Raw genomic sequence first — 576,716 nt, forward strand, 5'->3', positions numbered from 1 at the left:
GTGAAGCCAGTGGAGAGAGAAAAATAACTCACCTGGAGTTTCATTCTCCCCTTTTCCTTGTCGACAATGGACCCCACCTCTCTCTCCATTGGCCTGGAGGGGAGAAGGCAGGGGTGGTAATGAGACTCGACTTTTTCTAAGAGCTGAAATATGAAGCCAATTACTAAGGGGAAGATTTCCAGCAAATTGGCTCCTGATAGCTCACATTTATCTGCTTTAGATTTGCATAGTCGGGCAAGAGAGGCTCTCTGCTTTGGTCCAGGTAACAAAGACAGAATCTGTCCAGCGGAAGATGAATGACTTATTCAACTTTCCTTCAACCCTTGTATTCAGAGTTCAACAATTAAAGACAATAACAAACAAATCACAAATCACACAAAGAACTGTGTTAAGGGGAGAGGAAAAAAGAAGTCTTTTTCCCCTTTGGCTGATGGTATGAATATTGAAAGAGGCTCCTGGATGGGGTTAAACAAAGAGTAGACTGCCCCAAAATATTGCAATGATGAAATTCTTTCCTGGAGACTAAACTTCCAAATTCTTTTCATTTTCTTCCTCCTAGGCTCAGAATTCCTTGGCCTTTATCTTACGTTCAAACAGTTACTTCAAGGTAGGAACCAAATTTCTAGCAAACTTGACCAGCTCTCAGAACCCCACAGGAAATAGAAACTGTATTCTCACCTTGCAGGTTAAAAAAATTAATAAAATCTAGTCTTACAGAAATGAATCCCCACCTATAAAATCATCTCGCACAACTCAACAGTAAAAAAGACATATAACCCAATTTTAAATGGGTAAAGGACTTGAACATTTCTACAAAGAAGATACATGAATGGCCAATAAGCACACGATATGGTGAAATGAGGCTTGACCTCATTCACCATTAGGGAAATGCAAATCAAAGCCACAATGAAATACCGCTTCACATTCACTAGGGTGGCTATAATAAAAAAGACCGATAATAACAAGTGTTGGTGAGAATGTAGAGAAATTGGAAACGTTCCATGGGTGATGGGCATATAAAATGATAGAGTGGCAGAGAAACAAACTTTCCTCTCGCCTCAAGGTTCTTGCTGGTCTAAAAATCAAATAGACATGAGGCAGATTAGCAAGAGAAAATAACCAAATGTTATACATACATATGTATGGGAACCCGGCCTACATGAAAGTCAGAGATCCTACATGCATGAGAGGTTCAGAGATAGAAAGGGAACATGGGTATATAAGACATCCTGAGTTAGGGATGAGATACGGTGCTTTGGGAGCTTTAAATGGTCATTGCAGGATGATAAGAGCAAATGCTTAATAAGTAGAAGTTTGTTCTGCCCTATACATAGGTCAAAAGATGTTGTCTCTGATAATCTACCGTTTCAGGCAAGGACTCTAATTCAAGTTCTTCTAGGTAGTTAAAGGGAGAGGCAGAAATTTTTCTTGAACCTAAAGCTAAAATTGCCCTTAGCTCAAAACAACCTACATACCATAAAAGCACATCTTGGGGTGACTTGCTCTGAATTCCCACACTCCGGTCACTTTGGGCAATAGTTCCTTAAAATATTAAACATGAGTTACAGTTGACCCAGAAATTCCACTCCTGGGTATATACTCCAAAGAAATTACAATATACATGCAAACAAAGACTTGCACACGAATGTTTATAGTAGCATTAGTCATAAAGAACAAAATGTGGAAACAGCCCAAATGTCCATCAACTGATAAAAGATAAACAAAACGTGTTATATCCACACAATGGATTCAGCCATAAAAATGAATAAGATATTGATACATGCTACAGCATGGATGAACCTTGAAAGCATCATGCCAGGTGAAAGAAGCCAGTGACAAAGGACCACATATTGAATGATTCCATTTATATGAAAAGTCCAGAACAGACACATCTATACAGACAAGAAGTAGATTAGTGGTGGCTCAGGACTGGGGGTGGCAGGTACAGGGAAGGTGGTTAAGAGGAGTGACTGCTGATGGGTATGAGGTTTCTTTTAGGAATGATAACAGTGTTCTTAAAGTAGCTGTAGTGATGTGAATATATTAAAAACCAATTGAGTTGTACATTGTAAATGGGTGAATTGCATGGCATGTCGATTATATTGCAACAAAGCAGTTAAAAAAGAGAAACATAACCAGAACTTTTTTTTTTAATTCCTGCATTACTTTCCTAGGGCTGCCATAACAAAGTGCCATAAACTGGATCAAATTTATTGTCTTATAGTTTGGAAGACATTGGTAACCACAGAATCAGTTCAAAATTGTTGTGTTCTATTTAACAAGATACTGAGTTGGTTTTCAGAGACAACAGACAAAACCAAAAGTCATACAGCCAAAACATGTGCAGAGTAGAGAACTTTGACCCCTAGCTGCACCCAGAACAGAAGTCTTGCCCCACCCCCCCACCAAACACACACACACTCCGAATCAAAGGCATGGGGTATAAATGGAACCTGAATACTGGAACCCTTTCAGAAGGATAGGATCTGTTGTCCAGAAAGATCCATGCTGATGCCCCTTACCATAAATGGCCAAGCTCAAAGGTCCTCCAATTAAAACTTGCCCTGCCAACACTTTTACATACCCATTCACTCAGAAAAGACTTATGAAGGGTCTTTGAAGACCAGGCATCATGATGACCTTGAGGACAAAGGGGTGAACAGTCTCTGTTTCCTCATTTGCAACATGTAGGGAGTTGGTTTTGACCAGAGACCCCAGCCTTGTGCCATAAACAGATTACAAGTTTGCCCATTCTTCTCAGGGCTCAGTACAACCAAAGGCCCCCAACGCCTGGTTAGCTCCAACCACAAGCAGCTTCATTCATTTACCCCAGTGAACTTGTCCAATATAATTCTCCATGTATGGTTAAAAGAAGTTAGGAAATAGAGGGCTGGTTAGACAAGGGATCAGCAAACTATGACACAGGCTAAATCCAACCTACCATCTGTACAGCCTGCAAGTTAAGAATGGTTGGGGGGAAATTAATAATTAAAAACAAAAAGCCATACTTAAATGGTTAGAAGTAGTTCATGAAACAGAAATTTTCAAATTTTAGTGTCCATAAAGTTTTATTGAAATACAGTTGTATTAGTTTTTCCAGGCAAACAGAACCAAAAGGATATGTAGAGATATACAGGAAGAGATCTGTTATGAGGGATTGGCTCACACAATTATGGAGGCTGAGAAGTCCCACAGTCTGCCATCTGCAAGCTGGAAGCCCAAGAAAAGCGTGTGGTGTAGATCTAGTCCCAACCCAAGGCCTGAGAATTAGGGGAGCCAATGGTATGTCTCAGTATATGTCCAAAGGCCCAAGAACCAGAAGCTCTGATGTCTGAGGGCAGGAAAGATGGATGTGACAGCTCAAACAGAGCAAATTCACCCTTTCTTGCCTTCTTGTTTCATTCAGGCCCTCAACAGATTGGACGATGCCCACCCACATTGGCGAAAGAGATCTCCCTTATTCAGTCTACTGATTCAAACACTAATTCCTTCTGGAAACACTCTCACAGACATGCCCAGAAATAACATCTTATTGGCCATCTTGGCATCCCTCAGCACCATCAAACTGACACATAAAATTAATCATCACCACAGCCACACTTATTCATGGAAGGGTTGTCTGTGCCTGCTTTTGCTCTACAGTGGAAGAGTTGAAAGGTAGCAGCAGAGGCCACATGGCCCACATGCCTAAAAATTTTACTATCCAGTCTTTTACAAAGAAAGTTTGTCAACCCTTTTTTTCCCCACAGACTATCATTTACACACAGTTCCCCAGGGGATACTGTTAAAATGCTGATTTTTATCCCATAGCTATGGGATGGAGCTAGAGATTCTGTTTTTCTACTGTTGGGAGGAAAAACTTTTCCTCTGTGAACTTAGGTTCCAGTGGTCAGCGGCCTGTGAATTAATGGACAATAGACAGATTAACAAGAGGAAAAAAAGTTCATTTATGCATCTACATGGGATTTACTGAGCAATGACTAACTTACGGAATATCCAGGAATAAAGGTTTATATACCACCTTTAAAAAAAGGTAGAGGGGGAGGGGTTAGAGCTTCAGTGAGAAAGTATGAAGCTTCCATTGGGGATTTCATGCAAATGGAAATGGGCAATCTGTCGCCTTCCTAAAATTTGCAAGATACTCCCTTGGAGGGGGGGCTAATGATAGCTGTATTTTCTGGAGGCTCTACTTTAGTTAGATAAGAAAAGTTCAGATAAGATTTCAAATGTTGTCCAACTGGTGTTGCTCAGCAGCTGAGCATCGACCTAGGATCCAGGAGATTGCGGTTCGATTCCCGGTCAGGGCACATGCCCTGGTTGCAGGCTCGATCCCCAGCAGGGGGTGTGCAGGAGGCAGCCGATCAATGATTCTCTCTCTCTCTTTCCCTCTCCCTCTCTTTCTGAAACCAATAAAAATATATTTTTTAAAAAAGATTTCAAATCTTGTTACTTTTTAAAAATCTTTATGCCAAAACTGTGACCCCTTCACTACCAAGCCCCCACATGATGCTGATGCTGCTGACCCAAGGCCCACAGTTTGAGTTGCAAGGGTCTATGGACCATCTCAGTGTCACCTCCAGCTCTCCAATACTGAGATTCTGCATTGCTGGAGGGGGGGATATATATATATACCATCAAACATCCTAGATAGGCCATTCTCTTCTATAAGGAAAAAGAGATCAGAATAAAGGCAGTCAGCTAGAACAGGGTTCTGTCATCCCTTACTTACAAAACAGTAATTCTTCCCGCTGTTATCAATACCCAAAGACTCAACTGCCATAGGAACAGAGAACAGCCCTGCTCACCAGGCCACATCCTGCCGGGGAGTCTAATATACCCCCGAACTCAGGACTCCTTCATCCTGTGATAGCCACCAAACCCCACCCCACCCGGCCCTGCCCCAAGCTGAGCTAGGCCCCACAGCCTGGGCCAGTCCTGCCCCCCTTCTGCCCAGAGTCTAAGAGCTTGCTGATCTCAGTAAGAGAGACCCATTTGAAATGGTATCCTTGGGCACAGGTTCCAAACTGACTCTTTATTAACTACTTTCTGATACCCGAATTTCTGCTCCTCTCCCTTTCACTCCTCCTGCCAGTCAGGCAGCTGCCTGAAGCAGAGCCAGATGGGAGACATTCAATAAAGTTGCTAGCTCTTCCCCCATAATCCTGAGATTTACAGTGTTAATTTAAAGCCCTCAGACATCTGTGACACCATACCACCTTGGCCAATTTTTCCTCAAGGAGCTGTACGGATTTTCTAAAGAATTCACTGTTAGATCAATATTAGCTTTAAAGAAAAAGTTGTACCCTGAAGTCAAAGCAACCATATTGCTAAACTATTCTCTAATTCTGTGTAACGGGGAAAATGCTTACAGGTAAGCACCATGTCTAGACAGGCTAAGAAACTTACTCAAGTCGCTCCTGCGTTCAAAGGAGCGCAGGAAACGGGGGACTTTGACATTACTCATAAATTAATGTCAAAATATGCCTTTCTCACTATACACAACAATTATAGGTACAGACTGTGTAGGGAAGGAAGAGAATCTTACTGTAATAATGGAAAGAACTTGGGCCAAGGATCTCTAGAATAGCATTAACAGACCTTTCTGGAGCAATAGAAATATTCTATATCTGTGCTGTCCAATATGGTAGCCACTAGCCACATATGGTCACTGAGCATTTGGAATGTGGTTAGTGAGACTAGGAACTGAAGTTTTAATGTTAACTAATTTAAACTTAAATGACCACCATATTGGGCAATGTAGCTCTAGACCCCACTCCAGGGGTGTGATGTAGGGCAAGTTATTGAACCTCTCTGAATTTTCACTTCCATTTTGGAGCTCTTGAGAGTGAGAATAAGAAATGCCTATTTTCCTTGCAGTTGTTTCAATCAATAATCCATGAATAAATACAACAGTCATCCTTCTAGTTAGGGATATACTTAGAAATAGCCCTCTCACTCTCTCTCTCTCAAAAGTGTTAGTGACTTAGCACGGATGGAGGCCTCTTCTACAATGTTAGCCTGGCCACTAGCACCTCTCCTACTTTTCTACCAACACACAAAAATTAAACTTCCCTTGTTCCATTTTGGCAACAATAAACCAATAAACCCAGGCTGACCTGCACCATGAGCTCTGTGTCGCAATAAAGGCATTTTACCTGCACACTGAAGGGAATCCTCCAGTGCGGGGTCACAGGGCAGAGGGCCGTGGAGAGCCTGACAGGGCCACAATGCCCACACGACCTGCTGCCCGCTGCGACAGCCTGGCCCTGCTCTGCAATCCTCAGGTAATTTCAGAGCTGCCTGCTACAGGGTTTGAAGGGAGGAGGGAAGAGCAATTATGGAAAAGATTAGCATGCAAATGGTGCCAGCAGGTTATGGGCAGAACTCTCAGCGAGGACTGCGGCCGTCAACTGAGTTGGAGCAAATCATCCTGCTATAAACTGAAGTCATTAGCTTTTTTATCAAAGGAAAACACATGTCTGTCAGTATTTTAAGTGTGTTATTCTGAAACATTTTAGTCCCATGGGAAGGACTGGAGACTCAAAATATAACACTGAAGACGCAGGATAGAATATCATTTTACCTAAAAGACATAGTGAATTTTGTTGTTTAATTTATCCACTTCATCCCCCGTGTGCCTTTTTGTTCCCGTGTCTGGGTGTCCTCAAAGCTCTGGTTCTCAAACATCAGGCTAAGACAGGTTATGCCAACATTTTTACCAGTTCAGGGAATATTCTTATTCTTACAGATAAGAACACTGTAATCAATTCTTTTATTTGGCTAAATTTGTTTCAGATAAAGATTCCTATTACACTGGCCCTACTTTTGGGTATTTAAAAATTCTTTCTTTTATGAAATGATTGTGATTCTAAATGGGACCTTTTTTTTTTCCAGTTTGTTTTTGCTTTTTGTAAATATTCTTGCAAGCAAAATTAGAAGTTACCAACTGCCAGCTTTGTGTTTTATCTGTTTTACTGGGTGATTAATTCCCAATGTCTAGGATTCCCTGGCTTAGATCTCAAGGGAGATACTCTGTCTTCCACCAGGGCTGGGGAGGCCGTGGTCCATATAAGAGGACTCAGCATGGAACCGCTTCAAAATCCCACTCCTCTATGTTCCCTCAGTGGAGCAAATGGTTTACCTATTCCCAGGTATGGGAAAAAAAGACTGTTCTGATTTCTAGCTCTGAGAGCATCACCACTCCAATGACCTCTGCTTGGCACAGACTAGCTTCAGATAAAATAAAATAAAAGTCTCTTGACGAGACAATGAGCTGGAAAAAAAGTTATAGTGATTGTAATAAACTTTCTATTCATCTAGCCATTTTTGTTATAGATCATACCCCTCTGGACAAGAGTATTCCCAAATGTGAGTGGCCCTCACATCACTTCCATGCTTTCCGAAAGGAATAAGGTAAACCCCAATTTTGCAAACTTGAAGTGTTGGGAAGAGCACAGTATTATCGGGGAGAGAAACTGGTAACCAGCACTTGGGAGAAAAATGCTGTCAGAATAATCAGGATACTTTTTCTACCATCAAGAAACAGCAGGAGGTTTTGCAGGTAGCAAGACGGAGGTGTGAGTACACGGGAGCCTGTAGAAGATGGGCAGTGCCAGGGGGGAGGGAGGCAGAGGAAGGCGTAGCCAAGAAGCTAAGCCCAAGAGGGCCACTGGGATGATCACAAGGATGGAAGCTAAAGTCTCCAGGTAGGAGCCAATTCAGGAGGACTCTCCAAAGCAAAACCAAATCAATGTCTGCAAAAGGGACACTCAACAGAGGGTGAAGCCTGAGGCTTTGTGGCCCCCACACCAAGGATGATAGCTGAAGTATGCTGAGCGTGACTCTATGCCAAGCTCTCTGCAGCTGCCCTCTGTGCATAGGTTAACTCATTTCATCCTCACAGCAACCCTGTGAGGCAAAAGCCAGCGCTACCCACTTCCTACAATTATTGGGACTTAATCACCCAATGAGGAACTGAGGCTCAGATGGGTTAACTAATTGCCTTAAGTCACAAAACCAGTAAGTTGGAATTTGAAGCCAACTGTGGCCTGATACCAGGGCACCTGGTAATAGGGACAGCTTTGCTACAAGAAATACAAGGCCAAGGCCATTTCCAATGGATCCTTGAGAGAGAGAAATTAGATGAGAGGATCTTGAAATAGCTATTTTTGAGGGAAGTTTTAATCGTTTATTACATTAAGGCCAATTTCCTACCTACTTTCTGGAGATGAAAGGAAAGCAGTTTGGGATATTTTTTTTTTCTTGGAGTCATGGAGTGTTAGAGCTACAAGGATCGTCAGACACCTTCTGGCCCAACTCCTTTGTCTGACACCAGGACACAGAGTCTCATGAAGGTGAAATGACTGTTGCAAGGATCCATACTTACCAGTTGTGATTTCTATGGAGCTCAAGTTGACAGTCTAGGTGAAGTAAGTTCATGTATAATTTGGTGTATAACAGAACATGTCACCCCACTTTGGCTTACTAGTTATTTTGAGGCACTTGAAAAATAGCAGATGTAAGAAAGACTCTGTGACCTCCCCTTTCTACCTAAAAGCAAGTCATCAAATATCCCAGGAGAAAGCTGCCTTCCCTGTACCAGGTACTGAAGAATACTCTTGTTACCAGTGGCTGGGAGCCGATGCCAAAAATGCACCTGTACCAAAAACCTACTAAAATAACCCATATCTTCCCTTAGATCCCCACATATATTTCCTAGTCACTATCCCAAATTTATAGCCCTAGCCCAAACCCTTTGTCTTGTCACATCCCCATAATTTATCTTTCATTGGTAAGCTTTGGGGCCTGACAGCTTCTTTGGGTCTTCATTTTCCTTCCCAAGAATCCCATGTACATGGAAGAACATTAAATAAACTTGTATACTTTTCTCCTGTTTCTCTATCTTTTGTCAGTTCAATTCTTAGGCCAGCCACAGACCCTAAGAGGGTAGAAGGAAGGTTTTCTTTCCCTACAGTTCCAACAGAGTTAAAATGTATCACGCATTATCATTTCAGTACCTAAAATAAGCTGGGCTCAGAAGTATGCACTCAGGCAATGGGTTTAAATAATTCTGTTGACTCAGAAAAACAACAAAAACCAAACCTTTCCAAACAGCAGAAGAAATGTGACTATAAAGTTGCAGGGCTCTGCGTGGTTAATAGAAAGTCTCATTGCAATGTGACCACCAGGCTCACTTCTCAGTGCCTATAACCAAGACGACAATAAATTTTGCTTAAGACTATGAACTGGTGATGGTACAGGCTTATGTATATTTTATGCTTATAACCAAATGGGCTTTTCTTTGTCAAAAAGGGACTAGACTTAGAGCTCTACCATATTTTATCTGGAATTATATATGATTCAAAATCAGCTTGAATCAAAATTAGTAACCAGATAATTTCTTAATCTTCTTATCCTCCTTGAGAGTTCTTGTCTTAAAATTCATCATGAAGGTAGCAAAGATGAGCCACTGGATATTTCTGCAAACCTTTGACTTCACATGGATCTCTACAGCTTTAGCTAATTTCTCACAAGATCAATGGTCTTTAACATGGCTAATGGGACTTAACAGTCACACAGAGTACTGCCTCATTCTGGTAATTTACACTCAGTCTCAAAAAAAAAAAAAAAGTATATTCCAACCACAAACCTACAGTATCGCTTTAAATTGAAATAATAAATTCCAAGGTAAGTAGTAGCAAAAAGAATAAGACCCTCTAAATTCTAATATTGTGTTAACTTCCCCAAATACATGAGTTCTCTTAGTAGCATGGTAGAGTTAGGGCAGTAGAGGTATCTTGAGTTAAACAGTGATTTCACAAGATGAGGTCGTCATTTAAAAATCAGAATTTGATTCTCAAAAGTCATGTAATTAACTTTTCAAATGATCTTCATATGCAACTCTTGCCAAATTACAAACACCTTTTTATACAGTAGAAGGTAGCACTGGTGTTCCACATGAAGATGTGGATGGCAGGATGAGGGCTGAACAAATAGAGGAATAGTCCAGAGCCTATGTCACCATAGGTCAGCAGTATGGGCAGGGAGAGGTTTGCACAGTCAGACATGAATCTTGGCTTATAATCCATGAGACTATATTGAGTGTGAGAGGCAGGAAAGTTGGTTTACCAAGAGCCCACAAGAATACTTCCAGGAAGAAAACCTAAGGCTAGTAATGAAGCTGAATCAGAAACCAGAACACCAGATAGATGTCAGAGTCAGGAACACATTCTGCCTGTTTTTCTAGATGTTTAATAAACAAAGAGTACTGTGATCAAAAATGTTTTGGCATGTACTGGGTTAAGTAGGTTTTCTGTTTTGTCATTTGACCCCAGCAGTTTTGCTCTTTTAATATACTGGTGTCCACCATGAATCTCCAAGAGGCATATGTCGGGTATAGTGTTACCAAAGTCATTGACCAGGAACTGTTTGTTCACTAAAGCATCTTTGGGTCATGTGTACAGAACAGCTTTCAGAAATTCCAAATCTGGTCAAAATGTCTGATTTTAAAGATAAGAACATTGAGTCCCAAGAAGTTAAGAGATTTGGCTGGCTTGGCATGGCCATGTAGACACAGAGCTGGGACTAAAACCATCTGGAGTGCCTGGTGTGTGGCTCTCACAGCTCACTATGTGTCCTACCTTTTTCTCTTCTCTTTGCTGAAGCCAGCCTCCTTTAGACACTGATGAACTCAGGGAAGTAACAGCTGCATTTTTCTTATTTAACAGCAGCCAAACAAACCCAAAGGCACCTCTGCCAAACCTTCCCGACAGGAGGCCCATGACTGTCTGTCTGCTTCCGGCCTTTCCCTCCACCCAAGTTCAGTAAACAACTACGATTTCAATTATAACAGGGACATTCTTTCAATTCCAGAAAAGCTGCAGAGAAGCTCTTCTGTGATTAATAGCTGATTAACTTCTCCTGCCAAACATCTGCGAGCTCCATTAATTAGACACAATGCTAAGCGGTGAACAGAGGAGTCTTGCAAACACCAGGCCTGAGAGAATTTTACCCTCAGTGGGACTCACTACTTCAAGCCATGCCTCCGGCTCAGAGCTGATCCTCCAAAAAGAAGGCACAGCAGGGAGCAGGAGGAGCACTGGGCTCTGAATCCTGAGGTCTGCATTCTAGATCCTTCTTTTTCTGAGTTCTCTGAATGTTGCCAAGAAAGTCTATTTACCTGTTTCCTATGTTTAAAAAGGTGTAGGTGGGGATCTAAAAATGGGGGCGGGGAATGTAATTAGCCCAATATAGTCTAGACTCAAACACTCCTAACTCAAAAGCCATCGGTGGCTTCCTATTGTTTACTGAACATGGGTCAGACTCCCTGGCCTGGTAGCCAGCCTCTGAGATGGCCCCCAATGATCACCGTCTCCAGATGTTATCTTGTGTAATCTCTTCTGTTGAGGGTAGACTGTACTTTGTAACTCAGTTCCATTGACTAGAATAAGTGATGATGTGACTCTGAGACTAGGTCATAGAAGGCAGTATGGAAGCTCTCTCTTGTGCTCTTAGATCACTTGCTTTAAGAAAAAACAATTGCCAGGTCATGAGCAGCTCTATGGAGAGGCCCACATAGTGAGGAACTGAAGCCTCCAGCCAACAGCCACATGTGTGAGCTTGGAAGAGGACCCTCTAGCCCCAGTCAAGCTTCAGGTGATTGACTGTGTTCCCACAAACACCTTGATCACAGCTTTGTGAGAGACCATGAGCCAGAACCATCCAGCTAAGCCGCTCCCAGATTCATGACCCACAGGAACATGAAATAATAAATATTTATTATTTTAAGCTGCTAAATTTGAATATTTGTTGCTCAGCATTAGATAACTAATACATATTTTGGTACCTGGAAGTGGAGTTCAGCTGTAACAAAAACCTAACATATGGGAGTTACTCTGGAATCAAGTAGTGGTCAGAAGATAGAAAGCTATAGCATTTGGAGGAAAAGGTTATTAGTGAGAGCTTTAAGTGGCTTGAACACACTGTTCGAAGAATTTTGTGCTTTGAGGAGGTCACTGGTGAGAAAAATGAGGAACCATTTTTTGGAAAGTGGAGGAAAGGGGGTCCCCATTACGTAGTGGTAGAAAGTTTAACAACACTGTCATCTGCAATAATGTGGAAGGTAGGACACATAACTCATGAAATGAGGTAGGACACATAACTCATGAAATCTAGCTAATGAGATTTTCAGCCAGAATGTTGAAGGTACCATGTAGTTTCTTTTTGCTACTTATAGTAAAATGCAAGAGAAAAGAGAAAAGCTAAGAAAAAAAACCCTTGTTAAGACCTCAGATCCTAAAAGGTGAAAACTTTGGTAAGACTAATAGAACCGAAAAAAGGAGGCCCTTCTGGCTTAAAGTCTTGCCCTGCCCTTTGTCAATAACATTAACACTATAACTCCCATTGATTAATCATATTTTAAAAGCATTTCCACCTGCATTTCCCAAATTTGATTATCCCAACAGTGGGACTTAAGAGGGCAGATTTGAATACATGAGCAACCCAGAGAAATGGGCAATTTGCCCACTATCTCAATCATAAAATAATCTAACTCCCAGTCAAGCGCTCTCCGCACATCATGAAGCCACGTCATTTAGCAAGGAGACCTTTGAAAGTATGTTCAGAATTCTGGATAGCTCCATAGGCTGTTATATATGGATATTTTAACCTTTTGTTTTTAAAGCACGTATTTCTTTTTAGCTGAAATCTGTGATATTTATCTAAATCGGACCTGTCAGCTGATTTCTCAACACCCAGGCCCTGGGCCCACATGTGCTGCGACTGTTTTCACTTTGCTTCCATCCCGAGCAGAACGGCATGTCCTCCATTCCCTCGGAGATGAATCTACTCACATAGGAGTTAGCGACCAGAGCACACTTTATGGAAGCCTGTCCAAGAGGCAGACCGTACCACAGCCAGCGGTGTACAAACCCCCACGAAGTATTCCTTTCCTTCTCAGTTTCCCTTGGATGTGCTTCAAAATAAAAAGAGAGAGGAAAGAGTACAGTGAAGATATAGGTGCAAAAAAAACCCCCCAAAATGGCCATGAATGGTAATGGGTACATGGGGGTTCATTTGAGTATTCTATTTTTTAATATGTTTCATATGTTTGTGCTAAGACATTAAACAAACATAGTCCCCCACCCACCTTAGCTGTGAGGCCTTGGGGTTTCTCGTGTGTTTCTCCCTACTTTTCTCAGATTCTCTCCCCGCAACATCCCGAAACTTGAACTTCCCCTTCTCTCGGGCACCCAGGTCTTCCCTCCCCCCTCCTCTCCCTCCCTCAAGCTGGCCTACAAAACTAACCACGAATTCAGCAAAACAAAGGACGCCCCAAGGCACAGGGCCCACCCTCCCTCCAAGGCAGTTCAGTGACCATCTTTTGTTAGGTGAGCATACTTTGGGGGCTTAATCCCCCGCCAAAGTGGTTTATCAAAGTAACTCTCCCAACCGCCTACGGGGCTTTCCTCAAGAATACTGGTGAATGACATTTTCTCCATCTTGTTACACTTATTATTCTAAATTCTTTTGCACTTTGGTCAAAAGAAACCAGTCATTGAAACTTGATTTTGAGAACCAAAGCTCGTATTCAACAACTTCTGAAAAGAGTGGTTAATTCTATTTGAGTTTCTCTCCATAGTCCCATTCAAAACAGGTTGTGTGTATCTAAGAATAAATGGAGTCACCACACAAGAGGTTTATTATCAGAGCTAAGCTTCGGGAAGCCACTCTCACTACTTAATGCTGAAAGGCCGGCGCAGAAAGAAGGAGGGATCCGGGCTGCAGGGGCCGAGGGAGGCGGGTCAGGAGGAAGACGGGGGCTGACAAACAGGAGGAAAGGGGGCCAAGTGGGGAACGACTGAAAAGCCACTGTCGTCAAGCACATCGGTACAACTCTCTTTGCTGTGCCAGCTCAAAAGAAGGAAAAAAATTACCCGTGCAAATCTGAGTCAACTTCAGTTTCTTTTCCCCCCTTCCCGAAGCCTTTGCCCCTCTTTTCGTGTCTTCATCTGGCCTGTGTTTTGGTTTCCACTGGCTTTGTGGGGCTTTGTGTTATTTTCACCACCTCTCTTGGTTAAAAAAGATAAACTTAGTTGCAAGGACCGTGAAGACCTGAACATTGACCTGACTACTTATTCTGCCTGCACAGGGTCAGCATTTGGTGTTTAAATCAGCCCGCGCCTGTTTTGTTGTTGTTGTTTTTGTTAGTTTTTGTGAAACTCGCCAGTTTTCTCGCAGCTGCACCTGCTGAGCAAAAAAAAAAAAAAAAAAAAGCCCTGAGAAATGGAGACTGGTCCCTCTGAAGGGGACCCAGGGCCAGATTATGTCAACAATTCCCCTGCCCTGAAAGGAGCTGGGCTGACGGGTCCCGTGTTGTCAAATGACAATTGTAACTCCTTGCATTTCAGGAGTCACGCACAAATGGTTCCATCTGAAGCCCTCTGGGTAATAGTAGCCTTTTGAGGTTATGATATCTCGGGATGGAATTCAATAAGAGAAATTCACTTTCCGTTGAGCCCTTGGAACAGAGCCAGGCGAGCCTAACAATACACTGTGCTTCCAAAGAAAGCTGGACTTATCCTTTCTTTGCTCCTTCCTTTTTCTCCCGGCTTCTAACCCTGTTCACACGTTACCTCTCCCCACTCCCACTCTCTCCTTCTATCAGGGAGCCGCGGAGCTTTTCAAAATAAAACCCAGCACTTAAATGGGAGCAGCTTGTGTAGAGCGACACAAGCTCCCACACACGCAGCCTTGAGAACCCACCCTTTCCCCGCCGACCTCCGCTGCTGCTACCAGGCCCACGCTCGGAGCCCCGAGACGGGAGACCAGGGCTGATCACGACCACGTTTTCCATCACTTGTTCAAAGGAGTTTGACTTCTTTCTATTTTTCCTTTTAGACTGAAAGCAGGGGACGTATACAATGCCTGCTCCTCTCTCTCTCTCTCTCTCTCTGCTTGGTTTATTCTTCATTGTGCCAAGGCTTCCCTCTAAATAATTATTATTTCTTGGCCTAGAAAAGGTTGTAATTCTCTTTGTCTTTTGCATTTGATCATCCAAGTGGATTAATGTGGGTGTTAAATGGGTGGAAGGAGCCGTTTTCTTTGTCAGACTCTCTTACTCATGGTTCTGATTTCACACTCCCGGCCCCCCCACCCGCGCGCCTCCCGCTCCTGCAGGAATCCGGGTGTCTTCTCGCACACCGCTCCCTTTTGGGAGCACCTTCCTTTGGGAGCCTGGGATAAGTCGATGTGTAAAAGGACACACCACACAAATGCACGGCCTTGTATCAATCAACTCTGAGCTCGTGTAGGGGGTGAGAGGTGGGTGGGTTTGTGCTTTTCTTTTGGTCTATTATCAGCTGCAGCTTAAAATTTATTTTTCTAAGAATCTCTCTCATTCTAAAGTTGCCAGCTCAAGGGGCTGGCTTTGGGGTTTGCTTGTTTTCCTCTCAGGTAAAGCATAAAGGAGGTAACTGTTAAATAACATTTAAACCAACACAAGTGAAGGGTCAACCACCCCAAGTCCAAAGCTTGGGGTCCCCTGTCCTCTCATGAGGACAAAGCAAGGTCTTCTTCTAACCTCAGGTGCAGCGCCTTCGACTGGATTCTTTTAAGGAGGTTCCACCACCCACCATCCATGGACTCTCCCTCCCTGAAACCATCTCCCCTGCATCCATTCTTATAGAAACATGCTATGGTGAAGTCGGGATTAAGATTTTAGAAACTTAGCCTGGCCAGACGTGGCTCAGCGGTTGAGTGTCGACCTAGGATCCAGGCAATCAGGGTTTAATTCCTGGTCAGGGCACATGCCCAGGTTGTGGGCTCTATCCCCAGTCAAGCGCGTGCAGGAGGCAGCCGATCAATGACTCTCTCATCATTGATGTTTCTATCTCTCTCTCCCTCTCCTTTCCTCTCTCTGAAATCAATAAAGACATATTTTTTTAAAGTAATAAAAATAAAAATAAATTTTTAAAAAATTTAAAAATATTTAGAAACTTAAAAGCTAGCATGTGTGAGTAAATGTGAAAGCTCTCTACAAACTTAACAAAAGACACTTGGAAGGGCTTGGTCCACCCTCTCCATAGGAAGTGTCCTGGAGATAAGACTGTCTGGGAGAAGCAGCCTGGCAGACAAACTTGAAGACATTTCACCAACTGGTATTAAGATAGTTAATAGACCTAAGGATTTGGTTGGGGCCTGGAGGTTGCAGTCATTGAAATCAAGTGCATCTGAGGCCCCACCTGTGATGAATCCCTTGGCAACCCAAACAGTTCCATGATGTTCCCTAGAGTCATCCAGTCTTTGTCTTCATCCCACAAAGATTCCTTCCCTACTAATCATGATGAACCCTTAGAGAAAGACGCTAGCTGGCAGAGTCACTAAGACCTGTCCATGAAGCTCCAAAATTATGACATTCCAAGTACCAGTGGGGAGTCACTGTGTTTGAGCATAGAAATTTGATGGACAGCATTACTTGCATGTGACTATATGGTCACCTAGCCATCAGGACGACTGATTGTATTCATATATCTATTATCTATCTAGGCAAACATGAGGAATAGATTTTACCTCAAGTACCAATTCCCATTGATTGGTAATGGCTATCTCAAAAGCTGTTCTGAAAAAGATCCTAAAGCCAAATCCAAGCTTAGCAGACAAAATACTAAGATCAATTAGCTATGCCTGCCATGGGCGAGAGTGGTAATATTGATGCTGCCTATTAGCTTTTCCTGGCAAGGGAATTATGAAGGCTAAAACAGAAGACTTCACAGCAACATTTCAAATTCTGCCAAGTGGAAAAACCCTACGTATCTCCAGAACAAGTGTCTCAACCATTTAAAATGTGTTTCTCTCTAATAGCTACTGATTGAGTATCTACAGTGTGCCAGGCACTATGCTATGGTCAGCACTTACATCATTTCATTCAATCTTTATAATAACACTGCTAGGTAGGTATTATCTCTATTTTGCAGCTAACAAAACATAGGTTCAAAAAGGTTAAATAACTTGCCCAAGGTCTCCTAGACAATAAGTGGTGGAGCCAAGACTTGAATGGAGATCCGCCATGAAGTCCAAAGCCAAGGATCCTGCCATAAATCCTGCTGCCTCCTTGGGATTAGAAGGCACGAAGGAAGAGTCGGGGAGCGGGAATCCTTGGCAGTTTGCTGCCAAGCCTTACAGCGAAGTCTTCAAACTGCCCCTCATTCTTTTTGTCTCCTGACAGCTTCAGCTAATTGTCTGCCATTAGGCAGTTGAGATTTTTAATTACAGTTATATTCAACTGAGCTGAAATTTCAGCCAATTATAGTTGAAATTGAGGACTAAGAGTAAGTTCCAAAGGTCACCCAGTAGTTTTCTTTGGGTATATGTCTATTTTTTAATGTTAAGTAAGTAAAACATGTATATGGTTAAAAAAAAAAAATGAAATATTATTTGAAATGACTTACATTGAAAATATATGTGCCCCCTGTGCCACCCAGTCCTGCTTCCCAGAGGCAAGCACTTTTAATCATTTTCTTTATTTCTCCTGGTGGTGACTTCCAATCTCTATATAATAGATGTATAGCTCTATTTCTTGATTTATTAACTTTAGACTTTATATACTGACTGTATATAAGGATAGATGAAAATGTAACTCACCGAGGCCACCCCTACCTTCCTCCCCTCCCCCTTCCTCATCCCAATTTAGTAACATCCCCCTTTTTAGTTCTTCCACTCAACCTGCAACATCCTGTGGCATATTAAAGCCTCATGTCCTGTTCCATTCGCTATTCACACCCTTTCCTTCTCCCTCTCTTCCATTCCCTGAACTCTATCAGCTATGCCTACAGTGGGTACATTATCAAGATAAATAATATTTATAGTCTCTTTGAAACCTTAGTTAACTCCTCCATGAATTACACAAGTGAATTCTAAGTCCCCAAAATGGGAAAATAACATTTTTGGCATCTGTTCAAATGGGTTCTCCTTCACATTCCATCGATGGGTCAAAATCATGCTACGGATGAGTCTGCTTTATATTTGAATCATCCCTTTTTTGTATAGTGCTGCTCTTGTTGTGTTCCCGAAGTCTTTGCTTCTTTCGTTTCATTTTTCATAACGTCATAGCAGTCTAACAATTTTCAAAGCTCACAATATACAGCTTCCCCTGTAAGTTCCCCTGTCCCCCCCCAGTGCCAAAACTCCTTACACAGCATCCATGTCTTTCCTCTTCAGCTGGGACTAATTTCTCCTGAGTCCTGAGGCCCAGCTGACAGGCTAGGATTTCTGTCTGCAGTTCTTCTACCTTGGAGCCTGTGTCTCCCATGGCTTCCTCTTTCTTAGTTCACTCCCTTGATTTTTTTTTTTCTGAAACACATTCTCTAATAGCTTCCTAAGACAGAATGCATGGTCATAATCTTTCTGAGTTCTTGAAAAAAAAATAATCTTTATTCCAACCTCAAACTTGATTGATAGATTAGCCAGGTATAGAATTTTAGAACAAACATCACATTCACTCCGAACTTTGAAAGCAATGCTCCGTGTCTTCTAGCATCCAGTGTTTTTGTTAAGATGTTCAACACCAGACTGATTGCTATGATCTAAATGTCTGTGTCCCCCAAAATTCATATGTTGAAATCCTAACGCCCAACGTGATGGTGTTAGGAGCTGGAGCCTTTGGGAGGGGCGTGGGCCATGAGCGTGGAGCTCTCGTGAATGGAATTATTACAGCCTTTATTCAAGAGGCCCCAGAGAGCTTGCTACTCCCTTTCCTTGATCTTCTTACCCTTTCATGTTTAAGAAGGAAGCAGCAGAACAGTTGACCAGGAGTTCTGTGAATAAAGGTTCAGCTTATCAAGTGAACAGGTAGGAAACCAGCCGTAATGTTTGAGACTCCTCTACGCCAGAAGGAGGAGAGCCTCGCTTTGGAGGAGTAACCCTCACACTGGTCCTCCCAAGGAATGTGTTCAGTTTCTTTAGAAAAGATTCAGCCTGCGGGCAAGGGCTGTTTTAGGTTGCACAGGAAAAATGAAGGGAGTGGGGTCAACAGTTCCGAAGACCAATCTGTCTTCTGTTTTCAAGCCCACTTCCTACTCCCACCCTCTGCCATGCGTGTTGTCTCCAAGGACAGAGCCTTCCTATTAGCCGTTTGGCAATGGATGTTCTCCTTTTGCTAAAGCCCAAGTGCACATTTTTTACTAGCCAATTGTTTCTCCATATGTTTTCTTCTTTCCAGATATTTGTTGAAAGATATGAACCTTTACTTCCCCCATAATATACATTTACTCCTTTTAGTTTTCATAAGGTTGTTTTCTTTTTAAAGCAATCTCTACTATAATTTTAATACCATCATAGAGAGAACGTGTGTTTGTGTGTGTGCGTGTAGTTCTTCCACTTTGGACTAAAGTCTATACAATGGTTTTCAAGCAGTTCTCCACAAACCCAAGGTTGTGGGGAGAGGGTCATGGAAAGAGCAAAGACAGAAACAAAATAAGAGATGAGCAGATGGGAGGTTTCCACTTCAGCTGGAGCTCTCTGCTTTTATTATTGTGTTTCTGCAGATCTTACTTGATTAGGTAGTCCTACAAGAAAGAAAGAATAATTGAAGTCAAAGTACAATCAAGTGCTGAAATAAGTGGTCTAGAAAATGAACTTTCAAGTGTGGGCTAGAATATTCAGAGAAGAGTACTTGGGAGCGGTAGGACCTATAGGGAGCTCTGGGGCTGAAAGGTATGTTGGCACCAGATTCTATAGGACCTTTTAAGCTTACTAGACCTTGTGTGAACAAGTCTAGGCTTTATCTTAAACATAAAGGAGCAATTAGATAGCTTAAAACGAGGAAGTAAAGGGAATTCATGTGTGTTTCTAAAAGGTCACCGTGACTTCAGAAGCATAGATGTGATCATCAGCAAGTGGGCAAGGACTTAGCATATTTCCTCTCTCACTTGATCCTTACCACACCCTGTGGAGGTAGGACAGGCAGGCATTACTGCTATTCCTAAGTCACAGGTGAGAAAACTGAGGCTCAGAGAAATGATATCATTTGTTTGAAGTCACATCGTAGTAAATGTCTGAGCCAAGGCAAGAATCTATCTTTCTTAACTCCTTTTAGTAAAGGAGCCATTGTGAAAGAGTAGCATTTGCCCAAAACTGACCAGTCAGTGTCCCAGCCCAACCTGGAGGACCATGCTACCCTCCAGACCCATTCCCCGGTGCACTCAGGAGCTCTTACCACCAACTCCACAACTCTTTAGAGCCTTGTACCCCAGTCACACCAGGTAATCTAGAGTTCTGAAAGATAAAATGCAGATGGAAGACAATAGTGTGAATTCATCATCTACTATGTACCCTTCCTTTTCTTCTGAAACCCCTTTATGAATCCTATACTGGGTTGAACAGTGTCCCCCTGACCCCCAAATTATATCCACCTGGAACTTCAGAATGCGACCTTCTTTGGAAATAAGGTCTTTGCTGATTTAATTAGTTAAGATAGTGTCATACTGGAGCAGGGTGGGTCCTAAATCCAATGACTGGTATTTTTATAAGAAGGCCATGTGAACACACAGAGACACAGGGGGAAAGGTCATATAATGATGAAGGCAGAGATTAGAGTGATGCATCTGTAAGCCAAGGCGTGTCAAGGACTGCTGGGAGCCACGAGAAGCTAGGACTAGACAAGGACAGATTCCCACACAGGCTTCAGACATGGCCCTGCTGACACCTTGATCTCAGAGTTCAAGACTCCAGAACTGTGAGAAAATACATTTCTTTTGTTTTAAGCACCCTGTTTGTAGTAATTTGTTACAGCTCCCCTTGGAAATTAATACAAATAGTAAATTCTAACCCAAGAAAAAAAAACAAAATGAAAAGAAGTAATAAGGTGCATCTAAAATGACCACCAAAAAAATTACAAAACATAGGAAGGATTTAACAGAAAAGTTAAAAACTGGCTCCTCGTTTTAGTGCAATGGCAGATGTTTTCCTGGGTGCTAAGTCTGTAAAATAAGGATGGTATCAGCTAAAAACATGGGCTTTGAGAGAGGAGAGAAGCTGCAGAGCTAAACTCCAGGAACACGAACCCTTGCCCCCACCAGGACATTCTTGTACGTTGGGTTCCTAGGCTCCAGAGTGCTGCTGCACACAGCGGAAGCCACCATTCCTAACACGTTCTAGCTTCACCTCACTCACCCTCAGACATCCCTGCCTGGCAAATACTAAGCTCTCAGTTACTATTTGTTGCCCATTAGACTAACCCCAAGAGGCACATATTAGCCTGACTCAAGAAGCCATGTGCTGTCACGGGAAGCTTCAGGAAACTGGTCTGTAAGGCCCCTTCCAATGTTCGAGTGCACAAATTCTTTGCCTCTGTCTCTCAGCTAAGCCAGACGTGGCCAACTTTAAGAAAGGGCTTTCCTAGTCAGTGAAATACTCCCTGTTCCCTGGGCTCCAGCTAAGCCCAGGAGTAAACACACTTTGGGGCAAAGCAAAACTCTTCTTTGTCCTGGCTTTTTGCCCATGCCAAGCCAACTGAACAAAAAAGTCCAAAGGTGATTCATATTTGGCCTTGGTACAGAGACATCAGGCATAGACGCACGTACACACATCCTCCTTTCCCGCACACGCACGCCCTAGCCACGTGCCTGCTGCCAAGGCCTTGCTGGCTCAGACCTGGCCCAACTCCTGTCCTAACGGGTGAGGGAGGGTGGAAGGAAAGCAAGAGTAAATCTCTTCACAGTTAACCACAAAGCTGGTAGATTTCCAAGATTAAGCCCTCACGACCATGCTGCATTTAACTGCCCAAAATGGGCTCTTTAAGGTATCTGTCATAGATGACCCAAAATAAAGCAAAGATTGTAAAATTGCCGCTCGTAATCTAAAGTGAGGAAGAGAGAACTTAATGAACTGAGAACCTGGAGGTGGGGGCTGAAATCCACCCAACTGCCAATTGCTAACCACATGATCTTCGACAAAGCACAGCCTCCACTGGCAAAAGATTAAATCATCCAAGGGGCAACCCCACAGTTCCTCACGCAATGGGCAAATCCCTGCACCATCTGTCCTCAGTTTCCCAGCCTCCCCACTGCTCTCAGACTCCCCACACACTCTGGCATTTGCATACTCTGCCTTCGCACAGGCTGTTCCCTCCCTCTGGAATGCCCTTCCCAGCCCAACCCTTCCCTGAGTGTTCAAATCCAACCCTCCCTCCAAGACTAAATCCACAGGATTCTACAAAGCTGGAATCCTTCTGGATCTTTTCAGTTTGAAATAATCTCATTCTTCAGCTCCTATAGCCCTCTCTCTATAGTGATGAAATTTGACTCTCTCATATCTTAGTTATTTGGGGTATACTTGTTAACAAACCCCTCCCGAGCTTCCTGAAGGCATGTTCTGCGTCTGATTCACTTCTGAATCCCTCGTCAGTCCTAGCACATGCTCCAAAAGCCCACCAAAGGACACAGAACTCATCAGTTATACTTCTTGTCACCATGGTTCTTCTTTCATTTTCATTTGGGGCCAGAGTCCCAGGAAACTAATAAAATTGGTTCATGCAAATAACTCCAAGTCATATGACAAAGAAAAATTTATCCACATATTGTAAACTGTGGGATGCATGAATGACCATGTTTTGAAAAGGACAGTTGAAAGGAAACCTCAGCGGTTATTGTTCAGATGAGCCTCATCCTGGGGAGCGGACATGGTGTGTGTGACTGCTTTCATCAAAGGACCAAGCAGGTGAACCAGGGCTGGGGTCTGGAGTCTACGTACCGGCCTCAGAAAGACATTAGTGGGTTGCTTTGGAAACTGATTGTGGTGGGAAGAAGGAAATGTTTGCTCAGCAGCCATTTAAAACAAAAAATTACCCCCTCCCAGTATGCCCCTCATCCATGCAGCCTGAGCTCAGGTTGGAGGATTAGAGCATTTCTTAAGGAATAATGGATCTGTTTGCCTTTGGGGTCATGACCTGTTTCTTCTAATTAAGACAAACATTATACTTCAGTATAAGGTGAAGAAGTGAGGCCAGTGAGAAGGTTTTGAGAAAGCAAGCACTTTTGTAAATTGCCTAATCCTATTTGTTTCGTTGCCCAGGTGTCACCAGCAGCTCCTACTTGAAGCCTAGCATGGCAAACACCATCTATTTGTCTTCTAAAGACAGACTGAAATTATTTTTAAGGCCATCTCCATGATTAAAAGCTCAAGAAGCAACCATAAATTACCCGGCAGAGCCATCTATTTACAAATATCGTAAATAATCATAAACATTATACATATCCATAAATAAATATCGTAGAGTCCACCCTTCTTCAACAATCAGACAAAGCCAGATAGGAGGCCAGGCGGCCCCCTGCAGCTGACCCTCGTCTGCCTGGTGAATGAGACCTTCCACTGCCCCTGGAGGAGTCTGGCTACTCTCTGGGCTGCCTGAGCAAAATCGACTGAGTGTGCAATCCCATCTTAATGCTCGCACGTTAAATGCTGGTAATCAAACACCATTAATCACCCCCACAGGGCCTAGTATTGATTTGCATCTTGGGATTTCTAGTATTTAAGAGCTCTGCTCTGACATCAGGCAGTGGAATCAGATGGCCTCCTGGCTTCACCATTCACCAGCCAAGCCACTTAAAGAAAGTTACTAAAATTCTCTCGGCCTGTTTCCCGTGTGTGTGTGTGTGTGTGTGTGTGTGTGTGTGTGTGTGTAAATAGGAACAACAGTAGTGCCTGTCCCATAGGATTAAGTGAAGGAGTAAATTAGCATATAAATCATTTAGCACAGCGCTTGACAGATAAAAAACAATCAGAAAAAATGTGCTCACAGCTATTATTCCTCAAATGTGTTTCTTGCTCAGAATGGATCTGGACCTGCTTTGCTGTTTTATGTAACTTAGAAAACAAGTGAGGACAGAGAAGGGGCACACACACACACACACACATACACACACACACACACACACACACTGGAGGTTGTGTGTGACAATGTAGTTCCCAGTAACATCTGGGGGGAGCACCTATGAAACTATCATGTTACAGAACATAAGCAGCATTCACTCCAACAGCAGAGCCTGAGACAAAGGCTTGAGTGCAGTTGTTTATTTGGGGTGTTACCTTAGGAAGAACAAGTGGAAGGCAAAGGGGAAAAATAGGAAAGATGAAAGAGCCAATATGAGGATGCATTACTGAGTTGGCCACCATTATATGAGACAGGGTGCTGGATCCCATGGAACCATGTGGGATGCCCATGTGTCCACCAAGGAAGAAGAGAGAAAGTATTGCTCCATCCGCTCCTATTGCCCATTGGTCAAGGATTGTCCCATGGAGCATAACTTCCTGCACGATTTTGGGTTGCACATGCATGAGCCAAGCAGTTCCTGAAGGCACCCCCACCCTGCAGCGAAAGAGAAGATGCACAATGAGGCGCCATAGCACAGGCCTAAGGATTACACCCATGAAACTGGCGGAGATCTGTGCTGAACTGATCAGCACAGCAGTCACTGGAATATGAGATAAAGCCAAAGGATAGCAAGATATGAACAGCCCTAATCAACCTGGAGAGTTTGAAATATGCTTAAAGTAGACACCCAAGCGATGAACTGTTTTCTGAAACACATGCCATCTCCAAACCTAGTTAAGTCCACACCATTGGGTGATTGGAATTTTTTTATTTCTTGGCATCTGACTCAAAGTACAAACCTGAAGGTGTTCTTCTAAAGTTAACATCCTGGCCTCACCTACTTCATTCTTTCTCATCCATCTATTTCAAAATAAGAGAATCTCAAGGCGGCAATTCCAACTACATCCGTCAGAAACATGGGTCCTTTCCACAATGGCCATGACAAGAGGTACCTAACTCATGCTAGGACACTTCTAGTGAAGGACATTTTAGTTCCTCAGGAGGCAGAAGTTCTCTCTTCCCATAGCTCTATTAGGAAAATTACCTGATTTTTGGCTATCCAAGGCATATTTCACACATATTAATCAATATTCCTCCCACCAAACACACCAGGTCTCTTTTTTACTACACGATGACAGAGAGTGGGAGAGTTAACATAGTTCTAGAGCAAGATTGTAAATGTATACTCTTGTCCATTGCAAGTGAACACTAACTGCTTCTGACCCTGTTCTCCGAGAAGGAAAGCATTTGCCAGATCAGTGACCTCATGCCATGTACCCAAGGTTGTGTTAAACTGCTCCAGTATAAATACCACGGTAGTGACTGGGGCTACTACTTGGTTGAGTTTGCATTAGTTGACTATATTATCCAGGATTTGTCTGGATTTTGTAGGGGTCAGTATGATAAATTAAAGGGGAATATGACAGGAACCATATTTAGGTCTTAAACCCTAATATCTGTCTTTCCTCCCTCCACCAAGGCAATGTTTTCATTTACTGTCTTGGCTGGGTGTGTGGTGGGAGACAGTTTCAGAAATTTCCATTCACGCTTCCCTATTATGGTTGCTCCTACCCCATAGACCAAGGATCCATTCAGAGGCTGTGATAACCACAAAACACATCTCTTCCAATTATAAATTCAGAGAACTGGGTCTACCAGTTGGGTCCCAATGGACTCACTGTGAAATGGACCTGGGCCAGGACTGTATTTATTATTGGCCTCTCTACGCTCTCACTATAACAGTGGGGATGAGAGAGAGAAAGGAAGCATGATGACACCCAGGGTCCCTAGATATCAACATCAACTTGGAAAAAAACATCCAACAGTCCTTAAGATGTTTAGATAATCCCTTTTCCTCAGTGTATAGTTACTTGAGTAAGTGGATGTAGGTGACTTTGGGGAAGGGCTGGGGAATTACCACTATGTATAGTTTCCATGTATTGCTGGCTTCTTCCTCCTGGGAATTTGATATCTCCTACAAGCAATAGATTCTGGATCAAAACACTTCTTCAGGTTAGGAAACTGGGCAAGAATTGTTAACTTTTTAATTGGGTAATTGCTTTGAGCCTCCTAATCACACTTCCTTAATTTCTTTTATTTGTATATTTGAGTGGTACCCTGTTGGCTGCCACCTGTTTTGCCCTGAGGAATGCCATATCTTATTAAATATTTTCATCACTCTGCAGGTGAGGCCTGCCAGTCATTACAACATTTATGTCTATCTGTCTCTAGTAATAAAGTCCTGGCACTTGACCTCTATTGTTTCAGGGTCCCATTATCCCCATTGCTACCTGTGCATCCAGTTCTGCGATGTAATTTCCTACCATCAGCCCTGGCCTGACACGGAATCCCCCAGTGATGCTGGTCCCTCTCTCATTAGAGCTTCCCTTATTTCTTTAGGAAATGGTATGTTCTGTAATATGCCCTCTCCCCTCCCATAGGACATGGGCCTCTGGTTGGTTTTTTGCCTTCTATAGTCTACCCATTCTAATATGTGCCCTTCTCTGAGTCTTTTAACCCCTTCCTCCAAATTCATGTTCTGTGATAATCTTGCATTTCTACCTCACTTAATGCACTTCTAAGAACCATCTTATTATTATATTCGAATTATCTCTCAGAGTCCTTGCCAGGGTATGAAATTCTGTATCTCAGGAAAACACTCCCAAATCAATAAACTCTCCCTTACACAACTCTGTGTTCCATGCTCTCCTTGATCAAGCATCTCAGAATTCAGTCCCATGAGTACTGTCCCAGTTCCCGTTGGTACACGTTGGCTAGATTCTGAAGCTCCTCTAGAGTATAGTGCCTTCCCTTCCTCATCACGCCCAGTATGTCTCCAGCATGGCTATATTGTGACTTAAACCAAGTAGACAACACAGGGAAGGTCCTGGAGAGGAGCTGGTTTGTGTGTAACAGCCCTCTGTACAATCTTCAAACAAGGGGGAGGTACCAGTCCTTAATAGGGTGAAGAAGGCCACTTCTTCGGCATCAAAAGCTTTAGAGGATTCTTAGGATTCAAGATTTTGGAGTAGAACTTAGATGTTTCCATTCTATGTGGCAGAATTCTTTCCCAACTACGGCATAGCCAATCTACATTGGTTGGGAATTAAAACTTTAGAGTGCAATTATTCATATAGTGAACTTATTGCCTGGGTGAACAACGTATTGCAGTTGGCCCTGAGCTTTCTTACTTTTAAACTAAATGTCCCACATGTTGTCTACATCCTCAGTCCCTAGCAAACTAGGATAATTGGTCACCCTAGAGCTGCCTCCCTTCACCATCTCATGAAGGAGATGAAAGCCTATTTATATGCTATCAAGAAGGCCCTCTTTAGCTTTTAATTTCTGAATAATCACTTGCTTCTTATATTTTTCCAGAACATCAATTACATTTAACAATAGCCACACAATTTCACCCTCTTATAGTTAATATTTCCCCAGTATTTCTCAGTACCTGATTGATCACATGTGCTAAATGCATTCTCTTCCACCAGGATGCAATTCTAATTCACTGCCAGTGAAAGCTTTAACTCTGGCATTGCTATGTGGTTATTTGTGTCAGGGGTTATCTGTGCTCCACCTCCCACTAGGGATGGGAGAGCAAATGACCCAGCTCTAAAATCCCACTCCAGTATCTGATTTCTTGACCACTTGTGGCACCAGCTGTTGCAAGTTGGGTTCCCTTGGAAGTGGATCCTGAGATGTAGAAGAGTATGCAGGTGAATTATTAGGAAATGATCTTAGAATTGACACCTGAGGAAGGGAAGGAAAGCAAAAAAGATTGGGTAGAGGGACAAATGTTGCGTTGCATTTTTGAAGAATTCAGCTTACCCTACAGTGAGCTATGGAACCAGTATGACCCTTCAGAATAGGGGGAGCAGGGTCTTTATGTCCTGTGTTATAAAGAATTTAACTTTGTCAAAAGAGAAATCTTGCCTTTGCCCTAAGCTCCTAGGAGGTCATCTCTAAGCTCTTGGAATGTCCTGTTTGATAAAAGTGTCTCTGTTTACCAAGAGGCCTTGGGCCATTGTAGATAGCCTAACAATATGGTTTATGGTAGGTACTTTGGGTCATGAAGTATCAACTTGACCTCTTGAGGAGTTGGAGACTGAGGTCAGCCATGTGGGAAGTCAACCATGTCCATGCGATGGAGCCCTAAATAAAGACTCTGGACACTAAGACTCAGGTGAGTTTACCTGTAATACTCCAAGTGTTTTGTCACACATTGTTGCTGGGGAAAATAGTGCTTTCCACAGTTCCCCTGGGAATTCAACTGGAAGTTCCTTGTGTGAAATTTTCTTGCATTCTGTCATTGGATGTTTTTAATTTGCATCCTTTCACTGCAATAAACTATAAACATGAGCATAACAGCTTTCAGTGAGTTGAGTCCTTCTAGTGAATTATCGAAACTGAAGGTAGCCTTGAAGACCTTAAGACTCTGCAGTCAGTGTGGGAAGTGAGGGTGGTCTTGTGGAAGTTTGCATATCCCTACTTTGATCAGTGATTGGATATGATATATGTTGCCCCTAGAAGGGTGGTAAATTTGGGTGAGTTTCTCCTGCCAAGGCAAACACAATAGGGGGCTGGCAGCTGGAGGTTTTCTGTTCACACCCTCACAAAATGAGGAGTGAAGCTCTTCATTTCTGAAGATGGCTATGGCAAATACATCACAGCATCTACCACAGTGGGACAGGCTTTAGTCATCAGATGTAAAGGACTGGATTATATTTCTTTGAAGGAGAAGAAGATTCACATGGTTACTAAAAGGGAAGTGTGCCTCATGGAATGTGGAAAAAGTTGTATTATTCTCTCATTTTTTAACAATTTTCCTAAAACTTGAAACCTACACATGAAAGTCAGAAGCCAAAACAATTACTATGTGGCAATTTGTCTATGAGGTGGATAGCCCTCTTTGCGATTTACATCATGCTGGACAGGGCCAGAAGAATAATCTGGAAACATGGATGGTGTCAAGATTGCATTAACCTCGTAAGTACACAATGCTAACAGTAAACACCTATCAGCTGTAGTAAGTAATGACCATCCAATACACACCCCAATCCAAGCCAGTTTTGTTAAAGCCTTCTGCTATGGGTCTATAGCCATTGATCAAAGTAAGCAGCAGCTATTAAAGCTCTAATGGGGACTTCAAAAGGCCATAACATTTACATCGGCCTTTCCTATCTCCTACCTCTGCCTTCCTCCAAAGTTGGAATAACTTGCTTCTATCTAGAAAGCCTTGTGTTTTGTTTTGTTTTTTTATCAAACATCTCTAGAGGAAGAGTTTTCACAAATTCTCTTGTAATCACTTCCTATGTTCTTTAACCTTGAAATTTTATTTTAAAAAATCATAAGACATTCCCTTCTGCCATGCTGCCAATGAAAACAGATTTGGGTTGTTCTGCTCTGGCCTGAATTTTAAGGGTTTCGTAAACATGAAATTTTTTCTTCTCTTTCTCTTGCCCCTCCCGTCACTTGGCAAGCAGTCACATTAATATTCTACTAACCCCAGCAAAGTAAATAGCCACTACTTTCCCTGATGGCTCTCCTAAATCAAATGATTTATCATGGCTGCACAAAAGAGCTGTGTTTCAACTCAGAAACCACAAAGGGATGGATCCACGCCAAAATCCAAATTCTTTTCCAGAAAGGGATCTGGTAAGGAAAGGTCTTCCACAAGAACAAATCCATTCATAAGTCCCAAATGGAGTGAACATTAAGTCCATATTTAAGTATAGTCTTATTTATCAAACTGAGTGCAAGATAGTGATTTTTTTTCCCTAATCAACTTCTCTTCCATCTTTCTTTATCATGACAGATGGATGCTTAAATATAAGACTTAGGATTTAATGATCATCTTAAGCTGTACTATTTTATAGCATTAAAAGGTATTCTAGCCATCACTATAATTACTATACATGCAAAGTAGATTACAACCGTGCAACTCGTACTTGAATTTTAGAAGATGAAAGTGGAAGAAACAAAAATTCTTAAGTACCTTTTCAGACTCACAAACAAGCTATAGGATTATCCATCTTTAGGGTCTACAAACACTAATACCCACAGAACACAGGCAGGAAGGAAGGGCAGGAAGGCAATCAGAGTGCTAAGTACCCTAACACTAAAGAGCAAAGATCCACAAGAAGGAGGTAGCTTCTATTCAGAAACATAGCATTGTTTTCTTAGCCACCATTTCCAGATCTTGATAGTCCGAGAGGAAGTGGAAACTTAGGTTTCATGTAAAATCTAATTATTATTAAAACTCAAAAATTCTGGGAGCCAAACATAATTCTTCTGAATGTCAAATTAATTCATTCGCCACCAATGCGTGACCTCTCCTTAGAAACAGATGAGATTTTGGGTAGGTAGAAGGTAGCTTAGTCAACACCCAAAATCCCTTCCAACCGTGCAAAATATTGCTGCACAACAAATCACCCCAAGACACTCAGGATTCTGTAGTCAGGAATTTGGACAGGAACCAGGACAGCCTGCCTGTGTGCCACAGCACCTTGGCTTCAGCTAGGATAATTGGATGATGGGTGCTGGAATCATCTAGAGCTTCTTCAATTGCATGTCTAGCACCTGGACTGGGATGTCTCAGGGTTGGGGCTTAGCTGGAACTGTCAACTGTAGCTGCAATGCTTAAACATATGCCCAGTCCATGTGTTTTGGTCTTCCACTTACCACAGTGGCATCTGAATAGTAGGCTTCTTACTAGCAGTTTAGGGTTCCAAGGTCAAATGTTCCAGGAAACAAGGCAGAGGTTCATGGCCTTCAGTGACCCAGCTTCAAAAGCCATATAGTGTTGCTTCAGTCACACTCTATCGGTTGAAGCAGTCACAAGCAGACCCAGATTTAAAGGGGGGGGAACGTAGACCCTACCTCTCAATGTGAAAAGAAAAAGAATTCACAGCCATTTCTTTTAAAACCACCACAGGTGGGAAAAGCTTGTGTTTGGATGCCAGAAAGATTGGGATCCCAGCCCTAGCTCCACCTTCTATGGGGTGGCACTGAGCAAATTATTTAACATTGTTGATTTCCATTTTCCTCATCAGGTTAGAAATGTGTGTGAAACCCATGACATGTTGTGAGTGCTCCCTGAACGTTAACTAATATTTCCATTCTTATCGTATTGTGGAGGAAGGTGAGGAGGGCTTCCGTAACTTGAATCCCCTTGTAGTTTAATAGAACTTGTTCCACGGTCAGTGACTGCTCTGCCAGGCGTCTTCCTTGCTGACGACACTCCGTGAGTACCAAGCTGACACAGGGACAGTAACCTGCACCCAAACCATGGCCCACCCAGAGTATAGCGAGGGATTCCCATACCAGTCTCGTGGTGGTGCTGGCTTTGACTTGCTCGAAGCACGGAGGAAAGAAACACCTTTTGAAAACATCTGCCTGCTCTGGAGTCATTTAAAAAACACACACCAACCTGTAGGTTTTGGAAGGAGAGAGAGAGGCAGCGAGAAATGCCGGGTGGGAGAGTAAGGAGGGAAATGATCCCACAATGCTTGTCTACCTTAATTTGAAGGAGCCTCTTAGCATCTGTACGTTATAAATAATATAATTGCCTCTGTGCCATTGGACAGTGTTAATGGAGCCAGTGAAGCCTGCAGTATATAATACTTATTTGAAAGAGAAAATTATTTCATTTTCATTTTATTTCTGGTACAGAAAAGAGTTCAAGTAGCACACGAGGAGCCCTTCAATTCCATGTTTAATTCATTCAGGTGATTTGTGCACAGCAAGGAGATCTTAATCCCAGGGACTCTTAGTAAGAATGTCGTTAGATTAATACAGTTCTCACACGCTTCTCGGATTGGATTCTACTTACACCATTTCACAGACTGAGCCACAGAGGCACACAGCCAGCCAGAGGCCCAGCAGGCAAGGTAAGGCCGTCCTCCACTACGTCAGTGCCTCCGGGATGGCGTCGCTGACCTTCCAGGCTAGAGGCCAGGCATCGACGGCATGGGGTTTCAACACACCTCTCAAGCAGCACACATGTTAAACTTATGAATTGTTTGTTTCTGGAATTTTCCATTTAATATTTTCAGGCAGCAGTTGACCACGGGTGACTGAAACTGCAGATACGGGGGGACCACTGTACAGACTTTTGTTGGCCACCCTGAATGTTTCTAGTCAAACGTGCAGACACTGGGCTCTTCCACTCCTGGGAACAGATCCTACCAAACGCTCACACGGACGGCCCAAGCCCAGCCGCGTGCACGGGGGTGTCCACTGCTCCTTGTACATTTGGACTCAGGCTCGTGTCCGTCACCAGGATGGTTACACCAGCTGTGCTGCAATGCGGTCACTGAGGCGACGGAGGTGGCCCATGTGTACCCAGAGGGAAGATTTCTCAGACACTTCGCTAAGAGGAAAAAAACAAATCGCAGAATAATACAGATGGTAGCTGGTTTCATTTATCTTTTTAAAACTGCATACATGCATGTTTTCTGTCTACATAGAAGTGTGAAGAAAAAGGTCTGAATGACGCAGGCCCAGTGTGAGCAGGGGTTGCCTGCAGGGAGGAGAGCGGCTTCGGGAAGGGCAGGGGACGGGCGCTTCGACTTCTCATTCTAGATCCATCTGTACTGTTTGCATTTTTATAAGGGACAAGTATTCACATATTATTTCTTTCTATAATTAAAAAGAAAGCAGTTAAGATTAGAGATCTCCAGATGTCCCTCTTTTGCTCCTAGCCCCCGAGTCCTGTCCGTAGAACTCACATCCACTCAGATAAGGCGCCTAAAACCTCATGGAGTTGAGGAAAGAACTTCAAGTCCACTCTGCAAACAAAAGCCTCACTCCAAACTGGATTTGGTTTTCCTGGGCTATTTTCCCATTGCCTCTGCGTGTGTGCGTGTGTGTCTGCATTGGCGGCTTTGTGTAGATCGCTGTGAGCGCCCTTCGGCCCTTACGGAGACTCAGGGAGCGTGCGGAGCCGTAGGGGGCCCTGTGCCTGGACTTGGGGTCCAGTCCGCTGGGCCACTCGGGAGATGTGAAGCCTGCAGTGAGTCCCAGCTTCTCCACACCTTCTCCTGGCCATCCGCACATGCCCCGGCCGGCCCCGTGCTCTCCAAGTCCCTTCCAGGCTCCCTCTTCCCTCCACACCCTGAAGGTGCTGCCGCCGGGAAGCGTGAATGCTCGGCTCCCTTCGCAGCGCAGGCCACCGAGGGTTGGCTCTATGTCCCTGTGGGGCCGGGGCTGGCGGGGAATTAATGAATCACGCGTCCGCTGTCAGAGTTTACACAGAAAATCATTTTCATTTCCCCCGCAGCACTACTCATTTGGAAGACAGATCGATAGTCTATGCGGGGGGCCTCTTTTGAGGGTCTGGTGTGGTTTCTCACCAACACTCACAGTGACCCAGAGATATGAACTGGTGTCCCCTCTGGGAGCGACTGTCCCTGTTGGTCTGCCCTTGTCAGTGAAACAAGTCCCATTACTCCACTAACTGCCCTTGGTTCTGCCTTGTTTTGTTTTCATATTTATATATTTTGCCCACCTGATTTACTATATATAAATGATAGCACGCATGCCAGTATATAAACATATATAGAGAATATATACAACTTTAAAATTAAAAATATAACAAATCCCCTTCTATACCCACTGCTGTGTCTCCACACCCCCATGCCCATGCTCAGGACAGCATTGCTCTTCCTACCATCCAGGGTTAACTATTATCTTGATTTTTTTTGTCATTAATAATTTTCCTTCTTTAAAAAAAAATATTTTTATTGATTTCAGAGAGAAGAAGGGAGAGAGAGAAACATCAGTGAGAGAGAAACATCCATCTGCTGCCTCTTGCACGCCCCCTACTGGGGATGGAGCCACAACCCTGGCATCTGCCCCGACAGGGAATCGAACCGCGACCCCCAGGCTCATGGGTTGATGCTCAGCCAACTGAGCCACGCCTGCGGGGCCATAATTATCTTTCTCCTCTTTCCACTTTTACCAAATATGGAGAATTACCTTTCAAAGGAACAATTTTTTCCATAAAGTCCTTATGAGGATTAGATGAGATGATGCATAAAATGCTTAGCACAATGCCTGATACGTTAAGTGTGCAAAAATGTAATCGCTTGTCATTATTCTTTTAAACTTCCATTAATATAATGCAAAAGAACTTTCGTTCATTCGGAAATTCAATTCATTCCTTTCTTAATCACCTACCATAGGTCATACCATCTCATGCTAGATGCTATGAAGCCATACGGTCTGGGTGGGGTTTTTTAAACTTTTTAACTTTTTATATTTAAATAATTATAGACCCACAGGAAGTTGTAAAAATAGTACAAGGAGGTTCTGCGTACCCACCCCTCAGTGTCTCCTGATATCTTATATATCTACAGGCATGGTCAAAACCAGGAAATCCACATTAGCACCATGCAATTAACCAAACAGACCTTCTTCAGATTTCATCAATTTTTGCCCTGACTCTTTTTTTGGGTACGTAATCCTGTCACATTTTACCCCTTGGCCAGACTTGTGTAACCACCACCATTATCAAGATACGTAGACTCTGTCACCACAAAGGAATTCCCTATACTTAATAGCCACACCCTTCCTCCCTTACCCAATCCCCGGCAACCACTAATCTGCTCCCATCTCTGTAATTTTGTCATTTTGAGGATGTTACGTAAATAGAATCAGGCAGTATGTAACCCTTTGCCATAAGCTCTACTGTTTGAGACGCATGAGAAATTGACTTTCCATGCTCACTCTGAACTTTTTGACTGGATTTTTCCTGCGGGCGATGAATTCTCTCTTCAGATCAGGTAGTGTTTCACTCCTGAGGAAACCCGAGAATCTAAGGAAACTCTGACTAGAAAGGATTTAAGCATTAGACTTCCTTAGAGGGTGTGTGCATCAGGCATCCCGAATGGAAGGGAGGAAGGAGGAGCAGTGGTAACCCTGGAACCAGACCCTCTAAGATATTTGGGGGTCCAGATGTGAGCTCCGTAGTTAATGGCAAGAACTGCAGTTGCTACCGGTGCTGGAAACTAACAGGCTTGGAAGAGGGTTCTCTATAAATGTTAGAAATGAATTTCAAATACTTTTGTCAATCCCTCCCACCCACCACTGACCAAAAAAAGAGAGATTGTTTGCAAATTGCACAGCAGGCCAGGAAAACAATCTGAAAACCCTTTCAATCAGATATTTTGGAAGGCGCTTGTCTACAAACAACCCTTGCCAAGTTTCCAGGCTGCGAAGATTCGTCACAAAGCAGGAAATGGAAGGAGAAACATGTTTTATTTTGTGATACAATGAAGTCCTTTGTGCAACAAATAGATGTGATAATATCACTGTGCTGGATACACTACCCCCTTCTCCAAAGTGGTCGTGGCTGCTTTTGAAATTTTTGCACCTTCCGTCTGGTTGAGAGCACTGAAAGAATGGGGCCAAAAACCTCTTTTCAGACACTTCAGGGGCGTTCTTTTGTTTGAATTTACTTCCCGTTTCCCACCCTGTCCCTGGCACCAAACCCAGCCCCACAAATCAGCTCAGACTGGCAGGAGGGATGAAGTCAGCAGGGGCTGTGCCAAGTTCCTCCCCAGGCTCTGCTCAGCCAGGCCTTGCTAACCCATCTCTCCACGTAGAAAGGGGATCTCGACTGTTCACAGAAGCAGAACTGTGTACACAGCACATGGCCCTTTAGGACAGTTACAGTAGAGACCCTCCCCAAGTTCGTTTTACCTAGACTGTGGCAGGCAGAGCCATCGTTTCCCTGTAGTTACTGTTAGAAGCCCTGTGTGATTCTGAGACGGGTTCCTGGAAGGGCAATGCAAATGAAGAGGCATCTCTGTAAACCCATGACACCAAAAATCACTTTCTATGACAAACCATGTACTGTCTCTCGTGTACATGGATCAGAGAGAGAACGCGTGTCAGTGCGGCAGCTTTCAAAAAGCACACAAAAGCATGTGAAAATGCAAGGATATGCTCCCGGCTGGTGTCTCCCCATTGCAGGTGCACGGCTTTTTAGGCACCGCTTTGAATGAGCTCAGCTGCATGGTTCAGAGCACGGGTTCTCAGCGGGGACAGCTCTGTTCCCCAAGGGACATTTAGCAATGTCTGGAGACATTTGTGGTAGTCACAGCTGGGTTGGGGTGCTACTGGCATCTAGTGGGTAGAGGCCAAGGAAGCTGCTAACCACTCTGCAGGGCACAGGACAACCCCGCAGGGAAGTCTCACCTGATCCTAAATGTCAATAGTGCCGAGGTTGAAAAACCTGGTTAAAGAAAAACACAGGGCCTTTGAGGACAGCTAGCCTAGATGTGAATTCCACCTTCACCCTCTACCTGACCTATCCAAGCTTTCATTTCTCTTCTTTAAACTTGAATTATTGGGCCCGGCCAGGTGTGGCTCAGAGGTTGAGTGTCGACCTGGGATCCAGGTGATCGGGGTTTGATTCTGGGTCAGGGCACATGCCCGGTTGCGGGCTCAGTCAATGACTCCCTCATCATTGATGTTTCTATCTCTCTCTCTCTCCCTCTCCTTTCTTCTCTCTGAAATCAATAAAGATATATTTAAATAAATAAATAAAAATAAACTTGAATCCTTGGGATGATGAAATGAGATCAGAACGTGCAAAGAGGCTACTGCTTAGCATACAATGGGCACTCAGTAAGAGAACAGACTCTTTCCCCTCCGTCCCTCACGTCACACAGCTTCTTTGAAAGCCTCAAGTCTCAGCGGCCGCTCTCCTTTCCCTCACCGCTGAGCCAGCTAGTGGAGTCAATTCCTGCTGTGCTTCCCTGTGGAGGATTAGGGACCCATTACCTTCCCACTTCCTGTCAGTTCTCTCTGCTTTTATTCCTTTCTGAGCTCATCCTGGAGTTCACGATCCATCACTACAATGACTCCCTGGTGAATATCCCCAGTCCTTTGCCACCTCCATTCCATTCCACCTGGCTGGCAAAGGCCAAGCCCTGAAAGAACCAAATCACCTGCCATCTGCCTCCTGGAAGCAGTGTATCCTGAGAGAAATCACAGCACAAGGCTGCTGGGTATGCATGGATCATGGCCTGTATCCCTTATATCAGCCAGTCCCCGTGAACCTTCCCCAGCACCTCTGGGCACCTGCTCTTCTCTCTGACTCAACACCTCCGCCCAGGCCTGGACGGCATCAGCAGCCCCGCAGACCGCTGAAATAGCACAGGGTGAGCTCTGAAACAGAAATATCACGGAGTCTTTCCTTTGTCTACTCCCAAACCTCTCCAATGACATATACTTGTTATTAGAATAAAATAGGAACTTCCTATTACAGCCTTCGGAGCCTGGTATGGCCTGGCCCTGCTCACGTAGCTGCTCAGACCGTGTGCTCCCCTCTCTGTGTGTGGTCCTGCACAGCGGCCACTGTCACTTTTTCTGTTCCTCAGAGTTGCCATGTTCCCTTTAACCCCCAAACCTTCCCACAAGCTGTTTCTTCTGTCCACAGCGCTCCTCTCAACCTCGGTTTAGCTCGTTCCAGCTCCTCCTTCGCTCTCAGCCTCCACATCTTGTCCTCGGAGATGCTTTCCCGAAACTTCCGTCCCCCATGCACCACACATGAGGTCACGTGACATCCGTGTATGACCTCCTGACACACCAGACTTATCCCTGAAAAACACACCACGAGTAGAATTCGTTGTTATTCGTTGTTTAAAATTGGTTTTCCCAACTAGAAAGTAAGTTCCATCAGGGACAAAAGCTGAATGTTTTGTTCACTGTTGCATCCCCAATGTCTTGCACATAGTAGGTCCTCAGTATATGCTTGGTGGAGATAAATCAGTGAATGAATGAGAATATGAGCTTGCCCTTGAAAGGTAGGCAGAATTCAGACAAGCAAAAAGGGTGACATTTTCATTAGCTACATACAAAGTGTGGAAGTAGACAGCCAGCCAGCCAATAGTTATTGAACTATTGACCGTCCGAGCCTTGTGCTGATGACTGCAATGTAGTAACAGGCAAATTCTCATGTTACTCCTTGGGTAAGTTCTCCCTTCTCTTTTCTCTGTTCTCATTTTTTGGGGCTTCCGTGAGTAGGATGTTGGACATTCTGAGTCTATCTCTGCTCCTCTTGCTGTTGCTCTTCTCTTTTCTATTCCCTTGTATTTTTATTTTCCGGGAGATTTCCTCGATTTTGCCTTTCTAATATAAAGTTTTTCTTTCTACTCTCACATTTCTATTTTTAAGAGCCTTTTCTGGCTCTCTGGATGTTCCTCTTTATAGAGTCTTGTTCTCACTTTGTGGTTGCGTAAAAGAACGCTGACCAGCCGTTCTGGAATAACCTTAGGTGGCAGTGCCATTACCTTGTTCATCTTTGTGTGCCCATTTCCTAGCACAAATACCTAGTGCCTGAGCAAATGTCAGGCAAATAACTGAGTCCCTTATATACAGATGAGTTGAAAGAATGGTGAAATAAAAAGCAGATCAGGGTTGCAGGCACCGGCCTGGCTATTTACTAGCTGTCACTATCTGAAGCAAGTCATTTTTTTTCTGAGTCCCAATTTCTTTATCAATGAAACGGAGACACTATGCTCTGCCCTGGCTACCACCCAGGTCTGCTGTAAACAGACCTGAGATCAACACGTGAGGCAAAAATCTCATAGAGAAAAAAATACCCTCAAGAAATTTCTTAAAACATTCATTAAGCGTATCACACGTGATCTTAGGTACATAGCTCTGAGGTTATCTTTACACACCAGCCTTTGAAAAACACATCCAAAGAAATAAAAGCCAAGTCTATGCGCGGCCTTCGTAGGAGCCTTCGTGATCATTTACAGTATTTGGCTTTTCAAATACTATCAGATCTCTAGGGCGGGTTTTCTCATTCTGTTGACATTTGGGACCAGATAATCCTTTGTCGCAGGGTATTGTCCTGTGCACCGCGGGATGTTCAGCAGCATCACAGCCTCCACTCACCAGATGCCCATAGAAACCTCTCCTTTACTCCCCCTGCCCCACCTCCAACAGGTATGAAAACCAAAAACATCTCCAGGCATTGCCAGATGTCCCCTGGGGAGGGTGCAAAATCACCCCAATTGAGAACTGAGAACCTCTGCGCTAGGGTAAGTGGAAACCAGGTTTTCTAAAACTTTCCTGCTCACCTGCAGTAGCTACTTCATTCTTTAATATTAAGTCTCCAAAACCTTACTACCTGTTAATACATCAGCTTGTTAGTCTGAGTTAAATGGTACAATGCATGTAAAAACATCTAGCACAGGACAGGGAACTGGGATAAATATTTGCTGGCTTTGCATCTACACTTGGCTTGGTCAGACCCAGGGGCACATTGTTTTTTGAAAAGCAATGAAGAGTATGTCTGCCCACTTCCAGCCTTTCAGGGCCCATGTCCTGACAGGTATCACAGGGCTACCTCTCAAGCCCTGGGCCACCGGTTTCATCCTATGAGGGGGTCAGGTTTAAAGCTGGCATATAAATTAAACGCACGAGTCACGGGACGACTCCCCACGTGAAAGTGTTTTGTAAACATGCTACTATTTACAGCTTCCAAAATTTTGTTTTGAAGCTACGGCTACCTCCTTAGTCAATCAGGAGTCATTTCAAGATGCTCCGATTTCCTAGTTCTGTCTTTGATTTCGTTCAATAATTCATCACTTTTCGAGATAAAGATCCTCTGTGTATTCCATTGTCACTTTGTATGTTCAGCACGCCTAGAATGCCAGCTCCGAGATGAGGGCAGGGACCAGGCTGATGTCGCTTTATCCCGGCAGCACCTGCGTGGGCGCCTTGTGTAGGTGCTCAAAAACATTTCAGTGCTTTCAGTGCTTTTAAAAAATGTCTACAAATTCTTTGACACTATCAAAAGTGGAATCAAATTCCATTGCCCTTGGATGTGAGTCAGCTTAATGACTGGCATCTAACAAACAAAATGCAGTGGAAATGGTACAGCCCATCTTCCAAGACTGGGTCTTAAATGGTGATATAGCTTCTGCCGTGTGCTTATTTTATTTTACTTTATTTTGTTTTATTGTGGTAAGAACACTTACCCTCTGAAAAAAATCAGTATACAGTACAGTATTTTTCAGTATAGGCTTATTTCTTTCTTGTAACATACACCTTGGGAGGCCTGAGCGGACACGTAAGAAGTCTGGCTGCCCTAAAGCTGCCGTTCGATACCAAGGAAAGATGCCCAAGGAACCCCGATTGTGCTACCCCAGCTGTTTTAGTCTCCCCAGGATTAACCCCCAGATACGTGAGTGAATGAGCCTTCAGGTGATTCCAACCCCAGCCTTCAAGCTACTCCAGCTGACTGCCCAACGGTCCTCACTGAGCCCTGCCCGAATTGCACATGCATAGAGTAAACGTTACTCTTTCAAGACTCTAAGCTTTGGGTGGTGTGTTAGGCAATATTAGGTAACTGGAAGAGATTAGGCCCAGTGGCAAGGCACTGTGGATAATTGCACCATCATAATTTGCTGGTTCCCTCTCTGAGCTTTAGAAAGAAGTAGTGTTACCTTGATGAAAAGACATCCAGAAACTCTCTGAGTTGGCATAATATTAACCTATGAACCCCCACATTCCAGCTTCCAGGGAATTTATATTTTACTTTCCAACCCACACTTTTTTTTTTTTGCTAGATGTTTTCAACTAATGGTTTCAACGGTATTAACGATGAAATGTGGCTTTTTGTTAGACACAAGTGGAACATTTGTCCTTGACGCCTTACCAATTGAACTGCAGAGATGATCTCATTAAAGTCTTCTAGGAAATTCAGCACAGCAACTAGACTCACTTTAGCTCAGAATTATAGGTGCCCAAATGCAGAGAACATTGCCAGCTTAGAGTCCCGCGAGGATGGAAACAGCTTCGTAGGCTAGGGGCCAGTCTCTCCCGTCGGCCCTGATGCTCTCAGTGGGTCCCTTCACCCACTTCTGGCTGAATTTCTTTTCTAGCTTCTTGTTTAAAAATTAAACTCCTCTCGCCTTCCCATCAATTTACCAGGAACTGAACTAAGACAACTTAAAAATGTAAACTGCTGTCAGATGTTAGATGCGTCTAAAATCCAGGAATAATCAGAACATTGCATTTTAATCAGTTGGCAGGTGGTCCATGATCATGATGAATGTGTTACTCTGGTTGACACATTTTCAAATGTTAATGTCCTCTCGAGGAATAAGCTGTGTTCTAATGATTGAAATAATAGCCTTGAAGGTGAGCATTTAGCTTATGATGGTTTCGAACCTTGGCACTGTGCGTGGAGAGGTGTTAGGTTATGCACTCGACGGAGAAATAATGATGACCATCTAATGAAAAGGCTTTCAGAGGAGGATTATGAAGTGGGCCTGAGTGATGAGGGGAAGAGCCTCCTTCAGCGGGATGAAACAATCCTTAATCAAGCACAATGTGGAAGACACAAGGTCAAGCTGCCTTGAAACTGCAGAATTCACACCCACCAGGGCCCCAGTTTCTGAAAGCATTTTCTTTCTCTAACCCGAAAGGAGGGAGAGCCAGAGTTGCGGGGGTTTCGATTTTTTTTTTTATAGCAAAACTCAACTTTCTTTCAAGCTACTGTTGCATCCAGAAAGTCCGAAGCTTGAGAGTAACAGGGTGAGTTCCCAGCTTTTTCAACTCCCCAGGAAGAAAGCAGGGCAGACAGCCTCCTGGTGACCAAACACACTTCCAGCTCCAGGCCAACTGGTCAAATTTGCTTGAAAACAAATAAAGAGCCACTGTCAGCAATAGGAGAGAAGTGGAAACATTATCCGGAAAGGAATTATTGGTCTCTTATGGCATCACTCCTTTCACTTGAAGCCGTGGCTAATAAAAGTTTCCCATCCTCTTTGCTTTGCAATTGCTAATTAAACCCATCCCAGGCCACCTTCCTAGGAAAACATGGAAAGTGCTTCATGACACAAATGCATCTCGCAGGGAGTACATGACTTGGCTGGACTTCTAATGGTGAAGCCAGAGATAAATATAATGTGAATCATCTAGATGCAAAAATTCAGCCGAGAGGCACTAAGAAGGAAAGTGAAGGAAAAGTGGTTACCTCCCTCCCAAATCTTGTCCTGTGCCCGAGCAAAGGCAGACCTCCAACAGGCACTATGAATTCATTTTCTATGCTGTGTAATGAATTACCACAAACTAGATGTCTTAAAACGGCCACTCATTATCTGACAGTTCCCATGGGTCAGGACCCTCGGCACCACTCGGCTGAGTCTCACGAGGGTCTCACAAGGCGGCATGTTCGTCTGGAGCCCAGGGTTCTCTTCCAGACTCACTGTTAGCAGAATCCAGGTTCCCCTGACTGTGGAACTGAGGCCCTCCGCTCCTATAGACCTACGATTCCTGCCACGTGGCCCTCTGGATGTATGGGCGTGCTCAGGCTGCCATAACAACACCATAGCCTGGGTGGCTTCACCAACAGAAGTTTACTTTCTCACAGCCCTGGAGGCTGAACGCCTGAGAACAGGACGGTCGGGTTCTGGTGAGAGCTCAGTTTTAAGCCCTTTCTTCCCAAATCTCACAGGGAACTCTTGCCTCTTCTTTAATACCTCCAGTGACAGGGAGCTCACTACCAAAGACATGGCAACACCATTCAGAGCAGCCTTAACTGCTGAGACTCTCTGCCTTCTTCTAATTTTGCATGTGGTTTTCCAGGGGTGCTTAAAGTAAGCGCAAGTCCTTCTGGAGGCCAATGTGTCTCATACTTGAAGATGATTATCTTTCTCAAGTCACTTCTCCTCCCAGAGTTTCCCAGTGTTGGTGAGGAGTCTCACTCTAAGTGACAGGGTGCGACTCCTTCCTCAAGTGGGAGTGTCCTGTGCATTACAGGGTATTTAGCATCCCTGGCCCCCCGGGAACTAAATTCCAGTAGCCCTCATACTTGTAGACCACCTTGCGATAGCCTAATCATTGCAACAACAAAAGATTCCGCCCACCCCATATTTCTAAAACCCTTTGGAGAAAGGAAGGACACTGTCCCTGATTGAGAACCACTGCAAGTCTCGGCCAAGACCTTTCAAGTGCCCTCAACTGTTCACTGTACTGGACATGGCTCAGCTGTAGAGTGCTTGTCAGCCCTGCAATTCTCAAAGCAGCCCTTGATGGGAGCCTTGCGTCACCAGCCTCATGAACACAGGACTACAGAGGAAATAAGAGAACTGATGACAAGAATTGAACATTGAATAGAAGGAAGCTATTCCCTTTGCCACCCTGCGCCCCTCTCATAGGTACCCCCTGAAACACCACCCTCCCACCGCCTATGGTGATTAGAAAGCATGTGTTGTCAATTAAGTAATTTTGCTGAATTAGAAATCCAAATTACATTGTTTCCCACCCAAACAGCCATCTCTCAATTACTCTGCCAACAGAAGTGCCTTGTAGTCCTTTAAAAATCTTTTACCTTTGGCCATTGTTTTCTTAGCTATTAACAGGCTACCATCAGATCTTTTGAGTTTGATTAAAATTGCTCAGGTCAGAATAATTGTGAAGACAGAAAATAACTGAAATCCAAATTGCCCTAGAAATAGCTTTGAAATCAGAGTGCAACACTGGCGAGAGATTGTGATATCACCACACAGGCCCTCCAATACCCTGTCCACTCATTCCCAGAGTTTCCTGGATTGCACACATGATAGCTGTTGGATCTGGGGCAGCAGCGAGCAGTACCCAGGCCGGTGCTAAACGCACGGGCTTCCTGCTCTGACTCTTGAGTCTGCTGCTGAGCTGACCAGCTGCGTGACCATAGGCAAGTTCGTTAACCTTTCTGTGTTTCGGTTTCCTCCTCGGGAAAACAGAGATGATATGTACCTCTCCTGGTTGTCGTGAAGACCGGATGAGCTAAGGCATTGTAGCAGGTGCTGGCGACACTCCCTCACACCCCCTTGGGCATTGGTAGGGTTTCTGTGCTCCTGCCCCCAGCTACTGGTTTGATTTTTGTTGTTGTGGTTTTGCTAACTGCCTGTGGCTCTCATCAGAGAACTGTTTGAAGGCTACTGAAGCGGCTTTGTGATAAGGCCTACAAAGCCCGAAATACCTGGGAGTATGTCCCCCAACATAAATTGAGGTTACCACCATCACCCTGCTGAGGTGGCCTTAGCCAGAGACTGACTGAGGCAGGAGTGAAAGCCCAGCTGTGGCCAGGAGAGAAGACAAACTTCATGATGTATTTACGCCCCAGAGCGCCCCCTGCAGTCAGGGTGAGCCTGGGAACTGGACCTGAAGTCACATCCCTGCTCCGTTTCTTCCCCTCTGTTCTGCTTCCTCCAGTTCCCTGGGAGAAAGCCCGCGTGAGTCCCCTGCATACAAACCCTCTTCTCCAGGTCTGGAAATCCAACCCAAGACAAGCACTTGCTATAATTCACACCTAGGAGGCATTTAATAAACGTTCGTTTTTATTATGTTTGCCTTAGTATCTGCTATGAATTGAATAACACTTTAAAATGAACCTGCATTTTATGTCACATCCACTTCTGAATACATTTGAAAAATAATTACAATTGTGCAGTTCATTATGTATTCAGCCTGCAGCCTGCAGGGGATTCTGGACTCACTATGATCTTTCTATGTTCTCCAGGGCCCAGGGAAACATGACCCTAAAACGACTCCCTGATGTCACTGAAAATTAAACCAAGAACAAGAGAGTCTTCGAGAAGGGCCGCAGGCACAGGGCTGGGGAGGGGCAAGCAGAATTAGAACCCAGGTCTCCTGCCTGGTTCAGTGTAATTTTCAACATACCCTTTACATGCTCACCAGCCAGTTTTCAGAGAGAGCTAAACCATGGGACTTCAGAAGCTTTCTTGGAGCACTCCTGGTGACAATCCATCAGTGGTGACTGAGGGCCTTGTGTATGGATACATGCTGGATGTTTTAACAAAGATCAAAGTATATAGATGCTCCCTGCCTTCTAGAAGCTTCCAGAAGCACACTGAACAGTATGAACAAAAGGCCCAATGCATGAGAAACATAAAAAAATATCTAGAAAGCATCAGGAAGTGTGAAATAAATTTAGAGATGGGAGGGACCTTAGCTGACCTGTCACCCGGTGATTTTCAGTGTATTTTTTAAGCAGTAGAATCTTTCATTCAAATGAAGTCACACACCAAAGTTCAGATTATGTAAGAGGTAAAAGCAGGGGTGCTCAAACTGAAGGGGAGTGGAAACCAAGAGCCCTGTGGCCCTATCTCCCTCCCCCCTTTATCCCCACTGGTCCAGTCTGACACCCCACTCATTTACAGTGGAGAAGGCTAAGAGTCTCTCTCCCCTTCCCTGGCATCCTGACCAGTCCCTCACAGAGGCCCTTATTTCCTCTCATCTAGTCTTGGATGACAGGCCCCCCCACTAGGATCCATCACCTCCCACTCCCTGTCCACACCTCCCTCCCCTCCCCTGAGCCTGACACACACAGTGCTCTGTCTGCAGGGCCCTTCCCACTCTGCACCTCCCACATTCACACCAGCCCCGCCCAGGCCTGCCAGCCTGCTACTCAGCCTTCAAGGTCCAAGGTCCAGTAAAAACACCACCTTCTCCAGGCAGCCTCCAAGATCTTTGGGGTCAAAGTCTTCCCAGCCCTGTCTTCCCAGCCACAGCCCTCTGGCAAGGCTCCCCTGGCCCCTGCTTCTCTCTGCCCTGCGCTGGGGATTCCTGGGAACACCTGACCTGCACACACTGGGTGGTTTGATTGGCTTTGTTTCACCCACACTCACACCCTGGGGCAGCACCTTGCCCACAGCAGATGCTCATCAAAAGGCTCTGGAAGTGACTGCCCATCTCACACCTCGACATTGGTGGCATCAGCCAGAGGGGGTGGAATAGTGGGTCTGGGTGGGGAGCGTTTGGAAAGATTTCATACACAGTTCACACACTTCCTGAGACTTGTCATTATCTGTAGGAAAAACCAGGACATGAATTTGTTTAAACTATGCAGGCGTAGAGCCTGGGGACTTGTTGGGGAAGCCACTTCCAAGGGGGTGTGCATATAAATTAGCAGGTATTTATCAGGAGGGGGTGCAGGAGGGCTGAGGAACAAGCTTTGAAAGTTCAACTTCACTGAGAACAAACCATCTCACTCAGTATATTTCCTCCAAAAGGGAAATTTTCTTATCTGAGGATGAGCAGGTCAGAGTAAACCCTTTGAGAATGGTCCCTGGAAGGGCCTGCCTGCCTCAGAGGCTCCCAGGGCCAGCCTGTCATAACTGATAGGGGGGTGCACGCGATTGGCACAACTACCCCAGGCCGGGCTGGTGAAGTTCTAGACCCACAAACACAAGCAGGGGCCTGGAAGCCAGAAGCTAAACCCCTTGCTGCCAAGTGCCCCTGTGGCATCCCTCCCCCTAACCCTCCCCTCACCCCTTCAGGGCAGATGTCTGTGCCTCTTCTGCTTCACTCAGCTCTTCAAGATCCACCCAGCAACGCGAAAAATGCAGTTCTGCTGGCATTCTCCGCGAGGAGTGGCAGCGGGCCCCCTAGCTGGGCAGGAGGATCAGGCTGTCTCAGTCTCGCCCCGAGGCTCAGGCACTGGCTTTGTTTCCAGCCTGGAAAGGAAGGAGAAGGGCCTTGAAACCCCAGGAAGTGGCCTCGGGCCAGGGGTCAGTCTCAGAGGGCCCCAGGCTGCCCCAGCCCATCAAAGCCTGCTTCCAGGAGGGATCCCAAGAGCCATATTTATGCCCTAAGGGCCACAGCTTCCCAAAAGATATATGGAAAATGGAAAAGAATGTTTTGCTCAATGGGTTTGGGAAATCCAAACTTAAAAGACGCTTCCTTGGGAACTTCTCAGAGCTTTTCGAATCTCATGAGCACTGGAAAATTCCAACAACGTGATAGAGTATATTGTACTTCCCAACATGACTTCATCACCGAACCCTTTACCCAGTGGCATGTCCTAGAAACAGGGGGGTTTAATTCAGTCTGTTCCCTCTCTACTTAAGGACATTCTCCAAGTCTAGTTCATGGACCCACACTCAAGGATCCACAAGGTCAAAGCTGTGTTCACAATAACAGTAAGACATTATTAGCCTTCTTCACTGTGTTGACATTCGCACTGATAATAAAAGAACAATAGAAGGGGAGGGTCAGTCTGCCGGTGCCTTAGCCTGAATCAAGGCAGCGTCCTCAAACTGTGCTAGTGGTCCTTGTACCCTTTACTGTCGTATACTCGCAAGAAAGAAAAATCTGTTTTACTTCATGTCCTTGGTGAAGCTGGGAAAGCATTAGCTTGCTTAAATCACAGTTTTTGAGTAGGCACATTTTAAATATGTTGTGCAAATAAATGAGAAATATATGAAAAGCACTTGTCCTGCATACTGACGCGCAATGGATGTCTCTGGGAAAGGCTCTGGTGCAACCGTTGGAGCTGCAAGCTACACTGGGCCTTTTCTCAATGGGGCACCATTTTACTTGACTGACAGACAAACTCTGGTTATAAAGACTTGGGTGCTTGGCAGACATTTTCTTGTAAATGAATGAAATGAGCGGATCTTGACAAGAAAAACAACTGACAGAGTTGGGTGTCAATTATAAAATTTGAGCTTTCAAGCAAAAATTAGAATTTTGGAAAACTTATATGCACCACCATGAGTTTGACAGCTTAAAGACTCTTAATGAGCTCAATGGTGATATTAACGAATGTGATATTTTGATATGATACAAAATGAAATATGTCAACACTTAGGAGAGCTGAATAACTCAGTGAACTAATATTTTCAAAATAATTAATGCATGATGTTACAAAATCTTACATGGTTATAAGATCCATTTAAAGTGCAATTTAGACCAGTGGATTTTAATGTAACAGAGTATGAAATTTCCATTGCTATGGTTTCAGATTCTACATGCAACCTCCTAAAAATTACCACTTGTCAAGATTTGTTGTAGTGCCAAAGAAGAATATCCATAAATATCTGAGATGACTATTCAAATACTCCTCCCTTTTCTAACAACATACCTCTGTGGGACTGGATTTTTCTTCACCTACTTCAAACAAAGCAACATACCACAACAGATTAAATGCAGAAGCAGATGAGAATCCAGCTGCTCCTATTTAGCCAGACATCAAAGAAATTTGCAAAAGTGTAAAACAATACCACTCTGAGTCTCACTAATTTTTGTTTTTGTTTGGGAAAGTATAGGATTTTTTTTGCAATTAAAGAATGTAATCTGTTTTCTTTATCGGTTTTATTATTGGTATTTTTAATAAATATTTTAAACATTTCTCATTTTAATTTTTATACCTGTGATTGGCAAACTTTTCTATAAAGGTACAGGTAATAAATACTTTATGCTTCACAGGCCATACCATCTCTCCTGCACCTAACCAGCTCTGTCATTGCAGCATTCAAGCAGCCACAGACATACATAAACAAATGGCTCTGCTGTGTTCCAAGAAAACTTTATTTACAAAAAACTGTGGTGAGCTAGGTTTGGCCCATGGGCCACTGTTTGCCAACCTCTATCTTATATTATAAATACTGATAGAACCAACTTAAACAAAAACTCTTTGGAGTCCTCATTAATTCATAACTGTAAAGGGGTCCTACACTCAAAAAAGACTGAAAACTCCTGTTCTACCTGCAGTATGAACACTTCATCATCTTCAAGTGGGACTCTGTACCTAGGGAAAGGCGGGGGAGATATGTTGGGGTGGGAACCCCTTATCCCAGGGCCATGAGTCTGCTCTGGCTCCCTGTGGGACAGATCCCATAGCTGACTGGTGGTTTGGGAAGGTGGGCACACAGCACTCCACTTGAACATTCCCAGTCACCTGTGGAAGCCACTTCACCTAGAAAAAGACTCAGGGTTTGGTCGCTATGGCCACTGCCACGGCCATGAGCCCATCCAGATGGACAAATAAATAAAATCAACAAAATTCTCCTCTTTACAAAGACAAAAGTCACATGATGCCAAAGCACACCAGTAAAATAACCTCCAGCCAGCCTCAGGAAAACAGCAGAGGGCTCTCCTGCACTGGCCGGCGAGGGGAATGGCTCTCGTGGATGTGAGGGTAAGCAGTCTGGTGTTCACACTGACAAAACAACACATCCAGACGTAGGCAGAAACACAGAAGGTTCCAGACTGCTCAGAGCATGTCAGCTACAGAAGGCTCCTCAGGCTTGGCAGAGGGCTGGCTCCTCAGCCCCGAGCTTGTATTGTACATCTTAGTGCAGGAACTGAGTCACACCTGCAAATCCTATGACAAATGATGTTTTATTAACTTCGAAGAGTGCCAGCTCACTTCCCGGGTTCGGAGCCAACCTGACATAATTGAGTCCTTTCAACAACCGCTAGAAGGAGTTGGTATAATGTCGAAAATATTTCAAGAAATAAACACTTCTTAATTTGTTAATAAGTTCTGTGTCAATCAACTTTAATAGGATAAAAACCTATCATTAGAGACTCGAGGCAAACTCAGAGCGGCTGCCGTCACCCTGTTGCCTGCTGGGCCTTTTTCCCTTGACTGGTTTTTCCCTCCTCTAGCAGTGCTTTGGGGACAAGCAGAGTTTTCTGTGCTTGTCACACAGTCGGCTCTCCTGTCCACCGATCCTCTGGTTATTTTTCTTTCATTCCCTTGGTAGTTTTATTGGATCAGCACATCAAGCTGTGAGTTTTGCAAACAGGCAACGTCAACACAAACACAGATACATCGCAGGGGCCTTCCCTCTCTGCCCACAGCAGGCCTCACCCTCCACGCCTGCCACACACGTCTCAGCCTTTCCTCGGTCCCAGAGCTGTCGTCTCCCCAGAATCCCGCTGCAGCCTCACTGAATGGCAACACACAGGGGTTCCATTGCTGTCCTCGCTCTTAAAAGGGACAAGTGCACCAGAGAAGCAAGATGAACACAGGCTACACACCTTTTAAGGGACAGACAGGCAGCCTCAGCCTGGTTAGAGTGAATAAAAGCAGCCTCAAGGTGAGAGCTCAGAGCCTTGAAAGGTAGAAAGAACTGGCTTCTTAGAGCAGAGTCAGGATGCGGCACCCGAGCAAGTCATGAGCAGGGAGTGAGCTCATGGGGCTGGGGCAAGGAGGAAGGAGGGAATTGTGGCTTGTGTGATGGGCTTAGAGTGCTTTTGAGCTGAGCAGGGTAATATAGCTCCTCCCTAAATTGGGCAACTTTCTGGAGGCAGCACCAGGTACATTGAGGCCTGGATCACTGAGAAAGTACCAAGGGCTGGGCATGTGCGATGTGTGATGCAAAGGGTCATGGCACTGAGGGTCCAGCCCAAAGCAGGATTTAAACGCTCAGCCGCCCAGGAAACCTGGGGCCTGCAGGAGAACAAGGAAAGAATCACACGGGCCACAATTAAACCAACTCTGCTGCTCACTAGCTGGGTGAACCACGATGGGCTCCCTGGCCTTTTTGAAACTGTCGACTCAGTTATAAATGGGATAACAATAGTATTAGCTCTGGCTGCCATCACAAAATACCACCAGCTAGTGGCTTACACAACAGACATTTACTTCTCACAGCTTTGGAGGCTGGAAGCCTGAGGTCAGGGTGCCAGCACCGTCAGGTCCCAGTCAAGGACCTCTTCCTGGCTCGTTGCCTCTTGGCTTTGTGCTCACATAGTAGAGACAGAGAGCTCCGGTCTCTTCTTCCCATAGGAACACTAACCCCATCACAGGGCTCCACTCTCCTGACCGGCCTTATTTAAACCCGATCACCGCCCAAATGCCCCACCTGCAAATGCCATCACACAGGGCCTGAGGGCTTCAGTGTACGACTTTGAGGGGGGCACCCACATTGAGGCTGTAACAAGTACTTACCACTAGAGTCGTGATGAGTAAATGAAGGTTATCCTTACAGGGCTCATTTAGCAGGGTGCGGGCATGTCATTGGAGCTCATCAATGGGGGCCATTATTCTTATTTGTGTTAAGGAGTGAGCAAAGGAAGCGTTTCCACTGGCCAGCACCGAAGGTCGCCCAGAGCTGTGCTTGGCAGGCAGTTGCAATGACATTTCCAACAAGGGGATGTGTTGCCTTCCACTAGGAGGTAGCCAGGGCCTTGCTCCCTGGTCTCAGGAACCTCACTCCCTGGTTTCTGTCCTGGGTGATCCACACCGGTCTGAGGTACTGGGAGGGGCATTCTTCTCAAGGCCTGGTATCCTGGCCTCCCTGGCAACCAGGGAAAAACAAGGGACTCCCTGGTACAAGAATAAAGGCAGGGGCCTGGGACTAGATGCCACATCCTCATTTGTCATTTCTCCTGTAACATGGAGCAACGGTTCTCAAACTTGAGTATGACCCAGAATCACGTGGAGAGCTTGAAACACAGACGGCTGGGCCCACCTGCGGGGTCTCTGATTCAGCCGGTCTGGTGTGAGCCCAAGAATTTGCATTTCTGACTAGTTTCCAGGTGCTGATGCTGCTACTGGTGGATTTGGAGGTACTCTTTGAAAATCACTGGTGTAGGCCATGAAGCAGAGGCTGCAGGAGCTTATTTCCCCTGACGCTCCAATATTTTACAAAAGATCGATATGTTTGGAATATGTTCCCAGGGTATAGGAAAGGGATTGTCAAGCCTTTGAGAACTAGAACTCAAAGTTCTAGGGAGGGAATGGAATTCTGCACTGTCAACTAGATGATAATGTACCCCTTTTCCCCAGCCTTTTCCCCGGGCTTGGACAGTCCTATTTTATCTCTGACACCTAGTGTACAAACAACGAATGTCGAACACTTGTCCAATTCCCACCCCTGCATTGCTCTAGGAAATAATTAGATTGATTCTTATTTGTGCAAAGAATTCTTGACTTTGTGTCTGTCTGTGGGCCTGTTTCCCACTGCACCAAACCAGGAAAGCAGCAGGTAGAAACAGCAAATGCTCTTTATCCACTTGCACACTGGGGGCAATCCCCAGAGACTTCCTGCTGCTCAATTCCCAGACCTTTGTCCTCAAGGGTTTGCCCTGGTGCAGGTTTATTTGGCCCATCCTAGTCAATATCATTTCTCTGAAGTACACCAGTCCATGCCCAGCTGTTTCCTAGACACCCTCCAAGCGTTGACTCTTTACTTGCTCTTTCTGGGATGTTAGGCACTTGTCAGTGCCATGCCTGACAGTGGTTTGTTCCCAAAGAGGTTTGAACCTTGAACACAAAGTCGTAATTACAGCATAAGGCCCTTTTCTCAGTTCACAGCTTGGATTGTTCAATCCAGGACCCAAGTCTTCATGAAGTTCCTCTTATTGAAGGAGTCCATCCACTCTGCACTCTAGGAAATTCCATGGCAACTTCTCAAGTTACTTCTGGGCACCAGCCAGCTACCACCTTCTCTAAAGATGTTAGTTTCTCTCAGACTAAGTATAACCACCAGTGAACTCATTGCCACACAAGAATTCTTCTAATATATATACCTTTTATTCTTATTTTATTGGGAGGAGGTAGCTCCAATGCAAGAGAGTAATCTCAAAGATGTTTTTCAGATTACCTCAATCTGTCTTTTTCTTCCCGTTGTGTGATCAGAAAGTCTCAGGTATCCTAAACAAACTTGTCACATTAGATCCACATGTCCTTGATCTAATTCAGTGATTCTCAACCCCAGGCAACTCTGGCCCCTGGGGACAGACAGCAATGTCTGAAGACATTTTTGGTTGTCAGGACTGGGATGAGTATGCTCTTAACATCTAGTGGATGGAAACCAAGGGACAGTAAACATCCTCCAATGCATTATACAGCCCCCATAGCCAAGTATTTATCATCTCTAAATATTAATAGTGTTGAGCTAGAGAAACCCTAACTGCCCAGGGAGAATGGGCAGCCCTACTCTTGATAATTCAGTTCCTAAATAATGAACAGGATCTCTGGCCCAATTTTCACCCTAAAAGAATTCAAGAAGTCCCCTAGAACAGGGTTGTTTCTTCACATCCATGCAGAAAGAATGAGAATTTTAAGCCATAACATCATCCTTTTATAATAAGTATTTTAGACTAGGTTCTCCCAGAAGAAACAAGGACAGGTCATTCATTGAAAGGTGATTCCTGGAAACATCAGTAGGGGAGTGGAGAAGTGAGACTAGGAAGGGAAGGGGTGTTTTCAAAGCAAGTTGCCACTGTGGGCAGCTGGAGCCTAATCCCACCAGGGAATGCCGGGAGAGACTGTAGAACATTACCTTCAGCTATCCCAACCAAGAGGCAAGGAAGCTGAGGTATTTACTCACACATCCCAAGGGATAGTAATTCCTCAGTACTTCTGGCCAGCCCAAACACAGGTAGAGTGAGCCCTCAAGCCAAGTCCTCAGGCAAAGAATGTCAGGTGCTGGCAGTTGAAAGTCAGGCTGGTGTGCATAGAACTGGTGAATGTACGTGGCTACAGATGGGGCACCAACAGCATCTGCTGCAAGGGTGTTGTCAGGCACATTCATTTCCCACAACGTATTTCTCTCCTGTTTGAATATTACAATGAGCATTTATTGCATTAGTTGCAAGAATAAAACATTTATAACTAAAAAATACCAGTGGGAAATGCAAAACACAAAATTAAAAGATGAGATTAAATACAGCTTTTGATATCAGCTAAGCTGCCTAATTCAAAACTGAGAACAAGGTGATTCAGAATCATACTTTGCCCAACATGAGATAGAAGTTGCTCACCTTGCAGTGTTGGTCGCACAGTCAGTGTAGACTCATCGTCTCATGTGTGCAGAGCTCTGAATCGCAGGGTCTTCTCAGTCACGGTCCTAGTGACTGTAGCAGGCTCCTGGACACGACAGGATGAAGAAGCCAAGGCGGGGCTCCTGGTTTCCTAAGCTTGATGCTTGGCTTTGGATCGCTCGTCTACAAAATTTGAAAATTCAGACTTATAGGAAATATTAACTCAAATTTCAATTTTAAAAAACCTATTAGCAAAGTAACTCAAGCAGACACAAGAAGAACGTTAAAGGGAAATGAACTGACTTCAGTCAACATCGGAGTGTCACAGCCAACCAGTCCATCTAGTGAGGCCTCACTTTCCAAAGTCTGAGGTTGGTGGGTTCATATACAACAAAACTAACAAATCTAGACCTTATCAGCCATCAAACACTTTATTTTTTATCTTCTTTTCACATAGTGTTTTAAAGCCCAATAGTCTGAACCCCACTCACATAATATACGTAAAATAAATTTTTCAGGATAAATATACACGCAGAGCCTCTAAGCAATTTTCAAGAGGCCCAGAGAGGGACCAACCTTTCCACTCCAAACACCACAGAGGATCTTCTTTTCCTTCTCTGAATCTTTATATAAATTCCTACTTGCTAGTGTGATGTGGCTGAGGTTAATTTACTTAGATTCTATTACCTGCAAACAAAATAGCCTACCGGCCATGCTGGCCCAGTGATGTTACTCTGGCCACAGGAGGTCATAAACACCAATTGGACTTGGTAGTATGTTACTGCCTGCTGGAGTTGCTAGGCATCAGTTACACCTAGGTGTGTTTTTTGGTAGCTGGTCATAAAATAGTCCATTTGCCAGATCAATTTATTTGGCTATTTAGTATTACCTTATTAAGATACAGTTCTTCTTCAAAGTATGTGTTCCATAGGAATCACCCTCTCTCTATGGTAATTGTAGAGTAATTGGCATATGCCCTAAAATTTTTCAGGAAAAAGTCATTTCTTCTTTGCTAAATAGTGGTTGATTCCAAAGAAGTACTTATACAAGATTCTAAACTCTTCGGAAACCCGAATGTTGGCTCTACAGCCCCTTCTTCTGAGCTCCCTGCCTCCCAGGCCTGCATTCTGGTCTTAAGATCCTCTTTTGCAACCAAATACTGATTCTACCCCCACAAATCTTCGTCAAGCATACGGCTCTCACTTTCACCAAAGGCAGATACTTGTAAGGGAATTTAGTAATAAATACCGTGCTTCAGTTCTGCCAACTGCTCCCTCAAAATATCTGATTAATACTTTAAAATAATCTAATGACTATGCCAACGACCTGTTCTTCCCCGCTGCCCACGGGCCGTCCCTTGGTGAGTTAGATTTCCCCAAAGCAGAGTACCTGGATGGTATTTTCCTCACCACCTGCAGAAATGCTGGACCCAACTTCAAACTCAACTTAAGACCTCAGTCTTTCTGGACGGTCAATGGATGATGCATTTAAAGGTTCATAACGTTACTCTTACAAAAATCAAAGTTTATGACATTGCCCACATCTCTGCATTTTCCCTGTAAAAAGACTTTGAGCTTAGTTTCCAAGTAATGAATCTGTTGATGAACCTATATAATTCTGTGGGCAGAAGAGAAAAACCTCCTAAGCCCAAGTGATTTCTTTGTGGTTTGGGGGTATTTCCTTTTTCCTTAGCTCCCAGGAAATGTCAGCCCAAACCCATGGCCACACTGTCGTGATCAAATTATTTACCTCTGGTGCCGGGTGCTGCCAATGTTCTGCCCTCCATTTTGATTAGTGGGTCTCAAACTTTAACACGCCTAAGAATTCCCTGAGAGGTCTGCTTAAAAGCAGATTCTTGGCTCCACTCTAATTTTATCACTGAAAGCAGATTCTTAGGCCAGATTCCGGTCAGTGGCCCGGGAGGATGCCCCAAGTGGCCAGATTGCATGTTCAAGAACGCTGGCTCAGCTGGTTGGCATCATTTTTTTTTTCTTTTTTTTTAATAAAGCAGGATATTTTTAGTCCTTTTAGAAATAGAATATAGAGATATGAATTCTAAGTGATATTTTTTTAAAACTGACAAATTATTTCAATTGCATTAACTAACACAAGTTGAAGTGATTTAAATTACAACACTTCAGAAAAATTCAATATCAGTCTGGGATTAATTTTAGCATCTTTCTTACCAAACTAAAGTTATCAGTTATTCTAAAGTTAAGAAAAATAACTTAAAGTCAATTTAAAGAAATTTTTCAGATTTCAAAAGTACCTCAGGAGGTAATATTTTTTTGATGTATATATTTGTTTATCTGCTACTTAGCTTCAATTTAAAAGATTAATCGTGAAGGTTTGGGAAGGAGAAAGGATGGAGGCTTTTGTGATGCCAGAGAAGAATGAAAATCCTAAAATTCAAAACAATACTTTAACCACACACACTCATCTTTTTAAATTAATAAACATATTTCAGGCCCTTCCCTTCAGCATAAAATATGTATCATTTTAACTAGAAACACACATCCTTTTGAAATATTAACTATTCAATAATTCATGGAAACTAAATAATAAAACGTGTTCTATTAAAAAATAGAGCCCAAGTAGATTATTTCTACACCAACTTGAGAACTTAAAATTGCGGGTCTGTCATTGCAAAGCAAAGCGACTTCAACGCGATCGAGCCTCGTAGGACACTTTGGAAGCAACTCTGCTCCTGCTGGTTCCCAGCGCCAGGCACGTAGGTCACCCCACCCAAGAATCCCTGGACCTTACCTGGGAGAGTCCTTTAAGCCAAACCTTAAAGGAAGCAAAACAGCTCTTGAGAGGAGCTAACTCACATTACAGATGGGCTCGAGAAACAGTTTCTCTGTAGCTGACCTGGGGAGAAACACACACAAACGTAGGGCTCTGACACCTGGTCGCCCCTCCTACCACTGTGGCCAAGACCACAGACCCCAGCCTGGCCCCCTGGGCACTGAGTCTCCTTACGTGTGTCTCACGATCACGAACTCTCGTCCTGTGTCATCCTGCACTGAAATCTCAGTTTGTGTAAAGCGTCTTACACATGGGTGATTATTTCAGAACTTCTTCTGGCCGGTCCATTCAAGTCGGTACAGCGGGGCGGTGCTGGATTCACCACCCGTCCCATAAAGAAAGAAACGATAAAGGGTAAAGCCAAAAAAAACAAAAATAAAAATTCAAGCTCAAAAACCGGATAAAAACCTCTGTGGACCAGGAAAGAATATAAACGCTAAGCAGTGAACTGGACTGAAGCTGCAGACTCACTGGTGCTGTGTCAAAAGTAACACCAAACGGCTTGAAAAGGCTCCCACTGGCCAAAGATGGAACAACTGGGGCATCAAAAAGAGTAATATCTGCAAAACTGAAACACAGAGTTAATATCAATACTTTTTTTTTTTTGGTCTTTTAAACATGAGATTCATTCCTCTTTCTTAGAAACAGAGCTTTGTGCTCTGCTCACCTCCTCCCGACCCCACCCCCAGTCAACCCACAGTCTTAGATTTAATAGAATGTTTCTGTATTTGCCTTTGCTTCTCAAACAGATTGAGACCCTTTTAATAAGAATTCTCCTCTTAGATTGTTACGGGGTTTATGTTATCATGTTTAAGTGTGTACTAAATAGCTATTAATTATTAGTGACTTTCTAGGATAAAAAACTTAAAATTATTAGTTAAATGAGGGGAGGGGAGGGGAGGGGAGGGGAGGGGAGGGGAGGGGAGGGGAGGGGAGGGGAGGGGAGGGGAGGGGAGGGGAGGGGAGGGGAGGGGAGAGGAGAGGAGAGGAGAGGAGAGGAGAGGAGAGGAGAGGAGAGGAGAGGAGAGGAGAGGAGAGGAGAGGAGAGGAGAGGAGAGGAGAGGAGAGGAGAGGAGAGGAGAGGAGAGGAGAGGAGAGGAGAGGAGAGGAGAGGAGAGGAGAGGAGAGGAGAGGAGATATTCTGTTTTGTTTTGTTTTTAATATATCCTTATTGATTTCAGAGAGAGGAAGGGAGAGGGAGAGAGAGAGATGGAAACATCAATGATGAGAGAGTCATTGATCGGCTGCCCCCTGCACGTCGAGCCAGGAACCTGGGCACGTGCCCTGACCGGGAATCGAATCTCGATCTCCTGGATCCTAGGTCAATGCTCAACCCCTGAGCCACGCCTGGCCCAGCTATATTCTGTTTAATTTCAAGTACCCGAAATTTGCTTTTATGGCCCACAGTTAATTTTAAAAATATTTTCCACAGGCATTCAGTATAAAATTCTGTGTCAATCAGGTCAAGTTTATTAATGATGCTACTCAAAATCACCACACCTTTGCAATTGTTTTTCTGCTTGTTCTATCAACTACTGAGAGAGGTGTGTCAACATCAACTAAAAGCGTACATTTCTCTATTACTTTAGCTTCTGCCAGTTTTGCTTTATACATTTGAGATTATGTTATCGCACACAAAGTAGAGTTGTCACATCCTCCTGTATATCAAACACTCTATCATCCTTTTACTTTCAACTTTTCTGTCTCCTTATGGTTTAGATGAGTCTCTTGAAATTTGTATATAAATGTCCATTTTAGTCCATTTATAGTTAATGTAATGACTGATGCTTTTAAAGTCTACTGCCTTACTCACTACTCTACCTGTCCTGCCTGCTCTATGATTCTTTTATCTTCTTTCCTACCTTTCCGATTTGATTGGAAAAAACATTTTTTTGTTATTTTGCTTTTCTCCCATTAGAAGTTATGTGCTCTTTTAGCAGTGACTTTGGGTAACATCGCATATCAAAATCATCCTCTGATGGACAAAAGACCTTAGAACACTTTAACTCCATGTATCTGCCTTTAACAACTTATGTGACATTTTTTTGTGTATTTTATATATTTTATTTATTCATTCATTCATTTATTCACTCTCCTAAAATCTCACAAGACATTATTATTGTTTTATACAATGACTATTCACTTACATTTACCCATATAGTTTCTTTGCAGGTGGAGGGAGGGTCTTTGTTCTTCCCTTTATCTCCAGGCTTACATCTGGATTCATTTTCCTTCTGTCTAAAGAAAACCCTTTAGAATTTCCTTCTGTGAGAGTGTGCTAATGACAAATTTTCTAAATGTAGTGCTTGCCCAAAATGTCTTTATCTTCATTCCTGAAGTATATTTTCAACAGGCTTAGAATTCCAGGTTGGTAATGATCTTTTTTCAGCACTTTAAAATATGATTCCATTGCTCTCTAGTTATACGATTTCTGTCGGTTGTCAGTTTAATTGTCACTTCTTTGAAGGCAACCTATCATTTTTCTTAAACCTGGCTTTTATAAACCTTAGTTTCTGTAATATTACCATGATATGCTTAAATATAATTTTGTTTATATTTATCTTGTTTCAGAACTGTAGGCATTCTTTGTGACTTGATGAATTTTATTCCCCTTCTCCTCTCCTTATGGAACTGTAATTACTCGTAAGTTAGAGCTTTTCACTTCACCCTTCATGTCTTTTACCTTCTATTCTGATTCTGCATCCTGTTTGTTTCTCCATGTTTCATTCTGGATATTTTCTTTAACCCATAAGGCAGTTTACTAATTCTCACAACAGCTGTGCCAACCCGCCGTTAAACCCAGCCCCTGAGATCTTCCAATGTCATCATTAAATGTCCTGTCCCAGGTTTTCTATTTGGTCTTTTGTTTTTAGTTTCCACATAGGCCAAGTTTCTCTACCTTGTCTTTTACCACCTTTACCAAAGTAAGTATGTTTGCTTTGAATTCTGCATCTGATAATTCTAACATCTGGAGCCCTGTGAGTCTATTTCCAGTGTGTTGTTTCTACTGGCTTTCGTTCATGTCTCCTGTCTGGATATTTTTTATTATGCCCTAAATATTATATTGGTAAAATTCCTTGTGGAAGTAATTGGAGGCCTTGCGTAATGATATTGTTTCTCCAGAGGGGGTTTGTGTTTTCTTCACTGGGTGCCCAGAAACACCAGCTCTCTGGGTCAACTTCCCACCCACCTTTCTCTGCTCCCACAGGGCAGCCCTTTGGTGCCCTGACTCAACATGGGGAGAGAGGTACTAGAACACTTCCCAGGCTTGGTGGGCCCTGGGCGGCAATCCCTGTTGTGTTAGCTTCGTGGAGCATCAAAACGATTGCATGATCACTTGACGCCCCAGGCTTTTTCTCCAAAATAAGGAAAAAGCATCCTCAGTTCCAGGATCATCTCTCTGAGCCTTGCTCTATCTCCAAATCCTGCCTTGGAATTCTTTATTATTTTGTTCAGTTTCTAGGATCTTTAAGCAGTTTTTGCCTGTTTGCTGGTTTGGTTTCAGCTTTTCAAGTTGGACTGAGCACGAGGGACAGTCCAAGTTACTCTATCATTATTGAAAGCAGAAGACACTTAAACGTAATTTCCTCCTTTCTTTTCAATCTTAGATAAGAGGAACTAGGAAAACAAAAAGTTTTCTAGTTCCTCCCATTTCAAAGTGGTTTCTCAATTTATAATTAGCTAATCTAAAGGAACAAAATACTCATTTGACCAAAATAATGTCTTTTAAAAATATTGACTTAGGCAAATGGTTATATCAGACTACAACTTCCATATTCTTCAAAATCTTAAAACTGTGCTTCACAGTCACAGAGTTTATCATAGTTGATACAATGATAGATGAACACCCTTGAAGGTTTTTCATTGAGATCATGGTTTTTAAAAAATGAGTTAAAGTAAAATTTTTAAAAGGTTAAAAATATTTCAAAGCTTGCTGTAAACTTTTGTAAACTTTTCAAAATGATTGCATAAGTCTATTAGCCCAAGCACTATCTAATTAAAAATTGTCATTTCTGTCCCATGATGTTTTTTCCAATTTTACTGAACTCAAATTTTAACCATTTAATCCAATCCAAACAAAAATATATATTTTGACCAAAAAAAAAAAAATACTAATTTTTAGAACCTCTTTAAATTAGCATTTGAAATTGAGAAACTGCTTTTCAACGTTTTAAACTCATTCACCATTTAACAAACATTTGCTGCCCGGCCGAGCGTGGCTCAGCGGTTGAGCGTCAACCTAAGATCCAGGCGATCGGGGTTCGATTCCCGGTCAGGGCACATGCCCGGGTTGCGGGCTCGATCAATGACTCTCTCATCATTGATGTTTCTGTCTCTCTCTCTCCCCCCTCCTTTCCTCTCTCTGAAATCAATAAAGATATGTTTAAAAAAACAAACAACAACAACAAAAATTTGTTGAGCACCAACTATATGTCAAACATGTAAGTGCATTGCTAGGTTTCTTTTAAAGGTATGTCAGACTCTTGCTCATGTAGTTTGCTGATTTATGTGTCATATTAAACATTAGTGTCTGTAACATAATCAGGGAAAAGAGTATTCCCAGTTCTCTGTGTAATGCATCTTTCTAAGACAGCCTTGAAATTCCATCCAACGCCTGCATTACCTTCTTCGTTTAAAAGGGACAAGTGCAATTGGTAATAAATGGCATCAACATTTTTTTCTAACACCCAGTAAAAATTATCCCCTGTGGTTGGAATTTTTCTAAAGCAGGTCTAGCACTGGTTGGAAATCTGAATCTCTATAGTAGGAATAACACTGGGTGAGGACCATAGTAGTAGATCAAGCCTCTAACTTGCCAGAGTCACAGATGCAACCCCTTTTTATAAGCGAGGAAACGAAGGTTGAGTGAGAATAAAAGAGATGTGTAAGGTCCCGGAGAGCCAGGGCCAACTCAGGTCCAGAATCCGTCTGTCTCCCAGGTCGGTCTACTTTACCAAAAATGAAACCAAGAGCTTTGATTCTACAAGACTATCCCCCAAGTATGTTTTAGTTTGTGTGTTTATACAAATAATTTAACATCACTTGATTGTTTTGAGTAGTGAGGTTTTTTTGTTTGTTTTTTATTTTTTTTCTTAGTCATTTCAAACAAAATGGAGAAACCACCAATTTCTTAAACATCTGTAATTATTAAATGGACTTATGTCCAAGCTGAGGAAAATATTACTTTCATTTTGTGTCCATATCTAAGGACTTCAGAAGCATCCGAGATGGCTCAGGTGCATTTTAAGTTCCTTTCAATGGCTTAGAGAGTCGATGGACTGCAAGGAACCACGACTTCTTCCAGTCTCGCAGCCACATCAGAATTGTCCCAGGGAGGACCACGGTCCATTGACAAGATTTGCTGTCTGACTTTGAGCACATCTTTGTGTGTGTGTGTGTTTGGTTTTTTGGTTATTGGCTTTTTGTCCTGTCTTGAAATTACAGATTCGCTTTGGAAAAGTATTGTAATAAAAACCAGAACAAAGTAATGGATGTTGAAGACTGTTTTTTTGTTGAAAGCCTTTTGCAACGTTGCTATTGTCTACCGTAGTCTCAAGGCCAGTGCTTCTCAACCTTGGGTGGCCAGTATGTAGCTGGAGGAGCTTAAAACAATACTGATGCCTGGGCTCCGTGTCTAGAAACTCTGCTTTCTTGGTCTGGGGTGGGGCCTGGGCATGGAGAATTTTTTTTAAGCTACAACAGTGATCCAGAGCTGAGCGCTGCTGCTCTAGACACTGCTCTGGAGTCGAGAGGACTGATCTCCATTTATAACACGTCCGTTCCTTGAGGTGTGGCCTTCTTTCTCCAAATAAATTAGAGACGGGTGAACACTTTCTCATAGAATGCCTTTTCCTTTGTTAGAAATTTCTCGCTGCCTGACTCTGTTCTCAAACAACCAAGCAAAGCCTTAGCTCTCCAGAGTCCAAAGGTTAAAGTTTCAAGCAAAGAACCCTACAAGTGCAAGGTCTGAGAACTCCACCTTCCCAATATGATCGCTCCAGCTACTAACTTGGAAAGCTTATGTGGAACAAAGAAAACAGAAAACAAACTAGAAGAGAAACTTTTCGTCAAAATTGTTTTTGATGTAAAACATCACCTTGATTTTAGTACTAACAACATTTTAAATAGCATTTTCTTTCAAAAATCTGACTCCTTTTCATTTGAATTCCTATCGTTGTGGGGGGACAGTTGCACCCACTTTACAGGAGAGGCTCATGCATAATCTCAGTCATTTATTCCAAGTCCATAGTCACTGGCAGAATCAAGAAGTCAAAGCTGTGTTGCAATGTTCTTTCGGATGCTCTGCAATTCTTACTAAAAAATGTTCGTTATATACTGTTAGAATGAGTGATGTAAGGCTGGATGATCAAAAATCACAAAATTTAAAATAACCATAAAATTAATGTCTGTAACAAAATAAATCCTAAAACTTGAAAGATAGGTCTCTGTAGTCTGTAAAGATAGCTACAAATTATATTTCATTTCAGCCTTTAGTTTTACTATCTCTTATTTTAATAACACACTTTGTTTCATTATAGTTATAATTTCCTTTAACAGCCAATATAAATAAATGAAAATCATGTGACCAAATGATAGGCATGAGAGGAAATTTGTAGGTGACCAAAATGTCTTTTAAAAGTATTACTTTAGGGGGAGGGCAGGAGTCGGTTGAGCGGGGTATCAGGGGATAAACGGTGATAAATGAAGACCTCACTCGGGGTGGCGAACACGCAATCCTGTGTACAAAGGATGTGTTGTGGAATTGTGCACTTGCAACCTCTAGAATATTGTTAACCAGTGTCACCCCAATAAATTCAAACAAAAGGAAAAAAATATTAAACAGATGGCTATATCAAACTACAATTTCCATCTTCTTCAAAATCTTAACAAAACTGTGCTCACAGCCACAAAGGTTCTCATTACTGAGGAAGTATGTAGAACTCTCCGAGAAATTTCCCAAGAAAATGCAACGCTCTGGCCCCCAAATGCTCTGGACTGCTGGGAACGGCAAACCAGGCTCCCTCGGCAGGGTTACTCTGCAGGGTTTCCAAAGACGACCTGGGTGCATCTCACACAAATCTATCTTGCTTTGGGACGCCATAAATGCTCCCCAAGAAAAAGTGCCGCAAAGGGGAGGAATGGGGGAATCATTTTTACCCCCTTTTCTCCGTTCCCAGGGGACACTGGCAGCCAGAGTCCGCGCCAGGAAGGCCTTAGCGGTGCTTCAGGCCCCAGTACCTATCACTGCTGCGGGGACACCTCATCTGATCCCTGTTGAAGGAAGGTGGCCACACACCTCATTACGGGGGAAACTGTCCTGTGTTCCAAACCTCACTTCCACTACGAGTCAAGTAACAGAAGGTTCGCCGATGCCCCTCACGCAGACACCGAAAGGCGATGACAATGTCACCACAGGAAATAAAGCCAAGGGCGGAGGCTCTGAGCACAGCTGCAGGTCTCGAGTCCAACAGGGAGAGAAACACAAGTGCCACTTCCCTACGGGTAACCGCCAGGCGTCAGGCCCCGAGGAGATGCTGGCCTTGCCCGCCTGGCTGCTGTGGCTCAGGGGCCGGGCACTGTGCCATGCCCTGGAAGGCTGCCCGTTTGGTTCCCAGGAAGGGGCATGCAGGAGGCACCTGAGGGATGTTTCCATGTTTCTGTCTCTCCCTTCCTCTCTCTCTAAAAAAACTCTTTATGGGAAAAAAAAAAAGGCAACCTTTAGAAGTTTCCAGATAGGTTAAGTATATTTTTGCCTAAAAATCAAAAGAAAATATCTTTTAAGCATTATGTTGAAAAATATTTGAGAGAAAGGGGAAGCTGTATTTTCTCCTAAACAGGTTCCAGATATCTGTACAAAACAATAAAATCACAAATGTTGATTACCTTGTCACTACCTCGTGGTCATTTCAATTGTTAGTTGGAGCTATAGGTCGTGTAAGGTACTCAGCTTGGAACTAAACTGTCGTAACTTTACAGGAATGGGTTGCAATCTTCAAAGAGACTCACATTACTTAAAATCTGCTTGCAAATGATCTCTTTTAAAAAAGGGGGGGGGATAAACTCTTGTCTATGAGCAAGATCTCCAAACTCCATTTTTTTTCTAAAACTGCTCTTGGAATCAGGCTCCTTTCCACTGTTCCTTGACATTTAAAATCTCTGTTTACAAGTTTCTTACTAAACAAGTTTTTCTTAGTATCTGTCTTGGGTCTTTTTATTTTATTTTTTTTAATTTACCCTTTATAAATAGAAGAGTAATTGTATAGGAATTTTGACTAAAGAAACTGTGAGTAAAAGAAACTGAAAGAGGGAAACTTCACGGTACGGTTTTGGTGATCATAAAGCATACATTTAATTTTTTACACTTGGGGTAACATGCACTTAGGGAAGAGCTGTGTTGGGGTCTCACCTGCTTTAGTTAAATGTCAAGCTTTAATCCCTCTATTTTTTCTCCCCATCACCATAAAGCCCAGGACAGCGTCCTCCCTAGAGGCCCGCAGGCAGAGAGAAGCTTCTGCGTTCCTTGGCTGCCACCCCGTGGTTCGCGCGGGTAAACGCATAGCGCCCAGCCCAACCCGGACGACGCGCCCGCCTCGAAGAAGACCCGCGGACTGGAGCTTGACATCCGCCAAAGGGGCGCGTTTGGAGCTGCGGGCAACCTGCCAAAGCCGGGTCCGAAGGGCCAGGCGGCCCCGCCCGCGGCCCGCGCTGGCGGACGAGCCGCCGGCCGTCGGGAGAGCGCCCCGGCTCCGAATTCGAATCCTGCGGCCACGCCGGTGCGCGCGGCGACCACTGACCCCGCGCCGCCAGCACGGAACCAGCCGCCGCTGTGCAGGGTCGGTGCCAGCCTGGCCGAGCGGCAGTCGGCACCCAGGCCGGCCCCACGCCCGCCCCCCCCCCGCCCCCCCCCCCCCCGCGAGGCCACGCGGCGCGCGGCTCCTCCGTGGGCGAGGAAGGAGCCGCCTCCAGGGGGCGCTGCGGCCCGAGCCTCCCGGGGCCGCCTCCCGCCCGGTGCCCTGCCCGAGCCGCAGCGGCCCCGTGAGCTGAACGCACCGGGCACCCGCCTCCGTGGGCCGGTGTGGTCCCAGCGCGGGGTGCGAGGCCTGGCTCAGCCCGCCCAGGACGTGGCCCTGCCTGGCGTTCACACCCCCCCACACACGCAGACAACTGCCCCGGGGAGAGGAAGCGGTGACTGAAGGACCTTTGTATTCAGTAGTAAATAATATCTTTAATTGAATAGCCTATGCTTTAAGATACTAGTACAAAGGGTAGCGTGGAGCCCGGGCTCCAGCTATGAAGTGACCATCCAGTGGGAATAGGAAGATACCAGTCATCACACTTAAGTCACTTGATCTTGATAAAATGCAAAAATATTTAAACCAGTGGGTAAGGAGAGCGTTAAGACAGTCCTAAGAAAGTCAATTGTGCTTCCCCAGTCACATATTCACACACACTTCTTATCTATCTCTGACAAAAACACAGGGGCGCCTCGGTTTTCGAATGCAATGGGCTCCGGAAGACCGAGTTCTGAAACGTGGGAAAACGGATCCGCAGCCGACAGCTGGGCCTCGGCATCTTGCCCTCAGCAGAAGCCGAGAGGCGTGTTCGACTTCCGAGGCAGGTTCCAAAACCGAAGCATCTCCTTCCAGGTTTACGGCGTTTGTAACCCGAAATGTTCACCAACAGAGACGTTGGAAAACCGAGGGACCACTGCATATACTTGTGAAAGAGGCTTCCAGTACTTGGCCTTGTAGAGACTGGAAGGTATTGAGAATGTCTTCCAATGTGTCATGAAATGTAAGGAACTCGAAGCCGCATTTTAAATTAAAGCCCATGTCCTGTTCTGAATGAAATGTTCTACTTGCTAGCTTCCCGGGATGCAGTTCCTAGCTCCACTCCAATTTCGTCACTAAGAAATTTAAGACTTTTCTGTATCTCCTTCGATCACTTAAACAATTTCTTGTTTTGAACTTCCACAAGAAAGATATGGCAGAACTACAAATAAAAGCTTTTCAAATAAATTATACCTCCACCAAATGCTGGCGAGGCTGGAGAGCAACAGGAACTCTCGTTCATTGCTGGTGAAGATGCAAATGGTACGGCCACTTGGGAAAACAGTCGGGTGGTTTCTTAGGAGACTAGCATACTCTAAGCACACGATCCAGCAATCACAGCCCCTGGTATTATCCAGATGAGCTGAAACCTGTGCCCACACAGAAACCTACACGTGGACGTTTATAGCAGCTGTGGTCGTAACTGCCCAAACTGGGAAGTAACCAAGGTGAAGGGGCAAATAAAGTGGGGTGCAGCCAGACAATGGGATATCATTCCACGCTAAAAAGCAGCGAGCTATCAAAGCAGTGAAAAGTCATGAAAGAACCTAAAATGCAAAATGCTAAGTGAAAAAAGCCAATCTGAAAAGGCTACTTACTGGATGATTTCAACTACATGGCATTCTGGGAAAGGCTAAACTATGGCAGGAGCGTTGGCCAGGGTGAGAGGCAGGAGGAATGAATAGGTATAACAAAGAAAGGCGGGGGTTAGTGAAACTTCTGTATGATACTGTGATGATGGAGACATGTGTCCAAACCCACAGAGTGTGTGACACCAAGAGTGAACCCTAGGTCAATTATACCTCAACTTAAAAAAGAAAAGTGAACCCTAATGTAAACTATGGGCTCTGGGTGATGATGTATCGATGCATTCATCAATGGTAACAAATGTACCTCTAGAGAGGGATATTGATAGTGGCAGAGGTTATGTGTGGGGGTAGGCAAGGGGCTTTATGGGAACTCTACTTTCTATTGTGAATCTAAAACGGCTCTAAAACAGTTGTTTATTAACTTATTTAAAATTACACATAAGGGGCCCAGGCAGAGTGGCTCAGTTGGCTGAGTGCTGTCCTGTGCACCGAAAGGTTGCTGGCTGGATTCCTGGCCAGGGCACATGGGTTGTGGGGTTGATCCCCAGTCTGGGCACATACAGATGTCTGTCTCTCTCCCTCTCTCTTCCTCTTTCTAAGCATGTCCTTGAGTGAAGATTAATAAATAAAATAAAATTACATATAAGGGGAAAGGGAGTACAGGCCACTGATACATCTCACAACAATGTTTCTGTAAATTCTGGTCAGGATTAAGCTAAGCAGGACAGAGTCTACGAAGCTATCCTTAGTACCTCCCTTCAAAGGACTCAAGCACACATCAACACTATTTCAAAACCTGCTATAATATTCTTTTCAATATCATATATTTAAATTGTTTTAAATGTCTAGTTAAGTGAGAGAATGAAATTTAATTACAGGTATTTCCAATGTTATGCATTTAGGTAACAAAATGTAGCTGGGTAACCTCAAACTACTTGTGCAGAAATAAAAATTTTAGTGTCCGTAATTAAGAAAACACTATTAGGTTAGTCTTTACTAGTGTCCTCCACAAATTTAATAACTGATAGATAAAATCTAGCAATTCCAACTCCTTAAACCCTGGTTTTAACTGTTCTTAGGACAAATCATAAAAAGATTCTACATTTTGCTACACTTCTGAGGTATATAACTTCTGATACTGAACAATTTCCATTATAATCTAGTTAGACAGCAGTGAGAAAACTGATCTCGAAAAAAAGTATAATAAGCATGTTTCCTACGAACTAGCCTCTTTTTATGAAAATCAGGTACAATCAATTCCCTCCTCCAATTCAGTCTTAAGACATTCAAGCAAAGATCACACCATCCCTTACACATAAGCCTGTTGCAGTGTCTAACCTTATCTTAAACATTAGAAAGTTAAAAAAATTTTTTTTAATCCTTACCAGAGGACATTTTTTCCATTGCTTCTCAGAGTATGGGAGAGAGAAACATCGACATGAGAGATACAGATTGATTGGCTGCCTCCCACACCCGCCCAGAGCCTGCAACTGAGGTCTGTGCCCTTGGCAGGGATCAAACCCAGGGCCTTCAGTCCACGGGCTGACGCTCTAACCACTGAGCCAAACCGGCTAGGGCTAAAACATTTTTATTGATTAAGAGAGAGAAAGGGAAAGGGGGAGCAAGGGAGAGAGGGAAACACTGATTTTTTGTTGTGCTTATTCACGCACCCATGGGTTGCTTCTTGTATGGGCCGACCCTCGGAGAACGAACCCGCAGCCTTGGCGTCGGTTCGCCCCTCTAACCAGCGTCTACCCGGCCAGAGCTAACGAACACAGAAGGCAGGTTAGAACGAGAGCCACTTCCAAATAAGAATTCTGAGTTTCTGGCTATCTCTGGAATGTAACTTGTCTAAAATTAAAATGAAAAAGTAAACTGGGCCCAAATTTAGGAAAATGATTAAACGCCTACAGACAGTTTTATAGGTTTTTTTTTTAGACAATGAAATATTTGCTGCGACACTTAGCATTCTTATGCCATTTCCCCATCACTGAAGCATTTTATTACCTAGCATTTCAAAAACTAAATAACTAGCATTCACTGGGTTATGTGATGGTCGGGCTGTTGCTTTGAGCAAATTTCTTGTTTTTTAACCAAAGAAATGATATACATGAGGAAACAAAAAACGGAAAACCCGTGCTCCCACTTAACCTCTGCCCCCGTGAGGGGTTACCGCCTACGTAACATTTCCACCCTAATTCTGATGATCACCTTCGTGACGCACACCCACGCTGGTATTTCACTCCTCATCTGCGACTCCTCACCCTAAAAATGAGTATTTAACTTATACTAATCCCCCTTCCAGGTGTCGATGCAAGGATTAAAAAGGATAATGTAGCTTTTACCTTAACAACATAAACTTATGACCGTCCCCACCCCCCAGTGCCGCGGAGCAGCTGCACCTCTCACCCTCTGAGGACGCCCTCTGCCCTTGACATTGTCAAGGTTAACTTTGTTTACGTTCTTTCATTCAGTATTCCGCTGGCTGATTCTAACAGCCGAAGGCCAATAAGCAACATTTATTATAGTAAAAAGAAAATTAAACTGGGCATAAATAATTAACAGTAAGAAATCCACTTCGGAGTCCTCTGATACTTAACTTTAAAAGAAGAAAACTGAATAGCCCACTATAAAGAATTTGAGGGGGAAAAAAAATTAAGGTATTTTTTAAAATCTCTCTATCCAGATGAATTCAATATGAGATTTTTTTAAGTGGTATGGCCTTGTCCAAGAGCATAAATTACATACAACTTATGTAAGACGTTTTACGTGTTTATTTCCATTATTTGAACTTGACTGCCACATTTTATGAGAAAAGACCACATGGCACATACTAATAGGCTTGGGAAAAGCTCTTCTTCATGGAAACCTGACAGGGGTTTTTTTTCCTTTCAGGGAAATGAGTTTCTTCAAACCCAGATAACAAAGCTTAAAAGTCAGCACAGTCTATCATCACTGACGATGTCTGCGAGAGAGGTCTGAACGCTTGGCTTAGAAAGAGCAGGCCCTTGACATCTCAGGTCTGAGCCCTGAGATCTTTGCTCAAATTCAAAACTATTCCTGGGTAAGTTTACACACGTTGCTTGTTTTCTTTAGAATTAGGAATCACATTTTCATCTGGTGTCATCAAGTTTCTTACACATACTTTCACACCCAAGTTATTAATCTTTTTAGCTCCTCTCATCTAATGGCCATTATATTGGCCATAACCAAGTACCATGAACTGGGTGGTTTGCACAACAGAAACAGATTGTCTTACAGCCCTGGAGGGTAGAGCCTAGCATCAGTTTTGGCAGGACTGGCTCCTTCCTGAGGGCTCTGGGAGACGGAATCTGGTCCATGCCTTTTCCCTAGCTTCAGGTGGTTGGCCGGCAATCTTTGCCTTCCCTTAGCTTAAAGAAGCATCACCGATCTCTGCCTTCATCTTCACATAATGTTCTCCGTGTGCTTGTCCATGCTCAAATTTCCTTTTTATAAGGACACCTGACATACTGGATTAGGGAGCCCCCTAGTGACCTCACGTTCACTAACTACATCTGCAAAGACCCTATTTTTGAGTAAGGTTACATTACAAGGTATTGAGCTTTAGGACTTCAATATATGCATCTTGGGGGGGGGGGGACACGACATGCAATTCAACCCACAGCAGCCATTTTTCACATGATAAAGTTTGGCATTTTCCAGTCACTACATACTGTTTGAATAACTGCTGAATTTCCCACACCTGCAGCAGACCCTGGAAAACAGGAGCCCAATAAATACCTGTCGAATGAATGAGTGAATAAATGAAGGAGACTGCACATGAGAAAGAAAACTATGGATGCTCAGAGCTGAGCTCGGCTAACTCGTCAGCTGAGTAATGCCTTCCGCATGGAATGTAGCAGGAATTAACATGCGCTGAGGCAAAATTACAAAATACTGTACACCAGATGGATCTGTAAGGTCACAAATGTGGTTAACTCACAAACGTCAAAACCCACAAAACCCAGGAACTATTATACAAGGCATGTACTTTTAATAATGATCTCTTTCTTAAGAAAAACAATAAAGTATCGAAAATAGGGTAGCAAATGATTTCAGTTTAAATAAGCCAAGGAATGCATCAGACAGAGCAAAGATCACTAAATGAAACACTACCACCCAGACACGTTACAAGATGATCTGCAGCCAGTCCACTGCTACAGCACTAAATCAGGTGATTCTTCGTTATAATTCTCTCATTTTAATAACTAACCCTCTTTGGACAAAGTCCAAGATGAGTGGTAAACTGGAGCCAATTGTGTACTGTAACAAGCCGCTATTCTTTCTGTAACATTTTCCAGCATAACCTCTCGATAGATACACTGACATAACAAGGAATTGAAGGTACTCTTCTCTATTTCCCCTAATCATCTCATTCAGATCTTATCACCATGAATTTCCTGGGTACTTGGCTTTAAAATACTGTATTACTATCAACTTTAAATTCAAGCCCTGGGTAGGTCTACATTCATTTCAGCAGAAGCATCTTGAAATGCTGAATTATCATCTTCAATTTCCCTCAGCCATTTATTGTAGCTGCCAAACCGAAGTGGTACGCCTTAAAGGCAACACTAAACTGAAAGCGAGTAATAAAAAGAGTCTCTTAAATGTTTCATTTATAAAAGCTTATTTTTCCCACCATCAAATTTCGTATACTGTCTGAAATACATCACTTTACAAAACTGACATCTCACATGCAGTTATTCGGCCCTGCTACATTTGCTAAACTTCAAGGATGGGGCAGGGAGTGGGGGTGGCAGCAACTAGCATCTTTTTTCAACCCTTTCTGAACAGAGGAGTAATACAGAGCCAGGATGGTTTGGGTTTTGGCCTTTGGGGGGAGGAGGCACATAATTAAAATTAAACTTCAATGGCCAATAGGTATCACTATAACTATCTCCTTTTCTGATAGCGCACTATCTTCCTGGCTATATTAAAAATTATGCAATAAAACAGACACTTTAAATAGGCACATCGAGTGGGAGGGTGGCTCCTCCCAAGTGGTGGGTCTATGACCGCTCACTGATAAGGGAACAAATCTGCAAACCAAAAGCATTCAAAGCATTTTCTTGAACTACTGCTCACAAGCAATATATAGCAAATTAATCAGGTAGAACAAATCTACAGAATTCTATTATAAAACCCTATACACTTTTCCCCCAACATAACTGTGAATGACAACTATAACATACTAATATAAAATAAATAAAATATGGTTTGTATTTCTAAAACTAAAGACTTTTAGACCAGGATATAGGGGACAGGAAATGTTTTTATTAGGAAAATATGTTACATTTCTATAAAATAGATTGCTACCAAGCTCATTTGGTACAAGAGCCACTGAATTCACCTGAGCAAGTTTAGTAAGTAGGCTGAGGGAGAAAGTGAGATGCCAGCGCTGCTTTTCCTTCCCTTTACACATCAAACTTAGCTACCACCTGAGGGTCCGAATCACTGTTCAAACCTTTCTCAGTTAACGCCACTTTGTAAAGCCAGAATTTGATCATTTCTTTTGCATAAAATTATAGTTTAACTGTATCACAACTGATTCCTAAAACATCTTTTAACTCCAACAACTTACTTAAGAAAAAAGTATCTGTATTCAATACATTGTCCAGTTTTGAAGAATTTCCTGGCTACATTTGTAACTAATTTTCAAAGCCTTATTTAGAAATAATGCCAATCCATTCCCAATAGCTAAGTGGAACAATTTTTTAATCTACAGGGCATTTTAAAAACCAATCAATTTCCCATAACCTCCTAATTCCAGGAATCTAAACCATAATTCAAGCTTCGATTTTCCTCTTAACATATTCTACTTTACTTAAATGAATTCTTGTCCTGCAACTATGAACAAGAAGAAAATTGTACTTAAAATAATATTAAAAGACAAAATCTCATTATTTAGTATTAGATTAATAGTCTATAATTCTAGTCTTAAAAATATCTATAGCTATAACCTCTCCAACTTGGTAATTCCCAGGGAGATTAATAAAAGGTGTCATTAACATCTAAACTTAGAGCAGACTATCATTTGGAACAAACTGTGTTAACAGTAACTGTACCTGAGTCAAAGAGATCAACCCCTCACCCTTCATGGTTTTGACTAAGGTTAATGAGCACAATTTGTCATAAATTTTCCAGTAACTCTGAAAATCTGAATTGAACAAAAAGACTACTTTTTTCAAACACTTTATAAAAATAGAATAAAAGCAGGAATTGTCTTATTAAAACCCAGCAGTATTGCACAATGGAAGTATCATTAAGTGTATATGAGATAAAGAACAAATAAGCAACCAATGCACCACCACCACTCAGTTCCTTATTATGTGCTAAGTATTTAAAATCATACATAATAAAATAGAATGCACTCAAACTTTGTTTTTTAATCCTCACCCGAGGATATGCTTTTATTGATTTGAGGGAGAGAGGGAGAGAGAAACATCGATGTGAGAGAGAAACCGATCGGTTGCCTCCGGTACTCACCCCACCCAGGGGATCAGCCTGCAGCCTGGGTATGTGCCCTGACCAGAGACTGAACCCTTGACCTTTCAGTGTTTGGGATGATGCTCCAACCAACTGAGCCATACTGGCCAAGGCACAAACTGTTGTTTTTCTACTAGTAAACAATGAAAAAATTATTCACCTAAGAATCTCCAATTTAACAGAATACAGAGTTGTACTTTTACAAACCTATAATTTGGCTAATGATTTTCTACCATTGTATGATTATTTTTCTTTGTGAAATTAGAAAGATACAGAAATGCAAGCTATAATTTCTTTGCAGTAATGAAGGCCACATGTACACTACACTTAACTTTAATAACACTTATCTTTCACAAAGAAGTGGCTTTTTTAAAAAGGCAAAAATTTGAATGAAGGAGAAAAAAGAATGAAATAACTATAAATGTTCTTCCACTTCAAAAATTGTCTGACATCTGAGACAGAAGACTTTCTGACTTCCTCTGCACGTGTCATAGAAAGAGTTCAACATGCTTTATAAAACCCATTACATTTTAAGACCATTTCCAATATCTGCTACCATAAATCAAGAAATTCATTTATTCAAGGCTACTTATGGAAAATTAATCACAGAAAATTTTAACTTCTTTTTCAAAAATTAAATTACTTTACTGTACTTAGCATTCCTACACATGATGTGGATTCAAAGACTGAAAGCATTAAGGGAATATAATTAAAATTCATAGGCTTAGACATAAAAAATAATTTTAATATTAGAATTATCTATAACAAATATTTCAGAAAAATAAATCAGAACATAAACACAATACAATGTCACTTAGATTTCTCCTCTGCTTAAGTGGTAGAAATTATATAACATAGGAAGCTGTCCCAAAACCCTTGTATGTACTTGACAGAGCTTCAAACACATGTAATCAAACAATCTGAAAAGTGAGACCACTAGAACATGGGCACCGTGCATCAGGAACGAAACGTGAATTCCTCTACTCCTGATGATTTCTAAGGCCTATCTTCCCACTTTCAAGGGCAAGTTTACCCAAAAGAGAAGAATAAACAGGTCAGCTACACACACTTACAGCCTTTATTGACAGGATATAGGCCAAAATTCAGTCATCAATATACAGCCTCATTTCCCATCCACAATTAATGAGAATATATTTTACTTCAAATGAGACATAGGCAAAGTGCCAGAAATTAAAGTATAGCCTAAAAGTCTTAAATTCACACTTCAAATATCAAAAGAAGCAATTCCCAAAATCATGAGAACATGATGAAGTAACTACATAGAAAAAAAAAAAAGAGCATTTAAGTCACTTCACTTTTTCTTGTATATAGTGAAAACAGATGTATTTATAACTTCAGACTTCAGAAAGCATACTTCATAAAGTCATTATTCATTTAAAATAGACAAATGTTTACAAAGAACATTTAACTTAAATCTCATAGTTGTTTATAAAATGGTACTTGAAAGGTTGACCTATATAAGGAAATAAAGAGTCCTGTCAAGAGGGATGGTAAACTATAAATATAAAATGTACCACGATGTTAAAAACCTCACAGTACTGTATAGGAAAATCAATAAAGATAACTTCATCTTTCTGGAGGAAAATGTATTTAGCATTACAAATTTAAATGTAAATTTTATATATGAATTCAATAAGGAATACATTTAAACCATGCATTGCCACATAATCACCATCTAGTTTGTGTAAAACAATAAAAATGATGTACTTTTTGAACGTGTACATCAAAAACAAAAGGTTATTTTTTACTTTTTCCTTTACTAGCAACTTTGGATGCATTTTTAGGTTTTGGTTCCCAGAGGGCATTTTTCACAAATCTTGAAGCTGCACCTCTGTCCAGCTTGGCCGCCTTCTTCTTGTCTGTTATCTCCTTGACTCTGTTCATGTACACTCTGATTCTTTCCTTAACGATAAAATAAAAGAAGAAAGGCAACAGAGTTACTGAGCTGTTCAGCACCACTAAGTTTTATTATTACTACACCTCAGTTAGATTCAATAGACAGGTATTCATTGCCCATCGAGTGCAGCTGGTAAGTACAAGTGAACAGGGTAAACCCGCCTGTGCTCTCCCAGAGCTCACAGTCGAGGGAAATGTAGGTATTAAAAAGTCATTTCAAAAGTATTCTGAGTGTTTCAAAAGAGGGAAAATTAGACTAAGACGTCACTACAAAGATAAACATTGAACTATTTACATATAGTTATACATTGTTTAATTTAGCATTAACGTAAATCCACATATCGGCTCTTATTTAGCTGAAGTCTGTAATCTAAAAATAGAGCTCTCCTATACTTGCAACATACAAACTAAACTCTCCTAAAAATCTTCTAAACAGAAAATGAGTAAGGCAAGGTTGATTTTTTTTACTACCTTGGAGTGTCACAATTAAAATAAGCAGGATAAAAACACAAGATCTTTTATTCAATTTCATAGTTTTGATTGATAAACACATATTTCCTAAAGACATATACAGTTCCAATCAGACTTAACAAGGTGAGAAACACAATAGGTTGCCATACCATTAAAATCTTCTGAGATCATTAATCAGAATGAAGGGCTATTCTTGTACTTCAGTTGGAGAAATAAAGGTTATGAGAGCCATAAAATAGCTGAGTAAATGATTAATCACTGCTTAAAAGCAGGTTTCAGTAAAATAATCAAAATAGTGACATACACAGAAAAATGCAGAACCTTAGAATTTTTTAATTGAAAGACTGACAACTCTGCTCAAAACTCTCTCATGGTCCCTATTTCTCTCAGAGTAAAAGCCAAAGTTCTCACAACACACACCCACTCCAACCTTGTGCTATTTATTTTTTCCCATAACATATACTATATATCCCCTAACACACCATATATTCTATACACTTATTATCTGTTTGTTTTATTATGTTAACTGTTTGTCTCCTTCCACAGGATGGTCTGACATCTGCCACAGGGAAGAGATGTTTATCGCTTTATTTACTAAGGAATCACCTCACTTGAAAATAATGCCTGGCCTCCTACCAGGCACTCAAATATTATTGAATGGATAAATTCACTATTTTCAATGCCTCTCCCATTCATGATGTCTCTCTCACACACTAACTCTGTGATCAATTAGTGATGTCTGTCACAAGGCCAGAAAAGAAGAAGAGGTTTATGTATTCTTTTTATTTGGCAACACTTGTCCAGAATATGAATGTACTCCTCCATAAAGTATGTTCTGAAGGAGAAAGAAGACATATGATTTTCTTTTCCCAATGACAGAACCAAGCATTAAAATACTCCAAATAACTTGATGTTAAAAAAAGAGAGAAATTTTATAAATGTACAGTCTGTATTAGAAAGTTGAAAACAGATGACACAATGCATACTTCCTAGGAATTAAAGCCAGTGTCATTGCTCAGATCAAGATCTGTGTATCACATTGCTTTATAGTTTGCTTTAAGTATTTTTTCACAATTTCTGAATTCAGAAATAAATTTGTTTTCCCCCAAGAGCTTTAAAAGAAGAAAATATCTTAGTCCACGCATTAACAAAATGAAGACAACAGATCTGGTTTATTTATTTTTAAAAATAAATGACCAAGTACTTTACTGTTACATACACTTTACTAAGTTGTATATAACATACATATCAACTACCGTAAGACTTAAGGACAATAATACATTGTCAAGTGTGTTCACATATATATTTACCTTATATTTTATAAACACAAAGAATAAATTAATATTCTTATTCATAAAGCCAAGTCAAGAAGGTAACCATAAGTTTGATTTCTAATTTTTCTCTTTTAAATTGAATGATTTGATTTAATTTCTGAAGTCAGCAAAACCTCTAAGATACCAGACCTTATATACGGTACTTATATATCTAAATGGGATACAAAGACAAACCTAGAAGATTTATTACAGGTTGTAAATATGTCACTAATGCAGAATTACTGGACAGTACACATACAACTGGTGCCAAAAAAGCTTTTAGCTTTGTTGCTGAACTGGATTCTTTACTGCTGAGAAAATGAATTAATGGAAGAATTGAAAAGGTGGGGGAGAAACTTTCCCGTCTTTGCTAGTAAATCAACTAGAATATACTTTTAAGAATTGTGTAAGAGTTTAAAAAAAAGAGAGGCAGTTGTAGAGATGAACAAGATTTCAAGAATTTATAGGCAAAATAATATGGAAGTTATAAATAATTACTAGAATCATAACATAGTTTTCTCATCCAGAGATTTAGATAATATATGTGGAGCACCAATTCTGACAAAGGTAAGAAAAAGCTAAAGACATACTGAAATCTGACTCACTTTCACAATTTCAACTCTAAATAACTTTTATTCTCTACAATTAGTGTGATAAAGGTACTGTGGCTTTAACTTCAGGAATACAACAAACAGCCATGTAAAGGAAAAAACCCACTGCAATCTTACCAATTCCTGCTTTACCGGGTGTTCCTTAGGATTAACTCCTTGAGTTGCCAAATAAACTACAAGAGAAAGATTTCATGAAATAAAATGGTGTATATATTAATTAAGAGCATTAATTAAAGAAACTCTAATTACTCACAAAAAAGAAATGTCACAGAAATGATTGATTAAATCTTAAATTATTCAACCTCTATGAAATAATAAATGTATGTGTGGCTTATGGGCATAAGGTATTCTGATTTAAAAGAAATAAATACTGTATCTGACTATTAAAATTGTCATAAAGTATGATTGTATATAACATGCTAGCATTTAAAAAAATAAATCACCCTTGACTCAATAAATAATTTGCTTTGTAATTAACTCCAAAGTAATATACGTACCCCAAAACATTGAATTTAATGTGTAAGCAGAAACTAAATCCACTTTTGCTTGTTCAAGTGGGTCCAACTATTGAAAAAGAGAAAGAGAAAAAAAAAGAAATTCAAACTTTGAGAACCATCACATCTTTTAAACTTTCACCAAGCACAATGTATCAAAGAAATGTTTTTTTTTACTTCTTATAATCCAATAACCAAGTGATCTGGAAATAATTTGCAAAAAAGAAAAAGGTTGGTTAGCCAGTGATTTTTGCCCACAAATTTTCAATTCAGGGTACCATCTTTAGTTAGATGAGGAATGTGTATAATCCAAGAAAAATTCTTTTGAATTATTTTAATTTCAGGAGTTACGATCTGGACTTTGTATGTCAAAAGTAATTTATCAATATAAACATTGTACACAATGCATTTATGTATAAGAAGAAGGCTAAAATGCTTAGGCAATACCAAAGACAGAAGAAACATAATGAGATTTGTTTTAGACTGTCAAAGTCAATTTACTTTTTGTCCTATAGGGTTTCCAGAAACCCCGATAACATCATTGTAATACTTAAAGGTCAAAGATAGAGTCTGTCGAAAAGAATGCTATGAGTGGTTTTGTTTTGTTTGTTTTTTTCCAAAACCAAGTCAAAATAAAAATATAGTTAAGAGGTATTTCCTAAGGTTGGAGTTTTGTTTTATTTTATCCCTGAAAAATACTAAACACTTAAAAATTAAAATAAAGGGGGAAAGGAGCATGCATATATCATTAATCTATTACTTAACACAGCACTTTGTTTTATGAATCACTTTTTTTTAAAATACATATATCTTTATTGATTTCGGAGAGAAGGGAGAGGGAGAGAGAGAAAAAAACATCAATGATGAAAGATTCATTGCCCGGCTGCCTCCTGCATGCCCCCTACTGGGGATTGAGTCCAAAACCTGGACATGTACCCTGACCAGGAATCAAATCGCGATCTCCTGGATCATAGGTCAATGCTCAACTTCTGAGCCACGCTGGTCAGGCTGAATTACATTTTTAAAGTACCTTCTGCAACAACTCATTTCTGGAAACAGACATCATGGTCTTCAGCATGTCATCTACAGCACCAATGGAATTCTCAAATGCTGATAAATACTCATGGATTTCTGCTGGATAGTCTTCATTAATTTCTTCTTCTGCCATTACGACCAACTGGGGGAAAAATAAATTCTTAGAATTCATACTAGAGACAAAAACTAGAGTCAGGCTGAATTAGCTCCTCAGATTACTAAAAAATAAATAATAAATAGGTCATACCATGTACTTCAAAAGTGCTAAAAGTTAAAACCTGAAGCTAATTAAACAAATCTTAGAATATAATTGTAGAACAACTACATCCAAACTTGCCCTCTTTTTAAGTTGCTTGGGAAGGGAGGGTGGAGTGGAGAGCAGGGGACAGACCCACCCAAGCTCACTAATGCTAAACATATCAAACTCTCAGTGCTTTTAGAGAACTAAAGACATGGCTACCAAACACAGAATATCAATAATCAAAATCCTACATTTAAAAAACTTTCTGTTGAAGTTAAAGACCAAGCAAAGCAATGAAAGTGTGATAAGTATATCCCCTAATGCTTGCTGAAAAAATGATAAGCTCTTTTTTTCAAAACACTTATATATATTTTAACCCTTCTAAACTTAGGTGTTGATCTAGCAGCATGGTATGTTAAACTAAAAACTGAGAAATCCTAAATCTGAAATATCTTATGGTTATTTATCACTAAAACCATTTTCAAGCCTATATTTATATGTATATACATATATATTCCTTAAATGTCTTTAAAATATTAAGAAGAAACTCAAAGAGCCCATAAATCACATAAAGCAGAAAAGAGGAAACTTGGGAGAAACAAACTACTATATGGTTTTCATTTAGGCTAGAGCATACCTTGACAGCCCATTCTTTTAAAATTCACATTTATATCATAATATTTAATATCTATGTAAGAAAAAGCAAAACCCACATTAATATAGTTCATGTGGTACCTATGACCAAATTTCAGAAGCAATTCTAAGCCACAGATACCATTTTATGTTTAAAAAAAAAAAAATTTATTAGCTAAAAATACCTCATTTATTACATAGCTAAGGAAAACAGCAAGAATGTGGTAAAATAGAACATAGCATAGCAGAATTGAAGTAAAAAGACTTGGGCTTTCCATCTTGCTTGATCACCGACTTTGTCACCTCAGATTTGGATAAATAGATGAATCTCTCTGGGCCTCAAATACCTCATCTATAAAATGATCTTATGGTCTGTAAAGGACTCCTATAGTTCTAAATGTTATGACTATGTCATTTAAGTTTAGAATGTACTATTTGAATATTTAGTCACAATATATCAATATTTCTATTCAACAAGTATATATTCTACTGAGACACCTGGGTTCATTTAAAAAAAAAAAAAAAAAGTGAAGCCCACCTGACTATCACTGCTTGTGCTGTAGTTACTATCCAACTACTGTGCAACCAGCAATTAAACAAAGAACTATGGTAAAAGAAAACCACACAGCAAAGACTGTGACTTCTTCCTTCAAAAGGCTACCTGAAAACACATATTTGCCTCTCATCCCTCCCAAAAATCTCTCCAAAATGATAAAAGAGATACAAAAATTTAAGTCCATAGTGATGCTAGAACCAAAAGGGGCACATACCCATCAGCAAACCTTACGGTACAAATTTTTGTAAGCTCAAGAGTAAATGGGATCAGACTGATAAGGAACAGGAAAAAAGAGCCTGTAATCCCTTACAAACCAAAGGGGAGAATCTAGGAATAACCCCAAGGCAAAGGGCAGTAAGAGCTGGGCCACAAGGGCTGAAAACAGCTAAACCCAATCTCTAGCGCTGTCAAAGGATGGCTCCAGCATCTGCTGTCCAGGTACAGGTGTAAGTACAAGGGCCATGCTGCAAATATAAAGAAGATTCAGTATTTCTTCTCTTTATGCAAAACCTTAAACCAATAAATTTGAAAATATGAATAAAAAGAAAGGTGCTGGGGGAAAAAAATCAATTATCTAAACTAACCTAAAAGAAGTATATAAACAAGTAGATCATTAATCATAAGGGAAAAATTTAAAGGAAGTCAAAGATCTGCCATCCAAAATGGATCCAAGCCTAAAAGACATTACAGGTAAGTTCTTCCAAACCTTCAAGAAACATGTTAATTCTTACGGTATTTAACTGGTTAGAATGTAGGAAAAGACAGAAAATTTAGACACCTTTTTCATAACACACAAAAATAAACTCCAGATGAATGTAAAAGATAAATGAATAAACATATTAAAAGTGAAATCCAAACATAACCCAAGTGAAATCCAAATGCTATAAAAGGAAAAGGCTGACAGACTTACCTACACAAAAATTACTTTTAAAATTACGATAAAAGTACAGCATAAGCAAAGTTAGAGGAAAGAACCTGGGAGAAAATATTTACCAAAATATAACAAAGGATTAGTTAGATAATATTATATTGAGTTTCTACAAAGCATAAAACAAATTAAAATAATGAAGATATCACTCATCAGATTGGTAACAATTTTATAGATTACCAAAGGTCAATGTTAGCAAAAGTATATACTGAAGGTAGAATATAAATTGGTACACATTTTTTAAATACACATACCCTTTTTTAAAAAAACGCTCTCTTAAAATTGATTTAAGAGAGAGAAAGAGAGACATCAACTTATCTACCTATCGATGCATTCATTGGTTGACTCCTGTTCGTGACCTGACCAGGATCAAATCCACAACCTGGGTGCATCAGGTTTTGACTTAGGAAATCGTCTTAAGAATCTAGCCTACAGAAAACCATGTATACATGCATAAAAAGTTATCAAAATTGACTCCTCAAACTCTTCTCTGAATTTCCCCCACTTTCTTTTGCATCATTTTTTTCCTTCTGCTGGATCATTCCTCATAAATCTTAAAACATTATTCCATCTTAGACAAGAAACAAGACATCTTGACTTCACATGCCACTCCAGCTAGAGCTCCATTTTCTATCTTCCTTTTAGAACTCCTCAAAAGAGTTGCTTATATTAACAGTCCAATTCCTCTCCTCCCATTCTTTCTTGAATCTACTACAAACAGGACCCCTACTTCTCACTCAAAGTTGCTCTTGTCCAGGTCACCCACACAGCCACAGTTAAATTCAATGGTCAAGTCTCAGTGCTCATCATTTGACTTGACTCCCTTCATTTGGTTCCCATTTTCTTGGTTTCCCTCCTACCTCGTTGGCTGCTTTCTTGGTGTCCTTTGCAGCATCCTTCTCATATCCTCCGCTTCTTAACCCTGCAGTCCCAAGGGCTGTCCTTGATTCTCTTTTCTTCTCTAATTTATTCCCTAGGTGAGCTCAGGGCTTTAAACTGCATTAATAAACTGCTAACTCCCAGGTCTGTATCTCTGGCCCTGACCTCCCTACTGAACTCCAAATCTACATTTCCAACTGCTTACTCAATACCTCTGGTTGGTATTAATAGATTCTCAACCATAATGTACCCAGAGCCAAATTCCTAATCTTGCCCATTGTAGTCTTCGTCACATTTAATGGTAACTCCACCTTTTCAAAATTGTTCAGCCCTAAAATTTCAGAGAGGTCTTGGACTCTTCTCCCCCCACCTTTAAGCATACTCAGAATCCAACTTCATCCCCCCACCCCTACACCTCCAGAGTGCTCCAAGCCAGTCCCAGCCATTGTCATGCCCTGCCTAGATTGCTGCAACAGCCTTTTACATGGCCTCCTTATTTCCAGCCCAGTAGTTTACCATCAAGAAAAAGCAGAGTGGTCACTTCAAATCTGAGTGGTCATTCCAAATCTATGCCATACCTCTGGCTTACCACCTCATTCAAAGTAAAAGACAAAGTCCTCACAATGCCCTAAAATGCCCAACAAAATTGGCCCTCTCTGTAGCCTTCTGTGACCTCAGCTCCTCCCATTATACCACTTGCTCCAGCCAGGATGGCATCACTGCTCCTCCTCCATCACAGCAGGCATGGCCCTACCTCAGGGCCTGTGTACTTCTCCCCTTACTAGAATGTCCTGCTCTTCCTCTCCTCCCCCACCAATAGCTTCAAAACTTACTACTTTACATGCCAGATCTTTACTCAGTGTCCCATTGGTAACCCTTTCCTGAACACCCTTTTAAAACGTATGCCCTGCCCATCACACCTCACCTCCCAGGCCCTGCATTCCCTATCACCTTCTCTACCTTACGGTCCACAATTAACATCTGACATTTTATTTTATTCGTTTATTGTCTGTCCACTTCAAAGGATGGTAACTACATGACAGCAGAATGTTTTCTGTTTTTTCACTAGCACTGCCTGACAATAAACATTTGTTGAATAAATAACCTATAACAAAATACTGGAAATAATCTAACTATTCATCAATAGAGAAACAGCTAAATAAATTGGAGTATATCCATCCAAGAGAACATTATAAATAAGCCAGTTCATAAAGGTTCATTTGGATAAAGCTCAGCAGAACAACATATAGCACAAGGTTGAAACTTTTTCTGATGTTCATAAGAAGCTTACAGGCAAGGACGTTAATTCTGAATTCCCATAGCTTCAGTTGTAAACAAAAACGACTAAATAAAATATTGTTCACAGTAAAAAAAGGAGAAAAAAAAGTAAATATGTAGTAACACATAAAGAGAAGTGGTGGAAAAATATGTCATAGAACACTCTATATATAAACACATACTGTATCTAACATATGCCATTTGTTTTTAAAAACCTGTATCTGTAGATATATTGAAGATTTGAAGGAGACATAAAAAATAGACATCCTCTCTAAGAGCAGGGATTAGGGAGTAAGATCAAGGCAAACTCGTTTTATTATTATTATTATTACTATTATTGTTGAAAGTATTACAGATGTCCCTGTTTTTCCCCCCATTGATCCCCTCCACCCAACATCCACCCTGCCCCCACCCCCAGGTCTTCTCCACACTGTTGTTATTCTTTTAACTCTTCATTCTTCATTAAGTTTCTTCTTCAAAAAGCATGTTAAATTTGTGATGAAAAATAATCATTAAATTAAAATAAAGGCAAATTCTAATAAAGTATTTTGGCTTTTAACAAATACTGCAAGTATTTTTTTAAAAACCTTTATTAAATGTAATTTTTTTCATCCATTTTTTCTATTGGAAAATATTTTCTCTCTCTAGAATCATAATGGGGATTTTTCCTGCAATATTTCCCTATCCCTAAGCCCCAATAAACAAGTAGTTATTTATTGTTAAAATGGGTTAGGGTGAACACTGGAAGTAAGGCAGTAAGAATAATTGCCCTCATTAAATCTGAACTGAACCACCTGCCTTTTACCTAACTAAAAAAAAAAAAAAAGGCAAGGCAGCAAGGCAGACTAAAAAATAAAGGTTCTCCTATTGTCAGAAATTCCCCCCAATTCAAATGATTTCTTCTGACATCTTATATAGACAGTTCCTGAGTACTGGCTTCTTCCACAGGAAAAGCTGCAGGAGGGAGCTGCAGAAACTTCCCTGTTCCCTTTGCTGCTGGGACCCCAGCATGAAGCAGTGTGTGCTGTTAGCAGAAATAGCAGACATCTGACCACTACAGCCTAGAAGCCAGGCACCATTCTAATCACACCACACACACTAACTCATCTGTTCCTCAGACAAGAAACTGAGTTTCAATAACGTGCCAAGGTTGTACGTGTTAAAGTGCACGAAGGGGAGAAAGAACTCGCCCACCTCTGTTCCTCCTACCTCTCCAGGGTTCTTCCAGTGTTCCTCCCCGCCACCTACTCCTTCTAAAGCCCACTGCAAGGTGAAACAGTGGAAGAGGGCAAGAGAAATGTGCTTCCCTTCATCCCTCGTGAGGTCTGGCTGAGACTAAGGGGCAGAGAAGGGGAAACCCAGCCCAGTGATCCCTACCGGATGTTGTCACTCCCCTCCTCTCACTGGTTATGGAAGCCATAGCACCACAGGAAGAAAGTAGGGGTGCACAGTATCACATACAGAACTGAAGTCATCCCCCTACCTTTTCCTCAATTCTCTACTTCAGGGAGGTCAGTCCAGCCAGCAACCTGGGAGTGACCCCTCACTCCTTCCTCAGGCCCCATATCCAATCAGTCATATCAATATTGCTGCCTTAATCTCCTTACATGACAAGCTTCCCTCCTCAATGACTAGACTTTGAGAGCCTTTCAGTAGTCTTCCTACTATCAATTTTCTTCCATTCTCAATTTTAGAATGTTACAAAATACGATTTTCCTATATAGTCTGGTCATGGTACCACCATGCTTAAAATTCTGCAATTGTCCCCCACCACCTTGAAGATAAATTCCAAACCCGCAGGAATGGATGCCAAGCCCATTCTGATGTGGCCCTTGCTTGTCTGACTAACCTCGTCTTTCATGGCTCCCCTCTTCTAATTCTAAGGTTATGGCCATGATGGCAGTTTTCCAAATGTGTCATGCTCACTCTCACCTTTCACCCTCTGACTGCCACCCTGACACCCCATTCTGTCTAGATAAACAACATCACTTAAAACACAATCTGGTAACACCTGTTGATTTACTTGACTGTAAGCATCCTGAGGGGCGATGTCATATTGATGTTTTATCACCAGTGGCTGACACACAAAACGATTCTGTCTCAATTTGCCTGGGACAGTCCCAGTTTATAACTGTTGTTTCAGCATGCCATCTGCTCAGCTCCCTATCTCTCTCTCCGGAGTCCCAGTCTGAGCAATTAATTATATGGTAATCCTAAGTAGGTCCTCTGACTCCTACCACCACACCTCACCCCATTTTGTCAGAGAACAAGAGAGTCAGGGGAGTTGCTGATGTGAGCCCAGGTTCAACCAGAGCAGCAGAACCAGTAGGAGAGATATATGAAGAGATTTGTTACAAGAAACCGCTTTATGCAACTGTGGGGGCTAAGTGATTCCAAAATCTGCAGGGCAGGCCTTTACACTCCTTTAAGCCACCAGGACCACAGCAAAGAAAGGTATACTCCTGGCATCTTAAGTTGCTGTTCTGACAGCATTTTCCCAGAGCAGCTTTGTTATTCTTGATTGTCAGGTTCCCAAGTAATAGAACTAGATTTCAAATTCCAGCTAACAAATGTGAAAGAAATGACAACTTTTTTTCAAAATACTATTCTACAACCCCTAATAAAATGACAGACTCGGGCAGCAATCCCCAACAGATAAAAGGGTGAGGGGAAGTTTACAACAGGGGTGAGACTACTCACTTCACTAAAAGTTGGATAAACACACAGTGTGAACCTCCTGTTTGAAGAAGATGACGTACACAGCATCATCTGTGTTGCATTTCCAGCTCCACAAGAGTTGAATCTGAATTTAACTGAGCCTTTAGAGCTTTTATTTTACAGGAAATATGCAGGATAGAGAAACAAGTTACCACCACCAAAAAGCAAACAGACAAATCTGGAATGAGAGATACTCTGTAGGACAACTGACCTGGTTTCTGTAACAAGTAAGTGGCATGCAGAAAAAAATTAAAGAAAAGGGGAGGGCGGTAGAGAAATAAGAGAAAAAGGAGACTTAGAAGCTATAACTACCAAATGGAATATATAGATCTTGTTTGAATCTTGACTCAAATAAACCAAGTATAAAAAGATATTTTTGAGAAAAAGAAATATGAACATGGATTGGGTATTAGAAATTACTGATAATTTTGTCATCTATGAAAACAGTATTATACATAGTTATATCAGAAAAATGTCCCTGGGTAAAATTACATAACATCTTGAATTTGCATTGAGAGAGAAAAAAAAAGCTAGTGTTCATGGATTAATTACACTTTGAGAGCAAGGAAAACAAATCTATGTGCATTGTATTTATAGTGAAATTAGATAGCTAACTCAGAAATTAACTTTTAGAATACAATACAGGTTAGAAATTGGGGGATACCTAAATCTGAAGTAGAGTCTAGAATACTTAAGCAGCTCTGTTACATCTCATCTCAATTCCAAATATAATGGAAGGTGAAGGGAAGGTAGGTTACTGAGCACTACCAGATCTGTGACAGTTGCTAAACAAAACTCATTAAAAGACAGAGTCTGTGGCTTCAAATGAGGTTTGTGTTACCAACATTTCTCACACAGGCTGACATTTCAGGGTGTCTACAATTATTTTTAGAATGTCACAAATTTCCTTCTAAAACAAAAATCCTAATGTCTTACATCTTTACCTGGCTCTTAGAAAAATGTATGCATAAGAAAATAAATAAACCAACTATGTTTAAAGTCAAATGAAAAACTAGGGGAAAATCTTTGCAACATAAAGACAGATAAAAGGAGAGTCTACAAATCAATTTAAAAAACAAAAAACAGCCCAGCCGGGCGTGGCTCAGCAGTCGACCTAAGATCCAGGCGATCGGGGTTCGATTCCGGGTCAGGGCACATGCCCCCGGGTTGCGGGCTGCAGCCGATCAATGACTCTCTCATCATTGATGTTTCTATCTCTCTCTCTCCCTCTCCTTTCCTCTCTCTGAGATCAATAAAGATATACTTTTTTAAAAAAATTATAAAGCAGCAGAATTACCTTCTAAAACCATGAAAATTGCTTTTTACAACTTCTCATCTCTAAAATAATCATAACAGTATACAGGACTATTGTGAAGGTTAAGTGAATAACACAGATAAAGCCATTAGAACAGTGGCTGGCTCAATTAGCACTCAATACATTAGTAGTATTAGTTATTATTTTAGTAAAAATAAAAATGATCAAATACCTTAATCCAATGTGGACTACTGAGCCAAACTAGAAGGGTCAACTGCTTGGAAAGAGCATCTAACGGAGATAACACATATAAAGAACCTTGTAAAAAGTTATGAGAAACCATCACTTCTGAACTGTAATACATACAACACAGCTATTTGAGGTCAGCTATAACACCTTTTGACTGAGAACTGTTCTATTTTGAAAAATCATTTTTCACAGTCATTATTTTACCTTTCAACAAAAACAATGAGTTCTATCATTTCAAACAATCGCAATTGGTTCTCTGAATTTCAATGAGTTATCTAGTGATTTTTCAGATCCAGCGTCAACATCCGGCTAAGTCTCGGTTCAATCTACTCTCAGACAGTCCGCATAGGTTAACAGGTGGGTAGCGAAGATCTCACGGGGAGATCCATCTTTATTAAGTCGAACTGAACAGCAGTCAACAAACAGGAAGACGCTAAGTCTTTGTCTGAATCACAATGGACATTCCTGGGCCATAAAGTAAAACTATTTTCTTGAGATTATCCGCTACAGATTTCGACTGAAGGTCCGGGTGGGCTAATACAGCAACGGCAGGCAGCTCGTGATCATGAATGTGAATGATCGAAGTGGATGACACAGGAGACCTAGTCCCCTACAGCTCTCCCTTCTGCTGCCCTTTCCTGAAACCAGGGCTGAAGGCTACTGAAAATTAATTGTGAAGTCCTGTGTTTTTAAATTCTCCGCCTTCCAACATGCGAGAGGCGGAGCCAAGAAGCGAGTAAGAGGCGAAAGGCTGGACTGAGCCAGAGGGAGCCGCGAGGGAGCCGGGCAGGCCTGGCCTGCGGGCAGCCCCAGGCCCAGCCAAGCGGGGGTCCCGCCACCTCGCCGGCGCCGGCTCACGGGCGGGCGAGCTCGCGTCCGCGGGAGGCCACGAGGCCCGACCTCGCTCCTCACAGCCGGCGGGAGGAGGAAGGGGGACCCCTGGACAAGAGAGGAGGACTTAGGCAGGGCAGGAGAGAGACGCAAACCCCAGCTTTTAATAATACCTCACTGGCCGTCCACTCCCGGCTCCCGGAACGCGGTCGGGCGGCGGTGACGTCAGCGCCGCGCCCGCTCGGCCTGCGCGCCAGCCGCGCGCTCTGATGACCTCACGCGGCTGGCCCCGCCCCCCGCTCCTTCCTCTGGGCTCTCAGGGGCCACGTTCTGGAGCGCTGCTGGCCTACGTCGTGGAGGGAGTTGGGGGCGAGGCGTTGGGCACCGTTTTCTAGATTTTTATTCGGCCAAAACCCCTAACCCAAGTTGAACGTATTTAACTAGAAGAAAAATGTTCGTTACGAAAGCTTTGTTCAGGTTTTTACTTTCACCCAAGCTCCTTCCAGGGCCCTGGTCCCTAGACGCTCCCCTTGTCGCCCTTAAACTGAGTCTCCAAAGAGCAGCTCCCCGGATTATCCGCGGTGAAGGACAAGTCCGTTGTTTTTCCAGGCCATCGCTAAGAGCGAGTTTCGTAACATACAGTAAAGACGAATTACGTGAACCCTCCAGTTTCCTTTCCAATCGGATCTGAACCCCGGTCTTGGTGGTCATTAAAAAGAGAGAGATAGATGAATTACTTGAAAGATGGGGGAAAGAAGCAAAATACAAGCCCAGATTTGTAATTATTAGCTTCAGAAAACATAAAATTGCATTTCAGTAAACCCAATCAGAACAAAAGGAAAAAAAGTGATTCCAAATATTGCACATACTGTTCTTTGAAAGTGTAGTATCAGCATTCTTTTTACATTCCCAACTCTTTATTTCACAATTGTAATTTACCCCCTTTGCTCCACTTTACTCTCCCATTCTCTGTGGTCACCACACTTTTCCCCTATAATCCCTGACTTAAGCCTTCCTGGTTCGTTCATGAGTATTGCTTAGGCCCCCTAATGAGCAATGGGGAAGGAAAAGTCATCCCGTGGAATCTAGAAAAACCAAACTCATAGATGCAGAGAAAAGACTGGTGGTTGCCAGGGGTGGGTTCCGGGGGGGGGGGGGGGGGGCAAAAAGGGTGAGGGTGCTCAAAAGGTACAAATTCCCAGTTATAAAATAAATAAGTCATGGGGATGTAATGCACAGCATGGTGACTATAGTTAAAAATTGTAGATTTGAAAGTTGCTAAGAGAGTAGATCTTAAAAGCTCTCATCACAAGGGGGAAAAAATGTAACTGTGAGAACTGATGGACATTAATTAAATTTTATTGTGGCACTCATTTTGTAATATATCAAATCATTATGTTGGTATGTTCTTAAGCCTATACTATGTTCTATGTGAATTATATCTCAATAAAACTAGAAAAAAAAGAAGTTATCCAAAACTTCAGATCACAGGGAAAGAAAATCCCTTCCGAAAGCATTTCAGAACCACTGCGTTATGCTGCTTCACGGTTTCTGTTACTCCAGTTCACATCAAGAGGCTGAATTCACCTCAAAGTACTCATGAATACTCCAGCCCTTGGCTGCAGTGAAAGAGTGGGTATATAACGATATAGCTGTCCGTGGGAGTGGGAGATAAAGGCACTGATCACATGACCAGTGCAGATTACTTCCTTCTCCTTGATTGTGTTATAGTACAAATGATGGTGGGAGATGCAACAGTAGTTCTTCAGAGCAAACTAGCTCTGTGACCCTAGGCAAGTTATTTAGCCTCTCTGATCCTCAGTTTTCTCACCTGGGAAATAGAGACAATAATAGGACCTATTTTGTAGGTACTGTGAGAACCACATAAGTGCTTACCACAGTGACTGGAACAGAGTAAGCATTTAATAAACATTATTAGTAACAATAATGATTGCTATATAATATTATCACCAAAACAGGAGGAAATGAGACAATTCTGATGTTAATGAAAAAGAAAATCTGATGTTGAGTTTAGGGAGTCTCTTATAGCTTAGTGTTCACACTATGTATAACAAAATTGGGCTTCCAATTAATATCAGAGTAAAATCTTAAGAATGTTTTTTCTGTCTTATGAATGATAGCATAAGAACGTCACCATTTTATAGTCATCATAATTATCAACTTAGGTGAGATCCATAAATAAAAATAAGACATTTACGCCACCTTAAACCATCTCATCACACATTATTTTTGAACTAGGAAGGTAAAAACGGTAATCGTACAGTGGTACCTGTATGGTTGGTGAGGGCCCTCTTCTGATTGCAGACTGCAGACTTCTTGTATTCTCACTTGGGGAAGGCAGATGGGAGCTCTCTCAGACTTCTTCTATAAGGGCACTAATCTCATTATGAGGGCTCCACCCTCGTGATCTAATCACTTCCCAAAGTTCCTAACTCCATCACCTTCAAAGTTCCTAATTCCATCACCTTGAGATTTCAACTTATGAATTTTGGGGAGGGTGGAGGTCAAGCATTCAGACCATAACACTCGTCTTCACTTCACTGTGCTTTGTTGTCCTAAATGATTTACATCAAAAATGGAATAAAAACAGAATTTGAAAACCTCCCTAGAATTAGCCATTTGAAAAAATAATTGTGATAAAGCAAAGCTTATTTAAGAAATTGATTCCTGGCATACCCCTTTCAAATCCTCTGAAATCTTGCCACATAATAATATCCTTTCAAAAATAAATCAATGTTTATAGGCATAATGAAAGCAAATACATTTACTTATTACTCAGAATGAATCCTTCCTTTGAAGTGTGCTATAATTTTAAAACTGCCTTCTGCCATTCACAAGAATAGCCTGAGTTTTCTGGACTGATGCTCAAGGTGTGAAGAGAAGAGTCCTTGGTCCAAGATTCAGAGATCAGTCCTCATCAAAGGTGTAGTCATATGTGATTCCGTTATGTGCTCTGACCCTAACCTGTAGAATCTGTAAAATTATAATTTTCAACATACTAATTATTTTCTAAATTCTATGACAGAAATTAGGTGCTATAATTTGCAGTTTAAGGCTTTGAGATTGGTCCTCTATGTATTCCTTAAAAGGCCAAAACTGGCTTAATCTTAACAAAATAATTCTCCACATTCAGAAACAAAGTATTTAATATGAAAGAAGGGTAGGGTATTGTATGGTTTTATTGGCTTGTTTTGCTGTGTTTTACAAAATAACTAGTGGAAATTTCTCATTTTCGTTAGCAACCATTCTGTGTTTCTTTAATTCCAAATGGGAGCAGAATATCTGTCCTTATGGCTTATGTCAATTGCGTATTTGTTTCTTTCATATCAAATAATAAATGGTATCTTACTGCTTTATTAGTATTATTTTCACTACATTCCCCCAAGTGCCTATTAGTCTTGGGAACAAAAATGTTGACAAGGTCAAGTGGCACAGACTCTCTCCTTGGTACCCAACACATAGCTGGCCCGGGGGCCCAGCCCCGGGCTGACTCCTCTATTGTTTCCTTCTCACTCTCACTTTCCTCAGTGTCTTTGGCCCTTTCTGCAGCCATCTCATTACTGCAGCCATCTCACAGCAATTCAGAGCAGGTGGCATAAAAGTATAATGTGCAGATAAACACAGGAGGGAATTCGATCTGCGTACAGACCTGGCACCTCTTCTGTAAACTCTTCGCCTGGATTTCGTGTTCTTAAGGACAGTGACCTCTTTCTGCCTCTCTAATTTCTTTTTCAGTACCTAATACACGATTATAATCCCATCTAGTTGTTGATTGGTTAGTTTGATCATTAGATTCATCCCTTTAGCTATTATAAAAAGAAAAGGTAAAGAACTGTGTAAACTGGTTAGTATAAAAAAAGTCGACCCATGCACCAAGAGGTACTGGTTTGATCCTGAGTTTCGGGCTTGATCCTGAGTTTCAGGCTCGATCCCCAGGAGGGAGCATGCAGGAGGCAGCTGATCAATGTTTCTTTCTCATCAATGTTTCTATCTCTCTATTCCTTTCCCTCCCCTTCTCTCTAAAATCAATTAAACTTTAAAAAAAAAAGAAAGAAAGAAAGAAACCTGGCATTGTTTTCCTCACCTTGACAAAAATAGAGTGGAAATGTTATACTAACAAAGTTGTCAACTGGAAGAAGTACATCTATATTATGAAGAAAAAGAATATGTTTTGTGCAATAAGTACATCTAAATGTAATGTGCATAGAACTTCAGAAAAAAACATCTAGTCCTATAAGGTAGTGACATTTGGATAAATTTTTTATTCTATTTCACAAATATTCTGTGAAAGTTTTATATTATGTTGAAATTAAGAAATACAAAGGAAGCCCTGGCCGGTGTGGCTCAGTTGGTTGAGCACAGTCCTTTGCACCCAAAGGTCGCTGGTTCGATTCCTGATCGGGGCACATGCCTGGGCTGTGGGCTCTATCCCCAGTAAGGGGTGTGCAGGAGGCAGTTTCGCTCTCACGTCAATGTTTCTCTTTATCTCTCCCTGTCCCATCCTCTCTCTCTTAAAAAAAAAAAAGAAAAAAGAAAAAAGATTAATAAAAATATCTTGTTGAAAAAGGAAATACAAAGGAAGAAACAAGGCAGATGTAGTTTTGTCCATTAAAAATATTTTACCTCTTTTATTAGATTATTTTATTTTATTTTATTTTTTTAAATATATCTTTATTGATTCCAGAGAGAGGAAAGGAGAGGGAGAGAGAGACAGAAACATCAATGATGAGAGATTCATTGATCGAGCCCACAACCCGGGCATGTGCCCTAACTGGGAATCGAACCCTGATCGCCTGGATCCCAGGTCGACGCTCAACCGCTGAGCCACGTCCGGCCGGGCTAGATAATTTTAGAATAAATAAAGTATCCATTTAAAATAAATGCATGAAAAAAAATAAAGGTCAATGGGTGAAAGAGAAGTCAACCTTCAGAAACTTTTAACTATGAAAAGGGAAGTAAAGTTGTACCAATAAAAAAGTTTTACCATTGGTTTATTGGTAGGGCTCATGGCTATTACAGCTTCAGCGGTCTCAAAAATAGACTTGGTAAAGCCGTACTATTTCAGATAAAGCAAGCTTTCTGAATAGGCAGTATTTACTTTAAGCCCTTAAGGTAAGTCAATCAATGAACGAACAGTATAATGGAACATTGAGTACATATGTTTGCCTTTTCTCTGTTTAAATGTTTGCCTCAAACTGAATCAATTCAATAATGCTAACATTGTAGAACTTGGCCTGGATCAAGATAGCGTAATAGGCAGGAAAGACAGTCAGCGATTCCAAAGACTCTGGCTTAAAGAAGAGTGAACTAGTTGAGATGACTACCGTCATAAGGCCAAACCCTATATCTCTACATTAATTTGTAAACGACTGTTATAGGTTGAATTGTGCCCCCCCAAAGGATGTTGAAGTCCTAACCCCCAGTGCTTGTGAATATGACCTTATTTGATAATAGGGTTTTTGCAGATGATCAAGCTAAGATGAGATCATCAGGGTGGACCCTAATCCAATATGACCACTGTCCTTGTAAAATGGGGAAAATTAGACACAGAAACAGACATACACAAGGGGAAGGCAGAAATCACAGTGATGCATCTCAAACCAAGGAACACTGAAGATTGCTAGAAATTCACCAGAGGTCAGGGGAGAAGATTCTCCCCCACAGCCTCAGAAGGAACCAACCCTGCCAACATCTCGATCTTGGGCTTCTGGCCACCAGAAGAGTGAGACAGATTTCTATGGTTTAAGCCACCCAGTTTGTGGTACTTTGTTAGGAAACTAATACAATAACATTGCTTTGTAGGCTACACAGGTGGCCTAAACAGGAAATTTAGGCTTAAAACCAGTGTATGCCTGCTCACACATAAAAATGTATCAAAAGCTGAGAACATATTATGAGGAACTAAGGGGAAAAGCATTATAGGTCACAAGATTTTTTTTTTTTTCCAAATTAACTTTATCGAAGTATAATTTAAATACAATAAAATGCATTCATTGTAATGGTACAATTCAATGAGTTCTGGCAAATGCTCACATTCCAATCAAGCTATAAAGCGTTTCTTGGAAAGTTCATTCATGTCCCTTTCCAGTCAATCTCCCCACTGGTGTCCTAGGCAACCATATTTAAGTTGCAGGTTCAGTCCCTGGTTGGGGCACATATGGGAGGCAACTGACCAATATTTCTCTTTCACATTGATGTCTCTCCCTCTCTCTCTCTGTCTTCCTTCCCCTCTCTCTAAAGTCAATAAAAACATATCCTCAGGTGAGAAAAAAAATTTATACATGGATTTTTTACTGTGGGAGACACCACACTCCAAACACTACACACACACACCCATATTGTTTAAGGGTCAATTGTAGTTTGAAGATTCTGTTTAAAATGTTGTGTGATATTCTCTTATCAGCAGTGATTAGCATGAACCACAGTAAGAAACACATTTTATTTTATGACCCATACTTGATGTATAACCAAGACCAAAGTTTGATAAAAGAATCCTCACTATTTGCAATGAACTCCAATTTATTCACTTGCTCCTTTATTTGTCTAGTCTATATTTATACTATTTTATAAAATGGTGGAGTAACATCTGTTTAGAGGAGAGGAATATAGAAAAAAGAACAAACACCCCATTTGTCTCATTTGATCTTTCTGAAAATCTAACTAAAATTCTCCAGGGGTCATAGTTTCTTTTCTGCTACAGAACAGTAGGTAGCCCACAAACCTAATACTCACGTGGACAGTTTATTAGAGAGAAACCTTTAAGCATTTCCATCACCATTTTGTGAATAGGAAATCTTCAGCACGTATAATTTAGATTCTATGACCTGTCCTTGGTCAAAACACATCATCCTAAAGGGGCCACAGGATTCCTGCCCCAGGGCAACAATCTTTCCACTCAGTACTCTACACTGCCCTCTCCTGGTGCAATAAAGTGCAAATAAAGGCAGCTCAGAGTCACAAATCCTAGACAATTAAATGCATCCTTTGCTCAAGTAGTGACTGGGCAGACAGATGTACATGAACTTCAGTTCACCTCTGCATCAAGAAGAAAAAGGGAAATGAAAGGAAAATTAATAAGGGGGGAAAAAAGAAGAAAACATTTGGATATGTCTAGCTTTGGTAATTCAAATTAAATTAGAATTATTCTTCACCTACCCATCTACCAGTTGGCTCCTTAGCTCCTTTTTCTTTTTCTTTCTTTTTTAAAGAAACAAACACAAAATAGCTCATCAAAATAACAATAACTAAGTGGTTGGGAAGAGAGAGCCCAAGTTTGATGTTGCCCTGTTTCTAACAGAATGGAAAAAAAAAAATCCTAAACCCAGACCCTATAATTCAACCCAACTTGTCGCTACCCTCTGATTAAAGCATTTTTTAAAAATAACAGATAGAAAGCTGAGATCTGCATTGAGATAAAGATGGTTAGCATAGATCAAAAGGAATTGTCCATATGTCAGACTAAGTGACAGGATGTGGGGAAATGGTGGGTCCCATATCCAGTTACCTTAAGCACGAGCACATTTGCTGAATGCTCTAACAGGCTAGCTGCCCAGAGACGGAAACCAGGGAAATTCGTGGAGGGCGATCTATAGTGGCTAGAGTGTTTGTTCTGATATGGATCCAAGACCGCATTTCTCTTCATTAGTAATATTACCGTAATTTTTTATACCTGTCTATCTTGCCCAGCCCAGGATAGTAAATTACCTTGGAATCTTTCATCTGACATTTCTGAGAGGGTCAGCATTACGCTGTAAGTACTCTATATTCCACTTGCATAAAGCTAGTCATTAGACATAGACAGACAATTTCCCCAACCCTATGAGGAGAAAAAATATTTTAAATACCTCCCCAAAAAACTTCATTTAAGGCAAATGGGGCAAGTCATGTGGGTTAATGGCAATATCAATGGGGCCCAGAAGAGAACGGTAAGTTATTTTTGAGATGAAATGGGACTAGTTTACTGGCTACGTGGAAAAGTCACACAGCGGTTCTTTATCTGGAAGTGTGAGTTACAGCAGAAGAGTGCTGTAAAGACCACAATTAAAGCCACATATTTCTTTGGGAAGCCATTCATATATTACCCTTCACAATGAAGATGATATTGGCTAATCAAGGCCAGCCTATAAATCAGAGAAGTTAAAAATCCATGTTAGGAAAATTCTATGCAGTTAACACGGGGGTTGCTTCCTTACTTAACATAGTCATAAAAATCTAAAATTCTAGAACTGGGAAAGATCTTCTCATTTGCCTTCACTAGATTTAATTACCCCCAGTTTAGTAATAATCAATGAGATAACTTTTTAGCTAAAACCATTCCATACTTCATAATCCAACAGGCCAGGACTAGGGGGAGGGGACTGAGGCATTTGCCTCTGGCACAAAATTTAGAGGGGGAAAAGGTACCAAAACCTTAGTAATCCAGATAAATAATATTTTAACTTCCCCTACCCAGATCCCATCTCTGTCAGATGCTATCTTTATTTAAAATTTTTTGCACTGATTTTGATTTTTTTAAATATTATTTGTCTTGAATACTGAAGTTTTGGGCACCTTAAATTTTGCACCCTGAGGCAAGTGCTTCCTTCACCTCTCAGTAGTCCTGGACCTGTAAATCCATTTCAATATTTATATAACTTCAGATTCAGAAATTTCTTACTGAACTTCTAACCTGAGGTTTCTCAACCTTGGCACTATTGACATTTTGGATGCCAGATAGTATTTTTGTTGTGGGGGTTTGTCCTCGGTAAGATGTTTGGTAGCACCCCTCACCTCCACCCACGGGATGTCGGTAGCACCCCCCTCCATTCCCCCACCGTCATTGCCAAAGCACCCCTGGTTGAGAGCCACTGATCTAACTAAAATTTCTTATGCTGCAGACCACCCCATCCATTCCTTCTCACGGTGTCCTCAGCAGAGATAGAAAGCAGCTTTCATCATTTTCTAAGTAACAGCCTCATGAGATTCTTTGCTTTGTAGAGTGTGTGTTTACTCTATAATCTGATTAGAGTGATGCTAATCAGGTTAGCATGTCTAGACTTACCAAGGTCAAATCCCTGGCCTCTGTAAGGTTTATTCCTGTCTAATATCTGATATCTCAGTAGACCACTTGGCCATCTGAATCAGGAGCTTCTTCCAGAAGTTCAGATGCCTTGTAATTATAACCCTTTTGTCAAACCGTAAACTTAATTCCCTCGTCTCATTAAGCCACAGAGATTAGTTACCCCCTTAACCACATTTCATTCTCTTCAAAGTGAATTTCATCTCAGAATTTATCAATAACTTTTATTTAAGCTATCGTATCTTTTTCCATCTCAAAAGCTAAGGCTCTAATGAGTCAGGTTACATTAAATAATTCAGCAATTCAACTTCCTCTGTGATCTTAGCTTTTTAAATACTACAGTTTTGGAAAGGCATTTTGCCTATAACAAGCAGGGCAGATTTAGTAAAGAAAAGTAACAGCCAAATTCGTTACAAAAATTTTAAAGCCCAGAGTTAGACTTGAAAATCAAATTCTACTTGGAAGGTAAAAATCCATCTCTGGGTAGTAGTTTTGCAACATACTGCAAAGTCTCAGAGTGATCCATGCAAAGAGCATATAAATCATAAATAGGTAGTCAGGGAGATGAGCTAGAAAGTGTTCCCAGCGACACACAATCTTCCACCTTCCCCCTCCACTCTATTGAACTTTTATAAAATTCTGAGTATACATATGTTTTCTCTTCTAGTAGAAATGATGTATGTGGGGGTCAACCTATAGTCAATATTATAGCAGTCAGGTTTGTTAGCTGCAAGCAACAGAAACTAACTCTGGTTGATTAAGCAGAAAAGTGTTTGTTGTTGACTTGTTGATAGTTCAGCATGATTGGGACCAGACTAGGAAAGCTGGGCAGCAGGTGGAACCCAGCCCAAAACACACCACCTAACCCCTCTAGTGAGGAAACCACCACCGCAGCCCCTCCCACTGAACAGTGGATGTCGCAGTTTGCACAGCAGACACGGAACGTTGGGTGACGCTGTTCTTGTCGCCATCACCCTGGTGCCTCTGGATTCCCCACTGTCTCTGCCTTTTTATGTCACCAGCTCCCAAGTCAAAGTCACTAGCAGGTATATCTGTTTAGTCAAGCCTGAGTCATGTGCCGGCTCCCTAGCTGCAAGGGAGGCTGTGTCAGTGTCTGGACTTGCCAGCTTCTAAAGCGGGAGGCAGGCAACTAAGAAAATGACAGCTTTCCATCACAGGTATGATAAAGGGAGGTAATTAATAATAACAGATGAAGTCTTGGGCTCTGGAGTCAGACTTTCTAAATTTGAATTTATGCTCTATCACTATGTAACCTTGGTCAAATTACTTAAATCCTTAATAGTTTCTATTTCCTCACCTCTAAAATAGAAGCAGTACCATTACGTGCCTTAGAGGCCCTTGTGAGCATTAAATAAAAATATCCTTGTAAAATTGCTTAGCACGTACATGGTACACAGTAAGTATCTCTATTAAGTGTATACACACATAAATATTTTTAAATGAGTATGTGTGTATGCCAGCATGCAACACTAATAGCAGAGATAGAGTTTCTCTACCCCCTTCTCTTCCCTCCTACCAAATACAGAAAGAGTATTTGCACATTTCAGACTGTTTATTTCACTTGAGGAAGAACAAGGCAACTCAGTTTAACTTTGGCCTCCCTGCTTAAAGCATTTGTGATCTAGCAGAGCAACAGCAATGAAGAAATAATTATAATTCTGCATATGCTAGGGTAGCATGAAAATGAAAGTTCAGAGAAGGATAGGATTAATTTTGCCTTGGGGAGTTAGAAATATGATAGAAGGAACTCGACAGAGAACATGAAGAATAGAAAATAGGAAATTTCCAGAGAGTAGCGTGAGAGGGACTTGCAGCGAGAACACCCTGCAGGTGTGCCTGGGAGCAGGGAAGAGTTTGAAGGACAAGAGCAAGGGGTTGATGGGAAGGTGGAAAAAGATGAACTGGGAAAGATAGACTGGAGCCAGATTGTCAAAACCTTTGGGTCACACCACAGTGGTATCCTTGCATCTGCCAACACACGTGCCAGTAAGACCACTAAGAACTGACCAGTGCCCTAGCAATGAGTCACACCATTGGCATCAATATCTGAGGTCGTTTATTTCTGGTAAGAGTTTTAATTCATGATGCAAAAGTTAATTCCAGGGTTTAAGGCTGGCTTTAGCAAAAGTGGAACAGGCACAGCTTGGCCCAGTTCTCCCTTTCACCGAGTCTCCCTTTCTCTCTTAGCCTCTGTCTCAGGTGCCAAGGACTCCTGGAAGCCTCGGCCTGCAAATCATCCCAACGCACCACTGCCGGAGGCTCTTGGCCTCGCTGGTGCTCCCAGCCTCGCATCCTGCCATGCTGCTTCCTCCCCCACTCACCGGAGCTCCAATTTCTGTTTAATTGTCAAGATTGAAAATGGGCCAACAAGATAAACAAGTCTCGAAGGCTGTCCTAGCCCGCGGCCCCTCTGAGTAACCCACTGACCTAGCAGTTGCAGTGGGCTCCCCAGAAACAATATAAACAGCTCTCCCACCTCAACTGCTCTTAGCTCCCAGACCTACATCTTTCCCAGCCTCTGCACCCAGCCCCGGCCACAGCTAGAACACGTGCTCTCCGAAGGACAGAGCCTTTACAGACCCAAAGCAAGAACGCTTGAAGCAGGATCGCTCCGAGAGCCTGAGATGGGAGGCTGCTTCCTCCGTACCTCTCAGGAAAGAGAGGCCACTTTGGGCTGGGGACTGAGTCTGCTCTTCCCTTCTGTTATGAGAGTTGGGTCGAGTTCCCTGCGACCGTGAACTCAGGATTCTGAGCACACGGCTCCAGCAGCCACATGGCCAGAAATGAAGGGCTTTCGGCACACTGTTCAGAGCTAAGTGGATGTCTTTCAGGTTTGGCTTCAGCTGCCAGGAGCCCAGGGGCTGGGGCCGTGGGAGAACCTCAGGGATGCCAGGCAGCTGAGAAGAGACCCAGGGAGCCTGTACCGGGGAGCCTGGGGCCAGATCTGGGGCCCGGCCGTCGGAGGAGCTGGGCTGGGGGGCTTCGTGCCGCAGGCAGCCCGTCAGTAATCGCTCTGGGAAGACCCCTGAGGGGTGGATAGAAATAGGCGATTGCACCTGGACAGGTTCGTCCCTCCAGGGCACTGTGCTTTCCTCCCGTGCTTTTCTCTCCACAGCACGCAAATGCGTGGGGAGCCGGTGACTGTGAAGACGGGCACAGTGAGTTTGCAGAGTCCTTCTCGAGCCCTCGAGTGTGAAGCGCTGCAAAGCTGCGTGTCCCCCGGGGAGAGAAAGGGAGGGAAGGAGCTCCGGGCACGGCTAAGGAGGGGCCGTGCAGAGAGGGGCCGGAGGGAGCCGCACACTCTCCAGCCCTCATCTCCTGAAATGCTGCCCCAGAGCCGCACCTCCACACCCGCAGGGCAGCCCTTCCAGACTCCGTGTCAAATCGCGTTACCGCCGGCTTCTCACCTGCGTGGTAGCTCTCAAGGGCCTGCGAAGCCCGCTCGCGCAGGAACGGTCACGGTCACGGTCATGGTCACGGTCACGGGGGACGCCCCCTGACTAAGCCCCCGCAGGGCTCTTTGTGCAGCGCCGGCCAGGGGAAGCCTGTTGCCCTTCCAGAAGTAAATCAGGCAACTGCCAGGCCCCGGTCCCGAAGCCAGCCCGAGTCTCCCATCAGTCGGATCATCTACAAGACCATGACTTCATATTCTGCTCTCTGCTTCTGTCCAGTGAAACACATGGCAGGGAGGATGCCCTGCATTTTTTTAAAGTAAAAACTAACAGGCCCCATCTGTGAGGGAGACCTTTTGGGTGCCCTCTCCTCCGTCACCCTCCTGGGCACCCCTATCCCATCCCGGGAGTTCTGGACCCTGGCTGGCTGCTGGGGTGAGAACAGTGCCCCGGGCCTAGGGGAAAGCAGGGTCCCCGAGACCAGAACAGCTGTGGGGAGAGGGCCTCATCTGCCAGGGGAAGGGTGGGGACAACTCACTTTGTCTCCTCTGCCACCCTCCTGAGGCTTCCTGACTGGCCTGAGGCTTCAACAGGAAGGAGTCCCTGTGATCAGCTCTGAACAGCATCCTTAGGACCACTGGTCACAAACGCAAGTGTCACCTGGGGGGCCAGTCAGCCAACGTCAGTGAGAGAAAGGGCCAGGTGTAAGGCAATACAGAGTTGGGGTCTAAGAAAAGAAAAGAGACCTGTAAAATAAAGATAGCTGTCTTTCTAAAAATAAAGACTGGTCTGAAAGAAAAACAAAATTTGTTCCCCTTGGCAAAGTAATATGCATTCTTGTATGAGGCATGAGATCTATTGTTCCCTTTCTCCCTTGACTGTCAAGAGGCTCAAACCTGTAGTTTGTGCTTCCCTTGGATTTTGTTGACATAGCTGTCTTTCTCTCCTTCCCATCCTCTCCTCTCCCAACACACACACACACACACTCACACATGCACAAACACTCACATACCACACACTACACATACACTACACACACACACACACACTCACACACACACACACACACACATCACACTCACACACTCTTGCCTGATAGTCTGTAAAGACGTGACATAGGTAACATAACTGTAATACTGGTTAATATTTCAGAGTTCTTAATTTATTATTATTAAATATTATTATGTGTGCCCTGGCCAGTGTGGCTCAGTTGGTTGGAGTATTGTCCTGTGCACCAAAGGGTCTCGGGTTCTATTCCAGTTAGGGGCACACGCAAGGGTTGCAAGTTCAATCCCGGCTTGGGTCGTGAGCAAGAGGCAAACGATCGTTAGTTCTCTCTCACACTGATGTTTCTCTCTCTCCCTCTCCCTTCCTCTTTCTCTTAAAGAAATAAAAAATAAGAAATATATTACCATGTACAAGATCCTGTTTTTTACTTTCTTCTGTTTTACATCTTTTCACATAAAACTCTCTACAGAATGTCTAAACTCAATAGAAAGGACAGTTAGATGAATTCTAAATTCTAGCTTTATCAGTGAACTCCAAGGTACCCTAATTTTGAAAACATTTTTTTATCCTTATTGTAAGGGCTTTAGTTTTGTTTTATTTATGGTCTTGTTTTTATTTTAATTCTTTCTTTTTTTTCCCTCACTATCATATCTTTCTGCAAGCCAAGATTATGAATAGAGATAATATACTTTAGGAAGGTGCCATAGATCCAAAATTAATCTCTACCAAAGTTAATTCCTGCATAAATTAAGCTGAATGTGTGTTTCAACACTATAAATCATGTGCAATAGGTATAAATAAAACATGAACCCAGGTTTCCTCATTTATAACTTCATATCTGTGATATGTCTGTAGAAAAGGCAAAGTTGTTTTTGTTTTTTTCTCCCTTTTTGAAGCTTTTGGGCTAGCTATCTCAAAGATTGTAGGAGGTATTGCAAAATCAAACAGATTTCTGCTCTATGGCTGAAACAACTAATAATCAGAAGACTACCAAAAAATTCCCCCTGTATACATGTGCAAAAATCACAACCCTCCTCTTGAGGCCCACAAACCAGGAGAAGAGTTGCCAGTGAAGATTTGAGAGTGGGGTGGGAGAGGAACCAACAGTTTGGGGGGGTGGTAAGGAAGCTTGTTCTCCTGCATGAGGCGCATGGCTTCGGGTTATTCTATGGCTAAAACTCGGTTCTTGGAGAAACCGATGAGGTGGGATGAAAAGAGGGTGACAAGACGGCCCAGGTGAGAACTATCCTGTAGTGGGCGCTGTGGTGCACTGCTTTCCTTTCACTTGGCCAGTGCACACACCCTTCCACTCTATGCATCTCTTCCATCTGGCTGTTCCTTAGTTATATCCTTTTATAATAAACCAGTAATCTACTAAGTAAATGGGTCTCCTGAGTTCCGTGAGCCACTCTAGCAAATTAATTGAACCCAAGAATAGGGTCATGGGAACCTCTTATCTATAGGCCATCAATCCGAAGTACAGGTAATAACCTTGCGACTGGCATCTGAAGTGGGACAGTGGGGGGTGGGGGCAGTTTTGTAGGACTGAGCCCTTAATCTGAAGAACCTGAAGCTATCTCTGGATAGATAGTGTCAGAACTGAGATGAATTGTTAGGAGACTCAGCTGGTGTCCAGAGCATTGCTTGGTGGTGTGGGGGAAATCCCCTCCTCACATTGGAATTGGTTCCAAAACCCCTTTAGTACCTAACAGTACTTAAAAGTAAGTTTATCCTATAATTCCCGATTTTGCAGATATCCTATTGAACCACTGGGTTAAAAATGCAGGTGGCATGGCTTAGTGGTTGAGCGTCAACCTATGACCTGTCAGGGCACATGCAGGAGGCAGCTGATCAATGATTCTGTCTCATCATTGATGTTTCTCTCCCTCTCTCCCTCTCCCTCCCTCTCTTTGAAATCAATAAAAATGTATTTAAAAATAATAACAATAATTACCCTCTCATTAAACAAGTTAATAGGGGAATGCAAAACTTAAAAAAAAGAAAAAAAAGCAGACTCCTGAGCCCTACGCTAGACTTACTGGGAGGGTAGAAATTTGCATCAGTAGCTGCCCATTGCCCCCAGGTGACTCTTGCCCCAGAGGAGCTGCCCAGGCTCCTGCGCAGTGTCAGCTGAGACACTCTCTGAGGCGGACAGCACTCCAGCACCGTTGATGGGCCTCACGGCAGAGTGGGTCAAGAGCAAGAATCTGGGCTCTCCCACTTCATAGCTGGGTGACCATGGGCAACCTACTTAGACCCTCAGCCTTTGTTTCCTCATCTGCAAAACAGGGTTAATGATTGCACCTAACTCGTAAGGTTGTAAGGATGTGTGATGGGTAATTCTACGTGTCAGCTTGACTGTGCCACAGGATGCCCGGGTAGCTGGTAAAACATCACTTCTGGGAATGTCTGTGAGGGTGTTTCCAGAAAAGATTAGCATTTCCATAGGCAGAGGGAGTCACAGAGATGGCCCTCACCGACGCAGTTGGGCGTCATCCACGCTGCTGAGGGCCTGAATGGAACGAAGAGCTGGAAGAAGGGAAAACTTGATCTCGGCTTGAGCTGGGGCATCCATCTTCTCCTGTCCTCAGGTATCATTGCTCCTGGTTCTTGAGCCTTCAGGCTCTGTCTGGGACTTACACCATTGGCCCCTCTGGTTCTTAGGCCTTTGAGTTGGGACTGGAACTACACCACGGCCTTCCCTGGGCCTCCAGCTTGCTGACTGCAGACGGTGGGACTTCTCAGCCCCCATAACCACGTGAGCCAATCCCTTATCATTAACCTCTGCCTGTATATCTTATCTGTTCTGTTTTTTCTCTTTCCCTGACTAATACAGACTTTAACATATCTTTTTTTAAGGGGACACAAATCAACCGATTATATAATACAATGTCAGCAGCTGGGGAAGACAGGAGTCTGAGAAAGAGCTGGGAGCTGGCCTCTGTGGGCAGAAGAACCCCATGAGGCATCACGCCGTGGACTGCATTTGCTGGGAGCCAGGGATCTGGGGGAGCATGAAGGGAGCCTGATAAGAGCTCGTCTTTCCATCTCTGTTTCCAGCCAAGGAAACCAACTGCAGTTCTGGGGAACGCAGGGGAAGCAGTCCAAAGCATGCTGTGGAACGCCTCGCTCCCGAGCCAGATGCCGGCAGCCTCCGCCATCCTGGAGCTAAAAAAAAAAGAAAGTGGGGGAAGAGGGTGACTTTATATTTCTTTCTCTCCAGTCCCGAGGGCACGACAACAGACACTTTCAGCTTGAGGCTTCCGCTGCCAGCATTCTAGCAGGGTTTGTTAAAATGCCCTAACCAAACACAAATTCTTTATTCCTTGGGAGGCCTTCTCCTCAAGCCGTTCAGACGCCATCAGCATCCAAATCTTCCCAGAGGGATGATTCTTGATTACACTTACACATCACATATTCAGAGTTTCATAAAAGGCCAAAGACAGCCGTCCAAGCACATTTGGAAGCAACAGCCACACCTGCTGGGCCATAACACAAAGAAGATGCGGGCCCTTTATGTTTAGGATTCCCTTTATAGCATCCATGCATGTGCTTTGAAGTGCCCTGGACGCTGCTCGTGTTATATATGTGAGGTGTGAGTGGAGAGGGGAGGGCAAGGATTCAGGCGTAAAAGGTGAGATTCGCTGGGGAGGTGGAGGTGAGAATGAGAGGGCTACACCCTACATATGATAATCCAAGAACCTGGTTGCACACAGTGACCAGAGGGAGGGTAGATCCAGAAATAAAAGGAATGGTAATAAGTGCTCCTTGCATTTACTGAGCGCTTACTTGATATATGTTAGTCTTCCTGTAGCTGTGGATCCAAGGCTTTCATCACAGTTGGAAAATTATTATCCATGATCATTTTCAATATTGTCTGTCCTCTGTTTTCTAATTCATCTCCCATATTGTTTAACTGATCGGTCAGTGTTTTCATCTCCCTGCCTCTGTTCAGTATTATGGATCGTTTCTTTAGCTCTTTTCTGTCGTTTACCAATTCTCTTTTCAGCTGTTTCTAATCTGCAGTTTAACTCATCTTTTGTGTTATTAATATCAAGGTTATCATTTTTCATTTCTGAAGATGGATTCTGTTTCTCATTTCCAGGTCATCTTTTATGGTCTCTTCCATGTACATCTTTAAAATAAATATTTTTTTATCTTTAAATTTTCTTTTAAATGTTCAGTATCTGATCATTGCAACATATGAATTAGTTGCAGGGGCTATATTTGGTTTTTCGTTTCTGCTGATTCCCACTCTTTATTACAAATTGCCACAAAATGGGTGACTTAAAAAAACACAAACTTGTTCTCTTACTCTTCTGGAAGCCAGAAGTCCAAAAGCACTGGGTTAAAGCCACAGTCTTGGAAGAGCTGGTCCTTCTGGAGTCCACAGGGCAGAATTCACTTTCTTCCCTTCTCGAGTGCCTACAGGCTGCCCTCATTCCTTGGCTCATGGTCTCTTCCTTGCATGACTCCAATCTCTTGTTTCCATCACTACATCTCCTACTTCTATAATCAAATCTCCGTTTCCTTCTCTCTTATAAGGATACTTGTGATTACATTTACTGTCTACCTGGCTAATCCAGGATAATTTCTCCATCTCAAGACCCTAATCACATCTGCAATGTCCCTGTTGCTGTATGGGGGTGCATTCTTCAGGGTACCTCACACCCACTGTGTCAGAGACTGCTGGTTGCCAATACAGTATCCACTCTTCCATCCTTTCCTAGTAATGAAAATGCTAGCCAATTAAAACTGCTGGCCAGTAAAAAATCCCTAGTGTTTTCTGGGGTTTTATGACATCTAGGTGTGGCATTGGGATTAAAATTTTGCCAATGAATTATAAGTGGAGGGGCTGTGTGCAACTTCCAGAACATGTTTTTAAAGAGAAAAGGCAGCCCTAGCCGGTTTGGCTCAGTGGTTAGAGCATCTGCCCGTGGACTGAAGGATCCCAGGTTGGATTCTGGCCAAGGGCACGTACCTCGGTTACAGGCTCCATCTCTGGCCCCAGCCGGGGTGAGTGCGTGAGGCAACCAGCCGATGTGTCTCTCTCACATCTATGTTTCCCTCTCTCTCTCTCTTTCCCTTCCACTCTGAAAAAGCAATGGGAAAAAAATCCTCAGGTGAGGGTAAGATTAAAAAAAAGAAAAGAAAACCAAATAGCCTCTCACAGCATCCACAAAACTTCCTTACTTCAGTCTCAGGAATTTTCTAAAATAAGAGAAAGCCTATCTGATGAAAAAATGTAGCATCTCTAGGGAACAGAAAACCAGCAGAAATAATCATTCGAAACTGCTATTAAATCAATGTGCTTCCTGTTGGTTTGTCAATATGGACTTTTTCAACTGGACAATTTTATTACAGTGATAAATACCAACAGCACAATTTAGAGACTGCTGTTCCAAGTTATGGTCGGTTTGGCCTAACAATCCATACTCGCTATTGAATAAATGTGAATGCTGTGGCCTTCCAAAGATTAACAGGCCGTTATTGGCAGCTGAGCCTGTTCCTGTCCTGGTGAGGAGTGGCTTCCCTCACATTTCCCCACAGGACCCCTCCTGTCCATTGTAGTGGCCCATCACCTCCCTTGCCAGGGTCCTCACCTACCCCATGTCAGGAACACCCACACTGCTGATGACGGGTGTCAGGTGTCAAGGACAGTGCCAAACAAAGTAGTTCTGACCCCAAGCTAAATCCTACTTTTCTTGGCAAATAAAATTCCTTTTTAATCTGCATGAGGTCCCGTAGAATTTGTCAAATGTCAATCAACTGTGGCAAAAGTTCGGTCACCTCAGGGAAACCCAGGGGGTGTCTGTTGTGAGTAATGTGTCATTGATACCTGCGTTATTGAGACTGGTGCAGAACAGAGGGAAACGCTGGCTCTCCTACATTCTAGTAGGCAATTCTAGTAGAGTACCTTAGGCAATTCACTTAAGGGTTCTGAGCCTTGCTTATCTCATCAGTATAATGGGGATGATTCTCTAGTCTCTAGAGTTGGAATAATTACATAAGAAAAGTGTATGGTAATTCCTCGGGCACATAGCAGATATTCAGGGAAGTCAGTGGCTCTGAATCTATTGCATATGTTGACAGGACAAGCCCTGCGCCCCCAAGGAAGGTTGGGCCTAACGACCTATATCTGTGGTCTTATCAGCCCCCACTCTCCTTCCATAACATCATTTTGTTATTGTTTTTCTTTCTCATCATGACGGAGGTCCCTGCTTTTTGGCCTGAGAATGACCGGGCCATCTTTGCTTCCCCTCTGAATTGCTGTCCCCTCGGAGGACACCTCTCCGAGCTTGCAAGTCTTCCACACTCGATGGCAAAGATGGATCACTGGCCTTGAAGCTCAGGATGAGCTGCCAGAGGGCAGACAACTTGGTTTCTCTCCTTGATTTAAGGCCACCAAAGCATGAGCAGAAAGCGTCCGAACTGGCTCCACTTGTCCTCCCCTCACAGACCCTGTGGCCCACGCTGGTGGGCCCCTCAGAGGTCGGACGACAACTCAGGCAGGGTGACCAACTCCTCCCGGTCGACCTGGAGCTCTCCTGGTTTCCACATTAGAAGTCCAGGGCACGTGGACAGGTGGTCCCTCCAGGGGGGGCAGCCCGCATGGAGATGTGAAAGACTTCTCTTGGGGCCCTTTGCCGGCCGTGTGCCCAGCTTGTGTCTGCCTTCCTTCTTGACTCTAGGGATGGCTCTTCCCTGGGGACCAGCCCCAGCGTCACCTGAGTGCTCCTGCCTCGGGCCTCACCCGGTCTGGTAATAACAGCCCAGCCCGAGGGACCAGCCTCTAAGGTAGGGCCGCCTCCCCGGGGTGGCAGGCAGTTACACCGGAGCTACACTAATGAGCAGGTCCCCCTTTCTCCTTCTTCCCCAGGTTGGCCTGACAGAGCCGTGAGGAGAGGGAGGCCCCGGGCCCCAGAACTGCAGCCCTGTCTCCCTGCGGGTTACTCATGGGAGTCTCCGTGGGCTGAGGCCTGCAGCTGTAGCCGTGTTGACTCATCTGCAAGCTATTTATTATCCTTTGGTGATATACACCCTTGTTGCCAACGTCAAACAATTCCTCAGCACCCATGTGTGGCACCATGGGGGTGTGCCCCCCTCCGAGAGTTGTCATCTTTGTTTCTTTCCATGTCTTCCTCAGGGTTCTGCCGGCACCTACCCTGTGTCCCATATTCTCGCTCCAGATATCTTCTCTCTTATCTGAACAGGCTGGTTTCCTCTCAACAATAGCCCTGTAGGTTTGGGGGGAGCTGCCTCAGTTTCCAGAAAGTCTATGCATGCCTTATCCCACCGGATGGGTCTGTTTTGTAGGCTATAGGTGCCAACCTCGAGCTGGACCCAGGGCTCAGGAAGAGCAGGACTGGGACTGAGCCTCCTGAAAGCACCTGCTGCTTTGGCCTGCCTCCCTGCTGGCTTCTGACCAGATTCGGAAAATCCGTAGTGTGACCCAATGGCCCTTAGTGGGTGAGCAGACTGTGGTCACCAGGACTCTCCTGCTAAGATTTCTGGATCTGTTTTTTTTCAGGTTCTGTGATCTCCCCAGAGTTCAGGGACCCGTGGGTGTGTGGTGACAATTTCCCCGAGTCCCTTGTTGGAGCCCTGGCTCAGCCTGTGTGGGGGCCAGGCCAGCACTCAGAGGGTTCCAACCACACTCCAGACGCCCTCCCTCCGAGTGTGAATGTTATCTCTCACCAGATAAGGGACAAGCTCGGCCCAGATCAAACACTTGTTTATCTGCAGGGTGCTGAGAGCCAAACCTCTGCTTCTGTTCCTCCCTGGTTCTTTATTTGCTTACCCTTATCGCCTCTGACCTGTGGTGTTGTTTGCACACCTGATCTGTCTCTGGCTTGGTTAGACTGAGCGGTGCCCTGCTGGGCGGGGAGGTGGCCTCCTTGGGTGGTGCAGGGAGAAGAGCACTGGAGGAGGGGTTCAGGATGGAAGTGAGTCCGTCTCACCCGAATCTGTCTCCAAGGGAGGCTGGACTCCGCGAACTCCAAGGTCTCTCTCAGGGCTAACATTCTATTTGCTGCAAAAGGCCCAGTGTGAGCATTAATTCTTAAGGATAAGAGAAGCTGACTTAAAATGAGCAGAGAGCATGCATGTCTTCAGCCTCCTGGGTGAGGGAGAGCTGTGAGTCTCTGACCACACTGTTTATTCTGTGCTGCTTATTTTAGCCGTGTGGTCCACCCAGCCAGAGTGGGGATGGACGGGAGGCCTCCTACTCACTGACTTGTTCGTGCAGAAACAGCTTGAAGAAGCAACGACCACATCCCATGCAAATTCGGAGCGAGGAACGTGGGGGGAAGTTCTAGAATGTTTGCAGGAAGTTAAGGGGCGATATAAAGAAGTCCTTCCTTTGAAAAAGGCTCCTTCGTATTACAATCCTAACCTATAGAATGAACTGGTGGTGGGAGGTGGAGGCATATTCTATTTTAGTTTACAAGCTAATTCCTCACTTTATAAAAAGCCGAATGTTTCCTCCTGGAAGTCAGCTCTCACGGAGCATTAAAAATACGGTTGACTCTATAATATAGCTAATCATACAACTTATCACATACAAAATGTTACTTTTCATGAACACTCCCATTGGGGGAAGACATTCCCCTGAGATAATGTCTCTCTTGAGGTCCAGTTTGATGCGTGTTTCTACCGTAAACGGAGCAGGGAAGACTTTGTCAGCCGCATTTGGAAAGCAAAGTCCCTTTTCTTGTGATGAAAGGTCTGCAGTGCCCACACTTTCCCACAAGGCGTCAGTGCAGCACAGGGCCGTCCACCTTAGGAGGCAGGGGCTCCTGCCCAGGGGGCGACAATTCACTGGGAGTTAGAGGCAGATCTGACAGCGTCTCGGCATCGTTGAAAGCTCCAAGCATTTGCCGGAAACGAGGCGGCCGTTCTCGTGGAGAAACAGGATGAACTCATTTTGTGTGATGGAGAATCCTTGGACGTTAACAGAAACAAATTGTCTTTCCTATATAAATACAAAACGTATCCACCTAAATCACCAACGAAAGTGATTTTTGGTAGGCACCAATAAACACTGAGTCGTAAACACTGTCTTCCCTTCAGGTTTCTTTTGTGAGTTGATAGAAATGCATAAGGTAACGTGCTCCTTTCATTTCTACGGCTCGGGTCTTTGGTCTTTGGATGGAAATAGTGCTTAGGATTTGAAACAAATGATTAAGTAAAAATAAATTCCCCAAAAGAGACATTTAAGATAGAGCCATTTGAGTTTTTTAGGGGAAATTTCCCTTTTATATTTCTGTACTGCGCTGGGTTTCCACTGAATATAAGTGACCCAGCAGGCCCAGAAACCAAGTGATTCCACTGCCCCTTGCCGATGCCAGCTGGAGGAAAAGCCCAAAGTGCCTACTGGGTGCCAAGACCCAGGCTGCGCCTAAAGAAGCATGAATTGGCCACTTCCTAGTGTTCACCTCATAGAACTTAGCCAGGGAGACCTGACGCTTGACTGCTCTGTCACATTGTGGCAGGACCCACTTGTGTCTCCTAATGTCCATTTTCCTGTCTTCCTCACTGTCGGAACTCCGATGTGAGCCGAGGCTGTCACTGCACAGGAGAGTCTATTTCTCGGACTGACCGTGGAGTCACAGGAGCAGCCAGGGCTGATGGGGGGAAGGCAGAGGGGGTGTTTACAGTGGCAGGGGGTCCCTTTGCTTTTCCTGCTTTCCCGGCGGCTGAGATGCGGATGTGACGGTTGGAGTGGAGCTGCCACATTAGATGATGAGGTGACAGACACACAATGACAGTAGGGAAACAAAAGAGAGAGCCAGGCGTCTCATCCTCACAGGGCCCGCACAGCAGCCTGGACTGCTCGCCTTGGGTTTTTACAAGAGTGAAGTAAAAATGTTTTGGGGTTTTCGGTTAGCTGCAGCTGAAACTAGTCCTAATCAATAGATTCCTTGAGAAAACAGGTCAGAGGTAAGGTGGGATTTTTTTCGAATTATTCCTTTTGTCGTCATTTCATAATTTTGATCACCAGTCAACACTTAACTGAATGTGTTTATAGGATACTGCGGAGTGATCTGATTTTACACGGCTTAGGGACGGAGTTGGATCCTGACACCACAGCGAAGTTCAGTTGTTCGAGTCCTTCATGAAAACGGCTGCGGCCCCGCTGTATAAATGTAGCTGTTCGGTCACGGCCATAGCTGTTTCTCACATCTGTTTTCCCTGGGCCCGGAGGTTGTTTGTATCCAGAATTTCCCTTTATGACTGAGGAAGACAAAGTCGAAATCCTGTTCCTTCATTCAAGCTTCATGTTTGATGCAAAACATAGAAAACCACCCTAGCCGGTCTGGCTCAGTGGTTGGAGTGTCGGCCCAGGGACTGAAGCGTCCCGGGTTCGATTCCGGCCTAGGGCACGTACCTAGGTTGCAGCTTGGATCCCGGTCCTGGCCGGCTCACCAGCGGGAGGCAACCAATCCATGTGTCTCTCTCGCATCAATGTTTCTGTTTCTCTCTCCCTCCCGATCCTTCCACTGTCTCCGAAAAAACAATGGAAAAAATGTCCTCAGGTGAACAAAAAAACATACAAGACTGTGGACGACTGCATTAAAGGTCATGCGCTGAGGCCCACCTGCACCTGCTCACCGGGATGTTCTGATTCGGAACCACTTTCCGGCTCGAGGTCGAGGGCAGGCAGGTTCTTTTCCCTCTAGATCCCTGCAGACACAGAGTCACAGGGTCTAGATGCAACGGAGCTGTGCTGCCACTGGTCCTCCCCAGCTCCGCAGGGAAAATGGAGGCGCGGGCCCACTGGCCCAACAATTCCCCACCCCTCCAGGAAGCACTGGGGGGCAGGCAGAGTGGGGTGGGGGACATTGTCCTGGCAGCCCCAAGTCTTCAGCGGGCTGGATGAGGGACAGGGCTCTGTCAGCAGGTCTCAACAGGTCTGAGCAGCACAGGCCCAGTGCCCCAGGCTCAGTAGGGGCCTGGCAGCCGAATGCCATCCAGAGCGATGAGGGGGCCACACAGCACAATGGGGGTGGCCAGACATTCAGGGATGGGGGCTTCCTGGCCAAAAATACCAACCAGTTCTTTACAGAAACACAGCTAAAAGTCAACTGCCCACTTATTTTCCAAACTAGCCATATTATACTCAAATTGCACAGGCCAGCTTTAGAGACAGCCTACCTGCTTCAACTACTTTAGGGGAGTCTGGTGACCAAAGCAAAGGTATTTCTCTACAAAGTAGCACTTGCCAGGAAGGGCCTAGGCCCCATGATGAGAATTATTCCAGGGATTCCCACCAAAACACTCTAATTTGCCACCACACCTAGCAAAGGGCCCTGCTAATGTAAACTAGCAATAAAAAATGTCCAGAATATAGAGCCTCACTGCTCTGAGATGTTTCAGGGTTCACTGAGGCCTGGAGGAATTATTTCTAAATGCTGCCAACCTGTGTCTAATTCTACCCTCACAGGAAGCCTTTGGAGCAATACAGCATCTCAGATAAGTTGACACGAAGAGATTGGCAAACCTAAGCATCGTGGTACCTGAGTCTCATCCTTCCTTGCATATGAATAAAGTGCCATTTTGGTTTTGCATGTTTTATATGGTCTAGTGCAGGTAAGTCCATCAGTTTTTGGAATATTGAAAAAACAAAACCAAGGATGTGGGGGTCCACAGTAAGGTAACGATGCCTGGCCCAGAGGGCTACCTGGCCTCCATATGGCATTGCTCTTTAGACTCAGGATAGTAAGGTTGAGCTCCCCTGTCAACAGTGGCTCCTAGGAGAGTGTGATAAAACTTGTGAGGCTCTGAGAAGATGAGCACCATGATTGATCAGTAATGTCTGCAATAGATTAGGGGCAGGGAGGGGTCTGGGCTGTGAGGGGGACAGGGGCATCTGCATTCCAAGTCATGTATTTCATCAATTCTACCAAACATCCACCACCAGCCCTGATTTTTATGTCTTTGAAATTGGGATGCTTCTTATAATCCTGCGCCAGATTGTATTTTCAAAAAATCAACACAGTAGTTCAAGCCTCACTTGTCTTCCAGAACCTAGCCAAGTCCCCATAAAGGAGTGGAATTTGTCCTGTCCCCTTTAACTGGGGTGTGGGGGAGTATGGTGACTGCTTCAATTAATGAAGTATGGCAAAAGGGATGCTAAGCGAGTTATGAAGCTAAGCCATTAATAACTGACATTGCTTCTCCTGGCCTTTTCTTTGGGATGCTCATCCTTGGAACCTAGTCACCATACTCTAAGGAAGCCCATGCCATGTGAAGAGTCCCTGTTTCCAGGCCTGGCTGAGGTCCCAGATGACAGCCAGCACGACTTGCAGGCCGTGTGCCACCCTAGAAGTGGATCCCCCAGCCCAACTGATGCTGCGTGGAGCACAGATGAACCTTCCCTACTGAGCCCTGCCCACATCGCAGATCCGTGAGCACAGTAACGACTGCTACTGTTTCAAGACACCAACTTTTGCAGCAGTTTGTTACACAGCAACAGCTGTCATGGCCCACATGTGTACACCAAAACTTGTAGAATAAGTGTCAGTTCACTGAAAGAAAACCCTGAAGACCACAGAGAAGCATGGTTTAAAGAAAGGCTGCATCATCAGCGCTTCATGGTGCAAGGACAACACTGTAAGGAAAACCATGAGCAGCGATGAGTCAACTCAGAAAGTGACTTAGAAGGATCAGCCTCAGAATAGAAGAAATCTGAAGACCACCACACCAAACTTATTCTGTATATATCTTCCTTTGTAAGGACACACAAAAGTCCCAGCTGACAGCCAGCACCGATTTGCAGGCCGTGTGAGTGCCACCATTTCATGATGCATAATGAAAAAGCCTATATATTAATAAGTTTAACAGGACATTCAGAGAACATTAAAAACATGTTAAGTAATAAAGCATTGTGTCAGTTTCACTGGCAACATTTTCCTTTCTCAGTGGTATAAGATAATTTTACAATCAATGACATCTTAGATCTAGTGAAATACAAGTATTTATTGTTCTCGACTTTAACCTCTCTAATTATACCACTAAATACAAGTGTTGTAAGAGAATTTCAAAGATTTTTCATGTTTCCTTTGAAAATTAAAAACAAACAAAAAGTCAGCAGGGATAGGCATTTTAAAAGTTCAATTTAATTTTTACTGACATAATTATGTCCATAGTATTGTTCTATTCAAGATTTTGGGATTTTTTTTAAAGTTAACTTTCTGAATTTAATGTTCCAAATAAGTGACTTCCCAAGAACCCTGAAATCACATGAATTTCACATTATTATGAATGTTTTAGGTGGCTCTCTCTTTTGAATGGAGTGGGGAGGGTAGGCTTAATGAAAGTGTGATACCATTAACAACTCTGAGCTTAGCCAAAGATACAGTGAACATTGAAGAAGTGATGGTGTTGGCTTTATTACTACTAAGTTCAAAGAATCAGATCTACCATTGATTTCAAAAACAAAAATTTATTCAGAAAATATATAAAAAAGTTTGACAAAAACTAAGGCTACAAACCCCCCACAATCCTGAACATCTCAACATCACTTACCATAGTCAACAACCAAAAGTCTCACTAATTTAACTCATTTTTTTAGGTAAAGAAAAAAACATGAGGTCTCCATAAATCACAGTATTTCATTTTATGAGTTACACTGCTAAAAACAGTTACCCAAACCTAGTTTGACTGCACGCTTTGGTTATTTTATAAAGTAATATTTTGTACTGAAACTTAGTCACTGTGAAACCTCTCAAAGTGTATTTATGAAGGTTAATTCACAGTAGTTTCACAAAGGCAAACCACTCTAAATGAAATTAAGTGATCCCTACCGCAACAGTGTCAACATGGAAATGCAACACAAGTGTTTATTATAAAACATGGAACTTTGGTGGGGATGCAGAACACATTTAAACATGTTGAAATACAGCCAAGTATCAACTTTCTCAGAAATGGAGAGAGAAGAGCTGGCTCTGGAGACCATGGTGCCCAGGGTGCAGCAGTGAACCAGCGACCAGCCAGGTGGCCAGAATGCCACCGGGCATTCCACACCCAGGGAGAGGCGAGCCTGGAGGTCCGAGTCTGGGCCTTTTTCATCAGTCAAATCAACTTTGTTCAGTGAGGGTCGCAGGGTCCAGAACACATTCTAAATTCCAGCGGAGTGTTCCGCTGGAAGGTTTCAAAGTCCAAAGTCTTCAGGTTAAATTTTTTGGAGTTTTGTAATAATCAGTACTCTTACCATCTGATCAAATGAACTACAGAGGCAGAGGCCCCTTTTATCTGGACTCCAATCCAAACTGGAAATGGGCTGGGTAGACAATGTGACATTCTGCAGAAGGCTGACGGAACCCGCAACTCCCATCTCTACTCCCTCGGAATCTCTCTTTGACCGCTGAACGGGGTATTCGCTGAGAGCAAGAGCAGAGAAGAGGTACAGTCAGTGAAAAGGCAAAAGCCGAAACTAACACTTGCAGAGCCCATCTAACCACGTCCAGAATGGGTGAGACGCCGGTCTCCACCCCCGGCTGCACTGCAGATCCCAGCCTGAGGGCCTTCTGCGTACCACTCTATGGGAAGGAGATTCTAGACCTAAACATCATGGCTTCAAAGCAGAAAAAGCCATTCCGAAACGTGATTGTCTTTCAGCTGAAAACATAAATTTATAAAATAAGAAAAGTTGAAGGCGAGTAACTTATAAACACTATTTGGTCTAGATTCGAGAGAGGGGAAAAGAAACATCCCTCCTGGCACAGAGATGTGTTCCTGGTGAAATGCTGGGGTACCGCTCCTCCTTAGAAGGCCTTTTAAAGCCTGTTAGGTATCAACTATGATATTACCTGTATTTTACAAATGCTAATAAAGGCCAGCAGTTTCAGGATACAAAGCAACTGAGAAGCAGAGCAGAAACAGAAAACATGACAGGCTCATAACCTACTGTTCTTTCTTCCTCTCAGACCATACAATTCCTTCTGATTAAAAGGAATAAAACATTCAGATAAATAAATAGCAGATTCTTTTTCATATCTCTTGGCAAAGGCTGCAATAATTTAGTATTTAACAAATAACAAAGACTTTTAAAACTCTCCATACTGTCTATTAAAGTTTTGAGACTTTACGTGTTCCAAATATACAAAAAAAAATCAGCATGTTGGGGTTCATTCATTCAGAAAACAATTTCTGAATAACTAGATGAGTTTCCTTAGGAATTCTTGGTTATGTGCTCAAGAAATTTCTCCTTTGCTGGTGTTACCGTTACACTTGACAGCAAAGCTCCAAACCAACTTGAAGATTAGGCTAGTTATCTGTTATGGTAAGGGTTAACGTTTATTTTGAGGTAAACTACAAATTTCTAATTGCATACAGACCCAACTTCACTGATATTAACTGAATCCATGATAGTCAAAAATTCCAGCTGCAAATGTGTTTACACATCCCAGGGAAAACAATTCCATGTGTGGATTACAAAGAAAACTAGGACTCAGTACTTCAAGTAAGCAGCCTGAAAAGCTGGGTCCTCAGGTAGAACAGTGAGGTGCCGCTGCATGGCTCTTGGGGATCTGCGGGGTCTGTCCCAGAGTGCAGAGGGACTGGAACAATCAGGGAAGAACAATGGACAAGGTGCTGGGAAAGGGAAATTACCAAATGGCCTATTCTCCCAGATCTCTCAAAACTTTCCCTCTGCTTTTTATGCACAGAAACTATATAGTTTTCATTTAAAGCATTCACTCCCAGTTTTTGGTCAGCTATATCCCTAAATGCTTTTCAGAACCCTTTCTAGCTTTTGAAAGGAGCTAATAAGTAGAAAAGTATTTTGTAATGTGAAAGTTCAAAAATATTAAAAATGGTGTTTTTCTTCTATTTATTTTTTTCAAATTTTATTTTTGAAATATTTCATTTATGGCTTATGTTTTTTTCTTTTTCTTTTTTCTTGGGTGATGTTTACAGAAAGAGATAACCAATAACGCAATTTTTATCAGGCCTTTTAAATGAGCAGCTAATCAAGTACCTGCCAACTTTGGCCCTTAGGATTAGGAGGGCAGTGCGGGTAAGCTCTCCCGGTCACTCACCCTGCCCGCAGAGGCAGAAAGCAAGCTCAAGACAAGGCTTTTCCCAGAGGTCAATCAAGGGCCTCAGCTCTGTTGTGCTTCTATCACAAGGATGTTACGTGAACTTGGGCAAGTGAATTATTAGGACATAAAACTAACAATTCCAACCCTCTCCCTACCTTCTAGATGTAGTGTTCTAATGACCTGCTGAGAACATTTCACAAAAGCCTTTGGTAAAAGTTTTCCTATTAAAAAAAAAACACTAGCAAAACCCATGATTTCCAATCTATGAAAAGAATTGTTCCTGACCCACTATGATATACGAAAGACAACTAAACAACAAACATATTTAATGTGTCAAAAGGTTAATATTTACTAAGTGTAAAGTAAGTAGACTTGTTTTAAAAATGCTTAGAAAATAATACTTGTTAATACCATAAAATCTAAAATCATAGCAAAATGAACCAAGTCAAAGAAGGAAAACAAGGCAAAAAAGGTCAACCTAGTCCTACTTTACGCCCACGAAAAAACCAAAGGAGCCCGGGCCCGGCAGAGACTCACTACTTCCAGAGGTGGAGGCCGCCAGCGCCGCCCGCCGTCAGGAACAGCTCTCGGTTCTGGGGCAGGTGTCGGACCTGCCACACGGTAGATTTATGGGCCTAAACAGGGCGAGAGGCACACAACCAGCGTGTAAGTTTATGTGATAAACGCGGCCCTGGGAAAGAAAGCCTGCAAGAAAGAAATTTTACTTCTGTAGTTTCAACAACTGTGATAAAAGTAATTATTTTCTGGTCCTTCTCTTTATAATGGCTACAGAGAATTACAGGAACCCTTGAGAGATCAGGAAAAACATCACTTTTCTTTATTGCTTTATGAAACAAGTTCTACTAGATTTTTTCTAAAAAAGATGCTATCAGTTGAAAAGTCTAAGCTTATAGTACCATATAAAGTATGCAAATAGATTTTATACATTTATATCTGTAGCTCACTCTGAAGAGAATTAAAAACTCAAAATACAAAATCATATGCTTCTTCCTAAGGGAAAATATAGATTGAATTTTAAAAAAATAAGCTTTATTTTTTAGTGCAGTTTTAGGTTCACAGCAAAACTGAGTGGAGAGTACTGGGAGTTTCCATATACAGAATAAATTTTAACTTAAAGCTCCTAGAGCTTTACTTTAATCTACACCATGGGACTTGTCTGGTCTTCAAAATAAGGGCCATAAGGACTTACAGACAGTGTTTATGGTCATAATAAGCCAAGGCCTTATCAGTCATATTAAACTAAAAGATAAAAATGGCAACCAGATAAAGGTTAACAGCTTGTTAGCAGTTAACAGCCAGTAAATCTATCGTAGGAGTGCTCTATTCACTGTGGGGAGCAGAGAGGGGGGAAGGGAGAGGAAGGTGGAGACGAGGGGCGAAGACAGGAGGGACGAGACTTCTGCTTCGTAGAGGCAGTGGACTGCCTAATGTGATCTAAGCCACTTCGCATTTTAGTGAGTGATTAGTCTTGACATTTGATTTTAATAGTCTTTTAAGAGAATTACCAAGAGCAAATAAAAACACATCTCAGAATACACACTTTAAGTGTGTGAGTCCTCAAGTGATTAGGTTCAAGCTCTTAAAACTTATTTTAATTTGCTTTGTAGCTTAAACTTCTTGTTTTCTTTTGGAAGTTGATAAAAACCCAAAAGGCAAGAGGAGATATGACCTCTTAAAAGAAAAGTCATTTATTTTTCAGACATAGCAATTACTAGATTAACTAAATGTAAGAAAAAAATTTGAAGATAACACTAAAATGTACAGATAATAAGAAACATGTTGCAGTTGTATATAAAACATTTAGTAAAGAGCTTTATGCTGATACTTAATATACTTTGAAACAACAAAGGCAAAACAATATTACAATGTAGTTCCCTTGTTAAGAGTTTAGTTCATCAGGCTGTGGTAGTAATTTCCACGCAATAATAATTATTGTAATAAGACAAAATAGGAAGTACTACTGAATCCATGGTGAGAAAAGAAGTGCATTTTTATTTCCTGAACAATTTACATATTTTAATCTTATGGAAACTACAAATCTGTAACTGGCCTTTGCTTTTATACTGGAGGAAGCTCAGAGGCACATTTCTAACCCATCTCTTGCAAATGACAGGATGTTTCAGCATGAATTTTATGCAATCCCCTTACTCCAGATATCATCTTATTTTTTTTAAACAAGTATTTTCCCTTTGCCCTGCTTTCTTCATCTATTTTTCTAATGTTGTAATACCACGTTTCCTTCTAAGCTACATCAAATACTATTCAGAATAAGGCAAAGTATGTATGTATGTAAGCATGAATAAATGAATAAATAAATTTTTGAGCGCCTACTATGTATCAATCACAGTGATTAACACTTTAATTTTACTTATAGCAAACTGGAATGTAAAGTAAAATGTGATTAAATGACACTTTATATATATATATATATATATTTATATATTCAAAGTATACAATTAGTATTATATTAAGGTGTATATTGTTATACACCTAAAGTATATAATTAGGTAGCCCAGCGGGTGTTGCTCAGTGGCTGAGTATCTACCCGTGAGCCAAGAGGTCACGGTTCAATTCCAGATCAAGGCACATGCCCGGGATGTGGGCTCGATCCCTAGTAGGGGGCGTGCAGGAGGCAGCCGATCAATGACTCTCATCATTGATGTTTCTCTCTCTCTCTCTCCCTCTCCCTTCCTCTCTCTCTCAAATCAATAAAAACGTACATTTTTTTAAAAGTACATAATTAGGTATAAATACAAATATTTATTAGAAAACACAAGGCTAGATTTTGGTGAACAAATTCCTGTCATCAGCTAGTTTTCCTATGATTGCTCCTTAATTATAAATAGTATTCCTAGCCAACTGAGGCCTTTATTATAATCAAGAAGTCTAACACTGATAAACTTTGGGAAAGTACTCTGCACAGAAAACCTTGTCAAGATCTCACAAGAATATATTAAAAATAGCTCCCTTCACATAAAGACCTGGGAGGCACCTTGGTGACTAAGTCTATTTATTAGTCTAAAAAAGCAAAGAACATTCCTCTTCATAGAAAGACATTCCCCGCAGACTCACCTTTTCTGAAACAGAAGCAAAGCCTTTGGTCGGATGCTGTGTTCTCATGTCAAAAACATGAAACTTGCCTTCCAGAGATGTAGCTACTAACTTATTCATACTTATATCTTTTCTGTCAAACTCCAAGCTACATACCTGAAAATAGAGAATATTTATTATTGATGTTCTAATGATTATTATTCAGGAGGTTCTTTCAAACGAAGTGAAACAACTTTGAAATTATTAGCTCATGTGAAAGCATTTAAACAATCATTTTGTGTTTTGAATCAATACATTAAAAACTTAAACCATAAAAAAATGTTTTCTTGGTTAATAAGATCAAACCATCTTGAGTTCCCCAACTACTGTACACAGTCAGTCAAGGCACACAACTCAGGAACCAGAAGTCTGAAAGTACCTGGGGGAGGCTGTTACTATTTTCAGGCTCTCTACAGGCTCATTTTGATATCCCAATGCGAGACCCACAGGTGTCCACAGTCAGGCGGCAGGGCTGGAGACTCACTGGGCACTGCGACACCACATCTGGGTGTGTGTTCATTTTCTAAAAGAGGGCCCATGATTCTCACTAGATTCCCAAAGAGCCACACAGCCCCCGAAGGTTAAGAACCACTAGTAGAGGGGCTTTTCTGAGATGAGCTGTTGGAGTCACTTTCCCTTTCTAGTAGTTCAGAGGTGGAAGAAAACATGCTCAAAGAAATTGAAAAGGATCTTAATGTACATTACCCCATTCTTAATGTTTGTCTCCCACCGCAACGACATGTTTCTGAGGTCAAAAAGTTTGATATCCCCGTTGTCATAGCCAGCACACACAACACGCTCCTCTTGATTATAAGCATTGCCTGCAAATCAAGGCACAACATTTCAGATCGTTATATATGCTAATCCAAAGGCTGCTAAAATAATTTTATGAAACTATGCACATAACTTGTACCGAATCAGGTTTTAAAAATCACGTTTGGTAGAATCTCATGTTACCAACCCTGACAGGCCATCAAGGTTATTAATTTGGTATCTTATGTAGTTTTTGTTTTGTTTTTTAAAGCTCATTCTGTACTGAAGGGATATGTGAAAATGTTTACTGCATTCTAAGTTGAAAGCAAATGTTCTCTCTACACTATATCTGCAGACAAAAAGACAACTACAGTCCAAACATAGTAGGGTTCGGTAGAATAAATACAGCTATGCTTCCACTGCTTTCTTTGGTAGTAAACTATATTTGAATGAAAACAGAAGCTACTTTAAAACTTATTTATTGCCTGGCTGGCGTGGCTCAGTAGTTGAGCATCGGCCTGTGACCCAGGAGATAGAGGTTCCAATCCAGGTCAGGGCACATGCAGGGCTGCGGGCTCGATCCCGAGCAGGGGGCGTGCAGGAGGCAGCCTATCAGTGGCTCTCTCATCATTGATGTTTCTTTCTCTCTCCCCCTCTCCCTTCCTCTCTCTGAAATCAATAAATATATATTTTAAAATAATAATAAAAATAAATAAATAAAACTTATTTATTTTGCTAAAGTTTGCTCTGGGGTTACCTCATCTTTGTAAGGAAACCTGAAATAAGTTGTAGCACACTGTGACATATTTTTAGTTGTATGGTCACACCTGTAAATTTATAATCTGTAGTTAAATTCCTCCTGCTTGGTTCCAGGGATTTTTTCTGGACTTCTCTTGCAGAGGAAACTGTGTGAAGTGAGAGGGAGGCCCATGTAACTGTGCTGGGCTATCTGGGCATCTTATCCCAAAGTCTTTGTTTTCTACCACCTCAACTCCTGCCTTCTCAGAAAACCCAGTCCTGCCTTTCTACCGTGGGCCCACCCGGGTGATACAACAGCCCTTACGCGCAGGATGTCCAACACTGACCTCACCATGTTCCTTTATAAACCATCATCCCTCGTGAGACGTTTTCTTTCTTTCTTATTGTATTGTGTCTACCACCCAAAGTCAAGTCTCCTTCTGTCATTATCCCCCCTTTTACTCTCTTCTGCCTTTCCCACCCCTTTCCCTCTGGGAATCACCATACTGTTCTCGTGTCTACAAGTTTTGTTTTTTTCCTTAATCCCTTCACCTTTTTCACCCAGCCCCTCTATCCATGAGTCTGTTCCTATTTTGTTTGTTAGTTTATTTTGTTCGTTAGATTCCACATATGAGTGAAATCATATGGTACTTGTCTTTCCTTGACTGGCTTATTTTACTTAGACTAATGCTCTCCAGGTCCATCTACGCTGTTGAAAAAGGTAAGATTCTCTTCTATTTTTATGGCTGAGTAGTGTTCCATGGTGTAAATGTACCACAGCTTTTTAATTCACACATCTACTGATGGGCACTTGGGCTGCTTCCAAATCTGGGCTGTTGTGAATACTGCAATGAACATAGGGGTGCCTATATTCTTTATAGATATTTCTATTACTACAATATTTCCTTCTACATACTTTCTTCCAAGTATGAAGAAATTTCCTTCTTCCAAGTATGAAGAAAATTCTTGAAATTTCCTTCCAATTTCAGTGGTTCAAATTCTATATATTCTTGAGGTAAAAAATGCCCCCACTGCACCCTAGTCATCTCTCCCTTGGGATTCTTTCTGCATTTGTCCATGCCTCTTGTGACCTTTTACCACTCCTACCTTGTAACTATAATTAATGTAGATAGCATGTCCTCTTTACTAAACTATAAGCATCTTGGAGCTAGATAATGCATTGGTTTCACCTTTCTATGCCCAAAGCTTTGCGCTTACTTGGCACTCATAAAAAATTGTCAAATCAATGGATTTTCTTTTTAAACTTAATGTCCTATATTTAAAATTGTACTTCTGTCCCTTAGATCAATGTTGAAAGGCTTTAATGAACACAAAAGTAATTACTTTTTAATTATTATATCAATTTTTGGATGATGATTCTAAATACTAAACCTGAAATTTCTCCCCAAGTGTATGTCTTAAGTTTATATATTATTGCTCATAATACACACACAAACAGTAATTCCCATACAATAACTTATTTTTAAAATGGATGTCTAAACCTTTTCTCTAAGTAATAGTCCAATTTTAAAATAACATAAAAAGCTGAACAGTTCACATATATTGTTAAATCCCACTTTTAATGTCTGTTATCCAGAAGATTATACTAAGAAAAAGAGGAAAGAAAATAGAGGTTTAAAACTAAATATGCCCTATATCTCTTACTAGCAAAAATTATTTTAATTTTGGTGCTCGGCAAGAGACACAAAGGTAAACATATTAGTCTTACAAAATCAACATTTGTTTTAAGTATATTAATAGAGGAAGACAGTTATTAAATTTAGAAGAAATAATTTTGTAATGGTATAACTATTTTCTAGAAAATAAACATACTCTATGTAGAGTATAATGTAAGATTTGTTAGGTTACCATCTCCTCTTGAGGCTCTACTTAGCTCCATTATTGGCATTTGGTTGTAACTAGGTCAATATCTAGTAAACACAAGTACGTAGTAATGGCAAATTCTTTTTGAGCACTTAACCATCTAAGCACAATTCTAAGCACTTTACGTGTATTAAATTACTGAATCCTCATAGCAACATTATTAAGTAAATTCTCTTATTACTTCCATTTTATAAATGAAGCAACCAAGAAACAGAGACCCTTAAGAACTCAGCCCCGGTCACACAGCCAATAAGTAGCACCAAGAGAATTCAAACCCGGGCCACAGAGGTTGACATTAACCACCACGTCTATTTGCCTCAGTAAACTGTCAGAATAATCAACAAAACAGCCTATAGAGACTGAAGCGCTGTGCTTTTTACCACCTGATACTTCAGTAACTCACCAAACGCCACGGTCCAGCAGTCTCTCTTGTTTTCTCCTTGTACAGGTTCCATATTAGCGACAGGATCATCTTTCTGCCTTGGGTCCCACACCTTCACAGTTCCTGTCACAAACAAAAGTGAGTTGGCAAAATTCAGCAAATAATGGCATTTCTTTTCTGCATTCTTTTCCTGTGGCTTCCCGTACACATGGCAATATTATAGACGTTATAACATCTGAAAAATAGTCACATTTTTCTGACTTCTAATTGGGTAAGTTGTGCTTAGTATCAATATAACCCATATGATACTGTCTGACTTAAATTTCCAAATGGATATACAGAAAAACCAACAACTGTTCCTAAGTTATCAACAAGGTTGATTGACAAGGCAAACACAAATGTTATACAGTTCAAATCACGCTTTCCTTTCTTTGCTTAAGCCTAAAACTAGTTATTAGTTATTTAGAATATCAGTGCCATTTTAATTATTTCCTTACCACCCAAATAATCACTGGCATTTATTCTTTATAGAGATGAATAAACTAATTTTACGTCTGTGATTTCTTACATGGGGTTTTAGAATATTATTTCATGTACAATTAAGTTTAATTTCCCTGTGGCAATAGAGAACAGGGAAATATTAAATAAAATTAACAAATAATTCTCCTCAATTTAATTTTAACTTTCTCATTTTAATGCAAATTACAGGACCACTAACTAAATGGTGTCACTGCCTATGAGAAATACAAATGCATGTTATAAAATGGCTGAAAGGAAAGTACCTGAGAGAGAACAGGAAAAGCATAAAAAAAAATCCTTAAAAGGGATAATAAATATAGAAAAAGGGGCACTATTCCACTAGATTTATCTCCAAGAATAAAATAAAATTGGTTATTAAAAAGGCTGCTATAAGGAGAAAAAAATTTCTGCAAATATGACAAGAGGTTTATATTACTCCACAGGGTTCATACAAATTGATAAAATTCATATGGAGTTTGCAATAGTTAAATGAGCGAAGAACATAAACAGACACTTCACAAAGCAAAATTAACTAGTAAACAAATATAGAAAGAAGTTAACAAAAGTTGGAATGGAGTACACTTTTATCTATAAAATTAGGGAGAAAAGGAAAATCAGCACTGTGGCTAGACTGGAAAACTACCTCACCTATTGTAGCTGATAAGGTAAAAGATACTTTGCAAAGTTTGACAATAAATTTTAAAAAACATAAGATACATTTATTCCAAAAGAATTATATACATGATGATACTCATCTCTTCATTATTTTTAAGTCTCTCTCCCAAAACAATAAACAAAAAACTTATGGTAAACTGAATGCTTATTTTATTATTTATCTTTATTGATTTCAGAAAGAGGGAGAGGAAGAGGGAGAGATAGACACATCAATGATCAGCTGCCTCCCACATGCCCCTTGCTGGGGATAGAGTCTGCAACCAGGAATCGAACTGCGATCTCCTGGATCCTAGGTCAACGCTCAACCGCTGAGCCACGCCCGGCCAGGCTAAATTAAATGCTTATTAACAGGGGCCTGGTGAGAACACTGTGACACGTCCATAGGATGGGATGTGACGTAGTCGTTAAAATAAACATGAAAACTATATGGAAACAGCAACATTTACATATTACAAAACATTAAATGGAAAAAGTAAGATACAAAATCACACACACACTGATAACTACACGTTGCTGCATATAAGACTGGAAAGGAAAACAAACCTAGTAGCTACGCTGGTATGGTAGGCTGCTATTTTTCCTTCTATATTCCATATTGTTTTTAGGACTGGAAAGAATATTTGATCTCAAAAACATAGCTGCCCTCGAATAACTATTAGAAAATTCCACCAACTTTTCTTTAACACCTGTCCCTTTTCAGTCCCTGCAGAGCGGAAAAGCGAAGCTGGTGCCCTTGGAGCTTCCTACAGTGCTCAGCGGAAGGATCACAGAACTTCAGTGTTCAACCAGCTGTCAGTGTGACAATTTTCACAAGTACTGATCCTGCTTTTTAAAAAAAGAAAGTGAAACGCTGCCACCCACATTATATTGTCAGCTGCCTCAAAAGCCTATAAAGAAATTTTAAATCCTTCGAGGTTCATAGGAAACTATGGTTGTTAGTAGTTGAACTGGCTCAAAACTAAGAGTTAAGTGCTTTCCCTCTATCTCAAAATACTCAAGAATGAAACAATTTAGGGATATGCAATCAAACCTGCCTACTAAAAAAGTAGATTGCTAGATTTAGTGGGTCAAGGTTATGGATGATTTCCACATACAGAGGATATACTGTTGTATAAAGATTTATCTTTAAAAAAAAATTAAAATACATAACATAGTTAGACTTACCATCTCGGCTGCCAGTCACAATTTCAGGTGCGCCTTCCCCGATTCCGAGTCCACCTACACCATCTATAGTATTTATAATTTCTTTATGGCCCTTTACAGAATAGACTGGGTTCTCTGGAGCTTCCAAATTCCTAAACAACAGAAGACAGCTTCTTTCTTACACCACATGTCCCAAACATTCAGTCCACTACTAAAATGTAAGAATGCATACCATATTTAGATTTTTGTTTAAAAATAAGGGTTTTGCTATGAATTTACACATATACTACCATTTCTTCTCTCCACTTTAGCATCTTTTAAGCCTTCAATGAGAATGGTCATTATTCAACTTGGAATTCAAACCCCTGAGTCTACTTTACTTAAGATGATTTATGTAGGACCTCTGTACATGAATTACCAGGTCTGCTTATTAATAAGGGCAGATTCGCTGGCTCCTCCCCAGACATAATTAATAAGGACCTCTGGGATGGGGTCCCAAACCTGTGGACTCTTTGCTGACTGAAGTCTAATAATTACTGCTTTAAATACAGAGTAAATTCAAAGGATTTAGAATGTTTCCAAAGTAGGCCTTGGTAGTTTCATCTTGAGATCTTCTGAGGTTTATTTTATTATATGAGTAGTATGTACTCAGTACACATTTCTCCCTTTATAATGTATTATTTTTCACTGAATTCCACATTGATTTTCATCTAGTTATATATTTTTCAGTTTATCAACCCACTGGTCACAAATAATAGTCAAACTGGCTGAAGTCTGTCTGATTCTGGGGTTTTTTAAGAGACAGGAATGCAGGAAAGTACCTGCTACTGTGTGTGCCTGAGTCTGCGCGAGAGCTGGATGATGAACGGCCCAAGCGGGTTACGTTAACAAATCCCTTTTCTCGCTCGCCACCCTTCTTTTGCTTTTCTACTGGAGCTCCTCTCCGTATTTCTCTTTAACAAGTCAGTTTTCAACAACTTACACTTTTTAAAAAAGGAATGTAGTTTTTCATGATGCAATCCCAACTTATTAATGGGCCAAGATTAGCAAATTTGAGATAGTTCAACCTAGTTTAGACATGATGTTTATCTTTGTAGCATTATTGTGAAAAAATCAAGAGACTAAATAGGATTGAGGTCCTACTTAAAAAACTATTTTACTATTTTTACAGATTTTTAAAAAACATTACTTTTTAAAACATAAAATTATAAGACTTATCAATGAAAATAAGTCAGTAATACCTGTTCTACTCTATTAGGAAGAAAGTCAACAGTTACATTTGTCTCATATTCTTGTGCTGAAATATATTTTTTTAAAAAGCAACACTCAGACTAGTCCCTCGCCCAATTTCTTTGAAAGTATACACCACAGCATGTAAGAACTAATGCATTGTAATAAACGCTAACTTAATTATTAAGCAGTTAAAGCAAAGGTAAGTTAAAATAGCTTCATTATGTTTTATATTAGGAGTCTAAGACAGATAAATAGGTCAAAGTAATTTAATTACAAAGTAGCAGATTCTAAGTGAGAAATCAAGAAAGGTCACATTAGAAAACATGAGGCAGGGAAGACACTTTCTCTTTACAACATTACTGTGTACTTCAGGTGATTAAGAGATATTCTTGAAAAGTAATTACAGAGAAATTTGAATTCACTCAGCTCTAATTTAAATATAAGGAAATAACTCTAGGTAAAACATGAAAATTAAAAGCCTTTGGCACAATTGTAATTTTGCTCATTCAAAACAGGTTTATCTTGATTTGCTCAACAGATGTGTTCCTAAAAAGTTGTGCTTAGATGTTAGCTAACACATTAAAAAAAATTAAATGAATTAAAACAAGCAAAAACTCAGTATCATTCTGTAATGCCAAACGCATTGCTGAAATGCACACAATTACTATCTAATTTTTCCCCACCTTATACAAGTGCATTTTTATATATTGTATCCTTCAAGGTGGAGGGGAATAGCCCATTATTTACAAATACAAGGTATTAAATGGTAGCACCAAACAGCATATGTAGAAATAAATATTGACATTATTTGAAATACCTAAAGAAAAATTAGAATTCTCTTTCACTGGAAGAGTAACAAGACTACTGAAGAAATTGCTTATCTCATGTCTTAATACTAATTTAATAATCTTACCATATATGAAGGTTTCCAGCAAAATCTCCAGTAGCTAAATATCTCTGCTGTAAAGATGTTGCACCAAATGTTCCACATTTAATGGGTTTGGCCTTTTCAATCTTGATAAAAGAGAGGGAGAGAGGATACATTATCTATGTAAGCAACTATTTATAACCCAAGATATTTACAGCTTTATTATGGGATTTAAGTAAGTCACATAATGTAAAAAGCTATTAAAAATGTTTTCTGATAAAAAATTGTCATGCTTTTCCTTTAGTCATTCTTCTGTAGTTTAAAACCTCATAACTGTCAAAAATAATGAGTTTTAATTTTGCCTTTCCTCTCATCTCGCTAATGAGACATTCAAATGCTGACAACTCTATCATCTCCATTGGTTTGCAAATATGAAAATTTCAGCATTTAATGTGATATTCTTCCTTAAGATCCTCTGCAGAAATGAGAACGTAATGAAGATACTGTTCTTTCCAGATGGCTACAGGAACAAAAATGCTTATGAGTCTCTCATAGTTTTCCCTGCAGAACCCTCTAAACTGAGAATGTTTATGTCCTGTTCTCTATCCATAGAAATTTGTATACCTGTGTGTACCAAAGGCACTGCTATTAGTGTGGATTAGCCAATCTTTTAGGGTTCCTTTCATTTAAAAGGCAACCGCTCCAAGTATTGTATATAATCACATTAGTAAAATAACTATACGCCAATGCACTATTTAAGGCATGTGGCTTATGGAAGTCACCTGAAGACCATATCACAGAAAAGTTCCTTGGAAATGATCTAATACAATACCCCCCGTCATAGATAAAGATAGCCAACCCTAGAGCTTTACAGATTTGCCCAACTCAAGCATTCAACATTCAGTGACCTACTATATGCAAGTCCATGAACTAGGCAGAGGACATAGAGAAGAACAAGACTGGCCATGCCCTCGAGGAGTTTACAACCCAAATACAGGAGTGCCCCTATCCAGGGGGATATGTTCCAAACTCAGTGGACACCTGAAACAGAAGATAGTACTGAACCCTATATGCACTATGTTTTTCCCTATATATAACTATGATTAAGTCTAATTTATAAGTCAGGCACAGTAAGACATTAACAAGAACTAATAATAAAATAGAACAATTATAACAATGTACTGTAATAAAAGTTATGTGAATGGCTTCGGGCCATTACTAAGTAAAATAAGGGTTACTTAAACACAAACACTGCAATCCTGAGACCGTTGATCTGATAACCAAAGCGGCCACAAAGTGACTAACAGGCAGGGAGCGTATATACCGTGGATACCAGGGTGGGACAGAGTAAGATGGTCTGAGATTTTATCACACTACTCAGAGTCGTGTGTGATTTAAAACTTATGAATTGCTTATTTCTGGAATTTTCCATTTAATATTTTCAGACTGTGGGTAATGGAAACTGGAAAGGGAAACTGTGGATAAGGGGGGTGCTACTGTATCACTTCCTACCTAACTCCTCCTATATTTACACATGCATTATGACACTCCCACCGACTCCCACACCTCTGTGGGTCTTTGATGTTTCTGATTTCTCCAAAGTCCCCATTGACCTCAACTTCACCTGCTCAGGTCACTGACATCCCTCCAGGGGCCTGCTTTTCCTTCCGGCTCCGCCCCTGGAAACTCTGGACAATCTGGAATTAGATGAGGCCACTACTTGATGCCTGTCCCACAATACACTCTAGCCTTATAATACCCATTTACTGTCAGCCTCAACAGGGCAAAACTATTCCTCTTATTTGGTCCCTACAATCTTTAATTTTTTTTATTCTTAATGTTTACATAATACATTTCCCTCTAAAAATTCAAACAAAATAAGACTAAAGGGAAAAAAGTGAGTCTCCCTTTGACCACAGAAGTAATGCCCACCCTTCTAAGCCTCTTTCTATACATTTACAAACACATATAAGGTTGTTTTAATATCAAAAGGCTCATCGTATGTTGTCCTTTGACTTGATTTTTTTCACTTAACAATATATCCGTATGAACTTTTCCCCTACACCGAGTTCACCAGTTGCTAGGGCATCTCCCCTTGTAACCCTTCAGGTCCTGTGTCAAGCTTCATCCCTCCCATTAGGGCTGGCCTGTTTCATATAATTTAAAATATAATTTCCCTTGCACTTTCAATGTTTGGCCGGGCATTTCCATATAGGGTATACACAGCAACTTTCAAAGAAAAAGAAAATGAAATTCACTTCACACAAACTAAAACTAAGAATTTCTTCCATGATTCAAAAGAGATTGTTATGTGGTACAAAGCTTTGGAAACTCTCAGCTTGTTAAGGTTTCTCATGGTTTGGGATCTAGATAAATTGGCAGTTACTAAGTAGCCAGGTATAAAATAAAGCATTCACAGCCTCCTTGGAATTGTCCAGTAAACAAATCAGTCATCTACAATAACATGGTTGTAAAAGACCATATTGGTAAGAAGTGCAGAACCACAGAATGTTAACTTTTTTCTTTTTAATGCATAGGTGGTCCAACATGACATGTTACTCACTATGGGTCCTCCCCACCTACTCCTTCCCTCAAATAAAAGTACCTAAAATAATATATTAATACTGATATAGCACCTAATCAGAGTTAGGACACATTTCCCATGGTTGAACTAATTCAAAGTTCCAGCTTATACCAACTGATGAAACAGCCATCGACTCCCTCCCCCCGTCTGTTTCACAGTGGGCCTGGGTCTCCCCAGCTTATCTAAGTCATGGGTAACGGCAGCCCTCTCGGTAAGATGCAGGGGGGCCCTAATGGGCAAGAATGTGGTCCCAGGGACTCAGAGGATTAGGAGCCTTGGGCAGCTGCATCATACACTGACAGAACTCTGGAAAACTCTTCTCAGAGAAGTACTGGGAAGACTGGTCACCCACTTCTTCTCTTCCCCCAGCTAAAAAGCATTCTGCCTCTCGTAATTCCACTCCTCCCACCTGGAGCCTCTGGCGGGGTTTCTCTCCTTCTTCCAGGGCCATGGAAGAGGGAGCAGCTAACTCCTACCTGTCAGCGCCTACAGGGAGCACACAGTTCTTTTAGGATTTTATTGCTGGTAATAAAAACTTGGGAAGCACAAACTTAGCTCCTTATCTTATGCCTTTACCTAATGTTCCTTTGGGCCCTCTGGAATAGGGAATCTCAAACCATGCTCCTGGAACACACTGATATTCTGGCACCAATGCAATTTTTTCCCTCTTTTTAAAAAAATATAGAATGCTTCATGAATTTGCACGTCATCCTTGCGCAGGGGCCATGCTAATCTTCTCTGTAATTTTCCAATTTTAGTATGTGTGCTGCCGAAGCAAGAACAGGTACCTACATAAAAATTTTTTTTAAAGCTGACTGTTTTTTTCTCAAATTTAACTTTTCTTCAATAATTTTTTTAGCTTGTTTGTTAGAAAATACTAGCAAATGAACGCCAACAAGAGAATCTGGAACTGAGGATAAGAAATTTCCTGTGATGTAAAGATCAGAATATATATATATTGTCAGATTTTCCTACTGGAAAAACCGTTCCCTGTGCAGAGACAAAGCTGCCTATTCCAGCGCCTCACGGTATTCCAAAACCAGCAACACGACGTCCAGATGTTCTGCCACCTGAACATGTCGGAGGATTCCTACCTTAGAAGAAACGAGGCTGAGAACTATGTATGCCATGTATATCTATTTCATGATGGGCCATATACTAGTTTCACTTCATACCTGCATAGATTCTAAAAGTGGATATTATTGCAAATATAATGGAATAAAATAAAATGTATGTACATTTAGAGGTACAGACTCACAGGAGTGGCACCACAGCCTGTGGTGTACAAAGTGCAGGGAACCCTTTGAAATCTGGCCTTCGTCTCTCAGGCTTCTCCCCATCCCTCTACTACACTCCGGCCACACCTGTGGCTTTTTGTTCTTCAGACACACCGAAGTTATTTCTACCTCAGGACATTTGCATTCCTCTTCCCACTGCCTGGACTGCTCTTCCCTCACTCAGATCACATCATCCTTCTCACAATTCAGATTTTAGTTTAAATGTCACCTCCTCTAAGAGGCCTTCCCTGCCCCTCCAATCGGAAGTGGAACTCCCAAATCACTATCAATCTTGCCCTGTTTAATCTTCTTTATGTCACTTACCAACTAAATTATTCAATGATCTATCTCCTCCCTTTCTAGAATGATTACCATGAGAATGGGGCCTTGTCCAATTTGTTCAACACCTAATAGGTGCTCAACATTTGTTGAATGAAAGTATAACTGGTCATCTATTAATCTCTGTTCTAGTGTTGGGAGGGAAAAACCACTGTAGACTGAATTCCCATTCCCATTTCTCCCACCATGTTTTCAAGTGACATACAGTTTCTGGTGTCATTTATATGCAATAATGAAAACAGTATCTGTATGCTGGACACCTATATATCAGATACTTTTCTAGATGTTTTCTAGACCAGACCACTCCTTCTCTTTCCAACACACACAACTGCACACTAAGCCCTGGGAAGACCCTTTCCAGAGAGGAAACAGGGTCAGAGGGCTAGACTTGCCCAAGGTCCCAGAACCAAACTAGGCTGACTCCAGGCCTACACATATAACAATTAAATATTTTATTATGTAGCCCCCATTCTGTAAACCTCAGAGTCACTAGAAATACCAAAGAAATGTTCCAATCCTGAAATGGATTGAGAGGTAAATGGTTCAGGCATGAATTAAACCTACTTTCAGATTTGTGTCCTTTGGTTTTCACCTTCATTCTTATCTTTACAAGACAGAAATATATATTTATGTTGTGCAAGAATCAAATTAAACTCAAAATACATAAACATCTTAACAAATAAACTCAGACATATAAACATCTTTTCTGCCCAAGGAGGACTGCACTTTGCTCAGAAAGGCTGAGCTATTCTGACAAATGGACTTATAAAAGCAGGGGTCTTTTCTCTTTCCTCAGTCATTCATGGAAATCATAATAGTAGCTAAGTTAAGAGAGGGTGCTGGAGTGAAGCTAATTTTTACAGTTCATAAAAAATGCCGTTAAATACTTCACCTTTTCAAAAGAAAACACGAAAAGAATTCAGTGGTTACTTAAAATTCTTCTCACTTGAAAACCGTTATAAAATATATGTCTATTTTGTGAAATTTGTTTCATAATGATAATTAGTATATATGAACTTTTGCCATATGATAGTGAAAATGACCACCCATGATAGCTGCGTTTGACCCAGATGTCGGTTCTCTTTGCTACAATAAGTTACCATGGTTAAAGAAGCCCATGATGGATAATTCTAGTGAGAGCTATTTTTGTTCTGTCTGTGGGCAGGTCTAGTACAGCTTGTCAGTATTGCCTCCTCCACATCCTGGCACTACTTAATTAACATTAAAAGGTTTAGTCAACCAAATGCTAACAAGCAGTGAATTCAGTGCCACAGGGACTAAAAAAGCAGAACTATATTAGCTTATTACTAAATATTAAAGTGTAAACATCTCCAACTATAATTCCATTTTTCAGGGCTACCCCTAGTCCTTCGTGCCAATTAGAAAAATGGTGCCTTTTACAGGCTGATGAAGTCTCACACGGGTAAGGCTTGATGAAAGAGATGCCAGACGCCCGAGGGTGATGCAGCAAACTGCTCAACTGTACCTGGCGGCCCCGCCTCATTCTCCATCTATCTCTAGTAACAGGATACGGAAGGCACCAACAAAGATTTTCTTCCTTCCTTTTCATCTTGGATGCACAGGCTTTGGAGTACATGACTTGAGGTGGTCCCACAATGACAGAATCAAGAATGTTTCCTAATGTTTTAATAAAATAATTCATCTAGCTCCATTGTGGTCAGTCCTGTACTCATTAGAACCACCTGGTGGAAGTTGAAAAAATACTGCCGCCCAGACCTCACTATAGTGTAGATGCAAGAGTCCCAATGCATCAGAACCTCTAGGGGTGGGACCAAGGCATGAGTATTTTAAACCACACACACAAAACAGCAACAATACACATTCAGGTGACAATAATGTATGTTAAGAACTGAGATGCACTGAGCTTGAACTTAACTTTATTCTTTCCGAAGGCACCATCACAGCAAAATACCATGTTAAGTTCTTAAATGTTTTTGTATTTGTCTTATCCTCTCTTTATACAGCAGGCTCTTTAGGAGAAAAAAATCATTTTAGTACTTTGGTCTTTCTTCAGCGTAGTGCCTTGAAACAATAGTTTCTCAGCAGATAGTTGATGGTAGAAAAAAAGAAGACCCAAAAGATACAGGTAAAATATAAAAAGTAGTTACTCCTAGGGTTGAGATCATGGGTGATACTAATTTTCCTCTTTTCCTATTTATATTTCTAAAATATTCTATCATTAACACATTACTTTTGCTAAAAAGCAGATTTATTTCAAGAACTCCTTAGAATCCTCCAGAATCTCTAGAAGAGACAAAAAGCACTATTTCACTTTTTGGAACAAATATATTCCTGAAATATACACAAATCACAGTCTTATAAAAAAGAAATCACGCCCATCCGGGCAAGGCTCAGTGGTTGAGCATCGACCTAGGATCCAGGAGATGGAGGTTCGATTCTGGATCAGGGCACATGCAGGGGTTGTGGGCTCAATCCCCAGTAGGGGGAGTGCAGGAGGCAGCCGATCAATGATTCTCTCATCATTGATGTTTCTATCTCTCTCTCCCTCTCCCTTCCTCTCTCTCTGAAATCAATAAAGATATATTTAAAAAAAAAAAAAAGTCACAAGTCTATAGATGCTCTCTGGTTGAGCTTTGATTGTTGTTTGTTCCTAATACTTCACCTTTAAACTTCTTTCTGCTATTCTAATGTTTCCCATTTGTTTAAACCCCTCACCCCAATCATATAATCAATAAATCAATAATTCAATTACCCATTACATTAAGTATATGATTGTCTAACCACTAAGCTGTACACCTGAAACCAATACAAAATAAAATTGCAAGAAAAATAATTAAATTACCCAAGTTATATCTTTTACATACATTTACTCATTCTTTTAACAAGTAATTTACTGAGACACTGCTCCTTATGTACCATATTAAAGAAAGACACTGTGCTAACCGGTGTGGCTCAGTTGGCTGGGCAGCAGTTCTGTGCACTAGGTATGTGCCCTGCCTGGGAATGGAATCAGCAACCCGTAGGGGGCGGGCAGGAGGCAGCCAGTGGATGGCCCTCTTCCTCCCTCTCTAAAAATCAATAAAAAAATCTTAAAAGAAAGAGAGAAGGGAAGGGAGGAAGGCAGGCAGCTTCTACAGATAAATGGGACAGGATGATATATTTCAGGCACATACAGTACCACAGGAATGCAATGTAAGAAAAGTTTCTTTGTGTGGGATCTGAACATAAATCAAATAATCTGAACTGGACCTTAGAACAGCAACAGATGACTGGGGGCTAAGTGGTGAACAACTTAAGGAGAGATAGAAAAGAACAAGCCACGTTTACTGAGTAGAGTCCCTGACTAGAGAAGACAAACAAGAAAACTGGCACTTGTAGAAATTTAAAGCGGGATGGGGCCCAACTTACCTTCTAATCTAAGCTTTCCTATGGACACTATATTCATTCTTTACTTACCTGTTTAACCTCCAACTCCTCCAAGCAGATTCTCTCTATAGCTTTTGATCCCTGGAGTTGTCAACCTTCCCTGTAGTCTATCACACCCCTAAACACCTGAGTATGATCATTTCCCCACCCCCAGGCAACCCAAATCAAGGCATTTTAAAAACTGTAAGCAGGTATAAAAATGTTAGCTAACAACATTACTCTTAAATCCTTTCACTAGTGATTTTTACAAAACTTGTAAACCTGACCATGCCACACACTGTTTAAAGCCCTTCAATGATGTCCTGTTTTTCTGGGGGGGGGGGGGGGCATACATTTTAAATGACTCATAGATTTTTGCAACTTTTGGTCCCTGCTTACCACTTCTGTTTCATACGAAGATCATCTCTCTCCCACAGCTGAGCTTCCCCACAGGCCGTTTCCTCTGGAAACCTCTTCCTCCACTCCTAGGTTGGCCTAAATCGTTTCTGTTCATCCCAAATCTGTTTTCACTCTCACAGAACCCTGTCCTTGTATGCTTGAGAAATTCATCTTGGCTTGTATTTATGCATCGTTGGTTTGATTATTTAACTGATTCTCTCTCCCACCAGAGACCTCCCTGAGGTCGGGGACACTGTCATCCACACGCCTGGGAATACCAGGCGATAAACTAGTATGTGCTGGGTAAGTGTGTGTTGGGGGGGGGGTGTCTCCTGCGATCACACACGGCGGGCGCCGGCTTTGGCTCTGCTTGCCAGAAAAAGCATCTTACTAACAAGGGGCCTATTCACAGGCTCTCCGCAAACAAACTGCGGACTGCTCCGCAGGGCCTCGAATTTTGACCCCAACTCGTAACTTCACTCCCAGACACCTGCGGGCCGCGAGGGCGCGAACGAACTAGCCCGCGGAGGGGAAGTCAAGTCTGGACCGAGAGCATTGTACGTGGGAAGGATTCCTCTAGGTGCGATCCCCTGCGCTGCGGCCGCGCAGCTCCGGCTGTGCTTTTAAGGGACACGGGGCGAAGGCACTGGACGAAAGGAATGCAGACACCCCCTCCCCCGCCGCAGGATCCGCACTCGCCTTGCCCCCCCCCCTCCCAGAACTCCCAGGTCCTGGAACTGGGCAGTCGCGACCCGGCACCCACCTCCCGAAGCAGCTTTAGGTCCCCGTGCTGGATTTCGTACAGCTGAATGACGCCGGTGCCCCGTGCGAAGTTGCCCATGGTCACAAATTTGGCGCTGCAGGGCACCCACTTACAGTCAAACACCGTGTAGTTGAGGCCCTTCTGGATATGGGCAATGATCTGAGGCTTCTCGAAGGCCGACATGGCCTAGCCGCTCTCTCCTCCGCCAACCGGCACTTCTGGACGCTGACAAACCCCTAACCTGGAAACCAGACTCCAAACATTGACAACCGCTCGTCCCTTCCGCTTGCCGTACTCGCCTCCTCCCCCGGCTCCCTAGCAAGTTGGATTTAGTTGTCTCAGATAAAGCCAGATGCACTACTGAAATCACACAAGATTTTCCTTCGTCGGCGGCACAAACCTGTTTATCGCCTTTACCTACTGCCTTTAGTACATATACAGATTACAGATCACAAAACTCTTTGGCTGTGAGAGGGGGCCAGAGGGCGACCATAAGAATACGGCATATTTTAGGACAGCCCCCTTTCCTCCCCGGAAGAATCCAGCTTCAGGTCCCCTAAGTGGGGAGTGCTTGAAAGGGGGCGGAGCCCTGGGTCTGGTTGGCGAACGCCCGAGCCAGCGTGATGCGCCTGCGCAGTGGAGCGGCGCACGTGTTCCAGCCGGAAGCGTCTGCTGGGGCTGGAGATTCCTAGGGATGGCAACCGAAATGGAGGCGCAGAGCGCCGGGGCCGAGGACGGGTTCACCCAGGTCACCCGCAAGGGTGGCCGGCGGGCGAAGAAACGGCAGGCTGAGGCGCTGTCCGCGGCGGCGGAGGGCGGGGACGCGGGCCGCATGGACACGGAGGAGGCCCGGCCCGCGAAGAGGCCCGTGTTCCCGCCCCTCTCCAGGGACGGATTCCTGGTACTGGCGGGACCCCGGGAGAGGAGCCGGGGTAGGGGCCAGAGGGAGGTCAAGTCGGTGGTCTCTGGATGATGTTAAAGCTGCAGGAGCTCTTCTGGCGTGAAGTTCTTAGAGAAGTGACTCCGCTGGAGTTTGGTTCGTTCAGATACGGGAAGCTTTTTTGTGGATTAGTTGTCATTTTTACAACCCCACCCCCATTCCTTCAGACGTCTCCTCAATTATGTTCATTTATTGTAGGATGGGAAAGAAGAAACAAGGAAAATCCCGGTACCATCTAACAGATATACGCCATTAAAAGAGAACTGGATGAAGATATTTACTCCTATTGTAGAACATTTGGGACTTCAGATACGCTTTAACTTGAAATCGAGGAATGTAGAAATCAGGGTAAGGAGAATGTCAACCGTTTCCAAATATACTAGGGTTTCTCTTACAGGGATGAAAATTCGTGAATAGACTTTGCGCAGTGGGACTTATGTTGTCAAATGGTTTTCTTCCAGTTTTCTAATTTAGTGAATTTGAACATCTCAAATGCCTTCAGGGCCTGCATTTAACACATATATAAGTTAAATTCGTAAGTTGAGCCTGAGATCATACCAAAATACCGGCTGTGTCTGTGCACATTATTTTTATCATGTTCTCTGTTGAACTGAGAAAAGGCCAAGTACAGAGGTTGTCGTAAACAGAAGTTTGTAAAAAATGAGCTGAAGTACTTGCTGCAGTGCAGGCACTGTATTTTAACAGTATTTTGTGGAGAAATGTATTATTTTAGGAATAAGTATAAATTTTATATACATATCTACATTATATACACATACACATGTATATGCGCGTGTGTGTATATGCATATGGTGCTAGTGATGTTGAGCCTTTTTACAAATAGTCCAAATCACAGCTGTATCCCTTAGGTTCAGCAGTTCAGCTAAACAGGTTTATTGCATTTTTGTTTGTTTTTTTCATTCCATGGTGTCAGCCCAGTGGTAGACAGTCAAAATTAATTGACTTTGGGCTTCTTTTTCTGAGTGCCAATTTTGTATCAGAATCAAAGACCAAAATTAATTATGACCTTCATTTTTGAGGATTGTTATACTGTCATCAGGACTGGTATAGACTCATTGCCACTGAGGGACTAGAATAATGGACTAGAATAATGGATAAATTGAAATAATTGGTAAAGCTTAAAATAGAGAACTTGACAGACTTCCTTGCCACTTTCATTCAGATTGTCATGGTTTCATGCCAAACTTTTTGTTTCCCTATAGGTTTCCCTTGCTTCATTGCTTTACATCATCCACCTCTCCATCCTTTATGCCAGAGCTGGATTAATTTTCCCACACCACACTGCTTTTATTATGATACCCTGGTATCTTCAGTGTCTGAAGGATTAAGAGTTAAGTTTTTGACTGAACTTGCCTTTCAAGTAGGAGTCACAGTCCCAAGTTCGTCTCACCATGTTTTTGAACATTTTTATGTCCATACGTACGGGTGGCTTTCCTCTCTGACCCTGTCCTCCCTACATCCTTTGTCTTTCTATCTCAGTTTCATTCATCTCTCAAGTTCTTTCTCTTTTATGATCAGTCCATTTTTCAGTCATGCCTCAGTGCCTACATGTTTATTGTGCTTAGCTGTCATGTGTATTGCAACATCATCAGTTTGGGTTCCACTAACATTTGTTGATGCCTTTATATGTCAGACACATAGTGGTGCTGTAGCATGCACTACATCATTTTAGTCTTCGGGACAGCCCTGCGAGGTAGATGACATCTTATTTGAAATGGGGGGAAACTGTGGGTGAAACGAGTCATCTTGACCAGTCATCAAGCTGATAAGTGAACCTTGATGCTAGTAGGGATCTCTCAGGATCTCTTGCTCTGACCTCCTTATTTTACAGATGAGAAAACTTAAGACCTAGAGTATCTGTGGGACTTCCCTAAGGGCACATCTAGGATTGGGACTGGGATCTGGTTTTAAATGTCCCTCTATACAATCCTGTATGGTTTCATATTTGTCAAATATGTGGTATCCTCAATTAGATTGTGAGTCTGTGTGGGACAGTGGAAATAACAGTTTTGGAATCAGACCTGTGTTTGAATGTTACCTTTTCCACCTTCTAGTACTGTCATTGCCTCAAGCATAAGTCTTTATATCACTTAATATTCAGAGTTGTCATGAAGCTTAGAGCGATAGTAGGGAAGACACCTTTGTAGTGCATGTCATTTACAGCGGCAAGCATTGTATGACTAGCTGCTGTTACTGGGACTGTTGAACGAACTCTTTGAGGGCAGGATCCCTGCTTAGTAGTTAGTACTGGAGTTGTTGCTGTGGGAGACATCAGCTTATAAATGAAGTCAGGAGATTAGATCACAGCTTGCAGGGAAGACTTGAAAGAAAAGATAAGACATTGTCTTGGGCCTTGATGCATTGATGGGCTGGTCTGAGGACTGGTCTAAGGATGTTGAATTCCTTCAGCGTGTGTGCATTCCGGCTGCGCCAGATCAGTGATGGAGTATAGTCAGTCATTTGACAGTCTTGGTGGAACTGTCTATCTCTGGAGTTGGGAAAGTTTTGTTTTGCAAATTAAACACGGTACTTACCTCAGCAAAAACTGGGTCATGGAGAATACATTGGGAAACAGGGTGGTGGTGGAGGAAGTTACAATAAAGGGAAAGGTCATTCCTGGGATTCTGTTAGAATATTATCTTTTTCATCCACACCCGTAATCTGTGCCTTTTTAATACAGACTTGTAAAGAAACCAAGGATGTTAGTGCCCTGACAAAAGCAGCCGATTTTGTGAAAGCCTTTATTCTCGGGTTTCAGGTGGAGGTGAGTGATTTCATGACATCTAAAATGGGACCTTGAAAAATACTCAATATGAATGTTTCAGTGGATTGGGGCTTTTTTTTTTTTTATTTTTTAATTGGGGTTTTCTAGTTCTACAATTTGTGAATTTTAGCTTGGCACCCATTTTCAGGGATTTAAATGGAAGGGCTTCACAGTATTTATTTTTATATTGTAGGACGCACTTGCCCTCATTAGGTTGGATGACCTCTTCTTAGAGTCTTTTGAAATTACAGATGGTGAGTGTATGGCAGTCTTTTATTATAAAATACTGTACTTTTGTATTGCTGACTTTGCGTTGTGTGTGACTCTTGGCTTTCCTGTAGCATCAGTGAGCAGTATTTAAAAAATGTATATTTTATATCTGTTAGTAGGGAAATTTCATTAATGATTAAACTTTATGTGGAAATGGGTGGTGCACTGAAATGGCTCGCCTCTTGAGGTCTTGCTTTTTTCATTCAGTGAAGCCCCTAAAGGGGGACCACCTGTCAAGGGCAATAGGACGGATTGCTGGCAAAGGAGGAAAAACCAAATTCACCATAGAGAATGTGACACGGACGCGGATAGTTCTAGCTGACGTGTAAGTATGTGATCTTGAGAAAATTATTGTTATAATTTATATTTGATCTTTTGCTTGTTTCAAAAGTTCATAAAGGTTGTATTTTATGCATAATGTTGCCACTAAATCTTTGTCAGCATATGGTTCTGAATGAATAAAGAGTTACCTACTTTGAAAGCAGATTAACTTAGGAAAATCTTAGAAATTATAGTTTTTTTGTCAATTAGCAATGAAGGAAATATTTAGAACCACTATTAAAAGAAATTACATGACAGGTGAAAATTTAAATAGTTTCTTGGGAATCTATTAAGTCAGTAGGGGAGAGCAAGGAGTGGGTGTTTTCAATGCCATTGTGAGGCTTTCCTTTAAAATATATATATAAAGGCCTTTCATAAAAGGAAGGTGAGTAGTGTACATTGGGTGAAGACTAGAGAAGTTATATGTGAACACAAATAAGATGATACAGGCTTAAAGTAAGGGTGCAAGAAGTCAAGCTGGGATTACCCCTCCATGAGATTGAAGCTGCTCCGTTGCGAGGTCGGGATTACTGACAGATGGCTCAGAGGTTATATAATGCCATGAAGTTGGGAGAAGCAGCAGTTGACTGAGGAGGAGGGATCTGCCAGCTACTGAATCCAGAAATAATTTTATTTGAAATCATCTCATCCTTGCACTAAACTGAGAGGCTCGACTGTTTTTTATACTTCAAGAATAACTCTAATGCTACATTGGTGGCCCTCTTTACCTGAGGACAGTTGTATTATAATTTTGGTCTTTTATGAATTGAGTCTAGAGTTGGGAGTAGGGAGCCAGGGGAAACGTTTTTTTTGAACTAGAATTTTCAAAAATTTTGAAATGTATACATTTTAAAATATCATATATAGCCCTAAAAACTTAATTTAGAAATCTAAAAATGTAACTGATTTTCTAATCAAATTATGGGTAGTACATCTTAAATTTATAAGTGTATTTATAAGTGTTAACTTAAAATGTACTAGTTGAACTAATTTTTAACAGCTTTACTGTGGTATGATTTATGTACAATAAAATCCACCTGTTTTAAGTATACAGTTTAGTGGGTTTGGGCAGAGGTTCTAGTCCTGTAATCCCACTTCACTCACTCAGTTCCACCCCCCCCCCCCCAAAAGTTCAGTGTGCACCTCTACAGCCCCACCCATTCCCAGGCACTCACCAATCTACTCTGTTGTCACTATGGTTTTGCGTTCTCTAGAAATTCACAGTATGTAGTCTTTGGTCTGTGACTTCTTTTAGTTAGCATGTTGTTTTGAGTCTCTCCATTTTGTTGGATGTATCAGTAATCCCTTTTTATTGCCAAGTACCACTGTATGGATATAGTTTATCCATTGACAGTTGATGGACATTGGGATTTTCAGTTGGATGCTATTATGAATAATGCTCTTGAGTTACTTTTTTATATCTTTTGTGTGTGTGTGTGTGTTTACAAATTGAATTACACACTGCTCAAAATTAAATGTATTATCTTTAGTTTTTGCTATAAATAGGCTAATTGGAAATCCACAAGTTGAACAGTTCATACTATGATATAGCCATAAAGTGGACTGTTATGCACCTGTGTTATTTTTGATGAGTTGCTAATCTGGCAAAATACAATATAATGTGTAAGATATAAAACTAAAAAACAACTTGTTCCAGATGTATGCAGTATATCAGATGGGAAGTCATGTTGTCTATATGTCCTGAGACCTACATTCCAGTCCAATTACTACCCCATTACTTTGGTTGGTTTAGTAGGAAAACTACTGACGCTTTACGTATTCTTACTCTCTGTGTTCTTATCTTTCATGCTATATTCTAAATAATTTTATTTTTGTCAGATAGACACCTACTTTAAAAAGCTCCAAATTTCTGTCTACCTCCATTTCCTCCTCTTCAGGGGAATCAGTTTCAACTCTTAGCTAATTTTTAAAAATTATTTATCTCCATATTTCTAAATATCTTATTTACATACCAACTTCTTGATTTTTTTTTCAGATTCACTGTAGACTTTCTACCGTGAATAATGAGGATTTAGTTTTCTTTGACCCCCCCCCCACACACACTCACAATCCAGTTTACTATTCTTCCATATCCTGTCCGTACATTGTGGTTTTTGTTAGACAGTGTTCAGTATTACCTGCTGCCAGACTCTTGGAGCCCAGTTATGAAAAACAGTTGGAGGTCCCAACATTCAGTGTGCAAATGCCTGCTTGACATTGCCTGTTTTGTTTGGTTTTTCTAAAATATATTTTTATTGATTTTAGAGAGGGAGAGGGATAGATAGAAACATAGGTGAGAGATTTATCAATTGGCTATCTCCTGCATGCCCCCCACTAGGGATGGAGCTGTCCTGACCTGGAATCGAACCGGGGAACCTCCCAGTTCATGGGTCGGTGCTAAACCACTTAGCCATGCTGGCCAGGCGACCGTGCCCGTTTTTAACATGGTACTTCTTCAGCTGAGCTTGGTACCCATGTTGTTTTGACCTCCAGTAAACAACTTCCTCTCCCTGCAATAATTTTGCCGGAGTTACAGAGGGGCAATTGCCTGTTTGCATGGAATGGGGGAGAAAACCAGGGGATCATCTTGAACAGACTTTAACTGATTCTCTTGTTTTTAGCTTCACTCTTACCCCAGTTTTAGAAATACCTGAGCTGACGGGGCGAGAGAGTTCCTCTTGGGGTTCCCACGGCTGGTTTTAGATGGCTTGCTGGCATTTTGGAAGATGGGTTGAAAAGGCCCACTGCTCCCTTGTTGATCTTTGTCATTCAGCAAGGAAAGGCCATTGAAAGGGTCCGGGCGATCCCCAGTGATCTTTAGAAAGCTGTGCAGTTGAAATCCAAAGATGTGAAGTACAGTATTCCTTGCATTCCTGGGTGCTCAGTAATCCCAGCTCTGCCCGTGTGCAGTCTCGGATGGGTTTCTCGTAAACCTTTTCCTCGTCTGTAAAATGGTAGCACCACCTACCCAGTGCCGCTCCTGTGAGCACTGAAGAACACGCGTATGAAGCCCTCACACTCACGGCAGTCACTGGGTGGCAGCTGTTATTTACCAGAAATCTTAACGTCTTAGTTTTGTTTTTTTATTTTTAGTTTATGTCAGATATAATTTACATACTATAAAATTCTCCCTTTCAAAGTGGGTTCTTGGCGTATTTACAGAATTGTGCACCCATCATCCCGGCCTTTATGTAGGAATCTGTATGCATCATAATTTTTCAGTTTCTGGATTACAGGACTTAGTTTAAGGAAATGTTTTTTGTTGCTAACTTGTGTCACTTTTTTTCTTGCAGGAAAGTTCACATCCTTGGCTCTTTCCAAAACATCAAGATGGCAAGAACTGCCATTTGCAATCTCATCCTGGGTAATAATTTGTTGCTATTTTCTCTGGAAAGAAAAGAATAGGGAATCTAGAATAAACCAGATTTGCAAGTCAGCTAAGGGAAATGTTCAAGATAGCAAATAGAAACTCTTGGGGGCTGGTAAATGTGTACCAGAGAAGAAAATAGGGATCTTTTTGCTTGGAATCCTTGTCTGCTGAAGAGAAAGGGTTGATTGGCTTATATTGCTTGAATCTTTGCTGCCTTCTGATGAGGTGCACAGAAAAGCCAGTCCAGAGCATCAGGCAACACCCATGTTTTAGGTTCAACAAAAAGGGAGCTGCTCATCAGCACCAGTCAATCCAGTTGTTCCCATCTCCCACCAGGCAGCAGAGTCAATAAATGACAAGTTACTGGAGTGTAGCAGTGTGCTCAGCAAACACTTGAGATTCTTCCTTGGTGCCCAGGTCTGACTGACTAGTTTCTTTTAGAAATATTTTGGCTCTTAAGGATTTAAAATGTTTTGTGTTTTTCTAAGAATATTTGGGCATGGTTTCCTTTTTAGGCCTTTTGTTGATTTCAGATAGATCCAATGGAAAATGTTCCTGTTCTTTTTAGAGTTTTGTAGACCATTTTCATGTTGCTTCTGTATGGGATTATATTTCTATAGATAAATAAGCTTTTTTCTCTCTCTCTCTACAGGAAATCCTCCATCGAAGGTTTATGGCAATATTCGAGCTGTGGCTAGCAGAGCAGCAGATAGATTCTGATTTCAAATCAGAGTTTTCTTCTTGCCTTTGGACTCGAGTAAAAGACCTTGTAGGTGGTCACGACGAACCACGTGAATAATTTTTCAGTCACTTTAAGCCGCAGTCTCTTCTTCAGTTCTCAGCAAAGAAGCATAAACAGAAAGGGAAAGTTTGATACTTTTCACTCAACAGCTTTGAGGATAATTTAAGTATCAAAATTCAGTACCATTATTAAACATCAATTATAATTTTTTTCATTTTAAATTACATGTAACAGATTTGCAGTTTCTAATTCTCTCATTTGGAGGGAAAATTCTTTTCTGTATGAATTTATAAGTTTTTTTACTTATAAATTTATAAACATTTCTTCTCTATGAGTTGTAATTAAAGCACTATGTCAGAAAACCTCTCTGAACCATGACCCTTAATACTGGTAGGGTGTGGCTATTTTAGAATCAGGTCGTAAGCAGCAGTTTGGCTACACTGTGTGAACCAAGAAGGCTAATCTTTGTACCTGTTTTGCCACTTGTAAAATTAAAATTAAAGACATATCACAACACAAGGCTGACATGAGGGAAGAATGTTATTTTTCATAAGTATATGTGTTGGGTTTATTTCTTCTAAGTAGTGAAATACGGTAAAAGAATGTTTTTACTCTTAAGAAAATATGTTCTTCAAATGTAAAATTGTTTTAACAGTAGTGTCTGCCTACTTAAATATTACCTAAGTTTATGCATTTTTTAAATGAAGGAACTCACTTCATTACATTTGCTTGTTTATATCTAGAACCCCTGACCAAAACTTTTCAACTTTAATGACAGGAGTATTTGAAAGTTCATGTAAGAACTAGAAAAAGTATTAAGCTTCTGTTTCCTTTTTATCAGTTACATGTGCTACCGTCCCAAACTAGTCTGTACATTGCATGGGATTGGATATACGTATATATTATGGTGGGAATCCAATGGGGAATTGCTGGGAAGATTTCCCACCCAAAATAATTTATCCTTTGGCAACACAGCAGCACGAAGAGAGTATGTGTGTGATGGTATCAAATCTCTCTACTCATAAACTTGGGATGCTGAACTTTGACTTAGCACCTTGAGTTCTGGGCACCTCCCTGGTCAAGCATTTATCCCCTCACCGGGGGAGCAATACTAACTGGGGTTTGAAAGGGAGATAAAATGTTGGAGGAAACCCAACTAATTCTTAAGAGTGAGAATGACGAAGGAATTAGAGAGAAATCTACATCACAATGACAGTTGATCTTAACAACCTGGATCAAATCACCACTAAATCTAACACCTCAAACCTTAGCCATAGGTATCCATTTCTATGGCATTTGTCATGTTATACTGTAATTAGTGTCTGCCTCTCACCCTGCTCAGTATGTAGCACAATTTCTGAAATATAACAATTTACTATTACTGGAAAATGGACCTCAGGAGTATTTTCTTAGGTATTCAGTGGCTAATAATGGTCTTCCTAGTGATTCCAGATTTGGGCTCCCAACTCTCATGCTACATAGAATTAGGGTGGTAGAGAAGACAGTTCATGCTCGTTGAGCATCTGGAAAAGAGACCTAACTTTCCTGAGTTCAGCCATGTTAAGATTGGGCCAGCATAATTACTGAAAGTATACAGCGACAATGTACATAGCTGTCCTACAACCTGCAAAATGCTCATACTGTGCAAATGTTAATTTGGTCAAATCAAGTAAATCTCTAGGTTTGAGCGAGCAAGGACTTTGATCTGGTTAGCTGACTTATAATGCCTGGGGAAGTGAAAGGCAGAAGTGCCAAAGGACTTCAGCTTACACATCAGCTAATGCAATAAGATATTCGAGCTCGTGGGAATTTTTGAAGACTAAGACACATGACACATGAGTTTGACCAATATTTAAGTCCCGGAAACAAGATTGAGATTTTTTTCACTGTCTTATGTACTCTTTTAAATTGTAAATACATAAAGTTTACCATTTTAACCATTTTTAAGTGCACATTGTTGTGCAATTACCACCATTTTCCATCTCCAGAACATGACCTTCCCCAACTGAAATTGTACCCATGAAACACTAATTCCCCATTTCCCCCTCCTCCTGACCCTTGGCAACCACCATCCTACTTTCTCTTAATTTGACAACTTCAGGAACTCAGAAGTAGAATGATAGTGTTTTTTTTGTAACTGGCTTATTTAACATAATGTCACGTTTCCCCAATGTAGACAAGTCAGACTTCTCTTTAAGGCTGAACATTATAGGTATACCATCTGTCAGGCGCATTGGGTTGCTTCTACCTTTTGGCTATTGTAAATAATGCTATGAACATGGGTATACAAACATCCTTTAAGAGTCCCTGCTTTAACTTCCGAGTGTATACCTAGAAGTGGAAATGCTGAATCATGGTAGTTTAATTTTTTGAGGAATGTTTACCGCTTTCCACAAAAACTGCGCCATCTGACATTTCCACCAGCAATGCAGTAAGGTTCCAATTTCTCCATATTTTGCCAATATTCTTTCCTCAGTGATAGCAATAGCAATGGGCACGAACCAGTATCTGGTGGTTTTGATTTGAATTTCCAGTGACTAGTGATGTTGGGCATTTTATCATGTGTCACTGGCCATTGTATCTTCTTTGGAGAAATGTCAAGTCCTTTGCTCATTTTAAAATCAGGTGTTTGCTGAGTTGTAAGAGTTCTTTATATGTGGATAGCAATCTCTTATGATTGACAAGTATTTCCCCCAGTTCTGTGGGTTGCTGTTTCACTCTGTTGAGTCATCTTTTTTACTCTTAAGAGCATTAGAACTAGGTAAAGAAAGGAAGACCTAGGGCTTAAATGCATCATCTATTGATTTAGGCTTAACTAACTCTATTCCTACGGTAGTATAAGGGGGTCAAAGAATCCAGTGCATATCATCTCATACCTAGTACATAGCTGATATGGGTGTCCTGGGTATAAAACACCCCCAACAGCATTAACTCATCTGGGCCAGGTATGTCACTTACCTATCACAACTATCTCAAGTGCTTATTATAGCGCTAGGCATGTTAGTAGGAATTCTACAAAGTTGAATGAAAGTCTCAAGAAAAGTACTAATTTTTATCTTTTGAAGCATAACAAAGTACTGAATAAAATTTATTACACTACAGGCTGGGCAGAATTCTAGACAAATAAGGCTACCAGTGAACAAGGGACAGAAATCCCTGCTCTTGCTGAGCTTTCATCCATTTTATTTCAATAACCTGAAAAGACAAATACATAAAATCTGTAAGTATACTCTGTCAGAAGATGTTAAATGCTTTGGAAGAAAATAAAGTGGGATAGAGGAGACTCAGGTGTATTCATATATTTAAATACAGTGGCCAGGACAGTTGCTGTTGAGCAAGGCTGCACCTGCACGAAGACTTGGAGGCATTAGCTGTGGGACATCTGGTGGGGAGAGTGCAAAGCCTACAGCGGAAGTAAGCAAGGGCTCCAGACCACAAGGAGGCTAAGGCGGCTGGAAGCAGAGGAAGGGTGAGGCAGAGCAGTAAAAGAATGAGAGGGCTTAGGAAGTGGTAATGACGTGCTTTTACCCAGTGATAAAGCAGGTTTATTTTTACCTATGGATTACATCAATTTATCAGTTTTTTAAAAATCCAAAACAGTGAAAAAATACTAGAATGGCTTTGGAAGCCCACCAAAGACCACTGTGGATACACTCAAGTTCCAAATATTTTATTTTCTTATTCATACAGTATGAAGTTTTCTAAAGATCCCACAACATGACGTTTCATGCAGAAGAAAAACTAAACATTCAACATAAACCACCCCTCCCCCCCCACCCAAACACACTAAAAAAAAAAAAAAGAAAAAAACCCTCATTCCCCAGTAAGGAAATAATGTTTGCACTATTTTTCTGTAACGCCAGCCAAGATATGCACAAGCAAGAGAAATAGAAAGCATTTGCTAAAATATTTGTAACAAATACTTATGTACAAAAAATTCACAAAAGACTAGTTCCCCCTTGAAGCAGAGCACATGGCAGTTGACACTGGAACAGATCAAACCACTGGCTGGGATTATAAACCACGTACTGATCCAGAGGAAGAAAGTTACATGTAGTGGAGATTTTCAGTTTGAACATTAACATTTCCAAAGTTTGGCAACATTATCTTTTAAAATTATGCAAATTATGTAAACAAGAGGTACATTTTAAACCGATCTACATGCAAAACTCCATGTCATGCAAGGACACCAAGCACCGAGATTTTTCTCTCACAGACAGAGCCCATGATGTGCAGCACTCAGTTGAAGGAACAGCGATGGCAGGCAGCTGTGCCCAATTTAGGATTCGTTCACCTTGATTCAACCTGCCCTTTCCCACTAAGGACTATAAAACCAGTTTTTATTGAAAAGCTATATAGGGAAAGACTACTGTCCTAGAAAGCTAAACAAAACGTTTTCTTCCAGCCAACAGTACCTTTGCAGAAAAGGGAAGGGACAGTAACAAGTGGTGGAATATGATGCACTACTTTTATATCACACAAATTTATTAAGTTATCCATTACAAACATGGGCAAATCAAGAAAGAACACCTTCATGCACTCTTTACACCTTACGGTAAAGAAATTTAAGAGGTATAAATTTGGATAAAATTTTTCTCTTCTGTGGCATACACATGAGTAGGATTTCTCCCATTTAAGTCACAAATATATATGGGTGTTCCGATACATGCACATTAAATATCACCCATGTTTCAGATTAGCTGCAAGTCTTTTGAAACACAGAAGGGGAAGTTTATGGTTCAAACGTGGGTTTAATGACAAATTATTTACCCATGTACTAAAAACGAATGGATATCCTATGCAATTACACATTTACTTTAGGTACTCTTCATTAAGTAATGTCAAAGGTAAATTATGATTGCCTCACATAGCTTCTGGCCTTTATGTATGAATCACAACTGAAACTTACATGTACTCAGGGACATTTAATAAATGTGATGGCTCCCGGTTATGAAGAACAGAATGAAGCAGCCATAAGCTTTGTGCAGGTACTATATGAACACAAGAATGAGCTCTTGGCAGTAGCACTGAACTATACTTTCTCCTCACGCAGAGATGTAAAAAAAGCTGCTCAGCAATGAGACGTAGTCCCTGGAAATATATTCATAGGTATAAATAAAGTTACAAACTCCTTTGTTACAAAAATGTAATTAAGGTAAATAATAGGACGTTAACAAATGCTTTGTCAATCTCTCAAAGGAGAAAGCACAGGAAAAGGAAAGTAGCTGGCCTAACACCCGGTTCAAATTGTACAATCTTCTACCTATATATAAAACTGTGTGAAATAAAAGTAAAGATGTTTTATGTTCTGCTTGGCACTTTTGTACTCTATCATTTTGTTTCTGAATCAAGTATATTAAATTAAAGCCAACCTACTACACATATAGAAAGCTACATATATCTATATATAAATATTTACATATGTATATATAGATACTTTCTTGTTATAAAAGATGAAGAAAAATAAATTAAAAAGCCAACCCCTTCCCTTTCTTCACCACACTGATATGCTCTTTTCATGTTGCTGTCCTTCAGACTTTAAAGTGCTACACGGAGTTATTGAGAGATAAGAGTTCAATAACACTTAGTTGGCTTCATGAGGCTCATGTTGGAAAATGTGGCTTCACAGAGAAAAATACTTCCATTTAAATACACAGAGAGCATTGCTGGACGTCTTGAGCAGATCTTCAGAGATGGAGAAGAAAGCAAAAGTGTTGGGCGGTACTCTTTAAAAAAGAGTCACACATCTACCACCATCTTTTTGTGGATATCTAGGCCACCTACAACCTGCAACAGAACAAATCAAGCTTAGCCATGTTGTAGAAATTCCTTTTTACTAGTCTAAACACCTTAACAAAACTACAATTTAAAAACATATTATTTTAACCATTTTCAGAAGCTCTGTTTTTTTCTTTTTTTAAAGTTGCATTGCTTCTAGTTAGAATTTTCATGGCTTCTTTCTTCCAGGAGGGTGAGCAAATTTATTCCGTAAAGGGCCAGATAGTAAATATTTTAGGCTTTGTAGGCCACATATAATTACTCTTGCATTTTCTTTTTCCCCTTAAAAATGCAAAAAAAACCCATTCTTAGCTCAAAGATGTACACAGTAGGCCATGGGCAGGATTTGGCCCACTCTGTAGTTTGCTGACCCCTACACCTTAATAGTTTCAGAATAAATGATAACCACATGTTACCATAAAAGTTGTCATGAAAAACCAAATATGGGCTTCACTCTCAGTCTACTTTAGAAAAATTAAAAAATACCAAATGATTAAGATTTTCTGCACATTACTTTACCATGGAGTCAAATACACGTAGAGTTCTTACAGACATCTCAGTTAATATTAACATGGCAATCTAAAAGTAACTACCTGTATTATTATTTGGGGAATAAACTTCATTAAGTATAATAACTTATATAAAGAAAGTGCATGAGTCATAGTAAGTGTTCACAGCTTGATGAATTTCCCAGAGTAAACACCCAAGTAACCAGCGTCCAGACCATTATGAGGAGCCTTCTTTGGCCTCATCACGCACCAGCCATCTCCTTCCTCCTGCCCCACCGCACACAGAGGTAGACTCTCTCATGACTTTAACATCTACATTAGTTGGGTTTTTATACATTATTTTGAAAAGTATACTATTTATAAAAAGTACACTTTTTTACATTTTATAAATAAAATCTCTATTTTTTATTTTATTAAATTCACTGCTTTATTAGGATTTAAGTTTATCCTGTCTGTATTTCTTCTTTGCAAAAATAAACACATGCACACTACATAGAGTAGACAAAAAAAAGAGACCACACACACCGAGACTAACACCGAATTAATAACATCGAGAAAAGGCTGTGCTCACCAACAAAGGCAAAGGAAGACATGGAAGGGAGAAAGCAGTTCAAGAGAGATCAGTGCCACCAAAGACAGCAATACCAAACACAAGGAAAACTGGTTCCCAGAAAACACAGAGCCCAGCATGCAGACCCGATGTGGTCGACAATAAAATTTTTAACAGGAGAAACAGTTTGTGAATCTACAGCTCAAAAATCTCAGTGTTTCAGGATCAAATCTCTTTCTTGTCTGGCTTATTTCACTCAACATTATGCTTGTGAAATGAATCCATATTGTCATTTATAGTTACATCTGTATTATTTTTTAATTCAAACAAGGCTTAAAAAAATTTTTTTCGCTTAAAATTTTTTTTGAAAAATAAACATTAAAAAGCCAATCAGTTCTACAACTTCTGCTATGAAAACAGCAGCTTGCTACTGTGCCCTCATTCTCTATTTCCTTTTACCAGGCAATTATTTTCAGTATTTACCTACAGATCTTCAAATAACATTCCTACATTGTCTTTTCTTGTATTCAAATTATAAGCATTATCCATTGACTTCCCAGCACAGAAGATTGAGCTCTTTCTCACACACCTCTCCCATCTATATCCTACTCCATATACTTTCCACCTCCAACCTTCCAGTGGTTGTATATTTTGATTAAACAGAAACTCAGCATTTTAATTATGACTATAGAAGTACATACTATATTTTTTCCCCCTGCACATTTGTCTTGCTACAGTTAAATACCTGGTCCTTTCCTTTGCTGGCTGTGCTGTGTATTTATTTATCATTAATTCCACCTCAAACTTTTGTTCTAAATACATTCACATATATTATGTAATTCTATCAATTTTACTGTCTTTGAATCACTCCCAGAGCTTTCCAACCTGCTCCGATCTAGGCCTGTGATCTCTGGATCTCCCTACACATCCTCCTGGAAATTTATTCTCTCTCATGTTAGACCCTGTTTCCCAGATCCCACATTATCTTTTTTGATTTACAACTTTACTACTGTGGGAGCACATCCTCCAGTAGTTTCCCCAAAGAGAGAGGCCTTATATACTGGACAATGCCTTTATTCTTCCATTTAGTTTGAGTTTGTAGAGATTTCTAGTTTGGAAATAACTGTCCCCAAGAATTGTGAAGGCAATGCTGAAGTCTTCTAGTTTCTAATTTGCTACTGAGAAATTGGCACTATGATTCTTGAGTCTTTGTATAAAGTCCCCTCCCCAACCCCTGTACCCCAGCTCTTTGGAAATTTGTAGAACCAGTTCTCTGTTTCCACTGTTTTAAAATTGCATGACAATGTGCCCAGGTCCAGATTACTCTCATACACTAGGCTGGGTTCTTCGTACATCCTTTTAGTCAGGAAACTCATTAATTTTGGTTCATTATCCTTGACTCATTTTTCATGATTTCCTTCCCTCCATTTTCTCCCTGGAAAACCAGCATTTATGTGTTAGATCTCCTACAGTGAATCTCTAAATTTAAATTTCCAAGAGCTCTTGTAAATATTATCCAGTTTTTGTTTCAAAGATTCAATATATTAATTCCTGAGGATATTCGTTTTAAAAACTGCACTGGGCTTGCAAACAAGTTTTCCCAAGCTTCATTTTTGGGCTTAACTTCATCTTCGTACTCCGTATTAGAAGTTTTCCTCGCCCAGCCGGGCGTGGCTCAGTGGTTGAGCATCGACCCAGGATCCAGGAGATCGGGGTTCGATTCCCGGTCAGGGCACATGCCCAGGTTGTGGGCTTGATCAATGACTCTCTCATCATTGATGTTTCTATCTCTCTCCCTCTCCTTTCCTCTCTCTGAAATCAATAAAGATTTAAAAAAAAAAAAGTTTTCCTTAATGTCGGGTGATCCTTGGTGCTCTGCTTCTGTTGAAAGGGCACTGGAGCCTTCGCGTATACGTGGTGGGGTTGCTGACTGTGAGCTACACTTTGAGTGACTTGGTGGGACCTTTGCTTTGGGAAGATCTGATTTCCCAAAGGCTTTTCCCATTCTCTTGGATGGAGGATGTAAGTCGGGTTGCCAGGCAGTCTGGGCAGGAAGGAGGCTGGAGCTGTCAAAATGTGAACATGCTTCTCTTCCTTTAACTCCTCCACCCCCCCACACACCCTCCCTCACCTGTGTCTCCTGTTTCCCTGACCAGAGACTCTATTTCAGCCTCTCCAATCTCCCATGAAAGGGCACGAGAGTCTGAACAGAGTAGGGAAGCAGGCCTAATGTTCTAATTTCTTCTTAACAAACTTGAAGCAGTTTTCCTGCTTTGAGCCTCACCTTCATCCCTACTTTCAGTTACCTTTTGACACCAATTTCTGGGCTTTTCTCCCTTATAAACCAGGTTGCTTCTGTTTTCCAAGCTGACAGCTTAGAATTCATATTTTCTCCCATCTAAGTCAGTTTACTGACTTGTAAGTTGCAAATCTAATTGTTATTCCTCTCTGCTATTCACTTTGTACTTGAGGGTTCATAACCTTTTCTTCTTAATCCATTTAATTTCATTGGAGTTTTGAAAGGAAGAAAAATGAATACATGTTAAGTCCACCAACTTCAATCTTGTCACTAATTATTTATTTGTGTATGTTAAGTATTCTGAAATTTTTAAAGTAGATACATAGTATATGTGATTTTAAAATAGCTTTTCCCAACTCTTTCACTGTTATTGCTTGAAAAATCAGAATAAAATGATTACTCAATGAAGCCAAAATTATGGGCTTGATCAATTTCAGAAAGGTTGGTTTAAAACATAAAATAGACATTCTTCTCCATTCCTGACCTATGTCCTTCAAAACTACATATAAAAGCAATTATCGAAAATACTAAAAAATGAACTCAAAGCTTAGCTTGTATCCTCCATGTAAATAGCATCATTTCTATAACTAAAGTCACATTTTAATTTCCTTCCACTACAGATGATTTATATGTACTCTTAGGTTACATTTTATATTTACTAAATGCAAGTAGTCTTCATTTATATACATGCTTTCCTTATCACTCCACCCAAGAGGTTTCCATTTTTGTTTTGTTCCCTCCAGGCTTGGGACTACTTCTTTTCTTTCCTTCTTTTGAAAACTGGCTACTCTCTATGATGCCACTACCAGACTGCTCTCATGTCCTACTCAGTCGGAGGCCAATCCACACGAGCCCTTCAGTGATCTTTGGCAATGGCGAAGGGATAACAAACACCTATAGCAGTCCCACCTGGCAACAGTTCAAAGTCTCAAGTCTCAAGCTTAACCCTCTTCCAAAAGGACCCAGCTTGTTCTTTAACTAGAGCACCACCCCACTTTTTGAAACAAAATGCAAAGACAGTATTCCCTTGAGATGAAGGAAGATACTGAAAGGATAGTGTAAAAACTTCGACTTAAAGCCAAAGTAGCTACTTCAGTCCTTACATAACATACAACCAAAGTAATTTATTTTTCCTTGTGTGGCCTAAACAAAATATGTAAAGAAAGAAATTAAAATCTTCCTGCAGACGCATCCAGTCTAACTTGAAACACTTGAAAACCTTTTCTTTGTTACGCCTTTGCTGCTCCTCTGGATTCTCTCTTAACTGGCATTGGGGACAGAAGTAGAGAAGCTGAGTGGTTGTGATACTATTTAGAAGCAATGAATGGTGGGCAAATCCCTGGATCTACTGAAGAAAAACAGTAAACTTTTGCCCGGTTCCCACCTAGACTTAGTTTTCTGGGGCTCCCCATAACTGTAGTCCCCACCTCTGCAGAGCCCTTGCTCCTGAACACAAGAATTACCCATCAATAGCTTGGAAAAGGAAGGGGCAGGAATCACCATGTAAATTGCCTACTTGGTGAGTTTAAGATGACAGGGATTCCATCTCTGTTGTCCTCATAAAACCGAGCTTCTGGAATCCTAGCAGAAACCCATGAACATATATTTCCCATAAAAGGATTTTGAAACATGTTTATTTTTAAATGAACCTTTAAAAATGCAAACTAGTTATAATTTGGGGGCTACCAACAGTTAGTAAAAGTTACTAGTACCTGTCTTATGGCACTTTATCAATCACTAAGAATACTGGGGTGAACAAACGTAGGTTTACAGTCATGAGTACACAAAACAATTTATTCTTGTATTATTATTATTGTATTATTTTCCATATAAACTGTAAACCTACTTTTGCCCATCCCTGTATTAATTCTTGAGAATAATCAGTAATTGTTATTCACTAACAATGACAACAAAAACACTTCAAAAAACTCTGAATGGGGACAGTTAGGCAAAATCAAATACATCAATTTCTCGGGCAAAATACCTATAAGGAATTCTCTATTAAGTGGTGTTTAAAATGTGTTCAAAACTAATAAGAATCAGATCTTTGGTACTTACAGCACAGAATTCTTCAAAGGATATTCTCCCATCTCCATCCTTATCTGCATTTATTATGGTTTTGTCTACAATTTGCTGTAATTGTGTATCTTTCAGATTGTTCCCCACCATCATCTTCAGCACCTGGAAGAGTTCCCCATTGGAAATATAGCCATCTTTATCCATGTCATAGATTCGGAAAGCAACTAAAAAAAAAAGAGTAAGGGGGAAAAAAAAAATCAATGGCAAGTATAAGGAAATCACAAGTGAATACTTTCAATGAGAAAGAAAACAGTTAAGTTGCCGAACACCTAGAATTGCAACTGGAGGACAGCTACTTTCTACACACAGATGGTGCCCTTCAGTGTAGCTTAACATAATGGTTTAGAGGATGGGCAATGGAGTCAAAGGGGCCAATAAGTATAGTATAGGGTAACTTAACCTTGCTAACTAAGCATTTAGTTTCTGTGCATATAAAAATTGAGGCTAATAACAGTTCCTACTTCCCAGGTTCTTCAGAGTACTGCATGAAGTAACACAAGTAAATTGCTTAGAACAGTGCCTGATACACAGTAAAAGCTTAACAAAAGACAGTACTTGCTGTTACTATTCTTCTCATTTATATCAAGAGTTCATTTGCAACGGATGTCTGCATATATCCCTGCCTCAGAGAAATGTTATTGAATAAACCATCTCCCTAGTTGAGAGCTGGGTAATTTAAAAAGGTATCAGGTGTTCACTATAATGAGGCTGCCTACATAAACCAAAATAGTGGACTCCTTGCTAAATATTTCTAAAACAGTATGTTTCAACTAAGTTAACCTATGCTAAATATATCTAACACAGTATGTTTCAATTAAGTTAACCTAATCACACCATTTCTTTCCACTTTCATTAAAAAAAAAAAAAAATCTCTTATCCAAGATATGTAGTTTAAATGGCTGTTTTCAATAGGAGGAAATTCTGTTTTACTTCTATCCAATTAAAAAGCAATGACACATTGTTAAAAATTACTAGTTGTAAATGTCCTAAAGGATTTTCTCCAGAATATAAAATTTTTATTATATCTATTAAGGATATGAGAATAAAAGGTATCTTTTAGAATATTTTAAAAGGAGGTTATAATGCAGTATGGGGTAGTTTAGTGATATACAAGAGAATAAACTCAGTGAAGAAAAATACTTACACCTCAACTTCTGCTCCTTATCGCCTTTGACACTGAACTGAGAGACTCCCTCAATGAATTCTGAGTAATAGAAAATGTTTACAAATCAGAAGTTTCAACTTTTTATATACAAAAACAATACATATGCAAAAAAACTTACATACGCACAAAAGAATATATTCTTGCTGCAAAAGAATATACTACTTAGCAATGTTTAAGATGGAAAATGCCAAATTTGAAACTTAATAAGGTTCTATATTTTTAAGAAATCTGAACCTGAAGTTTCTCTAAGTACCACAGAGCATAACACTAAAAAACATATTCACAAGCTATTTAACTCTTTCTTCTTTGAACATGACTATTAAAAGGGGGGACACTTTAAAAAAGGATTATACTTGGTTTTCCCAGAACAAAAATAATTTTGGATTTCTGGTTCCAAAATTCAGAGTTATTTAAAGTGTTGGAAGTTTTGTGAAAATGGTAATTTTTCTTCATTGCCTGCTACACATTAAATCATAATCACTTTAGATCCCTGCACTTATACAGTTCAGTTCCTGAAACTAAAATACCAAAATCTATTGATGATTCCCCAATGAAATGTTTATTTACTTTAAAGTACAGAATCAAGTATAAAATTATGCATTATGTTAATATCAGCAAAAGCACTGCCGAGTGTCTTTGTGAAATCTAGATTAACTAAATTAATCCTTTTTATGATAATGCCCATATCCTTATTACTAGTTTATTTTCTACTGCTAACTTAGTATAAGTCTCATTCTGAAAAAAAGGTTTAAAAAAATGCAGCTTCTAATGTGATAAGTTTCCCTCAAGTGAGACTAATCTTCTAAAAGCAAAATACCAAATCTCAATTTTTAGATTACCTTATAAGAAAAATTTGATTTATGAACCAAAACGTAAAAGATCTTAGTTCATTAAGGTTCATGTTCATATACCACAGATTTTGAGATTTTAACATACTCTATTATTATAAGGTTACCAGTAATATAAAGGCATTTAAGAAAAACTGGAAATTTTCAAACATTTTTGTACACAGAGCTGTAAGACTGTAACTTGTGATGTTAAAAACTACTTTCTCACCTTTAAAGTCTACTTCTCCGTTCCCATCTGTGTCGAATATATCTATTACTCGCTGTACTAAAGGATTCTGTTGTAACTCCGGCAGAGACATGAACTCTTCCACACTCAAAGAACCAGAATTGTCCAAATCAAGCTTCTTAAATCTCTTTCCTAGCCTTTTAATTTCATCAGCATCGACTAAAAGTAAACAAAAGAGTAACATGATTTACAAAATGATTTTATGATAATTATAGGGGAAAAACATCCAGCAGTTAACCATAGTTTAATTTCCAATTTCATTAAGAGTTACATATACTGTTGACTAGTTCCTTATAACAGAAAGTATATCATAAATATTTTTACCCTTTTGCTTGTCTGCACCAGCCATAACACACAGCCAACTATATGCTGAGTACACCAAGATAATAAACAGGATTGGCAATGCTAAGCTGATCATGAAAGTCAGGTGGTTCCTACTACTGGGCAGGTTTACTTTATTTCTAATAGTTCATGGTTCAAAACTCAAAGCCTCCCTTCCACCCCACCCTAATAGATATCCAACTCCCCTTCTTGGAGGCAATGTTGCCAGTTTCTTGAATATTCTTCTAGAGATTGTCTTTATAAATATGAGCAAATAAAACACTTTTTTCCCCCTTAATAAACAAAAACTAAAAACAAAAACAAAAAACAACTTAAAAACGTATGCATTACTTTAGAATTACTCTATCAAAATTCACTATCAGGTCTCTTATATACATTCTTGAGAAAGTTTTCTTCACTTTCTTCTAAATTACATTATTCTCATTCCTTTAGAAAAATCAAACTAATTCATATAAAGTAATTCTGATTATGACTTAATAGAAATAATACAAACATGTAAGAAATTAACCCTTTGCAGTCGTATTAAATTTGGACATGGGTGTCGTACTGGTCGGAATTAAGAGCTTTCAGAGAAATTATGAACTGATACATGCATGAATACAGTTAAGATTTGTATGGTTCCTTGCTGTGGTGGCTGAGAGCAGACATACGACCGGAACGGTAAAAAAGCTTTGGTGGCTGAGAGTAGACAAACGACCGCAAAGGGTTAAACCTGATCACCAACTTTTAAAAAGAAAATTAACAAGTCAAATGTTATACTGCCCATGAGTATTATGGTGATGTATTACTAAGTATTAGGCAGGAGGGTGATTATAAACAACAGAAATTTATTTCTCATAGTTCTGGAGGATGGAGGTTGAGATCAGGGTGGTAACATGATCAGGTGAAGGCCCACTTTTCAGTCACATATTATGTATTATGTATACATGTATTTTGGTTCACAACATTAGGGACCAAGATTGCAAACTGTTTTGAAAGTTCAAATATATATATGGCATTCTCATTATAAGAACTTAAAAGCTAAAGTATGTATTTTTAAAAAAAATATATCTTTATTAATCTCAGAGAGAGGAAAGGAGAGGGGGAGAGAGAGAGAAACATCAATGATGAGAGAGTCATTGATCGGCTGCCTCCTGTACACTCCGACTGGGGATCGAGCCTGCAACCCGGGCACGTGCCCTGACTGGGACTCGAACCTCAATCGTGTGGATCCTAGGTAGACGCTCAACCGCTGAGGTATGCCCGGCCAGGTTAAAGTATGTATTTTTAAAATCTAAAAATATTATTTTAAAGTGGAATAAGAACTATAAGAACTATAATTATATACACTACTAAGGTATACACTGTACAATGATAAGATGCTGCTCCAACATGAATTAGTTCATGCAGTTGGTGAAGAGGAGGAGTGATGTCAGCAGAGCACAGAATATCAATGGTTCATAAGAATTTTGTTCTGGTATGTTATAAATAGACCAGGGACAAGTTCTCTCAAATTAAAGATAAAGTCTTAATAAAATATGAAAACCTTAAGAAAAAAAGTAAAAACAACAAATATCTCTCTTTAGAGAAAATTACACCATGTTCAGTGGCTTAAAACCCCCTGAGGGTTTTCAACATTGCTATCTGGTGGAAACTAAGGGTGCAAATCAACAAGCTGCAAAGGCAATTTATCTTGTCTACCACCTCTCCCCACCCCCAAAAAGCAATTAACAAAGGTGACTATACCCTGGTTCATTATTTAATTTTTATAAAATTAGTTTCTGCTGAAGCACATGCCCTCAAGAACCTGTATCTCAAAACAGGAAGCACAAGCTCCAACTTAAGGCTAGTAAGTAAATGGCAATGGTGCTTGACACAAATGCCAGAGGTAGTGTGTGTGAGTATTTTCGAAATCAAATTGGTTTCTGTTAGCACTGTTACAAAGCTGCATAAGGAGTGGTCTCCCTAGAAATATTTTTCCCAGATATGACTTTGCAGCATGTGAGGTTATTCAGGAATGCACATACTGTATTACAGCAGAAATGCCTTTGCATTCATTGTTTTAATGATTCATCTAAACCCTGCTTCAAACAGCAAAACACACATATAAATAATCCAATCAAAACTTCCCAAGCACGTCAACTTCATAGAGCATTTTATCCCTCTATTAAAGAATATTCTTTTTTTAATGGAACAAAGAAGAGCAGAACTGTTCAAATAAACTTTATTTTCCAATTTTCCACAATGAGATTAGATACCCTTACCTTTAGAGGGAACTTAATAAATTAAGTCCCACAAGTGCTTCTGACTTACTTATTTAGACTTATTTATTTACATGTCTCCCCCACCTCAGGGCAGATCAATGGTGTTCTGTACACTGCATATAACAGGTGCTTAATAAATGTTTTAAATAAGTATTAATTCTACATGTTTCAGATTTTAAGCTTACTAATCAAAATACCATCAGTATTTGAAGTAAAACCACTTATCTAACCAGACACCAATCAGTAAGACTTTCAGAACGGTTTCTCAAAGTTCATACATGTTGCTGAAAGCTACTTCTCCGTGCTTGCCTTAATTTTACATATATACCAAGAATTAGTTACCTATTTTCTTTTAGCAATCTTTAGTATATCTTAGTTTACAACCACAGGCCACAAAAGGTGATGAGGAAATTGAACATAATGAACGACTAACACAGACTACAAGTGGAAAACCAAAGACGACAGTGTCTCCACAAACAGTATGTGGACAAATCAGGGCCATTTCATTTAACAATAGCTGATATAATAATAGAGCATATCATTAATGGAAAAGAGGAAAGGCAGAAATAAAGTGCCATAATATTTATGGAAACTATCTGTGAAGTTCCATTTACTGAGGTGGAGGCATGAATAACAGTTTGGAAAGTTACATTATAAAATAAATACACTTGGCTCAATCCATCCTTTTTACACTGTCAACGGCAATCTTTCCGAAAGTTATATTCAGCCAAATTGCTAGCTCTTGTGCTTAAAATTTTCTAGTGGCTTCCTAATACAAACAGGATAAAAAGTCTTAATCCCTTGATGATATTTAGCCTCATTTAAATTTCCATCTTTCTCTCCCCCCATTACCTTTACTTTAGCTACAATGCTCTTGGCACAATTATTCGACAGCATAAACTTTATGCCTCCATCTCCTTATAAATCCTCTGCTGGAATGTCCTTCCCTAAACTCTCCATTTATGAAACCCCTAACAATTTTTCTGATTTGAAAAGGGGAGGGGAAGAGTTATTAACGGTATATCCTGTAATTATGAGTATCATTAACACTCTCTGGCAAAAAGCCCTTTAAAAACATTTACAATCTATTTACTTTCCTCTGCTTTAATTATCTTATGAAATATTATAAACTAGTTGATACCTGTTCTGGTAGCTTAAACTTTGAACTTTCCTCAAAGGCAAAGCAATGGGCCATTGATGATCCTTTAACTTTCAGTAACCCGCTTTTTAAAAAGCCCCTGAAGTATGACTTGGAGGGAACAAGCTCCATCTAATCACCTATTCACATACCCCATGCAGCCAAAACTCACCCTGAGCTTCTTTATAAGTCAGTGTTGTTTGAAAGAAGGCAGTACCTATTCTCCAACCACTCATTTATTTCCTCCTTTCTGTCCCTTCCTTCCTGCTTGGATTACAGTGAGTAAGACACACTAGATTACTCAGTACTTATTATCTAGTTGGGGCTAGCTGAGCAATGAAGGAATCTGTACCTAAACAATTAAAATATTCTTAAATGGCTAGCTTAGAAGGCAGTGCCACGAATATATTTTAAAGCCAAGATCTAAGAAAGCTAGCTTTCAAAAACAAATGGTAAAAATACCTCTTTTAGGATGGAACAGAGTGACTTATTTGGCTGTTACTGTCACCAGATAAGTTAATCAGCACTCCCACTCACCAGCACTACAGACTAGATGTGTTAAAGAACTAAACATATCCTAAAGTACGAAACAGGTCTCAAGTCTTGAAATACCAGCATTTACCAATCTCCTACAAAGTAGACACAGATCTCCAAAACAGATCAAACCCTTCTTAGCAGCACTGTTAAATGTTTCAGATCTTCACTTAGTACAAGTTAAATATTAAAGAACAAATTCCAACTTTTGGCATCAAATTTCATCAAAGATTTTTCCTACTGCTTGGGATCATACACCCTTTTAAAACAGATGGATAAGGGGGGGGGAACCTCACCCTCTTGACTCATCTTGTGACTCAGATATTCTTTTTCTTATGTTTTGCCAACTTGAAACACATGTAGCCTACTTTTTGTAAGGATACCTTTGGGAGAACTATCTTTTCTAATAGTTGAAAATACCGATTTTTCAATTTGAATTATATTATACAAAGTAGTAAAAGAATCAATCTCATCAAATCAAATATATACAGGGTGGGGCAAAGGTAGGTATACAGTTGCTTCTATGGAAAATAACGCAAAAATTAATAATAATGCAAGAATAAACTGTTTCATGTACTTACAACTATGACTCTACTTTTGCCCCCCCATATGTGTACATATATAGTCTAAAATTTAAGCAAGAGATCAAAAACTTAGATCTTTTAGTCTGAGTTCATGAAATATAAAGTTATGAATAAGAAATTGATGAATTGCTTCCATAGAAAACACCAAATTAAATTGCTGAGACCTTACCCACTCTGAGCATACTTAGAGATAAATGTGGAATCTAGATGGCTACTCATTTTGACAATTCAAGAATCTTAGTAAGAATTTACTTTTAGAGAACTCATGTTGCTACAGTAAATTTTAATAAATATTTTCAACTGTAACATATTAATACTAGAGCAATATAATACTAATAGAGATAGAAGGTTGCATATTCATTCATCACCCTCTCAGATGAAGAAACATAACCATCTGTTTATTATGTATTTTTCTCATTTAGGAAAAAGGAATTTAAGAGACTCCAAAATAGCAGAGATCTAGCCTCTAGCTGTGATTCCATCACCCTTACAGTTAAAAGTAAAAACAACTTGTCAGCTCTTTTAAGGTGATTTTGAGGTTTCTCAGAATCAAATGGAAAATAAATAAGCAGAATAGTAAAAAAATAAACTTTCCTCAAATTTTAGCCAATCCCAGTAATTGTGTAGTAATAAACAACAACAAGACTATTGCTCCTTCAGGATATTCTTTTAAAGCCACTTCATAAATAATTTATTGCCTATTAGTCTATTAATGATTTAGCAACAAAAACACAATACAGCAAGTGTTTTCATATCCTTCTAGCAATAATAATAGTTTGAAAAAAAACAACTAAATGTAATAGGGGATCCTGTTTAGAATACTGGAAAAAAATAAAACTTTTAAACGTTACCAGTTTTTTCCACTAAAATATGCAGTTGAATAGTACTGAAGTTATGTTCTTGATTTTGATAACTGTACTATGATTCTGTAAGATGTTAACATTAGGAAAGTTGTATGAAGGATATTTGAGAACTCAATTATTTTTGCAACTTTTCTGTAATTTCTCCATAGTTCCCTCCAATTTATGACAGCTCTTAATTCTTCCCTTGTCTTTCATGACCTTGAAACTTCTGAACGAGAATTGTGTAAAATGTCCCGCAGTTTTAGCTTGCTGATGTTTTCTCATGATTAGAATGAATTTGGGTATTTGGGCCAGAATACCATGGAAATGATGTGTCTTTCTCACTGCATCGTATTAAGGGGTTTATGATGTCAATGTCTTTTTACTAGTGATGCTGATTTTTTTGATCACTTGGCCAAGATGGTATTTGGTAGATTTCTCTCGACTATGAAATCTACTATCTTGTTTGTATTAAAAAAATACTGAGTGAAAGGGATACTTTGAAACTATTCAAGTATCCTACTTCTCCTAAAATGTTGGCCTAATTTTAGCACCTACTGGTGGCTCTTGTCTACAAGATTCTATTACTATGGATTTTGCCTAATAATGACTTCTTTTCCCCTCATTAATTGTAATGCTCTTTTATTAAAAAAAAAAAACACAAAAAAAACCCTGTCCCTTTCCCCCATTTCTGAACTCAATTATTCATATCAGCATGACTATTTATTTTATTCTATGGGTTAAAAGCCAATATTATTATTTGTTAGTCAAACTGTTTCAGCTTTGGTCTTTAGGTTGGCCTCTATGTGACCTTTCGACAATTCCCATTTTGAGCACTTCCTCCATTTCTGGCACCCTAAAATGCTCCAGCCTCATTCTGACTATTCATGATATTTCTAAAAAGAGATTCCCCAATCTCTTTAGTATGGCAGGATATTTAGAACTATGCTACAGAATAAACTATTAGGAAAGATTGCTCATTTCAAAATCTGTATCTTAGAGGCATTTTGGAAAGAACCGTTAGACATGACAAAATTACCTATGCAGAAACATGCATTGAGTAACTCTTGTAATGACTACCACAAGCTCAAAGCTTTACAGTGTTAAGAAAAGCTATTGGGTAGTTTTTCAACATAAGGATTAACTTAAAAGTTTTAAAGTCTTTTGTAAAATTTACCTTAAAAAGAGAAAGGCTGTATTTACACGTTACCCCAAATAAGAAACAAAAACCACCAGGGGGCGCAGTAGAGAGGACACAAACCTTCATAATAAGTTCCAAAAAAACCCATGTAATTTTATAACGACCTTGTGTATAGCCTAGCAGTTTAATATTTATATTCTACACAGAATAGTTTGGGAACAGAACAAATCAAATAAAGCACCCTACCTGTGGGAAAATTTAAAAAGTATATTATGAAATATGGACACAGGCACATCAATCAAATATATATGATATTTGATATATATTATACATATATATGATTTGATACCCTCTACTTCTGTTCCACTGATTTGTCTATCTTATATCAATATCATGGTCTTGTGTTGTATAGTAAATCTTTAAATCAGGGAGCAATGTCTTCATACTTTGTTGTTTTTCAAAATTGTTCTGGCTCTTCTAAGAACTGTACATTTCCACATGGAAATAACAAATAGCTTGGTAATTTTTACAAAAAGCCTGCTGAGAATATGACTGGGATTGTCTTGAATCTATAGGTCAATCTGAGTAGAACTGATACCTTAACAGTATCACATCTTCCAATCTATGAATGTGGTGGCTCTTTCCATTTATTTTAGGTCTTCTTAAATTTCTCAGTGATGTTCTATAGTTCAGTGTATAGATCTTACATATGTTTGGTTAAATTTATACCTAAATATTTCATGTCTTTTTTCTATTATAAATGGTATTTCTGTCAATTTCACATTTCAATTTTTCATTGCAATTATATAGAAATTCCACTGATTTTTGCATAGACCTTGTATTCTACAATCTTGCTGAATTCACTTATTCTTTCTAGTAATTAAGGATTTGCTATATTCAAAACCATGTCATCTGAAAATAAATATTACTATTGCCTTTCCAACAGAAATGTATTTTGTTTCATTTTCTGGACTTAAAACTACACTTTCCTCCCAATCTTAGGTGGAAAGCATTTAGTCTTTCATTGTTAAGTGTGATGTTAGGTTTCAGGAAGATCCCTTCTACTCTTTTATTACTGATTTTTTAGAGAAGGGGGGTGGGAGGGGGAGAAAGAGAGAGAGAGGGGAAGGGAAGGAGGGAAAGGAGGAAGGAAGGAACATTGATTTATTGTTCCATTTATTTATGCATTCATTGGTTGCCTCCTATATGTGCCGTGACCGGAAATCAAACCCCCAACCTCAGCAGATCAGGACAATGTTCTAACCAACTGAGCTATCACCCAAGGCCCCTTTTATTCTTAATTTGCTAAGAGTATTTATTATGAATGAGTACTAAATTTTGTCAATACACTTTGCTACATCTACTGAGATCTTGTTTTTATCTTTTATTCTGTCAATATAGTGAACTACATTAATTGATTTTTTTCAGTTAAAACCATACTCCTAGATCGGAGGTCCAGCATGTTTAGTCCCCGAGGAAGGTTGATTGGGGGACAGCTTCCCCTTGGTCACACTCATGCCAAGACCACCTAGGATGTAAGCATCGAAGTGCCGACTGAATTTCTCTTTATAGTTTCATTGCATTAGTTACCCCTGGGGAAGGGTTTGCATGGATATTGTTACCTGAAAATGTATGTTTCTGAAATATGCATGTGATTTCTCTACACTTCCCAGAAGAAGAAAACACACACACACACACACCATACTCCTGTGATAAACTTCACATGGTCATGTTTCATTGTCCTTTTTACATATTGCCAGATTTGACTTACAAATATTTAAGGATTTTTGCACATTTGTTCATGGTGAATATTGGTCTAAAATTTTCTACAATGTCTTTGGTATTGCTCTGGTATAATGCTAGCTTCTACTTTCTGAAGGAGTCTGGATTACAATTGGTATATTTTTTCATTAAATATTTGCTACAATTTACCAATAAAGCCATTTGGCCCCAGAGTTTTCTTTGTGGAAACATTTTAAAATAAGAACTCAGTTTCATTAATACATATAATGCTATTTTATGTTTAATATTAAAATTTTCTATTTTTGTGTTGGTTTTAGATATTTGCTTTTCAAGGAATTTGCCCATTTAATCCAAGATGCAGAATTTATTGGCATAAAATTGTTCATAATATTCCCTTGTTATCATTTTGACATCTTTAGGAAAAATTCAAGATGATGAAACAGACCCAGAAAGTTAAGTTGATCAATGCAATAAAGCTTAATGGCAAAGCTGGGTGACAGGATTTCTTCCTGAAGTACCTTCTGACCTAATTTCTTTTGCTATGTTAGTTCCATCTGAAAAATGAGCACAGAAGCTGAAACTGAGAGATACTATATATACCTTGCTGCTCCTCAACCAGCATTTTTGGACTAAGTGTGGAGAAAAGGAAACAAGAATATTCCCATTCCAGGTAGATAAAAATCACACCATATATTTCTAAGATGTTCTCCAACTTGTATATTATTGGTTTCCCTGCTGAAGGTGTTTGTAATTGTTTTTCTCCTTTTGGTTTACCCACTCTGTGGTTCAAACCAAAATAGGCAATTAGTTATTGAAAAAGTATACATTTATTAAGATCATACACATCTTCAAGTCTTCTCAATGTTAATAACAACCCTGGATTAAAAGTCATATTCTTATTTTTTTTTAAACTAAGTATATTGTATCGGTCAGTAATACACCCTATTCAAAAGACACTGCTCTCAAAGATTTCCATTGTTTGTAAGTCAAATCCAACCCCTACCTATTACATAAAATTCTCCAGGTTTTCCTTTTATTTGATCTTATCTTATTCTATGTTATGTTGCATTTAAACACGTTAGTTGCACTTTTCTTTTAGTTTTGTAGCACCCCCTACCCTTCCCCAACAATTCAGAATTATACTGATTTTATCAACAGTAAAAAAGTAGTTGAATCTGATTTTCCACTCATACTTTCAACTGTGCCCCAATCTAGTTCTCTGCTTAAATTATCTAAAGTAGTATCTTGCACAGTCACTTTTCCAAGTTATCATGCCAAGTTACAAGAAAGGTCTCAACTCTGAGCAAATCACCCCAACAGAGTATACATTTCCACTATAGTCCAGACAAGTTAGCAAACAGACAGAAACAAAGTCACAATGGCCTACAACAATTTAACTCAATAAAAAGTGAACACTGAATTGGGGTGGTGGTCAGGGAATACCTCTATGTCTTAGACAAGTCCAGTTTGCCTAAAATAATTCATGTGTAGACAAAAATAATATTAATCTTATAAGATTTATTGTAAGAGAGGCTGTACAGGACTGGGATTAAAAATATGACTCTGGAGCATGACTGCCTAAAATCAAACCATGGCTTTGTTACTTTCCCTGCTGCTGTGTGACCTTAGGCAAGTTACTGAGATCTCTCTGCCCCTGTTTTCTCTTCTATATAATGGGTAAAGTAATAATACCTTTCTTATGAGGCTAGCATGAAGATTAAAAAAGGTTGATGTATGTGAAATGCTTAGAATAGTGCCTGGCAAATGTGTTATTATTTATGAAAATAAGTGTGGTGATTGGTAACTACTGAGTTTTCCTAAAGGTGCAGCCTTTAAAATTATCCAACTACTTGTCTATCCAGCACAGCTGGTCTAGCTGTGAGTTCTTATTAGCTTATTCAGTCAAGACATACTCAGCATCTGCCTTATGCCAGGCATTGCACTTATGCTTCCACTATCAATGCCTCAATTCCTTTATTAGTGAAAATTAGCTCAACCAGACTCTCATTATTATTAAAGCTTACTGTGTTACATGCCGTACGAAACTATAATTAAATAACTGTCTCCTTGATATTACTCTTAGTTACTTCCCTTTCCATTTTTACATTCATAAAAAAATATTAAAAGAAAAATTTCAAACACAAAAACTGACAGACTAGTATAATGAATCCCATATATCTATCATTAACACATGAGAAGTCTTATTTCACTTATACATCCACTTCAATTACTTGAGAGCAAATTCCAGACATCATTTTGTTTTAACTGATATTTATTATCTATCTCTAAAAAAAAAAAATCACAGTAACATTATACCTAAAATTAATTATTAATAACTACTTGACATTTAAATAATCAGTGCTCAAATTTCCCCAAATGTCACAAATGTTTTTACAGGTTTTTTTTAATCCATCAGATTTGGCAATTAAACAATGTGTCAATAAAATGAAGGTGACCTTAATAACAGTTTCAGTAGAGTAGTAAGGAATGAAAGCCAGATTGCAGAAGGTCACAAAATTAGCAGAAATAAGGAAATGGAGATAATTTGTATATGTTCTTCTGAGAAGCTCAAATATGAGAAAGAATGGAGAAAAACCGGGAGGTGCATGAAGAGTCAGGATCATGGAGGGGTTAATAATGTTTATAAATTGGAGATGAAGCAGCTGGAAAACAGAGAGAATCTAACAAAATACAGTCCTGGAGATGAGATCAAAAGCACAAGCAAAGAGCTGACCTAGAGTAAGGGAGGTGTAACCCAAACTCTGACACTGAAGAGAAGAAGGTAGTTAAGCATAAGCATGGGACCGGGAAAGTTTCTGTGTGTGGCAGGAAGGGGTGGAAGGTAGAGGGTTGGAGATAAGGGGGTAATGAGGTTAACACTTAAAATGTTCTCAGTTTTCTTAAGAATTAGGAGAAATCATTGAGTAAAAGTAGGGTATTGGAAACGACTACATAGGGCGTCTGGATAGAATGCTGAAAATCGATTGCAATTTAAGGAGAATGAAAGGGACAAATGACTAGACAGGTGAAAGAATTAATCAGTATTGAAATCTCATATAGCTTTCAAAAACAATTTCAAAAGTCAGTCCTTCCGTGAAGCTTCTCTTAATTTCCTTAACAAAGGATAATTTTCCCTCAGTGAGAATTTTGTTTTTATTTTTCATAATGGTTTAGTTCACTGTAATAATATATGCAGTTCTCTTTTTCCCAGTAGCTAGACCATAAGCATTTTGTGGGTGTTTATCTGTGTCATGGGGCCAAAGACAGTACTGTACCTTTTAAAAAGTAGCACAATTAAATACTAAAGGAGTAAAGCAGACATAACTACTTGAAGAGCTGGGAGGAACACTGAAAGCTGGGACAATTATATAAGTCCTCACTGGGAACACAGAACTGAGCTGGGTCTTACAAGGGGTGAGAAGGCACGTCAGGATTTAACTCAAACAAGGAAGTATAAACACTGAAGTGCCTCCAGGATTGGTTTTAACATTCTTATATATAATGGTAGCTGTTTAGAAATTAACACTAAGCTCTTCCCATAATGAAGAGGTTTGTAGATAAGGAAAAATATTACAATATGTGGGTGGGAGGAAAAAGGGGTGGTTTTAACGTGAACAAGTTCATTTTGGGGAAATTAACTTAAATCATGTATAAAGTATATAAAAGTACACTCTATTCTAGTGAACCAAGTAGGGAACAAAAAAAAGAGCTATACACTGGATAACAGAGTAAGTCAGGTAGATTCACTGCTGGTTGAACATTCACTGACAAGTACAAACCTTTCCTGACAAGGTTCGACAGTTTCACCAACGCTCAGATGAGGTCATAAGAAAGAAGACCAAGTTCTGAGGATAAAACTGAAAGAAAGAGCTTTAACAGTGTATGACATTTATTTCAAATACCACACTTAAAAAAAAAAACTTGGCTTTTGCCATCTGAACGTGCAGCAGGCCATCCATCTTGCCTTTTGCACTAATATATGTTTTCTTTGCAACCAGTAAAGGAAAAGAACCTGAGAAATACTTAGGATCTCTGTTCCTTGACCAAGAAACAAAAACTGATTTCCTAGTACCTCATTCCTATCAGGGTGGTACCCAAATCTCAACTCCATTTGCAAACTGAAGCCTAGCTAATTAGACTTCCAAACCACCTTCTTAGCCACTAGCAACTGGAAGAATAATTGTCACATGCTCAAAATGAACAGCAAGTGGCAAGTTACAATTTTTAGCAAACCCTTTCGATTCTAAAGAAACTATAATACTGATACATTAACTCTGCCAGAGACAAGAATTCTAGATTTAGATAACACCCAGAGCACTAGCCTGTAATAACTCTACCTTGACCATATTTCAGATAGGCCAGGCAGTGATAGAAGTGATAGTTCTCAAATCCAGAAGACTACAGTCTATTACAGGGTTCCAGCAAACTTGTTCTGTAGGAGGCCAGAGAATAAATATTTTAGGCTTAATGAACCATACAGACTCTGTTGCAACTACTTAACTCTGCCACTGTAGCATAAAAACAGCCATATATAAACAAGTAGGTATGACTGTGTTCCAATAAAACTTTATTAACAAAACTGTGGATAGGCAGTAGTTTACCAACCAACGCCTGGTATACAGAGTCATAATTTGGTTTGGTTTTGGTCAATTCTAACAATATAATGTATGCAACATTTTATCTTCATCTTAATATAGAAATATACACTGGCATATGATCATAATTATGTAAGAAATTCATAAAGGAAAGCCTGAGAAGAAACAGTAAAATAAAATGTGCATAGTAGTTCAGATGGCAGAACTATGGGTAACTGAGTATCACCATTTTAAAAAACGATAAAAATTACAAAATGGAAGATAAAATGGATTAATAAAAACAACTAGTTTCAGCTTAAGGTAGCTGCTACAAGGAAATAAACAGGGTACTACTACCCACGACAGATTCTGAGGACAGGCAAGATAGAAAACATCTCCAAAGAGGTGACGTTTATGCTGAGAGTTAAAAGACAATGAAGTCAGTTAAGAACTTGATACAACTCTTTGAGGAAGACAAGGTCGCAGTTGCAGCGGAGCTCCGTTCCACCCCCTCCTACTCCTGATTCACCGCTGTGTGCTCTCACAGAAGGAATAAGTCCATCAAGAATCCAAGCTGCAGTCATGGATGGCTTTAAAGATACCCAAAGGACACCCAATGGAACCAGAGGTGGTGATTCACCAAATTAGAATTACTCTAACCAGCTGCAATGGAGTCTTTGGAGAAGGTGTGTGCTGGCTTGATCACAGGCACAAAGGAAAGGCATCTCAAAGTGAAAAGATCAGTTTGGATGCTTACCAACACTCTAAGAATCATAGTAAGAAAAACTCCCTGTAAGAAGGGTTCTAAGACTTGGGATCCATTTCAGGTGAGGGTCCACAACTGACTCCTTGACTTGCGCAGTCCCTCTGAGATTGTTAGAGGTTGTCAAACAGAATACTTCCAACAGTATTAAGCCAGGAGTTGAGGTTGAAGTCGCCACTGCAGATGCTTAAATCAACCTTTTAAATAATCAATTGTTTAAAAAAAAAAACAAAACAACTTGATATAAGACCATTCTACCTAGAGCTCAGAAGCAAACAAAGGTGTTGGCAAGAATGGAAGAAATTGACAAGTATTTTGGAAAAAGAAAGTAAACTAATGAAACACATCAAACAACAAGGAAAGTGGTCTTAATGAGAAAAAACGGAAGAGGAACCTCACTACAAGGTAAGGGGTCTCCCAACAAGGCAGGACCAGCTCCATCAAACAGGGATGGAAAGGGCAAGGAAGGTTCAGAATGATTTGGGAGTTCTGTGACCTCCTAATGACCTCTAAATCTACCAAATGTCCCCATTCCACTTCTCAGGATCTCCTCTCCTATCAATGCCCTTCCACACAGAAAACCTTTTGGTCCTCTGACAGATCCCTGAATCAAAAATATCTAAGATTGTCATGTTCTGTTTTTACATTCTCCAATATAGTCAGAAATAACCAGCCCACCCACACTTCTCAAAATCCTCATTCTCCCCAGAAAGATTTTCTGCAATAGTTAGTTGGCCTACCAAAGTTTTGCCTTCAGTAAGTACTTTATTTTATGTAAACACAAGATAAATAAGTTAACTGTTGGGTTAAACCACTGAAATTTGAGGTTTGATTTGTAACTATAGCATACTTGTAGATACTAATAATAAAAAAAGTCTGTAAAAAATATTTCTCTATTCCGATTAGTTAAAACTATGAATTCACTACCCATTTTAAATAATCATGGGCTAACATTGTTATATAGACACATACAAGTGTATGATATATATACACATATAAAGATATGTAAATATAAGTTCTTAATAACAAGAATATTTGACTTACAGTGTGAGCACATTTCCAAAGGATAACTTGCCTCATTTCCCTGAAGAAGAAAAAAAAGTTGTTAGTTACAAAATTAGTACAAATTTTTAAAAGGTAAACTTAAGTATGGATGTATATTGTCAAGATCTTACACTATGAGAAAAACATTATATTATTTAAAAGCAGAGTTTAAGGGGCTGGATTTTGAGTCAATCACTAATGGAAATGATTCAACCAATCAACCCCTAAGTAATAAAGCCTCCATAAAAACCCAAAAGGGCAGGGTTCTGAGAGTTTCCAGGTTGGTGAACACGTGAAGATGCAGGGAGAGGAGTGTCTAGAGAGGACATGGAAGTTCCTCACCCCCTCATTTGTACCTTGCTCTATATGTTTCTTCCATCTGGTTGTTCCTGAGTTAGCTCCTTTAAAATAAATCAGTGATCTAGTAAGTAAAATGTTTCTCTGAGCTGTGTTAGTTAATCTAGTAAATTAATCAAACCCAAGAAGAGGTCCTTGAAACCTCTAATCTATAACCAGTTGAACAACTAGAACCCCAGGTAACAACCCAGACTTGCAATTGACATCTGAAGAGGAGAAAGGGGGGCAGTATTACAGGACTGCTCCCTTAACTTGTGGAATCTGGTGCTATCTCCAGCAGAGTGTCAGGACTGAGTTAAATTGCAGGACGTTTAATTGGTGTCAGAATTGTGTGGATGTGTGGGGAAAACCACCACACACACACACACACACACACACACACACCCCTCTCTCTCTCTCTCTCACACACACACACACTCTCTCTCTCTCTCTCTCTCTCACACACACACAGACACACACACACACAGACACACACACACACACACACACACACCCCTCTCTCTCTCTCTCTCTCTCACACACACACACACTCTCTCTCTCTCTCTCTCTCTCTCTCACACACACACAGACACACACACACACACAGACACACACAGACACACACACACACACACACACACACACACACACACACACACACACAGTAATTGGGTCCCAGAAGTCTTTTATACATATGCTTAAAAGGCTTCAAATAAATGAAAGCAGAGAACTGAAAAGAAAATAGATAATCATATTAGGAGATGTTAACATTTCTCTCACAGTAACACAGAAAAAAGTACACCAAAAAAAAAAATCAGTAAAGTTACAGAAGATCTGAACACACTATCAATCAACATGTCTTAAAACAGCAGAATATTCTTTTCCAGTTCACATGGAACACTGGCAAAGACAGACATTATTCTGAGCTTTAAAAAAACTCTCAATAAACTTAAAAGGTCTGAAATATACAGAATATATTCCCTTATTACAATGGAATTAAAGCAGAAAGATATTTGGAAATATTCAAGTATTTGGAAATAAAATTTTAACAACTCCTAAGTCATAGAGGAAATGATAAGAAATCAGAAAATATTTTGAACAGAGTGAAAACAGAACCTATCAGAATTTACAGGATGCAGGTTAAGCAGCGTTTTGAACAAAATGCTATTTTATAAAAGAAAGTCCAAAACACAATGATCTGTTCCCACCTTAAAAAGCTAAAAAAAAAAAAAAAAAAAAGAATTAAACCCAAAGCAGGGAAAGAGGGGAAAAAGAAGAAATTAACAAAGTAGAAGGTAGACAAATAGAAAGATAAATCAATAAAACCAAAAATGTAAAAGAAAAATAAAGGGATATTCTAAACAATATATGAAAATCAATTTTATAACTTAGATATATAGATGAGATTCTACTAAAACTGTGTCAAGAAAAAAAAGAGAAAAGCTGAACACCTCTATAGCTGTTAAATAAACTGAATTTGAGTTAAAAAAAAACAACAAACTTCCCAAAGAAAACTACACCCAGATGTTTTCACTGGTCAATTCTACCATATATTTGAATTTCAAAAACATACCAACAATACATAAATCCCTTCAGAAAGTAAAAGAGAAGGAAATAATTCTTAATTCACTTTATGAACATCATTACCCTGATAATCAAAATCAGATGACACTACCAAAACCCCCCCAAAATTGTATGTTAGTATTTCTTCATGACCATAGCTGTAAAAAATCCTTAAAAATATATGAGCAAATTAAATCCAGAAAAAAATATTAAAAGAAAACATCACGACCAACTCAGAAGTATTCTAGCAATGCAAGGTTGGCTTAATATTCAAAATTAATGTGATTCACTACACTAACAAGCTAAAAGAAAAACACCATGTGGCCATTTTAACAGATACAATAAAAGCATCTGACAAATTCCAACACTCACTCATGATAAAATAAGAACTCAGCAAACTAAGGATCTACCTCAATCTACAAGGCTATCTACAAAAAGCCTACAGCTAACATACTTAATATGGTGAAAGACTAAATGTTTTCTACCTAAGAGCAGAAATAAGATAGAGAGATATACACCAGTACAGTAAGACAATATGCAAGAAATTCTGGGAGCAACTGAAAAATGAAATTAAGAAAAACACTTCCACTCAGAAAAATCATCAAAAACACAAAATACTTAGTGATAAAGTTAATAAAATACATGCAATGATTATACAATAAAGGCTATGGAACACGGCTGAGGGAGATTAAAGATGATCTTAAAAAAACATAGATCTATATCATGTTCATAGATCAGAAGACTAGTTGTTAAGATGACAACTCTTCCTATATTGATCTATTGATAAAAAAAAAAAATCCCAATCAAAATCCCAGTAAAATATTTTATGTAAGTCAATAAGTCAATTCTAAAATCGTATATGGAAATGCAAAGGATCTAAGCAGCCAACAATTTGAAAATCAACAATGTTGAAGAAGTTAACACTATCTGACTTAAAGAATTATCCACACACAGTCATATACCCGTGTATACACACAGTCAAGTGATTTTTGTCAAAAGTGTCCAACTAATTCAATGGGGGGAAATCTTTGCAACAAATGATGCTAAAACAAATGGATATCAATTTTTAAAAAAAGACAGAAGACCTGAATAGACATTTAACAACAATAGCTATATACATAGCAAGTAAGCACATGAGAAGACGTTTTACATCATTATACATCAGAGAAATCCATATTAAAACTATCATGATACCACTGTATATGCAAGGGTATATATGGCTAAAAGTTGCCGACATATAAAGTGTTGCTGAAAATGTATAACAATAAATGGTTATGTGCTAGACAGAATTCTAAGATGGCTTCTGAAATTCCCAGCCCCTGGTATATATCTTCTTCCAGTTATTCAAACAATAATCCAGGTACAGCTGCAAAGGAAATTTGTATATGTACTAAAGGTTCCAAATCGGTAAGATTATTCAAGTGAGTCTGCTGTAATCCTGAGAGTCTTTTAAAAACAGAAAAGCATAAAAAGAATTCAACAGAAGTTAGATGGAGTGGGCCATGTGCCACTGAATGCAGGCAGTCTATAGGAGCTTCTGAGAGTAGCCTCCGGCTCACAGTCAGCAAGGAAACAGAGACCCAATCCTACAAGAGCAAGAAACTAAATTCTGCCAACAACCTACAAAGAGCATGAAAATAGACCTTTACCCAAAACTTCCAGACGAGAACTCAGTCTAACATCTGGATTTCAGCCTTGTAATACTGTGAAGAAAACCTGTGATGAACTTGGACCTACAGAACTATGAAATAATTGGTGCTCTTTTAAGCTACTATGTTTGATAATTTGTTACAGAGTAACAGGAAAACACCCAGACATAATAGCATATATGGCAAAAAATAAAAATGTTGACATACCAAGTATGGGTGAAAATGTGGAGTGCACCTGAAATTTTTATACATTGCTGGTGAGAACTGAGAATGGAAAGAAGTTTGGTGGATTCTTAAGTTTAACATAACACCCAGCAATGAAAACATGTTCACACATCTATACACATATGTTCATAGAAGCTTTATTGTTAATAGTCCAAACAAGAAACAATCTAAATATCCATCAACCGTTAAATGGATAAACAAACTGTGATGTATCCAGACATGGAGTACTGTACATTAACGAATAGAAAAGACTATTGATACACACAACAACATAAATAAATCTCAAAAGCAATATGCTAAGTGAAAAAAGCCAGACACAAAGGTTACATACTGTATGATTGCAATTATAAATGCTAGAAGAGGCAAGCTATAGTTACTGAAATTTCAGGGGTTGTATGTGGGGGGGGGGGTTCAATGCAAAGGGGTACTGGGTAACATTTTAGGGTAAAAGAAACGATCTACATCTTAATTGTGGTGGTGTTTGCAAAACTATATACAGATATCAAGACACATTAACTGTACACTTAAATTTTATTATATGTAAGCTGTATCTCAATAAAGCTGATGTTTTAAGACTCAACAAGGAGTCTCAAGTATAGTGGAATTGCTTCATAATACTTAGATTAAGTCTTTAGTTAAGAAAGATCAAAATATCACTTTCTTTAAAATAATAATATAGTTCCCTGCCATACTATTATTCACAATTCAAAAACTATACAGATTTTTATTTTTGTAAGATACCTATACATTTCAAGGTGGCAAATTATACATTTTTCAGATTAATCTTGCAGTACCATGAGAAACCAGAAACTGCTTAGTAATAGTAATCTTTACCACTATGATTCTTTCATCCTTTACTTAGTCCCTTCTCAGATTTTAAACATCACAAAGACAGCAACTGTCCTATCCCTTGCCAGATTTGACACTGTCCTAAATTTATTCAAGGAAGAATTTTATAGGTGTATGTAAAAATTTAGGTAACTTTAAGGAACTTGGTTTAAGTGGCATTTTAAGCACCAATGTGTTAAAGAATGTGGTTAGATTAGCAGGACATATTAGCAGACTCAAGAAATTTTTAAATGTCCAGTTATTAAAGAACTTTAGATTCTCACTTTCCTTGATGCTCACTTTTCATAATGAGCATCTATTAAGCATTTGGTTCTACATACACTTTAAATAAGCAGTACTCTAAGAGTGAAGTAATATTTATAGTTCACAAGGAAAGCCTACAACCAAATAAGACAATGCAGTCACCTCTTAAAGCCTACTCAATAAAGATAAACATCTAAATATTCTGACAGCATGCCCTCAGAAAATATTCTGAACTTTACAGTATGCACCTATAAAATTTATTTTTATTCTCTTATATCTTGACACTCTAAAATCAAAGTAACTCTAAACAAAATGAATTTTAAGAGATTCCAAAATATTTTCACTTCTTTGCCAGAAAATTTCTTTAGAAAATACTTACCTATTCCTCCTGATTTAATGTGTACCAAAATTGATAATCATAATAAAGTACATTTTAAAAACAGTGAATAATGACTTGAAGAAAAAGTTAAAATCTATCCAAATGTCTTTATGTGCTGAAAGATACAGCTTGCCAACTTCCCAGTTAATTATTATAATGAAATCAATCAAAATCACTTTTTTCTAGGGTAAAAATCAATGACCATCTTAATAACTGTTCTAGAACAGATATTCCTCATTCTTAGAAACAAAGGTATGAAACTGTGGATAGGTGAATTTGGGGGAAAGGAAGTGAAAAGATCAAAGGACAGAAGAGCTAGAAACGGCTGTTATCAATAGAATTCCACGGACAAGTCTGTCTCTATCAAGCTGAGTCCAAAATACCCACCCCTCTAGGCAACTTCTCCATGGGAGGAAATAAGAAAAGTTAAAGTAGATGAGTACAAGGGGTTCTTATAGCTGTATTAAGTTTTTTGACTACTAATGAAGATGCTAGACATATTTAAATATGGAAGGAAAAGTGAGACGGAGGGAGTAAGGGGGAGAGGACGCAGAAACTCCTTGAAGAATCCTGTTGGTCCAAGGGACCAAAGTTTCCCAAATAGACTATGCTTAATTTTTTATTTTCTTTTGAAGGCCAGTGCAACAGTCAGTGCAGAAGAGGAAAAGGCAATAAATCTCAGAAGCACAAGTTGTTGGCAATATAAATGACCGACAACTATTTATGACCTTAGTTAGAGCAACAAATAGAGCAAAAGGGATTTTTGTGGACACTAAAAATCAGTTACGACGCTCATCGCACGGGAGGAATATTAAGATAGTACACCACTGTTAAACAGTGACCAGTTTTCCAACGAAAGTAAAAAAAACAAACTTGTACTTTCCAAATTATTTTCGGAGGAAAAAAATCCCTGAAAACTTCTAGCCTGATAAACGCTGCCAAAATTACACCCTTGGCTTGAACTCATCTAGCTAATATTTGAAAATACATAATGTTAACTATTTTAAAGATCCTACTGCATAATGGGACCTGAAATAATCATACCTATTACTCAATTTTAGTTTAAAACTTACCTATTAAATAACACCTAACCAATCCGGTTTTTCTCTACTACTCGATATTAACTATGATTTTTCTATGTTTATCTTGTATCCTGCAGTCTTACTGAACTCATTAATTCTAGGGTGTGGGATTTTTGTTTTACTTTATTTTGTACATTTCTCAGGATTTCCTATGTAGGCAATCATGTCATCTGCAAATAGGGACAATTTTTCTTCTTTTCCAATCTGTATACCTTTTGTATTCTCTTCTTGCCTTACTGAACTGCCTAGAACTTTCAGCACTATGTTGAAAGAGTAATGAGAGGCTATTATCTTTGCCTTGTTAACTGCAGTCTTTGCCATTAAGTATATGCTAACTGTAGGTTTTTATGGATGTTCCTTATCCAATTGAGTTAGTTCCTTCTGTATATCTATATCTTTTAGTTTTTAAAAAAAATCATGAATGGGTATTGAATTTTATCAAATTCTTTTTCTCCATCAACTAATGTGATATTTTTCTTCTTTAGCATGTTAATATGGCAGATTATTTATACTGAGTTTCCAAATAGTGAACCAGCCCTGCATTCCTGCAACGAACCATACTTGTTCATGGTATTTTAACATACTGGTTACTTCTATCTAATTATATTTTGTTAAGAATTTACCATCTATAATGATATGGGGATGAATCTACAGTTTCTTTTTTGTACTTTTTTTTGCTATCAAGGCAATGGGGGCTATATTCAAATTACCTATTTCATACTAGGTGAGATGTGGTAGTTTGTATTTTTTCAAGGAACTGGTCCATTACATCCAAGTCGTAAATTTGTATACTTATTTTTAGTGTTCCCTTATTACTGTGTTCATGTCTGCAAGGTCTATGATGACATCCTCCATTTCACTCCTTCCTGATACTGGTAATTTGTTTCCTTTATTCCTTGCCATATTGCTAGAGCTGTCTGTCAATTCACTGATCTTTTTAAAGAACTGGCTCTTTTTTTCATTGATTTTTCTCTATTGTTTTTCTGTTTTCAATGTCACTGATTTCTGCTTTCATCTTTATTTCCTTCCTCCTCCTTGCTTTGGGTAAATTTTGCTTTTTTTGTTTGTCTTTATCGACTTGAGAGGGAGGAGAGGGGAAGAGAAACATTAACAGTTCCACTTCTTTATGCATTAATTGGTTGATTCTTGTATGTGCCCTGACCAGGGATTGAACCCACAACCTTGGCATATTGGGATGATGCTCTGACCACCTGAGCTACCTAGCCAGAGCTGCCCCCCTCCTTTTTTTTTTAAGGTTCTTGAGGTAGGAGCTTAGATAATCAGAGATTTTTTTTTTTTCTAAAGTGCATTTAGTGCTATAAATTTCCCTCAGCATGGCTTTAGCCATGTCCCACAAACTTCAATTGGTTGCATTCTCATTTTCATTCAGTTCAAAGTATTTTTATTATCCTTGAGACTTCCTCTTTGAACCACGGATTATTTAGTTGTGCTGTTTAGTTTTCAGGTGTTCAGAGATTTTCTGTTATCTTTCTGTTGCTAACTTCAAGTTTGATTTCGCTGTGATCAGAGAACACATTTAGAATGATTTCAATTCTTTTCTATTTGTTGAGGTTTGTTTTTATGGCCCAGTATATAGCTTACTGGTATAGTTCTGTAGGCACTTGAAAAGGTGTACACAGAGTTATTTGATGGAGTGTCCTGTGTCAATGATATACTAATGGTCAGTCGTTGTTGAGTGCTTCTATATTCTCGCTAATTTTCTGTTTGTTCTATCATTTGTTGAGAAACAAGTGTTGAAGTCTCCAACTATAATTTTGGACTTGTCTTTTTTCTCCATTCAGTTTTATATGTTTTTGCATCATATACTGTACTTTGCAGCTTTATTGTTTGATGCAAGCACATTTAAGATTGCTATGTCTTCTTGACTGATTTATCCTGATTTGTATAATGGCCATTCACTGTTTTCGGTAATTTTCTTTGCCCTGAGGTCTACTTTATCTGATATCAATACAGTCATTCCTGCTTTCTTAGGATTAATGTTTGCATGATACACCTTCTTCCTTCCTTTTACTTTAAATATGCCTATATCATTATGTTTGAAGTTTCTTGTAGACATCACAGAGGTGGGTCATGTTTTTAATCTACTCGGCCAATATCTGTATTTTAATTGGTATATTTAGATCATTTTTATTTAATGCTATGAGTATGTTAGGCCTAATGTGTCATTTAAATTTTTTTTTTTTTCCTTGTTGGTCTCTGTTTTCTTTACCCTATTTTCCTGTGGGATACTTGACTATTTCTGGAATTCCCATTTTGATTTATCTAGTTTTTAGTATATCTCCTTATATCATTTTCTTAGTGGTTGCTCTGTGTATCACATTATATATACCTAACTTTTCAGACTACTGTCATCATTACTTTACCCTCCCCCTCTTATAGCTGTCTTAAATATTTCCTGTACATACCTTTAGAACCACATCAGTGTTATAATTTTTGCTTAACTATCAAACATGATTTAGAAAACTCAAAAGAAGAAAGTCTATTGTTCTTACTCAAACTTTTATACTCTGAACTGTTCTCTCCTCCCTCCTGATGTTGCAAGATTCCTTCTTTTTTCTGTTCTTTTTTCAAAACTTCCTTTAGCAATTTTTTAGGGTAAGTCTGGTAGAGACATAGTCCCTTAATTCTTTCATCTGAGAATGTCTTGATTTCCCTTACATTCCAAAAGGATGTTTTCTCTGGACATAGGATTTTGGGCTGATGGTTCTTTTCTTTCAGCACTTGAGAAATGTCATTTGAACTGTTTCTCCCATCTACATAAAGTACCATTTCTATTGTGCTGATTTCAACATTCGTCTTTAGTTTTTAGAAGTCTAACTTTGAGGTATGTTAGTATAAATTTCTACGGGTTTATCTTGTTTAATGTTCACTTAGCTTCTTGAATCTGCAGGTTCTATCTTTTGCCAAATTTGGGAAATTTTTAGCCACTCTTTCCTTAAGTGCTTTTTCAACCTTGCCCTCTTTTTCTCTCTCCTGGGAATCCAATGACACAGTGTTAAATCTTTTTTATAGTCCCACAGTTCTCTGAGGATCTGTGGATAATTTTTTTCAATCTATTTTCTTTCTGTTGTTCAGACTGGGCATTTCCTTTTGTTCTGGCTGCCAGTTTACTGATTCTTTCCTCTGTCTTCTCTCTTCTGCCCACTCACGGAGTCACTATATGTCGTTATATTTTTCAGTTCTTTATATTTGTCCTTCTTTATATCTCTATTTATTTGCTGAAGTTTTCTATTTTTCTCATGTTTCATGTGTATCAGTTGTTTTCCTTCAAGTGACAGGCTCACTGCTCATTTATGAAACTATGTCTGCGAAATATTCAAGTGTGAATAACCAGATTTTGCCAGTTGTTCTTTAGTAGTTTTGGTGGTCTATGAAAAACGCAACTAGTTCAGCTTGCAAATCACATAAATACTTGTTTTTTCTCAAAACCATCACCTTAACTTCAGTATACAGAAGTGGTGCTTTGTAAATAAATCATTTCATCATACGGAACATTAAGATATATGTACACAGTGATTAGATTTAATAAAATACTTTTTACTGCCTTACCAAGGATATTCTTACATGAAGCTGGTGTTTTTTAAAACTGCAACTGCATGGCAGTGAAGAATACGATGACTACTGGTACAGCATGTTGCCAACCATTGGTATTACCAACCACTGGTTTTGCACAGTTCGTGTGAATGTAAACAGTGAATAAAACAAATAATGTTTTAGTGTTACTGTGAAAATTGCTGATCCAATCTAAAGATCAGATTTAAACTTTGCCAACAGGTAATATCAACATTTAAAGAATTTGACGAGAATTCACCAATGAAAAAAAACACTCCAATACAGCAACAGAACCAATATACACTATGGATCTACTCTACTAGTGCTAATATTCTATTATGGTTCCATAATACTCTATATTACCCTATAATACATAAATACGTTCCAACAGCATTCTTTATAGCAAAAAAGAAAAAATCCTAGACTATGTATTGTATTCAATTGTCATGTCTCTCTTTAGCATACTTTAAATTGAAATAATTCCTCAGTCTGTTTATGTCTTTTATGACTTTGACATTTAAAAAGTACTGCCCAGTTATTTGTAGACTGTCTCTCAATAGATTTGCCTGATACTTCCTCATGATTAGACTCAATTATACCCTCCAGATATCAGGTGGCAGGTAATGCTGATTTTTACATTACTAGTAGCATTAACTTTAACCAAATGAACATGACAAAAATAAGGGATAGCACTTCTGTAACTAGGTTTCAAAACACTGAATTCTATCTTGCCAAGAGTAGCTTTCTATAGCTTTCTCAGCTTACATGCTTTAATGAAGCTAACATAGCAAGAAATTGAGGGTGGCCTGCAGCCAAGAGACCACAGGAAACTGAATGCCGCCATCAATCAATGAATGAGGAAGTGGATCTTCCCCCAATCACCCAATCAAACCTTCATGATACCCAGACCCAGGCTGAAACCTTGATTTCCGTTTTCTGATAAACCATGAAGCAGGGAACCCAACTAAGCCCTGTCACAAGAACTGTGAAATAATGTGTGTTATTCTAAGCCACTACCACTTGGGGTAATTTGTTCTGGAGCAACAGGTTAACTCATACAATTGCCATATGGTAGTTTTCTAATTCTGTCATTCCTTCAACATGTATTATTTGGCTTTCTCCTGTAGGAAAAGGCTTCCTTTTCTCCTCCATTTCTGTATTATTTCAGTGTGGATTCATAGATTTTATTTTAATGGCTTATAATCTTTTATTATCATTATCAAATTTGATGCTTATATTGTCCCATATTTGGCCAGAGGGAATTCTTCCCCTTCAGTCTGGTTCCTGTGTCCTTTTACCATGTCCTCATCATTCTCTGGGCTCTCATTATGTTCTGGCACAAAATGTTCCAAGTAGACATTGTACTTTCTCTGCTCCAGTCCTGAGATCAGCTATTTCTCCAAGGAGCCATAGGTCCTTTTAATTGTGAATGGCTAATGGTATCACCTGATGAAGAAAAGTTCTTCATTTTAATGTAGCATTTAATTTTAATTTATCATCTCTTATTTTAAATTATGATTAATTTTAAGCGCACCTGATTTTTACTGCCGTATGAATATTTTTACTATGTGAATTTGTATCTTTACATTGCTTATTAATATTCTGAAGCATTTTTCTGCATGTCAAAAGGGTGAGAGCCTGCTATTTATACCCTTTTACAGAACTATTAGTGAGAAGGAGAAGGGGGAATGCCCATCTAAGTGCACTGCAATATGCTAAGGCATAATCAAGTAATAAACAGTGCATTTTCTCCGGTTCCTCAAACATACAATTTTAAAACTGTAGGCATCTGTGGACATACAGGTAGACATATCAGCAAGTTCAGAACCTGCACTCAAGGGAAAGATCATACTAAAGATACGATTTTGGAAATGGTCGACATACAGATGGGTAGCCTTCACCACTCAAGGAAGAGTCAGTTCATAAAAAATGGAAAATGAAATAAAAAATAGTAGAAAATACAAGAGAAATTCACCATAAACAAAGTGAATGATTAAATACAGGAAGAGAATCAGTAGAATATGGTGATAGTCTAGTAGTTTAATATTCTATTACGGCTTTATCATGATCTATATTTTTCTATAATGTTTTCTTATACTATAAAAAAACATATTACTTTGGTTCTATTATGGTTCATATTCTAATATGGTTTTAGAAATCATTTAAGGAAAAAGTTCAAGCAGGAAGGAATTCAGTCACAAAGGGGACAAAATAATTACTCTCTTTTAATTAAGTCATATTATTAAAAGGTATAACTTTAATCTGATCAATAACAACTCTAGGTTATGTAGATTGCTATGCTAAAAGTAACTTAACAACACTAGCCCTACAAAACTATCTTTAAAATGACCTTAAGGGATGATATTTTTAGATGATCAGCCAATTCACTATTAACATACAGTTGTAAGGACTTCCTTATTTAATGAACACACAAAGATGTGCCACATTATTCTGGGTCTGTCAGAGAAAAATATTTTCTGAGTAGTCACCCAACTACTGTAGCTATAACAATATTCTATCTTAACTAGGCTTAAGATTCAATCTTAACAAGGAACAATAAAACAAGGATGTATATAAGTTAAAAGCAAAGAGTTGTTTCCAGATATGGAATCAGTTTCCCATTATGATTACCTTACTACACTGCAAGCTCCAATGACAGCAAAGCATTTTTTTAAACTACAATTATTCTTCACTACATAACACACAGAAATACTTAAAAATATTTTGAATTATCAATGAAATATGCTTTTGTAAATCGTTATTCCTTTTTGTTATTTCTTTGGAAAAATGTTTGAGTCCCAAACAACTGGTATATGAACTTTATACGTAGTTCATTTGCCAATTAACCATTTTCTTTATGCCAACCCACAATTTTCCCAGGAATGAGGCTATAACATTTAAGAAAACTCTTAAAAGAGAATTTGTCCAAAAAGGTTAAAGATGATATCTTACAAACACGCTTAATACAATTTAAGCAATTAATAAAGCGAAGGATTTAATAAGATTTCATTCCCAAAGGTACAAAATATTTCAAGAAGCAACAGATATACGACAAAAACTTTATTAAAAGTAAAATTTAGCTTTTAAAATATATATGTATACATAAAACACCTGCTGGCTCTTTTCATCTGGTTTTATTCTAACAATAAAATTACTTTTCTTCAAATTAATTCAATTCTTTATATAAAGTCCTCAAATCCTTCAGACATTTCAGATGTACTAATTTAAATTTCAGTAGCTACTTTACTTTAGTTCAAACTAAGTATGCAATACAATAAATGTTGTTACTTTGTCAAGCTCTAATGGATTTTTTAAAAGGTAAAAACTGATATAGGAAGTAATCTTTAAAAGTTAGCTTTGTGAATACAAATATGAACAGAACAAAGGAAAACTTACTGAATACAAGAAAATAAAAAAACATCCTGCGCTGGAGACTCTTGTAGAGACTTTACATACATGATCTCATTTACCCTCTAAACAATCTTCTGCATAAACGGGTGCTATGTTTAATTAAGCAGCTTGCACAAGGCTGCACAGCTGGTAGTGGCAGAGACCAAATTTGAATTCGCGCTAATATAATTCCCATGGTATTCTTACCAATAATATATCATATAGCCACACCCTTTCTATATTATACAAGAAAAGCAATAAGGTACAGTAACCATTTTCTTTTCATCTCAGAACAATCAAATTCAAGTGGCTCATCACTGCCAACTCACACTGGCATAACAATTTAAAATGTGTTGTTCATATATTTAACACAGTAGTCACAATCACAGAAGCATGACAGCAAGAGGATGTGAGACAAGTGGAGACAGCTAAGAGTAGTAGTAAAGGGATGGAAAATGTAAAATATTATTACATGAAAATTACTCAACAACTTCCTATAGAGAGCAATGATAACCTGGTACTATATTTTAATTTAAAAACACATATACTCCCAAAACAAAACAGAAAATTCTACCAACATAGCATTTTAAATCATTATAATTGAGAAAAGAATCTCAAAAGAGAGAAAATAAAGTCCTAGCACCAGTGGGACAGTTCTGGATGATGGTAAGAAACCATCTTGACTATCGCCACAGAAATAGTGGAAGTAGAGAGAAAGTATGGGTTAGTAAAACAGAGAAGGTCAAGGAACCCTATAACAAGGATGTACATAATGACTTAAAGTGACGGTGGAACCTAGTGGGAAAATGTGACACAGGAACCTAAATTCTGAATGAAAAACCAGAGTATCCAGAAAGATGTTAGATAACAGCGAGAAGAAATACAGAAAGGTACAGAGAGATAGAAGGGAATGACTGTATAAGAGTTAATAAGTAATAATCTATTGGGGGAGGGGGACCAGCAAACTATGGCCCCAGGTCAATTCGGGCCTAGTACTTCTTGGTTTTTCCTAAGTATATATATTTTTTAATTGATATATAACTGACATATAATATTAGTTTCCAGTGTACAGCATGATTCAGTATTTGTATATATTGCAAAATGATCACCACAATAATTACAATTAACATGTTACCATAGTTACAAATTTTTTTTGTGATGAAAACTTTTAAGACTTACTCTCTTAGCAACTTTTAGATATGCAATATAGTATCATTAACTATAGTCGTCATGCTGTGAGTTACATCCCAAGTTGTGCAGCCATTACCACAATCAGACTTAGAGCATTTTCATCACCCCAAAAAGAAAGTCCGCATCCACTGGCAGTCATTGCCCACTTCCCTTCCTCACTCCAATCCTAGACAACCAGTAATCCTTCTGTCTCTATATTTGCCTATTCTGGACATTACATATAAATGGAATCATCCAGTGTGTGCTCCTTTGTAACTGGCTTCTTTTACCTAGCAGAGTATCTTCAAGGTTCATCTCTGTAGCGGTAAGAATCAATACTTTTACTGCCAAATAGTATTTCCTTGTATGGATATAGCACATTTTACTTATCCATTCATCAGCTGATAGACTGTTTCTTTTTTCTTTTTTTGGCTATTAAGAATAATGCTATTATGAATATTCACATACAAGTTTTTTTATTTCATTTCTTGTGGGTATACACTGCTTAGGAATGGAATTACTAAGACATATGGTAACTCTATGTTTAACATTTTGAGAACTGTTTTCTAACACAACTACAACATTTACAGTCCCCCCCAGTAATGTTATGAGGGCTCTGATTTCTCTACATACTCACCAACACTTACCTGGCCTTTTTTATTATAGCCATGCCAGTGGGTGTAAAGTGGTATCTCATGTGGCTTTGATTTGTTGAGCATCTTTTCATATGCTTATCGAACATCAGTTTATCTTCTCTGGAGAAATGTCTACTTAGACCCTTTACCCATTTTTAGTTGGGTGTGTCGTTGTTACTGAGTCATAAGAATTCTTTATATATTCTAGATAGAAGTCTTTATCAGATCTATGATTTACAAAAATTTTCTCCCATCCTGTGGGTTTTTTCCTTCTCTTGGTATCCTTTGAAGCACTTAAAGTTGTTAATTTTGGTGATGTTTAATTTATCTTTTATCTTTTGTTGTGCTTTTAGAAACAATTTGCCACCTGTGTTTGTAAATTAAGTTTTATTGGAACACAGCCATGCTTATTTAATTATGTACTGTCTATAGCTGCTTCAAGCTACAATGCCAGAGGTGAGAATTTGCAAAAGACTGTACGGCCCAAAAAGCCTAAAATATTTATTATCTGGCCCTTTACAGAAAAAGTTTCCCAACTCCTGGTTGAACATAATGCCAACAACTCCCACCCACTCCTAACTTAAAATGAGCAGCCTTCCTTCACTTGAAGGGGCTACCAGGTAGATGATATCCTTTGGAAGGAAGCAGAATTTTGGTTATGGTAAACTAGGTACAGAAATTACTTTTGTGAAAAGGCTGACGATACATAGGTAATAGCTATGTACTGGTGAGGAAAGGGGTGCAGTATAACCAGAAGCCAAATATAATTTTCACTGCCTACAATCCCATCAGAGCACCAAATAAAATATTGTTCAGAGTATGAAATAAAATGTTGAAGAGGTTATTTTTACTACTATAAGGCCTAACCTCTGGTAAGCTAGAGCCAGTTTTTAAGAACTGCCTTGGAGGAAGGTGGTCAAAAGGTATAAACTTCCAGCTATAAGATAAAATAAGTACTAGGGATGTAATGTACACATGACCATAGTTAACACTGCTGTATGATATATAGGAAAGAGAATAAACCTTAAAGAGTTCTCATCACAGGAAAACCTTTTTCTTTTCTCTTTTCTTTTCTCCTTTTTTCTCTTTTTATTGTAGCTATATGAAATGACGTATTTTAACAGAACCTATTGTGGTAATCAAACCATCATGCTGTATGACATGCTAATGTATGTCAATTATTTCTCAATAAAACTGAAAAAAAAGAAGGAAAAAAAACCCCAAAAAACAACTTAACTGCCAGAGTAAGGAACTTGATCTTTTTCTGATATGCCAGAACACATGAAGAATACAATGGGACCTAAGGAAAAAACCTGCTATGAGCTCCACCAGTGTGGCTCAGTTGGTTGATCGTTGTCCCATGCACTAGGAGGTCCCTGGTTCGATTCCCATGCAGGACACATGCCCGGGTTTCAGGCTGGATCCCCAGTGGGGGGCGTGCAGAAGGCAGCCAATTCATGTTTCTCCCTCTCCCCTTCCTCTGTCTGAAATCAATAAAAATAAATATTTTCAAAAACCTGCTATCAGACTTTTAAGAAAATTCTTCCTCTCTAATAAAAAGAGAAACTTGAAGAAGTGATCCCTGCTCTCCTTCAGACAGATGTTGGTATATAAAATTGAAATTGTGGCAACTCTCCTGATATGCCCAGCTTTAAAGTAAACCGAAACCTACATCCTTGATGAAAATGATGGACAGCTGAACCAACTCTGGCCCTGGGCTTCTTAATTTGTGAAATAACGTATTCCTTATTTTTGGATGACTTTTGGATGGATATTCTGTTATTTGTATACCAAAACAATCTACTTCATAAGCTGCACAAAAATTAGAATGAAGTATATGAAACCTAGATCTCACATGAATAATGCATACTAGTGTATTTTTTAGTAGTTTTATTTTCAAAAATTTAAACAGCATTTTGCACTTTATCAAGCATCTTAGGTAATTTACCTTACCCAATACCCACAAGAACTCTAAATCAGGCAGCCTTATGACCATTTTACAGATGCAGAATACTCTAATATAGATCTCCCAATTCTACATTCCATACTTGTTCCATCAAAACATATTATATCTCATAGTATCAAAAAAATTCACTGAAAGTAACATAATCAACAACAAAATGATTATGGTATTCTTTCAGCACTTAAATAACTGTTTGACATTACACAACTCTATCCTAATGAGTAAAATAACTAGAAAAAATAATAAAATGCCCAAATAGCGGCTACATGTTAAGTTCAAACTGGGCAAGCAGAGTGACCAGAAGACATCTAACACTTTATAATAGCTCTACTACACACTCATGCCTATGGCTGCTTTCACGTAATAAATCCATCTCATATTTGGTCATCATCTTTTCCTTATGCCTTCTATTTTTCCCAGTATTACTATCTTTTCCAAAAACTCTGCATTCATACCATGTGCTTGAAGTATGGCAGCTTCAGTTTTGTCATTTTTTTCCTCCAGCAATGACGATAAATGTAACTTAACTCAGTTTCACCTCTGTTGAGCTTCCCAAGCCAGTAGGACAAAAGCCTACTCACCCACCTAGCATTTACATTTAAATTCCATGAGAGACTACAATGAACCAAGAGACCTGACTTGGATATAGCATAAGGATGGCCAGAAATAAGGATGAGAACATGAGTGCCATGAAAGGAGTTTATATTTTTAATTCTAGAAGATGTAGCACTGACTTTTAAATAAGGTAGTGACACTTGGTTTCCTCTTCAGAAGAAAAACTCTGGTGGCAATACCAAGGACAGAATGAGGACGGAAGAAACTGGGGGCAAAAAGAGCAAGGTATTAAGTAGGTTAAGAGAAATAAATGGAACGACAACAATGCCAGTGGCAATGGAGATGAAGAAGCTGATTCAAGAGGCATTTGGCACAGAAATGAAAGGACATGTTTGCTATAACATGATACTTATGTTCCTGAAAAAACTTCTTGTTCTTAACACTACACATTAAAAATAACATGGCTTAAGGAAAAGAGTTGGAAGCAGATATTCAAAACCTATGCAACTCTGTAACCAGAATACTAACAAAATCAACACAAATCCTAATAAACATATTAACATAAAGATATACTAAGTATTGAACTTTTTAAAGGTACAGGTGAAAGTAATAGAAAAAAGTATACAGTGTATTTCAAGCTAAGTTTTGAAAACAAAGGAAAAATGCACAAACATCTGGGGGAATTGTGAAATAAATTCTTCCAACACTTGACTCAGTTCTTCCAAAACTGAGTCAAGAGAAAGAATGTGGGCTATATGGATAGTATACAGTACTGCATTCTTCACTGCACTGCTTTCAACTGTGCTAGTGTTATTTTGGACTCAACTGCCACGACTTCACAGCACGGAGCACTAATATGCTGGGAACATTATAAATACATTTTCTTCTTTATCAATAGTATGTGAGCCAGACTGGAATGCCTAAGAAGTTCCTTAAGTAAATGACTGAGCCTCCCACAACACCAGACAAGCCCTGTCTCTATGTTTTACTCTTTTATCTAAAGTACAGACTGCAACTGATAACTGCTGAAGACTCAGGTAGTAGTAAAAGGGAGAAAAAGGAACACCAGGTTTCCAGAGAGAAGTGAATGGATAGATAGGGTTTCCATTAAGAAAAACTAGGAAATGATGAAGCATGAGAAAGAAGGCAATAATTAATGTAGTTTTAGTTACGCTGAGTTTGGTTTCTTACAGATACCCTTATTTAGATAAATATCCACTCTCAGGGAGCTCACATTAAACAATGGGAAGACAGAAAGCAACCAAACATCCACAGAACTAATTAATCATGTGCTACAAAGAAAACATAAAAAGGCACATAGGAACACAGCCTAACATGGTGTAGGGGTGGGAGGCTCAGTCACTTATTTGAGGGACTTTTGAGGCACTCCAACACAGCCTGTGCAAAAGGCTCTAGTGGTAGAATAAACAGAAAAACATAGTGGCTAGAGTATAGAGAGAAAGCAGGAACATGTAGAAGAAGCTGAAGTAAACAACAGGTAGAACTTATGGAGTCTACAGGCTATGTTAAGTATTTTAGTTTCATAATATATGGAATTTTAGGTGCAAAAGTAATAGTCATATTTAAAACGGCCTAGAAGCCAAAAGAGGAGAAAATTTCAAGAGTTCCCATCAATGTCCAACATTTCAAAGAAGAACAATAAAGAACCAAATGTATTTAATGATTACCTACTAGATTTCCAGACACCAATGTCACCACAATCTGAGATGATGTTATCCCCATTTACAATGTACTAAATAATGCCTAGGAAGTTTATGGTACTTATTCACAGTCATATAGCTAATAAATGGCAGAATCAGAATCTAAATTAAAATCTTTCCAACTCCGAATCTCATGCTGGTTTATAAGATTACTGCCAATATAAGAAGTTTCAGTAAAATGCAGATGCATACAACCATGGCAATATTCTATATCTACCTTAAGGCAGTAACCACTAGCCATAAGTTGCTACTGAGCATTTGTAATGTAGCTGTTGTGACTGAAGAACTGAACTTATATTCTTATTTGATTTTAATTCATTTTAATTCCATTTAATTAAACAGCCATAAGTAGCTACTGAATACTGAATTGGACATCATAGATCTAGACTGCAGTAGACTGTAAAACAAGAAAAAGAGCAACAGAGATAAAAGTCAAGAAGTACGATGGTAAAGGTAAAGAGACAGTGACAACCAGACAGGAAGGCAGAAGTGAAGCTTACTTGTACATAAATTCATTAGAAGGCAGAGGTGAAGTTTACCTATACATAAATTCACTATTTACTTGATAAAGATTATTATAGTTAATAATCACAAAATTATATTTGTTAGGAAAATATAAAATCACAGATTTCACTTATTACCTATTAGCACTTGTTTTTCCTGACATTCTAATTTTTATTAATGAGTACCTTACAAGTAAATAATACTCAAGGATGCCGGCTTATTTCATGCCTATAAAAGGACACTGCTTGTGGCAGCATACTCAAGAGGATATAAAAGAAAATCATCCCCACAACTAGGCAGATTAAAAATAAATAAAAAGGGGAAAGTATTATGCTAAGTGAAATAAGCCAATCAGAGAAAGACTAATACCATATGATTTCACTTATATGCAAAATCTAATGAGTAAAATAAACTAACAAAATAGAAACAGACTTATACATACAGAAAACAGGCTGCCAGCTGTCAGAGAGGAGGGGGGGTTGAAGGGCTGGGTGGAAAAGGTGAGGGGATTAAACAAAGAAAAAAAAAAACTTCATAGGCAGGCCAAAAAAAATTTTTTTAAATAAATAAATAAAAATGCTAATGTGCCCTGGTCAGTGTAGCTCAGTTGGTTAGGTGTCACCCTGTGCCCTGAAAGGCTGCAGGTTCGATTCTCAGTCAGGTCACATGCCTGAGTTGGGGGCTCAGTCCCCAGCAGGAGGTGTGCGGAAGGCAGCCTATCCATGCCTCTCACATCAGTGTTTCTCTCTCCCCCCTTCTCCTTTCCTCTCTCTAAAAATCAATTTAAAAAAATGCTAATAGCTCTTATAAGACTAATGGTAAAGGTATGATCCTTCTGTAGGTTGCTATGCTTCATTTTCTTGTGGCCAGTTGTTAAAATGCATGCCTAAAACTAACATACAAATGAAAATAGTCTGTATCGTTACAAAAGACAAAAGAGACCTAGCTATAGCACAAATGAACTTAATAATGCTACCAGAAAAACAAGTCAAAGTAGTATTTCACTTACAGAAATGTTTTTTGGTATAGCAATAGGGCTATTAACATGGCCCTCCTTATGATAGTCTTGAGAAAGGGATGTAACTAACAAAACAAAACAAAAATGCAGAAGGAACCTATTAAAACCTATAACTTGCTGAATTATCAGTGCTAAATTTTAAAGGATTTCATATAGAAATATTCAAATGTTTTAAATATTTTTATAGAACAAGACTATAAAAACCAAAAACAAACCAGTAAACATGTATTAGTCACATTTCATTTCAAAATTTTATTCCTGTGCCAGATCTCTACATTAGTTTTAATTATACTGTCAAACTCATGACCACAAAGAGGAAGTCCCAGAAGAAAACTCAGAAAGGGAGAGTAGTTTAGTTGTAGGGCTGTTGATGAAAAGGTTTATTTGGAAGTGTAAAAGTGAGGTAGAATTTTTAATTTGGCAAGCTTGAAATAAAACAGATGCTTTATCCACTACACTTGAGATTATTCTCTTTTTCATTTAAGGAATTGTTATCCATGTAGTTAATGCTTAATAAGATGGTAAGTGGAAGAAGCACAATGTTCTAGTAAAATATTACTGTCCGTAAGAGTAATTTCATAAGAATACTATCACAGCTCAGACCCTTTTTAAAGTACCAAAATCAATCATTATGAAATTGTTACCTGATTAGAAAAAGTATGCTGAACTGTTTTTGACTCAATGTTTACATCTGAAATACGATTAAAAACCTTGAAGTAAACTGATTGTAATGAGTAAACTAGAGCATGGTGGTATTAAAATCTCCAAGTCTGATCTTTGTAATCTTTTTAATAAAAACTAAATTATAGAAAAGTTAATAAATCCATACACTAGCATAGATTTTTTTTTAAATGGAAGAAAAAAACTCCCTCTTGGAAAGAACATACAAGAAACACAACAGTGGTCAATACAAGAGGAAAGGGTGATTAGGAAAGATTTACTTTCCATTTTATACCTTTCAGTGTGGTTTAATTTTTAAACGAATTAATAGTATCTAAAGAATTTAAACATTTTTTTAAACAATATCAATCTACAATTATATGTTCCCTTACCTAAAACATGAACTCAGAAAATGGTTCCTTTTAGACCCATGTAACTTGATCAGAAGTTACTAAAACAAAGACTGAGAGAGCAGTAAGCTCTTTTCTTGCTAAAACTCCTGTTTCCCAGATTCATTTCTGAGGTCACTGACCCACTGTTGTCCTCTCCTGGGTCCACCTACTCTTTAGTAATATTTACTTAATACCCTGTTAACTGCCTACCAAATCCCCCCAAACTGATATTATAATCCTTTTCCATACTCCTCACCCTCAATCTCACCCCATTTGCCTCAGCCTCAATCTCAACTTCAGCAGATAATCTTGCCTCAAACTATCTCAAGTTACTGAGACGATTTAGGCCACCTGGTATGAACTCCATTAAAATGTATCTGTTGCCCTGGCCTCCTCTCCTCACCCTGATTCCCCCCCCCTTTTTTGATGTCCCTCCTTTCCTTTTATCCCTCTTCTTTCTACCACTTCTAGGGCTCAGTCCATTAACCACCCTCTTTACAGCTCCAGCTCCCTCTCCTGGCTTGTCTTCTAATGCTAAAGAATACCGACATCTATCCTAAAAAGAACTTACCTCACTGTAAACCATTCTCTTCATGAATGTCTCAAAAAAAATAACTGACACTCACTGCCACCACTGTCTCATCTGCACTTGCTCCTTTGTCCACTTACTCATTCACATAGTCCTCCTTCAAACACTACTTAACGTCTATTATATACCAAGTATTTGGAATATAACAATGAGAAGACAAAGACAAGGCCTCTGCATTCTCAGTTTACATCCCCTTAAAATCTTTTTCATTACCCAGAACGTAACTGAGTTAGTCTTAAAGATGATGACCTCTATAATAGCCTTCAGGGATTTTTTCTTCCCTTCCCTCTCACGTTAACAGATGAGAGAAATCTCTCCTCTTGTCTAAGGACAGTCATATGCCTTCCTACCTCCTTGCTCAAACTATCAATAATTCCGTCTTAAACCCTTTGAATCTTCAACTGCACCTTATTTCCTGGCTTGGTGCCTAAATTCTGTAGCTTTCATCTTCCCTCCTAGTAGTCAAAGCTTCAAAGAACAGTTTATACTCAGTGTTTGGCCCCCACCCATTCCTCAATGCACTGCATCCTGGCTTTCCTTGCTGCCAGTACAAAATGCTGTGGGTTTTTTGTACTGTTCCCAAAGTGGCCTGATCCCTCCTACAGACACTTTTAAGTTCTCCTCTTTCCTAATCTCTGCAATATCTAGACACTGCTGATTCCTTCAGATCTGACATCGCTCTGCTAATTTCCCAACCATCCCCCTAGCTACTTACTCTGATAACATCACAGGTTCCTCCTCTACCTGACTCTTTAATGCAATGTTCTTCAAGGTTTGCACTCTTCTCATTTTATATTCTTTCTTCTCTATAGGATTTCATCCAGTTTCATGGTTTCAACTACTACCTAGTACAAATACAAAAACAATGCTCAAATCCCTAATGCAAACCCAGATTTCTCATCTGAGGTCCAGATATAGCCAATTACCTGTTGGCCATATCTACCCAGATGACCCATGATTACTTTAAATTCAACATGTCCAAACAAAACAGAAATCATCATCAACCTCCCAAATTTCAATGTCCTGTATCTTCTTGGCAGACAATGTGTATTTCTAACAATACACATTGATGCTGATGCTAATTCAGGATCAATGTTTTGAGAATCACTGCTCAAACATGTTGCCTCTTCCTACATCCAGGCTATCAAGTTCCTTCTGCTATCTCCTGGGCCATTGTATCTATGCAGCAGGCCCTTTAATATTTCACAGCACCCTCTCCTACTGAACTTAAAAATGTTTAGCATTCTAAACATTAATTACCAAAAGGTAAGAAAAAACTAAATATGAAACCAGTCATCCTAGCAAACTGGAAGTTTTTCACGGAGGGGCTAGCATTTCCCATGTATCCCTAGAACTGGAAGTAGGTGCTCAATAAATATTTCCTGAATGCATGGCACTATCATCTATCCAGTCACCCAAGACAGAAGCTACAACAGAATTCACCCCTATTTTCCCCCATAATCCAACAGTCACCAAGTCCTATCTTCTTCCTAATGTGTCTGTCTCATACCTCTACTCCATATGCACTGTTACTACATTCTTTCAAGTCCTTATTTCTCACATGAATTACCCTCATTTCTTAATTGGTCCCCATGTCCAGATTCATCTACTTTATTTTATTATCCACATAGCCATCAAATTGATCTCTCTAAAAAAGTACAGTAGTCTCCCCTCATCCACATTTCACTTTCTAAGGTTTCAGTTACCTGTGGTGAACCAAAGTCCAAAAATATTAAATGTAAAATTCCAGAAATAAACAGTTCATAAGTTTTAAGTTGGGTGCCATTCTAAGTAGCATGATGAAATCTCACACCACCTCTCAGTCCCACTCCATCTGGCCTAGGATGTGAATCATCCCTTTGCCAAGAGTATCCACACTATATACACTACTCGCCCATTAGCCACTTAGTAGCTATCTTGGTTGTGTGTATTAGAGATCACATTCATATAACTTTTATTACTGTATATTGTTATAATTGTTCTATTTTACTATTAGTTATTGTTATTAATCTCTTATTGTGCCTAATTTATAAATTAAACTTTATCATAGGTATGTATGTATAGGAAAAAACATAGTATATGAATATAGGGTTCAATACTATCTGTGACTTCAGGAATCCACTGGGAGTCTTGGAAAGCATGCCCCTTGGAATAGGGGGGAAAACTACTACAAGTGTGACAAAGTCATTCTCCTGCTTAAAAATAACAGCTTCCCACTGGCTTTAGGGAAAAAATATAAACTCCTTCATAGGACATGACTTTATCTTACCACCTCTTTCTCCTACCCTAAACCCCTAACTCTCCAGCCATGTCAAACAGGCTTGAATATCTCATGCCTGCATGGCTTTAATCATAAAGCTCTCATCTAGAGCAACTTTCCCACTGGCTAAATTACTCATCGTTTTAAAACTCAGCTCAGACACCATCTCTTCCAGAGAAGCTTTATTTGAGTCATCTCCCTGCCCCAACCCCACCCCAGTTTACATTAAATCTCTCCCCTGACATGTGTTTCTTACAGCACCCATGTTTAGTTTTTTTACCCTACTTGATTAAGTTCCTGGGAAATTGTGTCTTATGTTTGCATAGTCAGGGCAAATGTAAGAGACACTCAACTAAAATTTAAATACTTTCCTTGATATTCTATAAAAAGTGGCTCTCAAAATTTAGCATGTACCAGAATTACCTGGAAGATGTATAAAAATCTAGACCGCTTGGCACCGTTCCAAGTTTTGGATTCAGATGGTCTGGTGCAGAGCCTAACAAGTTCCCAGATGATGCTGGTGCTGTTGGTCCAGGCAGCAGAATTTGAGGATCAGTACTCCAAATATGTTGCCTGTTCCTATCTCCGGGATTTTAAGTCTTTTCCTAGCTGCCTCCAACTCTGCCTACTGCAATCCTAATATTTTTTTCAGACCCAGCTCAATTGTCACCTCCTTCATAAAACTTTCCCTAACCCCAGATGATACTGATCTTGCTCCTTCCTCAATTTCTTTCTACTGGGCTTTGTGTTTATTACTCATATGATCACTCATGCTAACTTTTTTTCACACTGACTAGCATCTGTCTTAATGTTCTCTACTTAAATGAAGGTAGGAAACCTGCCTTAATCATTTTACTATCCTCCACAACCGAGCACAATAACCAGTGAACAACAGACAAAATCTGCAAGCATTTGTTATGACTGAATCCCTGTTGCTTGCCCAGATTCTGGGCCCAAAGTATTCCTTACACTGCTTGCCTTACTACCTATGACAGATGTCTGATCCTCCCACAGTGGTCTGTCCCTCTTGTTGGTGGCAATTTCTTTACCTTCTTTACCTTTTAATTTTTTCATCCATTATGGGACGTAAGTGGAGAATTTTTCTCCTCATGACTGACATGAATTGTAATTCTGCTGGCCATAAGATACGTTGCTTGACTTTTTAAAAAAGTAGCCTTTCTTTGTCTGAAAATCTGAACTAGATAGAATATGTTGTGTACAACTCTAGGTGCAGTTAGTATAAACAGCAATAAATGTGTTTTAAATTCTATTTATAGATCATGGAGATAATTTTAATAAAAAGTTTAAAAACACACAAAGTAAAAAGATTATTTATAAAATTTATAGTTGCCCTAAGTAACAAAATTTGAAATAGCTAACTACTTATGCATGATGTTCATATATGCATCCAAAACAAAATTCACATAACCCATTCCAATAACAGATACAAAAAGCTTGGTTATATTTCTAAATTATACTAAACACATAGTAAAAACTATTTCTGATATGTGAAAAGTTAACCAGGTTTCTAAAAATGACCCTACAAAATTTACTCCTTCAAAAATTACTCAGACTGTTTTCAATCACAGCGACCTACACATTCTTCTACTTGATTATTTTATTTTTTCCGTTTCTTTACATGTAACATTGAAGTACTCTAAAATTATGAATGCCTACCTAGAAGTAATTGTGAAGATATGTTTATTTCAGTAACATCTACTTATTTACTTTTTCAAGGGCAACTGACCATTAATTATTTGGGGAAAATTCCTAGGAGCTCAGTACTCACTGTTTTGTATTCATATGCGTAATTACCATTCCACCTGGATGTTCAGCAGTTTAAAATTCAAATAGAGTCCTGGCCCAGTGCCTCGTTAGTTGGAGCATCATCCCACACATCAAAGAAAAAAAACTGCGAGTTTGATTCCCAGTCAGGGTGCATACGAGAGGCAACAGATCGATGTTTCTCTCCCTCCCCCTCTCTTTTTCTAAATCAATAAAAATCAATAAAAAAAATCCTCAGGTGAGAATTAAGAAAATAATAAAAAAATAAAACTCAAATAGAGGTGAAGGGAGTTCTGAAAGACCTAATTCTCAGAGGGGAAAAAAGTACACTAGTTTTAAGGTAGCAGCTAAAATTAATATCTGTCAGAAAAGATTCTTGACAGTTTCAATCCAATCTAATAAGCCTTTTACTTTCCCCTTACTTGAATTAATCAGTAATAATCATATATTAATTCATAAATTAAAATCTGTTGACAAAAATGGAAATGTAAATATGCTCACGATTACCTAGTAAGAGCTATAATAAAGATTTTCCAAAGAGAGGGAGAATTTTCAGAAATGAGTGATCAGTTAACTAGAAAAATGAACCAGATCACTCCACAGCCCAATTCATTGGAGTTAATCTACATCCCATATGGCAGAGCTGAGCTACAGATACTCTGAAACCAGGGCTATATTCAGCAGACCAAATAATCCTAAAGTTGGGAAGCCACTGTCACAAAAAACAATGTAGGTTCTGAGATATTATTGAGAGGATGGTTGAAAAAAGAGCCCAGTAATGAGAAAATAAATACTGAAAAGAAAACGTGAAAGAAGAGAGAAATGATGACCCGGAAGAAAACAATATTGTGTGGAAAAGTCTTAAAATACTTTTAAAATATAAGAAAACACTTAATACCAGGAAGATAAATTTAAGAGCTAAAAGAGGATTTCCGAAATTCAGTCCGTTGTTCAAAAAAAAAGGGGGCAGGTGGGGGTGCTGGGGGAATATACGATAAGAAAGAAAAACTACTTGCCAACTAGATCATTCTGCTATATTATATACAAACAGATCATTGTTTCTCAAATTTTACTGTTTATAAATACAGGTAACAAACATTCACTGCAGTGCACAAAGATCTTCAAGATCCTGACCTTCGAGTAAAATACATGTATAAGGAAGTTGTATATGAATGACTCTGAACTAAGCTGTTTTTTCTAACAGTCTGGAAAAGCCTAAATTTTTGTGACTCCGCGAGCCAAAGTCATCTCTGAGATACCTCCCAAGTTGGCAGGGGAAAACTTACACATATCAAAATCACTAAATCTGCTCCGAATTTGGATTTTAAGTACACTAGGTAAGTGAACTTAATCGCTTGACCTGTACTTTAAGTAAAAGCGGACTTATTTGAATATTCTAATTTCACTTTCTTCCCGCACAATCACACCAAATCGAGCTTAACAATCGAGCGCAATCAACAGAATTTTCTTCACTAACCCATCTCTCTCCTTTTAAATACTACCTAAATGCTACATCCAAGGTGAAATACAATGAAAGGATGCAAGAGATTACCCAACATCATTCTAAAAATCTCCTGCAAGTTGTTTAAAGACTTTTTAGAAAAAGCACGAACCACCAAATCACATACTCGAATCTCTGATACCCTGGAAAAGCACCGCGAACCTTTGCTACCCTGTACACAATTCTTGATTACAAAAGGAAACGACACCGGCCACCACGGAGCGAGAGAGCCGGTAACGGGCTAAAAGGGCGTCGTTGATTTCTTGGCTGCAGCGAGAGGCGGGAGACACACCCCTAGCGTCGGTTTGAAACACTACAGCAGCGAATTCTACCTAGGGATTACTGTGAGGGTAAGGAAAGACACATTTAAATCGCCATGATTCAAAAACAACCACCACGAGAGAGGGAGAGACACTCAGGAGGTAACAAAGAAAACGAAAAGACCCTTGGCAGGAAGCAAGCGCAAAAAAACAGGCATCCCCATTTATCAAAGACCGAGTTAGGGTGCGTTTTCACGAATATACACCTCGGCCCTTTCCGGTTCGCCAGCGCAGTGAAAAGCAGCAGCGAGAGAAACCCCGTAAGGCTGCGCCCAGCAGCCAAATAAACACCAACGGGAGAAGGGGGAAGTGAGCGGCAGGATTCCTGCCAAGGCTCACCGCTCGAAAATGGAGTGTGAGTGGGAGACAGAGCAGCCCTGGGGAGAAAGTGGGTCTTACATAAAGAGCCATTTGTCACATTTTATTTCCATAGGATTTCGGAATATCCCCGAACTTGAGAGTGTCTGGGGGTGAAAGGGGGCTCCGCAGGGACGAGGGTCCGAAAAAAAGTAATGCGGGGCGAGCAGGGGACAGCTCCAGGCCGAGGGCCCGGAGCGGCGTGGGGGTCGAGGCAGAGGCGGAATCCCGGCGGCCGCCAGGGAGGGGGCGCCGCAGAGGCCCGGAGGCGGGCGCGGGGGCCCCGCCGTCCTGTCAGGCAACCGTCCGACGCCCCCGCGGCCGCCTCGGCCCCCGGGCCGCTGAGGGCTCTCGAACCCCGTCGCGCCACCGGGCCGGGTCTCTCGAATTTTCCAGCGGGGGAAGCCGACCCGGGTCGTCGGGGCTCGCCCCCGCCCCCGCCCCTGGACGCGGCGGGCGGGGGAGGGCTGGTGCATTGGGGAAGCAAAGGTCTCACCATTTTGCTCGGCGGTCGGCGGCTCGCTCGGACGGAGGAGTGTGGGCGCTCAGACGGGCTCCCGCAGGAAGCGGCGGCGGCGGCGGCCCAGCTGCGCTCGGCTGGGGCGGCTGCGGCCCTCGGGACGCCCGCGGGGGAGGGGGTGCGGGCTGGGGGAGGGGAGGCGGCGCCGCGGGGCCCGCGCCGGCTGGATGACTGGGCACGCGGGAGCGGGCGGGGGAGAAGAAAAATTAAGGTCGAGATTCAGAGACCCGGAGAGCGGGAGCGGAGACGGCGAGAAGGGGGAGAGGCAAAGAGGAGTGGGAGAGGGAGGAGCGGGGCCGGGCGGCTCACGGGCTGCAGCTTCGCGCTCAAGCTCACGCCGGAGCCGTGACGGACTCACTGCAGTGGCTCGCGCTGACCCGCAACCTCAAGGCACGAAAAAGGGGGAGGGCGGGAGAGGGAGGGGAAAGCAGCGCGCAGCGGGGCGGAGGGCGGGGGCGCGCGGAGCCGGCGGCGGGGGTGGGGCTTCCGCGAGCGCCGCACATCCGGGAACCCGCGCGCGCTCGGCGGCGGCCGCCGCGGCGTGGAGGAGAGCCCTGGTTGGGGAGCGCTCAGCGCGCCGACACGTTCGCCCCTCCGCCGGCCGCCCCCTGCGTGCGGGGCGGGGGAGGGCAGGGGCGGGGTCGCGGACGTCGGTGACGTTGCGTGGCGAAGCCCTTCCTGTCATGTGGCTGGAGGCGGGGGCGGGGGGAAGGCAGGGCTGGGAGGAGAAAGAGGAAATGCGAGGGTTCCCTGGGAGGGAGGAAGCGCGAGGGGTGCGCTACCCCTGGGCGGAGGGGGGGCTTGGGCTCCGGAGTGGGAGTCTCGCGGGGGGGGGGGCAGATGAGGGGCCTCAACGTGTCAGCACCACCCAGCTAGCGCACCACAGAGGAAAATCCAAGCCCTTGGGCTAGAGGGATCCGTTTGCTCCTCAAGACGGGTATCTTTCCATCAGTGTACCGACTTGGACCCACTCCTGGGCGCGTCCCTCCGTTGTCACCCCGCGGCGGCAGTCGCAGGCCCGCGCTGCGGTGGGAGGGGGTTGGCACCGTCCGGAGCTGGCCCGGGAAGGCGGGGAGGAGAGCCAGGGCCGGCCGCCGCCTGGGGCGTGGGAGCCGCGGGCCGCGAGGGCGGGGCCGCCTCCGCTCCCGGCGCTCGCCGCGCTCGGCGCTTTCCTCTCGCGTCCGGGCCGCCTCTTGCAGAAGGCAGCGGTGTTTGTTTTTCAGAAACGCCCACTTGTTCCTTTAGAAAGGCTGTAGCCGCTGGGGTGGCAATGACCCTTCCCAGAGAATTCAGACTACAGTGGGGGACGGAGTCCCGAAAAGCAGGAGGAGGGGAGAAAGTTAGGCTCGGGGAGGGCGGAAGAGCTGGCGGGAGGAGTGTGGTGAGGCTCCGAAGAAAACATTTCGCGTCAATTTTAGCCAGTTAATCCTTTTCACATCTTGATAGTCTCGCGTGTAAGTGTGGAAGAGAGGGAAAGAATGTTTCCTGAGTGGTCAGAAACGCCTTATTAACAAATCCTTAGAGTAGTTTTATTAAAAGCCATAAGTGTCTTTAAAGCAGTCTGTTAAAGCGCCTTACATGAGAGTTTTACTTTATCTGTGCTAATTCTTCTTCCTTTTGATAAGCACTCATTTCTTCGAATAGAGGCTCGGTGATGTGCCCCTAGCCTCCCCCCTCCCCTGCCTTCTTTTTCCTTTTTGAAGAACTATTTTGTTTCCCTGTTAGGATGAATAAGAAAAAGTAACTCAGACTGTATCACATCGTGAATGTATCCAGGAAAGGCCAAGAAATGACACTGTTTCTTCCACCGTAAGTTTCTTGACTTAGGTATGTTGCTGTTTAGATACTATGTGTTCCAAAACAGGGAAAAGTCCCTAAGCCAACTGCGTGTCATTTCTAGGTATATTATTTTTAATTAGTTTTCACGGTAAAGGTGAAATATGCTCATTTTTATAGAAGTACGACTTAAAAAATTCCTCTCCCTCAACGCCGGTTCTCAGAGATGGTCACTGTAACTGAGTGTGTGTGTCCACCATGTGCAGTGAAAAGCAAACCATTTTGACTGAGGAGGAATGCGAGAGGTATGGAATGCAGTGGATTTAGAGTAACTCATAATCTTGTCATAATTTGAGCCAATTTAGGCTATAATCATTCAACAAATGTCTTTTGTGACTAAGTCAGAAATTCAGGATGTAGGCATCTGCTACCGACCAAAGCAAGAGACACAAGACACATGGTCCTTCTCTTCCTATGAATCTCCCAGAGTTCGCCACTTAGTCTCTCCGCTTTGTCATACTGGGCAGAATACAGGCATGTAGCAGGTTGCATCTCTGACACTGAGTCTAATTGTTCTATTCTGAGAGAGGTGAATCTAAAATGCACCTTCCATACCCAGGTTTTTCCCCTAAGCCTCCCCTCCCCCGCCCCCAGAAGGCTGGTTAATAATAGTTGTCCTCCTTTCTTGTCTTTTTCCATTAAGTTTTGGTGTAAAACTTGGTATGAGAGGGAACAGGTACCCGATGTTCTGCCAAAAGCATACATGTTTTTAAATAACTAGGTAAGTGAAAAAGACACAAGACCCATTCTAATAAGTGGATTACTTCTCCCAGAAAACTTAGCAACCAAAAGATGATTGTTGGGAAGTATGATGTCAGGCAGGTTGGAGGGAAAGACACTGAAGACAGAGATACTAGTTACAAGAACAGTAACAGCTGGGCGTGAGGTAATGAGAAGTACCTGTGACAGAGAAGAAAGGAGTAAATGTGAAAGACAGGAAGCAAAAATGGACTGACTGTGTGACTCAGTGGATATGGGGGCAGGAGAGGGAGACTGCAAAGATGAAAAGTTTTACTTTGGATAACAGGAAGTAGTGATACCCTCTGAAGAAACAGAGAATTCAGGAGAAGTTTGGTTGCTGAGGGAAAAGAGATAAGAATAGATTTTATTTTTTTTTTTTAAGTTTTATTGTTTAAAATATTACAGATGTCGCTTTTTCTCCCCAATGACCCGTTCCACCCCGTTCCTTCCCCCTCCCCAGTCCCTCTCCCCCCCATTGTCTATGTCCTTGGGTTGTGTATATATGCACATAAATTCTTTGGTTACTCTCTCCCCCTCCACCCACCCGCCCTCCTCCATCCCTCTGACATTCATCAGTCTCATCTGTGCTTCCATGTCATTGAATCTATTCTGTTCATCAGTTTATTAAGTTCTTTAGATTCCACGTATAAGCGAGATCATGTGATATTTGTCTTTCGCTGCCTGGCTTATTTCACTTAGCATAATATTCTCCAGGTCCATCCATACTGTCCCAAAGGAGAACAGATTTTTAAATGCTATATTTGAGTTACTGATGAGCTCTCCCAGTGGAAGCACCCAAGTAGAAGCTGGAAGGGCAGGTTAGAAAGAAACAGAAATTCCTTTGATAGCATTTCTAAGACAAGTATTTCAATTAAAAAGTTAGAAAAGAATCAACTTAAAGATTGAAAGAGAGTGAAATGTTCAAATTTTTCCCTTATTTAGTATTAGGAAAAAGAAAGCATTCAGAGCTGGTAATAAAGCTGCTAAGTGGAAAGAAAAGAAGAGAAAGTTTTAAGGAAGGGTAATGTTTGCAGTCATATTGAACCATAGGCAGCCTCAGGCCCCAGTGTCTCCACAATTATCTTTAAGGTAAAAATGTCACAGGAAATTTTATCATGGCTAGACCTTCAAGATCATTGTGACGTCCAGAATCCAGAACTCTGCCGTACTCTTAAAGGACTGATCACTGTCATTTATTTACATACAATAATTAAGGATGGCAGTGCAGTATTACCTCACAATGTCCTCTCTTATTCATGATTACATTGACTGATGTCGACTGGAACCCCTGTTTAATGTTATACTCTTACACATAGGAAGAAAATGCCAGCCGAAACAGAGAGCCAGCTAAAGCCACTTGAAAGTAATGTCTTGTTTTGTTAATATAGATACAGAGGAAACAACTACCACTCCTCCTGGATAAACATATACGTACCAGTTCAAGGACCCAGATTTAAGAATATTTTGTACGTTTTTGCTACCTCGTCTCACATCATAGGATTCTTTTTTCGGTGGGCACCGAGGTTGCATGGGGAATAGATTACTTTCCTTCCCAGAATCCATATTTTGTACCGAGGAGGAAGCAGGAATGCCAGCCAGTCCTCTGTTCCCAGGTGTGGTTGCGAAAAGGTTCTCTGACACTTGAGATGCTAGAGTAGTGACTGGTTCCCTTCTTGCTTAAGCAGCAGAGGCATGAGCCAAGGATTCTAAATTTCATCTTGGGAACTCATTACTCCATAGAAACCATTTTACAAAGAGTTCTGTAAACAATGGCCCTCCTACAAAGGCCTGCTTAAATTATAATGTAGCTGAAACTCTGTATATTTGCTCTTGAAAAGACAATGGTGGAAAACAATGCTCTTAAAAATATATAGCTTTTTGAATTAATGAATTTGGGGGAAATGTTTGTTACTGGAAGGATTGTTTTTTTTTTAAACACAACTACTTTTAAAATTATGGATTGATTGTATACAACTTTTCTAATTCCCATAAGGGAATTGATAACATTGAATTTGTTCAAAATAAAATCTATCATTTGCTTTACAGATGAAACACAACTTAGAAATATTTTTGATTAGGAAAAGCTTTCAAAAATTATGTGATAAATTGGTCATGTAAATTATTTTTATGTTACATACTGGACCAAAAAGAAAAGGGAGAGGTAAAAAAGGCTTTCCCATATTTACTCCTAAACCTCTTGAATCCACACCTAATTCCAAATGTTGGAGGAAGAACCCACAGTGTTTTTAAAGGCTGTTAACATTTCTCATGATGAGCTTTATTCTCTGTGTTATTTTTCCACATGCTAAGTGAGTTCAGTTGGCTAATTATATCTACAAAAGGATGACAGTTGAAACCATGAGACAGGAGACAGACATCAGAGAACACAGGAGCAGTAGGACCAGACCAGGGGCAATGACTGGGGATGGAACCCACAACCTTGCATCAGGATGATGCTCTAACCAAGCGAGTCGACCTCACAGAGATTCTTACGAGATCTTTAATAAGCAGAAGTTGTTTTACCTAAAAGTAACATTCCTTAGTGCTGAATCAGGTGTTTGAACGTGCAACATACTGAATTCAGTTCTTTCGATTATCAGTGTTTTTCTCAGGGAAATGTCAAGGTAGACCTTGGATTCCAAAGGAAGGGAAATTAAGTAAACTGGCAAAAGAAGGTTGGTTTAGCATAGACCATCCATTAATTTAACTCATCTGATATTTAAAAAGGTATACAACACCAGGATCAAGCTGACCCCTAGAAAAGGGAACAAGTTTTATCGATTGTAGTCCACAGGTACTAGAGATTAACTGGCTTTGGATGGCAGACCTCAGAAATTCCCACTGACTTCTCTTGGGAGCAGGGAAGCAATGCAATGCCATTACAGTGCTATTAAGTTTTGGTTATAAACCATAACTGGGGCATAGCTTAGGATGGCATTTTCTAGATGGCGGAACACTGAGGCTAAATATTAGACATTAGTAACTCGTCTCTTACTTTCATCGTTTCCACTAGAGGGAGCTACTCTGAACTTTCCGCTTTTGAGCAAGCCTGTTCCCTCATTTGCCTGACTCTGGACACTGGGTAAATGTTTGTGACATAATAGAATAGCTAGATTCTAAAGGACCCTTGGGGGAAACCGTTGAATCAACTCAGTTAATTTAAAAAATTTTTACATACAGAAAATTACAAAGGAAGGAAAATCATCTGTAATCATACCAGCAAGAGATAATTATTGTTTATATTTGGATGTACTGTATATCCAATCCTTTTTCCATGTAGATATACAGAAAACATTGATATATATATATATATAAAATTGGGTCCTACTGTTTTATAACATAATTTTTTGCTTAATATTTGAGGAGTGTTTCCCATATCTGTATTGTTCAAGAATATGATTTTTAATTTTTATATATTCAATAATGTTAATGTTTTCCTGTAACTTAATTCTGATTTTGGTTGGTTTCAGTTTTTTCTTTTACAACAGTATATTAAAAATCTTTGTAAATCTTTGTGCACATCTCTGATTTTTTTAAGGATACATTTGTAGTAGAAGACTTACTACTAAAATGTATAAAAATTTTAAAAGTTTTAAAATATATGTAGTCAGATTACTCTCAAGAAAGTTTGTACTACTGTAGACTCAGCAGCAGTACACATTTCCCAACCACCATACAAAACTGTATTGACATTTCTTCTAAAAGTAGGTTTAAAAAAACTGGCTCCTCATCATAATTTACATTTCTTTATTTACTGGAAATACTGAACATTTTTTTTAAGTTTGACCTCTTAACTACTAAGAATATAACCCAGTGACTTACCTATTCATTGCCCATGTTTCTTGGGAAATTTTAGCATTTTTAGTGATTTGATAACTTTTTGTATATGAAGGATATAATCCTCTTATCATGTTTAGGATGATTTGCCCCAAGCTTGTAGTTTGACTTTTGGTTCTGTTTGAGGCATTTTAAAAGTTTATTTTCCCATTCTGTATATGGGAGAATATATACATCTGAATGACAACTAAAGAATTCATATCTTGAACGTGTAAATATTCTTCTAGTTAAGTAAAAACTAATTTTTTTTTCATGTTGTCAATCTGTCCTATGCTGAGTGCTGTATATATATTCAATGGTTAGATTGGAAGGTAGACTAGCAAATTACTAACTACTATTTACTTACAGAGTATAGGTTAATTAACGATGACTTGACAGTGGCTACTTACTCTCTTTGCTACTGAGTAGCTGATCTGATTCATTCAAAACTTTATTTGACCTTAAAAATAAGCAAAACTGATCAATCATATTCTTCAGTGAAGAAGCAGGTAATGTATGCAAATCCTGCACCAAGTCCACATAATGAACTACACACTCAACTAAATTTAGAGACAGAAACAGCTGAAGAGATCTGAAAATGTCATATGATCTAGGATCAACTGTGTGTATTATTTTGTTATAATTTTGTACCAGTTGCACACATAGCTGATACAATGTATATGTTTATAAAATGTTCTGTGCGATACACATTGCTTTATGATTTTCCTCTATCTAAATCCATATACTACTCACAAAGTTACACAAAATTTTATATCATATTGTTCTTTCTCTCCATGGTATACTAGGGTAGCTGATCAAAACATAAGCCTATAATTTGTACATAATGTAACTGCAACATAGTTCCTCTACATCTGTATTCTGTGAGTACCTGTAAAAAATTTGCTTCAACAAAAGTAACATTACAACAGATATAATTACAAACCTGAGATCCATTCTGGGTAATTCTCATGCTGTTTTTCTGCTGGAATGGGTTCTTTCTTGTGCAGTATTCTAAATTAGAAATATGTTTAAAAAAAGAAAAAAGAATTGACTGGTTATATCACTTTTCCTTTTAATGATTTATCATAGAAATTTATTTTAGAGCAAACTTCTTGGAAACAAATATTCACTAGCATGTTGTCTATAATGTTATTCTCCAGGAAGTATAAGAGTAACCAAAACAGCATATTTTGAAGAACTATACTCAAAATATATATACAGTATAATGTTGTAAATTGTGAATATTCAGTAAATGATCCATGCCTGCATGTTCAAAATTGTTTGACCAAAATTAATCAGTATGTTTTTAAAAATACTTTGCTCTTTTGGAAAGAATTTATAAATGTGTATGAGATATACAAAATGTATAATACTGTAAATAGAACTTGTTCTGCATAATTGGCAAACCACACTAGTGTTAAATTAAGGTCACAGCTGGAAATTGCAGTGTAGATACATTTTATCAGAATGGGGAAGTTGTATTTCTAAGAAAATATTTCAGTTAAAAAGTTGTATATTTTTGAGTAAGAATAAAATGTTTGGTAAATAAGTTTTCTTCAGTGAGTTCTACGTGTTCTGTGATTTTAAAGAGCATTTTTGGGTCATCGGAAAATAATAGCATTCTCTTAACCACTCTAAGTGACAAATCTGAAGGAAGAGAGATATTTATATACAAGCGGATTACCTTTGCCCAAAAGCAATTGTTTCAGGGCCCATTCCACTTTAGGCGCAAATTTTGCCAGTGATTCTGTTTAGTAAGTCTCCATTAATTTTTCAGAATTTTCTGACATTGCTGCCCATGTTAGTTCCAAGACTGTACTGTAACCATCCATTCCTCCTAAGCAGAGAAGACTGCCTTTCTCTTTCACTCGAAGCATTTACAGTTAGCAGGACCTGTGTGCCTTCCCGGTGCCAGCATCAGTAGCTTTGTAAGTCGAGTTGGCCAGGAAACAAAAGGAGCTTGAAGAAAGCAATGGGGGATACAGTGAAGAATGAAAGATAGAGCCTTTGGTTCAACACAACAACTGGAGCACTTCCTTGGGGTTCAAAGTTCTTAAACGTTGTGCGTATAGTGCCTGATTCTCTCAGCCCACCGCTGTCCGAAGATTTTGCTGCCCCTGCCCGTCGGTGCCTGTTTACTCTGACACAAGCACGTGCGTTTCACCCACCAGTTGGTGTGAGTCTGCTGAGACCCTTCCCGACCTCAACCCCATAGATCCTTATTCTTAAACACGTACCCTTTGAGCATCAGAATTGCTTGGTCTTGAGCCTCAAAAGATGCATCTATTTCTCAAAGCATCTGCTAAAGGCAAATGATCAGCTTTCAACATCTCTTGTGTCGAGATTAACGAGGTTTTATTCTATGCCTAAAATGTCCATTACCAATTAGACCTTGAGCATTTAATATTTAACTTTAGCTTAAAATGACTAATTATGCAAAGTTTCATTTTATGCAATCTCTATTGTACGTCATTACCAAGAGTTTCTTATATTAATGTGTAACGATAAACTTAAAAAAAAAAATAACTTTTTTTAAATAAATGTGATTCCAAAGTACACAGGAAGCCGACGTGTGGAGTTAAGAAAGTAAATTTTTAAGTGACCTTTTTAAAAATCCCCACTGTGGTTCCATTGCAAAGAATATGTAGGTTTCCATAATACTGTCTTATATTCCATAGCTGGAGTTTGTGATTACATAAAGTAAGCCTAATAGTATGTTTTACTGATATGGAAGTTGGTGAATTAGATCCAGAACCTTAAGTTTTGTCCAATGGTTTGCTCTGCATTTTCTTAGTCCTTTCATGAGCAAAATGGTCCTTGCCTCCAATTCTTCCACATGTGGACAGAGTAATTCAGGGGTCCCTGTCCATTAGTAGGGCGTAAATATTAATGTAAACTTGGATTAAAAATGGCTTTTTAAAAGAAAGAAAAAGAGAAAACGTGCCTCTCAAGATCACAATCCTTGTCTGGGATGCATTTTCTCATCTCTAACCTGAGGGATTGAGAAGAGACAAGGCTAAGCATCATCCCTTCCCGCTCTAAAGGTCTGTGCTTCTATTGTCTCTAGCAGACTCTCTGATACCTGCCAGAGCAAACCCCAGCAAGCTCCGACTGCAGCCTCGGCGAGAAACACAAAGGCTTCTCTTAATTCTTGGTGACTCGTTCACTCCAGAATCTCACATCTGCTGGCTGTAGAACTGGGGCCTGCCACTTTCATTTCAACCTAGATCCCACGGATCAAGGTCAGAGAGCACTGGGCATTCTTATTGACAATATACACATGCAAATTAATCTAAAAATAAACTAGGGAATCCACTAATATAAAAAAGTTCCCATAACAAAATGATTTTTAAAGGGGGGAGGGGCAGATTTCTTATATAGAGATCATCAAATATCCCTTAACCACAGATTACTTACATTCATGGAAATAAGACCAAACCTCCAAAGACGGCATTTAAAGAGGACTTTTGCAATTTCAAAAGACCCTTATTTCTGCTCTTAGGCAGCTAACAAGATACTCTGGGGCTTTTTAAAAGAAGAAAGTCTGCTAGTAGATTAGACTCTAACGTTCTAAGACAGTGATTTTCAATCGGTGTGCCCCAAGAATTTTCAAAACATGCAACACCTGACTAGTCAGGGGCACTGACCTCTTTTCCCTTAGGTTGTCAAATAAAAAAATGACAACATCCAACACAGCAATAGCCGTCTGGTGTGAATGAGAAAACTAAACCTATTCGGTGTTCCACAGAATTTTAGTTTACGTGTGCCATGAGATAAAAAAGGTTGAAAATCACTGTTCTAAGAGATTCTTTGGCACAAAAATGATTTACAACGCCCCTAGTGGTTGAAGAATCGGTAATATAGGAGAGAGAAAGCCATTTGAAAATATTTAGAAATAAAGGTCTTCAAAAACTGCAAAGACAAAAGGAGACTGAATTAAAATTTCATGTAACCATTGAAAGTATTTAAAGGCTCTGTTGTCTGTCTTCACGCAAGACCACACTATTTTCTGGATTTTAAAAAATCCAAAATACTTCATTGATTCTAGATTCATTTTACCTGCACTAAATTATTATGCAATGAAAATGTTTCCTGAAGATTCCATCAGCAACACAAAGTGCCAGTAGTGCATGGCACGGCACACCACAGTGTAGGGCGTGCTTAAACCGCACTATTGAGAACACGTAGAATTCACAGCCTACGAATCAACCTGGAACCCAGCTTCTCTGAGATGGAATTAGGTGTGTGTTAATTCCGGGAATTGATTAGGTCTAATCACCAAAACAAGGCTTCTAATTTGTGAGCAGCCAGTGTTATAACTGGGGCACCCCAGCGGAAGGTAGCACTGGAGTCAGCACAGGCTCGAGCGTTAGTTCACCCACATTCTGCCTACTAGCCCCGTTCTCCGCCCGAACTACACCCCCATGTATCTTTTGCATTCCGAGCTCTCTGGAGCTATGGGAGTTTCATGCACGGGAAATCTGGGGAGTCAGAGCGGCCTTCTACGAAAGCACAGGGTTAAGAGTCCAGGGGATGCTGAAAAGTACTACATGTTAGTAGTCTCCCTGCAACGAGCTCCTACAAGTACGAGACCCTCTCGTTTTGCATTTCTTGTGCCTGCCGTGTTTAAATTAGCAGCCTCAATCCTATAGCACCAGGGTTTGTTTTCATATGTAGTTTCCTTGGATTTTTTTTTTAACCTACTTTGACTTAAAAAAAAAAAAAGAGGGAGCCAACTAGGGAAAGAAGGCAGGGGCGGGGAAAGAAATCATTATTCAGCGCTCAGCCTCCACAGGGAAACAGCAGTGCAAACCCACAGATCCAGAATTGTCGAGCAATAGGCTGTTTGTTTACACGTCACAGAATCAGTTATATAACGAGAAAAATTGGGGAAATCGAGTGAGTGAGTGAACCGCGGGGAAGACTGATAGTTTTCTAATTAGTCAAGGGGTTGCGTCTCTGAAAAAGAGTAATACAGACTTTCTGTTTACTTATTTTCAGTTGCTTTAACATTTTAGTGTTTGCGTTTATTATACCAAAAGCAGTGTGTTTCTATGCAGATAGTGACCTCTCTTTCTGTACCTTAGATATTAGATACCGGAGGACACTTTCTCGCCGCGGAGTTGTCGCAGTATCGGCATGCATTTATAAGGGAAGGTGGAATAGCTTTTTATCTGCTGGCCTGGAATGTCGGTCAGATTTTGCAGAATATACTGTGTGTCCAATGGTTCAGTTCTAATCCTCCCCCCCTTCCCCCCAGCATCTTTTTATATTGGTGGTTTGTTTTGTTGTTGTTGTTGTTTAGGATCTAGGACCATATAATGTTTATAGAATGAAGAACTTTAAAAATATTTCTATGTAAATTTTTTTTGGATCTGAGACAGTGTAAACATTTCAACTCTAAAGAATAAAAGTTAGAAAACCAAATGATTTAAATAGGTCATTATATTGGATGATAAAATACATCTCCTAAATAACTTAAGACATTCTCATTTAAAGCTCTTAAATTAGAAAGTCTTTACGATTTAAAAAAAAATACCTGCATTTATGTTTTATACTCCCTAAAAATGTGATTTTTTTCGTGGAACCTTACAGATTTTAGTGCTATAAGAATATAATTAATCAACTTCATATAGTAAGTTAAACTCAAATTACTGAGGTTTCAGTCAGTAAGTTAAGGGACACGGTTTTCTTTCTCATGTAGCTAACCTGTTCTTCACATTGGGTCAGTTTAGTGTTATAAGTTACTGCTAGGGAAAATCCTAGGGGAACTGTTGGAAATGAATAATGTTTTTCACCAAGCAGACAAATGCTGAATCCATGGCCTCAGGGGACCTTCTCAGGGTGCTTTCTGCTAGTGGTGCCAGAGCCCCGCTATCCCGAGGGAGCTGCAGGCCTGAGGTGTGGCACCCCGAGGGCTGCTCAGCTCTCTCTGCCGCAACAGGCGCTGAGAGTAGGAATTAAGTCCAGGTGTTTGAGGGATCGGCTGTTGTGTTTTTATTCAATTTGAGTCTTGACATAGAGAAGGATACTTGGTGGCCTCTGCCCTTCTGCTTGAATTAAGGCAGGGCTGAGATGATTTACAGCCTAGAAATAAGAGAAGTGCACCCAGCTACAGGACAATGAAGGACCTATGCCCATTGGTCATGTTTCAATAGATATATGTTCCCAGGCCAGGAGCATCATCCGCCTCCAGGCTTAGGAGTCTGATATTTACCAGTTCAGAGCAGTGGTATTTGTTTGATAAGGGCGCTCTCCAGCCATTTAAATGTCAGTGAATGTTCAACAGAGCCAATGAGGCAAAGTGGACGGACAAAGATGGATATCAGCTTAAGACTGATTTCCCTCAATTGCTATTCCAATCCTCAGGGACTTCTGGACTTTAAGGCCGTAGTGTTCCAATAACAGACCATGACGATGATTTTTGCAATTTATGTGCAGGTAAATTGTGTGAACAAAATGTTATACATATTCATATATTGATCAGTATTTAAAGATTGTGGTAGTGTGTAGCGGTGCCTATCATATTTTATTTTCGTCTTATCTTGCCTGCTGTCCAAAGACATATGAACATATATTACCATTTAAGATGGTAGCCGCAATTATAATAATACTTTAACAATAATACCTTAATTCCAGTAATGAGCTTAACCTTTCAAAGCGCCCTGAGGTATACAAGCTAACTTAGACATCCCTGGAGTTCGTTATGACTTATACACATTTCTCTGAGATGTGAAATGGCATCTTGTCTTCTTACAAGATGAAGACGGGATGAAACTTAGACATTTCAAAGTTTAAGTATACTTTATTTCTGCATGTGCATTATACTTTAATACAAAGTTTAAAAGGCTCTGATACTATAACCTGCACTTCAGTTTGGCGTAAGAAATGACTAAGACCGAGTGAACCGAGCCAATTCTCAGGAAAGGATACATGTAGCTCTTGTTTCTTCAATAAGATTTTATAAAAGTGTCTTTTTAAAGTGATTTAAAACTACCGATCCTTCAAAATAACTTTTAACTGGTGATTTGGGAATGCTCTCGAGCTCTCTCTGGGGGTGGGACTGAAGTTTCATTAGAATATCTTGGTTTAATATTTAAGTTCAGAGAGAGGGTGGGAACGAAGAGAAATGCCTGCCGGTACCGGGCAGAGCAGCTCCAGGGGCAACTTCTTGGAGGCGGTTGTTTGAGGTGGTGGAAAGAGGATGGACTGTGTCCAATGCTGTGGGTGCAAATCTCTGCTCTATCACTTAAGCTCCCTGAGGCTCGGTTTTCTCATCTATAATTTGAAAACGTTGCTTTGCAGAGTCTGTGCTCAATAGTATCAGCGCACACAGGGCATGTCAACCAAATGACCTCATGTCATCTGGACATCAGCCAAGTGACTTAACAGGGTTTCTTTTAATTGCTAGAATTAAATGTAAAACAGATGAACGGGCCGGGCCCCCCCTTCAGTAGTGAGTAGTTGAAAACACCACCAAAGATGGCAGACTAAGCTATTAAAATGGTTTTTATAAATCTTTTTTCCTTTGGCTTTTAAATGAAAGCAACTCTATTCATAGTCTAAAGCGGAGGAAATAAGCTTTTGTAATATGCTAATATTTCACCTCAGGAAAATAATTGTTCCTAGGAAAGCCAAAATGTTCCTACGCTTAATCCTACGGTTTGAAGTATAAAGATTTGTTGTATTTTTATTTTATTTTTTTGCCTGAGTTGAAAAACCAGGGACTGTTTTAAAAAGGACTTCAAGCAATGATCAAGTGCCACATAAATTCTAAGTTAAGAATTACCAGAGGACCTTAATGTAGCACATCATAAATACTAATTAATTTTTACTGACACCCCTGTGGTGAAAACATTATTGTCCCTCCTCCCCTTCACCAGGCAGGGAGCTGAGGGTTGTAGGCGACCGAGCAGCTCACCCTGGGGACATGTAGAAGTTGCCTGGGCAGAAAAGGGCGCCTGGGAGGTTGGCACTGGAGCCCAGTTGTTTACAGTTTGAGAAGAGACTCATTCCTCGAACTCTTTAGATTGATAGTGTGTGTGTGGCGGGACCGGTTTGTGTGTCCTTCTGAGACTCAAAAATGTCAGCCATTGGTTTCCAGGACCTGCAATCACAAATTATTTTTGGCAATGCAAACACTTCAGTCTTTGAGACCTAAATTTACTTAGCGAGCTTCAAATTGTTCCTCTGAAAGGATTAGAAATGGAATTGAAGGCGAACCGTGAAGACCCGAAGCAACAAGGAAAATGGAAGGTGTTCCCCTTTTTAAATAAGTGATTTACTTGTTTATTTGTGGTTTTATTTTAGATTTTGGTCTCAACAACGGTAATTTGTAAGGTAATCCAGAGATTATTTTGTAATCTCTTCCTCTGTCCCAACCATTTAGTGTATACAGAGGGCACTTAGTAGCTAAAACACAATCCCGGCACGTTGACCAGGGACTGGTATAGGATGTTCTATAAAGGATAGCACAATATATACACAAATTTACTCTTTCAAACATTCAGTTAATACAGCACTTTACTCATTTAACCAAGTAGTTTGTGATTAGAAGAACCCCAGGAATGAGCCAGAAATAGGGGTGATGACTTCAATTTAGTTAAATTTGGTAAATAAACGCCTAGTGCTTTTTCTTCTTCAAAAGCTAAAAATTTGACAACTGGGGTCTAATTTATGATTTTTTTAAAAAAGAGATTGAATGTGTCAAGAGCCAGGATCACATACATTTGTCCAAATTGTATGTGATTTTTTCCAGAAAATGACTTATCTTAGCCAAGAATAAATGCTAGAGGCTGCTTGACTATCAGTATTGCGTAGTATGAAAAATGGAATTCACCATCACTGGGTAGCTTCCCCCGCTAATAAACTGCAATATTGGTTTATATAGCACCCATATAAGTCTTTACTGTCATACTTTTGGAATTGCGATATTTAAAATAACACCTTGAAATTGTTGACTGTAATATAGAAAAATAGGATTGAATTTCGTCTTATGAGATAGGTTTCAGCTCCAAGGTACTACAGTGTATTTCTGAAAATGAGCCTTGCAAATGTTTTCCACTAGAATATTTATGGATATAGTAATTTAGGCAGTCATTCCCTGGAGTAGATTATGACATGCCAGTAGCTGCAAGATGAGAATAAACCCTAAAGTGTCCAGTTGCAATTAGAGAAAGACATTTAAAAAACCACATTTTTTAAATCGTAAAAAAAAAAAAAGATTGCTTCTCTGTTAGAAAGGTCAAACCATTTGGAAAACTGTCTTCATGATTTTTCTGATACATCTCGTTCCTTCCTGTTCCTGGGTTAAAATAAATAACTCCTGAAATTTTAATTATGGGCTCTCAAACAAGACAAAACCAGTTCAACTGCTTTATATCATGTCCTGGGCCAGGAGTCGAAGCCAACAGCCATGAAAAGATAACCACAAGCTGACTTTTTGTGTTTTATAGGTTAATACCCACAACGAAGGGGGTGAGTTGTTTATGTCATGTTAAACATCATGGCAGAAGAAATGAAAGTCTCGATATTACTCTTAATCATATTATTTCCACTCTTTTTTTTCTGGCAAAGGATTTTTACACGTCCGTAAAGTTCCTCCTAGGCAGAAATTACCAAGTTCAAGTTCACTCTAAATGCCACTGCTGCTATCGATAACTACACAGGCAACTAGATTAAAGTCGTAAACATATGTTTTAAGAGGCTTGGCAGGTTGGGTGTTCTTACAACCATCACATTTTAGAGACCTTTCTAAATCATGAGTTACAGAAACTAGAACAAAATTAGCCCAGGTTGTTCCACTGAGCTGCCCCATTTCCCTCTGGGGCCTATTAAGTTCTATACAAACAAGGTTGCCTCTTATTTTGGCGTATTTGGCGTTGGTACACACCTCCTAGGTTAGTGAGCCAGGCCCCTAGCACTGTCTGTCTCGTCTGGAACAGGTTGTCATTCAGATTCCAGGCCCTTTTCTTCACGCCTGTTTTTCACTGGGCGATATCAAGAGTATGTGAACCTGATCAAATCCCCTTCAGCACAGGACATTAGCGCTGTGCCGGGTGCGTCTCGCTCACTGGCACACGTTGCATGACATCTGGGCGGAAAAACAGTTGTTCAGAAATGCCGTCTTGCCTCCCTCGCGGAGTTACAACGGCTTCCCAGGCCAAGAGTTAAACAGAAGAAAGGAACCCATTTTAAAAGCCACGTCCTTTAGGTGACATATGCAGAAGCCACGCTGGCATTTCATCCCCGACCGGCTTCATACTCAGGTGTCAACATTTATCTGAACACCGAGGAGAATGGAGCCAAAGGGCCGAAATGTGTTTACTTTGGCCTCATAAAACTCATGCTTGGGAAAACCTTAGGGGTGCAGCGCCTTGTGCGTGTTCACATGCAACACCCATTGCTGATAACAAGGGATAGCCACGTGCGTTGAAAAGAAAACATGCCCTTTAGAATTGAACTTAGACCTTGGGGATGAAAGATCTCCCCAGCTAACAGCTGGTGGGAATTGTACAGTCTCGGATTTGCTCCCTGGGGACCTGACATCATTGAATTTGGAAAAGCAGAGCCAGGTTCATCCCGGGGTAGCCGAGAAGAAAACTGTTTTGAAAAAAAAAAAAGGTGATTATAACTCAGGCTTTTAAATTAAGTCACAGAAGTCCCTACCTAATTATATTATGAAAACAAGGCTCCCGCTCCAAGTTCCTAGGAAAGAGAAGGTCGTGGTGGATTTATTCTTGTTTACTACTTTCAATCAACCATGCTTAATTCATTTTTCTTAAAAATAATAGAGTGAAACTCATATAAAAGCACATTAAGTAGTTCAATAATGAAACCAATTTACATTTAAATTTTAAGGATTCGTGGTAAAGGGAAAGAGGTGGTAAAAATAACCGTCACCTACAGAAACTCGCAGCCTTTGAGTTGTATCCCATTGTTAACCTTCTTGACCCCAAGTGCGAACAAGGTGCCAGCCAGTCGTGGAAGGAACACAGCGTTCAGAAACTGTTGTGGGCGGAACCTGAGGGGAGGTGCTGAGAAACAGGCAAAAAGTAACTGAAAAACATGGTTCTTGCCTTAAAATAAAAAAAAAAGTGTAACTGAGCCTAAATATCTGTACAAAGCACGTGGGTAAATTTACATTCGCTTTCTTGTCTTTACCTTTTCTCTCACCTAAAGGAGAGCGAACTAAAGGGTAAGGGGGAAGAAAAGCAGAGACCCTCAGTAAGCAGATCTCCGAAGAATCAGGGCCCTTAGCTGTCTTCAGAATAGGACAGGTGTTAACGAGACAAAGTTCAAAAACAGACAAGAACCTGAGCCTGTCTCTCGAACATTTCCTAGCCTCTGTTTTCATCTGTAAAGGGTATGGGAGCAATACTGCTACTTTGCAGGGTGGTTTAGGAAATCAAATACGATACAATATATAAAGTGCTCGGCACAGGTTTGGGCAAATAGCAAGAGCTCAGATAAACAGTGGTCTTTATTATTATTAATGATGGGTAGTGGCTAATACCCACTGAATGTCTAGTATCCTTGGCATGGAATGTTTCTGACGCTCCCCTCTGGCATTTATGGGTGGCTCAACTGGCCACGCAGGGAGTGTCAGGTACAACTCTATCACGTTCGTCACTTGCTGCTTGGGTTTGATCCAGAGGCTTACTCAGCACACTGCCCCTGCCGGAGGGGTGCAGTGGGGGTGGGAGGTAAGAAGGTGAAGAATCCTGCCAGGTCCTGTGGGGATCCAGACCAGGAGCAGGCCTTAGCCAAGCCAGAGCCAGTGCAGAACACCTCTTGGCTTTGCGCCCATGGGACCGAGGAGCTCTGTGTGCACCAGGCTGGCCTCGCTGGTATCCCAAAGGGAGCACATGAGTGTTTTCACTGAGTCCTGTGAGGTTTTGCTAACTCTAGGATTAGGAACCTCAGGCACCTGGGTCTGGAATGAAATATTGTTGTAGAACAAAGGACAGCACATTAGCTAGTTCAGACCACTCCATGATCGCAAAGGAGATGTCTCCTCCCCTGCAGCCCCCAAAAGGGAAAAAGCCCCTAGCAGTGAAATCACAAATACTGCATTATCATGGAGGTAGAAAGAGGATAGGTGGCAGCATTTCTGCCCCCTGCCACATCAGTTGAGGTGATGGAAGACATGACTATCCAAGAAAATTAAGGACAAGTGGATGGAAGGAAAGGCCTGGTCTTGGAATCAGGGAACCGCAGGTGAAGGGCACCTCCACAGAGAAAAGTTAAATTATTCTCACGCATCTGATTTAGATTTGACTTGGGACTATAACTGTTAGGTGGAGATCTTGAGATGAATGTGAATATATGTGAACCAAACCATGTACAACTTAGATCGAGGCAGAAAGAACATTTTTTTATTTGAAAATGTTTTGATACAAATTAAATGGAAGATCCTGTATCTCATATCTGAAGCGAAATAAAAGGGAATTTGGGGCCTTGAGCTCTAAGCTCTGAGGACACACGCTATTAATAAGTGGTGAATTAATTTATTTCACTCTTTTAAGTCAGAAGTCAGACCCACAGGCAGGTGCCGCGGGTGAGCACAGGAAGCTGGCTTCAAGGCCAACCAGTCTGTCCTGCCACCAGTGCCACCTAGTGGCAGCTAGGAAGATGTGTAAGCATCTTTTTAAAAATTGGTTTGAAAAGTTACAAAAGCATACATAATAAAACTCATTGTTAAAAAACTATTAAAAATACACAAGAATTCAGAATAAATTATCAAGGGTCTTTCAATTCCATGTCCAATCCCAGTCCCCTTCCTCATTTATAGTGACCTGCCTTTGCTGCGCATGTTCTCAAGTCCCAATCTCTCTCTCTTATTGTCTCTGTCTCTGCCTCTATCTCTGTCTCCCAGTCTCTCTCTCTCCCTGCACTTAGTTTTTGAAAACATACTACATATGATGAGGTGATTTTTTTTGCTTAACATATATCTTCAAAACTATTCCCTAGCCCAGCAGAAATGATCACCAGTGGACTCAGACACTATCTGTCATAAGTTCAAATGCCATGTCAGCTATCAAGGTCTGACTGGAAGTTATGTGGGCACTGAAAATGTCTTCCCTTGCATGAGGTTCTTGCCTCAGACTAGCCATAGCCATGATCAATTCCCCTGCTTATCCAGCCTCTACCTTGTTCCCTGTCCTGAGCAATCGGCCCTCTACCTCTCTATCCTGTGACCTAAACTAGCGATGAGCCATCTGGGTCCAGGCCTCCATCTCTCCTGTCTTCTCACAATCTGTTAACTCCATCTCAGAGAGCCCTCTTGCTCCCATGCAGACCTCTCTGCCCCCACGTGCCATTGTCTGGCTTTAGCACCCTCACGCCTCACCATTGCAGATGCTTCTATACTACTCTCACTGCCTCCAAGCTGGCGACAGAGAGATCGCTCTGTAACACACAGGTCATGATGCTTAACAAATCCCTCCAGCTCCCATTTTCTAAGGAGCAACGCCAAAACCTCTCAGCAGGTACGCAAAGCTCGCCCCAGTCTGGTCCATGCCTCTCTCCTCCCCGACTCCCTACACTTCAGCTGCCCAGAATCCCTCCTTCCAGAGTGGACCATAGGCCTCCCTATGCCAAGGGCCTGCAGCACCTTCTCTGGGCCTGAAATGTGTTTCCCCTTTTGTTCTCCTGATTAGATTTGACTCAGTTGTCAAGATGCAGCTCAAATATCACCTATGAAGCTGCCTCCAACTCCAGCAGGCTCCTCCTCTGTCCTGTCCTGTATTTGATGTCCCCATCTATTATAGCACTTACCACATTTTATTGTAATTTTTTGGCCATGAGCAATTTGAATACTTATGGTAGTACCTTCACCATTTCCTGCCCCCCGGAGCAGCTGGCACATGAACGTGTTGTGAATGAGTAAATAAATATTAGAGAGAAGGGCTGCAGTGCACAGACCTTCGGGCAGGGATTTCCAAACTTCTCTATGATAAGGATCATCTAAGGTGCTTATTAAAATGCAGATGTGTCGGATTTACTCTCAGAGCTCACCTAATTTAGCAGGTCTGAAAGGTGGAGTGCAGGAACCTACATTTTTAACAAGGATCCCAGATCATTCTGATGGCCTGTGTGAGACCCTCCCCGAGAATGAAAAGCCAATAATCTGAAAAAAAAGCAAAGGACGCATTTGTTCCTCGAACTGGCGTACGTTGAAGAATGTGCTTATTACGCCCATAAAAGATCCACGAGGTGGTTGTTCTTGGCACCCCTGAGAATAAATAGATGCCAGCCCACGCTGAATAGTTGAATAGCGAAGGCCACAGTGAAGTGAATTCCATGAAGACGCAGCTTCAAGCTCCACATACAAAGGCTGAACTGTTTCCTTTTCAGAACAATTGTCGTCAACCCCCATATGTTTGTTTTGTTAGAACAGTCGTTATTTAGCCAGGCCCAAGCTGTTTCCATCAGGATGTTGCATTTGTGTCAAGCTTCCAAGCATGTTAGCAACTTTAAGCCTGTCCCCTCTTTCCCTGAGGGAGGAACAAGCACAAGTTCACGCCAACTCAACTCCTTAGAGAGGCTTCTCTGCTCAGGAACAGCTCGCGGGCGCCAGATGCAGGCGGGAGGGGGAGAGTGGGAGAGTTCCCAGCCCCCCCCCTCGGTGCTGTCTCATTTCCCCCACCCACCCTGCCACATGCTCACTGGTTGTCTTCAGCAGGTGGCTCCCACCCCTGCCTTCAAATCTGCTCACACGATTTTCCTCCCAGAGTTTGTGCATCCCAAACTCTGAAAAGAGGCGTAGGTTCTCGACAATGCGGGACTACCAAGGACACATGGGCCAAAGCGAAGACTCCATACGGCTAAGGGACAGGATGTTGCAGAGACCGAGGAAAACATGGCGTAGGCTCTGGTTCAGAAGGCAGAACCCTCAGGCAGCAGGTGCCCAGCAGGTTCAGGGCACCAGCTCTCCTGGAGGTCCCGGGCCTCCGCCCTCAGCCACGAGGATCTGCCTGGACTTGCCCTGACCCCTTATTCCTGTTCCTTTCCTCCTGGTGAGACCCCTCTCAGTTCTACAGACTCGGATTTCCTCACATCTAAAGTGGTTAAGCCGATTGAACTAACCCAGCTTCTGATTTAGGGACTTCTCTGACTCCATAGTTTCTAGGCTTTTCCTTCTCAGTCGTGGGCTCTTTAGTGTGCCCACTCTTCACGGCTCCAGACTCAATGCAGACACCGCTACAGGCCCAAAGCAAGACACGTGTACTCAAAGCAGGCCATCTGGGAAGACATCGAGCCCTTCTCTGATGGTTTGTGAGGAATATTTGACTCTTGTCGGTTTCCCAGAAGGATGGACATGTGTGAAGGAAAGAGGAGAACCACCTGGTGGCTACCCCTGGGGAAGTCTGTTCAGCGTGTGCCCCTCTGAAATCAGTCCCTGATGCTTTGTGCGGATGGTCAGACCCTGACAGCTTGACTTCTTGTCTCCTGGGCCACTTTGCATTAGTCTCCTCAGGTTTTTAAAAAAGTAAACATACAGTAAAAAAACCCAACAACTCTGTGAGTGTGCGTGTATGTATGTGGTGTGTGCAGTTCTATGGGTTCTAATACATGTATAGATTCATGCAACTGCCACCATGGTCAGGATCTGGCACAGTTCTGTCACCCCTCACACTGCCCCTTTGAGTATAACCAAGCTTTACCCAAGGCCTTACTTATAAAAATCACTAGGTCCCGGCCGGGCGTGGCTCAGTGGTTGAGCGTCGACCTAGGATCCAGGCGATCGGGGTTCGATTCCCGGTCAGAGCACATGCCCGGTTGTGGGCTCCATCAGTGACTCTCTCATCATTGATGTTTCTCTCTCTCTCCCTCTCCTTTCCTCTCTCTGAAGTCAATAAAGATATATTTTAAAAAAAAATCACTAGGGAAAGGTTAACCTCTATAGAAAAGTTAAGGAAGATTGTGTTCAATATTTGAAAGAACTTGTCATTCGGGGTTAGATTACATCTGCAGAGTGAAGACAAATTCCCAGGCTCTTAAGTCCTAAATGGGCCCTTAGGCTGTCCTCCCAGACAAGTTGGCTGAGCAATTCTCTCTTACTCAGGAAAAACACCCTTGTCCTGAATGGGAGCCTGATGATTATTAAACTTACATTCATGATGCCCATTCATTTGAGTTGAGCTAATATGAGTCTGCAACCATTAGGCTGTAACCATAATGTAACTGAAAATAAACTCTTGGTATGGTCATATTCATTAAATCTCAGTATGTAATCATCTCGATTTGGGGAAATAAATACCAAGTGCATGGGCAAGTATTTACTCCGCAACAAAATACAAGCCTAAAGAATATGCTGTGAGAAGATCAAGATTCCAGCTGGGTTTTGATTGGGAAAAACATTAATATTTTAGAATATATATATACTTTTGGCCAGAGAGTGATTGATAAAGGCAAAGGAAAAACCAGATGTTTCCGTTTTGAGAAAATCACAATGCTCCTATGTTTAATGGATCGGTTGAACTTTTCTGAGCATTCAAAAATATTCTTGTGAAATAATGTTGACATTTCAAATTCTGCTTCCAACGATGAGGGAGGTTGCCCAAAACACCACGGTCACCTCAGGGGCCTTGAGGAATGGCCTTTGCAATGGGAGGGAAACGTCAGCTTTGGGGCTGTCAGAGGTCCAGGTTTGCAGACTTCTAGAGGAGGGTAAGTGTGTTGGAGTCATTTGGGTTTCATTCTGCCTTTTCCACTCGCACTAGCTATGTGATCTTGGGTGGACAGACTAACCCCTCTGAGCTTAATGTCTTCATTTTAACAATGGGAATCATATATAATTTATAAGTGATTTGGAGGGCTTAATGAGACAGTGTACATAACATGTCTGCCATACAACAGACCCTCAATGAATGGGATTTTTGCCTTTCTTTTCTCCCATTTAATCCAACCTTCTGCCTCTAAACAGAGCCCCACTCAAACTAGCTCAGTCAGAGTTTGTTATTTTTTAAGTGCACAAGTGGAAAAAAGATGGCTTAATCTGTCTCCTAATTCATCCAATGACTTTACATTTTCCCTGGTAGGAAATAATGTCTCAGAACTCAATTAAACACTTAAGTTTTTTTTTTTTTGGAGTAGTTCCACTTTAGGATCCTCAGCAGAAAAGGAGAGCAGCTGGCCAGGGCTCCCCAGGTGCTGCAGATCAGGAAAGTCTAAGCTATGTTGGGTACATTACAACCCCAAATCTAAGTAGTAATGTTTCACAGTAGTTTCTCATTCCTAAAAACAAACAAACAAAAAGACAAAGCAAATCAGCAAAATGTTAATTGTGAAGTCCAGGTGATGAGCATGTGAATGCTTTATGTACAGTTCTTTCAATTTTTCCATATATTTCAACATTTTTCACAATAAAAAGTTGGGGAGAAAAAGTTTATTTCACACTTTAGGCTACAGGTCTGACGTAGGTTGGCTAGGGTTTTGCTTTATATCTTCTCACTCCAGGACCCAGGATGATGGATCATCTTGAAAATGGCTGGTTGTCACGGCAAAGGGAAGGACAGCTGGATATTTCAGCCTGGTAGCGACATCTGTCCCCTCTGCTCAGAGCTCAATGGCAGAGATGCTCTCACAGGGCCTTCCCCCAGGCCCTGGAAGTGCACAGAAAGGGCAGGGCTGGAAACATAAATAATTACCCTGACAGAAATAAACTACTTGTAAGAACAACAGGCCTCTGTACCGTCAGCATTAATAACACCAACGTGAAAAGGCAGAGTCACTTAAAGCGATGTCATCAAGAGAGCTCGGAAGCCTTTTCTCTGTCATCCACTTGCCTTCTTTTGGTCTCCCCTAAGGGGAGCAGAACTAACCTGCTAAAGGCTAATATGCTCCACACTCCTCCATGGCTGGTTTGCCAGCCAGCCAGCCAGCCAGCCAGCCAGCCAGCCAGCCAGCCAGCCGGCCAGCCAGCCAGCTCTTTCTAGAATCTCATCACGTTTTTATTGAGTCAGCTCATTTTCACCATCAGTAAGAATATGTGGACGCCGTCCAGAGAACTTCAGAAAAGCAGAAGTTAGATGGAGGCCGACAGCGCTCTTCAGAAATGGGGCGATAACATAAAATATGTGAGTCAACATTTCACGATTATTCTTGACTCGACATTTTAGAGGAGTCAGGAAAGCCTTCATAGCCGAGGTGACATTTAAGCTGGCCCTTGGAGGCATCTGCTTAGGTAGAAAACGGGGCGGGCATTCCAAGCCCAGGGAACAGGCTGTGCAGAGGCGAGGAAGCGGCTGGCTCGCGGTACCCGAGGGAGAGTGACAGGCCCGCGGTGGCCCGGGCCTAGGGCGCCCGGCGGGATCGCTCCCCAGGCTCCAGGGCAGAACTGAAAACACTGTTGTGATTTTCACTGGTTAGCAAGCGGGACATGGATCACTAAGGAAAAATTCTAATTCATCTTATCTAGCTCTGTGACGGCGGCTAGTGTGACCTCAGAGAGAAAAGGTCATCTTCAGGTAGTTTGCCCTGTAGGGTACTCGAGGTTTCCACACTGAATACGAAGTTTCTAGAAATTCAATACTTCTGTTCATTGGCAATGATTTTTAAGTTGCATACGTGTTTTTAATACAGCCATAGGAATTTTCTTTGGGGAAAAGCAGCTGATCTTCTAGGCTGCAAACGAATGAAGGCGACACCACTCGGTGCAAAAACCACAGGCTGCAGGCAGACGGGCACATAATGAAGTCATTTTAAGGGACCTGTGTCAGGAGGAAGGTGATGGGGCATATTGTTTAATCCTAACGCACTGTGTGAAGTGGATAATATTATCACCATTTTCACAAAGGGGTTTCTTACAAAATTAGCTGTTTAAAATTGAGCCTTATTTTTAAACTTGAGACTTCCCCCCCCCCCCTCTGTAAAAACGAAGATATGACCCTTGCTGCTTACCTCACAGAACTGTCAGGAGGGTTAAAAGAAATAACAAGTAGAATTTTTTACATCATTTTTGGCCTTTGCCAGGTTTTAGGTCCTCCGATTCTGTCCTGAGGTCAGTCCTTGTTCAAAACTGGGTCTTTGTAAAAGACACTTAATGAAGCCTGTTTGTGGAGGCAGTCTTTCCCCCAGCATAACTTAAAACATACTACTTCAAACTATTTATTTTTAAATAATTAAAATTATTATCTCTACATGCATTTTTTTTTCTTTTTAGTATAAAAAAATGCAAAAACTTTGTCCGTTATTTTAAAACCATGCGTGGACTATCCTACAAAAATAAGTTTTATTCCTTTAAATGCCTTCAGTTTTTCTCTTGGTATTTTTAACAATTTTGCTTGAAAATGTATTTTTGCCCTGCCTTTAAAAAAATGTATGAATAATGTTATGTGCAGACACTATTCTAACGGTTTCATATACATTTATTTATTTAATCCTCACAACCATCGTACAAGGTAAATACTATTATTATTCCATTTTCCAAATGATAAAATCGAAGCACAGAGATGTGAAGCGATTTGCCTAAGGTCACACAGTTGGTAAGTAGCTGAGCCAGGATTTGAATCGAGGGATCTTGGCTCCAGAATCTGAACTCCTAAAACCGGGTCATGACACCACATTTATGAAGAGAATGGATCACCTTCCTAAGGGAATCAGGACCATGATTATGAATATCAACTTTTATTTGATATCCACAGACACTGCTGTGATTTAGTACAGGATCATGTCTCTACTCTCCCTATTATACTTTTGACTTACTTTATCTGCTTTTTACATTTATTCTTTGTCCCATCTATGAAAAAGAGTTATTTTCAGTACACCTACCTCTACAAATTGCCTTCTTTCCTCTAATTATTCTGCTCCCAATTTCCTAAAAGCCAGAAACCAGGTCACCCTATATGTTAGGACTGTCTCAGAAATGGGAGTCGTGAGGTCTTTTGAGAATGGACTTGGGGACCTCATGACAGGGATGTTTATTTTTTTGGCATGTTTTCTGGTCTCAGCTGTGATCCAGATAGTTTAGATAGATGGGTAAGTGACTTCTCAGTAAGCCAGGAGTGACAAAATATAAATTCAAGGCATTTCTACTCTTCCACCTGTTCAAAGTGCTTCAGTCATCAGCATAATTAGAAGGATGGCCTTGTTCCTCAAGCTTCTGGGTAGCCATCTGATGCTTCGAAGTAGAGAGATGTGGCTACAACTCGTGTAAAAATAGCCCTTCCAGATGGCCCAGGGGCAAAGTTACAACTCAGCAGCTTGATATAGCTGAGCACTCAAGTTTTGGAGCAGGAGGAGAGCTACGCGAGAAGGAGCCAGAGACACTGGGCCGGAGTCCAATCATAAGTGGAACAGTATATGCCAGGAGAGATCACTTAACGTGGCAGATTAGCTGTTAAGATTTCCTGTTTACCTCATCTCCATCTCCTCCCCACCTCCCTTGATTTAGCCTTACCGCTTGGCCCCAAGGGAACACACACACACACACACACACACACTTTTTTTTAATTTTTAAGGAGTATGAAATAGAGGTAAAAACTATAAATCTCAGCAGGCTTTAAAATTCTCCTAGCCTAACTCCTTGTTTTGGAGACAAGCAGACAGACACAGAAAGGTGGAATGAGCACTCGGGCTCAGCCAGCCAGCGTGGGCTCATCTCCTGGCTCCTCTGTGGGACAGTGTGTGCAGTTACACCAGGCCACATTTCCCCCGGCTCTGCCTCCAATCACTCCAAACCCAAAAATCAAAGCCTCGCTCTGGCCGGGTAGCTCAGTTGTTTGGAGTGTCTTCCCTGTGTGCTGGGATTGCGGGTTCCATCCCCGGTCGGAGCACAAACGAGAATTGACCAGTGAATGCATAAATAGGTGGAACAGCAAATCGATGTTTCTCTCTCTCTCTCTCTCTCCCTTCCTTTCTCTAAAATCAATACGTTAAAAAAAAAGCAAAGCCTCTAGGTCTTTTTTTAGGGTTTTTTTTTTTAAGGCCATGAAACTATTGCAAAAACAAACAAGTACTGTAGCTCTGATGAATCATTAGCTTGAAATTTTCTTTTCACAAATGAAAAGAAAATTTACTAGTCACGTACTTCAACAGCTTAAAATATGTAGTTTTCATATTTCTCTGCCTTCTCATCACTGCATTTCTGTTCGATATTCTGGAAGAAAATGTAAGCCACTGTCTGTAGTAAATACATTGTTTTAAATATCTCGGTGTCTGTTTAAATAATTGAGCACTGGTTTTTAAAATCACAGTAACTAGGAATGTATAATGCTTATATTTACCAGCAGTTGTAACAGACACTATTATTTTCGAAAAACAAGTGGATTGAGAAACATACGGCTCCCCTAACCCCATTCATGGCTGGTCCAACCCCAAGGCAGTGCTGTGCCCTGCTGGCAGCACAGCCTCACTGCAGGTAGGCGGCAAAGGTGGAAGGGGTTTTGGTGCCAGCCCTCCAAATTCAGTCCTACAATAAACTGACTCTTTGTAACACTCCCAGTAACTTGCATATTCTCACACAAAGACTTTAAAAGTGGCAAAAACATGAATCCCCAACTCTTTCCAACACAATAGGAGTCGTGCTCCCCAGGTGATTACTGTTCCCAGGAGAATACTGTTACTTTTCAAGAGGACTTTTCTTTCCTTCTTAGGGATTCGTGCTCAAACTCCAAAGGGCAGGCTTTGTGCCAGGTCCCTTGCAGCGCCCTGGGAGCAGGGAAGGAGGTGTCTACCTGGTGTGCACATACGAACACAGCCCCACGTCCTCAAGCTGTTCAGCTACGGGGCCTGCTGATGACGGCGTGGTCACCACGGAAGGAAGAATGGAGAGAGGACAGGGACAAGCACTGTTTGATTGCCCACCAAATGTCTGAGCCCGCGCTAGCCCGTTAGAGCTGGCAGGAGCGTTCTGGCTGAACTGTCAGTTGGCCTTTGAGTAAATACGCGAGCTGCAGTCCGGGCCTATCCGCCCCCCCCCCTCCCCCGGCAGTGCCGACGGAGACCCGAGTGGAACTGGCCCGGGCGGAGGGCCACCTGCTGAATAGGTAGTGACCAAATTAAGAGGGCAAATCAGAGCATGATTTTCAGTACCTTTATTAAGAAATATCAAAAGTTGATTCCAGTTCCATACACAGTTTTACAAAGTTCAAGTGAAGGGGACTGTGGGGATGCCATCGATACGCACGTCTGAACTCTAGGGTAGCTGGTCAAAGAGATAACCCTGGAACCCCTGTCGCCTTGCTTGACGGTCCACAGCCAGGCTTTCCCCATGCCCACTAGGTCACAGCACAATGCCTGAAGTTACTTGAAACAGTTTTGATACATTACAGATACTTGTTAGCTATTTCTCCTTTTATGTGGCCATCTGCCTTCCCTGAAAAAGCTGAGCTGTTTATAGGAAGCGCGCTTGAGTCCCGCTCCCCGCCGTCTGCACTACCTTCCCAAAGCCTGCTTTGAGGGCTGCAAAACATCCGAGTTACATGTTACCACATTACACGTAGGGGGGAGCCCACACAAACGGTTATTTTTTATTTAAGTGGCTAACAAAGAAGAAGAATCACTCAACTTAGAAACAAAACACCACGGTCATTCAGTGGAACACGCCTGGCAGTCCCGCTGAGGTCCTCACAAGTGGCCGACAGCGTGACCGAGAACAATTGGATGCGGGGACACCAACACAGAGGACAGGAAGGGATCTTCTCGGGACGGGACACCGCGTCCTTTTGTCGGGGACATTGCATCAGAGGGGAGTTACACTTTCCAAATAATCGGGGCCAGTAGGTCACTGGCACCGATGGGAAACAACAACGGCGCGGCGTGCCTCGGAGGAGGCTTGTGCTGGGTTGTCTCAAAGCCGGTTTCTGAAGCGATTGTCCAGCAGCATCAGAAAGGGCCACCTTCAGAGGAAGGACTCCTTGTTCACCCACATGAGGCTGCGCGTCTCGTTGGGCTTGCATTCGTACTCGATGACCGAGAAGGGGCTGCCCCACTGGCAGTGGTCGCGCTTGTGGTAATTGTAGAACTTGACTTGCCACACGGTCTCGAAGGTCCCGATGTCAGCGAACTGAGGGGAGAGAGACACGCCCCATAAGGACCTCATTCTGCCCCCAGCAGCAGGCACGCCCTGACCTTAGTCAGGCCCTGTGTGCATCGTCAGGGTCGTCGATCAAGGCTCTTCGGCTCGACAGAGCTTAGACCTTTACTTTAATGAGCTATCTCCCTTTATCATGGGAGATGTTTTCCTGCGAAGCTGTCCGTAAACCTCTTTTCCTCCATAAAATCTTATCCCATTGTAAGGGGGACATTAGCTATCATATTGTCTTTAATAAAAACAACTCCCCACATGTATCTGTTTTCCAGATTTAATTTCTGGGAAGCGCTCTAAGAAGCTCAGGATTTGAGAATTTGCCACAGAAAGGGGGATTGGGGAGAGAAGAGGGAATCACTGTTTAATGGTTTTCTTTTGGTTCCTATTTCAAAAGACAGCTGTACAAAATAACATCAGCACAACATAAGATACAACTGCCCTTCCATCGTCAATTTCAATTCCAGGTAAAACTGTTTTATTGGAAGCATTTGCTTGTTCAAGACCCTACCTTCACTTTTAAATATTACTACTGAGTGTTTATAAGTCAAGATCCGTGCCCATGCCTCAGGCTTTGATTACACTTTTTCCAAAACCATATTGGAACGCCTAATAGGTGCCCCGAACATGTAAAAATTTGTATTAGGCATGGTTTTTACTCTCAAGAAGTTTACATTCTCCTTTGAGAAGGTAGGCACTGCAAATCGCCGCACAGAATTCTCCTGAACCACAGCACGCAATGCTCGTGCAGCTGAGAAGAGGGCCCAGGATACCCTAGAGGCCACTGGGCAGGTGCTCAAGTGGCCGGTGGGGTAGCCTGACCCAGCTACCACCTCCTGCAGCTATTTTGGGGGATCTGGCATTAAACAGCGTGATGCCTGTCGTTATTTTCTCCTCTGACCCTCCCTTGTCATGGGAGGGGACAGGGACTGACTTGGCAGGATTCTCAGACTTGTCAGGAGCCAGAAGACAGAAAGGGGGAGGGCAGGGAGAAGCAGGAGGCTCATGCTTGTGGCGGCTACCGCAGGAGGGTGGTCAGGTGCTTCCCAGAGAGCTTTCCAGGACGTTCTCAAAATTATACCCGGCACCATTGCCTCGTCCTGCTACTCTGATCGCCAAAACATTTGGCTTTCCTTTGGGCAATTTGCTTGACCTGAGAGAGTGGATGGTGCACCTAGAGGCCACAAATCTACCCCCGGGTAAGAAAAATGAAGTATCTCTGGAGAGTCATGGCTTAAAGACCTGTATAAGTTTACAGCAGCTTTATCCATAGTAGCCCCAGACTGGGATCAGCCCAAATGTTTCATCATTCACCTGATGACAGACAAGATTTGGCAGAGCTATAAAATGGCATTTTCCTCCACAATAAAAAGGAGCATATTGATTCAGGCAGCAGCAACGCTGAAGCTGGATCTCAAAGACGTCCTGAGTAAAAGAATCCAGATCCCAAAGAATATATACTGTGTGATTCTATTTATGTAAAACTCGTATATAAATAATCTGTAGTGAGAGAATATAATCTGTGCTGACAGGGAAGATCTGTGGTTACCCAGGGCCTGGGGTGGGAGGAAGGGATGATGATTGATGAAAACGCCAAGAGGCGACTTTTCAGGGTGATGAAAATGCTTGGGTGGGGGGGATGATTATAGGAGTATATGTTTGTCAGAACTCACTAATCAGTGTGCTTAAAATGGTTATACTTATTATATGTTAACTATACCTCAGTTGATTAAAAAATAGAAATGTTACTTTTTTAGTGAGCTACACGGAAACAGGTATTCTAAATACTGCCAATGGGAACTGAATTATATCGCCTTTGGAAGGGTAATTTGTATCAAGTTAAAGGTTCTGAATATACTCGGGTTCATCAGTTCTACCTATAACTTTTCTTAAGAATATCACAGTGTTTAGAGTAGTGAAAAGTTGATCACCAAATGCCCATCTTTAAGACATTATGGCGTATCTATATAATAAAATACTATGTAGCAATTCTAAATGTAAATATTTAATAAACCTTTTCTAATGTTCTATATTGTTACCTGAACTAAACAGAGTACCAGAAAAATGCCTAGTATTAATTCAATTAAAATTATAAATGTTAATGCTGGAAATGCTGATGGAATTAATTTTATTTTCTTCTATGTACTTATTTGTATTTTCAAAATCTAATAAATGATTTTTACTTTTATAATCAAAAGAAACTGTTAAGCCAAACTCTAAGTATTTACAAGTACTACAAATAGTTAATATCCTTAATATAAAAGATTATATGAATTAATTAGTAAGAATTACTAAGAACATTTGGATAAAACTAGAACACAGGTCATTAAAAAGAAAAAATGACTAATATCTGAAGATATTCAAATATGCTTTTATTATTAATTTAAGCAATTACTTTTACAGAGATATTACTGACCTGTCAACTTAGCAAAATTTCTAAATACCAGAAGCTAAGCATTTAACTCTAGGAAAATATTATGAAAATGGTGGAATATCCTTATGATGGATTTATACAGGGTGTGGCAAACTTAGGTTTACAGTTGTGATATGCAAAACACAGTTTATTCTTGTATTATTTTCCATACGAACACCTATAAACCTACTTTTACTCCCTCTGTATAACCATTAAACAGGAACTTAGGGTTTTTAATGATGAGAGAAGTGATTAGAACAATGCCAACAGGAAGAAGATGGATAAAAACACTTTATATACAGTATGAACTCAAATCCATAAAATAAGGTAAATGGGGGGAAAATGAAAAAATTTAACAATAGAACTTCTAAGTAAAGAAACTGAGTGTTTTTCTATCTTTTCTACTCAGATTTTTTTTTTTGCAATATATATGTTACTTTTATATTCAGAAAGAATATTTTAAATGGTGAAATGGATTTATCATCCCTGAAAAATTTACATATACATTCCTCAAGTCCTAGGGATTTTATAAATTCTATCAAGGATACATATATGCTAATGAAAATAGTAAAAGTTTGGGCACAACAGGGTACTAGTAGTAAGAATAAAATGAATCTTGTTTTATAAATCACCAACACTTTTTAAAGAGGGTTTAGTATTACTTATAATTATTGACCAGCACAGGGCATTACACATTTTAAGTGCAATTGAATGAAATTAAATTAGAAAAATATTTTACAAACACTAGCTAATCTTTTGAGGGAAACAGCTTGAAACCAATGCTCAGCAGAAGAAACAATCCTGAGGCCTTTTTTGAAATAGACAAAAGTTGGTTTTTTAAAAACAAAAAACAAAGTAAGATGATTATAATAACAGGTAAGAAAATACTTATGTCTGAATAACCTTAAAACTAAGAAAGTCTCAATCTAAGAGGTCTCAGTAACACAAGAGACCAAAATAGAAACCTGCTGACAGCAATAGTCATAGCTAAAGAAATGGTATATGAGGTGCTTCATATTTGTGTGTTTTTTTTTCTCATTTATCGATGCTGGGCCCGAGGGCAAGGTGTAGTAAACTTAACTGGTGCTAACTACGCATAATTTTCCTCTTTCCCATGCCTTAGTTGTTTTAACTTCCCATTAGCTTTCTTCCTTCCCAGTCTTTCTCCTGGACTTGTATTTTCTGGGCATCTCACTACCTAGCTCAGAATTTCTTCTCCCCTGGCTAGGAACAGATGGAGTCTGAAAAGCTGACATTCTTCTTGAAGAACAGAAGCGATTACATCGGCTCTCTACTCCCTCCCAACCCATCTGGCCTTCCAAGGAAAACTTACCCAGGCAGGCTCCCTGGCCGATGCTGTTTATACGCAGGTATAATTCTGTGCATCTGAAGAGTGCTCTTTATTTTATACAGCACTTTCACATGTGTCATTTCCCATTGGTCTTGTGGTTGATTTTAACATCTTCATTTTATGGATGTGAGAACTAAGATTCAGAGAGGTTAAGCGACTTGCCCTTGGTTTAGACGAGGCAGCCAGCTAATGGTAGGTGCAGGCCAAGAACCTAGGTTTCCTAATTCCCGTCTAGGAACTATCATCACTGGGCCGAACTGTTTATATAAGCGAAAGAGCTAAGTGTTCATGATCAATGTTTTCTTTTTTCTCCTCGAGTGAGAACATACATGGATTGTCACCTGTTGAATGCTTTAGGACACTGGTATGGACTGAACGTTTGAATTTCTCCAGGATTCAAGCCTGACTCCTCAATGTATTCGGAGGTGGGACCTTTCAGAGGTCATGAGGGTGGAGCCCTCATGACTAGGATTAATCTCTCTGTCTCTCTGCTCTCCTTTAGGTGATGACATGGCAAGAAAGCAGCCATCTGTGAACCTGGTAATCTGAAGAGCTTGTTTTAAACAATTTCTCCGGTCTGACCATCAGTTGGCCTAGAATCCCCGGAGTGCTTCCATGCATTTACCATGCCACCCACCTCCACTGGAGACATGAAATTCACCAAGAATAAGGTCATTCAGAAATCCATTGACTTGGGAGCACAGAACAAGCTTATTATATTGATAAAAATATGATGCTACTTCATTACTAAGCAAATTCAGCGTAAGTAAGCATGTGTGACTTTTAGCGTGGTGTGACCTATTCATTCCTGCTGGATTCCAAGACCCTCTCTGTTCCTATAATACTTCAAATGTAATTAGTCAATACATGTTTTTCATCTCTCTTAGCTGAATAGATAGGATTAAATAAAAATTGTGGGTCTTATAAAGGGTGTGCTTCACTTTATAAGAAACTGTCAAACTTTCCCCAAGCGATGGTGCCATGTTACATTCCTACCAGCAGTTTGAGCGCTTCAGTGGCTCTGCATCCTTTCAACAGCTGGCATTGCCAGACCTTTTAATTTTAGCCAGTCTAGTGGTAAGAACAAGGAAGGCAATAAAGAGCACAACTCAATATAAGAGAAAAGGAAAACTATAAGGAAGAACTGTAAAGAAAAATCAATGACACTAAAATCTGTGGGTTTTTTTTTTTAAATGCCTTTAAAACTGATAACCTCCTAGCAAAACTGTGCAAGAAAAAGAAAACAAGTTTCCAATATCAGAAATACAAGAGACACCATCACTATAGATCCTATAGATCTTAATTAGGAACAACCTTATACCAATACATTTAATTAAGAGGACAAATTGGAAGACACAAGCTATCAAGAGACCTTTATCTACTAAAGAAATTTAGTTTGTTGTCAAAAATCTTCCCAGAAAGAAAATTTCAGGCCCACATGGCTTCATTGATAAATTCAGACACCAGAGGGAAAAATACACACATTCTTTCAGATAACAGAGAAAAGAACCCTTTCCAATTCATTTTGTGAAGCCAACATTACCATAATACCAAAAACCTGACAAAGATATTAGAAGTAAAGGAAAATTACACATGAAAATTCCTCCTCGTGGGCTTATACATAAATGTTGCTTAAAGTTTTCATTTGCTTGAGATATTAGTAAATCAAAAAGAGCAATATATAATAAGGATACTACATCAGGATCAAGAGAGACTTATCCTTGGAACTCAGGATGGTTCAATATTTGAAAATCCATGTAATTCATCATATTAACAAAATAAAGGAGGAAAACCATATAATCCTATCAATGCATGCAGAAAGAGTAGTTAGCAATTCAACATTCATTCATGGAAAGAAAACTCACAGAAAATTAGGAACAGAAGGAAAGTTTTTCAGTCTGATTAAGGGGCAGCAATACAAAGCCTATAGTTAAAAAAACACGAGACCTACAGTTAACATCACCCTTAATGGTAACAGACTTAGTCCTTTCCTTGTAAGACAAAAACAAACAAAACCCGGCCAGCTTATCAGCTCCTACTACTCCTATTCAGCATCGCTTTGGAGGTCCTAGCTTCCAATCTAAGGGAAAAAGAAAAAAAAAGGAAGTAAAGCTGTCTTATTCACAAATGAACAACTGTGCTTGGAGAAAACATTAAGCAATCTAATAAAAAGCTACTAGAATTAATATGTGAATTTAGCAAAGCCTTGCAAAATACAATATTAAGTTATAAAAATCACTATATTTCATAAAGAAAATACTAACACCGAACAACTGGCATTTTTTTTTAAACATTTTGCCAATGTTTTAGGTGAAAACTGGTAAGTTACTAACGGCAGCAGCAAGGTCTGCGTGGGCAGCAAGTCAAGGCTACGAAACTTAGGAGGCCATCCATGTTACAAATGATTTTCTCTTTTAATGAAAATTTAATTTAATTTTGTTTATGATGTTTGACAGAAATTTTACCTTGTGTGTAATCAAAGATTTTCATTTTTACCTTTGGATTTCTTCCATTTCTTTTAGGTTTAGATTAATTCTTTTTACTTCAATTTTTTAAAAAGTTGGCTTTTTACAGGTAACCCCTTGATCCATATGAAATATATTTTGGAGTGTGGTATCAGGAAAGAACAACAGTGATGTTTCTCCCAAATAGCCAATTATCGCAGCATCATTTATCCAATGATTTAAAAATCCATAAAAACTATATATTTCGAAGTAACTTTAGACTCATAAGAAATTCCTCTGGCGTACAGTTAATTCAGCTTCCCTTGCTTGATTCACCAACTTAATTGGATTTACTCGGACATCTCAAGCCTTCCTTGTTATCTATGAAAATGTGGCTGTGTCTGTAATTTTTATAATACTTAAGCTTGAAACATTGGCGACGAAAGTCATAAAATAGGGAAAAAGGCGTGTAAGGCTTTCATTACTAGGCTGACATTTGAGCTTAACATTAGAGTTGCTTACTTGATCCAGAAATCTCTAATTTCAATTGTTTTTCTTAGGCTAGTTCTATAAGGTACAAATGCAAGGCAATACTCAACCCAAAAGCTGTGCGATCATTGTCGGAACAATCAGCTATCAACCACCTGCTTCTTCTAGATGTGGGAATTATATGTAAGAGCCTAGGCTTCACTGCTGGGACTCAGGGTTCACAGGTTACAGGGCGGCCTGCATGCAGACCCATTCCCCTCCAACATACCCCCAAAGCACCTAGCAACTCACCGGCTCTTCACCCCTTTACTGCACACCTGCACAGGCAATCCAGATTTATGGTAATTCATGACATCTTTCTTTTCATGACTAAGCCTGAAGCGTTCTCACATTTAAAAAGATACCTGTACGTCGGCCATCCTAAATAATGTAGAAATTCTCACTTTACAGACCCAATTAAGACGTTTTTAATCAAGTCCTTTCTAAACGCTGAGTTAATCTTCTTCCATAGTGTTCCGTTTATACCTGTATCAAAAGAAGTATCTTTCTGGTCCTTCTAAGACCAGAGGCTGAGGAGAGTGTAGCAGCCTCACAAGGTAAACAGAGGAAGTAACAGCTCTGGTCCCCAGTTCACAGTGGAACGGAGAGAAGGTGGAGAGGCCTTCTCCTTGCTCTATGAGCACTCAGAAGAGAGGGGACAGTCTCATTTATGGTGGCCTCCTCTGCACTTGACCCAGTCCTCAGCACAAGTTTAGTGAAAGAACGAACAACTTTAAGTTAGCTCACTGGCCCTCTGGGATCTCATTAAAGTTCTGATAACTTTGGTATTTGCAGTTCTGCTTCAAGTTAACATTTCCTTTCCACTCTAATTACATATGTTATTCTTGACATACTAGGAGTGTGTAGTTTGAGTCCAGGAATGTTTTCTGCATGCTAGAATAGAAAAAGATAATAATCCTCAGGATAATAAAACAGAAACTTGAGTCTACAATATATTATCTACCATGTTTAGTTTCTAATCAAATATTAACAAGTATGTAACAAAACAGGAAAGTATGACCCATATTCAGGAAAAAAGTCACTCTATAGTAACTTACTCTAATTGGGGTCAAATGCTGGATTTACCAGACAAATACTTAAAACTAGAAATTATAAACATGCTCAAAGAAGTAAAGGGGAACTTGGTTTCAATAGCACATAGGAAATCTCAAGAAATGGAAACTATAAAAATTACAAATGAAAATTCTAGAGCTGAAAAATATGATAGAAAAAATGAGAAGATAAGCATAATAGCAGACTTGAAATGATAGAAGGAAAAAAAGTAGTGAACTTGAGGATATGCCAATAGAAATGATCTAATTTGAAGAACCATAAAGGAAAACTGAAGAGAATTAAATAGGACTTTAAAAACCTGTGGGATAATACCTGTCCAATATATGTGTAATTAGAGTCCTACACGCCACGGAAAGAAGAGAATGGAGTTGAAAAATTTTTTAAAACAAAATAATAGTTAAAAATAACCCAAATATTGTAAAACAAACAAACAGACCCTATAACTTATAGATTCAAGAAATTCAATGGGCCCCAAGCAAAAGAAGTAAAAAGAAACCACACTTAGGTGCATCATAGTCAAACTACTGAAAAGCAGAACTGTATAATATACAAAGGGGTCATTTTTTTATATACAGGGTGAGGCAAAAGTAGGTTTACAGTTGTTAATATGGAAAATAACATAATAATTAGTAAACAACAATACAAGAATAAACTTTGTCTCATGTACTCACAATTGTAACCTTACTTTGCCACAGCCTGTATACATAAAATATTATATATAAAAATATTATGTTTATATATGTCTTATACTTCAATTAAAAGTTCTCAAGGCAAATAAAGGAAAGAAATAAAGTTAGGACCAGAAATCAATGAAGTAGAAAAACAGACAGTGAAACATCAAAAAACAAAGCTGGCTTTTAGAAAGTCCAATAAAATTGATAAATCCCTAGTTAGGCTGATCAGATTTTAAAAAGGCAAGTTATGAATATTAAGAATAAAAGAGTGAACATCATTGGAGATCCTAAGACATTAAGGATGGTGGAGGATTATTATCAGCAACTTGGTGCCAAAAAATTTGACAACAGAATTGAAATAACTGAATGGCATCAAAGATAAACTGCAAACATTGATTCAAGAAATAAAACCTGAGTAGCCCAATATCAACTAAGGAAATTGAATTTGTAACTAAAAACCTTCAAACAAAGTAAAACGTGTGCATTTATTGGTGAATTCTGCCCAACGCTGAAGAACAAGAATACAAAATCTACACAGTTTTATGTGGCTAGTATTATTACTCTGATACCAAAACTAGATGAAGACATTACAAGAAAAGTGCAGACCAAAATCCCTGGGAAACACAGATGTAAAAATCCTTGACAAAATATTAATGAACCAAATCCAGTCATATATACTGACACTATACCATGACTAAATGGTATTTATTTTGGGAGTCACAGTTGTTTTAACACTGAAAAACAACAACAATAAAATCTACCACAGAGAAAGATAAAAAAGAAAACATCATATGATCAGCTCAAAAGACAGAGAAAACATATTTGAAAACATATGACAATAAACTCATGATAAAAACTCCCAATAAACTAGGGATAGAAGGGAATTTCCTTAGCTTGATAAAAGGTGTTTACCAAAAAACCCCCGTACAGCTAACTTCGTACTTTGTGTTGAAAAACTGAATGCTGATAAATTTAACAGAATATGTAAAAATCTGTACTGGGAATGCTGTAATATATTATAGAAATAAATTTTAAAAGACCTAAATAGAGATATCATATTTATGTATTGGAAAGCTCAATATTAAAGTGTCAAATTTCTTCAAAATTAACCTATAGATATAATGCAAAACCAATTAATATCCCAATTTTTGGAGAAATTGACAACTCTAAAATCTATATAAAAAATGCAAAGGGCCTAGAGTAGCCAAAATAACTTAGAATAAACAAAGCTGGAAGATTTATGCAACCTGACTTAAAGACTAGAGTACAGATCATGGAACAAAATTGTTTTAGCTCTTCTAGGTGTTTTGCATTTCAAAATTTAAAACACTGTAGATAATTAAATATGTAAAGCAACTAGAATTCTCATATATTCCTGGCAGAAACATGAAATGGTAAAACATTCTGGATATTTCTTATAAAGCTAAACATATACTTCCCATGTGACTCATCAAATCTCCTCTTAGGTATTTACTCAAGAGAAATGAAAATGTGTTCACAGTAAGACTTATATTCAAATATTCACAGCGGCTTTATTCATAATACCAAAAGCTGAAAACAACCCAGATGTTTGTCCATTTAAATAAATTGTAATATCTTCATACAATGGAATACTACTTAGTGATAAAAGGAACCAACTACTGATACATGCAACAGCATGGATGGATCTCAAGAACATTATGCTAAGTGAAAGAAGTCAGACACAACAGTATGATTCTACTTACATGAAATTCTACAACAGAACTAAGTAAGGCAAACAGCTTAGGGTGAGCTAGGATTGGGGGGACTGATTACAAACAGGCATGAGGGACTTTTTCAGATGATGGAAATGTCCTATATTTTTATTGGGGTGGTGATTGCACAGTAGTATCCATTTGTCAAAACCTATGTAACTGTACACTTAAAATGGGTGCATTTTATTGTATGTAAATTTATATCAAAGTTGATTTTTAAACCTTCAACGAATTCCTATAGGCATTAGGATAAATCTGAAAGCAAAGAAGGTCCTGTAACATCTACCTCCTACTTACCTCTACAGCTTAATCATGAGCCAGTCTCTGCCTCATTCTCTGCCCCAGCCACGTTGGGCTCCTGTCACTCGTGAGAACACATTATGCTCTTCACCTTAGTAGCTCCTCTTTCCTCACATGCTCCCTCTTCCCCAAACTCTTATTCATTCTTTAGTTCTTCCTTAAGAAAGCCATCCTCAAAATATTGTGTGCTTCACAGGCACCATTATTTTCTCACTACACTTTATATAATAACAATTTGCTTCAGTATTGATAATCATGTATAAATTATGTTTTGCTCCTCTAGATTAGAAACTCCATAAAGCCAGGGCTATCTGTTTTGTTTACTACTCTTCTCCCAGTAACTAATATATAGGAAATCCTCATATATTTGCTAATAAACCAAGAAAATAAAAAAATTCATAAAATAAAAATCTAGAAATTCTAAATAAAATGTGAGCATATTAAATTTAGCAATATATTAAAAATGATATGTGATGTTTAAGCAGGACTTATTTTAGAAAATAAAGGTATTTTAGTATTTGAAAGTGTATTATATAATTATTACATTAATATATTAAAGAAGATAAATTATTTCCATAGATGGGAAAAGGAATTAGATGACATTTCACACACCTCCCAATTTAAAAAACACCTCTTAGTGAACTAGAAAAAGGATGTTTTAACACAATAAATATTTGAAACTAACATTGTACCTAACAGTGTAACTTCAGAGATAAGGATACCCTTTACCATCACTAGCATGCAAATTTATTCTAGAAACACTAGCCTATACAATAAGGCCAGAAGAAAAAAAAATCAGAAATTGACACAGTTATATGTAGATTATGACCTTCTGTCTAAAAAACACAAGATCATTAACTGAAAAATTTTAGTATACAAGTTCAGTAAGGAGGCCAGTTACAAGATACCTGAACATATATTATAAAAGCAATGTATTTAAAACAATGCAGTACTGACATAAGAATAGACAAATCAGTGGAATAGATTAGAAAGTGTAAAAAGAACCTTAAAATTTTTCCCATTTAAAAAATTACTATGAAACTGACCTTTGGAGAAATATGGATTATTTCATTAATTATATTGGGACATTATGGACAAATAGATTCTAATATGAAATGATGACTTTAAATATTTCATAATTTCATAGTGTTTCATTTTACACCTTTTCTTAAAGGGAGATAGTGATTTTCTGTGGTTTCCACTTGCCCATGCTCCATACCCTATACCCCTAAGCAGGCCTTACCGGCATGGTGATCTGGATGGGTTGTCGTTCTCCACTCTTGGTTGGGGCCACACCTTCTGTATCATATGTGCCCGTATAAACAATTCTATCCCCGTCAGGCTCCTCTGACTTCCGTTCCAGTGGGACAACCACACCACCAATGGAAATGTTCCTGCAATGGACTTGAGTTGAGCACATACGGTAGGAATTAGCTTAGTTACCCTTTCCTGGTCTTGACCACAACCCTAGGCAGGAACCCTACAGTGTTTGGTTAAAGCAGACATTAAGGTGTGGTAGAAAGTTCTGAAAGTTCAAGAGGCTTGAGTTCTCCAACTAACCAGTCATATAACCTTAAACCAATTACTTAATCTCTTTGGACTGGCAGTATTCTCTTCTAGAATACTTGTACAAGGCCAAGTCAGACTTTATCAATGGTCCTCCTCTTTAGTTTATCATCTGTGGAGCTATTAAAAACCTACCTATACTCAGTCCCATCCCAAACCCCAGAGAAGGATTCAATTGTTCTGGGGGTATGGTTTGGGCACTGATAAATTTATTTTAAGATTCTCTAGATGATTCTAACATGTAGGTAAGGCTGAAAGTCACTAAACTAGTTCTCAAATGATTTTTTCTGTTCCAACAATGGAGGGTCCCATGAGTTGGGGTGCCCTTCCTCAAGTTAGCCATACCATCAGACATTCTCACTGGCATCATTCCTTTGTTAGGGTAATGGTCCTCAAAAAGTGCTGAACTATCAATATCATGATCACTTGCCAACCTATTAGGAAGCAAATTTTTAAGCCCCACTCTAGGGTGGGACTCAGCCATCCGTGTTTTAACGAGCTCTCTAGGTGATTCTGATGTACACTCAAGTTCAAGAACCACTGGGTTAGGGCATTGAAATCCCCTTGATAAAATTAAAGGGTAGTCAATCCGACATGTAGCATCGACCTAGGATCCAGGCGATTGTGGTTGCATTGGGTTCAGGGCACATGCCCGGTTGCGGTGCTCCACCCCCAGTAGGGGGCGTGCAGGAGGCAGCCAATCAATGACTCATCATTGATGTTTCTCTCTCTCTCCCCCTTCCTCTCTGAAATCAATAAAGACATATTTTAAAAAAATTTAAAGTGTAACTAAAAAAAATAGTTTTGTCATTAACAGAAATTCATTTATAGATTAGTTTGAAAAATAGAGAACTACTCTGAAGAAAATGGCATGTAGTACAGATAATTAGAGAGAAGAAGTTGCCTGGAGAGAGGGGAAAGAAAAAGTCTGGATCACATGGAGATGCACAGAACACTGGGAAATGTGAGGGCAATGGGTTCATGGAACTATGGGGGGTGCTGACAGATAGATGGACCAGGAGCACCAGAAACACACACACACACACACACACACACACACACACACACACACACACACACACACACACACACACACACACACACACACACACACACACAGATTTGGTCCTAGCATCAGAGCCTGCCACCTAGAAGGCCAATACAAGTTTATTGAATTAATGCCCCCAGATGGAGACTTAAGCTGTAAAAGGTGTCTGGCGGATTCAAAGCACTCCGCGCGCCCCTCCCAACTCAGGGTATGGTAGATGCTCGACATACTGGCTGTGTCCTCCTTCCGAGCTTAGGTGCGGGCGGAGCGGCGAGGGACCCCGCCCCTGGATCCCTCCCCATACGCGATGAACCCCCCACGCTGACTTCCCAGCCCGAGGTCTACTAGGGGCATCCCTACCACGAATAAACTAAAACACATCTTTTTTGTTGTAAGGATGTTGCTAATCCCGGCACGATCACTAGGCTGAGCAGACAACTCAGGAGAAAAAATCTGAAAAACACCAGGCCAAGCAGGGGCGCTGCGCTCTGGCTCGTGGCTGCTGCGCCCGCCCCAGGTCCGCAGCCACCTCCGGGCAGATGGAGGAGCGCGGGGCGCCCCGGGGAGCTGCAGCCGCCCCCCGCCCCGCCGTTACACTCCCCTCCTCGGCCTTTCTCCCTCCTTCAGCTCGCGGGCGGACCAGGGCGGGACGCCAGGACCCGGGATTGCGGAAGGCCCCCCCCCCCCCAGCACCACCCGGCCTCCCGGGGGTCCGCGCTGATGGCTGGACTGGAGGGATGAGAAATTTATAGGTAAACAAACAGACAAACAAACACAACCCCGAGCCCCCGGCTTCCTGGCGCCGTGTTAAACGTCCCACTCCCGATGGGTGGAGGGAAGCTACAGCCGAGGGGAGACGCAGGGGACAGAGGAGGGGGCCGAGGGAAACAGGGACTTCAGCCCCCGCCCCCCCCGGATCCCGCCGGGTGGCGCGGGAGCCGAGAGGGGCCCGGGAGGCTCGGGCGTCCCGGGGGCCTCGGTCCCCCGCGCGTCCCCCGCGGGGGGCGGGCATCCGCGGCGCGCTCCCGCACTCACTCGACCTGCAGCGTGCTGGGCTTAATCTTCACCTCCACCTTGTAGGAGGAGCCGGTGAGCAGTTTGATGGTGCGGTTCTGGCCGAAGCGCTGCCCGTCCACCTTGTAGAAAACCGGGCCATCGTTGGGCTGGATGCGCAGCGCGATGGAGAGGCGCACCAGGCCCGGCAGGTCCCCCATGGCTGCGCGCAGGGCGGGCGCGGCGGCTCGGGGGGCGCAGGAGAGCGGGCGGCGGCCGGGCGGCTGGAGCGCGGTGGGCGGAGAGGAGGAAGGGTAGGGAGCGGGGCCGGGGGGGGGGGGAGGCCGCCTCCTGCAGCCCGCGCTGTGGCCACGGGATTTTGAGAAGCAGCTCCCGAGGCCGTGGCCTCCCGCCCCGCGAGGCGAGGAAGCGCAGCGCAGGGACTGTGGCGGGGCCCGAGCCTCCCATCCCCCCGCCCCCGCGCGGCGCCCCCCGAGCACCCGCAGGCGCGCTGTGGCCCGAAGGCCCGGGTGGATCAGCCCGCCTGGGGGCGAGAGAGTTAATCCCGTTTACGCACCACAATCCCCCGCAGCCGCGGGAGAGGAGAATTCGTAGGCTCCTCCTAGAGCCGCCCGCTTTGCCCGAGGCAGAGGGCTGGGAGGAAGGGGGTAGGCTCTGGCTTCAGCGACCCTCCACCGGAGGGCGAGACCTCGGGATCTGGACGCCTCCCGGGTCAGCCACGGGGTGGGGGCACCGCTGCTCCAGGCGGGCAGGAGGGGCTGAGAGGCGAAGGGAGACGGGAAGCGAGCGCGGCAGGAAACCGCTAGCCGGTGATTTAAATGTCAGGAAACCGGAGCCTCTCCAAAGCTCAGGGCAAAGGGCCGAGGGCAGGCGCGGTCAGGACGTCCCACGGGGACTGCAGGCTGCGCAGGACTGGGAACGTGCGCAGGAGAAAGGGGAGCAAAAGAAAATAAGGAAAACCTCCTGTGGGTGTGCGTTTTACTGGGGCCTGTCCTCGCCTCCGGAACGGCACCGTGTGACGGATCACGCGCATGCCCTTACAGACTGTAACCCTGTGGGAGGCGGCCGGCCCGGGTCCGAGGCACCGCTGGTGGGCGAGGGCCAGGAGGGATCCTCGGTAAGAGACTGTTGGCAGGACACTCGGTCAGACACCAAGGGCAGGCTTAGATTTGCGTAGTAAGTGTGGTTGGAGGGACTTCGAGGCAGAAGTCGGTTCACTGATCCTGACTTTGGAAGCGAGGAGAGGCCGGGGGATGGGGCTCCCCCGGGAAAGGCTTCAGGTAGCGGAGAGCGAGCTCCTGCTTCAGCACCGCCGCGCTGGATAGTGCCCGGCCCGGAGCGCACCTGGCGCGGGGGAGGCGCGGGGGAGGCGCGGGGGAGGCGCGGGGGAGGCGCGGGGGGAGGCGCGGGGGGAGGCGCGGGGGAGGCGCGGGGGAGGCGCGGGGGGAGGCGCGGGGGAGGCCGTGGAGAGGCGGTTAGCGAGGGCCAGAGGGTCAGGGCGCAGCCGTCTGGTAGTATTTGTTCACCCAGGTGGGTACCGCTTTTCTCTAGAAACAGCATCACCTCGAAAGTGATTTATTTCCTACACTACTCTACAAAGATAAAATCAGCCTCAGCTCTCATTCCGGAGTTGTTGGCAACATTCCCCACACTATTCTGAACAGCATGAAATTCTGTAGAGCTGCAGAATTCTGTATGATTGCTTCTCTGACATTGGGCAGTCTGCTGGGCACACCGTTGTTGCTTATGTAATGTATTTTGGTTCCTCAATAAGACACTTTGCTTCTTCAGATCACCGACTAATGTCTGTCATAGTGTCTTCTGCAAAGGGACCCTTCAGATATTTGCTGATTTAACCAAGTTGTTCCCATTTGAAGGCAGAGAGTCAGACCAGAGGGAATGGCTTGAAAGTGTTCCTGGCAGCAGGGGCAGTCTGTGTAGTTGTTCAGCCCAGAAGCACTGCAACCAGACTTGTTAAAAATCCACAAGCTACCACTTCACCTGCTGTGTGACCTTGGGTTTCATAACTTCTCAGAAACAATTTTCTCATCTGTAAAATGGGTTGGGGAAGCAGGTGTTATCTCTCTGATAGAGCTGTGGTAAATAACAAACGAGAGGTGCACATTTCAGTGCCTGGCTCTACTATTAGCAATTACTATTAATTTGAAAACCAAATGTCAGCAGACATGTGTAAGGATGCTCAACCACCCCTAGGAGAAGAGCCAGAGGAATGCAAATTAAATCAGTAATATCAAAACCATCTTGACCTATCAGCTTGGCAAATTTTTTTTACTATATTTATAATTAGTCTAATTATAAAAGATTCAGATTAGGAGGACCAACCAAATGAAGACACACATAAGGCGAGGTCTGGGCAGAAACACAGAGTTGGCAAATATTTTAAGACTTAAAATTCAGTGTTGGCAAGATGTAGGGAAATCAGTACTATTACAAGTTGGTAGAAAAATATAACTGCTACAACCTTTTATTAGAAGTAATCTGAGGAATTTGTTAAAATTTTAAAATTATACATATATATCCCATGAGTCAATGAGCTTACTTTAAAAAATCTACCCTTCAGAAGAAATAAAAAGGCATCATTACACCAAATATGTGTAATATGGATGTTTACTGCAACATTGATTATAAAAATCAAAACAAAGCATAAACTGAATGTCAGAAGTAAATAAATGTCTAAATAAATTCGTATATGCCCATACTATAGAATTTATGCCATTTGTTAAAATAATAAATAATATGTTATATTGGCAAACACATACCCTGAAACTGTTAATGATAAAAGTGGGATGGCTATGCTGTGGTAAACTGTGGCAGTCCCAGGGAGGGCATTTTTGTCTGTTTTGTTCAGCCTGGTACATGGTACTGCTCCACAAATATTTGCCAAATTGAATTCCTATCCTTGTTTTAAATATGTTCATATGGAAATGCTCCCACATATTGAAAAGTAATTAGTTAGATCTATATGACTTATCTGGAATAATGTAAAGAGAAAAAAAATCTAATTGTAAATAATATCAATAGTACAATGGTATTTTAAAACACTTAAAAATTTAAAACCACATAAATTTGTATATATTTTTATTAATATTAAAAAGCATTAGAGGTACAGAACAAACAGTGTTTTTTCTGGTGGATGGGGACTGGAAAGAGGGTGATATTTTTTTGGAATTATTTTAAAGTTTTTTTGGAAATTTCATGTTTTTTCTCACCTTTTTGTTTGGCAGTCCCACAGCCTCAAACCGACTTCTACCTGCGTATTGAAGAAAGTGTTTGATGTGGAATAAGGTCACCTCCCGTTTGAAGTCTAGCTCAGCTACTAATTGTTTTCTTTATGCAGAGCACTTAAAATCTTTGCATTTTAATCTTCACTACTGTAAAATGGGAACTAAAACATTTCCTTCCCAATACTGTGAGAATTAAATGAAGAAATGAAAAGTGTTTAAAAAATTACTTTTCAATATGAGGCGTTACAAATGCTAGGCAACATTTTCAGAACCATAAAATGCAACTTCTTAAAATGAAATTAATAAATGTAAAAGTAACTGGACAATTTCTCATCACTGATACAAATATGCAACAAATATGGGTATGGAGTCTAAAGGAGCTGTATTTGTATCCCAATTCTGCTGCTTACAAGTTGGGTGACCTGGAGCAGGGGAAGCTACTTAGTCTCTCAGGGACCCCATGTTTTCATTTGTACAACGATGATGGGAGTAAATATAATGCTCATAGAACCAAGTGAGATTACATAAAACACACAAGAGTATTAGTCACATATAAGCTCAATATAGTGTAGCTACTCTTGTTCACTTGAAAATACACTTACTATATTTTTTAAGATATCTAGTGTTAGTCCCTCAAATTGATGACCTTAAACATTGTCTGTCAACAGGGCAACTGTTATTATCATTCTTTTGGAAACTGGTAAATTAAGCCCAAATGAATGGTGGGCTTGGAAGAGGAATTAGGCTAATGACATTCCATGTTTACTGTCCCAGTCTCCATGGTGAATTCATATTATAGGCTTCAAAATGCAATCAGTGTTATGACATGGGACACTGTGTGTGTGTACATACAGGAGTGGGTAAAAGTAGGTTAAATACCAGCCATCATTAGCTAACAGATAAGTCATAAGTAAGGTTATAAAATAATAATAATACAAATAAATAATGCAATACTTAATAAATGAATAATAATACAGGAATAAACTCTTTCACACACTCACAACTGTAACCCTACCTTTACCCACCCCTGTATACTTAAAATCCAAACCCAGCACATTTGACTTTCTTTTTCAATTCGGTCCATCCCACAGGAGCACTTTTTTGGATAGGAATTTTTAATGATCTCTTGAAGTTTATTTTACATTTAAAACTCTTCAATCAATTAAGAAACAAATTGAATAAAGGAAGGCAGGGCAACTGGATATTTCTCATATCCCTCCCCCTCCTGTCTTTCCATCACACATGAGTGCCCTCATTCTCAGATGCCTCAACTCTCCTCAAACCTAAAGAGAAGACGCAATCCCAATTGTTCTCTAAATGTTCCCAATTGTTCTCTAAATGTTCTCTTCAAGCTTGTCAGGATCCTAGGATTGGCTCCATTATTTTCTTTCTTTTCCTGCTTTACAAAATGTCATCTTAAGTAATCACACGACCTGTAATACTGGTGAGTAAGAAGCCATAAACAGTGGAAGAGCTTGCGCATTACAAAGGAAAATCAAGTGACCGATTGAAAATCAAAGCACAGTTCTCGAAGATATAACTCACTGAAAGCACAGCATACTTCCAAAAAGATCCCGAAAAGTGTGCATGAGGAAAGATGGGGAGTTAACAGGTTAGGAAGCAGCAAATAAACTTTTATTTATTTACTTTCTTGGGATGGAAAGATGTTATTTAAGCACTAAGTTCTGAAAATCTGACCAATGTTTTATGGAAAATAATGTGCAGGAAATTTTCCATCTCATTTTTTGTAACTAGTTCCATATATGACAGACACATAGGCCTTCCAAAGGCTGAAGTTAAGTCTCAGTTTCAAGGAGTGTCTGAGTACAGCAGGGTTCAGGGCTGAGCACCCAGACAAAGGACTGAGTTTTGAGTCAGAGCACAGGCGTCTTGAGAGCTGCAATATATGCAGAGGGATTGGTGTTGGGAACCAGCAGATCTTGGTCTAACATAGGTGCCAAATTCCTTATCTATGGATGTGTAAGAAATTACCCTAAAATTTGGCAACTGAAAACAACATGCACTTATTATCTTAAAGTTTCTGCAGGGTCAGGAGCCCAGGAGAGTTTAGCTGGATAATTTGGGTGCAAAGTCTCAAGCATTCAAGCTGTTAGCCAAGGATACAGTGTCCCAAAGTTTTGATTGGGAGGGAGGGGCTGCTTCTGAGCTCACCCACATATGGGTGTTGCCAGGAGGCCTCAGTTCCTTTCTGACTTGGCTGGAGAGGCTTTTGGTTCCTTGCCTGGTGGGGCCTTACCACATAACATGGCAGAGATCCAAGACAGAAACTGCAGTCTTTATAACCTATCTTGGAAGTGACTTATCACCACCACTACCATGTGCTATTGTGATAAGGGAGGGAACTTCACAAGGGGTAGTTACCAGGAGGTGGATATCACTGGGGGCCAACTTGGAGGCTGCGTATCACAGGAACAGAAGCATTTATTAATAAGATGGTGCTCCCTAGGAAATGTTAGGTCAAATCTGAAATCTTTCTAGCAAGGAAGCCCAAAAGCATAGGCATATTTTTGTTCGAGCAAATAGCATTTTTTTTTTCTTTTCAGTAGTCACTGCACCACAAATATTTAAAACTGGGTCAGCAAAGTATAGCCCTTGGGCCAAATTTAGTTCTGCCTATTTTTGTATGTCTCATGAACTAAGAATGGTTTTACATTTTTAAATGGTTGGAAAAATAAAAAAGAATAATTACGTTTAATGGCAGGTGAAAATTACATGATTCATATTTTGGTATTCATAAAGTTTTAATGGAAAATTGCTATACTCATTTGTTGAGGGATTGCCTATGGCTGCTCTTGTAGTAAAACAGTTGAGTTGAGTAATAGCAACAGAGACTATATGGCCTGTAAATTGTAAAATATTTACTATTTGGCTCTTTACTTAAAAAGTTTGCCGACCTCCGACTTAAAAGAACATTTTAAATAAATTTAAAATAATATCCTTGTTACTTATAAATGATAAAGGATATGAAGAATTTTTTATTGATAATAGAGTATGTCATAGGGAATAATATTTGTGTAAATTTAAATTAATATTTGTGTAGGGAAATAATGAATCTTATAGACCTTCTGATATTGCTACATTCATTCAGCATGTACCCATTTCATATATTTAATGAAAATGTGCTGTACCTTAATAAATAATAGGAGACAATATCAAACATTTGTAGTATTCAATGAGAAAAATTCTCATTTGTTGTATTAAGAGGTATTTTTAGTCTTTAAGTTGTCATATATTTGTATAGATTAACTTTTTCCATATATATGCTACAGAAAAATCAGAATATAATGATAAGAAAAACAAAGAAAAACTATCTACAGGTCTACTTATCCCATGGAATATAATCAGCATATATTTTCGTGTATATTTTTATACTGTTATTTTAGTATGTGTGTGTATGTGTGTCTATCTCTCTATCTATCTATCTATCATAGCGAAACTATAGAACTTCCTAAAGCCTTTAGTTTGATACAGTGTGTGTATTTTGTATTTTCAAAACCATAATGCAATATTTATGTAATGTTTCCCAACTGTATTTTGACTACCAAAACTATTTCCTCAAAACTAATATTAATATTGCTGAGTGCACTAGTTAGTGTTCCATAAACAACTGTTCCCGTAAGTATTGAGAAATACTGTATTAGATACACATCTGAAGATATTGCCTGTTCTCTCTCACTTGTCAAGGGTATAGAACAGGTTCACAGCATCTACCATTTACTTTTAAAGCGAACATAATAAACCTTTATTTTGCTCTAATTATGTGTAATGTACTTAGAGGGACGACAGCCTCCTGCTTAGTATGGACTCTGTGGACGAAAAGGGGCCACATGTTAACCCGACTAGCTCAGGGGAGGCCTGTATGGTGGCCTTGCAAACTCAGGGACCTAAAGCAACACAAAGGACAGTCTGAAATTAGAACTTTTTAACTAAAAGCAGTTTATGGTGGGTAGTCATGTCCTAGACCAGTATCTTCCCTGACAACGGTCAATCTTTACCTTAACCGAGCCTGTCTATTGTCTTTTTGCATCTACAATAACATATTCCTGGAATGTCAAAGTAATGTTGCTTTTTCCAGACCCCTCAAGGCGCAGGCTCCGCATTGTGGAGACCACAAATCCCCTCACTGTCACTGAGTTCATTGTTGACTGTTAACTATTCTGCACCCACCTAAGTAAAAGAAGTGTGTGTCTATCATTTTACATTTTACCCGATCCCAGAGGTTTCCCTGCTTTGCTTTCTCCCGCCTCCCTAATCTATCACCAGTGGATTTCATGTAACCCACCTACGTCTCCTCTTTTGATTGTAATGTATAAAGTAAGGTGTAAAACTGCCATTCTCCAGAGCATTATGTCAATCCATTGAGAATTTGCTTCCCCGCAATTGTCAACAATTTGGCTCAAATAAACTCACCAAAATTCATCACAGATTTAAATGTTTCTTACGGTGACAGCTCCCTGTTCTCTCCCTTCTGGCCGTCTTTGGTGGGACAAGGGGTGGGGAGAGCATGAAGGTAGCAGATGGCCGCAATCCTCAGGGACTGACGCCTGAGGCCTGCTCGGGAAACCCTCCAGGATGAGAGTCAGCCCAGGGCGTCTTTCCCCCAGCAGTGAGGCCAGATGGGGGGCAACGTAAGTTCAGGGACACTTGGCTGTGACCACACAGGAGGGAGAAAAACGCATGGCTCAGTGGGTTGAAACCCCCTTTTTACTCCCCCTGCTTTTATGGTAACAGAACTATCCCGTACTCATTCGCACGGGCTGTGAGGCCCCGCCGGCTCCCTGCAGCCTTAGTGGGACTGTCAAGCACCACAGTGCTCCAGGCGCCACTCAGGGAAAAAGTGGCCTGGAGACGAGTCAGCCAATGGCCAAGCCCTAGGGAGATCGTGATTCCCACTGCTGGGGGCCGGGGGCCATCAAGGCCCCCATGCATTCTGTTTAAATTATGGGAGCTCACCACTATCCTTCTAACAGCTAATTTTTGTTGTTTAAATAAGTGAAGGGTAACAGAATTTGCCACCTCCAAATATGAAACTTTGGCATAAGGGTTATTTTAAGCTGAAGGCGACTGAGAAGAGCAGATACAAGAAAAGCTCTTTGCCCTCCTCTTATTTGCCGAAAAGCAAGACACACATTTGTAAAGGTGTCCCTCCCACCCCTGCCTGCAGGGAAGGGAGTCAACAGGACCGCTCTCGACCCTGTCAACTCAGAGATGGCACCAGAGGAATCTGCATGCGAACCTTGCTGAAACTAGCCCTGACCTACCACTAGTTTCCTCCATAAGTTTGCCTTCCCGCAGTCTGCCACTCCTGGAAGCTCAAAGTCCTTTTTCCCCCTCTAGTCACTTCTCTACAAGATTATTGTTTTAAAATGCTCTGGAAGCCCAAGTTCTGAGCACCTCCTTGGGCACTCCCCCAGGCGGGAAGTGGGATTCATGTGTTAATAGACCTCTGTCCTGCTTTCCTTTGCTGATCTGTCTTTGTCAGTCTAATTTGCTCGGTTCCAGCCAATGAACCTCAGGTGGGTACAAGAAAAAGAAAAATTTCTTCCCCTATATAAGTGAGAGTCAGTTTCCTTTGGCAACCAAATAATGCTAATAAAGTTGCTGCGGGGTTGGGAACGGTATAATTAGAGAACGTAGACTAAGGCTTTAAAAGTAACATTTGCCTTTTTTACCCCTTCATTTTTCTTGTTTCTGTTTCCTAGAATGAATAACAAATATGTATTACTTTTTGGCTATGAAATGAAAGGTTAATCAAGTTATTTTTACAAACAGGATCAGAGATGGAGATGCGACCAGGCACCTGGGATGCACTGGTTACAACCGAGCTTACTCAGTTTAGATCTGACTTTTGCAGGGAGTTTAGGAAAAAAGTTGAGACAGGACATATATGGATTATTTAGTCTGATAAAAATAAGCAAACACAGTTTTCTAGAGACAAGGTTTTTCCTGGCACTGAATTTAAAGAGAAATTTTGTACGTGTGTGGGTTCTTGTTCAAGTACACTGAGTAATTTAGTAAAATGTGGTTTTGCAAAAGACAGAATGTTCTTCAGATGAATTTTTATGTTGGTGTGCTGTAAAAGCTACGAGACTTACATTCCGTCTTAACAAAGGGGAGACTTCTGCAAGAGACCAAAATAATAAGATCAAAGAAGTTCCATTCTCCAGGTATTACCCAATATAGGCAATAGATCCTAGCTCTCACTCACCTACCTCAGAGCCAAATTCAAAATGTCATCGCTTCTCCCAAAGTAGATCCAAATTCGCTGTTTTTTCGAACAATAAACAGACATATCTGTGGTTGGTTTGTTATCTATATTCCTCACTAAATAGCAGAAGCTTAATCACACTCATCCGGTAGAGTTTGTTCCTCTTTGCAGTTACCTATGTCTCTTTCTCAAATTGCTACAAATCCTCTCTGTGGTCCAGGTTTAGCTTTTGTCCTCAACTGAAGATAACCCAGCTCTTATGTAACCTTATTCAGAAAAAAACAATGACAACAATAAATGCCAAAAACCAAAAGCCTGGTTTGGTTAGTGGAATAATTTCTATTTATTGTTCTCAAGCAAGACCCTAAAGCCTTACCAACCTACCAAAAATTGACATCTGAAGGACTTTTGCTTTTGACACGATGGAGGACCAGATAGTCTCCTCTTACAAAACCTACATAAAACACAATTTTTATTAGATTGCTTTACATATGTATCTGATCTCAGGTTTTTCATACTGAGAACATTTGAGATTTCAGTTGGAAGGTAGTGTGGTTTTCTAAGACCACCCTTAATAACCAGCTTGTTTGTATAGACAGAGGGTTCACCTCTCCATTTTAGATTGCTAGATGTTTGTAGAAGATCTTAGAATGCTTGCCTTAGTTACTGGGGAAAAATTAGAAAGTGGCCTTTAGAGACACTCTTACTTCGAAAATTACAACACTGGTTCACAAGTCAAACCTTAACACATTTAACATTTGCTTATTGAAAGCAATGTCATAAGATTAAACATATTTTACTTTTTTCCTCATGAGAACATACAAATTATGGAAGGGGAACTTTACAGGAAATTTAAAAAAGGTAACACAATTTTTTCTTTTAGTAGTCCTTGGGTAGTTATGACAAAGTAGGTTCCACTTTTTGTTTGTCTCTTTGAACAGGGATTTTGGTCCAAAGTTTTGTTTTTAGTATCTGCTTCTGCCTCTATCAGATCGGCTTCTTGCTTGGCCACCACCCATTGGTGCTTGCCCTTGAACTGCTGTAGGAATCGTGTGGAGGAGGGTGCCCCTTTCCATAGAAGGGGGCGCCCTCTTTTTTGTTTGCCAACCCAATCGCAACCACTCGAGGTCCCTTGGGCTGCTTGAGAACCATCTCGGATTCCTCCGTGTCCATCCCCTGAGCTGCTGTAATTATCGCAGCGGTTGCTTCCACCCGTAAGATGAGGGGCCCTCCTGCAGGTGGAGCACCACAAGTTACTAAACTGTCACATGACTCCCTGTAGGAACCACCACTTGGGTGATGCGAATAGTCACGATCACGACCATAGCCATCTCTGTCACTGTAGCCTTGTGATGGATAGTCGTCATGCGAACTGGAATGACCATGACCATGATAAGCTTAATCTCTTGGTGGTGGTGCATAATCTCTTGAATCACGAGAACTGCTTGAATAGCTGTCTTTAGAAGAATATCCATCATCTCTTGGGGACAAATAAACATCTCTATGAGAAGGCGGGGGTTCCCTTCGAGGTGGGCCTCCATAACCATCTCTTCCACGTGATACGGGAGCTCTACTTCCCATTCCACTGCTGCTGCGAACTGGGCCTGCAGGAGCAGATCTTTCAGGAGGAGGGCCCCGTAAACAAAGCTGTGCAGAGGAGGTCATGGTATTAAGAGGAGATAAAAGTCTGGGCTGGATCCTGAGGGATGGATGGGGTACTTTTTCTCACTTATGCTTTTCACCTGCTTTTATGACGCTCTGACAAAGTATGCGTCCCTTCCCCACGGCCTGCCTTTGCTGTTACCATGGCAATCCATGTTCCATTTAGCAGGAGTTAGTGAGAGGACAGATTGTTTTTGCAATTTGTGAAATCTCACTCTCTAAAATAGGGACCAAGCCTTCACAGCTGCAGGAACCTGTGCCGGGCAGAGTTTCTACCGCTCTCAGCCACACAGCAAGGGCAGAGCCCACTGGCAGCGTGCCTGGTGCCAGGTCCTGGATAGCAGGGTTTGAGGGACGGTGGCCACCTGAACTGACAAGACATCGCAGCTGAAGATTGCCATTGGCTTTTCAGCTTCACTTCCCTTGTGTTTTTTTCCGATGCCACATGCCTTCATGTTCTGCCCTTATCTACCATCAAACGCCTCTTCTCAGATCATTTGTTCTCAGCTGACACAGTAGAAGTGAGCATTGAAATAGAGATTCTTCTCATTGATTTAAGGAAAGCTTTTACTATAAAAAATTTCAAACAAAAAGTAGACAGGGCTCCTCACCCAACTTCAATAATTAAAAATAAGTGAAGAATCGGGCGCAAAGCCAACACACAGAAAGCATTCGATAAATCTTAGCTATTATTAGTATTTTGGATTTGTATTGATCAAGGTATTTATGAAACACGCCATTTTCAAAACAGGTGACAGCATTCGGAAGATTAATACAAAGCATAGATCCACTGACATCTGCTTTTTCCATAAAGAGGTGAATTATTCCTTTTGTTATTGTTCTTAATATCCTAGAAACTACGGGCTTGAAAAAGACTCAACTATCCAAAAACAAGCGAACAAACCAAATGTGACTGAATCCTGTTCATTTCGTAGAATTACAGAGTGGAGGTGTTGTGAAGGAATTTAGATGTTATCTGGCTCAGTTTCCTTTCCCAGAGTTCTTTGGTAAATATTAAAATAAATCCAAATTTTAACTTCTTTCCCCCATAAGTGACATTAAAATGTCTTTTAAAGAAATGGGAAGCCTGGGAAAGTTTCTTCCACCTTTGATGGGAGGTCGGCTGCTAGAGGGTGTGGATCTAACCTTGCTCCCCTACCCCCTCCAGCTCTGGTCCTGCCCTTAGCCCTAGGACCCCACTGTGTCTGGACCAGTCAGGAGGGAATCAGCAAGGACTGTCTCTGCTGCAGAGAAGAAGTTGTGCTAACTTAGGAATAATAGCTCTGAGCTGATGATGTCAGTAACTTTTAAAATAGCTTATTTAAAAATCTCTACAGTGACCTCAGCTGCTTAATGCCACGTAACTCATCTAGATGCGGGCAGGAAATGTAAGAAGGATGGGTGACAACTGGAACTCCAAGCAGCTGTATCTTCAGAAGCCCACTTTAGGAAATAATTTGTCTGAACAGGTTGAAGATTGAAGATACCCTTGGTATCCAGTGACCACGATGCAGATATAGAAGCTGTCTGTGCTCAGCCCTGCAAGTCTGGGGAAAAAAACTCACTTCCCCATAGCAGTTGCACATGGTATTTCCTGAGCTCTGCACATACCTTCTGTGATGGGAGCTCTGGCCCCCTTCTCTGGTTCCCTATGTATTTTGGAGAATCTGCAAGGGATGGCTTTTGTGGACTCATGGACACTGTCCTATCAGTTACTGTGGATTTATCTGTTGACTCTCCTTAAGATTCTCTCCATGCAGCCACCATAGCAGGTGATACCTGCTGAGGCCTGCTGCACCCAGGCTGTGGATACGTGACACCAAGGGTAATAATGTCTGCCCTGAGAGCACAGGCCTTGTTGCAGAGCCCAGGGGAGGGTGCTGCTCCCAGCAGAATTGCTGATGGGACGAAGTCCCCAAAAGGCTGTGCTTAGTGTTTTTGGAGCCTTCAGTGCACTAAAGCTACACCAAAGCAGGGAGCACTTTGGCATTAGTTAATGCCATTGGCCTGTCAATTAGACACCAAAGAGATACCATAAAATCTGCAGCACTCTATACCTATTACTACTGAAATATTTATGGACCATTATTAAACATGCTCTTATGAAAAATTTGACCATTTCACAACACCTAGATCATCACAGGATTGGACTCCTTTTCAGCCAAATAAAAGAACTGTGTTTGCTGTTTAAAATTTAGCATATAAAGTCTCCAACTGGTTTGTGTCCTGCTTTTTCTACTTATTTCTATTGAATGCTTTTTATTTTATTCTATATGTGCTTCATAATTCAGTTAACCAAGGTTTTGTTCTTGCACATTTAGGTTTTACCCTCAAACTTCTCATTATTATAAACCATGCTGCAAAGAACATCCTCATGGCTACATTTCCCCTCCCCCGCCCAACGATAATTATTTCCTTAGGTGCTGGGGAAATCCTGATTGCTAAGTCAAAGGGGTTGTATTTTTTTTAAGGCTTTTGATACATACCCTCTAGTTGTCTTCTCAAATAGTGGGACTGATTTACACTCCTACCATGCTCTTGACAACTCTGGGTAAATCATTAAAATAAATCCTTATTGGATTGAAACAAAATTACTGCAGTAATGCATGCACATTCTAACAAGTTCAAATGATATAGAAGTGATTAAAGTATAAGGTGAAAGCTCTACTTCTTTTTATTTTTATTTTTTATTTTATTTTTATTTTTTGTTACCCTCACCAGAGGATATTTTTTCCATTGCTTTTCAGAGAGAGTGGAAGGGAGAAAGAGAGAGAAACATTGATGTGAGAGGCACATTGATTGGTTACCTCCCACTCACAGATGGAGCCTGCAACAGAGGCACATGCCCTTGACCGGAATCAAACCAGAGACCCTTCAGTTCATGGGCCAATGCTCTAACCACTGAGCAACTGGCTAGTGCAAAAGTTCTACTTCTTATGACTCTTCCCCACTTCCTGAAAGGTTGATATCATGTTAAGAGTTTTGTGTGTCTCCTTCCAGACTCTTTCCTCTACATGGGCCGAGGGAAGGAGGCAGTGCTGAGACTTTGGAATCTACTGGCACTGTTGTGATGAAAATAACCCCACTGAAATACATAAAATCACTAGTTTTAATGGAAAACACTAATTTTTCCTGTTTCATTTTCATATTTATTCTATTCGTCTAGGTACTGTTTGAAATAGTTACACATTTGTATTATTTTGATAATACAAAAATATCCACAAATATATTTACAAGTATGTTAGAATTGGGTTAACCTCTAAGGGATGTCACCTGTTCCCCAAAACCATAAAAAGAAAACCTGTTATAATTATTATAATGTATGCATATTACAAAGCACTGAGAAAACACGTTTAGTTCAGGATTTTTCTGTTGCTGTCTAGAGCCGAGAACAAAGGTTTGTGCCTTAGCCCATTTGTCTAATCTGCAAAAAGCAGGAGTTGCATCCTCCCGTGTTTAATGAGAGGAGGGTATTACTGCATTAAAAAAAAAATGCACCCCCTCCCCAGGGCAGCCTCAACTTGTGCTGGAATGCAGGATTGGGGGCTTGCCAGACACAACTTGGATCTTAGCTTCCAATTGCCCCCATCACTTGCCCCCACTGTGCTTTAACCAGACTGCACAAGTGATCTGTAAACCTGCAGCTCCCCAACCCACCCCTTCACTGGAACGATGGCCTTCATCTGCAGCAGCAGCATCCCCACCTCCTCTAGGGGGTCCACTCTGTGCAAGGAGTGGGCTGCCAGGAAGATGCGCAGCGGCGATGTGGGCTCAGGTGGCTGCCCTTCAAATGTTCTAGCAGGACTAGTATTTGATCTCCATCAACTTTCAGCAGTTCACACCTCCAACAGTGAGTGCTATCAGTTTGCACATAGTGGGATTCATCTGGGCATCCATTCTCTTCGTTTTTGGTTGTTTATTTAATAAAATCCTTAAAAATCTGAACTTTGAGTGCTTTCCATCTTGGGACAACCAGAGTTACACACTGCATTAAAATCTTGAATTTAAGAAAGGCACATCCTTTTAAAAAGCAGTCTTCCATCCCTCCATAATCCTCAGAGGGAGAGGAAGGACCAGCAAAACAAAGTTGCCGTTGCAAAACTCTTCTTACTGAATTTAAAGTCTTTCTGAACAAATAGGGTGTGAGCACAGCAATATGGACATTGTTGCATCAGAATCTCCACTTGTACCTGATGAAAATTAAGGTGAAGATGAATTGGAAATGCTTTCTTTTTATTACAGTATCCTTTTTATTTTAGAATCATTTTAGATTTATAGAAAAATTTGGATAGTACAAAGAGTTCCCATATACCTTAAGTTTCCCTTACTATTAACATTTATATTAGTGTGACATATTTGCACTATTAACTAACCAATATTGCTACATTACTTTAAAGTCCATACTTTCTTTAGATTTACTTAGTTTCCACCAATGTCCTTTCTTTGCTCTGGGATCCCATCCAGGATCCCACATTACATTTAGTTGTCATGTCTCCCTTAGGCTCCTCTTAGCTGTGAGTTTCTCAGACCTCCTTTCTTTTTGATGAACTTGACAGTTTTGAGGATTACCGTGTCCAGTATTTTATAGAATGTCCCTCAATTAAGGCTTGTCTAATATTTTTCTCATGATTAGTATCAAGGGTACACACAGATCTCAACCCGACTTATCACTGTTGGTGTTGACCTTGATCACCTGGTTGAGGTAGTGTTTGTCAGGTTTCTCCACCATAAAATTAGTCTTTTTCCCTCTTTCCGTATTGTACTCTCTGAAAGGAAGCTACTATGAGCGGCCCACAATTAAGGAGTGGGCATTTATGCTACATCTTCTTGAAGGTGGAGTATTTATATAAATTTGTTAGAATTCTTGAAGTCTTGGAATAGATTTGTCTATTCTACCTCATTTATTTATTCAATCATTGATTAATCTATTTATAGTTTGGGCTATAATCCAATATTACCTTATTTATTTTGTTGCTCAAAGTATTCCAGCTTTGGCCATTGGGTTCTTTCAGTTGGCTCCTGTGTCCCTTTGACATACCCACCATTGTGGTTTATTATTTTTCTAATTAAAAACATTTTCAGCATTTCCTTACTTTCTGGCACTACAAGATACTCCAGACTCATCTTGTACATTTTCTGCCCCTAGAATCACATTTTTCTCTGAAGAGCCCTAGTTGTTTCATTGGAGAGTAGTACATCACGGTCTGGGCACTAGCTGTGTGTTTCAATCTGTGCAGGCTGCTCTAACAAAGTACCACAAACCGAGTGGCTTATAAACAACAGAAATTTATTTATCACAGTTCTGGAGGTGAGAAGCCCAAGATCAGGGTGCCAGCATACTTGGGTTCTGGTGAGCGCCTTCTTCCAGGTTGCAAACTGCCTTCTTCTTCTTGTATCCCCATGTGACAAAAGAGCAAAGAGAAAGAACGAAAGCTGTCTTCTGTCTTATTGTGAGGGTGATGACCCCATTCATGAAAGCTACACCCTTATGGACTAATTACCCCCCAAAGCCCCACCTCCTAATGCCATCACATTGGAGACTAGGATTTCAACGTATGAATTTGGGGGTGGAGTGGGGAGCGTAAACATTCAATCCACAGCATTATGCTTGTTGCTACCAGGATGTTGTTGCTTCTAGGCCCTGTCAACTGACAAAGCAAGGAAATATATGAGTGGAAATGCTTTCTTTGAACCAAATGGGTATGTATATTCATACTTTCATATTTCTTTTATCATTGCCACATGAATTTTGTGTCTATGTCCCTGTTGGGAGGGAGTTTCTCAGTGTGTGGACAGGGTTTCCCATTTGGAGCCTGAGGCCCATTGGGCACCACTTAGATGCTCGCTAATGTGTTTACATGAATCAGACACGTAAGGCTTTTCCTTGGTTGAGAGATAATTTTCCAGGAAACTCTTATGTTTCTCTATAAATGCAAATAGGAGCAGTACCTTTTCATGGAGGTTTGTTTAGTGAACAACAGTCTTGAAAGATGTAGTGTCTCCTTCCAGGGCAGGGGTAGACTTGTTTTCTGTCCAGTGTAAAATGGACAATGAGACAAAATTCAGGCAGTTTTGCTTGTAGCCCATTATAAAGATTTGGGTTCCCTAAGCTCAGGGCTCCTCTTGAAGCTGTGATGCAAACCTCTTGTGTGTGCAGCATCCTTCTGGGCCTTTCCACCCTGCCTCGTAGCATTTGGGGGCAAGAGAAAGAACACAAACATGAAGCTTAATCTCCTTGCAGTGTTGTAACAATGTCCTTTGTCCCATCATAATGTCCAAAAGTCTTGGGTCTTTGGCAGTTTCCATGAAGCTGTGGCAGACTAACTTGTTAGCTTGCAAGTAGGGTAAACCTCAGACTCGTCACACATTTTGACACCTTTCCCTCAATTTAGGTTTAGCACTAACAATATTCTGATATTTCTCAGATCAATGAAGTTCTTTTTTGAGTTCCTAATACTAAAGAATACATTTAAAAATATTTTAAATTTAAAAAATAAATTAAAAAATCTTAAGAATACAATCATGACTCACATAAAATACAATAAAAATTGTGTTTAGTTTATATATAAAGGAGGGAACCAGCCAGAAGTCACAACCAATTCAAAGGAGAAGTCAAAGACAATTTTATATGGAGTAAAAGAATGTTAAAATCAATTTTCAAATGGACAAAACCTGTTTTTTTCTATGGGTGTGTGTGTGGAGTTGGGTGGGGTAGGGGAGTGGAGTCTGTTGAACCTTCATCAGATAGAATTTATTTGCATGTCTATAGACATGAATGATTTGCATTGCTATCCATTATCCACAATTTATAGGGTTGTAAAATAATTCAAATACAAGGAAAAACACAAACGCCATAGAGTCAGATAACCTGTAAACGTGTGCTGTAGATGAAGCATAGTTTCCCATTGGAGACGTGCTGTAAACTTTTTTGCTTATTTCGAAGTCTTAAATTTTCCTTACACCAATAAAATGTACTATAAGAATGTTTCTAAGATATTGATTCAATGTGGGAGAATTAAAAGGAAGACAGAAGGAGACTTTCAAAAGTAAGCCTAGACACACATAGATAAAAAAGACATTGGAAGAGGTTCTAATGACCTGACCTGGAGATGGGATCTGACAGAGGAAGAGCATTTGCTTCAACTCTTGTAAGAGAAAGGTCCCACATGTCACTCATTCAGACAATTCCCTCTACTGACCACTAGGTGTTGCTGAGTAGGCGCCATGACCTGTGGCAGGAGGGGAAGCAAGAGTGGCAGCCTTGCCCCGCAGGGTGTGGCTCAGCTGTTGAGCATCGACCTAGGATCCAGGAGCTGGGGGTTCGATTCCCCGTCAGGGCACATGCCCGGGTTGTGGGCTCGATCCCTGGTCAGGGGCGTGCAGGAGGCAGCCGATCAATGACTCTCTCATCATTGATGTTTCTGTCTCTCTCTCTGCCTCTCTCTGAAATCAATAAAGATATATTAAAAAACACACACACACAAAAAGAGTGGCAGCCTCTAATCCACCGTGGTAAAGTTCAGCTGATTAACAAATTTAAGAAGCTACTTGGTCCCAAGACATTTTACCTAGTCCAGGGCCTGGCACATGGTAGCATTCAAAACATATTTCCTGAAATAAATTATTCAGAACACAGGGGGTTGCTTTTATACTGTAGGCATCCAGGAAATATGATATTTTGGAGTAAGGATTCTTTATGACCTCTGGTCGTGTTTGTACAAAGGGGGAAAACATTACAGTTTGGAGGTCACTTGGCTAGTTAAACAAAACGAGGCAAATTTAGCCATGAAATGAGACTTGGTAAATCTATGCACTGTTTCTGTTGCCTGTAAAAATACAGACATAGTAAAATACTTGTTTAAATGCAGACAGGGTAAATCATCCTTTTATTTGGTTTCTGTTTTGCTCAGGTGCCATCAAATACTGATTTTTTTCCACTCCTACTGCCCCAAACTTTCTAATAATTTCCAACTAATTTTGGTGCAAAGGGAAACCGTTGGCAAGCCATTTATAATGTTATATAATCTACATTAGCATAAAATGAAAAGTGAAAACTAGAGGGGCAATGATCACTGGTTAGATACAGAGTTGGAAAAAAGGAGGAGAGTGAATCAGGAGGCTGTTAGAAAACCCCAAGAACAGATCTTCCTTGTTCCTGAATTTTCTGGGGTTTTGCCAATGTAGGTGCCTTTCACTCTTTTACTGTTGAAAGTGCCCTGGTTTTGCTTTGGGGGATGAGCCCGCCCCCACCAGGCACTGTCCAGATGGCTGAGAGGTAAGCACTGAGCCAGGCTAGTTCCATCAAAGGCCGGGGCCCTGGAAACTGTTGAAGAGCATGGAAACCACTGAAATTCTCTCAGCTTGGTGTCTCAAAGAAACTGTCCTTTCACTCTTGCTTCCTGGAACCCGCAGCTGCCCTGATTTCTGTTCTCTCAAAGACCTGAGTCTTTTTTTTTTTTTAATTTGTGAGCCTCTCCACACTCTTCTAGTAAATTCCTTTTTGCCTATGTTAGTCAGAGTTGGTTTCTATTGACTGCAGCCAAAAACTGCTGACTAACATAGTGAGGAACCGGAACTAGTCAAAAATCTAGTCCTATGATTACTTCTGTAATCTCTGTTGAATTTATCATTGAGGAGGATCAGCCCCAGAGTAATGGGGACTCCCTGAAAGTGAGACATCACTAACATTTAAGGGCACTTACTATGTTCCGGATGCTTTTCTAAACATTTGCAAATAATACCTTATTTAATCTTCGGAATGACCCCATTGGATAGACGTGATCACCCCCATCTTACGAATGAGAAAACTGAGGCACAGAGTGGTTAAAGAACCTGACCGTTTTCCCGTGACCAGATAAACATTCTCAAAGTTTGTTATATAGAACACTAGTTTTTCAGAATTGTATTAGTTTCCTGTGGCTTCTGTAACAAAGTACCACAAACTGGGTGGCTTAAAACAACAGAAGTTTATTGCCTTACAGCTCTGGAGGTTAGAAGCCTGAAAGCAAAGGGTTGCAGGGCCATGTTCTCTGTGGCTGTTCTAGGGGAGAAGCTTGCTTGCTTTTCCCAGCTCCTGGTGCTTGCAGGTAATCCTTTGCAGCCTGTGGCTTGTAGATGTACCACTCCAATCCCTGCCTCTGTTGTCACATGGCTGTTGGCTCTCTGTGTATTTCACTTCCCTTCTAATAATATCACTAGTCATATATTGGAAAGGGCCCACCTACTCCAGTATGACCTCATCGTAACTAAACTAATGACATCCCCAAAACCCTATTTCCAAATAAGAACACACTCTAAGGTACTGGGGGTTAAGACTTTTTTGGGGGAAGGGAGCGTTACAATTCAACCTATAATAAGAATGTTAACAGAAATTGTTAAAGGAAGAATTCTGTGGTCAAATAGGTTTGATAAACACAAGATTAAACACCATGACAATAGGATTCTCTGCTGTGGTACTTGACTTTGTTCATCTGAAGGGGAGTCACCACGCTGGGACTGTAATGTACCATTTCTCAAACATGTCTGAGTGTGGACTGTTTTTTATAATCATTCTGTGTGACACATGGTCCTCAGGCGGGTGGGAAGCAGCACCCTGGTGAGATCTCACCCTTCTTTTCTGGTTGTGTCTCTTACCTGCTATGTCACCTTGAGACAACTGCTTACTTTTCTGAGCCTGGGTTTACTGCTGGCTAAGACAGATACAAAAATAAACTTTCCCCTATGGGTTTCTTGGAAGGACTGCAATAAATGAGGCTGGCTAAAAAGCAGCTGGTAGAGTGCCTGGCATAGAAGTAAGCACTCATTTAACAGTAGCTACCTTTTTATGCTAACCGGTTGGTTTTGAATTTCTTGGCATTATTATCAAGCATCTCCAGCATCTCAAGAATAATTTCAGAGCCAGTAAGTACTATTTCTAATACTAAGGTCTTCTTGTCCATTTTCTTCTCCCTTTGACCACTTTTCTTCTGTTTAGGAGAGTGATTTTTCTCATGGTAATACAAATTTACAATTGTTCTTTTAATAAGTTTCCAATATTAGCATAGAAGGCGTTGTTTCTCTCTGCAGTTCCTTATTCTGATCTCTACCCCAGTGAGGGGAAGAGGGTGTGATCATGAGATCGCCAGCCAACGGGAAATTGTGAAAGGGACCTTGCTGTAGAAAAGCAGCCCACAAGGGCCTCGGCTCTCAGAGGAGGTCGAGCTCCTGAGAGGACCTGCCTGAGTGGACCCGGCCTTCTACTCACCCGACATGGAGCCCAAGCGGATCAGGGAGGGCTACCTTGTGAAAAGGGTAAGCAGAAGTGCCACCTACAAAGGTGGTCACTGGAAATAGGGTTGGGAGGATTGGAGTGCAGCTTTGCATGCTCTATGCACTCATTTTAGGAACGTTTAATGCTGAACCCACTGGGTTGAACTAGGAGAGCATTGTGGTGGGTGGAATGGTCAGAGGGAAGCCAGTACAGGTTCCACTTCATTATGGTCCTTAAAGGTGAACTAATTCAGCTCAGGCGTCAACGCAGCTTGATCTCGTGGGCCTGGGAATTCCAGGCTACAGGAAGGCGAGGGTCTAAGCAAAATCAATATTCTTTTCAAGAGCCACGGATGCCTGTTATGACTCAGACTCTTTTGCTATTGAGGTTACTTGGAGAAGCTCTTCATTTGTTTTTTAAATTCCAATTCCCTTCGTTTTTGTTTTTTGTTTTTTTTTGGAGGAGAGAGAAGAAAATGATTAAAGATGAGCTGATGTAATAATGCTCTAATTGTAGCTTATTTCTTGGGCTTTCTTCTTAGAACTGATACATTAAAAGCTATCTTTTCTATTGGGCTGAAATAATTCATAATTCTTAGTGAATTTATATAATGTGCCATTAAGGTAGGTAGGGCGCTATTTTAAAGATTGGAAATGAAGACACAAGTGCACTCAGAAAGGCTTAGTCTCCCTGGTGTGGCATCAGGACATTGAATTTCGTTACTACTGTTGGTGTTTCTTCTGATGGTGAACAGATGTCACGTCACTGGGAAACTCTCCAGGATGTTGAGTTCACACACAGGGTTTATTCACATCCTGTGGGCAACACCCATACAAGTAGGTACACTCACACTGATCCAACTGAGCTAAGCATGTCAGAAATGAACTGAATTCGGCCCATTCTGTCAGATGCCTGGCGTTTTCATTGAATGAATGCTTACTGTGGCTCTTTTAGGTTGTTGGTTTAACGTTAGCCAAAATGTTCTATTTACAAGGATGTTAAACGGCACATGTTGCTGTCTGATTCTCTTTTAATTTAAAGCTGGAAGAAACCTTAGATCATCGGGCCTCATTGCCTCATTAGCAGAAGAGGAAATTGAGACTCAGAAGCTGGGGACTGCCCAAGGTCACATGTCTGTGACAGAGCTGGGACCAGAAACCCACTCTCTGAGACCCGAGTTTCTGAGTTGTGCCACTGAGCTCTGTCCAGTACACCAGGATTTTCTTCGAGTAAATTTGATTTAAGTTAGGATTTGAAATGCACCTATGGTAGTGAGAATTATGAGTGAATGCGGGAGGGTAAGAGAGCCCTCCGCTATATTCTCTCTAGCTGGCCATATTTTGAAGCATCCTTTGGAAAAGACACACATATGCACACAAAGGTGTATGTAAATTCTTTGTAACAGGCACCAACATCAATACTGTTTCTGAGAACCAATAATAATGTTGACTTCTTTCTTTCTTGATTGCTTGGGCGAGTATCCTGAGAAAAGTGGGCAAATGGAAACATTTTCTGCAAAGGTTTTTTGTTTAAAAACAATTTAAACATCTTGTCATGAAAACTGCTGCTATTAAGTGTGTGTTTTTATATTTTAAACTCTATAATTACGGAAAAAGAAGACTGAATCTTTAATAAGTGAGGTTGCCCCATTAGAAAATGGGGTGACAGAGTTAGGGTTCTTAAGCATATGGACTTAAATTAATAGTTTTTGATTCTTTCAGATCTAGATGGCCTGTAAAAGGCAGTCTAGCAAATGTAACTAGAAAGAAAAATAGTGAAATTTCATTTTGATATTTCCATAATTTACGTCTTCAGTAATTTTTGCATTTTTCTCCAGGACCTTCTGAACACTCTGTGTTGTAATGTATTAAGGCCCCCTGATTTGTCATTTTAAAGAAATGCTTGGTTCAGAAATATTCCCTTTATTGGCTGCCGAACTACACCTGAGGCCAGAATTTCCGGGGAAGGTGCTGAAGTTCTTAACTTCTTTAGATATTAAGTTTCTTTCAGATACCTCATATATGTGGGTTAAAAATATATATTCTAGGGATCTAACACACAGTAGGTGCTACATAAGTGACAATGATTATTAGTATCAGTGTTGATATACACTTCAATAGATAGAAGGCCTCTTCTAGATTCTCATGGGGATGTATACTGGTTTCTGGTTTGGTCGCCAAGTTAATAGTGAAGAAAGGACCAAGACACTCTTTCCCTGGTGAGGCTGTGAGAATCCTTGACTATGTTTTTTGATGTTAAAGCATGACAAGCAATAATGTATGGATCTCCCTCCATGCACGTTTTTTTCTGATGCAGTTTCAGATACCTGGGTGATAATAAAGAATAACTTTCTCCTTGCTTTATGAAATAATTTATTGGAGATAAAGATGTTAGGGGTAAAAAATGCAACATTAGGAAAACTCTGGTTCAAGGATTTTGTCAAGTCAAGTATCTTGGGATCAGTAGTCAATGGTATTGACTATAAACTGTTTCTGTTTTTCTTCTGTGCAAGGTAACTGCCCACATTTCACAATTCAGATTTCCTCCTTTGCCTCCTGCTTGTCTAACAGCAAAGCCCGCTGTCTCATTGATCCCATGCAGCATTCTGAAAGGCAGGCTTACCCGAGCTAGCAAAAGGGACGTCAGGGGAACTTACCAGAGCCAAAGTGGGGCCTGACACACTGTGCTGCGGGCAAGATTGGGTTTCGTGACCTCAACATCCCTTTCTTCCTGATTAGGGGTTACTTCCAGCCAATAAACATAAACATCTTTTGGCGGCCCTTGGATATGTTTATAAGCTTAGCTTAAAAAAAATAAAGAGGAGCAGATTATGCAGTTAATAACCTGGACTCCACGAAGGGGTGACCCGAACCAACCTCCTTCCTAGAGGATTATGGAGCAAAGTGCTGTCGACTCTTTGACAGCCAACCCAGAAGACACTGCATGCAGCAGGACTGATCCAAAGAGTAGCTTGGGGATTTGGGTGGCCTGTTAGGCTGGGAGAAAGCACAGGCGTCAGGGTGCCCAAGGACAAGTGGGTTGCGCAGGAAAGAGAAGGGCCTGCCGAGAGGTATGGCAGAAGGAAGAAAGCCTGGGGTAAAAGACAGAACAGGGCACAGGGGCGTTGGCCCAGGACTTCTTTCATGCAGCTACTTTGCCGCCCGGATGCAATAGCTTGAAATAATCTCCAGGGACTTCCACCCACTGATTCCCATCACCCTACTAGTGAAGAGATGTGGTGCTTGCCTTGCAGTAGGGACAGAGCTAAGCATTTAAAGCATCAATGCACTTAATATTTATAAAAACCCTCCAAAGTGGGCACAACTGTTAGCCTTACTTGGCAGACAAGGTAACTAAGTATGGAGAAGGAAAGGGGCTTGCCTAAGGTCACACAGCTATTAAGTGGCAGAGCTGAGACCCAGCTGTGTGGCCCGAGTGTCACAGAGAGCTGGGCCTAGTCACATTGCATGCAGCCCTCTCGGGCTTGTATTGCAGTGATTTTCTTTTTCAAAGCACTGTTGTGTGATGGGCGGTACCCAGGAGAACCTTATGCCAGAATGATTTCACAGAATTATCTACAAATCTGTGCAATTTTATCTGCCTCTCAGGTAACCATTTTGAACACCTGCTGCAATCTAGTCATGGCACTAAGCCCTTTAAGTATAGTATCTCATTTGATCTTAACAACAGTGGGAAGTAGCTCTATATTATCTTTGTTTTACAGGTGAGGAGACTAATGTTTGGAAAAATTAAGTAACTTGCCTATGGCCACACAGCCTGGAAGAGGCAAAGTTGAGATTTGAACCCAAATTCCTAAGATGCCAGAAATCATGTTGTTAAGCACTGGGTGTCATTTCTCTATTTCTTACCTAGTATGATTTTATTGAGAAATTGTTCAACCTGGAAGATTTTATTAATGTAAAAAAATATGCTACTGGATAGATTAGTTTCCTTGCCTTCAAAGAATTTAAATAAGCACAGAATAACCATTTATCTGGGATGTTATACAAGTGATTTCATGGATCAGGTTGGGAAACCAGAAGATACAATTTATGATGCAGCAGAAAAAAAGATGTAATTTAATGTAACACCAACTTAAAATAATATGCCCCATGCGTATGGGAGACTAGATCGTGCTAACTCAGTTCTGCTTTAGTTAAATACGTAGTTTTGATCGTAAAGTGATTTTCCTGTGAATTCCAGCTATACGTCAACATATGAAAAGAGAAGTTTGAGGGGAAGGAGAAGTTAGAGGGGGTGCCCTCACTCCGTAGGAAGTGACTTGCTCATACGCGGTTCGTGCGTCCTTCGCGGTGAACTGGAGTCATCAGTCAAGGCCACCCTCTCCCCCGGTTAGACAGTGACCTGTTTAAGAGCAGAGACTGTGTCTTACTCATTTTTACACGCAACACCCAGGCCAGTGTCTGAAGCATAGGAGCTGCTCTATCATTATTTGTCGAATGAACACGTCTCAAATAAAGAAACTTGTCTAAATCATAGAAACCAAGGAATCAGGCACCTATATTACAGTAACTTCTAATGTATTAAAAATTTTCAGTAGGGTATTCAATTTTAGATGATCATATTAAATATGTTTTTAAAATTTATTTATTTTTGGCTTGTAGGTGAGACCCAAAGGTTGGCAGGGATATCTTGAAATTGAGGATATCCATAGAGATGGTAGGGACAACAGACTTTGGGATAGATGTGTAGAATCTGAGGGTTGAAAGGAATATTAAGTGTGGAAATGACTTTTAATTGAACTTCCCACCTGAGGCCTGCATTTCTGTTGCTGTTCTGTTAACAAGCATGCTTGAATGCCTCGTGTCAGGGAGCTCACTAATTTATCTCTCTAAAGTTATGCAGCAAACTGTTTTTTCCCGAAACCTCCACAATCTATGACAATGTTTGACACCTTAGAAGAGAGTCCTCATCTGCTCTGTCTGTTCCTTTTTTGGGCTAAAACCTAGCCATTTTCTTCAACAATTTCCCAAAAGGGATCCCAACTCTTTTAAAAAAAGTTTTTTTAATGTATTTTTATTGATTTCAAGGAGAGGAAGGGAGAGGGAGAGAGAGGTAGAAATATCAATGCTGAGAGAGTCATTGATCGGCTGCCTTCTGCACACCCCCCGCTTGGGATCGAGCCCGCAACCCGGGCATGTGCCCTGACCAGGAATCGAACCATGATCTCCTGGATCCTAGGTCAGCACTAACTGCTGACCTATACCAGCTGGCCAAGATGCCATCTCTTTTGAACAGGCTCTGGTTTATCTTCAGTTTTAAGGTTTCCTGAACGCAAGGGCATTCTTCAGGTGCACCTGATAAGCACAGAATTATAGGAAATAGGTAACATTTATTGGGTTCTATGTTCTAGATACGGCCATAAACAATTTACATGGATTATTTTATTTAATCTCTCAATAACCCTGAAAAATAGATAGCAACATTGTCCCCATTTACCAGATGTAGAAAACGAGGTATAAGAACTTGCTCGAGGTCTCATTGCTAGCATGTGACAGAGCTGAGATTTGAGCCTGGGCCACCCAGCTCTGGAGCCCGTGGTCACCTACTGGCTACGCTCCATTTAAAGTCAGAGTATTACTTTCCTCACTCTAGATCTTATGCTCCTATATGGCCTACAATTAAGCTCCTTTTTTTACGCACAGTTCCCTAAATCTTCACCAATATACTTTATAAACCTTTAAGAAAATCTTATCAGTAAAAAGAATTATATTATATTTAAGTTTTGTTTCTTTGAATGCTATTGAAGCAAGTACATTTTTATGTCTTTCAAGGCTGAGTATTTCTTCTTTTGAGAATGGCTGGTTTATATTGTTTGCCCATTTAGGGAGTGTTTGTATATAAATTTTTACTGATTCTAAAGAGGTTTTAAAAACATATTAAGGATATTAACCTTTGATTATATAATAATACATTACAAATATCCATATTTTATTTTTCAATTAAAAAAAAAAGTACCGAAGTTCAATTTTTTAATATACAGTCAAATAGCTTGTCTTTTGAAATTTCTTCTTTTGGTGTTATGAACTGTCAGACTCTTGTGCACTAAACTATACCAATCCCATGATGATCAATAGTTATTCACTGGGAAACTTTAATAAATCTGACTCAGCATCTAAAACCCACCCATTGTGGCTAGTAATTGTACAAGTTTTTGTCTATAATGGGGGAAAACCAGACATGCGCTACATATATTATAAAAACATACTATATTTTATGATTATATAAAATTATAATCATGATTTTATGAGGTTATATACATAGCTAGCTAAGTGGCTCGAAAAAAAATTGATTTAGATTCCAGAATCATTCAAAGGTACATAAGAACCAAAATAAAGGTGGCATCTGAGGGGAAGTAGAAAGAGCATAAAATTGGGCATCAAGAGACCTGGAATCTAGTTCCAGTTCCACATTTACTGGTCAGATGTACCGTGCCCTGGACATGCCAGGATCACACTTCCAGGTTTGCTCTTGGGTGAGTGCCAAAGGGGTTGGGGACAGGAAGGGATAAATATACCGGTAGTGGAGAGGAGGTGCTGTTAGGCCACAGCAGTGAGAATTTGGCGGCTGTAGCAATGGCTGGGAGGAGAGAGATCACCTATAATTTCATAATCTTAACTTAACTACTCCCTACCAAGCCTGGAAGAAAGTTTTCACATTATGAGGTGGGTCTCACTTCTCTTACAGAGGGTCAGCCTTCTCAATGTGCATGATGACCCCGGGTCCCAAATGGCACATACTCCCTTTGAGAGAGATGACAGGCCCCTAAGGCTACGTTACTTTAATTGTCTACAGAAGAAATGCAGTGCAGGCTGACCTCTCCCAATTTATCCCAGTCCCAAGGTCAAAAGCCCTGAGTGACTGTGGCAGTTATTAATCTTTGATAGGCCTTAGGCAGAATATAAAATTTTAGACTTGAACGGCATTTAGCAGTCATTTAGTCCAACTTTTTACTCCTAGCTCTGTGAATATAGCTTTTATTATTTTTAGTAATTTTAATGATTTTATTAAAAATACTTATCTCTATGTTTCCCTAAAAGTATATCCCAAATTTTAATATATAATAGTATCATACATTGTTCATTTATTTTTTAACTTTTCCCAATTATTTTGAAAAAATTTTAAACCCACAGACGAATGAGAAAACTAGTACGACTCCTTGTATACTCTTTACCTGGGTTTATCAATTGTTGACACAAGGCCACACTTGCTTTGTCTCTCTCAATATCTCTCTATAAATATACACACATATTTCATGAGAATAAATTGTAGACATCATGCTACCTCATCCCTAATACTTCAACATAGATCTAAGAAGTAGGACGTGCTCCACGGTTCTGCAGTTTGATGTGCCCGTTTGCACTCCTCCCTGCCACATATAAGAGCTCCAGTTTCCATCCTTGCCAATCTTGCTCTTCTCAATCTTTTAAAATGTTGGATATACTATGGCTGTGTAGAAGTACCTCACTGTGGTTTTCATCTGCATCATCCTGATGAATGATGATGTTGAACACATTTTCAGAGGCGTTTGGGATAACCTCTTTAGGGAAATGCCTCTTCCAGTCTTTTGCCCTTTTAAACAATAGATTGTTTGCAGTTTTCTTATTGATTCATGGGAACTCTTTATATTCTGGATGTGAGTTTCTCTCAGGTAGATGTAAAACAGAAAGGCACTTAACTGAAATTATTTCCTGTGCTGGCATAGTGTCTGACCTCGCTTATTTTTTAAGAAAGGAAAACAGTCTAGTGTTAGTATGGATAGTCATTCTGCCTGTGCAGAAAAGAGATAATGTGCTTTAATTTAAAAAAAAATTTTAGTAACTAATATAAAGGAAACACTTGGACAAGCAAAACGATAGTCCCACAAGTATTTACTCTTTTTGCATAAATAGATTTCCTTTTGGGCAACTGGACCTTTATATAGAGGCTCTTTGTGTTTTAAGATAAGCAGCAGAGACTGCTGGGAACTGGATGATAATTCTATTTTTTGGTCATTATGACAGGGTGATCTCATGGGTCCAATGATGAGAAGCAAAGAACCGTATTTTTCCCCTTTTCCAAAGCTCTCCCAAAATACAGACAAGAAAGAGAGACTTCCTTGATCCAGTCAGAATGGTTAATTTATTGCTACAAGGGGCTGTTGACATTAATTGAAACTGAAGACTTTTTCAGCAAGGATTTTCTTAAAAGCAGGGACAGCAACACTCTGGCATTACAGACCCTTTGGCAAGGGGTTTTCACGCAGCGTAGCCACCCCGCACGCAAGGCCGCTGCTGTCCGAGTTTCTTCTTGACATTCACATTCAGATAAAATCTGATTAGACCACAGGATGGAAGTAGCTGCAGCTAGCACGCCACCATTCACGGCCTCCACACCTGCGGTAAACACAGCTGTTGGATATTGCCACTGTCCCAGAGAGTCCAGCCCCAAGCACCGGCTCCTATTCAGTTTGATTTGGCGCTGGAGATAGAATTTATTTGCCAGCCCCGAGCCGAACTGAACCCAATGGGCAGGACTGGGAGCAGAAAGCCAGCCTGAAGTGCCCAAGAAGGAGAGCAGAGATCCATACCAGATTCCCTTGGTAATAACCCATGAGAGGCTTATGGGCCGAACATAGAGATACGTACAGTTTATCTTAAACATTTTTTTTTAAGTTCCAGAAGCATGGCAGTTCCCTTTTCCCTTGAAGGCTGCTTTCCTAGCACCCTGGTGACACAAATGTGAGTCACCTGCATCCACACTGGCCAAAACTAGGCTATTTATTATGTCCAGCACCATCGATAGAACTGTTTTAGAAAACATTGTAACATGGCTCTTTTGGTTGTCATCACAGGGGAGTGTGTTCAATACCTGGAAACCCATGTGGGTTGTATTGTTAGAAGATGGAATTGAATTTTATAAGAAGAAAAGTGACAACAGCCCCAAAGGAATGATTCCCCTGAAAGGAAGCACTCTGACTAGCCCTTGTCAGGACTTCGGCAAAAGGATGGTGAGTTGACATTAAGAGCCACAATGAATGGTTTGTCAGACACTGACCTCTGAGCCTGTGCGTAGCCCACAGTGTGAATGGTTCCCCCTGGGCTAGTCTTCCTCACCGCCACCCACACTCCACCCTGGGCCCTGGGGCATTGGCCAAATACTTCCAGAACAGGGGTGGCTCAACTGCTATGCTTCTTAAGGGGCCTCGGCCCTTCGGAAATAATTATTCCTAATGACATATGTTTTGATTTTCAGTTCGTGTTTAAGATCACTACGACCAAACAGCAGGACCACTTCTTCCAGGCAGCCTTCCTGGAAGAGAGAGATGGCTGGGTTCGGGACATCAAGAAGGCCATTAAGTGCATTGAAGGAGGCCAGAAGTTTGCGAGGAAGTCCACCAGGAGATCTATTCGCCTGCCAGAAACCATTGACTTAGGGTGAATTTCTGTGTTTGTCTCCTTCCACCCCTTCCTTTTTCCCCTTTCGAGGAAATCTCAGACAGGTTCTGTTTCAGGGCTTGCTTTTGTCACCTCTGAAGGCAGTATTCACCCTTCCAGGTCAACACTAGTTCTTGGTATACTAAGATGTTTACCTGGATCTGAAGGTGTGGTCATGGATTCTCCAAGGAATAACAGCTGAGGAGGGGAAGCTAATGGATCATACACTCCTCATTTTAGATAACCTTGGCAGAGAGAGAGAGAGAAAGAGAGAGAGAGACAGAACTTACTGCATTTGTGAAGTATCCATAATAATCTAGCCTTGAAAGAAAGCTTCAGGATTTCTAGGTAGGGAGGAAACGGCGGGGCTAGGCATCCAAGTATGTGAGGTTTCAAGTTCAAGTACACACGTTCACACTGTCAGCAAGGACCAGCCAAGGTGAACACTCATCCTGGGAACAGGCCATTTGTGCCCTGACCTGGTTTAATGTCATCTGTCGTTGGCTGGCTTGGAATTGCAGGTGATGGTTGTTGTCTAAAGGTTGTTACAGGTCCACAGGTAAATTCAGCCCCAACAGGTTTCCTTCCTTCCTGCATGTTTCACATCCTTTCCTACCACATGAGCCCCCTTTTCTGGGAATCTCATTGCTTCCTGATAGTTTTGCATTTATATCGAGTATAACCTGAGATAGGAACGCAGTCAGAAAGAATTCCATGTTGGCTGATAAAAATGTCCAAGAAGGGTTCGGTTTACACAATGAGGGGAGTCCCTGAGAGGGACAGATGAGAAGCCCTTTCTGCAGCCTAATGCAGGGCTTGGCATGCCACAGGAGCTTAATAAAGTTTGCACGTTGAGCTTGGGGAGCTTGAGCACTTTCTCTCGCCAGCAAGCTTTTTGGTAAAGACCTAAGAGGAAGCACCTGGTGTAGCTGCAGCTGCTGGCTGGGTTGTCAAGTGGCCACATTTCTGTCAAAACTATGGTCATATGGTTGTCAGAACTAAGTGGGAATGCCACATGATACAGGAAAGGGGCCTTCTGGTTAGTTGCTTACACTTTTTCTGATCAGGCTATTTTTAGTTTATTACTTCAAGGACAAAACTGAGACCTTCTCACTATTTTCCCTTGTCTTATAACTAAAAATAAGAGATAAGCTCAGTTAAAACATTCGCTTTCTTGGAGGCAAATGTCTACTCCAAATGGTGTTTTGAAGGACACTTAAAGAACTGGGATGTGAGAATTGAGGGACCTTGAAGATCTACAGTGTGTATGGAAAATCGGCCTTGAAAACCTTAATCTTGGCCACCTAACTGAGGACAACTTTCTAACTCAGGAAGTAGTAGTTAAATCAACAAAGAGCTTAATGAATTTAAGAAATAATAATTACCTTCCTAGTATATTTTGTCAAATGCCAAGCAGGCCACAGAGTTATATAAATATTAGCTCTGCCCTTTAACTACCTATGACCCAGCGGGGAGATTAGGTGCAGGGGCCACCCGGGAGGGGAGAAGCTTGTGCCCTGGCCCGCTCTCCAAGGTGGACTCCCCGTGAGGACTTGCCGTTCTCAAATGCTCTGCACTCACCTGCCTGTTTTCATCTCTTTGCAGTGCTCTGTATTTGTCCATGAAAGACGCGGACAAAGGAATAAAAGAACTGAACCTAGAGAAGGACAAGAAGATTTTTAATCACTGCTTCACAGGTAAGAGGCTGTGCAAGTCTGAAGCGGGGCAGCTGGGGAAGCAACACGAAGTCCCCTCTGAGCCCTATGTGTGGGGTGGGGCGTGTGGAGCACGCTGGGTAGGTGAGGTCATAGGACGAAGACTGGCGAACATGAGAACTGAACTTCCCCAGAGTGGAAATAGAATGAAGGGTAGAAAAGAACTTTGTTGTCCAAGGAATAGTTTTGGAAATTCCAACTATATCAGTCAAAGGTCATTTTTTCACCCAGTAATTGGCATTATGTTAAAATAGACACAAGTTGAATAAAATGATAGACAGGAATCAAGATATATAAGACCTAAGCAACAATGTTAGGGATGTCTGAGGCTGCTCAGGGTCAGGCAGTAAGTGTTATGTGTTTAGGTAGATGGCGTAGTGGTTAAAAACGTGTTCTGTGGAGCCAGACTGCCTTGGGTCAAATCCTGGCTCTGCAACTTACTTGCTGTAAAACATCAGGTCAATAACTTAGCCTTTCTGTGCTTCACTTTCCTTGTTTATAAAATGGGGATAAACATCTACTTTATCTAGTTGCTGTAATGTGCTTAAAACAATGGCAGGCACACACTAAGTACTATATTGTGCAAGCTCTCAATGTGGTTTACACTCAAGAGGTCACAAGTCTGCAAAGAAAATCCTGTGAGATCAAGAAAAGGAAAGAGCTCAGAGGATCGTTGGGATGAGTAGAAGATCGTGCCTAAGTTTGACTTTGAAAGATGGATAGAATTTCATTAAGTATTTGTGGGAAGAAATTCTGATGAGGTGGCTGAGCAGAGAGGATGGTAAGTTCAAAGTTATGGGGCAGAAATATGAAGAACATGCATCCAGGAAAAGTAAATGACCACCTTGGTAGGGCGGATGGTTCATTAGGGAGCAAAATGGGATGTCCAGTTTGAGTCTAGGTTTGTCTGATGGCAGGCATGGCTTTCTGCAGTGGAGAGGTCCAGGGAGGTAAACGGAGGAGAGAGAACAGATGCAGAATCCAGTCAACAGAAAATGGTCCAGGTCAAGGTCAAGAAGGTAGAGAGTTAGAGAGCATGATCTGGAGTAACAGGGCAGTATCCCATAAAAATTCAGCCTTAGAGAGTGAAGGCAGTAGCCCATTAACATCAGAAAACACTAGGCTAAGATTTGGGATCAAGATACCAAGCCTGGGCAGTGGTCAGGAAAACTGACAAGAACAGGGCCCTAACTCTAGCAGGACTGAAGTCACCAAGCAGAGCCTAGGACAAAGGGAATAAGGCAGGGGGTAAGGGTGGGGTTCCCATTCTAGATCTAGGCACAAGGTCCAGGCTAGACTTATTTCCTGTGGAACGTGTTACTGGGTCTCAGAGTATTGAGCTAGAACTTCTCAAGTCCTCCACACTGAAGGTCAGGGTGGGTTCTAGAAATTCAGGTGGGGTCGAGCCTTCATGTAGGAGTCAGGGGGTCTCAGCAGAGACACAAGTCTATAGCAGAGACTGGGACCCAGGCACTGCTGACATGTAATGGTGGACCTGAATGTCAGGTGACAGGAAGAGTAGACTGAACTTGTCTTTCAAGCATCTGCCTGCCTAGCTGAACAAGCATAGAATCTGGGGTTAGAACACTTAAGTGAAGGCCCATTGCAGGTGTAACTCAGGCCCAAGGTCACTTACACTCTCCGAGCCTTGATTTTCTCATCCTTAAAATTCGGTCTGCAGTTATTGCCTTACCTCTTTTACAGGGTCTCTGTGAGGATTAAAGCAGAACTGCAGTATTAATTAGTTGTCATTCTAGAGAAAGAAAAATAGGCAAAAGCCTTTCATATATAAAAGTCATGGAAGGCTCACTAACCAACCGCTCTCACTCCTGTTTCAAGGATGGCATAGCCTACTACTCTCTCTTGGATGACCAGGGACTTGCTGCCAGTTATGTTGGCTATGTTTGTAAAGAATATATCATTTTTAATACAAAGCTTTGTTGTAGCCTGCTAATAATCCAATTTATGGGTCAGTTTTATTTTGTTCTCTTTGCAATCTTCTCTTGAAGCAAGGGGTTGATTAAATGACTTCTCAAGGTCTCTGCTAGACCCCACCAAAAAAAAAAAAAAGTGTGACATTCATTTCAAGTGTTATGTCAAATTTTAATTTAGGACAAACACATCTGACCATGTTATTTCCTGTTTAAAAACTTGCAATGGCTCCTCATTGCCAAATTACTTGATGTACCGTCAAATCTCTCCCCTCACTCTGTGCCTTCCTCTCTCCGTTGTCTCCTTTTGCCTTTCCTCTGTCAGCTCCTTCCTTTATCCCCACGGCGGGGCTGCTTCATGCCCGGGTGAGTCTGTACACCCCGCCGCTCCCTCCGCCTGTGCGGGTGCCTCTCCTCCCCTGTTTCATGTGCTTGGTGAATACCTACTCATTTCAAAGCCTCGGCCACTGTTGCTTCTCTATGACATTTTTCTCAACGGTGCAGGCACAGTCCCCTTCCCCCACCCCCATCTTCCAAACCTTCCTGCAAATTGTATTGCCCCATGGCACAGAAGTTGTTACAGTTACTTGTGGCCCATCTCTGCCTTCTAGATTCCCTGAGTGGATCTCCCCCAAACCCACCACAGTACTTAGCACCTAGTAGGTGCTCAATAATGGTTTGTTTGTTAATGGAATAAATGAGTGGGTTAGTACAAGTGATTTCTTTGATAATGCATTGCTTCTTAAAAAACATGTAGATTTAAGGGGAAAAAATCCAAAACCCAAACCCTTTTGTTTCCTGTATCTATCCCACTGAGTTGGTTTTTCCTTCCTGGAGTAACAAAGAAGATGAGACAAGTCAGACACGTGAGTGTTCTGGGGCTTTCCAGAGGTGACCGTCAGTGGCTTGTTGTTTGATTAGGAGAGTTAACCTTCCCTCTGATGGTCCTTTCCAGGCAGCTGTGTCATCGACTGGCTGCTTTCCAACAAGTCTGTTCGGAATCGCCAGGAAGGCCTCATGATCGCCTCCTCACTGCTCAACGAGGGGTACCTGCAGCCCGCTGGAGACCTGTCCAAGAACGCGGTGGATGGGACGGCTGAAAACCCTTTCCTGGACAACCCCGATGCCTTCTACTACTTTGTAAGTGAGAAAAGCTACTCAGCTGCTCTTCCTGTATGGAGAGTCCCTGGGCAGATCCGAGGCTGACTGCAGGTGATATCCACATATGTGAAAGAAAGGTCCAGCCCTCTACCGAGAGTTGTTAGATGTTCTTGACTTGACAGCTGTCCCCAGCTCAGTGTCTCCCACATCCACGTGAATCAGTCTAAAGGAAAACATTCTTTACTTCAACAGTTTTCTTTAAAAGGACTTTTAAAACTTTACTACATCTATTATTATTCTAAGCAATAATTCATTTATAAAAATTAATTAGACCCTACTACATGCTGGGCAAAGGAGATACAGCAGTTAAAAAAAATGCAGCCTTCATGGAGCTTCCTTTCCAGAGGGAGATCCATACAATCACAATATGCTAATTGTTTTTACCCCAAATATACACTAAAATATGTGACGTAATACAAAATGTGTGCATCCACGTTCCCTCCTCCAGCCTTCTCTTGTACCCAGCATGATATGTTGACCGCAGATCAGGAAACACTATATTACACAATATGGACCCAATCCTGGGGCACGTGAGAAATGCTGCAACAGTGGGTTTGTAGGGGGATTTTGGCAGTTTTATTTCTATTTGGGGTCAGAGCACAGAAGTTAGGAAGTTACTTAAAGGCCTTTTACAAAAAATGATGTGAATGTCCCAGAGAGAGTTTCATTTCACTTTGGGGGAAGTTCCACCATCAGTATATATATTTTCAAGACCTCTACTTTGGTTGTTTATAGCCATTTAAATGTGGGATTCTAAAAATATCCCCCGCAGTAGCCCCTCTTCCTCTGTATGGTTCATTGCTTGCTGTAGCTGAGCAAGTCCAGGTCCCCTGCTGACCTCAGAGGATGCGGCTGGGCTCTGGGTCTTCTCAAAGTGGAAGGGGCTGCGTGGTGGAGATCGTAGTGGAGATCTTGCTGTGCAGTTTTATAAATTAGCCAACTTACGTACAAGGATGTGACCATGAGGTCCAAAGAGAAGGAAGGCTTTGAATGAAGAAACAAGCTGAGCTAGACTTAAAATGTGTAGAGCTTGGGGAACCCAAGAAAATGAAAAGATATCAAGCAGATCACATGAGTGGAAAGAGAGGAAGAGCATTTGGAAACCAGATAAAGGGGCAGGGGAAATGAGTTCACCAAGGACAGCCTTTCGAGTTTAGGTTGGGGTATGAGCCACAGGAGGAGGAGCCTGCCCCAGAGGCTGGCAGGGCAGGAGGGATGAACATGGTCCAAGGAGCGGGACACCTAAGACTGGTAACAATAAACTTGCTATTTCTTTTCCCAATAGCCAGACAGTGGGTTCTTCTGTGAAGAGAATTCCAGTGATGATGATGTAATTCTGAAAGAAGAATTCAGAGGGGTCATTATCAAGCAGGGATGTTTACTGAAGCAGGTGAGTGGCCACCAGTATTCTCTTCTAGCCTTTCCCTCTCACCGGGTCCTTTTTATTTCTAAACCACCAAATGGTATTTCATTTGGCTGATAGTCAACTAGTCAATGAAACCCATGGAGTGAAAGGTAGACAAATAGCTAGGTAGGTGATGAAAATGGCATTAGTTCAGGAGGACCGAGGTAGGCAGGGCAGAAGGTGCACCTTGGAAAAAGGAAACTCCTCTTTTATCAATATCATGGGGAAAAGAGATGTTTCAAGAAAAATATTGACCTTTTAATTAGCTGGAGGAAATCAATTGGCTAAGAGGTGCCATAAAAAAGACAGATGTTTTATAATAAAAATACTTCCATTTGTTTACCCCTCCCCCCTGCAAAGTAACCAGGAAACAGGAATAAGCCACACCCAGAAAAAGAACATCGCATATGGTTGAGAGCAAGAAAGTGCCATTCCAGCCTGTGGATAGGACATAGTAGACCAAATCCAGGGCATGCCTGAGGCCAACTCTGCAGGAGCAGCAGGCAAAGGTCAAATCCAGTTGGAGGGCATGGATTCAGTCCTGGGGGAAGCCACGTGCAGTTCCCAAGTGCCCACAGGTATAGGCTACTGTTAGTCTGGGAGGCAAGGACTGGGGTGAGCTGAAGAGCTGTAGTTAGTTACCAGGTGCCAAGACATGAGAGGCCAAGAGGTAAGAGAATCCGAGGGCTGGGGCTGAGTGAGAAGGCCGGGGCCAGCACCGGTAGAGGCAGAAGCAACAGGGAGACATGGGAATATTCAGGATGAGATAAGCTGATACCAACACATGGTGTCACAGGAGTGAAAGCTGCTTTATGAAGCCAGGGTTTTGACCTTCTGGCTGTGCTGTGAGCTGTCTTAAAGGCACTGCTCAGTATGTGACAGAGAGAATCTGGTTACTCTAAGGAGATTTTTGTATGCTGTCTATAGGCTGCATGGGACTGAGATTTGACTTACCTCATAATGGGCCCCTAAACTTTCAGGGCAAAGAGGGGAGAACCAATGTTGAGCATATATTATATTTAAAAAGAAGGAATTTGGGATAGTTGACATTAGATATAGATATGGATTTTGAGTTTCACTAGGGAAAGTGGGGCATTAGTGTGGTAAACTCCCTTACCCTCAGGGTCCTAAGAAATAGAGCAGCAAAGATTTAGAAAGATTTCACAGACTATTCTAATAACTTTTATGACAGGGTGACCAGTGAGTACATTAAAGGAAAATTGCAGGGACCAGGCCACCTTATGTAGGGAAGATGGACAGTTTGCTCATAGCTGGTTCTTCGTCAGTTCTGCCAAATAGTCCTACGTTCCCTGCTCTTTGATTATAGGTGCTGGGAGATGGCCATCAAGACAAGAGTAACTTGGGAGGGAATTTCATTATTTTCTTATGTTGTTGACTCCTTGTATAATTCTACACTGTAATGGGCCATTAATGATGTTTCTTGAATTAGTTGATCTGACAAGCCCTAGTCTAGAGAGGAGGCCTGAGAAAACTGAACGTGAAGATTGAAAAGGGATGAACAAAGCCTGAGCTAGACTAGAGTCATGTCTGGGCAAAGGACCCCAACGGAGACCCTAGATGGTCAAAAATTGGGGGCTGGGGGTAATGGGTTTCTGAGTGCGTGTTGAAGACACGGGGACTAGAAGTAGGCTTGCTTCCATGTTTTCCTTTGCCTTCCTCTACTTGGCCTTTGATAGCTACAATTTAGCTTCAGCTGGTCTGGCTGGTGCACATTTTAATCCTCCAGGGACCTGTTAAAATCACACCCCAAGCCAATTAAATCAGAGTCTCTGGATTTTATAGCTCTCCATGGGTGTGTGGCCAAGGCTGAGAGCCACAGAGCTAGCCTTTTTCTTAAAAGCTAATCTATTATCAGAACACTACTATTTAAATAGCCATCCTTATAAACCTCCTATAAACATGACAAAAACAGCAGTCTATGTGCATTCAGGAATTTCATTCTTATTCTTTCCTCTTCTATTTATATCAACAGCCCCCTTTAATGCTTCCAACCTCTTCATTCAGTGGTTTATAACCCTGGTTCATAACAGAGTCATCTGAGGGAATTTTAAAAATTCCCTCTTTAAGTGCCACAAAACCCAAGCCACCCTGTGTCTACTGCTGGGCGTTAGCCAAGGTTAGCCTGCATGGAATGCTTATCGTGAACAAGGACACCTGTGCTCCACGCCTTAAATGGTGAAGTAGCTGCACCCAACTGGAGGTCAAGGCCCTCCCCTCCCCACATTTCCCTCCCCACTTCTCCTATCTCAGGGGAAATAATTCTACTTGGGGGAATGAAACAAATTTGAGGACAAATGAGATTAGAGTATATTCAGTATAATCCTTTTTAATAGAATTAATTCTGTTATGACAATGCATAAAACATCTGGTTTCTCAACCAATGGAGATTCTTTGATGAGGAAGGACAATGTGTTTTTCTCATATCTGCTGCAGAGTTCAGCACCCTTCTTGGCCTATAAAAGCCAATAAGCATTTGTAGAATAAATTAAATCAAGTATAAGTAGATGATTTTGACAGGTCAGCAACAATTCTTGGAAGCCCCAGGCGTGCATGCATTCCTTAGCGTCCCTCAGGGAATACTCATTAGATGAAAGATGGCCAGCCAGACGCCCATTTCCTAGTGTCAAACTCTTCAACGTGTCACATTTTAATGCCAGTGAGGGCTCAAATGGTGGCTGGCCGGCCACCGATCAGGGCTGTCTGATTTCACATCTTCCTGTTCCTTCGCCTTCCATGAGAACCTGGTATTTACCCAGTAATTTCAGAGGCGCACATGCCATGTGTGTGCAGGTCAGGATGAGACGATGTGGGCAAAAACTTTAGTGTCCACATTTTATAGGCAACATTGACTAAGGCAAAGAGCAGAAATTCATAAAAAGAATTTTAGAAGTTGATGCTTTGCTTCTGGACATGAAATAGCAGATAGAAATATTCTGTATTCTCTCATATGACTCCACGGGGTTCCTGGCTTCAACCTTCAGGCAAGTAAAAGACTCTTTTGAGATGAGCACCTTGACCAAATGATTGGCCAAATAACTTAGACCCATTCGTGAAAGCTCCCTTTAAACTCCTCTGGCCTGGAATTATAAAGGAGGCACTGTTTGCTAAAGTTATAAATGTCTCATTGCTTTCTATACAAGCAAATGAAAAATGCTGGAAAACTCATTTATGTGCCTATCAATGTGTGGCGTGTTAGAGAACAATATTTTTCATATTGGCAAGATAGAAACTACGTATCTTTTAATCTAATAATTTTTTGGCTTCTGAGTTATTTAAGTCATTTGAATTTCTGTGGGAAATCATAAAATCAAGTTTTCCATGACATTTAAAAAAAACCTGCTATAAGCTAATTGAAATAACTGGGTAATTCAAGGCAATTACAAATAAGAAGCAGCTTCTGTGTGCCAAGCACAGTGCTGGGCACTGGAGGACCAAAGACAAACAAGGCACAAATTCTGCCCTCAAAACTCAGTCTAAACAGTGTCAGTGTTTAATTCTATTGGAAGAGGCCAAGTCCTATTCTTCTTTCTCATCATGTCTGGCAACTGTTCTTTCCCATTTCCTTTGCTGCTACCTAACTCTAGTCCCTGATAATTTTATGCCTAAATTGTTGTAATAATTTCTTCTTCTTCTTCTTTTTTTTTTTTTTTAAAAAAGTCTTCATTGATTTCAGAGAGAGGAAGGGAGAGGGAGAGAAAAACATCAATGATGAGAGAGTCATCATTGACCGGCTGCCTCCTGCACGCCCCCTACTGGAGATGGAGCCCACAACCCTGTCTGTGCCCTGACCTGGAACTGAACCTACATCCCCTAAATCCTAGGCCAATGCTCAGCCGCTGAGCCCCCCAGGCAGACACAATAATTTCTTAATGACTTCCTTTTTACCCTATTAGTATGCACCTGGCTTATCTTTAATCTAACCAGCTGGACCACTCTGTAAATTGCCACCACATTAATCTTGCTAAAATGTGACTGTAGCCTTTTGACTTCTGACTCAGCGACAACCCCAGCTTTCATTTTTTCTAAGCCGCTCTCCACTTTTCCAGCCTTGCCTCGACTGTTCCTCATGACCCTGGCCTTCTAGTCAGACTGCTCTTGCTCACCAATGTCTGAATATGCCTTGTGCATTCCCACTGCTTTTTTGTTGTCAGTGGTCTTCTCATCTACCTCTTTCTTGCCCACATGGATAAGCATAAGACTTTCTTTGACATCCAAACTCTGAATTACATACTTCTCATTTAATTTTTTTGAAATCCATTATCTATACCAATTATTTGATTTGGGCATTAGCTATTGTGTTTTTCCACCTAGGCTATAAACTCTATGAAGAGTAAGGCCATGTCTTAAATCTCTTTATAGCCCCCACATTACCTAACATAGTACTTTTTACACATATAGTACTGCCTTATATAATACCATGTTGGAAGGCCATCGTAGGAATAATTTAACCCATAGCTTAGTAGTATCCAAATTGTTCACGGGCCACAGTGCTCTCTCTCTGACAAAGATCTGGGTGAGGGCCTAGTTCTCCTGGAATTAGTGTTTCTCTTTTTTTTTTCTTTTTTTTCAATTCAACAAAGATTTATTTTGTAGGTGCTACGTGTACAGAGTGATGCCAAGAACTCATCATTTCTTTTCTTTTGTTGATGCTGGATACAGGGGCACAGGAGGAAAAACTGGAAAGTGAGGAAGTTCATTCTCAGAGAGGATCCTGCTTATCTGCACTACTATGACCCTGCTGGGGTGAGATTTTGTGGTCAATAAGTCCATCCTACTGGCAGCCTCCATTGCATCTGTTCATGGGGCTTTCCATTCCCCTTTTCCTCTTCACCCTCCCACTTTTTTTCCTGCCACCCTTCTCCACCTTTTCCTACCCCCTCTTATTTGCAAAGATTAGAGACCTTAGGCTTTGAGTCATAAGCTTAAGGATGGAAGAAAATATCACTAAATTGTCATTTATTAGTCAACTCAACGTAATTTTTTTTGTTTGCTCCAATCTAATATGTTCAAAGGGACTCAACCAGTTCAACATTTTGCTCTCAGTTGACTATGCAAAAAAGCGATCATTTCTGTTCCAGGCTAACTTAAATGAAAGCATTGTTTTCCAAGTGCCCCAATCTAAGCACTTAGATGGTTGAATATTCAGAAGGGGGCTTTTCCTCAGTAAAATGAGCCAGTTCTAAAGTATAAGGACAACTCCATCTGGGTTGGGCCCCCAGCCTCTGCTGGTGGTGCAGACTCTTTGATTCCCTCCTGTGAGGGTTAGTCTCATGGGGCAAAAGAGCTCCGGAAAACCACAGTTCTTCTCTTGTGGGACATGATGACTCAGCCTTTCCACCTCCCCTCCCACTTTCTCCAGATATGAAGCTCAGATTGACTTATGTCTCCTCATCACGCCTCCCTGGGTGAGGTGGGGGGTGGAGGACCTGGAAGGGGTTTCTTTTAATCTCCTTCTGCTCTTATCTGTTTTGGGGGTCACGGATGTATACCACAATGAGTCTGTGTAGCTTTTGCACCAACAGGATAAGGCATATCCATACCCTGTACTTTGGAAACCTAACGAAGGACTCCTCTCTCCTCTAGGGGGAAGATCCCCTGGGAGCAATTCATTTGCGAGGCTGTGTGGTGACTTCAGTGGAGAGCAACCCAGATGGTAAGAATGAATTTTTGTTTGAGGGCAATGTGTCTACTTAGGCTCCCTTCCCATACATGGGCATCCTGAGCCAACAGCTATCAAATATTCAATTAATCAGGCATAAGCATGAATCAATTTCTGTCTGAAAACCTGAGAGAAACCAAGAGCTATTCTTTCTCAACTGGCTTTCTGGTCCTTGGGGAGTTGGAGAGATTTTGTGGGTGCCTTGGGTAAATCTTTGAGCAATGCTAAGAAAAATCCTTCACATCAGAACTGGCTTAAATGGAGAAACTTGTTACCTCCTGATGCCTGTAACAGAGCCATGCCATTCCCCAGTGGGAGCCTTTTACAGACCAGGAAATCTCCCACAACCGAAGGAACATTTGTGCAGTGAGTGGAAGGTGTACCTGGGTTATAGTTAAATCTGTGCTAGTCAGTTAGTGGCGCAGCCTTGGGTGAACCACCTAACTAACCTGGGCCTTAGTTCTTCTGAGAACGATGGGTTTGCATCAGATAACCTCCAGGTCCCAGATCACAAGGCTATGATTTGGTGCATGGCATGAGCATGTTGCTGTAGATTGACTTCTCCTATGTGGGGATGGGTGATATCACCATGGTTTAGACATCCAAACCCTGGTTTTTGCCTTGTCACTTTGGGTTTATGATGTCATAGAGACTGACAGGAAAACACTACAGCTGCAAGAGCCTAGATTATTTTTTACTACCCCTGCTCACTCTCCTCTCCCCATAGACTTCTGCTTTCATTTGGGGTAGGGGGGATCTTGCTTTATGATTTGAGGTGAATGTCTTAAGTCTTATCACAGTATTGGCCAGTTTACTGCCTCCAATCTTTCAGCAGAGACTCTAACTTAGCCCTTGATAAAAACAAGTTCAGGCTAGAGTGTGGTACTGGTGGTGGGCCTGGATATTTATGAATTAATTTATTTACAAATTAAAAAATGTATTGGTTTATATAATGAGTAGAGGAAATACTCATTAGACGCTATTAGAGGTTACTCACTGAACACTACTGGTATGCAAAAGTGAGAAATTTAGTTTGTTTGTAAACCATAAAAGAAAATGTCTCCCCTTGAGAGTTTCACTTATTCTTAAACACACGTACACACGATCATACTATGTACCTGTCCATATAAATACTATATATAGTTATCTAATAAATATATGTGATCCTACAATGATGGTAAATTTGAAAAACACATGTATTTGATTTTCTTAGAATACTCAAAAAATAGGGAGCTCCTTCCTTGCAGACGGAAGGCGCACTGGCGGCCTTCCCGGTGCCCATGTGCACTGTTACTCATGTTTTCTTCCAGCAGCCAGGAAGACTGAAGAAGAGAACCTCTTTGAGATCATCACGGCCGATGAAGTTCATTATTTCCTGCAAGCGGCCACCCCCAAAGAGCGCACCGAGTGGATCAAAGCCATCCAGGTGGCCTCCCGGACTGGGAAGTGAGGACACACCTGCAGCTCTTCATCACCCTCCTGAGGGAACCCCACCAATAAGCTCGGTCCAGGATCTTGTCACTTCTGGCGACACATCAACAAGAAAGGGCCCGGGGGTGGGGACCTTTCATCCGCGGGGGATCTAAATGTAACTAACCACATGCCACGCTGCACCCATCACACTGCTCACTGAAGTCTCTGCCACGCTCCGTGTCCCCCCAGCAGATAGAGCAGATGGTGCCATGTGGGGCGGCACACCGCTTCATCTCCCAGGCCTCAGGTTCCTCTTCTGGAAAGGGAAGCGAGACCCTCGAGGTCCTCCCGAGCTTAAACCCACAGCCTGTGATTCTAATATCCACAGTTGTCCAGCTGGTGCCGGTCCTGGCTGCCCTCGTCGTTCAGGACCCGAGACCACTCTGCCCTTGACCGTTGTTTCAGCCTGTACTGAAAGGACGCGGCATAAACCTCTCTTGCTCTTTTTTGCCTCCTAGTCTTGCCCTTCGCCACAAGATTATATATCAAAATGAAGACCTCGTTTCTTCCTTCCTCCTTCCACCCAGAAACTTCCTGAGAGCCAGCAGTGCAGGGCGAAGCCTTCTTTCACTTACAATAGCCTGGAAAGTTCTTGTGTCTTCTGAGAAAAGGGCCCGAGAGAGCCAGGAGTAGGCCAGGCCTTTTCTACGCCTTGAGGCCGCTCAGAGCAGGCTGAGCGGGGGCATCCTTTGTCCCTTTCAGGGGCGTCTCTCTGTCGTTTATTATGATTAGGGTGGGGAACTCCAGATCTTTGAGAGTGCTTCATTGGAGTGTTTGCAGAAAAAACAAAGTGGTTCTCTCCCTAGGCGAGGGGCCTGAACAGCCGCCTGGCCAAGGTGTGGCGCCAACCCCGGCTCCAGGGGCTGCGGGAGCCGGGCCACAGGCAGGCAGATTTGATGACGGGCTCGGACAAAGACAGCACTGAAGGGGCCTCATCAGACGGAGCTAGCGGAGGTGCCGCCAAGGTCGTTTGGTGCTTTCAGTTCCCCAGTGAATGGCACTGCGATGGTGCCTGAGCTTTACGCATAAACTGCAGCAGCTCCTGCTCGGCCTCCGAGGCCCCTGTGAACCCATTTGCAACCAGACTAATCTGACCTAGATTCAAACTGGGCACCTGTTTCCAGTTTTTGGGTCATGTCCACTAACTAGTGATTCTAATCCAAAACTGGGATTTGTGGGAAGGTATATTTCCCAGTTTCAGATTTTTAATTTTAAGGCCCCAGGGAGGAATGGAGAGTAGAAAATTCTTCCTGATTTTAACAACGCTCTTCCCTCCTCTCCCCCATTTTCACATAATATCCGTGAGGCTATTCTGACTCCCAGGATGTTTTATCAGTGGCCTACGGGTGAAAGACTCCCTTTTCTCTGATTCTGTGGTAAACTGTTTTCTTAGAACATGCACAGCAGTTTTTCTACATTCACTGTTAAAAGTATTTATTAACATGGTGTCCACTTTATGTTTTCAAATAAATATGACTGTGTTTAGCGTCTTTTTGATGTGATGACTCTGATGTTTTGCCTCCCATTAATGACTCTCCTTTTCTACAACCCACTCTCATCTACCGAGGATAACAACATCTCTAATCTCTCAAGTTATCCCAATGACTCTATGATTTTTTTAAACAAAGGCAGTCTGTTCTAGAGAATAATAAAAATATGGAGAAAATACAGATAAGCCATAAGATAAGCCTGTATCACTGATTTTTAATTTATGAGACCTTGATTATAATGTTCAGACAAGAGAAAGAGTCTGTAAATGGCCATTAACTATTAAGGATACAGAAAACTGTTTGCATCAGGGAAAAAGAAGTTTCCCTCTAAAGGGCCGCTGTATATGGTTGAGTGGGATGTGCTCTGCTCAACTCCAGGGGCACTGTTCACATTGGAGTCTAGGTGACCGTCACTCCTTAGGATTTTCATTACACAATCTGCATCTTTGTACCTAGGATCTGCAGAGAATTCAAAGCGTTATCACAGCTTCCTAACACGAGCAATTAATTCTTCCTGGTGGAACGAAGGGGTGACTTTTCAAAGTTGATGTTTACAGAATAGGCATAGATGTTATATCTGAACCTCTGTGAAGTGTCCCTGGTAGACACACACAGACACAGACACAGACACAGACACAGACACAGACACAGACACAGACACAGACACAGACACAGACACACAGACAGCAGCTAAACTTCTTCCAGCAGTCATCTGGGGATGACTTTCAAAAGCAGAATGAAGAACTTGCTTAGATGAAAATAACAACCGTTTCCCAGCATTAACCAGAGCACTGGCATCATTTCCTTAGGATTCTGGGTGAGCCCACTATAAACAAATCCTTTCTGCCGTCACCCCACGTCAGCCTTCCGGTAAAAAGAAAACCACAAAAGGAGTTACTTAAGATTTCAGGTTCCATTTTGTGCTCTCTGAATGAATTTCAAAACTGAGTAGAGTGGATTAGGAGATGTCAGAGGGGAAAGGAGGGAGAGAAAGAAAGGAGAAGCTTGCTTTAAAAAAACAACTTGAGATGATAGCTCTCAGTGACTCTGGCTCAGTTTCAGGGCAGAGGAAAGCTAAAATTTAGACCCTGAGGGAGGAGAGAAAGAGAAGAGAGTGTCTATGATACAATATTTGCTGCTTAGTTAAGTTTCAAGGGAACAGTGTTTTGTTTTTGTTTGGGGTGGTGGTGGTGGTGTTTGATACAGTGGGAAATGCCATGGTTTAGAGCTGGCACATGTGTTTGAATGCCCAGTCTGTGACTTACTGCATTTCCATCATATAGGAGTATCTACTTCTTTACCCCTAAAATGAGAATAATAATGTCCCCCTCGTAGGGCTCTTGTTAGGACTAAATGAAATGCTACCTGTAAGTTACCTGGTATGTATGGACACCCAGCAAATCCTAGCTCCCTTTCTTCTCACTCCTCTGCCATAGAAGCCATTCGTAGTAATCCAAATTTTTTTTTAATTTAACAAATAAATATTTATTGAACATTTACTATGTGCCAGCAATGAATTCTATAGTATTATTTTTCATTTGTAAAGTATAAATATATTGACATTTTCTTTCATATATATTTCATAAGGTTATTTTTGCCCATAAGGTATTAATTTACTCAATTACAAATTCCCTGTGCTGGGTTTTGAGAACATAATCTCCATAGGCTCCGTGTCAGTGGGTTTCAACTTTTGGTCTCTGTCAGAATGGCCTGTGGAATTCTTTCACTGAACATGTGCCTGAGCCTCCGCTTCAGGGGTTCTGATTTCGTAAGTGTGCAGTGGGGCCTTTATGTTTGCATTTCTACTTTAAAAAAAAAAAAGTGGGTAATTTTTTTATCAACAGTAAAGGTAAAAATTACTAGTAAACTGCTTACATCCTCACTGCCTACAGTTTAGACATTGAAGCTATAGCCTAGCATTTAAGGCTCTTTACGAGCTGGCCTCCACCTGCCTTTCTTAACTGATTTCCCCTTTGCCCACTGTCCACTCCAGACATACACCCACCTCACTCATCCTTGGGAAGACCATCATGCTTCTGGAAACTCCTCTTGCTCATGCACCCCAAGACCTAGAACACTCTGTTTCTTGTCTCTGGCTTTCTCATTCTTGTTTTTCTTTAAAATATGTTTTTATTGATTTTAAAGAGAAGAAGGAAGAGGGAGACAGAGAGAGAATCATCTGTCTATTGGGTTGCTTCTCATATGCACCCCGACTCGGGACCAAACGCACAACCTGGGCATGTGCCCTGACAGAGAATCCAACTGGTGACCTTTCAGTGCACAAGACAATGCTCAACCGAGGCACACCTGCCAGGGCTGACCCCCTCATTCTTATGCCCCCCTCAAGGTCCAGCTTAATGCCTTAGCTCCCCCACACCCTTTGTAATTCCCTCTACTTCCATGGCAGACCTTATGCGTCTGAATTTCTCAATCATCTATTCGTACTAGGAATTTAGCAATAGTCGTATACTCTATTGGTTGAACTTATTAACCATGCTATTTTAGGGTTTGTGTTTTCTGGGATCAGAAAAATGTCTGTGTTTTACAATTTTTTTAATCCCCCTAACACCTACTTCCATGTTTGTATATAATGGGTGCTCTGTAAACAGCTGTTGGTTGAGTAATGTGAGCAAAGGAATTACCAGTCACAAGCGGGAGGCTCCTTATACATTGATGTGAGCTGAGGGGAGCCCTGCAGCTGCGAGAGCAAGCACTGCCTGTCTGCTACCACCATCTGAGTATTTGGCAGATATAAATTCAGTTAATGTTCACAGCAACCCTAGGAGATTTATATCATATCATTCCCATTTTATGGATGAAGAAATCGTGTCACAGAGAGGTGAAGTGTGACAATTCGAGGTGATGATTCCACACAGCTAAGAATTGTCAGAGTTGGGGTTCTAGCCCAGTTTGGCTGGTCCCCAAGTCCCAGAGTTCATGCTCTTAACTGCCACTTTAAACTTTCCTTTCATAATAAGAGATGAACTTAATGTGTTTATTATAGATGCCAAGAACTTTGCTACATACCACACAGATTTTTCACTTATTTTTTACAATAACCATGTGAGGCAGCTTCACCCCCATTTTGCAAATGAAGAAAATGAAGGTTAATAAGATTACCCAAGAGCCCTGAGCCAGCAGCCCAAGGAAATTCAAACCAGGGTCTGCCTGGCTTCTGAATCCATGTGCTTAAGTGCTCGGCTCTGTCCTGGATATATCTATATATTTGGATCTTACCACCTTTTGGCTATGTGTCTTGTTGCCATGGGAATGCCCGCCTTACTGCACCCGCTCTTCATGCACAATCAGTGGGAGCAACATTTCCTGTTAGGCCGCAGCCAGCTACAACAAGGGCTCTAGGTTTTTCTTTGTTTAAAGGGAAACCTCTGTGGTCTGATACAGCTATGCAAATAGCTCTGCCCTGAGGATACTGGTTTTGAGGCTTCTGAAGACTATGCTCTAACATTATATGTTCCAAAGCATTTTCCTGACCTCATTAGTGTGTGTGTGTTCATATACATATGTACTTAGAACTTTTTTAACCTAATTCTACAGATATCACTGCGTGCATGCACAGGGAAAAAATTGCTGTGTGATCAAAGGTCATGTTTTGTCAAGAATAAGAAAACAAACAACATGTTAAAAAGGGGGGATGCTTTACTGAAAAAGATATATGGATGGCAAATAAACCCACGAAAAGATGCTCAACATCATTAGTCATTAGGGAAATATTTATTGTTGAAGATACTATTTTGAATGCAGTGGGTTGAATAAATGACATTATTAAAAGTAATTTTGTTTCTTTTTACTATTTAAAATATGGCTATCAGAAAATGTAACATTATGCATGTGGCTTGCCTTTGTGGCTTGCATCATGCTTTTATTGGATAACGTGGTTCCAGACAGTAGTTCCTCTGTCTGGATGGTTTCTAAAGTGAGAATGTCAAAGATATGGAACAGATCCTACACCCAACCCACAATGTGTAATGTAAGCGAGAAAGAAATGTTTGCTGTTTTAAGCCATTGGGGCTTGGGGTTGTTTGTTATTGCGTCATTAACACCCTCGCTATCCTGACGGGGTCAACACGGAAGAGGAACTTCCCCACTATCCTACCCTCTGAAATCTCCATCGATGTCAATTTTTTTTTTTTTTAGATTCCTCATCTCCAAGGGCCACAGTCAAACATGTCAGGATCCTTTATGATTTTCCCTTGTCTTTCTAAATGAACTCTGGTCTAGTAACAATTCAGAAGAAGAACAGCAAATCCAATATTACTGCATGGATTTTTCTTTTTTTTTGGTCAGTTCTTGACACATAAGGATGATAACTTTCTCATTGCCTTGTCTTTGGGTTAGTAAATGATGTCAACATACGGCCGGAAGACTCACTGCCCCAGTTTGGTCATTTGTCCCAGTGAGTGACCCAGTTGGAATAGCAGCCGACTCTTTCTATTATGTCTTCCTTCCTGTCTCTCTTGCTCTCTGGGCCTCTCTACGAACTGTTCACGTTAGTGTTTTACAAGCAAATTCTGACAATACTATGGAGAGTATTTGGAGCGGGAGACAGTGGTAGTCAAGCCTGTTGTCATAATTTGGGATCACAGCAGTGAAGGTGAGAGTTTATTTCAGTCAACAGCTGAACAAATATTTACAGAAGGTCCATCCCATGTCTGGAATGTATGAGGATGAGGAGCTAAGCCTTACTCTCTGCCCTCAAAGAGCCGGGTGCTGATGTTCCAACACCCTGTGACTGTTGAGTGCTGTGATGGGCAGACAAAGAAGGAGAGCTGGGCTGTTGAGAGAAGGCTTCCTAGAGATGGTGATAACTGAGTGAAGCCTTGAAGAATGGATATTATCAAGAAAAGAGGGTAGGAGACAGACTTGAAAGAGACTTAGGAGGAAAAATCAACGAGAGAGAAAAGAATCTAAGATGATTTCCGGTTGAGCGCTCAGCAACCTGGCAAATGGTCATTTCATTGATGCATGGAAGAAATATAAAAAGGGACAGCCTAGTTAGTGAGAAAGGTGATGCATTTAGATAGAAAAATACGAAATGTAAAGTTCTAGTTAGGACTCTAGAAGGGACTGCCCAGTAGTAGTTACGGGTTTAGGACTGAAGCAAAGAGGAAAGACAAAAGGGAAGTTTTACATTTTGGCATAATGGGCTTGTCTATGGGCATTTGAAGCTGTAATAATGGATTAGAAGGCCCGGGGAGAAAAAAAGTCCATGCATGCATTCACTCGTGCATTCTGTATTTACTGAGCGCTCACTATGTGGTTCCTGAAGAAAAGTGAGATCAACCTGGCTAAGTGTATACTTTAAAGACAAACAGGAATGTAGACTCTTCTTTCAAGACACTTGACTGTGCAGAGATAAATAGCTGATAACTAGGTGGGATAGGAAATCAAGAGGACACTTTATAAGGATGAAAATTGAGCTGAATTTCACCTACACTTAAAAAAATCTTTTTGTCAATGAGAGAAATATAACAACATTTTCAGCTGGTTGTTCCATGCATGGGGGTTAATAGTGTTAAAAATTTCAGAGATTTCAATCATATCGATGAATATTTCTCCTATCCACGACCTGATTCTTCTGCTCCGCAAATAACGAACTTAGAAGACCTATGCTTCAAAAGAAATTGATTGGACAAATGTTAACTTGACATCTCCTGAGCTGGGTGTTATATAGGTGCAGAAAAGGGAAGACCCCATCGTGCCCTCTGGGGCTTAGGATCTGTTTATAAAAATTAATGCTGGTGAGCTGTATAGACGACCACTGTGATGAGACTACACATCCATTCTTAGAAAATGCCTCAAGAAGTGAGAAAGGGGAAATATTAAGGAAAGTCTAGAAAACTGGCTTGAGCTCTGTTTGTGTTAAATGACTAACGAAAGAATTTGAGCTTTCCCTTTTTCCTTGACGGCAATGAGAAGTCATTTGTTAAAGGCCATTTGGGCAGCTTGAAAGAAGGTGACTCAAGGGACAGGGACATCAGTTAGTGGACTATTGTAGTTTATCTGCACAAGAGGTAATGGAGCGTAGGTAGTAGAAATAAAGATGAAACAGCTGTTTCGGAGGAAAGATCTACAGATAGCACTGACTAAGATGGTGAAAGTTAGGAAGCACTCAGGACTTTGGTGTCTTGCTCCCCTGAGAAGAGGAGATCTTGAACGGAGAGAGGAACGTCACAGAGTGAGGGTGGGTTTGGCGTATGAGTTTGAAGTTAAGGTGAGAGAGTGGGGACCAGGGGTCCGCTTAGACTCATGAGCAAAGACGTAAAAGCTGAAATCCTCGGAGATGTGTTCGTCAAAGAAGACTGTAGAAATAAGAAATTGACACAGCTTTATGTCAGGCATCTGGGAAGACCCACGGATGGAGATCAGGAGCAGGGCGAGGGGGCAGCCAAGAGGGGTTGGTGAAGAAGCGGTTTACAGAAGACCCTCAGAAGGCTGGGGAGAAGGAATATTTTGCAAGAAAAGGGAAGTGGTCAACAGTGTCAAATGCACAGAGATTAAGGAGGCTGAGGCCTCAAAAAAGCAGTTGGTTTTGGTCATGAAAGCACCATGGTGACTGTCAAGGGAGCAGTTCCAGAAGAATGGTGAGGAGAAAGGTCACAGTACAGAAAAAGTGGTGGGTGCAGTGAAAAGGGGAAGCAGTAGTTGTAGACTATTCCAGAAGGTGTTACAGTGAATTTTAGAGAAGTGGTTTGTAACTTTCAGGAGTAATGGGGTATCTCACTCCTTTATTTGTTCAATAGGCCCTCATTTACCAGGGCCCACCTGGTGCTTGCTCACTGCTAGGGGAATGGGGCAGGCCAGATCCCCACTGTTACCCTGTGTGGAGGGACAGTCTGTAAACAACTTCAGGCGACTTCAGACAGAAGGTGCTACTGATGAGAATAAAACAAGGCACAAAACAAACACATTTTAGTCTATGGCTGGAGAGAGAAAGGGCACAGATACTGAGGTAGGACCAAGTGTCACATGTTCAAGGAACAAAAAGAAGTCCATTGTGCTTGGAGCTTGATAAACCAAGGGGAAAGTGCTGGAAGACATCAGAGAGACAGGGAAGGAGTTTGGGTTTTCTTCTAAGCCTAAAGGGGCACCATTGGTATATACGTTAGAGAAGTGACATGATCTGATTTACAACTTTTGAATTCTCTTTGGCTACTTGGTAAAGAATGGCCTATGGAGAGCAAGAGGCGAAGCTTGGACACATGGTGGGAAGCTGCTGAGTAACTCAGGCAAGAGAGAAGGGTGGCTTAGGGCAGGCTGGCAGCACTGAAGATGGAGAGAAGGAGCCAGATTTGGAATATGTTTTGGGGGTGGAATCAACATTTAGGACCTGCTAAGTGTTGGGATAGAAGGGAAAAGACAAGTGAAGGATGGCTCTTAGGTTTTTGAGCTGAGTTGACTGGATAAACAGTGGAACCACTTGCTGCTCTGGGGAGAATGTGGGAGGTGCAGATGAGGGCTGTGAAAGGGTGGTAGGGTGGAGAGGGTTTGTTTTGCTCAAGTGTGACATGTTTTGAGTCATCCAAGTAGAGGTGGGGTTCAGAGGAGTGGTCAGAACCAAGTGGAAGATTTTTCTCTTAGTGGAGAACTGAGTATTTGTAAATTGTAGAGTGAAGGTAGGACTATGCTGGACAGGGGAAGAAGGGAGGGAGATGAAGAGGGAGGGTTTTAAAGGAGGCGAAGAAGGATTGGATTGGAGATTTGCCACGGAAAACAGAAGGGACACCACTGATGTGAAAACGGAAATAAAGACAGATGTAGAAATAGAATTCTTTAGAAGTTGAGGGGAAGAAAAAGGGTAGAGCTTATGCTGAATGACCTTTGCCATCCTCTAAATAAGAGATGAAGCCACCCGCTGAGGGGGATTCAGGGGAGAGGGATTGTTAGGAGCTTGAGGAGAGAGGTGAGGAATAGACGTTTTAGGGACTCAGTTGAGAAGAGAGCATAATTCTCTCTGTAGTGCAAGGAGTGAGAAAAGTCCTTGACCTCAGAAGTCCTTAGTGATCCTAAGGAAAGAACGGGGTGCCCAGTGGGGATGAGTTGGACACATGGGTTGTGTGGAGACTCCAGCTGGTTATTTCAACCCCCAAGTCTAGAAGGCTGTATAGGAAACGAAACCAATATAAATATCACCAACATTTTACTAAATAGCAGACTGTTTATCAAATCACTCCTGTCTGAAATATCCCTCCCACAATACCCATGTCTGGCCTCACATCACATGAGCGGATTTTTGTTCAGCCAGAATGCTCCCTGGTAAACATGTCTGGTAAGAGAGTGAAGAAAATTTACAAGAATTCCAAAGGAATCAACTCTGGATTCTCTTTTCATTTGTTCTGAGTATTTAAGGTTCAAATTTAGGGCTGTCCTTCCTCCCCTCTAAGGTGATAGAGCTGATCGTGTGAGGAAAGTGTGGAGTTTTTTTTAACATCACAGCAATTGGGGAAAGGAATTGGTCCGTATGGATTTTAAAAAGAGCCTTGCCTATATTTCGGAAAACATTGTTATAGATCCTACCCTTATATTTCCCTAGTGTCTCGTTAGCTTCCAAATGAACTCTGTCTAGTCCTGCAGCATTGGCTCAACTGAACATCACAATCCTTTATTCTCCCAATAAAACTGAGCACTCGCTAAGGAAAACATTGGCTTGCACAACTATTATCTCTAAAATGGGCATTGAAAGCCTAGCTTGGAACTGAAAGCTGAACATTGTTTCCCTTTTTTGTAGCTGAGCTTTGCTCACCCCTCTGAAGCAGCTAAGGGAGTAATAAAATTTGCCCCAAGAATAAAAAGTGCTTGTGGTAAGATTTCAAGTTATTACCCTGCATTGATTAATCTTGTAGCTGTCATGTTGCATAAAAGAAATTGACCTCCAAAGAATATAATGTATGATTTTTTTTACAGGAGGTTTAAGATCAGGCAAAACTAATGTTTGTAAAAGTCAGAACATTGATTACTTTTGGGGGCATGTTATGTAATCTGGGAATCCTCAGGAGGAAGTCTCATAAGATGCTGGAATATTCTATAACTTGATCCAGAAATTGTGTATTAATACGAGGAAGACAAATTTTTGATCTGTACATTTAGTGTTAGTGTGCTTTTGAATATAATTGTATATTGTCTTTCAATAAAAAATTGTGTTAGTTTCCTATTGCCATTGTAATAAATTACCACAAATTTAACGGCTTAAGACAGCACACATTTATTATTCTGGAGGTCAGAAGTCCAAAATGGGTCTCAGTGGGCTAAAATCCAGGTGTTGGCAGGGCCGCATCCCCTTCTGGAGGCTGGAGGGGAGAACACAGGCTGGGTTTTGCTTTGCCTTTTTGAGCTTGTAGAGGTTTCCCACTTTCTTTGGCTTGGACTCTCCTTCCTCTCTCAAAGGCAACATTGGCCAAGTGATGACATCTCTCTGGGTCTGACTCTTCTGCCTCACTTATACTCATTTAAGTACTCTGGTGATTGCATTTGTTGCACCTGAATAATCCAGTATAACCTCCCTGTTTTAAGGTTAGTTGATTAGCAACTTTATTCCCTCTTACCATATAAGTTAACATATTCACAGGCTCCAGGAATTAGGATATGAATGTCTTTTATTGGGGGGGGGCATTATCCTGCTTACCACAATTATTCTGTTATAGTTTCTTAATTTATAATTAAAGTTTTCAAGATAAATTCCCAACAAAAATTTTTTTAAAACTATTAACAATAAAATCTTGATCCCATTTTCAAGTGGCATCTCCCCAAATGGTCTTTTTCTAGTACCGATTATTCCTGGATCTGCTTACTCTTGTGCTCACAAGTTTATAACATGTCCCATGATGATTCAACCTTCTATCCTGGCCATTCTCTAAAATATAATAGAAAATTCAGCTATAAAAAATATGAAACTTGGGTTTCTGGGGGTGGGGTGGCAAAATGCATATCAAGAGAGGAAAAGAAAGATCAGTTGCGACTTCCATCTCAAGAAACACCAGGGTTAACTCACCCCTCACTACAAAAGATAATTTTCCCTTTGATGGAGAAGGACCTTTCCAGAGCAACGAATACATGCTACCTGCACAGCAGCCTGCGGGATCTACCCCGAAGCCCGGCTCTGTTAACTGCTGGAAACTTTTCTCTTTGCCTGTCATTCCATTCTCCTGAGAGAGAGTCCAGCAAATATTATAGACTGTTAATGATCCAGTGTACGTGGGCATATTTCAAACTTTTAGACAATACGTGTAAAATCCATTTTCTGGGTAGGATAAGGCACATGATTAAGGTGGTTCATACTGCTTTTAATGTTAAACAAGGGGGACTGGTAAGTCCTAGTTCTCTTAACTGCTACACAGGCTCTTATGTTCCATCGGTGAAGCACTGCAGCTACGACACTGGAGTTGATGGAGCAGCAAACTACCTGGTAATTTTGTAACCCATCCAACATATAGGTAGAACACCAACGTGAAGTTCTAAGGCAGTGAGTGGGGTGAAGGCTGAAAAAATACCAAGCTTGGCTTTGACTTAAGCTTTTCTTTAAAAAGGAAAAGAGCTTATGATACAAAAATGGAAGCTTTTAAGCAAAGAATGTGCTATTGATTTTTCCAGGCATATCATTGTGAAACTTAAGAAGATCGGAGGAAAAAGAAACACAAAAATAGGGCACGCACAAGGACCTGGAAACGTGAATGTTATTGGACCCCTCAACAGCAACACTGAAACTAGAATAGATCAGGGCCTTCAAAACTCTGAGTAAAATTTATTTTTGACCTGGAATTCCATGTTTGTCTTCCTCGGGGCATTGCTCCTTCAATTCCTGGCCATTCTGGGTTTCCACAATGCACTTCACTTAGGTTCTTTTTGGCATCTCTCCCTGCATGCTCTATCATTGACCTTCCTCTGCTAAGTCACTTCTCATTCCCCCATCGACTCTGCTTTCCTACTGTTTCAGTTCCACACCTCCTAGTCACACTGAAGATGCAATTTGTATTGCTGTTTCTGTGTTTTTTGTTGTTTTGGGCTAATCTGCAATTAGGTACAGAGAGGCCTTTTCCCTCCTCCCTAAAAATGGAAAGTTTCCCCCCTTGTTTTACTCATTTCAGTCTTTCAACAGCTACTTATTGATTGACTACTCTCAGCCAGGCTGAGAAAATAAAACAAAAGTAAGCCCCCAATGGCCTCTGTCACAACCTATTGGCAATTCTAATTCTGCCCTCTTCTTCCTGTGCCGGTAGATGACAGGGTCAGGTGTTCACTCTTAGGAAGGCGAAGGAAGGGGCACATGCAAACTGCTAACGCTACCCTGCTACCTGACCGTTTGACACACATTCCCGGGGCCACCGTTACGCATGGGTGCACCTGTCCTCAGCGTTCTCTCCCTCCATGGACGCTTCTTCAGGGCACCAGGGACCGGGGAGCCCTTCACCGTCGGGTCCCCCACAGCCTCTCCATCCCCACTCTTTAACTGCATTTGCCTACGCATTTCTTGTCTTTGTCCAACGAGTCAGGAAAGCTGTAACCGCTCCCCGATTTGACTTGCTCCATGTGCTTCAGTGTCACACCGAAGCAAAGGTGCCAGGGGCGCCGTTGCATAGCCCGTGGAGTGTGTGCATGCGGTGCACACACGGAAAGGCGCCTGTCTCTTCTGCTCCAGCTGGACACCCGGCTGGTAGCTACAAAGGCTAATTAGCTGACTGCTTTGTAGACTTTCTCTTTCAAAGCTTGAAGGTTTTTGAAAGCTGGAATTTCTAAAATCAGTGAAGGGGTTAGTTAAAAAGGGAAGCCTCAACATGTGGTAAATATCGTTTATTGAAGAGGTAACTTAGACAGTGTTGGTGGGAATGCAGATTGGCGCAGCCACTGTGGAAAATAGTATGAAACTGCCTCAAAAAATTAAAAATGGGAACTGCCATATGACCCAGCAATTTGATTTCTGGGAATCTATCTGAAGAAACCCGAAACACTGATTTGAAAGAATATATGAACCCATATGTTCATTACAGCATTATTTATAATAACCAATATTTGGAAGCAGCCAAGTGTATGAATGGATAAAAATGCTGTGGTACACTTACGCAATGAAATACTACTAGGCTGTAAAAAAGAAAGAAATCTTACCTTTTGTGACAGTATGAATGGACCTGAAGGGTGTTATGCTAAGTGAAATAAGTCTGTTAAAGAAAGACAAATATAGGACCATATGACTTCACTTACACGTAGAATCTAATGAACAAAATAAATTAACAAACAAAATAGAGACAGAGTCATAGAGACAGAGAACAGACTGACAGCTCTCAGAGGAGAGGGTGGTTGGGAGGCTGGGTGAAAAAGGTGAAGGGATTAAGCAAACAGGAAAAAAAAACACCCCTCATAAACACAGACAAGAGTATGGTGATTACCTGAGGGAAAGGGGGAGGGGAGATAAATGGTGAGGGAAGGAAACTTGACTTTGAGTGGTGAACGCACAGTACAATATGCAGATGATGTGTTATAGAATTGTACACCTGAAACCTATGTAATTTTATTAACCAATGTCACTCCAATAAATTCAATAAAAATTTAAATAGTTAACTTAGACAAATTATTATTTAAAATGGAAGAAAAATTTTTTAAATTTATCATTATTGTTGAAAGTATTACAGATGTCCCTCTCTTTTCCCCCCATTGACCCCTCCACCCCACACCCACCCCACTATTGCCTGTGTCCTTGGGTTATGCATGTATGCATGCACAATCTTTGGTTAATCTCTCGCCCCCACTCCTTCCCGCTGAGATCCCTCAGTCTGCTCCATGCTTCTATGTCTTTGGATCTATTTTGTTCATCGGTTTATTTTGTTCATTACATTCCACATGTGAGTGAGATCATGTGGTACTTGTCTTTTTCTGACTGGCTTAAAAAATGGAAGAAAATTTAAAGTAATGCATAGGCATTGTTATTTTGTGAGTCTTCTATTAATTAGTGTGCAAACTAAAGCTTATATAGTATGTATTTTTTAATTTATTCAAATGAAGTTAGAAATTTCAAAAACAGTTGTCACTGGAGGGTATTTAGAAATAAGACAGAATCTACACTAGAGCTTTGAAAGAATGCTATTATGTTTTATTAAAAAGAAGTGTGTGTGTGTGTGTGTGTGTGTGTGTGTGTGTGTGGTGGGGGCTGGGGGGCTGTTTACAAGACATTTGCCTGTGGATTCTAAAACTATGCCTTTTAATCAAAGATGGGGTTTTCACCCTTCTTGGGAGATTGATAATTATGATGTATCTAATTTCCATGAAAATATCCTGCCAGTTGTTTTTCATTCTATTTATTTAAGTTATTCAAAATATGTATTGATTAATCACTATGTGCCAGGCACTGTTTTAGCTGCTGATCTTGTTGAGTTTACATTCTTGTTAAGTAGATAAATTATACTGTGGTGATAATTCTTACATGAAAAGTCAGATAACAGGAATAAAGAGTCAAGGCTGATGATGCTCTTTCAGTGAAGGTGATCAGGGAAGTCCTCTCCAAAAAGATGACATTGAGCAGACACCTAAAGGAGCCACGTTGATATCTGGGGGAAAAGCATCCAGACAGAGAAAACAGGTGCAAAGGGCTGAGGCAGGATGTGCTTGAGGGACATCAAGAATGTCAGTGTGGTAAAAGCAAAGTATGAGTGGGAGGTGGGGGAGAAGAAGGGCCTGAAGGGAAGACCAAAGCAGCGGTGGAATCCAGGTCATGTAGAATCAATTAGGGAAATGCCACAAATAAGTAAAAATTTCCATGCAATGTGTCCTAAAAGTTCTCAGGTGTTTTCTTAACTCCTGAGTAACTATACTTCCAATTAGATTTAGAAATGCAATAAATTGTACCTGTCAATTTATTAGACACATAATTGTTAAAACCAAAGGTCCCAGTAGTCTTATTATTTGATCTATCAATGGTACCTGATGTGACCGATCCCTCCTCCCTCCTTAAAGCATCTCACTTACTTTCTAGATTCCCCTCTACATCATTTCTCAGCCTCTTTGGCTCGCTCCTCTTCATCTCTGAATGCTGGAGTGTCTCAGGTCTCAAACCTGGAACGACTCCCTTATCTACTTATAATCCTGTGTTTTGAAAAGTCTTGAAGTTTTAATATAAAATGGTCAACTGATTATGCTCCTGCGATGTTAATGCTGGACTTGTTACAAAACTTAAATTCAAAGATAAAATATTTTGCAAGGATATAATACATACAAGTGTTCATTACAGAGTCACCAAGAACACCCTGTTCTGAAAATAAAATATGGAAAACAGTATTGATTTATGATGATGAACTAAATATAGTCCCATTGCTTAATACCCGGACAGTTCTTTCTATGCTTTGCTTAATATTGGCTGCACAATGTGGTAGCAGCGACTCAATGATGTATATTTGCAAAATGTTTGATTGCTTGAAATATAAAAACAAAACAACCAACTTGTTCTATGTCATTAAAAAAAACAAACAAAACCCCCTCCGCCTTAGATAACCAACAAGATTGGTTCAAAGACTTGGTGATTTGGTTGACATTTCAACACTGAATATAACCCTGCGTGGGCATTCACAGGTGACATAAACATATTATGTAACCTGCTCCTTCCTAGTGAAATTGTGTCTCGAGGGAATTCAACTTCAAACATAATCGGACCCACTTTGCTACACTGAGGTCAGTTTTCAAAAATGGAAATCATGGTATGAAGTGTAATTTTGAAGCTAAGGACTAAATTTCAAAAAGTTCCCTGATTTCAAACTTTATATAAATGAGTTAAGACTTCTTTTTTACTCTCTGAATATTGATAGTATGGGAAATTCCTACAAAGGGAAGTTACTAAACTGCAGTTAAACAATATTATAAAAAGAGAAAGTGATTTCAGAAGAGCAGAATTTCACAAATATCTTAAGAGTGGTTAGTTTACATACAAAAACCATGGTGCAATGATTGTGTCCATATTTGGAAGTACCTATATTTGTGATCAGCTGATTTTATTATGAATAAAAATAAATACCTCTCTTACTTAAAGGATTTAAGGCTTCATTCTGCATTGCAAACCGGAACCAGAAATACAAACCTGACATAGGCGAGAACTTACAATTTTAATAAAAGGGTGAGAAATTTCTTTAACCTCAAGACTGTTAAACCATAAATGTCTAATTCTAAACTCTTGGAACCAACAAACCCAGAGCTCACATCTGTTGCTTCAGTAGAATATATTCACACTTACAGCCCAATGTCATAGAACTACAGAGTCAGTGGAGACACTGGGATAAAGATTTAAAGAACAAATCTATAGCCCTCTAGGAAAACATCTGCGCAGAACAATTGGACATTCTTTTTTGGGGGACAAAAAGTACAAAATTAAATTCACATGTTCTTAATTGTGCCATGGAGATTAAAGTAGAAACCTATTGTGTGATCAGGTCAGGACTGAAGGGCAGAGAGTGATAGAAATTTTATTCATTGGAGAATTATATCCACTGTCATCTTAAATTTCCAGCTGTAGAAGCTCTCTGCCATTTTGGGGTTCTATGCTCCCTATGTTCATAAAGCCATACTTCACTCTCAGCCCAACTCTCCCACCTGGAGGTGAAACCGATTAGTTTCAGTTCTGTCATTTGCAACAAAAGGGTTAACATTCTGACTTCTGATTTCTGAGATTAGCAAACCCAGCTGGAATGAGGAACTTGCTCACACCCAAGCTCTTGGTCTGGTTTCAATAGAAATATTCCTCCCTCTGCTGGAAGCTGCTAGCACTGACCAGGTCTCAAGGACGGTGTAGCAGAAACAGCTCCCAAGCACTCTCTTCCAAGCTGTTTCACCTTACTCAGGTTACTTTGCTTCTGTAAGCCTCAATTTTTGCATCTTTAAAATATTAATGTTCAAAAAATACTTTTCAAGACTGTTTGATGAGTTAAAAAAGGTACTTAATCAATGGAAGATATTATGATAAGACAATTTTAGGGAAGAAAGCCAGCCTGTTCCTCAAGTTTTTCAAGGTTGTAAAATATTGTTAGTATTCTGGATCTGAGAAAACATACATATATTATGTCAATCTAAGAAGCTACTGCTGTAAGACTTAATCTTGACTATTAAAAGTACTCCAGTCATTTGTACATTAACTCAGGCTCGGCACATTATTCGGTCTTTCGGGGTTGGGGTTGTCAGGTAAAATGTTAACTATCATAATAAATCAACTTTGTTTATTGTTGACCTACTTTCATCCATTTGAGGTTTTTGGTCTTCCAACTGTACTACAAATAAAAAGGCATGATCTTCCATCTTATGTATTATTCTCCCCAATCCATATCCTGTTGTTAGTACTCATCTTATTTTTGTTAATATCATTAGGCATTTGAAGTTTTGGAGAGATTATATAAAGCCAAAAAAAAAAAAAAGATAAAGTGTTTCCCACCCGGGGGTGGCTCAGCGGTTGAGCATCCACCTAGGATCCAGAAGACGGATGTCTGATTCCCAGTCAGGGCACATGCCCGGGTTGCGGGCTCGATCCCCAGTAGGGGGCGTGCAGGAGGCAGCCGACCAATGACTCATCATTGATGTTTCTATCTCTCTCTTGCTCCCTCTCCCTTCCTCTCTCTGAAATAAAGACATATTTAAAAAAAGAAAAAGAAAAGATAAAGTGTTTAGGGTTATATTTTTCAAATTAGCCTTGTATATGTGTCACAATCCTAAGGTCTAAAGTTTATATTCATATAGATTTTATTGATTGTCTCCTGGTCTAAGATTGGGTTATAAACTAGAAGCAACTTACAAAACAGGTTTCTAAATTTATTTTTAAAAATAGATCTTGAACTGATTAAATATAAAAAACCCCTGGAAATTCCAATAATCTTGCCTCTTTTACAAACTGTGTATACTTAGCATGTTATTTTATCTATGACTAAGAGGACTCCTTCCACATTACTCCACCCATTCATGTTTCCAGATGCTAATGGCTCAGTCTGATAAATGTACAGTTCATTCTAAGCCCATACCATAAAATTGGTCTTTGAGTTCCAAAATGTTCCTTTCAGTGTAGACTATGAGCATACCTCATAACTTATTATACAAATAATTACTTAAATGCAATAATACTACAAAAACCAAACTAAAAATTATTCATATAACTCACAAAAATAATACTTAAAATTGATTGGGGTGACCCAATAATTAAAAGTAGTAAGTGAAACATTTGGGTTAAGTGTATTTTCAAGTGTTTATTAAAAAACACACAAAATATTTCTACTTTCCAATTTTTCTCTTACAGCTTTTGAGAGACCAGAACAATTATTCATATATTAGCATTAATATCAAGCATACCATATATCTTATGAGTTTTACATTGCATTTTAATACTTGTCTACTAACAATATAGTAAATTATTTTTTATATATATACTGAATAGGATTAAAATAAATAATACAGAAATAATTTAATAAATGTTTATGGAACACAAATGTTTTGTGTTCCAGGCTTTGGGAACACAAAACAAATGGTCCCTGCCATCAAGAAGTGCACATCTAGCCCGGCCGGGCGTGGCTCAGCGGTTGAGCATCGACCTAGGATCCAGGAGATCGGGGTTCGATTCCCGGTCAGGGCACATGCCCGGGTTGCAGGCTAGGCAGCTGATCAATGACTCTCTCATCATTGATGTTTCTATCTCTCTCTCCTCCTCTCCCTTCCTCTCTCTGAAATCAATAAAGATATATTTAAAAAAAAAGAAAAAAAAAGTGCACATCTAAAGGGGGAGAAAGACAAATAAAACAGACAATTTAACATAGTATGACCGCTTTGACAATGGTATGTATAGAGAATTACAGGGAACCTTAAGAGGACCACTTACTCCAGAATGGTAGAAGTTAGGGATGGTTTCCAGGTCAAGATGATAAATTTACAAAAGAGATTACCAAGAAAAGAATTAATGATGGGTGATAGGAAGAACATTCCTAACGAGGGGTTGTCAAACAGTCTTAGAGATTGGACTGCCTGATCTTTAAGGCCCCTTCCAGCTCTAAGAAGATAATAGACAATCAATCATCATCTGCTTGATCCAACAAAGGGAATTTGTAGAGAATGGGGCATTTTTCTGATAGTTGCCTATATGTTAAATACTGGTTTCCTGGATTCTTATTTTTCGTGCTATAGAGCACAGTTTAAGAAGAATACCCCATACTAACCAAAATGTTTTGCAGACACCTACTATGGTACTGGCCACAGATTCAGAATGAACAATCTGGCACAGTGAATACTATATCATCTACTTTTAAGAAAAAGAGAAGAAAAATTAAGTTAAAGGTTCCTGGAAAGCTATAAACTTTAACAAGGTCAGGTATTTAGGGTTCTCTGAAACAGTATTTTTCTTTCTTTTAAACGTGGAGAGAAAAAGAAAGCTGTCCTCTGTCTTGGTTTTCGATGAGTAGAACACTAGGTGGTGCTACAAGGCTGCCAGGAAAAGCAGTATGGCTATTCGGATGGTAGCTCAGTGTTCTGAAAACTTACAATAGTTTTTGAGTCCCCGAGAGCAATTCCAGGGCTGTAGGCAAGTAATGGGAACCTTAATCTCACAAGTTTTAGCTCTATGGTCAGGTGAATTGGAAACTAAACCACAAAGTTAGCACATTTTAAAATGGTTTCAATGTTTGACAATTCAATCTGATTTCACTAAAATGGAAATTTTAAAGTTATTGAAATAGAAATTTATTATACACTTAAACATATTGCTATTAGTTCCATTTAGGTAATCTTCCCAGGAGCCTAGTTATGCCTACTATTTAATGATCTCTAGGACAGTTTCTTCAAACGGTTTTCTGAATTTTTGAATTATCATTAAGCAGAAAATACCAAATTCTCTTTTCATTAAAGAGATAGTAACACAATACACTAACACAAATACATGAAACAATGCATTTTGGAATCACTCTACTGGTACATTATTTCTTATATAAAAAACATTTCATGATTTTTCCATATTACAGTAAAACCAGAAGAATATTTTTTACTAAAGTGCCAAGTAAAAACAAAGCCTTACTTTTACAATATTTTTTACTTTTAAATGTTAAATATTTAAAAAGGTGAACAAAAAAAAATGAAGAGATAAATACCTTTTACAAACTAAGAGTCATTTTAGTTTTACACTCTCACAGTTATGAGATCTGTTTGTCAATTGGTCTTTTCAGTTCTGCTTCTAGAATTTCCCCCCATGTTTCTGCATCCATCTGGCACAGGATTGTTTCTGGGAGGTCAGTAGGAGAACGTATGTTGCTGTATCTGCCGCTTAGCCATCCAAGTTTCACTTGGCTCTTCTGGTAATTCCTCAGTAGTGTGTCCTAAAAGAGGTAAACCAGCATCATCACAGAAGGTAGTGGGTTGCTGCCTGGTGAGCTGAGTTTGTTTGAAGCCAGAGAAGCGGGTTGACAGGGCTGAAGACGAAGTATTTGCGTTGATATACACATATACTACTAAACGTGCGTGTGTGTAGATATTCATGCATATGTGTATACAGACAGTGTGAGCCACAGAGTTTGCTGGGGGTTTTGGATAATGTGAAGTGAAAAGAAGTAGCTGCTTTCCTTCTGGTTAACAGGAAAATGCCCACATTTAAGATCTAAAAAATGTTGAAGGATGGATGGGAGATAGTGTGGTCTGCAGGAAAAGAATAACAATCCAACTTTAAGTTCCAAAGCCAACACAGTCTGTATGTCATTCGGTCTATGAAATCCTACCTCATCCAAGCAGCAAGTAGAGTTTGGTGCAAACTGACCACCATATTGTTAAGAACAGTGCAGGCCGCAAAAATTACACTTACCCTCCAGGAATAACCACTATTTTGATCATGATCTATTTCTCTTTTGCACACAGCTCTTAAGGCCAAGCAGTGAGGTTTCCATAAGGCGTCATTGTGTATTATTTTGTCGTTCCAGCTCTTGCATGTCATTGAAGCCCTGCACAAACTCTGAACATCCAGGTGACTGAAGATCTGTTCAGTAAGCTCCGGAGGCAGCCATTCGCAGAAGGTATTTTCACTCATTGTTTTTCTCGGCAGCCACAGAGTTCAGTTCTACGTCGGAAACTCTTGAATGATGGCTCTTCTTGGACTTATTCTGCATAGCTTGATGCTTTAGTTAATTCCCTTCCCAGGTAACCTACAAGGCAGAGTTTAAACTTAGTCTCTTCAGATCAGACTGTGGATTCTAGTCCGAGCCAGGTAACTTTCTGGGAATGATTTTAAAAACTTGAACTTTCTTGACTTGAGCTTTTCAGTCTGTAAAATGGGGCCAGTAATGCTCCTCTCGTGCATGTTCTTGCCTGAATTAACAGGGACAATGCATGAGTCCTCTAGCTTCACATCTGAACTGCACACTGGAGACACTCAACACGTTACTTCTTTTTAATATTGTTAGGACATGCGTTTGTTACTAGACATTTGAGTTTCTGCTTGCTCCCAAAACACATTATCTAAAACAGAGAAGTGATTCTTCACAGACTACACTTTATTGAATTTAGTAGAAATGCCTAATGTGAGAACATATTCCAAGTATTTATTGAAAACACCTTTAAAAATGTGTAGGATTCAATTCTGTTAAGCTCCGGAATGCTCATTGTCTGTGAGAACTGATGCCTCGTCATTAATTTCTTCATCTACAATTTTCGACTTAATCATAAACCTGATGGACATTTAGTAGTTTATATAAGAATTGTTTATCTACTTGCACCTAATGGGTAGGTGTTCACATTTGACACAAATACTGTCTGAAATGGACAAGAGGTTGAGATCAGGGTTAGAATGACACAAAGTCTCAAATATTCAACTCAGTGATAAGATTAGTGTTTTAAAAATGGCCTCTTGAAGCTATCCCACTTGCACAGTTAATTATGAACCAGGGTAATAGTCACTGAGGCTATCAAGCAACAGTGACTCACCATTATAAACAATGTTTATTATTCAGCTGGTATAGCATGTAACTAAAGATTGGGGTGGTGAAAGCACAATACGATATACAGACGATGTATTATAGAATTGCACCCCTGAAGCCTATATAACTTTATTGACCAATGTCACCCCAATAAATTCAATAAAATATTAAAAATAAATAAATAAAAACAAAAAACAAATCTTGTACCTTTACTTCTATCACTAATTACTATATTGAAAGTGTTTTGTATAAATTATAAATTATACCAATTATAATTTAAACTAATTATAAATTAAACTAATTTATAATTAAACTATAATTAAATATAATATATATTATATTTATTTATAATATATTTATAATATATATTATTATTTATTAATTATAAACTATAATAAAAAGAATACATAATATAACTATAATTAATTTATAATTAAACTGTAATTATAAATTAAACTAATCCACAGATAAAGTTATCTTTTTTCCTTAACTGGAAAAAAAAAAAAAAGAGTCCAGTTTCAGTTAATTTACTTAAGGTGCATGGTGCAGGCTTCCAAAATCAGTTGAAAGCATGGAGCTATTTTTGCATATAAAGACAGCTTATACTTACTCAAAATCAGTTTATTCCATTTGGCACTTCTTTTTATAATAAAGAGGGACAGTGTTGGAGGAGGGGTTTGAGATAAGGCTAAATACTTTTAACTGAGCTCATGACAATTCCCCTCCTTGGGTCAGCTACTCACCCGTCTGTTTCTGGGCCTACCAAGACCATGGTTGTTCCCATTCCGTTGGTCAGGACACAAATTATCTACGGTGGTCAGAATTTTAAGGCCTGGGTTCAGCAGAGGACTCCCTCTTGCGGGTTTGGGGAAGTAGCGCCAAGTGGTGAAAACAAGTTATGAGTCATGCGCACGTTTTTGACACGCTCCCCTCCCCCCCCAGCATCACTTCAAACCAAAGCCAAGCCACAGAATTCTTGAAAAGAACCTCGTGTTAGGAGAAGGCCGCTGTCTGTCTGTAACCCCCTGCAGGGGCTCGCTGGGGAAGAAAATGCGCCTTCCCGTTAGGACCCCCGAGAGGCAGAAGGCTTTTGAATTTGACAGTCGGGGGAGCCGTGGTGAGGTTCCTAAGACCCCACTAGGCATCTTTCTTCTAAGCCCAGTTTTGCCCGGGGCCTGGAAAACTGTCCCCTTTCAGCGTCTTCTTTACGAAACAAACTTGGCCGCAAGACCTCTCCGGGGGGGAGGAGGGGATCGCCCCTTTCGGGTGTCACACGGAGGGCGAGGGATCCAGAGGCGGGGTAGCCCTGGCTGCGGGCGCCCCCGGGCGACCCCCACCCTGTCCAGACCCCGAGTCTCAGCCGAGCCACGCTTCTCGATTGCCCCGCGCAGGGTGCACCTGCCGGAGTTCAAAGAACTCGGGGCGCTGACAAATGAATAACAATAACAACTCTGAGCACCTGCCGTCGCTTCAGCTCTGCGGCGCCGAGCGAAGGCAGTGCCCTGGAGACTGCCCGCCGGACGCCGGCAGGTAGGGAACGGAGGACACTCTTACCCGATGCAACCTGCCGGCTTCTCCTCCCGCGATTATAAATCCGGGGGCCTCTAAATCCCTGTCCAAAATCCCCCTGGCCCCGCCCACTCTAGCCCCGCCTTGCTCTCAGATTTCGCGCAGGCGTAGAGAGGGCGCGCATTGCCTTTTGGGATTGGTAGTTTTACTAGGGCATTTCTTCTGCTGGGCAAGGGAGGAGAAGGAAGGCTCTGCGGACTACAAGGACCGGCGTCCTCCAAGCCGCGTGGGCGGGGAGAAGAGGTGGGGAGGGGTGGGCAGGCCCGGGGCGGGAGGACCCGGGGTGTTTAAAGAGTTGCTGGGAGTCCGAGAGGAACGGGAATCCCCGATTGCGTCGGCGGTTCGGGGGGAGGGGCGGGACTCGGCCGGAGTCGCTCGAGCCTCAGCTGCGGGAGAATTTGACACACCCCGGCCGAGCCTCAGCTCCCCTCCCCCCGTGTTTTTCCAGGGGCCCTGTGTAGGTTCAGTGCGGGTCCCTGGAAGGCGGAAACGGCTGCGGGGCCCGTCTCCTTGCGCAGGGGCCTAAACCTAGCCGCCATGTCGGGGGGATTTGAGCTGCAGCCGCGGGACGGCGGCCCCCGGGTGGCCCTGGCGCCCGGAGAGACGGTGATCGGCCGCGGGCCGCTGCTGGGAGTAAGTGTGGGGCGGCTGGGCGGCCCGAGCGCCGAGCGGCGGACGCGCGTGCTTGCTTCCGAGGCCTTCCCCTGTCCGAGCCCGATCCCCACCACGCAGCCATGTCTGGGTTTTCCAAGTTCGGGGGGGAGCACGTTTTTCACGCAGCTTCAATCAACTCACAACCGTTTCCCTTATGTTACCTTTAAAAAGCACCGACTTGGGTTATCATCATTATAATCTTATCCTGGGGTCGGCAAACTGTGGCCCTGGGTCCAAATCCAGCCTGTTTTGGATATTGCCTCTTGGCCTGACAAGCCACAGTGTTTACAGTGGTATCTGGCCCTTTATAGAAAAAAGTTTGCCAACCCCTGATTTTAAAATTTCTTTTAAGCTTTTGGCCCCTTCTGTGGGACGGAGTGGCCTTACTTTTATTGTAATCGTCTTTTTCAGGAATAGCAGCAGCTCAGCCTTACGTAGTGTGCAGTGTGCCAGGCGTACCAAGTTCTTCAGTCCTTTAAAAACCGTGCGAGTTAGGTGCCCTTATTATCCCCGTTGTTCTGATGAGAAAATGGAGCTGTAGGTCGGCTATTTAAAGGCCACAGGTACAGCTTTTGGACACATAGTGGCACTAAACTAACCTCCACCCTCTTTGGGATGTCTAGGAATTAGAAAACTGGTCTTTTGCATTACGGAATTTTGTATCTCTCTCTAAATATGTACATGTCTATTGTTTTCTTAACATTCAGCATTTCCTTTTTAGTGCCCACTTTGTGCAACACATTTTGTAGACCCTAGCACGTGGGCATACAAATATGAATGAGACATGGGTGGCTGTCCTCTGGTGACAAGCCTCTGTCTGTGAGCTAATACCGGGGAGAAATGAGTGTGGACTGAGTTGGTTAACCTCCAGCGTCCAAATGGAACCATTGGTATGAGCCCTAGAACCCGTCTCCAAGCAGGAAAAGGAGTGGTAATGCAAGGCTGCGAGAAGGGAGTCAGTCCTAAAGGGATGTGTGCGTGTGTGTGTGTGTGTACACGTATGTGTATATGTAGTAAGGTTAATTAAGAAAGTTGAAATTCATCTGTTTATTTTTTTTACTGGGCAAGTAATTGCTTAAATGTTTAAATAACATTGTTGCTTTTCTTAGTTTACTAAGAGATACAAACATTTGAAGGAACTTCCTGGAACTGCCTGTCTTCCACCCCCCCTTTTCTCTTTCTATCTTTCCCTCTACCCTTTTCCCTTGCCCTCTATCTCTTTACCTATATTTAAGTTAGAAACTTAGCAGGGTATGTGTTTCATCTAGAAATCTTTTGACTGGTGACTAATGAGTTTTGATTTGCTTAACAAATTATATCAGCAACACAGAGTACTGTGGATGGATTTTAGGCCTATGTTTTATAGACATGTAACAGGTTGCAAACCCTTTCATTATTTGTAGCTTGATCTTTTGTGTTATAGGTTTGTTATTGTGAGATATTCCTGCTTGGTTCTGTTTGTAAAAATGGCAAGGAGAAGAAAGTCAGTTATCTGGTCTGGATTTTGCTTTTCCTTTTCAAAGCAAAATCCAGTGATGGGATTGTATTGCCAAGTTTGGCAGGCATGAGATGTGGTTATGAACAATATCCTAAATGCATGAAAGAAAAAATTTAAGGAACTAATCATTTGTGCTTTTTAAGATTTTGGAGCTGACAAACGCACGTGTTTCTCCTCTGCAGTAGTTAAAGCTCAATGTGAAGGTTGCTTTTCCAGTAGCAATTCCAGTAAGATTTTTTTTTCTTGTTTGTTTTCTTGGTAGTATGAGAGAGCCAAGACTTAGTTCTACGTGGAAAAGCTCAGAAAGTTCACTGTACATTTGGATGATTTTTTTGAACTCACTTTACTAGCCACGCTTTTTTTTTTTTTTTTGAGACAAGTTTCACAAAACTTATTGACCACACGAGCATAAAGGTTTATAATGTGTAAAACAGTCTTGGTGGTAAAATAATTTGGCAGCAAGAATGTCTATGTCTTTACAGTGGTAGGAAAATACATATATAACAGAACAGAGTGAAATTTAATTTCCTGTGCCCATTGCTTTAAGTGTGAGTCATCAGTGAATCCAAGGTCTTTGTTTACTTTACTAGGTTGGAATTATGTGTCATGATCCATATAAATGAAAAGGTTTTACACCAGAATGCATCTCTAGGAAATTATCCTGAAAATCTTATATATTGTAAGCCAAATGCATGGAAGGAAATGCATGTCATTTACTTAACATTATTGTAATGACAAAATTATAAAACTAGGACAGATTAGTGATTGCAGGGGTTCGAGAAGGGGGGAGGGCAGAAGGAGGGAATGGAGTATGGCTATAAAACTGCAACAGAAAAGATTTGTGTGCTGATGGAAGTGTTTGTATCTCAATCTTATCAGTATCAATATCTGATTGTGATAGTTATTATAGTTTTACAAGATGTTACTGCTGAGGGAAACCGGATGAATGGTATGAGAGATCTTTCTGTATTATATTTCAACTACATGGGAATCTACAGCTATCTTAAATAAAAAACTTAATTAGAAAAAGGTTTTACAGTATAGCATCTCAAGCAACAAAGTACCCTTAGGTCAAACTATTTGCTTTATGGTTTTTCTTTAATGAAAGATGATTAGTTATTACACTCTTAAATGAAAACTACTGTTTTTTATTTCAAATTTTTCTTACTTTGTTTTGATAGCAGGGATTATATGACATTCCTTTATGATCTCTTTTCCTGGCATAGGACAGCACCAGATGTCTATCTAGTGAGACTTCCTAAAGTAATAGAAACTACTGCTTTAATTAAAAAGAGAAGAAGGCCCCAGTTGGTGTGGGCAGAGTCATGGACTTTAGCATGGACTCTTCAAGTGGCATCAGTTCATCACTTGTAAGAATGCTGTGAGTGTCCCACAAAGTTTACACAAAGTAACTGCTCCCGATTCTGGCAACTCTGTACTGTTCCTGCTTATTGCAGAATCTCACCAGCTGTCTTGGAATTCTAGCCCCACCTTTCTAGTCCTAGGGATGTGCCAAGCACTCCTAGTTGCTGGGTTTTGCTCCTCCCTCAGTTATTGAGCCCAGTACAATGTCTAGCACATAGTAGGTCTTCAACACATGATCTCCTCTTTCCTGTTCTGTGCCTCAACCTCTCACTCTTCCAATCCTCAAAAAGAGTCTCTTTGTAACTTAGGGTAAAATGGATATAGAGTTTAGAAGTGAATTTTAACAGAAGCAGTGCTACCAATTGTTAAAGCTTACGGAGCAACATTTATGATATTAATGTTTTTCCTATTTTGTTGACTAATATTTTAGTAAACTCAGAAAATAGTTGATGAATATACACATTTTGAATAATTATTATTAGTTATTAATTCTAATGGGTTAAATTTGAAAAGAAAAAAAATTGGAATTAGTAATTATTCAAAGTGTGTATGTATTTTTTGGGGACACCCTATACTATCAGATGGGAGAAATGAAAGAGAAACAAGTACTTAAAGTTTAATAGGTCTGAGAGACATAGAAGCAAGTAACTAAATGGGTTACAACCTCAAATGAGACTGGAGCCAGGCAGGCAACTTGAGTGAGTGAATTGGGGGGAAGTAAGGTAAACAACATAGAGACAATGATAAACGACAGCAGTGTTATAAATGACAATTCCCTGAATATGTCAGTGACATAATGAGCTGACTATGAAGTGTTAGAATAGTTAGAATTTTGGTAGGTGGAGAGTGGGTGGTAGGGAGGGAAGGTCCTTCAGACTAAATGACTGTTATGATTTCAGCCTCTAAACTTAGACAGTGTAGGCATATTGGATAATTGGATAAGTGCTGACTAGACTCATGGGGTAATCACATTATAGCCATGATCCTGTTTAACTTTTGCTGACATTACTTTACAGTATAATTAATTTTTAAAAATAGGCTTTATTTTCTTGAGTAGTTTCAGGTTTACAGCAGAGTTGAGTGGAAAGTACAGAGTCCCATCTACCCTCCACACCCGCACATGTGCAGCCTCCCCACTGTCAGCGTCCTGTACCACAGTGCTGTGTTCTATGAACTTAGGTTGACACTCTGTTATCTCCCAAAGTCCATAGTTTACACTAGGGTTCACTCTTGGTGTGCATTCTATGGGTTTTGACAAACGTGTAATGATGTGTGTCCACCATCGTAGTATTACCCAGAATAGCTTTAGTGTCCTGAAAATTCTCTTTGCTCTGTCTGTTCATCGTTCCTTTCCCTCCCAGCCCCTGGCAACTACTGAACTTTTTACCATTTTCATACTTTTACCTTTTCCAGAATATCATACAGTTGGAATCATACGGTGTATGTAGACTTTCAGATTGGCTTTTTTTACTTAGTAATATGTACTTAAGGTTCCATGTCTTTCCATGGGTTTTTGGTGATGAGTAATATCCCATTGTTTGGATGTTCCACAGTTTATTCATTTACCTACTGAAGGACATCTTGGTTACCTCCAAGTTTGGCAGTTACGACTAAAGCTGTTATAAACATCTGTGAGCAGCATCTTGTGTGGACATAAGTTTTCAGTTCATCTGGGTAAATACGGAGTGCAGTTGCTGGACTGTATGGTAAGAATGTGCTTAGTTTTGTAAGAACCTACCAACTGTCTTCCACAGTGGCTGTGCCGTTTTGCATTTCCACCATGAATGAATGAGAGTTCCTGTTCCAAATCTTACTCAGAATTTGGTACTGTCAGTGTTTTGGATTTGGGCCATTCTAGTAGGTGTAGTGAATTACTCTTCTCATGCATATGTAAATGATCATCTGCCATGTACTACTACTCAACCTAAATATGCCATCCTTTCATGTGCCTCCATTCTTCTCCACTAGCTCCTTTCTCTGATAATCTGATTTTGTAGGTATTATCTGGGTATCTGTGTCTTTAAAAGCTTTGAAGACGATTTTGTTGCAAAAGCAGAGTTCAAAACCGCTTCTAGGTCCCCTATGAAGAATACTTGGCACAGAATAGGCCTTTAAGAAATGCCTGCTGAACTGAACTGAATAAGTAACGATTAAGAAACCTTAATTTACCCAAGTCCCAAATGAGGGTTTAAATGCAGTTTTGTCTTCCTAAGCTCTGCTTATGCTTTTCTCACTATGTTGCCTCTATCATAATATATTAATGACGGAGATGATGTTCTTACCCTTGTATAGCATCCGCTCTGCAGGCAGCATTACAGGCCAAACAGGTTGAGCTAGTTGAAATTTCAGTGGTAACAAGTCAGCACAGTTCCATATTGGCTGACAATTAAACAACCTTGAATTAGGAGGGCATAAAGAATTGGATTTAAATGATCCATATTTCATCAGTATTGTGGATGAAATAGGTGTTTGTGAGAGAGCCTGATAACCTTACTATTTATTCTTATAGGAAAGTATATTCACCTATTTCAAAAACCTTTTCACATCCAGTATACTAATAACCTTTTAAAGAGAGCTTGTTTGTAAATTGGAGTTTACCTAGAGAGCCTCTGGCCAAAGTCAAGTATGTTTTCTCAAAATTGTCCTTTCTTAATATCAGAAATTGGACTTTGGTAAATTCCAAGTGAAATAATAAACACCTTGTGCCAGTTAGCGTTTGCTCTGTTGAAGAATGAGATCAGCTTATCTCATGTTATGGCAGGTCTCAGGGTTGGTGACTGAGCTGCGGAGCGTGTGCTGGACCTGATCCTGGGAAGCTCTCTAGATGAGAAAATGTTATGGCTTGTCAGCTGCTTTATAGTAACCAGTCTCTGTTCAACTCAGGTCTTAATTTTAGATTTTATTTACTTTACACACACCCAGTTTGAGGAAAGAATTTTAGGCAAATTATGCCTAAAATAGATCCCATACACCTTTAGGTTTGTGTATTTTCTCATACTACCAGCTCAGACCCCATCCCAGATGATTTTCTGTTTTTCTCTGCCATGAAAGTTTGAATTGGCCTGTTTTTTTAATCTGTTGTCACTAGAGCAAACTAGATAATCCTGTGTGAAAGCAATGCAAATTATAAAGTATTGTACAAGGAAATTTTATTATCTTAGCCCTTGGTGTGTTATGTAGTTTATACTGAAAAAAACAAACAAACAAATCTTACCTCTTTTCTGTCCTTACATTTATAGGAAGCAGGCTAAAAGGGAACATTGAATTCATGATTATATCTGTCAACGATATTCAGAAATTTCTCTTGGAAAACATCTTAAGAAAAATTAACTGGTATTGGGTTTTCAGCAAATATATATAAGCAAAAATGAAATGAAAGGTACCATTCTATTCTGTCTGTTCTAGGATCCAGCAGCTTTTCTGCTTTTACTTTATTCAGGTTTATTTTTAGGATTTTGGAAATAATAAACAAACAGGTTAGAGACCTTGATTCAAAACATCTAAGCATTTCTGCTGGTAGCGTAAGACAGTCTTCATTTTGCTTGACTTCAATAAATGCCAAAAATAAATATGTGGCAAACAAGTCACAAACAGTTCTTTTATGTTTTTATGTTTCTATCTTTTCTTCTGGCACACACTTTTGTACATACATCATAATGCATGAAAACATTCAATTCAAAACCAGAAAATCAAAGATAAGGGAACTGCATTGTATCAATACAAAAGTGGTATAAAAGCAGAGAGCCCTGTTCCCATTCAAGAAACAATATGCAGAATTCAAGTAAAAAGGTATTTTTATAGTAGCTAAAGAAAAACTATTATTTTAGCTGCTGCTAACAGAGGGTTGGAGTGACTTCAGCATTACCCTTCAGCCTGTGTATTCTTCAGGGTTTCTTTTCTGAGCAGCTGCCATATGATACACAATTCTTTTAATATTAAAGAAAGTTCTTTTTCTTGAGTGCTCAATTTACTTAGCTTTTCTGCCTCAGTATTCCTTCTCTAACTGGCTGAGCATAAATGAATTTGTTATTAGATGTCCAGTATCAATGTAACAGTTGTTAGAGTAATGGGTATTAATCATAATTGTTCTTGGCTGCAAGTAACAGAAATGTGCAGATGGCCTAGTTTGAATAATAGGTTTTTAAAATCAATTAGGTTTTTCTTCTGTAACAGAGGATCTCAGGGACAGTCAGGGCTGGTGCAGCTACTCAAGGATGGGCTTTCTTTGTTCCTCCTTGTTCAGTCTTTGCATGTGGCTTTCATGTCTGTAGTCATAGGTGCTGTTGTACCTTGAGGTGCCACATTTAAGCAGGAAGAAAGAAAGGCAGAGGGCAAAATGTATGTGCCAGTTGAGCCAGGTCCTTTCAATCAGGAAGACAATCTTTCTACAAGCTCTACTCTGTTTTAAAATATAGATTTTATGGTTTTGTTCAGGTATGGTGAGGCCAACTGATCAGATGATTGCCGTTAAAAAGATAATCTATTACGGTTCCCAAGACAAAGAAGGGCCCACTGTGCAGGGCTGCGCTAGAGAAGCCTGTCAGTGGAAGGCAAAAGGCAGAGAGCTAGGGGGACTGGTGGGAAAGCTTTTACTGCTGTTTTCTTGGGAATGAATGGGCAAGGCAGGGAAGCAGGTTTAGGATGGACTGGTTTGAATAATTTTATTGATCTCTGGTCTGTAGGAGCTGCCTTTAGTTGTCCGATGCCTAGCCCTGGGATGATTAAGGCAATGTAAGAGCCAGGTAAAAGCCTCAGAATTGGGGCCACGGTTTTGGATTGGTTAGTTTGCATATGAAATGTGCACTTATAGGTGATCCATTCGTTTACTATCTAAGAATCTCATAACCGTGGGAGGAGTAGTTCTTTTCTAGTCATTAATGCCCTGGAGATCAAAGCAGCAGATACAGAAACTAGAAAATGTGGTTGATACACAGCCCCTCTTATATCCTTTGCTAGAACTGTGTTACTTGGCTGTCCGTCGCTACAAAGAATTCTAGGCATTTGGATATTTTTAACTGGGCACATTTTGACCAGAACATATTGGAGTACTACTAGTACTGAAGAAGAAATGAGTAGATATTGATTAAGCAACTAGTAGCATTTGGTACACAGTGACACATGTGAAGAATTAGCATCTGAAAAGTATAGGTGTAGTTTAAATCATGAGTTGCAAAATCAAATGCCACCAGAGGCCAGGGATGCCACAAAGGGTGAAGTGGGCTCAGTGGAAGATTATAGGGGTGCTGGTGAGATGGAGGGTACATATACTCTTCAAAGTAAAAGTGAAAAACAACAGCACTGTGAGTGATTTGTGGCCTGTTGGCTATCAGTTGTGGTGACTAGTCTAAACCAAGGAGATTTTAAGAAAATTACATATTACTAAATAGAAAGATGCTTATTAATTTTACTGAAGACATTATAAATAGAATTATACTACATTTATGTTATTTAGCAATTGTGTACACTACATTTTCAAGGTAACTTGATAACTTTTAAGTACCAACATTTTTGAAATTTTAGTTATTTTTTCCTGAATTTTTCATTTTGAAAGATTTCAGACCTGCAGAAAAGTTGAAAGACTATACAGTACAATGAACACATATATATCCTTAACTTAGGTTAACTAGTGGTTAACATGTTGCCTTATTTCCTCTCTCTGTCTTTTTCTTTCTCTTGAACCCATTTGAAAGTAAACTACATGTATTATGGCACTGTATCCCTAAGTATGTCAACACATATCACCTAAGGGCAAGGATGTTTCTACATAAGTAGAAAATAAATACACGCACTCTTATCAACTCGAGAAATTTGTAACTGTAATACATTTTAATATTCTAAATCCAGTTTTACTCAGTTTTTCCAATAATGTGCTTTTTAGCATTAAAAAAGTTTAGGATCCAATGAAAGATTATCTTTAATCTAGACCTGTTCTGTCTTTCATGGCACTAATGCTTTAGGAGTCCAGGCCAGGTGTTTCATAGAATACCCACAGGTTTGATTTGTCTGATCCTTTCCCCGTAATTAGACTCAGGTTAAGCATTCTGGATAAGAGCATTCCATAGGTGCTGTGAACTCAGAGCAGCAGGTCGGGAGGCCCAGCTGTCAGTTTGTTCTGTTGGTAGTGATGCTATTAGTGTGATGACTTGGGGAAGGCGGTGCCAGACTTCTTGCAGTGAAGAGGACATTCCCTGTGTGAGTAACTGGTGGAGCGATGCTTTGAGACCTCATGAATGTTGCTTCCTGTCAAGCTTTTACCTGAAAAATTCACAGCCATTGATCCTTTACTCAGTCAGTGTACTTTGGTGGTTACAAAAGAACGGTTTTTCTGGTTCCATCGTTTCTTCGGCATTAGCTGGCATTGTTTTATAAAGAAAGGCTTTTCCTCCCAGCCCTAGCTCCAGCCCCTCTCTTGAGTTCAGTATGAATTCACAGATTATTTTTGTATTCCTTGTGTTGTAGTCCATTATAATCATTACTCATATTGATACCCAAACTATTCGCGATTTTGCTGGACCTCTGAACTGCTGGATGTGAGATGTGTTTTCAGTATTTCCCACTTGAGGCATGACTTCTTTTCTGGGAGTGATACTATCTGTGAACCACCACCCCTTGGTTTTCACTCCCTGTTTTCTCTTTTCCGACCAGTGGCACCGTTCTGTTCTAGCATAGGTCCTGAAGCTTGATCTTCTGCATTTCATGTTTCTTTCCCCTCTTACATGTAAATTAAAGTTTGCAGTGATCTCTGTCTCCTAGTGCTTTAGATGTGGGACATAGGTGGTTTTATTTGCTTTATTTATTGATCTTTGATTTTGGGGGGATATGTGGTATGATTAGAACTTAGGTGGCTACAGTTATTTTATATGAAACTGGAATTCCTTGATTTTAACTATTTTTTATGGCTAAGATGCAAAATGTCTGACTTTCAAATGAAGTTTTCATTTAAACTTGATGACTCCTGGTAATCAATAAGCAAACTTGGGTAAGCCTTTAGTACCTTTTGAAGGATGTTGTGTCATTTGTCCCTACTCTCAATAGCCTGTAGCCGGTGTATCCTTTTTGAGTTCTTGGTTTCTTGGCTTTTCTATAGCTTTTCTCTTTCCATTTGCAGGCCAACATCAGTCATTTTCCCCCGTTGTGAATGCATTGCTTGCTCAAAACCCTGTCCCCTTCATTCTATACTGTGAATAGAGAATTGTGAGCTTAGGTAACATCTTGTTAGACTTGGGTATGACGTTGGAATAATCAGGACCTCATGAAAGCCTGAGGCCCTTTGGAGCTTTATTTAGAGCTTGAATTTTTTTAGAATGTCTGCTTGCTGATTAAATAGCCATACTGCTTTATTTCCAGTTTTATTCATATGTTCTAGTTTAGAGAATGAAGCTGCTGGTAAATAATCTAAAAAATGATGTTTTACCTAATGATAATGAGGGAGGAGGCAGCGCAGTGTTCCGAGCAAAGGTGTCTCTAGAGTCAGATTCTGTGGGCTCTAATCCTGGTTCCCCTGCTTGTTGGCTACATAACTACACAGTTGCTTAATCTCTCTGTACTGCCCTTTCTCTCCCATAAAGGTGAAGATAATAGTATCTTCTTCACAGATTTTGTGAAGATTAAAAAAGATAATATGTGATAGGTGTAGTGTTCTTGGTCTTGATACATGATTGCTGTTATAGTTAATATGATAATAAGAATGTATGGATGTCTACCCTTCACAAGGAACACAGACAACAGCTGTTAAAGTAAGCAGGTTCTGAGATCTTTAGGATAATCTGTTTGTGACCCACCTTCCACCCACCACCCACCCTTCTTACCCTATCCTAAAATTAAAATAAGCTTTAAGAATAATTTGTTAAACCTTTAAGTTTTCCATTGAGAAAGCATAATTTTTTTTTAATCTTACTAATTTTTTTAGAATGGTTATAGCTAAATTCCTGAGTGATGTTAATTTCAAAGACTTCAAAGCACTTTGTTGGTGCTTTATGGAGATGCACAGCTTGTAATGAAATTACACTGTTGTGGAATCATGTGACCACTAGAGGTCACATTATACTTTTTATTATTTAAAAATCTTACTAATGCTCTCAGTGAAGCCTATTTCAAAGAAAGACAGGAAAAGTCCACTATTGCTTCCTGCAAAAATATATCTTGAAAAAAAAGAAACCCAAGTCGGACTATTACAAGAACCATCATTATATGTCATGGTTTTATGTTTGACAGTTTATTACTCCGTTGGTTACAAAATTGATTTTTATCATTGAACTTAACAGTGAGATCTTAGAACCTGAGTTAGAAATAGAAACTTCTTATTCCCAGCCACAGAATAATTTGCATTTCTTGAAACTATGTCTGAATGATTATATGTAGGTGTAGAGTCATATGAAGATTTTTCGCCCATATTTATTTTTATTAATAAGAGTATAGATTTGGAGTACTACCTACTCGAAGAGTGACTACACAAATTACTTAAATTCTCTGGACTTTCAATTTCCAAATATGTAAAATGTGAATAATAGCTATGGAAGTATTATAGTGACTCTCAACATTGAAGTGAAAGTTCTAGGCAAATGGTGAAGTGGGTTATCAGATCACTGCTGTTGTTTTTGGCTCACTAAGGTGCATTATGGGAAAGATTGTAGGAACCTCTGCATTTCTACCCTCTCTTTTCTGGAAGAATAGGTTATTAGTTTATGTTTACTTTTCTGAAATAGCCACTGTGGCTGATAGTGGCTACTTTTAAATGGGCTACCTTTAAGATACTTTATTTTATTTATTTATTTATTTATTTATTTAAAAAAATATATCTTTATTGATTCCAGGGAGAGGAAAGGAGAGGGATAGAGAGACAGAAACATCAATGATGAGAGAGTCACCGATCGGCTGCCCAGCCCACAACCCGGGCATGTGCCCTCACGGGAATCGAACCCCGATCGCCTGGATCCTAGGTGGATGCTCAAGCGCTGAGCCACGCCCGGGGCATGTGCCCTCACGGGAATCGAACCCCGATCGCCTGGATCCTAGGTGGATGCTCAAGCGCTGAGCCACGCCCGGCCGGGCAAGATACTTTATTTTAGAAAATGTCCTAAATATGAGCTTGCAGCTGTGTGAAAAATTTATGGATGTGGAATTCATTCTGCTGTGATGCTTGGTGTTACTATTCTGTAGTGACAGTCTTAAGTGTGGAACTACTCTCTGACTTAAAAATAATGAGCACTGATTCCTGGCAGTTTCACATTTGCCAGGTTTTGCAGAACTAATGGGTTTAATTGAATTTAGGCGCTGCTATAGTCTGTTTTTACCTATAATTTTGGTCTTCATGTGGATAATATCAGAGTTGAAGTGATAGATACTGAGGCAACCATGAGATGAATCAAATAATTATGGTAAATTGATGCTTGAAATGTTTTCATGTGAATCAGCCACAAATTACAAAGGAAATCTTAACTGTTGTGTTTATAGCCATGCAGCGCGGGCTTGATTAGCAATTTTAGCATTTAAAGTGCAAACAATTTTTTAACTTTTGTGTACAGAAATGATTGTGTGCTTAAGTAGAACACTGTTGGCTCAAACACAGGAAGCAACTGTATTAGATGGTAATATAGCTGATATAACTATATTATCATATCAGTTTATAATCTCTTCTTCACTGTAAACATTTGATTTTCACTGCTCCCTCTCCTGCCTTCCTGTTTTCTTAAGTAGTGCTGATGGCTCCAGAGCTCAAATGCAGGTCTGCCTGACCTGGGTTGGCCTTGCACTGAAGACTGTAGTTTTACCTTTTACATTTACTAGACTACTGCTTTTTAAAGCCGTTTGTCATTATAACCTACACTGTATTTCCTGTATTTGAAATGTTTTCTAATAAGTATACATTATTTAGATTTTCTCCTCATTTTATGAATTTTATTGATAAGAATCCCCACTAACTGTGTCATGAATGGATACCATCATGTAGGTTTGGGGATCTGTTAGAGTTGTTGCTCAGCCATTTATTCTTCTCTGATTTTGGGCAGGCCCCTCAATCTTTAAGTTGTTTTGTTTTTTGTTCAGTGAGGACAGTCATGGTTTGTTGTTGTTGCTGCTGTTTTTTTTAGGGAGGTGGCTGTGTTTGAAATTTTTGTTTTTCCCCCCGCTGTAGATAACAGACAGGAGAGTGTCCAGAAGACATGCCGTTCTTGAGGTGGTAGGCAGTCAGCTTCGAATCAAACCGGTAAATATGTTATTAGCAATTCATTTTAACTTTTTTCATCTCTCACTTTTTTCCGGCTTCTGATCAGAGGGGGTCTTATTTTCTAAGGTTATGGAAATAGGGGATTAATGTCAAAATATATTCTTCTTATTGCCAGAAGATAACTGGGAGATGAAGATCAAACTGTTTAAACTACCTCCTTTCCCCTAGGACGTGTTACATTTACATAGAACTGGAATGAAAGATGACCACTGGTTCACATGTACGGTATTATTTTGTTTGTGACTGGATATTACAAATAAGATCCTACGAAAAGCCCATAACTAAGGGGGCGGGGCAGGGACCAAAGTCACGTAAGTGTTATAGGGGTATATGTTAATAGGTTTCTATACCTCTGTGTAGAGTTGAATATTTCTAAAATTTAGACCTTATTCAACTTGAGATTTTAAAAATATTTTAAATTTGCAAGTTCCTGTTAAGGGCTAGAATCTTAATTAGTTGTGTTGCATTTAAGCACTGATACATTGTAGGGACAGCAGGTTCTGAGAACATACTATGTGATCATTCCTCTTCATTTCCAGAATCTATTGTGTAGGAGAATGAAATCTGTGTGTGAGGGTCCATTTATTTTAGACTTGATGCTGTGGTGTTAAAATTATTATTATGGAATGAATTTCAATAATTCACAATATTAAAAAACCTACATGTACTTTCATCTTAATATGTACAACTTCCTGTTTTTTTATTAGTTCTTTCTTTCATACAGACAGTATTTTTATTACCCTATTCCCAAATTTAAGATGTATCCTTTTAATTCTGTATCTCACCCCTACCCCAGCTTGGTTAAACATATTGTTTGGACATTTCAGAATCTAAAATGTAGATTTTTTTTTTCTTTGCAAATTGAGCCAAATAGTTCCTAGGTTCCTTTCCCAAATTCCATGGTTCTGTGGTTAGTTTAAAAGTAACATTATGCCCAGCTGGTATGGCTCCATGGTTGAGCATCAACCTAGGAACCAGGAGATCACGGTTTGAATCCTGGTCAGGGCACATGCCTGGGGTTGTGGGCTTGATCCCCAGTGGAGAATGTGCAGGAGGCAGCCGATTGATTTTGTTTCTCTCTCATTGATGTTTCTATCCCTCTCCCTTCCTCGCTTTCTAAAAATCAATAAAAAACATATTTTTTAAAAAAGTACAGTGCTGTGGTATTTGATGAAGTCATGTATAGTGAGAAAGTTACTTGTGTGATTTTTTAGGGGGTTTTGAAAGCTAGTAAGCTCATGTGCCTAGCTGCTTGCTCTGAGAGGCTCTTTAGAAGGTGAAAGTGATTGCTATTTAAAAATTTATCTTATAGAGAATGGAATTGAAATGATTTTAGTGGTGAATCTATTTAAGTGACTCAACAGGTAGCATTTTTAGTATACATTAGATTTTGAGCCTCACTTCTTATAGTAAACTCTTTGGAACCACTCCTGATATTACTCACGAATGACTAATAGTTGAAATATCGATTCTCCCTGCTATTAGAGACTTCTGTGTTAGGTACAGTTATATGTACCCATGGAACTGGCAATCTAGTAGTGATTTATTAGGTGATTATGGGTAATCTTTGAACTTATAAGGATTGGTCCAAACAATTCATGCAGAGAGGTATGGTGGGATAAGATATATCAGGCTGTAGTAATTCAAAGAGCATTTTGAGTAGACATCCGTGATTGGATCAAAGTTTCTGTATGTGAAAATTTGGGTGAATGAAGTTGGGAGATGAGATTGGAAACCACTGTAGGTTTATGAAGAGCTTACACTGCTGTGTTTATATTGGGGAATCATCAGAGGCTTTATGCAGATAAATGTAAAAGAATACCTTGGGAAGCTGTGAGGTAAATGAAGACAGGAAACTTGATGTGATGTTAGCCCAAGCAAGAAATGTAAGCAGTGTGTGTGAACTTGAACTAGGGAGTGACTGTGCACACAGCAAAGAGAAGTGGATTCAAGAGATAGTTCAGAGGTAAATAAGTGATCTGGAACTTAACATTTGGATGGAGTGGGGGAACACTCTAGATGTTCAATAAGTGTTTCTAGATATTTTGGTATGTTTTATTATATAATAGAAATTAAAATCAGAATATATCACAGTTACTCCTGAAATATCCTATTTATATTCTAGAGAAATAGACTTAAAAAAAAAATAAAAACAACTGAAAAATGAGTTATAATTTAATAATATTTGCCTAATAATACTATTAATGTTATTTATTAACATTATTTAATTTATTAATATTATTTTTTAATGTTATTTATTAATAACATTAATAATAGTATTTGCTTCACGTTTTATAAACTTTCTAAACTTGTTTATATTTTACTTAGTTTATATTTTATAAAGGCTTAAGGTTTTAAAAAGAAATGAAAGTGAGTATATTTAATAAAAATTTTAACCAAGTTTCCCAATGAAGAGAACTTTGTTGAGTAAGAAGGAAAGAAAAATAGAATTTCAAAGTACATTAAAAATAGGCCTAATATATACTTTCTTAATTTTCCCGTAATGAATATTTTTTATAGTAGGAACAGAAGTTTTTACCTGCTATATTTATACTGAATTCTAGTCTGTTCAAACTCAGGATGAATAAAACATAGCTTAACACCCATAGATATTTTAAATGGTTGTGATCAGAAAAAGTTTTAGTGCATGAAAATATAGTTGTATCTCAAGATACTTTAATGAAGTGTATAAATAGAAAAAATGGAAATGTTCAGCATATGTCCATTCCCAGGGTGGTAATTACCTTGCTGTACTAGAGATTGTTGATGTCCCTAGAAAAAGTCTCACTTAAATTGATGGAGTAGATGGATGAATGGATGGTAAGAGGAGTTGCTCTATCTATATAAGATTCTATTAAAAGAACCAAAGATCTGCATTAATGTAGATTGCTTCATTAAACACTAACGCTTATTTGTTTTAAACACTTAATCATATTAATGATAAAAAGGCAATTTGACCTTTGGAAATGGCCACTTTCAGCTTGATTCTAGTTGGAATTTTTAAGGTGTCTTTCAATAGGTCTTAGTTATGAAGGCAACTTCATTATCTTCAACATGGAAGCAGTTGGTGGCAAACATAATTCAAAATAGTGGACATTGTAATAGTGGACATTGTAACAATCTCTAGTACAGCAAGGTAATTACCACCCTGGGAATGGATATATGCTGAACATTTCCATTTTTTCTGTTTATACACTTCATTAAAGTATCTTGAGATACAACTCTATTTTCATGCACTAAAACTTTTTCTGATCACAACCATTTAAAATATCTATGGGTGTTAAGCTATGTTTTATTCATCCTGAGTTTGAACAGACTAGAATTCAGTATAACTATAGCAGGTAAAAACTTCTGTTCCTACTATAAAAAATATTCATTACGGGACAATTAAGAAAGTATATATTAGGCCTATTTTTAATGTACTTTGAAATTCTGTTTTTCAATGTAATAGTGGACATTGAGTTATATTTACTACTTGCAATTTGAATATGGATAATAATCTTCATGGTGGGGTTTCATTCAAACAAAGTAAGATTCCTCTGTGAGAAGCTAAAAACAACAAACTATGTTGTTTGCTGAGAGATAGGATCAAAGTCTCCCTTCTCATAGTTTCTAACTTTTCAATCATAGTAAGAAATTATTAAAGAAAATAAGTGGAAAAGAAGCTAGCCATTTCCAGGGAATTGGTGAATTTTGGATATCAAAGTTAAGGGATTCAGTTTCCATACTGAGAATTCTTTTTTCATATTTTCTCTTTCCAATGTCAAATTATCTCAAGCATAACAGAAATATCTTTTAACCAGTTAATTGATAACTTTGCTGTTTTCTTTGACTCCTAGAGAAATGGGAGGTATGTTACAGCTTTTTTCCCCTTTGGTATGTATGGATAAAAATTATGGTACTTGAAAGTGCCAGATTGATTAGATTTTTAAGTTTCTTATATACCTAAATTATTATGATGTTAAAATTTTGTATCAGTTCATATTTAGTTGTATTTTTGTCATAATTTTGCGTTACAACATCACTGTATTCTTTCTTTGTTAGATACACACAAGTCCATGTTTTTATCAGTCTTCTGAGAAAAGCCAGCTCTTACCATTGAAGACAAATCTATGGCACTGGTTGAATCCCGGAGATAGTTTTTCTTTGTTAGTCGACAAACACATTTTCCGTGTTTTCTCAACATACTCTGAAACACAATTGGAATGTACTTTAAGGTAAGATTGCCAGATGAAATAAGATTACATAATGGTATTTGTAATCTAATTCCTTAGCCATCCAGAAATGCTTCAGTGGAAACCTTTCCAGTATTAAATTATATTGGCAATATAGGAGTTACATGGTGTGTGTGTGTGTGTGTGTGTGTGTGTGTGTGTGTGTGTGTTTCTAGAAAACATTTGACTTTGGAAACTCATGCCTCAATAGTGATTGTTCCCATATGTGGTGTCTTTTACCACTGTATTCAGAATGTATTTTCCATCTAACTAAACCAGGATAGTTCATTTGAAACTGATTACATTTTCTTAATGTTTTCGTTAGCTTTTAAAATTTTACTAAAATTTTAATTTTAAAATTAGTCTGGCTTAAACTAAAGTTGTATAACTTCTCTTTCTTTCATTTTTTAAAAAAATATGTTTTTATTGATTTTAGATAGAGGAAGGGAGAGGGATAGAGAGAAACATCAACCGGTTGCCTCCTGCCCGCCCCCTACTGGAGATCAAGCGGCAACCTGGGAATATGCCCTGACCAGGATTCTACTGGTGAACTCTTGGTTCATGGGTCGACGCTCAACCACTGAGCACACCATCTGGGCTAACTTCTCTTTCTTATAAAAATAACAGGAAATATAGAATAGGGAAACTGAGGAAATGAGGTGTTATGATAAACATCTGGTGTGAAGTTAATGTACTACTTTTGTTGAGGCATTCATAGGCAGATTATTTGCCTCTGTTTCAGCTTTAAATTATAGAATACATAAACCGGACCTATAGAAGTAGATGGACAAAATTATACAGAGTATGTTCTCTAATTACTTTTGTATTAAATTAAAAATCAGTAATAAATTATTTAGAAAAATCTCCAAATATTTTGAAATTAAACAACACATTCCTAAGTAACCCATGGGTCTAAAGGAAATCATAAGGGCAATTAGAAAACATTTTGAACAGAATAATACTGAAAGCACAACATAAAAATTTGTGAGATGCAACTAAAGTTATCCTTAGAGGGAAATTGATATTAAATGACTATATTAGAAAACAAGAAAGCTATAAAATCAGTGATTTATGCTTCTACTTTAAGATGATAGACAGAAGCAAATTAATCTCACAGTAGATAGAAAAAAAGAAATAAGAAGAACAAGACTAGAAATCAATGAAACAGAAAATAGACAAATAAAATTAGCAAAAAACAAAATTTGGTTCTTTGAAAAGGTTAATAAAATTGGAAAAACCTTTATCAAGGCTTATCAATAAAAAAAAGCTAGAAAACACAAATTATAAATATCAGTAATGGAAGAGGGGATATCATTATGTAGACCTTAAAAGAGTAATGAAGAAATATATAAAATTTTATGCCAGTAAATTTGGTAGCCTAAATGAATGGATATATTCTTTGAAAAACATAGTTTACCAAAACTGATAACAGGAAGAAACAGAAAATCTAATTAATCCTAAGCCCATTAAAGAAATTGAGTTCACAATTTAAGAATTTTCTATGAGGAACTTCACTAGTAGATTAATTCTCTTAAACTTTCAAGGAAGAATACCAATATCACACCCTTTTGCCCAAAATAGAAGAGGGTATACTTCCTCACTTTTATGAAGCTTCCATAATTCTGATACCGAAATCAGACAAGAACATTACAAGAAAAAAAATATAGACCCATATTTCTTATAATAAAATATTTACAAATCAAATCCAGTAATATATAAAAAGCATAATATACTTTGACCCAGTGGAATTTTTCCAAAAACAGATCTCCATGGCTGCGTTTCAGCAGCACTTTATTTACAAAAACAAGTAGCAGGTTGAATTTGGATTAAGCGTTGCAGTTTGCTGATATCTGTATTAGAGTAAAAGCTAAGTTCCTTAAACCAACAACCCCCAAATGCAGTGCTTAAACAAGATAGAATATTTTTCTGTCACATAATAGACCAGAGTTATAGTTGTGTTCTCCTTCATAATGTGATTCATGTATTCTAGCTAATGGAATAACTGTCATCCTCAATATATAGCTTCCAAATTAGCTTCATCATTGGTGTTTCTAGTTGATAGGAAGAAAATAAAGAAGAGAATCCAGGACAAGTGTCCTGCACATATGTCTCGCACATATCCATTTATACTACCCCCCCTCCCCAAATTAGGTACATGGCTACATAGAGTGGCAAGGAAAGCTGAAAAATGTGGTCTCCAGCTAGGTGGACAGACATTGTTACAGATGCTTACTGATCAGTGCCATTCCAGCTTTGCTCTCTATTACGCCAGTAACATCCACTTAGCCGCCGATGGTTAATGCTAACCACCAGGCCTGTACAATTCTAGAACCCTGCCATCTCCACTGACAATAAGGAGCCCTGTTTTTTGGCAGCCTTCCCTGACTTATAGAGGCAGCTACCATTGAGCTCCTCAACACTGCCTCACTAGTGTGTACCTTATTGCTTATTGTTCTGGGCCCTTCTGGGGAACAGAGCCAGTTAGTGGATTCTCTAGTCTTACGTAATAAATCCATTTTAGTATGCCTACCGCTTTGAGATAGCAGTCACCTGTCTGTGTAGTCCTCTAACTCCACCCCCAGCCCCTGGCAACCACTGATCTGATTTCTGTCTCTAGCTTTACCTCTTTAGAATGTCACATAAATGGCTTGTTTGACTTACCAAAATGCCTTTGAGATGCATCCATGTTTTGTACATACCAGCAGTTGATTCCTTTTTATTTCTGAGTAGTATTTCTATTTCCATTTTCAAATTTTCAAAAAGATAGATTTGTTGGATCATCTCTATGCATACATAAGTAATAACAATGCGACAACTTAGGATGATCTTATCGCATTTGCAGGAAGTAGGAAGTAATTGGTTCTGGTCGTATGTTCCACATGTGACTGTGGATGCTCTTGTGTCAGAACATTTAGCTTCCAGTTAGGCTACACATTTGGGGAGATTTCACAAGTGACTATATTGGCCAGAACCCCTGTAGCAGCTACAGGATTTTATTTATTTTTCTTCAAGAGCCTAACTTAGCTGATATACTTGCAGTTTGTATTTTCTCTTTGGATACTGGGTGGTGATCTTTTATGGATTATCTGGACAAATATTGAATAAGTAAATAGCTCTTAAACCTTGAAAGAGATGGCTGTTCCCCATCCGATAAATAGCTGTGGTTTTTAGGCCCTGGATTTGGAAAGATTAATGTATTTTATGGTGATCTTGTGGTCAGAAGACCAAGAACCTGTTCTAGTCTAAATATTTTATCCTATGATACTATAATCTGCTTTTTTGTTCTGATAAGTCAGAAAAGTGGCATGACTCATTATTTAGATGTACCTGGGAGACTCACATTTATAATAACAAATAGCAACAGAAGTGTTTTACATTTAAATTATGAATAAATGACTTTGATTTTATTTTATAGAAATAGTCAAATACTTGATGAAGATAATACATTGAATGAAACATCAGAATCATCTGTGGTTAATTTGCCTGATGAGACAACTGGGGCTCCACAGTTGGAAAAAGGCACAGAAACAGTGATGACCCAGACTTCTGCCACAGATAGTGTGGTGAGAAATTCAAGATCTCATCCATTATAACCTGTTCCTTAAGTTATTTTGAGGAGAGAAAAGACAACTGAAATCAGACACATCATGCCAATATTGCTAGCATAAATTTGCTTTGCTCTTTTTAAGTTAAACTCTAGAGAATTTCACACTAGACCAACACTTCAACTAATAGAGACCATGAATTTTTTTTTAAATTTATCTTTATTGTTGAAAGTATTACAGATGTTCCCCCCCTTTTTTTTCCTTTGAGAAATTTGACTAACTCAGTCCATAGTTGCAGATAGGTTTTTTTCATGGTAGTTTTCTGCAAAGTAAATAATTTTAAAATTATGCTTATTTTTCGTAATTAATAAAATAGGTGCATTTTTAGTCTTTCCTAGGTGAATGTTCAGCCTTCAGTAAGCAGCAGTTAAACCCTGCGCAGAGGAAAAGAATTCTTCCAGCGTGGATGTTAACAGATCTAGGTGATCAAAACCTTTCAGCATCTGTTATCAGTGGAAGTAGGTTTTGTTTCAAGAAAACATTAAGCAGAATTTGAAAGTTTTTCTGAGCAAGTGGAGATAGAGTAGTAGTTGTGTAAGTGTATAACTTAGCCTAACATTTTTTTCAGATGTGTATATGAAGTCTAATTTAAAACACAAGCAATAATTTATGCCATTTCTCAAACATCCTGCTAATTTCTTTTTTAATATGTGCTATACTTACCATATTAATACATATTTTTAAACAAACCTGTGGTGTCATGTCTAATAAGGGCTTTATAAATTACTATAATTAAATATGTCAGCACACAATGTTATGTACTGGAGGATTTAAAGAAGAGGTGATCTCTGTCCTAGCATAGCTCACTGTTGTGGCAGCTAGTACAATGATTTATGTCATCTGCTGGGTATTCCTGTTGATTCAAGATTATTATATTGTCTTAAATTTAGTCAGCATTTTATTTGCAACTCTTCAGTCATCTCAGATTCAGTTTCTTTTGACTGTTTGTGTTCTTTTATATGGGTTACATTTTCCTATTTATTCTCATCTAGTGACTTTCTATTGGAAATTGGATGTTATAAATGATATATTGTAGAGCCTTTTGATTTTATGTTCCTCTGAATAAATATTTGTGTCCTAATAGATAATTAATTTGGCCTGATAGACAATTTTCTTCTTATAGGCAGTTAATTCAAGCCCTGAACTCTGTTTCCCCTGTGTGGACAACAGTTATAGTCTCTGCTTAGTTCTTTCAGCTTCCAGCTGCTGCTTTTTCTCTGGGTCCCAGGACTTTCCCCCAGGCACATGTAGTCATCTAAGGATTTGGGTTGATTTTATGCGTTGATTTTGGTTCTTGGCTCTCTGCGGCTTTCTTCCTTTCAGGATTTTATCCCTATCTTTCTACCCGTTCCACGAGCCTCAGACGTATCCTCTGACCAGTTAAGCCAGTAAGGCTGCTGCTTTCTGCTACCTGTGAATTGGAAGATGCTCTCAGGGAAAGAGCCACAAATTCACAAACCTCACAGGTTGTAGTGAGTTTTTCAAGCATAGATTCTCCTCTGCCTTTGCCTTTTGGGTCATTCTCCAGTGTATTTGAATAGTTGCTTTTTTATATTTTGTCTAAAATTTATAACGGTTTTGTTTGGGATGGTTAGTTCATTCAAGCTACTCTTTCATTTTTACCCTGAACATTACCTTTTATAAATTAACAGCACAATTGAGCATATATTTTAGTCGATATTACTACTCTTACTGTTTCTAATATTTAGTGTAGTGGTCATGGAAGTCTTCTAAAGTTTTTGATCAAGTATGCTATGGACTAGCATTTAATGCTAGTTTGGATTATAGTAGGATCAGAGTTATCTCGTGGGAAAAATAGGTTGTATATTTTGTATTGAGGGAGATATGATTTTATCTGGAGAATTTTCATATCTAAACCTAACATTTTCTAGTAAGAGTTTCATTCCATTGCAGTGGTTTTCAATACCCTCCCCCATTTTATATGTATAATATATTTTCACCTGTAACATTTCTCATTAAATGTGCTAATTCTCAATTTGCAGGATGGTAATGGCAAATGGAGGTTGGTAGTGGAGAGAGGCAGGCACTTTCCCTCAGTAGAACAAGTTCTCTAATACAGAAAGAATAGCTTTTACTTGACCAAAATTGGAATACCTCCCTGCAAACAAGTTGTTTTCTTTCATAATTGTTTTGTACTGTAATTGCTTCTGGGCCACCACTATTACATTAATTACAATAGTCCAAAATATACTTTGCTCCAAATTATAAATAGCTATTACCTTTCACTTGATAGATGTACCACATAAAATATGAAGCACATTTTTGGACACTCCTTGAAAATACAAATGAGAGTGATTTGACTTTGATTTGGACATGAATAGTATATAGTACACAATGTACTTAAAATGTGAAAGCTTCAAAATAAGGTAGAAAAGTCTTAGAATTTTTAAGAGAGTGAAGTTAGGTTGCTGAATTTCCTTAAAGACAGGAAGAGTTAGAAGTAAATTAGTACTTGAATCCAGCTAATTAAAGGGCAGAGTAATTTGACTGGATTATTGACATCTGAAAATACAGAAAATAATTTTCTTCTCCTTTTTCTTTGTGTATGTGTACTTACATATGTTTAAGATAATGTAATCCAGGAAAGTCGAAGAGAAGGAATCTGCAAAGATAAAACCCAAGTAACACTAACACAGCAAGGAAGAAAGCGATTGGTTTCACCTGGAAGCTCAGAAAGTACATCAGCAGAGCAAGACACAGGAAAAAAATGCAAAAATGCTGATCAGGAAGAGTCTATCATTTCATCCAAGGTGATTAAAAAAATTCATTATCTGATTGTTTTCTTCATCAAGTGTTCTGCGTAGGAATTAATTATATGTTGTATATAGCAAGGAAAAAACAAAATTGCTTTTTATTAATAAGCTTATGAAGATTATAACAAGAAAAACTACCCTTTAATATAGCATTTGCGTTGTAGAAAACAAAGCTGTTTAATTTAGAGATTTTCAGGCTGGGAGAAAGGGAAAGACCACGTGACTGGGGTTATAACTGATACTGTCATTCTGAAAAGCTGGCCTTTTCTATTTTATTGGCTATTCTCAAATGGCATGTAAACACCTTCTTCTTGAAGAGCGTTATAGCTAATGGGTTGCTTCTTCATAGCCTATTTCAGGATTACTTCTGGGTAACTTCCAGTGTTTATAAACCTTCTCTTTCAGTTTTTGCTAAGTAACTAGTATGGTTTGGATGACTTATGCATTCTTTAATACTGGGCACTTAAAGAAAATGAGGCCTATATTGGATGCAAATATAGAAAAAAGGGAAAGATTTCCCTGGAGCAGAAGGTCAGGTATTCTTCCTCTTGGTGGCTATAGATGATAGTTTTCATGGTCCTGTAGACCTGCGGCTGAGCTGAGTCCTCATCATTTGTCTCAACGAGAGCCAAAAAGTAGGATTAGTTTTAGGATAGTGTGCCCTGGAGTGACTGAAAGGCCAGTAGCCATCCCAAGGTCAGGCCTTTTAGAGTACCCCCTCACTCCTGCCTCCTCTCCCCCCAGAGCAGGTTCAGCTTTTCACTGGATTCTTTCTTCCAGCTAGAGATGTGGGGTCTAATAACTGTAGGCCCAACCACTTGCTTGCTTTTGGAGTCAAGTTTAATAAATGAAAACAAAATGTTTTCTGACTCAGTGTATTGACCATAAAAGATTAAGGTAAAACTTATTTACTTTGAGCCCTAACATGCTCTACTATCTGAACATATTAATATGACTGCCTTTATTTTCCAAGAGAAGTGTGTTTTTTCAGAATAAAATCTGTAGTAGACATGTTTTACTATGTTTATTTCAAGCCATCAGTTTCATGGTCACAAGTACAACTTTCAGAAGCACTTTCTTTCATAGATTGTAGAGAGGAGCAATAAACAGATGCAAAATATTTGAGGTATTTGTGAGATTTTGATGACATCAAGGGAGTTATTTAGCCAGGTTCCAGGAATGCCTGAGCTCTACTTGGCCAATTGCTTTTCCTTATCTTAGGGTTTCTGAGGGAGATTCACCTCTCATAGCGCAGGAGAAACAGGGCTCAAGGTTTCATAGCCTTTTCATAACCTTTTATGCAGGGCTCTCTGGTAAAGCTGGCCCAGAGATGATGACTTAGACTGAGACCCAAGAAGACCTTTCCAAGCCCCACCCTCCATCCCCACCCAGTTTCAGTCTTAACACTGGCTTGCAGCTGGTCCTGAAGGGATGTCTGCAATACGGGAGCAGGTGAGAAGGAAAGTTAAAAAAGAGTGAAACAGGAGGCTGTGGCCACCTATTTATAGTTTAATGGCATGAGATTGCCAATTACTAGGGACTAAGAACAGTTTGGCCAGCTCTGCAGAGTAGACTTGGGTCATTTCAGTTGGAAAGAATCAATCACATTCTCCTGGGGAAGAGTGAGAAGGGAGGTGGAGAGAACGGGCAGAAATTACCTTCCCCCACCGGGCCCTACTCCTGAGATTCTCATTCACTTGGTCTGTGGGGCCTCCATGTCAGTATTATTTTAAATAAAGTTTTTCAATTTTAATGTGCATGAAAGGTTGAGAGCTACTGATGTACCGTCATTCAACACCTTGGAGGTAACTGGGGCCCAAGAGTACATTGCTGGAGAACCTTGGGCCTCAAATATAGGTCTTTTCATTTTGGGTACAAGGGCTTTTTCTACCATACTTATCATACTGTCTACAAGAGTTGTGTGACTCTATAACTTCTGATAATGCAGAAAATTGCTCTGAAATAGTCTGTTTTTCATCAATTTCCTTATGGCACCCCTTGCCATTTATGTAATTGTCTAATTTGGGAGGGATAATAAGGGTGCTTGAATTTATGAACTTGAATGGAAAGAATGGTATGTCCTGTACACAATCTAATTAGGACTGGGTTGTAAATGACAGAAGGAAGCCTAACTGGATCAACTTAAGCAAAATAAAATGCGCCAGCTATCTGTTGCTGGGAAGTCAGCTACCCCAGCACTTAGTTGCTTAACCTGACAATGATTTATTAATTCTTATAATTCTGTGGGTTGGCTGGACTCAGATAGGCAGTTCTTTTCAGATGCTGTTTTGGTGTCAGCTTGGCTGCATTCAGCTGGGAGCTCAGCTGAGGCTGGACCATTCATGTGGTAGTTTAAACTGAGAATCTTTGCCTGACACCTGGATCTCAAGAGAGTGAAAGTAGAAGCTTTCAGATCCCTTAAGGCCTCGGACTGGAACCAGGACATTATCATTTCTGCTGTATTCTTTCAGTCAGAGCAAGTTACCACTGTCAGCTTAGATTCAGGAGGGGATTAGACTCCACTTGTCAGATGGAATGATTTGTATATAAAGGAATGGACAGGATTATTGGCAGCCCTTTTTGATGACTATCTACCACACAAAGATATAGGACTAATTCAGTTTCCAGAATGGAAAGAGAAACAGCAGAAACTATAGATCATAGGGACCAGCCAGAGACTTGATCAAAATCAGATTGGTCTATGGTTTTCTTATTTTTGCCTCTTGAATTCCTCACTATTTTCAGACTTTTTCACAGGGTGTACAACATGGTTGCAGGTAGCTTTAGGCTCATGTCATCCACTTTTTTAAGTTAAGAGAAAAAACAAGAGTCTCTCTGTGGTTGCTTCAGTGTTAAATTCTAGGAATTTGGATTATAGAGTCTCCGCTCTGACCATTCATAGTGGTCTGAAAGGTGAGGTAGTATTATTACCCTTTCTGGGTCATGTGTCCATTCATTATCAAATGAATGAAGGAAAGAGGTCTAGAAATAAATAAATGGTATACATTACACTATTTTTTTGATATTATAGTTAGGTTTGGATAAATTCTGAGAGGAGGAAAAAAATTGGTAGTTTTCTTAGGTTGGTTGAAATCAACCTAACAAATGAGGAGGCTTGAAATGGTTGGGAACATTGGGGTACACCGTAAGCAGGGGAGAGGAAAGATGCTTAGCTAACCTCTTTTGAAGGAGGTATTTGAGTTAGGTGTTGAAAGACGGCTGGCCTGTTAGCAAGGTGGTTTGGTGAGGAGGACTTTCAGTGAAGGGCATAGTTTTTGAGCAGAGGTGCAGAGGCAGGGAAGTATGTACAGTCCATGGACGTCTATGTACACCGCAGTGTCGTGCTTGTGTGCGTGGATGTGTGTGAGAGCAGGGGAGGAAGCTACAGAACAAATCAGGGTGGTGCTTGAAAGTCAGATTAAATACGAAATCAGGACTGTATTTTATGGCTTCAGGGACTTTTTGAAGGGTTTAGAGTGGGAGTTCTGTGGTTAGGGGTGTGTAGCAGTGATATGTAAGATGGAGCCAGGACCTGCCTAAGAACTGTTACAGGAGGCCACAGGGAGTGAAAACCTGAACTGGAATGGTGGCATTGGGACCAGAGAGAAGCAGAGAAATGTGAGAGACATTTTGGAGATAGAATTAACAAACCTGATGACTAACAGGATATTGAGAAAGAGATATTGAGAATGTTCGTAACAGAGCAGAGGGAAGCGTAGATGTGGAAGCTGGGGAAGGGACAGGGAGGACTTTCTTGGCTTGAGGCAGTGGTGGCATATCTGTGAAAGCGATCTAGTAGAAATGAAAGTCTGCCTCGCGGGAGAAGAATATCAGGGCTAGAGTTCTGTTATACCGTATTGTTTGGGAGCAACTTGAAATATTTCATTCAGAGTATATGGAGTATACGTGGAGGTAGGTGCTTTGGTGATGAGAACCATTTCCAGATATACTGGCTGCTCTGATCTCTCTATGCAGCCTCCCACTGTGACAATAATTGCTGAAGCAAATAAGCTGGCTGTTAAGTATCTCATTTCTCTATGTACAGATGTCTGCTGTGGAGTCCTAACTCGTTTTTCTTTGGGGAACTAGCAGGGGAGATGGACTATAATGCTTATTCACACAGCTATTTCTTAGGAAAGGCTGTATTTCCCAGAGCTTCTCTGTGTTGGTTTACTACATCAAGGAATCCTATACCCTTTGCTCCTGATTGGTCATTTGGGTTAGTACCATTTATAGCATAGCTCTGATCAGTCCCATAGAAACATCTTTTCATTTATCACTCATTCATTCATGCACTCAGTAGCATTCATTAATAGTAGTAATATAGTGGCATTAATTATGCTATTAACAATAACAAATAAAAACAAAAAACCACAACCATTTAGTGAGCCCTTATTCTGGGCTAGACCCAGCACTAAGATATTATTTCACTTAATTTTTAGAGAATCCTGGAAAGTAGGTTGATTATATCTCTCGTTTATAGATTAAGAGACCTGAGATTCTGAGAGTTTAAACCAACTTGTTCAAGGTCAGAGGTTAAGAAATGTCAAAGCTGATATTTAAATCCAATTTTTTTTACTGCAGAGGTTATTCTAATAATCATTACACTAAGTAGTCTTTGTGTTATATGCAAGGCAGTGTGCTAGAGTCGGATTAAAAGATGAAAAAGGCAGTTAATAAGGAGCTCATAGTTTTGTGAGAGACATGATTCGAATCATAAAATAATGTGACCACACATTGATTTTTATGGGGGCTTTGAGGACTACCTAACCCAGGTGGAGGATTCCCAGGGAAGGCTTCCTAAAAGAAATGATTGAGCTGAATCTTAACAGAAGAGCAGTAGGCAGGACCCAGATGCAGAAAAGGTGGAGGTAGGAGTCCAGCTAGGTAGATGGGGCAGCAGGCGTAAGAGCAGGGGAAATACAAATGGTATGCTGGGAACTATTGTTTTTAGAGTTCTTAGTGCAAAGTCAAGTTGCAGAGATGAGAGTGCAGCCAGCAGTGGGGACTAGTTTGTGGAGGGAGGACCTTGAGATGTTTTTAGCTACAGAAATAATCCTGGCAGCTCTGCAGAGGAGAGGTAGGAAGAAAACAATATAAAGGACGGGGAAGAGGGAGGAGACTAGGGTATCAACATAGCCAAGAACTAAAGAGAATGGACTCAGGGCAGTAACATTAAGGATAATACACAGGCATTGGAGTAGAGAAACATTTAGGAAGCAGAACTGCAGGACCTGTTGCTTGGATCTGGGGAAAGTGCAGGAAAGGAGGAGGGAAAGATAGACTTCCAAGGTTCTGGCTAGAATGGATGGATAAATTATGTTGGCCACAACTATGGTCCAGAATACAGAGGGAGAATTTCAGTTTTGACATTTTGAGTTTGAGGTGCATTGGATATTGGAGAAGAAATGTCTAGCTAGTGGTTAAGTAAATATGAGTTTGAAGCTCAAGAGTGAACTTGGAGCTGGAGTTTAGGATTCTTTAGTCTTTAGCTGTGGGTGCTAATGGGATTGATGTAGGACTTTTGAAACAATTTATGAGCCCAGACTTTCTTTCCAAGGGCAGCTTGGAGACAAGAAGAATGAATTACCTCATTGAACTTGTATTAGGAGGAAGTTTTTTATTCTGTCCCTTGTAGTACATGAAAACTTCAGTTGATTGAGAAATGGGAAGGGCAAGTTAATGGACTGTTTTAATTACCTTAATAATACATTCCAGCCACCTCCAAGCACCAAGGTCCCCTTCCACAAGCTCCATGCTTCTCCATCCCTGAGGTCTCTAGCATGTATTTTTATGGTGTAGGGGATCTAGCCTCTCTATGATGAGTCTCTAGCCTCCCTACTTCATTCTTCACATTCTCATCTAATCTAAGAAATAAGCAGTGTGGGTACTTATAAAATATGGAGCTCTCAGCCTTTTCCCTACTTTTTCTAAGGACAGAGCACCTTCCATTTTTCCTGCTTCCTTAGTCACCAGTTTACTTGTTCTGCCTCATGAGCTTTGTAATTGGCACAGTACAAATTTATGTCTTAGCAAACTTACAAATTACTGCATGTAATGGATTTTGGGGATGATTTATAAATAATTTAAAGCATGACTTAAATTCTTGAATGCCAAGGGTCTACTGAATATCAATATTTCATGGGGTTCCATAAAGAACATTATGAATTCCAGCTTCTGTGACTCTTAGAATAGTATATTTGAGAACCCCCTGACCCATAGAATTGATATCTGTGGCTTTATCATTTCTTTCTCTTTTAGAATAAATTAACATGTTAAACATATTTCTTGTGAAGATATTTAAAAAAACAAATCCTTCTTTATATTTCATGGAAGTAGAGAGAATTGAAATATGATGCCAAACATTTCATGTCTTTTATTTCATTTCATTTTTTTTGGTTTATTTTTCATTTTTAAACAGCAAAATAATATATGCTTGTTGTGAAAACAACAACAACAAAAAAACCCCACAACAAACAAACACAAAAAACCACACCAGAATCGCCTCATCCTTCAATCCCACTGTCTTAGTAACATTTTGATTTGTATCCTAAACCTTTTCATTTGGATTTATACAAATAAGTACAGACATAGCTATATAGGAATTTTTTTTAAAGTTAAATGGAATCATGGTACTATGTGTAGTGTTCTTGTTTAATTAAAAAAAAATATATAGCCCTGGCCAGGTGGCTCAGTTGGTTAGAACATCACCCTGGTACAGCAAGGTGGCAGGTTCAGTCCCTGGGCAGGGCACATACCACTATCAACCAATGATGCATCACTAAGTGGAACAACAAATTGGCTTTTCTCTCACTCTCTCCTTCCCTCCCTCTCTTTTTTCCTCTTTCTCTTTCAAATCAATTGATAAAAATTTAATCTTTCCCTTCCCTCCCTCCCTCCCTCCCTCCCTCCCTCCCTCCCTCCCTCCCTCCCTCCCTCCTTCCCTCCTTCCCTCCTTCCCTCCTTCCCTCCTTCCCTCCTTCCCTTTTTCTTTCTTTTTCAACCTCTGCATGGTGTTTCATTTAAGAATGCATTCTAATTTACTAACTTTTTCCCTAGCTGTGTCCTTTTTTCTTTTTTCCTATAATAAGTGTGAAGGATGTTGAGTGGGATTCCCACCCCACTCCCCATTATCCCAAAACTGTTGCTGAGGCACAAAGCTGGGGACAAAGCACTAAGTATTTCATGTTTGAAAGGAGTCAGCAGCAGTGAGAACAAGACCTTTCCCTTGGGGCTTATTGAAAGGCACTGTCCTGTTTACTGACCCACCTTCAGGCTGTGTACAAAGAGAACTGAGAGGCAAGAAGGTTTTAAGATTTGGGGCAGTGCTATGTTTGTGGGGAGAAGTTTTTCTCCCTTTCTAAAATCAAGAGAAGGGGGTGGTCTAGGAGAATTACTTGTGGAGTTTAGAATTGCCAACAGGAACAAGAGAGTAGTATTTAATTGAGACGCCTGCTTAGCCAGTAGATATGCTGACCTACCTACCCCATCAGTACCTGACTAAGCAAAGAAACAACTTAAGAGAGTTGACCTGGTGGGAGACTGCACAGTGGGGAGGGGGCCAGGATTGCCCCAGTCGCTCCCCAGAGTTCCAGTCTCTGGCATGTGTCTGTTGGTCCTGTAGCAGAGGGAGATGAGATTGGGGTGTGGTTGAGCAGCTTGGGAGAAAAGAGTGTGTGTTTTAAAGTAATATGGTTTAAATGCCACCAGCTGAGGGTCAGCCCCAAGAGGTAATCAAAAGATTACTTTTCCTATAGGTTCTTTGTGACAAGAAACATTATAAGACTTAGGTTCCATTAATAAAGTATTTAGTCAGTTTGGATAATATTTTAAAGTTACATAATGTGTTTCTTAAAAAAAGAAAAAATATTAAAACACAAGTAATTAGTCCAAAAGAAGTCATGTTAATAATATCTTCTCAAGAAATTGGAGCTATTAGATATTAATATCCAAACCAGCTTTTTCCAGATGGCAGCCAGTATACATAAGTCCTTAGTTATAAACAGGGTGAACATTTATGTGTATCTGGTATGTTGTCATCACTTCCTAGGAATGATTCCCAGGACGACTGGGGGAATCTGAGCAGTGTTTTCACTCCAAAGGAAGTATTAGTGAGTAAGAGGTCATCTTTAATAGCGTAGGACTAGGTTTACTCTTCCTGCTGGCAGTAAGTACAAATGAAAAAGGTTCTCTAGTGCTAGTGAGAATACTTACTTGGTTCAAAACATCTTTAATTGATTAAATGACCCTTTTTTTCAGACTATGTCAAAGGAGTCATGTTTATTGTCTGAGTTGGTCATAACAGCGTCATGTAAATTTTTTGTGAGGGAGGAGCAGTTTTATCATTCAGCCATAGGAAAAAATCATGATCATATTTAGATGGTAGAAATGAAGTACTGTAATAACTTACAAGAAATTATAAGGACCATGCATGTTAAGAGAGTGGCACATTGTTGAACAGAAAATTTAAGAGATTAGTAGGCTTTTTGAGAAACATTATATTCAAATGAAAGCAAATGTTGTATTTGCTTATGTTTCATTTGTATTTTTCTGGTTATTTTTCACTGAATGTTTGACATGATTGTAAAGGTTTGATCCAACTACACATTCCTTTCTAATAACTGTATATTGTTTTAAAGTTATTAACTAGAGACATAGAAAATGTTATTTTTAATAACTTTGAAGTAAATCTTAAAGTTTTAAAAATATACGTATTGCATGAATCTTGTAGTTCTTTGCTTTTATGTTTAAATTTACATATTCCTTTTAAAACAACATTTCTTTTTTTTCTGATTTGTTTTATAGGAAATGCCACAATCAGTTTCTGCAATCACATTACGAAGCACAGATGTGAATAATATGAAGCCTAATGCACTGAGAAACGAAATCTCAACAGAGGAACTTGGTAAGGTTTCCCAATATAAAATCATCACTAAAGGAACACTAAATAAAGAAGAGGCAGTGAGCTGCTCTGAGAGTTGTTCTAGTGCCCAAGGCGAGTCCTCCCACAGTGAGTCTCAAGGATCTCATCCTGGGTCCAGCTCTGATCCTTCCAACTCTGAAACTTTGCATACAAGGGCAGCTGATTCAGTTCTACAAGGTTCTGAAGAAAACAAAGTCAAGAGGACATCCTGCATGTATGGGGCAAACTGCTACAGGTAAAATGAAATTATAGGTAGCATATAATTCCATTATTTCAATAGCATGTAGCTATGTAGATATATGTTAATATGTATTTAACACCTAATAAAACACATGGGCCTAAAGGTTAGGAGCTTTTTCATCTATCTGCTTGGTTTGTACTTTCCAAGTGTGCTTTCCTGCAAATCCTGCAACTCCTACTAGAGGATTTTAAAAATAAAATTTTTCATATGTGGACATGCTGGTTATTACAAGGATCTGAACTGGAGAATCCAGACTTGAAAAATGAATCACTCAAACCCAAATACCTGCTTATTTAGTGTCTTATTTAGAGATTAGAAAGATGGCTTCATAAATAGTTGTTGTATACATTGTAACTATCAAGAGAATTTTAGGTTGTGTTTAGGCATCTTTTTATACTTGTGCATTTTCCTCTGTATTTTTCTAATGGTGCTTTGAATCACCAGGATGCCCTCTAAAACAACTGAATGTATATTTCCTGGTTGATTGGTTACTTATATACTTACCTCATTTGATTATATTATACTATATTTTCTAATTTCATATTTTGTAAATTCAAATGATTACCCCTTAGTTTTAGGCTATAGCTTCATCTACACTGTTTATACTAGAGTGTTTGTAATTACGCGGTCCTATTTCAGAAGTGGTTCTTTGCCATTCTAACTTGTGAAACCAGATATCTTACCCATACATTCCAGTAGAGTTTGCTGTCTTCTATGCAATAGTGTATTTATATCACATATTCTCTTAATTTCACATTCATATCATCTCTCTTTAAAATGCTTTGCCATTTTAGCACTTGAATAACAATACTTTTCAATTTCAACAGTTAGAATTTATGCATTTATTTACAATTCTGTCAATTTTAAAATGGCCTTGGTTCCACATGTGGAACTCAATTTATAAACTTGTAGAAGAGAAGTATGTAAATTTTCTATGACTTTGGAGTTTTGAAAAATCCTGTTTGGTATTTGTATTAGTTCACTAGGGCTGCCATAATACCACAGACTGGATGGCTTGAACAACAGAAAGTTATTATTTCATGATTCTGGAGTCTGGAAGTCCAAGATCAAGGTGTTGGCGGTTTAGTTTCTTCTGAGCCTCTCTCCTTGGTTTGCAGAAAGCCTCCTTTTCATAGTGACCTTACATGGCCTTTTCTCTGTACATGCACATTTCTGACATCTCTTGCTCATAAGGATACCAGTCATATTGGATTAAGGCCCTGCCCTTATGCCCTTATTTAATTTGAAATATTTCTTTAAAGGTCCTGTCTCCAAATATATTCACATTAGGGGTTACGGCTTCAACATATGAATTTAGGGCTGGGGTGGGGGAGACATAATTCAGCACATAACAGTGTTCAACACTGGCATTTGTTTTTGTTAAAGGTGATTGAATCCTTTATCAAGATACCAATAAATTTATTCATATTTGATGACGAACTTGTTAGTTTGAACCAGTCATAGCTTATGAGTAATTATTTTAATTTCTCCATAATTTTGATATGCATAATTAATACCTAATAGAAATCTTGAAAACAATATCTATTTGTAACAAAGGGAATAAAGCAGCATATATTGAGTTCTTGTTATATATGTGTACATCGTAGTTATTTACATGTACCTCTTCTCCAGCCTCAATGCCGCACTTTATTTCATGCCACAGTCTCTCTGGGATGAGTGAATAATCTGAGTCTCCGCTTTCCCTCAGGTTCATATTCCTCCTTGTTGCCTTAGTGATTTGGCTAAGGAAATAAAGATGAAGATGAAGGGAGAAAAGGTCTGACAGGGTTTACTTTCCTATACAGAATCTTTTAGCTGCTGCAGCCTGGGTTTCTTAGGATAGCCCAGAAGACCTCCCACTAGCTCTCTGGATGCTCCATGCTGTTCTGTGTCCTCTGGAAATGCTGTTCCCGTCTGCTTGCTCCTGTCCTGCTTACAGAACTTGCTTGCCGTCAAGTCCTTTCTGAGCCCTTTTCTGACATGCCCTTTTTCCCCAAGTGCTCATCCCTATTTTATGCAAAATTTTTCCTCATACAATTTGTAATATTTGACTTTAGATTTAATACTTAATATTTAACCATTGATTTCTAATTATTTATTTACATGTTTTGTCACTCTTCTTAACCTAGGAATTATTTTTTCTCACGGTATATTTGTAACCCTCACAGGAAGAATCCTGTCCATTTTCAACATTTCAGTCACCCTGGTGATAGTGATTATGGAGATGTACAGGTCATGTGTCAAGATGAGGCTGATGACCGGCCTGAATGTCCTTATGGAGAATCTTGTTACAGGTGTGTAAATCTGAAACATTTAGTTATGCTTCCTGTTCTCCTTAATCTCTGTTATTTATTCACTTATACCTGCAGTTTCTCATCTGAAGCCTCTAACTTTTAGTTTTTAAACTTCCATAGAAAATAGGTTTTTCATTTTACTAATAGGTAGGATTATACCATTTCTTTTAGATAATTCTAAATTGGAGTTATTAACCTTATAAATGCCTGAAATTTTTATCATTTCTAACTTTCTAAAATGCAAATGATATAATTTAAAAGCTGTCGATGCTATCCCATGGTACACTCTATCCAGACACCTTAGTGTGACACATATCAATTCAGGATGTTACCTTTGCCTCCCTTAACTCCACCATACTTGCCAACACATGAAACTGGGTCCTATAAGAAAGGTAAAGGTACCTCCTCTCTCTCCTTCTGTAGCATCCTGTACCCCTGTGTATCAAGCAGAGTAGAATTTATCTCAGGAGATTGTGCTTATTTCTTTATTGGAATGTCTCCTCTTCCAGACTGGAAGTTTCTTGACAGCAAGGACTCTTTTATCCTTGTATCTGTAACTTTATTTAATTAATGAATGAATTTGAAATAGATCATCCTATCAAATAAAGAAGTAGTGATTCCAGTCTTAGAGAGCTTTAATTCCAGACAGCCATATTTCTGATAATGTTGGAATACAGGTTACTGAGCCTAGTGGACTTTTTGAAGTTATTGCTATTTCTGTAATTGTGATTTTTAATAAGAAGGCAGAATAAGCTTTTGAGGCTAGAAAGGAAAATAAAAAAGCTTATGCCTTATCATTTGAAAAATATTCTATTCCAGCTGAGAACGTCATGCAGAAAAAAATAAGATATTTTCATTAGCTGTGTCAATAAACTTGAACATTTAGGGGAAATGAATAAATTCCTAGAAAATACAACTTTTAGAAACAGATACAAGAAAAAAAAAGGAATAATCCTATAACAGTAGAAAAATTGAATACATAATTAAAAGCCTTCCACTAAAGAAATTCTGTTTGGTGTTAATTGTACCAAACATTTAAAGAAAAAACACTCAATTTTTATACAAACTATTAAAAAAAAAAGTAAAAAAGGTTATATTCTTCAACTTATTTTAAAAAATGACAAACTTCATTCATTTATGATAACATTTCAAAGTAGGAATAGAAGGAAACTTCTTTAATATTATGAAGAATATCTGCAAAAAGCTTATAGCAAATGTCATATATACTTTAGAAGTGAGATATTAAAATTTTTCTTTCTGATACCAGAAATGAGACAGTAAAATCTGTCTTACAGTTGCTATTTTTACCATTTCCCAAACAGTGCAATAATCTTACATCAGTTTAAGTCCATTTCCTCTTCCACCTTTTTTATTTTATTTTAACAATCATCATATATTTGTACCTCTATACATGCTAACTTATAAGGCATTGTTATTAATTTCTTGAATGTTAAGCATCATCACTCTTTTACATTTACTGGCATATTTCTCACTTTGGGTGCCCTTCATTTTTTCCTGAAGTTTCATCCTTTCATTTGGTATCACTTTCTTTTAGTCTTAACTTCTTTTAGTATTTCATGTAGTGAAAATCTGCTGGAAAGGAATTCTTTCAGCTTTTGTGTGTCTGAAAATGGCCTTATTTGGTTTGTTTTTTTGGAGGATGTTTTTACTCGGTATAGAATTTTAGCTTGGCAAGTTTTGTTTCCTTTCATCTCTTAAAAGATGTCTTTCTGTCCGGCTGGCATCGCTCAGCAATTGAGCACTGACCTATGATTCAGGAGATCCTGGTTCAATTCCCGGTCAGGGCACATGCCTGGGTTGCGGGCTGGATCCCCAGCAGGGGCTTGCAGGAGGCAGCCACTCAATGACTGTCTCATCACTGATGTTTCTATTTCCCTCTCTCCCTCTCCCTTCCTCTCTCTGAAATCAATAAACATATTTTTTAAAAAAGATGTCTTTCTAGTGACTCTTGCATTCATAGTTTGTGTCAAAGGTACATATTGTGGCTCTTTTGTAATTAATGTGCCTTTTCTCTGGCCACTTTTAAGATTATTATTATTGCTTTTACGTTCAGCAGTTTATATGTGCTGGGTATATTTTTCTTTGTATTCATCCTGTTTTGGGTTCACCAAGCCCTTTTGCAGGTTGATACCTTGTTTGGGGAGATTGCTTTGCTGTTATCTCATTAGACATTGCTTCTGCCCCATCCTGTCTCTTCTCTCCTCCTTCTACTCCAATTAAATATATATCACATTTTCGACATTTATTAATCTTTTCTTCTCTGGTGTCTAGTCTGCTGTTAAACTCATCTAAAGAGTTGATAATTTCAGAAACTGTATTTTTCAATTCAGAATATCCATGATTCATTTTTTATAGTTTCTAATTTTGTTGAAATTTTCCATCTTTTCACTCATATTTGCCATTTTTTCACTCTTTTCAAAACATATTCTTTGACATATTTTTCTTAGGTATTTTAAAATTTGTATATGCTAACCAACATTTCTGGATTAGTTTCTTTTGTTTTGGTTATTGGTTATATTTTTCTGCCTCTTCATGTCTAGGTAATTGCTTCTTGGAATACTAACTTAGTTTATAAAAAGAGGTTGTAGATGTTAGCTTCCATTAGTGAGGGTATTCTTTTTTTTGACAGACAGGAGCTGGTCATCTCTGCTTGGTCAGAGATCTAGATAGATAATAGCTAGGTGGACATTTTAATGAAACTCAGTCTGCCTTTGGAAAAATTAGCCTTTTTCCTTTTATTCCTAAACTGTCCTGAAAATTCCATGAGACCATGGAAAGCTCTACTAGTCTCTCTTTTTTCAAATAGTGTGCCTCCACTTGGCCAAATCTTAGCCTTAGCCCACAAAGGAAGAAAAGAGCCAGTGATTTTCAGCTCTCCTAAGAAAGGCTTTTTCCTCCATGGAATTTTAGATAATCTAAAATTTTCACACTCCCACAATCCTCTCATAAAAATTATTTTTATATATCAGGTTTTTTTCTAGTTATTAAAACAAGAATATTGGTCTGCCATGATGTCCTACACTTTCCCAGAAGCAAAATCTGAAAATGCAAATCATAAAATAACCCACAAAAATCAGTCAGAAATTAATATATTCAGAAAGATAAAAATACATATATACACTGAATGGGGCAAAAGTAGGTTTACAGGTGTTCACTCTCTCCCCCTCCACCCACCTGCCCTCCTCCATCCCTCTGACATTCGTTAGTCTCATCTATGCTTCCATGTCATTGGATCTATTCTGTTCATTAGTTTATTAAGTTCTTTAGATTCCACGTATAAGCGAGATCATGTAATGTTTGTCTTTCGCTGCCTGGCTTATTTCACTTAGCATAATTTTCTCCAGGTCCTTCCATACTGTCCCAAGGGGTATGAGATCCTTCCTCTTCATAGTTGAATAGTGTTCCATGGTGTAAATGTCCCACAGCTTTTTATCCACTCATCTACTGATGGGCACTTGGGCTGTTTCCAGATCTTAGCTATTGTAAACTGTGCTGCTATGAACATCGGGGTACATATATTCTTTCTGATGAATGTTTCAGGATTCTTAGGATACATTCCTAGGAGTGGAATCACTAGGTCAAAAGGCAGCTCCATTTCTAATTTTTTGAGGACCCTCCATACTGTTTTCCATAGTGGTTGCACCAGTCTGCATTCCCACCTGAAACAGAACTCTTGATTTCTATCAGGAAAGCAGCTCGCTCCCGAGTGTCCTCCACCTTTGTCAGTGACTTCCCCTCACACCCAGCGTGGAGGCCCCAAACCAGGGAGCACCCTTGGTTCTTCCCTTCTCTTCACATCACTCGTTCAACCCTTTGGCAGTTCTGGCATTTCAGCCTTTAAAACCCTGACCACTTCTTACTTCCTCTGCCCTGTCATCTGAGTGCTAACCACCCTCACCTCTTCCTGGAGTATATCCTTTCTTCTTCCCTTGCCCCTTTGTGGTTTGTTTTCCACACAGCAATCAGGGGAATTCTCTAAAAATAAGTTATATAATGTTGTTTTCTTACTCAAAACCTTCCAATAGCTTCCCACAAAACTCTTTACCATGTCTCACAATTTATTCTCTGACTTGATATTCTGCTGTTTTCTTTCTCAGTCATTCCCCTTGAGCTATACGGATCTTTCTGTGTGTTTCCAACTGCCCTAGCAAATTGTTTCTACCTTAGCAAATTTAAATACATTTTTAATTTCCTCTTCCTGAAGTGTTCTTCCTTCAGATATGTATTGTTATTTACATATCTATATCATTAAAGACAGAAATGTTTTGGAAAAGAGAACAGCTCACAAAGCCTGGTGTGGTTATGAGTGTATAGCCCTGTGTTTAGAACCCAAAGGTTACTGTTAATCATTAACAATAATGCGAGAGAGAGAGAGAGAGAGAGAGAGAGAGAGAGAGAGAGAGAGAGAGAGAGAGAGAGAGAGAGAGAGAGAGGGGGGGGGGAGGGGAGAGGGGAGAGAGGGGAGGGAGAGGAGGGAAGGGGAGGGAGGTGATTTTGAGGCCTGCTGAGTTACAGAAAATGCCATTTGCGGAAAAGGTTGATGTAAATCTTTTATGAATAAACTCTGAGTAAGTATTTCCATTCATTATTAGGAAAAAGTCCTGGGTGGAATTTGGCATTATCCTTGAAAGTTATTACAAATGTTCATATACGACCAAAGAACTGTACAAAATTGGCACTTAGCTTTAACCCAGGATTATATGAAAAAGGCACTCTGCCTTGTTATGAAAGAACTGATTTTTGAAAATAGAATATGCATAGGCAAACGTTAGAATATATCCTATAAATGTGTGAAGTATGATTGGGGAAATAACCATAATAATTGTATGTATTATTAAAGGCAAAATTCAGCTATTTAGTATTAATTGGCAATTACTTTTACTGGTACAGTTTTAAGACGTTGGTTATCTTAAAGTAAAATCGATTTCTATTTCTATAAAAATAGCTGACACTTGTAAAATGCTTAATAGCCTACAAATATTTATACAGATTACTTCATTTAACCTTTGGAACAACCTAGTGTGAAGTAGGCACTAATATCCCTGCTTTACAGGTGAGGGAGTGGAGACTCGGTTTATAGGACGAGTGCTGAATCGCATAACCAGTACACGGTGTAGCTTGAATTCGGATTTAGGTCTTCTGGTCCCGAAACCAGAGCCCCTTCTATGACATAATGCTGAAGTCGAACCAGCCAGATGAGAACAGGTCCAAGATACAGTGGCATCTATTTCTTAAGCATTTGTGAAGGACTCTCTGTTCCCTGTTGACCCGAGTGATTGATGGACCAGAGCTAAGTGTCTTAGGATGCTGAGTAGTCAGTATCTCAGGAACTTGATTGCAGTGGAGTCTGCTTATTATGACTGTCAGGTTTTCATTGTTTCCTGGAGAAGTACTATGAATTGTTGATGGCAGAAATGCTAACTTATTGTAGTCATAGGTTTGTGCAAAAATATTCAGTAAGTACTTTGATTATTAACTTTATAGGTGTGAGTGTAACAGTTTCACCACATTGACATTCTTTTCAACCTAATGAGAATAGGCTTTTTCTGGCATAGTTCCAATAGAAAAACTGTCTTTTAAAGAATAGATTTCTCAAAACATCTGGATCTATGGATGACCATTTACTAAAAAATTAAGTACTAACATTAACTCAAGAAAACTCATGATCCGTCTAGAAATTATTAAAAACTGTTTTCTGTACTCCAACCAATGAGAATTTTAAACTTCAGTTTTTATTGCAAATTACTCTTGCCATTGCTTTTCAACAGTCATTTCCCTAAGAAATAATAGGTAGCAAAAACAATTGTCTTTATTTCCTATTAAGTAGAAAAATGTAAAATATTTTATCATTTTAGAAACTCATGTAAAAGCTTAATTTAAAAAACTTTTTTGAAGGAAAAAGGTCATTATATTATAGTAGAAAAACTTAGGAAAAATACAGTTGAATGTAACCTGTGAAAGTCACTCTTGTACTTACTATAGAAGATACTGTGTAAGAAAACCCCCATTCCCTCCAGCAGCTCATTTGACAGATGATAGAGATAATGCGCACGCACACACACATTTGTATTGAAAATTTAGATGACAGTATAAGAAATTATGTGGTAGGTACCAAGTGGTAGATGAAGATAGACAATATGTTCTAGAAATCAGACTTGCCTTCCTGAGGGAGCTGTGTAGAATAAGAATAATATTCTTGGCAAAAAGACTATGAGCAAGTGCCTATCAATGGTAAAGAACCCAAAACTGCTCCTTGACAGTAGAAATGAAGGATTGAGCTGCAAATAAGAGTTGGGACTGAGATTATGGGGTCCTTGAAGGAGAAGATAATGTAAGAATTTAACGTTCAGAATATTTTTTCACATTTAAGTAGATATGTAAACAAAACATGTCTAAAATTTTTTTTATTTTAAGGGTATGCTTTTGCATGTGATATCTTTTCTGTTTTGGCTCATTGTCTTATTAAAATTCATTTATCCCATGAGTTATATTTATCGTTAACAAAGAATAAATTATATTTGAAAATACCCACCCAGCAAGCTCTGACTCTGTCACAGAGGATATTTTTCCTTCATTTTCAGTGCAAGAGCTAGCATAGACTTATCAGTATTAATCCATACTTTTGTTTTAAATGGGAGGTTTGCTCTTTAAGTTCAATGTGGAAAAATATCAATTCAACTAGTTTCCCTCAGGTCTCCATTGCAGCCTTATATTTGTCTTTTTATGAAAATAGCAAGTTCTCCTGGGAAAGGATGGAAACTATTGGCAGAGATTCAAAGAAACAACTGCTGCTGGCCCCAAGGCAGATGAAAATCTGCACATGGAGCTAAATTCTTTTCTTTTTTCAGTATAAAACTTTATAGAACAATTTTCTGTTTTTCCTTTATGAAATATACAAAGTTAGAACTTCCTTCCCATGCATTCATTCTGAAACAGCTTGGCTTTTCCTGGGTAGTGTGTGAGGTCAGATTGCGTCGGTGGGTGTGTGAGTGCAGCTTGGCTGTGCTCCAGGGTGACAGAGCACGGGAACCACCCTCTGCAGCTGTAAGGTGGAACCTTCACCTCCACCACCACCTCACTTTCTGATGCCGCCTTCACTTTGCCTGCTTATTTATTTATTTATTTGTTTATTTAAAATGTATCTTTATTGTTGAAAGTATTACAAATGTCCCTTTCTTCCCCATTGACACCTTGCACCCCGCACCCCCGCTAAAAGTTACTTTCCCTTTCAGTCTCTCAGCTGATGTCAGCTGCCTTGTAACTGCTGTTTGGTACATAAACTGTGATTGTCTCTGTTAGCGCCCCTGATTCTGTTTCTGTACTTGTTTTTATTTATTTAGATTTGTTTTTAAAACCTATCATTTAGTTACTTCAGAGTTTCTAAATCAGCTTTTGAAGGAGGCTCCCGTAGCAAACAGTTAAGGCCGTATTTAACTTTTCAGTAATCCTGCTATGTTAAGGGCAAGGCAGGAAAAGATAGGACTGCCTGGTACCTGAAGCAGGAAAGGCCTTGACCTGTCAGTGACCGAGGAGATAACGCAGCGCCTGTGGGGCCCGTTAACACTCCAAGACTCAGCGAAGCGCATGGAGCGTCATTGTGCCGTTACCACCTTCCAGGAGGTCTGAATTCTTCTCAACATAAAAGGTTACAGTGTAACTACCACAATAAGAATAAAAGAGTTTTTAAAGGTTACCAAAAATAATCTCATATGACCAGCAACCTTTTCCAAGTTGCTGATGAAGAGCAGCTTTGGGACGGTTGTCTCCGTCTGTGCCTGCCCCCTGGCGTCCGGCACAGCAAGGCCTGAACCGAACCGCGGGCCTGCGCCAGCGGGTGCAGAGGGCAGGCCGTCCCGCAGGCCGCCACAGCCCTGTTCACTGCCGCTCTCCTCGTCACACTGAAGTTGTCCGGTTTCTTTCTCTCAGCTTTGAAGTTTCTTTTCCATCAAAAGGTGACATTTGGGTTAACTACCCCAAACACAGTCTTTGTTGAATCTTTTTCCCACTCTTCAAAACTGTTGAGTTATGACCCTAATTAACTGGGTGGTTGCACTCTTGTGCTGTGTTTAATGCTCCTGTTGTAGAAAAAGTTACCAACAAAGAAGAGATATTAGCAATAAAAATGGTCACTGACCCCTGACACAGGGCCTGGCATGTCGTGTCCTGTGACTGTTCCTTGAACCAGTGTTGAATGAATCAGTGGCTAGCGTTACTTACCACCCACCATGAACAGGGCCTTCCAGTGCGTTCCTCATGCGTCCTCACGGCAGCTGCATGTGAATGTGCGCCTCAGCACCTGTCTCCTGTCAGTGTGCCCCGCTCTCCTGTACCAGTCCCTCTGAGAGGTCGGTACTCGTCAAGGGGATCCTGATCAACCAGTCACTGCTTCGCATTTTTGTGCTTGGGCAGTTTTGCATTACCTGGAGAATGTCTTCTGTATATAGTTTACCCAAACATTTGTTTAACTAATAAAATAATAGAAGTAATCATTAGTGTATATATAACCATAAGTAGATGTCCAGACAGTAGTTTCTGTTTGACTTTGGAATATGCTATATGAATTTCTCAGTGCAAACTGACTTTCCGTTTTTTTCACGACGATTGATGGGTGTTCTTTGAAGAGGCATGACTTAAATGCTTTGGATTCAGAAGGGCCTTAGAAGTATCCTTTAGACATTATACAACAAACACACACATACTGATATTTTGTGTTACATATTTTATGTACTATTTTACATTGTATTTTTAACATATATAACATACATACGACATTGACATTTTAAAATAAAATATGTTTTACTTTAGGAATATATTTTGTTTGTCTCATACTGTCTTTCTCTAGAGTATAAGTCATGAGGAAAGAACTTTGCTTGGTTCACCACTCTTTTTATCTAGAAATATGCCTGGCATCAGGTGATATTGAAATTAGAAAGCAAGTGCTGTGTACAGCATGGCAACTGCAGTTAACAAGAGCAAAAGCAAATGCTTTTCAATAAGAGGCTTATTGGGGTCTAATTTTCTGTGTAAGTTAGTGAATGTTCTAGGTTTATTGAAATAGTAATTTATTTTTAGTGACTAGAAAACTAGATCTTATTTTTTATTTCTTTTCTCTTCTTTCTGTTTTTTTTCCAGGAAGAATCCTCAGCACAAAGTAGAATATAAACATACTACACGCCCAGGTAAGTAATTTTACTTCAGGATATTCAAAATGAAATCTTCAAATGAATCTCCTTATTAAGCCTAGATGCAATTTCTAGTAGTTATGATTTTTTTTCCAAAATCTTTTCTTCTGTGAATTTGTTGAATTGCTAATTTTAATGATTTTTCTTAGATTAAAAAATATATAAATTTTTTATATAGCGAATGTTTTCTGTAATCATTGTATAACTATATATATATATATATATGTGTCCTTGTATCTGTTAGGATTCTTTTCTTTGTAAGTATCTGAAAACAAAATTTCACATTGGTCTAAATGGTAGAGAACTTACTCCATAACTGAAAAGTCCAAAAATAGGACTGGATTTAGACATAATTTATGCTTTGGCTCATTGATATTGTTAATAAAGTCACTAGTCACCCAATTTCCCTCTGTCATTCCGTTTTTAGAGCGGTCAGTATGCTCGCCACACTGGCTTCTCTCCCCACCCTTGTTCAGCTGGATGATAAGCACCCATTTCCACATCTAAGGAGAGAGAAAATGTAAAACTTCAACTCTCACTATTTCTAGGAAAAAGTCATAACATTCACTTTTTTTAACTGGCTTAGATCACATTCTTTCTCTTGAACCACTCACTGTGCCACTGCTGAGTTTGTACCAGCCCTGGAACCAGGGTAGAGTCACCTCCTGCAGAGCCCAATAGAAACTAAAATTTTTTGGGGAAGGAGAAGGAGAGGGAAGAGACACTAGGCAAGCAGCTATCAAATGTCCATCAGCCCTATTTGCATCAGTCTGTTTACCTTCTGTTTCCCCTGCTTCTGAACTCTAATATTTTTTCCCTTTAACAAATTCTGGCTTCTCTGTGTCATTCGCAGAGGCCAGTTCAGTGCACAGTATTCCTGCCCACAGAGTGAGAGAATAAAATGCACTCCACCCAGGCTATGCCTACATGCATTTGTATGTGTATAAACACAACCAACTTGTAACCAAGTGATAAGAATAATTAACTCCACCTTTGGGAATTCCATTTGATGTTTCTGACGGGAACACACTTGAGTGCTTTAGTACTCCAGACCCTAGTAGACGCATTTTATCTGAGCTGATATGTGTGGAGGTTATATGTTATATGTCGTACATTTTTTTACTGAGGCTGTATGTAATGATGTAGCATTTGTGATTAACCTCCTTTCTGGCATTAATGTAATGATATTGATTAAAATTCTGCTTTATTGATGAAGTTTAGCATTGTTCCATGAAGAGTATCTGACACATCTGTGTATCTCCACAGAAATAGGAACCTGAACACTAGTGATGTGTATCCTATGTCATCATCAAAAATATATGAATTTCCTTTAGAAAATCTCTTTAAAGTATGTTCTGTATGAAGGACATATTTTTAGAACAATTAATTTTTAAATAAAATCTTTTTATTTCATTGGAAAGGCAGAGTTTTTTTTTTTTTTAAGTATAGTTATTATTAAGCAACAATTTAACCTTATGTTTTTAGTGTACTTTCAAGGGTTATGTGGCAGCATATTCAGAACATTCTAGATGAAGGAAGAAGCCATGTGAGTTTCTGAGGAAGAGTATGCCAGGCAGGGGGAATAGGGACTTCAAAAGTGCTGGAGATGATCATGCTTGGACTCTTCAAGGAGCAGCAAAGAGAGGATAGAACTGGAAGAAAGAGAATAAGTGAAGAGTGGCAGATGGGATCAGAAAAGCTATCAGCGGGCCAGTTTCCTAGGGTCTTCGAGGCTGAGTTCTACAAGTAAGGACTTTAGATTTTATTCAGAGTGAGATGGAAAGCTATTCTTTGTAAAGAACAGACAAGAGTGGAAGTAAAGAAACCAGTTAGGAGGATATTGGAATAGGCCACAAAGATGATGATAGCGTTGGGACTAAGGTATTGGAATAGATGTGGTAAGTGGTGCGTGTATTTTGATGGTAGAGCCAACAGGATCTCTTGACATAGTGAATATCGGACTTTCAGTGGGAGATATTCAAGGATGGCTTTAAGGTTTCTTGCCTAAACAAGTGGAAGGTTGGAAGGCTGTAGAAGTCAGATACTCAAGACGAGTGAGAGAATGACTAGATTTCAGGGAAGCCACTCAAAAGTTGTGTTCTGGAAATGTCATGTTCAGATGCCTGTTACGCATCCAAGTACGTTACACATAGGTAGTCAGATGAGTGAGAGTCTGGAATTAAGGCAATGGTCAGGGCTTAAGATTAAATTTGTGAATTTAGAATATAAGGCTGGATGGAATCATGTAAGGAGTGGTTAGAGAGGAGGCCCCGGCCTGACACTTGGGCACTCCACACCTTAGAGGTTGGAAGGTAAGGGAGACTCAGCAAAGGGTACTGAGAAGGGACAGCCAGTCACGTGGGAGGAGAACCTGAAGTTGTTGCAGCTTTATATATATATATATATATGAAAGGAAACTCTATTTAGCTGTCATTAGTTACGTACATACTTCCAAGAGCAAAATGGGCAAAGACAGAGATACTGATTATTTTTCCCCTCCATACTCTGCTCCCCATCTGCAGACTCCCCTCTGATGTATTCCATCATAAAAGTTATATGGGAATTGAGATTAGTCAGACATCAAACATGCCCTCAAGATGTTGAAGGATATAGAAGTGTATACAGATAAGAACAGTACAAGGTTTCCTGTAAGGAACTGGGGTGATGAGAATCGTGTGGGTTATTACGTAGCCCTTTTCAGCCTTGGCTGCTAAGACACTCGGGGGGAAATTTGATACTCAATTTATAATAATTGTGTTAAAAATTGAGATTGACGTATTTATATTTTACTTTTCATGTTTCTATTTGTATTTTTTTAATTACCTCATTATTATTATTAGCTATCTCACATCCTCTCTGGAATGAATGGTAATATTAAGAAAAACATAAATTTCTGGGCTGTGGGAAATTAAGATCACAAATAAATTACTTTCTTGGTCATCATCTTTCTTTTTCCCCCATTAAATTCCATGACTTTCATTTAAGTTATATCTGTCTATTAGAGGTGAACATTTTAGGAGGAAGCTAACGAAAGCCTATGTAAAAGCATGGACATTGATATTTTTTACCCCAGCATTTACTCTTCTTCACAGGGATTGTCCTCTGCCCTTCAGATTTCCAGATAGAATCACCCTGCTTGTTTCTAAATGCTCCCCATCTTCCCGGAGTCTTTCACTGCCTTATTTTAAACCAAGTCTGTCACTCACTGTGGAAAGAATATAAAGCAGAGTGGGATGAGGGAAGAAGTTAATTTGGAGACAGAAGAATTCTAGTATTATAATATTAATTAGAAATCTGTAAATTCTAGTGGCTGTTATCATAGTAATCTTACTTGTAGGATGAACTGTAGAATATCATAGATTTATAAACTAAACTTTCCAAAGTATGTAAACTCGTATTTTCCCATTTGCTCACAACCGTCATGTGTCAATCCGGTTGGGCTAGGTTTGCCATTACAATGCCCAAATTTCAGTGCCTTAAATAAAAATGAGGTGTGTTTCTTCTTCATGTTCCTGCTGTGTGTTGGCTGTGGCCTGTCCCAGCTTGGAATTCAGGTTGAAGGATCAGCCTCTGCCAGGGACCTGCTGTTCTCACCGCAGACAGGAAATAACAATAGTAGGACCAGAGAGGCTCTGAAGCTTCTCCTTGCAAGGGCCACCACTTCTCCTCACTTTTTTGGCCAAGTCCTATGTCATTGGGGCTGGAGAAATACAATCCTATCACAGGGAGGGGCAGTGAGTAACTGGGACAAAAATACACTCTCCCACCCCAGAAGGTAGGGCCTGGATGTAACTACAGTATCATGAAGGAACCGTTATTATGGCTCTCACCCTACATTTTAGTCTCAGGAGCATTATGGGAGGAAAAGCTAGAAATGATAAATAACAGATGGGCACTTTAGCTCGCTTTCTAGGAATGTGTAGTGATTAACGTATTAAGTAAAATTAATTTTTCTTGACAAAGAAGGACATTTGACAGCCATCCCTAATCCCAGGCTGAGTGACGGCTCATGTGTTGTGTGCCTAACTCCTGTCTTCCAGTGGGAAGCACTGCAGGTGACGATGGCGGGCCACCGGATGAGCGCGACCCGGACGACAGCTCTGTAGCTGATGAGGAAGAGTATGAGCCCACAGATGAGGACTCTGACTGGGACCCCGGCAAGGAGGGCCAAGAGAAGGAAGACGTGGAAGAGCTTTTGAAAGAAGCGAAAACGTTTATGAAAAGAAAAAAGTAACTTTTTCTGCAGTAATACAAGGCTCACACTCTTTCTTTATGGAAAAATATTCAGGAACTAAGGAGGCACTTAAGCAATAATTGTTTTCCTTTCCATAGTTATGACTTTACTATTGACTCTTTGCAAAGGAAACATGGAAATGTCAGCCTTCAGTGGAGTGGATGGAATTTGGTTTGTTGCTTTGCTTTTTCTACCCTGTTTAAAGCATCTAGAAATGGAAAGTGGAGAGACTTAAAGAGAAGCAATTGATATTTTTCATGTACTTTGTTGGCTATTAAAAGTAAAAAGCTATAGGTCGCACAAAACTTGGTCTTCTTTTCTTTTTTCCAAAGATAGTGTCTTTATAGAAAACTATGTGAGTATAACCAGGCAAATTCCATCATGGTTGGGAAAGCACGCCTCTTTTCATCGCTATTGAAGCAATTCTTCGAGCAGAACCAGGCTTTAAAAAATGACAGCCATCGTAAAATAGGTGGTATTTTTCTAGTATCCTAGATGCAAGCTTTGCATGTCACTGACTACTTTTATTCTTTGAAACTTGGGGAAATTAGTACCAAATGGATACTGAAAATAGATTCCATTAGGCTATGGAAGAGAAGAATGTTATTTTGTGCCCCACATCTGTAATTTACTGTGTGCCTGAGCTTCAAGGTGAAAAAACTCAAAGAATTTGACAATTTCTGTTTCAAATGAAAGTCCTGCCTGATTATTTTAGCTTTCACTGTGCTGCCTTTACATTAAGAATATAGAAATGATTTTTGACCATAATTTTCTCAAACAACAGTTCTTTCATCCTCAGATGAAGGTGGCGAGCTATCTGCCAGTGTTCAAGAGTCTGGCCTTTTATTTGTTCTCCAGTATCATGAACTATGTCTCTGGATCTCTGTTCTTAAACTACTTTAGGCCCCATAATAGTCTCATCTCGGGGGGCTTAGACTTTTTGAAATATAGTCTAGAATCTTTAATACTATTTGGGTATATGTACACAGTGCAGTAGGTATGGTATTGAAATAATAAATCACTAAACCAAATGTCCTTGTTAAAACTAATGTTTTCTATTCTAAGAGAACCTAAAAATTTATATCTTAAAAGAGCAACACAGATTTGTAATGGTTTTCTTAGTGTTTTTAAAAAGCTTTCCAAGATAGCCTTGTAAGGCCTGTTGGGTGGGGAGTTTGGGTAGCGGGAGGTGGAGGAACATTATAAGGAAAGACAGGGTGAACCGGAAGGAACCTTCTCGCCTTCTCCTGGGGTCCCTTGGCATTGCCCGGTGGCCAGCTTCAGCCATAAACACTGAGTGCTCTGGGCTCAGGACAAGGTGGAAAGCCAGGAGGTTTTCATCTCATGGTCCTGTCCCCTGGTTAAGGAAATGCAGGTTGAAGAACATGAGCTAATTATGACTCTGAACAAGCCCCACCCCAGTGCTCAAGTGGGAAGTCCAGAATATTCCCCAGTTGTGTCAAGGTTAGCTTAATGGAAGTATAGCACCGGGTTTCATCCCTTTAGTTTTTAAAGCAAATTTATTGTTCCAAAATTGAGATGAATCCAACTGTGTGCCCAGCACTGTTGCCCAGCTGGAGAAGTTGCCTTCCTGATGGTGGCGGTCACTAAGAGCTAACCGGGGCAGGGGAGATGGTGTTGCAGGTGTGTCTAACTAACAGCCACAGAGCAATCTGCCTGCTGCTTGCTTCTTAGCTGTAGCGCTTGTTCTTTCTGATTCATGGTTGACACCTGAAGGTGGCACCAGTCATCCACGCCTGCACAGCCCCCACGCCGCCAGAGCCTCTGGCCGGGTAAAGAGAGGACCCTTTAGTGCTGAGCAGAATTACTGTGTGTGAGATAAACCAGTGCCTGGGTGTTTATGTGAGAATTCCCTAGGCAAGGGTACCTGTTTGTTCTCCCCGAACTTTGTTTTTCAAACTGACTCCCTAGCTGTCGTCTCCCTAAACCAGTAAAAATCATAGCACTTCCCCTAAGACATTTCGTTTGAACAAAACAGAAAGATCGCTCCTATCAGAATGATAGTGTGAAGTAAATGAAATTCCCGCAGCTCCACGCAACACACAACATGCCACGGACAGCCACCCCCAGTTCATTTTAAAGAACGGCTGGAGTTTCCTCGGTGGAGGCTGCCATTCGCGATGACACCTTGCCCGGCGGTGGACCTCTGGGGCCATGTCCCTGCTCCTGACCCTGCCTCTCCGACCTCATCCAGGGCCAGCCCAGCCCCAGCCAGGCCCGCCAGGTGCTCCTTCGGGGAACCTGTTCAGCCTAAGGACAGACAGGAGGAGTTGCAGCTGAGGAACCTGACCCTGTAGCCTCAGGAAACCAGGTGCCCACACATCCACTGCTGAGGCTTCAGGGATGTCTCGTGACCGGCCAACTTTTCCTTTCACTGAACTACCCCAGGATCTATTTTTATTTCCTTGAGCTAGTCAGGATTGTCTGTTACATCCAGCAAAAAGAAAAAAAATATTTTAAATTAGTACACTACAGTGTAAAATATGGTTGAGCTGTGCAATCAGCACTCCTGTTTTCATTTTAATTGAGGAAATGTTAGTTGTTAACTGTTATGGTCTTTCTTTTTCTGTTTGCCCCAAAAGTCAGTAACTAAGGAGGCAGACTGAGGTAGAAATGTTGAACAGTGTTTGTCTTTTTAAGACATCTGATATCATGTTGTAGCATGAATTTCTGGCATTTTGCCGAGTAATGCGTCTCCAGGTTCATCCTGTTTGACAGGTGCGATTTCAGGGCTCCCTGAGCTCAAATGTGTCCTTGGAGGAAAGCAGTTCCCACAGGTCTGCCCACCCCAGTGTGGGGGCTGCACCAGCACTTACTTAGCTTATTTTTAGAGATTTAAGTTATAGCTTTAAGCTACCGCAGTTGGGATTGAAAAAAAATAGCAACTCTAATTTATTATAAAACATTAAATAAATAAAAATCTATGAGTAGATAGAAATACTACTACTAATAAAAAATTTTTAAAGCAAAAGGAAAAACTGATTTTTTACTAACGCCTTACTCTAGAAATTTTAAGCCTATACCCTGCCTTTGGGAGGAACTGTATTTCATTCTCAGTAGATGAGGGAATTTTTTTATGGTGGAATACCAGCTAATAAATGGAGAAGGAATCAGAGTGAGGAAATCACTGTTTTCTAACCCCACAATGTAATAATTTATTCAGGCAAAGGTCATCAATAGACTCTGAGAAAGATCATCCTGCAGATAACTTACAAGTGAGGAAATGTGGCTTTGGGTTGGCGACATCAGGGCCACCTGTCGACAGTGGGGTGGCCCGGTGTCATGTACTCCCTAAAGCGACATTCTTGCCAAAGTGTTTCGCTGAGTTCAACCAAGCCTTTGAACCCACCTCTCAGGAAGAAGGGGTGCAGTAGGGAGAGGAACACGTAATCGGCACCACAGTGAATCATCAGGTAAACACAGACTGTGAGCAGTTCCACCTGGACTCTTCCAAAAAGACAACGTTCTAAAAAGATAAATGGGGACCCCTCTAGACTTAAAGAGAATAAAAAAATAACTACCAAATGCAATGCATGAATCTTCATTTGATCCTTGTTTGGAAAAAAGCAGCTACAAAAGAATTTTTTAGGACTATTGGAGAAATTTGAATATGAACTGCATAGGAGATGATGTTAGGAAATTATTGCTGATTTCCTGGGCTATGATAAAAGTATTTTGATTCTGAGGGAGAGTGTTTGTAATTGTAGGAGATATAAGCTGAGGTGTTTATAGTTGAAGTAGTGTGATCTTTTTATCTTATTTTCAATGGGTTCCGTTTATACACACAAATGCAGATAATGCAAATATGGCAAAATGTTAACTGATGTTTAATTTAGGCCATGAGTATCCAAATATTCATTATACTATTATTTTAACTTTTCTGTGTGTTTGAGAAAACATTTTTGTAAATCTTTGAACAAAATAAAGGAAATCATAGGGGTGATTTCTTAAATTATTAAAGAGGGTGATGCATAGCTCTATGCTAGTTAATCTGAAAACAAAAGAATCTTATGTTAAAAATATTGATTATTTCAAGTTGATCTCATCCTTTTAAAATTTTAATTTTGTTTGTGTTTTAAAGTGCATATAATATATTAATATAGTGGTGTGTGTAAATTCTTTATGTCAACTATTTACATAAATACTTGATATAAAGAAATATGCATGCTCAAAATTTCTTACTCCCGCAGTGATCACTGAGAAGTATTTGGAGACCACTTCCATGCCTGTAATGCTTCATGTTTCCAGGTCAACTTTTGAAGTGCTACCAAGGCAGGCAGAGTGACCGGGCTGCAGGTTTGTCGAGCAGAGAGAACCTAAGCAGAGTGACCCACCAGGAAGGATTTGTTAGGTGGTGCTTCAGTCAGGATGGGGAGTGGTTTTTTTGGGTCTCACTTAAGCATCAGAGGCTGGGAATGTGGTTGTACCATGATTAAGCAAAGTTGGAGAAAGCCGTCTAGACTGCATTTCTCTGTCTTCAAAGACGTTCCTTTACCCAGGTGGAACTTTGGAGTCTATGTAAAGTGCTCAAGATATTTCCTACAGCCTGGCTGGCATGGCTCAGTGGTTGAGCATGGACGTAAGATCCAGGAGATCAGGGTTCGATTCCCTATCAGGGCACATGCCCGGGTTGTGGGCTCGATCCCTAGCAAGGGGCGTGCAGGAGGCATCCGATCAATGACTCTCTCATCATTGATGTTTCTATCTCTCCCTCTCCCTTCGTCTCTGAAATCAATAAAAATATATTAAAAAAAAAAAGATATTTCCTACAACCAGGCTCCCTTGGGCTCTGGCTGCAGTGTTCTGGGAAGACAACACTGTGATCTTCTGGGGAAAGTAGTAAGTTGTGTTAGCAAGCAGATTTATGCTCACTCTCCTGACAGTGTCCCCTGGCCCACACACCCTACAGTGAGGATGAATTGGTCTTGGGAGGAGGCTGGCACTGGGGAGATTGGATGATGCTGTACTGGAGGACCCTGTGACCTGGGTGAGATGAGCCTGGGTGTCACATTGCTGGTCTCCATGTGGTTCTTTGGATAACAAACTCTTCCAACTACTGTCCCCTAACATACAGACTCCTCCTTCTCTCACATCAGTCTCAGATGCCAAGTGCCCGGACTACTGAGAATGGAGTTCTGTTTCTGGTCTGGGAAAGACATTAGGAAATTGGAGTAGGCAGGGGGCAAGAAGAGAGTGGGGCATTGCCCCGAAGTCATAAGGTGTCACTCCTTTCCTAAAATATCCTCAATGGACTTCCACAGCCAACATTGGCCTTTCCCAAATGTAGTACTGTTCTATGGATGTTGGTAGGTGAGACTCGAAAAGGAGCACAGTGAGGAAGTTTGTGACATGCTGGGTTCAATGGGTTTCTTCCTCTGAGATGTGTCATAGCCACGCCTAAGCAAACCTGCACTGTGAATCTTCCAAATGGAGTTTATAGCATTTGCTGTTTCTGAAACATATATAAACATGATTTTTTTTTTTTTTTTCCTGGAGCTTTCTAGAAATTCTAGAATATTCACTCCATTCAACAAATATAGTTTAGTAGCTATAACTGTGGCAGGCATTGTTCTTGGCACTGAAGGTGCAGAAATGAGCAAGAATGTTTTTTCCCCAAAGGGAGCTTATGTTCCGATAACAGCAAATGAGCCAACCAAACGGTGGCTGATAGTAGTGGTGTAAGTGCCGTAACAATAAAGCAGGGGAAAGAGAGTGGGGGAGGGGTCTTGTGCTGGGTGTGAGTGGTGGTGGCTGTTTTAGAAAGTGTCCCTGAGGAGTGATACTTGAGCAGAGACCAGAATGAAGCAAGGCGGTGGCCATGTGACGATGCAGGGCGCGTGTATTCTCACCAGAGGTAGCAAGTGCAGAGGCCACGGGGGGAAGGAGCTTGGGGAGTTCCAGAAACATCAAGCAGGAGTTGCCTGAGGTAGAATGAAGCAACGTGGAGAGGACGGCGGGAGCCAGGGCGGGGTGAGGGAGCTCTCCCTTCGGTGGAGGTAGGCAGGAGCCAGATCCCTGGGCCCTTCAGAGAAGAGGGAGCATTTGGGGGCATTGTGCAGATAACAGACTGCGGGGTACAGAGGGCTGGCACTTGGGGTTGGGAAGGAGTGAGAAACTGAGTCACATGTGTATACATGCTGAACGCATAGGGGTGGGATCCTAGTGAGAAATGGGTGGCCTGGCCTAGTGACCTTGACGGGGGACACGGGCGTGAGAGGCGCTGTGGGGTAAGTCCCGTGGGAGCCGGTGGCTCACCTGCAGCCCCGGCCTGCGTGCTCTGCGGGTGTCCTGAGCGGGGATGAGCGGGGCTTTCGGGGCGCTCGGCCTCCTTTATTGTCCTGGGCCCGTCCCAGCAGGGGAAGGCGTCTTCCTGGGTGTGCCCTGGGTCCAGCTTCCATGAGGGTGGGGACTGGGTTCCCTTTTTCTCACCTGGTACTTAGCTCCGTGCTGTATAAATAGCTGATTCTCCTCAGTAAGTGTTTGTTCCCATGAATTGAATTTAGATCTTGTGACTCTGAGAAAATGAAAACTCGAGGAGAAAAAGTGGTGGACGCTGTAGCCAACAAACCCAAGTTCATGTCGACTGAGAGAGATAAATCTAGAATGCTAGAATTCCTGTCAACATTTCTACCGTGATCATGAGTAACACCCAAACTATTAAAAGTTAAAAACACTTCAGATGGAAATACCAAAGGCCTTGTGTTCGTATTAATTAATTATGTGTTATTACACGTGTGCCAATATGTATATAAGGGAAATTAAACTTAAAAATAAGACCTTTGATATTAGGTGTATATTTGAACCTTTGTAGTCATTTAAAAAATTATGACATTTCTATCTAATTCACTCTAACTCGAAAAAACACATTTCTTTCCCGTGGCCTTCATTATGCTAAAAAAATGTAAACTTCTGAAAATGTGATTAATCATGCCCTTTAAGTAGTTTCTTGAATTGATCACAGGTTAGCGAATAGTCCTGAACTTTTCTATACAGCTCATTAACTCCCTGAGTTTTGAGGTCAGGCATTAACCTCAAAAAGTATTTCACTATGATGACCAGAGAATATGTATCGGCTGAAAGCAATGAAAGCATCATTGTCATTTAATTTTATTGCTGGAAGAAGCTTTCGAACTTATTGAGAAGTAGGCTGTGGAAGAAACTTGGACTGTAATCTGCGCCGGTAACGGGTTGCCGCCTCCGTTGTGACCCCAGGTGGGAAGGCCCGTCCAAAAGGCAGAACATTCGTTCATCAGCAGCCAGGCAACAACTTCATCTGGAAGAAATGTTGGTGTATAAAGATCAAAGAATATTGAAATCTTATAATCTGCTTAAAATTTCATTTTTTGAAAAATCAGAAGACAAGCAAAAAAGCACAACATAAAATCACCCACAGCCACCCCCACCTTCAGGTCAGCACAGGCAACCTCATCCTGAGTGTCCTATTTCCCTTTCGCGATCGGTAAACGAGAGATTAGAGTTTAAGTGACTTCCTCAAAGTTACAGAGAAAAAATTAGTAGCATCGGCAGTTCTAAGGGGGCGGCCGGTGATCTAGGCCCTTTTGTCATTCATTCTATGTCAATAGCTCGAGGTCTCCCTTCCTGCCTACCAAGGCCCTCCTACCTTCTGAAGCTGCCCCTAGTGAGCAGTGGTGGGTTCGCGGGTCATCGGGTGCTGGCCAACTTTCTCACACCTACCTACACTTACCAAACCAGACCAGACCAAGACCAGACCAGACCAAACCAGACCAGACCAGACCAGACCAGACCAGACCAGACCAGACCAGACCAAGCCAAACCAAACCAAACCAAACCAAACCCAGAGGTCAGATTTTTATGTCACGCTTTGAATTTGCCTCAGGAGCTGCTTTAGAATGTGGACAAGCGATAACAGGTGAGTAAATGATCAGCCCTAACGGAAACCCATTGCTTTGGTGAACTAAGGTCATGTTTGCTGGATTTGCTATTTAAAAGAATGAGATAAATCAGTAAGGGAATAAAAAGAATGCCAACTTGGCACCATTCTTTTAGTGAGAGAGTATTTCTCAAAGAGGAGCTCCCGACTAACGACGCAAGGACCCTGCCATGCTAATTTCAGCTGATATCCTGACTCCAAATGTCACCCTGCATTCTGTCACTGTCCCGTCTGACAGCTGGCTTAATAATTCAATTTAGGCAGTCTTTGCTTTTGTTGACCTTTACTGAGAAGTGAATTTTCGAGCTCTGGACATGAATAGAGCGCTTTAATTTGGGGGAAATAATGGGTTTGCATCATCCCCAGCAACCTGATTACCTATGTCATTTCCACATTCAACTTCACAGCCGACTTCTAGAGGGTGGCTGGTAGTTGAAGCCACTCTGTAATTATTTCCCAGCTTTGGCTCTGCGCACGCATCACCTAAAAGGGGGAATATTTATTTCTGATTGAAGAAGGAAGGCTCTCACTGGCCACGTCTATCCAGAGTCTCCAAAATCTATTTATTTTGAACCCCTAGATTTTTCATGTCCTGTTAAGGTCTTTGTTTATACAGATGGTTTTTTCAAGTTGCAGCCTTGATTTTCCTGCTGTTCCCCTGCCCTTTTCCTCTGTTCCCTTATGTGATGTCCACCGCCCTCTACTGGGGCCACAGGGTGGTGCGGCAGCAAAGAGCCCTCAGACGGGGTGAGGTTCAGGTTTTCTCATCTGCAAAATGGGGATAGCAATACCCATCTTGCAGACGTGTTGAAAGGATGAGAGGAGACCATGTATGTAATGTGCTCAGCAAGTGCTTGGCACATGCTGTGGTTGGCACTGGGTATGTGTGTGTGTGTATATCTATATTTTTCTTATATATCCAATGGCTTCTTTATGACCCTGTTTCTCCTGCTGTGTGACTTTGCACCACAGCATCTTTTCCAGAGCAAAAACTTTGAAGACCTGTAAAGAGACCACAAAGTTGCTGCCGAGGAGTAAAATGTTAAGTAGTTCTTTGCTGAGATAATAACATTTAGAATATGTAACTTGAAGTTTTATTGATTACTGTGTCTGCTTTCTTCTGTACAAGAAAGAGGTTTTGAGTTAAGTTTACTTTTATTTATGGCTTAAAAAGAATTTTTTTTAAAAAAGAATGGTTTTCAATTTATCAAAATTGTTAGCATACAGAAAGTATAAGTCTTTACTACTTACCTATTAATGTAATAAATTACATAATAGATGTTTCTCATGTTGAACCACACTTGTATTTCTGGAATAAATCCTGGTCATGATTCTCCTGCTGTATCCAATTTTGCAGATATTTATTAGAGGTTTTTAAAAAATCTTTATTCATAAGGGTAATGGGCAAATATTTGGGGATATTTCCACCTGTCCTGCAGTTCAATAAACTTTTAGAGTAAATTTGGGTTTGGTACCTTTCTGGTGCTACATTTTCATTTATCTATGTTTACTGTGATTTCTACCTCTTCTTGAGTCAATTTTTGTAATTTTTATAAAATGATCCATTTCATTACATTTATAAAATTTTACTTTCATATTAAAAAAATTTCCTGTATAACCATATTTATATCTCTTTTTGATTGCTAAAGCTATCCTTTACCATATTTTGTTTATTTCCTTCAGAGGTTTCATGCCTTTGAAACTTTTTCTTGGTAATAGGTGAAATTTATGGGCGATTTGAATTGTATGATTGTTAAGTTGTTTTTTCCCCCCATCACTAACTGGTTAATTACTTTATTCCATTTGCTTTGGATGCCCCCTGAATCACTGACCACTAAAAAGAGAGAATGAAATAGGAAAAAAGTTCTAGTATCAAGGCACTTGGATTCCCATCCTAGTTCCAGAACTTACCAGCTTTGTAGACAAACACATACCATGCCTTAACTATCTAGTCCTCTCAAAGTGAGAGCATTACAGCAGGGCCAGTGGCCCCCCGTGGGGAAGGTAAGCCATAAGGATGTTTGGTCTCTAGTTCCTTCTCTGGTTCCAGGAGCACAAGTATAAAAAGCACTGTGATGAATTGAACTGTGTACCCCGCCAAATTCATATGTTGAAGTCCTAATTCCCACTACCTCAGAATGTGACCTCTTGGGAGAAAAGGTCATTACAGATATAATTAGATACGATGAAATCATACTGGAGTAGAGCGGGCCCCTAATCCAGTATGACTGGTGTCCTTATAAAAAGATTTCATGCCCTATTAAATTTGGGCACAGACAAGAACAGGAGAATGCAATGTGAGAATGAAGGAAGAAATCTGGGTGATGCTTCTACAAGCCCAGAAATGTCAAAGATTGTCAGCAAACCACCAGAAGTGGAAAGACACATGGCGCAGATTCTTCTCCACATCTCTCAGCAAGAACCAACTCTAACTACACCCGATCTTGGACTTCTAGCCTCTAAAACTGTGGGACAATACATTTCTGTTTTGTAAGCCACTTACTTTGGTACTTTGTTATAAGCAGCCCTTGCAAACTAATACAGGTACTAAGTTAGGTGGTATCTCTAGAAGTATCTCTAAATACTCCAGCATCTCTCACGAGTCTAGTCTTTGTAACCCATTTCAGGCTCTGTTAGTCAGCCTTTGCTGCAATAATGGTGCATTACCAACAACCCCAACACTCAGTAGCTTAAATCACAAACATTTTTGTTTCACTCATGGGTCAATGGCTGTGGCTCTGCTTACTGCTGCTGGGCTGGGCTGGACTTGGCTCCAACATGCGGGGAGACAAGTCTCCTCTTTCTTCTCATTTTGGGAGAAGACTAAAGGAGCAGCCACTTCTGAGACATGTTGTTCTCAGGTGGAAGGCAGGAGCTCAGAAGGTCGAGCCAAACCATGCAGGTGGTTATACAGAGTATATTCATTCACGTTCCATTAGCCAAGGTAAGTCATCTGACCGAGCCCAAAGCCATCGAGGAGGAGTGGGGCTAGTGGAGTTAGGAAAGTATGCTCTACCCATAGCTGAGTATAAACAAAAAATTACTAACAATGCACAGACCCCACAGCTTACAAGGAGCTTTTTGGGGGGTGAGTTGTGTATACACATTGAATAGGCAAATGATCACATTTACAATAATCAAAATCTAGCAGAAGTTTTCTGAACAGTCATTAATTTTGTGCAGTGTTATGTAAGCTATTTCCTGCTTCTGCAATGCCCTCCTTAGCTTGGTCTCCCATTTTCTCCTTTCAAGATCTGCATTGCCTGGCGTGGGGCTCTGCATACATCAAGCAGTCGATAAACGTTTGTTAAACTTATTTTTCTATTTAATCTTTTCTTCTTGATGTGACTTCTAAAAAATGCAACCTTTCAAAGAGCAGGCATTAAAAAAATGACTGAATTGAATTGAGGACAGGAAAAAGAACAGCTCTTTGAATATAGCTGTTGATGGAGACCCAGACTACCTGGTCTGATTCAAAGGTTACAAACAAGGAAACAAAATGCCACCCTACTGAGATTTTCTGATGTCTTTAGGAACCAGTAACTTAGCCCCAAATGAATTAAGGTCTACCTTTTTTATTCAGTACATCTCTTCTGAGCTTAATTAATTCTCTCACTATTTTTATTTGGCTTCTTTTCTAGAAAAGACAAGAAAATCTTAGCATATTTTATTCTCTTGTTAGCTACAACTTCCAGGCATGAATCCCTGGCATGTGTATAATGATAATTTTTGTTGTTGTTGTTTTGTCTTTAAATCTGAAAAGTCTGTGTGAAACTGAATAAATAAAAGATAACTGGGAAATTTTTAAAAATCCACTAACTACTTCCCCTGAAGCTTTCCCTATTGATTACTCAAATTGCTGAACTTTGAACTGTTAGTTTTGAGTTTTTCTTAGATGTCCTTTATAAAGCTGAGGAAATTCCCTCTATTTTAGTTTGTTGAGTGTTTTTGAACATGAAAAAGTATTAGATTTTGTCGATTTTTTCTGCATCAGTTGAGATGATCATGTGGTTTTTGCCCTTTTTTCCATTAATATGATATGTTTTATTTATTGATTTTTATCTATATTGAGTCAACACTCCCAAGATAAATTCTACTGGGTCCTGCCATATAATCTTTTTAACATGTTGCTGGATTTGGCTTGAGAGTATTTTATTGAGGATTTTGCATGTTTATTCATAAGGGACGCTGGCCTGGAGTTTTCTTGTGATATCTTTGTCTGGCTTTTGTATCAGAGTAATGTTGGCCTCATAAAATGAGTTAGGAAGTTTTTACTCCTTTTTTTTGAAAGAGTTTAAGAGGGATTGGTGTTCACTCATTTTAAACATTTGATGGAAGTGAAGCCATCTGCTTCTAGGCTTTTCTTTGTTGGACTTTTTTTTATTTTTATTACTACATCAATCTCTATACTTGGGTTAGGTCTCTTCAGATTTTCTATTTCTTTTTGAGTCCATTTTGGTAATTTTAATTTTTCTAGGGATTTGTTCATTTCATGTAGGTTACCCCATTTTTGGCATAAAATATTTGTAGCATTCTCTTATAATCCATCTTGTTTCAGTAAAGTTGGTAGTAATGTACCAACTTTCATCCCTGATTTCAGTAATTTTTATTCCTGATTTTACTAATTTTAATAATTTCCTTCCTGATTTTAGTAATTTTCTTTTTTCTTGATGAGTCGAGCTAAAGGTTCGTCAATTTTGTTGATCTTTGTCAATAACCAACTTTTATTTTATTGATTCTCTGTATTATATTTCCAGTCTATAGTTTGTTTATCTTCATTATAATCTTTACTATTTTCTTCTTGATTTGTTCGCTTCATTAGACTGGAGTCCAAAACAAGATCACATTTCTTTTTACTATTGAGAGACAACTTCGCTGAGCCTAGATGTCAATGCCTTATGAGAATTTCCTTCTTGTCATTACAGTGCCCTCCCAGAATAAACCCGGGAACTCCCGAGATATTTTTGTATACAAAGCCCAGTTCTTGTCCTCCTTTCTGGCGAGTGGACTCAGAACTCAGATGTGCCCCTCAGGCTGGAGGCCCTCCCACGGCTCCCTGACCTTGCTCCATCAGGATGTGCAGCTGAGCTCTGTGGCTGTCGCTGCTTAGACTGTTTAACCCAGAGACTCTGGATAGAATCCTCTTTTCTCTGCTATTGCCCCTAATACCAGAATGTACTTCTCCTCTACCAGGGTCCAAAGGGCAGCTCTGGTTGCTTCCCTGGTCAGAGGGGTCACTGAGGCTGCTGCCTAGAACCAGGGGCTCCAACACATTGTCAAAGCTTTTTTCACAGGCTCCTCATTAGTCAGAAGCGGGGAGGAGGGGTCTGGCCACACAACCACCTTGCTTCTCTAAGGCCAAGGCAGTTCACTCCTCTGCTGGGTCTTCCCTACGGCCTCTCCATTCCTCCCTGCCACATGTCCCAAATGTTCCTGCCTCCCCAAGCCCAGGGCCCATTCGTTTCCTGCCTCAGGATGACTACGATGCAGAGTAACTGTACCATTGCCTTGTCCTCATGGGTTCCAAGAAGCAACCTCCCCAGGGAAATAATCTGAGCTTGGAATTCTGCCGAAGCATGGATGAGTCAGCCTTCCACCCGGTTTCGTTAGTACATAGCCACATAGAAAGTATTCTTACAGACCATGTGCATCATTATAATGTTAAACTAGTGCTCTGGCACTGGGTGGGTAGTTTGAACATTTGTGACTTTATAGTCTATTCTTTTTATTTTTTAAAATACACATTAACATATGCTAATGTTACATTCATAAATTATTTAAAGGTTATTTTAAAATACTCTGTATTTAGGAAAACATTTATACCTAACTGCTAATAAAGGTATTAGGGGTAAAGCTGTAAGAATTTTTGTTTTCTATACCTAATATGGTTTAAAAAAAAATAAAACAACACATTACTTTTGTGATCACAGACAAAGACATTGAAAAAATATACTTTGTGTAGTATGGCTAATTAAACATTATACATCTCTCCCTACATTTACATACCTATATATCTATGTATCTATATCTGTTTTACTGCAAGTCCTAGAATTTTGCCTGTCTCAGTGTTCCCACTTCTCTCATTCTTCCTCCAGCTTTCAGGTTAACATTGGAAGCATTTTCATTAGGTCGGCTGTGTCACCACGGCCTGGCTTTTGGCCAGTGATAAAAGTGCTTCTGGGGCTTTGCCGCGTGTATCACTTGTTTCCCACCCCCTACCACACACACAGACACACAGACACACAGACACACAGACACACACACACACACACACAAATGGTTTGTGTATAAGACAGTTCTGCAACTTATTCAGTAAAAGATGTAAAAGATTAATTATACATTTTTAGGTATAATTTGAGTTCAACTGTCTCCTGTGCATTTCTCTGCAAGTACCAGGAGCGCGGAACTGTGGGACTTTAATTGGAATGACATCACCTCCTGGGCCCTGTGCTCACGGCTGTTCTTCTGGCTGCAGCTCAAGCAAGTGCCAGGCAGACCTACAATCAGAAGAGGGGAAAAGGGTTGTGTGGAATTAACTGAATCAACCGGTATTTATTATAAAGCTGCTCTGGGATGAAGGCAGTAAAGGTCGGAGAATCAAAAAAAGCTCAAGATACTTCCAAAGTTAGAGGCTTTATTTGAATTCTTAAATTAAGCCACTGATCTAATTTCGACTTTTACAGTTTGTGATCTCCGCTAATTCGATAGGCAAAACGGTATCTCATTTGTTATTAGATGACATTTCTTTGATTACTGGGGAGGGTGAGCACTTTAAAATACATCTTTACTGTTATTTGAATTTCTTTTTGTGAGTTGCCTGTTTGTGTATTTCGCCACTATTCTTTGGAGGTCCTACTTTTTTGTCATTACAACGGGACAGCACTTCATATATTCTTGACCTTTTTTTGCAATATTTGTCATAAATATTGTTCCTGGTTTGACATTTGTTTTTCAGCTTTGTTTATGATTTTTCAACTTTCAAATGTTTAAAACGTTAATGTAGAAAAATCTATCCATCTTCTCCTTTGGGATATCTTGTATTCCTTTTTTTTTTTTTTTTTGCTGCTTAGTAAAGCCTTCAATACTCTGAAATTAGATAAATTTTTATCGGTTTTTTCTTTCAGTTCTTACTTTTTGAATTTAACTTCTTAATCCTTCCTTATTGCATTTTAGAATACAGTGTGAGATAAAGATCTAAATTAATGATTTTTCCCAAATAGTTGAATCTCCTATTTATTGTTATCGATTAATGCACCCTTTTCTCATTTATAAAATTTAAAGCATTGGACAAGTAATATAGATTCATTTTTTAAAAATCAGAAAAATACAAATAATTGAAATGAAGGGAAAAGCACTTATATTTCCTCCCCACTCTGAGTTGAGTGGTAGCCATCTGCTTTGTTTCTCCATTTTCTTCTATGGATCTGTGCATATGTTTCCCCTCCAAGTGGAATTGCACTGTAACACGGTTTTGCAACCTGCTCTTTTTCCATTCAGTAATATATCCTGACTGTCTTTCCATGTCAATCAATATAATTTTACAGCACTGAATCCTACTTAAATACACTGTACCTTTGGAAAAGCACACATTTTGCAAGTGTACAGCTGGACGAATTTTTACCAATGGAATGGGCCCATGCAACTAGTGACTAGGAGAAGTCAGAGTATTACTGGGGCCCCAGAAGCCCTCCACGTGGCTCTTTCCAGTGCCCCCTTCCCACTGTCCTCTTACTCCGATGCGTTTCACAGCCCGGTTCTGATGGTGACATAATCTCTGCCATCCCACTGAAGGGCGTCATAATATGCTTGTTAGGGGTTCAATTGTGTTCTCCCAAAAGTTGTGTTGAATTCCAATCCCCCAGCACCTTCTGATGTAACCCTATTTAGAAATAAGGTCTTTGCAGCTGTAATCAAGCTGAGATAGAGTCATTAGGATGGGTCTTAACCCACTATGACTAGCGTCCTTATGACACAGGGGTGGGGCACCTTTTTTCTGCCACGGGCCATTTGGGTATTTATAACATCATTCGAGGGCCACACAAAATTATCAACTTAAAAATTAGCTATGAGAAAAGCTCCTGGACTTATTGAATTTTGCGTCCCGCCTGCAGTCGCCTTGGCAGGGCCAGACCAGATGATTTGACACGGTCCGCGGGGCGGACGTTCCCACCCGTTATAAGAGGAAAATGCCCAACGAAGACAGAGACACACGAGGACAACGCCATGTGACGAGAGGCGGAGGCGGCAGTGGTGCCCCCGCAAGGTAAAGAACAAGGACTGATGCCCCCCGCGAGAGGCCGAGAGGAGGCGAGGAAGGGTGCTGCTCCGAGACGCGCAGGGACATGGCCCTGCTGACACCGATTCCACTTCAGCCAGAATGATGGAAGAACAGCTGCTGTTGCTCTATGACACCTAGATTGGGTACTTTGTCATGGCAGCCCTGGGAAATTGATAGATACCTAGCCCAATTTTGATGGACTTAGGTTTTTTCTAATGTTTTATTAATTTTTATAGCGTTATGAATACTCCTTTAATTTTTTTCTTAGAAGAAACTATAAAAGTGAACTATCTGTATCAAAATATTAATAGGGAATATTATTAAGATAATGGCTGTGAACCACCAAATCACTATCTGTAAGTGTTGCTCTGGGTGATACAGGTGATGTGGGCTGCTTTCTTTTTGATCCACTTTCCTGTTCCTGCCAGTTTCACCAGGATTCCCTAGCCTCTGGGAACAATGGGTCCACGTAAAGATATAACTGAGTCCTGTCATCATCTGCATAAAGCAAAAATTTCAACCCTCCACCTCTGGGAGTCTCTGGGCGGTTCAAGTTCAAGTTATCACTCGAGTTCTTGAATTACCCTCTCACATGCTTCCTCTCCTACCAACTCCTCTTATAAAGACTTTGGGGGCCTGGCTGTGTCACTGCTCCTGAGCGTGCCCTGTGTCAGTGGGAAGGACCCATCTCAGGGCTTCAGGAGCTCAGCCTGCAAGGTGCCAGGGCACTGTGGCATTCCATGTGGCCCTTGCTGCACTAGAACCAAACAAGGAGAGAAGACCTTTCTTCCCCACTCTGTACTTGGAACCCCCAAACAGCACTACTGGTGTCCTCCTGTCTCCCAGAGTCCCACTGTCTATAACCCCGTCGGTTGGGGCTTAGTCGGGAAGACCAGAATCTGAGACAGATACCGTGTGTCAGCTCCATTCCTGTCCTCGTTTCTCCTGTCCCTGACCACCCATGTACAACATTCCAGACTGGGGAGTCCTCTGAGTTAGACTTCATGCCCAGACAGTGGGCCCACTTTATGCTCAAACTCATTACCTGCTGTCTTCTTGAATTTTCATATTTGTATATTAATAGGTAAAATTTCCTCTTATTACTCTTCTTAAAAAAAATTCTTGTATGGTACTACTTGTTTATTCTTCCAGATAAACATAGGGATATTTTTGCCAACTACTAAGAATTTGTTAGGGATGGCATTACACCAGTGAAATTAACGACCGATTGCCATCTTCGAAGTGTTTGGGCTGCCACCAGGAGCGAGCATGTCCCTGTAGCTATCGGAATCTCCCTTCCCATCTCCTCCAGAGGGACTGGGGAAGGTGGAGGGGAAGGCAGAGAACGGTCCGAGGGCCTGCTGAGTGGGCTTTGGGAAGCGGGTAAAGGCCTGCTGGCCCGGATCCTGGGGAGGTAATTGGAAAAGGAGGCGGGGTGAGTTCTGAGCCAGCTCTGGGCATCTTCCAGGAATTCTTGATTTTTTTTTTCATGGTACTGGATGAGAGCATGTGCCCAGAGAACAAATCTGATGAAAGCAGAAAACAAGCTGATTTAATACATTTGCCAGACAGGAGGAATTGTGGCTGGGCCTGGGGACACGGAATATGCGAATTGAGAACAGGTAGGGTTTGGTATTGTGGATACGTTGGCCAGAGATGGAGGGCTAGGCTAAAAGTCAGGAGACCTGGATTGCAGTCTGGGCTCTGAAATCAGCTCTCCCTGTTCCCCTGGACAAGGGGGTCTCCCCTGTTGGGCATCTGCTGCTCCTTTCTCAACATAAGAATGCTCACTGAATGAACCTGGAGGCCTCCCTGAGCTGAGTGTCTATGTGGTGCATACTAGAGCGTCACAGGAGTTGCATGGCTGAAAAAAGCCCCAAAGATGTTAAAAACTGCCACGTCTGAACCAAAGAACATAATTAAAAAATAAAATGATAAAAATATGAGAACTCATAGGGCCTTTGGGAGGGTTCCTGCCAGTGGAATAGGAAAGAAACAAATCCACAGTAGTCCAAGGGCGTTATTTAGCAGTAAGGGGCATCTCCAAAGAAAGCGCTTTGCAGATGAGTTCTTTGATCTTGCTTGGTGAGGGATCCCTGGGATGGCAAATTTTCCTAGATATTGTGGCTTCCTCCTGGCAGCAGACTCTAGTCACAAGAAACATTTCCAGGCTGTTAGTGTCCTTGGGACTGTGAGTTTGGAAAAAAAAAAAAATTACATCACTGGAGTCAACGATTTTTTTTTTTTTAATTCCCTTAGTTTTTTTTTTTTTTTTTTTAATTCTTTTACTTCCAGATTTTGCTGCAATCCAAGGTAGACCTAGTTTAATTCTGTCACAGAGATGAACCATTCCAACAGGGCCCCGATGGGTGTTTGCCACTCAGAGGAAGGGGATCTCTCGAAGCCTTTGACAGAAACTGACCTGTAGGGACCCTGTCCTTCGAAGCATTCAATAAGACCTGCAGTGTATAGAACCTGCCAGGCTATATCTACGTCCATTATTCCATTTCCCCCACTCTGATCCTTGGCCAATACATTATCCCAATTATGGCCTCCTGACTTTAACTCCAGGTATCCAGGGCCTCCCTACTCTGAAGGTTAAAAACTTCTTCATTGTGGCTAACCTCATTGTTACCCACAAGTCCCTTTCTTTGCCAGGTCTTTGAAGGGGAAAAAGGAAAATTCTAAGGACTGCATGGTAGCCAGCCTCTAAGGTGGCCTCCAAGTCAGTCCCCAGTGATACCCACCTCTTCGGACTCACACACCTGTGGTGGTGTCTTTTTGTGGTGAACAGCGTATAATGGAAGCAAAGGGGGAAGGCAGCTACCATGTGGTGAGGTCACTCAGGCAGCCTGTGGCTACACCCACATGATCAAAGTATCCAGTGCCAGTGAAAAACTGGGACCTAACAACCATCTTGTGAGTGACCTTGGAGGTGGACCCTCCTCCTACTTTAGCCTTCAGATGTGACTGCAGCCTTGACTCCAATGTCATGACCGACCCTGATCCTGGAACCACCTGATGCTCAGAAACTGCAAGATAGTTCATGGTGGTTGTTGTAGGCACTAAGTTTTGGGGTCATTTGTTACACAGCAACAGATAACTAATATAGTCTGTGCTTTGTTTTTGATTTTTGAGTGGAGATATATAGAGTCAGGAAGACACTTGCCATGTGGAATGACAAAGTCAACATTTGTCTATCTTGTGCCAGGCTCTGCTCTAGGTCCCTAGGTCCCTAAACTAATTTGATAATAAGAATTGCCTGGCTGCTGTTTAAACACACAGATTTCTAGGTCCCTTCCCTGGGTTTGGGACCAAGGAATCAGTACACTTAATTAGCAGCCCAGAAATTCTTATCATCAGGCGAGTTTGAGAAATATTGCAGAAGAAGATTCAAAAATGAACGAGACGTAGCCCTTCCTCAGGCAACAGGGCAAGGTGGAAAGCCAATCGGTACACACAAAGGTGCATTTAAAGAGGGGCACCAAGTGGTAAGGAAAGACGTGAAAAGCATCTGGGGGATCAAGGAATACTTCCTGGAAGAAATGACACACGAGCAAGGTCTCAAAGGTTGGTTAAGATCTCATGGGGCAAGATGTGGAAAGAATCACAGAGTGATACCAACAGCTGGTATTTGTCAGGTGCCTACTAAGCACCAGGCATTGTGCCAAGCACTTTACCTGCCTTACCTTATTTAATCCTCAGAACAACCTTATGCAGTAGGGACTACTGTCATGTGAAGTTTACAAATGGGAAAGCTAGGCTTTGGTTATCACACCACCCAAGGTGACACAACTCCTGTGTGCAGAGCTAGGTGGAAAGAGGCAGCTGACTCCATATGCCATGCTCTTAACCACTCTAGTGTTCCCTGTCCCAGAGGACCTGAGGCTCAGAGATGGATAAAGGCTGTGATATTTTTGCAAATGACAGGAGTACTGTGCAAATGACAGGACAAAATGTCCAGGGAAGGCCATGGTCTGGGGAAAGACACTACAAGAAGTGTTAGAATCTGGCAGTAACTTAGTACTAGTCAAGTCATCCATTTTGTAAGGTAGGAAAGGGTGCCCTAGTCACACAGCTGATAGCAGCCAAGCAGACTAAAGGTCCAGATCCCAGGCAGCCCCCTTTCCATTATGGACAACTGGAGGCCAAACTGGGCTTGGCCTAGGATGCCTTGTTAAGGAGATCTCAGCTGTTCTAGCTCATTTAAACCATTTTAAGTGTACAGTTCAATGACATTAGTGCATTCACAGTATTGCACAACCATTACCGCTATCCATTTCCAGAACGTTTTCATCATCCCAAACAGAAACTCTGTGTCCATTAAACAACAGCTCTCCTCTCCTCCTCTCCTGGTTCACACCATTCTACTTTCTGACTACGAATCTGCCTATTCTAGGTACCTCATATATGTGGAATCACAATATTTGTCCTTTTGTGTCTGGCTTATTTTACTTAACATGATGTTTTCAAGATTCACCCATATTATAGCATATATCAATATTTTACCACAATTTCTTATTGTGGTAAAATCCACATAATATTTACAATGTTAACTATTTTTTAAGTGTACAGTTCAGTGAGTTAAGTGCATTCATATTGTGCAACCATCACCACCATCCACCTCCAGGACTCTTTTCATCTTGCAAAACTGAAACTGTGTACTTATTAAACAGTGACCCCCCCCCCCCCTTCCCTATCCCTCCAGCCCCTGCCTGCCAACTGACATTCTACTTCCCGGCTCTATGATTTTGACCACTCTAGGTACCTCGTGTAAGTGAAAGTACAAGCTGTTGTTTTATGTGACTGGCTTATTTCACTCAGCATCATGGCCTCAAGGTTCATCCATATTATAGCATACGTCAGAATTTTCTTTTTCGGAGCTGAGTAATATTCCATTGCACGTGTGCACTACATTCTGTTTATCCACGTATCTGAGGATGGACATGTGAGTTGCTTCCACCTTTGGACTACTCTAGATAACGCCGTCATGAACAAGAGTGTGCGAACATCTCTTTGAGACACGGCTTCCAATTATTTTGGGTGTATATCCAGAAGTGAAACTTCTGGATCATACGGTAATTCTATTTGTAACTTTTTGAGGAAGCGCCACGCTGCTTTTCCCAGCGGCGGTATCATTTTACATCCCACCAAGGGAGCACGGGGGTTTCAGTTTCCCGCATTCTCGCCAACACTTGTTATTCTTCATTCCTTTTTTTTTTTTAGAGGATGAGATCTATTCTAACGTACGTACCTAGCGCATTAAAAATTCCATTCATCAGCTGGGGTTGACGGGCCCTTGGGTCCTTCCCGTTCTCGGGCTATTTTGAGTAACGTTGCTGCGAACGTTGGGGTTCACGCATCTTCATCCCCGCGCTCGCATTCCGGAGGCGGAGCTGCTGGGTCCCGGGGCTGCCGGGCTCCCCCGGCTGAGGAAGCCTCGCCTTCCGAAGGCGCCCCGCGCTCGGGAGTGAGCTCCGGCCGGTTGGTCGCAGCCTCCTTCGGAGCAGACACGGGGTGGGGGCGCCTCCCCGCCTCCGCGCCCCCCCCCCGCCCGCACCGCACCGCCCCCCCCCGCACCGCGCGGGGGCGCACGTCCCGGAGCCTCTCCCGCAGGGGCGCGCGGCCGCCCCGTGTCCAGCGGGCTCGCCCGGGAGCGAAGTCGGGCGGGTCCCAGGCGCCCTGCGCGGGCGGAGCCGGGGGCGGCGGCCGAGGCTCCTCCCGGCGCTCTGAACGCTCCCGGCGAAGCGGCCCGTGTCCACCCACTCCGGCGGCGCCTGCGGCTGCCGGGCGAGCCCGCCGCGCCGGGGCCCGGGGCGGGCACAGTGCGGCCAGATGGGCACCTCTAGCCCAGAACCCGCGCCCAGTCCCGCTCCGGGCGCCGGCGCCCTCGTTCCCGCCCGAGGCGGTCGTTCGGGAGACTGAGTCCCGGGAACGCGCGCCGCCCGCCCGCCCCCCGGCGAGTCCTGGCCCGGGGACGACGCCGGCGCCCCCAGCCGCGTGCGTGCCCCGGCCGCCCCTAGGCACCGCCGCTTCGAGCCGGACCCGAGCACGCCTTCCGGGGCGGGCGCCGGGGCGTCCCTTGGCCGCCGGGGGCGAGGACGTCGGGGGCGAGGCGGGCGCGGGACGGGGCCTCGCGGCGGAGCCCCCTTCCTCGGGTCCGCCGCCGCGGCGCGCGCGCAACCCCCGCCGGGCCGGGAAAGGGCCCGGGAGGCGGAGGAAGAGAAGAGGGACCTGCCCTCCCCCGCGGGCTCCGGGAGCAGCGGCTGCTGCCCCCGCCCGCAGCACAGACACCTGCCGGGGTCCGCGGGCCCGGGCGCCGCAGGTACGCAGCGCGCCCTCGGGGAGGCTCCGGGCGCGGCGCGGCGGGGCTTTGCGTGGGGAGGGGCCTCCGGGGCTCGCACCCCGGCTCCTCTCCTCGGGGTGCCGGCTCCCCACTCCTGCCCTTGGGTGTAGACTCGGAGGCTCGGAGGACACAGCCGGGAGCAGAGCGGGCTTCTCAGCGGGGCCAGGTGCTGACGGGGAAGGGGGCGGAGGGGCCTGGCCGGGGGCAGCGCTGAATGGCAGGGTCCCCAGAGGACGCCGGGTGAAAATGGGGTTCATCTACTAAAGATCAATGGGCAGCGTCTCCCCAAATCCTAAAATCTCCTAACACCCCCCACAAGTTTTTGTTACTTTGTTTTTAAAACCTGACTCTGAGCCTTCTGGGTGACAGCCTCGTAGGGTTCCCCTCCAGAGGCGACATGCTTCTAAGACACAGGGGCTGCCAGGAGTGTGGACGGCCCCCCCTGGGCTGCGGCTGTACCTCCCTGGGCTGCAGGCCTGAGCCCCCCTGACCTTTCAGCTCTTGGTTCTGCAGCTCACACCTGACGGGGCAAAGAGCAAGGCCTGAGGGACAGAACTGAAGGCTCAGAGGAAGGAAATTTGAGAAAAGCAGGGGTGAGAAGCTGGGGAGAGAGGCAAGAATGGGGCTAAACTTTATTGGGGTACAGAGGGACTTTAACCCTGGCCCCCCAAAGACAAGCTCCAGATGTCTTGCCTTTGAGGAACAGGGCAGCAGGCTTTCCCGGGCGTCCTAGGTATCTTCCTTGTATCTCCCTTTTCCAGGAACCTCGGGTTTTCCATACTTATCTTCTCTCTCTGGCTTTCCTGACATTTCCAGCACTATCCCAGCAACCTGGTCGATGTCTTCAGGCCCTATGAGGGGCAGGGGACAGGGGGACTTCCTCTTGTCCTTTGTCCCCAGCAGTGCAGTGGACAGCCCCCCCCTCCACTCTCCACTTCCCACCCAGCCCCATTATATGATGTGATGGAGTCATCCTGGTTAGGATTTTCCTTCCCTTCTTTGCAGCTGACTGCGGAGGCCTGATCACTGGATAGTAATTCCTTGCAGTTCTAGGGTGTAACGTCTTCCCTCTCCAGGAAACTCCTCCTGCCTGGAGGATGTTGAAACTCTGAGAGTTTAAGCTATTTACCTCAGGACACACAACCAGTCAAGGAAAACTTTTTGCCCCCGAGCCCCGTTTCTAAGCCATTCAGAGATTAGGCTGTGACTTCAACCCTGTAGCCTCTGCCTGGGGTCAAGCCTTGGCGTGCCTGGCTTTTAGGGTCACTGCAGACTTGGATGTGGGAACAGCAAGCCCAGGGAGGAGAGGGGAAGGTGGCTGCTAGGGAGGCTCTGTGATTTCAGAGCAAGTGTTTTGCCAGAAGGAAGGAGACCAGACAGAGTTGCAGACAGGGTTGTCTCAAATCCCTCCCTCCTCGATAGGTTTCAGAATCACTTCTTTTAAGCGACGGAATGGGACAATTCACGAAGGACAAAGTTCAGGCTGTCAAGGTAGGGAATGGAGTTTGGAGCAGGTCACTTTCCTTCCCTTCAGCCTTCCCACACACCCAACTTTGGTCCCTGAGAAAAAGTGCAACATTTCGGGGTCTTTAGTGTAAGGGAAGTACATTGAGTCAGCGCCCGATTGTCTCTACAGCAATCCACCCATCTCTGAATGAGTGGTATGTGGTTGTTAATCATTTCTTTTCTCTCACTGATTCATTTATTTCCACTCCATCACCCAGTGTTCGCTCTGAGCATGTGGCTAATGGATCTGTTTAGGTTATAGGATGGCTTTAAATTTGGCCAGGTTCACCCAGATATGCAGCCAACTGTTTGTGTGTCTTTTAAAGGCTTAGGATGGACCTCCAGTACTGTACCCCAGGGATGCTGGCAGGGACACTCTGACTCATTAAGGCAGAACTGAGTGTCAGCAGAGAAAGGAGACATCAGCTGCCCAGACACCGTCCCAGAGGGATTCTGAGCAGTGCTGCTCAAGGCATTACCTGGCCAACGGAGCTCACCGTGGGAGTCATGGATGGGAATGCCACCATCTCCACCAGCTTCCTTTCTGCGCTTGACCCCCACGAAACCCAAGCTGCTTCCTTTCCATTCAACTTCAGCTATGGCGACTATGACATGCCCTTGGATGAAGATGAAGACGTGACCAATTCTTGGACTTTCTTTGCTGCCAAGATTGTCATTGGCATGGCCCTGGTGGGCATCATGCTGGTTTGTGGCATTGGCAACTTCATCTTCATCGCTGCCCTGGCCCGCTACAAGAAACTTCGCAACCTTACTAACCTGCTCATCGCCAATCTGGCTGTCTCCGATTTCCTGGTGGCCATTGTCTGCTGCCCCTTTGAGATGGACTACTACGTGGTACGCCAGCTCTCCTGGGAGCATGGCCACATCCTGTGTGCGTCTGTCAACTACCTGCGCACTGTCTCCCTCTACGTCTCCACCAATGCCCTGCTGGCTATTGCTGTGGACAGGTGAGTGAGGGGGCAGTGGGGACAACAAAGGAACGGGGACTGGAATTGTTAATTGCAGTTGTGACTGATGAAAGAGATCTGTGTTCCCCATAGATGTGGATGCATAAGGGCTTAAAAGTTGTCCCCATCGCTTCTTGGCCTTTTGGTGAAGATGAAGTGTAGTATCAAACATTAACCCATTCACTGAACAGCGAGAAGCGTTCTAGATTTCTAGCTGTGGGCAGGCAGGAGGTAGCCGAGCCCCCTTAAGTTGGGCAGTGGGAAGGCTTTAGATCCCTCTGCTATGGACATGTGCCTAAATGTTGTATCTGTTCAAGGTCTACAGATAGGAGAGAGGAGGTGTGGAGGGACGAGATTAAATGTTAGGCAGGTACCTCTTGAGTCAACTTGGATTTCTTGACGGGGGTTTCTATCCTATCAAGGCCTCCTCTACTGAAACATGACCCTCCCCCCCCAGCAAAAGTGGATTTAAAAATAAGATTGAGGAATTTGTTTTTTTGGGGGGAAAAAAGAAACAAAAGGGATATATGCTTATTTACTCTTTTTAGTTGTTGCGTAAGTCAGTTTGCCTTTCTTCATGCATTTGCATGTAGCAGTATACAAGACCTGTTTCTAGTGATGGTAAATAAGATCAGTAAGAGCAGCCTATGCAAATCTTCCTGATATTATGCTTAGTCTTTTCATTTAGTATAATCACCTGTGCTAATCGCCAGGGTGGTTTCTGGTTCCCTGGGGACAGTCTTTGCACGCTCCTCTGCCGAAAGTTAGACTCTCATTACAAAACACCTTGCTACAGTGTAGAGACAGTTACCTCGAAGGTCAAATCAGGTCTCTGTGTACTTGGATCTGAACAGCCCGTCTCTCTCCCTTAACCCAGAAAGCCTGAAGCACAGATGTTCTCCCTGTTCCATGGCCTCAGGGCTCTGGTGAGTTCAGCCTGCCTCTCTTAGTCAGGACACCCCATGACAATGTTCCAGGCAGCAGCACAGCAAATAGAGCCCGTCTTCTGGAGCTATAGGTAGGATAGTCATGGATACAATAACCTGGAAAGGGAGTTGAAAAGGAACCAGGCTTTAAAACCACTGAGGGCTGGAGCCTTGGCCTCCTTTCTCCAGGGAAGGATCATGAAAGGAAGTTAGCAGCTTAAACAGCCCTTGGTCTGTCACCCATAGGAGATGCTTAGAGTGTCATCCCTGCAGAGGGCTACTTCTCCTTGGCCAAGATCTTCCACATGAGTCACAGAGCCCCACAGAATTCTGTCCATCCAGGCATGGGCCATGAGTGGACCTACAGGAGGAGCAGGAGGGGGGCAGTCAAGCTGGGTATCTGCTCCCTAAGTCCCCTTCATAACTGTCATAGAAGAGCTCCAGGGACTTTATCTTTGACTTTTTCTGCAAGTAGAAGCTGCCACCATCTCTCTTAGCACACCAACAGGACAAAGCATACAGGGTCATTTCCTGAAATTTTGTTCTAGCAAGACATCTTTTCATAAGGGGTGTTCTCAGCCACTGGCAGTGAGGCAGGTAGGTGTCTGCTGTGGGGTGGGACCCTTTCTCTGGGTAAGATCCATTTTACCATGTGGGGACCCACCTGTTGAAAGATATAATACTGTAGTGGGGAGTGGCTTCAAGGGGGAGGGAAACAAGGGTAAGTTAATGGGCATTGGGTTACTTTGAACATGTAAGAGTTGAGATCTGTGTCGATCTACTGAACACGTGCAAGCCCTTTTCCTACTTTCATACCAAACTCTGCTTGTCTGAAATACTGCAGGCATCTCTCTTGCAGCGTGAGTTTAATGCAATCTAAATACAATAAAAAAGATTAATTGGGGAACCTGCATGGCAGCGTGGAGACTTCTGTTGTTCAGAGTAGGGCTGTGAATGAAAACTTGCACCCAGACATTGGAGGAAAGTGCTGTTGCCTGCACAGGGCCATCCAACAGCCTTGGCCAGCTAACTAGCTGCGCCAGTGCATTAAGTTCCTTTTTGATGTTTGTGATCTTTGCTCCAAATTGTTTTTATTTTTGTGTGTTTTTACCATCTAATTTCAATTTTGTGGTCCAAGACCTCACTGATTATTGTCTGGCTTCGTGTGTTGTTCAGGATTTGATTAGTGATTTTCAGGTTTGATTTGTTTAGTTTTGGACAGCTAATTTTTGTCTTGATATAACAGTATACCTGTGGTTGTACAAATACCTTTTTAAAACATGAAGTTTCTGTAGGAAAATAAAGCTAGAAATTATTCTGCCTGAGTTTAGATTCCTGCTGTACCACCTGTTAGCTGTAGGGCCTTATCTTAGTTATTGACCTACTCTCTTTCAGTTTTCTCATGTATAAAATGGGAATAAGAAAAACTTATGTATAGGGTTGCCTTGAGGATTAAATTAAATAATATATGTAGTTGTTAGAACAATGTTTAAAACAGAATAAACATTAAGTGAACAGTGGGTATTATCATTTTTGAATTAACTCTAAAGGAACAACAACTAAAAATGATGCACAGATAGATGAATGAATATTTATGATCGGTTAACCTCTCTGTTTTCATTGAAGTTATTGTTTTGATGTGATTTAAAAAATAACAACACAAGGTTTCTAAGAAACACAGCTATCAAGATATAGCAGAACAGAACTATTACTCTTCTACCTGCCTGCACTTCTCCATTTCTGTTATTGGTTCCGTGGTTCTCCTAGGCATCTAAACTAGCGAGTCTCCTCTGTCCTGGCTGCTCTCCCCCTTTTTCAGCATTCATCTCATTTCCAGGTCCTGCCAATCCTCACCCTTCCCGCCCACTTGTTCACTCAGAGCTGGGTTATCACGGTCTCCTCTTGGCTTTCCATGTTTCTTGGCTCTCTGCTCTCTGCCAACCCTACTCCCCTCATAATCCACCTTAAACATTCATTCCTTCAAACAGTGCATTTTTGTAGAGCGACTACATGTGACAGATACTATTCTACGGTGACAGATACTATTCTACGCGTTGGGGATGTGATGGTAAGAAAAACAGCTCCTTGCCCTCATGGAGTTTACGTCCATAGGGTGGGGAGAGGGAACGGCCAGGCAAACAAACAAGAAAGGTAATTTTAGAGCATGAGAAATGTTTTGAACAAAAGCAAACGAACAAGAACAAACACAAAAACACTGAGAGGGACTGAGGGTGGCAGCTACCAGGTGTGGGGTGAGGAAAAGTGTCTCTGAGAAGAAGACATTTGAACCCACCTCTGAATGATGGAAAAGAAAGGAAAAAAGCCAGCCTTGTGAAGACTGGGAAGAGGCATTCCAGATAAAGGGAATTATAAGTGCAAAGGCCCTGAAACAGGAATAAACCTGATGGGTTCCAGGAACAGAGAGAAGGCCCCTGTGATCTGAGGGAAGGAAGCAAGACAGCAGCCAAATTAATCTTCTGTCTTGCACATCTCCCCTCTCTGGCTCTAAAGACCTCTAATAACTCCATTGTCTTCAACATATGCCTCAAACCCCCTCTCCTGCTCTTGCAACCTTTCATTATTGAGCCCCGGGCTGTCTCCCAGTCCATGCTGGCTGGGTAAACACATTTATGTCTTGTTTTCCAAAAAAGGTTATAATCTTTTTGAAAGCTGTCACCATGGCTGGCTACATTTTTATTTGCTAAGTGCCAGGAACTACTGAGAGTGAAGTTTCACTAAAATCCTAGGTGCCCAAAATTCACAGACAGCAAAAGCTTATAAAGGAAATAAGACAAGATCCCTGCTCTCTGGAGCTTACCACCTAGAGTGCATTAGGTGGATGGGGAGTAAGGGAACATTTATGAACCAATTAAAGGAAAAAGTAAAGAATAAATTTTAAATGAAATTTAGAGAAGGGTGAGATTATCATGTACCTGAGTAGTTAAAGGAGGCTTCATGGAGGAGGGGGAATTTTAAGTGGCTTTCAACCAATGGTGAACAGCAAAGTAGAGGGAAGGTTTTCCCAGAGGAAAGGTGTTTGCAACAGCCTAGAAGTGGGAGTGCTTGAGGTATGAGGTCCCTTGTGGGGCAGAAGCAAGGAACATATGGAAAGTAGAGATCAGAAAGGAGATAGGGTCATATTCCAGAAGATCTCAAAATCTAGGCACAGAGAGCCAGACCTAATGGCAGCAGGAAACTGAAAAAGATCATCAGAGGACCCTGGCCCTCTCAATCTTCATTCCCTCTTTGATGTGGAGACATCGACATCGACCTTGAGGTGTATCCCTCAAATCCCAGAGCACGTGGGGCACTACAAGACCCTCTCTTCTTTTACCCCAAATCCAGGGGAAACTGGTCAGTCTGCCTGCCCATTAGCGGCTCTCTTCTGTCTGAATGAGGTGAGCCAAGGCATGAGTAAGTACACTCCATCCTAGGTCGCACAAATGCTACCCAGGGAGCTTACTGGTCAGAGCTGGCTCGCCCAAGGAGTAAGTCATGCAATCCCTGCCCATTCCATGACCGGCCTAGTAGCTGTTGGAACCTCCACTTCTATGGTTTGATCTGGGGCTGTGTCCTGGGGACAGAGAGGGAGTCCAAATGCTCTTTGTTTAATCACCCAGCTCACTATCATCACATGGTTACTGCCTGGACATTTTTTTGTCTAGCAGCCTTCATTCTTTGTTGGCTCTAAGTGGATCTGGACCTGAGCCAATGTAGTGGTAGACACACAGGGCAAGCCAAGGGCATACTCATAAGCAGAGAAAAGTAGCTGTCAATTGCCTGACTCCTTCTTGGAACATCAATAGGTAGAAACCAACTGTGATGGAGAGAAAAGAGAAGGACTGTTCAATGCCAGGAGGAGGGTAGGAGGAAGGGATATTGCTTGCTCTGGTTGAAAAGGGAGGGAGAAAATGGGATATTTGAGAGCCCACTGGATTTGGAGCAAGATATGGGTGGGTCTGCATCATGGTTCTGTCAATTTTTAGCTATGTGGCTTTTGGCAGGTTATTTAGCCTCTCCAAACCTCAGTCTGCACATCTGTAAAATGGGTATCTTCACACTCTTACCCAGTCTCATGGGAAAGTGGATTTGAAAATGTTCTGTAAACTGTAAGATGCTTTATAAACATAAGCAAGTATTACTAATACTAGAGTTCTGGGTTCTGATCCTAGCATAGCCAAGGCAGGTGGCAATCCTTAAAACAATTTCTATAATTTGCTTATTGGTAAATGTATTTGGAAGGCCTCTTGCTCAATTCCTGGTGCTAACCCTAGGGCTGGAGTTAGGGTGATGTCAGAGAAAGTCAGTTTTGATGGAAAGTAAGTAGAATCAATAAAGTAGATCCAATAAAACAGAAAGTAGTAGAGAACTTGCAAATGCAGTGTTTGCCAAAAACAGGTATAAGAAAATAGCTATATATACAGACTAACACTGAAAAAATACATTTTAGCATGGGAATAGTTTCTTGTGTATTGATAGCCTATTGCTGTTTATATGCATGTCTGCTTGGAGCCTCACAGTATCTCTGTGAAGCTGGTGAGGCAGGTGGTATTCCATGTTGTGCATGAGGAACTTGAGCCCACAGGGCTAAGGAAAGTAGCTCAAGTTCACATAACAAGTTTGGGGCAAAGCTGAGTTAGATTCTTGGTCTTCTGGCTCCTAGATCGGCCTTGTCTCCTACTTGTTCACTGAAAAAACACTTTGACTTTGAAACATTATAAAGATGTAGGAAGTTACTATTGGGAAAAGAAGGAATAGAATTACATAGTGAAAATTCATATACTAAACATGTATGAATATAGAAATATTATTTGACAAGTAATCAACAGAAAATGATGGGGCAGATAGAGAGCTAGTGAGAGCAAAAACACTAAATTCTGAGTTTTTGTGATGAGGCAGAGCAAGTTTGGTGCACTCATTGTAGCAGGAGCACCGTGGTTTTTGTGAAGGACCCACACATGTGCACTGACAAAAGCACGGCCAACACCCTGCAGACAGTGCCGTTCCACCCGTCAGCACTTGGAGACTGGCCAGAGTGCCAAGGATTGTTGCTGGTGGTGGAGCCTGTCAAGCAGACAGCTGGGTGTTGAGAGGGTGGACCCAACCTGTTCAACTTCATCTAATATCTGGGAGCTATAAGATAGCAGAAGTCTCACTCCAGTTAACTCTGCAAATGACACTCAATGGAGCTGGCTGCTTGGGATGGGAGGGGGAGGGTGGGACAAAAACACAGGAATATTATCAGTAGAAAAAAAATAAGAATGAACCTCCTCTCCCAATCAAAATCCCAGGAAAGATGACCTCAAAGGGATTGGTTTCAAAGGAAACAGAATTGGTTTGGCCTTCTTTCCTACCTCTGTCACATTTGCTCTTGGAATAGGCTGTGGGCACATGAGAATGTGTTTATTTCCAATGTTGATTAGTCATTCCCCCCTGCTTCACTTCCTATCTTCCTCCTTCTCCAACCTCCATCCCCTGACAGACCGGAAAGTCTTCCAGGAAATCAAAGCTAAGTATGTGCACTCTCTCTGGGAAGGAGGCTTTCATACCACACAGATGACTCACATCCCTCAGAAAGTGTTCTGTCTTTGCTCCTGGACCGCTGTGGTAACAGCAGTGGGTTATTTATTTATTTTTTTTGAGAGAACAAAAGTAGTATCTTTTACTATCTGGGGCTTTGTGGTTTAAAAAGACACATCCATGTATAATCTCAATTGATTTTCCCATCCATCATGCGAGATGGGGTTAAATGTTTTCTACCCAAGGGTCTTATGGTATTTGACCTTGAGAAAGTCACTCATCTCTCACTGGCCTCTGTCTTTCCACCTGGAAAGTAAAATAAATGATCCCATGTTTTCCTCTCCCTTTGCATGCAGAACAGTGTTTTGAAAATTGTGGAATGCAGGCAAACCTTTGCCCACGGCTTCCCCTGGAAAGCACAAGCTCTCCCAGTACGTCTTGGGAACTGTCAGGCCCCTTTTAGCTCTAGGCTGTGGGGTAATCGAGATGAATGGTCCTGAAAGGAGGAAGGACCTGGGAATAATGCCAGGCCAGAAGCTGATGGGAGGCATTATCACCACATTTAATAACAGCAGTTACCATGTACTGAGTGTATGTCAGGAAGCGTGTATACATTAACATATCGGATCCTTAAAAGCAGTCACAAACTTTTGCAAATAAGAAAACTGAGATTCAGAGAGGTTGAACAGAACCCGCTTAAGGCTGCAGGTTGCCGCAGTCAGGGGCGGAGCTGGGGCCCAGGTCAGGCCTGCCTTTCTCGAAAGCCCTTAGACATAATAACCTTGTTGTTTTCCTCCGCGCCCGCCATTCGGTTGCAAAACTCTCGCCACCCGGCCACCCTGTGTCACGGCGGCTGACCGTCTGCGCTCCCGTCCTAGGTACCTGGTCATCGTCCACCCGCTGCGCCCCCGCATGAAGTGTCAAACGGCCACCGGCCTGATCGCCGTGGTCTGGGCGGTGTCCATCCTCATCGCCATCCCCTCCGCCTACTTCACCACCGAGACGGTTCTCATCATTGTCAAGGACCAGGAGAAGATCTTCTGCGGCCAGATCTGGCCGGTGGACCAGCAGCTCTACTACAAGTCCTACTTCCTCTTCATCTTCGCCGTGGAGTTCGTGGGCCCGGTGGTCGCCATGACGCTGTGCTACGCGCGCATCTCGCGGGAACTCTGGTTCAAGGGCGTGCCCGGTTTCCAGACGGAGCAGATCCGGAAGCGGCTGCGCTGCCGCCGGAAGACGGTGCTGGTGCTCATGGGCATCCTCACCGCCTACGTGCTGTGCTGGGCGCCCTTCTACGGCTTCGCGGTCGTGCGCGACTTCTTCCCCGCCGTGTTCGTGAAGGAGAAGCACTACCTCACGGCCTTCTACGTGGTCGAGTGCATCGCCATGAGCAACAGCATGATCAACACCCTGTGCTTCGTGACCGTCAAGAACAACACCGTCAAGTACTTCAAGAGGATCCTGCTGCTGCACTGGAAGTCGTCGTCCAGCGGGAGCAAGTCCAGCGCCGACCTGGATCTCAGGACCACGGCGGTGCCGGCCACGGAGGAGGTGGACTGCATCAGGATAAAGTAACCCACGCGCCCTTCCACCTTCTAGAGCGGCCTTTGGGGCGTTGGCCGGCGTCCTGAGATACACCCCGTCACCCGGGAGCGCTGGGCCCGCCGCAGGGGGCAAGTAAATGGACAGCGCTGTGCACGCGTGTTCAGGGAGCTCAGGTTTTCCAAACCTGGTCTGTCTGGACACCATCGCCAGTGACCGACACTCATTAAACGTCCAGTTTGTGCAAAGAGGAGGCACTGGTGAAACCTATACATGCTGATCACATTTAATGGCCAAAAAAAAAGAGTAGGGATTAAACCATGAAAAAATGTTGGCGGTAGACAGCCTGGAATTGGGAGGTTCCAGAAGGGAGCCTGAGCCGGCAGGTGTCTGGACTGCGGCACACGTGTTTGTAGGGCGAGGGTCTCTCCGGGCAGTCTCGGCTACCCATCAGACACTGATGTAGCCCATCCCTAGGATTGTTCTTAGGCCCGACTTCACTCCTAACATTTGTGGGGTTGGAGCGAGAATGCAAAACTGGCTCCCAGTTCTTTCTTTATCTCTTCTCTTCTCCTTCTCCGTCCCGACTCTCCCTGTGAGGAGCCTTGCACGCATGCACATGGGCACCTCAGTATGCAGGGCCAAATTCTGTCCAAACCCTCTTTCCCCGTATTGCCCCACGGCCATCCCTCAGGCCCAGGGTTGTACCCATATGTGGCGAAGTTTGCGATGATAAGGATGGACCTGGGGAAGAAGCCACAGAGACCCTGGAAGCCACTGGAGAGGGAATTATGGGGTTCTGGGTGCCTGGAGCAAGTCAAAAGGGGAAAGCCTGGGCTCAGGATGGGTATGTTCCTTTGGCTCAATGGACTTCTCACCCTCAGTGGGAGGGGTACAAGTAGAGAACCTCTGAAAGTGTGTGGGGCTCAGGGAAGGGGCTCAGATTCTGTGGGTCTAAGGGTGATACTACTTCCACCTCTCAGTTATTCTGATTTGGACCAGTTAGGCTTCCCCTTAAGTCCTTTTCATGTCTCCATGCTGCTGAAGCATAGAACCTTTGAAAGGAGACACAACACCTCATGAATGTGGCTATCAGCCATTTTTTCATTCCCACCAGCTTTTACCCTTATTGGTATGATTTCAGGGCATGATGTCTTTGTCACTGAATCCCATCACAGTCATTATTCCTTTGGATTAAAGCTTGATTCTCTTTAAAAATGGAGGTACTTTGGGGAGGCATAACCCATTACATTTCCCCTCCTTAATGTGAATGGAGTCATGTAACCCAGTGGCAGGTGATGAAGGTCAGTGGTAGAGCCCTGGGCACCTAGGCAAGAAAGGGACATACAAATGGGGGAGGGGGGGCTAACAGTGAGATTCAGTAACTCTATGGGATTATCGAGAGCATGTCCCACTTTCTAATCACCTCCTTTGTTTGGTGTTTTGAATTTTGGAATTTGGAATTTTTGAACCAGAAGATCTTATCCAGCTCTGTCACCTCTGTGACCCTGGGTAAAGCCTCTTGGAGGGGATGTCACCTCTGTGACCCTGGGTAAAGCCTCTTGGAGAGGATGAAGATAGTACCTGTGATAGCTACCGAGGAGATGGGTGTGAAGAGCCAATGGAATAATATGTGGAAAAACTCTTTCCACCACACAAGTAATCAGAAGAGTAGACCGATGTTCCTGGACAAGGAAAATCTTGTTAGCTTGGCTAACAAGAAACCTCAACATCTAGCCCTTTCATTATCCTTTGTATAAATTATTCCCTTACACTTCTCAGCAGTGCTATATGCATTATGTTCTCAGTGACAAGTTGGTATAACGAGGCAGTCAAATTTGGTGGCAGAAGTGCCAAAGGAAATGGCAGATCAGTTTGCAGTCAGAAGATGAGCTCAGGGTTTTAGAAACTTCCAAATCAAAGCATTTTTGTCATCATGGAAGTATTGACCATCTTCCTGTGCCTGCTCCCCAGCCAGCATGAATCTGAGCAATGTGATACTTGTTTCTCAATCTGTTTTTGTTCTCATGAGTGTGTATAGCTGTAGAATTGACTTGTCCCTTTCTTCTTAAATAATTGTAAAGCAACACATTTATAACTATTTAAGTGAAACCTGTATGGCATTCCTCCTCCCCCTCAACTCTTTATTTCTGGTAGCAAAGTTTATTTTATGTAGTTATTTTCTTTCCCTGGAAAATACATTTCAAAAATCTATTATTTTTCCATTCATCATCCAATAGATTTACCCTACCATTTAATCAGAATACTTTCAGAGAAAAAAAATTATTAAAATATTAGCCTAAATGCGACATGCCTTGTAAGGCAGTTCTTACTTTTTATAAAATCGTATATTGCATTAAATCAGGAAAGTTAGTTTTTAGACTAAAAAATAATAAAATGATATAATTTGTTGTCACCGTGTTCACCTTTTCCATTAGGAATGCTGAAAAACAGTTGGCTATATTAAATAGGAACTTTTTAGATGTGACAACCAAATCTCTTTTGGCTTTTCAGCTTAAAATGTATCAAATTTTTACTCATTTATCTGTAATATTTCTAGATGTTGTGTCTGCTTGTGATTTTACAGTGAATGAAATTGTTGTGTAGTTGTCAAGTGAAATAAAAAATTGTAAGTACATAATCATTCAACATAGTGTTTTTGTAATTTCCACTCCCCCATGCTTTTCCTATTTATAGTGTGATGGTTCTTTGAGTGAACACTGACTAAATGAGGATTCCATGATCAGATGAATTGTGAGAACAGTGTTAACTCATGCTCCTATTGCCTACAAACTTCTACTCTCCATCCTAAAGAAATTTAATTGATTTATATCTCTTCCTATAAGTCTTCAGTTGGTAAAACCATTAATACTTTTTAGCATCTAAGTGCCAAGACTGGAAATCTGAGGACCTGTCTGTGCCTGTTACATAAGCTAAGGTTAAACCTTTGAACAGTCTTAATATCTGCACGTGCAAAGTGAACCAGGAGGTGAACCTACGACACCATGTTTTGTTCGGGTTAGTGGCTGATTCATTGAACTGAGTAGCTGCCTGCCCAGTTGATGGCTTCTCCAAAAACTGGTGGCAAGCCCAACAAGGTGACACTTGTGCTCTTGTGTTTCTTTTATGTTCTTTACATTCAATATGCAGAGAGATATGCACATTGTCATATGCAGAAATATAAGACATGACTTGGTGAAGTCAAACCATTTTCTTTTTTTTTTTTTAAATATATCTTTATTGATTTCAGAGAGAGGAAAGGAGAGGGAGAGAGAGAGAGATAGAAACATCAATGATGAGAGACTCCTTGATCAAGCCCGCAACCAAGCATGCGCCCTGACCGGGAATCGAACCCCTCTCGACTGCATCCTAGGTCGATACTCAACCACTGAGCCACGCCCGGCCGGGCTGAAACCATTTTCTTAATTGAAGTAAAATAGAAAAGCAGATTTACAACAAAGCTTTTAGAAATTTTGCCTAATGAGTACACAGTTTAAAATTATTCCCTAAATCAAAAACACTAAAACATGGCAAAGTGATGGTCATCACAGCAAGGCCTCAAGCGTGAAACAAGTTTCATGCTCATTTTCGAAAAGAATACTAAAGAATTTGTGAGATGGCCAGAAAATTATAAGTATGAGCCCTGTTCCTTGAAAACTATGATAAATTTTACAGTGTATCCACAAAGAATGATCCAACTCTCTTTCTTCAAGTGTAAGTGAGAATATCAAATTTATGTTATTTATTTTATGGTTGGTGAAACTGAAGCCCAGAATGGGGAAGAGACGTTCAAGATCACACATCTGGTTACTGTGAGAGCCAGGATTAGATCCCCGCAGACTCCTGAAGCTCAGTCCAAGGTTCTTCTACCACAGCATTTGTGGGTGCAGGGAGCATCGGTTTTGAGAAAGGAAGAATCCTTTCCAAGAATCCTTGAGATGACTATTCAACTGCAGTCTGACCCTCTCTGGAGACCCTTAAGGAGTTTAGCAGAAACATTCCTGGTTCCTTTGCAAGCCAAGTTTAGCTCATCTTACTCCCGGGAACTCACCACATAGACATCTAGACCAGGAGGTTTTAAGGAAGAACTGCTAAAAATGTTTACCACTGCTCTTTCTTAACCTTGTCTAGCTGGGGGTTTTTAAGACTATAGGAGGAAAGATACCACACCCTGTTCATGAGAACAGTTTCCCTGCCCTAGGAAAGCAGAAGAGAGAGAAACAAGCCATTCTTGGCTGAATGTCCAGAATGAATGGCAGTCTTATGTGTTCAGAGTTCAGTGGCATCAAAATGCCACCTCCTACTGCTGCCAGTGAATACATGAGAGGTGGGGGAGGCTTTTTGGATGAGATGGGATTTGAACTGGACAAGTGAGGTGTAGAGAAGCAAGAGGGCAAACACTCCACATGGGAAGAGAAACATTTTTAAAAAAGATTTTTTATTGATTTTTAGAAAGAGAGGAAGGGAGAAGGAGAGGGGGAGAAAAACAATGATGTGAGAGTGAAACATTGATCAGCTGCCCCCTGCACACCCCCTACTGGTGATCAAGCCAGCAACTGGGGCATGTGCCCTGACCGGGAATTGAACTGGCAACCTTGATGTCCAACCAACTGAGCCACACTGGCCAGGGGCAGAGAAACATTTCTTTTATCTGCTCCTGGACACTGAAATTGATTTTTTCCTGGGGGAAAAGACTTCTCACACAATGAAGGGATTTTCATCTCTGAAAGAGGTAACCAAAAAACTGAAAAAAAGTTTTTTCTACACAGATCATCCCAGGGATTTTGTGAAATCTTTTTACAGGTCATGAGTCATAAATCTACAGAGTCTAGTTTTATTTAATGTAAGTAACCCTGAAACAGGGATATCCTGTAAGAGAATTTCACAGATAAGAGCTCTCATATAAAATCATTAGTCTATTTCAGAAGACCAGTGATCAATAGGTTCACACAGAGATTAGACCAGGCCACCTGCCTCCTTCTCCTCATATAAATTCAATAATTGAAGTCTTTGGATGGATGAAAAATTGAAAGGGAAGAATCTATAGAAAAAAGCAGAATGGCCATTGAGGAACAGGAGGAAGAGGAAGGAGGAAAGGAAAGCGAAAGAGAGAGATTAAAGAATATTTAGAGATGAAGAATGAATTTAGTGTGCCTGGGAAATTTAGCTTCCTTCCTCTCTCCAGTACCCTCTTTTTCCTTAGTAAGAAAACTAAATTATTATTTCAGAGTAAAAACTATATTTCACAGGCTCCCTTGCTGCTAAGGAGGGTCCTGTGATCAAGTACTTACCAGTAAAACCTAGGAGGAAAGTTATGAAAGTCTGAAACTTCCCTCGAAAGGAAGGAAGTGCCTTTCTCTTTTCCTTTTAAAATCCTGTTGCTTAGAATGCAGCCACCTTGGGGAGGGTGGACCAGAGAGCTAGAAGGGTGATGGGCCTGTGACAACTCTGGGGTGTCCCCGTACCAACAGGGACAAACTATCTCTACACTTCTCCTAAGAGAGAGAAAAGCAAACTCCCACCTGACGTAAGTCACTGGTGAAGGAATTCCATTCCTACCTACCCGGGCACCAGGGCTCAGTATCAGCTCCCTCTGATCACATTTCTGTCTTCCATGTAATCCCCATCATCTCAACAAAGGTTACACTGCCGAACGACATGGACGGGATATCAACAGTCCCCAGCACGTTAGTACTTTAATAAAAATTTAATTTGAACAACTCCAGTTTAATCTCTATCACATCTATGAGGATTTTTTTTTTAAACCTGAACTTAAGGTGAATCCTCTTTATCATAGGCAAGTAGGGCAGATGGAGTCAATGGAGCTGTCAGTTTCCATACGCCACTAATTAGAAAAGACCCCAAATTGGTCACTAACATGGGAGTTCTGAGGCTGCGTGGAGAGTAGAAAAGTGAGTACCTCTGTTCTAAAATTGGGCTCTCTGAAATGTTAATACTAGAGAGCTAAAATGAATAGATGTTTTGTTGAGAGTAGCCTTCAAAAAACTCAGGGTTACAGCAGTTTTTAGTATGAAGCATTAAAATATATTCCTATAGCTCTTTGACCTTCTGTTTAGGAAATGGGTTGACCAGAGTTTTCCATGAATTTCAAGGAAGAACAGTTTGAGCATCAGTAGATAGTAAACAACCTAATGAGTACATTTTGTTTTTTAATAGAATTGAAAAAATATGGGACAAAGAAGGACATCTTTATCTGGACATTCATAGAAACAATTCTTGAATTAGAGTAGGCATTTGAATTTCAGTGTTTTTATTTTTGGACTCTACCAAGAAAAAAAAAAGTCTAAAGACTCTTAACTGGCATTTTGTAGAACAAGCCATACCTCATTCTAGGTGAAGCCCCAGATATTTTAAAGAACTTTAGGATGCCTAGGAGGACCTTCAGATAAAATGTCCTCAGGAGTTAATCAGTGTACACCCCCCATCCACCCTTAGTTAGAGTGCAGCGACATTACATTTGCTTAATCCAATTGTCATTACATTTCACCCTCCCATAACATGGCAGTCAATCCTGATGCGCAACCCTCTTTCCAAGTATTGCTGAGATCCCCTGAGGAAAGTCTTGGTCTCACAAATTTCTTCGTTTTTGCTCTTCTCTTCAGCCGGGCATTTCACTTCTGCAGACTAGAGCAGGGCTGTTCTCTCTCACTTCTAAGGGCTAGAGCAGGGCTGTTCTATCTCATTTCTAAGGGCTAGAGCAGAGCTGTTCTCTCTCACTTCTAAGGGCTAGAGCAGGGCTGTTCTATCTCATTTCTAAGGGCTAGAGTTCAGCTGCTGCTAGAGCCTGTGGGCTCTGCCCTTCCCCAAGGGGTTTCCAGCTAGTCTGCATGTTGTAGAGGCTTGTCTGCCTCTTTCAAAGTCTCTCAACATAGGAGAGAAAAATCCCCCCTCCTCCAGTCCAGGAACAGGCTCTATGCTTTCCTTCAACAGAATTCCCTCATCTCTCACCCACACAGAGAAGTTTGCTAATATTTCTAAAAGCTGAGTTATTTCAGTCTGTAATGGATGGGGCACAAGTACCCAGCAGATAGACTTGTGCTCAGGAAGCCTAATTCCTTCTTTCATCCACTGTGAGGTAAAGAGCAGTTGGCTCTAATGTGTGGTCTTGAAAATGTGACCTTCAGTCAGTAAATACTTGGGCAGAAATACACACACACATCTACTAAAAATAAATACCTGTCGTTAGGGATTCTTCATAGTCCCCATTTGGAGTATGTCTGTTGTAGGGGAGAGGATCACAGGGTCTCACTAAAGATATATCAAATTACATCCTGAAAACAAAATTCATCTGTCAACAGCAGTCAGGTAATGGTGCCTTCTTCATGAACAATGAACGATGAGTGGACAATATATATTATATATGTATAATTTGTACGCTGTGGTAAGTTGAATAATGGCTCCCATCCAAACCTCTCAAACCAGTGAAGACTACCTTATATACCAAAAGGGACATTGCGGATGTGGTTAAGTCGAGAATCTTGAGATGGGGAGAAGATTCAGGTGGAACCTGAATGTAATCATAAGCATCCTCGTAAGTGGGAGGCAGAGGGAGAGAAGGTGGTGTGGCCACGGAAGCAGAGACTGAGGCGATGCACTGTGAAGGCGGAGAAGGGTTCACAAGTCAAGGCCACCAGAAATTGAAAAAGGCAGGGAAATGGAGTCTCCCCTCAGAGCCTCCGGAGTGAACCAGTCCCGTTGACACCTTGATTTTAACCCAGTGAAACTGATTTTTGGACTTCTGACCTCCAGAACTACAAGATGACACCAGGCTCGCCTTGGAACCGCTGCCTTTGGGCCACTCTGAAGAATGGAACGGGCTTTGGGGAACTCTTGTAGGTCTTGCTGCCTTCTCAGTTCCATGCCCCTGACTCTGGATTCCCTCTGCTGCTGGATTCCAGGCTCCAGTCACCGACCCTGCACTGTCATGCTGAAGGCAAATGCCAAGGTCTTCCTTGGGGAACATGGCATTTTTGGGGAATGAGATTATTATTTGTGGTAAGATGAGATATTTGGATTACCACTGGATTTCTTTTCATCATTCTCTCCACACCCCATATTACGATGGAGATATTCATGGGAGCTGACAGTTTACATGCTCTTCCCAGAAAAGACTCATGGTTAAAAGAGATGCATCCCTCTCCTCCTTGGGGCTTGGAGCTGAGACAAATCTGCCCATTTGTGAGAAGGGAGCTCGACATTGTTGGTCTCTTCCTTCTCCAAAGAATTCCCTGTGAGCCACTGGTCAAGAATTGGAGAATTCAGCCCATTTGGAACTGAGAATGCGTCTCCCTGGGTGTGTCTCTGTGGAAGCATTTCATTCCCGCAGATAACAAGCAGAGGCAGTGCTGGCTGATTTACACACTTAGCTAATAGAAGTGCTGTGGCTGCTCCCCTTCCATGCTTGAGGCTCTGCCAGAAGTAAGACACCACTGGGGCTCACAGAAAAAAACGTCAGAGAACACGGTTCAGCCCAGATACTATTATGTTTGCAGCTAGCTACCCCCATCCAGCGCTATGGGAGTAAAAAAAATGAAACCAAATTTCCTTTGCTTTGTACAAACTTTTACTGTATTATCTTGCAGACTGAAAACCCAGGCATTCTATAAAAGCAGTCACTGTAGCTGGTATGATTGTCTTTACCATCTAATATTATTCCTGCTTTATTTATTTAACAAATATCTATTTAATACTTACTCTGTACCAGTACCAGGGAGGTGCTGGGGAGTCCAACAGTGAACAAGACAAAGTTCCAGTGTCTGTGGAGTTTATAGTCTGGATCAACCAACCAACCGACCAACCAACTAACCAAACAAGAGCATAGGCATAAACATATAAATTCTGATAGTGATACATATTATGAGAAAAAATAAAGCAGGGTAAAGGTCAGCAAGTCACAATTTATGGCATGAGGCAGAAAGAAATTGTAGGTGATTTCAGTTGGGAGGTCAGGGACCACTTGACTTCTTGGAGACTTGAAGAGAAGAAGAAAGCTCTGCAAGGCCTGAGAGAAGAGCTTTGCAAGCAGAGGAACCAGCCAATGCGAAGGCCCTGAGGCAGAAGCAAGCCTGGTGAGATGAAGAACAGCAAGTGTGGCTGGAGTGAGCGAGGAGGAAATGGCTAGAGCTGACATTGGTGAAGAGGCCACGCACCAGGTCATGCAGGACCTCACAGGCCATGGTAAGGTATGTAAATTTTATTCTAAATGTGAAGGGAGTTTGCTGGAGAGTTTTAAGCAAGGAATTAATGTGGCTCTAAATTAGGGTTTAAAAGGAAGCTCTCTGTCCATTTGCACTGAGAATAGTCGGGGCTGGGGGAGGGGGTATAGAAACCAAATTGCCAGCTACAAAGCCATGGCTTGCTCCACTTTCTAAAAGACTTCCTTCCCCTCCACTTAGTGTTTCACTTCTGCTTTCATATTTTTATTGCTAAGAAGACATTTTTGTTAGAGTAGATTTTAAAATTTCATTTTTTATAGCATATTTTTCTTGCTTCTTAAATGAAATTCCTTCTCTTATTTCAGAGGATATTATTGTTAATTTTTGAAGTTTTATTTTCTCTGAGTTGTGTCTATTACTAACAAGTGTGTTTAATTTAATTTATTTATTATTAATTTTTTGGTGTCGTGCTTAAGAGTATAGATACAAGCCAGACTGCCTGGTTAAAATGATAGCTTCCCCGGTGTGTGCCACGGTGACTATAGTTAATGTGCACATCTGAAAGTTGTTAAGAGAGTGGATTTTAAAAGTCCTCATCACAAGAAAAAAAACTGTAACTATGTATGGTGATGGATTTTAAATAGACTTATTGTGATGATCATTTAATAACATATACAAATACTGATTCATTATGTTGTACAGTGGAAACCAATATATATGTCAATTACACCTCAATTTTTAAAAAGTATAAGACAAAACAACAATAAAAAACACACCCAGCTTTCCTCAAATTACTTAATATATTTATGCCTCAGTTTCTGCATTTTTTTTCAATGGAGATAATAATAGTATTAAATTAAATAGTGGCTGTGAGGATTAAAGGAGTAAATACCTATAAAGTACTTAGAACAGTGCCCAGCTCACATACATGTTCGATAGGGGTCAGCTATTATTTTCTTAGTTACTTTGTTCTATCTGTTATAGTAGATGCTTCCCTCAAATGTCTGGGACATGTACTGCTTGATTTCAAAACTTACTATAAAGTTTTGTAATCAAGATGGTGTGATTTGGCATAAGAATAGACAACTTGATCAAGGGAACAGAAGAGCAGGTATAGAAACAGACTTACACATAATAAAACCTCAGGCTATTGGAGGAAAGAGCATAGATTCATTCTCTTAGCTCCAGGACAGAGCAGAACTCAGCAGTGAGAAGAAATGTGTGTTTTGTGTGTGTGTGAAATTTTATACTCAAATTGTAACTGTAGCCGAAATTGGTATCATTCTAAATAAGGGACTAGGTAATTCTTGCATGAAATGTAAATCTAGCATGAAAATCAGTAACACTTCTAGGAAGCCATTGCCACCCAAGGGCCCATTAGTTTGCATTCTGGGTCACTTTTGAGTTAAAGCTTGAGAACTGCTTTATTGCATGTGACTTATATTACTTCAAGTTTCAGAGTTGGAAGCGACCTTGAGACCACCGGCTCCAATTTCCTCATTTTTCACTCGAGGAAACACTCCAGCGAGGTTAACTGCTTAGGTGAAGATCACACAGCTGGTTGAGACTTGAGACTTAAAACTCTCGATTCATCGTTCTTTCCTCTCCTGCAACCAGGTAAGCAGAGAAATCCTGCACATAGTTTCTTATCAGGGCTCCGGGGGGCCAGTGTCAGCCTTGGGGAGAGCAGGTGAACTGCAGGGCTTTCCGAAAGCCCTGTTCCTCCAAAGCCCAACCACGCGCCTCCTTCGCGCCTGCCACTCGCCGCAGTCTCCTGCGCGGGCTCTGGGAGGCAGGTGGGAAGGGGGCTGGATCCTCAGGGGTCCAGAGAGCATGAGGTCCAGCAACTCACTTCAGAGAGGAGCTGAAACCAGAGAGGTTAAGCCACTTTCTCCTCCCTCCTCCCAGTGAGAGCTTGGTTCCGTTGAAGCTGAGTTTGAGCATTGCGTTCAGTCACCATGGCTGGGCCCCGGGCCTTACTGTCACGGACTCTCAGTCACCATGGCTGCGCCCCGGGCCTTACTGTCACAGACTCTCGTTTTGCCAATTGACAAAGCAGAAAAACAGAGGCCCGGTGTGCTGTGGGGGGAAATTCGGGCAGGAAGAGCTGGGCATCACCACCCACGGCTCTGCACTTTCGCTCTGGCCTCCTTTTGAAATCTTGCATTTCCTCCTGCAGGGCTTCATCTAAATCGTGTTCACTTGCATGAACTCTCATTATGAAGTGTTTTCCCAGCTGGACTGGAACAGGGCCTGTGGCCACTTTGTGCCTTCTCTGCTGTGTCCATTCCCTGGTGGCCTGAAAGCACCTTCAGTACTGAGTCAGAGCCCAAGCGCAAGAAAGAAGTGACTGGCAGGAGCAGGCCACAGATCAAATGAGATAACATCGAATGTGCGGGACACACCATCCGCATTCAGTGTTTGTTAGCTCCCGGTATTGTTGCAATATTATTATAAACACAATACAGCAAGTCTTCTGGCTCAAAGTTGTCATAAGGCCTTATCACTATTAACCAATCTAACAAGTTACATCTAAACGTTTGTACTTTTGTTTTAAAATCTAAATATTGCATGTCAGTTCCAAACAGATACGTGATCATTCATAGGCGTGTAATAGGAAACTGTCTGGAACTGACATTAGTGAGTCGAAAATGAAAAGGCCCGTTGGACGCGCATCCCAACACATGGTGATTACAGGTCGAAGGGCAGGAAGACGTGCTTCCCACCCTCAGATGGAGGACACTTAGGTGTTCAGCGGGGGTCTATGTTGTTCCTGACACACCTGGCCTGGGTTCTCCTGTGTACAAAAAGGTTTGTTCACTGCCCTGAAACCTCCAACGGTAGGGCATGTGGGGAGAGGAGCCACTTCTGCAGATACCCCTGGGTTTGGGGAAGGCCTCTGATATTCAATGCTCAGCTGAGAACAAGCCTTTCTAGAAAGTGTGCTGCTGAGGGCATGTTCTCTCCACAACCAGCCTGTGAGTCCTCAGTGAGGCTTTATCAGCTGGAGTAAATGAATGAGCCTGACTCCCTGCCCATAGCCAGGGCAGGAGGGTTTCACCCTTGGTTCTCACAGGAGCCTCACCTGGCAAATTCTTGTCCATGTGGGAATGGTAGTTCTGGACTCTTGCATAAAAATGCAACTATAATTTGAGGAGCAAAGGAGTAAATGACAGAGGAGGCCAGACCTTCCCCAGGTCACCAGTATGGATGATTCAAGCCACACTCAAGATCTCTGGGACCCCTTGCTCAGTGAGTTCTAACTCAAATCTTTAGCAAATCCTACTAAACTCAAAAACTGGTGTTAACTACCGACTCCAGGTTGATGCCTGACAGAGACGGTACACACAGACTCGGTATCCATTGGCAGAAGGTGTCAAGAGAATAAACAACTCTTGGGACTTCACAAACATCATAAAGAAGGCTGTGGAACTGGGTGTTAAAGTCAAGTTTGCCTGGATCTCTTGGACGCCTGATATTGGGCTTTCATTTAAAAGAAGCTTTTCAGTATAGAGTTGGAGATAAAGCTTTAGAATGCAGGTATTCCTGACACAGACAATTCATTGGAATAAATGCACACTAAGGTGTAAAGAACTGATGTCTGATTGAAAGGACTTATTCAAAAGCACATATGGGAGGGTAGTAGGAATCTGAAGTAGAAGATGAGTGAAAGAGAAGAGATACAGTAGGGAAAGGGGGTGAAGAGAAGGCAGGTATGTCTACAACTAGGCTAATAAAACTTTGCAACACATATCAGGGAAAGGGTGTACACATCAGATGACTATCGAGTATTAATTTTTCTGTATTGTTTTATAAATTTCAAATTTAGTAAAAAAACTAAAAGTTTCTCAGATTTGGTTCTTAAATCTCAGTCACATAAAATAATATCCATTTTCCTACATCTTTTTAATGACCTAAAAAAAATGAGAGGTAGAATTTGAGATTTTGTGATAGATTACAGTACATACATTCTGAAGTGAATATTCTGTGTCTTATTTTTCATTGTTAACATTACACACAAAAATGAACATATTCTTGTTGTAAAAATGTTTTTATGTTCGCTTTAGTTTCACTAAATCACTCTCAAGAAATGACTTCTTGGTTAAGTTTTTATGACCTTTTCTGTTCTTGACATTGGACACATATGTGTTCCTCCACCATCTCCCCCCTCCCTAGGATAAAAACCTACAAATGCTGATTAGTATGATTAAATTGAGACAATTCCAGTTGCATTAGGGAAATTTGAAGCTGCTTTGCATTTTTCTAAATTCCTTTGAGGAAAAGGGCTTTTGTTAACAAAAATATATTTTTAATATGGAAATTGCACTGGAGGTGCAGCCTATTACATGAGTTAAGACATAATTGGTTAACTGGAGGACAGACCTGACAGATGGCTACTTGCACTTGGGGCTCACCAGTCTTCTAACTAGGGCTGTGTCCACCTGTGGGATTCAAGCTGCATATACTGCTGGGGTTCAGAAATAAGTGGGTATTTCTGGTGAACTGGTGGAGTGGTCTGAAAGGAGCCTGCTGTGGGAGGTTGTATCCTGATGGAGGAAGGAGCCAAGCATGAAGAGCTTGAACCAGTAAAAGGATGTACTCCCCCGAGGGGTGAGAGATAAGAGTATATAACTCTGATGACCTGAATCTGCCCTTAGCCTAGATACCCACATTGAAGGAAAAACGGGAAATTCTGGAATACATCAGCCTCACGCAACCCTGCTTTGGGGTCTCTCCTACAGTACCTAACACAATGGGAGGGGATCATGCTCTCCCATTCCCCTCTAGGACATAGCACAGCTCTGGGGCCCCGGGGCCCACTGTTTAAGCAGGGTGGTCCAGGGCAATGGCAGTGACGCTCATCCCTGTCAGAGCTGCACTGGAGCAGCGGCAGGATCTGCTGGGTGGAGTACTGGTGACTACAAGGCAGGAAACTGCTATGCCCAGGTGGAGATTTGAAGAGAGACCATGGTGCAGAGACTATGGTATAGACTACTGAGCCACACAGATAGCATGGGAATGAGATTTTCCCATGTACACAGCCCATGGGGACTACCAGAAATACTTGAGCTGGAGAAATTGTGTGGGCAACTGATCTTCCAGGGACTAGGAGAATACCCTTCTCTCTACCAGGAACATTCTCTTGGCCACCATGACCGCTTCCTTGCTAATGTTCTTGTTCATGTAAGTTCAGCTCTTCCAAGAAGCACCTCCTGACCATTTGAAGTATGTCAGTTTCACTCCCACCGTCGCCACCATCCTTTCATATCACCGTTTGGACACCTCCCCAAATAGTTTTAAGTGCCATGGTAGTGGAAGTTCACACCCATTTTGTCCACTATTCTATATGTGGCGCCTAGTGCAGTGGGGGTTCAGTGAAGGCCTTCCAGCCTCCGAGCCCGCTGTTTCCTGTTCTGAACTCTCACCCCCCCGTCACCGTCTTGCTCCTTCATGCCAGACCCCTGGGCCCTGCTCACCAGCTGCCTCTTCAGAGGGGTCTTCCTTGACAGCCCTCCAAGTCAGCATTCCCACCGTGGCCCCCTTTTCCCTTCATTTAGCCTCATTATCTTTCTTCTCAGCCCCCGATGTTACGTGCATTATACTGCACATTTAGGAATGTGAGCTCCACGGAGGCAGTGAAGGTTTATTCCTGCATCCCCAGCACTGAAAATAATGCCTATAATACAGTAGACATGCAATAGATATTTGTTGAGTGAATGAATATAGAAAGCCAAGCAAGGTCATGCTAAATTCCATAATGAAATGGTTATGAAGAAGATTAAAAATTGAGTTAGCATGGAGGGCCAATTTAATCCTAAATATTTGGGGGATTTAAGACCCTTCCCTTGCCTCCAGGTTCCACCCCTGTGCTGTAATATGGACAAAGGAAATGGTCCAGATACCAGTCTCCTAATTCTTCCTAGTATCCAGTGTATTTTCACTTGAATTTGGCAGCTGTGTGAGCTTTGCATTCATCTTTCAGCTGTGGTGAGCAAAAGATGGAGTGAATGGAAGAAGGAGCGCTCACATGGGTAAATAAGGAACATTCTTGGTGGATGCTTGAAGGTGTGTATCAGTCTTCCCCTTGGAGAGTCACAAATGATTTGCAAAACATGGATGACAGTTCTGGTGCATGATGAAGCTATATTATATCTGTAACTTAAAATTTTTTTTTAAAGATAAGTCTCTGTAAAATTCAGAGGGCTTCACCTATATTTATCTCAGGACTCCTCCCACTCATAGGACCTAGATCATTTCAATGTATTGTTATTGATATTTTTCAGAAGACAACTCACAGGGGATTAAATTTTAGTGTTTGTGTGTTGTGCCATTAATTGAGTTCTTACAGATATTTTGGGTTCATATTTGCCAAAACGGGAACACTATTTTTAATAATAATTGAGGAGCTTATCTTGAAAGTGCTCATCTATTTTTTCAAAAAATTTCCTGATTTAAAAATTGTGAGTATACATGTAAATACATAAAAATTATACAGGGTGTGCCAAAGAAGGTTTATAATTGTTCATCTGAAAAATAATACAATAATTAATAAATAATAATACAAGAATAAACTCTGTGTTTCACGTACTCACAACTGTAAATCTACTTTTGCCCCATCAAACACACACACACACACACACACACACACACACACACACACAAATCAATTACAATAAATCATTGTGACAACTCAATATGTATTTGTTGTTGTGAAATTTGATTGTAAAACACATACTAACATGCTTTGTAGAGAATAAAGGGTTATAGGAAGGTATGTTGTGTGTGTATAATATTTTCCCGGATAGAACAAACTATGCAAGTGTTTTGTTCTCTGGTCTGTGTGTACTTAGATCAACCCATGATTATTTGGGCAAATTTGAGTCATTTCTCTGGGTAGGAAATAACCAAGACCACATTTGTAGGGCACCTGGCCAAGGTCATGGATACAGCTTGGGGACTTGAAATCACTTTTCTCAGTGTGGCTCTGACTGAGTTAAATAGAATTTGAAGTATAACTCGTGCCTTGGGCCAGTAAGAAGCAATCTCTTAGTCACTGAACTAACATGTCAAGAACTCTGCTCTCGCCAGGGATAAATCTGATGAATGGACCTCAGGACTGTGGGCTCAGCACGCTGTGCGTGTCCTTTAGCACTGTGCCCCATCTTCCCTGCCCTCATGCACAATAAATGACATCGAGCAGGTTGGGAGGTATGACCGCTTTGTCACTGAGTGCTGCTCACCAGGGAATTCACTGACATTAGCAAAACCCTTAAGGGAGGACATGAGAAAACCAAAGATGGGAAAGCAGTGAGCTGCAGAAACAGACGCACTGCTGAATTGCTATTGCTGGGTCCTGAGAATCTTTCAGGAGGCTGGGGCTGTGGAGAAAGGAAAATGGAATTGGGGTTTTCAGCCTGAAGAAGCAAGGCCATAGGTGCCGTTTTAAAAACCAAGCACATTGGGTCAGGTTAATGATTAGCCATGCCCCCCCCCCCAACACCGCACACACACACACACACACAGCCTGCAAAATAGATCTAAATTTGAACTGTGGTAACTGGAATATGCATTAAACATAAAACAGAACTTTTTTGGGATCTGCAGTCCCTGACCAGGAAGTACAAGAGAATCACCTTGAATTCCTTTTCAGAATAAATGTGCCTGGGCCCCATCTCAGGCTTACATCTTTGTCAGGCAGGCTGGAGAATCTGCATTTTGGGTTGGACTTGCCATTGGGAAGGGCCTGCTTCAATTTTAAATTTTATAAAAATTTTTCATTTATTGATTTTACGGGGCGGGGGGCAAGAGGGGTGGAGAGAGATTGATGTGTTGTTCCACTTATTTATGCATTCATTAGTTGATTCTTGTATGTGACTTGACCAGGGATCAAACAGGCAACGGTGGCATAGTGGGACGAAGCTCCAACCAGCTGAGTTACCCAGCCAGGGCCCATTTTCATTTTTGGAGCATTGGGTTTTTTGAGAAGTATTTCCCAGTTAACTTGAACCTAACTTCCCTATCAGCTTAGTTCCACAGGAAGATGGCCCTCTGTGTGCAAAGCACAGGATCTGGTAGTAAAGGGACAAATTGTTTTCTAACAGGCCAGCAGAGGGTGCTGCAAAACAACAGTTTTTCTCTTGCCAAATATTCCCGTGGCCTCAAAAGTAGAGAAACAGTCAACTTTTCTCCACTAGACTGTAATTTGGAACAGATTAAACCAAGATCCCAATATCTCAGAATTTGGCAACTGAGTGTTCCTGGTATTTCAGTCCCACTTTGCCCCCCTGAGCCAGACATGTGGTCCTTGTTACTGAGCGATAAGAGGACAAATGTAGCACAAGCCAGCCAACGTGAATGTCTGTGCTGCCTTATGGTCCTTTTCAGGTGGAGCCAAAGAGAGCAGAATAAAATTGAACTTTAGATTACAAGAAAAAATTGCCAATACATTTCTCTTCCGACTTTTTCTCCTAATAAGTTAAGGAACAATTTCCTTTAAGGTAATAGTGTTATTCTTTTTGAGAGAGAGAGAGAGAGAGAGAGATGCCTTAGTGAAGAGCCTGATGACAAGTCCTTCCATTTGATCCAAAAAGGAAACAGCGAATTACTTAGAACATATAGCATGAGATTGATTTTTGCTAGTTCTGCAAATGGGTCAAAAGGGTAATTTATAAATGAAAAGGAGTCTTGACCATAGAAAGGGAGGAAAAAATAAAAATTCAACCTACCCTTGCAGTTGCAAAGAGAAATGGAAATGGTTAAGAAAAAAGGGGCAAACTTGAATTATGAAAGAAATGTATTGATGAACAGAATCCATTAAGTTCCTGAGCAAATGGAATAATAACATTAATTTTGTACTAATGGCAGAACTTCAGATTACTTCCTGGGTATTAGTGAAAAATGATGACCAGAACCAAATGGAACATAAGTATGATTTTAATCAGAGTCCTTATTCTTCAGATGGAGAATGAAATAATGTGAATTGGACTAAAAATAGTTATAGGCCTATTATTTATTTACAAGGGGAGAGCAAAAGTAGGTTTACTATTGTGAGTACATGAAATGCAGTTTATCCTTATATTATTATTGATTAATTATTGTATTATTTTCTATATGAACAACTGTAAACCTACTTTTGCCCACCCTGTATTTACTTATTTAGAGAGGCCTCTGCAGTGGGTCAGACTTGGCTTTCCTGATTTCTGCGTAGATGAAAGCCAGCCCAGGAGGTCTTAAGGTGTTCCATCTGAAGGACTCACTCAGCTTTTGGTCTATAGCTCCCAGCCCAGGTGGCTCTGAACACTGATAAACCACTCCCTCTTTCAGGGAGATGTCTCCGCATTGGGTAAGTGACAGCTCCTTCTCAGGAGGTCAGAGCTCTCAGTCATCCGGTGATTTCACAGGGTTGAAATCTTTGCTCCCTGACATGAACTTGGTGGCCTTTTCTAGTTCTTATATAACTAGGTGTCAACTGAGGGGGCCTTGCCCTTTAAGATGCCATCAACTCTCTAATAACTGGGCCCAAGGAAAGTGAAAAACCAAGATCTAGGATGAACCAATCTTAAGTTTTTTCCAAATCTCTTCTGCCTCCTTGGCCTTCCACTTCCTCCTGGGTACGTCAAAAGTGAAACAGAGCTGCCTTAGTTTCCACCACAAAAACCCAGTCACACAAGGTATAAGACTCTTCACTGAACAGGGTCCCGGGGAAGTGATGATATCCAGGTGATAGTTACAGCTCAAGATGCACCCATCAATGGCACCCATTTCTCTTTCCTTTTCTTTTCTCCAGTCAATATCCCAAGGAGGTCCAGAGGCTTCTCCCTCTATTTTCAGCCCTTTCCTCCTGAGTCTTGGTGCTGGCTCAGGAAGTCCATGGAGGTGGTGGTGGCGGTGTGGGGATGAGTGGAAGTAAACTTTTCCCCTAGGTCCTTCTCAAATTATCTTTCCAAAAAGGAAGAGTGCCCTTCAGAAGAAAATTTTGGTGCAAGCAATAGGTTAATATTTTGTCAATCTTATTGTGATGATTTTAACTCAATTTCTGGTATCCTTGAAGGAACAGCTACTCCCATCTACATTAAGCTCCATTAACAACCTTCCTCTTGATACATAGAAACTGCTGGTTGGAGAAGGGAAGAACGTTGCAAATATTTTTTAGTAGGAAAAGCATACACTTCAAAAGTATTCTTATTAAAGCAATAATGCAGATAAAAATTCAATCAGTTCGGATGAACACATAATCATAAGAAAATATCTCATTAGCGTCTTCCCCTTCCTTTTCTCACCTATTTCTCAGAGATAACCATTTTGGGCCATTTCTGCTTTTAGTTCCTCTGATGGTTACAATCATAACTTCCCTGAATGAGACAGATGACTAAGCTCTGAACTTGAGGGTGGGGCATGGACGCTGGAAGGCTTAACTTGAAACGTGGGCAGGAAGTCAGGTTAGAACCTCTGCGGAAAGTGGAGGGGCCTTTCACTGTTGGTTGCCTCCTTAAGTCCGTGATTCTTAATCCAAGATGATCAGTATCACGTGGGAACTTGGCAGAAATGCAAATTCTCTAGCCCCACCCCAGGACTTACTGAATCAGAACCAATGGGGGTGGTACCCAGCAACTGGTGTTATAATAAGTTCTCCAGGCCATTCTGATATGCACCTAAGTTTCAGACTCACTGTTCTAAGTCAACAGAAATCCCTTTCCTCTTGCCAGTGATTGGTTTAGGGGTAGACACGTGACTTTGTTCTGGCTAATGAGATATGCTGGGAAGTTTGTTTTGGAGGCTTCTGGGAAGGGTCCTTGCTCTTAAAAGAGATGCATGGAAGAGTGGGAGCCATCCTCAGATGTGGGATATGGGCCCTTTCATCTTCATGATTTTACAAAAATGAAGAGTCAGTTGTCCAGCACAAATGGATTGAGAATGTATATATTGTTTTAACCCTCAACCACGTGATATAATCTTACATTGGTGTAGCACTTACATTGGTGAGAAACCACTACGGGGTCTCTAGGGCAATTTTAGATAGGCATCTGTATTCTATTTATAGGGTTTTCTGACCTAAACTTTCTTCAACCTGATGTGGTTTTGCCACAGCTGATATTTCTCTTTACTCTTTAATCCAATCTTGAAATGTGTTTGTTTAGAAGGCTTTGTTTTATGTGTATTTCCTAATTATTTCTCTTTTGGTTAACTAGATGTTAAACTATCAGTCTTGTGCTGTGTCTCATTAGGAACCCCCTTTTAAAGGGCAACCCTTGGCAGAGGCATCACGACCTTGATTAGGATACTGAGGCTTTTACTGGCTCTAGGACTGAGTCAATTCACCCCTCTCTTTTTGAATTTCACCCCTCCTCTGCCAAAGATGGAGATTAGTGACAGCCTCTGACAGGTTTGTGGTGCTGAGGCTTGACAGGCTTGATGTATGTAACAACATCAGTGTATAAAAAAGCCAGAGGTCTGAAGTGGAAGCCAGTGCACCATCACCATATTGAGAGTGGCAACAACCACGTGACCTCTTACATTTTCACTTAAAAGTAGATGCCTATCATTATAACTTTTCATGGCTAAATCTTATCTGTAATGCACTGCAGAAAAGTTTTTGTTTCTTTAAAGTGGGAGTAAAAACCTGAAGGCATGTCTTAACGCATTCTAAGTGTTGAGATTTTTATGACACCCCCTCCACTTACCCACATGTGACTTGACATATTTTATAGAGCTATACATTTATTCTTTCTTCCCTAAGCCATTGACTTAATTTTCATAAAACAGCTCTGTGTTTTTCTCTGCACTTATATTTCATTGGTTTAAGTAATTGACTTCATCATATAATTAGAGTAGTAAGTACAGCTTGCATTCCCTTGGGATGCATTCTCTTGGGAACAGCTCCAACTGAGCCAATTCACTTGGTGAGAGTAGAAGTGAATGATGTACTGCCAGTGGTGTGTACTCAGCAGACCCCAGGCACCAGTCAAGAAGTTTTACAAAGGACTGTACAGAGTAAGGAAGTTGGTTAATGGTGGGTCCATTAAAGGAGCCTCTTGTGTGCCAACCAAATACATTTCCTTCAAAGTGCCTCTTGTGTGCCAATTGAATACATTTCCTTCAAAGTGTCTCTTGTGTGCCAGTTGAATGTATTCCCTTCAAAGTGGCCCTCTAGAGCTTGGCTATGCAAAGTGTGGTCTGGGGACCAGCAACATCTCATAATCTGGAACATGTTAGAAATGCGGCATCTCAGGCCTCACCTCAGACCTCCTGAATGGGGATCTTCAATTTAACAAGAACGCAGATGATTCAAAATCACAGCAAATTCTGCAAATCACTGCCCTAGGTGTACTTTAGGGCTTCTGTTCTTCCAATGCACACACTCTTCCTTTGCAGGCTCATCTACTTTTGAACTTGGTAGAAAATAAGCGTGTCATACTTATGTGATAATCTTGTTCTGAAAAAATGAGAACTATTGTTGTGTTGAAAATTGCATCCAGAGCCAGCTCACGGGCCACCCAAGAAAATCAGTTTTAAAATCTTTGAGTTTCCTCTTGCTGCTGTAATTAACTACCACAAGTCAGTGGCTTAAGAAAACACAGATTAATTCTCTAATAATTCTAGAGGTCACAACTCCAAATTGGTCTCACTGGGTTAAAGTCAAGGTGTCAGCAGGGCTGGTTACCTCTGAGTCTCGGAGGGAAGCTCCTGTCTCTTCCAGCTTCTAGACTAGAGGACATGGACACTCCTTGGCTCGTGTCACTCTAACCTGTGCTTCGGTGCTCACAGCCATCTCCCCTGCCTCCCTCTTACATATGATTACACTGGGCCCAGGAGGGTGTCTCCATCTCAAGATCCCTGACTTAATCACACTTCAAAGTCCCTTCCCCATGGAAAGTTACACATTTTCAGGTTCCAGGGATTAGCATGTGGACATCTTCAGGAGGCCATATTCTCACAACAACCTTGTCAGATACTGTTTTAAGGAAACTTAACATTATTATCATTACTATTTAACAATGTCTGCTGTGTCCCAGGCACTTTACATACATGAAACCTAATCCTCACAGGAGAAGCCCACAGTAGATACTATCATTCTGTCCTTGTGGAAGAGAAGCCTGGGGTTCAGAAACCACCGGGACTGGCACCCCGACCCTCATGAATCCAGGCTTACTGAGTACCTCTTGGTACCTGGCTCATGTCATCAACATAATCACCTGATTTATTCCCAGACTCAGCATGAATGACATCAGACTGTCCAGGGTTGTCCAGTTACCTGTTACGTCCACTGATCTAAAACCTGTGCTTATTTTGAGAATGAACTTTTAAATGTCATGCAAATACCAAAGTGATGGTTTTGCTAGACCAGAGCCTTAGCAGCTTCCTGCGTACTATCAGATGACTGATCAGGACTCATTTCTAGAAATCACACACCCAACAGGGAAGGTTCCCATCTCTAAAAATCAGAGGAGTCAGGTTTTTACAAAAATAGCTCCTATACTTGCTCTGGAAGGTTTGCTATGGACAGAGATCAGCTTCCCCTCAAGCCTGTGGCTATAATCCCTTTGTTACTGGAATCATTCAGAAGGGCGAGGTCTTTGTGCACAGGACCACGGCCTGCTCTCAGCATTTTCACACCCCTCAGATTCAAATGTCCCTTAGCAAGGCAGGCAAAATCTGTGTGGTTTAAAAACATGCAGGCTATTTTCTGATACACTCCCCACCCCTAGATGTTTTGGAATATTTGAAGGTGACCCTAATACCTCCTCTGCTTGATCAATATTTTCTTTCAAAACTGAAATAAGTTTTTGTAGAAATCCACGGATGTGAGTGGATGTAGAAACACTTAAGACATCCCCCTCCCAAACTCCAAAGCCCTATTACATCCTCACTTTTTTTTCAGCCTCATGTGTCTGGAACCACACATGAAATTTCTTGGGGCCAACTTTAACTGATACCAACTCTACATTAACATTGGAAATAGTTACATTTCCAATGGAAATGTATACCGTTTTTAATTGCCCTGGCTACTTAAAATTTTATAAACACAGCTTTTTTGGAATAACAGATAAAACAGACTTTGTTTATGAAACTGGCCCAAACTCACCTCTCCTTTTGTCACCAGCAGTAACAATCAGAAATTAATTCCTTGCTTTATTTTAAATTTTATACTTTATTTTAAGGATGATGTTGTATATTTTCTGACTAAGGTTTGCAACAACTCATGGGCAAAATATAGATTCCTGATCTGACCTTTAAGCATATTTCCTCTCCAGTGCTTGCCTCAGTTTGCTTACCTGTAAAATGAGATAAATAGTATCTCTCTTATTTACAGACAGGATTATGAAGAAAATCATGGGGGAAAAATAAATTTGCAATGGGTGTGAAAGTCAAGTTTCTCTCTGCTCATGTGTGTGGAATGAGTTTAAAGTGAAGTTACGCACGCACCATCGCCACCCTTCCCCCAGCAGGCTTCGGCTTTCTGTAATTACTCAATTTGAAGCGTGGGTTTCATATCACTGGTGAGATCAGCTGCCTTTGTCACTTCCTGCTCTGGCAGTGCCCTGCTGAGCGCCTCGTGATCTCAGGAGAGCAGATGCTGGCTGGTGGCGCAGTCGAGGTTTGGCTTAAAAACACAGCGCTTGGACTATTGGGTTAGATTCCCTCTCCCCGAAACCCCAGGTAGACAGAAGATTGCAAGTTTGCCTTTCTGCCACTTGGACCCCTTTCCCTTCTCTGGGCGTCTCTGTCACCGCCCATAACACCACTTCCTAGCCCCCACTATGTCCAAGCCCATGAAATTGGGTGTGTTATTGTTAACACAGGTGCTGGGCAGGCCAGAGCGGACTCTTGAAACCACACCACTGGTTTGTGGTCCAGAACTAGCCACCCCCCAGCACCTCAGCACTGCAGGGCTTTGTGGATAGACAGCTCCCTTCCTCTTTCCTCTCCCTGCCCCTCCCTGACTGGCCCCAGTTGGCTTTGCAGCTTGATAGTCCTTTTAAACAAGAATGGAAGGGCCCTCCTGTTCCTCAAGGTGGAGCCAATATAGCATATTTTAACTCGTTAGCTATTTACTTTCTTATTAAGTCCCATGAAATGGAGCTTGGAGGGCCTTTCAGGACACATTATTTCACCCCAAAGAAATTATTTTCTTCTCTAACATTTTTTAAGACCTTGTTACATGCCAGACACTGGCTTGCATGTTTTTGGTGTACTCTCTCATCAGATATTCTCATCAGCTCCATGAGATAGGTATAGTTACCCCCATTTTGCATATGAGAGAAGTAGAGCTTAGAGATGTCAATCAACATGCCCAAGGTCAGCTGAGGAAGCAGGATTCAAACCCAGGGAGTCTGGCTCCAAGGCCTCTGATCCCTATAAGTGTTTTTCACCCCAGCTCAGGCTCCTGACCCTTCGGACCCTTCCACATCACTATGGGCACATGAATACTTAAGACACTACTGTGTGCAACACTGTGCAAAGAACTTGGGGTGAACACTAGTAAGTGTCACTTGGTTCAGACACCCCCAGGCAGGTGGTCAACAGTGACCTGCTTCCTTCCCCACTCTCCAACCTGGGGAGAGGTGAGCTTGACCCAGTGCTCAGCTGCAGGTACAAGGGACTGTGCTCCAGCAGAGGGGCTCCACCACCTCTTTGCTCTCTCTTTTTATGGTGCACATGTGACTGGCTGTGGTCTGCATGTGAGCTGGCCATCCCAGTGCTCACTTAGACTTAGTGGCTATGGTTGGTAAGGAGCATAGAATAGCCAGCAGGTTCCATGATGCTGGGCCCACTGGGAGGCAGTGGTCATAAAAGGACTTTCTGTTGTCAGACCTCTGGCACATGACAAAGGAGGTCATTTATAGTTTAACAGTCTGTGGCTGTCCACTTGGGAGAGGCTGACTTCATGCCCTGAGAACGTGTTCAAGAAAGTGAAGCCCTTGCCCAGCCGGGTGTGGCTCAGCAATTGAGCGTCGACCCAGGATCCAGGCGATCGGGGTTCGATTCCCGGTCAGGGCACGTGCCTGGGTTGTGGGCTCGATCCCCAGTTGGGGGCGTGCAAGAGGCAGCCGATCAATGACTTTCTCATTATTGATGTTTCTGTCTCTCTCCCTCTCCCTTCCTCTCTCTGAAATCTATAAAGATATATTTTTTAAAAAGAAAGTGAAGCCCCTCATTCAGGTGCAGGGAGCCTGTAGAGTTAGTCTGCTAGTTGTGGGCCGGGCTAGACCCTCGATGGGTTGACTCCTGCTCTCTTAACTGTCACACAGTGCAGCTTTAGGTCCAAGACTCCTTGTTGGCCTTCTTAGTCTTTGGGGACAGTTGCATCGCTGTGCTGGGTCTGAGCAGGGATCCTGCAGGCCTCGGGGGTCTGCTGTGGTTGCTACATCCAAAGGCTCCTTGAGGTTTTTCATTCCAAATGCTTTTCTCAGACGTACTTTCTGTGGAGCACACTGCATACATGTGGCCACGACGAGGCAGACCACAGGTATCTGCTGACCCTTCTACCCATGGCCACAGCCTGCTCAAGTGATGGCGCCAGTGTTTTCTCTGGCAGACTGTGCCGATGTGGGATGAATGTCAACCAACCAGGCATGTAGGAGGGGTGGAGGGGGTCCTCCAGGGTGGAAGGTATTTCCTCTACCCCAAGGGTCATTGCAGGTCAGGGAAGAGCCGTAACCAGGGTGACCACAATGTCTGTGGGCAGCAAAACCCATGAGAGATTGGGCCTCTGGCCCTAAGAAAGGTTGGTGGTCTGGTGGCCACGTTGTCAGCCCTCAGAAAACCTGCATATGGAGTACCATATGGGGGAATTGGGGCCATGAGGCTGCTGCCTTCGATCCTTCAACACCTACTCATGATCATGAAAGGCTAGTGGAAGAATAGGACTAAAGACGCTTCCCCAGGAGAAGTTGCTATATAGATGTACCGTGGGGCCTTCTGAGGTAAAAGAACTAGGCTCTCAAGGCCCATACCACAAGAATCTCTAGCTAGAACCTCTATGCAGGTGAGTAAGGCCAATGACAGGCCACAGAGGGTTAATGTAGAATCTTTTGTCATAAGAATGAGTTATCTAGACTGGCCAATGCAGGGGACAGACACACCCACCTGCATCTTGCACTGGGCTCACAGTGAATAAGTTTACATACCTGTATGGGGTAGGTAACTTCCCAGGGACTCTGGATGCCAAGTTGAACACCCCTGCCAGGGCCCCAGGCACCACCTGGCTCAGCTTGCCCTGTCAGCATGGACTATAAGATCCCAGGCAGGACGGAGACAGTTCCCAGGCTCCACCCAGGAAAGAGTTAGGAGAGAAAGGGCAGAGGAAGCCCAGGAAGGGAAAAGGGAGTGAGCCAAATCTGCCACGAAAGACCTTCATCCAAGGCAAGACAGCTAACAGCATTTTTGTAAAGAAGAAATGATGGAGTTTCTAATGCTTAACCCTGGGACAATACTGAAAGCCTAAAAAGGAAAGCCAGGCTCAGAAGAATCTAGGGAGAACCCAGGCTTGTGTTCAAGGGCAGGAGAGCAAATCTGGGCTGAAGGGAACCTGTGGGCAGCTACCTCGGTGCCTGCACTGTGGCTGCTGGCCAACTGAGGGAACAGAGTGGTCAGCCAGAGGGAGGGGCGTTCTGGTGAACTTGCCCACCCTAGGCAGCCTGCCCAGGCCTGTAGACCTACTGTGGGACCAACTGTGAAACATAAGACCCATGGGCTACCCCAAAACTTGGAGGGACCTTTGGAAAACTATAGGAATAGGCTACTTATTGGGAACCTCCTAGAGGTGGTTTGTAATAGTTGGGACAGAGTAAGAACAGGCAGATGAAAATCTAGAGCAGTTATGAGGAGGGGGAACATCAGGACATGATCAAGGAGGGAGAAGGGCAACAAGGGTTCCCTTCTTGCTCTAGGGCTCCCCCTAGGATCAGTGAGCAAGCTCCCACTCTCCATTGGGTTCTGAGGACTTGGAGGAGAAAGAAAGGACACTGAATAATCTTGGCATGAAGGATGGGGGATGGGAGAAGTTATCCCGCCACCCCCTTGCTTACCTGGCCTGCTGGCCTGGTTGTCCTGCACATTGCTCTGACCTGTCCTGGGGGTTAGTGCTCACAGCTGTAGGATACTTTAAAAAGTAGTTTTAAGAGGGATCAATGGAGGGGAAGAGGGTGGTGACAGGCCCTCTCACTGCCTACAGGCAAGCGGTCTGGGGTGGACACAAATTGGACATACAGACCTGTCTTGGTGATTTTACTAACACGCTTTCTGGTCTTGAAGGTCCCCTGTGATGGCAAAATGGAGACTCCCAGAGCTTATTGCTCTAGAGAAATGAATAGCCCGGCCAGTGTGGCTCAGCTGTTGAGCATTGACCTAGGATCCAGGAGACTGGGGTTCGATTCCCAGTCAGGGCACATGCCCGGGTTGAGGGTTTGATCCCCAGTAGGGGGCGTGCAGGAGGCGTGCAGGATTCTCTCATCATTGATATTTCTATCTGTCTTTCTTCCTCTCCCTTCCTCTCTCTGAAATCAATACAGACATAAAGAGAGAGAGGGAATGAGGGGGAGAGAGAGAGAGAGAGAGAGAGAGAGAGAGAGAGAGAGAGAGAGAGAGAGAGAGATGAATAAATAATTTGGCTTGCTTTGGAAGAAGGGCAAAAGCCCCATTTGGTTGGGCATGGGCACATCCGACACTGGGAAGTGGAAGGATGGGGTACATAGTCTCCCTCTTCTTACGCCAGATACAGCAGAGCTGTGCTCCCTATGATGAGCCTCTGGGGTCAGCGGACAGAACTTGAGCTGACAAAGACCATCTGATGAGTGACCGGAGGAGTTCTTTGTGTGGCCAAGGAGCCTGTCTTCCTCTCCTCCACTGAGAAAGGTTGAAAGTCTCCTGGCTGCAACGTCCCACTGGACAGCTCTCCCGGTGTTAGAGAGCTGATATATCCCCCAACTCCCATAAACATCTGGCCTGTAATTCAGACTGCTTGACATCTGAGCCTATAATATTCTTTTCTCCTGGGGAAAACCTCTCTCCCACTAGCCCCATAAAAAAAGGAAAACAACTGTGGGCAGCCACCCCAGCGAGGGCAAGCCCCGCAGTGTGTAATCTCTGATGCTGAGAGAATAGGGGACCTCGGGCACTGGGGGCTCTTCAGGTTATTAATGATTGCACTGGCTGATGTTCTTCCTGAACCACTTTGGGGCATCAAAGAAGTGTAAGGTCAAAAAAAAAGTCTTTTAAAATGTCTATCCAATAGATGTCAGCCCTGAACACCAGACTCATATCTAAGTGGATCATCTCCACTTAGATGTTTACTGGGATGTGGCTCCACATTAGGCTCTGGGTTCCAGCCTTCCCCCAGCCTCCTCGGGGCCCATGCCCGCGTATCAACTGCACAACCACGGGTGGTGGTGGTGTGCCGGCTAGTCCACACTGGTGCAGACCCACTGTCCTCTCTCACTTGCCCTGAAGCTTCTGAAGTCTCTGCTCCTGCCCTTGCACTCCCACCTTTCAGACAATTCACTCCTTTTTGTTTCCTCCCTGCCGACTTTAGCTGGGACCTCGCATCTCATCTCCGGTCCTTGACATGGATGCCTTCGTGATCTTTTAAAAGTACAAGTCAAGTCACTTCTCTGCTCACAACCTCTCTCCAAGTAAAAGCCAAAGTCCTGGGCAGGCCTTTTTGTCCCCTGTAACATCACCAGCTCCGTCCCCAATGACCCTTTTTTCCTTCCCTTTGCTCCAGGCACAGGGCCTCCCTGCTGTCTTTGGTTGCACTTGGCTTGCTCCCACCTCTCTTGGGGCCCTTGGACTCACTGTCCTTGGAAGGCTCTTCCACAGATATTTACCTGGGTCATTCCCCACTTTCTCAAGGTCTTCACTCAAATGCTGCACTGTCCAACTCTTTGGAACTGTAGCCACCCCCCCTGAATCCCAAAACTTCATTCCCCTTCCCACAGCCCTTTCACGTCTCTCCACGCCACCCACCCCCATCGAACATACACTTATTTTACTTATGGAGGAAGGAGGCTCTGATCCAAGACGCTGACCACGTCCCCTGACCTCAGAGTGTTCACAAGACAGATGTCTCTTCCTCTGCCAGCTTATTTTGTTTGTTTTTGTTCCTGTTTTCTCCATATAGCCCAGGGAAAGGCACAAAACCTTGAACTTGTGCTTTCTAAATTCAACTTTTTTAAAGATATAGACTATTAAAATCCATATGAAAAAGATCTTGCTTTAGGAATCTCCAAATGCCGCACCCCAGGACTCGCATACAGGGGAATCCTGGAGCCTGCGGTTTCTTTTAGGGATGATAATGTCCTAAAATTGGTCGTGGTGATGGCCGTACAACTCTGTGAACAAACTAAACATCATCCGGTGTACACTTTAGATGGGTGCATTGTATGGCATGTCAACTGTATCTCAATAAAGCTGTTAAAAGCAAAACCAGTGAGATGAAGTACTCACATGAAAAATTGTGTGAAAATGCAGAGGTCAGCAACACAGGTGGTGAAATGAAAGACAAGGCAACAAGATGGAGAGCTAGCACACGGGGAACTGCAGCTTCGGAAGGAGGCCCTGGAGCGAGTGGAATGAAAGCTCCAAAGAAAGACGGAAGAAAACCCGCTTTGCAGATTCCCTACAAAGTCACTGACACATGGATACCTGGTCATATCTGACCCCTACAAATGACCGGTAAGCATATTATAAAATAATTTTAGTTCACTATTTGATAAAGAATTGCTTGCTTGAACAATTGGCAATGATTTAAAAAACACACACACCAACTGTTAATGATGTCATGAGGGAATCGGGCTTCTTAGATATTACTGATGGGCCATAGCTGGTAGAACCTTCCAGAGGATAGTTTGGAAATACATACCAAGTCTTAACATTTTATTAATCTACTTTCCCACATTTCCACCTCTAAAAATTCACCTGGGGGCAGGGAGGGGAAGAATGAATTGACTTAGATACGTACAAGAATATTGTGAAAATTTCTACACATCTAAAATGTTCAATGACACAGGGATTTGTTGAATAAATTTGCTCTTACCATATAATTTAAAACTATGAGGATATTAATAATGATGCTTTAGAAAATGTTTCATGACAGGTCTGTCTTTTGTCAAGGGAACATAACAGCTTATAACACAACATTCACACTATTTTTTAAATTTTAAAACACATATATACAGGATCTAATGTACAGCATGGTGACTATAGTTAATAATACTGTACTGTGCACTTAAAAAGTTGCCAAGAGTAGAGTTGAATTTGTGTGTGTGTATCTTTGCATGTACACTTATATTTATTTATTTATTTTTAAATCTATCTTTATTGTTGAAAGTATTACGGATGTCCCCCTTTTACCCCATTGACCCCCTCCACCTGTTCCTGCCCCCTCCCCAGGCCTTCACCACACTATTGTCTAGTATTCTCACTACACACACAAGAAACGGTAACTATTAACTATGTGAAGTGATGAATGTGTTAATTATCTTGGTCTTGGTAATGCTTCTATAATGTATATGTATATCAAATAGTCACATTGTACACTTTAAACATATACAACTATACTTGCCAATTATTTCTTAATAAAGTTTAAAAATACATATATACATATACTCTATTACACATAAACAGAAAGAGTGAGAGAAATGGAGACTGGGAATGGGAAACATTTTCATTGCACATTAAATGGTAACAATGATTTTTATTTTCTTTATGCTCATTTAAAAGTTGCATAGAGTTTTAAAATGGTAAAAATAACAATAAAAAGGATGTTTAAAAAGTTTCCAATGACTGTCACTTCAGAGAGTCCAACCCCTCAGGCAGTGTGTGGGGCCCTGGCCCAGGGCCCTGCCTCTGCCGTCCCGTCCAGCCTTACCCTGCAGCCACACGCCGCCTGGCGCTTCCCTGAATGGGTTTATTATTTCAGCAGCCCTCTGCTCTTCCCTCTCCTCCCAGGCCCGCACCTTGCTCCCGGCCCGACGGCTCGCTCCTGGTCGCCTTTCCTGGGAAGCCCCTCCGGCCTCCCAAGCAGAGCTCACGGTTTCGGGCTCTCCCCTACCCCGAGCGCGCACTATTTTTGTGCCTCCAGTAGCACCGCCGCTATGTTTACACGTCTCTCTCATGAGTCACTCGAGGATTAGGTTCTGAATCATCCTTGTTTACTCAGCACCCAACCCAGTAATGGATAAATGTTTATGGAGAGAATGAGTGAATGAATAAATGACTCTGTCTACTCAGCCATGGGCTCACCTCCCCGCAGGACATCTGTACTCAAGTGCGGCTTAGATCTCTAAACACATTCCCCAAACTGAGCCCGCGCCTCTCCCTGGGGCACCCCGACAACCTTCCTGCTCCTCGTTGGCAGCTCTCAATCCCGTGCACTCCCCATTTCTGTGGTTGGAGCCTCCAATCCTCCAGGGACTGGAACCAGACTGTGGGCATCTCCCTTCCTCCAGCAAAAATTCGCCGGGGCTCTCAATCCACCACCTGCATGGCTCTTGTGTTTTTTCCGTTCTCTCCCTTCACACTGCCACCATCTCACCATCCTGACCCCGATATAAACTCCTTGGTAAAAAGTGAGAACTCTTGCCCAAGGCTTTCCAGGGATGCTGCTCGAGTCTAGGCCTGTCCGTCTCTCCAGCTTCATCTCTCCCCAGCCCCCCTTCATCTCTTTAGGAGCAACCTCAGGAGCTCTTCTGCCTTCGTGTCTCTTGCACGCTGTTTGCTTTTTCTGGAAGCCCTTTTCCAACCCTCTTGTCCCCATAACTCATTCATTAAGCTTTAATTTAAAAGACACTTCCTCCAAGAAGCTTTCCCTCATTCCCCAAGTCCTAATTAGGCCCCTCTGGTATATAAGCTTCTATAGCTCCCTATACTTCCCCCAACAAAACCTTTCTCATGCTGTATTTAACTATTTACTTAATTGTTCCTCTCTCTCAACAGACTGTAAGTTGAATGGGAGCAGAAAGCAAGACTGTTCATGAACATTCCTCCTGTGTCCAGCAAATTCAAGTCCTTTTTCAGTAAATGATTAGCATTCAGTAAGCAAATCGATGAATGAATTTTTGCTTTTGCTTTTGCTATTGCAGTTGCTGATTCAAACTTTGGGACCAGGTAACACATCTAATTCTTCATTTTCTGAAGGTCAGGAAGAGGGGAGCGACATAGCCGTGGGGAGCTGCCCTCTCCTCCCAACCAGGCAGCTGGCTGACCCACAGGGTGCTCTTTGGAGGGCAGGCTGCTGTGTTAGGCCTTTCCTCTGGTTGCCTTTCCAAGTATTCACAACCAACTTCCCCATCAGTCATGAGTTTTTCCAAGCCTTATAGGAACCTACCCTGGAGAGTAAAGGAAGTTCTCTGTTTCTAAATGCTACCTTCAAAATGTTTTCAGAGTTCCTGAGTTAAATGTCCCAGGACTAAAACTTTGTTTGGTGAAGATGCTGCTCGGCTGGGGCTCAGGAGAGCTATCTACTGCCCCCACCCCAAGTCAGGAAAGAAAAAAAGAGCATTGGTGTTTGTGTCCAGCAGGTACTAATGCAGAGCGGGGGCTTCGAAATCTCCAGCTGGCTGAGGGAAGTTCAGAGGAATCCAGCATCCTGGGGAGATGGAAGGGCAGCTGGGTAAACTGGGTTGGTGTGATGGAGTCTTGATCAGCAAATAAATACTCACTGCCTTCTCCTTTCTCCCACTCCCTCAAGGCCGGGTGTACTTCTTGCCTCCCTGACATTGGACTTAACCATATGCTGTGTGTTAGTCACTGGAATGTTGGCAGACACGTTGTGATCAGGGGCTTTAGATATACTTGTGTGGGTCTTCCCTCGTACACTCCTTTCCTTCACAATGAGAAGACTATGCCCTGGGCCACCACTGTTTCTTCAGCCTGGTCCCTGAATACAAGTTGTGGAAGTGTTTAGTTTGAGATGGCTATTAGATATCCTAGCAAAGATGTGCATGATTTGGGGTCCAGGGGAGGGTCTGGGTTGGAAATCTATACTGGATTCATCAGCAGATAGGTGACATTTAGAGCTTTGAGACAGATGGACTCACACGGTGTGGTGTGGATGGAAAAGAAGTCCACTAACTCTTGGTTTCCTTCAATATTTAGAGGTCAAAGAGATGAGAAGGAAGCAGAAAAGAAACAGATGGAGCAGCCAGAAAGGCAGACAGACAACCAGGCCAGGGACAGGGTTCTGGGAGCCAAGAGGAGGGAGAGCTCAGAGTTGGAGACAATGACCAACTGTGTCCAAAGCTGATAAGTCAGTGAGACGACATGGAGAATAGACCAGTGGGTTTAGTGACAGGGATGTCGTGGATGTCCTTGATAGAAACGTAGTATGTGGAGTCATGGGGGCAAAAACATCAACAGAGGGACTTCAGGAGAGAATGATAGCAGAGACATTTGCAGGTGCAGACAATTCTTACCGAAGCTTTGCTCAGAAATGCAGGAGAGAAATGGTGCTGTCACCCAAACGGCATCAAGAGAGGTTGTTTTTAAATAGTGGGGTAAAAATAATAAGCTTGAATGCTAAGTGCAATGGTCCAAGAGAAAGAAGAAATTGATGATGCAGTAGAGATGGAGGAGTGATGAGAGTCGGTTCACCCACTGTAACAGGGAGAAGGCTGGGTGTGCAGGCTGACATGCAGGGAGGTGGCAGATGGAGGGGGGGAGCCTGCAGACAGTCTCTTCCCGTTGCAACAACTTTCTCAGTGAAATCGGAAGCCAAGTCATCAACGAAGGCTGAGCACGTGGGAGGTGAAGAAGAAAGTGTGACAGAGTCGTCCAGGGGAGTCCAAGAATGAATGGAGGAAGGATGTGTGTGTAGCTTGCCTACTAGCTAGCAGTGACCCTCTTACCTCCTATCTGATAAAGCCTTGTGCCAGTCTTACGAAGGAGGCCCTATTATTTACCTCATTTACCGATGAGGAAATTAAAGCACAGAGTGGTCAAGAAACTTGTCCAAAAGCACACAGTAAGAAAGTGGGAGAGCTAAGATTTGAACACAGGCAGCCTGGCTCTGGGCCCAAGTACTTCATCACTAAGTTAAACATATGAAAGCCTGACGCGGAATTGAACTAAATAGAATAAAGGTTGACTTAACATTTGTGGTGCAACCACTGTGTGTCAAGCTCTGTACCACACGCCTCACAGCTCTGTGCAGTCATGGTTATTATCAGCCCCATTTTGCCTCTGAGGACACTGAGGCCCAGAGGGATTTAGTCGCTTGGTAACAGCTGCAGAGCTAGGAAATGGAAGAACTGAGTTTTGATCCCATGTCCGTCTGATTCCCAAACCCACACCCTGCACACGATGCCAAAGAACCATTATAACACATGAGAGGGCCTCCCCACTGAAAGCAAACTTACTAGCTAAGCACACCTGAACCCTCCCTACATCAGGCCAAGGTCACCTGGAACCTTTACCCTGAGCAGGTGGAGAACTCACCATGTGGTCCTCAGAGCAGGAAAAATGTAAAGTAAGGTAACTTTGGAGGAATGCTGCTTGTCTGCCTGAACATTTTTGGATGCCTGATCCGTTCAATGAGGAGGAGCGCTCAGAGGTCTATGGCGAGAGTCTTGGCATTTTCTTTTTTTTAAAATCAAATCTATAGCCTTATATCACAAGAGCACTCGTTCTACTTATGCAAGCATTTCCGAAAACCATTTTCTTAAGAAAAGAGTGCTCGGAGTGTACCACCTACCCTGAGCAGCCACCACTTCCTCAAATGCAAGGAAGCAGACAGTTAAAAAAAAAAAGCCAAGAGGCAGCGGTTGTTTATGACGCCCTCTCCTCAGGGAGGCCTGAGATTCTCTCAACCAGGAGCCTTGCTTCCCATGACGCAGAGCGGAGTGTCAACTCCCAGACTTCTGGCAAAAGTGAAAGCAAGAGAAGCAGGGTGCACACTGCACGAGGTCCCGGCCCCGGGGGGCTGTGGGTGAGGTCTGGTGGGGGCCTGGGTGCCATCCCCAAGACACAGATGATTGGATCTTGCATCTGAGAAAAAGGGCGACACATGCTGGCAAATCACCCCCAAGCCCAAGTCTGCCCGTGAAGCAACCTTAAAGGGGAACGCACGCTCCAGCCCGAGGGAAAGCTCAGCAGGGCCAGGAGGGTGCCAACTGAGGCACACCCGCCGATTCAGCAGCTGCTCACCAGGACCAGAAGCAAAATGTCCCTGAAGCTGCCAAGAAACTGGGATTTCAGCCTGAAGGGAGAGGCTGCGAAAATAGGTACGGTCCCCCCTGTCTTTCTGCTCCCTTTGTAGCTCTTCTACTTGAGCACCCACCATTTGCATGTTGGTCTGCAGGGAGCAGAGTTTACCTAAAAATGGATCTTGGCGAAGCTGGGTTTGGGGGGAGATTTGCATTCAAGCTGATAGGTTGGCTCAAAGTTCCCAAAGGCCTGGAAGGGGGTTCTCTTTTATTTGGAGGTGGCGCAGGAATGGAGCTCCCTGGTGTGTGGAATCTGGGTTACTTTGGATGGGTAAAGGCTACAGATCACACACAAAACTGTGAGTTTTTCTCTGTTTATCACGGGAGGCTCATTTCCCTCCTATTTGGACACTCATCTATATTTTGAGTGGATTTTGAGCGGAGCACAGAGAGTGGTCTTTTGGAGCGCTTGATCTGTGACTGAAGTCAAGGTAGCCTGCTCTGTGAGCCCGTGGGGTCTCCAGGCCCTCTCTGTGGACTTGGGGCTGAGATGGGTTGATACTTGCAGCAAAAAGGAAACAATGCAGACAAGACAGGAACATGGAGACGTTTGAAGGTATAATAAAGACAATTTCAGTTAAAGAGGCAGATGGAAGGGAATTCTTAGAGGAGTTGAACAAGAGCAATGCATTTTGGACTAGTTATCTTAAGGGACGCTGGCGTATTTTCTGAGTTCTCTGACCTTTAAACCACACCTCTTCTCATTAATGATAGTGACAGATTGACTTCAATCTGTTGTATAGTTGTTATAGTGAGTTTCTTTATGTGGATTTCTTCTACTATTAAATCGATCACAGTAATTTAGGGCAGAGCCTTTAGGCCAAAAGTGATTCCCTGTGTTTTATATTTCTATCCATATGGCAAGATAACTTCCTTGATATTAGACAAGTGTTAAGGTGTTTCTAATGGCTTGGAAATGTTTGCTTGGAACAAAGTTTAAACTTGAGCTTCTCATGGTGGTTACCTGCTGCTAAAATAAATGACCCATTGCAAAGTCACATAATAGAATGTTAACATGTAGGCCTGAGAAAGGATTTGAAAGAAAATTGAGAGTGATCAGAGAAACCATTTATCTTGGTAACCAGAGAGGGTCAGTCCCAATCAAGTTAGGAGCTATGACATGATGAGGTAGGTTCAGAGGTAGCTAGTGTGCAAATCTCTTACACAGGCAAGAGATTCTTCCCCTAACTACTGTCGACACCAATGTATTTGGCAAATTTACATTCTGTTACATGTCATAAAAATTTTGTTTAGAAATAAAACTTCGATAGCTCTGTTTCTTTGAAAGTTTCTGTTTACATGGGGCCATGCTACCCTCTCACCATCTGTGTTTGACAGGTCATACTAGCCTTCTGTTTAAAAGTGGGAAATGTGAGACAATGAATGATTAAATGATTAATTGATAAAGGGTTAAATGATTTTTTTCAGGGATATAGGAAATTGCCACATTGGCGCTCAGGTCTGCATATTCTCAAACCTGGGATTAGGTTGAGTAGAGTTCATGCTTTCTACCAATGTTTTTTAATTCATGGTCCCATGGGTAGCCTGTATCATAGTTACCTAAAGTGCTTGCTTAAAATGCAGATTCCTGGGCGCCAACCTGACTTGTGGAATCAGAATCTCTGAAGGGAGGCCCAAGCATCCACAGTTTAACAAGCACTCACCCTTTCACCCCACCAGATGAAATCCCACTGTAGGGACTATGGTCTAAGATTGTAGACTTGGATAGTTACCATTCATCTAGAATAGAGCACTGTGCCTGGTCCTAGTGGGCCCACAATAAATATTTGTTGGCTGAATCAATGACTGATTACCAGCAGATGATATCATTTAGTTCTATTTAATAAAAAATAATTACATAATGAGATAAAAGGAGTCCTTGTCATTCTCAATGCAATTTATAAGTTTGTCACCCAGAGAGACTGGACTGCAGTCAGAATATCTTTTATGAGTGTCACATCAATGAGAATGCAGGTTATAAGCTGAGTATTCCAAGGGAAGAGAGTCACTGACTCATAGGACCTCCGGTCCCCTCTCCAGAATCCTATGTCCAGATGTGAATGTAAGGACTGGCTTAACAATACAGGTAGGGCAAAAGTAGGTTTACAGTTGTTCATATGGTAAATGATACAATAATAATAATAAATAATAATACAAGATTAAACTCTGCTGTAAACTTACGTTTGCCCCACCCTCTGTTAAGAAGATGTGTTGAACTGGGAGTTATGTCAGGGAAGCCAATGACCTATGGTTTTTCCAGTCTGGGTTAGCGAGGAGTAGATCAGGGTTTCTCAATCTGGACACTATGTATATTTTGGGCTGGATAGTTCTTAGTGGTGGGGGCCGACCTGTTCATTATAGCACATTAGTAGCATCATTGGCCTTTACCCACTAGATGGTAATAGCACGTCCCTACCAGCAGTGATAACCAAAAATGTCTCTAGACATTACCAGATTTCTGGGGAGAGACCTCTTCTCTAGTTGAGAAGCACTGGAGGAGATGGTCACCAAAAAGATGTGACTTTAAGGTCACTTGGGACTGGAACCCGCATGTTACCTCATGATTCAGTGTCTACGTTAATTTTCAAGAGGCTCTTAGTAAGATAGAACTTCAGAGCCTAGGGAAGATGCCAGGCTCAGCACTTACTTAGGAAAAGAACAAGAAACTGACCCATTATGTGGCCCAGAAAAGGACCCCAGCATTTTTTGGGAGGGACAGTCTGTGCTTCCAGTTTCCCCTAAATCTTGTGAACACTGAGCCAGGGCTGCTGTGAAAGTGAAAGTGTCTGAGAGTGGGGGAGGGACCCTCCACTGGACTTCCACCTCGGAGAGCTGGGGGGCCCGCTGGATGCAGGGCGTCCGGGAGGCCACACCGTGGGCCTGCAGTGGTGGGAGAAACTGGGCCTGGCCGCCCTGCCTGTGGCCCGTTGATCCTGGGGTGGGGTTGGAAGAAGGGGAAATGCAGAGCCAACAGGCTTGACTGGAGGTGGCTCCAAGAGTGCACATTTCTTTCTTCTGATCCTTTCTCATCCATTTGAGCTCAACAATGAAAATCGTGACAGCCTTCCACTGCTCTCTCACGCTGTCACTCACATCTCTTACTTTTTCACGCGTTTGTCTTCCTAACTCCATTGTAAGCCCCGGAGGGGGGGTTGCAGGGCACAGCATCCTTTCCTGCACTGTCCTTGGGTTTGACATCCCGTGCCTGCATGTAGGCGCTCTGTGGAAAGGGTCCTGACCACCCAGGGCAAGTCCCCTTCTGCCCTGTGGTTTGGGAGTGTTTAGTTGGAAGATTGTTGGGTGAATTTCAAGACCACCCACATTGTATCCAGTCACAGGCACATCTTCTTTTTTTCTTTTCAGTTCCCCCAAGCCAAAGTAGGGCAGAACAGGCCCTAGACAGCATGTGACTCTGAGATACTTAATGACAGTGACTGTGGAGGGGTGGTTGTTTCAACTTATTTCCCTCCTGAAATTTAATGTTGAAAAAATTTATTCAGAAACAAAAAGATCCTTATTCTAGTCTCCCAAATAGTAAAGTGAATGAGGACAACAACAGAGGGTTTTTTCCACTTTATTTTGTCCATCTGATAAATCACGATTTGCATGATATGGGATCTAGGTCTGTCCCTTAGAAAATCAGAGTAAAGGGAATGAAAACATTCATACGTAAGACCTTTGTAACAGACTAATTTATGCAATGTAGGTTATTATTCTTAATAAAAGAAGTCACATTTGAAAGTGTACTTTCAGGTAGGTAGATGCATCAATAGATACGTAGATACACAGAGAAAGAATTAAATATATAAAGCAGTCCTATGAATCAATAACAATTATTAAAAAAATTAACAAGCAACATGAATGGACATTTTGCAGAATAGGAGTAATACTGCCAATAAACATCGAACCATCCCCCACAGCCCGCAGCGAGCTGGTCTACGTTCAGCATTCAGCTTTGCGAAACTCACAACGTGCTGACCTGGACCGGCCTGGGTCCTGGACCAAATGTAGTCTGTTTGCTGTGGCTGAAGCCTCTGCGCTCCCTGAGCAGCTCCCGGTCCCTGATGGATAAAGATCCCCGACACATGCAAGCAGAGTCAAGGGCAAGAACATGCCTTCTCAGACAGTGAACACTGACATGGGGAAGCTCCTCTCAAGGTCCATACCTGCCTTCATTCCTTGTTCAAGTAAAAATGTCCTATCTTTAGGCATAAATTAAGTCCTTTCCAAAAGGCATATACCTCTTACTGCCCAGGTCAAGAGCCTTCTGGCCACTTGGGGAACAGGAACTGAGGTCATTCTAAACATCAGGAGAGAGAGGGCCAACTTGAGAGATGACAGGAAGTCAAAATTCTGTTTTCTGATCACTGTTTTCAGACTCTGCAGTTTGTGTTAGATCGGCAGCCAAAGTGCGCTTGGATTGGCAGAGGGGAGCTCAGTGGCTCTCGGTGCATGTGTCTCTGATAACGGGTCTCGAGTGAGATGCCACATAGTCCTGGCCTGGTGCACAGAGCTCTAAGTACCTTCCAGACATGGCAGTCTGCCGTCTCTGCTCCACAGTTATAAAGCATGTGCACAGAGCCTCTCATGGGAGAACTGTGGGGACACCACCACCGGTCCCCTGCAGAGCTGGAGCATGGTCCTTTGCGTAACGAATGCCGCTATGAGGGTGCTGAAAGATCCTAGGACTAACTGAGAAGAGTAAGTTGGTGACGATGGCTCCTTGACACACGAGACTGCTTGAAAGAAAAGAAATATAACCTCTCCTGGGGCAGCACTGTAGTTGGCTAATTGGATACAAGAGAAGGGAGTATGTGAAGAGCTGAAGTGAAGCCCCAGCTGTGGCCACAACAAGTGAGACCAAAGGGCACTGTGGCGAGCCAGGAAAATACCATGGGAGATCCATGGGGAGCCCAGGTCAATCAGAGTGATTCCATCCAGGGGATGGTACATGTACATTTTGTAGACTCCCCAGACGAGAACTGAGATATGGAAGTTACAAGGAGAGAAAATAATTACATTTCCTGTCTTATGCTTTACTCATGACTATTTTTCTCCTTGTAAGATCTCCCCCCACTTTGAACACTTTAAAAAAAAAAATCACCTTACAAACAAAAAGTTATGCCCATAAGTCAAGCAGCCAAATACAAAGGCATTCCTGCTCTGTGTCTGCAGGGCTTATGGGCTAGTAGGGGCACAGGCAAGGAAAAACTTACAAGACATCTAGACAAGTGTTGGGCTGAGACAGCCGCAGGAGGGAGCCTATGGACAGGAGCCGGTCCTGCGACCATTCTGCCCATCGCTGCCTTTTTCTTCTTCAGGATATAGACTTGTATGTGCTTCAGTGAGTCCTGGACTTGCCATTTTTCTCACACCCGTTTTCCTGTGCACAGTCTCTGTTTCTCCGAGAAGAAAAAACTTTATAATTTTGTATAGTGCCTCCTTGTGCGAAGAGATGAAACTGAAAGTCCCTATGACCTGGCCTTGCTTACCTGCCCACTTGTCTCTTCCTACACCCGCTTCCCCAGGCACACACACACTGTCACTCCAGAACCTCAGCCCCATCTTATCTCTTTCAGTTTTCTGTAGTTTCTCATGTGCCTGGAGTCCTCTCTCTTCAGGGCTCCCTTACTACCACCCAATTCTTACCCATGCTTTAGCCACAAGTGTAGTATAATTGTCCTCTGGGAGTCCTTAGGTCTGCAAATCACTGGAAGGGGAGTATAATAATCCTTCCTCAAGCCATTTAAACAGAGAGGCTCATAGCTCTAGAGACCGTGGTCTTCCTTTGAGGTGAGCTCAATGAACTTTCATGATACCAATCAACCCTATGAACAGATGGCTTGGTTTTGAACAAAGAAATTTGGCCTTAATCAGTAATATCTAATACTAGTACTCTAGGCCTTCCCTGGAGAGAATAAGCTTGAACTGCTTGTAAAGAGCAGCATTGACAAAAGATTGCCTAAAGGACGGATTGCCCATTGACTCGTCTTGATAGGAGTGTGGGAGGGGAGGAGGGTATGTGATACAGAAAAGAGTGCTTGGACTTGGAATCCTTCGGCTAATACTAATTTACAGTGAATCCCAGGGAAAGTTGCTTAATTAATTATTCAATAAGATTCATAATACGTATGTTGAGAGGAAGGAAATATCTCATGCCCATAACACACATTAGGTGTTCAGCAAACACTTGTTTCCTTTCTTATAGATAATCTCATTTCCAACCTCAGATCAAACTACTTTACCTTGACACCCCCACAGTATGGGTTCATTGAGTTATCTTTTAATGTTACACTCTCATTTTTTATCATTACTGCAAGTAATGAGTTTATGAAATTTGTTTCTGAGTGTGTTGTAAAAATGAGAACAAGGAATGGACAATGCCAGCGACTCTCCTATGTGTGACTCTATGTGAGAAAATTTGCTGAGAATTCACTGCTCAGAAATACTATGTCTCCTTTGAGGGACTGCCATGGTTCCTCCTTTTTGGTAAGTTAGTTGTGCAATTTACTGTGTTTCTCATTTTGTCTTAGCTCCCAGGAAGCTCTGAGTTAAATTGACGCTCAATTACAACATATTTTCCTTTGTCTTTGATATAAATTTATGTCTTGATTGCAAATAAGTTTACTGTTTAAATATGAAAACCCCATTAAATTTTTTCTATTAAGAAGAGCATGTAAGTATAGGCATTATATCAGTACCCACAACTCCTTAGATATCTTGTGGCTAGATTTCATACTTATTAGCAGCAACTAGACATTACAATTTTTAGTTCATAGATGAAAACACATCTATGAGTACTCATATTCTTTCCCTGGAGTTGCATAAAACGATGGTGTATTTAGTACATTGAGGTTGATCATTTCATTCATTCATTCATTCCATTCATTCATTCATAAAACATCTCTTTGCTCACCTCTACATGATAGGTCTGTTTCAAGGAGCATTCTAGATATTGTACTTCTCACGCTGACAGCACTCCCCTACCCATACCTCCATCTTTCTTAAAAAAAGTGATTTTCAACTTTGGTGCCATCACATATTTTTTCTTCCTAAGCTGTGCGGTGTCCATTACCAGGACTGTGACTGACTCAGGTGACAGCTGCTTCACTTCCTTGCTTCCTCCCTGTGCAAACCCCCCCTTCCCAAATGTGCACACACAGATCTTAGCTCTGGATGGGGCTCACACTACCCTGCTGCTGGACCCCTGGCCTCTGGCGTCTGAACCCCTCGTATGCTTCCTTGTTGGTTTCGGAGTTTCAAAGTGAAAGAAGAAGTGGTGTGGTATAAAGATTTTGAGACCGATCTAGAATATTTTTTCAACATTTTAAAATAATTTTATAAATTTAACAAAAAGAATTTTTTTTTTTTATAAAGTCTGAACTAGCTACAAAGAATGAGCCAGTTACACATAGTATGGTATTTAGAAAGCTAGCTTCAGAGTCAAACTGCCTAAATTTGAATTCCACCATCACTAATTACCAGCTATGTGACCTTCCTCTTCAGTTCCTTCATCTGTAAAATGGGCATAGAGTGCTGACCCATATGGTTATTGTGAGGACTGAAGGAGATGACCTTTGTCACACCCTTCACATAATAGCACTAATGATATGTGCTTCGCAAGCATCACTTGTCATCATATCACCACTATGGGCATCGCTACAATGTAGGTCTCCTATCAGCTCCTTCTAACGGAGTCATTCTAACGGAGTCATTGGTGAAAGTCACAGCCAGCGGTGCTAGGGTTTGGCTTGTCTTAGTCCAGTTTAGTTCTGTCTTTTCTTTAGAGAAACGGTGCCTACAACATCTTCTGCTCCACTCTCCTGGCCCGCAGCCACCCTGTTGGTTTGTGGTTGACGGGCCACGTCTTGCTCCCACTCCTCTTACCGCCAATGTTTGAATGTGCCGCCCTTAACGCAGACGAATTTTATCAATTATGTTTATGTAGTTGTATCCGTTTTTCCCCTTTTTCTTTCTTCTTGCTGCCCTTCCCCTCCCCTTCCCCTTCTTCGGCCGCTTCATTCCTAAATCAGTGAAGCACCTGGGCTGTGACTTTCCCGTAAGAGTGAGGAGGAGCTCCTGGGAAATTTTCTGCAGAAGGCCGGCTGTAGAGATGTCGCTGTCTCTCTGCTATTGCGGTGGGAGCAGGTCCTCAAACTTCCCTTACTTTGGGTAGGAAGAGAGTGACTCTGGGGAGGGGGTGCCGCCTGGAAGACCCTCCCTCATTACTGAGTAGCCACTTCCCCCAGAGCTGCTAACTCCCACTGTCCCACGTACCTCTGGCCGCTGGAGTGAAGTTGAATGTTGTTTGGGCCTCACTGGGGCCAGTGTTTCATGTCTGTGGTCACTGACATGGAGGTTACAGCAGCAGCTGACTAGTTTTTCTGATTTACTGTAAGAATCCTGCACGTGGCCCGTTACTATTTTCAGATCCTTATTTTTAGATATAATTATGAGAAAACAGCAGGACCTTCGAAGTGAGACATTTGTCTTCCTTGGCCTCAGTTTCTGCTGTTGCTACTCAGGAGTTCTTGTAAGCGTCTTCCTCCCCTCTCACTGCTCCTGCATTTTATTCTGTGCACTTGGTCGTTTGGAACCCAGAAACCCATAGCTGGTGGGCAAGAACCCTCACCACACACACAAACCGAGGTTATGATAACAATAGGTAGGGTACAGCTGTCTCCCCAGGTCTGTTCTCAGCCAAGGTCCTTTGGGCTCTGTTCTGAGGCCATCATGTTGTCTCTTCGTTTGACACTGATCCCTTTCTGAGCCATCCCCTGTTCTCTGGCCCAGCCAGTGTGACCAGCTGCTCCAATCTGTCTCAGGTTCAGAGAGATCCTGAGAATGAGACAGTCAGTAAGAAAACCAGGAAAGTGACCCTAGCCCCAATGTTCTGTAGCTGAGAAAACCAGATATTTTGAGAAAATAATGCCATCATTGTGATAGGTGCTCTGTATATTTACTAAATTCAATTCCCAATGAGGTCACATAGTTTAAGGCAAAAAAGTGAAATTATGGGAAAACTTTTTAAAACCTTAAGTTGGTGTTTGGGGGTGTGTGTGTGTGTTTCCTATCAGCAAGTCAGAAGTCCTTTCGAATTCTTCCTTTAGCCGCCCTGAATTTGCCATGTTAGTTTCCTCCACCTGTGTTCATGGCATTTTTTTACTCTTGCTCATACGTTTTTTGGAAGGACTGGGAGCCACACCTGTCAGTCACATGGCAAGTACTTCTTTTCAGAATCACACAAAGCCCTCTGCCCTGCAGAATCTATATCTGGCCCCTAGGTTTGCCAGTCTACTTTCTGGATTTCTTTTTTCAACTCTGCCGTCCTTCCTCATCACCATGGCCACCACCACTCATCTCCTCCTGGAAGCCTTCCTGAATTGCCCAAGTAGAATTAATCTCTCTTTCTTCTGTGGAATGATAGCCCTTGGCTCACTTTCCTTCTCTTCTGTTTGACACATATTTATTGAACACCTGCTCAACGCTGGGCACTTCACTAGGCTCAGGATGTAAGGAGATAAAAAAGGTTAAGCTCTTGACTTCAAGTAGGTCACGGTCTCATTGGAGAGACGCTCAGGGGGAAACAGGGTTGTCCCACTGAAGAGAATCAATTCATAAGTGACGTCATTGTAATTGTGACATTTAAAAAGCTGATTCAGGGTTTGTTCTATAATTAAAGTTTTCTTGCTCCACTGGAGCAACAGCCCCTAAATATATACAAGGGACAAGTTTTAACTTTTTAATTCAAGTCTATACTCTCCACAAACACACATTGCCGACCCCAGATTGCTATGCTGATCAACGGCCAATAGAGGGGGCCCACAGACAATGTACAGTTACGGTTGCATTTCTACTGGACAACTTGGTCTGTTTCTGTCTTCCTCTCCAGAAAGTCTGAGATTTAAGCAGTCTCTGGCCAGCACAAAGTTATCCCCCATCTCATCCTTCTTTGGCCTGAAATGCCCAGCACTCTAATGAAAGTGAGTGATGATTTAGTCATCTCTGTGTCTTTAGAGATAAAAAGTGAGGTTCCAGATAAAAAGTGTTTCTTGAATGAAGACACACACAGACACACACAAACCAGCTCAACTAAGCAGCCAGGCCTGAGGGTAGGGGGGTGTCATTAAGAACACCACCCTTGAAGTCAGATAGCCTGCTCAGCCTTTAATGACCTCTTTGAATTTGGGCAAATCGCTTTAATCTCTCTGGGCCTCAGTTTTCTCATCTGAAAAATGGGGGCAGTAGTCACGCCCCCTTTATAGTGTTGTTATAAGAATGAAATAATGTGTGTACAAGTCACTTAGCATAGTGCCTGACCACAAATTGTTGTTTTATTATTGGTAGTATTTCTCCTTTGATGGCCTCATCTCTAATAATAGTTCCTCCAACCAGCTCAGCCACTCATACTCATAAGTAAACCATGTCATTCCTATAATTGTACCATCTCTGAAATCTTGTTTTCAGGCTTCCCATGTTGTGACTGCCACGCCCTATGTGCCCAGCTCACCCACTCGGCAACTGTCTGATCTCAGTTCTCTAGATTCTTAATTCTGGCTTTGTAGAACTGCTGAACAACCCCCCTTAAATTCCCTGCCCCTCTCTCCCACTGTCATACCCACCAGGAAAAATCCCTAACCCTGTTTAAACCAATGGTTCACCTTCTTGGTGCTTGTACCTGGGCAGCTGAACGTGGCTGGGGAAAATCAGATCACTGAGCTGCCTGGACTTACTTAAAATTGTGACCAATCGTATTAGGTAAACATTCAACAGAGCCAGACAAGCCTACTATGCCTACCTAGTAAATTTACTTTCCTTTTCCCCAAAACTTGTTTTATCTCTCCTCAAGGCCTTATCACCTCTTCCCACCATCACTCTCACTTTTATATTTCATAAAGAAAAATATGTTCACCTGAATGAGAACCCCCTCATTTTTCTGCCACCAAACGCTTTCATTTACCTACATACTTACCTCCAGTATTACCCTTAGCCCTGGGCAATGAAGGGCCCCGTCCAGAGGCTGGGATCTTAGAGGGTCCTGCTCCTGCTGTATTACTCCTCACAGGATGAGGCATCTGACCAGGGGGACCTGCCCACCTGTAGCCTGTGCCCTGCTTGCCTTCTAGACCACGTGGGACTGTGAAATTCCCTGAAGGCCAGAGCTGTTTCCAAGGCCCACACAAATGTTTTCCTGAGTCCCTCCAATGATTTCCCCTCAGATGGTTGATCTCAGGGAGGCCCAGAACAGAGCTTGGATATCTGGGCTGATGTGTCCATGGATTTGTGGGTGAGGCCCCTCACCCTGAGAAATGGAGCTGGAGGTGGGAAGAGAAAGGGGTGTGGGCTGCAGGATGGGGTCTCCATTTCTATTCTTGCCATGGGCCTTCAAAGGTCAGTAGTGGACCTGGTCAATTCTCATTCTGCAGTCAACCTAACTAAGCACTGGTGCACGCCAGCCCACCAAGAAGGTTCTCACCAAAGCCACTAATAACCTGTACCTTGGCAAGCCCAGTGTGAATCCTGTCCTCTTGTTATTCCACTGCTCTGCCGTGTTGGACACACTCAACCATTTCCTCCTGGAAGTAATTTCAAGGCTCCCTGACACCATGCCCCCTTGCTTCCCCTTGCCTCCCTGGGTGGTCTTCCTGAGTCCTCTTTGAAGGAGCCTCCTTTCCACCAGACCTCTTAACTTTGAAGTTTCCAGGGCACTAACATTCGGCAAGTTGCTCAGGCTAAAAATCTACAGTCATCTTCCATTTGTCTTTTTCTCTCCCACCCTGCACTGAATCCACCAAAAAAACCTTTTAGACCCATTACTTGCTAATGTCTCCAATCTGGTGATTTTCATTACCTCTGATACTGTAAAAACACCATCACTTCTTGCCTAGTCTACTGTAATTATTTGCTAACTAGTTCTCCTGCTGCGACTCTTGTCTTGTACCATATATAATGTGGACCATAGCCAGACTTGTTATCTTCTAAAAGTAGAAATCAAGTCATGTCATGTCTTCTTTAAAACCTTCATAATACATGGAATGAAATTCAAACCAATGGTCTGCTTGTGGGATCTGCCCCCTGCTCCTCTGTCCCAACCTATCTGTTGCTCTTCTGTTCCTCTTACTTTGCCCTTCAGCTACACTCACCTTCTAGTTCTTTAAACACTTGTTGTTCAAGGCTACAAGACCTGTCGGCTGCTCTTTCCTAAATGCCCTTCCACAACTCTTACCATGGACTTTTCTCCACTCCATTAATTTTCATTATGTCTTCAAAGAGGTCTTTCCTGACCAAAGTATCTAATATAGCCCTTACTACTCCAATCTCTTTTTGTCCCATTATTTTATTTTCTTTATAACACTTTTTGTACCAGAATTAATATTCATTTGTTTGCATATCTATGGTCTCTACCCCTCTCCCCCCCCCACTGGACTGTAAGCTCCTTGAAGGCAGAGCATTGTCTATTTTCTTCACTTCTAGGTCATTGTACCAAGAACAGTGTCTGGCATATAATAGGTGATCGTAAAAGTCTGCTTACTTTCCTTTACCCCACAGATTGAAGTAAGTTAAAATAAGACCAATGCATGTTTTTTTACTGCTCTTATTAGTGTTGAGCAGTGGTTTGATCCAGAGAGGCAATTCTGACTTTCTTATGCAGAATAAAGTAGGATTTTTGATTTCTGAGCTGATTTGGAACAGCATGTGGGTGACTGAGCATTCAGCTATTCTGGAGAGAGGTCAGAACCTGAGTCACAGGTCTTAGATTTCTGAATAGGGTCACAAGGGACTCTTCTTGCTACTATAATCAAAATCTTTTTGACCACTGAGACTCAATGTGGCCAAAGAATTTCTCCCCTTCAGACTGAGGGGCCTGGGGCAGCCATGCTCACCAGTCCTGCTCCCCTCCAAATTCTTCTCTTTAACATCTTTAGCAGCCAGGCAGCTCCTAACTCAGGCATGAGGCATCTTTACTCAGGAAATAAAAATACTAAAGTTCTACAACAGCGTTGTCAAATGGTCAGTTAGTATAAGTGGGTAGCTGAGATAAGGGGTGAGGAGAGGCAAGTAAGAGGAAGAAAAGAGCAAAGACAAAGGGAGTAAGACAGAGGCACCCAGGTAGAGGGGTCTGGAAAAAGGAGGAGGGAAAAGTGGAGAATGTGAGGTGAGCATAAGAGAGAAGCCTCTGTATGGTTGTTCAGTACGGGAGGACACTTTCCAAAGCCCCACAAGTTGACTCATCAGCCACCCAACTGAGCTAATCAATCACATGCTCAGAAAGTAATTATGCTCTTATGCAATTACCGATGACAGAATAGGCTATGATTGTTACTCTGGACTATGTCACTCAATTGTTATTCTTTCTTCTCCTTCTTTGGAGAGATTGGAAAGCTAAAACCAAGGCTTCTCAGACTTTCTTGCAGCTAGGATTCTAGAAATAGATTACATTCTGCCCATTAGATTCACTCATATAAGATGTGGAAGGTGGAAGAAAGTGCAGGCATCTTCCTGTGGCTCTTTCCTGGGTGTTGCCGCTGGCATGCAAGGCCGGAGCATGCGAGGCTTCTGGGCAGCAGAGCTCCCGTGTCCACACTCCAGCATCCTGGGCACAAGGGGCTGTGGCAGAAGCCACTGTGCTGGGTGGGGCCTTACCTGTGGAATTTCCACAGTGGTGGCCTCCAAGGTGGTAACTCCCTGAGGGAATCAGGGCTGTATTTCTCTGGGAAGTGTTCCAGGGGGTTAGCTCCTACTCTTTCAGCTCCTCCAAATGTTTCATAAGCTTATCAACCACATATAGTAATAATAATCTGTGTAATAATAATAATCCTAATAATCCTAATAAGATCATAATCCTTCTAAGGTAGTTCCTATTTCCTAGACTAAGCTCCTATTGACATATTGTCTTATGACCCCACTGCAAAGTTCGCACATGATTTTATCATCTTCTCCACCTGGAATGGCCCATTCTATAAACTCCTTCACCAAACACATCTTCAGAGTCTCTGGTACCACTGACACCCCAGCAACCAGTTATTGCCTGGGCAAACTGTAGCCCTCCGGGACACACTTCTGTGGTTCAAATATTCTATAAGAAATTCACCAACCAGGAGGGAAATCTCTACAATAATTCTATCCAGCACTTTTGTGTTTCCTTCAAATAGACAGAGTCATTAGTTCAGCGGCTTCCATTTCAGGTTGTCTCTCTCCAGGCATCCTCTCTACTGTCCACTCTTCTCTGCTCGATCAAGTGGCCAAGATTACCTTCTCAGGGCTGGCTGCATGGATATGTGACCTGTGGAGTCACAAAGGGTCCAGAGCTCAGAAGGGGCCCGCATTTGGTTTAATGCCTTGCTGTCGCCATCTTGAAAGTCAATAATTTTTGAACAAGGGGACTCACATTTTCATTTTTCAGTGGACCCTACAAATTATGTAGTTGACCCTGACATTCTTCCACCTTGTATCTCAGGAACGGGGTCATTGTTGAAGAGTCCTCAACCTCAGGACCTCTTCCTGCCCCAAATAGTGCACCCCAGTCCTATTAATTTTGTCTCCTACCTGTATCTCAAATCTGCCCCCTTGTCTTATCTCTGTTTCAGGCCCAGATTACCCTGCAGGCCTCCTAACCATTGTCCTGCCTCCGGTTTTCATGGTTGTTAAATTATTCTCTGCAAACTCCCTAATGCCTCCATATGCTGATAGTTTCACTGATCAGAACAATTACTCCAGGACTCAAGGGAATCATGGGAAGATGGCATCAGTCTCTTGAGTTGAACCTCCCCTACCCCTCCTCTAAGTCACTGGTTCTCAAACTTAGCTGCCCATGGGAATTGCCTAAGGAGATTTTTTAAAAATCTGCTGTCTTGGGGTGTGGCCAGGGGTGTAGTCTAAGTATTCCGATTTTGATAAGTCCCCAAGTGACCCGCTATGCAGCAGCGTTGGAGATCTGCCACTCCGAGTGCTGCCTGAAAACACAGCCACAGCACAATGGCCACACCCAAGTCAAGTGGGAACGGGGGAAGGGACTCCTGAAACATTTGGTGTTGTATTATTTTATTTTTGTGGTTTTGAGCTTTGAAATGTTCCTCTTCTCTAATAATATACATTAAACCATTATTTATATCCTAGAGTATAGCTTTGAGTGATGTACAACAGTCCATGAGGAAAAAATGATGTTTTAGGGTGTTACTGAAACCAAAGGTGAACATTTTTTACTTATGATGTGTGTGTGCAGAGGGAGGGGATGCTAGTAATAGTAATTGATGCTATTTGTCAACAGATTCATGGAGAAAAGGAAGTTACATACTTTCTCTCCCAGAAAGTCCAGCTGGCACTTATGTCACCTGTATCCCAAAAGGGGCTAGAGATGCTCATTCTCATTTAGAGCCCAGAGAAGGTTCAGGACTTGCCACATTCACTTGATGAGCCAAGAGTGCTGGCCTAATCCCAGCCAGTCTTCTGACTCTCAACTCCAGCTTTGCCGATGGTTTGCCAGGGACTCTGGATGGGAACCAGAGGGGAATGGGAAGGAGCAGGGAAAACTCAGGCATGCAAAACAGGGACTCAGTGTGAAAGGTTAAGAGAGAAAGTGGAGCATACACAGCATGAATAAATATGGCTAAAGAGTCATCGGGCATTTGGAACATTCTAGAGGACAGTAAGGACCTTATCTTCAATTGGAATAGCCTTCCTCTACTTTCTTTTATATCAACAGCTGCTATTTTTCCTTTCTGTTTCAAATAACTTCATGATTATACACATAATACCCAACTACCACCTACATCAGGCCAATATTCAGTGTCCTTTTCTTTGAGTCCTGGATTGGCTTCAGTAAGCCCACAGTCCTCTTAAAATTGTATGAAAAATTATACGTATACATGCAGATTCTCAAAGGGGTTTGTAATCTTACAAAGGTTAAAGCCACTGCTTTATGTGTCCAAGTAGAGAAAACCCCTCAGTAAGGAACCTTGTGATAATAGCCCAGATAAAAGGGGCCAATGGCTCCCATTCTCTGTCCCACTGCTCCTGCCCAAAGGATTTCTCTGGGTGCTGTGTGTAGAGAGATGAGGAGGGAAAGATAGGTCTGAAAACATCCCACGGGTTCCCTAATCCAGGGGCTTTTTCTGGCCCTTTCTTCCTGGCTGGGGCTAATATGATGCTGACAAGCAACAGAAATTCCTAGAATTGCTTCTTGTTGCTAAACTGCAGGTCCTGCCAGTCACAGGACCACATCCTGTTCCTTGAGGTGTAAACTGAAGCTGCCCGCGGCCACCAGATGGCAGGCAGCACGTCGGCCGGGGCTGGGAGGGTTTGGGTGGCGCCCTGGACCCCTGGAGCTGCAGCTGGCAGCTGAGAGCAGGTTCCTGTCGCCATTTCATTAGCTTCAGAATAACGTGACAGTGTGTACAGCAGGTGATTGAATTGTGGACTCTGCTTGCTGTGCTGGGGCAGGGATTTACTCACTTTCTATTCTCTGTCTTGGTTCTTATATCATAATGGGCAGGCAGAAAAACCACCTTCGGCATCCTGACAGCTCTAAGGGGGAAAACGGGGCTAACAGAAAAAAGCAAAACTTATCAACATTCATGAAATCAGCCATGCAAATTGTGAAGCATAAGTTATGATTTCGTTTGCTCTGTAGCAGTGTAAAGATTGTAAACTGCTCTTCAAGATAGAAAGGGGGTGAAAAATACACATTAAGAATTCCATTTCAAGGAGAGACCTGCTGTTTCTCCCTCCAGGTGACCCGAGACCCACAGTCATTTGTTTAGTGGTAGGCTTCTAGAAGATAGGTGGCGTTATTGTCACTTTACAGGTGAATGTAATAGGCCTCCTTGGGGCTGTTTCGCCAGCTCCTGCTCTCAAAGGGCTCCCAGTCTCCACGGGTGGCCACAGGCTTGGCTTTTGTAACCTTGCCACTTTGGACAGCATTGACTGGAGTAGGGTGGACAGCTGACTCAAACTGCGTCTATCTTGTTTTCTCTCAGTCTGAGGTCCACAGAGAATGGGCATCTGGAACTGAGCCCTGCAAATCGTAGGGCATGGACAGGATGGCCCTTGAACTCTGTTAAAGCTCAACACTGGCGAAATCGACCTTGATCTTTACTCATCCAAAGCCATGATTTCCCCCCCAATATTTTCTTAGATTTTTTTTTGAAATAATGTTATCCTTAAAAAATTATGCACACATACACATACATTATCTATCTATATATGTATGTGTGTGTGTCTATATTTATATCAGGGTTTCTTAATCTCAGTACTATTGTCATTTGGGACCAGACAATTCTTTGTTGTCGAGGGCTTCCCTGTGCATAGTAAGGTGTTTAGCAGCATCCCTGGACTCCACCCACTTAGTGTCAGTAGCAGGCCTCCCAGTTGGGACAACCAAATATATCTCTCCAGACATAGCCAAACGTCTCCTGAGGATAAAACCATTCCCAGTTGAGAACCACTTACCTATGTGTGTGTGTATGTATGTATGTATCTTATCTATTTATTTATATTAAACCAGCTTGATTCAGAATCTATTTCTTGAAGCCAAAATATTGTTGACTAAGACAGTAAGAAAACATGAAGAAATTATGTGAACTTCCCAAATATGAACACAGCAGCAGAACCAAGACTGGAGAGTATGTCTCCTGAACACTGCTCAATGGGCTTCCACCTACTTCCCACAAGAGAATTCCTTTGCAGAATTTTTAAACCCACTAACTTGCCAACATTGTGCTATCCCTTCTGCTAAAACCTAGTACCACTGGAACTGAGGGATTGTATTTATGGAATGAAACACCCCTGGCTCTATTCTCTATTTTGTCTGGGACACCAAAGTGGATAATCTGGGTGAGGAGCATGGCTGAGCTATTTCCACACGAGTGTGAGCTTGTTGCTGGGGAGGGCAGGCCTTCGCCTTGCCTGATATCCGCGAGGGAGACAAGCTAAATGAGGGGCACAGACATCAACTCGGGATCCTGTTCTCTTTCAGCCTTGGGACAGTTAGCTGGATATGCTGGTCTTCCCCATATTTCCATGTTTTTTGAGGCCACACACCTCACCCAAGTCCCTGTGAGATGGTAAACATCGCCTTTTTTCCATTCAGAACTTGCATTAGCTATGGAAACTTTTGAAGGTCAGGACGAAGTGAGAATGTCATATGATTCTGTGTAAGAAGTGTGAGCAGATGAAAAAATTTATTTTGAAATTGACATCTAGAAAAATTTATTCATTTTGGCCTGAAGTTATGTAAGTTTGGCAAATGCACAGAGTCGTTTCATAATCACCACAATCAAGATACAGAACAGTTTCATCTCTTTTTTTCTCAGCCTCTCTTCACCAACCCTAACCCTGGGTAACCACTCATCTGTTCTCCATTCCTATGGTTTTGCTTTTTCCAAAATGTCATATAAATGGAATGTAGCCTTTGGAGTCTGATTATTTTATTCAGCAGAATGTATTTGAACTTCATCCACGTTATTGCTTGTATACATATTTCTCTCCTTTTTATTGCTAAGTAGTATTCCATTGCATGGATGTAACCATTCATCAATTGAAAGACTTTGGGGTTGATTCTAGTTTTTGAAAATTATGGATAAGCTGCTATAAATATGTGCTCACAGGTGTGAACAGAATGTCTCATTTCTCATGGGTAAATTCTGAGTAGTGGGACTGCTGGGTCATATGTTTAACTTTGTAGGAAACTGCCAAGTTGTTTTCCAAAGTAACTGTCCTATTTTGTGCTCCCACCAGCCATGGATGACAGTTACAGCTGTTTCTCATTCTTACAGTTCTTGAAATTGTTAGTTTGCCTTTAAACTTCATTTTAATTATTCTAAAATGTTTGCAGTAGTATCTCACTGTTGTTTTACTTATTGTTTTCCTAATGACTAATGACATTTTCACTTGGTGAAGTATCTGTTCAAATATTTTGCCCGTATTTGAAATTGGTTTGTTTTCTTATTGTTGAGTTTTGAGAATTCTTTATATATTCTGGATGTGATTCCCTTGTCACACTTGTGATTTGAAAATGTTTTCTCCCAATCTGTGGCTTGCTTTTCATTCTCTTCGTGACTTTCATAGAGCAAAGCCCTTTCTATTTTGATGAAGTCCAACGTCACATTTTCCTTTTATAGATTGCACTTTTGATGTCAAGAGTTGTTTTTGATGATCCCGGCCCAGGGTAGACCGTAGATATCAAATATGTTTCCTAAATGTTAAAGACTCTTTGATCCTGTCATTCAGCTTCTGCCTGCAATGGTTTGTAAACGTTTTCTTTCATTTTTCTGCTGCAGCACTGCCCATGTGAACACACCCACACACTTCAGCGGTACAAACACAGATTTCCTGTGTCACTGTGAACCCTCAGCCCTCCCTTCCCAGGCCTCCTCCCAAAGATCACAAAAGTCACATTTTCCAAAGTGTGTGTTTTCTTTTTTTAACATGCAGGAGAAAGTGCAGGAGGATTGGATAGTCAATGCTACTTTTATAGCTGAACGCTCTCAGTCCTCTTTAGCAAAATTATGCAAGCAGGAAAGGCATTCTGGAAGCCCGTCTCCTCAACAATACACTCGTGTAGCAAAACTGATGCTGTGTACCAGCAGAACTTAATGTTCGAGTCAATGAACTGGCTGCGTTTCTATGTGTATTTTGAAACAAAGTCCCATATATTAAAAGGAAGAGATGATTTTAGGGGCTGCTCTTAAGTCTGGGTACAGCCTCCTCCCACTTCTCTTAGGTCTGATTTGAAGTCAGCTGTATCATAGTAGATGCATTAAAAAAATGCCAGGAAAGAAGAGAGAGGGGAAGGGTGGAGTCGAAGGAAGAAAAATAAGATTCATTCTTGAGCACACGAAGTAAATTCCTTCTTCCATTTATTTAATTTCACGTTAAAATATTACTAATTCTTTCCTAAATGTGCCTCATGACAGTTTATTTTAAGGCATGTAAATTATTCTGTTGGATGAATCTCTATTCAGTGCACATATGGAATTTAGTGAAATTATCCCCTTAGAACAAAACCCAACACAAACATTGCAGTTACTTTTCACCTGGAAAAGTCTCTTGTGCTATAAGATGTGCCAGGTCAGAGGTACTCGAAAATGGGAGTGAATCCTGGGTGTCACGGTGTCAGTCACAAAGCCACCCGTTCGTGGTTCCCCTTCTTCCACCTCCTGTCCGTCCAGCTGTGCTTCATGCTTCTGCAGCTTCTGTGCCAGAGCTTCAGTGTTTAGCGGCCTTCAGTGACCACTGGCTGAAAGCAAACACATGGATAAAGGAAAAAGAAAGGCCCTTAGAGTGTCGGCCCGGGGACCGAAGGGCTCGGGTTTGATTCTGGTTAAGGGGCATGTACCTCGCGTTGGTTGCAGGCACGATCCCCGCGCGGGAGGCAACCGGTCGATGTGTCTCTCACATCGCTGTTTCTCTCTCTCTGTCTCTGTTTCCCTTCCCCTCTCTCTGAAAGCAATGGAAAAAATATCCTCGGGTAAGGATTGAAAACAAAAAAGAAGAATGACTTTCTTCTAGTTCTTCTAGGGGCAACAAGAGAGTGGTGTGAAGGCTGTGAGAACTGTCAGGGAGTGGTCGCCACAGAAAGGCACCTTCGGGCAGGCCTGCGTCTCACCAAGAAAGCCCGGATCAGACAGAGGCGCTTGGGATGCTCACAGATGCGTGCAGACGAAATCCTAATGTTTTTGTGAGAACCTTGGGTGATAAAAGGGAAACCCCCTAAACCAATTTCCCCCCCAGACAGCTGATAAAGTTTGACAGCACAGAAGAGGAGGCAGGATGTCCGTGGCAGGCTCACAGGGGAAGGTCTGCGTTCTGCAGGCCTCACCCGAGTGCTGTGAAACGGCCTGAGATGAACAGAAACGCCGGTGGAGGACATGATTTTATGACACAGTAAATTCTCAATAATTTCCCACAAGTCAGCAGTTCTAAACAAGACATTGACATTGATTTTTTTTTTTTCCATTTATGTGTCATAAATTTTAGAATCATTTTTTTTGTCAAACCATACACATTTTAACAGCGTTGCAAAATGTCACAGCAATGGAAATTTTCATATATTCCACTACTCTCAATTATATGACATAGGAGAAATGTCAGAAATGTTTTGCTGTGTCATTTTTTGTTTCTTTGAAGTGTTTCACCTGCACATAATTTCCCCTTGCGCTGCTAAGATACCAAACACTTGGCCGATTCCTAAGAACTTACGATTCTTCTTATTTTCAGTAGTTGAATTTTCAGGTCATAGTCTCTCAATTCCCTCCTACTGGTTAGAGCTAGAGATTCTTTACCACCTAAGAAAGTATTCTTCTATTCTTGATAATTAATTTTCTAATATAAAACAATGTTGAACTTTATCAGATATAAGTTCACAATCTTTTGAAAATGTATGGCCTTTAGTACTTTTACCTATTGATGCCACATCATTTACTATTTTTCCTAATATTAAAGTATCCTTGCAGCCCTGGAGTATCCTAGACACTTGGGGTGTACACGAGTAACAAAACGGGCAAGTCTCAAATTTCATGTAGTATATGGTCTATTTAAAACGATCTTTATAAAATGACTTAGGAATTATTCCTCATTTTCCTACGCAGACTGTTCAGCACCTCACTGCTTCCATTATGGGTTTCTTTTGTGTGCGTGGCAGCTAAATATATATAGTTCCTGTCTTTCTTATTATTACTTTATTGAGGTATAATTTATATGCCATAAATTATTTTATGGTATGTGTACAATTCAATAGTTTTTAGTAAATTCATAACATTATACAGCAATGCCGGCCGGGCGTGGCTTAGAGATTGAGCATTGACCTGGGATCCAGGCCATCGGGGTTTGATTCCCGGTCAGGGCACATGCCCAGGTTGCGGGCTCAATCAATGACTCTCTCATCATTGATGTTTCTGTCTCTCTCTCTCCCTCTCCTTCCCTCTTTCTGAAATCAATAAAGATATATATTTTTTAAAAAATAACATTATACAACAATCAGTACAATGCAGTTTTCAAGCACACTGACCCTGCCCATTTCCAGTCAATCCCTGCTCTCACCCTTAGCCCCAGGCAACCTCTGATCTGCTTTCTGTCTCGAGGGGATTGCCATTTGTGGGTATTTTTTATACGTGGGCTCATAACACGCTGTCTTTTGCCTTCATCTTCTTTCACGTAGCATGTTTTTGAGGTTCATCATGCTGTGGCCGTGTCCGCCCTTCATTCCTTTTTATTTTTAGGCAGTGTTGCGCGGCCTAGCTATCTGTCGTTGTGCTTGCCCACCCACCAGTTGCTGGAGTCTGGACTGTTCATTACGTTTGACCTCTGTGAGTCCCGCTGCGGGGGACATCAGCATAGACGTCACGCGGACCCGTGTCTCACTTCTCACGGATAGGTTCCTGGATGCGGGATTGCTGGGTGGAGCGGTCAGCTTTTACATGGAACGTTTAAGAAGCGTCCAGTTTAGGGAGAGTAGCTCCCTCTCTGCTCAGGGAGCTTCTTTTTTCTTTTTGGGATAGCCCCAGGTTAATTGGAAATGTCCCCCCACCTCATAGGTACAGCCAGTCACTCGGTGTGGGAGCCAGGAGGACAGGGCCACCTCTGTCTCTGGCTGGACTCTCAGCACCTGGGGTAAGCTGGCAGTCACCTGACCCCGCCAAGCCCCTGTTCTGTGAGCTCTTCCAGAAGTGGCTCTTGGGATCTCCATCTGTCCCCCGACTTCAGCACCGATGCTCCTTTCTAGATGTTGGTGCAGATTCTTTCTGGAACATTCCACCCCCCGCCTCTGGGGCAGCTGTTCCCAGTATACACTGAATTGTAAGTTGGTCAGCCTGCCACCTGAGATCTTCCCAGCAAATAGCACACAGACAGCATCCTTCTGTACTTTTACTTTTATTTCCCCTTTTCTTTCATTATCCTGATGTAATTCTTTGGTTATTTCCATGGAAATTTGGAAGTGGAACTGTTACACATTGAGGTGAAACCGTGTGGAGCTCCAGGTGGCTCTGCCTCCCTAGGCATCCTCAGAGCAACCCCCGCGTGCTCCCTCTGGCATCCCCACCATCCCTCCTTCTTAGCCCCCAAGACAAGGCCAACATGTCCATGGTCCTGTTTCCTTGGCCCCGAAGAATGTGGTCAGGCTCTATGGTTTCTGTGATGTCTTGGTTGACAGCTCCAAGCTATACTAGTCTTTTCCTTCCCTGAGCACTTTCTCTTATATTTTCTTTCCCAAATAATGAACCCTACATTTCTGTTGCCCCTTCTCTACTCGTATACTCTGCATACATTATAGAACAAGTAGAAACTGTTAGTATGCAGAGAGTAGAAGAATCAGGGGGCTGAGAGGGCCTTAGCAAGCATCTTCTTCAACAACCTCATTTTATATCTGTAGAAACTAAGCTCTGCAGAAGTTATTCTTGTTAATGACAATAATAATAGTAATAAGCAAATCTGTACCCACTTTACATTTCATAAAATATATTGTATCCAATATATTGTATACACTATATTGACGCTTATATATTGTATCCTGCTGGCGCCCTGTCCCATCAGGCACAGAAGGGTGATTTGCCCAAGGTGACAGAGCCAGCTCTCGAAATGTTCTATTTCAAAACTTTTGGAATTTGCTTTGGTTTAGATTCTGCAAAATCTTCCTAACATTGGGATAGATTCCTCTCAGTGATGTCCTCTTTCCTGACTCACTTTAAGTCAAAATGTTTAGATAGGGAGACTCAGACTTCAGGTCATTAAAGAGAAAACTGACATAAAGCTTTTACAAGTAACTATTTTTAAAAAATGACAGCAAATAGAAGATGGAAAAATTAGCCATAATCTCACATCTCTGGAAAATAACCAGTCCGGTGTGAATCTTGCCCTTGTGCTGTTCTGTGCCACACCGCATATGTATCTACACTTTTCCGACGCTGTAATATTTGTGTATATGTGTATATTTTTAATAAAATGAAGTCACCCTGTATATACTATTTTGGAAGAAGCACTTCTAAATCTTACTCATAAATTCAATGTGTTCCTATGTCACTGTAAGCCAATGAAGAGTCATTTTTAAGGGTACACAGTATTTTACTTTATGGGTATAGCATACTTCATTTGACTGACTCCGTGTTATTGGACATTTAGTTGTTTACATTTTTTTACACAATGGTACTGCAGTAAATACCCTTGTAAATAAATTTAATATGCATGTATTATTGCCTTAACTAAATTGCTAGGAGACTTTCTTGTTAAAAGGGCATGGATGTGTTTGTAATTTTGATATATAAAGTCTGGTTTAGAGTTGGAGAAGTATACCCAGAAGATGATGGATCTGTAATATTTGAGACCTAAGATCTTATGCCAGAATAAATCAGCCATACAGCCTGTTGACCTGTCGGTTATAGTGGCTTTTGTCTTTCTACCTCTCACCCTGTGTTATTACTGAGACTGCTCAGGGGATCTTCTTTAGCCTCATATGAAAATTCATAAACACTCTAACCAAGAACTTATCAAATCATCTTGTTTAATTAAAGTCACCTAGAGTATGTCTTTTGCCAAATCTGTTTTTTAAAATCAATTAAATGAATGCATCTCTAGGGGTGTATGCTCTTGGTATAGAACTGGAGTCCTGCATGAGCTGGCAAATTAAACTTGACATGTGGCACCTAAAGAAGGGTTAGTATACAAAGCAGTTAGCTGAAAGATATTTTATAGGTCAATCAAAAAATTTAGAGTTGAAAATGCATTCAAGATGATTTATTTCCATCCTTTCATTTTACAAATGAGGAAATAAAGGCTCAGAAAGACCAAGAGAATTCCTCATCTGGCTTGTGTCTGAGCAAGAACTTGAACCTGAGTCTCTTGATGCCCGATCAGATACACCTTTCAAGGCACCATACTACCTGCCTCTACCACTGGGCCAGGGCAGCTGTCATCAAGTGCTGCAATGGTGGGTTGTGGGCTATCACCTCCTCCAATTTTGTCATTGCAAACACTGATAATCAGTCACTCCATTCTCCCAGTGAGCCCGTATGGGCCCCAGATGTCCCAGACATTGTTCCCAGTCAAAAGGAAATGTCATGGGAGACAAATCCTCTTTGCCTTCCTTGTAACTGCTATTTTTCAAGGTGGGGCTGTCCACTCCTCCTTTCCCTACCCCGAGGAATCTCTCTCTCTCTCTCTCTCTCTCACACACACACACACACACACACACACACACACACACACACACATCAACACCACTGTTTGAAGAAAAGTTGACTTTACAGGAAATACTATCCATAACTGGAAACATCAGGAGTTCCTCGGTTCTTCCCCTTCATTAACTGATAAAATGACAGTGGAGGGGGAATGGAGGGGCAGGATCTGTCCCGGAGCGAATGTGTACGTGTGTGGAACAGCATCTGCACAGTATCATTTCACTGTGTTCAGAGGAGTCACTAACAGGTCTGGAAATGCAAGCCTGGGAAAACAGGCAAGTTGAAGTTCAGGGCGATAGCTGATGTGTGAAAAAAAAGCCTAGTAGAATCTTGAAAAAGAGTGTTTTTATTATACACATATTTCAAACCACAATACAGAGAATAAGTGTAACGAACCCTCATGTATATCTATTTCTGAAATTCAACATTATCAAGGTTTTGTCACATTTGCTTTATCTATCACTTTCTTTTCCATTTTTTAACTTTTCTTTGCTGAGATATTTTGAAGTAAATCCCAGCCACTATGTAAATTTATTCTATGAAGAAGTATGCATCCTTAAAAATACGAAAATTTTATTTCTTTAACTGTTATTGGTGGAGAGAGTTCCACGTATTCACTGGTTGCTAGCATGAGTGGGCTTCTTTTGATATCCTGAGAAAAGGAATCTTCTGAGATTCCTATGGCAGGATGAGATATTGTGGGAAACGTTATTTCTGTGGAATCAAATCCCTAAGTTTTCAAGTTCCCAGTTCCCTCAGCCCCACCGTAGAAGAAGCCCCATTTTGCTTTCAGAAGAACTAAAATCAAAGCCAGTGTCCAGAGTCTCCGTTCCATGTTAAGGCGTAGTCCAACCCAGCATCAGGCTAGCTTAATTGGAGTTTCCGGCTGCAGTTTCATCAGTCTGTTGCAGGTGGGGTCCACAGGGCCACATGGCTATGGAGGTGACACAGGCAAATGCAAGGAAGCAGGAACAAAACCAAAGTAACCAGGGAGCCAAGAGTCACAAGAGAGCTCCTTTGTTTGGGGGATTATGTAGTCCCAAGTTTTTGTGCATTTGCAGTGGCCATGCCTACTCTAGCCAATCTATGGCTTCCCAGGTGACTGACAAGCAAGTACCTTCCCTATGTTATCCCAACTCACTGCCCATGTGCCCATCTTCCCCTTTGTCCAGTCTCTTCCCCCAGTAACCTGCAGGGAATGGGTTGGCGGTTCCCTGGGGAGTGTGAAATTGCAGTTTCCTGGTAAAGCTGCCCAAATCACATGCTTAAATACCTGGCCTTCTCTTTGCTCCTTTCTTATTATTAATAACTAGTTAATTATAATGGTATCATAACCACATTGCCTGATCACACTTAACACAACTAATTAATAATTTATTGGTATCATCTATCCTCTACCCATAATCTAATTACCTCAATATTTAATAGAATCTTTTTTATCAGATTGTAGAATAAGAGAATCATATTATGAAGCATGACAGGCCCATCCCATTGAAAAAATTATTCCTGGTTCACGCTCTTAATAGAATTACAAGGTTAAAGATCACTATTTCTGAAAACCAGTGAAAACCCTAGGAGTGATGTCTGTAGGAAGAGTAATGGCTTGTAGCCTCGTCAAGGCCAAGGGCTTGATCATGGGTGCAGTCCCCTGTGCATTGCCCTACCTAGATTGCTGCTGTGAAATACTGGGGCCACAGAATTCATCTGAGGGTATAAAATACAAATACTTTAAGTATTCTTTAAGTATGAATGTTAGTGCCTAAGATAAACCTCTGACCTAGAACAAATGACTAGCTTTGACAATGGAAAGGTCAATGCTTCAAATGCCCTCTTGCTTTAGCACACCACATTACCACAGAGACAGCACCCTGGAGTCCTCTGTGATGCCACATCCTTCCGTAGTTGGATGCTGGGAAGGCAGCTGGCTCAATCCACAGTTAAACAGCCACATCGTCTACCAGTTGCCAAATCTCCACTTCACCTTGTGCTGAGGAATAGGCAGACCCAGCAGTGTTCAGGAGGAAGCAGTCACAATTCTGTAAGCTTCTTGTTATTATGCTTGGCTTCCTGTTATGCAAAGATAGGCAGAGGGGGCCAGTGAAGTGTTGCAACTGAGAGACACACACCCACAAGAAGCAACCGTGCTGGAAATTCCTGAGAAACACACAAGCTCCGAACTGTGCCCACTAGAGGGGTGGCCCTGGAAGGCACCCTAGGTTGATTGAATTTGCAAGGGTGCAGAAGACCTTGCAAACCTAAGAAGAAACGGAAAGCCAATTCTTTCTCTCTCCCTTCCTTCCTTTCTCTACCCCCACCTTCTCTCTCTCTCTCCTTCATATTGCTACTGAGACCACACTTTTACCTCTTCCTGCAAAAGACATAGCTATGTATACTAAGTCCCTTTCCAAAGCAGAATTTGCTCTTTGAGGTTGAAATATTTGTCAAACAATGAAGGACATTTCTACTAGCTAGAGAACATAGGAACATTAAACCTGCTTAATTCCTGTGAATGGAAGCAAGCAGCCAAGGAACAACTTTCAAATCTTTCTTTCAAATCTTTCCCCTGAGAGTCCCGGGGAAGCCTGTGTGGTTGACTTGCCGGTGCACAGAGCAAGCCCTCTGCTGTCCTCAGTCACACACAGCTTGTTGCCTTTGGCAGGGGGTAAAATTTTTCCTACCAAAATTAAAAATGAAACTTAGAATTAACAAAAAATCCAGGACAGTAATCACAGGATAAACTTATCCTAAAGTCAAAATGCCAGGTTTTGAAAGTGCAAAGACGTTAAAAGTTCCCTGCCCTCCTGAATGATGGGTAAATTAACACGGAGGGTAGTTTGTCCTGGAGAGGGGGAAAATGGCATAAAGAAAGCCAGACTGGAGGTTCTGAAGTTAAACGACCTAGTTTTCTCCTGTGCGGCCCATCTTCCCAGTGCGGTAACTGGACGGAGTGAGCTTCTGTATGTGAGTGGCGTGTGGGGGACGCCGAGTGTGGGGATTGTGTGTGTGTGTGCGTGTGTGTGTGTGCGTGTGCGTGCGTGCACAGGGTGTAGGCAAGGGCGTAGGAATCCCTGTTTATCAGGGAGGCAGTGATGACCGACGAGTCCCCTCGCAGCTCCCTCCTCGGCTGGGGCGGGGCGCTGGCTGCGAGTGCTGGGCCCACCTCGGGTTAGTTCCACATCCCACCCTCCCACGCCTCGGCCACATTGGGCTTCAGTCAGAATCCTTCGATTTCTTTAAATGAGCTCAGGCAGAGAGCTGGTGAGACATCGCGGGTCCGCCTAACATGTCCACTTTCCTGTTGGGGTGTCAGCACAGCCTCTGCGATGCACTTGAGGTTTCAGCGCTGTTGTGTCACTGTTTTTTTCAAGGCCTGCTGAGCATATGTTGGATGAAAAAAATAGCACAAAGTTTTTTACATATAATATTAAGGCAAAATGGGTGGAGGCTGAGGCAGGTGCCTCAGGTGATGGATTAAGAAGTGGCTTTGTTCCTTCCCCAGAGGACAAAGGGTGCCGTCTCTCCTTCACCTCACTCCTACTGTCTAACCCTGTGAATGAGCACAAAGGGCACATACCTGGGCTGCAGGTTCACTCCCCGCCCCAGTAGGGCCCCTGTGAGAGGCAACCAGTCCATATGTCTCTCTCACATCAATGTTTCTCTCTCTCCTCCCCTCTTCCTCCCTTCCACACTCTCTGAAAAGCAATGGAAAAAAATATCCTCATGTGAGGATTAACAAAAAAAACAAAAAAGTCCCAAGGGAAATAGTAACTTTTTCTGACTTGTATCTAAGCTTGTCTCCATAGCCTAGTGTTAAAAATGCTTCCCTCTGTGCTTCCCTCTTTGGTTTCAGAACATCTATTGTTACATCTATTGTTACCTTTCAGATCTGAGATTTTCATGGCACTCACATTGTCTGGCTTTCCCTTGCACCTCCCCCCGCAAACCTCTTTCTTAATTCACAGGCTTTACTGTCAAAACCAGAACTCTGGGGAAGTCTAAAGCGCTCCGTGCAACCTCACATTTCATCATGACCAGAACTGGACTCCCTACCTGTTCAGGCCCACCTTGTTCTCTGGCTTCCTTCCCAGCTTCCATGAACAGGTCTCCCGGGTCTCTGAGCTGCTCGGAGGCAGGGCTGTGCCTGGTTGGTCTTATATCCCTGAACCTGGCACGGATCCTGGTCCATGCCAAGTGCTTAGCCAATGTGCGTCCAATGAGTGGTCAGAGAAAGCTACCTTACCTGAGCCGCTCAACCCCTACATCTCACAAAAGCCTTTGCCTCCCGGTCCTCCTTGTTCAGCCAGTTGCTGAGGTCGGGTGGTCGGCCTCACTGCTGCTGCTCCCGTTCTTTCCTTTCCCACTGCCAACACCCCACTTCAGGCCTCTGGAGTTGCACCTGGAATATTGTACAGTGTCCAGCTAGTCTTCCCTTTTTCCGTTTCTTCCTCTCTCCCTTCTTCATCCTGTCTCTCTTTCATCTCTTCTTTCTTTTCTCTCATTTAACATAAAATCAAGTCCGACCTATAATAATAGTGCTAATAATAATAGCTTAATGTAGAACAGCTATGTTTTTAAAAGCAGACATTGGCTGGAGCCCATCCACTTATCATTACTAATCCTTACAGATTAGCCACACATTGTTATCACAGTTTCACAGAGGAGGAAACGAACCCTCAGAGGTAGAACATGACTCCCCGAGGCCGCGTATGTAAAAGCCGGTGCCCTCTTTCGCCTGCCGTCTGTCTGTCAGGAGCTGTGTTAGGTGCTGGGGACACAGGATGAGCAAGGCCAAGCATCAAGGCAGAACCCCTGTCGTCTTAGAGTGTGGTGGGGAAGGAAGACTGTAAGAAAAAAGGCCGGGCAGGAAGATAAGTGTTTTGATGGACATTTGATCCCAGTTAAGAAGGAACAGAGCCCAGGGAGTAACTGAGTCTGGCTGGGCTGAGAAATCTTCCATAGGAGGTGTGGCCTAGAAGGAAATCTTGAAGGATGAAGGAGAGCTTTCCAAGGGGTCAAATTAGGGGCGGATGGGCCTGGATGGGGAGAATATTCCAGAAAGGGAATGGCATACTGTCATGGATGAAGTTCAGGATGGGTATGGAGAAAGCAGGGAATGCAGAAGGAAAACCACAGAGGACTCTGAACCTCATGGCAGGGAGCTCAGCTTTTTAAGACAAAGATGTTGGAGGGTCATCAGAGGCTTCTACAGGCTCCTGCAGGCAATTGGATGGATGAGTCTGCAGCTCAGGAGAGGGTTTGTGGGGAGACGCCAATCGATTCTACTCCCTTTTCACATTTACTTAAATGTGGTTCCCAGACTAAGGCACTGCTCATAGTAAACGTTCATCCAGCTTTGGATGAACTATTCCCATCTCACCCACAATTTCAGAGCTATCTAAAATAGAATCTAAATTGAGGCAAAGTTGAGAGCAGAACAAAGAAATATCTCAAAAGTAAGCCTTAGAAGATGTGATTGATTGTTTTTAGGGTTAGAGGTCAGAAGACGGGAAGATAAAGAAAGGAAGTGATAGCGCTTCCCAAGCTGACCTCTCTGTCTATACTTCCTTAATTGTCTCTTGCTCCAACTTGAGGCAAAAACAACTAACTTCTGCAGAACCACATTCCTGGGAATGTGCTCTTCTTCTATTTCTCTTCCTTCCTTTCTGGTGCTCTTGCTCGCCTGCACGTTAAAATTTAGCCTATGACTTGTCTATATTTTATCATGGGCCTCCCTTGCTGAGGTACATGAGATGGCTCCCTATTATCTCCTGTTAGATCGAGCTTGAACTGCTCACTCTGCCACTTGAAGCTACTTTTTCTCTGGGCCCTCCAGCTTGATTTCTCTATTTGATGAAATGCTGCCCAACCTTTGTGGCCTATTTTGTCCTGTGTTTAGTAACGATAACACTCAGATACTGGGAAGTGCTGACCAACAGAACTTTCTCTGATGATGGATCGCTCTCTATCTGTGTTGTCTACCACTCTAGCCATGAGCGACGTGGGGCTACTGAGCACTTGAAATGTGACTGGTGTGACCAAGGAACTGAATTTAATTTTTTAAATTCATTTTCATGTACATAGCCACTCACAGCAAGTGGCTACTGTATTGGACAGCACAATGCTAGGGGCTGTTCTTTCTCTCTCTACTAGAGGAAGGGTGAATTTCTGACTTCATGAGGCCTTCATTTACCCCCTGTCCAGAGTGTTCTGTAAACACCGAGCAACTGTCTTTGAACTTCCCACCTTGCCTCCCTGGTCTGCCTGCAGCCCCCTCTCCAGCCCACAGCCTGGTTCAGAAATCCTTCCCCAAAAGCTGGGAGCGTGCAGTCAGTGTGCAATGACTGGATCACAAACGGAGCTTATCACAGTTATTATTTTCATTATGAGAAATAGCTCCATAAATAGTAACAGATTTCTTTGTTTACTTTATTTGGGAACAAGTCACACCCACAAAGAGAGACTGTTTACAGGAACTAATAAGGAAGGTTAGTCAAAATCAAGTCACACTCAAGGCCAAACAGGCTTTCGTCCTTGATGTGTCCATCACCTCATGATAGGCCTAGCTGATGAGCAACACTGATGGCTGAGGTGGCTGATGGCCTTGACATAGGACAGAAAGTTCCCCGGCTTAGTCATTAGTTCCCTGGAGCCCCAGCTGCCATCTCCCCCGTGTCTGGGCCTAATTTTAGCAGTGCAGATGTTTTCACTGAGCCATCCACACTCTAACTTGTAACACAGTGACCACAGTCCTACCACTTATGCTGGGGATTGTCACAGGCACTCAGGAAACACGGGGTGGATGTATGGGCAGACCGCATCATAGCTAGAATAGAAAAGATGGTGAGTCAAAGGTCTTGACAATGTGCGGGCAGACAGGTGGTCGCCTACTTGTCACAAGGGCATCTAGACCCCTCTTGGCTGGGCCTAAGAACATCAGATCCCCTCCCACTCCTGCCTTTACCAGGCCATTCTGCAATGTACAGACTCATCTAGAGGGAGGTTTTGGTTTTGAGGTGTTTGTTTTTGTCATTGTTGTGTTTGCCACAACAGAGCATAACACATTTCTCAGGGTTAACTGTAGAATAATATCCCAGCAACTGAGTTCTTTGCTGAGTTAATTCTCTTCAATCTACCGTGTCTTTTTGGCTCCTGCTCCCCCCATCCCACTTCTTCAGTGCTGTTGGAGACCTTTAGTTTCTCCTGTCTCCTGTAGTGGTTCTAACAATTTCTGTGGATCCCTGGGTATAGTCCCTGAAGCCTGAGTCCTCATAGTAACCAGGTGGCACCTGTCTGTTTTCCAATTCCCTTGAGCTGTCTCCATATGGTGATATGATCACCCAGAGCCAAGTGAAGACTCCACATTATGCCCCTCCTGGGAGGGGTCACTCCCTACCAAGTCTAATGTTGCTTCAGCTGCATGGTGACAAAAGTGATACTGGGCTGGGTCACACTGAGGCTACTGAGGTGGGGAGAATCTCCCAGCATCTGCTACAATGCCTCACTCTTCCATTGTGTATGTGCGATCCACTTTTCATCTCTCCCTACTATTTGCCCTCTTTCTAGGACAGATATTAGTCTTTGCAAGTTACAGTCTCAGATATAGAGAGACACAGAACTGTATGCAGTTCTTCAAGTTCCTTCCTCCCCATTGAATTCCTGCTGAAACCCTCCTATGGTTCCTTCAGATCACTTATACAGCCTAAGAGTAAGTAATCAGCCCCATGTCTGTCCTGTGGGTTACAGATGAAAGATCTGGAAGATAGCAGTTCACTAAGGAGCAAGATCTGAGAAGAATTTTAACTGGGGTTCCAGGACACACAGATGTAAAGCAAATCCTTTGTAACCATGCTGCCAAATTGTCATCAAAATGTCAAATTTCTTTTTACTACAGTTGAGTATATGCACTTTTATGTTAATGTCTGTCCCATAGGTGGTTGTTGAATCAAATACATATGGTCCCTTGTGTACAACATAGTAAAACCTCTCCAGTCCCTGGTGGGAGGTAAGGGGGGTCTGCAAGCTGGCACCTGGGAATGAAGGAATGAGATAAGGTGACAGATTCCTTGTGAGGGTTAAGGTTGCCCAGTGAGGGCAGAGTCCTCATCAGACAGAACTATGGGATTGAAAGACGACACATGTAAACAGGGTGATTACTACAGATACAATTAGAGCCAGTGGGAGAAAAATTCTCTAACACCATACACAATTTTGGTATTTGAAAGTATGCCATGAACATAAATAAAGGTTGAAAACCATAGGCCTAGAATGAGATAGAAAGAAAGGAATCAAAAGCAATGGGAAAAGTTGTCAATTCAATGCACTAGAAATAGGAATGAAGGAAGGGAGAAAGCTTGATGATGGAGCGACATTTTGAAATGAAGAGGGAAGTCTGGGGAGCTCTCAAAGCTGATCTCCACCCTCGAGTAGGAAGCAAAGTCACCTGTTGGTAAAAAAGACTAACATTGCTATCTTAGACCAGGGACTGTGCTAAGTGGTTTACATACATAAGCTTGTTTAATCTCCACAACTCCATAGAGTAGGGACTAGAATTATCCTAGTTTAACCAGAAAGGCATGGAGAAGCTGCGTGATGGACTCAGGGCGAAAGGGCTGGGAAAGGAAGAGCTGGTGTCTGACCAGGTGAGAGGCACGCGGGGAGAGTGGAGTGGCTTAGGTCAGTTGTGGATGTTCTGGAAACCGAGCAGAGCTGAATACGGGCATCGTAAGATGGTGACTTTCTCCAGCAAGCGGAGGAATGCAGGCACTGGGGACTGGCGAGTGTGGCGCACAGTTCAAGGTCGGGGAGACGAGGCGCTCCAGCGTGGTTTCAAGGGCACTGTCGAACTGTCTGGGAAAGGAGGAAGCTGAGGCTCAGCGGACAGGTTGAAATGGGGCCACGGACAGGGTGATCCCTCTCTGTGGCGGAAAGAAAGGACAGAGTTGTTCTGGATGGGAGTCACTGTGAAGATAAGCAGTGGACACCTGGCCCTGGTCCAATGACAGGCAGAGCTCTTGTGTAAAAACAAAAGCCAACAATACGATGCAGTGGGTTGGGGGGGGAGAGGGGGTGTCTGGATTCAAATTCTGCCTCTGTGTTCTGCTGGCAGATCCATTTTCCTTTCAAACGCTTGTGTGCTGTCAGTCACATAGGAGGGACAACCTGACCGAACAGGGAGCAGGAAAGCAGCTACAGGAGCCCTTGGTCCAGTAGAAAAGTAGAAAAGTCTGTAAACACTCTCAGTGGGCACGGGACAGAACGGCGCTCGGTGGCACTGGTCAGGAAAATCCGGGAGGTGCCAGCTTCCTGCATGCCAGCTGTGTGGACAGGGCCGGGTTTGGGGCGTCCGGGTTTGGGGGTGGGCTGGGGAAGGGCTCTGTTTGGCAGTGAGGCCGGAGGGGCGCACGGGCCCCTCCCGGGTGGAGGACGGCCGGCAGCCTCGGGGCCTCTGCAGCTGCGTGGGACTCACCCCGCACCCTCAGAGCAGGCACCGTCCCCTCCTCTCTTGTCAGATACCGACTCCCACGCAGGAAAAAGGAAGCACCTTTTGTCAGATGCTGCGGCCACTTCCTCTTCAGAAGGCTCCAGCCAGCCTTTCGCTTTGCAGAATGAGGGGGCCGACCCCAGCTGCCGGGCGGCGACCTTCCAGGGCTCGCAGCGGCCCGGGCGGCAGGCGGCCCTCTGGGCCCCGGGGGGTTTTCTCTGATCCAGATCTGGCCCCCTGAGCGGGATCCGGCTGGGGCCCGGCCGCCCCTGGCCCCTCCGGGTTCCTGCCTCGCCTCTCCGCCCACTCTTGGCACTTTGCTTCATGTCCCTCAGTCAGTCTGCCTGTCTGCTCCTCTCCATAGCTCGGTCGAGGAGCGTGATGACCGGCGAGCAGATGGCAGCCTTCCACCTGTCGTCCGCCCCCAACCCGCTGGAAAGGCCCATCAAGATGGGCTGGCTGAAGAAGCAGAGGTCCATCGTGAAAAACTGGCAGCAGAGGTACTTCGTGCTGAGGGCGCAGCAGCTCTACTACTACAAAGACGAAGAGGACACCAAGCCGCAGGTACCAGCCAGGCTGTCTGTCCCCGTCACCAAGGCCCTTTCCCCGGGCTCGCAGAGGGAGGGAGGGCACCCACCTAGATCCCTGCAAGCCCACAGGGGCCTTCTTACTCGGACTAGACACACATTTATCTGAGAGGAGGCCACCCGCTCCTTTTCACTATTTTCTAGATGCATAACCTGAATCACAAAGATGGCAGGGTGATCTTCCCCCGGGAAGCCCCAGGGTGAGCACTGGGGACCTTCCTAAACACAGCTCTCAGTCAAGGCTGGCAACCTGGTCTCGGGAATGCTGCGTATGAGGGCGCAGAAAGGGTGGATTTGGGTTAGGAAAATTGATTTGGGGCTTTTGTGTATTTGTTTGTTCGATCGATATTTATTGAGCATCTGTTATGTGCTAGACACTGTTCTGGGTACCTGAAATAAACCAGTGAGTAAACTAGGTAAAATTCTCTGCCATGTAGAGCTTAGAAGATAAGGGGAAAGGTAGAAAATAAACAAAATAAATAACAAAATTTATGAAATTTATGTAGTTGTGTTAGATAGTCACTAGTTCTGTGAGGGAAAAATAGAATGGGTTAAGGGGAGTTAGGCCTCTGGGGGAAGTGTTATCGTTTAAAAAAGGGTAGTCAGAAGGATCTTTTGATCATTTGAGCAAAGACTAAGGAGGAGAAACAAGTAGTCAGGCAGATCTCTGGGGGAAGAGACTTCAGGCAGAGGCAATAACCAGTGCAAAGGCCCTGAGGTGGATGGAGCCTGTCTGACATGTGGGAAACAGCAAGGAGGTCAATGTGGGATCAGCAGAGCGAAGTATTGAGAGAATCCGAGGGGATGAGGTGAGAGAGGTGGGGGTGTGTGTGAAGGATTCGGACACAGATTGCAAAGGACATTGTATGCCATAGTATGGACTTCAATGTTTACACTGGGGATGTTGGGGAGAAAAGGGACATTCTTTGACTTATGTTGTAAAAAGATGGCCCTGGATACAGTGTTCAAAATAGATTCAAAGCCAGAGGAAGGAGGCGCAAGGTGAGAGGTTATGATGTTGAGAATCTCAGTGGGAGTTGTGGGCTGGAGGAAAATGATCTGACTCCTGATATACTTTGAAAACATAGCAAACAGGATTTCCTGATGTAGTGAATGGGCTAGAGAGGGCTTTGATCCTAAATCTTGGGCCTAAACCTGTTTCCCCTGCATTACTGATTCCTCGTGGCCATCATGGTGCATGAGAGTGAAAGGGGATGTTTTAAAAATTACCCTTGGGCCCCAGTTATAAACTCCATGTCTTGGGGCAACCAGGACAACTGGTCACCCTATCTAGAGCTCATGTCTCTGGAGGTGGAAGAGTGGGCTCGGCCAGAAAGAACTTATTAGAGAAGACAGACTCTAGAACCCTCTGGGGAAGAAAATGCCCCAAGAAGGGCGAAGATATTGGGAGTGCATAGCAGGGTACCGTAAAGAAAGGAGATGATCATTTTGGTAGAGGACAGTTATCTTAAGGGCAGACTTAAGGATCCACGGTGCATCCCCAGCGCCTGGTTAGCAAAGTCCTCCGCTGAGGGCTGAGTGTCTGTCACTGCAGAGGCTACAGAAGGGCCAGAGACCACACCACAGACTGAGTTCCTGCTCAGTGTCCTGTGCATGGAGACCAGACTTCCTTCACTTTATGAACAGCCCAGTTCTATCAGAGCGAAGTAATCACAGGCCCAGATGGTGACTGGTGCCCTGATAGCTGATGCTGGAAGTCTTCCCATCAGCAGAGAGCCAGGGAGACGGCAGCCGCGTGCGGGCCTCCGGAGTCAGCGGGAAGGACAGCCCGGTGGGGGTTAGTCCGTGAGGTGCGGAGGGTGAGAGGCACGTTATCGCCAAGCCTGTGTTCTTTTCCTGGCTCTACTACCATCTGACCGTGTCATTATTTAATTTGCCTGGACCCCTCTTTTTGTTTTTTTCTCTGGTAAAATTAGTCAATCACACCAGGCCTGCATTTGTCACAGGATCAAATGATATGAAACTTGTAAGAAAATGCTGTTTCGTAAAAGTATAAACTGAAATCAAAAGGTGAAATAAATTATCCAAGGTCCTAGCTTCTCTCCCTTATTTCTGGAGAAGGAAACCCAAAGGTCTCCCAGAATGACATTAGCCTGAGATAATTAGATAAAGCTGCTTCTAAGATGACAAGTAGGGTTTATTTTGTAGGAAACTTCTTAATATAACACATCGGGTGAGTAGGTCGAGATCAATAAGTCAAGTGAGAAAAACCACACAACCTCTGAATCGATGGCTGAAAAAAGTATTGGGTAAAATCAAATACTCATTCAGATATAAAAAGTTTTTTTAAAGTCTTTAGGAATAAAATGAATTTCTTAGAAAGAATATTTTACTTTATGTGGATATGTGTATTTTGATTACAAAAGCTATATGTGTACATGGTGGAAAATTTATAAGATGTGGAAAAGCACAGAGTAGGAAATAAAAATTATCCCATCAACAAAAATAGCCACCCAAACCCTCACTTCTTCAAGTTTCTTCTATATATATACACTTAGAAACTTGTCTATTCTAAAAGCAAAATTAGTATAATAATATTCTTTAATTAAAAGATTAACAATATGTTGTGAATATTTTCCAATGTATAAATATTCTTCTACAATGTAATTCTTAATGGTGGTGAAATAATCTATTGTATGGACATTTTATAATTCATTTAACTAATTTTCTACTGGAAATTAGTTGAGAAGTTGAGCTGATGTTTCTATATTATTATTACAAACAAGAATTAAAAGGATATCCTTGTAGACTTTTCATATATCCATGGTCGTTTCATTAAGATAAAGAAAAATCTATTCAAAATAGAGTGTTTTTATTATGCTATCATTTAACATTGTTCTGGGATTCACAGACATTGCAAATATCTAAGATAAAATGAAAGTTACAGACATGAGCTAAATTCTTTGGAAAAAGTAAAGGTATAGCACCATTCATGATTCTGTATGGATTAAAGACTTAAATGTAAAAAATGAGTTAATAAAAACCCTAAAAGAAAATGTAGTTATCCTCATAATCTTTGGGAGGCAAGTGTTTTATAAGCATAACAACAAAGGCAGGGCCAGGAAAACAAATTTAATTGCATAAATTAAAATGTCTGTACCTTAAGAACCAACATAATAAAGTGAAAAGACAAATAATAAACAGGAAAAATTGTTTATAGCAAACATATAGCAAACAAATAGTCTTAATATTTAAAGTATAAGCCTATAAGAAACAGCTCAATAAAAAAACGAGCAAATGACCCAAATGGGTAATTTCCCCAAAAATGTAATAGCCAAAAAGCATATAAAATAAGTTCAATCTTAGTAATAATTAAAAACATGCAATGTAAGCCAATGAGATACCACTGTTGCTTTATCAAATTGGCAGATTTTCTACTCATTTCAGTATCGTAGGGAACAGAAATTCTCATGCACAGCTGGTGGAAATGAAAATCCATACGACCTTTCTGGAGGGGAATATGACTTTTAAAAATGCAAACCCATAATATAATTTTTTTTTTGGGGGGGGAAGGCCATTTAAAACAAATGGTGATGTGTATATTAATCTCATTCTTGAGGGGAAAAAAAATTCTGAATCTATTTATGGGAAAAGTCTTGGGAAGAAATACACAGAAGTGTCAACTGTGGTTATTCTCTAAATACGAGAGTTACACATAATTTTTATCTTCCTCTTTTAGGTTTACTTTCTAATATTTCTGACAAAAATGTAAATTCACTGTAAATTTAAAAATAACACATGCACACTGACCCCTAAAAACTCAGAAATGGGAGATACCCCTAAAATCTAAGAGCAGTCAGATGAAAAGACCTTCAAATGTACTGATGATGTGTCTGTAAGTTGGTGCAATCTTTATACAGAGCAATTTGGCCAGATTTCCAAGAGCCAAAACAATCTCACCCCCAATCATTCTGGTTTTAAGAACCTATCCAAGAGAAATAATATATTCAGTGCTATTGATAGTGAGAAACATTGGACCTAATGTCCAACAAAGTAGAACGATTACATTAGTTATGGATCGCTAAGGATGGACTCTTGTGTATCCACTTTTAGGAACCTCTACGCTTGACAAAAGGCAGCCTGTGCATGTTTTTCTTTAAGTTCTCAGAAAAGTCTGTCTAGCTCTCACAGCATAAAGCATGTAACTCTATGACCTAATTTTATATAACTCATTCCAAAAGGTTTCTTGTCAGGGAAGTTGTTTAAAACAGAATCTCAGCAATTTGCCCTCAAGTTTCGGCTACAATGATAGTTTTCCATAATTCTGGCCTAGTTGTCCCATGGCATCGTTTCCTGCTTTCTGTGAAGTTGCCCAGGTGTCTGTCTATCAGTGGTGCGCCGGTAAATGTCCTGGTGGGGGGCAGAACATTCGGATGCAGTATTTGCCAGTTTCTGTGGTGTAAATACTCCGACCATGGCTGATTCAAGCTACTAACATGACGTCACTGACACAGAGTTGAGAAGAGATGCGCAGTAGCACAACATTATACAGAATTTCTACCACACAGATTAAGTCTGACTAACCACAGGAAGAAAAATCACGGTTCAATATAGGAAATAATTAGAAAGCGATGAATTCTTAGTATAATTCCCTTTATTTTTAGTAGAAAATATTTCATTGTAAGTTTCTGTAATTCAGCTTTTAGTAATGGCTGTGTTTCACAGTTGGTTCACAGAGTTCCTGAAAATGCAACACTTTTAAGCCAACGTAAGTGGGTTCTGGCAAACCACTAACATACCTCTCTCCCCAGCATCATTGCTATAGGGTTTGCGGCCTCTGGTATAAACTTCTCCTTCCTTCCATCTCTGTACAGAGTTTACCCCAATCAGCTTGCCAAGTAGGCAAAAGCAGCCGTGAGTAACTTAGGTCCTTCCTTTTCCTGGACAATACTTAACTTCCCCAGCACTGTTCCCACCCCACCCCCACCCCACTAATGTCTTTTTCACTATTTTCTACTCTTCCTCTCTTGTTCAAGGCTGTCCTGCTCAATATGAGGAAACGGCTTGCAATTCTTCCTTTGTGTCTTGGTGTGATTTAGTTTAACTCTGATCATTACTTCTTCCAGCGAGTAAGTGGGACCTGTAAGTACAGCCTTACTTGTAATCCCGGAATCCCACTGACCAAGGTTTAAATGACAGCTCTCCTGTTAACTAGCTTTGTGATCTTGGATCGGCTAACTAACCTCTCGGAGCCGTACTTTCTCATCTCGCCAATGAGGAGAATATCAGCCACCCCTCACAGAGCTCTTCTGAAGATGAGATGTGATATATTCAGGGCATTTCGCAAAGAGCCTGTCACCCAGTAATTGCTCAGTAAATGGTATTTATATATTTGTTATTTTATTTTTACTGCTTTTGGACGACATGATTTGGGGTATCAGTAGTTTAGAGAGGCACTTGGGAGAGGCAGGTACCCCTGTTTTTCCCTTCCTACCAGGCAGTGCTCCCTTCTATCTAAAAACGACGTGGCTTTTATTTTGGTGCCGTACCTCACCCAAAGCGGCCCAGCAGCACAACCTCAGGGGCATTTTCTTCTGTGGCCATTGCTATTTCAAGATGGTGAGGATCATGTAGGTGGAGGTTATTTTTAAGTAATAAACTTAGAGAAATGTAAAAAAAATGCAGAATTCCCTTTTACAGACAACTTTCCCCCCTCTTCTCCTCCCTCTTCCTCCGTTTCTTCTTCCTTTTCATCTACTTTCTCATTTAATCTTAGACATTTTAATTTCTAGACACTCAAAACCCATTTATTCTTTCAGGCTCCTGAGCCAACCTGAGAGTTCCTTCAGACTTGCCTTCACAGCTTCCCCGTTGCCTGTCCTCGTCGCCCACACGTGGTTCTGGAATAAAGACACGCACGTCTACTCAGCTCAGAGTCAGGCATGCTGCCCCCCACAGCAAGTGAGGTGTAAATTATGAGCTGTGAACTCTAAGACATATTCACTGTGTCCCTTTGTGCGGTCATTTAGACTTTCAAAGTGTTGGTTTCCTCACTGCAGAGTAGAAGTGGCACATCTTGCTGTGCTCTTGATGGGAGCCATTGTGAGGATCTGATGAGACAGGCATGTGACAGTGCACTGCGAATGGTAAAGCGTCGAGCATACACACGGTGGAAGTGACTTGTTTCCTAATAACATATTTGTATATAAGTGGCTTTGAACTCGCTTCTAGATGAATTACTGTTCTGCCACTTACTAGCTCTGAGACACTGGGCAAATGACAGAACCTTTCTGATCCTCAGTTTTCTGCCTTATAAATGGACCTAATCATACCCTGCTTGGAGGATTGCTGGAAGGACTACATGAATAATATATTCAAGGTGCTTAGCAAGGGGGCAGACTCCATCTCTTTGGATGGCTGCCTGTGGTTCAGTCCTCAGCGCCCCCTCCTGCAGCCCACCAAGGAGTGGGGTCCACCCAGTTTCAGCATTGCCTTCACAAAGTTCTGGTGTCTGGTTTGGCCAGGAAGTTGGGTCCTTGGAAAAGGGGGAAGAAGCAAGTGTTGGTGATGATGCCTCTTCAGCTCATTCTCCTGTCAGGACCTTGTCCTAGCTTGCCCTCAGATGGTTACCACTTAATTTGACTGAGGCCTGAGCAGCAGAAGGACCCCATTCAAAGGTAGTTTTCCATGTTCTTCTGCATCCCATCAGTATTCTGTCTTCCAACTTATTGTCAGCTAACAGGTGATAAAATTGCCGCTCATCTTAAAGACCTGACTTTTTAATCTTTCAGGGTTGTATGTATCTACCAGGAAGTACAGTCAAGGAGATTGCCACAAACCCAGAAGAAGCGGGGAAGTTTGTCTTTGAAGTCATTCCAGGTAAGCGACAAAAGGTGGGATAGAGGCGTATTACAGAATACATATCCAATGTGTCTGTCAACAACTAACCAACCGACCCAATAAGAATGCATAGCAGTTCTGTATATAGTCAGTGAACCTATACTAGTTCAATAATTAGCAAGTGAACTAAGTGGGTGCGTATTCAGTTCAACTCTGAACACATTTCATGAGCATAGGCTTGGAGCCAGGTGTTCCACTAGGCACTGGGACTCTGCTCACTAAAAGAAGTTCAGTCTAGGAGGTGAGTGGGACATTAAAATTAATGGTTAAACTTGAAACTGAACCATGTGAAATTGCCATTTTGGTAGATGGAAAGTGGTCGACAGGAATCTCCTGTGGTTCAGTGTGACCTAACAAGAAATGAGAGCTCCGACTTACTGAGCACTTAGCATGTGCCAGGCGCAGTAACTCACCTATTGAACACTGGAAGGTGCTTTTCCCAGTCAGGAGTCACTTTACCTTTCTCGAATGCATTTGGGACAGGCAAAAATTTAGGACAAGCTTTCCTCTCCCTACTTACCTCTAGCAGAAAAACTGTCTGTTCTCCCACCCAAAGGGAATCACCAGGGATAAGGAGGTTATTCCTTCTGTTGCATATGTTGCCTTGAATTCTCATACCATCTTATTCTATGTTATTCACTTATTCAACAAATTTACTGAGCACCTGCTATGAGCCAGGCACAAAATAGCCTGCATACAGCCTACGTGGGAGGAGACTGGCAAAAACAAAACAAAATAAAACACAAATAAGTGAGTAAATTGTATAGTTTTTGTGATGGAAAAAAATTAAGCAAAGAAAGAGGAAGTGCTGGTTGAGGTGGGGATGGCAGTGGTTTATTTGTCATTTTAAATAAAGTAGGCAGAGTAGGCATCATTGAGAAGATGACCTTTGAGGAGCGATCTGAAGGAGCTCAAGGAGTGAATCAAGTGCATGCACATCTGAAGGAAGGGCATTCTAGGAAGGGCAACAGTCAGTGCAAAGTCTCTGAGCCTACTTCACATGTTCAGGAAACATCAAAGAAACCAATGTGGTTACAGTGGAATGATGACAGGAAAGAAGAGCAGGAGATTCAGTCAGAGTTGAGCACAGATTTCACAGGCACTTGCAGGCAATTGTAAAAAGTTTGGTTTTTATGCTATAAGAATTGGGAAATTTTGAACAAAGAAGTGGCATGATCTGACTTATGTTTTAAAACTCTTTTGAGTTGAGAATGAAAAGGGACAAGGGCAGAGCAGGGACACCAGTGAAGAGACCATTGCAATTATCCAAGTCAGGGATGGGAACAGTGAAGGGGTGAGAAATAATCATTTCTGGATACATTTTGAAGGTAGAGAGGACTTCATTTGTTGATGGATGGGATGTGGGGAAGAGAAGTCAAGGTTGCCTGCAAGGTTTTTACCTAAACAATGGGAAGGATGCATTTGCTGAGATTTGTGCATCTAGTAAGCTTTGAGGGGAAGATTGGGGCTTTAGTTTGGGACATATTAAGTAATTACCTAGATATTAACTATAAGGAAGCCAATGTTCACGATAATTTAGCTACTGCTGTGAGAGAGGTAAGGGTAGGATGTTAAGGGATTTAGAATAGGGACTTTAGCTTAATTTGCTATGGGGAGAGACTATATTAAGAAATGGTCCCTAAAGAAGATGACATTTGAGCTAGGTAAAAATGGATATAGGAGTTCCTTAGGCAGGGGCAGAAAAGAAGGGAGCTCATTTCTAACAAGGGAAACAGCCTAATGAGACACATGTTGAACAATCTGCCTAAGTCAGAGAAAGTATGTTCCTAAAGGCAGAGTTTCTATTCATGGGTCTTGTATTAATGTTAGTCAATTTCCCCCAAAGAGAGCCCATCCTAGCACTTCAATGTGACCAAACATTTTTTTTTTATAGGGCAACGAAAGATTTTCCAATTTCCTTTGATTTTGGTTTTTTGAACCTGTATTAATATCACTGTGCCTCACCTTCTTCACTCAGTGGGATGGCCCAGTTTTGAATCTATCTCATCATTGGTTCATCAGATCTTCTGACCAGAAGGGTGACTCCATGGAAGCTTTGGCCACTCAGAAACATCTTGAGAGTTGGATGTTTCTCAATGGGGTTGTCATGACCTAATTAAGGATCTCTCAGGAATCAGGGTAAACTGAAAAGGCATGTTCTTAACAACAGAGCAGATTGAAGTGTAGGCATAGTGGGGAAGGACACCAGATGAATTTTAGCGAAAGTCAAATTGGAGCAAGTAGAAATTCTTTTTGGAAGAAAGGAGACCAGTAGCCTTGCCCTGAGTTTGGCAACAACTTACTGGGTACCAATGAGCAGGTGCCTTTGCATTTCTGGGCTTAGGTTACATTATCTGTAGAGTGGAAGTGATACTAGAGCAAAGGGAGATTGTGATTTCTATGGAATGTTTCAGTTTCGCCTTGAGAACTTTTTACTTCCCATTCTACTTTTAGAAACACCCACATCTCAGGATGTTCCTGAATAGCCAGGGCTTCTGTGGACTGACACTTCTGGTTAGAACAGCTGATGAACCCAGTGAGAAGAGAGATTCAGGGTGAGGTCATTACAAGAGGTAAAAAAGATGAGGCTTGGTGACATTAAGATAGGGTCAAGAGACAACCAGTGGGAATTTGAAAGTCTTTTGCTTTCCTGCAAAAAAATATAGGTCTGAGCACAAATGTGGTGCTAAAACAGGCTCTCTCTCTGAGGGAAATGCCCTGACATTGAGAGAAGAATGGGCTCATGTCTACAAAGGTGCTTTGAAATTTAATAATAGTATCCTGTAATTGAAAGGGAGTTGCTATTATTTTCTTGCCCTTCCTAAGACCCATGTTTGATGCTCTCCTCCCTCCCTATTTATCTCTGTTGTCACTTTCTCTCATTCTTTCTCTTGGTCTCTTCCCCTACCCCCCAGCCCAACCCCCTATTATTTTCTCCACCCTTTTGTCCATTTGAGAAAACCAATTCAGGAAACCCTACATATATCCATTTATAATCATGAGTTTGAAACTAAAATGGTAAAGAAAGTCCTAACAAACTTCATTTGTCCGTTAAATGTGTATTGAGAACCTACCATTTGCAATGTCTTATGCAAGCAGGGGAGCAGTAATCTTGAAAAGGAAGCTTCGATTTCATGAGAAAGGCACACACACGTTTATTTCCCTCCCCCCTGAGTTGCTGTTCCTTTCCCCACCCCCACAACTGTGTTCAAGGGTAGCTTAGGAAAGTATCTATGCTTGGCATGATGAATTGCAGTTTTCGCACTGTATGAGCCAGTCCTGTCTCCTCTAATACTGAAACCGCCCCATGAGCTCCCTCTTCCTTTTTGGTAGCAAATGGCTTCTGTCCTCCACAGGAGCAACTCTCAGCCCAAGTCATCCCTATTGCAAACCACTGTGGTCAATGGTTTGTCCATAGAATTAGAGCTTCAGCAAAAACAATAAGGGTGCTCAGATATTCGGTGCCACTGAGGATAAGTAGATCATCTTTTGGGGTTGTTTGACTTGCTGTTTAATTGAACCAAGGAAGCCACTCAGGTTCAGCTTCTCTTTGCTTCCGCCTGCTCCAGCCCCTTACCACTCTACGACCTTCATTAGTGTTACTTCTTTCTCTAGCCTCATGGGACCAGTGTCGCACTGGACAGGACTCCTACGTCCTCATGGCCAGCTCCCAGGCGGAGATGGAGGAGTGGGTTAAATTCCTTAGGAGAGTCGCTGGCACACCCTCTGGAGGTAAGGACCACAGCATTCTTTTCTGGACAGGTGTCTGTACCATCTCAGGGATGGGAAGGAAGTAGCTCTAGACATGATCTTTCCTTGAACAGTGTTCAAAGAAGACCAGAGGACAACTCTGAGGCCATGCTCATTGCCAAGCCTCTAGCTCCCCTCCCCAGGTGATCTCAGCCGCTGTCTGGAGTCCACTGGTGAACCCAGGATCTGGGGCAGGGAGGCAGTTCTGTGGCCTGTGACCTGCCCAATGGGGGCTACAAGAAAAGAAGTGACTTGGATGGGACGGCCAAAATCAAGAGTGCCTGTCTTAGTCATCCTGAACAGTGGCAACCTATTACGTTTAAAAAAAAGAGTAGCATAGTTTCATTAACCATTTCCCAAGTCCCAAACACAATAGTTTTTACGGTACTAATCAGTCTGAGATGAGGCTTTTATTTACTAAAGCTCTATTATATGCCTCCAGCCCAAATAAACTTAGCTGTGACCTTCCTCGTTGCCCTGGATTGGGAAATGGTTGATGTCTTCTGTTTTCCCCAGCCCGGCACCTTAGGCTGCCCGCATTGGCAAGGACAGCGGGTGTTGCCTAATCATGTACCTGCTGTGAGTCAAAATACCGCCCGTGTGCTGTAGCAGCGTCTGTGTCCCACGTGCTGCTCGGCGCGGCCTCGCCACCCTAAGCCGCCACACTCTGACCTTATCCATGTGGGAATGTCTCCCTCCCCCACACGGGACTGCTCCCCCCTCCCCCTCCCCAAGGCCACCACCCGGAGAAGCAAGTCAAGCATAAGCCCTGTAGGCAGGGGGAAGTCCAAGGGAGGAGGAAGGAGAATGCAGCTCTATTTATTTATTCAGCGAGCAGGCTTTGGCTCTGATGTGGCATTTCAGATGTTCTTTAAGCCTCTCGCTGAACCCAAATAAGAGATTTCAGGATGAGAAGGCATTTGAAGACAGCACCGTTCAGTCTGAGGTTCCAGGGCAAGACAGACATTTGTTCCTCCTGTTTGTAAGTCAGGAAACTTCGGTCGTGGACAAGTAAATAATGTGTCCAAGGGACCCCGCTGTGGCGGAGCGGCGCCGGGGCTCCCGCCTCTGTAGGCCCCTCGCTTCCACTTGTAAAGGCCCTGGGTCTGCGAGCTGGGCAGGGGCGTAGGCCCTCAGCCACTGGCACGTCTCTGAGAGCGCTGCCGCCTCAGTGCAGGCCTTTGTGAAGCTTTCTATGGCATCTTCCACCCCGAGCCTGCCCACTGCTCATGACCTTCGCTGCTCCCATCCTGGCTGAGGTGCCACACTGTTTTGTCTGAATTAGTTTGTTTTCAACAGAGCAGCCAGAGCGAACCTGTTAGACCTGTCTGTCATATCAGGTTCCTTCAACACTGTCCCATAGCTTCTTTTCTATCTCGAGGAAAAGTCAAAACCTTATAATGACTCATAGGGTCTGCCCCCCTCCACTACCTTTGACCTCGTTTTCCAGAACCTTCTCCAACGCTCATTTCACCCCAAATTTACCAGCCTCCTTGCTCTTCTCCAAACACCTTAGAAATGTTTCTGACTCAAGGTCCTTGCACTTGCTGTTTCTTCTGTCTAGGATTCTCTTTCTCCAGGGAGCTTTAGGGTTTGGTCTCTTGCTTTCTGCAAGTCTTTGCTCAAACATCTCCTCAGTGAGCTTGCGCTTGACTAACTCATTTAACATTGATCCCTTTCCCCACCCTGCTGCCAGCCCTCCCTCTCCCCCTTTCCTGCTTCATTTTTCGGCTTGGCATTTGCCTTCTTCTAACATGCGAAATATTTTACTCACTTGTTTTGTTTATAGTTGGTCTCCCTTCACTAGAATGAAAGCTTCAATCTACTTTGCAGGAGTTTTTTCCTCTGTTTTGGGCAGTGCTGCATCCCAGAATCTAAACACTGTCTGACAGAGTAGGTGCTCAATAAATATTCATTAAAGGAATGGGTGAAGGAATGATCCTCTCTTCCCACAGCAGCACTGTGCTCTACTCCCTTCGGCTCTCCTCTGTATTAAATGACTACCAGCTTATCTGCAAAATATTATTCAGTAAATGAGTTGCTCTCTCTAGAATGATCTCTCTTCAAGCACATTAATGATGAGCTTCAGTGAAGTTCTTTAGGGTTCATAGGCCCCTTAAAGAATTCAATAAAAGCTTTGGATACTCTTCCCAGGGATATGTTCAGACAAAACGATTTTGAATTCAACTGCAGGGTATTTTCGAACCCCTGTCATCCATCTATACACCCCAGGTAATGAATCCCAACTTTAAGTTTTGAAGTCACTCTAGTGACAGTCCTGCAGAGCTAAGACCTCTTTCTGCGTCAATCCCCTTCCTGGCTCCCTTTCTCCCTTGATGGGAAAGATGCCCCACATGGTTTGCACAGCTCGTCCAACTTCTTCCCCATGGCTCCTCCCGCCGTGTAGCTGGCCCTGAGCATTCCTCTCACCTTATCTGATTCAGGAACCAATTCCAATGTGGGTGTGTGGATGTTTTTTACACGTCATAGACACCAGCTGGGAGTCCTAGGATCTAACTCAGTTCTGACATTACCTACCCAGATAGCATCAGATCCCGCAAGGTAAGGGCTCAGAACTGAGCCCAATCACGCACGCACTTCAGATGCCAATCACAAGTCCAGGTTGTCACCTGTGCTTCTGGACGACTGGCTATAGACGGGAAGTTCCAATGACCTCCTCCCTGGATTTGATTAATTTGCTAGAGTGGCTCATAGAACTCAGGAAACCAGTTTACTTACTAGATGCCAGTTATTATAAAAGGATATAACTCCGAAATAGCCAGATGGAAGAGATGCATAGGGCTAGGGAAGGGGGAAGGGACATGGAGTTTCCATGCTCTCTCCAGGAGCTCCACTCTTCTCACACCTCCATGTGTTCACCAACCCAGAAGTTCTCTGAATCCTGTCCTTTTGGGTTTTTATGGGGCCTCATAACACAGGTACGATTGATTAAATCACTGGCCATTAGCAATTGACTCAACCTCCAGGCCCTCTTTCCTCCTCTGACTTCTGAGATTAAAAGGTGGAACTGAAAGTTCCAACCCTCTAATCACATGGTTAGTTCTCCTGGCAACTAGCCCCCCACCCTTAGGTGCTTTCCAAAACATAAAAGATACCTTTATAACTCTCATATAGGACATTCCGAGAGTGTTAGGAACGCTGTGCCAGGAAAGGAGTCAAAGACCAAATATGTATTTCTTACTGTCACGCTATCACACCTTGGAGAGCAGCCCCTTCCCCAGAAGGTCTGGATACAATTCCAGGTTTTCCCAATTTAAGTAGGAGAAAGGGAAGAGAGAGGATCACAGCTCCACTCCCAGCGACTTGTTCCCAGGCTCACAGCTGCCAGTTTTCTCCAAAACTCCTCCCCCTTTTAGTAAGAGGGCTGGCTCTCCCTTCCCTGGAGCCCCACATTGAAACCTGGTCTCTGTCCCATCCCCAGGGCACAGGCAGTTCACATTGCAAATTGTTACTCAGTTGGGACCTGTTCTGCCCTCTTCCTCTGGAGCCTGGCCATCTGAGGTTCTTCTCAGGCCATTGCTGGGTGCATAAACACTGCACTAAATTGTATGCAGCTCTGCTCAGCCCAACCAGATTATAGGACCCTGGGGTAGGTCCCATGTGTTAAGGGTCTTGTGTGTTTACCAACACTAGGCATAGAATATATAAATATTGAATTGTTAAGTGCCTAGGTTCCTTTGCTTCCTCTCATTTTTGAAGTTCTCCGTGTCCTTCAGAGCATGATTTCACAATCTGTAGCACAGTGTGGCTTGTGAGAGTGTGCTGTTTCCGTGATTCACTGTTATTCCATGTGCTCTGGTTCTTTCTCTCTAGCTAAACTGGACATTAAGAGGGATGATTTTTACTTATTTTCATTAATCCCCTCATTCTTCTGCCCCCAGATTCCAACAGCAGACAGATACAAATTTATTCACTTGCTCAACAAATGTTTCTTGAGCATGCGTCCCATGCCAAGCACTTGTGCTAGCACCAGGGGTACAACAGGGAGACAGAGAGAGAGAGAGAGAAAGGAGGAGGAGAGGAGAGAAAAAGAAAGACTAAATCCTTTCTCTCAAGGAGCTCACAGTATAGTAGAAGACACAGAAATTAATTAAAGACTAAAAACCAAGAAAACCATAAAATTACAACTCTGTTAAGCACCACAAAGGAAAAACACATGATAGCATGTGGGGGGCAAATTATGTTTGCCAAGAAATTCAGGGAAGCCCTGAGCTAGTGATGATTAAGCTTAAACCTGAAGGGCTAATAGAGCCTGCCTAGGCAGAGAAAGGGGAAGAGGAAGTGCCTCAGTCAGAGACATAGCATGTGCAAAGGTCCTGTGACAGAAAGAACAGGCTCTGCATTGAGGGGAAGGTGGTAACAGTGGAGAAGGCCTTAAGAGGTTGGTCTTCATTCTAAGGGAGCTCGGAAGAGGGTGGTGGTGGAAATGGAGAGACGCTAATAGGTTTGTGCAACATTTTAGAGGTAACATTTGCCAGGATATGGGAGTGAATTCAACGTGAAGGGGAGTGTGGTGGCCAAGATGAACCCTCTATTCCTGGCCTAGGAGTGAATGGAGGGGTGAACACTTGGCAGCATCACACTGCCCAGGGCCTTTGTTGGCAGCCCTCCCTGCTCCTGCCCATCAGCAGCCCCCACCACAGCCCCCACCCCCACTCCCTATCTCCCACCCCGGTGATGCCAAGAGTCCATTTCAAGTCTCCTGGGCCTGCCTGGTAGGGCTGCTGCACTATTTGCTAAATCATCTCAACGGGAGGGGGAAAATCATCTCAGTTCATCCAGCAAGCCACCTCTAAGACTGCTCTCTCTGAAGGCCGACCGAACCACCTGCAACTGTGAAAGCATTTCCAGAGAAGGGTGGGCTGGCTTCATCAGCGCTAAGTGAAATCCTGTGTTCCTGCCAGATGCTTTGATATATGGGGCAATGCTGGTAAGGGCTTGCGTGAGGGATTTTTTTTTTTTTTAACCCACCTCCGTGGCATCCCTTGAATGGCAGTTGACAATTAGCTGCTAAGTAAAAGGAGGCACTTATTTTTATTGTGGGCCCTGACAGCTTTATGTTCACTCTTTAAAAGCCAAGAGTCATGTGTGTAAAGGTGAGTGGGGAGGGGAAGTGGTGTGGGAAGGAGGAAGGGAGGGCCCGGGGCAGGTGCCTGCAGATCCCAGAGTTTCTGTGCTGGAGTCAGAACCGAGCAGTATTTACAAGCATGTGCTGGTCTGAGAGCGAGAGAGGGTGGTACTCCCAGGCTGGGGAGGAGGAAAGGCTTGAGGCTGGCCCAGCAGAGGCTGCGATTCCTCGCCGTTGCCTGCCTCGTTGCCTGCCTCGTACTCCCAGGATGCCGCAGTGGGAGATGGGCTGTGGCTTTCCCTCCCTGGCACTGCTCTTTGGCTGGAATTTCAGGAAGAAAATCCACAGGCTCCGAAAGAAAGGTATTGCTTTTCTATTTTGTGATTCAATTCTTCCACTAAAAGATACTTTGCCCAGCTTCTCTTCTTCCCTGTCTTGTCAGGGATGGGGAAGCTCCTGGAACTGAGCCCATGGAGAGCAGGTACCAGTGCTTGGCCGACAGGGCCAGTGGGGAGGGGGTGCAGCAGGGAGCAGGACAGGGGCTGTGGGGGGCTCTCCTGGTGACCTGGGGTAGGAAGGGGCGCTTGTCCTGAACCCAGGAGTGTTTGAGTGATGATGAAGGAGGGACCAGGTTAGAATGGAGGTGACAGGGAATCCTTCCATTTTCACTTCCCCAAACCAACCCAGCGTCCTGGTTTGTTTGTTTTAGCAAAACTGGGGAAGGGTCTTGAGAAGTAAAGACTGGAGGATGGGCTGTGAGCAGAGACTGGGCAGCTCTCCACCTCTATTTCCTGCCCCTTGAGACTTGATGGTGTCTGAAATTTCTCCTAGACAATTTTATTGCACTGACTTTAAAGAGAAGGGATTAAATCACTGAATTTAGAATCATGGGGCAAATATGACCTTGGACAAATTTCTAATCTGAGTCTTGGTTTTCTCATCTGTAAAATGGAACAGTAATACCTACTTCCTATGTTTCGTATGAGGACTGAATGAGTACACATGTGAAAACTTCTAGAGCAGTTTGTCATAGAATTAGCCTAATCAAATTTGTTAATAATTATTCTATGACATACTATAATTAGCTAATCATTTAAAATTTGTATCTGTTAAGACAGAAATGTCGCAGTTAATGTTGACTGGTCCAACACCATGAGCTGTCCCAAGTGAATGAGTGGCTGGCAGAGGGTAGAAAGAGTGGCGAGCACTAGTTCACTGAAGGAGCAGATGCCATGTGGGAGGGCATGGTACAGAAGAGGTAGCCTGAGTTTTGTCCCTTGGTGTCATTGGGGTGAAGAATGATCTTTGAGCATCTCTCACCCCCATCTTCTGTCTTCCTCATTCACTGGACCCTTCCTTAGTTTCATTGGGATGTCTCAGTTCATCTATTTCCCCATATCTAGGCTATTTCATGTCCACCCAGGATCAGAGGGTGGCAATCAGGACCCAGAAGTCAGAGGTAGGTAGAACTCAGGATTGGGTCTCTGTAGTTCCAGAGATGGTTTATACCAAGCTCGTCAAATAAAAGATCTAAGATGAAGAGTGATGAAGACTGACCTAGACAAACTAAAGAAAACAAGGGTGCTTTTTCTTTCACATAAGAAGGGACTTTGTTGGTCCTGCAGCGCTTATGTCTTGTTGGAGAGAATAGCTTTGGCTGATTTGTAGGCTAGAGATGTAAAGGTCAGTGTCTTCACCATAAGGGTGATATTTAAAGCTGTGAGACTTACAGAGTATGTGCAGATGAGGATAGGAAAACCTGGGACACTCAGACATTTAAAGGACAGAGAGAATGGAGGAATCATCAGAGAAGGCTGAGAAGGAGTGGCCAGTGAGATCAATGGAGAACTGAGAGAGTGGTGGACCAAAAGCCATGTGAAAATGTGTCTCAGGAAGGAGGGATGATTTGCTCTGTCACATGCTGCTGATAGAGGAATTAATATGAAGACAGAGAATGTGACCCCAGGATTTAAAAAATGTAAAATAGGCCATTGATCATGACAAGCACAAATATGAAGAAATGCTGATCAGAGTGCATTTAGGAGGAATGGGGGGCACAGGTAATAACAGCTCATTGAGAACTGATCCATCACGTGCCAGGCTCTGTGCCAGGAGATAAAAATAGGTGGTGAGCCAGACAGACTGTCGGCCTTTGAGGAACCCACAGACCAGTGAAAGAGATGTTTAAATAAATCATTGTAAAAATCATGACCAGTGATAGAATAGAGGTCTATATAGGGAGCCCTATGAGCACAGATGAGAGTGATCACGTCCTTCTGAGGTGAGGGCATCCGAACTCAGGCTGAAGTAAGGTCAGGTTTCTAGGTGGGGTGAAGGAGGAAAGGCATTCGCTCCAGATTTTCCAAGAGCAAAGACCATTTTGCATTCTTTCTATCATAATTTCCAGCTACCAAAGAGGCTGGCCCACAGCAGATGCTCAGTCTATATTTGCTGAATGATTTGTGGATTCCAGTGAAAGGAATTTGCATGAGACAGAGTTGCATAAGAAACCAGTACAGTAATTTTGAAAGTAGCAGCAAGGATAGAGAAGAGAGATAGTTTAAAGTGTATTTTAGAATGTACTGATCTAACTGGAGGAAAAGCGTGTGTTGCAGATCACCCAAACATGCACACTTTTGCTAACTGGGTTAGTAGAGTGCAGGTACCTAGTGTTAAAGTGCCTGGGGCTTGATTGCTGGATTGACTGAGTGCTGTTGCCTGTGAGGAAGACGACAGGAGAAGGGGTGATTCATGAGTGCTGGAGGCAGGGTGACAGTGAGATTGGAGAAGACACTGGGAGAACTGTCATTTGATGTTGCACTGAATGGGATAGAGAAGAGAGAGAGAGAGGTAGAGAAAGAAATGATGAAGCTAGAGATAATAGAGATAGAGATATGGACCAGATATGTGGATTTTAAGTTACCAGTTTGTAGGTGATAACCAAATGTCTAGAATGGGAGGACATCTGAGCTGGAATGACACAACAGGTGGAGGAAGGGGCACAGGAAAGAAGTCTGCAAAGGAGCCTACCAGGATGTGGGGATAAAATGAGAGTGGATGGTTTTGTAATCATGTGGGGAGAAAGTCTTGAGGAAGAAGGATATCAACCCCATCAGAGCTTTCAGTACAGACCAGTGGAGTGTGGCTTAAACATAGGTCATATTTGCCCATTAGGAGGGCAATAGAAGTTTTACTGAGCTGATTGGGTGGAAAGATGCAGGCTGATTAAACCAAATGGGGATGGGTTGAGGGACTGAGAAGTGAATGATAAGAGCAGAAGTAAAGGTTGTGATATACTGGCAGAGACTTAGACTCGTGTGGGCTAAATTTAAAACAAAAGAGAAAGAGTGAAACCCTGAAAGGGGTGAAAAGGGATGGAACCTACAGTTCAAGAAAACATCATCTTGGAGGAAGCAGAGGGTCCTTTTCTTTCTCTGAGAGAGACAAGCAGACAGACAGGAGGAAGGATGAGAGAGGCAGGGACTGGAAATGAAGGAGTTCACTCGTGATATTCTCAATTTGGGGAGGTAAGGGAAAAAGAAGACAAGGTCACCTACTGAGACAGAGAGAAGAGGGAATGGTGGTGAGCCCAAGGGGAGTGGTAAAGCTTTGGAACCAAGATCGTACAGAGACTGGAAATACAAATTTCCATGATAGATTATGCTATGTTCCTATGTAGTACTCGGTGACCTGATGAGGGCATGGAGAGGGTAGTGGAAATCAGCAGAGTGGAAATGATGGAGAGAAAAGGAGATCTGAAAAATGAGTGTACTGGTAAGAGTCACATTGAAATGACTGACTGTGGAGTATGGGAGGAAAAGAAAATGAACACAGGACAAAGCTGATAGGCTCAGAGGAGGAAAAAAGTTAGAGAACTGACTATACAGAGCAGTATACGAAGGAGCTTGATTCCAGATCACCTGCAAAATAGAGCTTCTGCCTGGGGACCTCGGAAATGCAGCTCACATTTGACAGCTTTAACGTCCACATGCACACCATCCAATTGTGTTTGGGAGCTCTTTCCTCATGGGGTCCAGTGAGCCCCTTGAGTTCAAGTTTCAACTGCTCTGAAACACATCCACCTCTCCTTTTCAAGTACTACTCCCTGGACTCCTCAAAGGGAATTTTACAAATGCCATGTGGTGTATATTTTAAGTCAGATCAGTTCAATTATTTCCCTCCAATTTGGTGAAAATATATCCAATTCCTTTCACAGATAAATAGGAATCTAATTCTATATTGTACTGACATTCTCTGATTGTGTTTCATTATTTTGTGGGGGGTCTTTTCATTTTCATAATTTGATGGCAAACTAATTAAACATAACCTTCCCTTGTCTGTATAGCACCTCCCATGTGGCCTGCTGCTGGCACATGGCAAGATGTTCAATAAATGTTAGCACAAAGCTGAATTTATCCACTGAGGAGATCTTGACTAATGCTTAAATTAAATAAATGCCAAAATTATTATTAATGATAGAAAGCATTTGCTTGAAGATGAACTAATTCATTAAGTAATTTAGCAAAATTTATTGACTTTCTACCTTGTGCCAGGCCCTGTGCTAACCCTGGGGATAAAAAGAGACCATCTCCATATTTCTAGCATCAGGGAGTCTAGTCATACAGAGGGCACAGGGACATACAAATAATTATAGCACAGTGTGGAAAAGGATTGGGATATTCAAGAAGGATATGGCTACACAGAGTAGAGATGGAATCTCTCAAGCTTGGGTCAAGGAAGGCTCAGCAGAGGTGACAATATTTGAATTGGGCCCAGGAAGACAAATAGAATTCCAGGAGACAGGGAAGGGAGAGAGGAACAGATTAAGCTGTGAGAAAAGACCATCCAAGGGCATGAAGACTGGAGAGCACTGTGGGCTTTGGGAACACCAAGGTGAGGTGCCTTTGGGAGTGTGGCAGGAAGTCAGACCAGAAAGGTAGGTGGGGGCCTGGCTGAGTGCCAACCTAAAGAATACCACCCCGGCTTCCAAACGTTAGGCACAAAAACATTTAATCAGTCTCACTGAAGCACAGACAGGAGCCCAGCCTTGTTGGGAGTAGGGAGAACAGAGACCCACCTGCTCAACTGCTCCTAGAACCTATGCCCTCCCCTCTCAAGCACACATGTGTGATGAGGAAAGGGCTTCAGAGGAACCCCCTAGGACTTTGAGGGGCAATTTGAAAAGCACTGCTGTAGCAATTTGGGAAGAAGTAGATGACTATTAAAAACGGGGGAATGTGCTCAGGTAGACCAGTGGTTTAGAAAGGTAAGTAGTAGGAAGGCTTTGAACATATTGGAAGAGAAGAAACACAGTCATAGGTGAGAGAGAAGTCCAGCCTGGCCTGGCCTAGGGCAATAGGTGGGAGTAGAAAGGACATGGGAGATTCAAGAACTCTCTACAGCTCTTTACAGGTAGAATCCACATTAATTACAGACTGGTCCAGGGGACCAACCAGAAAGAGAATCACAGGGAAAACCTGAGGGCTTTGGGAACCCTTGTCCATGGATTGAAGTGGTTGGTGCCACAGAGCCCTAATTATAACAGAGGGAAACTCAGGCAGGGCAGAGCTGAAGCCATGACCTGTCTTCTGAACCTCTAGGCTTGGTGGGAAAATAATGAGTAGCCACTGATTATCCTGACTTATAAACTGACCTTGTTACACCGCCGGGGTGGAAAAAAGCCAGAGCCAAGTGCTGACAGGGCTAGGTGGAGCTGGTCCACACATGCTTTGCTGGAGGCACTGTAATTTGGAATGGTATTTTTGGAAAGCGATTTGCATGCCATCGAGTGATAAAAATGTTCAAACCATGTGACCTAGTAATTTTACATGTGGGATTTTGCCCTAAGGAAATAGTTCAAAAGAATAAAAAGCCTCTGTTCATCCATCCAAATGTCAAATAATTAATTAAACAATTAATTAGAAAAAATATATTGTAGTACGTACATTCTAGGAGCTCTGCTCAGTGAATGAATATGCCTCTGTATGGCAATGTTAATAATAGTGAAGCACATTCAAAATGACACAATGGTTTAATATGCTTGGAGACATCCATGTGACAGATTTATGCTTTAATGCTAAGTGACACAAGGAGAATATTCAAAACGACCTGCTTGCTGCCATGGTTAAGGGCACATTCCCTTGCGCGTATTGCCAGGGCTTGAATTCTGACTGCACCATGCCCTGGCACCTGACCTTGGCAAGTTCATCAGTGCCTCTAAGGCTCAGTGTCTTAACAGTAAGGCAGTTATAACAATAATACCACTTCATGGGATTGCTGTCAAGATTAAATGAGGAAAGATGTGCAGAGTGCTGAGCACAATTCCTAGCACACAAGTACTCAGTAAAAGTGACTTGTTATTTTAAATATGTAAAAATGTGTGTCAGTAGAAAAAGACTGACAGACTGCCCCAATTTCCAGTCCCAGGGAATATTGTGGGTGATTTGTTTCCTCTATTTTGTTGAGTATCATTTACCTAAAACCTTTGAGGTTATAGGCCACACAGAAATTCAAGAACTAGGCAAAGCACTTTGACATGTCAATTCATCCAGGCGAAGTCAGAGTGATGGGCAGGTCCTGTTTTTCTCTTCCCAGCGGTGTTTGGCCAGCGTTTGGATGAGACCGTGGCCTATGAGCAGAAATTTGGCCCCCACCCGGTGCCCATCCTTGTGGAGAAGTGTGCGGAGTTCATCCTTGAGCGCGGCCTGAATGAAGAGGGCATCTTCCGACTGCCTGGGCAGGACAACCTGGTGAAGCAGCTCAGAGATGCTTTTGATGCAGGGGAGAGGCCCTCCTTTGACAGGTACACCATCTTCACCTCACCCTCCCCTCTGCCTCACTAGCGAAAGAGGAACTCTCTCTTCCATGGACACTTCCAAGAGCCCTGGCTTGCAACAGAAAGAGCCTTTTGTTTTGCTCATAATTCAGAATTTGGGAGTCTGGAACACAGGCGAGCATGGTGATCAATGACCCGAGAGAGCTGTGAGCTAAAAGGAGAGCCTGATGGGCAGAGGCAGGAGATGTTTCAGGTATAGGGGGAGGGGAAGTGTGGAGTAGGAGAGAAAGATGGGTCCTGGCTCCAGGCTCAGCCTTTAGGCCAGATGAGGAACATAGGGCTGAGTTTCCTGTACAACAGACTGGGCATGGTGGGGAACACACCATGTCTAGATCCAAGGGCTCCAGTGGTCTTCCTCAGCCTTCCTGAAGTGGCCAGAACCAGGACTTCTCAGTGTGGGAGAGCCCAGCGCTATCCAGCTCTGAGCCTTTCTGGAGGGAGTGCATACAAACAGCTCGATAGCCTGGTGTTCTCCCAAGTTTCCTCCGTGGAGTTTGCCCAGACCTGTTTGGGGCATATCAGGTGTAGGGACATTTCTCCCCCCCATCTCCCTCCCGCCTACCTCCTCCAGCCCCCCAGCGGGGGCTTTCTTGTCTGCGATTCTCAGCTAATACAATGGCTACCCTGGCATTGCACGTGCTCTCCTTATTGTGCAATATTTGCCTTGGTTGCCTGCGTGCACTTGTCCTGCTGGCAAGAAAGAGCCTTTATTCTTTCCAAATGAGCAGCCCATAAACCAAGATTTAGCAAGACGGGCCCGAACACTATCCAGTTTCCAAGGGTTGAAATTCTTCACAGGCTTACTTAGGACTGAGGGGCAGGGCTGAATCTGGGGGAAGAGCAAATAGCTGGGTGTCATGTCATGTGGACAGTCTCACTGCTCACCTCTCACTCCAATCTCCAACACTGTCCGTTCTCCCTCCAAAGCATCTCTAAGATGCATCTGTTTCCATTCTCACAGCCACGGTCTTAGTTTGGAACATTGCAGGTTTGTCTTTGCTGCCCTTGGCATGTAACAGGTTAATTTAGCAAGGGTGCTATATTTTAACAGGAAAGCAAGGGATAGAGTTATTACTGGAACTATAGCAGGTTATGGGCATGAAATTTAAGGACCTTTCAGCAACACCATAAATTGCTTTTCGTGTTATCAGGCACCTGTTCAATTAAGCTCAATGCCTTTATATTTAGTTTTCTTCTTATGTTTTTAATTAGCTTTGAGTTGATCAGAAGATACGGGTGGGTTGTTGCAAAAGCAATGTGAAGTCAGCCAGGAGGCACAGAAGTGATTTCAGGGGATTGCCAAATACCTGCCCTAGTCTGGAGCTTATACATCTATAAAATCAGCCTGGGTGGTAGAGTCAGTCTTAGATTCCTCTGAAATATTTGGGGCTGAAAGTAGGAAAGTTATCACACTTCTCCACCACCAGAACTGAGGAGTTCACACATCCAGAAATAGAAAGGGCTCTTCAGGGTCCTCTGAGGGCTGACTCTTGGGTCCACATGACCCTTGCAGGGACTCATCTAGGTCCTCTACATTGGTCAGAGGTACAGTTTCATCACGAGTTCCCCAAAATTGCCTCACTAGAATGAAAAAACAAACAAAGGTGCTCTAATTTGGTAGATTCTAGTGCAGGTGTGTCTGGCTCTAATTAAAGATAAAATCTGAATTTAAAAATTTCTTTTTCCAGCCTCTACTAGGGATACTGTCTGGCCACAAAGCTAATACACTCCAGTACCTATTATTTCTGTGAGAAACACATACAGACATTCTGTATTATAGGATCGGTGCTTCAAGAGTCCTCTGGGGAGCCTTGGCTAATCTCTGGTGGACCAGGGGTTGAACTCAAAAGCCACCTGGCTACTGACTTGCTCTTAGTCCTTGATTTTAAAAATTACTTAAAGATGTCTCATTGGGTTGGAGGAACAGCAAACTCAGGAAATATGCTGGAAATCTAGACTATACCAATGACATGAGTCAGCCCTGTTCCAGGGGGCACAGGCATTAAACCAAAGATTTACAGAAATAACTGTATAATTTTCATGTGTCAAGTGCTAAAAATGAAAAATAGATGGTACTATGAGAATTCAAAACAGAGGCTTTTGACATGTTCTGGTGGACTTAGGAAGGTCCCCAAGAAAATGACATTTAGCTGAGACACAGTAAACAATGATGAGGAGTCAGCCAGGAGAAGCAGCCGTATCTCCTCCTGGTAAAACGAATCGGGCAGCTTTCCGAGCACGTCAGTGTTCCAAGATGACTTATATAGCTACCTGTAGCCTTTGGTTATAACTTTGAGGTATCTATGCTGTATCTGTGGTTATAACCCCTTTCTCTTCTAATGTTGGCTATTTTTTCTGTCTTAGTTTCTTCTGGTTAAACTGTCTAGTTGGTTGTCTCCTTTATTGGTGGTGTTTCTTTTCAAATGATTCCATTTTCTTGACATGTTATCTATGTTGTTTTTCTCATTTCAAATTCTTTGTTTTCTACATTCCTTCTGTGGGTGTGTTTTGAGTGCTGAAGACTGTGCCAGGCAAGGGACAGTGCATCGGAGAACGGAACCCTGGAGGCAGAAGGCTAGATAGGAGGCTGGGCAGAATCCTGGCCAAAAAATATTGTCCTTCTGAAAAGGTGGAGTGGAAGGAGGAGTGGGCCTTAGAGGGATTCCCATGACGTTTGGACAGCAGAATCGAGGGCATTTGGGAGACTAATTGGATGTGGGGTGAGACTCTGGATTCTGATTGAGACCTGGGTGGACTGTGATGCAGGGACATTAGGACAACGCCACTCCTGCAAGGTGTCCGCTCGTTGTCTTTCTGACACTTTCTTGGGAACTTCTTGTGCATTTTGACAAGAGGCCTTTGCCAGGGGTATTTTTAGGCAGTGACTCAGCAGGGAAGCCTTTCCCGAATCGCCACCCTCTGTTTCCCGAGGGCAGCCGTGGCGCGCAGGCAGACATCTGTGCAGGCTGAGGTGCAGGACTGACAGGCTACGGAGGGAGAGCCTCTCAAACGACGGCTCCCACCACTAACTGGCAAAGGCAAATGTTAAAAAACTTACACAAAATGCCAAGACAGAGATTTAGAGTCAAGTCCTGGAGTTTTTTATTCTGCTGCTTCCAACACCCCCCTTCCCCTCCTCCTGTTCAGCCCACCCTTCCTGTCTCCAGGAGCTATTTCCTCCAGTGGAGTCTATATTTCCAGTTACTTGAAAAGGAGACACTCAGATTGTCTGAACCTTTTACCACATCACAGCTTTTGAAACACTACCAAAACTGTCTCTTAAGAACACCAGTTTTTCTTGATATGAAATAAATCAATATTTCTTCACTAATGATCTTCCTGTATACGGTAGATTCAGACTTATTTTCTCCGTGGAATAAATGCAATAGCTCTATAAACCAGGGGGCAGCAGACGTTTTTAAAGGGCCACATATGAAATATTTATGTTTTGTGGGCTAGATAGTCTCTGCTGCAACTACTCAACTCTGCTCTTATCTCAACTCAGCCAAAGACTATATACAAAAACAAACGAGCATAGCTGTGTTCCTGTAGCACTTAATTTTCACAGGCTATGAAATATTCTTCTCTTGAGTTATTTCTCCCACCGTTTAAAAATGTAAAATCCATTCTTAGCTAGCTGGTTGTACAAATACAGGCAGTGGGCCAGATTTGGTTCCAGGGTCATGGTGTGTCAATCCCTGCTGTAAACCAGAGAAGCTGAGCTGAAGACCCTTTGTCCCTTTCTGCTGGTCAGGTGATCCAATGAATGTTGTCTCAGTTCCTGCAGCAGGGCCTCCTCCCTCCTCCCTCCAGGCTGATTCATACGCTGCCTACTCGACGCTGTAACTCCTGTCGTTCTACAGATCTTGTCTGAAGAATCCCCTATGGCTCCCAACTCTGCATTAAGTGTCCCTTTCCACACTTCCATACTATCCCAGGTCCTTGTCATGGCACTTCCCTTGTCATGGCACTAACCACACTGTATTGTAATGACTTGGTAACATTTGAGTTTGCACAGCTCTGTGGTTCAATGAGGCCGGGGGTCCCGTGTGTCCCTTGGGTTCACTGCTGAAGTCCCAGTGCCTGACATAGTATCTTGCACTGAGTTGTTCCTTCAATGTTTGTGGATTGAATGAACGATTGTATAAATATATGAATCAATCCCGGAACTATTTTAAGGCTCTGAGGAATCAAATAAATGAATGGACCATGGGTGTTAAGCAGTTATCACACACAAAAAATGAGATACTAAGTACAGAATGCTAAATTGTGATGTGCTAAGGGATTGGAGAAAGAAGAGAGCAATGAAGATTAAACTGTTGAAGGTTTAATGAACAAGTAGACTTTGAACTTTCCTTTGAGGCAGTTGGGTAGAATAGATAAAGGAAAAAGTACTGGAGGTTATTATTCCATAAAGGGAATTAGCAAAAATGTTTTGGTCAGATATGCCTTTATCAGACTCTATTCCTCTGCAAAGCTCCCCTTTGGAACCTGGAATTCTATTCAGTGGATCACCAGGGGGGATGTGAGGAGACTTCTGAAGTTTTGCTTTCAAAGACCATTGCTTATTTCCTTCCAGAGATACAGATGTGCACACGGTGGCCTCCCTGTTAAAGCTCTACCTCCGAGACCTCCCAGAGCCGGTGGTTCCCTGGAGCCAGTATGAGGGGTTCCTGCTGTGCGGGCAACTCATGAATGCAGATGAGGGAAAGGTTGGTATCTCATTGAAGTTAGATGTCCTGCTTGGGAAGAAGGTGATGGTTAGTGAACACTATTCTGGTAGGCAAGTGGGTCAGGGAGTCCATGCCTTTTGGTGAGACACTTTGTCCCACAGGAACTTTCTTGGCAACAAAAGGCAAATGATGCCAATCATGGTGAGAGTCTTCATGGGATGTAACAATCCAGTAAAGAATTGGACCATAATCAAATACCCCAAGTCACTTTAAAATTAGTAAGAGAGGAAGGATGAGTCTGAGAAGGATTTCAAACTGTACGGCCTTGTTGAGACCCAGTGGGACACAAGGTCAGGCTGACCAACCTGGAGGGCAGGCGAGAGGTCAGAATGTCCTAGCCCCATGATGACTGAGTGTCAGGCGTGGGCATACAAAAAAGTGCATGTGCCAGAGAGAGAAAGGACAGATCATTTTTCTTTGTTCCCTTCAGCTTCAGCTGCCTGTTGGGTCCCTGTGATAACTCCTCATAGTTTTGTGTGTGTTTTTCAATAACTTTTTATTTTGAAATAAGTTCACAAAATGTTGCAAAGAAATAGTATGGAGAGGCTCATGTTTTTTGCAGTGTTACTTTTTAATTTGTTATTATGCCTTCTTCTCTATGCTACCCTGAGGCATGGACTATCAACAACTCATACTCACAGTAATTGCTTAATGAATGCTTGAGATGTAACACTCCAGTAACACTGCCAAAGTGTTGCTTCTACACAGACACACCAATTATATTCCAGGGTCTCATTGCTGGCAAGTGAGCAGGCTCATTTACTGGTGTTAAAAATCTCTTTCCAGGCTCAGCAGGAGTTGATGAAGCAGCTTTCCCTCCTTCCTCGAGACAACTACAGCCTCCTGAGCTACCTCTGCAGGTAAGAGTCCCCTGGTATCAGCTACAGTTTTCAATCAAGGGGTTGAGGGAGTAGGGGATGAAGGGGGCCTAATATATGGTGACAGAAGATGATTTGACTTTGGGTGGTGGGCACACAGTGCTATATACAGATCTTGTAACGTAGAAATCCTTGCTTGAGACTGATATGATTCTATTAACCAATGTTATCCCAATAAATTTAATAATAATAATAAATAATAATAGAAATAAGTTCCTGGATAGAGAAGGAAAGAGTGTCTCTGTGAACTCAGAGACTCTGGTTCAGATTTTTGGAAGGTCAACTCTATTTACATAGTTCGAGGTAGTTTCCTGTGACCACAAGTTAATTTAAAGAATCTTCTGAAAATCTGATTGGCACACAAACTGTACATGTTTCCTCCTTGGACCTTCCCCAGCTCTGCCCAGAGTCCTGAGACATGCAATAGAACCCAGAATCTTTATAATGTTTCTAGAATTATCTCTCATCTTCCTGACTTTTGGCCATAACGTATTGCCCCAGAGACATACATTCCAGGCCACCCTTTCCGTTCCCCTTCCTGAGGACTGCATGTCATCTCTGTGGCAATATGCAGCATGTGGGTTGACCCAGATCTGGCTGAATTGGGAACCTGGATCTCCGTGTCAGACAGAGCTGAGATTTACCTTAATTAAAAAAAAATTATCTGTTGTAATTTTCATTTTATAAAAAGTGATACGTGCAACATACTGTAAATAAGAAATAAAAATTACACACAATCTCCTCACCCAACAAAAATCACCAAGACCTGGGTGTTTTTCCTTCTAGATGTTTTTGTCTCTATGATAGATTTTTACATTCATCAATATAAATGTACTGAAACAATTTTTATACTAAATTGGAGTTATATATCTATAATATACATATATATATGTATATATATATATAGTTGTATCCTGCTTTCTTTTTTGACTTAGTGTTCCATTGTGAACATTTCCCTATGTCATAAAACAAGATTATAAATAACTTCATAATATTCTGTAAGGTTTTCTCATTTGGACACACCAGCATTTATTTGATAATTTCTCTGTATTTGGAATTTTATGTTGCTTCATCCTATCCATTTAAAAGTGGTTTTCAGAAAAAGTCTTTAGAACTTCCTTTGTTGACCTGTTTAATTGTGAGTCTGAGAACTGCATGCCCCAAATGGGTAAAATTATAGTAAAAATTAATTGTTAATTATTGAGCACCTGCTGAGAATTTGGGAGGCCTGGTGTTGTAACCCGAGGATGAGAGCAAGGAGGTGCTGCGGAGTCCCATCTCTGAGATTTTCCTCTCTGGAGAGCTTGGGTGCAGCGGATGCTGAGAGCCTGGAAGATAAGCGTATAAAGGCAGGACAAGGGGCAAGTCGGTACTCATTTTTGGACCTTCTAGTGTCCTCTTAGCTGCCTGAACTGGATCCTGCCTTCTGCCAATGTGACTCTCCTCCCTGCTCCCAGACTGAGGCCACCACCACAGCTGGGCAGACCCCTCCTGGCTTCTATTCTTCCCTGATCTTAAAGCTTTCGAGGTGAAGCTAAAGTCCTGTGGGAAGAGCAGGCTGATTCCATTCCTGAGAGCAGGAGGAGAGTTGGGATCCGTCTCTGGGATCTTATTGGTACCTGGAAGCACTTCCTTCTGGCAAATTCCTGTTCCTTACCCTGGGATTTCCCGGCTGTCCACAGGTTCCTGCATGAAATCCAGCTGAACTGCGCTGTTAACAAGATGAGCGTGGATAATCTGGCCACTGTGATTGGTGTGAATCTCATCAGGTCAAAGGTAGAAGACCCTGCTGTGATTATGAGAGGTACGGCTTGTCCTGTGGTAAGACAGATACAGGGGAACTAATAACAGGTACAACACTAGACCTTATGTTTGTGCACTGATCTGCAATTTGCCATGAATTTTCAGCTGATTATCTTGTCTGAATTGTAAAATGCCCTGTGAAGTAGGCAGGGCAGGAATTTTGCCCATTTTCCAGATCACAGCAGAAGTTAAAGATTTACCTAATGGTCACACAGTACATACAATCGGCTAGCACAAATACAGTTAGCTAATGTTTCTTAATCTTTTATTATGTTTAAGTACCCTTAGCCAAAGAGAACAAACAAGTTTCATTTTATAAGCCAACTCACAAAAAGGCTACTTGCAAAGCTGTGTTGAAAAGGCTTCTGAGGCTGTGTTTTGTATCAATGAGCAAAAGTCCTGCCATAGAGTACTGATGTCTGCCATGGATTTGGGGAGGCAATATGCCTGGCACGCATTCACTGTGTGTGCAATAAGAAATCAAATGTCACATTGAAGACCACATTAGGAGAGACAGATGTCTTAATTTTCTCTGCTGCTAGGTTGCTAATTTCCTGATTAAAGACTGATCCAGTGGCGTATAAGCTGAAAATAACTCTCTTTCACCCCAATCCACATCATTCTTCTACCCATCCCTTTCACCACGGTCTCCTACCCCAAGCAATGAAGAAGAGTCCTATGAGGAGCAAAATGAGGTCCTTTGGGGCCCTGTGGTTTTACAGCTGCTTTTGGTGACATCCCATAGGTAGAGACCTTTGAGGACTGCCTGCCTCCTGCTCCACGGTCCAGCTCTACAAATCTCTCTCTATTTCTTTCAGGGACTCCTCAAATCCAGCGAGTGATGACCATGATGATCAGAGACCATGAAGTCCTCTTCCCCAAGTCCAAGGATGTACCCCTGTCACCCCCGGCCCCCCAAAATGACCCCAAGAAACCTCCAGTGGCTCGAAGCTCCGTGGGCTGGGATGCCTCTGAAGATGTCCCAATTTCTAGGACGGACAGCTTCGGTAACACGGTAAGGTGCAGAGAGCCTTCCTCCTTCCATCCAACTCTTCCTTAAATCCAGGTCTTCCATGACGTAAGAGCTGCCCTGGGTGGCAATTTGGGGAGTTTTGTGGATGCTGTGGTAGTGGGCACAGCTGGTAAAGACCCATTTGAATGCATCTTGAAAGCTTGGCTTCCTTCAAACTGGAGTGTCTGCATCCCGGAGGTGAAATTACTGTCGGGTGTGCCAGTCACCAGATGACTGAGCAATGGGACTCTCCACTGAAGCCCACTCCAAAGGAAAACACTGAAACACGGCCCAGGAAAGGTCAATGGGGAAAAAGATACACTACCTTATAAATGTTTTAGTGATGGTTGTTGAAAATTCTGGGTCAGAGTCCAGAGAGAACTGGCTTCCTGCTAACCCATGAAACGTGATTTCTTTCTCAGAGTATGTGATGTGTTCGTGTAATATTTCTCATTCCCTGATAAACTGTCTCAGCAATGTCAACCCCCTCATTTGTACTGAAGGCTTGGGCCTCACGTTCTTAATGTCAGAAAACTCTGCAGGCTCTGAAATTTAGACTGTTTGAGGGCAACAATTTACAAAGGTCACATATTTTTAATATATTTATAAAAACAATTTTTTTTTTTAAATGAAAGGACATACTAACTTTACATAACAGCCTGATTCTTCATGTGTGACCGAGAAATGAATTTTAAATTTCGGGTTGACCTGGTAATGTAAGTTACCTTTGGTACTTTTGGGTTTTTTTGTTTTGTTTTTTAAAATATATCTTTATTGATTTCAGAGAGAGGAAGGGAGAGGGAGAGAGAGAGATAGAAACACCAATGATGAGAAAGTCCTCACTGATCAGCTGCCTCCTGCATGCCCCCTATTGGAATCAAGCCCGCAACCCGGGCATGTGCTCTGACTGGGAATCAAACCAAGATCTCCTGGATCCTAGGTCGATGCTCAACCGCTGAGCCACGCCCGGCTGAGCAGTACTTTTAATCTTGTGGGTGACTGGAAAGGATTAGAAAAAAAAAGTCGGTAGTGGTAGTGATGATGATGTTTCTTAGGTGAAGTCTGGACACAATGCATCTTACTAACACTCAAAAATTAAAGTAATATTTAGAAACACTCATACCTCATACAATGGCATCATCCTAGCTGTGCTTGAGACTTGCCACTCTTATGCTCATTGGACAGGTTTCTGCTATTGATTGTAACACTGTGGGCAGCTATGGGCAGGCATTGTGCTGGGAAATGTAAACAGATCGCCTCTGGAGTCCTCACTGTAACTGTGTAGGGCAGAATTTATCATGCACATTTTATGTCTGAGGACCTGAGGCTCAGGGAGATTGACCAGATGGCCCAAGGTGGCAACACTGGAATGATACAGAATGCGATTTAGATCTAGTTTTCATTTCAAGGCCCGGGTACTTGTGATGCCAGATGAGGTTGCTGAAGCAGCTTGATTAGCTAGAAGAACTAGAAGGAGAGCTTCAGCCCTGATTTTCTGATTTTACTTTTAAGGCTCATTTTTTTTTTTTTTCTGTCTTTCTTTTTCTTTTTAATTTAACTAAAAAATATATAATATATATACACATCCTCTATCTCCACCCATTCCATCCTTCCCTGCCTTTATTAGTTTCTTATTTATTTTTTCTATATGCAAATATAAGCAGATATGAATGTAAATTGTTATTTACCTCCCTTTTTACACAAACTGTAACATAATCTCTCATGCACACACTCTCTCTCTACACACACATACACACTTTCACACAGACACACACACTCCACTCTGTATCTTGAATTTTTTCACTTAACAGTATGTCCTGGAGACCTTTTCATGTCAATACATAGCGAGCTACCTCATATGACCTTATATTTTTGCAAGTGTATAGTGTTCCATTCTGCACTTGTACCATAACGTACTTAACCAGCCCCTGTAGATAGAGAGGTGGTTTTCATTCCTTTGTACTACAAATGAGGCTGCAATGAATAACCTTGACCATGCTTCATTTTATATGCAGGCAGGTGTATTTCTGGGCTACATTCCCAGGGCTGGGATTGCTGAGTCAGGAGGTAAATAGAATTAGAATGTGTAATTTTAATTAAAATTATCAAATGAATTTTGTGCCATTTTGTAATTGCAACAGCAACGCATAAAATAACCTGTTTTCATACAGTTTCACTAGCAGTGTATTGTCAAATTTGGGGTTTTTCTTGGAGGGTGTCCTTTTGATAGGTGAGAGTGGACAGTTCAGTAATTTTAATTTGAGTTTCTCCTATTATAAGAGAGTCCAAACATCTTTTCTTATGTGTAAAGGCCAGCTACATTGTCCTCTGTGAACTGTCTTATCTTGTCTTTTGCCCTTTGGTTATTGGTCTTTTTCTTTTCACTTGGTTATTTGTCTTTTTCTTCTCATTGATTGGTTATTTGTCTTTCTTTTCTCAATTTTTACAGACTTTATATATTAGGAAGAGTAGCCTGTTGTCAGTGATACGCATTGCAAATATTTTTGCCAGTTTGTAATTTTTTATTGATTGAGCATGGGGTGATTTCTTTGTGTTCATTTTGTTCTTTTTAATTTGGGGGGTCATGCCATAGAGGTTGGATTTATCAAATATTTCTTTTATGGCTTCTGGATTTTGAGTGATAGAGAAGCCTCCCCATTTTAAAGTTATAAAAGAATCCTGGTCTAGAACTCTTTTACCACAAACATACAATGTTTTTAGTCACTATTTCATCTTTAGAACATGAGTTCCCTCAAGTACAATGTCCTTTTAGAAAAAAATGCCAGTCAGACTATCAACTAATGTGACAGATGCATAGATGATCTTCTAATGAAGAATTTCATAGACATGCAGCCCAGAGACACTTTCTTTCAAGTCTCTAATTCTTTTATTGGGAACATGACACATGTGGGAAAAACCCATGTAACTTTCGTGGCCGTTTTCTTCTAGGCCAGTGACTCAGAAGCGACCAGCCCCACTGAACGACAGCTGAGCGATGTGTGTCTAGAAGACAGCAGCAGAGCTCCCAGGGACAAGCCGGGAGAATGGAAGCTGCAGTCCCGAAAAAGGACTCAGACGCTCCCTAATCGGAAATGCTTCTTGACGGCAGCTTTTCAGAGTGCCAACAGCAGCAAAGTGGAGATCTTCAATAACGAGTTCTGGTCATCTTCTTCAGAGGGGAAGGCAGGGGAAGGGCACAGGAGAACGATGTCTCATGGTGTGCAGAACTTCTCTGACTCCCAGAGGACTTCCACCTACGATAACATCCCTACCCTGCCAGGGCCCCCTGGGAATGAAGCAGGCGCACCCTCTTCCCATGCCTGTGACTCCAAAGGAGATGCTCCTTCGAGCCCAGACTCTGAAACTGGGCCTGGGAAAAAGAACTCTGCAGAAGAGGGACTTGAATCTTTGCAAAAGATGGTCCAAAAGCTGCAAAAGGAAATAGAAACACAGAAACAAGTGTATGAAGAACAGATTAAAAAGTAAGTCACATACGGGGGGGGGGGGGGGGGGGGGCACTCAGCTTCCATCTTTAGAAACAACAGGGATTGTTCTCATCTGCCAAAGAAGGAACATTATAAACCTTCAGTTTCGAGAATACAGTAATCTATAGCAGTTAGGCCAGATACTGAAAAAGGTAAAGGAAGTAATGAGATGACTAAATTAGTGAAAACTCTAAGCTTTAAATTAAATTCATGAAAAGTTATGTAGCTTAGTCAACTATTTCCAAATAGTGATTCTTTAAGGATCAACATGACTTAATTGAATTAAGAGGAACTTAATTTTTTTTTCTCTTCATATTAGTGTGATTTATCTATTCTAAAAACATTTATTGAGTACCTCTTGTGTGCCAGGTACCATCATCCCAGGTATTGGGGAAAAGCACTGAACAAAATAGACAGAAGTCCCTGTGCTAGTAGAGCTTTCCTTCTAGCAGGAACAGACAGACAATACATTAAGCAGTGAAAATATATGCTATGCCAGATGGTAGAAAATGCCACGGAGAGAAATAAAGCAAGGCAGGAGGTTGGGGGAGTCAATAAGGTGGCTCCAGTGTTAAATAGGGTGGTCAAGAGGGTTTCACTGAGAAGGTGGCATTAAAGCAAAGGACTGAAAGAGAAGAGGGGATAAGTCAGGTCTACATATGGGGGAAGAACAGGCCAGGCAGAAAGACCAAAGGTGCAGAGGCCAGGGGAAGGGAGCAGGTCTGGGGTGTTCATGCACCAGAGCATTGGTGGGCTAGAGCAGAAGAAAGTAACTGAGAGGAGAGGGCAGAGAAGTACAGGAGGCCAAAGTACAAATCAATCATTTGTAGAACTACAAGACTTGTGTGACACCTTGGCAGTGACCAAAGCATCCTGGAGAAGACTCCCACTGTCCTCTAAAGTGGTGTCATTGACAGGGTAGGGAAATAACTGGCTGTCATGGAGGTGGCCACTCCTCCTGAATGGAACAGTCTTCTAAATCCACTGTCAGCCACCTCCCATCCTTGGCGGAGGGAGAAATAACAGTCCACAATATCTAAGCTTCATGCTTCATACACCTTTTCATTTAATCCACACAGCAATCGTTTGAAATAGGTAATATCCCCCATTTTACAGAAGAAATGGAGGCTCAGGAAGGACAAAAGACTCCTGAAGATTGCACCACTAATTGGTGGGGCTGGAATTTGAACCTGGGTCAACCAGCTCCCGAGCCCACTTCGATCTTACCTCCCCACTGAAATCACTGGTCAGGATCTAGCATAGTGTCTCATTTGCGATGTGTCCCAAAGCAAAATGTATATGGAGAATTCGGAGAAGAAAACTAGATCTGTAATGGGAGAACCGGAAGGAATAAGACTAGTTTAGTTTTAAGAAGCAATAGGCAGTGATAGACAAAGGCATTGCATGCAGAATGGGGCAAAGCCCTTGAAGACAGAAGGCAGGCATGGGCTCAAATGGGAGCTCCAGTCTCCATGACAAATGGTCAGGTTGTTGGAGGAGCAGGGAGGCAGCACCTCTCAGAATGAAATTCTGAAGTGAATTTCCAATCTTTCCGCAGGCCTGAAATTCCCTATTTTGGCTTTAAAAATGTCATATGTACTCTCATTCCTGAGAGTTAATTCAGCACAACCTGGGAGGAGGCACGTGGGACTAGACTAGGGTTTTGGCCCGTAACAGTGAAAATCCTCTGAATTCAGGAATCCAACAGATTCTTCACCTGGAGCAGGGTTCAGAAGTGAGGGTGGGAGTGCCAGGACTGCTGCTCTCAAAGGGAAGTTCCCTGTACTTCTCCAAATCTTGATCCCTAGGAGGCCTTGATAACAGAAGGCGCTGGTCCATACTCACCATTGAAGCACGTTGAGAAGGCTCTCAGGAGTACAAAGGTGTTGGCAATCTAGAATATGGGTGGGGCTTCAGCAGTCAATCAACATTTCTATTGAGCAGGACTGATGCAAGGGGGTGGTGGGGGGGGTTGAAATATACATAATTAGACATGGTCCCTTCTTTCAAAGACTAGTACTTGGTGGAAGATACGAAACCTAGAATGACATGAACAATGTCAATACAAGAGATGTCACCAGATGGTGCTAAATGACAAAATAGGGGCTTAGACATCTCCGGGAATTCAGATTTCCTAGGAAGTGCTCATGTGAGGGTTGGGACATAAATAAGCAGTAAGGCTGGGTATGGGTCTTGTGATGTGCAAAAGAAAATGGACAGAAGAGGCTGTGAGAGGGGTGAAGGAGGAGCCTAGAGGTAACACTGAGTCTTTCATTCCTTTCTTCCTGCCTTGCAGCCTTGAGAAGGAAAATTACGAGGTCTGGGCGAAGGTGGTGAGGCTCAGTGAGGAACTGGAGAAAGAGAAGAATAGGTCTGCGGCCTTGGAGATCAGCCTCCGCAACGTGGAGCGCTCCCGGGAGGACGTTGAGAAGAGGAACAAAGCCTTGGAAGAAGAAGTCAAGGAATTTGTCAAATCGATGAAGGAGCCCAAGGCCGATGCATGAGACCCCCAGGAGTACAGCGGAGGCAGCCCGCAGAGGCCCAGCGCTGCCCCTTTCTCCTCGCTGCCTGAGGGCTGGGAAGCAAAATCACTCCCTAGGAGGAGAGGACATCTGGGGAGAAAATATCGCATTTTCCAGTAAATAAATCAGTGGAATTTGCAGGAAGATAAGGCTGAGCAGGGACATATGTGGATGGCCATGACTGCCCGTGGTTGAATTCAGAAGGATTGCATTATTCCAGTGTGGCCCCAGGCTGAGCGAAATGCACCCTTCCATGGCCGGATGGCTCTGTCCAACAGAGGCGTTTGAGCCAGGCCGCCTCCCGGGGCCCAGGGAACAGGCTGGCCCCAATCGAGGCTGGGCTGAGGCTTAGTACTTTGCTTTCTGTGTGGAACAGCTCACCTAGTCAGATGGCCTCGGGGCGTCTATGAGACAGAAAATGATCTTCAGCTTCTGAGTGCTCACCGTGGTTTTGAGGGGCTGCGCCTGCTGAAGCGGGAGCCTCATTCTATCACTCCCATAGTGAGGCCTTCTTTAGGAGCTGGAATCTCAAAATTATTATTAGACTAAGAGAAAATGAGCAATAAACTGTATTTATGAAAGCAAATTCTATGAGAAAATTATATTCAAATAAAGCAAAAAAACAAACAAACAGGGCTGTTGACTCACACACCTTTGTGGGAGTTAGTAAAGGCCCCCCTTCCCTGGGGCAGAGGCACCCCTCTCCGGGCCCATGGCTTGGTGAGTAGGGCACAGACAGGATTCCAGTCCCTACTTGTCTTTCAGTGGCCACAACTGTATAGGGCGGACCCACTCTGATATGACATCCTTAGAGGCTGGTTGGGGGTTTAGATAGTAACTCTCATAGTATGTAATAATAATTTTCCTGTTTCACCAAAATATAAGTGATTTCACCTTTTAAAGGGACATGAGGCACTAGAGCTTTCCAGACAGCTGACTTTTCCTTCTACATTAAGCCAGCCTGGCAGAGGTAGTGGTGAGGCCCCAGGCCTTGTTAGGTGGGATGGTAGAATCCTTAATGGTTTTCTAGTTAAGTGGTCTCCAGGCTGTTTCAACCATGTATCCCATTGGTAGAAAATATTTGAGCATTCACCCCCTAACGTAGGAATATTTATTTATTTATAAATTATATACATATCCAATTACTATATTGCTATGTCATATATATATTATAAAATATACACAGAACAGAAATCAGATCATCAGATAAAAAATACACAAATAGATGTTCTCAAGTATGCTTTCAGCTCTGGACACCACTGGCCTAATTTCCCAGCAGGTATTACCTGCACTGGTTTTATGTATGTCATCCCGTTGCTCCCCTAAATGTACTTGAACTCTTGAAGCCACGTGGCTTAATTAGTGGCTTGAAATCAGTGGTAGTTCAGCCTTCCCAGCACCTGCGTGTTCTCCATTTTTCCTTTCCTCCCTTCATTCCCTCACATTGTCTCCTCTTCTCTGTGTTCCTCACCCTGGTTAGCTTCCCCTGGCCTATAGCCCTGACCTGTCACAGAGCGAAAGGTACAGCTTGGGGGCAGGGGCAGTGTTTCTCAGTCCTGCTACTCAGGCTCTGCTCCACCCGCCCTCAGCCCCCTGAGGGCCAGACTGATGGGGGCCGAGGACAGCACCTAGGGCATTCTCTCAGAGGCCTGTTTGCAGAAGACAGGGAGGCAGGGGAATGATTTGGAACACTATTGAGTAAGGCAATTAAATACTTAATTTCCTGGGGCTTATTGTTTTTAAATTACAGTGGAACCAACATGGAAAGACTCATTGAACACCTAATTTACATTGATGAGTGTGTGCAGTTCTGCCAGGTGTATGGTTCCCTCCTATGTTCTCCCATGGGGTCCTCACACTGATTCTTTGCGTGCTAAAACCTTGAAAAAGGAAGTAGCTGGCATCACAATTCCAAAGAGAGCAAGCGTTTGAAGATGTGAAGAGGAAGCCCTGGAATCTGTTGCTTAGAGGTCTAGCTTATAGGGCCTTGCTGGGTCTTGGAGTGGGAGCTCAGGCTGAGTGGAGGGGCCACATTTGAAATCCAGTTCCCTCCTGGTCTCACGATGCCTCTGGTGCTATGCCTTCCACCAGTACAATGAGCTGCCCTTCCAGCTTCAGAAGCTGGAGTGTCAGTCCCTCTCTGTGATCAAGAGGGAGCCCTGCTTGCTTAAGCTGCCACTACTTACTCCTGTGCCACCTCCCATAAAAGGGGAACACAAGAAAGAGGTTTTCCAGGACACTAGGACCACATGAGTCCAAAGAAAGGCTAAGAAAGAAGATCTGGGTCAGGTGCTATTGTTCTCAATGCCCCAAAAGGGTATGTATGGCAAAGTGGCTTCACCTGGACCAAGGTGCCAGTTTCTGGAAAGCAGAACCCAGAGACTGACTTATGTCATCAGTTCTCTGTTGGACCCTGGGGCTCCCACCTTCACTTTCAAAGCCCTTCCATGGGCAATATCTACTAAATCTGCCTTTTTCCAGCTGCCCATCGCTTTCACCTTACCCCACTCTTCTACCTGCACAGAGACTGAGAGTCTAAAAAGGCCTGCAATGTGCACTTTAAAACCCCTTGCCCTTGTCCTATCAAAATCCTTCATTTCTCTCACAACCTCAAGCCTGGCACATATTAGGCACTTTTCTTCTGAGCTTGAGGTAGATCTCATAGTTTTCTAGTATGCCTATGCCCTGGAGAGGACACTTTGCATTAAGGGATTGGCTGGGATGATTCCTGCCTTGGTCTGTTCAGGTTACTAAAACAAAAATACCCCTGAGTGGGTGGTATTTATTTGTCACAGTTCTGGAGCCTAGAAGTCTAGAATCAGGGCCAGGTGAGGGCTCTCTTCCAAGTTGTAGGCTTCCCCTTGTATTTTCTTGTGGTGGAGGGGGCTAGGGATCTCTGTGGAGTCTATTTTATAAGTTGCTAATCCCATTCAAGAGGGCTCCACCCTTATGATTTATGTACCACCCAAAAGCCCCACCTCTAAATGGGGGTTGGGAACAAACACTCAGACCATAGCAATTCCCTTTCAAGGCTTTTGGTCAGAGCCTGAGGCCTGGAGACCCCCAGTGTGATGTTCCCAGTAAGCAGCCTGCTCCAGAGGATGTAAGCAATAAACAGTTTTGTTGTTGGTTTAACTGATTCCTTAAGCCCTGCTCAGAGGCCCACCCTCAGAAAAACATGAAGCAGGAGACTCTGAGGCAGCCCAAGGCCGCCAAGCTGGGGACAAACAAGGAGCATCAGGGCACAGCAGCGTTGGCTGCGCTCCCCGGGCTCAGGCAGGAAGATGTGCACCCACTGTCGTCATGTAAACTTCCACATTCCACCACTTCCTCTGCAGATACCGTCAGCGGTCAGGCCATGTGCCGGCTGGGGAGCAGAGAGATCACTCAGAGGCTGCCCTGCAATTCAAGCAGGCGGCCTTCACAACTCTCACGGAAGCCTGCATCCTGCCGGACAAGACTGGGTGGAGGGAGGTTCAGGATGGGAATCCAGCTGCCTCTCACTCGAGGGGCCCAGGCTGGCGTGCGGCCAGCATCAGAGAGAGCTGCCGAGTGACTTCAGGCAAGGAATGAGCAGAGTACCAAAGCGAGTGTGCAATGTCAACATCTCTTTCCTCTAATGCTTGAGCACTATCTGAGGATCCGAGATGAGCAGCCCTGGAAGACACCCTTGAGCTTATCTAATCTAACCTGCTCATTTAATGTCTGGGGAAACTGAGGCTCAGAGACCTAAGCTGAATTGCCAGTGCTCACACAGCAATCAGGAAGAGAATTAAGTTTGGATGATTTTTGAGGGCTCCTTTCACCCACCATTCAGTAATTCTTATGATTCTTGGTTTTTATCCAAGTGTTCTTTCCCCTAGATCATGATTTGAAACCCGTTGAACCTCAGTTGCTGAGACCTTGCAGAATATAGAGCTGGGCTCATCTCTTGGTCACAACGAAGACTCACCTTATATGATGCCATTTTCACCTACTTTGTATCACTGATGCTGTTCTAAAACTGGTTTTCAGTCTTGGCTGCACAATGGAATAATCTTCAGGAGCTTTTAAAAAAATTCTGATGCTTAGATCCTACCTCATATCAATTGAATAAGAATCTTGGAGGTGGAGCCTAAGATTTTGTTCTTAAAAAACTTCCCTGTTAATTTGAATATGCAGGCAGTATTATTAAACATGGTTTTAAAACTGCTAAGTTTGGCTCAAGTCATGACTAATGATAATATTAAGTCTACCTACTCTCCTTTCACATGTCCAATCAACACAACTAAACTCCTGTCCACCCTAATTGCTGGCTTATCATGTATTCACTCATTTAGGATAAGAGAGGCCTAAGAGGTAGAAAGTGGATCTATATTGTATACCCATTTTGCAAATGGGGAAAACTGAGCCTGACCATGTTACCCAGAAATCTCGATATAACAGTGACTTAGTCATGAACAAATCCATGGAATTTGAGGGCTGCTGGAGTGGCTCACAGAACTCAGGCAACCCCTTTACTCACTAGATTGATTACCTTTTGTTATAAAAGGATATAACTCAGGAAAGCCAGATGGAAGAGATGTATAGGGCAAGATATGGAGAAAGGGATGTGGAGCTCCTATGCTCTCCCACATCTCCATGTATTCACTAACCTCACAGCTCTCTGAATCCCATCCTTTTGGGTTTTTATAGAGGCTTCATTACGTAGGTATGATGGCTTATCTCACTGGCCATTGGTTATTGAACTCGATCTTCAGCCCCTCTCCACTCCTCAGTAAATGACAAGGTCGAGTATGGACCACTGAATTGGCTCTAGTGAATGCTCTCTATCTCCTTTTCCCGGCATTCCCATTTAAATTGTTATTTTTTATTTTTCACCTAGTGTATAGTTTAATTCATATAATTTAAATGCATGCGTGAGCCTGGCCGGTGTGGCTCAGTGGTTGAACATCAACCTATGATCAAGGAGATCTCGGGTCAATTCCTGTCAAGGCACAAGCTCTGGTTAGGGCTCAATCCCCAGCAGGGGGCATGTAGGAGGCAGCTGATCAACGACTCTCTCTCATCATCGAGGTTTCTATCTCTCTCTCTCTCCCTTCCTCTCTCTGAAATCAGTAAAGACATATTTAAAAAAAATAAAACCTGAGAGCTGACATTTTTAAAAAAGTAAAAATTAAAAATAAAAATAAATGCATGCGTGAAATGAAAAATCTTAATTGCTTTAGTGGTAATAATCCCTAACATTTATTGGGTGCTGAATATTGCCTGCCAGACTGTTCTAAGTGCTTTATTTGTATTAACTGAGTTAATCCTCACAAACCCCTGAGCTAGATAGCAGTATCCCCGTTTTACAGCCAAGAGACTTGCTTCTGCTTTTGCTCCTGCCTTTTACTGTGGTTCTGCAAACTGTCTCATGTCCAGAGAGAAGCTGTTTTCTGACAGCTTCTGGGGTTGGAGATGGACGTGGGGCACGTGAGGGCAATGCTAACACTTCATATGATCTACAGTAATTGGGCAAGTTGCTCATCTGACAAATTGGTTTTTGTGCAAATTAGTCTGCTCCCGCATATTAATAGCCAAGCCTGGCCACCTGGAAACAAATGTACTGGAAACCAAAGTGAAGCAAGAAGGGAGGCCACAGCATAAGTGAGACTCGCACCTGACAGGAAAAGAGAGTTCCAGAGAGCACAGCCGGCCGAGGCCTCTTCCTGGACCACTGAGCTGAAGATCAGAGCTGGGGTGGGGCGGGGCGGGGCAGCGGTTAGAAACCCGCGGAGGGGACAGGGCAGAGGGAGCTCACCTTGTGGAAGTCTGGGGGAGGGGGGTGGTGAGTGCTCCTGCCTCTTGGCTGCCACGTGCAGTTGTACAGCTGGGGGGGGGGGAGTAAGCCTCCAAGTCAGCCTGCCCTCCACGCCTTGCACCCCGACTGCCCCCCTGGGGGAAGGGGCCGTGTCTTCCATGCAGAGGAAAGTGCCGCAGCGCTGCACCCGCCACAGCGAGCACAGCTTGCAGCTCACACCAAGGAAGCTGCCAGGGGACTGTCCCACAGGCGGTGCCAGGGGGCAGACATGGCAGTGTTGCGCTTTGAGAATGAGGGAGTCGGGGCGTGCCACCCTTGGGACATGTAACTTGGTAAAAACGCAGAGATGGTGGGGATAAGAAGATTCTCGGGTCACAGGAGATTTCCCAAGAAATCCATCTTAAAATCATTATTTATTAGTAAGTGAAGCTATTACTATTATTATTAATATTGTTACTACTTATGGCAGATGAGACGCTCGTTTTGTAGATAAGGGAGTCAATATCAAAAAGATTAGTAATGGAGAGAGCCAGGAGGCTGCAAATTTAGAAGTACAGACATCCCATTCTAAAATTACCTCCTTGCTCTGGTCTAGGTGGTGGGTGGTCCTGGTCAAAATTAAACAGAGGTATTACTTTGGGGCAGTTATTGCAAGTTTGTGATTTTTTTAGTCTATTTCAAGGCACACTATATATCTAATAGGTCTGTCAGGAGGCTCTGCACCATGAACCTCTTTGCCTGCCAACAGAACCAGCTCCAATACCTTCACTCAGTGTGGTGGGCACCTAGAGAGTGGCCAGGCCAGCGCCCCTTTTGTAGTGCCTGCCCCTGTCCCACCCTTCGTGCATGCACATGCCCTTGGTCCCCGTCTTACCCCAGGTTCCTCAGCCCAGCTCGGCTGTCTTTCTTTGGGGCCCAGGACAACTGCCAGGACAGCACTGCCTCAGGACCTGTACTCAGCCGTGTGAAGGGTGTCTCCTCAGTATACATCACCGTGTCATTCATCTCACTGGCAGTGTAAATGTCCCTCATAATCAGCTGTGAGACAGCACCTTCCTCACCTGTAAACTGGGGAATGGTGAGAACTATTCCACCCACCGCACAAGGATGATCGATCCCCAGTTCACAGGTGAAATAGCCATATAAATGCAAGCTCTTAGCCTGAGAAATAGGGTGTCCTGCACCTCAAGACTCCTGGAATGAAGAATTCTCCTTAAAATAGGCTTTGTGATCCATTTCCCTATTGGCATGCTGGCCCTGCCACCATGTGAGACCTGCCACCATGCACTACAGAGGGTCCCCCCTTTTCCCTGGGAGACACTCTAAGACCCCCAGTGGATGCCTGAAACCAAGGATAGTGCCAAACCTTATATAAATACTATGTTTTTTCCATGCATACATACCTATGATAAAGTTTAATTTATAAATTAGGCATAGTACAAGATTAACAACAACTAACAATGAAGTAGAACAATTATAATAGTACACTATAATAAAAGTTATGTAAGTGTGGTCTCTCTCTCACACAATATTTTATTGTACTGTATTCGCCCTTCTTGTGATGATGCAAGATGATAAAAAGGCCATGGGATGAGATGAAGCGAGGTGAACCATGTGGGCACTGCGATGCAGTGTTAGGCTCTATTGACCTCTGACATCCATCCGAAGGAGGAACACCTGCTTTGGACGATCCTGGATCACTGAGCCATGACGATGTCCATGGCTGAATGTCAGGAGCATATGGTGGGGAAATTTAATATTTTAGGACTGCAGTTGACCGCAGGTAACTGAAACCATGAACCATGCCACCGTGGATAAGGGGTGACTGCTGTACTCTCCCGGCAGAGATTCTTCCCAGCACCTCTGAGGACATGGGCTGTGGGGTGAGGATTCTTGCTGACAGTGAGGACATTTGGGGGTCCTGATGTAGCCTGAGAAAATGGACTGTTATTATTCATAAGGTCACTACGGCAAGTTTTAAGTCCTTGACCCAATGTGCAAGAAGGTGCTTACACAGCTGACGCAGGGACCTGGCTCCCAATTTTGTCTTCCAGGAACCATGTCCACACCCGAGCACTTGGGAAATGCCTGGAGGAGATGCAGAAGGTGGACTCGGCCTTCAGCCGGAAGCCTCATGGGCTAGGACAGAGGGACGAAGTGACCCTAATGTACTTACTCTGCCACACCACTTAGAAAGCAATCTTTCTCTAAAAACGAAAACAAAAAACACACAACATTTCCCTCCCAAATGTTTTTTAATAGTCATTGGAAAGCCATTGTTTCAAAACAGCCCAAGGTAGTGAACATTTAATACCTTCTTTCATTTACATAAGGACTCCGGAGTGAGAATTACCTGAATTTGAATCTCAGTTCTACCTTATTAAATAATAATATTTGAAATTCTGCATCACCATTAAAATGATCAGGAAAACCCCTAACCTTATTGTATTAGTTTTCTTGGACTGCCAGAAACAAAAGACATTTATTTTCTCAGTTCTGGAGGCTGGAAATGCAAGATAATGTGTCGACAGGATTGGTTTCTTTTGAGGCCTCTCTCCTTGGCTTGTGGATGACCACCTTTGCTGTGTCCTCAGGTAGCCTTTCCTCTGTGTTCATCTGTGTCCTAATCTCCTTATAAGGACACCAGTCATATTGGATTGGAGCCCATCCTAATGACCTCATTTTACCTTAATCACCAACCGAAGGCCCTATCGCCAAATGCAACCACATTCTGAGGCGCTGGGAGTTAGGGCTTCAACATACGGATTTTGGAGGGGAACACAGTTCAGCCCATCGCACTTGGGAACCTTTGCAGTATGGTCACTTGGATCTCTAATGAAGAGGGATCCCATCTTTCAGAAATTCTTTTGCACATCAGTACAAATTTTAATATCTTCACAACTAGAAACCATGGGTAAAGATTTCATTTTGTTTAAAATTTCCTATCAGAAGAGGTGAATAACATCAGAGGTCTAAAATTTTGCTGACCCATGGATGCGGGGAAAAGGGCAATGGATGGGGGTCAGAAAACCTGGCTTTTACTTGGAATATATAGCATTTTAATTAAATTATTGTTAAAATATATCTTTATTAGTTAGGTGTGATAAAATAGTATTTAACTTGACCTAAGAACCATGAATGCCCAAACCTCTACTCACCCAACTATTACAGTGGTGGATTTGTGGGGCTATGCCAGCCAGCTGCACGTTCTTTATTACTATAAGATTTTGCCCCAAACTACATTTTAACTCCTCAGTGACCTGCTGTGGTGGTAAAGGGGCCCTTTGCCCCTGGGCTGGCTGTGAACTTGCGCCCTTCATGCTGGGTGCCCCCAGTCTCACCGTGCTGACGCTGACAAAAAACAGGAGAAGCATCATCGACGAAAGGGGAGGAGGAGAGTGTTTTTCTTAATCCCTGTGTAGAACTCTTCTAAAGCCACTCCTTCCAGACTCCCCAGCAGGCCTTCTGTCTCCCAGCTGGTAGAAGGCAGGGATAACCTGTAACGATAAACTAATCGTGAGTGTATGTGTGTGCGTAAAATTCGCATCTCTTGATTCTGAGCAGGCCTCCAAAAAAGAAAGAAGTGAGGGTGGGGGAAGGTGGTGGTAGGAATGAGGTGACTTCACACTTCCCTCGTAGTAACTGAGGCTTCGGGGATCCACAATGATAGCGGTTCAAAGGCCTGGAGGCGTCTTTGTTCCCTGCCCGTCCATGTTTGGATGCTTCATGTAGACAGACCATAGGCCTGGCTGTTAAACCCAATGAGAATAAGGGACGAAACACATGGAAAGTCGAGAAATGGTTGTGGCCCACTCTTGCCACCAGTGGGAGCTCCAGGTTCATGCCTCGCCATCAACCCTAGACTGGGCTAGAACGTTGGGAGGGTATTTTTGGTGGATGGGCCTTGGACTAGGGCAGCGATTTTCAATAGGTGTGCCCCAAGAATTTTTAAAACATACATTCAATGCCTGACTATTTAGACAGCGGTACTGACCCCTTTTCCCTTAGGTTGTCAAATAAAAAAATGGCAATAGCCAACACAACAATAACCGTCCAGTGGGAATGCCCTGTCTTGAACCACAAATATATAGGTCATATCTTACTGGTCATGTCACTTAATAAGGTTGCATCTGATTAATTAATTCTTGGTACCAGCAATCCTTATATACAAGTATAGGCACCTGATTATTTAAAGCCACTTTGGAGCAAAAAGGGTAGGTAATTACTATTATTATGTGTTTTTTGTAAATCAATCAAATTATACCTTCTTTTGTCATATTGGCAAAAACTATAATATATTTTTTGGTGTGCCACAGAGTTTTAGTAACTAGTTTATGTGTGCAATGAGATGGAAAAGTTGAAAATTGCCCTACCAGGGATGAGAGGCTGAGTTCAAAACTCTCCACCAGACGTTATCTTCTGAGTCTCGTTACTCCACACAGCTAGTGGCAAGAGAGGCCTGAGGCCTTGCCCCACCTCTTCAACTCTTCACACACTGTGAGTTCTTTAAAAACGGGATCTACAGATGAGGGTGAAGGCCCAGGGCGCAGAGGCCCAGGGGACCAGGCAGCCTGCTTCTAGGCTGTAAGCTTCAGCTTGCCCAGGACCTGGACAAAAGGCATCCATTCTAAAAGCCCCAAGTCACTCACCCTGACCCAACCTCTAGGATTGATAGCGCAAGCATTATTGAAGTAAAGTGGCCTTTCTTGGAGAAAGAATATCGTCACCGGGGGTAACAAGATGACAGTGAGGTAGGTATGGGCTTCTTTGACCCCATCTGGATGCATCTCGTGATGACTCACATGGTTATTTTTAATTCTTCAGATTTGGACTTACTGGTTTCCTTCTTTGTCCAAGTTATTGTTTTAGGAAGGATGGCTCTGAATACAATTGAAGGTTTGTGGCTGCCAAAGGAAATACCTGCTGAGAACAGAATGCAGATACGGTGCTGCCTCAGGCCTGAGAACAAGGTCCCTCTGGCATTGTGCTGGTTTCACTTCATTCCACTATCACAGCCTGTAAGAATGCGTGTTTAGGTAAGATGATTTATTTGATTAATGCTGGTCTCATCCACTACCCGTAAGACTCATGGGGCACAGGCCGAGTTCATCCATTAGACCCGTGCGTAGCAGAGTTCCTGGCACACAGTAATTGACTACTCCGGTGGTTCCCAAACTGTGTGCTGAGGCACCCCACCCTGGGAGCTATAGCAAACTCACAAGGGCACCACAATTCCAAGGGAAACACAGCAATTCCCAGCATCGTTGGGATTCAGAGTGGACTACCAGCTTGAGGTAATTTACAGCTTCAGGATTCAATCAACTGCATTCCTTTCGGTGACAGCAAATCTATTGAAGCTGGGCTTTTGTTTGTTGCTACGGTAAAAAGCAAGAGTCTCATGAAAATCAGGAAATGAGAGTGGCAGTGTCCAATCTGATTCCAAGCTTTCAGAAACCATGCAGTGCCCAACAAAAGCACATATCCCGTTAGTAATTGTAGTTATTAATAATTTTTAATCAAGTGCATACTTCATTGTGTACAAAATTGGAAAAGGCAGCTATTTGGGGAAAACTCTTGCACTAACACTCTCTCCTTCGAGAGCTCCTTTTATGTTGTTTTAAAACGGAATAAAAAGTAGTAGTGTTTTTATTTTTATGTATATGTACTTTTTCAAATAGCTACTAAATTATTAAGACGTAAATGCTTACTGAAGTGTTTAGACTCAACTACTTAGTAAACGGTGTCATTAGGTATTCCTGTTGGCCAAAGGATGCCACAAACCACTTACTGAGAAACTCAGAGCACTGTGAATTGAGAAGGTTTGGGAACCTCTAGCTTCATTAAAATTTGTTGATTGGCAGACTCAGGGTCGCAATTCTGTGCCTAATAACTTTGCCTACAAAGTAATTCAAACTGAACAAAAAAACACCCTTGGAGGAAAAGCCTCCCTGAACTCCTGCTTTCCCTTGCAGAGAAGACGGTCTGTCACTGAGCTCTCTTTTTGAGCAACTTACTCTTTATTGAATACTTAGCCTTTAGCCAGGCCCTAAGTTTTTATTTATTAATATTTTCACAGATCCTCACTTGCTCCTCGCAGCAATCTTTTGAAAGACATCATTCCACAGAAGGAAAACAGCCCAAAGAGTGTTAAGTGAAACTTGGAGAAGCTGATAAATTAGAATGACATGAAGAGGTAGGGGACAAGGGATCTGGGGTCTTTTTAAGTCCAAGAACAGGTAGAGTCCATGACAGTAAAGGACAGGAAACCAGTAAAGAGCAGGTTTACCTCATTTGGCATATGAGTAAAATTGTTTACAAGTTTCCATTTTCCTATCAAGATATATAAATTCCATATATTTATTTCTATTATATTTTCACCAATGTGTTCCACCTCCCAGCGCATCACCAGCAGCATGAAGGCTGACAGTGCAGAGACCTCTGCCTCCTTTTGGGTCATGCTTATGGATGAGTCTTTAACTGGGGCTGGGCCAAGTCTGGTGCCTTGACCTGTGTGTCTCCTACTGAGGCCACCACTGCCACTCCCCTAACCCTGTCATGCTGACCCAATGACCACAGGCACAGCAGTCACTTATTGAAAAAGAGGGTGCATCCAGTAGCGGTCTCTACCCTGGGATCCCAAATAGAGACAGGTAGCTGTCTATGAACACGGGCCATCTGGTGGTGATGTGTTGGGCCATCTTCCAGTTTCTCACTAGGGGTCTTCAGTCTTGACCTTTCTCTCATTTACACATCCATACTTCTAACTGCTGGACACATCCCCTGCAGGGGTGGCCATCTCACACTCAATAATTTTTAACTGGAGCTCTTGGGTTTCCCTTTCAGACATGCTCCTCTCTTTCACCGTCCTTAGTTAATAGTGTCACCATTCAACCAGCCATCCAAGCTACAAAACACTGAATCAACTGGAATTCTTGACATCCTGCTCTCTGTTCTCATCACATCCAAGCTCAGGTCACTCTATTTCTGAAAATATCTCTTGAATTCTCCCTCTTCCCTTCTCAAGCACTTACGCTGCCTCAGACCAGGTCTTTTTTTTTTTTTTTTTTTAAATATGTTTTTATTGATTTCTGAGAGAGGAAGGGAGAGAGAGGGAGAGAGAAACATCAATGATGAGGCAGAATCATCAACAGGCTACCTCCAGCATACCCCCCACCGAAGATCGAGCCCAAAACCCCGGCATGTGCCCTGACTGGGAATAGAACAGTGACCTCCTGGTTCATGGGTCAATGCTCAACCACTGAGCCACAGCTGCTGGGCCAGGTCTTTTTTTTAATCAACTTCCTTGCTTGACTCCCTACCTCTCATAACCCTCAACTAGGAAAGAGAGAAACCCTGGGAACCAGTAACCCTGGTGGAAAGAGATAGACAAATAGCTTAAGTCACAGTGAGTGGCCACTGGGTCTGAAGAGTCAGTGACCAGCTGTTTCAGCTCCTGGAAGTAGAACAGCAGGAGACCCTGTCTAGACTCTGATAGAGGCTGCTGATATTCTTGCAGGCATTGTTTCTGGATTGGAGCAGAATAAGCCAGGCACCTCCAATCCCTATGACTGAGTCCCTACCACATTCCAGGTCCTGGTCAAGACATTAGAGGTATCGGTCAGTGAGTGAGATGAACACGAGTCATGCTTCGTGAGGGAAACTTACAGTCTGTCTGTAACCCAGACATTAAGCAATGTGTTGAATGTTACAGAAAAGAAGGGCAGGGTCCAGTGGAGCACAAAACTAGAAGATTTAGCCTAGTCCAAAGGGTTCAGGAACCCTTTCCCTTTGAAAGTGATAAGAAGATTATACAGGTCGGTGGAAAGGGGAGAAGTTGTGTCCCAGAGAGATGAACAAAGGAGGCAATTTCCTTATTCATTGATTTCAAAATACATTGGACTTTGGTAATATATAGAAAGATTTTCAAATGAGGCATATGGCCACAATATAGCTGCTTTTTTGAGACACCTGGTTTTAGCATCTTTATCGTTTTCTCAAATGTTTCCACTGACATATCCCTCAGGCCAGTGCAAGTTAAATTTTTTGATGAAATATATTTTATTTTTAACATTTACTTATTCATTCATCTAAAAAATATTTATTCGTTACTTACTATGTCAGGCACTGTTCTGAGAGCTGGGAAACACATGATACATGTGATATAAACAGTGGTATATGTGATACGAAAATTGTTTTAAGTATTGGCCTTGGGGTAAAAACTGAAACTCAGAAAATGCCCCAGGTTGAATCCTGTCACTTTTGTGTACCTTGTGCACATAACTACACATCTCCAAGGGAGCACATGAACCGCAATTTCATGAACCCTGGAATAAGTAGTAGAAAAGGTTATGGTTCTCGACTCATTCCTGCTATGAAAGAAATTTCTGATCTAGGAAATTCATGTAGCCTCTCTGACTTTAGCTTTCATGTCAAAAATAAGATGAATTCAAAGCCATTGCCAGCTCTACAAATATAAGTCATACACTTACAGAGTTGGAAGAGACCTTAAAATCATTTAGCCAATTCCCCATCAAGTACTTAAACTGGTCATCGGTAGAAGCTTCAGGAAAGAGTGGCTAAGTTTCCAGGCCACTTAAGAACAGAAATAAGAAACACAGACCCAGAAGCTCCACTCGAGAGTGTTTATCCAGAGACACAAAACATATGGAAGCTTTACCATGAGGTCACCTCCCCTTATCTCTGCGGCTGATGAAATAGACTCATCTGTGAGAATTCTTCTCAGAAGCCCAGGAGCCAGCCGGGAGGAAGCCACGTTGCAACTAGTTGCACAATTAACCCTGGAGGCAGGTAGCTTTACTTTCTTCTCGCCCCACCGCCCTCATTTCTCTGGTGATGTGAAAGTGAATATTCTCTGGATCCTAAGGGGGAGGGGGTCCTGCAAAGAGCAAAATGAGCAAGTCTGAATCAGTCTCTTTCTTTCTGGAGGAAGGTAAGAAAGAAGATATGACCTTGGTGTGAAATGCCAAATTTAGAAGAAGCACTTCTCCAAGATTCACCTCCAAACCTTTCAGATGCTTGCTATGGAAAAGTCCTGGCAAAAGTCATCTCTTTTATAAAATCTGGAATTTTCTTCTCAGTGTTCACTGCAGTTTTGGCCTGTATCTGTGGGACTTTCACGGCCAGTGGTGATGGTTTCAGATTAGCCTCATTGAAAAATGTGTGTTCCAAACCCCTAAAATTCTGGCATGCCAGCTCTATTGGGCTTTGGGAAATTTCTTTGTCTTCCCTTAGAATGGACATCAGAAGGGCTCCCTGTGCTGAAGCCATCCAGCGTTACAAGATGACAGTTCCTCCTATGATAACCAACATCCCACATGCACACATAATACTATGATAAATTCAGCTTTATGTTCAGCCTTATGGGAACAGAATGGAAAATTAACAGGGGAAGGTGAGTGAAACATCCAAGGTGGCCCAAGGTTTGCAGTGGAAAGGAGCTGGGCTTCATGCCTTTCCTTAGTAACACTATTAATGGGCATTTATTGCTTCCTTACCCTTTGGCACACGTTATTCCAAGTACTTTGTGTGCATTAACACATTTAATCCTCACAAAGGTAGGCGCTTTTATTCTCATTTGGCAAATGAGGGCACTCAGGGAGGCAGGCTGGCTCAGCAGCCAGGCTTTTAGCCACTTGGCCACATTGCCCCTTCAGGAGCAGATAGAAGCAGAGCTGGTTGAGGGCTGACTTCATGGTTATCTGTATGTTCCCTGAAGCTCGGTAGCCTAGGGAGAACTTCGTTCTTCCCATCCACACCTCTGATCAGCAGCACAAGTGGATGTGCCAAGCACTAGCCACTATGAAAGATTTCAAGAATCCTAAGTTTGTAAAAATGTGGCCAAAAGAATGCGAATGTTCCCCTTGTTTCTATTTCCCCTTCCTGCCCCTACTTTAGCTCTTCTAATTTTGTTACTTTCCATGTCACTAAAGTATATTTATATCTATAATACCTATAGATCAAATATATTTATATCTATAATACTTAAAAAGATGCATACACATGCATATCAAAATTTTAAAAATATGTTAAATTATTCTAATAGAATTAGCTTCAAAATTGGAAGAAAACCTAAAATTTATTTAATCCAATAGGTCTAAACTGGAGGGACTATCACCCTCCAAAGCGTTCTCTTGAGGGTCTGAGTATGTCACAGTAATTGAACTGGGTAGGCACTACTCATGTTTAGTGGAAGAGCCAGGGATGTTAAATATCCTATAGCACAAGGGACAGTCCCTCACAACAACAAAGTTTTCTGCCTTGATTGCCAACGATGCCCCACTGATGAACACTGAATTGAGTTCCAACCTTTAATTTTACAGTTGAGGAACTGAGCCACAGGAAGGTGAGGAAGCTTTCTTAAGGTCCCTGAGCTAAGTTAGTAGCACAGCCTGAGGTAGAATCCAGACCTATATATTTCTAGGAAAGGGCTCTTTTTGCTACACCAGAGGGCCCATAGAGGTCAAAGCTATTTTCGTAATAATACTAAGACATTATTTGCTTTTATCACTCTCATTTTCTCCCGGAGTGTACAATGGAGTTTTCCAGTGGCTAAATGGTATGTGATGATACTATATAATGAAATGTGTGTCAGCATTTAAAGATCTGTGAATAAATAGTTTTCGAATAACAAATGCATAATGTTATAGAGTCACTCTTGGGTAAAAGATCTTTTAAAAGTACAAGAAGGCAAATGGATTTTAATGTAACTAAATATTGATTTAATTTAAAATTTCACCTAGCACCTAACATTTAAGAAACCATCACTCCTTGAGTTTCAGTGTGGTATTAGATAATAATATCTACAATTATCTGAAAAAGCTACTAAAATATGTCTCATTTTTTCAGCTACATATTTCAAGGTCACATTTTCTTTATCTACTTCAACCAAAACAACATATGGCATTAGAATGAATGCAGAAGCAGATAGGAGAGTCCAGTTGCCTTCGTTTAGGCTAGACATTGAAGAAATATGCAAAATTTTAAAGTAATGCCAATCTCCTCATGACATAAATTTTGTTTTGAGAAATACACTTATTCACAAAAATATGTTATTCATATTAATGCACAATGAGTTTAATTTTTAAATATCTCATAAATATGTTTTATAATTTTTCAGTTTAAATTTCTAATATAGTAAATATAAACAGATATAACCCATAAAAACACTCTCTGGGGTCCTTAGTAATTTTTAAGGATGCAAAAGGGTCCTGAGAATTAAACATTTGAGAACTGCCATCCAACATCATACCCTTCAACTATATCTGATTCTCTCAGGTAAGACTAGGAGCTCTGTTTTAAAAATTATTCCTCAGATGATTCTGATGCCCAAACTAGCTTGAGAACTATTGACATAGAGTTCCTTTTTGTTGAAGAAATTCTCATTCTAATGTTGAACTGTAGGAACAATACCAGGATCCAGGGTAGGCCTTAATAGGGCTGTTGGGGACTTCAAGGATGCTGTTGGCCCTATATCACCAAGGAGCAGAGACAGACTCCCCTGAACTGGAGGCTAGGAAGTACTGTTCCCAACTCCTGATCCATCTTGACCAAGAGAAGCAGTTGGGAATCAAACAGAGAGAATGACACTCAAGAAGAACTATTTTCCAAATCTGAACACAATGACCACAACTACAGGCTTGGTGGGAAAAGTCATAGTCCTTTTCAGGAGGGATGTGATTCTCCCAATCTTCCAACAGACCTCAAGGCCTCAGAATGTGAAGAAGTAGCTTATGGGCCAAATTTGACTCACAGCTATGCATTATTTGTACTTTACAGAATGGAGACACTTTCTGGAATCAGATGGAAAAAATAAAAAAATTTTAAATTCCAGATTTCTAATTTATCTTAAACATTGGAAGATCTGGTACACATGGGCCTAAACTCTACTATGGCAACTATCATCTGGAACTCCACAGCTGTTGCTGCCAACAGTTGGAGCCTGAGCCCTCTGGTGGTCCACAGTCGCCAGGCCACCTTACTTGTTTATGTTATTTGTCCAGTCTGTGGGAGGTTGCCATCCACTTCTAGACTGCTCAAAGAGAATGATTGGATCCTTTGATGGTCTGAGAAGAAGACAGGGACAAGATAGCCATGCAGACTCAGAGTGGCATGCCAGAATCTGCAATCTGGAATTGGGACTTCAGGTTGTTCTAATTTGCCTGAGCACAAGAGCTAGAGACCAACAATTTGATCTTTCTATTGTTAATTTTAAATGATTGTGCTAGTAATAGCACTAGTTTTAGCTCTAAAGGGCTCAAATTAGCTTTAGGTGATTGATTAAATGCATCTTACTGGTGAATATCAGAGCTCAGAGTAACAAGTATTCTCCATGTAGTGTCTTTTTTGTTGTTGTTGTTGTTGTTAAATAAATACAGAATGCTTCATGAATTTGTGTGTCATTCCTGTGCAGGGGCCATGCTAATCTTCTCTGTATTGTTTCGATTTTAGTATATGTGCTGCCAAAATGTCTTTTGGACATCACTTGTATAATCATAAAAAGAGCAGTTATAATAAAATCCCTAATATTCTCCATATGGAAATCTCTGCTGTGTTGCTGAATTTTCATATTCACTCTTTGTTTGTCAAGCCAGTTAAGAAATGCCACATCCTCAAGTGTCAGCTGTGGATCCAAAAGCATCTAACAAAGATAAGCAGTTGTCATAGCAAAAAACAACAAACCTAAAGGTGATGGATCATGGGACTTGGTTACTGTACTTGCTTTGTGAATCCACACTGCCTTCAACTTTGACTTAACTCCACACGTAGCTTTTCAACACCATGTCCTGGGTTGTCTCAAAAGCACTTTGCTTCTCACTTCGCGGCTCCTCAAGCCAATGGCATTCAACCACATTAGGTAGATCCCTAAGTACTAAATAATGTTTCTCAGTAGTATTTGTTTGCTAAAAATTGGATTCTGTTAAAATACATTCATGTGTGCTTAGGAACTGAAAAGTATAGTCTAGCAGGATCTGCAATTTGTTATTGTTGTTTTCTGATCATTAAAACAAGTATTGAGGCAAACCTTAGGATATTACTTCACAAAAACATCTTGATGGCATCAAATTGAATCCTGATACAAGAAGTTGTGATATCTAGGTCTTGTGATTAATTCTTCCACTGCCTGATTAGATGACTTTAGTTAAGTTGCTTAATTTTTCTCTGATTCCTTTGTCCAAAGAGCAAGAATTCCCAGTAGAACTTTAATATCTGATTTTAAAAAGGACTGAAAGAAGTGTATAGTTCTAGCTTAAACATATTGTTTGGTCATCTTGAGTTTTAAAATCCTACTGTCATTGACTTAATTTAAGAAAAACTATTTTCTTATTAAGGAAATATTTTCCATGCCTACAAGTATTCTTCAGAACTTGATTTTGGTGACTAGCGACCCATGTGGACTGTATTCTCATTCACTGAGACTAGCTCTAATTGCTGGGAGTTAGGGGTGGAGGAAGAATGCCTGTTCTTCACTTCAATGCAGTAAGAGTTGCTTCAAACTGTACCCCTCAGAGAGCTTGGTATGTGTTTCCTATTTCTGTGGGGCAGGGCATCAAGGACTCAAGCTGAGACACACCCAGGAAATCCAAGTTTAAGAGACGAGCTGGTGACCCAATCTGGTGGAGGAGTGACGAAGAGAAGCTGCTGTTGAGCAGGAATGAGCTGGCTCTCTCAGGTCAGGCAGGGCAAGGAATACTTGCGTGTTTCTCACGGACCTGGCATGTGCTGTGCACAGAAGAGAGAACTGGCTTAGAGATCTCTTAGATACTATCTATGGGAATTTTAAAAGATGCTTGAAAATTTATCAGTACACCCCTCCTTCAGAGGATGGAGTCTAATTCCCATCCTGTTGATGATGGGCTGGCCTTGGGGACTCACTCCTACCAAACAGAATGTGGCAGAAGTGATGCTGCATGTCTTTGAAGGCTAGATAATAAAAGGTAACCCAGCTAAGCTGCCTCACTAGTGCTCTGGGACACACACTCTGGCAACCTTCTGCCACCATAGAAAAAGTTCAGTTAGAGAGGGAGAGAGGGGGAGAGAGAGAGAGAGAGAGAGAGACTCAAGGAGCCACTGACCAGGTGCCACATGTGTGGGCGAGAAAGGCTTTAAGATGAGGAAGCCCCAGCCACCATTCTGTCATGATTGTCGCAAGCACCCTTTGGCTATGGTATGTTACACAGTGACAGGTGAGGGGAATGTCACCCAATAAGACTGCTTAAAGACATGAAGGGCCATTAGTGCACAAGAACCCGGGTGGGCCTCCTGGTTCCCTGGGCATTACAGCAGGAGAAGCCACGGGCTCCAGGCCACAGGGACTACAGATTGAGAGGCAATTGCAAAATCAGAGGTCTTTGAAGAACTTACCAAAAAAAGTGAAGCTTTAAACTTTTTCCAGGCCCAGTGTGAATTTGGTTTATGATGATCCTAGTCAGGAAAGACTTTCCTATTCTTGCTATTAAGCCAGCCAAACAATGCCAACAGAACATTTTAATAATTTTGAGATGGAGAAACCATTTCTAAGTGTGGTGCACAAAACCCAGAAGCCACAAAGGAAAAGACTGATAAATTTGACTGAATAAACATGAAAAACTTTTGAAAAGGAAAATGGAATATTTTTGAAAAGTTAAAGAACAAACAGGAAAACAACTGATTGCATATTACAAAGCACTAATTGTACATAATATAGAATTCCAACATATCATTTAGAAGAATATAAGCAATATAAATGAAAAGTTATAGACAGGAAAAGCCTATCAATGGGATAAAGAGAATTAGTCAAAAAATATATGAAAATATAGTCAAACTCACCAATCATTAAAGAAATAAATTTAAATTTATTTAATTATCTTACTTAGCATCTGTATTCATTTCCTAAGGCTGCTGTAACAAACTACCACAAACTGTGTGGCTTGAACAACAGAAATGTATCATCTCACAGTTCTGGAAGCTAGAAGTTTGAGATCAAGGTGTCAACAGGGCTGGGTCCTTCTGAGGGCTGGAGGAAAAAGCTGTTCCATGTCTCTCCCTTGGCTTCTGTGGTTTGCTGACAATCTTTGGAGTTCCTTGGTTTAGAGATGCAGCACCCTGATCTCTGCCTTCATCTTCACATGGTGTTCTCAATGTGCTCATGCCCACCTGTGTCCATATTTGCCCTTTTTATAAGGACATCAGTCATATTGGGTTAGGGCCCACCCCAGAGACTTCATTTTAACCTGATTACCTCTTGGAAGACCTTATTTCCAAATAAGTTCAGGCTCTGAGGTACCTGGGGTTGGGACTTCAACTTATCTTTTTTAGGGGACACAATTCAACCATATCAGCCTTCACTAAGAAAAGCAATAGTATTGAATATCAGAAACTGTATAGAACCAGCACTCTTGTACCAGCATATGGAGAATAATTTGGTAAACATTTTGGAGAGTAACTTGCTAGTATCTCTCAGAAGGATATATTCTAAATATGCATCTTTTTCTGCAGTAATTTCACTTTAATGAATATAACAAAATCTAAAATAAGCAAAGTCAACATGAAGAAGAGAATTTTTGAAGGTAAGCTGTCCAGGGAAACGGGGGAGGACAATGCTTTAGGTATTGCTACTGTTTTAGTCTTGGCAGGTATTATGGTCAAGTGGGTTTCAACTTCACATCTCAAAGCTGTTCTTTGACAATGAACCCTGGTAGGTTTGATTTATGATCCTCTGAGTCATTCATTTGGGAATGGAAGGGATAACTATTTCATTTTTCTCTGGCTCTTTCCATTCATGTAACCTAAGCAATGTCTGACTAAGGCTGAGAGGTTTAACAAATAAAAACACAGGGCACCCAATTAAATTTGCATTTCAGATAAACAAACTTGTTTATAGTATGCAATATTTGAAACATACTTATACCAAAGTATTCATTGTTTATCTTAGATTTAAGTTTAACTGGACATCCTGTATTTTACCTGGCAATGTGATACCTGACCTCAAACTGCACAGCGCAGGTGGGCTTGGCTCTTGGGAGCTACGATGCTACGGTGTCATTTTACTGTGTATATTCCTCATTCAGGCATATTTTCAATTGTGTTTTGCAGGAACTTTTAAAAAAAAAAGCAAAAACAACAATAAAGAACAAAACATGGGACAGTTGCAGCAAAAGATGTAACGGGAGCTGGTCTCGTGTAAATATTATGTTAATTAAAACAGAAGGGTCTGGAGCATAAACAAAACAACTGCAGGGGGCTGGTTTTTGTTCTGGCTGAGCTGCTTAATATAGTAACTCAGTTCCAGTCCTGTTAGCACTCTCCTTATCAAACATTGAACTGGGGTATAAGGAAGTTTAAATTACCAGTGATTGGAGATCTGTTTTCTAAACACTTGAAGCAGATGGTTTGTTGCCTGAAAAGCACATTTCTTTTCAGGGAACATGGTGTTTTCCTTCGGTTATTTCAGGAAAATGTTTTGTTGCAGCTCACGTACTGACCTCAGGGTTGCCACACTGATGCACAGTTTCCCCTCACCTCTGTTTCGTCTGATTCTTCCGTTGAGTTTGCCTGTTGTGCAGGGGTCTTATTTTTAACTCTGCCTGCTTGCTGCTTAGACACTGCCTTAGGCAAAAGCCCAGTTACTCCTCCCACACAACTCACAGCTTTGGAAAAAGAGCAATATCCATGCAGAAGAGTTTTATAAATGAATGTCACTTGAGAGTGTACAGCAGGGTCTGTCTGTCTGTCAGAGTTGAACACTGCCATTGACGTTTAACAAGTGCAATCTGGTCGTTTTGCAGATTCTCCAAAAGAGTTTACCTGATATTTCTTAATTGGTCAGGTCATGTTATGTATTTTAGGCAGGAATACTAATAAGCGGTAAGAACCACATTTTCTAACACTGTTCCCAAGTTGTGCAAAGGAGTTGGCCCTGTGTCCTAGGAGTGAAAATTTTCTGCTGGAGCCTGATCTGACGACAGTGCTTCATGCCTTCCACCAAAGAATCTCAGTTTGAACTGAGTGGTCTAAATTTTTGACAAGATTCTTAAAATCACATTGAAGAGTAAAAATGGACTGGGGTGCCCATGTGTTTCTGGACTTTCTTCTCAGGACAAGATGAGCACTTTGGATCTGTGCTAACGGTGTAAGGAAGGTTAAGAGAGGGCAGGAACTGGTTCTTGTAAACTGACAGTTCGGGAGAGTGAGTAGGAGATAATCGCATAATCCATTTATAACCACCCAAGTTAACAAGCTCGCACCTTCTCCAAATAGGCCTCTTCTTTACAAATAGTCACTTGTGCGCAAAAGTGGGCCCTCGTCCATGTGACTCGAGTCACATGCAGCCAGTCTCATGGCACTATAGTTCCCCAACACCACAAAGATCAGTTCACATTCAGAGCACTGTTAGAAATGGTAATGTTATTAAATGGATCATCTGAGCTTTGGAAATAATTTTTCTCCCCCCAAAATAACTTGCTGCCGTGTCTGCGCAATGCCATCCTAGGCTGTACCAGTAGACAAGACACTTCTAGAACAAAAGTGACTGGTTCTTGCTGCCAACCTCTGGTCAGACCATATTATGTGAAGAATGGGTCCAGGCACCGCACTGTGAGAGACATCCACAAATGGAATTATTTACAGAAGAGAATGAATAGGTTGCTAAAGAATTCGACATTACTACTAAGAAGGGCTTCTCGGCCTTTTTCAGCCTAGCCCTGGCTTAGGCCCCAGCTTGGGTTAGCTCCCTTCCCTCCGTGACTAGAATGCTTGTCTTGTCCTTATCAGTTGTCCTGATAGTGAGGGGCAAGGACTGTGCTCCCTGCTGACGCACTTGCCAGATACGGCCTGTCAGCCAGGACTTCAGAGGATTCCCCCCAAAAGGTGCAGGATGATTGATGGAAGGAATTTCAGTCCACCTGGGATTCTATGTCCTTCAGTTCCCACATTCTGCCATAAGAATGAACTTCCTCCCAGAACAGGAAGCAGGGTCTGTCTGTCCACCAGGCTCTGACACACTCAGGGGCAGGTCTGCTCCCAGGGCAGGCTTTGCATGTGTTTCCATCTGGCCAGGGGAGCTCACTGCATCTGGCCATGTGTCACACACCCAGTATTGCAGGAAATGGGGATGGTGCGTCCAGAAGGACAGGAGAGCTATCTGCAAACCGTGGGGCTGGCATGAAAATGGATTAGATAGGCCCGGGCCGTCTCAAGAGTTATGAACTGGGAATTTATGAGGGACATCAGGAGAGACTTCAGTTCCATATAAGGGAGAACCCCCTAACAACTTCCTGCAGTGACTTGTGTGCATAAAGAGCTCAACTATGTGTTAAACTGAGCAGGGTGGAGGAAGAGTCCTCGGAAACTGTAATAGGTGTCCTTAAGAAGGCAGTGCTCTCCCGTCCCTTTGCTTATATTTGCAGAAAAGATGAACAGTGTTTTTGCCGGGCTGCTGGAGGGGATGGGGCATGCCAGATAACTTTTAAAAGTCCCTTCTAAGCCTGAGGTTCTATGAGATTCAATAATTTAGCCTGAATATTTTCCCCAATGGAATTGCCCTTTAGTCTGCATCATTCTTAATTCAGAGAAGAAATATTTCTCAGTGACTGACAAAGAGGAGACCCTTTTATTTGCTATATATGTCTCTGGCATTCATGGGCGTTACAGGAAGTTGCGTGAAGTGGGAGACCCATATGAAACAGAATCTCACTCTCTGGTGAGACCACTTAGCAGCTAAAACCAATGTATTGTTTCTTCAGGCCATATTCCACTAATATAGCAAGAAGTGTTATTCCCCTTGGATATACTGTGAAACGGACACCCCCCAAAACAGTGGGGAAGGAGAGCAAAATAGATTTCATCTCGAGGAAAAATGTTCCAAATAATTATCAAAATAAGTTTTCCATTTTATTTAACAAGATAACTCTGAATATACACATTTCATTTATGAACACAGTGTAAACTATTTCTCCCCACCTTCCGTTTAGTCTAGTAATGTCTACATACATTTGGACATAGATAGCGAACAGGTTTACACAAGAAAATTACTGCGTTTCAGCCGATTCGGTGTGATCATGGCATCAGCTAATTTCCCACATTGTGGAAGTTGGTCAAGTGGGCACGAGCACGTCGCGTCCTCACCGCGACTGGGCCAGACACTCACCGAACGAGTGCTCGCGCGCTACGTAAGTATGCTGGCCACAACCAACAGGCGTTCCCTGGTGAACTTTTACACTTACGGATCTATTTCCACACCCAGAAATACCCTTTTAGGTGGCTATTGCACAGAGTTATCTACTTTCTTTCTAGCTAATGTGTGAAATCAAATGTGCTTGTTAGGGCCAGGAAAATGCACAGTCACAATAGTTTGTGTACCTTTTTACCACAGAGCCAAGGGCCAAGTACAACTCATGGTGACTCTGAAAAGATCCACAATTCTTAAATAGGGCAGCGTCCCTTCTGTGTTACAGAAAGAACTGTACAATGTTCTACCACAACACTCCTGGGCTTTATGGGCTGTTGAGGAGTCCAGTAAGAAGTAATATGTAAAATTTCTTTTTATGAAAATACCTTTTACTTAGAGAATATAGATCCTAAAGAATATCAAAACAATTACTAACAGTTCCAGGAAAAGTATGTATCATTAATTTCCCAGGCCAAAAATTATACACAGGGAAAGAATTAGGCACTTTGAGGCTGGCTCTTGAGAATCACTAAATGAACTTTTTTTTTTTTTACATTTATAGAGTAATTGGTCCTATTACAAAGGGATTTAACGAATCACATCTTTGAATTGGTGGTCCAGTGAAAGCAATGGATACCTTCAGTGGAAAAGTACCAATTTTGGGGAATGAAAAGTGCCAATTAAATGCTAAGTAGCAATCATAGTCCCGTACAGCCTGACGACATTTGCCTCTGATGGAAAAATGACAATGTCAACTCATGGAATGACGTGACAGTTTATTGGGTAAATATTTTCTGGAACACCTACACTTCAGTGAAAACTACAGCATTCAGTTAAAACTGTACCATTTGCACATCAGTAAATATGCCAAGGGGCTCACAGCATGCCTACGAGACACAAACATAGCAGATGATAGCGAGCTTACGGCAAGGCCCCCTAAAATAACAGGATGTTGTGATGTAAAAAGAAAGTATAAAAATACAGGCCAAACACTGTAAAGGAGCCATACTCTGGGAAAGGCATTGCTTGAACAGCACAGAAGACTATTTTATCCAAGAGGGAATCACAAACATAAAAATAAAATATTTGGTATTCTACACTATATTACAAAAATAAATATATCCATCAATAAATAGCAGGACACCTAGAAACTTTTACATGAATGTTTGCTTGTTGGCTGCCCAAGTCTCCGTGTTATAATTCTCCTGGAGAGTCATTTGGGTTGATCAACTTCAGTGATGCTTTTTTTGCCATAAGCCTGTGAAAAAGACTGGCGTGGGATGTAGCCAAGGTCTATGATCAGAGAAGACATTAGTGAGCTCTACTTGCCTAAGGTTCTGATGACTTCATGGCTTCCTGTTGGTGTTTATGGGTTATTTCCTCTCATTCTCTGATGAGAAGAAAGCAAAGCAAAACAAAACAAAAGCCACTAGCAACATCTGAATAACCAATATGTGGCTTTCTACACCCTTTTTCCATAGGGAAGAAGAAAATCAGAAAAATGCATGTTTATGTCTGGGCTGTGGGACAAGAAGGCGCATCTGGGGCAGGCAGCCTAGCTGCAGACAGCCTGGATTTTCACCTCTCATTAACAGAAGAGTGATTATAAGTGCTTGCAACGAGATTTCTCCAGGAACCTGGGGAGTCAGCAGAGGGCACGAGCAGGGTGCTAATAGCAACGGGGTGCCAAAGCCAGCAAGCCTGGCCCCTGAGAGCGAATGCTAATTTCAGGAATTTTGGAAGCCGGTTGGCATCACTTCGGTACCTTGAAATAAGCCGTGGTGGGAGTATTTGTACCATTGAACCACAGAAACTCACAAAGCAGGGCTTATTCACCCCAGGGGTGCTGGCTGTAAAGCATTTACCAGCACACCACCAGCTTACATATTTTAGACATAAAATTTTGCTTGATTTTTATCTAAATAGAGCTATTTTGTTCAACTGAGGTTTTATTGTATGTCTATTACAGTGTCCTTTAGAAAGGATAAGAAGTACCGTAGAGTATATGAGTATAAAGTGTGTACCATGGGTGTAAAGGATGCGCCACATCCCACTGAGGGCTCTAAGGTTGGCTATCCAAGCCAGTTACACACACACACACACACACACACACACACACACACACACACACACACACACGTACCATTGCATATGGAGGCTATTCCATAAATGAACGATTCTGAATTGCATGACCATCTCAAAATAACACTCACTGGTGGTCAGAATACCACTTTTTCAGGGCAATGAATTCCCCAGGATCTGTCCTCTGTTTGCTCTCAGAATCTATGCATCTGGATGTACAAAGCTGAGGTCCAAATTGAGCAAAATATCTTTCAAAATAGTTTCTCTTGCCTCTATTTTCTAATGTGACATGAGTTTATAACCTCGAGAGTTTTGTGAAAGGGAAGCTGATGGTTTCCCAGAGTAGAAAACATGCCAGAGCCTGGCTGGTGTGGCTAAGCGGTTGACCATCAACCTATGGCCCAGGAGATCTCAGTTTGATTCCCAGTCAGGGCACATGCCTGGGGTTTCTGGCTCAGTCCCCAGCTGGGGGAGTACAGGAGGCAGCCCATCAATGACTCTCTCTCATCACTGATGTTTCTATCTCTCTCTCCCTCTCTCTCTGAAACCAATAAAAATATATTTTTAAAAAACAAGTGTAAAAAATATGCCAGACTTCTTAGCATTCATCATTCAATGGGGTGAGTGGGGACAATGTACTAGAAGTCACATTCCTGATTCTAGTGTGAATCACCTGTGTTGTCTCCCTGGAGGTGTCAGAATAGTTTGAGAACTGCACTGGTCTGGTTCCTCCTGCACAAAGCTCATGATCCCTCATCGGGGTAAGGGCTGGGGAGGGGCTAAGACCATAGCCAGAGTCTCAGTGTCCTTCCAACTGGCCAACTACTGGCAGACCCACCAGACCATTGCTCTCAGGAACACTTCCCCATCCCTTAGTCCTGGCCAGTTCCAAAATGGAAAGGCTGTAGAATGGGAAGGCTACAGGGTTTCTACCATGGGGCAAACCTGATTTCATGATTCAGGTTTAGCTTTCAAGTCATTTGCCTTCGTGTCTATTTATTCATCCATTTACGTGGGTGGATCCTTTTGGACTCTCAGTTTCTTTCCCTTATTGTTGTGTTCTTCATGAATAACACATTTCATTTAGGATATTGTAAGGAGAAATAAAATTAAATGTCGGGGAGGAAACTAGAAATTAATGCTTTCAGATGTCCCTCCAGGGTCACAGTAGGAGCAATGAAGGCCGGAGAAGGCAAGGGACACAGGAATGGGAGAAGGACATGTGCCTCCAGGGCAAAGAAGAAAAGGGAAGAAAAAAGGCAGACGAAGCAAAAGCAGAGGTGCAGAGGCCAGGGAGAATTATTAAGAGCTGAAGAAAAATATTAAAAAGTGAAGAATCCAACAGACATATCCCTTCTGATTTTTCTCCTCTTGTTCTTTGAAAATTTTATTTTGTCCAAAATATTTAATTCTCCAATTAGAACTGCTAATAATTTTACAGACACATCCTAGGATAACATCTAGATTCCTTCCCCCTCCTCCCCTATGTGCCCTCTCCCACCTCCTCTACCCTCTTCAGCAGTAAAGGCCAACATTGGCCTTGCTTTCCTATTATCTCAGAAACAGATGTCACCCTGAAGACCCACTGCTTTCCTTTCTTTGCCAGGCACTGCCCTCGAGAGCACATTGGTGCCCCCAAGGGTTTGTTCCTTGCTATATTGTACCTTAAGGCCACTACCCCTTGAACCCATTTGGTTTCTGTACCAAATAACCCTTCTCCTCAAACATGCAACATCCTTTACCAGGCGCTGCTGCTCTGAGCAACGGCAGATACTCAACTGATGAAAGCTGCACCTACATTCCCAATAGTGTTTAGGAAATGTAATACTTCCTAGGGCGGTTAAATTCCTGGTGCAAATCTTGACAGAAATCCTACTCAGAGAACAGGTGACTGAGAATATACCATTGGCTTTTAATCTATACACAGCTGAGTTGTGCACGTGTGTGGGTCTAATCTACCTCTATAGAACCAAAAGAGTTTTCTAAGTTTATCTATGTACACATATACATACACAAATATCTACCTTTTGACACTATATTTCTGCTTAGGAGTTGTTTTCAAATTGACATAGAAGGCAAGTAATATGGGCTTGCCACTTGCTGTTGGAGGTGGCATTGTCAGAAAATGGCAAGTCCAGAGAAAAACAACAGATCAGAAGAAATGAGACTGTATAACATAATAAGCATTTCCTACAACAAACCAACCTGTCCATTTCCCTAAGGCAGTAAGCCTCTATGATCTGTACACCCTTATTAAATAATCTTATTAAATAGGAACACAAAATATACACATATACAGGTTTTAAATAAGCGACACAACTCCTCTTCTATCTGCAGCCACACTCAGAGACGGCCATGCCTTCATATTTAAACTTGTAGGTGACCACGCCTTTGTCTAAATAGAGGATGGAGATGGGCTCTAGCTTGGTGGGCACACAGCAGGCTTTGGAAGCCTTCTGGGAATTCTTGAGGTGGACCAAGGCCTGTATAATTGCATGTTTTGTGGGTGTGAGATGCTCTGCCAGGGGGTAGTTGCAAACACCACGGCACTCGTAGGCTTCATATCCAGGAGGGGCAATGATCCAAGAGTCCCAGCCAATCTCTTTGAAGTCGATGTAGAGCGGGGTCCTCTTGCAGTAGTTTCCTTTGGCATTCCTTCTGATGCGGGCAGTGGAGTCATAGATGATGTTTGACCTCATCTGCAGCAAAGCTTCTTCCCCAGGTCCACTGGAATAACCATCCAGGTTGTCCAGCTCCAGAAGTTGCTCCTGGGTGATCATTTCATCCAGTTCCTCCTTCCGTTCCTTCTCACTGCTTTGGTCATCAGAAAACACGACAAGCAAAGGGACATGCTTATTCTGCGCACTGGTGTCTATTTCCAGTTGTCCTCTGCCAGTGTCCTCGGTTTCATCGTGTCTGCTCTCAATGTGGACTTCCAGCTGGTGGGTGGATGAGCCTGACTTTTGCCAACGTCTGATGGCACTGGTGACATCAAAAGTCTCCCACTCGCTGCTGGTTCCATAGATCTCCTCTGACACCAAGACCAGCATGTTTCTTTCACCCTCATTTTCCTCTGTGCTCTCGAGTACTTCAAAAATGGTAATTTTCCGGTCCACTCCATCATATATCATGCGATCTCTTTGCACCAATGTGTACAACCTGAGTTCAGCCATGATGACCTCTTCATGGTGAGGGATGGACACATTGAAGAGGAGAGGGTATTTTCTGAGCCCATTAAAACTGGCTGGTTGGGAAAACAAATCTAAAATAAAAAAGAAAAAATGAGATTTGTAGTATGTCACAGAGAAAGACACTTATTTATGTCATAAGAGGGCCTGTCTATGAAGGAAGTTTGATACAGAGAGAATGAAGGGATATAAATGGAAGCAAACAAAATATTAGCATTCTTTGACACAGAAAACACAGAAAGGTCAATGATAGAATGCTTAACTGAGTTAAGCTGCCAAGACTTAAATGGAAAGTGGCAGTGTAATGAATGGTGGGAAACTCACCCAACCTTGCTTGCTAGCTTGTCAGCTGCAGAATTGTAGAACTTGGAGGACCTTGAAGGTTACTTGGGCAAGCCCCCAATTTTTCTAACCAGTGAAGAACTAGCAAATGAAACATGTAGTAGTGTTCTTTTTTTTTTTTTTTTTTTTTAATTGATTGATTTTGAGAGAAAGAGACTTTGTTTTGTTTTCCACTTATTTATGCATTCATTGGTTGATTCTTGTATGTGCCCTAACCAGGGATTGAACCCAAAACCTTGGTGTATCAGGATTAAGCTCTAACCAACTGAGCTACCAACTGAGAATAGCTGTGGTTATTCTTTTCTTGAAGCTTTTCAAGGTTAAGGGCCTCATAATTTGTCATATTTGCATTTGTAATGGGTGGAGATCCCCACATCCCTGGCTGGGCACTGTTCCTCCCAAAGACCTCCATCTAGACCAGGGGATGGTAAACTACAGCCCAAGGGCCACCAGTTTTGGGAAATAAAGCATTATTGGAACACAGCCTTACCTAATTGTTCTGTGTTGTCTGTGATGACTCTTGCACTACAATGGCACAGTTAAATAGTCCCAAGAGAGAAAAATGACTCATAAAACCTAGAATATGTACTATCATCTGGCCCTTTACAGAAAAAGTTTGCTCACCCCTGCTCTAGATACCAAAGCCTGTCAAGGTCAAGAAGATAACCATAAACCAGGGGTGTCACAGCAGCTAATTTTGGGTACCCAGTCCTTGACAAGGAGAAATGGGGGAAGGGATAGATGAGTTGCCTTAGTCTTATACCCTTACCACCTGGCATGGAGTTTGGCACATACTAACCACTCAAGAATATTTATGAAATAAACTTTTAAAGGTCCTTTTGTCTTAGAAGCACACCTCCAAATATCATCATGTTGACTTTCTAAGATTTTTATAGGAGTCCAAAGCTCCCCTACTACTGCCCCAGGTAATATATGTCCAAAAGGAATCCCTGAGGGCATTTGTCTTCAAGCAAAGGGTTCCATGACACCCAAGACACTAAGGACCATCACCAGATGGACCTTCTGTATCATCTTTGGCAGCATTTTCCCAACTGTATACCTATTCATGAATTTAATATTTTTATTTAACTTGATCGGATTATTTTTATACTTTCAACCTCTTTTAGACTTGTTCTAAGCAACAGCATTTATGAAATGATGGGTTTGAGATGATATGTGGATTAATAAAAGTGTATAATGATTTCACATGATTTACAGCTTCCTCTAGGTATGACCTAAAATCATCTCATACACTGCCAGTGGGAAATATTGGTCAATGGAATAAATGTAAAATTTCTAGCATGGCTCTTAAAACCAGCTATAATCAGGTCTTAAACTCTTGATCTGGCCATTACTCCCATTCACCCTCTCCAGTGCATGAGGCATTGTAACTGTTCCACTGATAGTTTTTGAAAGATGAAATAAATTGTAAACCTTCCTGTTTAAAGTAGACTGACATCTTCATCACTTACCAAAACACCCCTTCACTTTACTGTATATTGCACCTTTGGATAGCTTCTTTCCCTCATCTCCACCTACCTAGCTGTGACTGCTCCCTGTGGGACCTTCCCTTCCTCACCTCTTACCTGGACTTTCACTCCCTCTGAATCACTTGAGTACTTACTCTCTGTCTCTCCTTTGACCTTTGCCATGTGCATCCTTGTATTTCAGCTGTCTTTTTATGGATGGATCTTCCCAACTAGACTGTCATCATGCTGGCAGGTTCCACATTTTAAACTCCTTTCTATGTCTTCAATCTGCACTATGCCTTAGAGGCAGCACTTTAAACACATTGATTAATTGATGATTCCAGGCAGCAAACCAAATTGATTTATAAGTGTAACATATGTCCTTATTATATCAAGTAGCTTGGGAGCTGTGTCCCCCCCCCCTTTTTTTTTAAATATATCTTTATTGATTTCAGAGAGAGGAAGGGAAAGGGAAAGAGAGATAGAAACATCAATGATGAGAGAGTCATTGAATGGCTGCCTCTTGCACGCCCCCCGCTGGGGATTGAGCCCCGCAACCCAGGCATGTGCCCTGACCAGGAATTAAACCAAGATCTCCCGGATCATAAGTCAATGCTCAACCACTGAGCCTCGCCTGGCCATAGTCTCCCTTTTATAAGAATGGAGGAGAACAACTCCCCTCAGACAGGGAACATCTGAAGATCAAAAATAGGGCAGTAGACTGGTTACTTGACCTATGAAAAAAATGCAGAGTAAAATCCTCACTCTAGTGAGAGGAAAGGACTACAAAGGAGCACTAGGAAACTTGGTGGTGATGAGCATGTTCACTCCCTTGATTGTAGTGATGGTTTCAATGGCTGTTTGCAGACGTCAGAGCCTATCAAATTATACGCTACAAATATGTGCAGTTTATTGTATGTCAATTATACTTTAATAAAGATGTTTAAAAATAAGTTCACTGTGCATTTGTAAATATAGTAAGTCATAGGTGGAGGAGTTACATTTCTGAGCAAAGTTCATGTGCCAGGTGCTCTGCAAATATTGTTTAACGTAGCTCTTACAATGTTCCTACAATGCAGGTGTTGCTACCTCTGTTCATTTTACACCAGAAGAAATTGAACCTTGGTGCAGAGAACTGACTTCTCCCCGATGATAAGTTTAGGTCAGAACAGTGGCAGGAATAGACATCATGCTTTTTACTTTGGAGGTGGCAATTGTTTTCCCCTGATTAGTTAGGTTTGGAGGGATTGGGGGATTTGTTTTGTTTTGTTGGTCTTTGTCTCCTAAGAAGCTGCACTGAGCAGACCCAAAGAGTACAAAAGAGACAATATCAGCCAACAAGGCGAGCCCAGTGCAGAATTCCTGTCCTGAGGGCTGCCCATTTCCCCCCGCAGACTAGCAGAGTGGGGCTGAGTTGTCCACAGAGATACTCCTGCTCTGGCTGATCTCCAGTAATGAGAAACTCTATAAACTACACTTTCTAGCCTAGATCATCCAGATCCTCATGGGAGAAGCAAGAACTGAAAAACCCCATTTCCCCAGAGGATGTGAATACTTTTCCACTCACACCCTGAGCCAGACACCTAGGGCTCAGCGCTCAGAAACATTAGGAAGGAAAGGATCCCATGGAAGAATTCAGAATCCCTTCCAAAGGAATCTGCAATTTCAGCTTGCCATTTCCATTATGTCACTAAATGTTACTAAATAACATATCCAATATGTTACTAAATATTAGAAGTTTTGGTCTGTCAACTAAATTTTTAATGCAAATGGTATCTCTAGGACTGAGTAACACCTACTCAGCGTTTTCTATAAGGCCTAAATTTAGGGAATTTATCAGGAATGACTAATGTTTGTTCAGCACTTCATAGCAAATGGAATGTTTCTTACTCAGAACCTCTTTTGTACTGTTCAGTTGTATTATGTACCTACACCATCCTTAATTTACAGATGACGAACTTGAGGTTCAGAGAAACTAAACTCATTATTCACAACTATTAAGTCAACCTGCTCTCAAGTTTCCAAAATCCGAGCTATTTCTTTGAGCACACCTTTCTCCTTTTAAGAAGGTCTGGTCAACATCCATCTAAACCCTATTTATACCTGGTTAATGACTATAAGAGCATATTTGGTAAATATTAAAGAATTAGTTTCTTTGGACCCACCCACAGTGGGTCCAATACCATAAATATTAGATCCTCCCTCCCCCTTTTTTGGCCTACCAATACCATAATTAACAAAGGATTAGCTTGCTAGGTCATTAGACTTAGTTACTGAATAAAGATCTGGGAGGAGAAAACACACTCTCCCACTGATACTGAAAGCTTGCGCTTCGCTCTTCATAAAGACGCAGATATAAACTGGATCATTAACTGGGCCGTGCACACTTCCTTGAAACTATAAACAGTGCTTCAAAGATATATATGTCACATCAAATGCAGCAAAACCTTAGGAAGACTCTCTAAAATATAAGTTTCCATCCTGTCTGAATATCTTTTAAATAAGGTCACAAAAGGGAAGCTCATCCAAAGTTTGAGCAAAACACAAATCACAACTTTCTGGATTTTGCCTATTTTCATTTTAAGTAGAAGTTGACAAATTTTGTAATCAATCAAAAGCCTAGTGGAAAATGAGGCCTCTCTGAAATATGACAGACAAAGGTATAGTGGTAGGCCAACATTAATTTTTTTGTATTACTTGCTGTCAAAATTTAAATATTTTAAAGATCTCATTATAATGTCAAAATGGTAGACACTTTATGACTGAATTAAAAGATATTCTTTAATACCTTTTAATACCATTCAGAAAATAAGTGTTAAAATGGTATAGGCCATAATGTGCATTGTTTTGTGTATCTGTGTGCACACACCCTCATATAGATGTATTCACCCTTATTACCTATATCATTCCCATCGCATTATAAATTTACTTATCACTTCTTGAAAAATATCCAAGCCAAATCGCATCAATAAAATGTGAACTTACCTTCATTTTTGAAGCTCCTGATGATGTTGGCAGATGGCATGGAGGTGCGGTCAGTTGCAAATTTGTTGTAGAGTTCCAACATGTACTCTGGTGGGTCAACCTTGGTGGAATCCTGCGTAGGGATGTCAGACAGGTTCAATGTCTTGAGGAATTCATTCTTCATGCTCTGCAACAGTGTGTCAAAGTCAATACCGTCTTGCTCTGAGAAGACATCATCGAAGAGGGGCATGTCTTCTTCCAGAGGCGACCGCTCCAGGCTCATGATGGGGCTGCCAGAAGCACAGTGAGCCGCCAGGCAGAGGAGAGCGCACAGCTGCAGGCCCGGAGAACCCATGACTCTGCTCCAGCCCCTAGGCCAACCCAGGAAGGTTTAGCTCTCCTGGGCTCTAAGTGGCAGTTTTATCTTGCGGAGCGTAAATGTCTCGTGTCACTGGAGACAAGTTTGGAAACTCTTCCTCTCTCTCTCCCTCCCCCTACCATTCTTCCTCTTCCCCCAAAAGTCAGGTTGCAGTAATTGGATAACAAAATACCCTATAGGGGCCTAGCCTTTCTTATCTCTCTAGTGTAAACTTGTGCACCAGATTTTGTTTCTATCTTGCAATCCCTTTTTCTTTTAATGAGCATTTTGTAAACATTTCCACATTCTGACACTGGCTGAGAGATAGGACAATTTTCTCCTTGCAAAGGCTCTGCTTTTCTTCCTTTCAATTCACTTCCTTTTGGCAGGAATGCCTAAATTCTGCTTTTACGCGGTTCAGTTTCACACATGCATATAATAAATATTAAGAGCCAATGCGATACACATCAATGGCGATATGTATTAATTTGAGTAAAGGAGCTTCAATCCTCACATAAACATCTTTGAGGAAAGAGCAAATATTCAAAATCTCCAAGTTAAGTTAATAGATATAAATGAATTTATATACATTTTTAGAATTTTGCGTTTTTAGCAATAGGAAAGTACAGTCTTTATGGCCAATAGCCTCTTTTTTTTTGGTACAGATTTGATCTGGCTAAAATGGCTTTAGAAAAATAGGAAGAATGCTTCATTATAAAAGCAACTGAAATCTATTAGGTGCTTTCCTACAAACGGGCATTGTGCTAAGTGTTTTGTATACATCACCTAATGTGTTCCTTGTAACAACCTTGTTATTATTCCCATCGCACATGTGGGTCACCACGGTTCAGTAGCTTGCCAGAGGTCACAAAACTACAAAGTGTTAGAACCAGGACTTGAACCCAGGCATTCTGACTCTTACAAAAAAAAGAAGACAATCACACTTTTGAACCAGTGTTCCCCTAGACTGGGCCGTGAGCAGCGATGCTGAAAGGCCAACTGAGCCCCAGCCCAGCTCTTCCCCCAGGAGGCGGGCAACAATTTGCAAGTCCTTCACCCACGCGATGAATTAAGATCACCCGAATCCCTGACAAATCTATCTCGATGGCTCAAACAGACTGATCATCAAGTGGCTCTACTAAAAGCTTGATGCACAACGTTATTAGGCAAATGAAAAATGACAAATGCCTTGGTCTGAAAAACAATGGTGGCATTGACTGTGTGCCTGGAAAGACAAATCAAGTTCATCTTACTTTCCAAACCCAATTAGTGGTAGGAGCAGCATAGTCTGGTCAGGATGGTCCTATGTACAACTTTGGCGGGGGCCCGGGGGTGGGTGTGCTTTTACCACTGAGGCAATGGGACTGGTGGTGTCTCCCTGACTTGCACTCACTCCCACTGTGATGATGCAGGTGCCCTGGCACTGTGTTCAGAGCGCTGTGTCTAGATATTGGGTACACTCGAATACTCTTAGCTTCTGAATTGAATTTTCCTGCGTTTACCCCAATAGGTTAGCTACACTATCTTCACTTTTACTCTCCCCTCTAGTCTCCCAAGGTTAATGGTCATCTTTTGATTCTTTCCTCTCCTAAAATGCAAAATTTTACAACATTTTTTAAATTACCATAGAACAGAATTTTGAAGAAAAATCTCTCATCAAAATTGTCCATTTGTTCAGTAGTTGTTGATTGTGCTCAGTGCTCCATTTCAGCTGAAGCTTCTGCTCCTACATTAAAGAGACAGCCATAGACTGAAAATAGATTACACCCCGACCGGGTCCACCGGCGGGTGACCCAGGGGCCGGCCGCGTCCTGCGGGTGGTAGGCTTTAACATGAGTTTTCTGACAGCATGCCAGCAGCGCTCCTGTATCATGTCCTGCATCAAAACAAGCCTCCGTTTATCTTCACACACACAGATGTCAACGCACACTCCAGATCTCTGAATGGCAGGCATGTGCGTGTAACTGCCACAGGATAGCAGAGTAAGTGGCCGTACTTATAACCTGGGGGCACTGGTTTCAAAGGTCAGGAGGAGAGACGGGCATCCCGCCTTGCAGACTGCTAGTTCTTTCCATTCTCAGGGGTGAGACACGAAACCGAGATATCACCAGCCGCCTTGTAGTCGGTGCCTGCGTAACTATGGGGTTAAATATTTGGACCAGTTTCCGAATCATAAATGTTTGTATTTGAGGCTGATTATAGAGTAGGAAGGTGTCTATAACTGTGTATCAATGCTTATGACTTCCTGAACTACAGTGTCCTTAAGTCCCACGCTCTGCTGGGGTAGACGAGGGAGGAGATTGGGTTTCACGCACGGAGGAAAGAGGCATGAGCTTCTTCCCTCTTCCAGGCCTGGGAGAGCTTATAATTTAGCTGCAGAATCTCATTCTTTCTATGATTTTCTGTAGAAGCTTTCCCTGGTGATTCTGAGAGGTCCAAGTGTCTCTACATTTCTTCCCCTATCTTGATTTTTCTGGACACCATCTAGTGCTTTGCAGTGATCTCATTATTTGGGATCCCACCACTTTCCAATCCCACTACAAAATGCCCCAGACTCTCTGCTTTATGAAGTTTTGGGCCAACTTTTAAGACTACTTTCAGTAACTGTACGAATTTGAAGGATCTAAGACTGAACTTCATTGGCCTCTCAAAGGGATCTGTGGTCCAGACAAGGTGAGACCCATTGGACAACACCCTTATGAATTCTTATGAATTTTGCTGTTCCCTGTGAGTCATGCACAGACCCTGGATAAATGTCACCAATAAAGTCCTCCTGACTGACAAGAGGTCAATGGAGTTAGGAGGTTTTGAACATGACTCCAGGTTCTTGGAACACCTCCACCTTGGACACCACTTCAGAAGTATTACACTACACTTGCTACCTACTCAGAAATTTTCAGGACTTTAGGGTATTCCTTCTCAAACCAAGTGTGATGATAAAAAATTTTTAGCAAGCTATATACCAGGTCCTAGCCAATCAGAGCAGATCCTAACTGTAGAGTCAGAGTAGGACCCCAGAGGCCCCAAGCTTCCCCCTTCAGCTTTGGATCCTGAGGAGATAGGATATTGGGGTGGGACTCAAGCAGCAGCTAGTTACCAACTTGTATGGCAATATTTTGATATTTTAGCACGACACAGTACTGTTGCACTGTGTATTACAGGTGACCACAAGTTTAGCCTAAAGTTCCTAAGCCAGAGCTCTGCAAGCTACATGCATTAGAATTTTCAAATTCAATACTGGACAGACAGTCTGCACTGCTTATCCCCTTGACTGCTGCCTGAATCTGCTCTCTGGCTGTCATCTCATCCTTCAGTCCAGATTTTGGCCTCTGTATCCAGACCTAGGAAACCATGGGGGGTGTGGGAGCTTTGTCCCTCTTTCTAAGGTTAGACGTTGCCTTGGCAGTGGCACTTCTCATCACCTCCCCATTCCAGAGTCCTCATTTTCAGTAGGGAAAATGTTTCGTTGCCTCTAGTGACCCCTCAGCCTTTAGGTCGCAGCTTCCCCGAGGCTTATCAGTCTGCCATGTGGTTCCCACACACCAGCATACAGAGGCCATCTCCTAACTCCACTCAACTCCTCCAATGATGTGATTTAAATAATCCCTACGCTCCCTCCCTCAATAACCTTCCACATGATCCCTTCACTGTTCAGTAAGGCCTATAACGGGAATTGCCATCAGTAATTAGGTTAGCAATGAAAACAATTGAGGTCTCTGTAAGAGTATTTCATTCAACAAGATTTCTTGCATGTACCTACTCTGTGTCAGGTACTGTTCGAAAACAAAACATGAAGAAAATAAACCAAACCCCTGACCTTGTGGAGTTTACTTTCCAGGTAGAGGAAGAGAGAGAGTAAACAAATATAAATAAAATGAGGTGCTTGTCGGATGGTGATAAATACAGTGGAAAGAACAAACCAAAGTAAGAGATAGGAAGCGCCAAGGGGTGGGGTTGCTGTTTCACCATCAAGGCCAGAGAAGGTGCAGACTAGGGGGACCCCCCAGGCCCCCACAGGAGGAGAGCTGCAGGCAGAGGGAACAGCCTGTGAAGACTGAAGGGACAGCATGCTCGGGAGGCTTAAGCATCAGCCAGGTCAGGATGGTTATAGAAAATTCAAGAAAAGGAGAGAGTTACAAGAAATAAGGTCCAAGAGAAAGTGCAGGCTGGACCAATTAAGGTCAGGGATCTTTTTTTTTTTTTTAGTCATACTATACAAATATACAACTTTGCCCCTGGCTTATTTATTTATTTATTTTATTTTCACTGAACATTCTATCTTAAGGGTGTTCCATGTTGCCACATAATCTTCACAACCATTAATTATAGCAATTGCCTGATTCCATTGAGTGAATGTCCCATAACCTTGTAAGAGGATTTTTAAAGTAGTAAAAGAAAAACTAACAATTCTATTGAAATGTAAAGACATTGGATTTTTAGATTAGAAATACGAGTGCCAACATATTCTAAGATTAAGAACACAGTGCATTTGCTTGCTTGAATGTGGGTGGGAGAAAGGAAAAGAGCAGAGTGGTCAAATAACATTTATTCTTTGTAAAATGCCATTAGTCTCAGAAATAAGTGGAAACCAATGCTCTATGCCACGTCACCTCTTGCCTGGGTTAAGGAAACAGGCTACTACCGGGCCCTCTGCCTCTGTCCCACCCCCTAACAGTCTAATCTCAACATGGCAGCCAGATGCTGATCTGACATTAGATCATCACTCCTTTCCTCACTCAGAGAAAAAGATAAAGTCTTGCAAAAGCCCTCGGATCCCTCCACTACCTCTCTGATGTCACTGACACTCCAGCCCCATGGCCTCCTTACTATTCCTTAAACACCCCATCTTGGGCCTTTGCTTCAGCTGTTCTCTCTGCCTGAAACAATCTTCCCCTGATAAGTCACGCGGTCACTCCCAACATCTTCAAGTCTTGGTTCAGAATTAACCTCTTTAATGAAACCTGCCCTGACCACTCTAGTCAAAACGGCAGCCCAGCAGGCAACTCTGAACCTATCTACCCTGCTCTAGCATTTACCTATCACCTCCCAACATAAGATACAATTTATTAGTACAGCATGCTCCTTGCTCTCTGTCTGTCTCTCTCTGCCACCCTCCCACACACACTCCCTAACTAGAATATGTGTTCCCCGATGGCAAGAATCTTCGTTTTGTTCACTGATATAGCCTAAGTCCCTAGAGCTTTACTTGGCACATAGTAGTTAATAAACAGTCATTGAAGGAATAGATGATTGCAAACAATTAAATATTTTCATCTGTAGATTACTTATAGTAATGTCATGAAAGGATAAATGTCATTTAAAATAAAATATCCATTATTGAAGTATGTATGCATTTCTTTGAGACCTACTATATATATAGCTAGATTGGTTTCTATACCTCCACACACTATTCATCTAAAAATTTGCAAAGAATGAATTTATCATTCTTCTAAAATTTTATTATACAATGTGCCATATATACAAAATGTTTATATAAAGTATGTAAAAACTTTTAAAGACAGTAATAAAACAAACACAACCATGTACCTACCACCTGGTTTAAAAAGTAGGCAAGATCAATACCTTTAAAACCACCAATGTAACCCTTCCCGATTCTTCTACTTCTCCCGAAAAGAGGTAGCTACTAGACAATTTTCTGCTAATCAATCTGTTACATTTTTATGGTTTTATTCTGTATGAACACAGCCCTAAAAACAGTTTTGCCTACTTTTATATATAAATGAAATCATGCTATATCTTTTCTTGCCTTTTTGCATTCAACAGAATGTATTTTTTTTAAAAAACATGTTTTTATTGATTTTTTTTAGAAAGAGAGTAAGGGAGAGGGATAGAGATGGAAACATGGATGAGAGAGAAACATCGATCGGCTGCCTCCTGCACAATCCCTACCTGGGATCGAGCCTGAAACCTAGGCATGTGCCCTGATCGGGAATCCAACCGGCGACCTCTTGGTGCATGGGATGGTGCTGCATCCACTGAGCTGCACCAGCCGGGCAACAGAATATTTTTTGATGCACACACGTTGATGCATGTAGCTGGAGTTCATTGATTTGCGCTGTTGCATAGTTATTGGTTTTATAAATATATAAAAATGTAATTTTTCATTACACCATTGATAGACATTTGGCTTGTTTCTTTCCCCCATTATATAGAGTGTGTTATGAATAATCTCATTGCCAAATTGTTTTCCCGAATGATTTTCCCAATTCACTTCCTCCGAGCAGGAGTTTTAGTGTTTCATATCCTTGCCAACCCCTGCTTGGTTGACTTTAGGGACTCTGATTGAGGCTTGGAGCCTCTTTCTTCTACTGCTCTCCCCATTCATTCCTGGGATCTGCAACACAGATCCCAGGACAAAAGGAAAAATAAGAGTTAAATACATAAAACCAATTTTCAGCCTTTATCTTGGTCATATGAAGGCCGTTGGGGAAGTCCTGGGAACCGGGCTCCTTTCATCTTAAGAACTAGTACCTCACATACTATAGCCAACCCTAGAAGATAACAAGGAGGTAAATTATTATCCTATCCCCCTTTGCTCAAAAAAGAAAAAAATTAAAGGAGGAAAAAGACAACCCACATTTAGAAAAAGTATATAAATTGATATTATCTATCAAGTGGCAAAGTAGCTAAATAGTATTATTAATATTAGCTTTAGAAGAAGCTTCACGAGAGTTCCTTGGAGTTTGTTCCACTTGCCCTCCTTTGAGAAACACATTTTTTCGGAGTGAGGCAAGAAGCTTTCCATGTTGCCGAGGATTACATTATCTGTATCTCAACGTTTTCACAGTTCTTTAAATCTAACAGAAACTTTATTGGCAAGTGCTTCTTACGTAGTAAATGCTACAGATGAAAATGCCCAGTGCCCTCGGGCATCCTCGGGGCGGAGCGCGCCCCTGGAATGGCTCGAGGTGTCTGACAGCCCGCCGAGCGCAGGGCCTAAGCTGTGGCCCCCCGGCCGGGGCTCTGTCCCCCGCGATAAGCAGGCCCTTAGCGCCGGAGGCTGCCGCGTTTATTCCACACTCGCGGCCAGATAAGCTGCCGTCGGCGCCTCACAGCACACCCAGGCCGGAGGGCAGCTCAGAGGAGGAACGGAGAGGCTGAACAGGCCATCTTCCAGGGCGGAAAGGAGCAGGTTTGCAGTTGTTGGGACTCCAGCTGCAGGGGGACCCTGAAGGGCATCTCTCCTGGGCTTTCTAACAGGGTCCTGCGGAAAAAGGAATCACCCCGGGCCCTCTGTCGAGTCCCTCGCAGGGTCAGCCGTTTCACATGCAGTATCTGAGCCTCGCCATGCAAGGTGGCATTTTGCGTCCTCATTTTACAGATGAAACTGAGGTTCAAAAGGTTAAATGAATCTCCTCAAGGTCACATGCTAGGGAAGCTTGGATGCATAGTCACCTTCTTGCCACTGCTCCCTCTGATGTGTCTGAACAGCCTTTCTTAGGTTACTTATTAGTCCATATACAGTGTGTCTCAAAAAATGTACACACAGTTTAACAGCTGATAGCTCAATTTTGAAAATTAATTTTTTTAAATAAACACTGCCTTTATAATTATTCGAAGTGTGTGTATGCATTTTGGGGGGATACCTTATAGTTGGGCTCTGAGAAGGTGGATAGGGCTCGACAGAAAAGTTTTACTGTGTGATTATACATTTCTCTGTTTGCTTGAAAGCTGAATGAGTCTTCTAATATTTTTAAATTTTGTAGGATAGTTCTAATTTCAAATGTTCTGTCCTGTTTCCCCAGGATAGGCAAAACATGAGTCCCATTTTTTTTTTCTCATTAAGAAAATATGGTCACTTGCCTGTAGAATTCATTGCACATACACTTTGAAGGAACAACACACGGTCCCTCTTTGAGTGATCACCTCCAGGACCTTCCTTAGAGCTACAAGGTCAAGACAAGCCACCCCCATGATATTATTGAACTTGCAAAATGACTATGACAAAGATGACGAATATCTAGAAGAAAAATAAACATGGTTTTACTAAAAAAAAAAAAGATTTATTGCAGCCATATCAGTCTGTGAATGTCAGTGTCAGGGTCTGAGAATGTACAACCATAGAGAATGTTACAAAAGTAACCCCTTGCCCCCCAGTTTCATGATCCGCTGAGGCCTATCCTACCACTTAGAACCGTTGACTCTGGAAGTGGGAAGGAACACCGGAGGTCAGACAGTCTGCAGGAAGAGAGGAGGAAGGACAGAGAAAGAGCTGAGACCTGCCTTATCAGTGGGCAGCCGCTTCTCTGACTACTTTCACTTGACAAGTTCTGAAGGTTGCATGCCAGAAGGGCTTCTTGGAGAAGGTCTTCCGTATCAGCGCGATAGCCTAAGTGTGTTGTGACAGAACTGTTGCTGAACATCACACATTTCTTGGTGAAATCAGAGTCTACCACGTAACCCATCTTCATTAAATGCCATGAACAGAATAAAGAGAGAAGGGAAGCTGAAGCCATGGATGACCTTTCGTTTTAGGCAACGTGGAAATGGCAGATCTATTTATAGAATCAATCTTCTCGCTTCTAAACAGAAAGGGTTTGCCAATTCTGCCTTAAAAGGTTCACTTACCCCCAAGAAAATCTTTTTTTCTTTCTCCCCTTCAATGGCAAAGGGTCAGGTGACAGAGTCAAGTTTCAATCTAATCATATGATGTCATAAAACAGCAATTCTGCTTAAGCAATTCTTACAAAGTAAAGTGAACATATAACTGGAAAATGACAAAGTGCATTTTAGATAAGTGCCTTCAATTAACTTTGTTCTGATGCAATTTACATTGTGTGGAAGTCCAGGGGACCAAAGCCATGTATATAGTCCTTCACATGCCCACCAAAATTATTATTAGAGAATTATCTACCAAGGTTTTGTGTTTAAGATTCATTGGTTAATTTCCTCTCTGGATTTTGTGCAGCTGGGATTGATAACAGAGCTTAAAAGGAATTCTAGTTGAGGATAACATTAGAATTCTTTAAATAGCCAAACAGACAACCAAATGAAGTTCGAATAGCTGAATAACAGAAAAATGTTAAGACTTGTTTTAAGGAGATTCTGTAGTCACCTGACTCTGTCACTCTTGCCACACAGTACTCGTTGGCTTAGCTAAGATAATGTGCCCACATGGACTCTGTAATAAAGCGAACTGACCAAATTTGTGATCAAAAGAATTCCAAAATATGCATCCCCAAGCTGTTATTCCAGGCACAGGAATGGTTGTTCTGTTGCATGGTTGACATACTTGTGAGTTGTATCAGCTTCCCTGAGATAAGGTTAGAATGCCTGTCTTCTTGAGTACCGTGGACAACTTGAGAGTGGAAGCTGTATTTCATTCATTTATCCCCGGAACCTAGTGTGAAACTCGGTATGTAGTGCGTGCTCAATGAATCACTAAACAAAGGAGCACATTTGTGATGAATGTTATTACCTAAGTGTCTGGTTTGGGTTTTATATACAACTGTACAGAGAGTCAGGCATAAAAATGTTCAAAGGGATCTACATTTAAATTAAGGATGCTAACCTTCCTAAATGCCCCAATATTCCTCAAAACTAGTGCATTCTAATCCCTAAGTGCACTTACATCTCTGCCTCTTGCCTTCTACCTTTGTCCCACATCATAGCAACCTGCTCTCCTTCCTCAGGGATCTCTTGGAAAATATTGAGATTCCCGCTGACTATTTCTCTATGGATTAAGCGTTTTGGGAATACAGGCCAGGGCTTAACTCATGAGAATCCTGGTCCTCCAAGTGGCTGATGAAAGGCTGAGGCATCATTCGATTAGAAGGGCACATCCTTCCCAATCCACTGCCTCCTTCCCTAGGCTTCCGGATGAAGGTCTCTGGACCTCTTCTTTTTTAACTGTTTTCTATAGGTTTGTTTTTCTTCTCGACTGAGTTGAAGTGTGGTCTTCAGGGAAAGAGACAAGGAGACTGTTGCTGCCTTTAGTCCTAAACTTTGAACCTGCTTATGGCCAGAGAAAAAACAAGTTCCTCTGCCTGGTCCAGTTCAGCTCATCGGGAGACTACATTAGGTTTTGGTGGGGAATCCTCATAGAAATAAAATTATTCTGCCTGGAGCTTCCCCCTGCTACATGAATGTGCTCTCTGGAACTCGTGGTGGTGATATCAGGCAGCTCTTTGAGAAATCAAGAATCTTGAGCCCCAGCCAGAGGCAACTTATCATGGCTAATAATTCATCATTCACCACCACCACTAGAACAAATGTTTATTAAGCACCTACACTGTGTAATGCACAGTGGCACTAGGCTACAAAGAAAGGCGCGGATCTGGCAACGCTAACAGACATAATAACAACAATAAAAAGCTACCACTCATTCAGGTCTTATTCTGTGCCAAGTACCGAGCCCCATGATTTCTGGTTATTATCTCATCTAATTCTCTCCCAAACCCTGTGACCTAGGTTCTGTCATCATCTCCATTCTGCGGGTGATGATGCTGGACAGAGAGCCAGACAGAGAATCCAAGATTGACGATTCCAGAGTCTAGTCTAGTCGTTCGCTTCAGCGCCGCTCCACAGCCCCCGGGGAGCTGGCTTGATGAAGTGAGGGGGTGACGGCTGGGAGGAGGGCGACGAGGCACAGAAAAGGGGACCCCTGCCTTTGTCTATAGCGAAGGGAGGCAGGAAAAGGTGGGTGGAAATACAGCCGTACTTGAGGTGGCAGGAGAGCTGAGGAACTTCATACTTAATATTCTCAGTCTCCTCTGGGAAGTAAGAGGCAAAGTCATCCGATGCGTCAAGAGCAGGAATGAGGTAGAAGTAATAATAATTATGACGACGATAACAATGCCAGCAGCAAACACTGAGTTCCCTCTGTCTTTGACCACACAGTGCTTCGCTTACATGAGTGATCCCTTTCAGTTCTCGCAGTTCCCTGAGGCAGGCACTGTTTTGTACTCCAGGAAACTGAGGCTCAAAGAAAGTGAAATAATATGCCTGTGGCAGATCATGTACTAAGTAGCAGAACTAAAATTTAAATCCAGGAATTCGGACTCCAGAGCCCAAGTAGCTGAGGGGAAAGTGAGGCAACTGCTCAAGAAGATATTTAAAAAATGACTTTTCACTTCCTTTTCATTTAAAATATAAAAAATTGGAAAATTGGTTGCCTTAGAAGTGGTTTGTGGGGGACATTTCTAGCTTAGCACACTTGAGCTGAAATCAGACCAGCAAGGTCAACGTGTCAAGGGGGTAGCTGGGTATATTGAAACTGAAGTTCAAGAGAGAAATTATGTGTAGCATTTTTAAAATATATTTTTTAACTGCTATTTTTAAAGAAAGAAGAAGGGAGAGAGAGAGACAGAGAGAGACAGACAGAGAGAGACAGAGAGAGAGAAGCATCTATGTGAGAGAGAAACATCGAAGGGCTCACACATACACCCTGACTAGGGATCAAACAGGCAACCTGGGCATGTGCCCTGACTGGAAATCCAACTGGTGGTCTTTCTTTGTACAGGATGATTTTCAACCAACTGAGCCACACCAGCCAGAGCATGTGTAATGTTTTAATAGCAACACTATATTACATGGGTATGATACATTCTAGGTTCCAAAATTTTGACTTGGCAATATAACTCAACCCATATATCAATCCCAGCACCAATAACTGTCATTAAAACATATCATTTCCCCTTCCATATAGTTCAGTAAAATATAACAAATTTTAAGCAACCCCAGAAGAATCTTAACCAGTCAATACAAGTAGGACGACAGCCATTTCCGTCACTATGACAGTCAACTCTACTTTGAACGTCAGTAAAGTCACCTGGGCCTGCAGATCCCCAGGGATGATGACAAATACCGAGGGTTGCTCTGCGACAGTACATAAACTGACACGCAGGTAAAGAAAATGAATGACTGGTCTGGCACACTAGAGGCAGTCACGTTACAGCAGGACCAGGTCCCCAGTGGAAACAGCCAGGGAGCTAAACAGGGAGAAGTGGAGGAAGACAGCTGTGAAGGAGGCTGCCAAGGACCAGAGGGAGAGGGCCTTGCCGAAGCTCGGGGTTTTCCGGGGAGAGATAAAGAATAGCTTCTGCTTTATTTCCTTTGCTACTTTGCTCTTCTCTTCTTGGTACAAAGCCAATGAGAGGTTAATTTCTCCAGAGAAAGAAGTTCTTCTTTCGTTGCTGAATTTCTGCTATTAAAGGGTCAGGTTCCAGTGTCACTCACTCAAGAGTTTTACTAAATTAATGAACTTCCCAAGCAACTTAGTAAAATTCTATAACACAATCTTTACTCTCCCCCCCCCTTCAGTATGACCAACGTTTCTCAGACTTTTTCCATCTGTTCCTTTACCAGGAACCCTCAGTCGGCCCTTTGCCATCACCCTCAGCCACGCTCACAAACTCTCCTGCTCTGTGCACGTGTGGCACACTTGTTTCCATGCTTCCCAGAAGGAAACTTCTGCAGGGGCTTCACCCACAGGGCTTTCAACAAGCAGCCAACCCTTGGGGCTTCTCCTTTACAGCATCTTCAATGTTCATTACCCTGCAGCAAAGTGGGATTCCCGCTTCAGCTGTGAATTAAATCTGTAGATACATTTCTATTCTTTTTATTCCTAGAAAGTTAAAAAAGAACTTTGCATATTTTATTTTCATGTTCGTGGCTTGAAAATATAGCTCAAATGTATTGCCCAGAATCAGAGGTAGCCCAGCCTAGGGTTTCCTGTTGTTTAGAGTGTGACCTGTGGTCAGAGAACCTTGGTACTTGCTTTGATTAGGCAGTTTTCTTAACCCCTCAAGGCCTTACTTTTACTGTCTACAAAGCAGAGTTAATGGTGTTTGACATAATAAGGCTTTGATCTAATAATCTTTACCTGAATGTAGAGATTTATGTAGCTCCAGACTTTGAAACTATTTATTCTTCTTTTTAGGTAAAGTCTTCACATGAATCTTCAACATCAGTGACATCACTTGAGCCATTTTTCGAGTTCTTTAACACAGCTTCTAGATCTTACCATCTTCACTTCTAAGACACCCTCAACATCAGCCTTGCACTAGAAAAATGGTCCCAAACACAAATATGCATTTGGAAAACATTAGCTGTTCATTTTTCAATTGTCCTGAGGTGTATATTTATGGCCTGTCCAAGGTAACCATTTATTTTATTGCTTTTTGAAGTAAGGCTTTTTTTTTTTTTTCTTGTAACATTTGGTGATTGCTTTTGGGAAGCACACTTCCAAAAATAATTACAAAATATGGGTTACATTTCTTTGTTTCTTATTTTATTTTGTCAGTTCGAGCAGACAGACTTCAGTAAATACTGAACTAAGGTTGTTAGGTTGATGTTTTCCCAAGCACTATTTCATTAATCAAAAGAAAGTAATTGAGAGAGAAAATGTAGGATGAGACTTTGTAAAGCCTCAAATATAAGGTGGCCTCTTCTTTGAGGGAGAACTTTGTGGAAAATCCTTGCCTTTCACTTGGGCCTATCCAACAGCTGGTCTCTGAAGGGCTCTGCGCTGAGACTCTGGGAGAAGGTTTTTCATTTGCCTACTGACAGTCCAACCTCTGACTGAGGGGTGGGGTTGTTCACAGGCAACCTTGGAAGGCTGGAGAAGTGCACACAGGTCAAGATAGACATCTGTCATTGGCATGAGGCAACGACCTGCAACTATGTGCCTGTATATTTGAGACATCGCTTTACAAGGCCATAAACAAGGCCTTTCATCAATATATGACCACGGATCTCTCCCCGGCTGCTCTTCCGGCAGAGTGATAAGATTCCACACAGTATCTGTTTGAAATGTTATACATTCATTCATCATCAGAATTTCAGTAGCTTTTTCAAGAGCAGTTGACATTTAGACCTCTGAATGGCAAGAATTTCAGAATGGACCATGTATGGGGGAAAATGTGGGCAATGACAGCCATTCCAGAGAAGGCAGAAAGGAGGATCTCAGATTGGAAACTAATTTTAGTCACCCTGCACATGCCCGTCCCCTGTCACACTCCTCTATATCTCTCCTCTCACTGAACGGCTTGCTCATGTGGCAGGCAGTGCCTGATAGCGTTTATGGCCATCTTCGTGATGCTCTTCCCAGAATGCTTTGGAAGAATTTAGCATTGCCCTTTGGTACCAATGACTTATGAGAATGACTTGTGTCATTCCATTGTCCAAAAAGCGTCGGTAGATGTCAAGGATTCTGAAATAGCTGCCCAAGCAGTTGCCAGCACACAGTTTGAAAAAAACAACAACCACAAACCACCTTATAGCGTGGTGGATTACAATGACAGAATTTTGGGAAAGTGAATTCATCACAAGATGGAGTCAAGTGGTTCACACATTGGTGTTTATCAGTTGTTGATTGTTGTTAGCAAACTCAAAGGTATCCTACCAGACAAATTACTTCTGCCCAAAGACCGCCTGAATCATAGATGCAATAGAATTCTGCTGGGATGTATTAGGACAGAACCCATTCATAGTTCATATATCTCTTCTATTAATGTTTCCTGTCGCTATTAATTTTCATTAGTGTATATAAATCTATCTCTTAAAGAGTTTATGGTTGGATACTGGGAGTGTTTGAGGACCTGTTGAAAAGGGAAGAGCTTAATATGAAAATGAGATTTTTTTTGTTCAACTGGTTGAAGATTCCTGATGGTGATCAGATTACTGACTAAAGGAGAATTGAGTGAAGCTTCCATTTTTCAGAACCTCTGAGACCAAATTCAGATGGAGATGGGACTCGATGGCGTACCTGTTACAGTTTGAGGGGGTTTTTCTGTACTCTTAGGAATATAAAAGGATATGGAAAGAATTTCATACTTTAGCTTCTTTATGAACATTAATCATTCCCTTCTCCACCTTCTGAATTTATTAAGCAAGCACTATATGCTAGACACCTGGATAAAAGCTTCTCCATAGTTATTCCTTTCTGTCCAATTCCTTTAATGTTTTATTTAATACAATATTTAAGATCATAGTCTATTTGTGTCACTCAGACCTTTTTGTGTATCAGACAGTAAGACCACTCTTGACCATATGAACTTGAACTGATTACTGAATCTTTCTAATACTCTGTTTTCTCATCTATAAAATGGAGATCAAAGTATTGCCTTCATCATGGGGTTGTTGTGAGACTAAAATGAGGTAATGCCTATAAAATATTTTAAATCTAATACAAGTAAAACTTTTAGCATTCACTGTCATTATTTAGTGCAAGTTTTTCTTTTTTATTAGGTTGAGCCATTTGATATAGCCATTTTTGTACCTCAAAAATGGTAGAATATTAGTAACTTCATATGGTTCAACTTAATGTATGCTGTGTTTTCTAGATGGGCTTATGTTGGTCGCCTTTAGAGTTAAGGAGACTGACCTCCTTAATAGTGTGATAAGGAAAGAAACATGGTGTCCAAAGACTGGAGGTGCAGGTATACAAATTATAAGTTTATTTAAGTCAGGATTATACTTTCTTGTAAAGTTGAGCACTTAACTAGGGGCTCTCCACACAGAAGATGATTAATAACTATTATAGTAATGAATTCATATATATGAAATATCTAAGCTTCAGGAAATAAGCTTCAGATAACTACTTTTTTAAAAATCACCCTATTTCCCTTGATTATAAAATTCCACTCCTGATACCTCAGATCAAGTTGACACAATCATTTCAAAAACACAAATAGCAAATAAATATGACTTGAGTTGGCCTGGTTGAGTTTGGGAACTAGATCTATCCTCCAGAGACCATTTCACTTCAAACCAAGAGTTCACTTTTTCCTTGCATTAAAATGAAGGCTGCCCAGCCTGGCGTGGCTCAGCGGTTGGATCCAGGCGATCAGGGTTAGATTCCCGGTCAGGGCACATGCCCGGGTTGTGGGCTTGATCAATGACTCTCTCAACATTGATGTTTCTGTCTCTCTCTCTCCCTCTCCTTTCTTCTCTCTGAAATCAATAAAGATATATTAAAAAAAAAAAAAATGAAGGCTTGTATTGTATAAACAGGTCTCTGTAATACATAAGCACCTAATGTGTGCCAGGCACTGTGCTTTGTACTGGGGATTCTACAAATGACACTAATGATCTGTCCTTAGTCCATGCCTGAATTATCATGTCATAGGAAATGTTCCTAATTTTTTTTAGGTAACAATTTACAGTAACAGTATATCATAAACCAGACAATAATTCATTTTCTAAGACATAATGTACTATCACAGCCTAAACCATAGAATCCAACAGTGTCAATGCCTGCAGATAATTATATAGTAGATCTAAAAACTTAGGCCTAAAGATGTTTAATGACTTTTCCCATGTGACTTAGTCTCTAAAAGAACTGGGATTTGAACCCAGCTCTCCTTGAGTCCAGAGCATTTCCTGCATTTCTCATTAACATCCCACAGCTAATCCCTTCTCAATCTTCCCTGCAAATGCCCAGCTTTAAATATCTTCACCCCATCCACTGGTGCTGTGGGAGTAGAAGCTTGATCTGAAACAAAATTCTCTTTTTTTTTTCTCACTGCTAATGATAGTTAGGGATTAGGCGACCGCTATCTGCTAACATAATTAACACTAAGAAGTGGATGACGATAGCTTTAATCCTCCAGGGAACACATGCGTTTTAAAAGGAAAAAATCACCAATAATAATGCCTTTTGCCTCTTTGTAGCCTTTGGCCTTTTACAGAGCGCTTCCCTATTGGAGCTGCCCAAGAGTGAGATATTTACTGTGCAGAGGTAGAATGGGAGGCTCAGGGGTACACCTTCCTTTCCCAGGAGGGATGGGGGGTGACACCCAGATCTTCACTCACTTAATCCAGGGCTCTTTCCACTAACACATAATCCTAATTAATGTGTGGGGTGCTGGTCAACAGTGCAGGGGGTTCAACAGTGCAGGCTTTCCCTTCTCCTGGCAGGAACGCGTGTCAATCACCAGGCTCTTTACTTCTGAAAACCCGCTTCCCCCGCCGCCTCTCTAAAGGGAAAGACCTGGATCCTTAGACTGCAGACTGACAGGATAGACTCTTTCCTCATGTCCAGAGGACCGAGTTCTTTCTAGAGTTCATGAATGAGCACCAGAGGCACTGCCAACTTTAATTCATTTAAAACTCGATTTAGCAGAGGTCAGGCTGCAAGATCGAAGGGAGACAGACATGAAAGGTTAAAAGGATGGATTTTCTATTTCTTTTAAAAAATTAGGCCCAGGGAAGCAAGGCCCCCTAACCCTCTACATCCCCCGCCCCCTCGTTCCCACTTGTTGCCAGCAGGAGGCTAATGCCCTTTTCATCAGCCCCCCCCCCCCCCCCCCCCCCCCCCCGTCTGCCCTGACACGTCCGGGGCTGCGGGGCTGCGGGGCTGCGGGGCTGCGGGGCTGCGGGGCTGCGGGGCTGGGCGGCTGCGGGGCTGCGGGGCTGCGGGGCTGCGGGGCTGCGGGGCTGCGAGGCTGCGGGGCTGCGGGGCTGCGGGGCTGCGGGGCTGGGCGGCTGCGGGGCTGCGGGGCTGCGGGGCTGCGGGGCTGGGCGGCTGCGGGGCTGCGGGGCTGGGCGGCTGCGGGGCTGCGGGGCTGCGGGGCTGCGGGGCTGGGAGGCTGCGGGGCTGGGGGGCTGCGGGGCTGCGGGGCTGGGCGGCTGCGGGGCTGCGGGGCTGGGAGGCTGCGGGGCTGGGGGGCTGCGGGGCTGCGGGGCTGGGCGGCTGCGGGGCTGGGGGGCTGGGCGGCTGCTGGGCTGGGCGGCTGCGGGGCTGCGGGGCTGCGGGGCTGCGGGGCTGCGGGGCTGCCTCCCGCCGCCAGCGGCTGCCCCTTGCAGAGCACAGCGCAGCCCACGGGGGGCGGGCCGGGTTATCACAGCTCGCATTCCTGCGGCAGCCACTTCCTCTCCTTATCGGGGAATCGGGGCCCTTTATGAGGGCCGGGCGGGGTGGCCGTAAGGCCCTGCGGGCACCAGCTGTCCCAGCGAGCGTGACCTCTCGGCAGTGCAGGCTGCAGGGCCCCGAGCTGTGCTGGAGAGGGTGCTCCCAAGGGCGCTGCGGCCGGCCTCCCTCACCCCCAGGGCGCGCAGCGGAGGCGATGCATAAAGCCGGTTCCTTGCCCCCAAGGAGCGCAGGAGACACTATTATAAACGTGCAGAGAGCTGTGGGGACCCTCTGCTGCCTGACTATAAAAGGACCCAGGCGGAGTATCAGGCTTAGGAACAAGACTGACAGTCAGCGGGTTAGGACCCTGTCTGGGGTCCGCTTTGAATGGGTTGTGCAGCAAGATTAGAACCCAAAGCTGACTCCAGGCTCAGGCCACTTCCCACCAGCCCCCAACCCATCCCATTCCAGTCTGAAGGACCAACCACAAGGAGATTTTCACCGGGCCTTTATCCACAGGTAGCTTTTGTCATTTCTGGGTTAGGTCATCACAGCTTGTCTTTGAACAAAGGTTATCTACTTGGGAACACCTTTCGGTGTAAAACTTTCAGGGTATTATTTCCAGATTTATTCCCTTCAGATCTAAGCCATGCAGCCTAGAGCAGGAAGTCAGGGTCTGACCCGGTGAGAAGGGTGTTCCCATGGGGGAAGGGGTGCTGGTGGCTATGGCACATTGGTCGCTTGCAGAATGATTGATGACGTAAGTAAATGTACTAAGGATAATGGGAGCCAGGTTCCTCACTGTCAGAGAAGGGAGTTGCAAATTATGGAAAGCGAGAAGCTAAAATGAACCCTGTGGTGTTCAATTTAAATTGTAGGTATCCATGTGAACGATTTTTATAGATACAGATAGGGATATGAATGACAAAGTAATGATATGATATAAATTGAAAAATTATCCATATGTAGATATAACATACACAACTACATCTATGTCTCAATCCATTTCTAAATTTGTATGAATGTATGTATGCATATATACCCATATACTCCCTAGCTCCAACCACCGAGAAGGCCTGAAACACAGATATTGCAACAGCAATGAGCACATCTAGAGACCAGATCCTGCTTTATTTTTTTTAATTTAATTTAATTATTTTAATTTATCTTTATTGTTGAAAGTATTACAGATGCCCCCTTTTTTACTCCCATTTATTCCCTTCACACCCTCCCACCCCCTCCCCAGGCCTTTACCACACTATTGTCTGTCCATGGGTTATGCATATATGCATGTAAGTTTTTGGGTTAATCATGCTTTCTGAATACCATTCTCCAGGAAAAGGAGTTATTGCTCCTTGAAGAAATGACTCATTCCAGGATTGGAGCAGGGAAATTACAAGATAGCCTGGCACATCTGTTCTGCTCAATAACACACTGAGGAAATGCTCAAGGAACAATGGAGGCGCTCACTAGGAAACAGAAGCCACTGGAAAGCACTCCCTCTGACCAAATTGGGGACAATTGGTATCAACTAAATAATGATATTAATGGATTACAACCCACTGAATAAAATAGGAAACCAAGAGTCCATATGATATATAAATCAATCAATCAACAATGAAATACTCAATAAGAAATGGAATATTTACATATTTCCAAAGCATCTCTCAACCAAATCCTTGTTTATTATAAAGGAGAAAAGAGTAACTACAATGAAAAGTTTGGAAGAAGCCACCTAATCAAAGTGAGTGTCATCAGGAACAGGACAAAGCAAAGCCCCGCCCCACCTGCTGCGCTGCAATGGGAAGGACATAGCATCGCCTCAGTGATACTACTGCCAATGAAGTGTAACCCAGATCCAACCAGGAACATCAAATAAACATAAATTGAGGAACATTCTACAAAATACTGGTCTGTAACCTTCAAACGTGTCAAGATCATTAAGGTGAAGGAAAGACTGAGGACTGTTCCAAACTGCCGGGAACTAAAGAGGGGTGACAACGAAATGTAACGTATGATTCTGAACTGGTTCCTTTTTCTGTAAAGGACTTAAATGGGACAGCTGACAAAACACAATTTGGGGCTTACGGATTAGATGGCAGCAATGCTCATTTCCTGATTTTGTTGCTTGTATTGTGACTACATAGAAGAATTTTCTGATTTGTAGGAAACACAACGAAGAATTCGAGAGAAATGTGCATCAGGATGGCAATTAACACTCACATGGGTCAGAAAAATAAAGTTCTTTGCCCTCTAATTGAAACTTTTGCATAACTTTGTAATTGTGTCAAAGTAAAGACAAATGATAAATAAACAGCATGGAACTGGTGCTCATCTGTTGATAAAACGTAGGAAGCATTCTGCTCGGCCTACTCTTTCTAACGCACACTGACATGTGACACACTGTTCCCGCCAAATGAGCCCATCAGGATGGTCTGCAGTGAGCGCATATCTGCTATGTTATGAACTGCTCCACTTAGCAATTAGTCTGTAGGTCACAGGCAGTAGACAAGTAATTGTGAAGGGCCTTGAACAACGCTTTCCAAAACCAGTGCACTAACTAGGGACACAGCTTGGCTATCAGGTAACTTGAGAATCCTGGGAGGGTGGTGGAGGAAAGGGGCAGAGGAATATCATACTAATGTAGGGGAGGACAAATGTCATTTTCCTTCTGTACTTATAAGTTCTTCAGGCTAGTCTAGTAATCAAATTGGCATGAGACTGATTAACAGGAGAAAATACCCAAATTTATTCCATGTGTACATACAGGGGTGCCATAAGAATACAGGACCCGATGATGAATCAGGCAGTTGAAACTTCTATGCCATCTTCAGCTGAGGAGAAAGAGGGAAAATGCTTTATACTTCAAAGGAGAGGAAGATAACTCGCATGGATGTGGAAAAGCAAACTTTTGGTAAACATATATTTGCTGGGTCATCCTTAACAATGGGACATAGAAAGGACTTTGATCAAAAAGGTCTTGCTGGGCTCCTCGCTGTCTATCACACCTAGTTCATATTAAACTACAGTTATCTATGACGATAGCGCCCTTTTTGGAGCAGATCCTCTATCTAAATCCCTTTAGGTAGTTAGGGGGAAGGTCAAAGGTTTTCCTTCGGTCTTTTGCGTCTTAAAAATAACCAGTTTAAAATAATATCCCAAAAGGCATATTTTGGGGTGGCAAAGTCTGCTCCCCCTCACAAACAAGAAGGTGTTGCGATGGGAAATTTTGGCAAGGAGATAAAGTGGCCCTTTTTTATAAGGAGATTATTGGATGTTGGGTGGGTAGGTTGGATATACGATATGAAGTGAAGACATATCAAGAGCTTGTCTGGGGTGCCTAAGGTGGTCCTTGACCCCTGAGTAGAAATACAAGTGGAGGTGTTCTAGCCACAGCCACCAAAAATATTCATAGGTCACCCTGAGTAGTGTGAATGGGCAGCTGTGGCTGTCCATGGAAGTGACTTGATCAAGGAGAAATATTTTGGTTCAGTCCTCTCCAACCTGTCCTACTAGCTCCACTGGTTGTCCCCCTCCAGGGGCCAGACCATCCCCCAGCTCACTCAACAAATTATTCAACACCTACTGTTGCCAGGCCACAGGGTTAATTGGAGCCCAAAAGAGAGAAAATAAGAGGCCCTTTCAATTCTCTATTTTATTCTACTTGTTTATGGTTCTACTTGCATTCACTTAGGGTACAGGGCTGGATTAGAGATGAGAGGAATCAAGTGAGGATGTTTTGGTTTTTATGACTGTCTCTTATATAAGGTCTTATTTCTTTAAAGGACATGATCTCACAATGCAGCTTAAGAAGTGTTTACTATGTGATTAAATCTTTTAAAAATCTAAGAGTTTCTGATTCTGTTTACCAGACTGACTAATGTTCCCATGCTTTTCCTTCCCCTGCCCCTTAATGGGTTCTTAGATCGGATGTTTTCCTTTTAGAGGCACAGTTTATGCAGACCTGCTTCCTAAGTGGTGGGAATAAACACCCTCTACCCCCATTCTTGCAGCAATGAAGCCAGGTTCTGTGAGCTTAGAGGAAAAGAACTCACAGAGGATGCAGAGGAGCTATAGGCATGTGTGTGTGTGTGTGTGTGTGTGTGTGTGTGTGTGTACATCCGATCTATGCTTGTACAGAAACCTCTCATGGCCCCCTGCAGGCCTCCTTGAGTCACAGCCCCGCCTTCCAAAAGAATTACCCCAATTTACCTTATAAGGAAAAACTGAGGCTTCTGATTTCTCTTGCTAAAGCTATAGGAAGTAGAAACAGCAGGTGCTGAGAGGCCTGGCCCAGGGTCACATTTCCACAGTGACTCAGCAAGTCTTCTTGGAAAACAGGCCCCCACGAAGGTGCTCATTTTTCAGCAGCCTCTCTGTGATTGGCGATGCAGGGGTTGCCTGTTGCTCCTGGTGCTTGTTCCAATGTGCTTGCCTGCTCTACCCATTCTCTGGGGTCAATAGACAATATGCCCTGGTGTTTGGACACACTTCAAGAGGCTCCTGCAGGTGACTCAGGAGGAGCAAAGAGAGGTGCTAGGGGCAGGTCCACAGCAGGTACAGGGAGGATGTGAGTGAGGCAGGCAGAGCCCAGGCCAGAGCCGGTGTTCAGCATCAGCAAGGTCCAGTAAGGGGTTCTAGACAGAGCAGAATCAGATGGCAGGAAGCTTGGGGCAGGAAACAATTGGAGATCCAGGGAAGCGGAAGTCGAGGGCCAGGGAGACCTGCAAGGCTGAATTAAGGCCGGGCCTGAAAGCTCTGAAAAACCCATGAGGCAGGATCCTGGAGCTGGAAGAACTGAGCTCAGGTATAAGACCATGATTGGGCCTAGATGGAAAATAATGCCCCATTCATGCAGAATGTGACAAGAGCACAGTAACCAGAACCAGGAAACAGAGTCAAAGCAGCACAGTCCCTGAGCTACCAAGTCCCTGGCTCAAGGTTACAGGAATTAGCATGGCCCAGAGCATAAGTGATTCCAAAGCCAGGGCCATGGTTGAGTGTGGCTGTGGTTCTGTGGCTCCACAAGGTGTGAACTGACCTAAAAAACCATAAGGTCCCTGCCTGCCTAACTTTGGATAGTCCCTCACCTGACTTCTGTTGCTTCTTCCTTCCCCAGACTCCACCAGGTAATCAGATAGAGATAAGCACCTGAACCATGTGTCAGCTCCCCATACCTCAGCATCTGTGCATCAACACACCCAAATGTTCCTGGAAGGTCCTGCCTGCTTTGCAAGCCCCACAGACTTCCCAGTCACCTCATTCTGGAAAACATAACCTGGTTTGTCCTCAGTTTCCTCATCTCTAACAAAAAATTTAGCTTGGTGAAGGGGATAAACTGGAGGGGAAACCTGGGGTCATGGGTACCAGCCAGAAGTAAGATGAAGATGATGCTGAGAGGAGAGAAAAGAGAAATGTAAGATATGCTAAAAGGAAAAATGCACAGGCTTGGGGACCACCTAAATTAGTAACTGGAGATGAGAGACCCACTGAAGGGGATGCCAAGATTTTGAATTTGGGGATAATGTTCCTGCACACATTTTCCTGCTATTGCTTTGGATTTTTGTTTCTACTTATTTTTGCATTCCTTTCGGATGGTGTGGAGAAAGGAAATCTGGAATCTGCACTGGGATGTAATGTAAAGGGCATCCAAGAAGACGTGGGGAGAGGACACAGGTTCTGCATCTTCCCACAGTGGCTGCATAGCCTAGAGGAGTCACCTCGCCTCTCTCTGCAGGGCTTTATTTTTTCATCTATAAAATGAGGAAAGATCACTTTCTTTGCCAATTCTGAGGAAATAATGTAAATGAAAGGTTTGTAAGCTGTGCAAAATAAGTGCAAGGTCTTAAGTATAGATCATTACAACCTCCTTCTGCCTGGCTCATTCATTCTCCCTGAGCCAGTTTCACCTTCTTTGTCCTACACCCACCTGGTGGCTACTTTGTGAATGGCAAGGAAAACATGACAAATTTCCAAATAAAAAATATTTGTTATTTCTCACTGAATTAGTTAATACATTCAATGCATTGCCAATCCAAAACTTTTATAGGATGATTCTAAGTTCAGATGGAACACTGAATGGGCAAGAATAGCCCAGATAAATTTGAAAAATAAGAATAAAGGGGAGGGTGGGGAATGAGAGCTGTTATTATGACATAGTAATTGCCTGTCACAAATCAATATCCAATAAATATTTGTAAATGAAGAAAAATAAAAAAGAGGTAAAGATAAATATATTGTAGACTTATAAGAACTGGTGTCTTCACAAGAGTAAGGAAATGGATCAATATAACACAATGGAACAATCTAGAGGCATGTCTGTAATACAGGAATTTAGTATACAATAATGATATTATCTCAGGACATACTGAGTGAAAAACAAGTTGAAATAAAATACCCACAGTGTGATACTCTGTGTGTGAACATAGACTCACGGTGGATTTTCTATGGATGTGTGCGGGAGTGTGTGTTCGTGTTTTTCAGCACAGACAGAGGTCCCGTCAGATGTCCAGCAAACAGAATATGGTGGTCACCTTTGGAGAGGAGTGACATGAAAGCCTTACCTTTCATGTTTTAATAGGGTGAATTATTTGTAATTAGAGACTTATTTAAAGAAAAAAATTATTAATGTGATAGACGTATTTTCCAAGTTAGCTACAACAATACCTTCCATCCCTCCTTCTCTTGGCAGTGTGACTTTGCCACCTTCCACCAGCTTTCAAATGTCAGAGGCAGCCCCAGAGCCAGACAGAGAGTGCGATGACGTCCCAGCTGAGCCTGCGACCAGTGTCCAACACTGCTCTGAGTCATTAACCCTCACTACAGTCTATAAGGGAATCCTGCTCGTCTCTCCATTTCAGAGAAGAGGAAGCCGAGGGTCCTACAGAATTACAAGTAGCAAGCAGTTAGTAAAAAAAAAAAAAAAAAAACCAAAAAAAAAAAACTTGTGGGAAAATATTCAATCATCTTACCAATAATTAATGAAATAAAATTAAAACAAAGGTAAGATATGATGTCATACTTATTAAACCACAGAACTAAAAAAGGGTAATTTATTGCTGCAAAATGTGTATACTCAGACATTTTGAGTAAAAGTGCAAATTAACACAATACTTGGGAAAAGCAGTTTGGTGTATGGATCATCAATCATAATGTGTTTCAAATGTTTTGATTGTGATCCACTTCTGTTAGTTTACCTTATAGAAATAATACAAAAAAATAAAAATGTTTTCACACAAAGAGGTTCATTGCATTAAGCATATAATTATAAAATAACTCCTTGTGTATCTTGGATTTGTATAATCTCCTCCCCACTCACACACACTTTGTTAACCTTTTTGAATGACTAATTAAAATTAATTCAAGACATACATTTATTTATAGAAACTATATTCATAGATAAAGTCCCATGTGAAAATGTCAGGAGAGGTTGTGCGAGAATAATTGTAGCTTTTGTAAGCGGGTTAGGGTCAACTTTATTTCCCAGATGCTAAGTAATGTCCTCATCCTGTTTGAAAATGTATTTTGAAAAGGGCAAAACTGTTTTGATGGTGCTTGTCTGTCTGCCAATCTCTTTTTCTAGATTTGCAGTTTCTGCTTGAAGGAGTCTGGGCCCGAGATTCCACTCTGTGGTCCAGCACCGAAGAGGTTTCCTCCAGCCCCTGGGGTATGATGATGACAGGCCAGAAAGCCTGCATCCAGGGGCTCCTGGGCACTGCCCCTGTGTCCCCAGGGTGGGAGTCAGGTCTGGAACGCCCCTGGTCCCTGCCACGCCAGTCTGGCATTCTTTGCCACCGAGGCCTGTCTGCCGGCTGCTGAGGTCCTTGACAGCTGGTTAATCTGCAGTGGGGTTTAAAGTCCAAGCCTGTAACTGAATTATTCTGTTATCTAGATTGAGGATTAGCACCTCTATTGATGTGATGTAGAAAATGGCTCAGAAATCCCCCTTGACAAGCTCTCTTTTTATCGAGAAATGACCCTGATGTCACCCACTTAGCAATTCACAGTAAGTGCCTATATTTACTGAAATTAGGTAGGTCCCAAGTCCAACCCCAAGAGACGAGACAGCAGTAACTCAAGCCCGCCCCCCACCCCCACTCCAAGGGCCTGCAATGAATCTGACTTGAAGCTCATGAGACCCAGATTTCCTTTCATAACACTTATTACTGTTACGTGGAGATAACAAGTCCCCACCTTTCAGTATTTCAGTCTTACAGGCGTCCAGCTCTTTCTCCACCCAGAGCTAGAAAGATGCTCTGGCGGCCTCCCCTCCCACAGATAATAGAAAACAGCCCCTGGCCCAGCCTACAAGGCCCCACCCAGCCTGGCCCCCTGGCCCCTCCAGCAGAGCACTTGCATTTGTCCCAATCTTTGCTGGGGACACCTTCTTCCACCCTCCTCTAGAGTGACCAGCCAGTCCCGGTTTGCCTGGCACTTTCCTTTTAACACCAGGGAAACCTCTCAGTCCCTAGCAAACCAAAGCAGTTGACCTGCCTCCTTCCCTACCCAACCCACACTCCCAACTGGGTCACACTTCTGGAAGGTTTTAGCCCAAAAGTCACAATGCAGAGAGGCCTCACTCCTCCCTTTCTACTCCCCCGGCATCTAAATTGGGTCCTCACTGCAGTGCTTTCTCATGACACTCTTTTTGTGTGCTGAGCGCACTTCATTCACAGTCATTTATTGAGTCCCCCTTGGGTGCTCTGCACTGTGCTCCAGCTGGGGATAAAGCAGTAAAGGAAGCAGATGACAGTCCCTAACTTCACGGAGCTTACATCGCAGTGGAAGAAGCAGGTCTGATTACACAGGTAAACTACTCAGAATGTTAGGTGTGACCAGTGTGATAAAGATAAAGCGGAGGAGGTGAGTGTCAGGGGCTGGAATGCAGTGAGCAGTTTTAGATCGGGTGCCCGGGGAAGGTTGAGGTTACATCTTGATCCTAAAAGAGGGTGCAGAACACGGGTTTCTGGGGGAGAAGTTCCGGACAGATGGAATAAGACATGCAAAGGCCGAGGCAAAGAAGCCGGAGCGGCCAGAGCTGAGGGGTGAGAGCCGCAATTGCAGGAGGTGAAGGCGCAGAGGTAATGGAGGCCTGACCCTGTAGGTCCCGGTAGGTCCCTGTAACTCACGTGGCTTTTACACGGAGTGAAATGGGAAGTCACAGTCAGGATTTGATCAAGAAATAACATGATCTGCCTTAGGATTTAACAGGAGAGCTCCGGCAAACACTTGTTGAGAGGCTTTCAAAATATTCCAGTGACAGATGTGGGGAGAGGATTAAACGAAGGCAGTCGTAGGAGAGTTGATGAGAAGTTATTCAATCCTGTATATATTTTGAAGGTAGAGCTGAAAAGATTTCCTGATGATTGCATATGGATGGGGGAGGGGGAGTGGGCGATGACTCCAATGCCATCGACCTTAGTGAGTGGAAGGATGGTGTTTCCGTTCACTGAGATGGACAAGAAAGACTGTGGGCAGTAGGCTTGTGGGGGATGGAACAACTGAAGTTCAGTTTTGAACATGCTGATTTTTTTGATAATTAAATATCAAGTAGAGAATTAGACATGTGTGTCTGGAAGTTAAGAGAGAGCCTTGGGCTGGACACATAAACTTGAGAGTTGTGAGAATATAAAATACATTTAAAGCCATAGCACAGTGAATGAAATCACTAAGTGAGCTAAATGTGGACAGAAAAGAGGACAGTTCCGAGGACTAAGGTCTAGGAGGATGTATCTAAGGTAGTGATTAAAACAATTTACCATAGGACTTAAGCTGGGTAAGGAAGGAAGTGAAGACATTGGAGAGGGATAGATGACAAATATGTTTATGTACTAAGTTTCTATCTCCTCCATAACCGAGAGCTTTTTGTCATTAAAAAAACACACACACAACCCCCCCCCCCCAAAAAAAACCCCAGCTTTATCTAACTCACTAATGAATTTCTAACACCTAGAATGCTGCCTAACACCCAGTAGGAACTCATTATAAATACTTCTTGGATGAATGACCAATTGAATGAGTGGATGAATATGTCCAATGCCATATACCCTTCTAGGCTGTCAGCTCCGTGAAGTGAGGGACCATGCCTAACTTGTTCATTGATGAAAAGGAAGTAGATACCAATGGAATTGTTTCCAATTGCTTATTAACTGGGTTTTCTGCAGCCATCCAAGACATCAGCCAAATTTCAAACCTTCATCTTTTGAAGGACAGAGGGTAGCCGGCAAGTGTGGAATGCAGCAGACAAAGCTGAAACTAACACCCTGGGTTCCAGACTTTGGGTTTGGCGCTTTTCCCAACACTCGATATTGTCTTCTGAAAGGTTTAAGATAAAAATGCAAAACAAGGTATACAATAACCAGAGAATTTTCTAGAGAATGAAGAGATAGAGATTGATTTGAATACAGTTGACCTTACATTCCTCTGACAGTTCTTTTTCAAGTAAATGCACATGGCAACAGAGCAAGCTTACAGCTATAATAGGTGTATCATGAGGGCAGAAAAGTCCCTACCTTTCTCCCCCCCTTCTTCTGTTGAGTAGGAAGACTAAAGGCAGTTAGAATCCAAAAAAGGAAAATGTCTCATTTTCAGAGAAGGGATCTCCCCCTCCTCCTCCAAGAGATTATCAGTGAAAGGATAGAGGTCAGTTAATGAAAAGAAGAAAAATATTGTTGAAATCCATTTTCCACCTCCTCCCCTGTTAGAGCTGTATCTTGGGCTATAAGCTGAGTGGCCTGGTGCCGGTGGGGCCTTGTCCCTGGGATGCCCAACACAGGAAAACTAAGAGGGACCACAGTGAGGCCCGGAGAAGTCACAGGTTACTGGCTCCCAGCTGCTGCTCCAGGGAGAGCTGGCCTTCTGCATTCTTTGGTTTGTTTTTCTATGAAGTCCAACTCAAGGCCCCAGGTTAGAGAGTCTTAAAAGAATACCTTTCATGAATGGTGACTTTGGCCCAGGAATCTGCAGGAAGATGAGCTGTTATTGATCTGGTAGAGGCCCTGGGTTAAGGAGAAAGGAAATCCCCAAAAGGGGAAATGCAGAGCCTGGAAGGAGAATGTGAGCCTAGTGGAAAGGGCCTGGGGCCAGCAGCCAATGCACACAGGCCCCAAATCTGTCACTAATTTGCCACATGACTGTTGGCTAGACATTCACTTTACTTCTCTGGGTCTCAGTTTCCACATCTATAAGATGGGTAAAACTCTACTATCTCCACCTCCAAAATGATTTTACTACCAAGTGAACTAAACTAGGAGATCAGAACATAAATTTAAAAAGAAATGATAAATATGTATTTCCTGTGGGGAGAAGAGAATCTTTGAGGCAGTGGTTCTTAAGCTCTTTAAGATAAGACTCCTTTGAAAAAATGTGATGAAGGGTATGGTTCTTCTCCCTGGGGGGAACAAATTTCTTATGTACCCACAAATAAAGCCTTACATGGAATTTCAGGAGGCTTACTTTAAAATAGTCCACAAATTGTGGGCATAGATAAGACCCCTTGTTTTAAGAAAAGCTTTATTGTAAAAGTTAACTTTGAAAAAGATAATGTCAGCTGCCTACCAAGATAGAGTGCACTGGATCCTGGATGCCATTTCATCTGGAATGAACTTCAGGAAGAAGTGGGAGCCATCAGGCAATTGCAAGTTGGGTAGACATAGCGATAAGTAGCTCAGGGTTGATATAAGATGCAGCAAGACAAGGTTTGTTCGAAGATTGTACCTGCTCAGGAAATGCAGGCTTAGGGGTGCCTACTTTGGAGAAAATATTTGGATCTGGGATCAGAGAGGACAAAAGAAAAGGCAGAGAGAACATCCAGGAAAACAGCCAGAAAGGGAAGAGATAACAGGAGTAGCATGGGGCTGGGCGGTGAGTGTGTTAGAAGGCCAGATCCCGGTTTCAGGATGTATGCAGGAGATGCAGGAGGTAAAGGGGGCTGGGAGAAGAAAATCCGAAGGGCAGAGAAAGAGGGGAGTGGGTGTGGACCTTGAAAGCGGCTTTAGAAAACAAATGGAGAGTCCTAATTGAACAAAGGCATTGGTAAAACAATTGGCACCTGGACAAAGTTCAGCCTCACTGTGTATCAGAATCGGGAAAGGACAGCTAATTAAGAACAACCAAACCAAACTAAACAAGAATATCAGAAGGAGAGTTGCTTTCTAGACAAAATTACATGATGGACTATTGATCTATATTTTTTATTTTCTTAGAGATCAGGGAAGAAATATGAGAATGGAGGGGTATGAGCGAAGCTTTGTGAATTAAAAAAAGATACCTCAGTTGTGATGCCCACTGAGTTCTACAAAGCTGGAAAGATCAGTAAAAGATCAATACTATTACAGGGATGGATATAAAAGTCTGAATTCCAAGACAAAACTAGAAAATGTAAAATAAGGATGAGGAAGTTTCTGGTTTATAGCAGGTGATAAGTACATTACAGAGAAAATCAAAGGGTGTTTAGCAAACAGCAAGCAGGACAGAGATCCGGGCAAAGGAGTCTGGCTCTTGCCAGAGGTTCCAGGATGCAAGATAAAGGACAAACAACTTTGCAGACTCGTTTTCCTTTCTCTTCACTCCCTACCCTCAAATCCAGGGGCAAAAGTATTAATGCTAACCTTATAATTGCACTCTAACTGGAGTTTATAAGGAGGGCCATTTTCCCTTGCTGTACATGATATTCTATTCAGGTTTTAATTGTCTTCCTCTTCATATTATTATTAAATACTTGATTTCATGACTTGCCATTAAATTCAACAATTATTTCCTGTGCACTTACCTTGTGCCAGACACTGCTAAGTACCCAGGAGAGAGAGAGAGGATAATACACCATCAATGCAATCCATTCATTCAGTCATTTAACAGATATATTTTCGAGTACCTACTCTGTGTCAGGGACTCTTCTAAATATTAGATATTAGAGTGACAGCAGAGAGTAAAACAGTCTCTAACCTTATGAAGTTTATAGTCTAGGGACATAAATGTGCAAATTTTAATAGCCTGACCAGACAACTATACAAGTAAATACAACAAAATGGAGAATATAAATAGAAAAAGAAAAGATACAAGTAGGGAGTTATGATATTTTGAAAGAAGAGCTCACAATTGGCTGGGAGGAAGAAGGCTGGGGAGTGGGACACTGCAAATTGTCCTTGAAGAACGCTTAGGAAAAAGAAGTAGGGTAAGGAACCTGCAGTCATGAACCTAGGACTGGGGTTATGAAAGCTTGGGCTATAAATGGGGAACATTGGAGAGCCAGGTTCCGTTAGCATCTTGATGTAGTGCGGGAAGAACTGAAAGACAGGGCTGCAAAGGTTAATGGGGGCCCAATTGTGGAAGTCCTTAGATGGATGACTTTTGAGAAGTGTAGTAGCAAGACTTTAAGAGTTTGTGGAATAGGTTGAAAAACAGGTGAGATAATGTGGGGCAAAAGGGAGGTGTTTTCCAAACTTTGTTTTGGCTCAAGCTCATTCCTTAATGAGACTCCATGGTTTGAATATATTGATTATTACTTTGTGCACACGGCCATTGGCCTTTGCAGAACTAAACGCAGATTTGAGTATGTGGCTTAATAAGCACTCAAACACCATTCTAATAATAATTTCTTTTAATAATAGACTCATTTACATGAGTAAGGTAATATAAACATTTTGTTATTACTCACCAGAGGCCCCAACAAATTGAAGAGCATGACCCCAGAGCCTAGTCCTACAGGGAGAATATTTTGGGGTGGGAGGAAGTTGAATGACTATGCTCCAGACATTCACACACCCCTTTCACACCAGATGCTCATGAGTGGGGAACTAGAGGCGACAGTTTGCTCACTTCATGGCTTTCCGATTTCTTGGGGCCTGATTTTCTGACTCTAGTCTCCACGCTGTTTGCATGGAGACTCTTATGTGAGACTCTTATGTGAGTGCCCCTTCTTTCTTGGATAGGTCCATGATTAGAAACACATTTGGGATCATCTCTGCTTCTGCCTCTAAGACACAGCTGCCTTTATTTTTGCTCCCCAGGCTCCTTATACCTGGATTTAGGGATAGGAGGGGTGGTGCTAGGCTGTCTGTGCCTTGAATGATTTTGGGCCTTGTTTGCCTAGGGAGAAACTCCAAGAAAAGTAGCTGCTCCACCTGGTTATCTGAAAAGCAAACAACTATGGGGACATGAAAGGAGAACATTGTTCCCCCGGACCCTTGCTCTGCTAATCTAAGCTTAAAGTTAATGAGCCCCAAAGGCAGCCCATTATTGGGGGAAATGTGTGTAGTTGGAGCCTTTGAAGTCCACAGTCCAGGATTCAAATTTTAACTCTGCACTGATAGAAGGGGTTACTGCAGAGTTAGGTTTGGGCCTTGGTCAGTGAGAGTGTCTACAGACTGTTTGTCTTCATCTATTGAATTAGTTAACAATTGCTGCTTCTCCTCACAGTTGGTAATAAGAAGCGAGTGAAGTCATGACAATGACGGTGATAAAGAATCTTACTGATATATACAACCATATTCCCCTTTGATATTCTGCAACTCACAGTCCTTCCTGTGTTCTCTCCTGGTGATTTCTGCAACATTCTCATTAGAGAATCCACACTGGATTTTAAGGTCCCTTCTGGATGCTAATTTAATTGCTCTGTAATGCTTCTCACAAACTCCCTAGACCTCAAAGCTAAAGGTTGTTTAACTGGGTTATTTTCTTTTTTACTATTGAGTTGTATCTTTATATATTAGTGAATATTTTCTGTCATTCTTTAGGTCACCTTTTATTTATTGTTAAGTCCTTGACCCAAATAGCCAAAGCAATCCTGAGAACGAAAAACAAAGCTGGAGGCATCACACATCCTGATTTTAAAATATATTACAAAGCTATAGTAACAAAACCAGTATGGTACTGGCATAAAAACGGGCACATAGTCACGTGAAACAGAATAGAGAGCTCAGACATAACCCACATATATACACGGTCAACTAATTTTTGACAAGGTCTCCAAGAACACACAATAGGGAAAAGATAGTCTCTTCAATAAGTGGTGTTGAGAAAACTGGATATCCACATGCAAAATAATGAAAGGCATTCTTTTAATACATTTTAGTTATTCAGTCAAAAACTACTAAATATGTGCTCTGTGCATGTTTGTTTGTGTTTTTGTGTTTTTTTTTCAAGTACTGACAATAATGGAGATGGTGGTATGATATTATTCAAGCCTTGGGTGACCGGAGAGTCCCAGAGCCCATCTACTTCAGTTTCCCTTGACAATTTGCATTAAGCACTGTAAGGACTGAGATGTCTGTCTTTCCTCTTTGACCATTTTAGTGTCTAAGCTCATTCATATACTTCATCTTCTCTCAGGAAAAAAAAAAAAATTCTGTTTGGTTCTGCCCTTTTAAACTTTGAACCAGGTAGTTGGGTCACTACCATTCAGGGGTTTAAGAAAAGATATAAAAAGGCCTGAGCTAGTGCTTGGCTTATTACAGAAGAGTAGTCTCATGGTCTCAGGAATTCCAGGGCTGGTCAAATGGTCCTTTATGAGGGGAAAAAAGTGCCCTGAAATGAAAGCTGGCAAGAGAGAGACAAACCATACAGTGAAAACAAAACATCAGGAAAGTCAACTAGAGGTGAATGTTTGAAGGGGTAAAATGAGGACAGCTTGGTGGGTGGGCAGAGGATATTGAAAGACCAACCGTGTGATTTTGGGTTTGGATAAAGAGCTAACCAGATTGCTTTTCATCTAATCTTGTAATTCCAATCTGTCTCCTTTGGCTTCATAAGGTATTTCTCAATCCTCCACTAGTAGTACAGAACTTCTCTGGAATTGAGAAGTTGAAAGGGTGAATGCACTGATTTTGTATCAGGACCATTGTGTGGGATCTAATTTTTGCAGTTCTTACCTTAGTCGTTAAGGTCATGGGCATGCCATCCCACAAAGACTTGTTCATATGCCATGTTTGCCTTGGAACCAGTAGAGATAGCACAGTAAAGAGAAAATATTTAGAAGTAGTTAAAGGAAAGTGATAACTGTGATTACATAAACTTGCCTTGTTTCCCCATGAATGGTATCTGGATTGTAGTTAACTACCCAGAGTCCTTTATTATGGCAATAATTGAAAAGTCCAGAACTATATAAACCAGACTTAGAAAATAAATGGGACATAGAAAATTCTATTATGCGTGCAATTGCATGGAGTCTGAGAGAGAAGCAATATGAAACACCTTGTAAGTATATTTTCTGATTTCAAATGCAGGTGATTGTTTTCAGAACCAAAATTGCCAGGGAGCAGTTCTTTTACCCTATGGACTCTTCAAATTAAACCCAAATGGAATTTCTGAATAGGAATTCGACACATAACCTCTCAGTTGGCAAGTCTCTCTGTTTTCGAACACCTATCTGAATGATGGGTATTTCCCCAAAGAACTAACAACTAATTTCTTAGAGGTCAAGAATCTTTGGGGTTGAGTAGATATTCATATTTTAAGGCCCTCTCTTCCTAGATTTATCTTATTTAAAAATTTCCAGTAAAGGAAAGTTTCAGATGTATTTGATATATGGCCCCAACTCTCAGAATAGTTTAATAAAATATTATTGCTACTTGCATCTCCTTGATTGATCTCGCCACATTATAATTATTGTTCATAGAGGACAACAATCCTTTGAAGATGAACCTCACTTTTGTGGTGTCATGGCATGTGGAATATTGCATAGGGTGTTGTGGGGATGGGGGAGAGGGAGGTTTTCTGTCGAATTTTGCTTATGTTGTAAGTGCACTTGAGCTGTGACCCTTAAATAGGGAAAGGTTTACTGCCACACTTTCTTATCCTGGCTTGTTCTTGCCCTACTAATTCTCTTTCACTCTTTCACTTGCTCTCTGATGCCTGAAATCCCCTCAATGGGCAAGGCAGGCCACGCCAAGAGAAAATGAGTCACTGCAAAAATCTCAAGAACTAGTAACATTTGAGTAAGACCTATTTCCAAGTGAGGTATAAATAAGTGGCACCTGATCCTTTATTCTTAGGCATGGTGGGAGAGAAAGAAAAGGAAATGAAAGCAGAAGGATAGCAGGTGCCAAAAGGAGCAGGAAGGAGTCCCCAGTGGTTGGGAGGAGAGAGGAAGGTTCAGAAAGAGGAGAGTAAGGACCTAAACGATCACTTATTTTACAATTTGGCTTAAGGTGGCCTCCCCTATGTGCAAATAAGTGGTTGGGAAGTTGCCTAATATTCAACCCAGTGACTTGACAGTAGATACAGAGCAAAACAAAAGACATTCTTGAGCGAATGATAAAGCTTTGCCTTCTGAGTAGCCAGCACACCCCATGTGAACCACACCGAACACTCCTCTGATGCATATTGGGGCCCCAGGGGCACAAGAATCTGTGAAAGTCATTTTAAGAAGGCTCCAACTCTGGGGGCCCTTTGAGTTCCAGGATCTGGACTCACCCGAGACTAAGGTAGCCAGGTGCATTGATACGGGTTTCCCTTTCAGATTGCATCTTTCATCCCTGTGGCCTTCCTCCTGACGTCATCTCGGGCCCTGACGGTGAGTGAGGGTGGAGGGATCCAACCTGTGTGGTCTTCCTTAAGTAGAAGCATTTCATAGTGATAATCCAGTGTGACTTTTCTCAGATTTCTTATGAGTATCCTTTTAAACCTGCAAGATATGGACAGAGCGGAAACTCTGGACTTTCAACTCTTCTCCCTGTTGCTTGGTTTTCTCCAGACCATCAGTGACAGCCATCCTCTGGATGGGTCTGTTGGGACCCAGAGTATCCATGTCAATGCCTTCCGAGGTATGGTCAGCATCCGAG

General features: G+C 41.7%; 13 protein-coding genes and 1 pseudogene across 23 annotated transcripts in view; 7 read left to right on the forward strand and 7 right to left on the reverse strand.

Moving 5' to 3' along the window:
- Positions 1–73,863: 73,863 nt before the first annotated feature.
- On the reverse strand, positions 73,864–88,796 carry C1D (C1D nuclear receptor corepressor). Of its 3 annotated transcripts, XM_081157080.1 has the most exons (6): positions 88,722–88,796; positions 87,701–87,759; positions 78,976–79,122; positions 77,949–78,015; positions 77,569–77,624; positions 73,864–75,062 (listed from the first exon to the last, which is right to left on the reverse strand). In XM_081157080.1, exons 3-6 carry the CDS (start codon positions 79,111–79,113, stop codon positions 74,898–74,900), a joined length of 426 nt encoding a protein of 141 aa, XP_081013206.1. In that variant the 5' UTR covers positions 79,114–79,122; positions 87,701–87,759; positions 88,722–88,796; the 3' UTR covers positions 73,864–74,897. The 3 variants fall into 3 exon arrangements, with proteins under 3 accessions (XP_081013206.1, XP_081013205.1, XP_081013207.1); XM_081157079.1 differs by lacking the exon at positions 87,701–87,759 and having other exon boundaries at positions 88,722–88,792; XM_081157081.1 differs by lacking the exon at positions 87,701–87,759 and having other exon boundaries at positions 88,727–88,789.
- A 26,679-nt stretch (positions 88,797–115,475) lies between these two features.
- On the reverse strand, positions 115,476–138,464 carry DNAAF10 (dynein axonemal assembly factor 10). The gene is made up of 8 exons (XM_081156814.1): positions 138,150–138,464; positions 129,446–129,546; positions 127,321–127,451; positions 124,984–125,085; positions 121,911–122,026; positions 121,188–121,322; positions 118,632–118,729; positions 115,476–116,432 (listed from the first exon to the last, which is right to left on the reverse strand). Exons 1-8 carry the CDS (start codon positions 138,330–138,332, stop codon positions 116,225–116,227), a joined length of 1,074 nt encoding a protein of 357 aa, XP_081012940.1. The 5' UTR covers positions 138,333–138,464; the 3' UTR covers positions 115,476–116,224.
- A 299-nt stretch (positions 138,465–138,763) lies between these two features.
- On the forward strand, positions 138,764–335,766 carry PNO1 (partner of NOB1 homolog). 2 transcript variants are annotated; one of them, XM_081156969.1, is made up of 8 exons: positions 138,791–139,050; positions 139,288–139,437; positions 141,791–141,874; positions 142,068–142,128; positions 142,352–142,469; positions 145,759–145,829; positions 146,488–146,590; positions 335,756–335,766. In XM_081156969.1, exons 1-7 carry the CDS (start codon positions 138,844–138,846, stop codon positions 146,553–146,555), a joined length of 759 nt encoding a protein of 252 aa, XP_081013095.1. In that variant the 5' UTR covers positions 138,791–138,843; the 3' UTR covers positions 146,556–146,590; positions 335,756–335,766. The 2 variants fall into 2 exon arrangements, with proteins under 2 accessions (XP_081013094.1, XP_081013095.1); XM_081156968.1 differs by lacking the exon at positions 335,756–335,766 and having other exon boundaries at positions 138,764–139,050; positions 146,488–148,270.
- PPP3R1 (protein phosphatase 3 regulatory subunit B, alpha) lies at positions 150,228–204,431 on the reverse strand. The gene is made up of 6 exons (XM_081156972.1): positions 204,195–204,431; positions 174,980–175,019; positions 160,014–160,190; positions 158,937–158,996; positions 157,772–157,956; positions 150,228–152,364 (listed from the first exon to the last, which is right to left on the reverse strand). Exons 1-6 carry the CDS (start codon positions 204,195–204,197, stop codon positions 152,317–152,319), a joined length of 513 nt encoding a protein of 170 aa, XP_081013098.1. The 5' UTR covers positions 204,198–204,431; the 3' UTR covers positions 150,228–152,316.
- On the reverse strand, positions 232,635–248,795 carry CNRIP1 (cannabinoid receptor interacting protein 1). 2 transcript variants are annotated; one of them, XM_081156970.1, is made up of 4 exons: positions 248,345–248,795; positions 247,810–248,051; positions 245,404–245,554; positions 232,637–233,622 (listed from the first exon to the last, which is right to left on the reverse strand). In XM_081156970.1, exons 2-4 carry the CDS (start codon positions 247,986–247,988, stop codon positions 233,458–233,460), a joined length of 495 nt encoding a protein of 164 aa, XP_081013096.1. In that variant the 5' UTR covers positions 247,989–248,051; positions 248,345–248,795; the 3' UTR covers positions 232,637–233,457. The 2 variants fall into 2 exon arrangements, with proteins under 2 accessions (XP_081013097.1, XP_081013096.1); XM_081156971.1 differs by lacking the exon at positions 248,345–248,795 and having other exon boundaries at positions 232,635–233,622; positions 247,842–248,033.
- LOC308566242 (uncharacterized protein) lies at positions 247,987–251,355 on the forward strand (the record flags this gene model as incomplete). Its single annotated transcript, XM_081156415.1, has 3 exons — positions 247,987–248,081; positions 248,125–248,905; positions 251,034–251,355. The coding sequence occupies 3 exons, from the start codon at positions 247,987–247,989 to the stop codon at positions 251,091–251,093; spliced, it is 936 nt and encodes a 311-aa protein (XP_081012541.1). The 3' UTR covers positions 251,094–251,355.
- Positions 258,250–258,927, reverse strand: LOC308566243 (RNA-binding motif protein, X chromosome pseudogene; annotated as a pseudogene). The gene has a single exon. The product of its transcript is annotated as an RNA-binding motif protein, X chromosome pseudogene (transcript).
- PLEK (pleckstrin) lies at positions 268,970–293,465 on the forward strand. Of its 2 annotated transcripts, none has more exons than XM_081156967.1 (9): positions 268,970–269,214; positions 278,028–278,183; positions 278,429–278,610; positions 280,216–280,307; positions 283,212–283,396; positions 284,703–284,807; positions 289,503–289,586; positions 290,427–290,496; positions 291,816–293,465. In XM_081156967.1, exons 1-9 carry the CDS (start codon positions 269,173–269,175, stop codon positions 291,950–291,952), a joined length of 1,053 nt encoding a protein of 350 aa, XP_081013093.1. In that variant the 5' UTR covers positions 268,970–269,172; the 3' UTR covers positions 291,953–293,465. The 2 variants fall into 2 exon arrangements, with proteins under 2 accessions (XP_081013093.1, XP_081013092.1); XM_081156966.1 differs by having other exon boundaries at positions 269,092–269,214; positions 291,813–293,465.
- FBXO48 (F-box protein 48) lies at positions 310,719–315,158 on the reverse strand (the record flags this gene model as incomplete). The annotated part of the gene is given in 4 exon segments (XM_081156416.1): positions 310,719–312,787; positions 313,267–313,489; positions 313,491–313,576; positions 315,138–315,158. Coding segments are annotated over 4 exon segments (513 nt in total). The 3' UTR covers positions 310,719–312,604.
- Positions 316,184–366,201, forward strand: APLF (aprataxin and PNKP like factor). 4 transcript variants are annotated; one of them, XM_081156962.1, is made up of 10 exons: positions 316,184–316,576; positions 329,593–329,664; positions 333,730–333,902; positions 337,315–337,462; positions 337,833–337,962; positions 340,094–340,275; positions 349,084–349,436; positions 351,611–351,736; positions 360,890–360,936; positions 364,980–366,201. In XM_081156962.1, the coding sequence occupies exons 1-10, from the start codon at positions 316,481–316,483 to the stop codon at positions 365,171–365,173; spliced, it is 1,521 nt and encodes a 506-aa protein (XP_081013088.1). In that variant the 5' UTR covers positions 316,184–316,480; the 3' UTR covers positions 365,174–366,201. The 4 variants fall into 4 exon arrangements, with proteins under 4 accessions (XP_081013088.1, XP_081013090.1, XP_081013091.1 ...); XM_081156963.1 differs by having other exon boundaries at positions 316,218–316,576; positions 337,833–337,926; XM_081156964.1 differs by lacking the exon at positions 329,593–329,664 and having other exon boundaries at positions 316,199–316,576.
- Positions 366,202–387,684: 21,483 nt separating this feature from the next.
- On the forward strand, positions 387,685–400,839 carry PROKR1 (prokineticin receptor 1). Its single transcript, XM_081156465.1, has 3 exons — positions 387,685–387,709; positions 389,563–390,204; positions 397,529–400,839. The coding sequence occupies exons 2-3, from the start codon at positions 389,744–389,746 to the stop codon at positions 398,223–398,225; spliced, it is 1,158 nt and encodes a 385-aa protein (XP_081012591.1). The 5' UTR covers positions 387,685–387,709; positions 389,563–389,743; the 3' UTR covers positions 398,226–400,839.
- A 32,255-nt stretch (positions 400,840–433,094) lies between these two features.
- On the forward strand, positions 433,095–506,390 carry ARHGAP25 (Rho GTPase activating protein 25). 2 transcript variants are annotated; one of them, XM_081156917.1, is made up of 11 exons: positions 433,095–433,587; positions 468,584–468,783; positions 475,559–475,646; positions 479,283–479,399; positions 491,101–491,308; positions 495,921–496,053; positions 496,861–496,934; positions 498,635–498,756; positions 499,574–499,770; positions 502,717–503,249; positions 505,549–506,390. In XM_081156917.1, the coding sequence occupies exons 1-11, from the start codon at positions 433,527–433,529 to the stop codon at positions 505,754–505,756; spliced, it is 1,941 nt and encodes a 646-aa protein (XP_081013043.1). In that variant the 5' UTR covers positions 433,095–433,526; the 3' UTR covers positions 505,757–506,390. The 2 variants fall into 2 exon arrangements, with proteins under 2 accessions (XP_081013043.1, XP_081013042.1); XM_081156916.1 differs by lacking the exon at positions 433,095–433,587 and adding an exon at positions 433,845–433,868.
- Positions 506,391–534,868: 28,478 nt separating this feature from the next.
- On the reverse strand, positions 534,869–541,121 carry BMP10 (bone morphogenetic protein 10; the record flags this gene model as incomplete). Its single annotated transcript, XM_081156149.1, has 2 exons — positions 534,869–536,065; positions 540,788–541,121. The coding sequence occupies 2 exons, from the start codon at positions 541,119–541,121 to the stop codon at positions 535,131–535,133; spliced, it is 1,269 nt and encodes a 422-aa protein (XP_081012275.1). The 3' UTR covers positions 534,869–535,130.
- A 32,264-nt stretch (positions 541,122–573,385) lies between these two features.
- Positions 573,386–576,716, forward strand: part of LOC308566245 (gastrokine-3-like) — a gene marked incomplete at both ends in the record, with an annotated part of 7,216 nt that continues 3,885 nt past the window's right edge. Inside the window, 3 exons of the mRNA XM_081156417.1 lie at positions 573,386–573,391; positions 576,395–576,448; positions 576,629–576,716. The exon at positions 576,629–576,716 is cut by the window's right edge and continues 47 nt beyond it. Of these exons, the coding sequence (XP_081012543.1) occupies positions 573,386–573,391; positions 576,395–576,448; positions 576,629–576,716 (148 nt within the window). The remainder of the gene's footprint in view (positions 573,392–576,394; positions 576,449–576,628) is intronic.

This window comes from Miniopterus schreibersii (genome assembly GCF_964146895.1).
Source record: "Miniopterus schreibersii genome assembly, chromosome: 13".
NCBI lineage: Eukaryota > Metazoa > Chordata > Mammalia > Chiroptera > Miniopteridae > Miniopterus > Miniopterus schreibersii.

Bases quoted from the DNA above. Each gene is read 5' to 3' on its own strand.
- C1D (XM_081157080.1), bottom strand. From the start codon at position 79,113: ATGGCAGAAGAAGAAATTAATGAAGACTATCCAGCAGAAATCCATGAG. The intron at 78,016-78,975 runs GTACTTTAAAAA...CTTTTTCAATAG, and splicing joins GAAATGAGTTGTTGCAGAAG to TTGGACCCACTTGAACAAGC. The intron at 77,625-77,948 runs GTACGTATATTA...TTTCTCTTGTAG, and splicing joins ATTAAATTCAATGTTTTGGG to TTTATTTGGCAACTCAAGGA.
- DNAAF10 (XM_081156814.1), bottom strand. From the start codon at position 138,332: ATGTCGGCCTTCGAGAAGCCTCAGATCATTGCCCATATCCAGAAGGGC. The intron at 129,547-138,149 runs GTGGGTGCCGGG...TCTTTTATCAAG, and splicing joins ACCTAAAGCTGCTTCGGGAG to ATTGAAAAGGCCAAACCCAT. The intron at 125,086-127,320 runs GTAAGTCTAACT...TGTTTGTGACAG, and splicing joins TGTGACTGGCAGCCGAGATG to GAACTGTGAAGGTGTGGGAC.
- PNO1 (XM_081156968.1), top strand. From the start codon at position 138,844: ATGGCAACCGAAATGGAGGCGCAGAGCGCCGGGGCCGAGGACGGGTTC. The intron at 139,051-139,287 runs GTACTGGCGGGA...CATTTATTGTAG, and splicing joins TCTCCAGGGACGGATTCCTG to GATGGGAAAGAAGAAACAAG. The intron at 142,470-145,758 runs GTAAGTATGTGA...TTTTTCTTGCAG, and splicing joins CGGATAGTTCTAGCTGACGT to GAAAGTTCACATCCTTGGCT.
- PPP3R1 (XM_081156972.1), bottom strand. The intron at 160,191-174,979 runs GTAAGTCAAATA...GTTTACTTTTAG, and splicing joins TTTGGAAATGTGCTCACACT to TCGATGCTGATGAAATTAAA. The intron at 158,997-160,013 runs GTGAGAAAGTAG...TCTATTACTCAG, and splicing joins CGGAGAAGTAGACTTTAAAG to AATTCATTGAGGGAGTCTCT.
- CNRIP1 (XM_081156970.1), bottom strand. From the start codon at position 247,988: ATGGGGGACCTGCCGGGCCTGGTGCGCCTCTCCATCGCGCTGCGCATC. The intron at 245,555-247,809 runs GTGAGTGCGGGA...AGTCCATTGCAG, and splicing joins CCCAGCACGCTGCAGGTCGA to GAACATTTCCATTGGTGGTG. The intron at 233,623-245,403 runs GTAAGGCCTGCT...CTCTCCCCTCAG, and splicing joins CCATCCAGATCACCATGCCG to TTCGCTGACATCGGGACCTT.
- PLEK (XM_081156966.1), top strand. From the start codon at position 269,173: ATGGAGCCCAAGCGGATCAGGGAGGGCTACCTTGTGAAAAGG. The intron at 269,215-278,027 runs GTAAGCAGAAGT...TTGTCATCACAG, and splicing joins AGGGCTACCTTGTGAAAAGG to GGGAGTGTGTTCAATACCTG. The intron at 283,397-284,702 runs GTAAGTGAGAAA...TTTTCCCAATAG, and splicing joins CCGATGCCTTCTACTACTTT to CCAGACAGTGGGTTCTTCTG.
- APLF (XM_081156962.1), top strand. From the start codon at position 316,481: ATGTCGGGGGGATTTGAGCTGCAGCCGCGGGACGGCGGCCCCCGGGTG. The intron at 316,577-329,592 runs GTAAGTGTGGGG...CCCCCGCTGTAG, and splicing joins GCCGCGGGCCGCTGCTGGGA to ATAACAGACAGGAGAGTGTC. The intron at 340,276-349,083 runs GTGATTAAAAAA...TTTGTTTTATAG, and splicing joins AGTCTATCATTTCATCCAAG to GAAATGCCACAATCAGTTTC.
- PROKR1 (XM_081156465.1), top strand. From the start codon at position 389,744: ATGGATGGGAATGCCACCATCTCCACCAGCTTCCTTTCTGCGCTTGAC. The intron at 390,205-397,528 runs GTGAGTGAGGGG...CTCCCGTCCTAG, and splicing joins CTGGCTATTGCTGTGGACAG to GTACCTGGTCATCGTCCACC.
- ARHGAP25 (XM_081156917.1), top strand. From the start codon at position 433,527: ATGTCCCTGAAGCTGCCAAGAAACTGGGATTTCAGCCTGAAGGGAGAG. The intron at 491,309-495,920 runs GTACACCATCTT...ATTTCCTTCCAG, and splicing joins GAGAGGCCCTCCTTTGACAG to AGATACAGATGTGCACACGG. The intron at 499,771-502,716 runs GTAAGGTGCAGA...GTTTTCTTCTAG, and splicing joins CGGACAGCTTCGGTAACACG to GCCAGTGACTCAGAAGCGAC.